The sequence below is a fragment of the Myotis nattereri genome (genome assembly GCF_964212035.1).
Source record: "Myotis nattereri genome assembly, chromosome: 19".
In the NCBI taxonomy this organism is placed as follows: Eukaryota; Metazoa; Chordata; class Mammalia; order Chiroptera; family Vespertilionidae; genus Myotis; species Myotis nattereri.
The window spans coordinates 7,135,922-7,712,637 of NC_138095.1; the positions used below are offsets into that span (position 1 = coordinate 7,135,922).

General features: G+C 45.0%; 1 protein-coding gene and 1 pseudogene across 2 annotated transcripts; both read left to right on the forward strand.

The window, feature by feature from the left end:
* Nucleotides 1-167,681: 167,681 nt before the first annotated feature.
* On the forward strand, nucleotides 167,682-454,217 carry MED13L (mediator complex subunit 13L). The gene is made up of 31 exons (XM_081113924.1): nucleotides 167,682-167,781; nucleotides 207,668-207,905; nucleotides 314,939-315,023; nucleotides 323,283-323,366; nucleotides 386,895-387,040; nucleotides 389,961-390,152; nucleotides 390,535-390,723; nucleotides 394,687-394,852; nucleotides 399,176-399,280; nucleotides 402,701-403,432; nucleotides 404,699-404,924; nucleotides 405,919-406,024; nucleotides 406,340-406,464; nucleotides 416,444-416,543; nucleotides 420,321-420,541; nucleotides 421,879-422,084; nucleotides 425,176-426,113; nucleotides 429,595-429,774; nucleotides 430,312-430,535; nucleotides 432,348-432,540; nucleotides 433,191-433,617; nucleotides 434,754-434,973; nucleotides 436,405-436,593; nucleotides 439,652-439,902; nucleotides 440,092-440,234; nucleotides 443,044-443,202; nucleotides 444,720-444,896; nucleotides 446,139-446,287; nucleotides 448,894-449,055; nucleotides 450,920-451,032; nucleotides 452,020-454,217. Exons 1-31 carry the CDS (start codon nucleotides 167,710-167,712, stop codon nucleotides 452,150-452,152), a joined length of 6,651 nt encoding a protein of 2,216 aa, XP_080970050.1. The 5' UTR covers nucleotides 167,682-167,709; the 3' UTR covers nucleotides 452,153-454,217.
* LOC308534986 (transmembrane emp24 domain-containing protein 10-like) lies at nucleotides 285,259-293,511 on the forward strand (annotated as a pseudogene). The gene is made up of 2 exons: nucleotides 285,259-285,303; nucleotides 292,790-293,511. The product of its transcript is annotated as a transmembrane emp24 domain-containing protein 10-like (transcript).
* Nucleotides 454,218-576,716: the final 122,499 nt, after the last annotated feature.

Below are 576,716 nucleotides of genomic sequence, written 5' to 3' on the forward strand. Positions count from 1 at the left end.
AGAAAGAAGAAAAGAGAAGGCAGGGAAGAAAAGGAAAGGCAAACGCTGGAGCCACTGGCGGAGTGTGCGCCCCCCAAACCCACCAGCGGGGTGGGGGGGAGGTGGGGGGGGGCTGGGCGGTGGGAGGAGAGAGAAGCCCCGGAGACTCCTGGGGAGGCTGCTGTGCTCAGTGGGAGCGGGAGCAGGTGCCCCTCAGGCAGTTGTCTCGTACTGAGTGCTTTCCAGGCGCAGCTATGGCCGCATCCCCCCGCGTCTCATCCCTCATCTCGTTGGGTCCTGGAAGCTGGGGTGAGGCTTCTGCTCTTGACAAGTTTGCAGCCTGCCCGGCCGGTGGGGCTCAATGGTTGAGTGTCGACCTATGAACCAGGAAGTCACAGTGAGAGTCCATGTCAGGGCACATGCCTGAGTTGCGGGCTCGATCCCCAGTGTGGGGCATGCGGGAGGCAGCAGATCAATGATTCTCTCTCATCATTGATGTCTCTCTCTCTCTCTCTCTCTACTTCTCCCTTCTTCTCTGAAATCAATAACAATATATTTAAAAAGTAAGTTTGCAGCCTAATAGGGGAACGAGACAGGTATACTCCTGAATACGCAACCTCAAGCATCAAAGACCGAGTAAACTCTTTGTGGGCAAGAGTTGCATTTTTGTGTTTTTACTGTTGTGCCCATAGCGCCCGAAACAGCCTGATAAGCAATGATGATAGCTCGTCAACCCACTGGCCCAGCGCGTGGGCTCAGCCGTCTCAGCTTCTACCTCCCGCCACTTACCAGCCGAGCGGGCTTGGGTGAGTGATGGGTACCTTTCTGTGCCTGGCTTTCCTCATCTGGAAGATGGGCTTCGCAGAACGTCTCTCTCAACGTCGAGACAGGCCAACGAGATGAGCGGAGTGCATGGTCCTGGGCTCATCATAAGGCAAAGGTCAGCCCCTGTGGCCCCCAAACCTCTCTTCCCAGGAGATCAACTCTGGGAACCTGCTCTGCACGCCTCACTCCTGGGGTGCAGGTGACTCACCCCCGGGAGTGTCTGCACCGGAGCTCACAGCCAAGGAATGGGTTGACGCGGGTCTGACTGCCCCGTTGGGTGTCGCTGTGACACCTCCGTGGAGAAAGCCCTGTCTTGCCCCCGTCGTCCCTCGTGGAGGCCGGGCAGGTGTGCGTGTGGGAGAGAGGAAGGGGCACTCCAGTCCCTCGGCCTCCTGCCCCACCGCACGCTGAGGTGGGGGTGGGGGGTTGATCTGGGAGTGGGGGACGCCTGCCTACCTGCCAGGGATGGCTTCACCCCCGCCCTCCGCTGACACATTCCCTGGGAGGGTGCCCGTGTCTGCGACGGCTGGTGAGGACCTGGAGCAGCCTCTGAAGCTACCCAGCCAACTGCCTGTCATTAAGCGGGGGTGGCAGAGCCCGCAGCGTTCTCCTGAGGAAGCAACGCAGCTTCTAAAAGCCCAGCGCTCCGTGCAGCCTGCGCCCGGACCAGGTCGGAACACTGCCTGGGGCTGTTTCCTCTCGGGATGGGTCTGGTTGGCAGATATTTTTGTAAAGCCAGCATCACTGTCTCCTCTTCCTTCGGCGAGCAGGGTCCTGACCCTGCCCTCGCACGGCATCGTCCTTGCTTCCCAAAGCTGGAGCTACAGGGGCCTGGGAAGGCCTCAGAGGCTGTCAGCTCGGAGAGCCAGGCTCCCGCAGGGAGGGCAGCGTCACGCCTGGAGCCGATGTTGACCGTGTTATGGTACGGAGTTGGATACCGTGGCGGCTGAGGAATATTCCCGCTTCCAAACATACGTACCGGCCACTCATTCCTCAGCAGTGGAGCCCTCACCGTGTGCGAGGGGCTGGGGATAATGGCGAACAGGACAGCGCCACCTGCCTTCGCGGACTTTATAAGGTCAAGGGGGGAGATCTATACTAAGCACCGAGCAAATGAAGACACAAACCAGTTACAGATTGTTGTAAGTGCTAAGAAGAGAGAACAGATGGCTGGGAAGAGTGGAGGGATATTCTTAGATAAAGTCAAAGAAAAGCTCTCTGAGAAAGTGACATTCGCGCTGAGACCTGGAGGAGGAGGCCGAGCCAGCCGGGGGAAGAGCCAGGGCAAGAATATTCTGCAGCAGCAGCACGTGCAAAGGCCCTGGCGTGGGGAAGGCTTGGCAAGAGCCAGGAGCTGACAGAAGGTCAGGCCCGCTGGCGGGGAATGAATGAGGAAGAGAGTGGCAAGAGATGAGGAGAGGGAGAAAGGCAAGACGCAGGCCCCTGCTGGGGCACGGGGACCATTTTAAAGAATTTGGATTTGACTGGGGCGGGGGATGACGGAGGGGAAGGTGAAATGTACATGGGGGGCGCTCCACATTTGAATGTGTTGGATGGATGGGTGATTTATCAATCGCCTTCCATTTGGAAGCGTAGGGATCTAAGTCTTCGGCAATTACCTCCCCACCTGAGTTCCCCCAGGACTCATTAGCGCGCTCGCTCAGTTGGCCCTGTTGCCTGTATGCCCAGAAACTCGCTGCCTAACTCCACGGGGTCCTGCGTTCTTGTGTTCTCTGGAGATGGCATTCCTCGGAGCACGGCGTGGGATCGGATCAAACAGGGCCCTCGAGTCGTGCAGGGGGTCCTGGTCCCAGCCCTGACAGCCACCGGCCGCATGACCTGGGTCTCCGTTTCACGGTGTACAGTGTATGGAAGGGGAAGTGAACGCACAGTATTTGAACTTGGCCAAGGAGGGTCCCCACCCGGGGTCCTAGGACGGGCTTCAGGGATCGGTGGACCCCCTGGAAGTGGGAAGTATGTGCTGAATGCCTGCACCCACCATCAGCGCATCTCTCAGCGAAGAGGGTCCAGACCTCTCTCCCCGCCCCTCAGGCTCAGGATCCGCCAGAGCTTACCGGGCCTGGGAACGGCTGTTTGCCCGCGGAGTTGCTCTCCTGCTTTGAGATCTCTTTAAACACTTGCTTGTTGGTGGCTTGTTTCCTGAGTGTAAGCCAATTGGTGGCAGGAGGCTGTCTGCACGGACTCTTCCCTCTCACCTTCCAGTCATGCCAACCCCTGGCTTCCTAGGGGCCCGGTCCGCCTGGCAGAGATGCCCCAGTCCAGGGCCCCGCCCTCCCCGCTGGGCCCACAGGAGGCCAGTGGCCGGGGGTGGGTGTAATGAGCAAATCGATGTGTGCTTTTCTTGAGCCAGCGACTGCCTTACTCCTCCCAGGTACTATGATGTCTTCACCCAGATCCACGGCGTCGGCAGGCTGCCCCTCGGGGAGCAATAGCTAATGGGGGGGTTCTGGCACCATGTGAGGTCTGAGGGGAAGGTGTTCCCGTTTGCGGGAAGAGCAGATGCGAGAGCTTTTAACTTCCACCCCCCCAGAGAAGGTCGACCCTGGGTGGTTTATGCACGTCTGCGTTCCACACACACCCAGCATAGCACCCAGCACATTACGGGCACTTAACAAAAGCAATAAATAAATGATGGTCATTTCCAGCCCAGCCACCCCCACGCCCTCCGGGATCTTCACGCAGCGCGCTCACTCCTAACTGGCTCCCCCACCTCTTCCTGACAAGTAATAACGCTAATGATAGCTTGTGTTGATGTTGCATCTTTCTTCTCAAAAGCTCCAAACACTTGGCTGTAATTCTCTCTTCACCCTCCTTTCTGAGTTAGAGTTAAAAAGTGCGGGTGTTCGACCACCCCTGCCCCCATCCCTCCAACCAAATCGATGTTGCTTCAAGGAAACTGAGGCTAGGAGAGGAACTTCTTCGTCCAGACCTGCAAGTCACAGGCATGTGGGATAAGGAATAAGGACCCACCAACCCCCTGTTCTCATTGAAATCTGTCCTAACACTATTGAAATTTTTTTTGCCTATAGGCAAAGCAGATCTTCCTAAGTCTGCTCCTGTCCTAGTAGCCCCTGGTTCCTCTGGTTTGGGAAAATCCCCTTGCTTAGGAAGGTAGCCACAGGGAAGAAGAGGTCTCCAACCCTGTGCATGCAGCCAAGTGCTGCCTCCTGGACCGGGTAACTTCAAATGAAGTCCCTCCTACTCCGTACCCGTGAATGGGTGTGAGTTAGGGATTCTGGGGGGCTTGGGTCTGCACGGCAGGCGTTGACTCGTCTACCTTTCTTGGCTTCCCGAACAAAGCCCACAGTGGTGAGAAGCTACACAGTGGGAAGAAGTGTGGCCCAGGGAAACCAAGAGGCCTGCTTCCGGCTCTAATGAGCTGAATAACTCAAGGAGAAAGTGAGTTGGGAGTTTCCAGGGACCTCAGTGGCTTCATCCATTAAATGGGTTGACTGTTCGCCACCTTAGGTGCCTCATCAGGAGGCCAGCATCACAAAGCAAAATAATAATAGATATGCAAGTGCTTTGAAAAAAAATTTGACCTATTGAGGGGCTGCTGCTGAGGATTTGGCGATTCGGGCCAGAGGGAGCCTGCTCTCTGAGCATCAATCACCCCCAGAATTTCGGAGCCAGAGGGGAACTCAGGCTCATCGGCCTGTCATTTTCCAGAAGAGACCAGAAGAAGGGAAGTGAGAGTGGTGGGCTGAAAACTGCCCCCCAGAGAGCGCCGTCACACCCCGGGACCTGGGCATGTGGCCGCACGTGGGACAAGGGTCTTTGCAGAGGCGCGCAACTAATCACAGCAGAACGAGCTGACCTCTGGGCGTACGCCCAGCACGTCACCAAGCACACGCCGGGTGCTTTGTGGGGGTTGTTGGAGTTGGACCCCCAGCAGCCTCCCCGGCCTGACCCCTGTTAGTGCCCCACCATCCCGATGGGGACACAGAGGCTCAGAGAGTTGTGACTCCTCCAGCTATTACGTGGAAGAGGGGGGGTTTGAACTCGCCCAGAGTCCAGAGCAGATGCTTTTAATTATGCTGCCTGCTGACTAAGTTCCTAAATATCCCTAGAAATAGGTATTCGTAGGCCCATTTTGCAGATAAGAAACCTGAGGTTCTGAGAGCTGTTTTTTGTTTTGTTAATCCTCACCAGAAGATATTTCCATTGATTTTTTTTTTTTTTTAAGAGAGAGTGGAAGGGAGAGGGAGAGACAGAGAGAGAAACATCGATGTGAGAGAGACACGTTGATTGGTTGCCTGCCGCATGCTCTATGACCAGGGCCAGGGATTGAGCCTGTAACCGAGGTACATGCCCTTGACCTGAATCGAACCTGGACCCTTCAGTTCACAGGCCAACACTCTATCCACTGAGCCAAACCGGCTGAGGCTAAGAGCTTTTTTTTTTTTTTTGTGACTGGCACTGGGGGTTCGGACTATTTGGCTGCAAAAGCTAAAGGGGCCCCCAAAACTCACTGATCAAGATGAATAATATATAGTGCAATATTTTTTTAAACTCAAAAATCAACGCCCAAAAGTCCACAATGAACAAAACATCACACCTTTAAAGGCAGGATTGCACCTTGTACTTGCAACAGCTCACCTGCTGCACCGGAATCCCAGTCCTGTCTTCATTTCACATTTTCATCATTTATTCATCCTTTTTTTGGGAGGGTGTTACTTTTTAGTTCTTAGAAATATTGCATTAAACTTTTATTTCTTCTGATTACGGATATGTTTGGCTCGTCCTTAAATTCTGTGCCCTGGCAACTGCCTCACTGGCCTCGCCGTACCCGGGCACAGCTGGGATTTGTCGAGGGCTCACTCTGCCAGGCCCTCTCCTGGGCTCCGCATCCTCCCAACAGTCCCTGCGAGGCATGCCTGATCGCAGCCCCGCTGCAGACACCGCAGATCAGAGAGGTCAAGAGCTTTCTCTAAGGTCACACAGCGGAGGGGCGGGAACCCAGCCCAGCTTCCCGGAGGGAGGGAGGGAGGGAGGAAGCTCTGTGCAGGGACCAGCAGGGCTCTGATGATCCAGGGAATTCTGGGGCGTGGGAGGCGGGACTTGATGACCTCCTCCCAGCACCCCTTATTCCAGCTTTCCACCATCCCAGAGCTGCTGGGGACTCTGCGGGGAAGCGGAGCCTGGGCCCTGACCTGGGCCCGGGAAGCCACATGGGGCCCGCGAGGAAGCTGCTTGTGCGGGGAAGGGTGTCCACAAGCCTCGCGGAGCCCGCTCCTCGCCGTGCCAGAGCGGCCTTGGGCGGGAGAGTCCTCACGTGGCAAGAAAGCTGTTGGTAATGAGCAGAATTGAGTTTTAATGGGGTTCGCACAGATAGAACAGAAATCAAATTAGGGCCTAATTGGCATGCACTAGGCAGCGAGGGTGGGCCCACGGGGCCGAGAGCAGAACAGCTGCCCTCGGCACACGGTCCGGCCTGCAGGGGACCGCATGTGAAGGGACCCTCTCCGCAGGTGACACCTTCTGCCCCCCCACCCCGCCCTCCTCACCAGCCCCGCCCCCCGAGAACCCTGCACGGCCTGGGAACAGCATCCCAGGGCGCACTCAGCCCTGACCTCCACGCCCTCCTCGGGAACACACGAGTAGCACGCACCGCTTTTGGTTTGGCATCGAAGGAAAAGAAAACAGGGTGCCAGGTGGTGCCCAGGGGAAGGGACAGGACAGGAAGCAGCACAGGGAGCTGAGCACACGTGCGCAGGAACCAACAGCAGCTGTAATGGTGGGCGCTGACCTCGGCCAGGTCTTCTGACCACACGTGCACGGATGCGCATCATGACCCCTGAGCGGGCTGCTGCTCCACCTCCTCTCATTTCACACCTGAGGAATCAGAGGCACAGAGAGGCCGAGTTGCTTACCCAGAGGGGCCCAGCGAGGACACCATGAAGCTGACGCTCCAACCCAGGGCTAGGCGACTCCAGCGGTGACGCTTGTATCTGTTCCTGCCACAAACTGTGCAAGTCCTTACATTTCTTTCTTTTCTTACCTGGTCTTAAATGTACGAGGCTCCCCTCAGAGACCAGTGGTGTTGCGTGGGTTTAGTTCACAGTGAGAGAGCTGTAAGATGCATTTCTTTCAAGATTTTCCAGTTCAGATCTTCTCTGTATCCGATGAGTCTTGCATCTGCCATATTTCCTGGCGGTGTCCTAAGAAGTCCTCTCCTTCGGCAGGCCCGTAGATCCTGTGCCAGAGAGCACACCCAGTGCTGGCAGAATGCAAACCAGAGAAGTGAAGGGATGCCCTGGGCAGTGTCTCCTCTTCACAATTCTTCCAAGGAGGCATTCTTCTCCCCATTAAAAAAAATTTTTTATTAATATTTTTAAAAATATTATTTATTGATTTCAGAGAGAAAGGAAAAGGCAAAGAACAATAGAAACATCAATGATGAGAGAGAATCATTGATCAGCTGCCTCCTGCACGCCCCACACTGGGGACTGAGCCTGTAACCTGGGCATGTGCCCTGACCAGGATTCAAACCGTGACCTCCTGGTTCATAGGTCGGATGCTAAACCACTGAGCCTCAATGGCTGGGCTATTTTTATTTTTTTGTTAATATTCATCCCAGGATATTTTTACATTGATTTTTAGAGAGAATGGAAGGGAGAGGGAGAGACACGCAGAGAGAAACATCGATGTGAGACAGACCAAGGCCGGGGATGGAGCCTGCAACCAAGGTCCAAGCCCTTGACCAGAATTGAAATCTGGACCCTTCAGTCCATGGGCTGACACTCTTTCCACTGAGCCATACTGGCTAGGGCAGGAGAGACATTTAAAGTCCCACTCACATGGAAAAGTGTTTGCAGTTGAACAAGGAGCTTATATATTTCCCCAAAGCATTGCCAACCACATTCTGCAATCAAATGTATTTACTGAGCCCTTATGCCTGTCTAGGGCATGATGGGGGATCGGAGGACTTAGGAGTGAATGAAGTGAGCTAGACAACGTGTGCAGCACGTGTAGCGCTCAGCACACGGAGGAGTTAGTGTTGGGGTTTCTGTTACCGGCATGGTTATTCGGCCCAGGCCTGTCCACTTGGAGCCCGCGGTCTGGTTGCAGAAATAAAGACGGTCCCCCAGCCTGAGAGCTGACAGCCTGGTACATCTGTGACAAAGTCCACTTGCAACTGTGTGGGAAGCATGGCTATTCTATTCCCCAAGCGCATTTTAAAATTGTTATTAGATTTTTAATTATAAAATTAATACAGTGCCCATTGGAAAAAAAAAGATAAACACATTAGAAAGTAGAAAATAACAAGCAAAAAGTTCCTGTTCGCACCCTCCGCTCTGCCACCCCGACTCCCTAGAAGTAATCACCGTTAATGCGTTAGGTACTCTCCCAGGCTTTTCTGCGCAGAAACAAACAGGTAAATATAGAATTTTCTTTTTACAAAAAACTGGGTCATAAGACACACTGCTTGTAACCTACTTAGTCGCACTGAACTAGTCACGGTAGAACTCTTCTTTCTAATACACAAAGTTCACTTCCCTGCATGCTGGCTGCCCCCACAGACCCACCCCTGGGGCCGGGGGAACTGGCTCGCTTTGTGAACCCCTGAGGCGGGAAAGGCTGTCAGAGCCAGCTCGTGGGTTGGACATCTGCAGTATCCCTAATCCGTGTGTGCTGGAGGCTGGGAAGGATGGAAAAGCATCTAGACGCAGGGAACAGCATATGCCAGGGTGTGCGGCGGGGCGGGGGGGGGGGGGAGTCGGGTGAGCACTGCCAGGTGTGGGCGAGGTACCCCTCGTTTCAAGCCCAGCCCATTTTGCACACGGGCCGTGATGTCGTTGCCTGGTCCTGTTCATTGTGAAATGCTTTCTGTGTAAGAGACGGGAACGTTGCTGGTCTGGTGTGGCCAGAACTTAAGCACCTGGGACAGTGATGGCGAACCTTTTGAGCTCGGCGTGTCAGCATTTTGAAAAGCCCTAACTGAACTCTGGTGCCGTATCACATAGAGAAATTTCTTGATCTTTGCAACCATAGTAAAACAAAGACTTACATTTTTGATATTTATTTTATATATTTAAATGCCATTTAACAAAGAAAAATCAACCAAAAAAAGGAGTTCGCGTGTCACCTCTGACACGCATGTCATAGGTTCGCCATCACTGCCCTAGGAGGCCTCCCTAGGGTCAGGTCTCTACGCAAGCGTGTCAGACTCGCAGCCGGCGGGCCGCAGGCCTCAGCCCATCGGCCGAGAGTGTGACAGGCTCGCAGGGTGGTACCCAGCGTCTTCTCCCCGTGCATTCCGTGGTTATTAAATCCATTAGCCAATTCCGTGATTGTTTCCAAAGTCACGTTGAGTCGCCTGGTGTGAGATTCTTTTACTTAGAAGCACCCAAATGATCAACTTGGGGACACAAATGAGTGACGTGAGCACGTCCCCCGCCACTGGTCCTGTTCATTCGCACCCTCGAGGGGTCCGTTAGCTGCAGTGAGCTGCTTCCCTAGCATCCGCGGGGCTTTCGGAAGTTGCTAAAATATAGCAACGGTGGCAGTAGGAGGGGCTCCAATGGCGAGGGCAAACAGATTGGGACCAGGGAAGAAGGGGTCCCTTTAAGGGTTCCCCGGGGAGGCAGTGAGGAACGAGGAAGCAATCCTAGTGAGTCTTCAGAATGAAACGCGATGGACCAAGTGTCAGGCAGTCATCCTGCCGCGCCGGTGGGGGCTCCCCCAGCAGATCCTGCTCGCGTTCTGGCACCAGGGCTCCCCGCAAGGAGGCCCGGAGCCTCGATGCAAAAGCCCAACAGCCGAGATTCGCCGGGATCAGCAAATCCCCGCGGAAGGCCTGGAATCAGCAGAATCCGCGGCTTTCGGGCCGAGGCATCGGGTGTGCGGCGCTTTTTAATTGTCTGCATTCGGCTCCTCAAGTGGATCTCACAGGCTGAAGGAGATCCTCATCGTTTGTCAAAGAGCTGACGCACGCCGGGCCGGCCACAGCCGAGCCAGTCCCGCCACAGAAAGACATCAGCTGCCCTGCCCTGCCACCACGCGTGGGACGCGTTGTCTCGGCGAGGGATGCCGGGCACTCCTGGCCTCACTGACCCGCCCCGGCATGGTGTCCCCTCGCTTCCCAGTCAGCCACAGCCCTCCCCGGGCCAAAGTCAGACCCTTAGAGAGGCAAGGCGATCGGCTCGCGAGATGGGGTCATCATAGCCCGGCAGGCGGCTGAGGGTGGTATTGGGGAGGCACCTGGGTCTGGGGGTTGCTGCCCCAGCCATGCCCTTGGCCTGTCATTAGCTCGGAGCCTCTAGTACAAATGGCACGATACACCTCCCAGCAGGTGTGAGATGGTGGAATGGTTTAGGTAAAGCAGAGTCTTAGACTAAACCAAACCATGCCCGGTCCTGCCTCTAGGACAGTGGTCGGCAAACTGCGGCTCGGCAAACCGCGGCTCGCGAGCCACATGCGGCTCTTTGGCCCCTTCAGTGTGGCTCTTCCACAAAATACCGACTTCTGCGCATGGGCCACGAAGTTTCAACGGCACTGTATGTGCGCGCCCGCACGTGGTATTTTGTGGAAGAGCCACACTCAAGGGGCCAAAGAGCCGCATGTGGCTCTCGAGCTGCAGTTTGCCGACCACGGCTCTAGGAAATTCACACCATTCAGACTTCTGACATGAGCATAACAGCAGTTGTAGAGCTACAGGGAGAAGGTCCCCCTTCACTGTTTGGGGGTGGGGGTGTCATGGTAAAAACAATATAAGGGAAACAAATCAGTCTATCAGCTGATGAATAACTGTCCGTGGGTAGAGGGTCTCTTTGGGGGATGACAAAAATGCTATGGAATTAGCTCTATGAGAGGATATAACTTTGAGAATATACGAAAGAACCCCTGAATCGTATGCTTTAAGATGGTGAACTTCATAGTGTAGAAATGACATCTCAATAAAGCTGTGATGAAGAAGCAATATAATGGCAGTAAATGAAAATTTTAAAAATAGAGATCGCTTACAGTCCCACAAGCCCCCGTGAAGAGCTAGTTTCTATCTGTGTGTGGCCGCCTTTGTCCCTGACTTCCGTGTTTCATAGGACCCACATCAGAGAGCACCTCTTTCCCTTCCTCCCTGAGCCGAGCATTCCTTCACACACGGGTCCACATTCCTGTGAGGTCACCGGAATTGTTTTCCCATCTGAGGTCAGGCAGATGAATGAATTCATTCAGCAACTGATTTTCGAGCACCTAGCATGCGCCAGGAGATGTCCTAGGCCGTCGTATATATTGTTTTCATGGAGCTTGTTTCCTGGGTGGGAAGACAGACAACAAAAACAATCAATGAGCGAGATCGTTTCTGAGAATGAGGAGTATGATCTGAACAGAAATGCTGCTACCGGGAAATGCGACAGAGCATGACTGTCAAGAAGCAGAGTGTGGTGGTAACTTTAGAAAGATAGTCAGGGACAGGGGTGATCTTTGAGCTGAGACCTAAAGGAGAGAAGACGCCAACCCTGAGAGGAGGTGTTCTAGGAAGAGGCGACAGCCAGTGCAAAGGCCCTGAGGCAGCAGTGTGCGTGGCATGTTTTCAGAACAGGAAGAATTTGGATGACAATGCAAAGGGCAGATCCAGGGGAGGAAAGATGTGGCAAGGGGGCCAGGTAGGTGGCAATGGAATTTGAATCAATCGAAACAACCATGAACTTCACATTGGCCAGAGCGGGGACCAGAGAGTGCTGGTGTCCTTGTCAGAGTTACCTTCGGGCCTATGCGATGGAAGGAGCCCAGGGCAGGCCCTGGGTCGGAGCCGGGCCAGCCCCCTGCTCGGGGCTCTGCCTTCCCCAGGAGCCCAGGTACTTTCCAGCGCAGCTCTGTGGAGCCACACCCAGAGGGCCCCGCAGGCCTGCAGCCCGGCCAGTGTGTGGGCAGAGCAGCAAGAGCCAGCCTGACAGCTGAGGGCAGCCCTGCCCCTCCCTGCCGCCTCACCACCTGCACATCAAAGTGGCAATGCTCCTGGCACATCCGCTTCCTCTGGCCCTAAACCCGAGGAGCTGGCACCACGCCCCGAACACAGAACCTCTCCTCCACCCCCCCCACCTGCTCCCAGCGTGGGCTTCCTGACTCTCCTTCCCTCTCAGCCACAGGCTCGCGCTGGACAGGCCCCCGGGGCAGGTCCCCTGGACACTCACACAGCCCCCCGGTTTCTGCTCTGGGATGCTCATTGCTCTCTGGGTTGATTACTTAATACCTGCCTTTCTGGGTGTGTTTTTGTTTCGTTTTACATTTTTAAAATATATATTTATATTGATTTCAGAGAGGAAGGAAGAGGGAGAGAAAGATAGAAACATTCATGATGAGAGGAATCATTGGTCAGCTCCCTCCTGCATGCCCTGCACTGGGGACCGAGCCCACAGCCCCGGGCATGTGCCCTGACCCAGAACCGAACCGAGATCTCCTGGTTCATAGGTCGATGCTCAACCACTGAGCCAGGCCGGCCGGGCTGTCTTTTCATGTTGACTGTGAGCCCCAGGAGGGAACCCCCCACGGCATTTAGTAAGTCCCGTGGGCTGTCAATAGACACGTGGTGTGAGCACACTTATCACTTACCATTTCCTAACAGCCACATTCGAACAGTAGAAAGAAACAGGGAAAATGAATTTCATTAATGGATTTTATTTAGCCCAACACATCCCAAACATTGTCCTTCTAAGATATGAGAGACACAAGAAATATCCATTAGGATGTTTTACATTTTTTCCCCTCATATAAAGTCTTCAAAATCGAGTGCATATTTCAATTTTCATTGGGAAGACTTGGTCTTATTTAGATTTCATCAAATTTATGGAAAAAGTAGATTCATTTACCCAAGTTGTTTCAAACATGCGTAAACATTTTCTAGTAGTTGAATGAGTCATTTTTAACGTTAAATATAGATGAAATAAGGTTAACACTACAGTTCCTCAGGCACATTAGTCACTTTTCAAGTGCTCAGGAGCCTGTGTGGCTGGTGGCTACCGTATCAGAAAGCAAAGGCAGGAAAGGTGCTCACATTTGCGGAATGAATGGGTCGATAAATCCCGATTTCACCATCGACCGGAAACAGGCTGTGGGCCTTGGGTGGTTTTCAAATACTTACAAATTCTTCGATACTCCTCCTTGGAAAGGTGGAACCTGATTTTTCTCCCCTTGAGTGTGGACCCGGCGTAATGACGCACTTCTAAGGAATGGAATGCGGCTCCGTGACAATGAGTGGCATCCAAGAGCAGGCCATGCAGTGCATTGTGGGTCTGTCCGCGTCTGCCCAGGCGCCCACCTGTTCTGCTTTACCCTTAGCGCCCCCCCTTCCCCCCCCCCCCCCAGGGAAGGTCTCACACCTCACCAGTCGCTGTGCAGTGGGTGGACGGCATCTCCTTAGGGCTGCGCTCCCACACAGGCCACCTCTGAATCTTGGTCTTTGGGTCAAGCCCATGCCTTCGGGTCCAGTCGGCTCTGGTCAGGGTGGTGGAGTCATGAGGTCACGAGGTCCACTTTCCTCGGATGATGGCCGAGGCACCAAGGACGTTATAGTGACCTGCGGGCCGATGCTCTAACCACTGAGAAAACTGGCTAGGGCTCATCTTCTTACTCTTAATCAGGGACTGCCCTATTCCAAGAAGCCGCAAATACTTCGGACACCGGGCCCATTTGAAACACCCGTGAGATGAAGGAGATGGAGTCAAGTTTTTTAAAAAAGAAGCAGCTATTTCTTGCCTGTGGCATTTTTAGGCTGTGCATATAGTCCCTGTAATATTTCTTCTTCCTTTCTGGTTAATGGCTTGGGGGTTTGAACGCTGTTTAGTTCAGCCGCACGGGGAAACGTTTAATGAATCCTTGTGAATATTCATTAAATGCTGTTAATATTTTCTGGTGACAGGGAGGCCCGCTGCCCACCCGGCCGGTCTCAGAGTGGTGGCAGGGGAAGCAGCCCGCCGCGGATCCGTGCTATTTGTTTTCCGTTGCCATTGCCCTAATTTCTGAGACCTCGGGTGGTTTGTAGGGGCCAGGGATAGAGGCAGAGATGGCTCCCCTCTGCTCCCCAGACTCCCACAGGCGCAGGAAAGAGCGATGCGTTGAAATGCGCGTACCCTACACCCCAGCGACCGCACACTCCTCCGTCCGTACCTCCAAGGAACCCTCACACGTGCACAAAGAAATGTGCCAGGAGTGCTGGCGGCAGCCCTGCCTGGAAACCGCAGTGACGGAGAAGGGGGAGACGTGGAGTGTTTGTGCTAACGGATTACTATGCAGTAGTGAAAATGACCATGGCAACGCTTTCTTTAAGACAGAATTCGCGTGTGTGGAATTCACTCTTTGAGGTATACAGGGGAATGGGTTTCACTGTATGGGGTGGGCAAAGGTAGGTTGACAGTTGGACAATAAATAATATAATAATCTACGTATATAAAAGCCTAAGCGACCATTATGGCAGAATGACCGGAATGACCCGAACGACTGGTTGCTATCATGTGCACTAAGCAGGCAGGTGGGTGAGCGGTTAGGGGTGAGTGGTCCCGGATTGTGAGAGGGATGTCAGACTGCTGGATGTCCGACTGTAGGGATCAGGCCTGAACTGGCAGTCGGACATCCCTTGAGGGGTCCCAGATTGAGAGAGGGCACAGGCCGGATTGAGGGAGCCCCCCCCCCCATGCACGAATTTTGTGCACCAGGCCTCTAGTTAATAAATAATAATATAGTAATAAACTCTGTTTCATGTACTCACAGTTGTAAACCTATATTGCTCCCCCCTGTATTCACAAAGTTGTGTGATCATCAGTGCTGTCTAATTCCAGAATCTTTTTATCACCCCAGAAAGAAGCCCCACGCCCGTTAGCAGTAACTCCCATCCGCCCATCTCCAACCCTGGCAACCCCGAATCTCTGTTCTGTCTGGATGGATTTGCCTGTTCTGGACATTCCCTGTAACTGGGATCATACAGTAAGCTCCTTGGGACCTGGATTCTGTCACTCAGCATGATGTTGTCAAGGTGCATCCACGTTGTGGCGTGGGTCAGCACTTCTTTTTATGGCCACACAATATTCCCTTGAACGGACAGACCGCGTTTGTTTATCTATGCCTCAGTTGATGGACATTTGTGTTGTTTCCACTTTTTGTTTTTTTAATCCTCACCCGAGGATATTTTCCCATTGATTTTTAGAGAGAGTGGAAGAGAGAGGGAATGACAGAGAGAAACATCGATGTGAGAGAAACACATTGATTGGTTGCCTCCTGCATGAGCCCCGACCAGGGCCTGGGACGGGGAGGAGCCTGCAACTGAGACATTTGCCCTTGACCAGAATCAAACCCGGGACCCTTTGGTCTGCAGATGACGCTCTATCCACGGAGCCAAACCGGCTGGGGCTGTTTCCACTTTTTTTATTATTATGAGCACAACTGCTACGAAAATACACGTACAAGTTTTTGTGTGGACACACGTTTCAGGAATGGCGCAGCCACTGTGGGGGACAGTCTGGCCGTTTCTGAAACAGTTAAAGCCCATAGAATTCCCATAGGACACAGCAGTTCCACCCCGAGGTGTATCCTCAGTCACAGTGGCTGCGCCATTTGACGTGCCCACCAGCAGTGCACGAGGGTTTCAGTTCCTTCCCGTCCTCACGAGGTTGAATCTTACAGACATAATGAAGAGAGAAGAGCGAGTTGCGGGAGCATCTATTCAGGATGACCCCGTTTCTACAAAGTTTGGAGGCATGCAAAACAGTACAGTGTATTATGTAGGTCTGCACCGTGTCCAGTTAAAGTACAAAGAAAGTCAAGGGGATGAAAAACACTGAAATACGGGCAGTGGTTCCCACTGGGTGAGCATCATGAGCTCAGGGGGACACATGGGCCTTCCGTTACATGAGTGTTCTCACTTCTGAAGCTGGGTGGTAGTTCATGGAAGGTGCCAAATTAGTCTATCTCTCTTGCTATATATTTTTCATATTTCCTATTAAATATTTATGTTTAAATTTATTTTTATTGATCCTCACTCGAGGATATTTTTTCCATTAACTGTTAGAGAGAATGGAAGGGAGGGGGAGAGGGGGAGAGAGAGAAACATTGATGTGAGAGAGACACATCAATTGATTGTTCCCCCCACACGAGCCCCAACCAGGGCTGGGGATCGAACCTGCAACCCAGGTATGTGCCCTTGACGAGGAAATCAAACCCGCAACCCTTTGGTTTGTGGGCCAGCGCTGTAACTACTGAGGCAAACTGGCCCGAGCTAAATTTATTTTTAAGTAGGACAGGTTGTACCTCTCTTTAAGCAGGCCCACTCCGAGGATCTTACAGAACTGGAGAGCCTTCTGAGAATTTCGGGTCAGCCTTACCTCCCCTGCACGGTTTCCCACGCCGGCAGTGCTGTGTGGTGTCAAGCAGATTGGCTTGGGGATCTTTCTTATGCAAAAAGGACCCAACTCGAAGTCGCTGTAGTGGTTTTAACCCAGAGATTCTTTGAGGTCTTCAAGGGGTGGAGCTTAGCTTCTCTCCCCTGGAGTGTGGGCCGGCCTGTGGCAATGGCTGCGAATGGACAGAGAAGGCGGACATGACAGTGTGTGATTCTAGAGACCAGGCTGCAGAAGGCATCGCAGCCTCTTCCTCTCCCTCTTGGCTCACCATCCTGGGAAGGCCGGCCGCCATGCTGTAAGGCTGCTCAAGCTGCTCCACAGGAACGAGGGACCCTGCCAATCGAGCGCACCCCCTCGGGAAAGCATCCAGCATCTTGACTGCAGCAACCCCGTGAAAGACCCTGAAGCAGAATCTCCCAGCAGAGCAGCTGCTAGGCTCCCGACCCTCCAAACCGTGTGAGATCAGGACTGTTTGTTGTTTCAAGTTGCTACGTTTTAGGGTAACGTGTGACATCGCAACAGATGAGGTAAACAATAAGGGATTTATTATCTCACAGAACAGGTTTCTTGAAGGGGAGTTTTCCAGGGTGGTTCACGCAGTGACTCACCAATGTCATCCAGGACCAGCCTTCTTTCCGCCCCCCTCCTCGGCCTTCTTGAGCGCCCTGGCTCGTCTTCATGTCCATCCCCTCATGGTCTCAAGGTGGCTGCCACAGCTCCAGCCATCACATCCCTTTACAGCTGCCCTGAGTGGGAGAAGAAAAGGCCTCACCCCCAAGTGCCCCAGGAGACTTGCTGCTATCTCTTGGTCCAGGCACATCACACACTCCTGCCCACTGCCAAGGGCGTGGAATCCAGAACAACACCATGCACCTACGGTGGCCTGGAGGTGGGCCACTGGGCTCTCCCTCCAGAGATCCTGCTGCAATGAGGGTAGTTCTCTGACCGCCTCCGGGTGCTACAACTTCGGCTCCACAGCCGTGTTCTCCCAGGGCTGCTCCCAGACGGTAGCTGTATGTGGTGGGGGTCCTAGAGCCGGGCAGTTTCTGTTGAGACTTTCACAGAGGGGCACTGCCCTCCGGGGCTCCTCCATCCGACCCTCCTTCCTTCCCCCTCTCCCTGCCCGGGTGCCAGGCCAGCATTGTGGCCTGGAGGCTCTCCCTGCCTCCGGCTCCCCCTCCATCCTTCCCAGGCGGCTCCCTCCCTCGTAACCCTCACACGGCTGGCATTGGCTCGGCATGTGCTTTCCGGAGGACCCACATGGCCGTACATCCCCGTGGGTCCAGGAGTGGACTTCAACCCCCACACATGGAGTGGCGTACCCCCAAACAAAACCAGGAGAGGGGGCCCGGAGAAAGGGCTGTTGGGTAGATAGCCTGTAGGGTGTGCGCAGTGTCAGAGGGGCCTGAGTGCCCCTCCCGCTCCCCCTGGACTGCTCGTGGGACCCAGAGAGCCATGAACCCATGTGGCCTCCGTCTCGGTAATACCATGTGCTAGGACCATGCACCACGTGAAAGGATGTGTGCGAAGTTCCTCGCAGAGAATAATGGCAAGGACGACCATTTGATTCCTGCTTTAAGGCACTTCACATTATTTCAGAGAGAGGAAGGGAGAGGGAGAGAGGGAGAGGGGGAGAGAAACATCAATGATGAGAGAGTGTCCTTGATGGGCTGCCTCCTGCACGCCCCCTACTGGGGAGCGAGCCTGCAACCCAGCATGTGCCTCGACCGGGAGTCAAACAGTGAGCTCCGGGTCCATAGGTCGGCGCTCAGCCACCGAGCACGGGCAGCCCAGTGGCCAGGCACAGGGCGGCTCAGCGTGGTGAGGGCGAGCATTTATTGAGCACTAGCTGTGTGCCAGGTGCTTTAAACAAACCGTCTCATCGAGACTTCACTGCAATCTGTCCAGGGAGTGGTTTTGCAGCCCATTTACAGCCCAGGAAACATGCACAGTGAGGAAGGGGTGCAGCTGGGAACCCCACGAGGCAGTCTGGCCCCAGCGCTGTCCTATACAACAAGCGCGTGGCAATGGCATCCCCACGCTCCCCTGAGCTCCGCGACACTGGGCAGGGGACGAACATCCAAGCCCCAGTCTCCCCCTAGCTTAAACCGGACGTGAACAACACCTGACTCAAAGGGGTGTGCGTGTGTGTGTGCGTGTGTGCGTGTGTGTGCGCGCGCGCGCGTGTGTGTGTGTGTGTGTGTGTGTGTGCGTGTGAGATTCAGGTGAGGACGCGTCTGTAAGGCCAGGACGGTGCCTGTTATGCTGGGAGACACCTAATTAATCATCACGGCATTCCAGGCGCTGTGGACGTTTCTCTCTGATTTTGATCTTTACAGAAATCATAAATCTGGTTGCGATTATCACCTCGTGCGCTGATTCCTCCTCAGGATTCAGAGCCTGAGTCTCTTTATCTGGTCTCTAAAATATGATCCAAATTTACGAAACTTGGACTTACAACTTCTTTAGAAGCCCAGCTGGTGTGTAAACCGATGCTCTCTGCAGCCCCGGGCACCACAAAGCCCAGGCCCCAGGGACCTCGCGAGGAATGGGATCCTGCAGTTCTCCTGTACAAGAAAGGAGCCTTTTGTAAGTGAGCAGCACCAGATCCCGTATCTGTTGAGACAATCCAGATTTTCCTGTTTTGATCCGAGCTCCCAGCATCTAGTTCCCACGGGGGAGGCCAGGAGAGTAACGGCAAGGGCCACCGCTCCAGCTGTCCGGCCGACTCCTCCGAAACACAGGGAGCTCCCTCAGTCCCCCATCTGCTAAGTGGGCATCAATCTTTCTCTCTAGTATCTATCCCACGCCCGGCAGGACACACGGACCCAGCATCCGAAGGACTGGGAGCAGTCAACATGTGTAGAGTCTGAACTGACCTAGTCATTCACGTGGCTCAACAAGAGCTCGATGTGCAATTCCTTGGATGCAAAAGAAATCCAAGACGTGATCGCTGCCCTTCCAGAGGGTTCTGTCCAGTTGAGAAGACACTTTGTGACATAGAGCATCTTTCTTCCTTTTTTAATATATATTTTTATTGATTTCAGAGAGGAAGGGAGAGAGAGAGAAAGAATCATTCATGGCTGCCTCCTGCATGCCTCCTACTGGGGATGGAGCCCACAACCCCGGCACGTGCCCTAACGGGGAACTGAACCATGACCTCCTGGTTCATAGGTTGATCCTCAACCACTGAGCCACACCGGCCAGGCTAGAGCATTTTTTGTAAGGCTTCATTAAACCCGGGCCTTCCCTGCATTTACTCAACTATCTCATGTTCTTATGTTATTTGAAATTTCAAAATAAAATGAAACATGGCCAGGAAAAATAAAAAAGAAATTCATTAAAACAGTGACTACTCTGAGAAAAATGAAAATATATGTCCACGTCAAGATTTGCACCCAGATGTTCTTTATAGCTGCATTATTCGTGGTAGCCAAAAGGTGGACACAATCCAGATGTGCATCAATGGACAAACAGATAAACAAAAACGTGGTCTGTCCAGACAGTGGAATATTACTCAGCCAGGAAAAGGAGTGAAGTACGGAGGAACCTGGAAAACGTTACACTGAATGAAGGAAGCCAGTCCCAAAAGATTGTGGGTTGTATGATTCTGTTCATGCAAAAGTCCAGATTAGGCAAATCTAGAGAGACGGAAAGTACATCAGTGATTTTTTTAGGGATGGGGGGGCAGGGAGTGTTGGAGATTGGAGAATTATAAAAAATAATAAAAATCCATAGGCTATGCATGTCCACCACCCCTATTATCCACTGAGACACTGTGTCCAGGGCCAACCATGGAGTACAAATGCACTTCCCCAAACTTGTAAGGGTCGCCGGAGGTACTGGAGATGAGTGCAGGCCAAGGGAGAGCCTTACAGAGGAGGAGGTGGAAGAAAAAGTAGAATTTCACCTTCGAGGGGGGAGGCAGCAGGGGAGCCATGGGGAGGGCCCAGGGAGCTCACCCTAGGAACGGTGTGGGGCTGAGAATCCACAGGGAGGGTTGGGGGGTGTTGGAGGGGCTGGTCTGGCTGGAGCAGCAGGTTCATCTTAGGAGGAAACCAGAAGACGAGGTCAGAGTGCTGGATGGGGCGGGTGGTGGGGTCCACAGGTGCGTGAAAGATTTCATCCTGCAGAGGCTTTTGAGCAGGGGGCTGACGGACTTCATGATTTAAGATGCAGTGAGGCCTGGCCAGCGAGGCTCAGTGGTTGAGCATCGGCCTATGAACCAGGAGGTCACGGTTAGATTCCCCGTCAGAGCATATGCCCTGGGTTTCGGGGCGTGCAGGAGGCAGCCGATCACTGATTCTCATCATTGATGTTTCTATCTCTCTCTCCCTGTCTCTCCAATACACACACACACACACACACAGACACACACACACACAATGAGGCTGTCCTTACACCAGGAAGGTCACACACACACAAAGACTCAAGCCAAGGAAGTAACCAGTGGCCTCACCCAGGACGGGCGGTGCTTGGAGATCCATGTCCAGGACCTCCTGTCTTCGGGACTAGGCAACAAGATTGAGCTCAGCCCAAAGGACTCCACCCGGACCCCTGCGGACATACATCCCACCCCTCCCCCCGAAGCTGCCCTCCCCCAGAGAGCACTGCGCAGGGAGGGGAAGTGGAGGAAAGGCCCCCTGTCAGCCCACCCCTCCACCCCAGGACCCGCCACCAGACAGGGATCCTCCTGCGGAGGAGGCCTGGGTTCATGCTTCCACCAGCGCAGCCCTCAGCCCTCCGCCCTCAGAGGAGGTTGGCCGGTGCAAACGGTGGGGAGGGGACAGGTGACGGGCATGGCGGTGGGGCCGCGCGCAGGGCTTGGCATGGCGGTGGGGCCGCGCGCAGGGCTTGGCCGGGAGACTGAGCGCAGGGGCGGAGCGCAGCCCTGCAGGCGGGCGGGAAGCCGAGGAGGCGCAGGGCGCAGCGGCTGCTCGGTCACACGCTAATCTGTGCACCTCCCGCGGGGCAGCCCTGGGCGCCACCTCTAATCAGGGCGCCACTCCCATTGACAGGGCTGAGTGTACCGCCCTTCATGGTGGGACCCGCTGCGTCAACCCATCCGCTGCCCGAGGAGCTGCTGTCCGTCCCCTGCGTCCCCTCCCTCTGCCGCTGCGCACAGTCTCACCTGGGCCCGGGCCCTGCCCCACGCGGCCGCTGGGCTCTCCCTTGGCCCCTCTTTGCCCTTCGAGGGTGATCACCCCAAAGCACAAATCGGCCCCCACTTCACCTCCCAGCCAAGGCCCCTGCGACTGTGGCCACCCCCCTCCCCACAACACCCCCGCCCCTCCAGGGGTCCGCTAGGTGCCCGCAGAGGCAGGCGGCCTCGCGCTGTTGACCTGGGGGCTGCGGAACCTGTGGCTGGGGCCTCCGGTGCCTGTAGGATGGCCAGCAGCATCCCTAGGCTCCACCACGAGTTGCCAGTGGCTCCCTCTCCCCCAGTGGTGACAACCAACGCTGCCTCCAGATAGTGCCATGGAGTCACCCCCACCCCCAACTGAGAGCCACTGCTCCCTGGGAGGGGGCTGGGGAGGGCCGGGACCACCTGCTCACAAGCTAGGCTGAGAGCTACACAGCACCGGGCAGGTCACTCTGCTTTATTTTTTATTTATTGATTTCAGAGAGAGAGAGAGAGGAAGGCAGAGAAAGAGAGAGAAACATGGATTTGTTGTTACACTTATTGATGCATTCATTGGTGGGTTCTGGAATGTGCCGACTAGGGATCAAACCTGCAACCTTGTCGCACTGGGTTGACGCTCTAACCAGCTGAGCTACTCTGCCCGGCAAGTCACTTGAAATGAAGACAAAACGGTGCCCGTCTTATTAGAACCGGGCGATTGTCAAACGAGGCGACCCATGAGAAACAGCAGCCTGGGCAGAACGTAAGAGATGCCGCCTGGGGGGTTATGGCCTGTTTTATTCCATCTTTTGGCATCACCCCCTCCTCTCTTCTTCACCAGCAAGATTCAGCGCCCACATCCGTTCCTCCGGGAAGCCTCCCTGAACCCCTCCCCAAACCTGGCCACGTCTCCTCCCCCACAGCGCCTCCCTCGTCGCACTGAAGTTGTGTGTCTAAGAGCCAGCTCCGGCTCCTGACTGTGCGTCCTGGGGGCAGAGGTCTTAACCCCGGCCCTGCACCCACGCTTAGCTTCTGTGTTGGACAGAAGAACGTGTGCCGGCGTGGACACAGGCTCTTGCGACTTTATCTGACCTGCAGAGACTGAGCGCCTGTGTGTCTGTCCCAGGTTAGGTGCAACGAGCTGTCGTCAGCACACAGAATGTCACCGAAATGCTTGACCTCATCAGTGTAAGGCAGTGCCGATGCAGACAAAGTGCCCCACGCCCAGGCCTCCAACGTGATCTCTGCAGCAGACAGGGGTAGCTGACGGTTAGAGCCTCAGTTTTTCCATCCATACAATGGGGATGGTCACAGCTACCCCCCGGGGTCACTTTAAGGATGGAGGTGATGCAGTGACAGCAGCTTGCCCGTGACAAAGGCAGGCATCAGACAGGAGGAGTGCAGACCTAGCCGAGGAAAAGGAGTCAGGGAGCTTCTTTTTTAAATATAATTTGTTTACTTTTAATATATTTATTGATTTCAGAGAGGAAGGGAGAGGGAGAGAGAGATAGAAACATCAGTGAAGGGAGGGAATCATTGATCAGCTTCCTCCTGCACGCCCCACACTGGGATTGAGCCTGCAATCCAGGCATGTGCCCTGACCGGGAATCGAACCTCGGCCTCCTGGTTCATAGGTCGATGCTCAACCCCTGAGCCACTCTGGCCGGGCTCTTTATTATTATTATTATTATTATTATTATTATTATTATTATTAACTATTGAAGAGCAGCCAGGGGTGGCGGGCGGTTTGTGTTTTCACCCCTGGCAGAGTTTCCTCTCCTTTGTTTGTGATCTTCATCTAGGAGATGGATGGGCCACACAGCTTATTTTTTCCTGTTGAGACGCACAGAGAGGTCTCCGTGTCCACGAAGATACGAGCAGAAGAAAGCCACTTAAGTCCCGGTAGCCGGTCTCGAGCTCAGAATCCAGGAAGAATTAATTGATAACAAGGGTCATTAATCCCCAGAGCAGGATGCCACCAGCACGGATAATAGAATTTCAATTACTGGAGGGCTCCTTGTCTATTAAAGCCCTCCTGTTTCTACAAGGCAGCGTTTAACTACTCAGCCCCCAGTTCTCATCAGCTTTTGACCCCTAGAACGTACCGCTGTGCCCATCTTGTTGTGTGTGTGTGTGTGTGTGTTTGTGTGTGTGTGTGTGTGAGAGAGAGAGAGAGAGAGCGAGAGAGAGAGAGAGAGAGAGAGCCCTCAACTAGATCGCAGGGTCCTTAGGGTAGGAAGCCGTAGCCTGTACTTCGCTGTAGCTTCCTCAATTAAAATGCCTTTGTAAAGGAGTCCCTCAATGCCATCCCTCTCGCAATAAAAAGAAGTTTTTAAATTGCACATGTTCATTGTAGAAAAATCCTGACAAGCCATGAGAAACTGAAACAATCTCCCACAACCCCTCGACCCAGACAGACCCAGTGTTCACACCTTTCCAAGGTTCTTCCTTATTTATTATTATTATTATTATTAATTTATAATCCTCACTTGAGGATATGCTTTGAAAAACTTTGAGAGAGAGAGAGAGAAACATCGATCGGTTGCCTCCTGCATGCACCCCAGGGATCAAACAGGCCACCCGGGTGTGTGCCCTGACCCACCACCTATTGGTGTACAGGACGACGCTCCAATCCACTGAGCCACCCGGCCAGGGCTGCTTTGTTTCTCTTTTAAATCCAGCCAAGGACTATGTGAATGCCTGCAGACTACTCAGAAAGAGGTCGACTATGAAAGCGAAAGTGTTCTTTTTCTTTCTCTCCTCACCTCTCTCCAGAGGGGAACGCCTGTTCATTGTTTCATCGGAACCTGCCCAGCATCTGCCCATGCCTTTCTAGACATGCATGTATATAGAGAGAGATACGTGTAGTATTTTTGTTAAAAAGAAACCCACAACATCATAGATAGGCTCGTGCAATGTATATGTTTCTTTGATTTGCTTCCCTCCCCCCCCCCCCGCCCCCCGCCATCTGACGATATGTCTTGCTGAGCTTTCTGTCCCGGCCCATTTAGATCTCCCTTATTCTCTGTGACAACTGGCCAGCATTCCATTATATCAACAAGCGCAACATGCAGACCCGCTCCCCCTCTCCGGGGCACTCAGGTTGCTTCCAATTTATCAGGAATACAAAGTGGACATCTTCCCCCACATGTGCAAGTGTTTTTGTGGGAAAGAGTCAGAGAAGGGAAACTGTAGAGTTACGTGATTCAGAGTTGGATAGAGATGGTCAAATTTCTCTCCAAAAAGGCTGCAACAAATTATACTTCTCTTTATAGTGCATGAGAAAAATCTGATCCCCGGAGCCTTGCCAACACTGGAAATTATCAATCTTTAATATGTGGGGGAGGTGGAGGGAAGTGGGGAGGGGGGCGGTCAGTTTCATGGGTGAACATGACCGGTTAGCGCCGTCTGCATTTCCCCGAGGACTGTGGAGCCGGGCCTCTTTTCACGTGCTGACTGGCCATCAGCCTTCTTCCTGGACGTGTTCGGACGCAGGCATTTTTTAAATGTATCGCCCCGCTTCGTGGCGATCTGCCTTTTTCCTTCGTGGTCCGCCAAGAGCATCTCCCGATGGCAGCACACACTTTGCATCCCCCCTCATGTCTCCACCGTGTGTCCCTGCCTCGCTCTGCAATCAGCTCCTTGTGGGGGACGCACGAGTCGGTCCCCATCCTCTTCCTGCTTTTGCCAAAACCGCCGTGAATATGTTTATAGCTCAGTGGCCCATGAGCGCTGTTTTATTTCCTTGGGGTGAATTCCTGGGAGTGGAACGGCTGGTCAAGGGACACGCATATGTGAAGGCCGTTGCTACGTTTGCCCAAGTGCTCTCCGGGGAGCTGGCCGGCAGGTTGACGTTCCCACCGGCAGTTCTGAGAGTGTCCCCGACCAGACATCGCCTCATGTCCCCGGGAGGGCGCCGTCACCCGCGTTGAGACCCGCTTCCTTCGAGACGGAATGGTTTGAATTCCCCGGCAGCCACAGGTAAACATGCCTTTGATTCCCTCCGAGGGTCTGACGCAGGGGTGCTCAGACCTGAGTGGGCCATACACAATACCGTATATACTCTACTCGACGGGCAGGAATTTTCAAGGGGAATTTGATTCCATCCCTGTTTGCCTTACGTGCTGGCATGAGAACCAACCCCTACTCTGAAGTTTACCTGCACAGGCCCCTGGGAGCCCTGCGGTGGTCACAGCGGTCTTTGCAGCACAGAATCTGTGTCGCCCAGACTTCTCCCATGAAGCCAAAGACTCTGAGGACCCCAGGCTCAGTAACGTGCCCCACATAACACGCCTAGCGAGTGGGGGAGCCCATTTCACCCCTCGGCGTAGTGCTTCCCAACAGAAAGTGTGCCCTGGCCGGTGTGGCTCAGTGGGTCGGGCGTCGTCTTGTGTACGGAAAGGTTGCTGGTTCGATTCCTGGTTGGGGCACATGCCCAGGTTGCGGGCTCGATCTCCTGTAGGGGGCGTGCAGGAGGCAGTGGGTCGATGTTTGTTCTCACATGGATGTTTCTCTCTCCCTCTCCCTCTCCCTTCCTTCTCTAAAAATCAATAAAAATATTTTTTAAAAAGAAAGGAAGTGTGCCCCCGCGGAGAAAGGAGGTGTCTGGAATCAGCTCTTGTGCAGTGACGGGCACTTCTGCCTTCCGGGTTCCAAAGCAAGTGGGTGAAAAGCCCGAGGTGCCGCCTCCGCGGTCCTTGCCCTGTGTCTGCAAGGGGCAGAGGTGGGCACAGCATGAGCTACGGGCAGCGTGAGCGCCTCGGTCTTTGCTGGCCTGGAGGCCGGGCACCGAGCCCACGAACTCCACCAGCGCCATGCCCTGGAGTCCGCGTGTCGTTGGAGAATTTCCACGGCGGGACTGTGTTAACTGTTTACGCCTGCAGGCTTGCCATTCAGGGCCTGGGAATGATGCTTCCCGTGTAACTTGAAAGAATGAATTACTTTTTGGGATGGAGGAAACCACCCCCTGCCCTCTCCCCTCACCGCCAGGAAGACTCTTGACCTTAGCAAGTAAGGGTGAAGCCCTTTGAACTTCTTGCCGGAGGTGTGCTGCCAAAGCCAAGGGCGTGATCAGATTAGTCAGGACTTACCTGCTCCGACCAAAGGAACCAATTAGATGATCTAATGGGAACCTTTTCTGTCATCGGAAATGGTAGGATGCTGTGAAGCCACCCACTATTATGCCCCTTGATGATGATAATGTCTCCTTCCAAGGTCACATAACCAAGTGCAAGAAATCCCCTTGACAGCCTAGGTGTTAGTGGCCCTGCACCCATTTTGCTGTTGGGTAGACTGAGGCAGAGCCCTGTCCAGGGACCCTTGGGAAGCAGGGGTTTTCCTTCCCATGCTGTCAATCTGAAATTCCAGCTACAGTGGAACCCCCCCACCCCCACCCCATAGGTGTGTTTTGGGGAACACCAGTCTCACAAGTAATTTTGTAGTCAATGTATTTATTTATTATGTTTTTTTGTTAATTCTCACCCGAGGATATTTTCCCACTGATTTTTAGAGAGCGTGGAAGGGAGAGGGGGAGACATTGAGAGAAACATCGATGTGAGAGAGACACATCCGGGGATCCAGCCTGCAACCCAGGTACATGCCCTTGACTGGAATCGAACCCGGGACCCTTCAGTCTGCAGGGCCCACGTTCTATCCACTGAGCCAAACTGGCCAGGGTTTCTGCGGTCAATTTAGAAAAATGCTTCATTTGTAGTTTTCGGTAGGATTTTTCCAAGGACATTAGCATATCAAAGCCGCTGAGAAGCCCTGCTGCCCCGGCATCTTTTCATTGAGATGAAGCAGGTATTTCCAAAACATACTTGCCCACGGAATCCTGCTTTCATGTCATCGCTGTCCCTCCCCGGCGCCCCCGGGAAAGCCTGTGTTTGAGGCGCGTAAGGGACCTCGGCTGTCTCAGACACTTGGCAGAGAGGCCCTCACAGGAGGGAGGGCTTGGGGGACGGGATAACAGGACAGCTTCTGGGGAAGCTTTTCCCCCTTTAACAAATGTCCTGTGTCTGTGAATTTGAAGGTCCCCCAACCCCAAGGCTACCCTAGCCCAGTGGTCGGCAAACTCATTCGTCAACAGAGCCAAATATCAACAGTACAACGATTGAAATTTCTTTTGAGAGCCACATTTTTTAAACTGAAACTATATAGGTAGGTACATTGTTATTAACTTAATTAGGGTACTCCTAAGGCTTAGGGAGAGCCACACTCAAGGGGCTAAAGAGCCACATGTGGCTCGAGAGCTGCAGTTTGCCAACCACGGCCCTAGCCCACGTCGGGTCAGGCCCAGTTTCAGCATTGGGATAGGTCAGTATTTGCCAGCAGGGGCACAATTGTTGCCTGGCCTTGAAGTGATGGGCATGTGCCCTCGGGTTGAACTGGGAAGGGTGCTAAGGAGGGAATGAAGTTGGAGCCGGGAAAACAAGGAGGGGGAGCAAAATAGGACTAAGGCTGTGAGGAGTCTGAGACAGGCCTTGAGATCACGCCAGACTGTGTCGCTGGTGTGACAGGAGCCAGATGTCGCCTACATCCAGGCAGCATGGCAGCATGGATGTCTGTGTGTCCGTGTGTCCACACGCCTCCTTCCGCAATCCTCTCTAGGCCGGCTCAGGGATTGAGCGTCGACCTATGAACCAGGAGGTCATGGGTCAGAGCACATGCCCGGGTCAGTGGGGGCCATGCAGGAGGCAGCTGATCAATGATTCTTTCTCATCATTGAGGTTTCTCTCTCTCTCTCTCCCTCTCCCTTCCTCTCTGGATCAATATGAATATAGAGTGTCTCTAGAAGATAGCCTGAGAGTGGGGTTGCTGGACCACAGACTGTGCGTACCTGCAGCTTTTCTAGCGAAGTGGTTGTCCGAGGCTCCTGTTCCCCCACATCCTCACCGTCATCGTCTACCATCTCCATCCCACATTGTTTGCTGTCCCCTTTCTTTTACTTGCTGTCATCATCTACCTCCATCCTCCACCAATCTGCCCCCAAATTTGCAAAGGCGAGTGGAAAAGGCTCAGCGTGGACCATGGCTGTGCCTATGGTGGACCCCGTATTTACTGAATCAGAATCACTAAGGCAGCAGCCCAGGAGTCTGTGCTTTTCATAGCCCCGCCCCCCTAGTGGTCCAGATAATTGATCCTGCCTGGGGACCACTTGATCAAGAGCCTGGACACAGTTGTTTAAGTGCCAGGGTTCTCCTCTCAAACTAAATCTTAGGCAACAGGCACAATCCTATATAATAAAAGGCTAATATGCAAATCGACCGAACAGCTGAATGATCGGTCGCTATGACGTGCACTGACCACCAGGAGGCAGACGCTCAATACAGGAGCTGCCCCCTGGTGATCAGTGCGCTCCCACAGGGGGAGCGCTGCTCAGCCAGAAGCCGGGCTCATGGCTGGCAAGTGTAGCGGCGGTAGTGGGAGCCTCTCCCGCCTTTGCGGCAGCGCTAAGGACGTCCGACTGATCGGCTGCCTCCTGCATGCAGGGAGCAGGTCTAAGCTGTCAGTCGGACATCCCCCAAGGGCTCCCGGAATGCGAGAGGGCACAGGCCGGGCTGAGGGACCCCCTCTCCTCCCCCCGCCCCAAGTGCACAAATTTCGTGCACTGGGCCTCTAGTATAAAAGATAAAATTGGAGCAGGGAGTCAGAGTGGAGGGTCCCACAGAATGGGCTGGCTCTTCACCACACCCAGTCTTCTTCCTCCTGCAACAGAGCTAGACTACATTTCCCAGCCTCCTTTGCATGCAGGTGTAGCCACGTGACTGAGCTCTAGCCAATGAATGTGAGTGGAAGTGATGATGGGCATTTCCAGACCTGGCCCATAAAACGCAACCCCATCTGTTAGCTAAATGCAGAGGATGCTGAGGCTCAGAGGTGAACCAAGTCAAAAACTGGAAGAGCCTGGGTTTTCCAGATGATCATGTGGAAGGCTGCCCGCCAACCAGCAACACCCGCTTGGGGTTCCACGTAGCAATAAATGTCTGCTGTGTTAAGTCAGAGATACTTGGAGGTGAGTTTGCTACAGCAGCGGACATGGCCTTAGCGCAGTGGTTCTCAACCTTGGCTGCACCTTAGAGTCACCTGGGAATCTTTTTAAAATCCTGATTTCTGGGCCTCATCCTCCGGAAATTCTGTTTCTTTGTGATGGGGTGGGGCCACAACATTAGTAACAAAGAAACAGAATTTCCGGAGGATGAGGCCCAGAAATCAGGATTTTAAAAAGATTCCCAGGTGACTCTAAGGTGCAGCCGAGGTTGAGAACCGCTGCTTAGCGGATCCCTGCTGATTGCCCCCTGGGCACTTCCATGGAGTCTTGGTCCTCGGGGAAACCCACATGGAAGAACACAAGTGCAGTCACAAGACCTGGACTTCGAATCTCTGTTCCCGCATAGCAGGAGGGGAGAGGACCCACCTCCCCCGGCCTTCGTGTGGATTTAATGAGATAATATATTTGGGAAGCACTCCGGTGCGGTGAAGGGCATTTCGGATGCGAGTTATATTTAGTTATTGATACTGCGTTTCTGCGTGTGTTACTTTCACTACATCTGCAACCAAGCTTCTCTCCAGTGGCTACTCCGCAGAAACTGGAGAAGCATTAATGCAGTAAATCTCGAAACTCAGCCCCTCGCTCCCTTCTCCAGGCCGGGCTGGGCGGCGGTCCCCAGGGCAGCTGACCCCGAGCAGAATGCAAAGACTGCGTTCCCGCGGCTATTTTAAGATGGGCAAGGAACAGGACCCTGCTCTCCCCAGAAGACATGTACATCCTTCCCTGTCCTTTAATTTCCTTTTGATTAAAAAAAAAACACACACCAGCCTATCTGAAAAATAGTGGCGATCTCTCCTCATAGCGAGAGAGGTGAGAATTAAAAAAAAAAAAAAAAAAAAGACAAATATGCTTTCTGGCCCTTCAGAGTCACGGACCATTTAGGGCTTTTTGCTGTGAGAGTTGTGTGGGGTTTTTTTGGTGAGTGATGGGAGTCTGGGGATCTGATGTTAATAGACTGGCCCTTGGAATTACTTGATTCTCTGGGCTGGAGAAAGGCCGGTTTCAGTTTTTCTGAAACGTGTGGTGGAGGCCACAGCCTGCACACGAGCTGATGTCTGTCGGATGGCGAAAGAGGGAGGAGGGGGCGGTCTCTGCTTTCCTACTGGCCCCCACGTTTCAACCCAGACACCTTCATCTTCTCTCACGTCCCTCCTTTCACTCAGTCTCCCTCCAAGGTGTTCCCATGCCCATTCATAGCACCTGCTAGGGCAGACAGTTCCCTTTCTTGCAAACACATCCAGAGCTCCTACTGTGTGCTGGGCCCTGCGCACACCTTGCTGTGCCTGAAGCCCTGTTTTCAGCTCTGAGCCACATCAGCCTTTCTAACGGGGATTCAGCTCATGGTTCCCTATTTCTCTCTCTCAGACCAACACAGAGAAAGACTGGGCCCAGGAGTCAGAATCCCAGCTCTGCATCTCCCCTCAGTGCCCGAAATGCCTATCACTCTCCTAGGGCCACCATGACAAAGTGTCACAAATCAGTTGCCTTAAAACAACAGCACTGTATTCTCTCCGAGTCCTGGAGGCCGGAAGTCTGACATCGGGCTCAGTAGGTGGTTCCTCCCCGGGCCGGGAGGAAGACTCTGTCCCCTGACTCTCTCCTAATGTTGGGGGGCTCCCACCCATCCCTGGGGTCCCCTGGCCTGTCGTCACATCACTTCAATCTCTGCCTCCATAGTCACAGCGCCTCCCTCTCTTCTGTCTCTGTGTCTCCTCTTAGAAAAACACCAGCCATTGGATTTGGGGTCCACCCTTAACCCAGGACGATCCCAGCTTGAGATTCTTAACTAATTACACCTGCAAAGTTCCCATTTCCAAACAAGGTCACATTCTGAGGTTCCAAGTGGCCATGAATTTGGGGGACACACGACTAAACCCACTACAGTCCACCCCCCCCCAATTCACCCCCATCCCACATGCAATATACACTCACCCTATCTCAACGTGTGGAAGTGGAGGGCTGGACAGTGGAAAACAGGGTATCAATTGGACAATAAAAGAAGGCATCGGCAGGCTTAGCTCAGCGCCAGGCTGAGGAAGAGAGGCATGAATGAATGAGGGTAGCAGCAGTGTTTACAGTGATGACGATGATGTACTACTGGGTAGATTTCCCACGACACCGCTTTCTTATCACTTTCTCCCTAAAAAACCAACAAGGGGTTCCCAGTCCCTGCAGAACAACGCCTGAGCTCACTCTGCTCCTTAGTAAGGGCTTGGCAACCAGTCCTCCATCACCATTTCCTCTCGCGCCTCCTCCCGGGGCCTAACTGGCACCTGGAATCGCCCAGCCTTTTCTTTAGGTGTCCTGTCTCCTCGCTCCTACCCATGTCCCCCGCGTTGCTGAGCAGTGCCTCCTGGAAGCTTCCCCACAGTGAAGCCTGCCTCCCAGTGCGCCCACAGGGCCCAGGCCGGTGCTCCCTGGGGGCCACTGACTCCGTGGCTGACCCGTGGCTCCTGTTCCCACGTGTTTATCTATCCGTGCCGCCCTGGTCCAGGGCTCCTGGCAGTCAGGACGCTGCTCCTGCCCGAGGGGCCTCGTGCCACGAGAAAAGCCCCCGGCTCTGGTCTCACAGCTCGGCCCCTTTGGCAAGAACTTTAACGTCTCTGCACCTCAGTTCCGAGTCTATAGCGTAAGGGTCCCTCTGTCTCTCTGGCAGGGCTCTTGGGGGAGAGGGTGGGTTTGAGCAAAGCAACCCAGTAAAGTGCCTGGAATACCCGGGAAGCAGTCAGCAGGTTCTCGTCTACGGCTGGGGTTGCCCACTCATCGGGCACATAATGGGGGGGAGGGGCGGGCTTTGTAAATGTTTGTGGGTGACTGACAGGTGAGCCCTGGAGGGGAAAGGGTGCATCCTGGCATAAATTAAGGCATAATTATTAGCCTACATAACAGCAGCAGCGAGTTAGGATGGACAGGCCTGGCGCCGATGCTCTCCTGGCATTACTCTTTAGTCCTCCAGCTTGTATGTCCTGTGCCACACCCAGTGAGGTCCTGCCCTGTCCATCCATGGAGGCCGCCCTGGGAGAAATCGCCCTGGTCAGGATCAGACGGGGGTCTCTCCCATCTCATATCCCCTGCCATCCTGCGAAGTCATCTGGCTGCCCACCCCCCACCCCCCCAAAGCTCCTTCCCTGCCCCCACCCCCAGTGCACCTGGTGAAGTGGGCTTGGATCTATCGCCCAGGGCTCCCAGGTGCCAGACATGGGACCCAGGGCTTTGGGGGAGATGGAGAGGAAAGGGGAGCACAGAAGAGCCTTGAATGTTTCCGAAGCACCGCTCTGTGTAAGGACATCCCCCACCCCCCAACCTTACGGGCCATCTGGGGAGCGGGGCAGGGCAGCTGAGACACACAGTCAAGGAATGCAGCACCAACAGACGTAAATGGAGCCACAATTTCTTCTGTTCCTCTGGGCTCGGTAATTGCCCAGAGCGCTTTCCGGTGGAGGGCCAGGGCAGTCTGCCTGCCGCTCTGGTGAGCACGGAGCTTGCCAGCCTCGGTTCCGAACTAGGAATGTGGGCGGGGCTGCTTTTTAAAACAATCCCAGCTGCCCGCCAGGTCGGTGCCAGAGCCCTTCCTGGGAAGCATGCGTTTTCACAGCAGCCCTCGGGAGACAGCCACACGCTGCCTACGGGCCCACCCAGGCCAGCGGGAGGGACGGCTGGGGGCCAGCGGGAGGGACGGCTGGGGGCCAGCGGGAGGGACGGCTGGGGGCCAGCGGTGGCTTTTGCATCCTTCGGACGCACCATTCGGGCGGCCACCTGGGAGTCCGCCGGAGCCCAGGCCTGCTGATAACCCGCCCAGCCACGATCCTCAGCATTAATATTTATGGTTGGCTGTGTTTGCACACTTTGCACAAAGTGCCCCGACAGCAGACCTTTCACTGTGCGTGCAAAGGAAAACGACCGCCTTCGGTTTGAATAGCTCCCCTTCCCTGGGCAGCTCCAAGGGTCTGATTGAGTCAATGGTTCAGACTGTTCCTAGGACATGGGAAGTGCCGAAGGTAGGGTCGCTCGCTGATCGTAGAATAATCCGGGCAGTTAGAGGGTTGCGGTGACGTGTTCGGTGGCTGGAGGGGCAGAAATCTGAGCGGGAGCCCCCTCTCTCGCGGAGCTGCCACCAGCCCATCCAGCGCCTCCGGGGGAATTGGGGAAGGGTGCCGCTGTTTTTAGGCGACCTCGCTAATTCACAGGAGTCCTGATCATTTGTTTTGTAGGATGTCCCTCTATTGCAGCGGTTCTCAACCCGTGGGTCACGACCCCGTTGGCGGTCGAACGACCCTGTCACAGGGGCCGCCTAAGACCATCCTGCATATCAGATATTTACATGACGATTCATAACAGTAGGAACATGACAGTTATGAAGTAGCAACGGAAATAATTTTATGGTTGGGTCACAACACGAGGAACTGTCTTTAAAGGGCCAGAAGGTTGAGAGCCGCTGCTCTATTGGGATCTATCTGGTGCTTTTCTCATGACGAGCCTGGGGCCACGGGTTTCAGGGAGGAAGACCTGGAGGTCAAGCACATTCTAGTCACATCACATCACATCACATCCTGGGAACACACTGCCGACTTGACATACCCTGTTGATGTTGACCCTGAGCACCTGGCTGAGGCAGTGTTTGTCAGGTTGCCCAGTGTGAAGTTTTTCCCCCTAAGGGTTAAGTTTTGGTCATGCACAGTGCTAAGTAGGGAATCTTTTTAGCCAGGGGATCTTCCTTTGTTTCCGCTATATGACATCTCGTGTAGAATCCCAGCTGACCAGACCCCCAGCAGGGGCCGACTGCACGAGGGCCCACGCTTGGGAATTGATGCTCTGTTGTCGCCGTCTTGACATTTCTCATTGTTTTCTCTTTGGATTTGTTGTGTAAGTGAGAGTGGAATCTGGCTCCTGCTGCCTCCCCATCTCCCCATCCCTGTGCCATGTCCCCACCCCCATGGCTCACTCTGACAGCTCCGGGGCGGGGTGGGGGGGTTGGGACAGGGCAGGGCTGTGCGCAGAGGCAATGGATGTGGTGGGAGTGGGAGCACCCTGTGCACCTCCCGGCAGGGGATGTGCAGGTACGGCCCCGAGCTCAGCCTTCTCCCCAGGATGGGTCCCCTCTGTCTGTTCCCCAGCCCTGCCCGGTAACTGCTGCCACCCCCTGTCCCTGGCAGGGGCCTGCGGCTGAGAACAGGTTCACGTGCTGCCTTGCCACACTGCAGGGCATGATGCTGACCATCCCCATCCCAGTGCCATGGCACATTCAGCAGGCGACTCAGAGAACCCAACCCTCATGCCCATGCCAGTTCCTGGGATCCAGAACAGGGGTTGCACCTCTCCATCATGGATGGGGTGGTAGGCCTGTGGGAAGGAGGATGCCTGGCTCAGTTTCCCCACCAGAGCATGGAACATTGGTCTGGTGGCTGGTGGGAGGGGGATCCCAACAGCCAGTGGGCAACCTGAACGTGCCAAGTCATAGGCAGGGCCCTGGGCATCCCGGAGGGTCTGCATTGCCTCCCAAGTATCCCCATGCCCAAGAGCATGACATTAAATAGCAGATAAAAGCACTGGCAGGGAGGGAGATAGACACTGTAGAGCAGTGGTTCTCAACCTTCTGGCCCTTTAAATACAGTTCCTCATGTTGTGACCCAACCATAAAATTATTTTCGTTGCTACTTCATAACTGTCATGTTGCTACTGTTATGAATCGCCATGTAAATATCTGGTCTTAGGCAACCCCTGTGAAAGGGTCATTCGACCGCCAAAGGGGTCGCGACCCGCAGATTGAGAACCGCTGCTGTAGAAGAAAGGAAAGCATTTTTCACATTTTAGTACTTTGAACAGCATTGTTCCTCCCTTTGGAACAGGGACCCCCATTTCATTTTGCCCTGCGCACCACATATGTTATAGCCACATGTTCTAGCCCTGACTGCTCCTGGCATCCTCACCCCCACGCACCCTAAGTCTCCCGAGGACCCTTCAGCCTGTGGGATGGAGGAGAAGCCCGGGGTGGGCACCCTGGCGGGTGGGCACTCAGGCTTCTGGGCCACTCCGGCCCGATGTTGTCAAGGAGTGGAAACCTGGAGAAACTGAGGCAGCGTGAGGAAGAAGGACTTAGCTTCCTCCACACACAGCATGGCAGCCAGAGTTGAACCAGGGGTTTCTCCCAGCTCACCCCAAAGTTGGCCGCCAGCTGTGGCGTGATCGAGGCAACCCCGAGATAGAGGCGGGAAGGCTGTGTGAGGAGGAGGACAGAGCTGGGTCAGGTTCGGCTGGGCCACCTCGGGCCACTGCTCCTTCCCCGCTGAGCCTCCACGCGCTCATCTGTCCAACGGGAGTGAAGCCCCGAGGCCCTAGGACTGAGCCTGTGGGAGGCTTGTGCACCGGTGTTCCCCGTCCCGCCTGGAAACCAGTGGTCACCATGCCCAGCCACCAAGTACAGGGTTCGCTTCGTCGATTTGCCTATTTCAGGTTCATGGCTGGATACGTTTCAGTGTGTCCACGCTGCCTGTTGGGGCTGTGAGCGCCCAGGGGGCCAAACCCAGGCCTGTGTAAGTCCCTCCGGGCCCAGTGTCTCAGGAGAACCTTGACCGGGAGGGAGGCGGAGGGGCCGCCTCACCCGGAGCAGCTCCTGCGCGTCAACTCCATAAACTGTGAAGGCGACAAAGCCCTTTCTGTGTTTTGTGGGAGATACAGTTTGCAAATGATCTCATTACCCCGCGGCCATGAGCGGAGCTCTGTCGGGCCTTTCTAACAAGTGGCCGTAAAACATTTTATAGGCCCCCCGGCCCCCCCTTCCCCACCGTGTAATTTGCTCTGTTTGGGGTTGGACTCCTCGTTTCCCTCTTTCCCTCCGCTTTCTCCTTGCACTTTCCCTCATGTTAATTATATTAGTTGCCATGGAAACAGTGATGTCATTGGCACGGGAGCGCTCAATGACATCCAAAAGCACAGTTTATAGCATGGCTTGAAATGTATTCCATGGCGCGAAGCCTTGAGGGGGGTGATACGGCGATTATATCGCGGGCACCATCTGGGCACGAGGGTGGGAGGCGGCAGGAAAGCAGCCGACTTGCGGGGTGCTTCCCAGACCCCCAGATACTATTTGGACCCCGGGTTCTATTTGGACCCCGCGGAGGACACCTTGGGCACCGCCAGGACCTGTCTCTTGGCTTGTACCGACACCGGCTGCCTCGTAGCACCGGCCCCACGTGCGTCCCCAATGTAGGGTTTCAGAATCTTTCGAAGAGGGGCGCGTATACACGCTTACCACAGGGGTGTGTGTGTGTGTGTGTGTGTGTGTGTGTGTGTGTGCATGTGTGCATGTGTGCATGTGCTCGATGCACCCAGCCCGTGCTGTTGTATGTAAATGCGCCTGCAGTGCACGCAGGTTCACACACAGGCCTCGTGCACACGCACGCGCACGCACGCGTGCCCATCTGTGCTTCATTCTGGAAGCGGCGGGGGCATCACCCCCATGGCTGACTCCTTAGTGAGGTGCCCCTGGCGCAGCTCCGGGCGTGGGGGCAGGGCTGTGCGCAAAGGCAGGGGGTGTGCTGGGAGCTGGAGGCCCCGCACCTCCGGCAGGGGACGGACGTGCAGACGTGGCCCCAGGTCACCCCCGCTGGGCGTCCGTGGTTCTGTGGGGGCCTCGTGTCTAGATCTGACACCAGGCAGGCAGAGCCCACGGTGAGGGCCAGCCAGCAGCCCCGCTCCCTCCCCCGGGACCTGAAGATGGGCTTCAGTTCCTTCACTGAGAATCACCTTGAGTTTGCTGAGGGAGCCCAGCAAACAGCCTGCAGAGCTAGGGGACCCCAGGCCCTCCTCAGGGGTGCTGGCCCTTGTGTCTGAGCTCAGGATAACGGCTCCAGCGAGGCCACGTGGAAGGCAGGGAGGAGGCACTCCTGGGAGAGGGCACGCGTGTGGGAGTCAGGGGGCCGGACGTAACTGGACAAAAAGCTCCCTCCCAACAGCTTCGATGAAATAGGCAAATTATTGGCCCCAGAACCCACTTCTGCAGGTTCAAGGCTGGAAACTTCCGGCACTGCCTGCCCTAGGGCTTCAAACGGTGACATCCCATCTCTTTCTCTCTCTCTCTCTCTCAGTCTGTTCTCTCTCATTTCTGATTCAATCTCCTGGTGCCAACAAGGCTGCTGGGAGCCTCATCTGGTTGACCTTTAAGTTCATTTTGTTCCAAAAAATGTCATTGGATCAAGTTAAGTCAGGTGCCCATCCATGAGCCAATGACTAGGGTAGGCATGGCTTCTTCCATTTGGTTAGGAGGCCTGGGTCATGTGGCCACCCGGAGCACCTTAAGAGAGAGGGCTGGACCATCTGGACCCAGATGGGGTGAGGGGAACTGGAGTTGGGCAGGCAGAACCCTGAGCTGTCCCCATGGTAGGCTTCCCACCCAAGCTACTTGCCCTCCCCTCTCTCATCAAAACCTTCAGGGTCACCGAGTCCCAACCCTGTCAGCCACCAGGACACAGAGACAGTCAGCCCTCACCTCTGCCCCACCCACACCCAGCTCCCAGCCATCCCGGGTTCAGGGTGGCAACTGCTCAAGTAGAGATAGGAGCCTCCAGCGCAGGAGCCCGAGGGCACACCAGGCCCTGAGGAAAGTCTTTGGAGAACCAATCCGATCAGAACCAGGTCCTGGGGGGTGAGGAGGAGGGCGGCAGGTGGAGAAAGGGGGCAACAGCAAGGTGAGTGCATGCAGGTGCAAAGGCACAGAGCCCCAAAGGGCAGCGCGCAGGGAAACTAAGACCCACGTTCCGTAGTAATAACAACAGTAACAGCTGACTCAGCACTGGGCTTAGTGGGCTGCTGCTTTATCGTGATCCCCCTGGGTAGCCCTGTGAGGTGGGTGCTAGGAAATGAGTTCATATGTACACACAGCACTTAGCCCTGCCCTGGCACATAGAAAGCCCCATATCGATGTTTGCTATGATATTAATGATAATCGTAATTATCACCCTAGTAATAGGGAGCCATGGATGGTTTTAGCAAGGGAGAACATGGGAGTGCGGGATTTGGGCAGAAGGAAAACCAGCAGAGATGGATTAGAGGAGTGGTTCTCAACCGGGGGAGGGCCACACCTACCCCACCCCCGCCCAGGGGACTCTGGCCATATCTGGAGAGGGATGCTATTGGCATCGAGTGGGGAGAGGCTGGGGATGCTATAAACATCCTACAGGGCACAGCACAGCCCTCATCACAAAGATTTATCCAACCCAAATGTCAGTAGGTCCGAGGTGGAAAACCTGGGTTTAGGTTAAAAGTGGCACTAATGCAGAACACACTATGGGTGTCAGAAGGGGGCTCTGGGCAGGACACGGGCCTTGAGGTGGCCAAAGACTGGGAGAGCCTCCCTCCTCCTCCCACTCCCTGCCCAGTGAGCGTCCCAGTGGGTGCTAATCTGTGATGTGGGGGCTGCGGCCCAGGGGAGAGGTCTGCAGGCCTGGCAGACGCCGGGCAGACGCCGGGCCACAGCGACCCTCCCTCCTGCGGTGGGTACAGCTCCCGATTCATAGCCCCAACTTGTGCCTGAGTGGGGACAGATGTCCTTGTCACGTGGAGCCCCCAGCCTGGAGACGGGGACCCCTGGCCACTCAGCTCTCATATCACAAAGCCTGGGCGGCAGGCCTTCCCTTCAGTCCTCCGGGTCAGAAACGTCGATTTGTTTCAGTAACATGAGAACAGGGGAAAGGAGAGAGGAAAGTGAGAGAGGGCGCGAGGGTCAGAAACAGTGAAGCCGACCGAGACAGAGGCTGGGAGAGACGGACAGACCCAGCGGGAGAAAGAACCACCGACAAAGCAAAGCACAGAGAGGCGGGCTGAGGAAGAGGGATGGGGACCGTGGTGGAAGGAGACGGACCGAGCGTGGGGGGGGAACAGAGAGATCCGCCGGAGGGAGAGCCAGGCGGACTGAGATGAATGGGAAGAAAAACAGACCCGGAAGGAGCACAAAGAAGGACTGAGGACAAGGGAAGACAGGGTGTGAGCAAGAAAATATTTCCTGGCAAACCCCACGGCCAGCGACTCTCCAAAGCTTTGCCGTGTTTCAGCCACCAACGCGGGGACTTGGGGACGTTTTCTCGCCGCTGGTCGGAGACGAGCACGCATTGTTCAGATGACCGCTGGCGTTCCCCGCTAACTGGGCATTAGCCAACAGGAAATTCCTGGGACAAATCTTTCCAGTCTGAGTCTTTTAAAACTTGTATTTATTTATTTGAATTTTCCTCTTTTCAGGAGAGAGAGAGAGAGAGAGAGAGAGAGAGAGAGAGAGAGAGAGAGAGATTGAAAGCAGGAAAGAGAAAAAAAGAGGGAGGGGGAGATAAGGAAATGAACCACCTGGTATAAGAAAAACATATCTAGCCACAGCCCAGCCCGGCCAGGGGAGGCCCAGCACCCATGGTGTCCACCTCGGCCCATTCTTCCCCTGGAAGGATTTATGACCTCACACTCCCATGACATCACAATGTGTTGCCATGGCCCCTGCTTTATTATCATAAACAAGAGGCTGTTCCTGGGACGCTGGCTGGCTGAGCAGGAGGGGGAAAGGGCGCTGTGTAATGTGTTTTCTTGGGAAGGCAGCTTGTTTGGGAGCCTGAAAAGCTGTGAAAATAGTTGTACACACAGCTCCCTCCACGCAGCCCTGTAGCCTCGGGACACGGTTGGGGACAAGAACAAGAGGGATGAAGTCAGCTCCCTGCAGCAGGAGCCTCTGGCACAGCGCGTTCTCGCAGCTTCCCCGGGCTTCCATCGCTGCTCCAAACAAGGTTTTCATTCACTTAGCAAGAATGCATTGAGCGCCTATTATGTGCTAGGCACTGACAGAGCTATGGATTGATGAAAAACACAGATGCAGGCCTCGCTGCCCTCCGAACCGGCTATATTCAACAAGTGCTCCCATAAATCAGCAGGAACATGGCAAGTTGTAATTTGGGTTAAGCGTGCTCAAGGAAGCAAACAGGAAACAAAGATGAGAAGAATGGAGAGCCGGTGAGCCATCTGGGAGGGCCTCTCGGAGGAGGTGATATTTTAGACTAGACCTGAAGGAAGAGAAGGAATCAGCTGTGAAGAGTGGGAGCGGGTGGCAGGAACTGAGCAGGGACAGCCGGACCAGGCAGAGTGATCGTGGAAGATTTAAGTTCCCACCAGGGTCTCTTTGCACATGTTTGCAGTGTTCCTGTATGGCTGACTTAAATGAGAGGGTTTGGAAAGGAGAGTCATTGCCGTGTCAGTTGAGTAAAGCTTGAGGACTCCGCCACAGCAACCCCCATCTCCAGCTCACAGGGAGCCCTGCAGATCGGCCTGGGTGACAGCAAGCTGGCCAGGAGCAGAAACACCTGTGGGACCCTGAGTCAGCTGTGCAGCAAGCAGGTGATGCTCTTAGATTGAGAAAGGAGGGAGAGGCTGGGGAGGGAGGAAAGCCTGTGGGACAGCTGTGGGCACTGCCAGCCGTTCCGGAGGCCAGATGACAGACAGACGGATAATCCATCCTCACCCCATCCAGGAGATGGACCCGCAAGGGAGCTGGGACCCTGGACACAGCATAGGACGAGACCTTCCAGATCATCAGTCCAGTGATGGGGACAGATGGGGACACAGAGGCCCAGAGAGAGCAAAGGCCTGGCCTGAGGTGGCCCAGGAAGTTACGTGCAGAGCTCTGCCCCTTACATGCTGTGTGACTTTGGGAGCTCACTTCCCATCTCTGAGCTCCCTTTCCCATCGTCAAATCGGAAGAGTGCTCGCTCCTTTCTGCACCTACTTTTCCGAGAACACGTTTACTAAACCCTGCCAGGCACAGTGCTCGGAATTTCTCCTACATTTAGCTCATTTCTCAACCAGGGAAGCCCTGAGATGCTGTTCCCATTTTGTAGATAAGGAAACTAAGGCCGAGAGAGGCTGAGTAATGTGCCTGGGTCCTGGGGCCAGACCCTGACCCTGACCTTGAGACCAGTGGTTCTCAACCTTCCTAATGCCGCGACCCTCTAATACAGTTCCTCATGTTGTGGTGACCCCCAACCATAAAATTATTTTCGTTGCTACTTCATCACTGTAATTTTGCTACTGTTAGGAATCGTAATGTAAATATCTGATAGGCAGGATGTATTTTCATTGTTTCACATTGATCATAATTAAAGCATAGTGATTAATCACAAAAACAATATATAATTATATATGTGTTTTCTGATGGTCTTAGGCGACCCCTGTGAAAGGGCCGTTCGACCCCCAAAGGAGTCGCGACCCACAGGTTGAGAACCGCTGCTTTAGACGGAGCCTGTGATCCCAACCACTGGAGCTTGGCTTGTCCCGTGGATAGAAGTGTTCCAAAGACTGACTTTGGTGCTGGTTGCATGACTGCATATCTTTACAAAAGCCTCTCAAATTACAGACTTAGGCGAGTGAATTAATTTATAACAAGTATATCTCAATGAAGTTCTCAAAGGAGGGGAAACAGGCAGCAGATTGGATTTGGCTCACGGGCCATGCTTTGCTGACCCCTCGTCTAAAGGACCAGCATATCGGGACTCTGGATTCCCGGTAGGCACAGCACAGCTCAAGTCGGGTTAGGCACAATGAGGCGTTTGCTGACACACACAAGTGAAAAGTGTAGGGAACAGGTGGGCTTCAGGCACTGTTGGATCCAGGGGTGCAAATGTCACCAGAACTCCATAGCGCTTGCGTTCTCCATCCCAGGAAACGGCTGCCGGCAGCTCCTGTCACATTTTTCTAGGTTCAAGTCCAGCAGAAAAGAGTGGGACAGTTGTGGGCACTGCCGGCCGTTCAGGAGGCCAGACTAGCAGTCTTTTTTAAAGGCTGTAGAAAAAAAAGAAGAAGAAGAAGAAAAAGAAAGAAAATAATAAATAAATCATTGTGTCCCATTGGTTCTGATGGGACTGCAAGCCCATCTCTGATCCAATCCTTGTGGTCAGGAGAATACAGTGTTCTGATTGGCCACCCCAGAGTCACATGGCATCTGGAACTGAAGGACGCATTTAGCGTTACCCAAAGCTCAAGGACTGTGCGTGGGAATGGTGGGGGCGAGGTGGCTCCCTAGAGGAAATTGGGGTGCTAGGCCATGGGGACCCAACAACAGTGTTCAGGAAGCATTTCCCAGGCCAATATTTTTGCTTAAGCAGTTCCAAACACCAAAGGAGTTAAATAAACATTGTTAGTCATGTTCTGTCAATGACAAATTGGAGCCCCCAAGAGTGAAGACAGCCTGCAGGTCACTGGCAAAGCAAACCCCGCCCCCCAGCCCGGACTATTTCACCTTTGCTCTCAGCATGAGGTTTAACTACCTGCAAGTCAAGACAGAAGGGGCCATTTATTCCACAGACGGTTATTACAGCCAGCCCTGCACACCACGTCTGTAAAATTCTCTTAGATCAGGAAATTGAAAGGCCTGGAAATTAAGGGACAGACGGAAAGACTGTAGCAGAGCCCAGGCTGGCCCTCAAGCTCAGGGGCCGTGCCCCACTGCCGAGCCGCGCCGAGCCTTTTCCAGGGCAGCGGCCGCGCCTGGAAAAGTCTCCCCCGATCAATGCCTGCGGAGCGGCTGTCTTCACCTCCCCAGAAGGGGAAGCAGGGTCAGAGCAAGAGGAAGCCGGGACGTCGGGGTCCTGGGTCCTCAACTCAGCTCCGAAGCTAACAAGCTGTCACCGGGGGCAGCTGATCTCTCTGGGCCTCGGTGTCAAATGAGAATGAGACTGTTTTCATTCACTCCCACCTCTGACAGGCTGGGTCTGACCCTGGCCCATTTCTGTACCCGCGTCGCCTCCCGCGTGTCCGATCTCCCACCCCATCCTACCCGGCTTTTCTTCTCACCTCTGGGCATTTGCACATGCTGTTCCCTCTGCCTGGAACACTCCTCCTCTCCCGGCATCTTCCCAAGAGTAGCACTTGCCAGTCACTGGGGTCAGCTCAGGGAGATCTTCCCGGACCACTCCTGCCCCCTTGGTCCCCAGGTCCTCCCCTCACAGATGCAGCTTTGCTTTCTCAGCAGAGGGGCCCGGCTCCAAGATGCTCAGGTCGGTATTTATTCATTGGCTGGAAACAAGGATAGCATCAGTAGGGCCAAAGCCCGTCTTTGACCCAAACGCCCAGGAAGGCTCGGTGCTACTGAGCAGTCCCCAAAGCTGGGGCCCAAGCTTAGGTGGTGTCCAGTCCAGTGACAGACAGCTGGCTTTTCTCTCCCCACCATGTTTCTCCCAGCGGTTGGCCTGTCCTGAGGCTGAGCATGTGTCTCCTGCATTGCTCTGTCCCAGCAGGCCCTGGGTCCTGACCCTTGACCACCAGCCAGAACAGCTGCCCTGCCCCAGCCAGGGAGGGTATGGGGTCTTAACACCTCCCTTCAGCCAGACCCCACTATTCCTCCACAAATTCTGCCAACTCCCTCTGTGCTTTGCAAACCAGACTTCCTCCCTCCCCTTCTTTCTTGCCCACCTCTCTGCCACTGGCCCATGGGCCCACGCCTCCCCACACCAAAGCGCCACGCCTGCATTCCTCTCATCATCCTGCCTGGCTCCCTGTGCTCAGGCTGATCCCTTTGTCTCAACACCCTTCCCCATTTCTCTGGCTGGCTCCTGCCAGCTGTCCCTTCAGAGTCAGCTCAGCACCACTTCTTTCCAGAATGTTCCCCCCCTGCCCCAGGGTGGGGTTGGAAGTCCCTTCTCTCTCTCCCTGAGGCCCCTCCTCTTACCTGAGGCTGCCCTTCCTACACTGTGGGAATCGCCTGCTCCCCTTTCCCTCCCCCCCACCTCACCAAATTTGAATGTCTTGAGGGCAGAAATGAGCTCATTTGTCTTTGCTTTCACTGCACCTAAGATGCCTGGCCCACAGCATGTGCTCAATAGACGTTTTCTTGAATGAGTAGATGAATGCAAGTATGTATATGAGTGCTACAGGGGCAGGGCTGTGTCCAGGGTCACCAGTGCCTAAAAGAGTCTGACCTATGGTGAGCTCTCAGTAAATGTTTAGTGAAAGGAAGGAAGGAAGGAAAGGAAGGAAGGAAGATTTCATGGATGGATGGATAGATGGATGAGTGAATGAATAGATGGATGCATGGATGGATGGATAGGTGAATGGATGGATGAATGGATGATAAATGGATGCATGGATGTATGAGTGGATGGAAAGATGGATGGATGGATAGATGGATGGATAGATGGATGGGTGAATAGATGATGAATAGATGCATGGATGCATGGATGGATGGATGGATGGAAGGATGGATGGGTGCATGGATAGATGGATGGATGAATAGATGAATGGATGCATGGATAAATGGATGGACAGATGGATGGATGCATGAATAGATGGATGGATAGATGGATGGATGCATGCATGGATGCACAGATGGATGCATAGATGGATATGTGGACAGATGAATGGATAAATCATTCCTAGAAGACGTCGTCTCCTGCACATAGGATGACCAACTGCCCCAGTTTTCCCAGGATGCAGGACTTCTGTGCTTCACCTGGGCGAGTCCAGGATGAGTGGGCCACTTTAGTCATGAACCCTGCAAGTCCTGGTCCTAGTCAGGCTGCCCTGATCCTCGTCACTTGCCATCATCATGTGTTTTATGGCTTCTAAGAATTCCACACATTCCCGTCCAGTCTTCAAATGTTGCCAGAGGACATTTCCATCTTTCTTGGTGGCCCACAGTCACCATTCAGGGCTAGACAGAAACAGGCTTGGGGAGATCTCCGTCGTTACCACTTGTTGAGGCCTTGTCTAAACTCTATGTGCATGTTTTCTTCCTTGATTCTCCCGTGACTGCACGAGCGAGGTATTTTCTTGCTCACTCACAGATGAGGCTGTCAAAGCCCAGAGTTAAAGCTCACTCACCTGGGAGGTTTCAGGATTTGAACCCAGAACTATCAGTGGTCATAACCTAGGCTTGAGAAGCATCCACGCAGTAGCCCCTCGCCAGCACCAGGCCCAGGTCCTGTGGGGCCTGGCGGTTTCCAGACCCCCCACATTAGCCCTTGAATGGACGGCTGGTTGAAAACCCCCTAGAGCCCTCTCCTCCTGCCTGTCCTGGGACCTGAGTTCTGGAGAGAAGAAAGTAAACATGGCTCTCGAGTGGAAAAAAACCAAGCCGCTGTCCAGCTCGGTGATTTGGCAGGACCAGGTTTGGGGCCCGGGACTCTCCCTTGATTCCAACAGCCCTGCATAGTACCGTCAGACCCAAGAGCCGGCAACGTGGTCCCTGAGGCCAGGAGGTGGTAGTGTCCTGGGGCTGCTGTGACAAATGACCACAAACTGGGTGGTTTAAATAGCTGAGATTCTTCTCTCCCGGTTCCGGAGGCCAGAAGCCCAAATCCAAGGTGGCAGCAGGGCTGGTTCCTTCTGGAGCCGGAGGGAAAGCCTGTCCCACGCCTCTCCCCAAGGTCCCGGGGGCTCTGACAACCCTTGGTGTCCCTTGGCCTGAAGCCACATCATTCTGATCGCTCCTCCATAGTCACGTGGCCGTTCTCTCTCCTCATCTGTGTGTCTTCTCCTCTTCTTATAAGACACCGGCCTTGGCTTTAGCGCCCACCCTGAATCCAGGATGGCCTCATCTTGAGACCCGTAACTATTTACATCTGCAAAGACCCTGTTTCCAAGTAAGGTCACAGTCTGAGGTTCCAGGTGGACATGGATTTAGAAGGACACCCTTCAACCCAATATACAGGCTCCTTGCCTTGGGTCTCTCCTAGGTTTGCTGCAAGCCTCCCCTGCTTTCCCACGCCCTCCCTCTGCAGGGCAGCCCTGCAGCCCCATGCCCCTCCCTCCAGCCCCATGGACCCTTCTGACAGGCCCCCCCTTGCCCTCCGAGCCTCCTTGGAAGTCTGCCGGCTCCCTGACAAGCCCGCATGCCTGTGGGAGTCGTGCGGGGAAAACCACACTTGCAGAATCCCAGCATGAGGAGGAGAGGGAAAGTGCTGACTTCAACATTGAAGCCCTGACAGATGTAGCACTTTTTAACTCTGCGATGGGCCTGTTGGCACTTGTCAGATCCCAGCACGTTTGCTAATGTGCATTTTCATCAAAGGATGCGCCTGCTCCAGTGCCCATGGCTCGCCTAACCTTTTTGCTTCTGCTTCCTTTGCTTGGTTGGTCCTGCCTGCTTCATCCGCCCCCCCCCCGCCCCCCCCGTCCCCATGCTGCTGAGCCCCTCCTTTTCTTCTTGGTATTGTCCGCCCCGCCCCTTTCCTTTCTTTCTCTGTCTCTTCATCATCCCTGGTCTGTCCCTGCCCAGTGCCCCCCACCGTGGCCTCTGTCCCTCCTGTCTCCTTCCCTCTCCCAATATCTCCTCTCTCCTCCTCCTTTAGTTCAGGCCTGTGGAGCCGCACTGTACCAGGGACTGTGCTGACAGAGAGATGTAAAGACAAACCAGTGTGGCTCAGTGGTTGAGCATCGACCTATGAACAAGGAGATCATGGTGCGATTCCCGGTCAGGACACAAGCCCAGGTTGTGGGCTCAATCCCCGTGGGGAAGGGGGGGCATATAGGAGGCAGCTGATCAATAATTCTCTCTCATCATTGATGTTTCTATCTCTCCCTCTCCCTTCCTCTCTGAAATCAATAAAAATATATATTTTAAAAAAGACAAATCAGACAGAGCTGACTCACCCCTTCCTGTCCCACCTCTTTATCTGTTCTCTGTATCCCTTTCCTCTCCCTTCCCTCCTCCCTTCACCCACCTCCTCCCTCTGGGAATGGTTTCTCTCCCCATTTTCCAGGCCAGTGCACCCAGTCTCCCCCGCTCTGCTAGGTGCTGGGGAGGCAGACAGGTCCCTGTGCTGTGCCGGTGTCTCCGGAGCTCTCTGCCTCTCCTCTCCCTCCTGTCATCCCTCCCCCTCCTCCTCCAAAACCCTCCTCGCCACTGTCCACTCCCCTGCCCCTGCCCATCCTCCGGCTTCAGCCTCCTGAACTGGACAGGCCGTGCGCTAATTGCCCGGCCCCCTCTGGCGTCCTCCACGGCCGGGGCCAAGCCTGGCCATGTTGCCGGGCGCTGCCGGAGCCGTGGGCCGGAGCAGCTGATGCGTGTGGACAGACAGAGGACCCGAAAGGCCCTTGCCCTGGCGCCCTCAGCCCAGAACTGCTGACCAACCGGTTATGTCTGACCGAACAGGACCGTCCGAGAGGCCTCGGCCCTGCAGGCGGCCGGGAAGGGCTGATGCGGGCGGACACATGACCAGGAGCAGAACGCAAAGTCCTCCGGCCTGGCTCCGAGCGGGCTGGCTGATCGGGATGGACGTGCAGGGCCACTGGTCAGCTGGACGCCGGGCTGGGGGAGGGGGAGGGGATAAGAGCACATGGAAGGCAGGTGAGCCCAGGCGCTGAAGGAAGTCGGTGGAGGGAACGGGGCTGTAGGTTCACAGGACAAGCCTGTCAGAGCTGCTTGCCTGACTCTCCGGAGGTCAAAGGGAAGGCAGCTCTGGGCTCTTGTTCAAACCCCACCCCTCCCCCGTCCCCAGAATCTATTCTACCCAAATGATGACTCCGGGCGTGGGGCCCTGATCGGGTGGCTGGTGCCACAGGACCCAGTGCTGGCCAAGGAGACTCCTGGGAAATCTGCTGGGGCTTCGGGGGAAGCGCCTCCTGGCTCCTAAGAAGGAGATGCTGGGGTGTCTCTCTGTGTGAGGGTGACACAGGGGAGCTGGCAGCCGAGACAGAGCCGGCCCCAGGACGCCAGGCCCTGGACGGGGAGAACTCGCGAGGCAGCCGCAGGCAGCACACTCAGAGTGCGCGCCCTTCCTCGGGTGTCTCATTCTGTGAAATAGTGACTTTTCTTGCCCGTTAGGGACCCTGGAGCCCGTCTGAGTCGTGTTGTCTGTAACGTGCAGCCTAAAGCATCCTGGTCACAGGCGAGCGGAGACCATAACTCTCAGGGCCATTACAGCGTCCCGCCCAGGCCCAGGCTGCGGGAGGACCCCTGAGCCTGCACCGGGCACAGTCCTGCACGTGGAAGCACTCCGTCCACACTCCCCTGGTTACGTTTTCCAGCACCTTGTCCTCACTGCCCTGTTCACAGTCCGTTAGAGGTGGGAGGCGTTCGTGCCGTTTGCCAAACAAACATTTCTGGGTCTCTCCTCTCCCGAGCATAACCCCAGGCACCCCCTGGCCCCTTGCTGGTGGGAGAAGCCACGTGACTGTTCACACCACCTCCTAGGGCCCGAGTGGCCTCTCCTTGGTGGGCATTGCCCGCTGCCAGCTCGCCCAGGCCGTCAGAGCTCTGGCGGCGTGGGCCCAATGCGGCCTCCCTCGGGGACACTCAGAGTGCCCGGGGCAGAGCCGCCAGGCTCCCAAGGACCAGGTTCTCTCTGAACTCACCACAGCTGTGTCATCCCGAGGCCCTCATGCCCCGCCCACCCCAGAGGCAGCAGCCGTTTGGAAATTATCACCAGGCCCCCAGGACGGTGCGGCCTGGAGCTGCTCTTTCTATTCGGCTCTTCCCACTTGAGGAATTCTTTCCGGCTGGTCCCAGGTCGCTCCTCCTGCAGGCTGGCTTGCCTAGGCCTTGCCTGCGACTCCGGGATGCGTGGCTGGCTCTGTGTTGGAGCCCCAGGGGCAGGTGGGGCTCGCCTCGGCCCCGTGAAAAACCCATGATTATTTTTAAGAGAGAAAATAAGGGCTGGCAAGAATATAGAGGAGCCGGAGCCCCTGTGTGTTGTAAAATGGTGCATGCAGCTACTGTAGAAAACAGAAAGGTGCAACATAGCATTCCATAAGCCCCAGCAGACCCCCTCCTAGGTACGCATGCAAGAGAGTTGAAAACATATGTCCACACGAAAACTTGCACCCAAATGCCCATAACATGCTCATAGCTTGTTCATGAAAGCCAGAACGTGAAAAACCAGCCGGTGTCCATCCGTGGATGAAGAGATAAAACGGGGGAGGCCCAGACAATGGAATATTATTTGGCAATAAAAAGTAGGGAGGCCTTGATCCCTGCTACCATGTGAACGAACCTCGAAGACATGAGGCTGAGTGACAGAAGCCAGGCCCATAAGTCACATATGATATGATTCCGTTGATAGGAAATGCCCGGGAAATCTACACAGACAGGACGAAGGTTCGTGATGGGGGGCTGTGGGGAGGAGGACGGGGGGGTGGGGGCGAGGGCACATGAGTGATGGGTACAGGGTGTCCTTTTGGGCTGAGGAAAATGTTTCAGAACTTGATAGAGGGAGTGGTCGCACACGGCTCTGACTGTGCTGAATGCCATTGAATTGTACACTTGAACCTGGTTAATTTTATGTTCTGTGAATTTCACTTCAAGTTTTAAAATATCAGTCATTAGATATGTGTGTGGAGCAGGAAGAGGCAGGCAGGCAGCCCCAGTCCCCCCAAATCACTTCCTGTCTGGCCCCGAACCCCTTTCTCATATTATCAGTCAAGCACAGACTCTGACGCATAGTAGGCGCTGAACAAGCATAGTAGGTGCTGAGCAAATGTTTGTTCCGTCCCTACACCCCCCCACCCCCCACCCCCACACACCCTGCCTGCTCCCTAAATAAAGGGGAAAATCCTTTTAACCACCCTAAGTGCTGCACTTGAACCTTTGGACCGAATCCTGCCTGTGCTTAGGGAGGGTCATGTTTACCCTCGTGCCCAGACCACAGCCTGCACTTTGGGATCTGTGTTACCCCCAGCGTCGTCCCAGGCCGGAGAAAACCCTGCCCCAGCTCTAGCTCCAAGCAGCGTAATTACACGTTAGGCTGACACTGTTTACAGAGCCAGCAGCACAATTAGCTGTTTATTAGGGTCTTTCAGGCCTGCCTGGGGTTTCCCCCGTTGCAGCAGCTACGATGCCTCCTGGCTGCACCTCCCTCTCCCTGCCGTTCTGGAAAGACCTGGTTTTGGTGGCCGCTGGCCAGAGTTCCCCGGCTCCCAGGGCTGAAATCTCCTCTCCAGGTGTGATGGGGGGGGGGGGAGGGGGGCAGGACAACAGCTGCCCCTCCCAGCCAGAAGGTGAGCACCTGCTCCCTGCTGGGCATGGACTGGGTGGATGGAGAGATAAGGGAGCTCCATCCCGCATCTTCAGGAGCTCACAGCCGAGGGTGGGAGGAAGAAAGAGAAGTGGGTTCTGGAAGATTCTGAGCAAGACCAGCTACATCCTTTGCGGGGCCTGGTGCGAAATGAACATGTAGGGCCCTTGTTAAAATCATTGAGACTTTCGGGACAGTGACAGCAGAGCGTGAACGGGAGTTACCCTTCTGGGCAGCGGGCCCCGTGTGAGGGCACGGGTGGTGACCCCTAAAGCCGGCCCCGGCTGGGAGCACCGCTACCGCCAGCACGAACCGAGCCCTCGCCAGACGCCGGTGGCATAGAGCTCAGGGGTTCGGAACGCAGACTCCGGGGTCACATTCCAGCTCTGCCCCCTACGCCCTCTGTGATCGCGGGCCAATTATGCCGTCCCTGCCTCAGCCTTCTCGCCTGTGACATGGGAGTAATAAGAGTAAAGAGTGTTGACTTGTGTCTGGCAGGTAGAGCTGCTGAGTAAGCATTGACTGTCAGGATTTAATCTGCATGGGTCAGTTCCGCTGGTCTCTACAGCAACCTGAGAGGTGGATGCTGTCACATCCCCCTTTCCAGGTGGGGAAACTGAGGCACACATACACTGGGTAGCTTACCCGCAGTCCCTCGGAGGTGAGGCCCAGACTTGAACCCAGACGCTCCAGCACCTGGGCTTGTGTCATGATGTCTTTCGAGAAGGAGAACAGAGAGGGGGGGGGGGCAATGCATTCATCCTTTGGGATGGGGTGGGGGGGGTGGGGGGGGCAGAGAACACCCCCGGGGCCTGCTGGGTCTGCCCCAAGTTGGTGCTCAGTCACCGTGGGTGGAACGGAAGCGCTGATTTCATGTGCCAACCTGCGTTTTGGGGGGCACTTTCTAGGGCTTCATTCCCACCTCAGGGGTGCGGGATAGTTTCCGCTGCAGAGGGCCTGGAGCTTAGCTCTGGGGGAAGCAGCCCCCAGGCTGTGTCATCCAACCAGGAAGTGGCGAGATGGGGACTGCCCTCCTGGGTCTCAGATTCCCAATTCCGGGCTCCCTCCAGCCCCGCCCGCTCCCCTCCGGCAGCTCTGCCCGGAAACATGCCCGGTTGGCAGTGCTCAGCCTGGGAGTGTGGGGTGGCCCGGGTCCCACGGATGCCCCTGCTCTGCCTTTCCTTCGGGCGATTAGACCCTCTCCTGTCCGACCCCCAGTGCCTGGTGCAGGCAGATGAAATGAGTGAAACTGCTCCAGGTAGGAGCGCTCAGCCATGCTTCTGGGGCAGCAGGGGCGGGAAGTGGGAGTTGTCACTGAGGCCTTGGCGGGTCTCGCAGGAAAGCCTTTCTCCAGCAAGCAATCCAAAGCCAGCCCTGGCGGGTTGCTCAATGGTTAGAGCGTCGGCCTGTGGACCAGAGGTCACAGGTTTGATTCCTGATCCAGGGCACAGACCTCGATTGCAGGTTTGATCCCTGGCCCTGGTCGCATGCAGGAGGCAGCCAATCGATGTGTTGTCTCTCTCACGTGGGTGTGGATGTCTCTCTCTCTCTCTCTCTCTCTCTCTCTCTCTCTCTGTCTCCCCCTCCTCTCTCCCTTCCACTCTCTCTAAAAAAATCATTGGAAAAATGTCCTCGGGTGAGGATTAAAAACAACAACCTCCAAAGCCCAGCGTAGCCTTCCCAGAGTGAGCCGGGGTGGGGGCGTGAGCTGAGCCGGCTGTGATCCTTTCCAGATGCCAGCAGCCCCGGGACGCGGAGCAGGCGCCCCCGCCGGCCAGGGCTCCCGGCACAGGCGCCTCCGGAGGGAGCCGAGAAAGCGGAAAGTCGACTCTGAGTCAGGGGTTTCCAAGAAAAGCCTGACTAGTCCTGCCCCAAGGTGGGTGGTTCTTTCTCTTTGAAGGCAGCCATGCACACACGGCTGTTGGCTTTCTTAAAAAAAAAAAAAAAAAAAGAAAAGAAAAAGTTTCCTTTTTATTTTAATATTTTTTTTTAGGCTTACAGAAAATCTGTACAAAGAATCACCATGAGCCCTTCACCCAGATTCCCCAAATGTTTTTTTTTAAATTTATGTTTCAATTACAGTTGACACACAATGTTGTATTAGTTTCTGGTGTATAACGTAATGATCAGAGATTTATAAACCTTGTGAAGTGCTCACCCTAATAAGCCCGGTACCCACCTGACACCATTTATAGTTATTGCAATAGTATTGACTATATTTCCTATTCTGTACTTCACATCCCTATGACTATTTTTATAACTAAATTTGTACTTTTTAATCCCTTTCACCTTTTTCAACCCTCCTGGGCCCCGGCCCCTTCCCATCTGGCAACCATAACTTTGTTCTCTGTAGCCATGAGTTTGTTCCTGTTTTATTTGTTTGTTTTATTTTTTTAGATTCTACATATAAGTGAAACCATATGGCTTTTGTCTTTCTCTGTCAGACTTATTTTACTCAGCACAATATCCTCTGGGTCCATCCATGTTGTCTCAAATGGCAAGATTTCCTTTTTTTTTTTTTTTTTTTAAAGATTTCATTCTTTTTTATGGCCAAGTAGTATTCCATTGTATACTAGTATATGTACTACCTCTTCTTTATCCAATTGGCTATCAATCACACTTAGGTTCCTTCCATAATTTGGCTATGGTACAGAATGCTGCTATGTACATAGGGGTGCATACATCTTTTCAAATTAGTGTTTTGGATTTCTTTGGATAAATACCAGGACGTGGAATTACTGGGTCATCTGGTAATGCTATTTTTAATTTTTTGAGGAACCTCATACTGTTTTCCATGGTGGCTACACCAATTTACAATTCCACCAGAAGTGCACGAGGGTTCCTTTTTCTCCACATTCTTGCCAACTTTTGTTGTTTGTTGATTTACTGATGCTAGCCATTCTGACAGGCACCAGGTGACATCTCATTGTGGGTTTTAATTTACATTTTCTGGATGCTTCCTGATGTTGAATATCTTTCCATATGTCTATTGGCCATCTGTATGTCCATTTTGGATAAATGTCTATTCAGGTCCTCTGCCCATTTTTTTTGACCAGATAGTCTGTTTTTGGTGTTACATTGTATGAGTTCCTTTTATGTTTTGGAATATTAACCCCTTATTGGATGTACCACTGACGAATGTCTTCTTCCATTCAGTGGGTTGGCTTTTCGTTTTGTTGATGGTTTCCTTTTCTGTACAAAACTTTTTTTTGTTTGTTGTAGTTCCATTTGTTTATTTTTTCTTTTGTTTCCCTTGCCTGAGGAGACATATCCAAAAAAATTTTGCTAAGAGAGATGTCAGGGAGTTTATTGCTTTTCTTTTCTTCTAGGACTTTTGTGGCTTTATTCTTACGTTTAAGTCTTTAATCCATTTTGAGTTTATTTTTGTATGTGGGATAAGAAAGTGGTTTAGTTTTATTTTTTGCTTGTATCTGTCCAGTTTTCCCAACTCCATTTATGGAAGAATATATTTGCCACTACCCCCTCGCATGTCCTCGCCTCCTTTGTCATATATTAATCGTCTATATGGGCCTGTGTTTATTTCAGGGCTCTCTATTCCCTTCCACTGCTCAGTGTGTCTGTTTGTATGCCAGGACCATGCTGCTTTGATTACGGTAGCCTGGTAGGATCGTTTGAATCAGGTAGCATGATTCCTCCAACTTTGTTCTTCCTTCTCCAGATTGCTGTGGCTATTCAGGGTCTTTTGTGGTTCTATATAAATTTTAAGATGATTTGTTCTAGTTCTGTGAAAAAATGCCTTTGCTATTTTGATAGGGATTGCGCTGCAGATTGCTCACAGGCTCACCCTGGATCACATTTGTGTTAAGTCCTTTTCTTCGCTCCATGTAGATACAAATACACGGAAGAGAAAGGTGTCTTTTCTTTACAGAACCGTTTCACAGGAAGTTGCAGACATAACCCTTCCTTACCTCTAAATACTTCTGTATATATTTCCTAGAAGCTGTGACATCCTTTTTTTAAAATATATTTTTATTGATTTCAGAGAGGAAGAGGGAGGGAGGAGAGAGAGATAGAAACATCAATGATGAGAATCACGGATCAGCTGCCTCCTGCACGCCCCCTACTAGGGATTGAGCCTGCAACCCAGGCATGTGCCCTGACTGGGAATCGAACTGTGACCTCCTGGTTCACAGGTTGATGCTCAACCACTGCGCCACACCGGCTAAGGCAAGTGACATCCTTTTAAAATATATCCTACAATGTAACTATCAAAGTCAGGGGGTTAACACTGTAACCGCCTTATTTATTATCTGATCAACAAATTTTGTTCCGATCCTGCCATCTGTCCCTACAGTGTCCTTTCTAACCAAAGGCACCTCTGGGTCGCCTGGGGCATTCCATTGTCCTGTCTCTGTGGCCTCCTTTATTCTGCAAAAATTCCTCAGTCTTTCTTGGTTTTTCATGACCCTGACATTTTTTAAAGTGAGAACAGGTCAGTTATTTTATGGACTGTCCCTCGGTTTGGATTTCTTGTATGTTTTTTCATGAGTACATTTAGGCTATATCCTTGGCAATAACATGCCTGCTGGATCATCACATCACATTGGAAATGGGCTGTATTCATCTTGATGCCTCCTATCAAGTGGCACATGCTGTTGATTTGCCCCATCCTGGTGACGCTGATTTGACATTTTATTTATTTATTTATTTTTAAATATATCTTTATTGATTTCAGAGAGGAAGGGAGAGGGAAAGAGAGACAGAAACACCAGTCATGAGAGAGAATCATTGATCGGCTGCCTCCCACACGCCCCCTACTGGGGATCGAGCCTGCAACCCGGGTATGTGCCCTTGACCAGAATCAAACCTGGGACCCTTCAGTCCACTGACCGACACTCTATCCACTGAGCCAAATCAGCGAGGGCCTGATTTGACATTTTAAAGCTGAAAGCAAGCAAACAATCACATAAAACCAGAAAAGCTTGAATTCTAGTAATAACTTCTCTAACTCAAAGCCCCAGACACCCCCTCCACCAATTTTTTTTGTCAATGAATCAGTTAGTTATTGCTGTGTAACAAAGCATCCCAAGTCCCACTGGCTTCAAATAGCAGCTGTTTTGCTTGGCTGGTGTGGCTCGGTATTTGGGTGTTGACCTATGAACTGGGAGATCATAGTTTGATTCCCGGTCAGGGCATGTGCCCGGGTTGCAGGCTAGTTCCCCAGTGTGGGGCATGCAGGAAGCAGCCGATCCATGATTCTCTCTCATCACTGATGTTTCTATCTCTGTCCCTCTTCCTTCCTCTCTAAAATCAATAAAAATATATTTAAATAATAATAATAATAATAACTGCTGTGTTATTACTCTTGGATCAGGAGCTCAGGTGGGGCCCAGCTCCACCTCACATGATGTCAGTTATATTCATGCAGGTGGGTGCACTGTGGCTGGAGGACAGAGATGCCTCAGTGTCCCGCTGTCCGCGTTGGCTGTCAGCTGCGGTGCATGGCCTTTCCAGTGAAATAGCTTGGGCTTCACGTGGTAGCTGGGTTTTAAGAACGTGAAAACAGAATCTCTTAGGTCTGAGGCCTCCCTTCTGCTGCATTCTGTTGTTCAAAACGAGGCCCAGGGCCAGCCCAGGATGGGAGAAGTGACAGCGACCATTGCAAAAGCGCATGTGAGATGGGAGTGACTTTCTGAGCCATCTCTGGGAGCCATCTAGCCCAGTTCCTGGAGACAGCTCACCAAGGTGCCTGCTTGCTCACCCAGAATGTGCGGGATGGAGGATGAGGAGCTGGGTAATCGGCCTTTGCTGGGCCTTTCCCAGAAGAGTGCCAGTCCATGGGCTCAGAATGTTTCCTTATCACTGTTCCTTTCAGTTCTGTGCAATTCCTCACACCCTCCTCAGGCATCTGATATTTCTGGAGCACCTACCCTCTGTATGGGGCCAATGCTGCTTGCCCTCTGGGAGGTCACAGCCTGGAGATAAGACTGGCTTATACACAAACCGGTGGAGATCGTTGTCAGGAACTTAGGTTTGCAGAGGGTGAAATCCAGGGGAAGGAGTGGCTGAGTGTGCCGGGGGCGCTAGGGATGGGAAGTGCAGGACCTGAAGGTGTACACAGGCGGGCCAGACTGGTGTGTTGGGTGGGGAACTTCCCGCCTGGGAATGGCTACCAGCAAGGAAGGGTGGGCGCCCGGGGAGAGTTCAGAGACAAAAGACCCAGGGGGTGATGGTGGGCTAGCGCTCTACAATGGTGTAAAGCTGGTGTTTCTGTCTGCATTCCCTTTCTCCCCCAGGAGTCGGCCAGCCCAGGTCTAAATCCTTAGCCTTGTAGTCTCTAGGGAACCCCCATGCAATACGGAGGAGCCAGGAGCCCAGTGAGAAAGGTGGGGAGGACTCTGTAGAGAAACGTCTTTCTTTTTATATTTAACATTTGTATTGATTTCAGAGAGGAAGGGAAAGGGGAGACAGAAATATCAATGATGAGAGAGAATCATTGATGGGATGCCTCCTGCAACCCCCCGATCGGGGATCGGGCCTGCAACCTGGGCATGTGCCCTGACCGGGAATTGAACCGGGACCTCCTGGTTCATAGGTCGACACTCCACCACTGAGCCACACCAGCCGGGCAGAAACTTCTTTCATGGACCTAACAAAGACCTGTGTGGGAGTTTGGGAGTTTGGAGTCGGGGGGGGGAGCGGGGGAGGAGGGGGCAGGAGAGAGGACAGGGAGCAGAGGGCAGGCTCGCACTCGGGATTGCTGTGGGTTTGGAGTCTAGTCCTGCGTCACTGCAGAGTTCCTGTCAATGACTGACCGCATAAAACGGAGCAGGGAAGTTCTTCCCGCCTACTGATGTCACAGCACCCTCCAGTCACAGGGCAGAGCATTCCTCCCGTGCTTGTGGCCACGCCGGCGTAAACAAACCCGCTGTGATGTACAGTCCATGCTGTTTGCTGATGACACTAAAGGGCTGTGTTCGTGGCTTACGTGTTTACTGTGCTATACTCTTTATCATGGTTTCAGTATACTCTTTCTACTTATGAGAATGTTTGCCGTAAAACTGTGTGCCGTGTTGTGCCTTATACATCTCGTGTTTACCGCGCCTCTCGATTGCATCATTTCCTCCTGTGTTCGATTTAATCTCGTGTTGTTTTATACAATAACAGGCTGTACGGATTTGTAGCTTAGGAGCCATAGGCTGCACCGTATATCAACGAGGCGTGTAGCAGGCCAGACCATCCAGGTTTTCGTAAGCGCCCTCTGTGACGTTTGCACGCAGTCACCTAACGATGCATTTCTCAGAACACGTCCCCAGCATAGTGGCTCCTGGCTGTCCATGCAGGAAGCACTGACTGACTGTTGGGTAGCAAGACTGCAGCTCTCTGCGTGCAACTAAGTCCATAGGCGGAACCATATGGGGACACATCATTTATAGGGCTGACATGCTTCTATACACATGCTCAACCAGTCACGAGGGAGGCCACAATCTCAAAAGGAATGTATTCGCGAAGATCTTCACATGGTTAAAACCTCAAATAATCTCAGCACACCCGAGAGGGGTGGTGCGTGCGTCTCCTCCCCCATTAACATGTTGCTAACACATGGCAGCAACGAACCACTGTTTAAATGTCAGTCAGGCCGCTCGGATTTGAAACGATGCATTTATTGACGTCTCCTTTAAAGCTGGGGAGATTTGCATCATTCCACACTTTGCACCCACGGGAGGCTTTATTTCAGACACATGTTCGCATCGCACTGTTGAAAGCGCGCAGTTCTCTCTTACTTCGTATTGTCTCTCTCCCACGGGGGACCCACTTGCCATAGGAAGAGATTCATTGCACAATGTCTTGGGGTTGAGATGGGACCTCAGAGTTTTCTGGGGTGTCTCTCTTCATGAAGGAGGCAACAGAAGCTCAGAAGGGTTTGGTTCTGCCCAGGATGTTGCATTGAAAGGCAATAGTCCGGCCCGGCCGACGTGGCTCAGTGGTTGAGCATCGACCTATGAACCAGGAGGTCACGGTTCGATTCCCGGTCAAGGGCACATGCCCAGGTTGCAGGCTTGATCCTGGTGTGGGCCGTGTAGAAGGCAGCTGATCAATGAGTCTCTCTCATCACTGATGTTTCTCTCTCTCCCTCTCCCTTCCTCCCTGAAAAAGAAAAGCAACAAAGGGAACAGGCCCTAAACAACAGAGCAGTTGAGAATTGGGGTTTGGGAGTCTCTGGGTGAGCTTTCTGACCTTGGGCAAGGCATTTGTCACCCCTCTGAGCCTCAGTCCCCTCATCTGCAAAAAAAAACTGGTTACTAATAGCCACCTCCAGGGTAGTAAGACCTGACTCCTCGGGAATACTCAAGAACAGGCAGCCATCACAGGAACATCACCTGGCCCTTCTGTGCCTTGCTTATGTTTATGGTTGATAAGCGAGTCCCCCCAGGGCAGGACCTGCCTGCGGGGGGGGGGGGGGGGGCATTTACAGACCCAACCACTGCACCACTGCAGGATGTCAGACCCCACACAACCGTGCCACTCACTATGCCCTCGGGGCTCTTCTCCTCTTCCTTCTGATGCCCATCCCAGGAGTTTTCTCTCCTTCTCTGCCGGGGACAGGCTGTGAGTCCCTAACCTCTCTCTCCGAGCGGAAGACGTGCAACCCCATTTTTCTGGGCCCACCCTTCCACTCCGGGTTATGCTGCTACAACTAGCTTACCCCCAGCACAGGTAGTACAAAGGGGCAGGTTTGCATTTTGAAGGACCACTGAGACGCTAAACACGGAGAAATTGCTCACTGATGCTCACACAAACCGGAGAATTGTGGGGACTTGGGCCAACTATCCAGAGAGCTGTTCAGAACTGAGAATAATTGCCTCCGTACTCAACCTTCAGAGGGCTGGCTCTGTCAGCACCCTAATTCTCGGTTTCTGTCCCCTGCACAAAAGCTGACAGGGACCAGAACTTGGAGAGGGAAGAAAATGACTTTTACAACCCCTACCACGTCTCTGACTTCACTTCTTGCCAAATCCCCTGTCCCCAGCGTAACCCTGACCTCCATTTTGCAGATCAGGAAGCTGCGGCTCAGAGAGGTTAAGTGACTGGCCAGGGGACACACAGCCTACGTAGGGGCGGGCGGCAGAGCTGGGATCCCGCCCTCATCTTCGCCTCTCCAAGGCTGTGTTCTCTCTCAATCTTTCCCTCAGGCGGGCGGGTGGAGGCTGTGAGGCCAACTCAGAGGAATGGAATGTCTGACATCCCTGGGGGATCTTGATTCATGTGCAGGAAACCAGTCCCCTCAGCCTCACTGCCCCCAGCCTGCCAGCCTCCTCCCGGAATCCACCAGATGTCCCAGCATTCACCGAACATGCTTCGCACTCCGCGGCGCCTTGGCACACGCGGTTCCTGAGTCTGGCGTTCCCTCTGCCTCGAGAACTCCTCCACCCCCTTAACGACCCAGATCAAATGTCTCCCTGACCCTGGGCGCATAACTCATGTCTTTGTTTTCTCCCGTAAAGCAAGGCTGCGACTGGCCATGGTACAGGCTGGGCGCTGCGTGATGCTAGAGGCGCCATTTGCGTAGGCCACAGCGGCGTGCTCTAGTGGTGCCTTTCTTAGAATGGTAATAATATCGGTTTATGGCCACAAACCCTAGGGTAGCGATGATGTCATGTTCAGCACCACACCAGGGCCCCAGCACGGGGCCTAATAACGCTCAATAAACCTCGAATGAATGAATCCTATTAGATATGACCACAGCACGCAGAGGCCGCCGGCGGCCCAGGACTTGTCCCTCTAAACAAGTGTTTCCTCTGCTACAGTCCCCGCTCGGGGGACTTCGGTCACTTATCCCAGCAAAGCTCCCGCTGCTCAGCCCTTTTGGAACGTCTCTCCGGAGATTTCCTTCCGAGCCAGGTTCCAAGCCACGCAAGTAACCCTTGCTCATTATTTCGTCATCACAGGCCTTTTCTCACCCAAAGCGAGTCCAGCCAGCGTCATCCCGACCCTCTGCATCAGACCTGGCTCCACTGAACGCTGGGCTCTGTCCAGAAATCAAGTCCACTCTCCAAGGAAAGTCAGAGACACTGCCGAGGCACCAAAGGCTAGGCAGCTGCACCCCGGCAGCCTGGCTGGTCAAGGGTCTGGCCCCCACTCCCCCACCCCGCCCCCCGCCGCCTGGGGGGGCCTACTTAAAGGAACACACCTATTTTCATGTGTATGTTCTGCTGTGTTGCTTTTTGAAGGTTCACTCCTAATTCCACAGTCAGACTTGCAAGGAACCGGGCGAACTGAGCGTTGGTGACTGAGTGGTGATGAGGTGCTGAGTTTTATAGGAGAACTGTTGCATTTAATCCTCCTAACCGTGCAGTGGGATGGATCTAACTCTCCCCATTTTGCAGATGAGGAAATCGAGGCCGGGGCTGTTCTGGGTACTGGGGAGCTGAGACTTGGACCCAGGGCTGTGTGCCTTCAGAGCCAATGTGTTTTTTACAAGCACCTACATTGCCCTTTTGCCTTTCAGGCACCGTTCTCTGTGTCGTTTTACAATCCCGGAAGTAGAAGCCCAGACTTCGCGTGATCCGCCCCTCAGGGAGGCAGTGGCCAGCTCCTCTCATTGCCCAGGACATGCTGGGCTTCCGCCCCCCTGTCTCCTCTGATGGGGCCACTTTGTGGAAATCCCTCCGCACTCTTCCCTGGTTCTCCTGGTGGCCACGGGCACCGGTCTCTGCTGGGTCGGGGGGGCTGGCACAAGGTATGAAACCATGTTAGCCCCAGGCTCGAAAACAGGCAAAACTCATCTCACAAACTTGATTTTTTTTTCTTTTTAAATTAGACACCACAATTCTTTATCCTTGTATAGTTTTTTCAAGAGTGTGGGTCACACGCTAACTGGTGTGGCTCTGTGGTTAGAGCATTGGCCTAAGCACAGAAGGGTCTCATGTTCGATTCCCCATCAAGGACTACAGGTTCAATCCTCGCCCCATTCAGGGCACGTGCAGGAGGCAACCAATTGATGTGTCTCTTTCACATCAATGTTTCTCCTCTCTCTCTTCCCACTCTCCCTTCCTCCCTTCTACTCCCTCTAAAATATCAATAGAAAAATATCCTTCAGTGAGGATTAACAACAACAACAACAAAAAGAGTGTGGGACACAGAGCAATAGTGATGCGTTTTAACTGTTGATTAATTTCCGCCCTGGCTTGGTCCTCCATGTGCAATACGTTTCAAAGACGCTGAGGACTGAAGACTCAACCAACCCATCCTGAATACTCGGACACGCCGGGCCCCTTCAAGGTCTGACACAAGGGTTAGCAATCGATGGTCCTTGGACCGAATCTAGACAGACAGCTGTTTTTGTAACGAAAGTTTCTTGGAATCCAGCCGCCCCATTCATGTATACAATGCCCATGGCGGCTCCATGCTACAACGGGCAGAGTGGAGTGGCTGCCGCCATGTGACCTGCAAAGCCGAAAAGGATTCCCCTCCGACTGTTTGCAGAAAGAATGTGCAACTCCAGTCCTGGGAGGCAGGGAGGTTTTTCTGAGTGCCCAGCCTCCAACCCCGTCTCATCACCGGGGAATCTCCCGTTTAATGGAGTGGCGCTCACCATCCACCACAGAAGCTGAAAACTCAGGGGCTCGCTGCAGGGGGGTGAATGGTGGCCCCCAAAACATATGCTCATCTCCTAAACCCCAGAGCCCGGGACTGGGACCTTATTTGGTAAAAGGGCCTTTGTAGATGTAATTAAGTTAAGAATCTCGAGATGAGATCTTCCTGGGTTATCCAAGTGGCCCTAAATCCAACGGCCAGTGTTCCTGTAAGAGACACACAGACAAGAGGCGGCGAGAGAAGAGGGGAGGCCTGCGAAGATGAGGCAGAGATTAGAGTGATGCCGCTGCAAGGAAGGCTGGCAGCCACCGGAAGCCAGGAGAGGCGAGGAGTCCTCCCTGGAACCCCAGAGGAAGCACAGCCCCGCCGAACGCCTTGATGCTGGACTTCAGGCCTCCAGGACTGTGAGAAGACACATTTCTGTTGTTTTTCAAGTACCTGGTTGGTGGTAATTTGTTACAGCAGCTGCAGGAAACCAATACACTCACTTTCCCAGCTCCCTTTGCAGCGAGGGCACAGACATGTGACTCCGCTCTACCAATCAGATGCATCTTCCCAGATTAAATGAGAAGCTGATATGGGGAGGAATCAGGAAGGTGGCCTCCAGTGCCTTCTCCAGGATGGTGAGGATGGCAGTGTGGCCGTGTGGTGCTCTCAGAGATGTCAGCTTAGTGGCATGGCCCAGTGCCCAGAATCGTTGGTGACGATGGAGCAGATGACTGTCTCTGTGCCAAAGGGGATAGCAGCAGCATCTTCCATGTTGGACGACAGCTGGGGTGATTTGGGGGGTAACTCCTGGGCTGCACAAACTCCAAATCTAATTTTCTAGCTGGGAATCCTGCAAGCTACGCCATATCCTTGGGTATGTTTCTTTCAGGGAGCCAATTAATTGTTCACGCCTCTTCCCAAACTCCTCCCTCAGTGATGTCACGGTGTGAGCTTAAAATCGGCCAGGAAGGGAGTATTTACACCACGGAAACTGGCGAGTGCTACAAATCAGAGCTTTTTTTTTTTTTTAATATATTTTTATTGATTTCAGAGAGAGGAAGGGAGAGGGAGAGAGAGATAGAAACATCAATGATAAGAGAGAATCATGCATCAGCTGCCTCCTGCACACCCCCTACTCGGGATTGAGCCCGAAACCTGGGCATGTGCCCTTGACCAAAATCGAACCCGGGACCCTTCAGTCCACAGGCCGACGCTCTATCCATTGAGCCAAACCGGATAGGGCAGAGCTTTTTGTTTTGGAAGAGTTGATTGATCAGCAATACCACAGGCTGTTTCCAAGTAAAATTCTGATTGATAGCCACAGAGCACTTTGTTTCATCCTGTATCCATCTTGCCACAGTGAGCCACCTAACAGGGATGCGGGAATTGTTCAAAGCCGTGTCCCTCCGTGGTGATCAATCAGGGTTGTGAACTTCTGATTTCACAACCTCTAGTCCTCTAGATCAATATAAGGCTAATCACCACTTTTTTTTTTTTTGAAAGTGAAAACTTAAAGACAGACTGCACCAGAAAACAAGCAAGCAACAACCAAAAAAACAAAAACATCAAAAACATGCAACCCTCCACAGTCCCCGAGGACACTGTCCATCCGGCCTCAACTGGCCCAGACCAGCAGTGTCTTGCAGAGGCGGGGTCCTCCCGGCAGACAGGGGGCAGGCCAGCGCTCGGTGCAGAGGCTTTAGACGGGATTGGAAGCGCAGCCTACTCTGCAGCGAGATTCATGCGGAAGGAGACAGCCTTCTGCCTTTGGCCGGGAACAGATCGCAGGTGCAATGAACAGGCGTGAGGGAGGCAGACAGTCTCCCCTTGACGCTGTCCGCATCCAGGGCCTGCGCTGTGGGCACTGACAGGTTTGCCATTAGCGGAACACGTGGAGCGCCCCTGTGCCTCGCCTCCGGGGGAGAGATTGATAACGCCCGCACAGATGTTCGAGCGCGGCCCCAGCCAGATACCACGTTCTGGGAAGCAAGGCTTCCCGTCTGAAGACACATCCTCACCCCTGCCCCATCAGCCCGGGAGCCTGGGCCCGGGGGCAGTAGAAGGAACCCCATGATGTTCCCCGGCTGGAATCACACAGCTCCGTGCCCTCGGCTTTTCCTGGACACGTGCTCTCCTCTCCTGGGCAGTGCCCTCTCCTGACCTCTGCCCAGCAGGCAGGCAGTGCACCAGGGAAGCCTCCAGCGATGGCAGCAGGAGGCCCCATGCCCGCCCCTGGGAAGTGCGGGGGGCGCTGGTGTGTGTCGGGTGGAAACACCAGCTGCCGGGGTGGGCAGATCCAGGACGGATTCCTACAGGAATAAAGAGAAAGACCGCTTCTGTTTTATGAGAGCTTCTGCGTGTTCAAATACATCAGCTCAAGTTCCTTACGAGAGCCCTGCTGGGCATACATGGTACCCCACTTTCTGAGCAGGAAACAGAGGCTTGGAGAGGTTCAGAAGCGAGCCCAAAGTCCACAGCCTATCAGTGCAAAGCCAGGGTTTGAACGCGGGGCTTTATGCCTCCGATGCTTGGGACGTCCCCCCAAATTCATGTCCACCCTGAGCCTGTGAGTGTGAACCTAAGACTGTGCCCCGGAGTGTAACTAGGTACCATGCGCTCGTCCTGGAGTGGCTGTGGGCCGGGGCTCTCTGGGCTCCTGCGGATCTGGCTGACCTTCACTCTCCCTAAAACGCAGCTCTGCGTCCAGGGACACCCTCCCAGCTGACATCGCGTCACCGTTTTCCCTCTTCTGTGTTATTTGTGTGTGTGGGATTGGAAACCTTCTGTGTCACTCCGTGCCTCCCCGGGGACCGCCACGGCAGTTCCCTCAAGACTCTGTGGTTGGGCCCACGCTCCCTGAGGCCCAGCTGCCAGGGGAGCCCCCGGGAGGAGCGCATCACCCTCTGGAGAGAGTCTCCAGGGAGGCGTGCTGCCCGGGGCCCGCGATCCCCGCTCCAAGGCATCCTTCCCTCGTTCCCTGGCGGCCCTGTTGCTTTCACCGTGGAGTTCCCAGGACCTGGCATATAACAGGTCCTTTGTAAACGCCTGTGGATGGGACAAACCCCCAACTCACCACAGAGAATCATTTTGATTGATGGTCTCAAAACCAGTCCGTTCATTGATGGAATGGATCCAACCAACAGAGCCGCCATTTTGGACCTCCTACTATGTGCTTCAGATTTGTCGTTCCAAGAGAGGATATTGCTGTGGCATCCTTCCCTCGGGCCCACGTAGCTGAGACGTAGCAAAGGTGGGATTTGAACCCAGGACTATAGAACTCTGGGGTCCCCTCCAAACCCAGGCCCTTTCCAGGACACCTACTCCCCCCAAGCCCATCATCCGCCTGAGGCCTTGGTCCAGATCTTTCAGAGAGTAAATAAAACAACCTTCTGTCTTAAAGGCCAACATTCTTGATGCTGGGTCTCCTGGAACCTCTTAAGCGCCTATCCCCGAGGTCCACCCCTCCCTTGCCCCACCCCCCGCCCCCCAGGAGCCAGGATCGGCCACCTCCTACCAGGAAGTTGTGTCGTTGCTTCTGCAGAGCTGGTCTCATCCCTCAGCGGCACTGACCTGGACACCCAGAAGTGTGGGGAGTTTTCTCAGGTGGCTGGGCTTCGGGGTTCTCAGGGTGTCCCCTGCTACGGAGACAGCCTTTCCATGGGGAGATGCCGGTGCCGATGCCATCCTAACCCCAACGACTGCCACTCCGTGGTCCATGCCACACACTCTGCCAGTGTCCCTCATCCCGTTAGTCCTCAAACAGTGGCTGGGGCAGAAGGCCCCGCCCTCATCTCCCCGACAAGGACACTGGGCTCACTCTTGCGGGACCCAAACCCCATCTGACCAACAAGCTGCCTCTTATGACACTCTGCTCCTCCAGACAGAGCTGACCCGAGAAGGGTCTTCTGGAACGTTCTACAGGTAGCCTGCCTCCTCGGCCTGCAGCGTTTTGCCCTCCAGACATCAACAAGAGCCTCAATTCACTTCTGTCCAGAAACCAGCAAGCAGGGCCTCCTTGTGCCATGGCCCCCGGGGCAAGTGGGGCTGTGTGGGGCTGAGGCTTCTGTGACCCCGGGCGGCACCTTGGTGGGGCGGCACCAGCCTCCCTTTGACCTGCAGTGGAATTCCTTCAGTCTCTCCCCCCTCCCCCCCAGTTTTCCTGTGCTCAGAAGGAGACTAATCACAGCTAAGCAGTTTGAAGTCCGGCTCTGAAAAGCATCCTTATTACTTGCTGGAGGGTCTTGGCATCTCAGGGCCTTGAGAAGAAGAAGAAAAAGAAACCCACAGTGATTTCTAATGCAAATTGGGTCTGAAGAGGATCCTGGGGTCTCAGGAGTCCCCAGTCACCCACAGAGGAGGCGCATCCCAGGGGGAACTGTTGCCTCCGGCAAAGCATTTCCTCTCATCCAGACAAAACCCAGATACGGTCATTTTCCCCCTTTCAGACCCGCTGGGCTGCCCCGCCCCTCCGTCCGCTGGAATGTGAAGCCTGGCCTCTGGTCCAAGCAGAATTCCGGCTCTGGGAGCGCCGGCCTGCTCCTCTCCCTCCTCCTGCATGTTCTTCCATCTCCTCTACTCAGGACACGTGCACACACACACATGCTCACGCACGTGTGCTCACACAGTTCTCACGCGCACACGCAAACACAGTGACAGGCACAGGCCGACACACACCCATGCGTGGACACTCCTGTGCACCCGGACACACGTGCACACAAGATGCGCACACGCTCCTGCCCTTCCTGCCTTCTCTCGGCATCGTTCCTCAGCGTTTTCTCTGTGGCTTTGCCTGCTCAGCACCGCTGTCCCTGGGATCCTGGGACCCTCAGCCAAGATGTGGCAGGAAGTACCTGATGCGCCCTGAGTCTGGGGGAGATTGAGCCCATGCACCCCGGGGGTTTCGGGGAAGTGTGCTCCTCCCAGGTGGGCTCTGACTTCAGCTCGTCCCTAACCTACAGCCGCCACCGCCAGAAACCAAAGCGGAGGAAGTGGTTCTGCAGGCGGCCCCACCGCTGGCACCGGGCAAAGTGGCATCTCTTCCCTCAGCCCCTGAGAGAGAGATCACCGTTCCCACGTCCCAGATGATGAAATCAAAGCACAGGAAAGCGCCGTGACATCTCAGAGGAGCTGACTCTTTCAAACAATACTGAGTCCCTACTGTGTGCCAGGCCCTGCTCTAGCGGCGAGGGAGGGGTGCAGCACGGAGTGGGCCAGAGCACCGGCCCTGCGTTTGCATTCACAAGGCCAGCGAGTGGGGGAGCCAGGGGTGCTTTTCCTGACGCGGGATCCTTGATTTTCCTCTGTCCCGCCTCCTGTGCCCTCGGCACTCTTGCCTTCCTGGGCCACTTCCTCCATAATTATATTTTATGGCGACGTTGGCATAAAGACAAATAGAATCCAGGCCCCAAATTAAAACATTTTTGTTGACCCTAAAAGTCTTTAATTTTTCCCTTCTGATTTTGAAAGAAATGAGGATATTTCTGTGGGTCCTATGCATTATGCCCTCTGTACACAGTGGGCCAGCCAGTCCTGTGGCCCTATAAACACCAAGTCCCCTCACCTGTTCCCTCCTTTCACAAAGGAAGCCTTGGGACTATTCATCATAGCCCAGAGCGGGGGCACCCACATACCCATCAAGAGATGGATAAACAGAACATGGTCTATCCACGCCATGGAATATCACCCACCAGCAAAAGAATCCAGCACTGATTCGTAGACAACACGAACGAGCACTGGAAACATGATGCTGAGTGAAGGAAGCCGGGCTCAGCCCGGCCGGCGTGGCTCCGTGGTTGAGCGCCGACCTATGAACCAGGAGGTCAAGGTTCAATTCCCAGTCAGGGCACATGCCTGGGTTGTGGGCTCCATCCCCAGTGTGGGGCGTGCAGGAGGCAGCTGATCCACACTTCTCTCTCATCATCGATGTTTCTGTCTCTCTCTCCCTCTCCCTTCCTCTCTGAAATCAATAAAAAAGTATATTTTTAAAAGGAAGCCAAGCATAAACACACACACACACACACACACACACACACACACACACACACACACATTGTATGATTTCTTTGATAGGAAATGTCCAGAATAGGCAACTCCGCAGAGGCAGAAAGAAGGCAGCTGATGGGTGGTTGCCAGGAGGCGGTGGGGGATGGGGAGTGACCGCTAAGGGGCTGCAGAGCTTCCTTTGGGGGGTGATGACAATGTTTTGGAACTGGGTAGGGGTGATGGTTGCACAACATTGTCAACTAAACTGTACATTTTAAAATGATCAATTTTATTTTATATGAATTTCACCTCCATTGAAACAAAATAATCGTGAGCTCTGGGGTTTCCTTTCCCAACTCCCTGGGGAGTAGATATGCAGGCCGGCCTTTCTCTTTAGGTTCCCCTTCCTGCTTCCTCCCTCTGGGGCTTGCCTCTTCCTCCTGCCACGCCCCATCTCTTCTCTTGTCCTTCTGCTGGCTGATCAAAAGCCCCTTGGCCCGGAAAGCCTGGCTCTGCTTCTAACGTGCTGTGGGGCCATCAGCCAGAGATTGCACGCTGGTGACTCCTGGGCCGAGTCTGGCCTGCTGACATATTTACCTTGGCCCATACAGTGTGCTGAAGATGGTCCAATTGGTTGCCAACATTTCAAAACTGCAAGATTTCACGTGATACACAGATAGCCAGCTTCTCTGGGGCATTTCAGAGGTGCCAAGGCCTCTGGGCCTTCATTCCCTCGTGGCTGCAGGAACAGGCTGCCCCATCAGAGGGATCCCTTCTCCCCAGTTTGCCGCAGTCCCTACCATTCCTTAGAGTCTTACATAGCAGCTGTTTCTCCTGGCTGGCTCCCGTGGCACAGGAGTTTGTGCCCCAGCCTTAGGCAAATGACGGAACCTCTGCAGCCTCATCGGAGGGGTGGGGTGGGAGATCTTCAAGGGTCTTTTCAGCTGGCACCCTGTGCTTCCTAGCTGCAAACTTGATTTCTCTACCTGTGACTTTGCCGGTCCTGGCAGTCTGCCTGATGGAAAGGTTTGGGGATGGGGAATGGGCAGCTGTTCAAGGTGCTATTGGTGCCTCCCCTAGAACCTTCTCCGGGGCTGGTGGGCCCCTCCTCCCCCTGCTCTGGGAGTGTTGGCTGTGAGAACCCCTGATTGGTAACTGGTTGGTCAGCAGCACAGGTGACAACCTGGATTTGGGATTGGGGTCTGATTTGGGGGCAGCCCTGTGGAGCCGAGCCCTTAACCCAGTGGTTCTCAACCTTCCTAAGGCTGCGACCCTTTAGTACAGTTCCTCATGTTGTGGTGACCCCCAACCATAAAATTATTTTCGTTGCTACTTCATAACTGTAATTTTGCTACTGTAAACAATATGTAGTTATATATGTGTTTTCCGATGGTCTTAGGCGACCCCTGTGAAAGGGTCATTCGACCTCCAAAGGGGTCGCGACCCACAGGTTGAGAACCGCTGCCTTCACCTGTGAGGCCTGCACTACTCCAGGTAGATAGTGTCATCGTAGAATTGACTTGAATTAAGCAGTGGGCACTTGCCCAAAGCCAATGAGTGGCCGAGCCAGGATTCAAAGGCAGGTCCTTCTGAATGGAATCGGGGCAGTTCAGTCCCTGAAAGGCCACGGTTGAGTGCACATTCTAGGCCAGTGATGGCGAACCTTTTGAGCTCGGCGTGTCAGCATTTTGAAAAACCCTAACTTAACTCTGGTGCCGTGTCACATAGAGAAATTTTTTGATCTTTGCAACCATAGTAAAACAAAGACGTATATTTTTGATATTTATTTTATATATTTAAATGCCATTTAACAAAGAAAAATCAACCAAAAAAAAATGAGTTCGCGTGTCACCTCTGACACGTGTGTCATAGGTCCGCCATCACTGTTCTAGGCGTTGGCGTACCATCATCTTTCTGTGCAAGATCCATCCTGTGTTATTTCCTACTGGAGGCCCAGTGCATGAAATTAGTGCATTGGTAGTGGCCTCCCTCCCTTCCCCCAGCCGGCCCCGCCCCCTGGTTGAACTCTCAGTCGAACTCTAGGTCGAGGGGACAATTTGCATACTACACTTTTATTCTATAGGATTATCACTGCTCCTCTCTATTCCTCATCTCCCTTCCACTCTCCCCTTGGGCGGCCATCCCCGCCCCCCACCTCACCCATTTATTTAGCACACGTTTTTCCAATCCATCGGACCCCATGTCAGAGGCCAGCACGCTGTGTTGACTTACCTGCGAGTGAACGCTGTGTGCGCTGAATGTACATGGACGCTATGGAACAGTGACTCCTGCTCTGTTGCCTTTTTCACTCAACACCCTGCTCTCACGGACCATCATCCCGCAGGAACCATCACAGCCTCCCCTCCGGGGGCTGCCCGATGTGGTGAAAACCCAGAACTGCAGGTGCCCAATCCAACTGGAATTTCAGAGGAACAGCAGTCATAACTTTTCGTATAGATATATCCCCACGCAATAGGTGGGATACACTTATCCTAACACGGCATCTGAAGTTCTGTCTGGTGGCACTTCCTTTTACAGACGAGGTGAGTCACCCAAAGCAGCGGTCGCCAACCTTTCGGACCTTCTGGACCACCGGTTGGCGACCGCTGCCCCAAAGGGTGAGTCACTTTCCCCAGTAAGTGGCAAAGCCAGGAGCCAAAGCTGGGTCAGTCTGAGTCTAGAAGACTCACCCATCCTGTGGCCCCTAGGCTTCTGGGAGAATCGAAGAAGAAATGATACACAGGAAACATTAGTTTAAAACAGTAGGCCCACACTCTGGTTTCTCTTCAGACCGTGTAAATCTTTCGCCTTTTATTAAAAGTAGGCCCTACCCCGGTAGGAGAGGGGGCGACTTGTCTCTTTTCTGGGGCTTTCAGCAGGTGCCCGGGTAGCATGTTACCCAGGGGAGCCCTGGCATTTAGCACAGTGCCTGGCGCGTAGCGAGTGCTCAATAAACGAGTGATCATTTTTTGTTGTTGTTAATTCTCACCCGAGGATATATTTTCCCTATTGATTTTCAGAGAGTGGAAGGGAGGGAGAGAGGGTGTTAGAGAGGAAGAGAGAGGAGAGAGAAACATTGTTGTGAGAGAGACACATGGATTGGTTGCCTCCCATATGCACCCCAGCCAGGGCCAGGATCCAACCTGCAACCTAGGTACATGGAATCGAACCCATGACCCTTCGGTGCACGGGCGGACACCCTAACCACTGAACAACACCGGCCAGGGCGGGGTGATCATTTTTACCAGGACAAGTGGCACTTCCCTCTCTGACCACAGGTCAGAGGCCACCACACCACAGGAAGCCCATGGTGTCTGCCCGCTGAAACCCATAATTCACTGCACACCTCGATGGTGCCACCACCGACATACCTCTCCCCAGCCTCTCCCTAACCTCTCCTTAACCTGTGAACTTTCCTGAAACTCCCCGTAACCGTGACCGAAATCAACATGTTCCCCATTTCCATATTACTAGAAAGAGGTGGAGCTTGCCACAAATGATTCAAGACCTGTCAATCAAAGGACAATCCAAATGACGCATTTATTTATATTCGCCTCTCAGAGCGGGCTGGCTCGGTTGGTTCCAGCTTTCTCCTTCCGGGGGTTTTCTTGCACCTTCCTCTTCTCTTTGAAGTGCGTTGGCTAATATTTTATTCGTTGTAGGATTTAACAAAGCCTGCACGGCGAAAGCGTTCGGGTTGGTGTCTCTTAGAAAAAGTGGCTGGCAGAACCATACGGAGACCTGAGGACTGCAGTTGGTCCCAGAAAATTCTGGTTCTTCTAAACGGATTGCATCATTGTGGGAGGCAGGCGGCGGGGACAGGGCAGTGAGCAGGCCAGACACCGCCCTGCCCTCACAGAGCCGGCGGTCTGGGGATGACAACCATAGAGTGGCCCGCAGGAGGCTTACCCTTCTTGGCCTCCTGGGAGGAGAGGCCCCCGGCCCTGGCTCCAATTCCAATTCCTACTTCATCAGAGGTCTCAGGTGGCACATTTAAGTCTTTAACCCATTTTGAGTTTATTCTCTCTCTCTTTCTTAGAGGGGGAGAGGAAGGGAGGGAGAGATAGAACCATAGAAGGCTGCTCCTGCACACCCCTTACTCTGCATCGAGCCTGCAATCCAGGCATGTGCCCTGCCCAGGAATCAAACCAGGGACCTCTTGGTGCATGGGATGATGCTCAATCCACTGAGCCACACTGGTCAGGCTTGAATTTATTGTTCTTTAAAATACATATTTTTAATTGATTTCAGAGAGGAAGGGAGAGAGAGAGAGAGAGAGAAATAGCAATGATGAGAATCATTGATCAGCTGCCTCCTGCACGCCCCACACTGAGGTTCAAGCCCACAACCCAGGCATGTGCCCTGATTAGGAATTGAACTGTGACCTCCTGATTCATAGGTCAGCGCTCAACTACTGAGCCATGCCTGCCAGGTAGAGCTTATTCTTGTAGATGGTGAGAGAAGAGAGTCTAGTTTCATTTTTTTGCATGTATCTGTCCAGCTCTCCAACCCCATGTAGTGAGTAGACTGTCTTTACCTCCCTGTATATTTTTGTTTCCTGTCATGGATTAGTTGACCATAGAAGTGTGTGTTTATTTCTGGACTTTCTATTCTGTTCCATTGATGTACGTGTCTGTCTTTATGCCGCTGCCAGCACCATGCATTCTGGACTCCTAGCTTCCAGAAAAGTCTGAAAGGAGAAAGGCAACAGCATGCTCTCTGACGGCTGGGCTCCAGGTGGTTTGGCGCCTTCGTTCTTTTGGTCGACGTGCATTCTGAGTTTTCTACTAAGACCATCCGTTACTTGTATGCCCCGCCCCGAATGAAAACAGCCAACAGAATATCATGCATTTAAATCCATCAGTGAATCGGTTGTGCTGTTTCAGCGTGCCTTCTGTCTTGAATGAGATCACTCCCTGCCACCAACCAAGTCACTTGTCCCCAGACACTGTGGCCAGAGGGGTGTCACCCAGGGCCTCCGTCTCAGTTCGTGTCCTCCTGGGGCCATGGGGGACTTGTGAAAGCAAGGTAGGTTGCGTGAGGGCGGCTTGCCCTGAAGGTGCGGGGGTGTTTGTCGCCCTGAGTTATTTTTATTGGTGTGTAACCGAGCTGACCTCTTCGGGAACCTCCTGGGGCTGTAGAGAATCCCACGGCCTTTGCAGAGGGTGGATGGCGTTGGCCAGAGCGGAGCCTCGGCCTGGGGTTGTGCAAGGGACCTCCTTGTCTAAAGGAACCTGGCGCCTGGCCTGGCACCCTGGGTGTTTGCCAGGCCTGCCTGCTGGCTGTGATGCTGGTGATGATGATGACAATGATGATGATGATGATGTTCATGTTACACATAAGACAGATGGTTCTTGCTTTGCACAGTCGTGCGGATTATAAGAATGACTGTGCAAGCTGAACGTGTGCAAAATGATCTTAAAAATCAGCGGGTAAAATAGATTATTCCGTGACCTTTCACACGTTTTGTCAAAACATTGAAAGCGCTCTTACTGTTGGTTAGAAATGTTTAAGGAAATGAAATAATAGTACAGCTGACAAGTATGTTAATACTCTTTAATTTAGTACATTGGTCCCATCGAGAATTGAAGTGTTGTATTTCTTTGTGTAAAAATGATCGAGAGCAGCTCAAACAACGCTTGCTCCCCTCTGGGTGTTTAACTACCGACACGGAGGGAGCATCTCTTACATGCCTTGGCAAATCGTCATACTCCTCTCTAGGACTGGATCCGTTTCCCACAGTTTATCATTTGCACGTTCAACGTCATGAAAGATCTTCAGGCATTCCTGCCGGCCTCCCTTCCTCCGGGACATCTTCATCCTTCTTGTCACAACTGCTTCTCTCTCTTAGGTCGGTAAATCCGCCTTCCCTTGGCAGCAGATCGAGAGCCGCTTTAACGGACATGGTGTTGACATTCCCACGATCATCTATTTCTTCTGTGAGCCTAGAATCAACCCTCGGACGGTATTTTATGTCAGATTGGCTGGGCCACGGTACCCAGATATGTGGCCAAACCTTATTCTGGCTATTTCTGTAAAGGTATATTTTTCAGATGCAATTAGCCTTTAAATTGGGGGACTTTGAGGAAAGCAGATTACCCTCCATAATATGGGTGGGCCTCATCCAATCAGTTGAAGGCCTCAATCAGAAAAGATTGACCCTCCCCCAACCCCCTTCAGCAAGGAATCGGGAATTCTGCCAAGAGATGGCATTTGAACAGCATTAACTGGGTCTCCAAAACTCCCGTCCTACCATGCAGGTGTTGCCTTAACGAGCCTCTCTCTCTCTCTCTCTCTCTCTCTCTCTCTCTCTCTCTCTCTCTCTCTCTCATACATATATCTGTGTATCATAAATGTTATGTGCATCATAACTAGAAGATAGACAGCAATATGGAAGGATAGATAGGTAGGTAGGTAGATGATAGATAGATGATAGATAGATAGATAGATAGATAGATCTATTGGTTCTGTTTTTTTCAGGAGAAACCTAATACAAAGCCCTTGACTTCCCATTCAAATTCCATGTCTGGCATCGCCTTTTCAGTTCTTTGCTGCACTGCACTTTCATCTTTGTGGGCCAGTCCCTTCTTTTTATTGTCTATCTGTGTAAAATGTCACGCGGGTTTCCGCGGAGATACAAGGAGACAGCGCAGCTCACACTCAGCTGGCCGCGTGTGAACCGCAGAGCGGACGCTCAGTGGCCAGTCCTCAGGCTTTGAAAGAAGTGACAAGATCGGTCACTGAGCCTGACAGGCGTCTGTTATTTAAGCAGTGATCTGTGGACTGAAGAGCTCGCCGCCGAGCTGGTACTTCGTGTAAGTGCTCGCGTGTAATATACCGAGATAAGTGAAATTCGAGCCGCGCTGTTGGGGGCTGGTGTGACTTTGTAAACACGGTCGCTGAATTCACGCCTGTCAGGTCCGTGCAGAGCGAGCACTGCAGTGACCATCCACAGAGGCTGACACTCCGCGAACCCACTCGGAGCCCCGATCCCACAGTGGGGTGCTGCGCGTCTGTTAACTCATCTTATAACTGGGAGACGCTTAGGGCCGATGAGCTGTGAGGCCGGACCTTGGGAGCCAGCGGCTGGCTTCCTGCCGGCGGCTCTGCCTCCTGGCCTGCGTTACCTGCCAGGGCCCACGGTTCAAAGGCGTGGCCAGCCCCACCCATTCCCTGCTCCCCGACCCGGCAGCCTCCAAAACTCTGTTTTCGTGGCACCACGTGGTGAACCCGCAGCCGTCCTGGGGCGGAGCCCCGGTTTGCCGCCTCCCGGCCACGGGACCTCCGGCGGATGACGGGCCTTCCCGAGCCTTTCGGAGCCTCGGCTTCTCCATCTGAAAAGGAAGGATCGAGTCCTATCTCGTAAAGATCAAACGAGAGAGATAATCACACGTGCAGAGTGCATCAGAACTGGCACAGGGCAAGGCCTTAATAAATGTTAACTGGCCTCCTGGCTGTCAAGCAGACGTTCAGGTCCGGACACGGAAGCGCAGTTGTTTATGCTGCTGCCTCCCAGTCGTGCCCGAGCTGCTGAAGGAACATGACCTTTGCCGTCTCTGGCCGCGGCTCCCAGCGCAGGGCCTGGCACAGGGCAGGTGCCCATTAAACGCCTGTTAAGCGAATGGATAAAAACCAGGAAGCGCTTTGTTCTCCAGTTGCACGGAGCTGCAGATAATAGCCAATAACATTTATTGAGAGCGCGCCGCCTGCCAGGAACTAATGGTGCCAGGCCCTCTATGTGCATCATCTAGTTCACTGGACGCGCAGCCCCCGAAGGTGGCTGCTAACGTCCACGTATTTTAGTCACAGAGAGCGAGGCTGGGTGTCCGCCAGGTCTGCGGGACTGTCCACGGATGGCCTCTGTCCAGCGGGGGCCAGCAAGTGGTGGGGAGGCCGCAGGGCGTGCCGGAGGGCAGGGGGGTGCTTCTCAAAGTGCGAGTCCTCACCTGCGGGGTATAGCCCGCAGCGATCATGGAGGTACACTGACTTGGTGCTGCTCTCTGCTTGGGGAATCTTGCCGCAATCCTGCACCCAGCCAGTTCTTAACCACCTCCCACCGCGTCCCTTCCTTCCAGCCTCCTCCTTGTCCAAACTTGCCGAGCCCGGGTTTCATCCCTGCAGGCTCCTGCTCCCTGTCGCGGGTAAATGGGTGGCGCTGGGTTACCCGGCTAAACAGATCCGCTCTCCCCTGACCACCCAAGTCACCGCTGAAACAATTCATCAGGGAACCCGACGTGGCCATGAGACCGACAGCTCATCGGTGGCTGGATCGTTGGTTTAATTTTATTATCGTTCTTCAAGTTCCCACAAGCGGGCTGTTTTGTAAGCTCCTTGTCCTCCCCGAAGGGATCCTCCCCCACCCCACTCCGGGCCTCATGCACAATAGACATTCAAGAAATTCTTGTTTGGTCTCACTGTTGTATGATCTCCCCTGGCAAAATGAACACTTTGCAACTCTGGAGACGGGAGAAGATCTGATCGAGCTGTGTGGGGAGCCCAAGACCCCGTGCCACCCACGCTGCCCACCCTTCCCCACCTCCCAGCACCCAGGGGACCCCCCAGAGCACCAGGGAACCAAGTTTGACAAGCCCTTGACCATTTTCCTGAGTTTTCTGTAAACTTCTTGAGAGGAGCCAGGATGAACAATTAAATACCAAGAATACGGAGCCGGCCCGGTTTGCTTTCTGACTCTGCCACTTACTTGACCTGAAGTAAGCCCCTTCACCCTTCACCTCTCTGGGCCTCAGATTTCCCCTCTGCAAAATGGGGTTAACCATCAGTCCCTACCTCATAGCATTGCTGGGATGACCACATCAACTTTTAACGTACCTCGTAAAGCCCGAGACAGAAGCGTGGGGTCTCTTCCCCACGTGGTCTGTCCACATCACTCACTCACTAGATGTTGGGGTGTAAAGACGTTGACAGGTCACGTTTCCTGGGGAGCAGATTGAATGGTGGAAATCTCAGGGGTGACAAGCCTGAGGGGGGCTGGGGGCACATTCTGCATGCCCCTCCACTTTGCTCAATTGTGTGACTCCCGCTCTGTTTACACATCCGACTAGTCCTGTCTCCAATAACTTTGGGTCTGGGCATCAGTGATCCCCTAAGAAAGATGAGCTAGCAACATCACCCCATCCCACTTCCCAGGTTCCCCCTGACCCGGGGCCTCCTCCTCTTTCCCGCATGTGTTGGGTGGCGCCAGATTCCTGTGGCCCCAGGAAGAGAACAGACTTTAACTGTCAGGTTCGCCAGCTCACGCGCACATAGATCTTTTCAAATGTGTTTCTCAGGAGAGGCATTAGCTGAGCATTTACTACGTGCTAAGTATTTGTCATGGGTTCCTCAATCCTCACAACAACCCTGCAAGATAAGTACCATTATTAGCCCCATTTCACAGATGAAAAACTGAGGCTTAGCAATGAAAAGGAGCCTGGAAGAGGCCGAGTCAGGCTCTTGGGCCTTATCTCCTGGGAGCCAGAGCCCTGGCCGGAGGCAGTCGATCAATGCTTCACTCTTGCACCGATGTTTCTCTCTCCCTCTCTCTCTAAAAATATCAATAAAACTGTTGAAAAAAATTTTTTTAAATAAAAACAATGGTTTATTTTTATTTTACTTTGAGCCAGCGCCTGCTCCCTCTCCACGTAAATCTAGTCTAGTCATGCATTTGCAGCCTGAGTCAGGCCGGGGCCTGTGGCTGCCGGTGCCGTCCGAGCTGGGATCAAAGGGCGAGTTCTCGAAGCCTGTTTGGTTGCAGGCGGCGAGGGGCTCGGCCGCGCAGCGCGCCTTCCGCACGCAGCAAGCTTGTCTCCTGGACTTTGTTGAAGATCTCCAGGCTCCCAAGGCTCCGTCACAGGGAAAATGCCTTCTTCTCTGGCTTATTTGCTCAGGGTTTAAAAGGTATTTCTGGGCTTTGGCTGAGAGGAAATTTAGCTTTCGAGCAAATCCCCGCGCACAGGTTTTCTGTAAACACCCGAGCGCAGTCTGTGCAGCGCGGGGCTCACGCTGCTTGGCTTTCCCCGGATTTGACAGCCCGTTGGGGTGGAATGAAGTCAGCGTGGTGTTTGTAGAGTGAAGTTGGGTTTGACAAGCAGGTCCTGGATGCTGCTGCTGGGAAGCAGGGGGAGGTCTCCCCAGCGCCATCCTGGGGATGTCCAGGGAGGTGGACGAGGGAGAGCTGGCATGAGTGTCGGGAAAGGATGGAGCATTAGGAGGCGTGATCAAGACCTTGTCCCGCATCACCATCCGGAAGGCTTCCCTGTGAGCCAAGGGCTTCTGAGATGGGAGGTTCATTCTTCAGTTCCACAAGTATTTACTGAAGGCCTACTGTGTGCCAGGTCCTGCCCTCGAAACAGGAGACTCTACCTGTCTGAAGTTTGAATTCTGGTGAAGGTGAGCCCTTTCCCTAGACCAGAATCTCATTACGGGGCACCCCAATAAAGACTGAGGTCCGTTGGGAGGTGGAAGAGCTTGGCTCCATGCAGTCACTCAGGGACCCAGGCATCTTCCATGTCATGTCCCACCCGACCCTCCCAGGGTCGCAGTCTTCCACGGGGGGGGCCTCCGCATCTGGCCAGCAAATAGGGCTTTTCTCGGGGCCAGGCCTGAAGCCACCTCCATCACTTACCCCACATCCCACTGGTGCGAACCAGCCACATGAACCCCACATCTCTGTGTCTTGGAGGAGGACGACATGGGTTGGGTGAGTGCACACCACTGCCTCTGTCCCAGGGCCTGTGTGCCCGGGACCCTGTGAGGATGCCTGGGGAGCATCCTTGGTGCCGACGGTGAGGGTGGCTCACACGAACAGGGCACTCACATCCTCAGCACCGGGCTCTCTGCTCCCAGTGAACACGGAGTGGCCTCCTGGCCCCGACGGCCCGCTCGCCACCCCGCTGTGTGGGACAGCCGCGCCTCCTCTGGCAAGTTGCCCCGCGTCTCCAAGACAGAGATGCTAATCGCAGCCCCCACGTCACAGGCTCGTGGGAAGGGAGGGCTTCTAAGTGCAGCGCCTGCTATGTGGTCAACACCTCGTCAGCGTGCATCATGCGAAGAGGAAGCAGGGCTGGACTGCCTCCGCCGCTGACCTGCTGTGTAATGACCGTGGCTGGGTCACCTTGACCCCTTGCAGTTTCAGCCTCTGAGTCTCTGAAATGAAGATCCTAATCAGCCCTGCCCAGACAGTTAGGAGGAGAGGCAGTCAACAAAGCAGGTACAAAGCTGGCCGTGCAGCTGACACATAAGTGCTCAGTGAGGATTAGCTGCTATTATTATTATTATTATTATTATTATAACATTTTCACATGCATTCCCTGGGTAATCCTCACATGTCCCCCGCCCCCCACCCTCCGAGATAGGAAACAACAGGCGAGGTTGCCCACTTGTATAAGTGAAAGAAGCAGTCACACACTCTGAGAATGAATGAATGAATGAATGAATGAATGAGTGCAGGGAGGGATGAATGAGTCACCCGGACAACCATGTCTTCTGCGGCAGTAGGTGCACAGTCTCCGTTTCCCGGAGCCGTGGTGAAGTCCGCCAAAACAAATCAACTTTCCCACATCAGTGACTCATTTGGCAGGAATAACAGCCTTGCAAACGGAGTCGAGTGGAGAGGGAGGAGGCCACAGGTGGGGGTGGGGGTGGGGGTGGGGGTGGGGGTGGGGGGGAAGGAGCTTTGCATTGACTCAAGATATAAGAACTAGCTTCTGGTTCTTCCTCTCTGTTCTCTCTCGCTCTCACTCTCCCTCTCTCTTTTTAACCAAAACATGTAGCCCCGATGTACACAGTTAGCCTTCTGAAGTGGGGCAGTGGAGGGTCCAAGCTAGTAAGTGGCTCTGGAGATCAGGACCAGAGAAGGGACCTTAGAACAGCATCGTCAGCCCCTCGCTGGGTGGATAGGGGTCCAGGCTCACCATGGTCACATCCTGTGTGGCAGGGCGGGGGTGGGGGGGGGGGTGGGGGGGGGGGTGGGGGGCGGGGACAGGCTGCCTCGCCTCCAGCCAGCCCTTCTCCTTCTCCTGGGCTCTGGGTCAGTCCTGGTCCCCTGGGGGCACTTGGCAGTGTTTCTCACACCCTGCTCACACCTCCTTCAGTGGCTGAGGAAGCTTCAGGGCACAGAGGGGAAAGATCAAAGGCTGAGACCACGGGTCCTAGAAAGGAAGGGACTTAATTACCTACTTCTTGTCTGCAGGGGGTTTTATGGGGAGGCCTCTGGGAGGGGTTCTGCCTGTCTCCTAGAAACCAGGCCAGAGGCAGCGAGCCTGGGATAAAAGGGACTGACCACAGACAACCACAGGAAAAGAAACTTTTTGATCTCGGAAATGATGACGCTCCAGCTGAAACGTGTGGCTCAGTTGGGCTTGCTCTCCCACGTGAACTTTCTCTAGCTCCCTACTGCCTGCGCGATACAATCCACAGTCCAGTTGTGGTGACGAGCATGGGCTTTGGGGACAGAGACATGTGGGCGGGACATGGACTTCTCTTTCCCAGCCTCACCCTGTAAAACGGTGTCTTCGTTCGCTAGGGCGGGCGTCACAGATTAACACACTGGCACCCTGGCCAACTTCCCTCCTCTCTAAAGACCGAACAAATGGTATTTACCAACCGATGGGGTTCAGGCTTTTCTGGTATTTGCCGTATTCGTGATCCTTTCACAGGAGAATTTGGCATCTGCAGGAAAACGCACGTGTAACTGAAAGCGGCAGCACGCCGTGCTGGGTCCACACGGTTCCGTCCCGGAGAACCGCAGCCCAGCTCTGCGCCTCATATGGTTCATTTAACTGCACCTCCTTGTTCCGACAAGAGTGGCTCGAGTTGAGGAGGAGGTGGGAATGTCGTTTTATTCTTAGGATCCATGAAAGATTAATTCTTAAGTCTTCTTTAAATAACCCTCAAAGAGGTGCTAGAGATGAAATTACCTTTAATTGGCCAACGTAGCAGTAACTCTTGAAGACACAAGTGACTGGAAGGAGGTTTCCGTCTGTTTAAAACGTGAACTTGTCTTTTTTGTCTCGCCCTCGCCCTTTCTCCCAGGCCAAGAATTTACCCCTCTCCTCTCTGAATCAGAGGCCTACCTTCGGCTTCTCATTGGGGACAAGGCAGCCGCTGAAGGTCGAGGTAGGTTGGGATGGAGTGAGCTTCTGGGTTTTTCTTTCTGCGCTGATGTTTTTAGCTGACATGAAGGGGTGTCAGTGCCGCGGGAATGGCATAAACTGGCGTCATAGCTAAGCAGTTGACCTTGGGCAAATGCTAAGTCATTTGGCTTCCTCTGTTCAAAGGGGGTGATACCACCTCCCACACAGGTTATGATCAGTGCCACCCAAGTAAATCCTATATAATAAAAGCCTAACATGCAAATTGTCCCCTCGGCGGTCATTCAACCGGGAGCTCAACCACTCGCTATGATGTGCACTGACCACCAGGGGGCAAGGGGAAAAGTGGGAGGGGAGGCCCAGCCCCCATCAATCAACCCGTGGCTGGCAGGCCCTGATTGCCCGATTGGGTACAGGCCCTGGGATAGGATGGGGAACTGGGGGTAGGTGGTGGCGACCAACCTCCTGTGGCGCCCAGGGGTGGGGGGGGGGGACTGCTACATGGGGCAGGAGTGATGGGGACAGAAGTGCAGTAAGAATGCAGGCTGTCTGCCGAGCTCGCTCTCACTCCCCCTGCTACCCTCCCCCGGGATGCCAGGGCTCGAATGCTGGGAAGCCCCCGCATGCAGGTGCCAGGCACCCGAGAGGAGCCTACCCTGCTCCCACCTGGCCTCTTCCAGGTGAGCCAGGCCACAGCCACTGGGACCACAGGGGCTGGTCGGTTAGGCTCCCCATGGGTTCGTGCAGGAGCCGGTCTGCGAGGCCAGGAGAGAGTGTGCTGCCCACCCGACTTCCATGTGATGCTTTTGGGCAGCCCAGAGGCCCACACTGCGTCCCGGTCCACAGTGTCCGGCCACACTCACCACATCTCCGAGTGGGACTCAGGCGCCGTGACTCAGGTGGAGCTGGGGGAGTGGGGGCCTGGGGGCCCAGGTGCTGCCCAGGGCCCAGAAGTCATCTGGGACCCACCCTTCCATGCCAGAGGCTCACACTTTGATTGCTCGCCAGGCCTAGGCACTGCACCAGTGAACGAATTTCATGCACCGGGCCTCTAGCGTTTAATAATTGGCTCTCTGGAGGAAAGCCCTGATTTGTAGCATTTGCCAATTACCATGGTGTAAATACTCCTGCCATGGCCAATTTCAAGCTACTGATGTGAGGTCACTGAATAGAGGTGGGAAGAGATTTGCAATCGCACATACCATTTATAGTATCTTTACCAGACTGACGTAACAGCCGCCAGTCATCTCGAGAGCATAGGTAATAGGAAAATATAGACAAGTGATGAAGAAGTCAGGGGGGTTTAAGAACTTATTTTCTTTGTTTTTAGTAGAACGTATTTAATTGTAAATTTATATAATTCTTTAAAAATAATGAGAGCGGTGTCTCCTGTTCTCTCAAAACCTATACCTTGGGGAACATAGGGACCCACAGTTGAAATGGAGGGGAAAGTCTGCAGGTAGCTGAAGTGCACATAGCTTGTTGGGAAGTGTAGGGCCCAGAATGGGAAGGCAGACAGGCTGTGTGCAAACCCCGCTTCCCCAGATGGATTAGCTCGGTCAAGTAGCTCACCCTCTCTGCAAGATAATCCTCTTGCGGAAAATAATTGTTTTCTGCTCATCCATAAGATAATCCTCTTCTCTCCGGGTTATTGCCAGGTCTAATGAGGTAACGTGGGAAAAGCTTTTAGCACAGCGCCTGGCACATAGTAACAGCTCAGTAAATGGTAGATGCTCTCAATGTTAATGTGATAATTACACTAATAGAGACGCATGGCTGTCACGTGGGGAGCCTGGCACAGGGGCAGATGAAGGAGCTGGGTTCAAGCCAGGCCTGAGGGAGCAGGCGGGGGCTCCACCCTTTAAGAAAGAACCCAAATAGGAACTTTGAGCCTGCCCCTTGCGTAGGATGCAGGCTTCCCGCTCTGGTGTGGGAACAAGGGCCAGGCGAGCGAATCAATGAGCTGGAAAAGCAAAAGCAGGTAGCCAGTCGGCGTGGCTCAGTGGCTGAGCGTGAACTATGAACAAGGAGGTCACAGTTTGACTCCCGGGCAGGGCAGGTGCCTGGGTTGCAGGCTGGATCCCCAGTAGGGGGCATGCAGGAGGCAGCTGATCAATGATTCTCTCTCGTTGATGTTTCTGTCTCTCTCTCCCTCTCCCTTCCTCTCTGACATCAGTAAAAATATATATTAAAAAAACCGTAAAAGCAGGTAAACTGAAGCGAGGCACTGTCTGCCCTCTTCGCCTGGCCGGCAGCAGGTGCGGGGCCTGGGCCTGCAGAACTGTAGACCCACGGGGCGGCAGGAGGCAGAACCGCAGCATGAGAGAGGACCGGCCAGAGCTGAACTTTAGAAACGGGATGGGAGGGGGGGTGGTTGGATAAGGAACAGATTCTGTTGCTCAACCCAACCTGCCCTTATCACCAAAGGCCCGACTCGATGACACACAACAGGATGTGAGAGGTGACCAGCTTGAGTCCTCAGATCCGAATCTGGGGGAGCCTGGGCTCTGTCCCCACTGCCCCTCCCCAAGAAGCCCCACCCAGCAGGGCCTGTAGGGACTCCCTTCTAAGTGCAGACAGGAGAAGAGGCGGGCAAGTGTGGCTCCCTGCAAAGGGCTGGGAAGATTCCCAAACCTCCCTGCCTCCCAGGTCCAGTCGGAGCCTGGGCTTCTGCTACACAAGAAATTCCCACTTACTGTTAACTTCGAAGATACCATTGGGCTGGCCTCGGGTCCTCGGGTCCTCGCAGACCCACCTGGACAGCCCGGCATGGCCGATGGCCGATGGCGGGGGGGGGGGGGGCGCGGTGATGGGGAGAGGAGTGCAGGAAGGAGCCCAACCATTGCACTGCCCCAGCCCTAGCACAGCCCCTGCAGGGTAAGGCGTGCTCACTTGATCCTCTGGCCACCTTGCCCACATTGCGGCTGTTGGCATCGGCCTGTGGATTGAGCTCAGAGAGGCTTGGAGAAGGGCAGCCCTGACTCTGGTCCATCAGAGCCATCAGAGCCTGGGGCCAACCCGACCCGGCTGCCATCCCAGGGCCCTCCTTCCCCTTTCCCTGGAGCCCTCTCCTCTCAGATCTCAAGATCTCACACTTCCTGGGGGTGGGGAAAGGTTCCCAGGAGGGGGAGGGCAGACAGGTGGGTTATCTCCATCTGGTCTTCATTCTGCAGAGAATGAGGAAGAGTCTGGCTGTGAGTGTGTGAGTGCGTGAGTCAGTCAATCAGTGTGTGAGTGTGTGAGTGTGACTGTGTGTATGTGTGTGTGTGTGTGTGTGTGTGTGAGAGAGAGAGAGAGAGAGAGAGAGAGAGAGAGAGAGAGAGAGGCGGGGGTGGCCAGGTGTTTATGCATATGTGACTGTGTGTGAGCATGAGTGTGTCTATGTATGTGAATGTGGGGGGGGGGCGGCGGGGGTTAGGGGTGGGGTAGGGAAGGGACAGGGCGGGAGCGCACATTCCTTGGAGGTTGGGCCAGGGCTGGGGGAGACCCCTCCCCTCCCCCTCCTCCCTGTCCTCCCACCCCCTGCCCTCCCCTTCCCCTCTCCCCGCTTCCCCCCCCCCCACCCCTCTCCCCGGGGTCCTTTAGGCAGCCAGGGACAGATGAGAGGAGGGAAGCGAGGCAGGGCGTCGCAGGCGGGTCAGCAGGGGCTAAGCAGGTCAGGGCCCTGTCCCTGCCTCCCCGGGCTCCTGAGCGCCGAGGATTACAGCGGGACTTCTGCTGTTTAATCAGCTGGTAGCAATTTAACCATTACACCCCAGTGAGAGAATCCTAGACATTTCCTACAGGAGGGGAAGGGAGAAGACTAAGATGGGAGGAATGCAAAGGGGGGAGAGGGCGGGGGAGACACAAAACAGCTTTATTAAAAAGAAAAGGGGGAGGATCATGAGCTGTAATGTTTTCAGTTGGAAGGAAAGCTCCCTGGGCCGGTGGGGAGGCAGCCCCCTGGGGTGCTTGGGAGAGGGGCGCTGGGGGAGGTGGGTGCAACGGGGCGGGGAGCATCAGAGCAGCTGGGATGTGGGCTGTGGGAAGTTTTGTCTCCTGAAACGAGCGGCGTCTGGAGACCCAGTGGTGGCCCAGCCCCTGCAGGCTGTGCTGGATGTGACACCCCCCCCCCCCCCCCGCACTCCCCCCTCCCCGCCTCCCCGCCTCCCCGAAACTTGAAAGAGCGGGAGTTCAGCAAGGATGCACCGGCTTGTTTGCAGCCCTGTTTTATCTCCGAGTGCTGGGGAAACGGGAGCTTCTTTATCAAATGCGTTTTCATTGTTTTTTTCTTTTTTAAAAAACACCTTCCCCAGCCCCCTCCCTGTGAGCACCGGGCAGGGTCCTGGGAGAAAGTGAGGCTGGCGCTGGGCATAGAAAGAGTCTGGGGTCCTGGGTGTGAAGTCCAGGGCCGTCCTTGGCTGGCGGGGTTAACTGGGGGCGAGTTGCTAGGCCTCTCTGAACCTCGGGTCTTCGTCTTGATTTTCAGGGGCTGCACACTTTTTCTGCAAAGGGTCGTCCACTAGTCGGTATCCATGCAGTCTCATTGGCCGCTATTCAATTTTGTTGCTGCCGCATAAAAGCAGCCACGGTCACATGAGTGTTGCTGTGTCCAGTACAACGCTATCGGCAAAAGCAGGCAGGCGGTCAGAGAGCGGAGAGTGCTTACCCATGACCTTGGAAATAGGTGATGGGGCCCACGCCCTGGGGCTGCAGTGCGAATTCAACTCAGAGGTGTGAGCCGCACATGGCCAGGGTCCGAAACACTAGCTGATGGTCACCCCAGTGGGGTGAGCGAGACAGCTGAGACCTCTGACCAACAGACTTTCCTCCAACTTCCCATCACTTTGTGGCAGGCCCGGGGCAGATGCAACGATGAAGCAGGCAAATAAGCTACTAGTGGAAATCTGAGGGGCAAGGACCTGGACACTGAGGAACTGGGCTTTGCAGGGTGAATAGGAGTTTTCTTAGAGAACACCACCAGGCAGGTAAAGGGAAAGAAATGACATTCCTGCTCAGGGGAACAGCATGTGCATAGACACAAAGGCAGGAGGGCCCAGGGTGGGCCGTGGGTATGGAGTGTGGGAGAGAAAGGGGGAGCAGAAAGGCAGGTGCCAAAGGTCAGGCCCCTCCCCATACCCTACCTGGGGTCAGGAGCAGAGAAGGCTGTTCCCGGCTGGAGGTGCTGTTCAAACCCAGCACCTCAGCTCGGCCCACTGACCATGTGTCCTCAGCGCCTCACCACCCCAAGGGACTCCATTCCTGGCTGTGATGGTAAAAAGCCCAGGCCCTAAGCCCCTGGCCTCCCGGGACCCTGCAATGCCATTCGGACCCTTTCCTCTGTGCCACACACTGGGGTCTCACAGGCCTCGCAAACATGGACTTGCTGTGTGGTCTTTGCTAAATGTCTTCACCTCTGAGTCTCCGTGACCTTGTCTGCACAGGCCGGCCACAATCAACTACCCAGCAAGTGTCCTGTGGGGGATCCGCGGGGACGGGGGAGCACTTAATAAACCGAAGTTATCCTTATAGTAATTACCGTTATTCTTATTCCCTCGTGCTCCTCAGCTCCCGCTGCCCAGGCTCTCAAGGGGCTACGGGGAGGTCTGGTGGTGGCCCAGGCCTTCACTCTGCCGCCGGCGTGAGCACTTCTAAAGCACCCATGAGCCCCCCTCACGGTTGGGTTGGGGAACAGGGAGCCTACGTGCCGGGCCTGGAACACCAGCGCTTCCTGTCCCTTACAGCAGCCCCATTATCCAGACGAGGAAACTGCGGTGTAGTGAGGGTGTAAGGGACCTCCTCAGATTCAGTGGACTATGATGGTGGAGCTGAGGTTTTGAAACTAAAAAGAGGGCTTTCTAAGCCCCAGGCTCTTCAGAGAGCACACTACCCCACCCCCCATCTCCTAAGAACCAGCCTAGCCAAATATCAACCCTGCCTTCCTGGTGGGGTGACCAACCATCCTATCCTGCTTTATCCAGATCTGGGGGGGCAGCGGAAGGGGGGGGGGCCGAGACTTTCAGGGCTAAAATGGGGCAGAAGCCCTAAGCAAATCCGGGGTCCCCTACTTGGTGTTCTGAACACCAGGCCCTAAGCCCCTGGCCTCCCGGGACCCTGTAATGCCATTCGGACCCTTCCCTCTGTGCCATGCCGTGTGTGGGTACAGCTCAACCACCACGGCCGCGAATCCCCGCCGACGTGCCGCAGTACGTCTTTGTGAAATCACCTTGGGGCACAACGCGCTAAAATTAAAGCATTAGTTAAAATACATAAAACACGGAACAGCGCAAGCAATGGAAACAGCTCAAATCGTATAATAAAACATGTCATTACAGCAGATTAGGATGAAAAACAGCTCTTGCGTTGTGCCCCGAAGGTTGGCAAACTGGGACTTCGTAAATATGTCAAGAAATGTACACACTCGCGCACACGCGCAGATATTTATATGCGAAAGCTCAGCAGCAGCGGAAACGCTCAGACGGCGGGGTTCCGGGCACCCCGCGTGGGCCCGGCTGCGCCGAGGAGGGGACGGGGATGTGGACGCTGCAGCGTCTCGGGCTGCGCCAGGACTCGGCCTCGCCCCCCAGGCCTCTCCCGACAAGTTCAGCCTTCGGACCGGCGCCTTCGCCTGTCGGAGGCCTCCCTGGACCTCCCGTGCAGGTCCCCCGTGAAGCCACATTCCTGCTGCCAGTGAGCCACAGTCCGTGTTGCCCCATGGTGGTGGGGGCAGGGGGTAGAAGTTCTTAAAGGCAAGCCGAGAGCCGGCTTTCCCCCACCGTGACCCCTGCTGGGAGTGCCTGACACTCGCACTTGGGGTCCCGGGGGAGGGGCATAAGGAGGTGACCAGCCTTTGCCCGGGACAGTCCCAGCTCCGGCACTGCAAGTCCTACAGCTGGAGACCCCTAGGCGTCCCACGCACACGGGGTGGCTGGTCCCCCTACAGTGGAGTCCTGGTCCCGTGGCTGTCATGGCTCAGCTTCCTCCTCAGATTAAGGGCAAAGCCAGAGAGGCCCCTCCACCCGCCCCGTCTGAGACATCCTCCCCTGGGCGCCAGCAGGAGCCTGCGACTCACGCTCTAAGCAGAGCAGAGAGACAGGAGCTGCTTGCATCGCTCCTGGAGCCCTCAGCCCGCTGGCCACGCTGCTCAGCAAACGGGCCCATTGCTCCCGGGTGGGTCCTGCCAGGGTCAGGTCTGTCTTATTTAACGGACGGCGTCTGTCTCCCATAGCAGGGCTCTCTCTCAGTGATGAACGGCGTCCATATTGACTCTTCTTCCTCCAGCTAATTGTTGGGGGTTGTGCTTTAAATACCTTTTTGATGTGCTAAGGGCTCCCCGTGAGGTAAATAAACAGACCTTCAGGTTTTGCCCAGAAACGTCTGCAGAAGGAAGCTCCTAATTCGAGGCAGTTAATGGACATTAACCTCTCAGGCCTCGCTCCCCGGCTCACACCCTCGCCCTGTAATCATTGTCATTAGTTATAATAACATCTTACACTCAGGTCGGCTTTCCTTCTAAGTGCTCCAGTCTCGCCTCATGAGTAGCTTTTGAATCTAAATAATGAAGTATTTGCCCTTCTCGGATTTCTGTCTGGAGCGGGCGGAGAATGCTCTTCTCGCGACCTTTGGTGGGAGTGTGTGGGCTCTCTCTCTCACACGTGCGCATACGCGCACACACACATACATACACACGCACGCACACATACACATATGCGCACACACATTTACCCTCACCAGCACACACATACACACACTCACACCTCACACACGCACACACTCACCGGCACACTCACACATATATTTACACCCACCGGCACACACACACACACACACATACATACATACACATACACATACACATATGCACACACACACATTTACACTCACCAGCACACACACACTCACACATACACACATACACACACATGTACCTTCACCAGCGCACATACACATCCTACACACACTCACACCTCACACATGCACACACTCACCAGCATACTCACACAGGCACACGTACATTTACACCCACCAGCGCACACGCACACATCCACATCCACACACACTCTCTCACCAGCACGCACACACATCCACACATTCACACTTACCACACATACTCACGCATACACACACACACATTTATACTCACACATTTATACACATGCACACTCACAGGCACATGCACTCACACACACACGGCACACACACGACCTCTGAGTTACCGCTGGGAACGGATACCTTTTGTTTTCAAGACGCAAACCATCTTGCTGGCTACCGTGCGCTGAGCACTTAACACCCGCCGGCTCCTGTGCTGCAGGCCTCAGCGTGCCTCCCCTTTCACAGCGACCCTGCCAGGCACCTACCCAGCCCTTCTACCCACAGGGCCCGTCAGGTTCTCAGGGTCACACAGCTAATAGGTTGCAAAACACCATCCCAACCCAGGACTGTCACCAGGACCCCACACTTCGCCACCTCTGACCCAAATGACCTTGGCTGACTGGTCCTTCCAGTGCCCTTGCCCACTGCCCTTGGGCAGACCGCAGGGACAGGGAGTGCCCGGGAGCCCCTCCGATGGATGCCCTTTGCAGCTACAGGGCACTGGATTCGGGTTGCTCACTCCAGGAGCCTACAATGGCCCCGTCCTCTCTGGACCCGGCGTAGTTCGAGGCCGTGTGGGCTGGAGTGGAGGCTGAGGTGGGCCTGGCTGCACCTTGCAGGCCCGGCCAGTCCGCTTCCCTAGTCCCCCTGCCTCCCTTTCTGGGCGGATACAGCACCTTTCCCTCTTCTCAGCCAGGAAGGGAAGCAGGTGGCTGTGGCCTGTGGCACAGCGAGCACCTCGAGGCCAGGGATCCGAGGGGCAGAAGCCCGGGCGCGTGTTCCTTCCAGCCCGAAGGAGACAAGACCGGCCCCCTCAGCATCTTCATGCTGGCAGCTGGGCGCTATTTGAGGCGTCAAACGTCCCCCCTTCGGTGTCGAGGCAAATGCCACTTGGTTGAGGAGGGGCCCCAGTTCCAGCAAGTGTTCTCGCAGAACGCCGGCCACCCAAGTTACATGCCTTCGCCCCTCGGCTTAGCAAGCAGCCTTCCAGGGGGTCTGCCCATGTATAATTCACGAAGCCGGCGCTGGAAACTGCAAGCGCGGATTTTCCTTCCCCGGGAGGATCTTTGTCTCAAGCCCCAGTTGTTTCGGGTTGCAGCGCCGCGTGCGTGGGACAGGACGGCTCTGACCCCTTGTCCGGGTGACACTTGTCAGACCTGCTCATTGAGGAGCCTTCAAGCGGACACCCAGCGAAAAACCTGAGTGCCTTTGGTCTGCGTCCAAAGTTCTCTATCTCTTTCCCTTTGTCCTTTGCAAGAACACAGAAGCTCGAAGCCGCTAGCAACCTGCTCGCCTGGAGTCTGTGCTCAGCACCCCGAGCTCCACGAACACCTTGCTGCCTGGAGGTGGTGGCTTAACGGCCCAAAACTCTCAAACAACCGGCCTGAGCATGTCACCCAGCCCCACCCAAGTCGGCAGGTGACCAAGAGGCCAGGCCACGGGGCTCCTCATGCTGATCGCTGCACCTTGGGCCCTGAACGTCATCGCGGTTTCCGTGATCGAGGGCCATGGTCACTCAGGGTTTGGCCGGGCTCCAGACTAATTCACTTCCCAGCAGATGAGAGGAGGGCAGACTGCAGAAGCAGACGGATCTGGGTTCAAATCTCTGCCCTGCTGCTCACTGGCTGTGTGACCTTGAGGAATTTGCTGAACCTCTCTGGGCCTTCTTTCCATCACCTATAAAATGGAGTCTGCCTTGTGGCGTTGTAAAAGTTAAAAGATGGAGGGCTGGCCTGTCAAGCCCGCGGCTGGCCTCTCTGGTAGGCACAGTAAGTACAGTGCCTGCGGCCATACTTGAGGAGCCCACAAAAATAGTTTACCTCGTGTAAAAAGCAGGATGCATACCCTGACTGTGTTGGTGGAAAAGTGTGTAATTGGGGCAGGATTGTATTCATCAGATGTATGCAGCCATGAAACATAATTTTCAGTATTTTTTATGGGGAAAGGGGCCCAGAACAGTCACGATGTGGCCCTGCCTAGGGCATTATAATCGTCTCCTGGGCACCGCACAGCCCTTTGTGAGCCCCATTTCGGAGGCGGAGAGCTGGGGACTCGGAAGGTCCGTGACTGTCAAGGCCACACTGCTGATAAGCCCTCGGCTCTCCTAGTTCGGTGCCTGCTTTAAATCCGAGGTCACCTTCATACAGGGAGGAACAGCAGAAGTTAACCTGGCCCCGCCTTTGCCCAAGTGTCCCCCCACCAGTAAGCGTCTTTACATTAACTCGGTTCTTTATTTATTGAAATTAATCTATAATAAAAGAAAAATGTTATATTCCTACCATGAATGGAAAGCTGGGACCACTTGTCGTCATTAAAAACAAAAGCTTAAGCATTAAAATTTAAAATGTTCACAATGTGACCGCCTAACATTATAGTGCGATGAAAGAGCATTAAGATCATGCAAGTGAAGGCCAGGTCATGTGAGGGTGAAGGTCATGCACATGGGGGTCAAGGTCATTCAATTGATGGTCAGAGTCTGATGAGTGAGGATAAAATCTCTGTCTTTATTATAAACTAGAGGCCCGATGCACAAAATTCGTGCAAGAGTAGGCCTTCCTTCCCCTGGCTGCCTGCACCGGCTTCCCTCTGGCACCCGGGACCCAGGCTTCCCTCGCAGCCCTGGCTTCATCTGGAAGGTCATCCGGAAGGACGTCCGGTCTAATTAGCATATTACACTTTTATTATTATAGATGTTCATATCTGTTCATCATGACTGTTGCTCATTAATCTTACATTCTAAAAATATTGTGTTAAATATTTTATTGTGATTACTGAGGTTTTTTTGCCTCACTCTCATCCCAGCCCTGTGTTGCATACAGAAGGAATGTGTCCCCCGCTTGGATAAGCCCTGTCCTGGGTCAGTGACTTCCTGGGCTGGCCCCTTGGACTAAGTCGGAACAGGGGAGTAGCAAGCAGACTTGTACCGGGGATGTGCGGGTGGGCGTGGAGACCAGCGTGGGCCAAAGCGGTCCACAAATGGATTTTGAGAACTATTTTCAAGGCTGAATTAAATTCCGGGCCTGGAGGGACCATTAACTTCTTGCTCTTAGACTCCCCTTAATGGACTGTGTGCTCACTCCCCACCCAAGGTAAACCCTCCCCTCCTCCCTGGCTGGCCCCAGGCCTGGTGTTTATAAAGCCATTTGCACTCCCAGGAGAAGGGAGAATGTATGGTGATGGTTTCGTCATTAAGTTAACTCTGGGACAGCTCAGACGCAGCATGGGGGTGCCCCCAGTCCTGTCCTCCTGCTGACCCACGAGTGTCCACTGTTTGTAAATACCACCCATGCAGTGAGCAGGTGTAAGATCCGGCTGAGTGAGCCAGGCTGGGGCTGGAATGCGGACTTGCACCTTGAGTGGAGAAGGTGTTCAGGCGCAGAGTTCCAAGCGCTTCACAGGCCCTTTCTAGCAAAGCTAATTAACTCCCCACTCCCCCGGGCACCGTGCAGAGCCAGGCACAGGCATTATTGATGTGACCGAGTTTCCTAACAGCTGGTGGGCTGGGGCAGCCTTCTTGTGCTGATCTGAGGGGGCACTAGGACTTCGAGGTGTACACACGTGCCTCTGAACACAGACGCTCCGGGGCCTGTGTTCCATACATATTCCATAGAGGGAATATATTGTGAATGTAGGAAGCCAATATTTACTGAGTGCCTGGCATGTGCCTGGCATGGGGATAGAGGCTAGGGGTACAGACAAGATCCCCGCCCTCATGGAGCTCACAGTTTAGTTAGGACAGAAACCATAAGCCACGAACCAACTCCTTATCTCAGCCTCTCAAGCCTTCTAGGATCTGGCTCCTGGCCTTGCCTCATCTCCCCCCACCCTCCCAGCCCCTTGGCTTTCTTTTATCTCTTGAACACGACAAATTCATTCCTACCCCAGGGCCTTTGCACATGTTGTTTTTCTTCTGCCTGTACAACCCCTTTCCTGGATTTTCATATGGCTCTTTCCTTCTCAATGCTCCATTCTCCTCAAAAACATCACCTCCTCAAAGGGCCTTCTCTGACCACCGCCTCTAAATGTCCTTTCCCTGCTCTGTCGCTTCCTAGCCTTTAGCTTTCTTTTCTTTTCTTTGTAGTGTTTATCACCATCCTGGATAACTTTTTGTTTCTGGGTTCGGTGCCTTTGTTCTCCATGTAAATGTGAATTCCTTGTAAGTCAAGCCCTTCTCTAGATAAAGGAACAAACAAAAAGTTAATAAATGATTGTGACTTGTGATGCAGGGAGCAACTCCACGAGAGAGAAGAAGGCTGGCAGGTGTGGCCCGTTTAGCAGAGGGGTCACAGAACGCCTTCCCTCTGGGCATTGAAACTGAAGCCTGCGGGACAGGGGGGAGCCGGCCTGGGAATCGGTTGGGGGCTGGGAGGAGGTTTCAGACAGAGGAATAGCACATGCAAGAGAAAAATCCAAGACAGGCACACGGAGGGCATTTTTCAAGGAACTGGAAAGACTGGGTTTGAATTCCGGCTCTGCTGCCTCCCAGCTGTGTGACCCATGGGCAAGTCACCTCCCTCTCTGGGCCTTACTCTCCTCCGGGAATCATGTTATAAAAATTATGCAAGACGATATATAAAGAGTTTAGCAGGGGCTAAGTGTATGTTCATTTTTACCTTTTTTCCCCTTCTCAGGGTTGTTAGGAGACACCTCTAGGACTGGCCGCATTTAAGAGGGGACCCTCTCCATCCCTATGCCCCATGCCCACTACCTTGACCACTCTCCCAGATCTGCACCCCACCTGCCCAGCTTCTTCCATTCCCACAGCCTGCCTGGCCCCCGGGGGTCTTCGTCTGCAGTCTCCTCGCTGACAGCTGCTCGGAGACGGCAGTGGCAGCTTGTCCCACCTCGGCAGCTGATCAGACCCCAGATCATCTAAATCCAAGACGTGTATTCCCCCCATTTACCAGGTTAGGGTTTTGAGCCGAGAGGTGGTGATGGATCGATATCAAAGACGCCCCGCCCTTCCTTTCAAGACCAATAAAGCAATCGTGCTGACCTGCCGCTCAGGTGGAGACGCAGCGAGCAGGATAATAAACGCTGCCGCGTTCCTCACAGCATGGCCCCCGGAGGTCGGTGTTATAGCCCCGTTTTAGAGGTGAGGTGAGCACATTTAAAACTCAGAGGTGAGCTGAGGTGCCCGACATCCCATAACCGCGAGGACACAGTGTTTATAATCCAAGCAGGGCCGATATGAAAAACCGTCTGTGACCGGCCCAGCCTGGCCACTGGCCAGTCAGAACAGACACCAGCTAAGAACACACAGGGTGGCATACAAATCAGCCCCCGAGGCTGACTTCAGTCCATCTGCTCTGGCCCTCCCGCTACCTCCCCCTCCCCCCCTGCCCCCCGGGGAAGTCATCACTGTCCTTGGGGTAAACGTGAGGGAGTTCCCTGTTAGGTCAGACAGCTTGGGTGCAGACAGGAGCTCTGGCCCCAGCGCCAGGGTGCAGAACGTATGGTACGCAACCAAAAGATCACCTCTGTGAGGCCAGTTAGCCTACCATCGAGGGTAGGACACAGCTGGGACATGTTGTCAGATGAGCTGAGCTTGGTGTTTAGCGACCCACGTGGGCCTGGGGGCACTGAAGAAAGTGAGGTCTGAGCCTTTAGGCCAAGGTTCCTATATCTGAATCCGGCTCAGGTTCCTTCACCGTATTTGCCCATAACTCTTCCCCTTCCACTCAAGACAGCAGCCCTTGGGTCACACTTCCTGGACTTGAAGCCCAGATCCACTACCTGGTAAGCTTTGCAACCTTGACCCAGTTTCCTAATCTTTCTGGGTCTCAGTTTCCTCGTTGACAAAGTGATTACATAAATTAAACCTTCTAAGCCCTGAGGGCAGTATTGAATAAATAGATCATTTTCCCAGAATGGTTTTATCAGAAAGCCAATCGCACGGAGCTATTAGCTTTTCTTCTGACGCTTTCACACGTTGTATTGGCTAGACATTGTGCTTGGCTGCTATAGTAACAGCAGGCCCGAAACAGCAGTGGTTTCAACAAGGCAGGCAGTTCATTTTCTTCTCCTTTAAAAGGAAATCCAGGGCTGGCATGGCATGTCCCCCAAATGATCAATGCCCCATGTTTGTTTTGTCTTGCTCTGTTATCCTTAGTGCAAGGTTTCCATGATCAAGGTCACAAAATTGCTGCTGCAGCTCCAATCATCACGTGTCCATCCCAGGCATGCAGAAAGAGGAAGAGGGAAAGGCAAAAGGGTGTCTCGGCTGAGTCAACCCCGTTTTTTAAGGTACTTTTTGGGAAACTCCACCCAACTAACTTCCCAACAGCAACTAACATGCTGTTGATCAGAAATGGCTTGGTAACAGTATCTGCAAAGGAAACTGGGAAATGCAGGGTGTTTTTTGTGTTTGTTTTTGTTGTGTTTTAGTTGGTTTACTAGCACTTCTAACAAAAGTTAAAGTTCAGTTGCTAAAGAAAAGAGGGTATAGATATGGGGTGGGCAGCTAGCGGAATCTGCCTCTTTCTCTCCATGATGGTTTGTGTACTTGACGTATTCCCTCCCTGTTAAAATCATACTGATCCTTTGAGGCTTGGCTCAAATACCACCACTTCCCCAAAGCCTGACCTGGAGTCCTCTATCAGGCACGCATCTTTTCCTACCTGCCTGGCTCAACACGACAGCCCAGTGTGGCCACTGAGCCCAGAAATGTGGCTAGGGAGACCAAGTGGTTTTTGTAAGGTTACTGAATTTTAATTAACTTCAACCTAAATGAAAAACATCATTTCGTAATATAACCCCTATAGTGGCAGGCAGCGTGTTAGAGCACAGGGAAGGATGTGGGCTTTGAAGAAACCCCAGGATTTGGATTGGACCCTGCCACCTCCATGGGCACTGCTCTCAGTCGCTCCCCTGTATAATGGGTGCGTTTAGCACCATCTCAGGATCCGTGAGGCTGGGAGATGTGCATCCGCGCTGCCCACACCTGGCATGGTGTGGCAGGTGGTAGGTGCTCCAGCAATGCGGATATCGCTCCTTGTATCCCCTCTGCTCCCCAGCACAGTGCCTGGGACATGGGAGGCGGCAGATCAAGGAAGGAAGCTGGGGGTGGGAGGTGGGACAGGCAAAGAACAGCTCAGCTGCGGTTGCGGCACAGGTGGGCGGGCTCACAGACTGCACACAGCCAGGATCTGGCCTGGAATGGAGGCCACCTGCTCTGGCTGGATTGGAATCTCTTCATGGGGTGGCAGGTGGCAGGTGCACGCTGCTTGCTCGGCAGGTGCTTGTGGCTGGCAGTACCCACAGAGGCTCTGGGTTATTGGCTACAGCCACGGTGAAGGCTGTCAGAGCCCTCCCCATTGTCCCTACACTGCCCCGGAGGCCAGAAGAAGAGAACCCAGCTCCCTACAGTGTGTTGTCTGGAATTAGCCAATACTGTTACTTGGCCACTGTGTCATGCGCATTCACTCTGCACCAGACACTGTACCTGAAACCTCCACACCACACCCGGAGGGAGACTCTTCCATTCCCCCATGTTACAGACGAGAGGAGGGAGGCTCAGGAAGGTGATGTTGGTTGCCCAGCTCTCCCTGACCCCAACCCCCTTCACTTGATCTCTGTGCTGTGTACGCCAGAATAACCAAAGTCCCCTACCTGTCACCCCTATGCCAATATACCAACCCTACCCCTTACCCACCAACCAAGCAGAAGGAACCCATAAGAAACCCTACAAGGAGGGGACTCACATAGCCCTAAACCCATTGAGAGTAAGGCTTGCCCTGTGGCTGGATGTACATGAAAGAACTCTTTTCCTGAGTCAACAGAAAGTCAACTCTATCTGATTTATATCAAAATGAAAATATATTGGCTGCATTAACTAATATGCCCAGTTTCAGGCAGAGCTGGATATAGGTGCTCAAGCAGTGTTAGACTTTGTCTCTTATTTGTTTTATTTATTTATTTATTTATTTATTTATTTATTTATTTATTTATTGACTTCATTGTTGAATAGCTTCATTCTTTGTAGGGACAAAGATGGTCACCATCAGCTCCGTGGCTGCCTCCCATCAGCTTACAACCCCGGTGAGAAAAGAGAGCAACTGTTCTCAGAGTTCCCATCAAAGTCCCAGGATTGACCATCACTGGACCACCTGGGTCACATGCCCAGTCCTCATCCAATCACCGGGTAGCCAGGAGAATGGACCGCACACAGATTGTCCAGGCCTGGGACACATGCCCATCTCTAGATCCAGGGGCGGGGGATCCCCTCCATCCAAACGAAGACTGACAATGAGGGTGGGATGACTTCCCAAAGGAAAAAAAATGAATGCTATTCTAAGGAGGTAAAACGGTATCTGGGCAAACCAAACAAACCATGTAGCGCGTCAGCCCGCCCACCCCCAGGAAACCTTTCCACTGTTCCGCCTCTGCCTGGCCGGCTTGGGGAGAAGGGATTCTCCGTGGTGAGAGATGTTGGGAAAATTCCCCGTGGCTTTAGGAGACCAAATCGGCAGTGTCATAGTTGCCGCCAGACAGTTCTAGGGCAACTGTTTGGGAAAGACAAGCTTTCAGGAAGTGCAAAGCTTAAAGTTATCTATTCAGTTGTCTTTACAGAAGCTTTCTCTCTTGGCTGTCATGGACTTCAATTCTTCAGAGGCATTGAAATGGGGAGATTCGTGTTGAGGGGTGATTGTCAGAAGCTCATGAGTCAGTGAACTTGATTCTGTCCTTAACTTGAACCTGGCCAAGGGAGGTAGGGAAAAGTCAGGGGCTCCCCAACCTTCTGTGGCTGCATTTCTTTGGTTTTGGGGTCAAGATCACAGCCATAGACTTCCACCAGCTGACTCATAGAGTGTGGGTCAGCCTGGCGCTTCTTGGAAACCACTAAGCTGAAGAGGTTCGTGAGGTCCCCACAGCTCATTTAAAATTCAGTCCCCCCCCCCCCCTGAAAAAACACAGGTAAACCTGAAGAGCCACCACACGAGAGAACAAAATGCTTTTCAGCCCTGAATCCTTAAGCTCTGACTGTACACGAACACTTTTTCCCCCTAAAACAGGAAATGCAGGAAACCAGCTGATTTTTTTTTTTACGGGGGTGGGAAGGCTCACATGCACCCCAAATAATAAAAGCTTTGCAGCTGGTCCAGAAACTTGCCCACAGCACTTCTGGACACGTTTGGGCTGGGCCTTTGTGACATCACACCAGCAATCAACCAATGGATGGGTGGCTCCGGCTTCCTAATCTGCATATTGCCAGTCCATTGGTCCAATTTCAGGGTCATCTGTATTGTGGTGGTTTCCTTATACTAGTCAAGGTTACCCATCTCAGGCAGAGGACAAACTCCACTTTTGGGCATCCTGCCCAGCTAGATGGAAGGATTGGAATTGGCATTGGCACAATCAGTCCCTCTGGGAGAGGGGCGTCGTGGACGTTATGAAATCCAGGGGGTGTGGAAGGAGAAGGTGCTGGTAATCCAGAAGGGATGGAGACAGGGGTTGGCTCTGTGACCCCATCTTTCCTATCTTCACCCCACCAACGCCCCTCCCCTGCATTTCTTAAGTGAATCAATTACCTTTTTTTTTTTTTTTTATTTCAAACAGAGTCAGCCCTGAAGTTTGGGTGAGGAGAACTCAGGCGCAGGTGGCTTGAATTATGAGGCTTGATTTTGTCTTGCAGACTGGTAGCTCAGGCATGTGTACTGAACATGCAAATGTGTGCACAGCCACATGCATAATTTAAGACCCTCAAATTAACAGGGGGGAAACAATTGAGTTACTTACTGTTTTCCTGAAGCACAGTTTTCTGTGAATGTCGTAACTTTCTTTTTTAGCTGTCTGAAAGGAGGGCTGGGAAAATTGAAGGAATTTGAAGACAAAGGGTGTATGCAGCTACTAGCGACAAGAAAAATGTAGGGAGATTGTGGTATTGAACTATAGCCTGATCTCACTTGTTCAGGTAGCATTTAATTTGGGTTTGGTATACTTCCCCGGCTTCCCTTGACCTTGGTGCAATAGAGAAATGTGGCATTTATTTGGTCTTCGGTTCTCAATGCCCAAGGTTTTGATCCAACAGGCCGGGACAGAAATAAATGTTAACAGTGTCCCAAGTGTTTCTGCCAGAAGAGAACCATCCTTGAGAAGGTCTGTCTTGATTTTTAAAATATTTTACCCCAATGTTCTTCACAAACCATTGGACTATCTCGGCAACTAAAATAGTTTAGCAAGCAAACTGTACCTCATCCATTGCCTCCCATACCCAAAAGATGTGCAGAAGCCCCTAAGCCAGGGGTCCTCAAACTTTTTAAACAGGGGGCCAGGTCACTGTCCCTCAGACTGTGGGAGGGCCGGACTATAGTTTAAAAAAAACAACTATGAACAAATTCCTATGCACACTGCACATATCTTATTTTGAAGTAAAAAAACAAAACGGGAACAAATACAATATTTGTATTTGCATGTGGCCCGCGGGCCGTAGTTTGAGGACCCCTGGCCTAAGCCATCCATACACGGATTTGAACTTGAAACTGGAGCCACCGTAACTATGAAAAGAGGTGGAGCATCCATGACAGTGCGCCTGAAGGACCTCTTAGCACAGGGGGTGTAACTGACCAAGGGCCTGACATGCCCGGCGCTGCTGCTGCCCACCAGTGAGCACAGCAGCAGATGCCAAGGCCCTGCAGAGCCTTCCTTAGACTGTCCGGTTGTGCGGGATGCTTCCACTAGGCCTTCCTCCCCTCTCCCCTTTACTCGGGGTCTGATGGTCCTCCGACCCTTCTCCGGCTCCTTCCTCTCTTTCTCACACAGACCTTTCCCCTAATAAAATCCTCCTGCTTTAAGTTCCCTTCACCTCTCCCGGGAGAATCAAGACTACTAGGAAAGGTTTTGACATAGAAATGAATAGCATCGACGTATAACGGGGATTGCATTGTGGACCCCACTTCTCCTTGCAGCCTGACCACCTTCTGTCGGGAGGGCAAGGGTAGAGTAAATGCCATTTCAAGAAAGCAGAGCATGTGATGTAGGGGAAGCCCATCTAGGCAGGAAGAGGAAGCGAAACCATTTTTTTTAAAGGACTTTAGGCATCATTTGCATAAAAACAATTATGTTCTATTGTCAAACCAGTCTTCTATTTTCAGTAAGTAGACCCTCTACCACTGCCCGATACTACTTTTGCTGCTCTACTTTATTTTTCCAGGTAATTAAATAATTTCTTTCCCAATAAATTCTATCATTTGAGCCACTTACATTTTTAGACTTTCTCTGCTCACACAGTTCACATTAGAGTGTTCAAATTTCCGGATGCCATGCTGTGAGCATTGGCTAAAAATACATGTGTGAGGGAGAGGGAACAGACCTTACTTTTTTATATATATATTTATTGTTGAGATTATTACAGATGTCCCTCTCCCCTCCCCCCCCCCTTTTTACCTCTCCACCTGGTTCCTGCCCCACCCCAGGCCTTTGCCACCCTATTGTCTGTGTCCATAGGTAATGCATATATGCATATAAGATATTTGTTTAATCTCTTCCTGCCCACCCCCACCCCCACCCCACCCTTTTCCCTCTGAGAATTGTCAGGCTATTCCATTTCCATGCCTCTGATTCTTTTTATTCACCAGTTTATTCTGTTTATTATATTTCTTATTCATTTATTTTGATTTTTAGATTCAGTTGTTGATAGGTATGTATTTGTTGTCATTTTATTGTTCACTAGAGGCCTGGAGCACAAAATTTGTGCGCAGGTACGGTCCCTAGGCCTAGCCTGCGATCAGGGCCATTTTCGCCGGCTGCCAGCAGTCGGCCCCACTCCCTGCCGCCACCCACCCCGGTTCCCAGTTTGCCATTGGGCTATCGGAGCCTGCCGGCTGGGGGAAGGGACCAAGAGGTCGGCCGTTCCCACCCGCTCGCCAGTCCCGACCCCCCACCGCCACCCATCCCGGTTCCCCATTCGCCATTGGGCTATCGGAGCCTGCCGGCCGGGGAAAGAAACCAAGAGGTGGTCAGTGCACCTCATAGTGACTGGTCAAGCGGTCATTCTGGTTGTTCTGCCATTATGGTCACTGGGCTTTTATTATATAGGATATTTTTTATCTTTTTCTTCTTATTATTATTCCTCTTCTTAAAGAATACCCTTCAACATTTCATATAATACTGGTTTGGTGGTGATTAACTCCTTTAGCTTTTTCTTGTCTGTGGAGCTCTTTTATCTGACCTTCAATTCTAAATAATAGCTTTGCTGGGTAGAGTAATCTTGGTTATAGGTCCTTGTTATTCATCACTTTGAATATTTCTTGCCACTCCCTTCTGGCATAGTTTCTGTTGAGAAATCAGCTGACAGTTATATGGGCATTCTCTTGTAGGTAACTAACTGCTTTTCTCTTGCTGCTTTTAAGATTCTCTCCTTGTCTTTAGCCCTCGGCATTTTAATTATGAGGTATCTTGGTGTGGTGCTCTTTGGGTTCCTCTTGTTTGGGACTCTGTGCTTCCTGAACTTGAAAGTCTATTTCTTTCACCAGGTAGGGGAAGTTTTCTGTCATTATTTCTTCAAATAATGACATGTTTCTTTATCACTGCATTTTGGCTGCTTCCCTGTGTTTGTTTCTAAGTATTGGGTAGAACTGCTATGTCTTCTTGAGTTGGTAGAGTGGCCTTGTGTAGTAGGTGTTCTATAGGGCCCAGTGGCTCAGCCTCCCCAGTCACCTGAGCTGGACACTTTAGGTGCACCCCTTTGTGGGCTGTGAGCACAGTCTTGTTGTAGTTGAGACTTGATTGCTGTTGGTGTTACTGGGAGGAATTGATCTCCAGGCCAATTGGTTGTGAGATCAGCTGTGACTACAGTGGGAGAATTGCTGTATAGGAGATACCCCTACAGAGCAGGACTTGCTTCACTGGGGCTTTGGTGCTCACTGAGTTTGCCCCTTGAGTGTGTTGCTTATGGATGTGTAGAGTTGCAATCTGGTATGGTCTGACTATGACCACTGGGTACTCTGGCTCTTGGGTCTGCAGGGAGGTGCAAAGTCAGCCACTGCCTAGGGCCACCCAGTAGGAGCTGCAGAGAGATCTGCAGCTTCCTCCTCTTTGTATCAGTTTGGAAGTGCCCAGATGAGGCCCAACTGTGAAGCAAGGCAGGCTGGTGCTTGTGATGGTGCCGGGTCTTGGACCCTTTATTGATAGGTTTGGGGCTCCCTGACCCAGCTGTAGCTTGTGAGAGAGATTTTAGTGTGAGCAAGGACAGGCCATTCATATGCAAAAGCCGCTGCATGCAGCTTGGGTAGGGTTGTAAAGTGGATGAGGTGGGAATCAACAGGGTGTCGTAAACAGAAATGGCTGCCAGTCAGCCCTGCAACTAGGGAGGTCCCGGCATAGGAACAGTGATCCCTGTGAGCACCTCCATCTGGGAGAAAGCCACATCCAAAGCTCCTGCCCTGATGCCAGACAATCCAGTTGTTCCTCGCATGTGTCTGTGTTTCTCAGAGGCTTGCCCTGGTGCTGGAGCCTAGAGGAAATAGGACCTTGTAAGTTCAGTTCGGGGTGCCGCCTTTTAAGAGGGATAGCTGGATCTCCAGCAGCCTCTGTGTCACTGAGCCCAAATCCGCACTGGTTTTTACAGCCTGTAGTTCTTACAGCCTGTAGTTCTTCCTGCCTGTAGGGACTTCTTTCCCCAGCTCTGGGACCCTGAGCTGGGGGTCTGGTGCAGAGCTGGGACCCCTTGCTCCTCTGGGTGGCTTCCACAGAGATGATCTCCCTCCCGATTAAAAAAGCAGCACACGTGGGTGCTGGACCAGCCCACTCTGCGCCTCTGCACCTCCTACCAATCTCAGTGTGCTTTCTTCTCTACTTCTCTAGTTGTAGGGCTTCCATTCAGCCAGCTTTCCAGTGGTTCTGGATGATGGTTGTTCTGAATTTTAGTTGTAATTTTGATGTGGTTGTGGGAGGCAGTGAGTATGGGTGTTTACCTACACTGTCATCTTCCTTTCTCCAGACCTTTCTTTTAATGCATTTATTTTGCTCTTTACTCTGACAATGTCTTATTCCGGGACTTCCACACAGTATATATTTCTTAGGTTTCTCGTCTCGTGGAGACTAGAGCCTAGCTTCCTTTTAATTTTTATTTAGGAACAAGGAGTTCTTTAAAAGCCCTTGTCCCCATTATCTTTGGGCAGGATTTGCAACCATTGTGTTTTCAGTAATTCCTCCAACTCTTGCCTTTCAGGCAGAACCACAGAAATACCACGTTCACTTTGGAGCAATACTATTTTCGAGCCAGGGGTTGGGGGAAGTCAATCAAGTCTTCCCCTGTGCAGAGAGTGCCTGGCTGGCCCCCCTGAGGTTGGCTAGTGGAGCCACATGTTGCATTGCTGGTAGCTAGAGGCAGGGAAGGCCTCTTGGCCTTCAGAGCTTCCCCCGACAGGAGGAAGCGGGTCAGGTTGTCAGGGTAGGGACTTGGGGTCAGCCATTCCCTGGGGTTTCCATTTGGAATCCATTTGGCACCTGGCACCATTCTCATCTCCCGCACTGCTTTCTGACTTTTCCTTGTTGTGGGTGCGCTGCTGTGATGAGTTCCCAGAGCTCTCACTCTTCTGTTCTGGTCTTCATATGCTGCACTGCCTGTTCACCAGAGGTCCCAGTGCAGTGACGGTGAATGACCAGGCTGCCATGAAATCCCCGGTGCTGGCAATTGCCTGGAACACAGTAGGTGTTTGATTAGGGTCTGATGAATGAAAGCTGCCAAGAGAGATCAGGGAAGGCTGGTGTTATCAAGTCAAGCCGGCCCGCAGGTGTAGACGTCTGCTCTAGATCCGGAGGCCGGATGGACCCAGGAGACAGAGGCTGCAGGGTGCTGTGGACTTAGGTTCCTGGATTTGGCTAAGCATTAGCCCTAAGCTGCCAAGGGTGATGCAAGCAAAGACATTGATTGACGGGAACCTTCATTGAAGAGTGAAGCCAGAATTCAGTGACATGGCTGTAGGTTAGAAAGTCAAATGAGCCCCGCTGTCCAGGAGGGAACCATGAGATCATGGTAGTTCGTTCGTATTGAATGCTGGCCATGTGGCTGGGTGAGACCTGCCGGCTTAAAGACAGATGGCCGAGCCAGGCCCATCAACATCCAAACACTGGAACATGCCCAGGAACCTGGCGTCCCAGGCCCAGGCGCATAGGGCCAGGGATCTGTAGCCAGGTTGGGAGCTTGGGATCCTTCCTAGAGGAGAGTTAGAGCCTCTTAATATCCAAGTGAACCCCAGTCCCAGCCCAAAGAGAAGTGTCAGTCAGTGGAGAGCCAGGTGGATGGATGGCACAAGGGCCAATACACAGCCATTATTCCTGGAGAACTGAGATGTGAGATTGGGAACTTATTGTAGGAAGACTTTATCCACCCATCCAGCCAATCTCCCTCCCTCCCTCCCGCTCTCCCTCCCTTCTTTCCTTCCTCCCTCCCTCCCTTCCTCCCTCCCTCCCTCCCTCCTTCCCTTCCTGCCTTCCTTCCTCCCTTCTTCCCTCCCTCCCTCCCTGCCTCCCTCCCTCCCTCCCTCCCTCCCTCCTTTCTTTCCTCCCTCCCTCCCTTCCTTCCTTCTTCCCTTCCTTCCTTCCTTCCTTCCTTTCTTCATCCCTTCCTTCCTTCCTCCCTCCCTTCCTCCCTCCCTCCCTCCCTCCCACCCTCTCTTCCTTCCTTCCTCCCTCCCTTCCTTCCTCCCTCCCTCCCTCCCTTCCTTCCTTCCTCCCTCCCTCCCTCCCTCCCTTCCTTCCTTCCTCCCTCCCTCCCTCCCTTCCTTCCTCCCTTCCTTCCTCCCTCCCTCCCTTCCTTTCTTCCTCCCTCCCTCCCTCCCTGCCTCCCTCCCTCCCTCCCTCCCTCCCTCCCTCCCTCCCTCCTTTCTTTCCTTCCTTCCTTCCGTCCTTCCTTCATCCCTTCCTTCCTTCCTCCCTCCCTTCCTCCCTCCCTCCCTCCCTCCCTCCCTTCCTTCCTCCCTTCCTTCCTTCCTCCCTCCCTCCCTTCCTTCCTTTCTTCCTCCCTCCCTTCCTCCCTTCCTCCCTCCCTCCCTCCCTCCCTCCCTCCCTCCCTCCCTCCGCCCCTCCCTCCCTCCCTCCTTTCCTTCCTTCCTGCCTACCTGTAGAGAAATAATGCAATGCCCAGTATCTGGTAAACTAATTGGGAACCTGATTCTTGGCATTGAGGCCCTGAAGTCTGAGCAGGGCCAGGTGTAATATAACTCATGGCCTGATCTTTGAAGCTATGGACTGACTACCTTGTAACTCTCAGCACTAGGCCAAGGCTGAGGTGGTAGGTAGGGTATTAAGTAGACCCTGTTTTCGTGGGTTGGCTAAAGCAGAAGCAGGACACCAGGTACACACACGCATGCACACCCTCACACCCCCACCCATGTTTCAGATGTCAGTCTAGCTGACCTTCCTGATATAGACAACTACTGACTGCCAGTATATGGATTACCTACCGAATGACCCCAACACCTAGCAAACTTCCCCCACCATCACTTAATCTGGGCGAAGTAACTTCTGTGTTAGCCAAAGAAGAACATAATTCGGAAAGTAAATTTGCAGAATTCAAATTACATTGTGGTTTCCAAAATCAAATAGAAATTATTATGGGTTAGCACAGACAGTAAAGGGGTGGAGTCTGCGGGACCCGCTCATTCATACATTCAGTCACGCACTTAGCAGATGAGTGGGTGGGTGGAGTGGGGTTGCAGGGGTGTTTGTGGGGGGGGGGGATGCCGCCACAGCCCCATGGAGTTTTAAGCTGCTGCCCTCTCAGCTTTCTATCTTATTCTGAGCAGCAAGTGAACAAAGGGAGAAGGTTATACAGCTAAGACCTCACAAGAGAGAATCAGAGAAACAAGATGCATGTTGAGGAGGTGGGGGAGGGGGTTCAGTCAGGACATGTGGTGGAGTGAGAACCCCAGATCGAGGCAGGCGTCAGAGTGGCTGAGCCCTTCTTGTTCCTGCAGGAGACCCCTTCTCCTGGCCCCAACAAGTCCCAGCCTTCCCGGTTGGATGGAGACACTTCTTCCTCCTCCAATGGACCTGCTGCCATGTTTGTGGCTTAGCAAAGGGGGCTCAGCTCCCTGTGTCCCAGACCTGGCCTCACTTCCAGGAACTGCGTTCTAATTGCTGGGCCTGCCCGGTAACCTGGCGCCAGACCCCAGGCACCCGTGACTCGGTGCTTTGGTTTGGTGCTTTGGACTCTGAGCCAGTGCCTGTCTATGATCCACCCTGCTCCGCCGGGGTTACCTGTGGCGCGGTCTGTAACCAAAACCATCCCAGTGGCTCACCTGAAGGGTTTATCTGTTCGCCAAACAAGAGCATCATTCGAAGGTAATTGTGGTGTTGGCTGAGTGGCTCAGTCATGTCATGGCCACTGTCTCCGAGAGCCTTTTGACCACTTGCTCCTGATGGCGCTGTGGCTGCCACAGCTGCGGCCATCACTTTCCCTGCCCAAGGCGGGAAGATGGCGGAGGCGATGTCAGCTGTAACCTCATTTGTCAAGAGAGCAGACGTCTTCTGCTTAGGCCTCACTGGCCAAAACCGGGCCACGTGGCCAGATTGGCTTCGACCCATCGTGACTCAACCTCGGAGGCTGGCGCATTGCTACCCAAACACAGCTGCCTTCTGTTAAGTGCTGGTCTGACGTGATGGGCTGAAGTGGGAGAATTTGGGGCATGAAAGAGTTGGAAGGGGGAGAGGAGAAAAAGGTCTTCACCGGCGAGAGTGAATGAAAACTGAAGGCTAAGCCCTGACCGGTTTGGCTCAGTGGATAGAGTGTCAGCCTGCAGACAGAAGGGTCCCAGGTTCGATTCTGGTCAAGGGCATGTACCTTGGTTGCGGGCATATCCCCAGTGGGGGGTGTGCGGGAGGCAGCTGACCGATGTTTCTCTCTCATTGAAGTTTCTAACTCTCTGTCCCTCTACCTTCCTCTCTGTAAAAAATCAATAAAATATATTTAAAAAAACAAAAAAAAACCAAAAAAAACTGAAGGCTAAGATGGGGGACAGGCGGGTGAAATGTCAAACTCTCAGGAAAATGGCAGTGAGGAGAGCGGAAGCGATGAGGAAACAGCGAGCACAGGCTTTGTTGAGTCAGGGGCTTTCGGTCACGTGTGAGGCATCCGCTGTCCAATGTTCGTGTTTATGTCCCCGCATGGTTAATTATTGCAGCCGCTGTCTGATACGGCAGCGGCCCTCCTGCCCGGAAAGCCAGGGCTGTCTGCACTTTCACAGCCCGCCACGCGGTGAGGAAGCAGATCAGCTGCGAGGCGAGGCTGCTGGGACCGTCATTACGAACCCTGCTGAGACATAGGAGCGGGAGGTGGGCACTGTGGCTGGCAGAACGAGACCAACGAGTGACGGACCAGACGCAGTGATCCAGGCTGATCCAACAGCCCCCCGACCTCGAGAGCCTGGGGCCTGGAGAACCTAAATATGGACACCCCCAAGGGAGGCTTCTGCTGTAGGCACGCAGCCTGCATTCCTCATCGCCACCCCCAGCGGTCCCGGCCCATCTTCTGTCGGAGGAAGCAGCCGCACAGAGGCCAATGGACTCCTTTTAAGCTTCAAGTCTTGCTTGCCGGCTCTGTGCAAGCACCTCCCCTGTTTTAACTCAGGAGTCAGCAAATGATGGCCCGTGGGCCACATCAGGACTGCCCCCTGAGGTGCATGGCCAGCGAGCTAAGAACGTTTTAGACACCTAGACACGGTCGGGAGAAAAATCGAAAGAAGAATAGTTTGTGGCACATGAAAATTACATACAATTCAAATTTCAGGAGCCACGAATCAAGTGTTTGAACAGCAACACTGAGATAGAATTCAGTTTGTGTAGGAGGAGGTCACGGCGGGCAGGCTGTTTTCTCAGAAGGTGCCTTTTCACCTGCCAGTCTGTCAAGAGCATCTTCCCATCTCAGCTAATGCAGACCCACCGCACGATTTTTTAATGGCTGCGTAGTACTCCCTCCTAGGAATGTGGCTTTCACAGAATAACGCCCCTGCCCAGTAGTATATCTGGGTTGTTTTCAATAAGAAGGAGTTTTGTGCATTTTTTTTTTAAGAAAAACAAATCATTTCAAATAACTCCCAAACACCAGATTTTGGTTTTTTTGCCTTCTCTTCCTGCCTGTGAGCACATGACACATTTTTACGTGGTTGATATCGTAGCGAACATTCCATTTATATTCGGCGAAGCTTAATGTCGTGTAAACATTTCCCCGTGTTGTTTTATAGTTTTCTCTTACTCCGGGGTCAGCGAACCTCACATATCCTTTGTTTGCTTGCTGGCTTTAACAATCTGTCAAGAATGCTTTTTAAAAAAATCATTCTTAGCTTGTTGGCCGCATCAAAACACGCCTCGGGCTGACGCTGGCCATGGGTTTGCCAGCCTACACGTCATTGTGCCGTTCCGTGTCTGGGCTGCGGGGAAGGTCTCTATGTATACAGCTTTTTCCTTCCTTTGAACCATTTCCTTTGGATAACTTCCCAGCCATGAGATGACTGGCTCGATGGAGGGCGATGTTTTTAATGGCCCCTGGTGGACGCTGCCATATGATGATAAAATTGTGCCAACCAGCCACTTGTGAACGTACAGGCTTCTTACAACCTCACCAGCATTCGGTATGATCAGTTCACATTTTATGCTAATTTTCTCGATCTGAGATATCTTGTTTTTATTTCCATATCCCATTGTTCTCAAAATAGGGCTCCCCCGCACCCCCTGAGTTTGATTGCCCTTTGTTGAGTAACTTTGGAGAACCTGAATGCCTAGAATCAGCTGAAAAGGAGCAATCCCTACCCCTTGATTCAGCTCAAAGATGAGCTAGAGGCTCCTTTGGTTCAAATGCGAGTTCGCATGTAACTTCTCAGCGCGTCCTGCTGCATTAGAACGAGAGAGAAGCCCAGCGAGGCCTTATCGCCCCGTGGCAGCAGAAAGGACTGGAAAGTAGGTCGAGGAATTAATCCTGCTGGTTCCAGTAATTAGAGTAGACAATGGGGTCGAAAGTTCAGGCGGAGCTGGGGAAGGCAGCCCGAGTGGCTCTGACCGGCCTGGACACACTGCCCCTTGCCCTTGGCCTGCGGCGGGGCCAGGCTTCCCCATCCGGGCGGTCCCAGCGTGCATTTTCTTTCCCCTCTCCTCTAGTTTAAAGAGACATGTTTGACTTTTCCTCCCAGGAGAAGTCAGATGGTCCCAGAGGCAGAAATGATCCCTCTAGAACCTTCTTCCCCCTCCAAAGGGAATTCTTGAGGTCATTCTTCAAGTTTCAGCAGCTGGCGAAGAGGTGCTAGTTCTCCATCTCCCTTCAAATCCAAAGCAACGCGAGCTGCTCCTTTGGTTTTCAATGCAGGTTCGCACATCAGGTGCATGAAAACGATGAACAGAGAGAGGCTAGGAAGGCTAATGAAGGTGGGACTCTGGCAGAGAGATTTCAACTGAGGTCGGGGTTGAACTGAATGATAGATCCTCACCCTTTCTTACCGAGTGTTTCACCTAAAGCACCGATGACAAACTCTATTGGCTACAGAAGTCAGCTGGGTGCTGTGACTGAGGGAAGCTATCGAATGTGTGACAATAGGGAGTGGCGGGGACTATGGTGCACAAAACATGCGTTCTTGCCCCAAAGCATTTATACTCAGAATTTTAAAAGTCATGGTTCCTGCCTGACAAAACATGTTTGCCTGCAAGGCTGAACTTGGCCCCCACGGGCCCAGCTTGTGAATTTCAGAGGAGCCAGCGGCTTCTTCCGTCTCTCAGTCACACTCCATCTTCGTGCGTCCCCATCTCTCCACTTCCCTGTCCGTCCTTAGCTCCTCGCTACGTAGGCTCACCTTGACTCCATGTGAAAAAAAGCCAAACCTTCGCCCAAAGGATCTACTTGAGGCGGAGGTAGCACTTGTCCAGATAACCACGCTGGGGAGTCGGCTAGATAACACCGCTGTGGGCAACATTCAGAGCAGGTCCGAACATCTTCCGTTATAAGGAACCGAGATCCTCTCCGGTCCCCGCAAGCGAGACGGGAGTTATTGTAAAGACACAGCCCTCTCTGAAACCAAACAGGGAATCAGTAAAGCACTGGGGAGCCCCCTGAGTGTCGGGGAGCCACTGGGAAGCTTTCCGAGGCAGTGATGGGGGCAGGTGCTCAGCCTCTGGACCTGTGTGCAGGCAAATATCTTAAAGCCAGTCTGTTTCATGGGATTTCGGAGCAGATATGTCATTCAGCTTAATAAGCTTCGGATGTTGACCGTTTTCGACCAAGTATCCAATGAGTGCCCACCAGGAATACAACCTACTGCCGAGAACCACAAAGACACACCCACCCATCTGTTTTCCCAACCAGCATGTAGCATTCAACTTTCCACCAAGGCATCGGAAATGAGTTTGATAAAGCCTCATTAATTAACCTTAACAAGCTGTGTGTGGCCACCCATTAAGAAATGGAGGAATTCCTGCTTCTGGAATTGGAGCCCCAGGAGATGAGCCGGGGGAGTGAGAATGGGAGAAAGCTCACCTTGGCTGTCGCCTGGCCTTGTGTTTCCTTGGGGTCCAGAATGGGTCCTGGCTGGTGTTTGGGGGTCAGAGCGGGCATATCAGCAAGTGGGATGCCACAAGTAGCTACGAGTGGGTTGAGCCAGAGATGATTACAAGCTGAGTCCTTAGAGAGATGAATAGTCAGGGACAGTGAATCTGAGCTGGTTGAACAAGTCCAAGGAGATGCCAGTGGCACCAGAAGCATGAGTCCAAGCCAAGAGATTGGGAAACAGGGGGAATGGGAACAGAGTAAGGAGTAAGAACGAGGGTGTGCCAGCCATGCTGGTCTTCTTGCAATTTCTTAGAAAATGCTAAAAGTGCTTTCCTAGCTCAAATCTTTGAGTATGTGGTTCCTGACCTGGCATACGCTCCACCAGATTCTTGGCATGGTGGATTATTTTTCAGGCGTCATTGTCACTTTCCCAGTAAGGCCTTCAAGAGTCAGTATTCATTAATTCTGCCTACCCAACATCCATACAATTTTTTTTGGTAACAGCATCATTTCCAGTGTATTAGTCAGCTTTGCTGCAGTAACAAACAACCCCAAGTTTAGCAGCTTACAACAAGACACCTTTATTTCATGTTTGTCACATGTCAGCTGCTGTACCTCTGCTCCATGCATTTTTAATCCTGAGACCTGGGTCAAAGAAGCAGCCTTTACTTGGGACAAGTTGTCCTTATGGCTGATGGAACACAGTAAGTGACAGAACTGGATTACACAATCTCTTTAGATGCTTTTGGTTTAGCCTTAGCATATGAATGTGAGTCATATCTGCTGGTATTCCATTGGCCAAAACATGTCATGTGCCCAAGTCTGTCAGGGATGGAGAAGGCCACACCACTTCTGGGGGGTGCTGCAATTCACATGCAATGCATAGGGTGTATAATCCTGGTATAGGGAAGGGAGTAAAGAGTTGGGGGTGCTAATACAATTGCTCACAATTACCTAAAAAGTGGTTGGTTGCGTATACTGGACAAACAATGGCTTACAAAAAGGGGGGGGGGTATTTTTTTCACAAAACGAGATCTCAGCTGATTCCAGAGTTTGTTCAGCCGCACAGCAATACCCAGAAGAGTGTATCTCTGTAGTTCTCTCGGGCTGTCTCTCCTGGTTGGAGAAGGCTAATGGCTGCCATTCCAGGCTTTCTATCCACGTGCAAAGCAGGAAGAAGTGGGAAGTGGTGGTAGCAGCCACATCTGTCCCTTTTATTCAAAAACAAAGGTTTTTCCAGAACAACCCCCTGCTCCACCCTACCCCACGCCCTAGCACCTTGTCTCACTGACCAAACCCTTGTCATGTGGCCACCTCTTTCTGCAAGGGAAGCTGCGAAGGCAATGATTTCATTTTTCTTGCCCTTGACAATGGAAGCAGGAAGAAGGAAGGAGGTGGAATGCACATTCGTTCAGCCAGCCAGTGTGATCTGCCATAGAACCCTTATTCCCCCGCCCCCCACCACCATTCCATGTGGTCTTGGAGCAACTGTCAGTCAAGGTGCCCTGCCTGTCACCTCCTTCTCCAGCAGATCACAAATGACCCCAATGAGCCAGGAATGGGAACTGCTGGCCTTGATACAATGGCGTGTGAGGCATTGAAGACACTCCACCCCTTCTTGCTCCCTAGACCCCCAGAGTGCCTCTGCTTCCTGACCTCCTGTGCCTTTTCTAGTTTTTCCATCGTTTCTGTGAGCCACCCCGCATCTCTCCCAACAATTTCCAGCATCGTTTTCTGTTGCTTGCATCCACAGAACCCTGACTGATGAAACACCCTCCTTTACCACTGGGTTTCAATGGGGCCTCTCCTGCTGTTCTCTACCGCAGTGCCGTGTGTGTGTGTGTGTGTGTGTGTGTGTGTGTGTGTGTGTGTTAAGCACTAGGATTGTATAATTGCTTTGCCTGTGTGCTTGTGTCGTGTCTTTTTCTGACAGCAGACTGCACACTCACTGCAGGCAGGGAACTGGCACACGTGATTAACTGACACATGCCTGCTACATGACAGGGTCTTAATTAATATGTATTAAGTGCGCAAAGGAGGGCTTCAGCATTTGGAGGTCAGGACTGGACTCCGCATGTCGTTGATGGGTGTGAGTTGTCTAAAGTCTGTCGTGTGGGCGACTCATTGTGGTCTAAAGTGTGCGGAGTCAGGATTGACGTCAGGGCTGCTGGCCGTGTCTGGACTATTTCAATGGAGAAGTGGGTGACTGAAGCACCCCAGAATTCGCAGAGCCTAGAACAGTGGCTCTCACATTCACTTGACCTTTGGCTCACTGAGACAACCCCCAAGACCCTCCTTCCCGTCAAACCCCCAGCGCCCACACTCTGAACTGGGCAGTTAGGAGTTCCGCAGCGTCGGCGAGCATGGAGCAGGAGCCAGACTCCCGGCAGCCGAGCTCGTGGTAAACCCGAGTAACAGACTAATTTTAGTTCTGACTAGTGAATCCTAGTAAGTCAGTCGTTTCCTGGAAAGTGGCACTGAGTCATGCACGAAGCTGGGAATCAATGGATGTGTGCGGTGTTACTTGTTCTCAGGAATCAGAGGAGAGTGTGGCTTCGGGGGATCCGTTTCTGGCCTTTAGGAGTGAGCCATAGCCCCACTGGGGGGGCTGCAGGCCCCAGACTGAGAACTGCTCCGCTGGGACTTGCAGACTGCCCAGGTCGGGGGGCTGGGCTCTGAGCCCTAGCGGGGGCTTACAGACCCGAAGTGCAGCTGGAATTGTCCATAGAATGAATCAACAATACCTCCTACACACAGACAGATGACTAGATTGTCAGCTCTAGTGCGATGAAAAAAAAAATGCAAATTTCTTTAAAAGCCGAGAATAATTCATAGTGGCTTTTTGTTGTTAAGCCTTTTCTCAGACAGCAGGTTCATGTGCAGGTGGGTGAGCTTTCGGAGGGCTTTCAAAGGGCAGCCTGGTGCTGAACAGGGGGGTGGGTGGGACCCGTGGGTGGGAACCCTGGCTGCAGGGAGAGGTGCGGGCTTGGCTTGTGCCCCTCTCAGCTCCAGAGGCCACCGAGGAACAAACTCGGTCCTCACCTGTCCTGGTGGCAACTCCTGAGGATGGCCCTCACTTCCTCATGACCAGGCACCAGCTGGAGTGGCATTTGCATTTGTTAAATGCATGTAAAGTGCAGCTTCAGGGCTACACGTTTTTAACGTTCATTTTTAAAGTTACCTTTTGTTTTACTTTTAATACGTTTTTATTGATTTCAGAGAGAGGAAGGGAAGGGAGAGAGAGACAGAAACATCAATGATGAGAGAGAATCATGGATCGGCTGCCTCCTGCACGCCCCCCACTGGGGATCCAGCCTGCAACCTGGGCATGTGCTCTGACCGGGAATTATACCATGACCTCCTGGTTCATAGGTCAACGCTCTACCATTGAACCACACCGGCCGGGCTAAATTACATTTTAAAAAAACATCCCCAGGATCCCCTTGCTGGCCGTGTCTCAGCTCTGCCTGGGTTGATTTGGCTTCCTTTGCAGGCAGGACCTCCCACAGGTGGCCCAGCAGCTCCCGGCTCACAGTCTACCCGCTTAGCAGTCCTACGGAGAAAAGAAAGCCTCTCTCCCCATGGCGGCAGCCAAAAAATAGCCGCCCGTCATTGAGCGCATCTTCAGAGCCAAGCCCACCTCCTGGGCACGTTAGGGGATGCTCTCATTTATTCCTCACAATGACTCTGATATCATGGCTATTATTATCCCACATGAAAGCAAGGAGGCTGAGGTTACACAAACTAGCCCAGGGTTGCAGGGCTGCGAAGTGGCAGCCGGAGCTGCCCACGCTCTTAACAGGGCACACCCTCCTGACCGCCGCGACCGTGGCCTTCCTGCAGCTATTCCCTAAGCCTCTGGGGCTGAACAATGGTTAGTGAGTATCAGCTCTGCTCCAGCTGCTTCATGGGTATGATCTCGTGCTTGGCGCCATTTCCCAGGTAAGGAACCTGGGGCTCAGAGAGGTTAATTCACTTTCCCAAGCTCACACAGAAAGGAAGTGGAGAAGTAGACACTGGAAGCCAGGGCTGCTGGGTTCTAAAGCTCCTCACGTGGGGCCTTTTGCACTGATGGTCCCTATGCCTGAACACCCTTTCCCCAGGCATCCACTCCTTCCTCCAAATTTCCTCAGCAAGGCCACCCCTGAGGAATCTGTTTAAAACCACAAGCATTGCTTCACTTCCTCCGAATCCTCCTTACCTGCCTTTACTTTTTCTTCTAGAGCACTTGTAACCTTTCAGTACACTAGATCATTTGCTTTTTTAAAATATATATATTTTTTATTGATTTCAGAGAGGAAGGGAGAGGGAGAGAGGGATAGAAACATTCATGATGAGAGAGAATCATTGATTGGCTGCCTCCTGTATGCCCCACACTGAGGATTGAGCTCACAAACCCGGGCATGTGCCCTGGCCGGAAATTGAACCATGACCTCCTGGTTCATAGGCTGATGCTCAACCACTGAGCCACACCAGCTGGGCTCATTTGCTTTTTTATTATGACTTGTTACTTATTTATCTCTCCCTGCTAGAGTGTAAGCTCAATGAGGGCAGGGATCTGGTAGACCCCAACTTTCTAGAATAGGGCCATGCACAGTAGTCCTCAATAAATACTTTAATGAATGATGCTATGACATGGGTCCTGACAGGTGGCAGGTCAAGAAATCACCCCAATTTATGTCTTCAATTCTGTATTGGGTCCGATTAGAGTGGACAGGAGCATGGAGAGTGGTAAAGGTCACAAGTGGCCCAGAGCATCAGATGGTTAGTGGAACGGGCTCCATGTCAACATAACCACTTATGTCACAAGTGAGGATCACTGTCGCAGGTCAGCCTTCTGCTGTCTTTTACTTGAGCCAACTCATCACTCCCCACTTGGACCCAGAGTTATCTTCATGACACAGGCTGGAGTCGTGGGCCGAGGCGATGGATTCAGTCCCACGGGCTAGGGAAGAAAGGCTATGAACTCTCCCAATTCGGATGGTAACAGTGATAGAGATGCAAATCATCACTGACAAATCCTTACCACTTGCATTTGCTTAGAATTCAGTGGTTCTCAACCTTCCTAATGCCGTGACCCTTTAATACAGTTCCTCATGTTGTGGTCATCCCCAATTTCATTGTTACAAATTGAACATAATTAAAGCATAGTGATTAATCACAAAAACAATATGTTATTATATATGTGTTTTCCGATGGGCTTAGGCGACCCCTGTGAAAAGGTCGTTCGACCCCCAAAGGGGTCGCGACCCACAGGTTGAGAACCGCTGGCTTAGATCATTTGAATACTGTTAAGTGATGTACTTTGAAAAGGTTCCCATTGCCCATTGCAGGGAATGAGAGGCGCAATTAGCTAATGACTAGTAATCTCGGAGGAAGAGGCAGAATGGGACAGAGTGGGGAAACAGAAATTCAGACATCGCTGTGGGATTGTGCACTGGGCATGCTTTTCTGAAGAACAATTTGGTAATAGGTAGTAAACACTAAAAACATCTAGTCCTTTTAGCCCTAGCTGGTTTGGCTCACTGGATAGAGCGTCGGCCTGGGGAGTGAAGGGTCCCAAGTTCAATTCCGGTCAAGGGCATGTACCTTGGTTGCGGGCACATCCCCAGTAGGGAGTGTGCGGGAAGCAGCTGATCAATATGTCTCGCTCATGATGTTTCTAACTCTCTATCCCTCTCCCTTCCATTCTGTAAAAGATAAAATATTCAAAAAATATATCTAGTCCTTTTGATCCAGCAATTCTAGGAATTTTCCTAAGGATATAATCAGACATGTGTGTGAAAATGTTCCCCCAACGTGGTTCCCTGGAGCATGAATATAATACCGAAACATTAGAAGTAACCTAAATGTCCAGCAAATGGGGATTCATTGAGTCAATGATGCTACAATACAGTCCAAAAAAGTTACATAGAAGTATATGAAATGGCATGGGAAAACGTGGTATATTAAAAAAAAAAAAAAAAAAAAAGCAGGTGTCCTGACTGGTTTGGCTCAGTGGATGGAGCATCAGCCTGCGGACTGAAGGGTCCCAGGTTCGATTCCAGTCAAGGGCATGTACCTTGGTTGCAGGCACATCCCAGTGGGAGGTGTGCAGGAGGCAGCTGATTGATGTTTCTCTCTCATCGATATTTCTATTCCTCTCCCTTCCTCTCTGTAAAAAAAAATCAATAATATATATATATTTTTTTAAAAAGCAGGTGATAGAACATTATGGTCAATCTTCCATTTTTGTAAGGTTCATTTTGGAACTCTTAATTTTGGAGGAATAACAGAATGGATAAGGACAAGGGCTTTGAGGGCGCGAAGACATGAGTTTAATTCCTAAGTCCTCCACTTATCAACTTGGATGCTGTAAACCTCAGCGTCCTCATTTGTGAAATGGGGCTAGAATAGTGCCTGGACAAGACCAAGGACATGGTACTCATTAACTAGATGTTTCTAACTAAAATGGCGGGCCATAGTGTGTGTGCACGCGGGTGTGTGCGTGTGCGTGTGCATGTGCGTGCGTGGGTGAGTGTGTATGTAGTACTTTCGTATGCATTCAGTTCTTTCTGAACTGGGCGGGTATTGCTTTTGTAATTAGGAACACAGTCATTAACATAAAAAAAAAGGAGAGGCCGAGAGGAACCCTAAGAAATGTCATCAGGACAGAAGGAATCTCCATCCACTGTGCTAATTTGCCATCTCCACTGCTCTCAGAGTCGTCTGTTTCGAATCATTCTGTGGCATTTTTGTTCCTCTTTTTTTCTTAAGGACTTGTTCCAAGAATTAAAAAAAAAAAAAGGGAAGAAAGAAAAGAAAGATAGAAAGAACGAAAAATCCCAAAGCTTCAAGCCATGTGGGTGAGTGCAATTTGCAGAAAATATTTCCAAAATGTTGTAGCCAAAACAGGCCATGTTTGAAACCTCAGATATCTAAGCAAATTTCTAAATTATGCTTGTAAACCACATGAGGTTCCTCTGCTTAGTAACACTTTACTTGTTGGAGATAATTCAGAGAGAAGGTTCCAAGGACTTCCATTGGCTTTGCCTGTTCAGCATCCACCACCCCTTCCTCCCTGCCCCCATTGTCTGGCATCAGAATCTGGATAGTTCTCTGGGGAAATGCTCCTCCCTCTTGATCCTTGTGGTTCAAGTGGGCCTGCTCACATCCAAGTTTTAAAGAGAGGCGTAACTCAGACCTGACTAATGAGAGTGCTACATGGCTCTGGCCACTAGGATTGGCTCAAGGATGAGCATGTGACCCAAGCTGGGCCAATCAGAGACAGCCCTGGGATATTTTTTGCTGGAACGACTCAGAAATAGGTCCTCTCTTTAGACTGGGATGCTAAACTGGTAGAATGTAAGGCTGAAAGTGCCAGGAACAGTCTTAACACCATTTAGGGAAAGCCTGCTTGCGAAGGGAGTGAACACCAACGACAAAAAACCAGGAAGTGGGCAAAGTCAGAATCCTGCTGATGTCCTTTAAGCACAGGGAGTCAGCCATGCTGAACGCTGGCAAGCACTCCTTTCTGTCTCAGCGAATCGGAGTCGTTTATCTGTTGCTTGCCACCGAAAAAGACCGGCGGTTACAGAAGACCGGTCTGCAGTGGCAGATCCATTCATTGCATTATGTGTTTTAAGAGTGTTTCTGGTATTTCAGGTGCTAAGGACTCCATCAGTGTTTCCTACGCAGAGCTCCTCCAGGACTGGCTGCAGAGGACACCTCAGAGCCCTTTGTCATGACTCACTCAAGGAACCCTGGCAGAGTGCAAAGCAGCTGTCAGCTTGCTTGAAAACAGCAGTCTTGAGTAGGCCAAGCCCTTCCCCTGCTGCCTTGCCTGAAAGAATCGGGCTTCACAAAGCATTTTTCAGAGTTAGGACAAATACAGGCCTGCATTCGACGCCTGGCCCAATTAATAGCGTTCTCACTATAATATTTAACTTTTCGTTTGTAATCTCTTCACACGAACAAACAATAACACGAACAAAACATTGCACAGAGGTTGTGTTTTCCATGGAGAGTGACCGGCCACGGTTATGTGTTCTAACACCCTCTGCAGATAACGGTGAAGCCGTGCCTCTCTCACGTTCTCACCCTGTTCCCACTCCTTTCGGTGTGTTCACCAAGCCATAGATTGCCTCGAAATGTTGAACTGTGCCTTTTTCCCTTGTCAAAGAATTGTAAAGGCCTGTCAACAGTCTAAGAGGTTGAGTCACATCAAAACGAGTCTTTGTTGACTTCCCAGTGGTAGCAGGACAGGGTCAGGTCTGGGGAGATGGAAGGATGAGGACCCCTACTTCAAGTCCACCCGGTTGGGGAGATAAGAATGTGGTTTAGTGTAGAGGGGCCCCATCTACCTGAGTTCAACTCCTGCTTCTACCACTCCTTGTTATGTCCTTGGGCAAGTTACCAAATAGGCATGTTATGATGATTAAATGAGTTAGTACAGATCAACTTCATAGAACCATGCCTAGCACTCCAAAAAAAAGTCTAAGTTAAAATTGTTTTTCTTTCTTGTTTTAATTTATGACTTCATAAATTAAGGTCTGGTTTTGATGTTTTCCCAATAATTCTCAGGTATATCTTGGGATCAAAAATCAGCGTATTTGGTAATAGTCACATATATCCCTCAAAAATCCTTTAGAAAGCAGCCACATTGGTTATCATAGACCATCTCTCAATACATTAGGTTCTGACCAGCCAGAATCCCACATTGTTCTTTGGTTGAGAACCAATGAAGTGCTTTTCTTGTATTTAGGGGACATATTGTATGAGAAATGACGGTCCTTAAACACGTTAAAAACATTTATAAACACTGGACTGCCACTCAGGGCAGCCAAGGCCACATACGAGGAGAGGTTAGTGATTGCTGAGCCTGACAAGGTATAGCCAACCTCAGGTCCCACCCCAAACTCACCCTGGACATGCACACATCCCGTAGCCTGCTATGGGAGCTACCTGTACTCATGACACTGTTCCTCCCTCCCCAAGCACAGGTGGCTGAATCCTTGTACGTAAAAGGCTTGTGGGATGCGATATTCCTATTTTAATTTGCTTAACAGTAAGAGAGTTCAGAAATGTTAGACATCAAGGCCAAACCTAGCGCCTGAGGTTCCCAACCCACCTTTACCTTGGAAGCCCTTAGGGTGAAAAGCATGAGATCTAGGGCTCAAAGCTTGAGACCTGAGTTAGCAACCTGAACTCACAGTTTACCAAGGGGTGACCTTGGGCCAGTCACTTTATCTTCTTCAGCTTCAGTCTCTTCCTAGGAGAAAGGACATAAAAAATATAGACCACGCACAGGTACTGAGAATGGAGACAAAGTCTGCCTACGTGCTAGGTTCTAGGAAGTACATTCATGTCTTACCCACTAACTCCGTGGTCGGCAAACCGCGGCTCGCGAGCCACATGTGGCTCTTTGGCCCCTTGAGTGTGGCTCTTCCACAAAATACCACGTGTGGGCGCGCACGTACAGTGCGATTGAAACTTCGTGGCCCAAGCGCAGAAGTCGGTATTTTGTGGAAGAGCCACACTGAAGGGGCCAAAGAGCCACATGTGGCTTGCGAGCCACGGTTTGCCAACCACTGCACTAACTCAATGGAGTAGGGTCTAGTGATGATGAGTAAGGCAGTCCCGGATCTCAAGAAGCACTCAGCCGCGTGGGGAAATGGATGTAGTTGCAAATGTGCAACAATACGGGGATGTGGCAAGTAAGACTGTGATTATTTTTAGGACCTGCCAACACTCCAGTCTTCTTTGAAGCTTCAAATGAAATGATCTGCCTTGTTTTGACAGTTAATGACGTTTGGGTAGCTGCTGTTTTATGTTTTGGAAGAGAAACACACTTCGGGGGATATGTACATACACTGCCTGAGTATCTGCAGCCCCGCTCGCCGTGGTGTTGGGAGGCTTGGCCAATTCGATCAGTCTTGTTTGATCCAGGGAAACAATTGTGAATAACAGTTCATGATCAAATTAGACAGATTGGTTTCCCACTGGTAAACAGTTGCTAATCGTTATTGAGTGTTCGCTGTGCATATTTTCTATTGTAAAGCAAGACAGCGTGGCATCCAAGGGGCCCCACCATTGACTGGCTGTGTGATTGGTGGCAGGTCTTTCAGCCTGGGTGACCCTCAGGGTCTCCTCTCGACACGGGGTGGTCAGAGTGCCTGCCTGTGGGTGTTGGCGTGAGGATGCAGTGAGGGGGCCCGACGCCGGGCCCCGTGTTCAGAACTGGCGGTCAGCGTCATGGGCTTCATGGGAGAAGTCTGGGCGACACAGATTCTGTGCTGGAAAAACCGTTGTGACCACCGCAGGGCTCCCAGGGGCCTGTGCAGGTAAATTCAAGAGAGAGGTTGGTTCTCATGCCAGCACGTAAGGCAAACAGGGATGGAATCAAATTCCCCTTGAAAATTCCTGCCCGTCGAGTAGAGTATATACGGTATTGTGTATGGCCCACTCAGGTCTGAGCACCCCTGCGTCAGACCCTCGGAGGGAATCAAAGGCATGTTTACCTGTGGCTGCCTGGGCATTCAAACCATTCCATCTCGAAGGAAGAGGGTCTCAACTGGGGATCAGTTTGCCCTTCTAGGGGACAGTTGGCGATGTCTAGAGACATTTTTTGGTTGTCGCCACTAAGGCGGGGTATGCTATTGGCATCTAGTGGGTGGAGGCCAGGGATGCTGCTTAAACGTCCTACAACGCACAGAGCAGTTCCCAGCAACAGAGAACGATCCTGCCTAAATGCCAATAGTGCTGAGGCTGAGAGGCCCTGTGCTGGTAACTATCATATCCACCCTTAGGACGGGGAGGGGGCGGAATCTGCTAGGATGTTCCTGCTTGTCACCGGGGTGTAATGAGATGCCCTATGTGAGAGCTCTTAGCGTAGGCCCTGGCACATAGTAGGTACTCAATAAGTGGTTGCTGGGTCTACAGTTAAATTTTGCTTGAGGGGGCCACCCCATAGGCTCTATTTTTGAGATGCGGTGGAGGAGAACTCGGCCACCTGCTTCCTGTCTTTCCAAGCTGGCACTTCCTGTTTTGCCCCACTCGGCAGTGATGGGTCTCATGGTGATATCTTCCCTGAGGGGGAGGTTCCAAGACCACCATCCAGTTCAGGTGTGTTTCTGCCGTCCCGCTATTCCCCAAACTTTCTAATTTAGATTCAAAACTACTGGCCTCTCAACTCTACGTGGAAAGCCCTCCCTTGTAGCCACATGATTTTAAAAAAGGAGCTCTCACAACTACAAACTCCATTCTCCTCCCTCCCCTAAACAGGTTGGATGTGAAACAGGAGTCCAGGGAGGAGGGGGCTGCTTGCCACTCACAAGCTAGGAAACTCTCAGGGACCGCAAAGGCAAGAAAATTGCTTTTAAAAGAAAGTATTCCCATTTCATTTCGACCCCTAATGTATCACATAACTGTAATATCGCTCCTTGTCCATCTGAAATATTAGAATACTAATAATTCCTAAGTCATTTGGACTCTATTCAAACGTGAATTCATCTCTTTAACCATCCCTCTCCTTATTTTTGAAATAAAGACGAATATTGAACATTAAGAGTCTCTTTGTGGATTTTTTTTTCACTTTGAGTTTTTTTTCTTATGGTCACTGTTGCTTTCCCCGCATCATTACTTATTCATCAGCGTCTTGAAGATCCTCAACTGGTCTTTTTCTATTTTTTCTGTTTCCCTTCATTTAAATATTGTGGACAGCAAGCCAACTGACTAATGATGAATATGATTCATGTTCAGATTTAGTAAGTCTTATGCAAAGATCTTTTTATTCCAAGGATGGAGGATGTGTTGTTTCAGTAGATATGATGTCACAGTGACAAAGTGCAATGTCAGGTGACTGGATGGGTGTTAATGGCCTGGCCTGGCCATACTCACCCCGAGAGGGAGCCACACGGATGGTATCCTATTCCAGTATGTCCACAGAAGGAAGGGGAATTTCTTCCAACAGTGTGTTTCTGTGCCATGTCTGTTTGGAGTTGAAGTGCTGACTTGGTGTGTCTGTATAATGGAGTCAGACATGTAATGCCTTCTCCTTGACACTCTCTTTTTGCCTGGGACGCCTGTGTTAGAGGGGAAAAGCATATCAGGATCCAGGAATGGCAAACACACAGCTGTTCCACCACTCTCTACACCGCTGCCTGTGGCAGACATGACCAATTGATCACAGCACACTTTTCCATAAACCATGCACGCAGACACTATCAATTGATGGCAGCACAGGCATACAAAGTAGGAGAGATTTTCTGCCTCTGCTGGGTAAAGAAGGATACACTTAGAAGAGCATTGGAATGTCATCACCATCACCATATTCTTTTCCAGAAACTTCTTCAGTGCTCTAAATCCCACTTGCCCAAACGTTTGGAAGAAAAGAGGGAGGAGGCTTTGTTTTCTACACAGCAATTTGGTTTGAAAACGAGTCTCTGAGGGTGCAGAGACAAGCAAATTGAATGAATTCACCTTATTTCCTGGTGTTATTACGACAGGGATTCTTAAAATATAAGTCCCTGACGCTACTTTATCCATGAGGCCTCAGTCTGAGCTGAAGTCTTAGAAACACAATCTAGAACCAAAATTAATGCTACCATTTTATAATTTTCTCAGTCAGATGCGAAAAAAAAAAAAGGATATGATTTTCAAGTACTTTCTACACTTGAGACTAAAAACAGCAGGTTGTTTTTTTTTTTAATTTTGTTTAAGCAAATGCAATCCTCTGGGTATTTACAGTAGGAGGATTTCAGTCATTGGAGACATTTTTTAAAAAGATCTCAAATAAGAATCTTTCTTTCCATTTTTCCCCCCAAAAGGACATTTACTTTTGGAAAATGCTCCATTTAGAAAAATTGTGCCATGAATGACAACTGGCCCACAAGTTTGATGTTTTTTTGAAGGAGAGAGTGGGGTGGAGAAGGTTGGAGGTTGTGTGAATGCAGTTCTGTTCACCTACCAGCCAAGCAGGATTTGGGAGTTTATGTTCATTCATTTCTTTTCATTCATTCATTTATTCAAATACATACTGAGGGTCTGCCTAGCACTGTGCTAGGCAATGGGATGATAGCCTGGAAGGAAACACTGCCTTGGCCCTAGTCAGTTTGGCTCAGTGGATAGAGCATCCGCCTGTGAACTGAAGGGTTCTGGGTTCGATTCCAATCAAGGCCACATGACCGGTTGTGCGGGCCCGATACCCAGCAGCCAATCAATGGTTCTTTCTTATCACTGACTAGAAGCCTGGTGCATGAAATTCATGCCCTCGGAGGCGGGGGCAGGGCCCTCAGCGCAGCCTGTGCCCTCTTGCTTAGGCCCATTCCCCACTGCGCTCACCAGCCATGAGCCTGGCTTCTGGCTGAGCAGTGCTCCCCTGTGGGAACACACTGACCACCAGGGGGAAGCTCCTGCATTGAGCATCTGCCCCGGGTGATCAGTGCACATCATAGCAACCGGTTGTTCTGCCATTTGGTTGATTTGCATATTAGCCTTTTATTATATAGGATGTTTCTATTTCTCTCTTCCTCTCTGAAATAAATAAAAAAAAATTTTTTTTTTAAAAAAAGAAAGAAAACACTGCCTTAGACTGCCCACCCTTCTTCACAGGGAATGCCAAAGAATAATGTCCTAATATCCTAAGGCAATGGTTCTCTTGCCACCACCTTTCAAGTGACATTAAGCAACGTCTGGAGATATTTTTGGTTACAACAATGCGGGGGATAGTGTGCCTGGCATCTAGTGGGTAGAGCCTAGGGATGCTGCTCAACATCCTACAAGCACAGGATGGCCCCACCATAAAGAATGACCTGGCTCCCAATGTAAGCAGCCTGGAGGTGGAGAAACCTGCCCTGAGGCATCTAACATATGTAATGGATTAACTTCTGGTTAAAGGTTCTAGTTAAGTCCCATCTTTAGGAGAACTGAGGAAATGGAAGCCCAACTCATTTTCTGTCAGGCTTTTTTCTCTCTTGGAACCCTGATTGAGAAAGGTTGGTTCCATTGCCTCAGGGTGTGTGGTCCATGGACTTTTGGCATTGGCATCAGCATCACCTGGGAGCTGGTTAGAGTCGCAGAGTCCCAGGCCCCACCCCAGACCTGCGGAGTCAGAACCTGCACTTTAACGTGATCTCCAGGGGATTCGTGTGCACGTCGCCATTTGAGAAGCGGTGTTCAATCAGATATAAAGCAGAAGCTTAAGTGATCATTTCCCTAAGTGCTGCGTCTGTGGGCTGACTTCTGTGGCTCCCTTAATTCGCATATGGAAATCTTAACCCCCACGGTGATGGCATTAGGAGATGGGACCTCTGGGAGGTGATTAGGTCTTGAGGTGGACCCCTTGTGAATGGGATTAGTGCCCTTATAAAAGGGATCTCGCAGAGCTCCACGTGAGGCCACAGAGAAGGCACTAAGAACAGGGCTCTCACCAGACACCAAATCTGCCAGTGCCTTAACGTTGGACTTTCCAGACTCCAGAACTGTGAGGGAAAACTGTCGTTTAAGTCACCCAATCTATGATGTTTTTGTTATAGCGGCCCAAGTGGACTAAGACAGCTACAGAGGTCAGGCTCCCGTGAACAATCCGCCTGCAAACAGAAGGCTGGAAGAGGAGCAGAAGCCAGCCCGGAGAAGAGGCTTCCTAGCAGGGGGAATAGCATGTGCAAAGGCTCAGAGGCAGGAGGGAACTGGCCAGCCGGAGGATCCGAAAGAAGAGGCTTTGTGTCTAGAGCCCAATGAGCAAAAGGTAAGTGGAGCTGAAACCGGCCAGGTGAGCAGAGCATGTGGGACTTTTTTTCCAGGAGCAAGTGGGGATGGTTCTCTGGGCTTGATCCCCAGGCCCTTGCCTGGTGTGGCACAGGTAGGGATGCCATTGGTGGCCAGGGCACAGGGTGAGGCCGACTCCTCAGCCCTTTCACGTGGTGTTCTAAGCAGCTGAGCCAGCCGGTCACACCAGGGTCGGAATCCCATGAATGATAATTGCCCCAGGTGACCCACATCCGTGGCGAGATGGCGCAAGATCAATGCTTCTGGGACATGCTGCTCCCGACCGCTCTGACTTAAGGCCGCGGAACCATCATGTCGGTATATTTTTGTACAGATTTTGTAGTTTATGACACATTCTGGCAACGTTTAGATGCGATTTCAACGAGCCAGAATGTAGTACTGTAAACCTAAAACTGGATATCCCTTAAAGCTGCGAGGACCTGGCAGGAGACGGCTCCCAATTCCAATCAGCTTCCAACTCCCCTGTTCCCGTCCTCCTCGAAGCATTGAAAACAAAACCCAGCTTCAATGAGGGACTGCTCAGCACTTTGCATCCTACTGATGTCCCCTCTGGGCTTCCAAACTCCAGGATACCTTACACACACGAAATGACCCCTGGTAACTGACTGCTGGGGAAAGGGGGGTCCCGGGCCGGGGTGGGAGTGGGGGTGGTTACCAGTGCAAAGATGGTGACAGAATGAATGGCCATGAAGTCATTCTGTCCTCATCCTTGTTGATTCCTGTCCACACGGGGCTCGTCTCTCGGGCTGCGTGGGGATCAAGGGAAGTCATTTTACCGCGCAGACGGGATGCACTTGGCTGCCCCACTCCTCATCCTTCGCGCATTACTAATCTCACAAACCATCCATTATCCACTCGGCAACTGGCAAACGTGAACTTGGCCAGCGTCACCGCCGAACGATGAGATCCAAGTTAGAAGAAGTGGGAGAGAGAGAGAAAGAGAGAGAGAGAGCGAGCACAGAGATGAGCCAGACGGTTTCCCAACCTGTACGAACACGTCGTACTTACCAGGCCGGGCACCCGCGCCAGACGCCGTCCCCGCTGTCTGTCTTGTGCTCTGGGCCTGGGCCGTGTTTGGGGCACACAGGTCCGCGCTCCCCTCCCTTCCAGCGGATGATTGGCATTTCGTTGAGAGCCGATGAGGGATGATCTCTGGAGGAAGTTGGCCAGAAAGTTGAATTCTATAAAAAGCAGCGCGCGGTCAGGATACCGGTTCCTATTCTGAGTCAAGGCGGAGAGGAGTCAGAAATTCCAACCCAGAGGGTCAGGATGGGCTCCAGGACCTCGAGTCCCATCTGAAACATGTTCCCGCTGGGCCCTCCCTCCCCCCCTGAACCCCCCTCCCCCTTCGCAGCCGGCCAACCAGGGGGATTACACAATGCGTGCTGCTCGCTTTATCCCACATGGGCTGTTTCTCATTAGGAGCCCGGAGCTTGTTTTTCCCGGTGCCATGTCATCTCTCCCCGCTCAGGTGAGTAATTCCACTTCCTAACGGGGGGGTTCTGTTCACACGCCTGGCTGGACGCGACGAAGGAAAAACGAGGCTGCAGACTTCTTCCTACGTGAGAACGCTTACGCGCTTCTTAACCCTGGCATCTTCCTTCCTCTGTCCGGAGCGTGCCGTTTCCTCATTTCAAAGAGCTCTGCTCAGTAGGAACCAGAGGAAGAGCGAACATTTGAGTCAAGCCGTGCAGTGGTTTGGGTCACCCGACATCGACAATAGTGTCTAGAGGGTTTGGTTTGTGTGTGTGTGTGTTTTGTTTTTTGTTAAGCCTCACCCAAGGATATTTTTTCCATTGATTTTCAGAGTGGAAGGGAGGGGGAGAGGCAGAGAGAGAGAAATATCGATGTGAGAGACACACATGGATTGGTTGCCTCCTGCACGCACCCCGACCGGGCCGAGGATGGAGCCTGCAACCGAGGTACGTGCCCTTGACCGGAATCGACCCGCAGCCCTTCAGTCCGAAGGCCGACACTCTTACTGCCAAGCAAAACCAGGCAGGCCATAGAGGGCTTTGTTTCTCCCCCACCAGACTGGCACCTTTTCATTTTTAAACTGGATCTCACCAGAGGTTTGGGGGTGCAGAAACCAGCTTTCCCGCCTTCCAAGTGGGTGAAACAAGACTCCAAGTGCAGCAGGTCGCCTCAGCTTCTCCCACCGAGCATTTAGTGGTTCTTGAGAATAGCATCAAGTTTCAGTTCAGTTTTCTGGAGGCCTCGGGGCTACGGATCGGATCTGGATGTTGGCATTTTTTTGGCCTTCAAGGCCTCAGAATGGTTCCAGGGAAACCCCAGAGTCATGAGGGGGCGTGGATTTCCCCACTGTTACCTTTCTCCATCCCCTTTCTCTTTCTGGCCGTGTATCAGAAACGGTCCCACCTCACCCACCGGCCCCCTGGTGTAGGGTGAGCCACAGGAGTGGCATGCCTGGGATTCAGCCGCATCTGGAGAATGGGATTCCGCCGCAAACTGCCAAGCGATGGCCCTCTGGTCTCTGCAACTCCAGGCCCCCCTGAGCCAAAGCGAAATAGGACTCCTGCCCCGACCTCCAGGCTCCCCCCGCCTCCTGCCCTGTTTTGCTTAGAACAAGCCTGAACATGCCATGCCACCTCGCCAGGCCCTGCCAAAATCCACGGATGGCACAGAGCGCACATTAAACAGATGGAATGCAACATACATGTAAAGAAATAAGAGCTCTGCCAGGAAAGTTGGCAGCAGCCCTGGAATGCTTTAAACAGCGTGTGTGTGGGTAGAAGAGAGTGAGCCCAGAGCCGGCGAGGCTGCCTCCCTCGCTCTCAAGAGCTGTTTCTTTTACAGCCGTGACCTGTTTTGCCAGTCAAAATAAATACGGTGTTAAATGCCCCCCTTTTACTGGCTCCCGATACCTTGGCCATGCCGTTTGAAACATGACCCGGTCTCATTGGAAAAATGTCCTTTTAACAGCGTAGAAAGGATGTGCCCCTTCTCGGCAGCATGTAGGAGGGTCATGGGCGGTGGAGCCTTCTGGACACAGACACACTCGGGCAGAGGAGCAGGACCGGCCATGGAGCCACACGGCTTGGTTCGAAGTCCCGCCTGGAGAAGGTTCGTTGCAGACAGGGGGTGATGCCTGGGGGCTGCCTTGCACGGCTTTCTATCACCATTGGCATCGGCGAGGAACAATGGAGCGGCTGCCCGGAATGCCTGGCTACTTCACAAGGCACCTCTGAGACAGCCAGGACTTTCTTTCAGAAGGAAAAGAGCCGCACCAGCCAGGCATTGAGCTGTGTGGATCCCCCACAGCCCCAGGCCAGTCCATAACCGCATCGGCTTCTTGCCACAGGTCTGCGAAGCTAGATGGATTTGCCCCGAAGAGTCATGCCGGCGGCCGTTCACCAAGCATTTTCTGCATATCAGGCCCATCAGACATATCTTCTGAATCATCCCATTATCTCATGATATAGGCGTATTGCTACTCCTACTTTATAGACGAAGAAACTGAAGTTCAGAGAGGTTGAGTCACTTGTCCAAGATTGCACAGCTCTTACAAAGGAGGCTGGGATTTGAACCCGAGTCAGCCTGCTCTTAATGATCAGGTTGTATAGGCCCCGTGCTGGCTTTTACCAAAACAGTTTAAGGCAGGAAACCTGCCAAATCATCTTCTTCATCCTCAGAACTACCCAGTGGAGGCAGGTGGTCACATTCCCCATTGAAGATGCCATGGGACATGCTCCTTTTCTGGGGTGGCTGTGCCAGATGGTCACAAATTGGGGGGCTCACAAAAACCCAGAAATGTATTCTCACACACTCCTGGAGACCTGGCTGAAATCGAGGGCTGTGCTCCCTCCGAAGGCTCTGAGGGGTGGGGGTGGGTCTGAGGGGTGGGGGTGGGGGGCTCGTTCCTTGTCTCCGCTGGCTTCTGATGGCTGCCAGCTTCCTTGGCTATGGCCACATCCCTCCAGTCTCTGCCTCTGACTTCATGTGGCGCTGCCATGTGCCGGTCATCTCCCCTTCTCTGCTCTTGTAAGGACACTTATATTGGACCTAGGTCCCACTCTAATCCAGGGCGACCTCATCTCGATGAGATCCTTGACATCATTACGTCCAGGGATTTGACTCTGGATCTTTCCTCGGGGGCCTGGCAACTTATCCGATAAAAGTCTTTCTGATTTTGCAGGTAGGACTGCAGGGCTTATTATAAAATTTAAAAATATTTCTGCCATCTCTTATCCTCTTCTTAGCACAACGCATGCAATAACAACCAGCATTTCATGAATTCGCATCAAGATCTGCCGGTCGGTCACGTGATTTAGCCCTCACAGATACTCTGAGATACAGACACTATTTTGTCATTGCCGGACACGGCAGGAAAGTGAAACGAGAGAGCTTAAAGCCTTGTGCCAGCCCTCACAGCCAGGAACTGGGGAGGGTGGGCTCGGAGCCCAGGATGTCTGACTCTGGGGCCCTAGTTCGTAGGCAGGACACAAAACTGACATTCCTTGGAAATTTAGGATTTCGTTGGGAGGCCATGGTTTAGAAGGAGTGGAGGTGTGGGGTGATGGGACCATTTCTGCGCAAGACTAGCCATGACTTATTCTTGGGCAGAAAGTCCAGGAGGGCTTAAAAGTAGGCATTCTGATTGGGAAGGCAGTCACCAAGTGGGTTTCTCTAGGAGAACAACCCCCCCTGCCTGTTCTCTCTCTCTCTCTCTCTCTCTCTCTCCCCTGAAATTCCAGCAGAGAAACAGGAAGTTGGAGGCAAGTAAATAATAAAATAAAAAAAATGCCCGTTTTTATTGTCTTCCGGATAACATCTGCCAATGGTTATATTATTGCAGGGAAGTTTTCACTTGGGTTGTGCAATCCTCTGGCCCAGGAGACCCGGTAGATGGTGAAAGGCCGAGAATGGCAAGTGACTTCCTGTCCGGCTGTCTTGTGACCATGCCTACTCATTCGGGCTCCCTGGTGAACAAGACCCATTTCCTTTCAGTCAGAGCCACTGATGGCTAAGTATTGTCTCCTCTGAGCTTCTCAACAACCTTGTGAAGTCAGATCTGACACTCAGGGAAGTCAGGTCACTTGCCCGGATATGCCGACCACCAAGTGCTCAGATCTCCCCAGGCTGCCTGAGTCCAGAGTGTAAGATCTCTGCTGGGACATTGTCTCTCTAAACCCATGTCCCAAGAATCTGCATCACCTGTTAGATCAAGGAAAAAGGAAATGCACTAATTCACTTGTTCACATATTCATCCATCCATCCATCCATCCATCCATACATTCATCTATCCTACCATCCATCCACACATGTCCATCTGTGTCTACCACATGTGGGAAGCCAACAAGAAAATCTCTTCCCTTTTAGGTGTGCACCAAGCTCTTTGCTGGACTCAATACAGGAGGTCATATCTCCACCTTAAAGAGACAGAGAAGATGTGAAGGTGTATCAGTTAATCTAGGACAGCGTGGCAAATGCTACTATAGAGATATGAAAAGGGACACCAGGAGAGAAGAGAAAATCAGTGATGGCGAACCTTTTGAGCTCGGCGTGTCAGCATTTTGAAAAACCCTAACTTAACTCTGGTGCCGTGTCACATATAGAAATTTTTTGATATTTGCAACCATAGTAAAACAAAGACATATTTTTGATATTTATTTTATATATTTAAATGCCATTTAACAGCCGAAACCGGTTTGGCTCAGTGGATAGAGCGTCGGCCTGCGGACTGAAAGGTCCCAGGTTCGATTCTGGTCAAGGGCATGTACCTGGGTTGCGGGCACATCCCCAGTAGGAGATGTGCAGGAGGCAGCTGATCGATGTTTCTCTCTCATCGATGTTTCTAACTCTCTATTTCTCTCCCTTCCTCTCTGTAAAAAATCAATAAAATATATTTTTTAAAAAAAATAAAAATAAATGCCATTTAACAAAGAAAAATCAACCAAAAAAATGAGTTCGCATGTCACCTCTGACACGCTGGTCATAGGTTCGCCATCACTGGAGTAGACCCTGGGATTGAGGTTTGAAGGTGGAGGAGGGAGATGTCACTCAGACAAAGAAGGGCTGGCCTGCATTTTAGCCAGTGGGTTTAGCAGGCATGTACTACTGTGGCCATGCTGGGTATATATTTGACTAGAGGCCTGGTGCACAAATTCGTGCATGGGTGGGGTCCGGCCATGCCACCCGGATGGGGGCAGATCGGGCCGGGCCAGCGGGGGAAAGGGGATGTGGGGGGGGGGGCAATAGAGGTGAGGCTGGCTAGGGGGAGGGGCCACAGCCAGGAGGAGGGGCCGCCAGTGATTGGCCAGCAGGCCCCACCCCTGACTGGGGTGGGGGGGCAATCGGGGGCCAGGCTGGGGGGGGAGGGGCCAGGGGAGGTTTGGAGGGCCCAATCAGGGTTGGCTGCCACAGTGTGCGTGATAGCGACCGGCTGTTCTGGTCGTTCTGGTCGTTTTGTCGTTTCAGTCGCTTGGCTTTTATATATGTAGATTACCTCCATAGTGACTGGTTAATCACCAGGGACCCACCAACAGGCCCTCCCCCCACCCTCTCTCACCTGGGATTCTGTCCACTTCCCCAGGATGCAGAGACTAAAGGGTTAACAGCTGGGCCAGCAGGAAGCTCCAGGGCTGGGCTCCCCTCCAGCCCCTCGGTCCTCCTTGGTTGGTGCTGTGATGCCACACGGGTTGTTAGGTATTTGATTTTTTATGCCTGGGCCAGAGAGCAGTTGAGTGAGGGGCACGAGGGTGTGGGGCATGCTGGCAGCTAGTAGGGCTGGATATAGGGAGCCACAGAGGTACTGGAGGTGAGACTGGAAGACTGAGAGTGGGGCTCTGGGGAAGGACCTTGTGTGCCATGCGGCAAGGGAGAGGCGTTATCCTGAGGGTGCCGTGAGGGTTTCTCGGGCATGCCATGCTTCACTGATGTGTGGCCACACACGGTGTCTGACACCTACAGTTTGGTGAGTGTTTATGCCTATGTGACTCCACTCCCCCCCCCCCCCTTCCCGCGTCAAGATAGAATATTTCCGTTCCTCCAGAAAGTTCCTTCTGTTCTGTCCTCCGGATTTTAAGCAAGGGAGTTGCATGGTTACACTTGGCAATTGTCAAGCTTGCGCCTGGAAAATCCTTTGGCTCGTGTCTCGAGCCCCTCTTGGGTGCCGCACGGTGTTCTAGCTGTGGAGAGGGGGGCTGGGGACGTCCTGGTGGGAAAGACGCCTTTTGGAGAAAGGGAGGAGGTGATCAAAGGCACGCAGAGCTGGCTTCCTGGGCCTGCGGCCTCTGCGGTCGGAGGTCTGGAGAGGATTAACCAAAAGGAAAAAAAAGAGAGAGATTAAAAATAAAGAAATAAATAAGGATATTTTCCCATTGATTTCCAGAGGGAGTAGAAAGGAATGGGAGGAACAGAGAGAGAGCCATCGATTGGTTGTCTCCCACACATGCCCCAACTGGGGCCAGGGACTGAGCCTGCAACCCAGGTACCTGGCCTTGACCAGAATCGAACCTGGACCCACGCTCTATCCACGGAGCCAAACCGACTAGGGCAGTGGTCGGCAAACTGCGGCTCAGCAAACCGCAGCTCGCGAGCCACATGCGGCTCTTTGGCCCTTTCAGTGCGGCTCTTCCACAAAATACCGACTTCTGCGCATGGGCCACAAAGTTTCAGTTGCACTGTACGTGCGCGCCCGCACGTGGTATTTTGTGGAAGAGCCACACTCTAGGGGCCAAAGAGACGCGTGTGGCTCGCGAGCCGCGGTTTGCCGACCACGGGACTAGGGCGAGAGTCTTAAATCTTGAACAAGGAGATTCATATTTTTATTTTGCCCTAGGCCCCACCAACAGTGCAGCTGGGCCTGGTGGTACAAAGGTAATTAACAGGGAGCTGAGGGGGAGAGAGAGAGAGAGAGAGAGGATATGAAGGGTCCTACAGAGAAGACCCTCTTGGGAGGAGTGGGGAACGAAGCTGGTCAGGTAGAGTAACTGTCACAGGAAGGATTCGATCCCCCAACGTTCTCTTTCTAGGGATAAGTGCAAGGGGGGGGAGAGACTTTCATATTTGCCGCTGTTCCTCTAACTCTACCCAGAGCACCAGTAAATGTGGATGGGCTCAATTAATTACAATGACTAACACATGTGACAAGCCAAATATTCGCTCTCGAGACCTGAGCAGATTTCTAGGTATCAAGTACAGATACACACAATTAACAATAAGCACGCAGGCATTATTATCTGCTAATTAACTGCACAAAAAAACACACCTTAATCCAGAGCTAAATGCAAACAAAAGGAAAGCGGGGCCTCTGGCAGCTCTAGAAACGCAGGTGATAGAAGGAGGAGAGAGATGGGTGGGAGGGCTTTAATTTGCACTAATGATGAATGAAGGCAGCCTTCCTTGGCGGACGTCAAAGCTCGCATCAGCGCCTTGGCCCCTGTTTCTCCCTGCTGGGGCCAGATGTCCGATGGGAAGGGTTTGGCAGAGGGCTGTCGGAGGCAGGCGGGAGGAGCCACGTTGGCATTCCCCTGGAAAAATTCATCTCTTTCAGCCTCAGAAGCGACCTCTTGTCTCCTCTCTGGAATTTGGAGCAAAGAGAAGGAAGAGGAGTTGGAAAGGCATCCAATTGTCTCTTGGCGATTGGTTCTTCTTCCTGAAAGGAATTCTGCTGGAGTTAGCCGTTCAATCGAGAACCCCCCTCCCCCAAAAATCGGGGCCAAGGCCCTGGCCGGTGTGGCTGTTTGTTGGGTGTCATTCTGTGCACCAAGAGGTTGCTGGTTCCATTCCGGTAAGGGCATGTGCCTGGGTTGTGGGCTCCATCCCCAGTAGGCAGCATGCAAGCGGTACCCAATCAATGTTTCTCTCTCACATCGATGTTTCTCTCTCTCTCTCCCTCAAAAAATCAGTAAAAACATTTATAAAAATAATAAATAAATATCGGGGCTGAGATAGTATCACCAGTGAATATTTCCCAAACCAGGGAACCTAGAAACAAATGTTCCCCCAACTGAGGTTGCTTTTCATACACTAGGAGAATATGAGAAAGAAGCTTCTGCAATTAATTAACAAAAATGTGGCCCTCTTGGACACAGATGAGGCCGTGCATACCTGGGGCAGTGCGGGCCTGGGGCCTGGAGGGGGCCAAGGGGGCAAAAAGGGGGACCTATGTAATTCTTTCAATAATAGAGAGTTATTCAAAACAAAACAAAACAAAAAACTTGGCCCTAAAATCTCTCTTTTGGTCTCAGAGTGAGACTGCAATGCTCCCCAGCTCTCCAGAAGGCCCAGCAGCCCCGGTCTCCATTGTGTTAAAGCCTCGTTACCTTCGGTGGCCTTATAACTCACTGCAAATCACACGGGAGCCTTAATAGCTTCCCTCTCGCTCACTTGCTTTTCAGCTGCTGATCAGCCCCTGCAGGAGAACACACTATGCCCACCTTGATAATAATCGTGGCTGCCATTATTTTGTACTAACTACATGCAGCTCTGTGATAAGAGCTTTGCCTGCATTATCTTATTTAATCCTCCCAACAGGAAATTGTGTTGGCTCTACCTTCAGAATGTATTCAGAACCCAAACATTTCTTACCACCTCCATGCTCCCACCGCGGCCCCAGCCCATCTCCCCTCACCTGGATCACTGCCGTACGCTTCTAATTGGCCTCCCCGCCGTTGCTCTTGTCTGTCTGGGGTCTGTTTTCAACACAGCAGATTGAATGATGCTTTGGAAATGTAAGTCCGCTCAGGTCAAAAGCCTGGGAGGGCTCCTTATTCCTCTCAACTGAAACCGAACGGCCTCAGCGTGGCCCACAAAATCAGCTGCTCCGTTCTCCCTCACATGCACGCTGGTCCAGGCACACTAGTCTCTGTCTTTCTCGGAATCTGGCAGGACACTCTGGCCTCAGGGCCTTTGCACGACCGTTCCTCTTCCTCCCATGAAGCCACATACCTTTGTTCAAATGTCACCTTCTCAGTGGGGCTTATGCTGATCACACCATTTAAAATGCAGCCCTTCCCAGGCCCTGGCCAGGTAGCTCCGTTGGTTAGAGCATCATCCCCGATGCACCAAGGTTGTGGGTTCGATCTCCAGTCTGAGCATATACAAGAAGCAAACCAATGAACACATAAATAAGTGAAACAGCCCTAGCCAGTTGCTCAGTGGTTAGAGCGTTGGCCTGCAGACTGAAGGGTCATGGGTTTGATTCCGGTCAAGGGCATGTAGGCTTGATTCCTGGCCCTGATCTGGGCTTGACTCATGTGGAAGCAACCAATCAATGTGTCTCACTTGGATGTTTTTCTCTCTCCCCCTCCCCACTCCCTTCCACTCTCTAAAAATCAATGGAAAAAATAACCTTGGGTGAAGATTAACAATACATAAATAAATAAATGAAATGAAACAACAAATCGATCTCTCTTTTCTTGACCTCTCTCTCTCTCCCTCCCTCCTTACTCCCTCCCTCCTTCCCTGTCACCTGCACCATCCCCATCCCTGGTTTAGTCACCACTGTCTACAGCTTGGTGTATGTTCTTTCAGACCCTTCTCTATTTATGTACAAATATCATTGTCGAAGGAAGTTTCATTTACAAAAATGAACTTAGATACAAGGTGTCCCAAAAAAATGTATACACACTTTAACAGTAGATAGCTCAAATAATGTTTCCTCCTTTTCAGATTTAACCCATTGGAATTAATAATTATTCAAAGTGTGTATACATTTTTGGACACCCTGTACATTAATCTGCAACTGGCTTTCTTTGCACTCAAGGCCACATCACAAAAATCTTTCCTTATGAATACATACAGATTTACCCCTTTTTTTTCTATGGCTATGGAGTGTGGACACATCACCTTTTTTTTAACCAGTCTCTTTTTTATATTTTTTTAATCCTCACCTGAGGATATGTTTGCTGATTTTTATTTGTGTGTGTGTGTTAATTATTATTATTTATTTGTGTTTGTTGATTTTTAGAGAGGAAGGGGGAGAGAGAGAGAAAAACATTGATCAGGTGCCTTCTGTACATGCCCCGGCCAGGGCTCGAACCTGCAACCTAGGCACGTGCTCTGACCAGGAATTGAACCCACAATCTTGTTGGTATAGGGGATGATGCTCCAACCAACTGAGCCACCCTTCCAGGGCCAGTCTCTTCTTGTCAGACAATTATCTCGCCTCCAATTTTTCACCCTCATAAAGCGGGTTGCAAGGAACACCCTGCTCATATGTTCTTGCATCCTCGTGGGAGTTTTTCTGTGGGAGAGATTCCTAGAAGCAAAATTGCTGAGTTGAAGTCAAATCCTTTCTGTTCTGTGACGTCTTACAAGCCCGTCAACTTGGGGTACGCATGTATATCGTCTCCGGACAAAAGAGCTAGAACTTAGAGCTTGCGATCAGACTTTGCTTACCTTGGCGTTCCCCCCCGCATCTTGCAACCTTAGCTATTTTCATTCATTTTATAGGCTCTCTGTCTCCAGATTGACTCCAGCAGAGGGAAAAGAAATCAGGTCTTTCTATGCCATTCTTCAAACATTTAGAGGAAATTGATTTTCCATGGGCTGTAGCCAAGCGAGGGAAGCACCGGCACCGCAGTCCCCGCGACAGGCTATTCCTACCAGCATTTGCAACAATTAGACTCAACCCAACTCGCGATATTTTATTAGTAAACGTAATTCCTCATCAGGCTAATATTGCGGATTGCCAAAAGCAGCAGCAATTCTGAAATAGGATTTCCTTCATAATCCCTTGTAAAAGGGAGAACTTGTGGAGACTCGAAGTGTCTGGAGAGAGAAAGCTTTTATTCTCCCGAGCAGGGACAAAAAGCCATCGGTCCAAGAAGGTGATAGCTCATTTTTTCCTTCCTGTTTTCATCCTTTCTAAGGTGCTGCCTCATGGCATCAGCTGGGATGCTCTCACCTGCAAAGAACAGAAATGCAGGCCCGGCTTCGGTCAGGCATGTCATGTCAGATACCTCTGAGACCTGGAAGTCCCAAGGTGAGGCCGGCTTAGGGGTGGCTGACTCAGCATCTCAACTATGCCGTCGGGGATCCAGGTTCTTTCCCAAAGTGGCTAAGAGCGCAGGCTCCGGAGCCGGACTACGCGGGAGTGAGTCTCAGGTCTACCTCCTAATAGCTGTGCGGCCGTGGATCAATGACTTCGCCTCTCTGGGCCTCAGTGATGCCCTCTGTGAGAAACAGGATGCAAATGCTACGCTAACTTACAGGGTTGTTGTGAGCGCTCAAGCAAGGGTGGGCAACCCTTCTCTATAAAGGGCCAGAGAGCAAATATATTAGGTTTTGCTCTTCGCAAAGCAGTTGGCAGCCCCCGTCTAACTATTCAGATCCGCAGCTGTAGCAGGAAAGCACCACAGACAACAGGTAAACGAATTTCAGATCATTTGCATGTGTTGTAAAATATTATTGTTCTTTGGATTTTTATTCCCCCTTTAAAAAACGTAAAGGCCTTTCTTAGTTCGCGGGCCATTGGGGCCACCCCCCTGAGCGAAAGCATATAATACATTTTAGGATAGTACCTGGCAACCTGCTCAATACATGTTTGCTTATTGGTGGTGGTGTTACTGCCATCTCCCATCATCCTCTCTCCGCTCTTCTCGCCCGCCCCCCAGTCTGGCAGTAAGACGGCTGCTACAGATCAAGGTGGGCACCCAGAAGGAAAAGAAAAAAATCTCTCCTTCTAGGGTACTTCGTTAGGTGCCAGGAGATCTTTCATCTGTTTCACATGATCCACATGTGTCAGTGGTCCCAATGGGGTCACAAGCCCTCTGCAGAACCAATCGCTGGCAAGGGGAGGGATTATCCTTTGACCAATCAGGCCCACCCCTGGAATGGGGGTGGAGTCCATTTGTCCTGAGTCGCCTGCTGAATGGGGGGGGGGGGGGGGCTGGGTGAATGCCTGAGCCAAACAGGGCTCCTGTTAGGACCAGGGGGAGTCGGTCATGGATGCTGGGTAGGCAAGCAGCAAAGCCTATGCCCCTTCTCTCAAATCCCCATGAGTTTATCACAAGCAGGGGACCCCTTGATCCAGTTTTTATTTATCGGCTTCTATCCAGTGCCAGCCTTTTAAAGATGTGGGCTGGAAAACACTGGCTCTGCTCGCCTTTAAGCCCTTTTACTTATTTATTTTTAAATGAGATTTATTCTTTTGTTGTTGTTAATATTTTTCCATTGATTTTTAGAGAGTGGAAGGGAGGGCAGGGAGAGAGAGAAACATCTACTGGTTGCCTCCCACACTCACCTGGACCAGGGCCAGGGATCCAGCCTGGAACCCAGGTACACACCCTTAACTAGAATCGAACCCAAGCCCCTTCAGTCCAAGGGCCAACCCATTGAGCCAAACCGGCACCTTTAAGTCCTTTTAAACAGCCACTATGGTCAAAACTCATTGGATCGTAAGGATTCCAAGCAACTTTATGGCACTATTGAGTTTATGACACACTTTCCCAGCCTGATCCCTCATGTGACCTTCACAGTTCCCTAAGGCAAGGACTGTCACCCTTATCCTCAGCGAAGAGGAGAGGTGACATGTCCGAGGGCACGTAGTTGGACCAAAGCTGGACCTTGGACCTTGGTTTCTGGCCTCTGGATTCCTGTGCCTTTCCCACCCCACATCCTGGTTGTAGCGACGGCGGCTGCCTCACAGGAAGAGGTGGTGGCCGGGAAGGTGTAGATGACAACGCAGCCACGCGGGTTTTGCTGAGAGTCGGCACAGCCCTAAGACCTGTGCTTTGGGTGAAGACATTTATATATAAGTCAGGATTTTCCCTGGACTTTGCACAATTTTCATATATTATGAAATCTCAGGAAACGTTAAAATAATAGCAATAATTATTCAGATGGAACCCAGACGTGCCTTTTTCTGATCTTGAAAGGGAAATGTAATTGTCCATGCATCTAAGTCCATGCATGTAAGTCTTAATTGTATGTGTGCCTCTTCACATTTAAGTCTTAATTTTGGTTTACTGACCTGCAAGATGTGAAAAGGGATTCCCCTCCAAACAGAAGAAATTCAGTTGATTAACCTGGGTGTACTCCAGGGAAGAAATATGCCACCATTCGCTTACAGAAGAAAAAAAAAATCAAATGCCTGGAGAGCACTCTTCAGATACAGTGTGAAGGGATAAAAGTGGGACACAGAATTATATACAGTTATGATATCAGCCCTGTTTTATGATAGAAAAGATTGGCAGTAAAGAAACCAAAGCATTAACCGAGTTGCCTCTGGGTAGTAAGGTCATGTGTGGTTTTTCCCCCAGCTTCTTTATTCTTTCTACACTTTCCAGTCTTTCTACAATACTCATTTTTATGATCAAAGTGAAACCAAGTAAAAGCCAGGGGAAGACTGGGTAGCTTTGCAGGCGAGGGTTTCTTATTATATAGACAGATCCTGGCAATAAAGGACGAAGTGAGGCAAACCAGGGCCCTTTGCAGAGTGAAGGGATGAAAACCACATTTTGAAGGATGCTTCTCCCGCCGAGGAGGCTGTACAGCCTCAGCACAGCTGGCTGACAGGGCGAAAATGGACAGAAGCCTCGGAGACGCAGCTGGAAATTCGCACGCTGCGTGGCTTTGAGCAAATTAACCACTCTGACCTTCAGTTTCTTCATCTGTTACATGAGGATGATAATGGTCAAAAACCTTTCAATCATATAACAATTTTTACAAAAAATTTCAGAGAGGAAGGGAGAAAGAGAGAGATAGAAACATCAATGATGGCAGATAATCATTGATTGGCTGCCTCCTTCACGGCCCCTACTGGGGATCGAGCCCTCAACCCGGGCATGTGCCCTTGACCGGACTCTTCAGTCCACAGGCTGACGCTGTATCCACTGAGCCAAACCGGCTAGGGCTCATATAACAAATTGTTGTTGAGTGCTTATTGTCCTACAGGCTGGGGATGCAGCAGTGATCAAAGAGACAAGTCCCTATCCTCCAGCACATTCATTCTAGTGGAGGGTTAGGGCAGGGAGTTGAGTTGCTTATTGGGGGAATGGCAAGTGCAAAGGTCCTGGGGCAGGCTAAAGCTTGGCACTTTATACCCGAGAGGGGTCTTATGTGTCTGGAGCTTTAGTGAATAGGTAGAGAGTGAGAGCAGATGCAGAAAGGTAGGCATGGACCAAGACTAGCAGGCAAGGGCAAGACTTTGACTTTCTTCTTCTAAGTATAATGGGAAGCCATTTAAGGGTTTTTAGCCACAGACTAGCATGATCTGATTTAGAGTTTATGTCTTAAAAAGGCCACTTTGCTGCCACGTAGAGAATGGATTGTAGGATTGTGTGAGCCGATCAATACACAAAAGCACTTAACATGGGGTCTGGCGCGAAGTAAGTGTCTTAATAAGTGGTAACTGGTTTTCATTATTATTATCATTATCCTTATTATTACCACTGCTCTTTTGTCTGCCTGGAGCTGGCTCGCGGTTCCTGGATGTTTAGTTTCACGCGATATTAATGAAGCATCCTGATGAGCCACTGAATTTTTCACATTCGTTTTTTCAGGTGCTTTCACATCCTCAGAGAGGGGATGGTTAGCAGCCAGGCAGCCAGGCACAAGCCGCTACCTGCAGCCAAAACGAGCAATGGACACATTCCTGAGCCCAGTATTCCTTCATCCCTGTTTCGGCCTGAGCTTGGTTATCCTGCAGCTCAAAGGAGACCCGGGCCTTGATTACAGGTTTCAGCCTCCACCAAAGAACCGGCTGAGCACAGGCCCTGGTGTGAAATCCAGCGTATTTGGGTCTATTTAACATGACCGGCCCTCCTGCCAAGTCCTCCTTCCTCAGGACTCTGCTCAGAGAGGACTTTCCCTGGGAAGGACACCTCCCAGGGCCTGGAGCCAGGCCACACACACACACACACACACACACACACACACACCCAGCGCTGTGTTCTCAGCTCCCGGGCAGAGCCACAGCCTAACACTTACTGCCTTGGTCCAGGTGAACTTCTCCCCCTGGATTCTGGATTCCTAGCGCTGTGCTCCTTAATGCAATACCTTAATACCATAGCCACTGGCCACATGTGGCTATTTAAATCCGCAAAGAAATGAACGCAAATGAAATAAAATTTAAAACCAGTTCCTCAGTTGCACTAGCCACGTTCTCAATCCTCAGTAGCCGCCAGCAGGTACCACATGGACAGCGCAGCTATGGGCTATTTCTATCTTTGTGGAAGGTTCTGGTGGGCGGAACTGCCCAAGGGGAGGGGGGAAATTCACAGGTCATTTATCAGTTTAGAGCGAGCAGAGTGCTTAGGTCAAATTCCAGCTCCCAATCTCTCTTGCTGCATGACCGTGGCCACAACCAAGGTCTCGATGCCCACACCGCAGCGTGGTTGCGAAGCTTATGTACGTTAATACACACGAAGGGCTTAAAACGCAGCCCGATGCGTAGTAAAGCCCCAAGCAGGTGATAGCTACTATCGTCACGCTCTCCAGTAAACTAGCCAGCACATAGTAGGGCCGGTTGAATGTTTGTTGATTGCCTGATTGAGTGGAAGAATGAACGGAATGGACTTGATTTTTGGCTTTCAGGAAAGCAGACGGCCTCTCTTGGAACCAAAGATGATGGCCACCAATAATAATAGCTTCCACTTATTCAGCACTTGCTGCAGGCCAGGTGGCTGCGCTAAGAGCTCCACGCACGTTCCTCCCCACGGCCCTAGGAGCAAGGCGCTATTATTAACCGCCTCTATTTACAGACGAGGAAACTGAGGCTCCGAGATAGGAAGGCAAAGATTGGAGGCTGCACCTCTCCGCCTCAGTGGAGATGTTGTTGCTCCCAGAGTCCGGTCTGCCATGGTCGCTTCTAGGAATGTTTCGGGTCTCTCTGGTTCTGCTTGGAGCGGAGAGGGGGGGGGGGGGGGCTGGGGGCCAAAGCCGGCGGGGGTGGGTGGGTGGGGGGGTGGGGAGGGGACGTGATGCGCCCAGGCCTCCCGCCCCTTTCGGAGGACCCTGCTCCCCATTGTGAGAGCGCACCTGCGCGCAGGAAGGCAGCCTGCTCAATTTTCTTTCCTGTTCACAGAAAGACTTTTGACCCTGGTTTCTCAGATTCTTTCCTTCCTCCTCACCCATCCCCAGGGCGCCGGCCCTCTGGCCATGCCCACCCCTCCCCGCCGCCCCACTCGCAGCAGCGCCGAGCAATGGCGAGGCGGCAGACAAGGGCGCCTTTCTTCAAAGGGGTTCGCCTTCGTCTCATAAATCCTCAGGCCCGGCCTGATTGGCCGCGACCAGAAGGAGCGGGCCCCCGCTGGCTCCTCGGATACAAAGTGAGTTGTGTGCAGTTTGCCCACGTGAGGCCAGTCGCAGGGGCCCGAGGCGCTTAGGAATCCCCGGGGACAGCATACCAGCGTCCCAGCACTGCGACTGCCCGGTCTCAGGATCACAATTATCGATGGCAGGACAAAGGAAGGCAGAGAGCTGGGGGAGGCAGGGCCATGAGGAGGCCCTGCCAACAGATCCCAGCCGTTTGGGACCTGCAGACTTGAAGGACGGTTAACCCTTTCCCGGCCTCCAGCCTTTTAACTTCCAGCCGCAGGGAGACTTCTTAGGCACAGATTGGGGCAGGGCCCAATCCCGGAGGCGACGGTCCCCAATTTCAACCAATCCCGAGGGTCCCTTTCTGCCACTTTCAAGAACTCGCCTTTCCCTGGAAGCATGTGTTCAAATGTTTCCCATTTTTAGGCACTAAAATTAGTCCAACGGCGCCTTCTAATTCTGTAGACACAACCCAGCTTGTGCAAATGTCCCTCTCTTCCATTTCTGGGTGGATTTTTGCATAGTGCACACTGCCAATTTTGTGGAGTGTTCTTGGGGGGTGGGGGGGGGTGGAGATAGAAGCTTAAAATCATCTCGCTGCTTCCCGTGAATCCAATGCCGTGGAACCCAAAGTTCTGACTTAGAGAGAAGGCTGCACATACACTCTCGTGAAGAGAAAAATACAGCCCAGTGAGCATGCTACACAGGTCACTGCTGAATGCAGCAGGAAGAACAGGGGCTGGGGTGTATGGAGCACCTACTATGGGCGTAGGCAGTCCCCATGCCTGGGTTCATTTGACAGGATTTTATGTCCTCACTTTGACCCTCCCTCTGAGCTCCATAAAATTGTGTCCTCATTTTACAGATGAAAAGGGTCAGGTCCAGCAGGATTAAGTATCTTGCCCAGAGATGCAGCTAAAAGTTGAGCTAGGATGCGAACCCAGATCTCTCTGATGGCAAAGGCTGAATTCGTAACCTCAGCACTTAGGAAGCGGAAGTCATTATTATTAGTGTCATAAAATGGATGTAATGCATTATCTGTAGGAATGGACAGATGCCCACAATCCTATATAATAAAGAGCTAATATGCTAATAGTCGTCACACCCTCCCGCCCAGGGCCGAGGGACCTGAGGCTACGCCCCCCACCCTGCTGGACTTGATGGGGGTGAGGCCGGCCAGGTCTGGGTCTCATGTGATTTCGAGACGTGCACGGGTGGGCAGGGACTTGACTCTGGGTCCTGTGATGCGTCCCAGACTCTGAGAGGAGGGAGATTTTCATATACGTTGTATTAACTTTCTTTTATCTCTGAGACTTCTATTATAGAGAAAGGGCAAATAGCAATATTAAAATATTTCCTCTAATTAATTCCTTTTTAATGTGCACAAATTTTGTGCACTGGGCCACTAGTGTGGAAAAAGAAATACAAGCAACAAGATTACACATAGTCTGATACTGTTAAAAAGGACAGATAAGTAATAGATCGGAAGGTAGAAGGAAGAATACTTAGAAGAGTCTTTGCCAAACATTGAAGTGATTTTCTCTCATGATTTTTGTTTTTGTTTGTTTGTTTGTTTGTTTGTTTTGTGAATCTGCACCGGAGGATATTTTTGCCATTGCTTTTCAGAGAGAGTGGAAGAGAGGGAGGGGGATAGAGAAAGAGAGACAGAGAGAAACATTGATGTGAGAGAGACACATCAACTGGTCGCCTTCTGCATGCTCCCCGAAGAGGGCTGGCGATCAAACCTGCAACCCAGGTGTGTGCCCTTGACCCTTCGGTGCACGGGCCAACATTCTAACCACTGAGCTCACCAGCCAGGGTGCTCATTATATTTTTGCTACTCCCCTCTCCCCCTGGTGCTTTCCTTTGCTTTCCAAGTTTTTCTTAAATTTAAAAAAAAAATGTATTGCCCAGCTGGTGTGGTTCAGTGGTTGAGTGTCGACCTATGAACCAGGAGGTCGAGGTTCAATTCCCGGTCAGGGCACATGCCTGGGTTGCAGGCTCGATTCCTACTGTGGGGCTTGCAGGAGGCAGACGATCAGTGATTCTCTCTCATCATTGATGTTTCTATCTCTCTTCCCCTCTCCCTTCCTCTCTGAAATCAATTTTAAAAAGTGAATGAATGAGATATTTTCATTTATTTATTTTATATTTTATTGATTTTTACAGAGAGGAAGAGAGAGGGATAGAGAGTTAGAAACATTAAAGGGAGAGAAACATTGATTAGCTGCCTCCTGCTTGCCCTCTACTAGGGATCAAGTCCACAACCAAGGTACGTGCCCTTAACTGGAATCGAACCTGGGACCCTCCAATCTGAGGGCCGATGCTCTATCCACTGAACCAGATCGGTTAGGGCTGAGATACTATTTTTAAAAATTTATTGATTTAAGAGAAAAATAGGAAGAAAGGGGAGGGACAGAGAGAGAGAGACATTGATTTGTTGTTCCATTTATTCATGCATTCATTGGTTGATTCTTGTATGTACCCTGACCAGAGATGGAACCTATAAACTTGACATATTGGGATGATGCTCCAACCAACTGATCTATCCAGCCAGGGCCCTTTCCAAGTTTTTTGTGAAGCATGTATGACTTTTGCCTTTAGGGAAGAGGTGTGTGTGTGCGCGCGCGCGTGTGTGTGTGAGCATGCGGGCGCACACACACACACATACACACTTTAAAAGCAAGAGGGAATAGAGGAAGTAGCAAACTAGGTCAAGGAAGCTGGAATCTCAGTTATTTAAATCCTGCCCGAAATTGCAATTTGGGGAGTTCAAAGTCAGCCCAGATGATGAATCAAAAGTCTGAAGCCATTGGCCCCTAGACCAAGAACAGCCACATGGCAATGCCTGTGAGAAAGCCCTTTAAGCAAGGCCTGGAGAGTGTGCAGCGTTCTCTCCAAATCAGAGGGGGGGCGGGGACATGGAATGAGGGGAAGCCATGGAGCTCACCTCTGGGAAGATAAAGGTTTGCTTCCTAAAGTCCCCCACCCCCCCACCCCCCACCACACCCCCATGGTGCTCGCGGCTCCGGTTCCTTCGGTCAGCTCCGGCTTTCTCAAACCAGGCCGAGCGGCCAGGGAGAGGGGGCAGGAGACCTTCACCCGGCCCCCAAGACACACCCGATGAGTCTGGCAGGAGACAGCCTCCCTGACTCCAGGCCTATATTTTTCAGTTCTTGCTTTAACAGTCATAAACGCCTTCCCATGCCAGAGCTGAGCATGACTTTAATCCAGATAAAATAAAATTCCTAAACCCTGAAAATTACACGGAGATTTACAAGCCATCTTGAAAAAGCCAGAGCCTGGGTTCCCAGGGCGGCACATTCCCCGTGGCCTGTGCTGGGTGCTGCCCGTGGGCCTGCCTCCCCGAAACCCGCAGGCGCTTGGCGGGGAGAATGCAGGCACACGCCGCCCGCAACGTGGCTCTTCTCGGATTCCTGGGCTCTGGGGTCCCTTGGCTTTCAGGAGCCTTAGAATCTTCCAGCTCCCCTCTCTCTGCCTCCCCCCACCCCCAGCTGTTGCAGAAAACCACAGCCAGCCTCTTCTTGCTCCCAGCAGCCAAGTTTTCTCTAAGTAAACACGGAATGCAGCAGATCAGCTCCGTCCCACTCCCAGCCCTGGAGGTTGGGTCCAGGCTGGCTTGGCACCAACCTGGAGAAGCGGGGCTAGGGCGGGTTCTGGGGTAGCCATGGGCTGCCGCTTTGCAGAGCCTTCCTCTGTAGTAAATGCCTGATGGGAGGGATCTCAGTTCATCCTATTGATCCTCTGAGGTGGGACCTTTGCATATTGGACTTCATCTCTTTGCCCCTCCAGGTTGACTCACCGCTGTCTCTGATGGACAGCATCCGTGGCCCCTGGTTGGGATCATCCAAGAAGAGAAGAGATCAGAGGAAGGAAGACAATGACAGGCCCCTTCATCCCCCAGGCTCCTCCTTGCTGTGTTGGCGAGGGCTGGCTGTGCCGCCTCCAAAATCCACAGCTCCTGTGGGGTGAGTGTCTTCATACAGCCCCCTTTGCACGTATTGGAAGCCACCCTTCCCCTGGCTGCTGCAGCCCCCGGGCGGGAACAGCGCCCCCCTTAGCTAGACCCAGGTATCGCACGCTCCCCTGTTCTTCCTAAACCCTGCCCATACCTGTGCAAATAATCTCTTTATGCAACTCTCCTCAGATTACCCAGTTTCAATGTGTCCTCTGTGTCCTGCCAGTCTAACCGATGCATTTGTTACCATCCCCGGTTTATAGAGGAGGAAACTGAAGCGCAGAGAATTTAAGTCACTTGCCCAGGTTATCTGGAATTTGAATTTGGCTCAGCCTGACTCCAGAGTCCAAGCTCTTAACTATGATAAAAAAAAAAAAAAAATAGCCCTAGCCGGTTTGGCTCAGTGGTAAGAGCGCCGGTTCGTGGGCTGAAAGATCCTGGGCTCAAATCTGGTCAAGGGCTCCATCCCCAGCCCTGGTTGGGGCATGTGTGGGAGGCAACCAATTGATGTGTCTCTCTCACATTGATGTTTCTCTCACTCTGTCCCTTCCCCTCCTTTTCACTCTCTCTAAAAATCAATGGAAAAAATATCCTCAGGTGAGCATTAACAGAAAAAATAAATAAAACAAAACAAAATAAGCTTTTATTTGGTGCCTGCTGTGTGCCATGCAGTATGCCAAGCATTCTGTGCCTTTCTTACAGGAATCCTGACACGATTGTTGTTAATATGTACTGTCCCCATTGTACAGATGAGCGAACTGAGGCTCAGAAAGGGGCATTCGCCTGCCCACAGCCGTGAAGTTAAAGAGAGGCAGAGTTGTTCTGCTGCGGGCATCCACAGAAGCCAGAAAGAGGATGGATTCAGGTTCAGAGATGAGTCCCCAGGGTAGGGCTGGAGAAGCAGATTTGTTCGTTAGGTCCAGGAGACAAGCTTGCGTAGCCAGTGGAAGGCAGAGCCGGGGCAGGGGGATTGTGGGAATGTAGATAGGGTACGAAGGTGGTTCGGGCCTTTGCCAGAAGGAGGGCTGGTGGCCCTGAGACACGTGTGAGTGAGTGCTGCCTGGGTGGGGCTTAGGTGGCGTCTGTTCGTGTTGACAAACATTCACTGGTGCCTCCTGTGTGCCAGGCACAGTGCTGGGCTCTGGGCAATCTTTGTTGAAGCCGAGGGCCAAGAACGGGCCCATCCTGTGGATGGGAAGCTAGTATGGTTTAGGGTTCAGGGGTGAGGCCCTTTGCCCTGCCCATCTCCTCAGTCCTGGGAGCCCTGTTATCAGGGCTACATCTCGACGCTGTGGGGTTCCTCTGGAGTTTATATCATAATGGACTCCACCTCTCTCCCTGTCTCCAGCCCAGTGGCACCTAACCAGTCTCTGCTGGAAACCTTTCCCCTGTTCACCTTAAAATGATGCCTCCAACTGTCTGTCTATAATCATCATCTACACTATGGCTTTATTAAGCTATAATTGACATACAATCATCAGCACCTAGTTAAACTGTACAATTTCATAAGCTTTGACATACACACACACCCGCGAAATTCTCACCACAAGCAAGATCATGACTATACTGTCCCTCCGGAAAGTTTGCTTGTCCCCCTTGGTCCTCCTTCCTTCCTGTCCCAAATCCCAGGACCCAGGCAACAGCCCATCTGCTTTCTGTCTTGAATTTCATATGAATGGAAATGTACAGAAGCCTGGCTTCTTCCCCTCAGCGTATTAATTTTACATTTACTCATGTTGTGTGTATCAATACTTCATTGCTTTGTACTGCTGAATAGTATTCTACTGTACAGATATACCACTATTTGTTCATTCATTTTTCCTTCCTTCCTTCCTTCCTTCCTTCCTTCCTCCCTCCTCCCTCCCTCCCTCCCTCCCTCCCTCCTTCTCTTCCCTTCTGCCTGCCTTCCTTCCATCCAGCCATCTCTCTAACTCCCTCTCTATATCAGTCATATAGCAAAAGCACTTATAACACATCTGCCTAAAGGAAAGAATTACATAAAGTTCAGGACACCCCCACAGAGGAACCCTACACAGCCATTCAAAAGGATGAGGCCATTCCATGTGGTGTCAAACTACAACTGGCTGTTTTGTGGCCTGTCTCAACATGGTGTCACATGCCAAAGAATCACCAGTCCCCATGTCCAGAGCATTGGGGAATTGACATCTTAATTGACCTCTCACTAAGAAATCTCTAGCCTAGCCGGCCTGTGTGGCTCAGTGGTAGTTGAGCATCGATCTATGAACCAGGAGATCATGGTGCGATTCCCAGTCAGGGCATGTGCCCCAGGTTGGGCTCCATCCCCAGTGGGGAGGTGTGCGGGAGGCAGCCCATCAGTGATTCTCATCATTGATGTTTCTGTCTCTTGCTCCTTCTCTGAAATAAATTATCCTATATAATAAAACCCTACTATGCAAATCGACCGAACAGCGGAACGACCGGTTGCTATGATGTGTACTGACCACCAGGGGGCAGACGCTCAATGCTGGAGCTGCCCCGTGATGGTCAGTGTGCTCCCAGAGGAAGAGTGCTGCTCAGCCAGAAGCTGGGCTCACTGCTGGCAAACTCAGCGGCCACGTCGGGAGCCTCTCCCGCCCCCATGGCAGTGCTAAGGAGCAGCGAGCAGGCGGGTGGTAAGGAGCGGGGGGGGGGGGGGGGTGTCATCCCCTGAGGGGTCCCGGACTGTGAGAGGGTGCATGCTGGGCTGTGGTCCGCCCCCCACCCCAGCCATGTACAAATTCGTGCAACGGGCCTCTAATATATATTTAAGATTTTAAGTCTCCCTCATCACAGCAGCTACTTTGGCAAATGATTTCTCCTTACTTCTTCTCAACTGTAGCCTGGGTTCTTTTTTCTTTTCTTTTTTTTTTTGGCCTCAGGCATTCCTTCCTTTTTACTCCCTTTACTCTCCCAGTTTGGTTTCCTCTGTGCTATCCCAGGTAGCTTCTGATGCAATCAATATATCCCATGTAGCTTTTTCCAGTCCTTGATGAGCCCCACAAAGGATTGGGCAGGTAAAGGTGAGTCCCCTTAGAAAAAAGAGTAAGGGAAAAGGATGGTAAATACCGAAGACATATTTTGACATGGGAAGGTGCCTATGATGCATTGTTGAGTGCAAAAAGCAAGTTGCAAAATACTCGCCACACTTGCAATAGTTTGTTTCCTCTTGTCTAGCAGGTTATGAAGTCCTCAAGCCCAGAGACTGTGATTGTATTTTGTCCCCTGTATCTCCGTTGCCTGGTACATGATAGCTCTTCTTTAAATATATGGTTTTTATTGCTTAATTAGATATTGGCCAACGTGTTAGTAGTGGATATCACTGACTGATGGGATCATAGATCATTTCACTTGCTCACTAATATCTTTCTATATTGTTTCTCTTTTTTTAATGAAGAGCTGAGTGTACTTTTCTCTCTTATTTTGTCTCCCTCGTTTAATTTTTTGGTATTATTTTTATAATCAGATAAAGCAAAAAAAGTTTAATTTATTTTTTTTTTTTAGTGTGAATGGAATGGTAGGAATTCGAGGCATTTCCTTCTGGTACGGAGGAGGAATTTGGTGCCCATTAAATGACATCCATTAAGGAATACTGTGGTAGGAAAACCAGACTCAAGCATCATGGGATCACACCGGGATCTTGTACTTGGCACACACAACTGCCCCAATGGCCCTTCCTCCAGCCTCCTCCACCAATGGGGGTCCAGGCTGCTTGGTCCCTCCCGTTGGGTCCCTTCAGCCTTGGAGCCTTGTCGGAGGAGCAGCAAACAGAATTCTGAGCCAGCTTGCTGTGATCTCCAGGAAGGCTGTGTTCTTGGTTCACAGCTAACTTTCTAATGTGCTCTGCACTGTTTTTTCTTTTTATATATATTTTTATTGATTTTGAAGAGGAAGGGCGAGGGAAAGAGAGAGAAACATCAATGACAAGAGAGAATCATTCTTTTAAATTTATTTATTTATTGTTAATCCTCAATTGAGGATATTTTTCCATTGATTTTTAGGGAGAGTGGAAGAGAGAGAGAGAGAAACATTGATGTTAGAGAAACACCTTGATTGGTTGCCTCCTGCATGAGTCCTGACCAGGGCCCGGGCTAGGGAGGAGCCTGCAACCAAGATACTTACCCTTGACCAGAATCAAACGGGGGACCCTTTGGTCCGCAAGCCCGACGTTCTATCCATTGAGCCAAACTGGCTAGGGCGAGAGAGAATCATTGATCAGCTGCCTCCTATAAGCCCCACACTGGGAACAGAGCCTGCAACCCAGGCATATGCCCTGACTGGGAATCAAACCGTGACCTCCTGGTTCACAGAGTTTGATTGGATGGAGAGAAAACCATTCACCAACATCTGGATAGTATGTCCAAGCGCCACCTCTCCCTGTGTCTTTGAGCACTTTTTTCATCCATCCATCCATCCATCCATCCATATTTATCCATCCATCCAACTAGCAGCTATTGTCTATTTCTTTACGTATATTTTCCTCCATCTGTCCATGCATGCCAACAAGGCCAGTAGATGATAATGTCCTCCTGTAGCTGGAAGGATACAGCTTAATATTTAAATGAGACCATCCACTGAGAACCTATTGGTTTCCAGGCTCAGTATAAAGAAATCAGAAAGTGCTTCGCACACGGCCTGACGCATATGTGTCATGGAAAAACACACACATTATTTTGAGTTTCTTCCTTTGTTAGTGGTTGTAATTACACATCTCTGCCGCTGCTTCAATAAAACCTCATTCATTCATGACAATTGGCATGAAAGGCAGGTTAAGAGATCTGTCTGCATTAAAGGGACTGTTTAGAATCTTTAAACAAAATGAACCTTTCTTCCTTTTGAGAACAGAGGAGAATTTGACAAAGAAAGGGCTCCCAAGTAGCATTACTTCCTGTCTGCTCTAATCAACATTTAAAACTCATCTGGGTTTGGCAGGAATTTATTTGGGTAAGAGTGAGGTGCTAAGAGCCTTCACACAGTTTATCCTTTGGGAGACGTGTAACATGCCTCACACAATCTTTACACCATGACGCTGGTAAACTCTGTTTCGCAGGTAGACGAGAGGTAAGCTTAGGCCAGGTGGAATTAGAACAAATTCCACTATTAGCACAGTTCAAATTAATGAGATTTCCCTTTACTTTGGTTTCAGAAGAGGCTCAAGGCCACTTAGTAACTTGAGACCTCTTGTGAATCTCATTACTCGAACCGTTTTTAAAACACCGTTTGGGCTTTGGTTTCCATAGGAAATTGCAAAGGCCTGATGATCATGTTCCATTTCGGATCCAAGTTTTACGTCGGGCAATTCATTTAAGCTCTGATGCTTTTTTAATTTAAAAAATTCCCCACCGATGCTAAAAAAAAAAAAAAAAAAAATCTATTAGTACACGGTGAACACAGGAAAGGGATATTGGCGAGTCAAGTTCATTGTCTAAGTTCTATGCCAAAAAAAAAAAAAAAACGATGAAAAGTCAACAGAACTTTCAAACTTTACAATATTTGTCTTTAAGCTCTTAGTAGCCACATATGCAAACATTTTTCCTTGTATTTTCTATCTGGCAGCCTTCTAAATTAGGTTGGATTTATCCCAAAGACCAAATAAGCAAATTAATTCAGGAACTAGGGCCCGCCGGAATCTTTGTTTCTTTCATTTTTGTTTAGTCACTTTTATAGTCCTTTCCTTCTTCGAAGTAATTTGGATTTGATTGCTTCTTCGTGAAATTCTAATGTCAAGACTGTGTCTAATTTCTGTTTTATGAAGAAATCTGGAAACTATACAAAGGAATGAATTGAGATGCGGAGTCAAATAAAATCTGTAACGTGATAACTCTATCAACTCCGCCTGGAAAGATACCGTATTTCAATTAGATCTCGAGACATGTTCTTACATAAACTGACAGCAGCGGATTGACAGCGTTCATCTTCCCAGAAAACACAATTTACTGGGACCGAGTGGTTGATTTGGTGTGGGATTCTGAAGGTACCCTGGGATGTGAAGCTTCTTGCCTCACCCCAGCCAGAATCCAGGGGCCATTGTGCCCACAGGTTCACTTCTATCCTATCTAATAAAGAGGGAATATGCTAATTGACCCTTTGCCTACAACCAATAAGGAGAGAATATGCTAATTGACTGCCCCTCCCTCAAAGATGGCAGCGCCCACAGCCAATAAGGAGGGAATATCCTAATTGACTGACATGCCCTCAAAGATGGTGGCGCCCACAGTCACAAGATGGACGGCAGGGGAGGGCAGTTGTGGGCAATCAAGCCAGCAGGGGAGGGCAGTTGGGGGTGACCAGGGCTGCCGGGGAGGGCAGTTGGGGGTGACCAGGCCAGCAGGGGAGGGCAGTGGGGGGTGATTGGGCTGGCAGGGGAGTGGTTAAGGGTGATGAGACTGGAAGGCAGGTGAGCGGTTGGGAGCCAGTAGTCCCTGGTTGTGAGAGGGATGTCTGACTGCTGGTTTAGGCCCGATCCTGTAGTATCGGGCCTAAACCGGCAGTCGGACATCCCCCGAGGGGTCCCAGATTGGAGAGGGTGCAGGCTGGGCTGAGGGACCCCCCCCCCCACTCCAGTGCACAAATTTTGTGCACCAGGCCTCTAGTTGTTACATAAGAATTGCAAACTTGCCCGGCAGGCTGGCATGGCTCAGTGGTTGAGTGTTGACCTTTGAACCAAGAAGTCACGGTTCTATTCCCCATCAAGGGCACATACCCGGGTTGTGGACTCCATCCCCAGTAGGAGGCGTGCAGGAGGCAGGTGATCAGTAATTCTCTCTCATCATTGATGTTTCTATCTCTCTCTGCCTCTTCCTTCCTCTCTGAAATCAATACAAATATATATTTTAAAAAGAGAATTGCAAACACATTAAAAATTCCCACCCACCCCCAAAAGGTATTTAACATTTAAGGTGATGATGATGATAATAATAATAATAATAATACTTAGCATTTAAACAGTATTTCCCATCTTCAAAGCACTTCACAAACATCGGTCTCAGTGCTCTAGGCGTGCGGCAGTCTTTGATGTGGAGAGGAACGCCATGCGGGGAGGATACAGCCACATGCTGAAGAACTCGGCCCAATTACCTAATTGTAACACTTGCGTTTCCTCCCCCACCTCCCGGTTCAGTTTCATCTTTTCCCAACTCCCTTCTGTTGTTCTCATGTGGAGCCTCGCAGGGTCATCTCCGCAGGCAGGCTGGTCCTCACCAGGTCCCCATCCAAAGCCATCCCGAGCCCCCTGTGGCATTCCCCCCCCCCCCCCAATTCATGGTGAAACAGAAAAACCAAGTCCAGATGTATTCCCATTAGATTGGTTTTATTCTCAGACTTTGCCTTCCACTTTTTTCCATGGAGTGAAATGCCCTTTTATTAATGAGACCATACGAGGTACTGTGCTTTGTAGATAGCGGGCTTGTCTCAGCCTTTCTTCTTATTTTGGTCCTTTCTTAGCAAAACATGGAGTTGGCAGCCCCATGGCAGTTTCCACCATTCTTTCTGGAGATTGTATCCATGTATGAAATTTAAAAATCGGAGAGGTACCAGGCCTGCTGACCTGACCCCAGCTGTGGATTTAGCACTTATCCCAATTGGTCCTACTCAGTGCAGGGAAGGCTTGTAGTGAGCCAGGCCATCTCCCTGAGCGAGCTCTCCTCCACTTTGGATATGTTTTCATTGATCTGAGAGAGAGAGAGAAATATTGATCAGTTGCCTTCTGTACATGCCCCAGTCAGGATCAAACCCACAACCTGGATATGTGCCCCAACTGGGAATCGAACCCATGGCCCTTTGGTTCATGAGAGGGGGCCTCGACCAGGGCTTGAGTGTTTATTCTAAAAAGCAAGATGCATGGAAAAGCCATTTTGGAAAAACAGTTTCTTATCAAGTTAGATATAGACTTACCATATGACCCAGAAATGCCACTCCTGGGTCTTTACCCAAGAGAAATGAAAACTCACATTCACAACAAAACTTGTATGCGAATGCTTATAGTGGGTTTATTTGTAATTGCCTCCATGCTGGAAATAACCCTAATGTCCTTCCATTGGTGAATGGGTAAACAAACTGTGGTACATCCATGCAGTGGAGTATTATACAGCACCAAAAAGGAATGAACCACTGATTCCTGTCTCTGTACGGAAGAGCTCCCCGTACTTTATGCTGAGTGAAGGAAGCCAGAAACAAAGGGCTGTGTACCCTGTGCTTCTGTGTATTTATTTCAAAGGACTTTCTGGAAAAGTAAAAGCATAGCGACAGAGAGCAGATTAGTCGTTGCCATGATCTAGGGGTGAAGGAAGAGGTTGATTACAAGGGGCACCAGGGAATTTGGGAGGGTGATGGGGCTGTACTAAACCTTTATTGTGGTGATGCTTATACAAGTACATGTTTGGTCGTAACTCACAGAACTCTACACTAAAACCATTGAATTTTACTCTATGTAAATGATACCTCAATAACCCAATTAAGGGAAAAGAGCAAGGTACAAAAGCCATATATGGTATAATTCCATGTTTGTAAACAATAAGAACAAGAATAAATGGGAGAGTACGTCTGCTTAGGGAAAAATTTCCCAATGAATATACAGTATGCCAAATTAGCAGTAAATTATCTTGGGTGGGGGAAAGGGGTGTTTCCTTTGCTGATGCCACATTTCTTTGATGTTTCAATACTTTATAGGACATGTGTTACTTTCCATATTAGGGGGGGAATTGAATGATACAGAATTGAATCCTCGGTGCTGGCCAGGCTGCTGTGAGGGTGCGGCACTCCCGTGAGATGCTCAGACTATACAATTTGACCCCAATTCTGGCTCCGGAAGGCATTTGTCCACACACCCTGTTGACGATGCACTGTGACTTTGCAGATCCTTCTAGAAGTCCATAAACTCCCCCCCCCCCTTTGGCTTGGGACCGCCTCCTCTCTCCAGGGAATGTTGCTGTCCCCACTAGGCTGCTGCTGGGGGGGCGGGGGGAGAAGTGGGGATTGTCCCTCCAGGTCCCTCCCACAGGACCGATTTTTCTGGGTGGAGGTGGAGTGAGACTCAGAGCTGACTGACCCTTGTCCTCCTGATAAGAGGAGCCACCTGTGGCCAAGGTGGTTGAAGGCCTCTGATAATAGCAGCCAGCCTTTATTGACATTTGCTCTTGGCCAGGCACTGGCCAGGGACTTAACACCTTAGTGTTATTTTGTAATTCCTCCATTTAACAAACACTTTGTTAAACTCCAGCACTGTTCTAGGCACTGGAGATACAGTAGTGGACACATTGAGAAAATAACCAAACACCCTGTCCTCATGGGGCTTATATTCTAACTAGCAGCCCGGTGCACGGATTCGTGCACTTGTGGGGTCCCTAGGCCTGGCCTGTGCCCTCTCGCAATCTGGGACCCCTCGGGGGATGTTGGACTGCCGGTTTTGGCCCGATCCCCACAGGCCAGGCCGAGGGACCCCACTGGTGCAAGAATCAGTGCACCAGGCCAGTTTCGGCTCAATCTCTGCAGGCCACGAATTTGTGCACCGGGCCTCTAGTATGCATATAAGATCTTTGGTTAATCTCTTCCTGCCCTCCCCCTCCCCGCTTCCCTCTGAGATTCATCAGTCTGTTCCATGTTTCCAGGCCTGTGCATTGAGCGTCTGCCCCCTGGTGGTCAGTGCACATCATAGTTACCGGTCAAATGGCCACTTAGGCTTTTATATATATAGATAGGGGGAGAGAAGCCAGGCAACAATATATAAAAACAAGTATCTGCCCGGTGACTTTAGATGCTAAGAGGAAACTGAACAGAGTGAGGGGTGCGAGAGGGAGGGACGGGGCATGACGCGTGAGGTACAGTGGTCTGAGAGGGCCTTTCCAACCTGCAGACATCTGATCCGACTGCAAGAAGGCTCTGCAAGGGCCAGGGCCCCGAGAGTGGGCATGTGATCAGAGCCTCAGTGAGGTCATGGGCCTGCTGCAGAGTATGCATGGGGACACTGGCAAGGGAGCAGAGAGGCAGGCCACACAGGGCCCTGCAGGCCGAGGCGAAGTGTTCTGGCTTCCCTTTGAATGAGATGGGAGCTATGGAAGGCTTCAGAGAGGAGGCCTGACATGTTCTGACTGAGGTTAGAATAGGAGCCCTCAGACTGGAGTGTGGGAAGGAGAACATAGTGGGCCTGGCTGGGGCAGAAAGAGTGAGAGCAATACGAGGCCAGTGGCTTAGGCTCAGGGCAGGGGTGGGGGAAGGGCATATTTTGGGTATTTCCATTTTGTCCTTCATTTTCCCCATCTGCAAAATGGGGCAATAATAGTACCTCCCTCGTAAGCTTGCTGGAAGGGTTAAATAAAGTCATGGTGTAAAGTACCTGGCCCTGTGCCTGGCTCATAGGAAGAGCTGGATAAATATGCCCGTGCTTGCTGTTACTATTACCGACCTCCTGGTGAGGCCGGTATAATTATGCCCACATTATGGATGAGAAGGCTGCGGTTCAGAGGGGTGAGGCTGCTTATGCGAGAATAGATGGCTGGTCAGTGGCAGCGCTGTATTGCTCCAGGCACCCGTGGGACACGTGTGGGGCTCAGAACAAGGGGCGGAGGATGTCTGAAGCGCATGCGGGAGAGGGTACTCTCTTGCATCATCTAGTACAGGAGGCAGGCCTGGCCCAGGTTCACATCCTGCCTTGTCCTTCCAAGCTGGGTGACCTCAGTTGTCTCATCTGTAAAATGGGAGCTGGGACAGGACCAATCTCATCAGAGTGTTGCAACAGTTAAATGCCGGCATAAAATGAGCTTCATAAGCTCACTCGGAAAACAGCCCCCCTCCTGAAAAGATGGTACAATGCGGGGAGGTGTGACTGGGTGTGCGGTTGGGGGCATGTCTTAGCCGGCCTCCTGCGGGTTACACCACACAGCTCTGCCAGGAGGTGGGGGAAGAACGCTTCTTTCTGCTGGGATGTTGAGAAGTGACTGATGAGATTATAACAAGAAGGCTGGTCGGGGTGCGCATGCTACGTATACAGTGACCTCGCCATAAAACCACAAGTAAAGAACAACGCGCAATGTGCTTTGAGTTATTGCATGGTTAACGCGGAATAAAGCCGGCTGTTTGGAAATCACTTTCAGGGTCTATTATTGTCTTAAAGTGAGGGGAATATTTACGGAGGCCTTTCGGTAGAAGAAAGAAGGGCTTCTGTGTTCTGTAACCGCGGCGAACATGCTGGTGGCCAATCCCCATAACACAACTTGCTAACATTTACAGAAGCTGTTGTGATTAAGTGGGAACCAAGCTACCGAAAAAATCTACAACAAGAAGTCAGCAAAGTAAGATCAAGAGACTATAAAGTAAACAATACCGAGAGAATGAAATGTAATTTATTTCCTCGGGGAAGCGATCTGTACCGACGGCAACGCGAGCGACTCCATTTCCATCCACGATCGACGATGGCAGTCAGCACATTTGGAAATTGAGAAATCGTGTCTGCAATTTGAAACACCAATTGATTGTAACTCACCAGCAGCCGAGGAGGTTGGCAGCCCATTTTCAAAAAGGAAACACTGAGACTGAGGCAGCAGAGATGGGTCGCTTGCCGCATCTTTGCTGAGAACGCATAACCCAGCTGACCGGCCTGGAAGCGCCCAGTGAACCTGGCACAGGGGCAAATGAAGACAGGGGTGACTCAGATTTCACAGGTGGTGTGTTTTATTGCCTCCAAATAGTTTCCTGAGTAAGGATGATGCTCTTTCCAAAGGGGTGCTTTTATTTTATTTTTAAATATATTTTCATTGACTTCAGAGAAGAAGGGAGAGGGATAGCAGAGAGAGATAGAAACATCAATAATGAGAGAGAATCATTGAGGGGCTACCTCCTGCACGCCCCATACCGGGGATCGAGCCCGCAACCCAGACCTGTGCCCTTGAGTGGAATCGAACCCTGGACCCTTCAGTCCTCAGGCCGACGCTCTATCCACGGAGCCAAACTGGCTAGGGCGGGTCGCTTTTAAATAACATGATCTGTTGCACAGGGCAAGGTCTGGGGCTGGGCGGGGATCCAGCCAGCAGGAGACAGGACGCCTGTGCGTGGGAGCAGGAAGGTGACCTCGCAGACTTCTAATTTAAAGTGCCAGACAGCTTGGAGGGCCTAGGTACCATCCCTAGGGGGTGGCAGCCTTTGTCTACCATGCCAGGCCCTGGATGTCACTCCTCAGACAGCCATATCACAGAGGTAGGTAGCTGGATCCTCTGCTTCTCACCTCTCCAGACCTCGGCTCAAGTCCCTGATTTAGGCCACCGGTGAAAAGGCATTTGTCTTTTCTTTACAAAACCCCTGGACGCTGAGTCTGGCCTGTAGCACCAACCAGAAAGGGCGAGGTGTGTTGGCAGGATTGCCAGAGAAGTTGGCATCCCCCTCCCAGAGCACAGCCTGGCCCTCGGCCACCTGAGGAGGCTGTTTCTTCCGTGAGCATGGAATTCACACTTGCACACCCCTGGAGAGGAAGTTAGAGAATCCACACTCTCTTCTTCTTCCTTTTTAAATCCTCGCCCAAGTATATTTTTCCATTGACTATTATTTTTTAAAAATAGATTTTATTGAGTTTTTACAGAGAGGAAGGGGAAGGGATAGAGAGTTAGAAACATCGATGAGAGAGAAACATTGATCAACTGCCTCCTGCACACCCCCTACTGGGGATGTGCCCACAACCAAGGTACATGCCCTTGACCGGAATCGAACCTGGGACCCTTCAGTCCACAGGCCGACGCTCTATCTACTGAGCCAAACCGGTTAGGGCTCCATTGATTATTTTTTTAGAGAGAGTGGAAGGGAGGGAAGAGACAGAGAGAGAGAGAGAAACATCGATGCGAGAGAGACACATCGATTGAATGCCTCCCACACGTGCCCTGAATAGGGCCAGGGATCGAGCCTGCAACCGAAGTATGTGCCCTCGACTGGCATCAAACCTGGGACCCTTCAGTCCAAAGGCCAGCGCTCTGAATATTGAGGTCGATCAGGTTTCAGTGTGTGTGTGTGTGTGTGTGTGTGTGTGTGTGTGTGTGTCCACCCAGAGGAAACAGAATTTCATTTCATGCGATACATTTCACCACCTGCCATTCGCACAGCCTGCAATATGTAAACTTAGTGGCGGCCGAAAAGTTATGAATACAGTCACCTGTCTTGGGTCGAGCAGCAGTGTAGTCACAGAAAAGTATCAGGGGACATCGGTCACATACTTCTTTATTATTGGTTATTTGAAAGCATTTCAGCGTGGGCTGCTAAATTTATTCTACACTCGACATTACCAGAAGCAAGAGAGCCCTTTTCATGTGTGCGAGAGGTAGAGGTAAAATGCCGCTGGATGCAGTTAGCTTCAGCTCATTGGCATTTTTGGCAACTCTATTGCTTAAATTATCTCTTCGATGGTGTTTCTTGGAGTTCAGGCTCCTCCTAGGTTTTATAAAAAGAGCTCTGGTGTTAACAAGAGTAGCTGACATTTATTGAACACCTAGGAAGTCTCGGGCGGGGTGCTGAGTGCTTTGTGCGCAGTAAGTCGGGGAACCCTCCTGATAGCTCTGGGAGGCAGCTGCAAAGGTGTCCCTGCTTCAGGAAACTGAGGCACCGCCGAGAGGTTAAACCACAGCCCCAAGAGGTCAGGAGGGCAAGTGGCAGAGTTGGGATTTGAACCAGGTTTTTGTTCAACTCTAAAACTCCTGCCCTTGGCCAGACTTCACGCCATGCCCCAAGCCAGCAGCGATGCTATTGTTTTTACTTCATCCTGGGCCCCGTCTTAGGGGAGAGGGTGGAGCAGTTAGGAAATCCTTGGTGGTTATGAGCAACGCTGTACTTGCCCAAGGCAGTGCAGCTTGTTTGGGATGAGACCATGCTCTCAGAAGGAACTTAAAACATCACTTTAAAAATTGAATTAAGAAAACGAAGAAAAGAAAAGCAAAGGCCTGCCACACAGAAGCACCCTGAATAATCACTATGGGATTAGGGCAGGGGTTCTCAACCTGTGGGTCACGACCCCTTTGGGGGTTGAACGACCCGTTCACAGGGGTCACTTAAGACCATCTGAAAACACATATGTAATTACATATTGTTTTGGTGATTAATCACGATGCTTTAATTATGTTCAATTTGTAACAATGAAAATACATCCTGCATATCAGATATTTACATGACGATTCATAACAGTAGCAAAATTACAGTTATGAAGTAGCAACGAAAATAATTTTATGGTTGGGGGCCACCACAACATGAGGAGTTGTATTAAAGGGTCGTGGCATTAGGAAGGTTGAGAACCACTGGATTAGGGAATGAATTGCCTTGTCCACACACCTGGTGAGAGCGACCGAAGACCAGTCGGAGTTTGTCACCGTGCCAAGCCCCACACGGGTGTCATTGAAACTGCCTTTAGCTCTCTGTCTTTCTCAGCTGCCGATTTGGGAAGCGAGCAACACAGGAAGAAATGCAGGTGGCAGGACATGGGAGCAAAGAGCTTCCTCCCTAGAATTTGGGGAAAGCAAATTCAAACGAAAAGGGTATATCGTTTTTCACTGTCAGGCTGGCAACAAATTGCAAAAGATTTGGCAACATCCAAATGCTGGCATGGTGGGGAGGAAGTGGACAGTGTCCCATATTGCTTGAGGCAGTGCAAATTGCTACAATCTTTGGGGACAGTCTTCCGGCTGTGTTTATTCACAATAAAAACACACATTTATTAACAATAAAAAAGCAATCCTATTGGGGGGGGGAGGGCTTTATTTTACAGAAATAAAAGTGTCAGGATGTAAGGATATATGGATAAGGATATTGACTGCACCCTTATGTAGAGGAGAAAAATACTAGAAACCACCCAAATGTTCAGGAATAAGGGAATAATTGGATAAATTATGGCACAAGTATTCTATAAAACATACAACGAATAAAAGAAAGAGTTTGATCTGGATCTATAGGCCTATTGGTAGGTATTTTTGTGATAAACTGGTAAGTGAAAAAAAAATCAGATTGCAAAATAATGTGACATGATCCCATTTTCATAAAATGTTTAAAAACTTCCCTTAGAGCCATAACCGGTTTGGCTCAGTGGATAGAGCGTCGGCCTGCGGACTGAAAGGTCCCAGGTTCAATTCCGGTCAAGGGCATGCACCTTGGTTTCAGGCACATCCCCAGTGGGGGGTGTGCAGGAGGCAGCTGGTCGATGTTTCTCTCTCATCAATGTTTCTGACTCTCTATCCCTTTCCCTTCCTCTCTGTAAAAAATCAGTAAAATATATTTTTTAAAAAACTTCCCTTAGAAATGTGTTTGAATTGTGTTATCGGCTATGAACACGGGGGAAGGAAAGTCAGGATCCACAACAATTTGTTAACTTCAGTGATGTCAGTGGGGCAGAGAAGCAAACTCCCTTTTTCTTGGTATCTTCCTACATTTCTTGGTATTTTCTTGGTATATTGTTTGACTTGCTGCCACTAGCATCTTGTTACTTTAGTTATTTGCAAAAGAAAAGAAAAAAGAAATAAAAGAAAGAAATTCAGGCAAGCTTAGGGCAAAGGGGACAAACCTCCAGGGGATGTGACTGGGTGCTGTTTTCTGTTGTACAAGGATGGACAGATGAGGTGAGGGTTTTAAGGCCTTGATCGCTGCCTCTGGGGCCGGGCTCTGAGCTAAGAGCTTTCCCTGTGCTCTGGCTCTGGGAGGTCACTGCACAGGAAGGCATAGGGGGCGGTGGCTGGGTTTAAGTGGCCTGCGCAAGCCTGCACAGCTGGTGGGGGACCGAGCAGGGGTCGGGACCCAGGTGTGTCTCACTCTGAAGCCACACTCTCAACTCCCGCAGTCCGCGCCCACCCTGCAGCTGTGCCGGCTTCCGGTGGTTCCCCTCTGGTCCTATTTTTTGCTTCCATTTCTCTCTGCCATTACATGTGGGGACTGTGAAAGGGAACTGACCTGTCACTCTCAGAGCGAGATCTGAGGCTTGTGCAGAGCTTCCGGTGTGAGCAGGAGGCATTCAGACGAAGGGGGGCCACGAAGGCATGAGGCTGCCGCTCAGGGTCCCCGCCACAGGGACCCGGATCCGCCGTCCTGGGGCCTTGCTGTTTCCTGGTAGTCGGTTGATGGTTTTTGTTTTGTTTGCCTTTCATCTTATCTCCTGAGGCCTTCCATCAACTCCCTTTGCTTTCTCTGTTGAGTAAGAACCCTGTGGATGTTATCAGTCATCTCAACTGTGCAGAGTCCATGAGTTTCGTTGCTAGAAATGACTGAAGGAAGCTGAGGCCCACAGAGGTGGAGGCTCCTCTAAGATAACGGGCTGTTCCCCTCCCCGGGGCTCAGGCTGTGCTCGCGGCCAGGGCAATCGCATGCCGCACTCTGGCCCTTTCTCTTCTACTGCGGGCCTTGGCTTGACAGCAGATGAGGGTTTTTTCGTTTGTCTTGTGTTGTTTATTTGCTGTTCCATTTAATTTTATGGTGCCATTTGATTATTTTGTTTTCAATTGTATTGATTTGTGTTGTTCATAACTCATTACATAATATACACATTTGGTAAGAAAGGAAAGGAGGGAGGCAGGGAAAGAAGGAAGGAAGGAAGGAAGGAAGGAAGGAAGGAAGGAAGGAAGGGAGGAAGGAAGGAAGGAAGGAATGGAGGAAGAAAGAAAGGAAGGAAGGAGACAGTATAGTGACAAATAGCTTTGGCCCGTGTGGGATAGTGGTTGAGCGTTGACTCAGGAACCAGGAGTTTGCTGGTTCGATTCCCGGTTGGGGCATGTGCCTGGGTTGCAGGCTTGATTCCCTGTGTGGGGTATGCACGAGGAGCCGATCAGTGATGTTCCTCTCTCACTGATGTTTCTGTCTCTTTGTCCCTCTTGCTTTCTCTCTCTCTAAAAATCAAGAAAAACATTGAGAGAGAGAGAAAGAGAGAGAGGAAAATAATTCCTCTCCCCACCCTGACTCCTGTCTGTGGAGGCGACTGATGTTTCTAGAGTCTCCTTAACTTCCAGGGATTGCTCAATTAATAATCTATTTCTGAGATTATCCTATATTACTTGGTACACACAGTGCTAGCTCATTATTTTTAATGGCTACATGGGATTAAATCTGATTGTTAACTACTCCCCAAATGATGAACATGTAGGTTGCCTCCAGTGTGTGTGCCCTGCAAACAGGGCTATAGTTCATGCCCTTGCACTACAGGTCTTTCTACATCTGTACAAGTATTTGTGGAGTTGCTCAAAATTACTAGTTATTATTGTTGTTGAGAAAGTGCATGTTGATAAAGTGCTTTGGCTTTATACATCGCTATAGGTAGAATTGCTGGGGCATGGGGCTTGTGCATTATAAATTTTTATATTTTCCAAATTGACACCCAAAGCGGTGGTATTAATTTATATTTCCACTGGCTGTGGAAGAGTTCTGCTTCCCTCCACATTTGCCGAAGCTTTTAAAATATTGCCAATACTTATTATAGTTTTGGCGTCTGTTTTTCGTATGATGAGAGTCTTCGTGTTCTTGGGCTGCTATAACGAATGACCATAGACTGGGTGGCTTAAACAACAGACAGGTATTCCTCACAGTTCTGGAGGCTGGGAAATCCAAGACCAGGGGGCTGACTGACTTGGTTCCTGGTAAGGGCCCTCTTCCTGGTTATGTCTTTGCTTGGGGGGTGAGGGAAAGCAACCTCTCTTGTCTCTTCTCCTAAGGGCACTAATCTCATCATGAGGGCTCCACCCTCATGACCTGATTACCAGCCAAGGCCCTATTTCCAAATACCATCACACAGGGGCTTATGCTAATCCTCATTCCAGGGTATCTTTTCCCCCCATTGATTTTCAGAGAGAGCGGAAGGGAGGGGGAGAGACAGAGGAACATCCAGGTGAGAGAGACACATTGATTAGTTGTCTCCGGCCTATGCCCCAGCTGGGGCTGGGGATGGGAATGGAGTTCACCACTGAGGCAGAGGTACATGCCCTTGACTGGAATTGAACCCAAGACCTTTCCATCTGTGGGCTGATGCTCTAACCACTGAGCAACCAGCTAGGGCCACACTGGGAATTCTGGGCTCAACATATGAATTTTAGGGGGACACAAACATTCAGTCCATAGCAACGAGTGGCGCCGAGTGTCTTTTAATATGCTTAAAAGCCACATGTCTTTTCTGTTCTCTGAACTGTCCAGGTCCTTTGCTCATTTTTCTATTCGGTTGCTCTGGGAGACTTTTAGTGTAGGATGAAGGCCTCCAGGGATGTCAATACACCTAGATATGATGGACTATCACACCATCTCATTGTTCAGGCCTAAGTACAACACCATGCATGTTAACAAAGTGCTTTGGCTTTTTTTTTTTTTTTCCTAAACACAGTCACCAATACCATCTCTTAATAGAAAGGTACAACATTGGGGTCAGTGGGTCAGCAATTGGGATCCCTGTTTTCACAGAGTAGGAAATGAGGCTCAGGGAATTAAGCAACAGTATTCCCCCTCACCCCTATCCACTGGGGATACATTCCAAGACCCCCCAGTGGAAGCCTGAAATCACAGGTAGTATTGAACCCTATAGATACTATGTTTTTCCTAAACATACTTAGGATAAAGTTTAATTTAGAAATCAGGCACAGTAAGACATTAACAATAGTAACTAATAATTTTGAGCAACTATAATATACTGTAATTCAAGTTATGTGAATGTGGTCTCTCTTTCTCTGATAATGGGGTTGATAACCAAGTCTACAGCGTGGACACTATGGACAATGCGATGATTCCTGTGGGGGGCAGGACAGAATGGGGGACAAGAGATTTCATCATACTGCTCAAGAATGGTGCAGTGTGCAATTTTAAACTCCTGAGTTGTTGTCGGTTTGGCTCAGTGGATAGATAGAGCGTCAGCTTGAGGACCAAAGGGTACCTTGGTTGCAGGGTCCTCCCCGGCCTGGGCCCTCCTAGGGGTTCATGCAGGAGGCAACCAATCAATCGATGTGTTTCTCTCACAACGTTTCACTCTGTCTTTCCCTCTCTCTTCCACTCTCCCTAAACATCCATGGGAAAATATCCTTGGGTGAGGATTAACAGAAATAAACAAATAAATAAAAAAACTGTTGAATTGTTTATTTTTGGAATTTTTCCATTTGATAGTTTTGGATTGTGGTTGACCGCGGGTAACTGAAACCACAGAAAGTGAAGCTACAGGTAAGAAGGGACTACTGCATGGGTCAAGGTAACATAACCAGAGTTGCCCACGCCAACTACAGGCACCTGCTCATGGGACCTTCTGGGTTCAGGCGTGGTCTTCGGAGCTAGCTAGACCCGGTTTGAGCTGCTAACCCGAGAGCTTGGAGATGTCACTGCACTTCTGAGACTCGAGGTATTATAGTCTCAGCACAGTAACAGTATCTTTTCTTATGTGGTTGTTCTGAAGGTTATGTGAAATAATGTATGGATATTCGTTATAACAGTGGCAGCGGGCTGTAACATAGTATCGGCCATGATGATAATACATGTGATAGCAAACTGCTCATGCGTTTTGCTTTAGCAGTTATCCAAAGCTCCACTAACAGGGGTAAGACTTTTCTTTTGTTACACTCCATCTTTTTCCTGTTTTCTACTCTCCTCTCTTTTGGGTCCAACCCATTAAAACAGCTCGGTCTTCCGTGTTTGGGGGCTTGTTGATGAAGTTGTCCTGTCCTCTCCACCTTTGCAGGGAGCAACAGCCCTGAGTGCTGGGAGAGCCTCTTCAGACCGGCACTCCCCTGGACTCCCAGACCTTTATGCTCGCAGGAAATGTTTGTTATTGAATGAATGGAGCCAAGAAGGAAGGAGGGTCCGCTCCCAACACGGCCTTGGTACAGTGCCTGGCGGTGACAGCACATTCTGGCACAGAGCAGGAGCTCGGGAAGGATTGATGCGGTGAATGAATGAATGCATGCATGCATGCACACTGTGGGGTCGGGGCGTGCATGTCTGCCTTCAGCGCACGGTGCCTCGCACCCAGTAAGCGCTCACCATAAACATCGCTGGGCGAGGCTGATAAAACCCAGTGCAAGGGCCAGCGAGGCTTCACTGCGCGGGGGTTCGGAGTCCGCCGCCTCCTCCCCGCGTGCGACCTCCGCGAGTGGCTTCATCTCTTTGTGCTTCAGTTTTCTCATCTGCAAAGCGCGGTCCACGTAGTGCGAACTCCACGAGACACTCCCCCGGGCACGGGGACCGGCTGCCTGGCCCCCAGGGAGCCCCCGCCGCGCCAGCCCGCCCGCCCGCCTGCGTGGGTCCGGGGCACCCGCCAGGGGACCGAGTACCTTTCGCTGCGGTCGCCACCGGCGTCCCCGGGGCGCACGGTCGCGCCCCCGAAAGATCCGCGCCCTCCGAGGGGGCGGGGCGCAGTGGCCGCGCCGAGCAGCCCGCGGCAGCCTCGGGTCGCTCGGCCGCCGCCCGCCAGGCAGCCGCGCCGCCCGCACTCCTTTCTCTCCCTCCCCGTCTCCCTCCCTCTGCCGGCCCCGAGAATCTGGCCGCGAGCGGCTCAGCAGCGCCGCCCGCGAGCCGCCGCCGCGCCGCCGCCGCTCCGGCCCCACCCCCGCCCGCCCCGCGCCCCCCCGCGCGGCCGGCGCCCGTCACGTGACGCGCCGCCAGCCAATGGCGGGCCGAGCCGCGGTCGGCGGCCGCCATTGCTGTCAGAGCGAGCAAGCCCGGGGAGGGAGGAGAAGCGAGGCTGACTGGGGAGGAGGGGGGGGTGGGGGAGGAAGAGGAAGGAGGGGACGTCGCTCGGCTGCCGGGGTCGCCCGCTGGCTTCGTCCGCACCCCCCCCCTTCGCGAGTTCGCGCTCCGCAGCGGCGGCGGCTCCGAGGCGGCGGCGGCGGCGGCTTGGGGGCTCGCCTCCCCTTACGCGCCGGCGGGGGCCGAGGGGGAGTCGGTGGCTGGAGATAAACAAGGCGGCGGCGGCGGCGGCGGAGGAACAGGGAAGGCGGAGGCGGCGGCCGGCCCGCAGCGCCAGCCCGGGGAGTCAGCGGCGGCCCTGAGAGGCGGGGAGGGCGCCGGGCCGCGCGGACAGCGCCCCCCGCCGCCGCCGGAGTCGCGGGAGCCGCCGCCGCCGCCGCCGCCGCCGCCCGAGCAGGAAGGAGCCGCGCGGCCGCCGCGGACCCCCCCGCCGGCCCGGGCCCGCCGCCCCCGGCGCGGCGTCGCCGCGGCGCCTCCCGCCCGCCCGCCGGCCCTCGCGCCCTTCCCCGGCGGCGGCGGCGGCCCGGCCGCCCCGCGCTCCCCGGCGAGGCGCCGCCACCCGGCCCGGCCTCGCCTCGGACGCCTCGTTCCGACATGCCCCGCTCTGGCGGCCGGGCTCGCGGAGGATCATGACTGCGGCAGCGAACTGGGTGGCGAACGGGGCGAGCCTGGAGGATTGTCACTCCAACCTCTTCTCGCTGGTGAGTAGCGGGGCGGCGGGGAGGGGGGCCGGGCCGGGGGGAGGGGGTCCCCGACCTCCGCCGCCGACCAACTTTCTCCTCCCGCCGCCGGGACTTCGCCCCTCCCTCGCCTCTCCCCGCCGTTCGCCTCTTGCCGATTCTCCCCCTTTTGGATCGTCTCTCCCTCGCCCTGGATCCCGTCCAGTGTTTATCGGGCTCTTTAAAAATCGTTTGTGAGCGCGGCGCTCGGCGTGGCATTTGCCCGTGGAAGTCCCGGAGCTGCTGGTTCTGGGTCGCACTTCGAACGCCCCCCCTCGGCTGCCGTCGCGCACCCCCTCCCTTCCCCTGTCCCCCCCTCCCCCTCCGTCTCGCCCCCGGAACGTGAAAAGCTTTGCCTGGCGCTGCCCGCGTCCGCGATAAGCAGCCTTCTCGCCCCCCGCCCCCCCTCTACCCCCCCCTTGTCGGATCGGCTGCCTGGCCGCCCGCCTTTTGAATTTTTTAAAAAATTCCCATAATGACACCTGCAATTTCGCCCGAAAACAGTTGATTGAATGCGATTGTGTCAGTAAAGGACTCTCGCACCCGAAGCTCCCGCGGTTGTAAACATGGACAGCCGCCCGCCTCCCGGGGCTTACTACGCCGGAGAGCCGTAAAGCCATTACCCGGAGCCGACGGAAGGTGGAGAACGCTTTTCCCTTCTTTCTCTCCCCCTGTGTCTTCTAAAAACTGTTTTCTCTACCCTAACAAGGAATCCACACACACACACACAACAGCAACAAGCTGGGCGGTTTGATAACATCGCTTTTATCTGCCTTCGCCTCTCTCGCGCTCGCTCGCTCGCTCGCTCTCTCTGATAATTGACAACTTTTCCTTCGGATTTGAATCGCCTGCCTTAATCTTGAAGCAGTTAGGGTGTCAATTGTTCTCCTGGAAGCCTGGCACCCGACGATGGCATCTGGGTTCACCGAAATTAAACATGTATGGGGCTCCAGCAACTCTTCCCCGGCGGTGGCAGTGACATTTGGTGGTAAATGCCATCTTTGCTTTTTATTGGGTCGTATTACCTCGCTCTGAAAACATTCACGTTGTTAAACCTGGCGTTTAGGCTAATAATTGCAGTGCGTGGTCTTTAAACATGTGCTTTGTGCATGAGTTACTGTATGTATAGTTATGTGCCCGAGACACGACGAATTTGTTTAAATATTGAGCAAAGATTTGTAAACAGATGTAAGGCAATTATGTTTCCAGCGTAGAATATAATTGGAAAATTGGCTGAAACGGTTTGTTTAATTTAGCCTTAAAAAAACAACTTATTTTAAGTTGTGTACCCTTTTCGGGGGACTGCCTTTTGGACAGCATGCATTTTGGAAATTGTTTTTTTTGTAACCTCTGCTGTAGATAAAAACATTGTTTCTTCTTAATCCTTGTTTGCACTGGATAAATAATTTAGTGTTCAAATTGTAATTAGCTACATTTAATTATAGGTAGCATGGATGCTTTTTTTCTTTGAGACTAGTGGAGAAATACAAATTCTTGCCAACTTTTCAAATGTGTTATTTTATTAAATATGTTTCATTATGCAGATAAATCAAAACATGCGATTTTTATCTACAAAGACTGAGTGACACAGTATCCTTGCTTTCATTATAGTGAGATCAGGTCAGTTCCCCCCCCCCCCCCCCCACACACACACACACACATTTTTATTAAAACATTTAATCTTAAAATTCAATTATAAGTTGTGATTCTTTATCTTAGTGCTGTGATGGTTTTCCCTTAATCTTTTGATATATGGGAATAAAACGCATTTTGCTTCCTCTTTTCTCCCTCTCAGTCTGTCATTTAGTATCAGTCAGGTTCTGGGACTTTCATAGATTAGCAAATGTATTGATTAAGTGGTATTTAAAATGGTTTTTGTTTGGCATCTGGTGACCACATTGACACTTTAACAGGTAATTAAAATAACCAAGTAGACCAATATTAGTGAAGAGAGATCCTCCAAATTACCATATATCATGCTGACTGGTAATGGCTTGTGTATATGTGATTGATTTATATGCAGTCGGTTTTGTAGATGAATGAAAGTATATTACATGTGTAGCCATTCTTTAGGATATGTCATTTTTTTATCTCTCTTTTTAAACCTTAAATGAGGATTATAATGTTATAGAGATAAGATGCTTGAGATTCTTTTGGAGGAACAGTTTTGTGGGAGAAGGATTCTTTGCTTTATGACCAACTAAAGGTTTGTGCTTTGGGTATTCCTCTCCTGAATCTCTTTAAACCAGGAATTGATTTTTTCTTTTTCTTTTTAAAAAACAGAATTTCTCTTTAGGTAGTAACTTGGAAATGCAGAACTGCAGGACCGCATGTGGTGAATTTTTTGAAAAGACTAAAGTATCTACATTTTCTTGTATGTGGAGTGAATAAGATGCTAATTTAAAAAATACTAGTCTGTTAGAAAGCTGCTGATTTTTCTTGAAAATTACATACAGCAACAACCTGGAATATAAAAAATGTGTTGCCTAAAGTACATTGTATAGAATAGTTAATTCTAAAAGGATAAAATCATCACTTGGACAAAATAAAGCATGCATTATAAGAACTCTATGTATTTATTAATAGCATATATTTTTCTTTTTGGCCTGAAGCTTTTTGAACAAAGTATTGTTTATAGAGAATTTAACTAGACATTCGTATTAATGTGAATTGAAATAAAAACTAGAGATTAAAAGTCTGTACCATACTAATCACCCACCCACTTTCTATTTCCTTGAGTTGTTCATTATGGTTTAGCAAACATTGATTTTGCAATCAGGTGCCTTAAGATTTTTGTTAGTCCTTTACTTATTTTGCTTTCTGATTTTTCTACTGCATCAGTTTCTGTGGTATCAAATTTCCTAAATTCTCTGTCAACCCCTGCCCCCTTTTTCTAATGTGAAAATGCCATTGTGTATACATGATATGGGTCATTGTATGTGTTTCTTATTCCTACTGTTGTGAGATTTGTAGCTACTGCATTAAATACATGCATGGCTGTGCCTTTGTGACTCAAAACTGTTTTCTCATGCTGTCCATCACATTTCTGGGAGACTTGTTATATAGTCACTCAGTTATAATTCAGTTAAGTGTGTTAAATCTGTCTTTTTGGAAAGTGTAGCAATAGTGCACCCTATGATAGTCAAGCCACCCTTGTGGGAAGACACATAATTTCCAGATATAGGTATATCTTTAGTTTTGTTTCTTTAGTTATGTTTCTCTATTGAGATGATATGGAGAAAAGCAATTTTGTGTCCTTTAACTAGATTTAAGTATATACTCTTTGACATGATGCAGTCTAATTCTTAGGTATGTATATCCTACATTCATTTTTTATTTGCTTAGAATCTCCCTGACTATGGGGTAATTGGGTGATATCAAATTCTTCCTCCTTGGATTGAAACACACATAAACACATTAGTAATTAATTCCTATCAAGGATCATTAATTCTATATTTTAAGTTGTTGGTGACCTTTTTACTGTTTTCCTTAAGAGATTTATTTTTTTGCAGAAAGAGAACATAGTTGTAAACTTTGAGATCTATTCTTTTGAGTTAGAACCAAATGGGGAGGACTGTCAATTGAAAATGAGGAAAAGGGAATGATTTCTCTAATCTTCTCAAGTGCCAAAATAAAAACACGGTATTTTTTTCATCCCAATTTCCTATTTTAGTATTTACATTTAAAGCATCTTTTCTTTAATGAAAATGTTTATAACTTGCTAATGTGTGTTTTCTGCTTAGCCTTTTGTTGTTAGTAGCACATGGTGTTACAGTATTTATATATTTTTAATAGCAATAATTGCCACACAGTAATAATAGTTGCCATATAACCTCCAATTGCTAGTAAATATTTTTAAGTACATAATAGACAGCAATTTAAGGCATAGTGTAGCAGTTTACTGGACCATTTTAAAGAGCCATTTGTACGTGTGATGAGTTCATAATTTTAAGAGAAAATAATGTACTCAAGATTTCTATGCTATATGATATGTTGCTGTGTTATTGCTTGAAGTGCTCATTGAGAGGAAGTTAGGTTGGGTCTGTTCTTTGTGAGAATAAAGGTGGTGGTGGTGGGGGGGTGCCTTTAGGACAATTAGTGTTTATTGAGTTTTTGCCAGGTGCTTAGATAACTTAGCATTTTCTTTGGATTGTTTTGGTTGTATTTTTCATGATTGTATTAGGTATTTATTAGGAAAAAAAATCTCTTCAGGCATTCCTTTGAGTAACATTAAGGTATAGTGTGGATTATATTAATTACTTACGGAAAAATTGATTCATCTTTTTTGTTCACTGGCTAATTTAGCCTCCTTAATTGTGAGTTAATTGTATTCATCAAACATTTTCAGAGATCTCCTCTATTCTTGAGATTAGTAAAAAGATACACTGTCACTAGTTTGTACTATGTGCTATAAATTATGATAACCATTTGCAGAAGATAAGTACATTCTGTAGTTCTATTTGTCAAGTTATTTAAAATTAAGATGAAACTCAATGTAAATAGTAATAAGGTTATTGCTTTGGATTTTTGTTTCTGGAACAGTTAATTCAACTGTCCAAGTTTGATTCAAAGATAGACTGGATATTTTTTTCAAATGATTTGAGTTATTTTTGATAGAAGACAATAACAATGTTCTCCTTCTTTAAACTAGTAATAGAAGGTGCGCTTTTTTCTTCCTTAAAGTGGATGATACATTTTTTTTCACAGATGCTAGCCAGTGAGGGAGATTAGACAAAGTTTATGAGAAATAGTAATATAGTTGAATATTAGGTTTTATGATTACTGAACTGTGCATTGCAACCATTTGTTAGAAGTGGAGAACAATGATTTCTGCAACATTGCTATTAGTGTCATTTGTTTAAAATGCACTGTGTGCCAATCTGCTTTCCAAACTATGTGTTGTGTAGTGTTAGCTACCAGAATTTCAATTTTGTCATTTTACTTTACTATTTCGAGAAATTACATTTAATGCATTGCAAAGTGAGTTAACTGGATAGTCTCAAAATGTGCTGTGGGGAATAGTTTAAAAAAGAATTCACACACATGCATGTTTGCTTCATAGAACTTGCTTAGAGTTTTGAAATTAAAGAATCAATATTTGTAATGTGTTCTTGGAATTTAGGGCTTTTTTTTTTTTTTTTACTCTCTTGAATCATTTAACTTCTTTCTAATCCTGTTCAGATATTTCCTTTTATAGTATGTCCTTTCATTGTTTATTCAAAAGATTTGAAGGTGTCAGCTTTGTTCTGTGTTGGGGGAATTCACTTCATAACCTAGGGGAGATGATTTTCCATTAATCTTGGTAAATATTAACATAAATGAGGAATTGTAAATTCAACTCATTTGCATGAGTAAAATATGTATGCTTGCCCAATTTTTGTTTAGTATAAAGTCACTGTACATCAGCATAGTTTTCTGTATTTGCATTAGTTGATATAAACATAGCTTTAACTTCTGCAAAAATGTTGTGATTGGTGTTTATTTCGGAGACAATTCTACTCCACTATGTTGTTTTGTTATTTGATTTTTTAAAATCATCTGTAGTATGGAATAGATTCTATCCTCATAAATTGGCTATAGTAGTCTTCTCTTATAGGAACTCCTGGTTTACTCGCATTTATGTTAGCACGTTTTAGTTATTTTTGTTCGAGTAAAGTTATTTTCCTTTTTTTAAGCTAATATAAATTTCAGAGTACATTTAGGTTTCAGTCTGAAAAAAGGAGAAAGATGACTTTTTTCCTCTCCTTTCTGGATGAGATTTAGGAGAATCAGTTGTGTTCAAAGGAAAATGTTTTGCCATTGGCACTTCCACACTCTGGTTTATTGTGTGTATTTATGAATGTTTATTTTCTCATTCTAGGTGAATGGTGGTAGAATCTTATTAAAACTGTATTTCTACTACTGTGAAACAGCACAGAGCCCTGGTTGACAGCTCTCTACATTTTGTATTTTTTCTAGTACAGCGAAATTCCATTATTGTTAACGGAACCTCCTGAGTAGATTATATTGAAATTTCATTTGTGTCTTTGTTTTGTATAGTTTAACTTTGCAGTGTTAACTTAAAAATGAAAAGGGGGAGATAAAGAAAATTAGGTATATTTGCAGGTAAATAGCTTTTTCTCAATCTTTTCTAGACCTTTTTACTATAATAAGTCTTAATTTGTATTAAATTATTGCATTAATTGGTTACATTTAAGACTTTTTTTTTTAATCCTTACCAGAAGACACTTTTCCGTTGATTTTCACATCCACTGGTTGCCTTCTGCACCCTCCTCGACCAGGGCCAGGTCTGTAACTGAGGTACATGCCCTTGACCAGTACATGCTCTGTCCACTGAGCAAAACCGGCCAGGGCCATTTAAGACATTTGATATTAAATTTGAGGTAATAATTTGTTTAAAATAAAATATAATTGTGAACAGGAATTTTATAATGTTGAGTGAAAATTTCAAAGACTGATCATCTAAAAGGGTGTGACTTTTTTTTTTTTTTTTTACCCCAAAGAACACTGATAAATTCCCGAGGAAGTATTTTTTACATAAGACACATGAAGCTTCCTCACATAGTGTCACATTATTTCATTTCATTAAATAGCAAAGGTGATTAAATCCATCTGGGCTTAATTTGAGAGCTAATAAGTAAAGTATTCAAAAGAGTATAATTGGTGTGTAAAAACATTTTGTGTTGGCAATTCTCATGATTGAATTTTAATGTCCTAGAGAAAGATAAGGAAAACATACATTATCTAATGTATCTAACTCAGGAACCACCTCATAGTTTTTGTTTTTTAACATGTGTATATGCCTGGTACAATCCTGCTCATCTTAAAAGTAGGTCAAATATCACTTCCTCCGAGAAGCTTTCCCTGACTCCCACAGGTAGAACTAGTCACTCTTGCTCCTTATGTGTATCTCCTTCTATATGCCTCTGATAAGTAGATGAGCTTCTGTAGGGCAGTGACCCAGTCTAAATCATCTTTGCATTCTCTTCATAGTTAGGTGCTCATTAACTGTTTGTTAAATTAATTAATTGCTGGACAACTATTCTTTTTTTCTTCATCTTACTCCCTAAGGGAGTTTTCATTGCCCATTTAGGTCCTGATCATAATTATTTTTCTTTGAACTTATTTAGATGTTTAGCTCTGTTCTGAATATATATTACCTAGGACTTACGTACTGTGGCTTGGTAATATTTTAGATGAGTTCTAGAAAATATTTATTAAAGAGAATCCAGCTGATCAAGAGATGAGGTATGCTTATCATACCTCAAAGGAATAGGAATTCAGTTAGTATTTAGATTTTCTATATATGTTAGGCAACCTATAGATATTGGAGCCTGTTGGAGATTTTGTTTGGGTCTTGATCCAGAATTCCTTCATTTCTGTATTTTAAAGCAGTATAAGAGGGAGGGCTTTTCCTCAACCTTCAGTTACAAGATTATTGTCCATGAGCCCAGTAATATGGGCAGTGAACTGGTAATAAGTTGAATGGCATTCAGTTTTTCTATGAGTGACTATTCAGATCAGGTTGTTCACATAATGTTTTTATTTTATTTTTTGCCTCAGTTTCTCGTAAACTTGACAGAAATATGGAAGGCAGGAAGTGCAAAAAATCACTTTGAGTACCTTTTAAGGAAAGTACTTCGGAAGACTTGATAATGTTCTTTAATAGGAAGAAACTTCTAGCAAATTACAACTAAACCTTAGAGTAGCCTTAGGCAGTTTACCAGGAAGTTGGAGTGGCAAAATTACTTGTGTTAAATATAGTAGTTAAGCTGTATTTGTTCTTTTTTGGGGGTAAGCAGAAGATTAAATTGTTCTTGTGTTTGTCCTCATAAATAAGTAGTGATTGAGAAGAAAAACTTGAAATTCATCTTTAGATGTTATAACTTTTCATTTGTATATGATTCACAGTTGCGTGATATCTTTAATATGCTGAGTGATTTTGCTCTACCAACTCTGAGCTATGACTGGCTGAGATTGGAAACTGAACTGTGACTCTTATTTGGTAGTTTAAGCTATTAATTCCTTGGCAGCTCTGGAGTGCTCTTTGAACTTTAAATAGCTGTTTTATTAACATTTTAAGATTTGTCTCAGTGAATGTCAGAAATAGTACTTAATATTTTTCTTCTTAAAGACTAAGTCACTTTTTATCCTGACATACATGTAACAACCCTTACTATGTTGTTGTTGTTGTTACATATGATAAAACAACCACAAAAACAAAGTCAGCCAAAAATTATAGGTTATTTATAAAATGTAATGTGTGTGTGTGTGTGTGTGTGTATTCAAACCTTACTATGTTTTGAACAAAGTATGTATCCTTAACTACCGGCTAATTTCTATTTTTCATTGAGTAATGTCGCAACATCTAAAAATATTGTTTAGACCTTATTGAAGGAAGAAAAGGGCCCCCCTCCAAACAACTCTACAAATCTGTAGTTTCTGTATTAGTCCTGTTGAATAGGAATAGTACCCTAAGTTTTTATCTAGAGATGTAAAATTTTACATGGAGGTGGTCTTTAGCATTATAAAGTATTAGAACAAGTTAGTTTGTAAGTTGGTTTTCACATAACAACCTACTCTTCTATTGCTCCAAATGATGGTTAGCCTATTTACAGTGTATGGTACTTAAATACTTGTGTTAGAGAACTCAGCTGCTATTTATGGCAGCATTTTTTATGGGATCAAACTTACTTACCTTTATTTTTCCTGTGTAGGATGTTAGGGAAGTACCTTTCCTCTGACTCTGCAGTGCTGGCAGTCAGAGCAGGCACTCCTAAAACCTTTCTTGGCTCCAGGCATTGGGAGTGAGGGCTGCGCAGGCTCAGCCCTCTTCGAGGCCTGGGAGAGGATTGATATTTGAAAGAGAAGCTTGAAGAGTGTTGAGGCAAGGATGGCCCTGGTGTGAAGTGCAGCAGTTTTTGGAGTAAGGATTGAGGCAGATTTTCCCTTTCCTGCAGGAATCTATTGCTTCTTCTTTGCTGATTGATATTTTATTAAAATGTTGGTAGTTGAGTTTAAATCTACCATATTACCACTTATTTTATTTGTCCCATTTTTTCCTTATTCCTTTTTCCTCCTTTCCTGCATTCTGTTGGCTTCAGTATTTGCTTTCAATAATTTCTTTACCAGACCTTAAGCTGTATCATTAAAAAATTTTTAGTGGGTTGCTTTAAGGAGTAAATATGTAACCAGAACTTGTTGGTATATGCCTTAAATTAATATTATATAGGAGCATTCAAGATCTTGCTTCCAGGCATGTCATCAGTTTAGTTCAAATAAACTCTTATAAAATTTTGGAAAAATAAAAAATAAAATGTTGAGAATAGTGGCAGGTCCTATGATGTCATCAGGAAAAGATTTTGTATTTCTTTGCCCTTTACCTCTTTTCTTACCTTTTCTTCTTTACTTATACTAGAGACAAGCTTTCTACCTCCAATTTTGTGTGGTAAATGAGGACTTCTGAACACCAGTGAAATAAAAAAGGAAATGGTGGTAGGGCTTGAGATTGTATGGGGTAGCGAATAAACTAGTATTTAGAAATGTTAATTTTTTTTATGTTATGTTTGAGAAACTTAGGTTATATAATTCATTTTCAAATAATGCACATTGCCGAAACTGGTTTGGCTCAGTGGATAGAGCGTCGGCCTGCAGACTGAAAGGTCCCAGGTTCGATTCCGGTCAAGGGCATGTACCTGGGTTGCGGACACATCCCCGGTGGGAGATGTGCAGGAGGCGGCTGATTGATGTTTCTCTCTCATCGATGTTTCTAACTCTCTCTCTCCCTTCCTCTCTGTAAAAAATCAATAAAAAATATTTTTAAAAAATAATGCACATCAGAAATGGTTAAAATGGTCTTAGGCTTACAAAGGGACTAAGGGGCTTATATGGAAAAAAGACCTATTTAACTTCTAAGGTGCTATATTGTAAGTGCAGAGGGAGAAAAAGCAGCATGGACAGATAGTATAGCACCTTGTAGCCAGAAAAACTCAGAAGGGGAGTTTTAAGGAATCTTGGAGGAATGGGTGGATGTGGCTTGCTAGAGAGGACTGGAAAGGGCATTATTTGGAAGCTCAGTTGACAACTCTGAGTCTGTCCTTGAGAACATGTACTGAAGTGGTATGTAGGAGAGCACTTTTAATTTATGGTCTTAGTTTCCTTTTAAAAAATAGTACACAAACTTATTGAAATCTAATTTTTGTTAGGTGGAAAATTTGAAGCAGGGACAGGCCAATTTAGATTGAGAAATGGTGATGTTAAAATTTAAAATCATCAGTTTTCTAAAATAATTCAGTTCTGAACTAAAAAAAAACAAACCAGTGCTATATTATCCAAAATGCTAATGACTAAAGTGACAAATATTCAAGAAACTGGACAGACGTGAATCTTAAATGAGCAGATGGGATATGAAATTCAAAGTGGGAGATAATCCAAGATGATATAGAAACTATTATGAGAAATGAATTGAGGAAAAAGAAGTGTGTTAAATGCTATTACATTTAATAATGTGTTTAAAAAGCCTTTCTAGGTTTACTCTCTTACACAGACAAATTAGAATTGTTGAACGGTGTAACCCATCATTTTAAAAATTTTGTGCATTTAAAACAAACTAAATTTTGATCCAGGAGTACTTCTCATGAAGTCTAGGCATTTAAGCCATGATTGTATGTGTTATATGTACTTTAAATAGACAATTTAAATTTTGCTGTCTCTGCCAAATAAAGAGAATAATCATGATTTTTCAAAGGCAGTTGTGATGGACATTGAATGGGAGAAGTAACAAGTGAAATATGAGGAAGTTTGCTATTTGGACAGCTTGGTACTTAGTTGAAGTTGTTACATTTGACTTTTGAGGGTGAAATCTAGATCATAGTGGATTGTGGAACGAATGAATAGTACTTTTCAGTTGAAGAATGTTGATTGTGAAGCAAGCAGGGACATGGGAGAGGGGGGAGTGGAGGGTTAAAGATTGAAAAGTAGATTGAAGGAACATTTTTAGCAGGCTGCTAGAACCTCATTTGTGTTTGTGGGCTTATGAGTATCAGTGGTGGAGACAGACAGAAAGATGGAAGATACAAGAAAAGTTGTTGCTTAAACAGGTTTGGCTGGAGATGGTATCAAGGTGATGGGGTTAGCAGTGAAAAAGAGTAAGATAACCCTTTAAAAATAAAAGATGAGAGGATGTAAGAACTGAATAAGTATGAAGGAAGTGGGGACAATCTCAGTTGTAGCCCGAGTGCTTTTTAAAGGCAAAGATTAAAGATACTGAGTTTGAGCCAGAATAAACATTTAAAAATACTTTTAGCTAAAAATTTCACATTTTAGTTGATGTGCTTTTGCACTTAAACATCTTCGTTTTCTTTTAATGGTCATTTTAAGTAGGTCACATGTTATACACTTTTAAGTTATAAAACTGATTTTGAGCTGGTTATACCAAAAAATGACACAAAACTACCCAAATGAGAAGTATTTTTCAAAGTAAGCCCCCTTGAAATGGATCAAATACCAAGGCCATTGTTCATAATATTTTTTGATCCTTTCCCTTAGGAATTGCTTTTAGTCACCACCCCAGAAATCTCATTTTAAAGGATGCTTCTTTGGTCAGTGTCATGTCATGTCTGTCTTTGTAAATATATTATCTTAGTTCCATTTTTTTTACTCTAAATTGTTGCCTAAATCAGCAATTTAGTACCTTCTGATGGGGGTCTTACATATGATAAGCAAAAAGCCTGAGAAGAACTCTACTTTTGGATATAGTGGCATACATACGTTGTAGATGTGTACCAAGAATTCTTGCCTGCTTGTACAGCTGCCTCCCTGGTCCTGGTTGTAGTCAGCTGTACTTCAGGTTACTGTGTTTTCATACAGTTTCAATGGAGATGGATTTAGTGGTCCATTAATTGGTAAGACTAGAGATTGGGACAAATTAAATGGGAGTGGAATTTTTGCTTTCTGGAGATCCAGGCAAATTATAAGGGGGCAGTGAAATTAAAGTCTAGCAAACATAAGATCCTGATGCCCAGTTTTGGTGAAAAGTCTTGGGGCCCAGCCGGAATGGCTCAGTGGTTGAGCTTCGACCTATGAACCAGGAGGTCACAGTTCGATTCCCGGTCAGGGCACCTGCCTGGGTTGTGGGCTCGATCCCCAGTGTGGGCATGCAGGAGGCATCCCACTGATGATTCTCTCTCATCATTGATGTTTCTCTCTCTCTCTCCCGCTCCCTTCCCCTCTGGTTGTGGGGGAAAAAGCATTGGGGTAAATAAAAAAGTATCCGGTTGAGAACATTTTAAGTTTTTACATAAAGTTTGATCTGTGAGACCAAAGTTCTTACCTTTGCCTACTTAATGTTGCTTTTTACTCATTTGAGAAGCCTAGTAAACCATCTGGTATCTATCCCATTCATGTTCTTTCAGCAATTTCTCCCACAGTTGAAGGTTAGGACAATAGCACTCATATATTTAGGGTTTGACTTTATTATGGTCTGCCTTAATATTCAATGTTAGGGGAGATGCAGAGGATGTTTTACCTACAGAGAGCATGCCTAGGTACTAGTTGTTCAGATTACGAGTTGCAGTGGCAAGTATTATTTTCTATTTTTGAATTCAGGAATATAATGGCATTTTCCTCAGTCACCTTTGTTTCTTTTTTTTTTTTTTTTTAATATATTTTATTGATTTTTTACAGAGAGGAAGGGAGACAGATAGTCAGAAACATCGATGAGAGAGAAACATCGATCAGCTGCCTCCTGCACATCTCCTACTGGGGATGTGCCCACAACCAAGGTACATGCCCTTGACCGGAATCGAACCTGGGACCTTTCAGTCCACAGGCCGACGCTCTATCCACTGAGCCAAACCGGTTTTGGCTCACCTTTGTTTCTATATTCTTCAGATTACATGGGTGATTTTATAATTTTTTCTTTTAAAAGTACTTCTCATATTTTAAAAAAGGGATTTGAAATCCTATCAAAAGTTTGGTAATATAATTTTATACCTATAGATGTTTTAGGAAAATTTACTTACATGATTACTCTACTAGTAAATAATAACAGGCCCCTTTTAATTTTAGAGATTTATATAACACTTGAGCAGTTTAACACTTAGAATTTATACCAGAGCATAAATCTACATGTTAGCTACTGAAGATCATAAATATTTGTCTTCTTAAATACAAGTTCTTAACTGAAGTTTAAGTTATTAAAAGCATTTCTCAAAGTGTATTGGTTTACATACAAAGTAATCATCTGCATGTATTGACTCAATTGTTGTGATCCCAAGTAGACTACATTAATTAGTTGTCTATAAATTAGTTGAAAGAGATATCTATGAGAGTGATGTTTTTGTTGCTGTTTGGTAGTATCCTGGTGAAACTGAGCTTTAAACTCAGACAGATGGTGCTATTCTTGAGGCTGTCGGCAAGATCCTATAACATTTAATTAAACAGTGGAATGATTCTCATGAGGACTTATAATTTGATATATGTAAGCTAGTAAACTGGCTTCTTCAGTAACATTTACAAATTTTATTTGAAAAAATTTTTACTTGTTCTTAGGAAATTTTTCTAATGATTCTGTTAAGATAAATAGCTTGTTTTGGTAGTTTATATGATAAACTCAAGGAATATTCTAGATGGAAAACCTCACCTACGTAGGCACTTATTTTCGAATGTAACTTGGATTTTGTTGCCGGACTTTCTCATATAATAGGTGTGATGCACTTTTAAGAACCCAGAGAACTGACTAACATTTCAAGAAAACTGACAAATTTGGTGATACATGTTAACTAACACTTGTTTTAGAAAAAAAACTGCTGACTTAGATTCCTTGTGATCTACCTTACATTTTAGTATTGGAATTGAAAAGAGAAATATTTTAAACAGCTCAATCCAGTTTTAATACATTACAGTATGTGGATAGAACTTGGTTTAGCTATTTTGTATAAGTTTTAATTTGGTGATAATATTGTATGGTTAGGATCCATAAATTTGTCAATTACATAAGTAACTACATAAAAATACATTAATAAGTCATATTATAGCATTTCTAGACATCCTGGGAAATTATTCTCTTTTTAAAAAAATTTACTTACCTTTTATTTAGTGCCTAGTCTTCAGTAGATTGGAGACAAGACTGAAAGGTGATGTTTGAGGTTAGATTGGACGACAAGGAGCTGGAAGTTTATTCTGTATGTATATATGTGCTATCTATTGTAAATTGGCTGTAGAAATATGTATAGGGGAATGCCTGAAGGGTTTTAAGGAGGAGAATGATGTCATCAGATTTATGATTAAGAGACAAAACTCATATGGGTTCTGTGGAGTGTGGATTGTAACAGCAGAGAAGCTCTTGGAGTAGTTTAGATGTGAGAAATTATGCAGGGCTAGTAGGAATGGAGAGAAAGAAGTGGACTCAAGTAATATTTTGGAGGATAACAGGACTTGGTGAGCAATTATATATATATTATAGGGGAGGAATCAAATGCCAAACAGATGTTCTTGGTTTTTATGGCATTTACATTCTTGTGTATGTACAACAAGGAGAACAGTTGAAAACATGTATGAGTTATAGTTAGTAGAAGACTTACATTTTGATCACAGGTGTGTCCATATATGAAAGTATTCACTGAGCCTGGGTTCTTTCTGTTAAATTAAGCCCTACACAACTCAGTTTTAAGATTAAACGTATATGGGAGCTGGGGGCAGAAAGGCAGGGGATAGTATAAAAGTAAAACCAAAAATTAGGGTTTGTAACTTGCCTATTTTAAGAAAATACTTGAGGCATTGGGAGTAAGATTTTTCTCAAGTTGAGAAAGATTTGTAAGAGAATGGAGGAGTGGAGAAAAAAGGTTGGGAAGAAAGATGGCAATGCTGGTGGGGTGGGTGCTGATGGTGGTGTGATTGATGGGAATCAGAATATTTTGGCAGGGGAAGAGGTCATGAAATTTTGATTATTAGAAATAGGAGTGGAAAGCCCTGATTTGGAGAAAGAAAATGGGGAAGGTCCCCTAACAACAGTTGGCTCTTTCAGCCTTGGTTACATAGAGCCTCAGTTTGTACTAGTGGTAAGCTCTGAAAGCAGATTACATTTTTTTCTCTACAAATCTGCTTTGGGATATTTTAATTGTTTTTTTTTAAAGTTTGGTTTATATTAATTTCATATTGGTGATATTTTTGGTAGGAGGATGAAATAGACTTTTACCCCTGTTTCTCTTCTTACCTTTGTGGAAATTGCCAATTTTTAGGAATTGACACATGTATAGAATAGAAAGGACATTTGTAAAGACTACAAAATAGTGCATATCTTTGGCCCGGTTCCTATTTGGATTTTGGGTTCCTTTATTTTTTTAATTTTTAAATACATTTTTATTGATTCAGAGAGGAAGGGAGAGGAAGAGAGAAATAGAAACATCAATGATGAGAGAGAATCATTGATGCGCTGCCTCTTGCACACCCCACAACCGAGGTATGTGCCCTGACTGGGAAGCATACTGTGACCTCTTGGTTCATAGGTTGACGCTCAACCACTGAGCCATGCCAGCTGGGCTGATTTTTGGATTCCTTTAAATTTTCATTCCTGACCTTCTATTCTATTCTTTGTTCCCCTGGCACTTAGCTTTCCGATTGTACAATATTTTTATAGGTATTGAGTGTAATTGTTGTGTCATGTCATATTTTTCCTCAGGTATTAGGAAAAGTTTTCCCTTCCTTCTTTCCTTCCTCTCTGCTCCTGCCTCCATACCCCTCTTCTTTTTTAGCACAATCCTGGGCTCCCTGTGCTCTGGAACCTTCGTTGCCCCTATTGTAGTTTTTCTTGGCACTGCCAGTTCTCAGTTCAGAGCTAAAATGTACATATGTACTTTAGAACCTTTGATATAATGTCCTTGGTGTGTTGGGGATCCTCTCCAGTTGTTTTGAGTGCACTTAATGGCACAGCATGTGCTATCTATTGTAAATTGGCTGTAATACATTCAGCCTTCGCATGTGGGTAGATTTTTCCCTTGGCTATCCTGAAGGTAGAGTTGGCTTTCTTGCCTTTGTCATTTTTCTTTAATTTCTCTCCAAGTGAGGTAGTATTAATGAAATGCAAAATGTTTCTAAGAAATAAAACTTCCAAGAAATTGAAACTATAAAAAAATTACCCATAATCCAGCTACTCCATTGGATCAGATTTACAACTCTGCTATTCTTATTAATGTGCTTGTTTATTGTACATAGAGGTAATCACAGTATAAACATAACACTAACATTTTCCATGTGATAACACTAACATTTTCCATGTGATTACACTTTTCAAAATTATAACATTAAGAGAAAAGTAATTTTTATACATTTAATAAAACATTACATAATTATTTTCAAATTCAAACAATACTAAAGGATGAAGGTTTGTTCCCTCACCCGGGGGAGATAACTACCAGTAGTTTAATCTTTATCATTCTAGGTTTTTTTCTTTTAAGTATATTTGCCAGTGCACATATGTAATTTGAAATTGTTTTTATTAGATATGGAATAGATAAAAATAGCACGTATAAATCATAGATAAAGTAGAAAGAATCACAATACAGTGAACACCCATGTACCTAATGCCCAGAGTAAGAAAAAGAATGTTATTCTATATAATAAAAGCCTGATATTCTAAGTGTCTGGTCAACCAGTCGGCCATTTAACCAATGAAAGCGTAATATGCTAATGATATGCTAAGGCCACTCAACCGCTCGCTATGATGTGCACTGACCACTAGGGGGCAGATAGTTGACTGGCTGACCAGTTGCTATGATGTGCACTGACCACCAGGGGGCAGACATTTGACCAGTTGCTATGATGTGCACGGACCACTAGGGAGCAGACGCTCTGACCGGTAAGTTAGCTTGCTGCTGGGGTCTGGCCAATTGGGACTGAGCAAGACGGGCCAGACATGCCCTGGAGCCCTCCTGTGGACCCTCCCTAGCAGGCCCACCTCCTGCTTCTCTCTCTGGCCCTGATCGTGCACCAGTGGGGTCCCTCGGCCTGGGCTGCGCCCTCTCACAACCCAAGACCCCTTGGGGGATGCCTGACAGCTGGTTTTGGCCCAATCCTGCAGGCCAGGCCAAGGGACCCCACTGGTGCATGAATTCGTGCACTGGGCCTCTACTCTTTTATGAAATCCTATGGTGACCTTCCCTTTCCATTCTCTTTCTTCTCCCTTCAGAGGTAACTGTTATCTAGAATTGTATGTTTTTCATTCCATCCTAACAATAGTTTTAATCATGAATGTTTAGTGTATGTGTAATACATACACTAAATGCATATATATAATTTTTGAACTTTTTATAAATGGAATATATCATATTTTTTTTTGCAACTTGTTTTTTGTTTAAGTACTAATGTTTAACAATGTGCAGTTGTAATTCACTCCTTACACCACAGTGTACTTTTATTTTTAAAATATATTTTTATTGATTTCAGAGAGGAAGGAAGAAGGAGAGAGCGAGAAACATTAATGATGAGGGAAAATCATTGATTGGCTGCCTCCTGCATGCTCTGAAACCCAGACATGTGCCCTGACCAGGAGTTGAACCGTGACCTCCTGGTTCATTGGTTGACGCTCAACATGATGGTGAACATATATGTACCTTAAAAAATTATAGATAGAGGCTCATTCTCCAACTTTTCTGGCAATATGCTCTTTCTATTTAACGTTGTTTTAAAATATTTTCAAGTCAGTATAATTAGATATACCTTATTCATTATTATTATTATTATTATTATTATTTAATAGTTGAATCCTGTTTAATAGCATGGGATGGACTATTATTTATTTAGCTATCATCTGTGAGAAACATTAAGATTCAGTTTTTTTTCTGTAATAGTAGAGTTATATATTAAATTTTGATAGTTATAGCCATAAATGCTTTAAAAGTTATATCAGCTAACATTCCTATGGGCAATACATGAATTGCCATTTCTTCTATACTTGGCTATAGTGAAATTTTTTTTTTTTTTAATTTTTTCACTCTGAGCAAAAAACCCCTCAAATTTTATTTTGTAGTTTCTTGATTCGTAATGAGGTTATGAGCATCTTTTCATATATTGATCTGTAAGTTTCCTTATTTTACCCAAAAGTATTTAATCTCTACTAAATTTTTTGTTTTCTTTTTCTATTTAAAATTTCCAGCCACACACTTATATGAATCTTTATTACAAGTCAGCCTTTTATATGATCTGAATGCACAGTCTTACCGCAGAACTTTTGCTTTTTCTAAGAGTGCTTACTGAATGCCTGGGACTACTTCACTTCTTGCCAGCTATGTGTATTTTTTCATCAAGGCCCTGTTCCCATTTTTCAGATAAGAAAACTAAAGAAGTTTAAGTAACTTGTCCAAGTTCACATAGCCAGCAAGTGATGGAACTAAGTCACTGATGTCAGAGCCTGAACCTTAACCAGCACATTGTATTATATGTTGTTCTTTCTTCTACTTTAGGGCTTCTGTGAAGCTCCCCCTAGCTATTCCAAACATTGGTCTCTTTTTTCCTGAGCCTTTTAAAAATTAACAGTGTAGACCATAAAATTTAGCACAAGGATAAGGTAGAAATCACTGGAGCATATAGATGTGCCTGAGATTAATGGAGTGATAATACAGCTTACATTTTTTTTAAAGTTTCATCAGAGATTAATGGAGCAATAATGCAGCTTAAAATTTCTTCCCACAGATAGGCAGATAGTTGTGTGTTTTTTCTCTTAGACTACTTTATTCCAATTTGAGGAATCATTTGGAAATGAAAAAATCAGGGTCGTTAATTTTTTGATCAGTGACTGGGGCAAGATAAAAAGAGCCTGAGTAACTGCATAGTTTTATTTTTTTTTTAAAATTCATCACCTCCACTAAAAGTCTTTTCATTTTTAAAAATAAAATGCCAGTTGCTGAAATGTTTTTATAAAAATGATTTATTATAGTAACAACCATGTGCTTATTAAAAAGTAGACAGTTTAAACAAGATAGAAATTTATATTTTATATGCAATCAGCTTGGAGGGAAGTATTTCATGACTGGTTTGGTTACTTCTCTGTTATCAAGGGACTTGCTCGTTCTTGTTACTCTGTCATCTTTAGTTTATCACAAGTAGCATATTGTCCAAGATGGCTGTTCAAACCCTAGTCATCTGGGTGGTAGTCTAGATAGGAAGGAGGAGGAAATGTAGGCAGGCCACACCTCTCCTTTAAAAGGAAACTTCCAGGAAATTCCTTAAAATACCACGGCCGTGGCCATGCGTAGCTTCAGAGAGGCTGGGAAATGTAGTTAAGTGGACATGTTGCTATCTCTAGCAATATAGAGCATATGTTATGTGGAGGAAAGAGCCATTAATGTTGGGGTGAACAACTAACAGTGTCTGCTGTGAAGAGAAAATGATGTAAATTTCTGTTTATAGTGCTGTTGCAGTTGGGCAAGAAATCATCCTAATGTCACTAATGAACTTCATTAAATAGTTCAGTTTCCAGAAATTTCACAAGAATCCTCTTTCAGTTAAGATTAATAAGTGTAAATCATTAACTACTGTCCTGATGTAGTTAGGTATGAAAATACTTTTTTTGAAAATATTGAATACTTTATGAGAGATTAACAGTTACCTTGGATATGTGCAAGAAGGTACTTTAGGTATATTAAAAATATATTTTTTCTTCGAGATATTTTTACATGGATTCTTTCATTAGTACTTAAATTTTTTATTATCTTTATTGAAGTACAATTTACATACAATAAAATGTACCCTTTTAAAGTAAATAAGTACATTTTCCTGTCTTAACAAATATATGTGTTTGTGAAACTGCTGCATCTCCAAGTAACCATGCTGTTACAATAGATTCATTTTGCTTTTTCTATAATTTTTTATAACTGGAATTATAGTCTGCAGTGGTCTTTATCTGGCTTCAAAGTTTCTTTAAATAGGTCATTCCTTTTTATTGCTAATTGTAGTTCCTTGTATCGATATACCACAGTTTGCCTATCTATTCTTTTATTGATGATTATGAACTCTCATGTACTGGTTTTTATGTGTGGCATATGTTTTTATTTCTGTAAATATAGGAGTGCACTTGCTGAGTCATGTGGGAAGTAGAGGTTTCAATTTATAAAGCTCTGCTAAACTTTTAAAAAATGGTTCTACCATTTCCTCCCCCCCACCCCACCACCCCAGGCTATATATGAGTTCTAATTGCTATTCCAAGGTAGTGAAGAATTTTCTCAAATGATTTCTTTCAGAAGTTTTGTTATGGTAATTATTAGGTTTCTGGTCTATGATTAAGTGATCCATTTTTAATTTAATTTTTTTTTTTTTTGTTTTGTGATGTGAGGTAAGGGTTTATGTTCTTTCTGCATGTGGGTATGTTGTTTTCCAGTATCATTTGTTGAAAAGATTTTGCTTTACCCATTGAATTATCTTGATATCTTTGTTAAAAATTAATTGAATGTGTATGTGCATGCATGGGTTTATTTCTAAATGCTATAATTCTGTTCATTTGATCTACATGTCTCATGACAATACTGTGCTATCGTGATTACTGAAATTTAATAGTGTGTGTCTTAATTCAAAGAATTTGTCTATTTAATCTGAGTAGTTGTAATCCTATCTAATAAAGAGGAAATATGCTAATTGACCCTCATGCCATCACAAAGATGGCAGTGCCCACAGCCAATGAAGAGGGAATATGCTAATTACTGCCCCACCCTCAGAAATGGCGGCATCCACAGCCAATAAGGAAGGAATATGCTAATTGACCCTCACGCCATTGCAAAGATGGCGGCTCTCACAGCCAATAAGGAGGGAATATGCTAATTGACCCTTACACCATAGCAAAAGATGGCAGCACCCACAGCCAATAAGGTGGGAATATGCTGACTGCCCCGCCCTCAAAGATGGTGGCACCCACAGCCAATAAGGGGGGAATATGCTAATTGACCCTCATGCCATTGCAAAGATGGCGGCTCTCACAGCCAATAAGGAGGGAATATGCTAATTGACCCTTACACCATAGCAAAAGATGGCAGCACCCACAGCCAATAAGGTGGGAATATGCTGACTGTCCCGCCCTCAAAGATGGCAGCACCCACAGCCATAAGATGGCAGCGCCCAGTCCCCTCAGCCCCGCTGGGGTGGCAGGTGCATGGCTGCTCCATGCACCTGTCTCTGGAGTCCCCCAGTCTCAGCCCCCCAGCCGCCCAGGGCCGGCCTGAGGCGCAGGTAACCAGGGCCGGCCGAGGCTTGTGCTGCCGGCAGTGGCAGCAGCAGAGGTGTGATAGGGCATCGCCTTCCCGTGATCGACGGGTCGCCTCCTGAACCTGAAGGCTCCCGGACTGTGAGAGGGGGCAGGCCGGGCTGAGGGACCCCCCCCCCCCCCCACCTTCAGTGTATGAACCGGGCCTCTAGTTATTGACATAAAGTTGTTTATACTAATTCTATTGTCCCTTCAGTGTCATTATGATGTGAAGCAATTCCATATCAATCATTTCTGGTAGTTTGTCTTTTATTTCTTTCTTGATTAATTTAGTGAAAAATTTATCAATTTTATTGATCTTTTAAAATAACCGGTTCTTCATTTTGTTTGTTTTGTTTTTTTATGTTTCATTTATTGCTTCTCTGTTCTTATTTCTTTTGCTCAGTTTTACATTTTGCTTAGTTTACACTTTCTCACTTTTGAAGGAAGAATCTGAGAGCAATACTTATTTTTCTTACTTTTTAATATACATATGTAGAATGACAGATTTCTCTTTGAGCACTGCTCTGCTTGTGTTCCATACATTTTGGTATATATTGTTTTCATAATCATTCAGTTCAGAATATTTCTTAGTTTCCCTTGTGATACACACACACACACACACACACACACACTCACACACACATTTTGGTCCTATGCAATATTTAGAAGTATTTCCGGATTTTCTGTGTGTGTGGTATTCTCAATATTTTGTTAATTTCAAATTTAATTTTTTCAGAAGCTTCAAATTTTGAAAATATATTGTTTTATTGTCCAGCGTATGGGTTTCTCTTGGTGAATGTTCCATGTGCACTTGAAAAGAATGTGTATTCTATTGTTGAGTGTAATGTTTTATAAACGGTTATGTTGGTTGACAGTGTTGTTCATGTTTTCTATATTCTTATTGATTTTCTGTCTACTTGTTTTATCAGTTGCTGAGAGGAGGCCTATTGAAATCGCCAATTATAATTCTGGGTTTGTCAATTTCTCCTTTTAGATATATCAGTTTTGCTTCACATATTTTGAAGCTTTGTTATTAGGTGCCTACACATTTGCGATTTATGTCATCTTGAAGAATTGACATTTTTATCATTACAAAACCTTCTTCTTTATTCCTAGTAATAGTCTCTTGGAGTCAACTTTGATGTTAATCTAGACACTTCAACTCTCTTATAGTTTGTTACATGATATATCTTTTTAAAAATCATTTTACCTTTAACCTAACTTGTCTTTATATTTAAAGAGTATTTCTTGTGGGTCTTTAAAAATTTTATCCATTCTGAAATCAATGTCTTTTAATTATAATAGTTAGACTATTTATATTTAATATAATGATATTGATACGATTGGCTTTAAGTCTGCTATCTTGGCCTTTTCCCTTACGTGTCCCATCTAACTTCTATTCCTTCTTTTTTTCTATTTTCCTGCGTGCTTTTGGATTATGGAGTATTTTCTTATGATTCCATTTTATGTTCAAAATTGGCTTACTAGATATATCTCTTAGTGTTGCTTCTTAAGGACTGGACAAGGGTTTGTAATATGTATCTTTAAATTATCAATTTACCTCCAAATAGTATTACATTTCTTCATTTATAAGGTAAAAAAACCCTTAGAACGGTATACTTCTGTTTTCTCCTTTTGGCCTTTGTGCTAGTATTGTTACACATTTTTCCGTCTATCTCTAGCTTTATTATTTTTCCTGTAATAAGGTGATTAGCTTTTAAAGAAATGTAAAAAAATGAGAAAACTTGTTTTATACTTTTATATTAACTGTTTCTGGTACTTGTTATTTTGTAGAGATCGAGGTTTCCATCTGATATTTTCCCTGTGCTTGAACTGTTTTTAAAGCATTCTAGTTAAATTTATTATAGTGCAGTTCCATTGGCTTCTCTGTTCATCTTTTAAAAGTCTATGTTTTATCTTCGTTTTGAAGGACATTTGTACTTGATCTAGAGTTTTAGATATGGAGATATTTTTCTTTCAGATGTGCAGTTGTTTTTTAGCTTGCATATTTTCTGATAAGAAGTTTGTTGTAAATATTGTCTTTGTTTCCCCTTATATAATGTTTTTTTTTTCCTTTTGACAGCTTTTAAAGTTTTCCTTTGGCCCCAGTTTTCAGAAAATTTAAATTCATGTATTGGTGTGGTTTGTTGTTTATGCTGCTTTGATTTGAGTCCACTGAAGTCCTTGGTTCTGAGATTTATTGTTCGCATGAAATTTGGAGACACTTTGGCCATTATTAAAAACACTAGAGGCCCGGTGCACGAAATTCGTGTAGGGAGCAGCCGGGGGTGGGGTGGGGGGGGGGGGGAAGAAGATGTGTGTCCCTCAGCCCAGCCTGCACCCTCTCCAATCTGGGATCCCTCTCACAATCCAGGACTATTGGCTCCCAACTGCTCGCCTGCCTGATTGCCCCTAACTGCTTCTGCCTGCCAGCCTGATCATCCCCTAACCACGCCCCTGCCAGCCTGATCAATGCCTAACTGCTCCCCTGCCGGCCCGATTGCCCTTAACTGCCCTCCCTTGCCTGCCTGGTCACCCCTAACTGCCCTTCCCTGCAGGCCTGGTTCCCCCCAACTGCCCTCCCCTGCCAGGCTGGTCACCCCTAATGCCCTTCCCTGCAGGCCTGGTTCCCCCCAACTGCCCTCCCCTGCCAGCCTGGTCACCCCTAACTGCCCTCTCCTGCAGGCCATGTTGTGGCAGCCATCTTTGACCACATGGGGCGGCCATTTTGTGTGTTGGAGTGATGGTCAATTTGCATATTACCTCTTTATTAGATAGGATGTTTTTTTGGTCCTCCCTCTTTCCTCTTTACATTCTGGGACCTTAATTACCTGTTTTTTGTGGGTTTTCTTTTTTAAATCTTTCATTTCTGTTCTTGTTAAGTTTGTGTTTTCCTTTAAGTCCTTGACTATACTACATTAGCTATTTTAAAGTGATTTTTAATTTTGACTGTCATTTCTAGGTTTTTATCAATGATTTTTCTCCTGGCCAAGGGTCTTCTTTTGCTGCTGCTTTAAATATCTGATATTCTTTTTTTGGATGCTGGACATTGTGAATATTATGTTGTTGAACATCTGCATCTTATTTCTTTCCTTTAAAGCAGCCGTTCTCAACCTGTGGGTCGTGACCCCTTTGGGGGTTGAACGACCCTTTCACAGGGGTCGCCTAAGACCCTCGGAAAACACATATATAATTACATATTGGTTTTGTGATTAATCACTATGCTTTAATTATGTTCAATTTGTAACAATGAAATTGGGGGTCACCACAACATGAGGAACTGTATTAAAGGGTCACGGCATTAGGAAGGTTGAGAACCACTGCTTTAAAGGGTTGAATTTTTTCCTGGCTGGTGTGGCTCGGTTGGTTGGGTGTACGCCCATGAGCCAAAAGGTCACTGGTTCGATTTCCTGGTCAGGGCACATACCCAGGTTGCAGGCTTTGTCCCTGTTGGGCAGACAGGGCATGCAAATGCATGCTTCTCTCTCTCCTCTCCCTCTTCCTCTCTTTCCAAAACAGTCAATAAAAATATTAAAAATAAAAAATTAAGCCCTAACCGGTTTGGCTCGGTGGATAGAGTGTTGGCCTGCGGACTGAAGGGTCCCAGGTTTGATTCTGGTCAAGGGCATGTGCCTTGGTTGCGGGCACATCCCCAGTAGGAGGTGTGCAGGAGGCAGCTGATCCGTGTTTCTCTCTCCCTTCCTCTCTGTAAAAAAAATCAATAAAGTATACTTAAAAAAATTAAGAATTGAATTTTGTTTTGGCTGGCAGTTAAATTACTTGTAGATAATATTATTTATGGTTTTTGAGGCTCAGTTATTAGGGTGGGTTAGAGCATTCCTTATTGCTAGGCCTAGTTTCCTACTTTTGAGGCATGATTTTTCTGTGATCTCTATTTAGTACCAAAGGTGTTTAATGATGTTTTTTTCACTCAGACTGTTCAGAACTAGATTTGTCTTACAGCTTTGTGTGAGCTGTTAGAACAGTATCTCTCTAGCTGTTCTTTGTTTGGCCCCATTGAATTTTATTGTTTGAATGTGCAGCTTAGTATTTAAGGACAATCTCAAAAAAGAACCCCTATCAGACCTCTGGGACTCTTTTTCTACAAAACTCTCTTCTTTCTGGTGATATGCTCTCACAAAATTCAGCTGTGTCACAGACCCTAGGTCAGGGGTGGGCAACCTTTTTGTGAGTACGTGCCCAAACCAGCAAAATCTCTGACTCAAAATTCTTCTGCGTGCCAACCGTAATTTTTTGAGAACATGTTACACCTACTTAATATCTCTTAAGGTGTATGTATGTGAAGAACCTTGAAGAAATAATAAAATTCATTCGAGCGACAAAAACACAGTATATGATGATGAAAAGTACATTTATTTTTTAATGTACACGTGTACACTGATAGTCCGACAGAAAACTTTATGACTCCGTTTGATATTATCAGTGGGACTTTTGCTGCTGCATCACTGATGACAGAGATTTTACATCAGGTTTATATTTTGTGACCTTCGGAGATATGCACAAGCTACTACTTTCATCCGTCAGGCTACTCCTATTACGAGACTTAACAAAATTCATCACTGAGAACAAAGATTAACAAGTGTATGTGGATGAAACCAAAACACTGGTCGGATCTAGGAAGGCAGGGAGAGTTAAGGCAGAGGCATAGAAATTGCTCTTCCCCTCTCTTGTCAGTCCATGTGTATGGTCTTTAAAATAACTTGTTATGTAAAATTATTTATTTATCTAAGATGCACCTACACTGAATTTATCTGAAAAATAAAAAAGTAGATATTAAGGAAAAAATTGTAAATGGAAGATTATAAGAGAGGGTTTCGCGTGCCAGCAAAAGTTACTAGCATGCCATGTTTGGCACGCGTGCCAGGGGTTGCCCACCCCTGCCCTAGGTCCATTACTACTGTCGTCTAATATCTGAAAACAATAGTTTTATATTTTGTTGTCTAGTTTCCTAGTTTATGGTGGAAAGACAATTCTGATACTACTTTTAATTTATATATATATATATATTTATGATAATTATATATATTTAATGGAATTAAATATATACCTTGATATTTACTTAAACATGTTTTATAAATGTAAATCATTAAAATACATTCTTAATATTCATGGTAAATTAATCTTTTACCCTTGAGATATAAATAAATATACAATTATAGATTTCTAAGAAAAAACTCATGCACTCATATGATAAAATCTCTTTGTTATCCATTGCCAGTTCAGAAGTTAGATTCTCAGTGGCATTAAAGAGCTGGCCAGTTTTTCATTCCTCTAAAGTTTTCATTTTCAGATTGGAATGTGGGTTCAGGGCTGAAGAGAATGAGATTGAGCATCACTTTGCTAAACTCTCCCTGGTCTTGAATGAGGGTGATATTTCTGGCCACTCCAGAACTTCTGAACAGAAGTGGGAGATGAGGTAACTCCTGACCCATTGTAATGGAAATTTAATTTATATTTTAAACCTTGTATTTGCTTGTGTTTGTTACCCTATCTAGCTCAGGGGCCAGAAAACTTTTTCGTATGGAACCAGGAGTAATTATTTCGGGCTTTTGGGTCATACAGCCTTAGTTGCAGCTGCTCACTTCTGTGGTCATAGCATGGAAGCAGCCACAGATATGTAAATAAATAGGCATAGTTGTGTACAAATAAAACTTTATTTACAAAAGCAAATGGCCAGCCTGCATGCCATAGTTTACCAACTCCTGAGCTAGCTGACAGATACAAATGTTATTAGAATTATGAAACACTAGAGGCCCGGTGCACAAAAATTTGTGCACTCGGGGTGGGGAGGGGGGGTCCCTCAGCCTGGCCTGTGCCCTCTCGCAGTCTGGGACCCCTCGGGAGATAACGACCTGCTGGCTTAGGTCTGCTCCCGGGTGGCAGAGGGCAGGCCCAGTCCCTAGGTGCAGCCCCTGGTCGGGCTCAGAGCAGGGCCAATTGGGGAGTTGGGGCGCCGACCCCTGTCATTCACAGAGCAGAGCGGATTGGGAGGTTGCAATGCCACCCTCAGTCATGCTCAGGGTAGGGCCGATTGGGGGGTTGGAGCACCACCCCCTGTCACACTCAAGGCAGGGTGGTTGGGGAGGTTGCGGCGCCACCCCCTGTCACGCACAGAGCAGGGCCCATCAGGGGAGTTGGGGCTCCTTACCCTTTCAGGCACAGAGCAGGGACGATCAGGGGGTTGGGGAACTCCCCCCCTGTCACGCACAGAGCAGGGCCCATCAGGGGGGTTGGGTAGCTCCCCCCTGTCATGCACAGAGCAGGGCCCATCAGGGGGTTGGGGAGCTCCCCCCTGTCATGCACAGAGCAGGGCCCATCAGGGGGTTGGGGAGCTCCCCCTGTCACTCACAGAGCAGGGCCGATAGGGGAGTTGGGGCACCGCCCCCTGTCACACACACAGCAGGGCTGATCAGGGGGTTGGGGCGCCTTCCCCTGTCAGGAACAGAGCAAGGTGGATAGGGAGGTTGTGGCCCTGCCCCCTGTCACACACACAGCCGCAGGGTGATCAGGGGGTTTGGGCGCTGCCCCCTGTCACGCTGATCCCGGTGCCGGGAGGCCTCTCGGCTCCGCTGATCCTGGTGCTGGGAGGCCTCAAGGCTCCGCTGATCTCAGTGCTGGGAGGCATATTATCCTTTTACTATATAGGATAGAGGCCTGGTGCATGGGTGGGGTTGGCTGGTTTGCCCTGAAGGGTGTCCTAGACCAGGGTGGGGGTCCCCGCTGGGGTGCCTGGCCAGCCTGGGTGAGGGGATGATGGCTGTTTGCAGCTGGTCACTCCCCCTTCAGGGTGGGGGTCCCCACTGGGGTGCCTGGCCAGTCTGGGTGAGGGGCTGAGGGCTGTTTTCAGGCTCGCGGGTGACGGAACCTCCCAACTGCTCCTTTTTTTCTTTTTTTTCTTAATTCTGGGCCAGCTTTAGCTCTGAGGCTCCAGCGCTTAGGCCTCAGCTGCTGAAAGCAGGTATCTGGTTTGTTTCGGTTCTATAATCGAAACAATGTATAACTCCAGCTCTGAGATCCCGGCTCGCTGAAAGCAGGTTTCTGGGGTTTTGTTTAGCTTCTATATTTATTACAATGTTTCAAACTGCAGGTGCAGAGGCCGGCAAGGCAGGCAGGGAACGTTGGAGTCCTCTATCACTGAAGCAAGCAAGCCTCATGTTCAGTTTAAGCTGCCTGACTGTTGGCCGCCATCTTGGCTGGCAGTTAATTTGCATATCGCCCTGATTAGCCAATGGGAAGGGTAGAGGAGGTATGGCTAATTACCATGTTTCTCTTTTATTAGATAGGACTAGGGGCCCGGTGCACGAAATTCGTGCACTGGGTGTGTGTGGGGGGGAGTGTCCCTCAGCCCAGCCTGCCCCCTCTCACATACTGGGAGCCCTTAGGCGTTGACCCCCATCACCCTCTAATCACAGGATCGGCCCCTTGCCCAGGCCTGACGCCTCTGACAGAGGTGTCAGGCCTGGGCAGGGGACCCTCATTTCCCCCCATCACTGGTTCTGTCCCCAGCCCAGGCCTGATGCCTCTGGCCCAGGCATCAGGCCTGGGCAGGGGACCCCCAGACCCCCTCCGATTGCTGGCTCTGCCCCTTGCCCAGGCCTGATGCCTCGGCCAGAGGTGTAGACCCCCATCACCCTCCAATCGCCTGATCGGCCCCTTGCCCAGGCCTGACGCCTCCGCCAGAGGTGTCAGGCTTGGACAGGGGACCCCCATCTTCCCCCGATCACTGGCTCTGACCCCCGCCCAGGCCTGAGGCCTCTGGCCCAGGAATCATGCCTGGGCAGGGGACCCCCATCTCCCTCTGATCGCTTGCTCCACCCCCCGCCCAAGCCTGACGCCTCTGACCCAGGCTTCAGGCCTGGGCAAGGGGACCATCATATCCCCCCAATCCCTGGCTCCGCCCCCCCTGCTCCCTGCGGTTGCAGGCTCCGCCCCTGCCCAGGCCTAACACCTCTGGCCTGGGCGTCCGGCCTGGGCAGCGGGGACCCACAGCTGCAGCGGCCCCGCAATCGTGGGTCCGCTTTAGGCCCAGGCAAGGGACCCCTAGCTCCTGGGACTGCCAGCTTCGACCTTGCCCAGCTCCCATCGCTGGCTCCACCCTTACTTCCTGCTATCACTGGCCAGGGCGGCAAAGGCGCCTGATTCTCCGATCATGGCTGCCCTCCAGCTCTTAGCTCCCCCCTGGGTTTCCGATCACTGTCAGTGGCAGGGGGCTTCTTCCTGCTTTCCCTTTCGCCTCCCTGCATTGTGCCTACATGTGCAAATTAACCGCCATCTTGTTGGCAGTTAACTGCCAATCTTAGTTGGCAGTTAATTTGCATATAGCCCTGATTAGCCAATGAAAACGGTAGCGCCGTACGCCAATTACCATTTTTCTCTTTTATTAGTGTAGATTATGGTTGGAAGAAGAACCTTTGAGATTCATATTTCAGTTTTGAAAGGATCTTTATAAATCATATTGTTCAACTCTTTGATGTTTGAAGTTACATCTGGTATTGATCAGCTTCTCCTTAACCCTCTATATCTGTGATTTTCAGGAATCTCAGTCAAGGATTCTTTTTTGAGGTAACTCTCACTATTGTTGTTTTAATGATCAGTTTTTCCATTTGATTCTCTGCTGCCACTTGGGTCTGGGCTGAGCAAATCAATTTCATCATCCACATATTAGTCTTTCATATAATTGAAGACTTTACAAATTAAGAGTCTTTTTAACTCTACATTAAATTCATCCAACTTAACTCAACTTGGCTTTATGCTTTTATTTTATTTTTGCTGCCATGTTTCTTTTCTTGAAAGGATTTGAACATGAAGCCATTATAGTCTTTAGCCATATGCTTTGTTCAGGTTTCCTTACTCACCTAGCCTTTAATTTGTTAATGTGTTGCACTTGGACTAGATTCCTTTCTAAGTATGGAGCTAGGAGCTGAAAACCATATTGTCTAATGATTTGATAAGTAAGATCTGTTGTGTAGGATCTAGATACTGTATTTTTATTAATGTAAGATAAGATGGCAGTGGCTTTTTTAGTAGTCACTTTGTATTGTTTACTTGTGCTGTCAAATAAAACCTCCTCAGCCCCTCTGCAGAGAGAATCCCTGGCAAACAAACCTCTTAGCTGTGGAAGAGTCTGAGAAGAGCTAGGTGGGAGGGAGCATGCAGCTGGAGTTTTAATAGTTCAAAAAGGGAGAAAGGAAACAAGACAACAGCAACACAGTCACCTTGGGAAGATATATGGTTTCTCAAATGACGCTGCTGTGGCTCAAATTTTATTTGTCGTGTCTCTTCTTTTGTTATTATAGATTTTTCAATGTGTTAAAGATCTCGATTTCCTCCTCCTCCTCCTCCTCCTCCTCCTCCTCCTCCTCCTCCTCCTCCTCCTCCTCGTGGTTACTTTTCTGTGTATTTTAAGCTAACTCATTCCCATACAGCCTTCCAGGTGTTTTATCAGTTTCCTCTTCTTGACAGTCTTTCCTGGAGCCATTTGGTATGTCATAATCTGGATTGGTTCCTCTCTATATCGGTGCACAGTGGACAACCTAGGATCATGTGATTATTCCCTGTAATCTTAGGGATTTATTTTCTCCCTCCTATGTTGCATTTGTTTTCTGAGTCTCATCTCATGGCTTCTTACTTGTACAGTCCCTCCTTTTGGTAGGATATACCTCCAGTGGCTTCCCAAGAAAGGGTACTTTTTTTTTTTTTGTAAAGACCTTGCATATTTAAAAATGTATTTATTCTACTTCTACACTTGATAGATAATTTAGATTCACATAGATATCTAGTTTGGAATAATTTTGCTTTAAAATTTGGGAGTTTTTGCACCATTACCTTCTTGTTCCTGGCATTGCAGTTGAGAAGTCAGAAACCCTTCTGATTTCTGATTCTTTGTTACCTCTTTTTACTATCTGGGTGCTTGGAGGACCTTCTCTTTGTCTGCAGTGTGTAGAAAGTTTATAATAATACTAGAGGCCCGATGCATGAAATTCGTGCAAGAGTAGGCCTTAGTAGCCGCAACTGTGGCAGCTGCCTTGATCCCACAGCTGCAGCCCTGGATTTGTCCTAGAAGGATGTCTGGAAGGACATCTGGCCTAATCAGCATACTATGCTTTTATTATTATAGACTAGTGGCCTGGTGCACAAAATTTGTGCACGGGGCAGGGGGGGGGCGTTGGGTGGGGAGGTCCCTCAGCCCAGCCTGCACCCTCTCCAGTCTGGGACCCCTGGGGGATGTCTGACTGCTGGTTTAGGCCCTATCCCACAGGCAGTCGGACATCCCTCTCGCAATCCGGGACCGCTGGCTCCTAACCACCACTCTGCCTGCCAGCCTGCTCGCCCCCTACTGCCCCCCTCTGCTGGCCTGGTTGCCCCTAACTACCCCCCTCTGCCGGCCTAGTCACCCCCAACTGCCCCTCCCCACTGGCCTGGTCATCCCTCACTAACACCCCCTGCTGGCCTGGTCGCCCCATGCAGCCTGCTAGTTCAGTCATTTGGTCGTCCCTCACTAACCCCCCTGCCAGCCTGGTTGCCCCACACAGCCTGCTTGTTCAGACATTTGGTCGTCCCTCAATAACCCCCTGCTGGCCTGATCGTAGGCAGCCATCTTATGAGGGTGTGATGGTCAATTTGCATATCACCTCTTTATTATATAGGATTTCTAAGAGCTCTCTTTGAGTTCTCTATTCTTTCTTGAAATATTGTCCTGTTCTTGGTTAATGATTGCACAATTTTATCTCTTTAAGAATAAAGGTGATATATTTGTAAAAATGATGAGTATATTTTTCTTTTCCCAATGTAGTCTGTTTCCTTCAGGTTACTTTTCTATTCGTTATTGTCTCTATAATTCCTCAGAATATAGTTTCCCTTAATTATATTCTCTATAATAGTTTCCCTTAACTATTTAGTAGTTCCTGCTTGTCTGTTCACGTTTAGGAATGGTGGACTAAAAACTACTTGGGAGTTCTGAGTATGTGAGTGGCATTTGTTTACTATGCACTTTGATCTGCAAGGGCTCTTTACTTGGGGAACCGCTGATGTCAATATCTTGAGGTCCTTTCTCTTGAGCTGGTCAGATAGCCCAGAGAAGACTTTTCCAGACTCCTTTCTGGGGAAGGAAAGATTGGCTGCCAGCTTTCTGGTTGCTTAGAGTAGTGGTTCTCAACCTTCTGACCCTTTAAATACAGTCCTCATGTTGTGACCCAACCATAAAATTATTTTCGTTGCTACTTCATAACTGTAATGTTGCTACTGTTATGAATCGTAATATAAATATCTGATATGCAGGATGGTCTTAGACAATCCCTGTGGAAGGGTTGTTCGACCACCAAAGGGGTCGCGACCCACAGGTTGAGAACCGCTGGCTTAGAGGGAGATGGTGGGAAAGGGTGGTTTTTGACCTTCATTCTGTACGTGCTCACCTAATGCACCGTTTTTACTCTGGTTCCCTGCCTTCAGTTATGCCTGCACCTCCCAGTCCAGACACCCTCTGTTCTTCTGGACCCAGAGAACACTCTTTTTTAATGGTGCCCTATTTTATCTCTTTAAGAATATTAAATCATTTGCTGGGGTAAGGACAGGCAATGGGCAGGATATCATAGTTCTGAGTGTCTTCTAAGTAGAATTTCATCCAGTTTTCCTTATTTTATCTCCTCTCTGCTTTGCGACTCTACCTCCACAGGTACCTGTATTATAATTCTTGAAGCCGAGGGGATATTGTGTAAATAAGGTCATTTATCTCCTTTCTCCACAGCTAGGATTCAGCTTTCCTACGTATTCTGTGTCTATACCTCTTGAGCATCTGTTTCTTAGCTTTCAAAACCTTGAAATGTTTGATGTTCCTATTTCCTTTCCTACCTACCATTGTGATTTTATAATTTAAGGAAGAAAAAACCAAACTTTTTACTGATGGTTTTTAGAGGGATTTAAGTGAGAGTAAAAGCAGATGTGTGTGTTTACTCTACTGTCTTTACCTAGAGCTGATTAGTTATGTTTTAACAGAAGTTTTCTATTATCCTGACTTTTCCCCCCTCCTATGAGTTGAGTTGAGAGGTGACTTAATATGTTTATTGTATGTTTTCTCTGACCTACTAGAGCTGTAATACTATTTTTTTTAATATATTTTATTGATTTTTTACAGAGAGGAAGGGAGAGACATAGAGAGTCAGAAACATCGATGAGAGAGAAACATCGATCAGCTGCCTCCTGCACATCTCCTACTGGGGATATGCCCGCAACCCAGGTACATGCCCTTGACCGGAATCGAACCTGGGACCTTTCAGTCCACAGGCCGACGCTCTATCCACTGAGCCAAACCGGTTTCGGCAAGCTGTAATACTATTACAGGAAGAAGTGAGGTGAGGCTTACTTGGAATATCTTAGCGCACTCCGGTGAGCCTCAAATGATCAAATCTGCCTTTTCTACACACCATCTACTACAGTGATGGTGAACCTTTTGAGCTCGGCATGTCAGCATCTTGAAAAACCCTAACTTAACTCTGGTGCTGTGCTACATATAGAAATTTTTTGATATTTGTAACCATAGTAAAACAAAGACTTATATTTTTGATATTTATTTTATATATTTAAATGCCATTTAACAAAGAAAAATCAACCAAAAAAATGAGTTCGCGTGTCACTTCTGACACGCGTGTCATAGGTTCACCATCACTGATCTACTAGTAGATTCCTGCCCAGGATTGATATTAAGCTAATTGCTCTGTAGTTTGAGAAATCTTTCTTTCAGCTTTCTTGAAAATACAAATGTCTTCTGGCAACCCTCCTATTCCTGCTGATCATTCTAAGGGTTCACTCTCATTTACAAGTTGCCTTTGTGAGTGGGATGTGATTAGCCTGGGCCAGGAGACTTGACTCATTATAGTATTTAGGTCAACCGTATCACTTTACCAGTCAGGAAGCTGAGGTATCCTGAGATGGAGTAGATTTCCTAGTATTGTATAGCTAAATGGTTGAAAAAGCAGGACTTGAATCTAGATCTCACCTCCAGCCAGTGTTCTTCCCATGGTGACTATACCCTGGGTTCCTTGTTATCAAGGCCTGTTAGTTTGACTCTGTTTCATGACCTCTGAATACAATTTTGTCTCTGGAGAGCCACATTGCAAGAATAGTATGCTGTTGGTCATGAGGGATCTGATTGCAATGGGTCAGTGCAAATAAATGACCTCCACTGGGAGAATTTATCAGCTCATTTCCTATGTGTAATAACAAAAGAAGAGGATATTAAGAATCAATATAAATTTTCTTTAAATACACTCATGCTATTAGAAGGTGCGTTTATCCTGACTTTGTTGTAATCTATTTAATTTTAACTATTCTGAACTGACTGTAGTGGCCTTCTGTTTAGGCCAGGGGAGTCTCTGCCAATTAAGTTTAATTTTCTGAGGCCCTCGGCTACCTACCTGTACAACAGATACCAGCCATTGCTGAGGAAATTTTTCTCTAATCTCTCTTGCTATTAGAATAGTTATTTTCTTGGCTTGTTATACATATCCTCTAAGCATTAGCTTGTGTAGATACAGTCTTAGAGTGGTAACATGTAAAAGAAGGCATATAATTATCTCAGTGAAATAAAAATATCTTTTCTATTCATGGGATGGTGTGTGGGCATCCTCATACTAGTTTTCTTAATACCTCAGGAAGACTAAAGAAAGATTTATGAACTTTCTTTAATTAGAAAATATGGCCATGAGCTCTTGTCATTGCTAAATTGAGTTGATGACAGCTTCTTTGTACTATTTTATAATCCTCTAGAGTTAATTTTTGCCATTCGCCCATGAAGCAGGATGGTAAAGTGGAAAGAATGTATGCTTTAAATTCAGTTATGCTTTAAATCCAGTTATATTTGTGATCTGCCATTTGCTACTTGTGTGGTTATAGGAGAATTATTTAACCTTTTTGAGTCCTCATTTCTTTAGTAGTCAGTTTGTGAAGTCTTATAAACTATATATGAAGACCCTAGTATGGGAACTCATATTAGAAATTATTTGTGAAGATCATAATATAGTACCTACTATTAAGTTGGCAATGAATAAATGATGGTTATGGTTATTAATATATGTGTACATATATGTATATATATGTGTATATGTATATATATATGTATACTGTTTTGTTCCTTGATTTTACATTTTAAACACCATGTAATTTTAAACTTAAATATAATTATGGGTTCTTCACCTTTGACAATGATAAATATTGCATTTTTGGGATAATCTGCATCTAGAGATATTTTAAAGGGTTGCTTTATAATTTTGAAATTATAGAATTTTGAGTCTTGGAGATACACATTTGTCAGAAATTGGGTCAACAGAATTTTGTGTTGAATTGGTATTTTTTAAAAATATTTTTTTTATTGATTTCAGAGAGGAAGGAAGAGGGAGAGAGAAATAGAAACATCAATGATGAGAAAGAATCATGGATCAGCTGCCTCCTGCAGGTCCCCTACTGGGGATCAAGCCTGCAACCCAGGCATGTGCCCTTGACTAGAATCGAACCCGGGACCCTTTAGTCCACAGGTCGATGCTCTATCCACTGAGCCAAAACAGCTAGGGTGAATTGATTTTTAAGTGTAAACATGATCATAGTATATGAGAAGTTACTTTAGTGTAATTGAATGTATATATCCATCATAGGAACTTTTTTCTTGGAGAAATTTCAGTAGCACTAAATTGTCTCTTTTATCAACATTAATTCAAAGTTAAAAGACAAGTCTTTGGACATTCATTTTATACCTAGTTATCTCTATTAGGCTTGAATGGCAGTTCCTTGTTATGTTTTCCAATGAACACTAGAATAATAATATTTAATTTTAGCTTTAAGTTAAAGGAACTAAATTGTTTAAAAATAATCGGGCATTTTTTAGTTATTTTTTCTGAATTAGTTATGAAGTAGTTAAGTTTGTAGCCTTGCTGTTATGCCACTTGAATTTGTGTTATAGCACTTGCTAGTACAACTCCACAAAGAGTATAGAGCAGGTGGCAGCAGCTTTCCTTTACCACTGAGACCATAGAAGCACTGATAGGAAGTTAGTGGAAGTGCTGGGATTAGGAAACCATTCTCCTGAATCAAGGCCAAATATTTTGTTTGTTGAACCATGCTGGGTTTTACAGGTAAAAGTATTCTAGTGAGTAAATTGCTGTTCATAGATTTTCTTGGGGACTGACTCACCTGATATTTAAATCTCTAATAAATCTTTTTTAAAAAATTTCACCAGTGGATAGGTTTATTGATTTTAGAGAGAAGGGAAGGGCGGGGGAACGGAGAGGGAGAGGGAGAAGGGGGCGAGGAGGAAGGGAGGGAGGGAGGGAGGGAGAAAAGGAGGGAAGGAAGGAGGGAGGGAGGGAGGGAGGGAAGGAAGGAAGGAAGGAAAGAAGGAAGGAAAGAAGGAAGGAAGGAAGGAAGGAAGGAAGGAAGGAAGGAAGGAAGGAAAGAAGGAAGTAAGGAAGGAAGGAAGGAAGATCTATCTGTTGCCTCCCATATGCACCCCCACTGGAGATCCAAACTGCAACCTAGGAATGTGCCCAGACTGGAAATTGAATCTGCAGCCTTTTGGCGCATGGGACGATGCTCCAACTAACTGAGCGACCTGGGCAGGGCTCTGATATATCTTAATTTTCTAACCCTTTGAATATGGTTAATGTAAGTATTAGCAATTCTTATTTGTTGGTATTCTTTTATTCTTTTTTTTCCTCCCCCTTCACCTCCCCCATCCTTAGAACAATAACCTAGCTAACAATAAGAAAAATTAGTCTTTTACTTAACTTTTCTGATTTCAGCTGCCCCTTTTTAGTCTTTTTCTTTAGGTTTTTTTTTTTTTTTTTACATTTAAAATTGATATTAGACTTTCTGATTTAAACACACACACACAGCTTTTACTTGAAGAAACAAAGGGACTTAAATGACAGAAAAACACACAAAGGATATGAATAGTTGACTCAAGGAGAAGTAGTCCTATTTCTATTAGTAATGATAATAGTATCATTTATATATTTTTTGCCACGTGCCAGGTACTGTCCCCAAGTGCTTTATATGCTTAATAACTCATTTAATAAACTGTAAATACTATTACCTTCATTTTTCTAGTGAGGCAACTGAGAGACAAAGGTTCCATAACTTGCTAGGCCCTTGCTACTTACAGACAGCTCATAAGTACAGAGCTGGGATTCAAACCATGGAAGGCTGGTCCAGAGTTATGCTTTTGATCAAATAAATTATAATGATTTCTTATAAGCAGAACTAGGACTACAAATTAGTACAAGGGTATATCATTCTATTAAATTGGAAGTTATTTTAAAATATACGCAATTTGGGAGGAGGTTATTTGTATTGGTGGGACTATTAATTGAAAAGCAATATCTATGAGCCTTAAAATATTCATATTCATTGACTGGTAATTTTGCATCTAGCCATCTCTCCTAAGGAAATAATCAGGAAAATAACTGTGTTCAAAGATGTTTGCCAATTATCCTGTATGATAAAAGGCTAATATGCAAATCGACCGAACAGTGGAATGACCAGTCTCTATGATGTGCACTGACCACTAGGAGGCAGATCCTCAATGCAGGAGCTGCCCCTGGTGGTCAGTGTGCTCCCACAGAGGGAGCATCGCTCAGTCAGAAGTTAGGCTCACAGCTGGTGAGCACAGCGGTGGTGTCAGGGGTCTCTCCCGCCTCTGAGGCAGTCGGACATCCCCTGAGGGCTCCTGGACTGTGAGAGGGTGCAGGCTGGGCTGAGGGACCTCCCCCCTTGCCCCCCCCCTCGTGCATGAATTGCGTATTAATTATAATAGTGGAAAAATGAAAGATTGTCCAGTTGTTATGGAATAAATTATGTTTCCCCCCCAAAAGTGACTAGAATATTATGCAAACATTAAAATTGTTTTTGAAGAATAATTCATAAAAAATAAAAATATTTATAATAAGTGGAAAAGCATGATATCAAACCATTCAGTATGGTCCAAATTTAAAAATGTATGTATGTGGAAAAAAACAAACCAGGAAGAACATAGAATAGGATGCTTATAATTATTTCTAATGTGATTATGGAAAATGTTTGTTTCTGGTACAATTAGTTTCCTTTTTGTTTATATTATTATTTTATTTTTAATATATTTTATTGATTTCAGAGATGCAGAGAGAGGGAGAAAGAGATAGAAACATCAATGATGAGAGAGAATCATTGATCAGATGCCTCCTGCATGCCCCCTACTGGGTATCCAGCCTGCAACCAATGCATGTGCTCTGAATAGGAATCAAACCTGTAACCTCCTGGTTCATAGGTAGACACTCAACCACTGAGCCATGCTGGCTGGGCTATTTACATTATGTCTTCTTTTAGTGAACTTTCTGCATTGGCCATGTAGTACTTTTATAGTCAGAGGAAACCAAGTGGCATAAATGAATGCCTAAATGATGCCAATACCAGCTTTTACTGAAAATATTCGTTAAAAGATTAGATTTGCATGTCTCATAGTATAAAAGGATAGGTTTCTGAGCTTCAGTTAATTTTAGTTTGGATATTATTTTTGGAACCATGCTTGTTTTTTGATGTGGAGGTTTTTTGTATCAAAGAAAATTGAAATTTTTTTCTTAAATATATTCATTATAGTGATTGATTGTTTCAGCACTAAATTTGTTTCGGCTATGTTAGTAGAAGAAATGGTTATTATTCTGCCCTGTGGTACTTGTTTTTTGAATAACAACTTGTTGACAAAAATTACTGACTTGGTGGTGGTGGGTGGGGAGAAGGAAGATGAGTAAGAATTGAGTGTAAGGGGCACATGGACTGTTTAGTATAGGATTATGAATTAATTTTACTATCAGTTTTGCATACATAGTTATAGTTTATAGCTACAGAAGTACGGAATTAAACTTTAGTTTATTTTGAAACATCTTTGAAGTTTAGTTCCTTAAATCTAAAATTTAACACATTTTTAAAAATTCAAATCTATGTAATGGAACAAAGATACAGGTTCTGCTGTCAGCTGTTTTTTAAGTTCTTATATTTTAAAAAAACACCCGAAAAACCAAATTACATTAGGGAAAAGTTGTAGAAACACACTTTTCTGTGTGCTACATGTTAAATAACATGAGTAAGTTGTTGATAACTTTTCATCAGTTGTATTAGCTTATTTTCTCATAATGAAGCAATGTGGTACTGCATTCAAACTGTTTTCTTGATTGAAAGGACTTTGAACTGTAATTTCTGGAGAAGAAATTCTTGGAAAGAAATTACTTAAATTTTGCAGTTATTTTTCAATTTCTTACCTGATTTAAAAATATAATTAATGAATTCACTAAGGAAGAATAATGTAGAAAGTAGTTTTATAGTAGATGTTTAGGTAAAAATAGCTTAACAGAAAATAATGATTATCTGTTGGTTATAGTTTGCTTTTAATATAAAGAACTATGTAGAAATCTTGATAGGAAAAAAAGAATAGTTTCCCTTTTAAAAGGATTGGCTACATTTTTCAGTGGGAAAAATATTATGATTAAGTGTAGTGTAAGTATTTACCAAATTTACTTATCTGTATAGAAGCCTGTTTTTAGTGTTTTGCAACTAACAAGAAAAATCTAAACTATTGTAATTAATTGTCTTGTCTTTTTGCAGGCTGAACTCACGGGAATCAAATGGCGTAGGTACAATTTTGGAGGGCATGGGGACTGTGGACCCATAATTTCAGCCCCAGCCCAAGATGATCCAATCCTGTTAAGTTTCATCCGCTGTCTGCAAGCCAACTTGCTGTGTGTATGGCGTCGTGATGTCAAACCAGATTGCAAAGAGTTATGGATATTCTGGTGGGGAGATGAACCCAACTTAGTGGGCGTAATACATCATGAACTGCAAGGTAAGTTTTTGTTTTGTTTTCTTAAAAATTGAATGCGTCATATCTTTTTTGAACAGTGGTAAATTCCAAAGAGGTTATTAAGACTTGCTGAGAAGAAAAATCCTAATGTTTAATGGGTGTGTCTCTCAAAGGAAAATCCTCACTCTCACCCCTGTTCTTCGCACTCCCGTTTTTCTTTATTTTTCAAATTTTATTGTCCTTTCCCAGTTTTCCTGGGAATCAGAACCTTGTGAGCCACTATTATTAAAGAAGAGTTTTGTGTCTCCAGGGTGTGTTGGGTTGGAAAGCCACTGTTTAAAAAATATTTTTATTTATTTCAGAGAGGAAAGGAGGGGGAGAGAGAAATAGAAACATCAATGATGAGAATCATAGATCATCTGCCTCCTGCTTGCCCCACAGGGATCAAGCCCACAAACTGGGAACCAAACCGTGACCTTCTGGTTCATAGTTCGATGCTCAACCTCTGAGCCTGCCCAGGCGGGCAAAATCAACTCTTCTAAAAAGGCAGTGAATTATAATTGGCAATTCAGTGAAATGAACAGTTTTTTCTTGGACTGTAGCTGTGTGGTTATTGCCAGCAGAACTCTGGTGGAAATTATAAAATGATAATAGAAAATTAGTGCAGACCTTATTGGACAAAATTATGAGATGACATTGGCTAGTATTTTGAAGAAATATTAATATAAATGATCTGGTCTGATATTGGTGTAGCAAGCTTTCTTTTGTTTTGTTCCTGCATTTTATGTAATTCGGTGACTCCAGGAAATGTTTGTTTCAGTGTTTCCTAATTTTTAACTTCAGATTACATCTGATACCTAGAAACTGAATTATTGTAAGAGTTTCATTAGTCTAAGATCTACATTTTGTATATACCACAGATTTATAATTAGAGGAAATTTTATCAATATTTTGGAATTTCTGATAAAAGATTTTGCCTCTTTACCCAAATGTTTCCATCTTGCATGCTAAGGAATTTTTCTAAATCAAAACTGATTCTGATCTTTAGTTAGGGTAAGGCATTAACTCTTTTTGTCTTACTCTCTTAGGGCCACCTTTTATGTCCAAACTACTCTATATTTTGTTAATTTGTGGTTGAAAATTTTAGATAGTGTTTGAAATGTTTTGTTAGTTGACAAGTTGTTGTTTGTTTTGTTTTTTTTAAAGAAAGGAGTAAAACTAACTTTAACGTATATTGAGACTCTATCCTAAAGTTTCTAAAATTGCCTGAAGGATTTCCTGCTAACTTTTGCTTGATACCTTCATAGCTTTTTAATGCAGTCACTCTTATCTGTGATATCTCCTGCCACAACAGCCAGAGGGCAGTAAACCACAGAGGACTAATTTGAGCTGTTTACCTTATGGTCCATTTGTCTATTCAACTCAAACCTTTCTCCCCATATTTTTAGAGTACTTGGCATGTAAATGTAAGAACCCTTTCTGAGTAAGATTGCTAACTTAGGTGCTTAATCAGCAAGATCTCAGAACTAATATATATATCTCAGAGCTATTTCATGTAGTTAGCAGTGAACTCAGGTAAAATTACTTCTTAACACCTGGATTTCACTGATCAGAATTTTAAAAATAAGAAACCTCCTAGAAGATACTTCTAAAACTTACATCTGTTCATTTAAATATCAAAACATACATTTTTGTTGCTTAAAATTTTTTTTTATATATGTAGTAGAGCCATATAACATTTGTTTGTTTTAGTTTTTCTCACCTTTATTTTTCATGATTCTTTTCTAACTCAGTCTCCTTCCATTTCTCCACTCCACACTGATCCTTTATGTTTTAACTTTTTGGTCTGGTCTCTATTTGTTAAGCACACAAATTATCATTTTATAATGATGAAATAAAACCCAGCTGTCTATTAGGCATATTTAGTTGATGTATAAAGTTATTTATTCATACCAACAAAGCACGTGATCATCATTCTTAGAAATAACTTAAGTTATTGTGTTATTTCTCATGGACTTTGTATGTTACTGAGTTAAATAAAAAGATGTAGGCTATTTAAATTTTTTATAGTTGCCTTAGGTAACATATGTAGATTCATTAATGTATTAAGTATCTTCGTGATAAAGAATTAAGCAAAGATTAACTTTAAATTTCTTTTTATAAATTACAGAAATAATACATTTTAATTAGGGAATTAGGGAAACAGAACTGCCAAATGAAGAGAACAAAAAAACAAAACCTAAAGTCTAGACCAGTTTCAATATTTGGTGTTTTTATGTATAAATGAAATTGGTATTATACTGGTTTGTAATTCAGTCCTTTTCCTTAACATATTGTGAATGTTTTCTCATGAGAATAATTTATTTTTATCTTCTTTCCTATTGAGTCCAAAAAACTATGTAGTGTTTATTCCTTTCTGAGCCACCAGAAAAGTATTACCGTGATGGAACAGTCATAACTTTGTTAAGTACATCTATTCTTTTTTATGTTGAATTTCTGAAAGTTATTTGATTGAAGCATATGAAGCGTCCAGTTTTGTAGATAAAGTGGTTAAAAAGGGTAATTTAAAATGGTTCAACATAATATTAGAAAATATTTGAAACTTAATTAGAAAAATGAATGGCATAAAGACAACCTTGTTTTAAGTGAGGGAGAATAAGACAAGCAGAGAAATCATGAAAAATAATGAAGGATATGAAGGGAATATTTTAATTGCTATTCATAAAATTGAGGATTTTGGGCATCTATTTCATTCTCTATTAATATATATGAGTCATTTCATTTTGGGTAAAATAACTTTTGGCAGAACCCTGTTAACATTAAACATGATAGGACTATTATATTGGTAACATTTTCTTTTTATAGGGCCATCTTATTTACTGTTTCTTAAAATGTGTTATTAGGCATTTCACTTTGTCTTTATGGTGTACCCATATTGGATACCTCTAATAAACCTGACAGTAAAATACAATACCAAAGCAGTCATCTTAAATGTAAATGTATAAAGAAGCCCTATAGAGAATAATCCTAATGATACACACATAAGTTGGTTTTGTAATATTAGAGTTTTTGTTTAAATGCTTGAAATACCTATATAAAATAGTCTGAGAGAAAACAAACACATTTATAGCCGATCCCTGTAACTTATTGTTGTTTATATTGTACTAGAGGCCCTGTGCACGGATTTGTGCACTGGTAGGGTTCCTCAGCCTGGTCTGTGGACATCCCCCAAAGGGTCCCGGATTGAGAGAAGGCTCAGGCTAGGCTGAGGGACCCCACTGGTGCATGATTGGGCTGAGGAGGGACCGTGGGAGGGCTCCAGGGCGTGTCCGGCCTGTCTCCCCCAGTCCTGATCAGCTGGACCCCAGCAGCAAGCTAACCTACTGGTTGGAGCATCTGCCCCCTGGTGGTTAGTGCGCGTCATAGCGACTGGTTGAACGGCCGACACTTAGCATATTAGACTTTTTTTTTTTTTTTTAATAAGATGGCCTAGTGGTACATAGAATGGGCTTGGGTTTGAATTGTTGCTAGCTGTGTATTCTTGGCCAAGTTATTTAACTTAGCAGTGTGGTAGCATCCTCACTGTAAATTGGGTTATAAGGATAAAAAAGTTAAAGTACTTAAAATAGCAGAGAATAATCAATAATTGTAACTATTACTGCTGGTACTACAATGAGAACAGTTGACTCATACATCAAAATTAAAACATTTTGTTATTTTTTTATACAATTGGTCTGTTCTGTGTAACATTCAATGTTCATCAAATATTGATTTTTAAAGTATACTTTTAGGTTGAATAATCATTTTTGAGTTTTGAATTGTACTGTTTGGGTGGAATAACTGGAAATAGTAAAGTGTCTAAGGCATTGAAGATAACCCCGCTCATATGAAATTTGTCTAGACTTAAACTGTAAACAAAGTTTCCTAGTAAATCTTAAGCTGTGTTTTAAAGAGGTCAGAACTTAAGATTTGATTTTCTTGGTTACCTGTGAGGTAGGTTTGTAACTTTTCTGTCTTCTCCACATGGTGGTGCTGAAGCAGGGAATTGGCTGAACATGTTCTTCCTTGTGTTATCCATGAGTATCTGTATCAGTGGCTCCAGTTGGTTTTGATGTAATCTCTTCTCTTGATAAGCTGATAATTTAAAAATGGTATAAGACAAGCACACAAATATTGGTAATGCAGAGAACACTGTAACTCATACAGCAAAGAGAAACAGTAGATTGACTACTTTCCAAATGGGCAGACATAAACTTACAACAAAAACACCGTGAGTCTTAGTGCCAAGGTTGATAACCTTTTTGGTTTCTGGTTTGCCTATTTAAAGTCTGTTAGGCAAGAGCTGTGGTAAGTTCTGGGTATGTAAAATGAGTCCTTAGCTTTAAGGAGCTCACAGTCTTATTGGTATAAACTAAATGAATCCTTAATTGTGATGCAGTGGAGTAAGCTATAAATCATTAAGCATGGATTCTGCATAATCATGAAATTCAACCTTGGGGACAAAGGGTAGGGAGGTGATTGGGAAGCCCAGAGTTGGTGAGGCTTACAGGTTAGGTAGAATCGATCTAGGTTGGGATAGAACTCATTCTAGTCAGGAGAAGTAGCCTTACAAAGAGCCTGTGGGCAGTGAACAAATTATGGGGAGAGCCGGTTTGCCCAGAGCTTGGGGTATGACTGAAATAATCAGGGAGACTGAAAGCCTGGGAAGGGGTGGGGGGCAAAGTGTGGAGTACACTGAAGCAAGGGTGAGGAATTTGGATTTAATTTGATAAATTTTGAGGCATTCTAGGTCTCTGATTAGAAAAATAAAGAATTAGGAGTATCATACACAAGATGAGTATGAGTAGGAAGACCTTAGTATTTAATAAATTATTTTATTCTAAATTGAACTATGAACTTAAATATTCTGTTTAGTTTAGGATACAGATTTATTTAAATTTAAAAATACTAGTGATTATGTACTGAATAGTCTTTGCAATTTTATTTTAACTTCTTTCTTGACTAAATTCTTTTCCACATTTTCAATTTGAATTTTAGAGATTAATATAGAACGCTAAATTGACTTCTCATCAACCAAACAAAATCATTTTATAAACACAATCTTCTGGCCATTTCATTGCCTATTAGTCAGTGGTAGGAAAGATATGCAATCTTGAAGTCCCAAAATATTACAAAGAGCAAGTACAGACTTCTAGGGACTGGCAATGGCTTGACCCAAATCATTAAGAGTCCCTAGCCCAGAAGGAGAAGTATTGTATAGAGTCTAGTATGTACTTAGTAATGTTTGTTGAATGAATGAAGCCTGTCGTATATAGTTCTAATATAACATAACTCCTAGAGGTTGACTTATAAAAATACTTAACATTTTAAATGATTTGATAATGTGGAAAGATTGAAACCCAGTTAAAATGGCATTATTATTTTTGTTTCTAATTCCTAAGGAGGTACAAAAATCCATTTTATTTTGTGTATGTTCTATAAAGAACACTAGCTATAAATGTGCAATTTTATTTTTAAATTATGTGCTATCCTTTTTTATTTTAAAAGAAATTATTTGAGAGAGGGGGGAAGAGAGAGAGAGAGAGAGAGAGAGAGAGAGAGAGAGAGAGAGAAACATTGATTGGTTGTTCCATTCACTTACGCATTCATTGGTTGATGTTTGTATGTACCCTGACCAGAAATCGAACCCAAAACCTTGGCGTATTGGGACGATGCTCCAACTAACTAAGCTACCCAGCCAGAGTTCCCTTTTCATTTTGATTAAAACAATTGAAAATTGTAATAGCAAAATGCCCAGTGGTAAATGGTAGCTAGGTCTAAATAGTTTATAAAGTAACTGTTCCTTCTTTTTACTGGGATCTAAATTATTCAAGTCTTGATATAAAATTTCTGACTTTAAAGTAACTTTTGTTCTATTTCCTGTGTTTAGTTTGAAAGAATTATTTTGCTAAAATTACACAATTAGTATGATGATTACCCAAATGATTGTAGTGCATTGTACTGAAATATTAGATTTAGTAGAAAATTATAAATTATATCCTTAATGGATAGAATGAAATAAATATTAAGACTTTGGTAAGCAATAAATTTTTTTATTGTAATATTATGCTAAGATCATAATGATTTCAGAATTTTTTCATATGAAGAATAAAAAAAGATCTAATGGATTATTTGTTAACCAATGTCACCCCAATAAATTCAATAAAACATAATATCTAGAAAAAAAGATCTAATGGATTAGATGGAATAATTAAGCTAAATGTGCTTGAAATTGAGAGAACAAGCTAAAGTCTAACTTTTGAATGTAAATAAAATCGATGTGTTACCACAGGCAACTTACTGAACCATGTAATTAGTTTTTTCTATGAAAAATGAGACATTTATATTGCAATTGTGGTGAAATAGCATGTAAAGGGCTTACGTTCTAATAAAATGAAAATTAAACAGTTGGTAAAAAATTATAATTTAAAGGTTGTTGCTTTAGGGAAGTGTTAAATCTAATCAGGTGATTGGTGGGAGACATTTATGTTTTGCTTCATATAGGCATTATGGTTTAATATTTTTGAATTGATATAAACTCACCTACATGTATAAAGTAAACCTGAGTAAAACCCCCAGTAATGGAATAAGTAGTGTTGAAAATTAAACTAAAGCTAGGTAATTAGCTATTTGTTTTTTCCCCCTTGATATTTAAATAAAATTTTTGTGATAGACATTGTGACTGAAATCCAAGTATTTAGCCTAGCAATTTTAAGGGTAGCCTCTTGGATTCTTTCTTCCTTTGTGTATATTTTATTTCAAAATCTTGTTCTTTAATAGATAACTTTAAGATTTAGAAGAGGTTCTTGTACATGAAAGTGGCATAGATTTCTTTGCCCAGTAAAACAATTTCTGTTTTATCTCATTCAGGGAGGTTCATGTAAGAATCTGAATATGGTAAATTGGAGAAAATATCAAGGTATTACTAGAATTTAAGGGCCTAATTAATCCTAGAAAAGATATGTTTGAACATTAAAAGTGAATGTGGTAGGGATATAAAATTGCGTTTACAGAGAAAAACAACTTTTGCTTCAAAATTTACAAGCAAGTTTATTGCTGACATATTCAGATAGCATCAGATCAGTCTTACTATTTAGAGTTATTTTTTTTTATATAGGAAGTGAAATAAAAAGTCCCTAAATAAAATTTGGATTTTTTAAGAAAGGAAGAAGTTTGGAATGCTCTCTGTTGGCTGTCATTCATTGAAAGGACTCAGTGAGTGTCCTCTCTCATTTATACTGTTGTCATTAGCATAGCCAAAGGGAAAGGGAAGCTTAGGAAAAGACCATGACTTGGTGCCCTGACCAGGAAGCTAACCTTGACCTCTTGGTTTCTGGGTCGATGCTCAATCACAGAGGCATACCCGCCGGGCTTAAATTCTTTTAAAAAAAACATTTTAATGCTAGAAACACGTAAGTATGCTTCTTCTCCCCTCTCCCAAAAGATCCCAACAATTTAGAAATTTGTTTTAATCACTAGAGAATTATGAAAATTGGATTCTGTTACTTTAAGTATTTCATGACTGAGCTTCTGTCCTTATGTTACCTGAAGAGATTTTCATTGAATATCATTATGGCAAGTAAGTGTTCAATAATTTTCTTTAAAGCTCTATCTATGTAAATATTTTTGAACAATTTTCCACAAGTACTGGGCCACATACCTATTTCTTATAAACCTGACATTGGTAAAATAGATTCTTTCTATAATTGGGTCTTGTTTTGATCCTGGCTCTTTCAGATTGTGATTTGGCAGTGAGTTCAACAGAATAAGCATTATCCTCTTGAGGCCCATCTAGGATTGAACTAAAGGGCTTCCACAATATCCACATGATCACAATTAGTTCTTTTTTGTGTGCTGTGATAGTGCAACTGAATATGAGCTGGTTGCCAGCTTATTGTGGTAGAATAATACCCTGCAGTTTGTAGTTAATCATGCAGCAGAATTAGTTTGATTTAAAAAAATTTAAGAATAAGATAAAAATTAGGTAATGATGATGTGTTTTTGTGTTGGAAAAGATTTTGTGCACATCGGTAAAATGAAGGTTAGAGTGATCACAAATCTGTTATAATTTCTTCCTCCTGTTTCATGTAATGTCATATAGAATATCTTCTATTTTACAAATTACTTTTATTTATGACTTTGCTAGCCTTGGTTGGGGGGAGGCAAGATTTTTTTTGCTAGTGTTTTTTTTTTAAATATATTTTTATTGATTTCAAAGAGGAAGGGAGAGGGAAAGAGAGATAGAAACATCAATGATGAGAATCATTGATTGGCTGCCTCTGGCATGCCCCCTACTGGGGATCCAGCCTGCAACCTGGGCATGTGCCCTTGACTGGAATCAAACCCAGGACACTTCAGTCCACAGGCTGATGCTCTATCCACTGAGCCAAACCACGTAAGGCTTTTTGCTAATCTTGAAGGCTTACTTTCTGACACCAGTAGGAAATAAGTAAATATTTGTGGAATGACTGCCCAAATAAGGGCAGTATGATTTTTTCCCCCCATAGGTAATAATGGACTTGTTTTAATGTAAGCAGTTTTGATGTTTGCTTTTATAATTTGTTAATCCTCACCCGAGGATATTTTTCCATTGAATTTTAGAGAGTGGAAGGGAGGGGACACACACACAGAGAGAAATATCAATGTGAGAGAGAGACATCAATTGGTTGCCTCCCCAACATGCCCCAACTGGGGCCATGGATCGAGCCTGCAACTGAGGTATGTGTCCTTGAACAGAATCAAACTCAAGAAAAACCGGCCAGGGTGATGTTTTCTGTTTTTAGAGGACATGTTATTGACATTGAAATATATTTAGTCTAAAAGAAAAATTTAGATACTCTTAGTTCAGTTTCAGGCATTATATTTTAAATTTTTAAAAAAGTAGGCTAGCATGCCCTAACCAGTTTGGCTCAGTGGATAGAGCGTTGGCCTGTGGATTGAAGGGTCCTGGGTTCGATTCTGGCCAAGGGCATGTACCTTGGTTGCGAGCACATCCCCAGTAGGGGGTGTGCAGGAGGCAGCTGATTGATGTTTCTCTCTCATCAATGTTTCTAACTGTCCCTCTCCCTTCCTGTCTGTAAAAAAATCAATAAAATATATATTTAAAAAAAAAGTAGTCTAGCAGATATTAATAATGGAAAGGCTGTCTGCCTTGGTATCCTTGGACAAATTACACACAACTCTGATTGCTTAGAGAGGAAATGATACTTGTTGACAATGACTCTATTATGGAAAAATTTATCATGCCATTTATTGGTTTCACGAAGAGTACAACAAAGAAACAGGGGCTCCTGACTTGAGTAGCAAATGTGGCTGGGGCAGTTATTCCCATTGCTCCAGTAAAAGCTTCATTAACCAGAACTCAGTTTGAGCCCGCAAACAGATTTAAATGTACATTTTCCCATTCCCCTAACCCATCCTCCTTATGCACATACCATTTTACAAAAAAAGGTTAAGTGACTGAAATATACCATTATCAGTGATTAGTCCAGACATGCACAGATATCAATTTGCTTCCCAGTATGGTTGGGGCAGTGAGCTAGAAGATACGAAGGAGGACAAACATATTTTCATGTGATGCCCTGGGGTTAGTATTGATTCAGCGCATTGCCCACGCATGTAAATTTATAGTATTGTGTAACAATGATAAAACAAGGCTAAGAAGGATGTTTTAAAATAATTTTTTGAGCTTTATAAAGTGTTATCACTGGTTTTTGATCTTTCATATTTATAATTAACATGGTATTCAACAGATATTTATTGTGTCTACATTGTGTTAGGTGCTATGCAGAATAGAGAAATGAATCAAAAACATACTCTGTTTTTCAGAAGCTGACAGTCTCATAGGGGAGATAGCATATGTACACAGAGAATTATTACAGATGTCTTAAAGAGAGCCACAATATGATTGAAGTTCTATGGAAGGAGGTAGAGCTTTGAGGAGATGGTGATTCTTGAACTGAGCTTTTAAAGAATGGGTAGACTTTAGCTATTTGGATATATGGCTATGTCAGGGCAAGGGCATTTTACATATATGGAATTGCATATGTAAGGATATAGAATAGGAAAGTTTGGAATATTTATTGGAGTGAGAGTTAAAGATGAGAAGTTGATTGAAAATACATATGTGTGCTAAGACGTTTGTACTTATTAGGTAATTGGAGGTTTTGAGAGTTTTTGAAAGGTCTAGATGGGAGCTCCCTGCAGGCTATATACAGCCTGGATGGGCAGGACCTGCATGTGACTTTTGCCTATCGTTGTATTGCACATATTTGTTGAATACATTGATTAGTAAGTGAATGAGTGTAATAGAGTTTGTGTAAAGATCATCATTCTAGTACTGTTGCGTACCTTGAAGTCCTCTCAGTATTCTGGATCACATAGAAAAACATGCTGCTGTTATAGGAGACTGTTCTAAGTGGAGTATATGACTACAGTTCTTGATGAATTGACTTCCTTTTAACCACATAATTGAAAAGAAGTAATATAATTTTCTTCCTTTTTTATAGTTGCTTATTTTCTAATAGTCTAGAATTTAATTTAAAAAGTTTTATTAAAATTATTTTTTATAAATTATTTTTATTAGTGTTGTAGGTAACAGGTAGATTGAGCAATTGGCAAAAAGTTTGTGTTCTAATTGTCCTGTAGAACAGGGATTATGGAACAGTGCTATTTATGGGTAAAAGAGTGTAATAATATTCATATACCAGAAACCTTATTAACTTGTAAATACATCATGGATTGAATGACCTTGGCTTTCCTACTTGTGTTATAAATTGGCAGCTCAACACTAGAGTTGATATTTGCTACATATAAATGATTATGTTGCTTTGCTGTGGCTCTTTGGGAACTACATGTTTCACTATAGAAACAAATGAAGGAAAGCTGTCATTGAGCTTTCTCCCTCTGACCCTGAAATCCCAAATTAATTACTACCTAATTTAATACCATAGCTAAATACACTACATGATAGAATGAGTTAGTATATGATTTAGGCCAACATTTTCAATGAAATCCTTAATAGATATTTTTTAGTGTTAGTATACTTTTTCTATTGTTACAAAAATAGCCTTTTGGTTTCATCTACTTTCTAAATATTTAAGATAGCAAGGTAGTAGTTTGTAATTTTAAAATGGCATTTTTCAAAGACTGTTAGCAAAGTTGATCTGTACCCTCCAAAGATGCTTGCAAACACGCTTGCACATATACCCACAGTAGCTCAGATTTCCTGTATTAAGGTGTGATTTCAGTTTGGTAACACGTGGAATCTCCCAGAGAACGTTTGAAGAGTCCTCCCATCATTAGTGAATCACACCTCGTGACCAGGAACCATCTATCATTCTTTTTTTCCACTGGTGACCTTAGCTCAGCTGGCTTTCAGCAGAATCATAGGTCATGGATTATGGATTACTCCTTCCTATCCATGCTCATATATCCAAAATGGGACAGAGGCCAGGAAGAAATTTACCATTCTTTTATCTTTTACCTTTGAAGAGCTAGATACCATAAGTGAACGGTAAGTAACCACAATAAGACCAAGTGTTCATATTGTGCCTCTTTTTTGTTCTCATAGAGAAGTCATTTAGATTAGCTCATCTTTTGTTCTTATCTATAGTATGGAGATTACAGCTTTATTTTATGATGTAACAGGCAGTGAATATGAAAAGCTCATAGATTTAAATGTTGTGTAAATGCATTTCATAGTCATACTTTTCCTTTAATGAACTCCACACTGTCAAAATATTTAAATCTTCATCAGTTTATTTTACAATTCATAGTTTTGGTAATAATTTCTAATTGTAGATAAAATTTGGCTTCTTTTTTTCACCTGACATTATCAGTATAGTCTTAATTATGTAGGCATTTGATTTAAAAAAATGGTCTTATAATTGATCATTTTCTGGCTTTAACTGTGCAAGGATAATTGATAATATCTACTAGTATGACATTGCTCCCAAATGGATTTTTAGAGTAAAATATTAAAATGATGTCTTAATATTGTTTCAAATAGGGAATTATGATTTGATCCTCGAAAATTATACTATGTGTGTGGTATATGTTAATTATCAACTGACCAGAGTGTTTTTTACTATTACATATTTCAGACTTAGCAGGGATATTTGATGAGCAAAGGTTACTATTCCAAATTCATCTTCCATGTCATATTAAGGCTATTTACCACATTTGTTTTTTTATGTGCAGAATAGTTTTTATATTTATCGTACCTAATTTTATAGTAAAATAAACTAAGAATACATGATGGTTTGAAATACTTATATGTTGAAACTAGAAACCAGACAATCATCAAATATTTATAATTCACTTCTTATGTGCTAGGCATCATGGTTTCATGCTGTGTGCTTGATGATCAGTCTTGGAGTGGAAAGTAGTTTTGAAATTATTTTTTCTTTTTGAATCTTAAATGATTTACAGGGAGAAATTTAAGATTTGCTGATTCGTTTTTGCATCTTTTGTGTTTATGAAATTCATTTTTATGTAATAGGTAGGATAGATTTATTAGTCATGAAGTAAGTAGCAGTCTTTACCATACTGAAACCTAATTTAACTAGTTGAACACTAGTGACAAGAGGGACTTCAAAGTAATCACTGACTTTAGTCTAATAAATATATTCATTGAGATGCTTTATTCAAAGAGCAGAACCACACAGCGTTTTCCAGCCTTTTAGTTTTCTCAAGGTTAAGTATTGTGCCTAAAAATTTACCTAACTTATTTGGTTAATTAATTTTCAAGTATATGGACTACAAAATTTAATCTTTGCCAATTTTGGTATATCAAAGCAGGCTTGACTGGTTATAGCCTCTTCTAAAACCCAGTCTATGTATTTAGATAGCCTGCTGAAAGAGAGTGGAAAATCTGGATGTTGGCTATATAAATAATCAGTTTATAGTTTGATTGTTTTTTAGGTCTCTGAGTGGAAGGAAAAAGAGTTTGGGAAAAGCATATTGTCATTGGAACAATAATTCAAATTATTACTTTATAGAGATTAAAAATTATTCATGATTATTGGATATGTATTTTGTGAAAAGATTTATCAGTTTATAATAGCACTAACAGCTAAGGTAATCTACGTATTGTAGTTTTAGTCTGTGTAGATAGCTTATTTATATTTTTGCTATTTCACATGAAAAGCTATTTGGCAGCTGAAGTTAATTTTAGAGCAGCTTTCTGGAATTTAGTTTTTAAGCATTAAAAGTTTGAACACTTCTTGAAAAAGAACTGTAGTTCAATTTTGGTATTAACATTGGACTCTAAAAATAATTTTGCCATGGAAATGATATAAATGCTAACCATAAAAATTTAAAGTTATATGTATATAATAGATGAATGCTCTGAAGGTTTGGTTTGATGGTTATTCAGGGATTTTAACTCAGGTCACATTATGTTTGTTTGTTTTTTTAATCATCACCCGTGGATATTTTTCCATTATCTTTTAGAGAGAGTGAAAGAGAGAGGGAAAGACAGAGAGAAACATCGATGTGAGAGAAAAACATCGATTGGTTGCCTCCTGCACGCACCCTGACCAGGGCCCTGGCCGGGGAGGAGCCTGCAACCAAGGTATGTGCCCCTGATCGGAATCAAACCCGGGACCCTTTGGTCCGTAGGCTGATGCTCTATCCCCTGAGCCAAACTGGATAGGGCAGGTCACATTATGAACATAAAAAAATGAATCAATCTTTATATTCATATGTCCCTTTATAAAGAAGTCCCAAAGATCACTTAAAGATTCATAACATGAATGAGTCAGATATAGAAATCTTTATTTTCTTCTGAAATAAATTTATTTCTTCATTTTAATATTTGTTTTCTGATCTAAAGTTTATCTCATAAATAGTTTGTTATACTGAAACACTGTAGAAATAGACATTTGTCTTCCCCTTTAACAGTTTGCTGTACTTATTAAAAATGTAGCAGAAATGTATAATATAATTTAATTCTTTATATTTGTGAATAGTCACCTTCCTCTTTACTTCATTTTTATATACTTTCAAAATTTAGCACTGTATAAATTGAAAATAAGTCCAATTATGTATAGGAAAAATGAAACTAAAATGTCCATCTCTTTATTATTGCTATTCTATCTGCTCCCAACAATTTTGACTGACTAAAATGATCCATAGATTTGGCCTAGATTTCATAGAGGAAGGAACAGGGAGAGAGAGATAAAAACATCAGTGATGACAGAGAATCATTGATATTCTGCCTCCTGCATGTCCCCTACTGGGGATGGAGCTGCACCCAGGCATGTACCCTGATCCAGAATTGAACTGTGATCTGGTTCATAGGTTGACACTCAAACACTGAGTCACACTGGCCGGGCTAGAATTGGCATTTATACCTTAAATATTCATCGACACTTTTCATTCTAACTTGTAAGATATAAATTCTTAAGGTACACATTTGTTTAGGTCATTGAAAAATTCATTTGTGTTCCTTATATAATTGAAAATGTCTTTAAAGCCATCCTTTGTGGGCTTTTGCATTTATGAAAATAGTGAGGAAAATATAAATTACCATTGAATTCTAAATGTAGTCATTTCTTTGGAAAAACCAGCATCGAGAATACTTTACTGCTAGTCTTAAGTGCTTTGCATAATGCTGATAAGTACTCTATTAAATTACAGAATTTGTCTTGGGTTATTTGGAGGAGAAATTTGATATTGGAGAATATTTTACAACTTCATTATCCTTTTCTCAAAATGGTCTTAATGTCATAAGAAAAAATGTTGGTGTGTTAAGTATGAAGCTGTTTTCTGAAGATTGAGTTTCTGCAAAATACCAAAAAGTACATGGAGTACTGAACTGAATTCCAAAGTCAGGATAAAGGCATGTGGGATATAAAAAGCATGGTTTTTTTGTGTGTGTTGTTTTTTGCTGTTATAAATGTTGGCTAGGTGACATAATTATAATTGTTGGCATTTCAGGGATTGTCTTCAAGTGCCTGTTGTTTTGAACAGAGTAAAAACTGATCCTGATTTTGTTATATTTAGGGGCAGTGGATAATAATTGCCTAATGTAGTAAATGATAGATTTAAAGAGTTTTGTGTTTTTTACGTATAGAACTAGATTAAGATTAAGGATACCATTTAGGAAAATTTGTAAAAATTTAAATCCCATCTTTTATTCTGATATTCACATATATATTCTAGGTTTTAGTTTTTTTTAAAAGTATTATGTGAGATCAATTTGATCTTTAAATTTCTCTGGGTTAAAATATAATTCAATAGTTCCTAAAATGAACTGGCAAAGACTTAATTAGAAAGAGGCTAATTAGATAGACATGTTACCAAATCTTTTATATTTGGAGGAGGAGGGAAGTATGGAATTCAGTTCAACAAGTATTTATTGAGTATTAGGCACTGTGCAGTGAGCTGGGAATAACATGGTCACTGCTTTCTAGAAGTTTGAAATGTATAATTAGTTTATTTCCCCCAGAAATTTAATTAATGACAATTTGAATTTAGTTCACCTTATTTTTAACAATTCTCAGGATGCTTGTGAGGTTTTAAGTGGGTTTTCTTTCCTCTGACTGTGTCTTTTTGTTTATTCAGTCTTCGGGTACTATTGTACTTTGAACATGGGCCGGCTATGTGCAAGGTATTTGGCATTCACTGGGAAATGGACAACTCAGTTCTTGGATCCTTTGGAGTTTATAGTAGGACAGTTAGAGAAGTACACAATGCAATGGGATAAATGCTCTTGATAGTGGTAGTACTGCTCTGTTCATGTTTTATCTTCCAAGTTGTTCTTGCTGTGACATCAGGGATTTGTGTCTTGAATTTAAAATGTTTAGTCAACTAAGTTTGAGTTTTCTCCTTTTTAAGATGCCATTACCATGGGATGATTGAAAGATGAGCTAGACATGAACTTTTTTTTTGGTGGGAGGAAGATGATGATAGGACTTTACTAATCTTGTTGTTGAAGGAGTAGGGGGGGTGTGGGATAAAGGGGGAATAAGTGGTGTTGGAAAGAATTGACTTGGGGTGGTAAACACAATACAGTATACAAATAATGTATATAAAAATGCTAAAGAATTAAAGTTTTTTTCTAGTGAAAAACAATGGATTTTAATCAAAGTATTCTCTTAATATCAACTTTGCTGATATGATATTCACATATATTATTATGACCTTTTTTTTTTTTGCATATCACACATACCAAATCCCTCTTGTAGTTAGATACATCTTTGTTGGGTATTTTCAATGTTAAATCAAGCATAGCAACTGCATGTTGGTCTTTGCTACAATTATCATCTCTTACACCACCACCAAATTTCTTTTGACCAGCTTGTATCCTTTACCTTGAATAGAATGTTTGTGAGTATGGAACAAAAGAGGATGGATTCAAATCTCAGCATGGCTGCATGCTTCTTATATTGACCAGTTAAAGTGACCTTTCATAATCTCTCAGTATTTATGTCACTAACCAGTACAGTTTTAAACAAAACTTCTGTATCCTTGAGCAGTCTTTGCCATGGTTTTCCCTCTTTCCAACTGCTTTACATAGCATCCAGAAGCATCTCTGTCCCCTTCTTTTCTGAGACAGACATTGATTCTTGAAGTTGTTTAGATGGTGGTAGGAGTGTGACTATCAGCAGTAACAATGCACTTTGTCACGTGTGTGGTCTGAACCTGGAGGTACAGATAAAGTGCCTGGGAATTTGGAAGAGTGGAAATGACCTGAAGTTACCCAGATAATAAGCAAGTGTTTGGAGGAAGTGACATTTAAAATGATGCTTTAGAGAGTTGAATTGGGACATGTAGGTTTCAGGGACAGGAAGAAGAAAAGGTAGTCTAGTAAGTGACTAACAAGTGTAAAGGCACAATAGCTAGAATGTCAGCTTGGCTGTTGAGAGGGGTGTGGAAAAGAGAAGAGGAAGAAATAGGAGGTAGTTTAGGCCTGGCTGGCGTGGCTCAGTATTTGAGTGTTGACCTATGAACCAGGAGGTCACAGTTCCATTCCCAGTTGGGGCACTTGACTGGTTGCGGGCTCAACCCCCAGTGTGGGACATGCAGGAGGTATTTGATCAATGATTCTCATCATTGATGTTTCTATCTCTCTCTCTCCCTCTTCCTTCCTCTCTGAAATCAATTAAAATATATTTAAAAAAAGAAAAGACTTTTTTTTTTTTAAAGAAAGATAGCTCAAATTAGATCATGACTATTGCATTTAAAGCGTTACTACCATTCAGTAGACCATGAATGGGGTCTTTGAGAGGCTTGAGTAGTTAGAAAGGTTAATCTGGATTGCAATATGTTAAATAAGTTGGAGCAATGAAGCTGGTGGTAAGAATATTAGGAGTCTGTTTCATTATTTTTGGTGACATACCATTAAATAGCTGTTTTGTATATTTTTAATCACATCTAGTTTTTTTATCCTTAAATATTGAACTTTTGTGTGAGTTTTAATTTATTGATATCCATATTAAAATTAATCAACCTGAAGTGTAGGGAAAGAGGCTGGATTCACATTTTATCAATTAAACATACATTGGACAAATACTCTTTCCTAAATACTGTGGTAGGCATTGTGGACCTAAAAGAAAGATACGATTCCAGTAATTTTAGGTTTTTACATTTTTAATAGGAGAGGCAAAATTGAATTGGATTGAAGCTGAGTAACTCCATGTGTTCAGGGCTTATAGGATATGTGGTAGAAGAGGAGACAGAATAGGGGAAGGTGGTTGAGTCTGTATAGATGTGTAAATAGGAATCATACTGTCTAAGACTTCCTTGGCTTTAACCCTTAGACAGTGGGCAAAAACTTTGAAGGTTACATGGAATGTCTGGTGACACATTTCTCCAACATTCCTGAGAAAAATTGCCTGTAAATATGCTTTTGTCATTTCTGAAAGAAAGATACTAGGCAATTTTTACTTAAGGAAAGTATTGATTATCACTTAGACAATTTCATTCATATAATATTAATATATATTTAAATATAATAATATATTAATCATATATAAATGTTAAACATATAGTCAATATTATAGATTATTGATAATAACTGAAGCAAAAATAAAATATTTTTAACCATCCTCCCCCTGAAACCTTCTTATTAGAACATTGAAAAGGAATTAACCTATTATATTAGTGCAATTTATACATATATGATAATGATACCCTTTGTTTTGTTTTGAGGTACAATGGCACAGTAATTTTAATACAATCACCAGTCTTCACAAAATAATTTTAATACTTTGTGTCTGGGCTAGCAGCATGTTGCACTGTGACATTCCTATACATACATAAGCATTTTGTCTAAGTACAAATGTTAAAAGCAGAGTAACTTAAGCAGTTGCCTATACAAAGGTAAGTAGACACTGTAGGTTACTTTTCTTGAATTTTTGCTGCACAGTAAATTGTAATTACATTTCAGTATATTGTTACTGATCTATAGAATACACTTTGAATTGTGAGGTATGGCAACTCCCTCTAAAGAGAGTTAACATGTGAACCTGAATATTTTGAGTGATTTTTTTTTTTTAAGCTGGCATGTATGGTGCATTCAGAGACTCTAGAAACATTTTTCTGACCAAGAAAGAAAATAAAATCTTTTAATAATTTTCAGCTATTTCCTAACATTTCTTTTTTGGAGCATTGTTGAATGGACAATGATAAAGTAAATACTGAAGTGAAGCTAAGTTCGTTGTGGAAGTGTGGGTTAAGCCAGTTATGGGGAAAAAAAAATCCACCAGGTAACTAACTGCTCATTTACTTTACATGAGACTCTGATGCATATATATGCATCCCAATTTTATAATTCAAGATTGCCATTGAATACTTCCGATTAACTTGAATTACCATGGTAATAAGACAATTAGAAACCTTATATTTTCTAAAAAAGGACATGCTTAACATTTTCTGACATTACTTCTAAATTCAAGTGAAACAAAATCCCCCTGAAATATATATTCTGCTCTAAAAATTAAGTGTTTCAGAGTTCGTAGCAAAAGCTATCACGATTTAACATTTACACCATAAAGTAGATACAAATAAACAAAGTAACTGCTATTTAAAACATACAATAGATAAAATAATACAAACCAATTAAAATTGGGTTAGAATGCTGCCATTGCAGTTTGATTATTTTCAATATTTAAGTTTCTCACTTTCAAAATGGACAATAAAACAGTTGTCCTATGTTTTAATGCAATTTCACTTGAAATTCAGTGCCCACATTACATATTTAATGTTTAAAATTGGGTACTATGCCACTTACGCATTACTCAAATATTCTAGAAAATAAATCTTGATTGGTATTGTAGTTAACTGTCACAAAACATCAGTGGAAATAAATTACAGAAATGGAACCAATAGAAAGAAGACTGGAAGAGCTACCAGAACTCATTGAACATTAGGTGGAAGAATGGATCCAAGATAAAACGAACTTGCAGTGTTCTTTTATGAAAGAAAGAATAAAATCATTTTGTCCACATTAATATTGTACTCATGACAGTCCCTTTTTCTAGTGCTGTAATAGACAGTCTTTAATGGGCAGGCACTTTAGTGAGAACATAAAAATTATAGTGGTTAGAAAAATTTGAAAATTATCAGCTATAAATTAATAAATAACCAAATCTGTATTTTTTGGCCCAACTACTAGAGAAGATATGTATACCCAAGAAATTAATTTTAAAAATTTTTACCTCATTTTAAAAACCTAAATGTACTACAAGGAAGATTCTTTTGAGCAGACTTTCTGCTGAATGAAGCATCAAATATTATTAGATTACAAGAGAGATCTTTCCTGAGTTATCCAGTAGTGATCTATTTACAGGAAAGCTGTGTTATCTGGCACTTTACCAACTGGAATTTCTCAACACTCAATGCAAATCTTGACTCAACTAGCCAACCACACTAAATGACATAATTACACAACACAATACAGACCACAATGGAAATAACAATATGTTGTTTTCAGGGTAATAAAATAGAGAAAGGGAAGGAAAGTCAGAAGAGGAATACCACCTGGGTCAACAGGGATTGACTCTTATTAACAAAACAATTTTAATTTCTTCTCTCCTGCTATGCTGGATAAAACAAAGCTTTTATTGTGTTACATTTTATGAAAGAAAGCCTAGCAAGTAACTTGGTATAATGTTGCCTTGCATAGTACCTCTTGGTACCAAGGGAATGTATGCAAATCATTCCCAGCAGTAAAGTACCTCAAGAGAGGACTGAGAAAACTGAGATAGAAAGTTTTGTTTGTGCTAACCTAAATCATCTACACTAATAAAAGACAAACATGCAAACTGACCGTACTTTCGCTATGCCTTAAGCCACGCCCACCAGCCAGTCAGAGCGACTATATGCCAATTAACCCAACCAAGATGGTGGCTGGCAGCCATGGAGCTGAAGTGAGCAGGAAGCTTGGTTGCCCCAATGATGGAGGAAGCCAAGCTTCCCGGCCGGCTCTGAGCTCCACTGAAGGCAACAAAGTTTCAATTATGGAAGGTAAATAAACCCCAGAATTAAAAAAAAAAGAAAAAAGATAAACAGGAGAGGCTGGGAGCTTCCATTGCCGGGGGGCTTGGCCAGCCTGAAAACAGCTCTCAGCCCCTCACCCAGACTGGCCAGGCATCCCAGTGGGGACCCCCACCCTGAAGGGGGTGTGACCAGCCTGAAAACACCCATCAGCCCCTCACCCAGGCTGGCCAGGCACCCCAGCGAGACCCCCACTCTGATCCGGGACACCCTTCAGGGCAAACCAGCTAGCCCCCACCCGTGCACCAGGCCTCTATCCTGTATAATAAAAGGGTAATATGCAAACTGACCCTAACAGCAGAAAGACTGGGAATGACTGGTCACTGTGACACACACTGACCACCAGGGGGCAGAACCTCAATGCAGAGCTGCCCCCTGGTGGTCAATGCGCTCCCACAGGGGGAGCTCTGCTCAGCCACAAGCCAGGCTGATGGCTGCCAGTACAGTGGTGATGGTGGGAGCCTCTCCTGCCTCCTCAGCAGCGCTAAGGATGTTCGACTGCAGCTTAGTCCTGCTCCCCGCTGGCAAATGGACATGCCCCGAGGGCTGCCAGGCTGCCAGACTGATGTCTGACTGCCAGCTTAGGCCCAATTCCCCAGGGAGCGGGCCTAAACCAGCAGGTGGTCATCCCCCAAGGGGTCCCAGACTGCGAGAGGGCACAGGTCAGGCTGAGGGACTCCCCCGAGTGCACAAATTTTTGTTCACTGGGCCTCTAGTCATATAATAAAAGGCTAATATGCAAATTGTCCCCTTGACCAGGAATTGGACCGGAGTTCAACTGGGAGTTCTACCAGGGGGCAGAGCTGGCCGGCCAACCACCGGCAGTCTCCCCATGGCTGGCCCCGCTGCCTATCCTCCCCTCCCACCCCTGTCAGGGGCGGGGCTGGCCCACAAACCGCCCTTGGCCTGACCCCGCCCGTGCACAAATTCATGCACTGGGCCTCTAGTTGACTATAAAAAGTTAAAATACTCCTCCCTCACTTCATATTTAAAGTACAAAAAATGTTTTTCTTAACACAATTTATATACATATATAAATAAAAACGGAGAAATAGGATCCATAAAGTGACTTTGCTAATGCAAATTATAGGGCAAATTTGTATTAACTCAATGTAAAGAACTGATTAATAAACAAATTTAAAATACCCTAAGTCTCTCACAAATCACTTTCCCCAATAAATGCATCTTCAAAGAAAAGTTCCGCTCCTAGCCAGACCCACCTCAAAGAATTATTAGGATGATATAGAATAAAGGGGTAAATATTTCCAAATCATTTACTGAAGTTTCTTCAAGCCTCAGACTTTCAGTTTAAACTAATTTGTGGATTTAAAAAATTACAGAAAAATGCTAAAAACTTTTCATTATTCTATATATACTAATTTAGAGGTCATGAGGATTTATTATTATTATTTTTTTAATTATGCAAGGCACTTTGTTTTTTTGGGCTTCTTTTAGGAAACTTAATGACACCCTTTGAATGTACACTTTGGTTATTTGTATAATTAGGGTGCCCTGAAAACATTAGGATACACTATTTCATAGTATTTATGTGAGACCATATTGGTGGGCTTACATTTTCAAATAAGGTAGTCTGAATTTCGTTTATCAGTCCAATAAAAGGACGTTTGTGGGGCAGCTAAGATTATGTGTGTAAGGTGTGTGTTTTTTTCCTTTTTAGTGATAAAATAGTACAGAGCTAATCAAATAGACAGTTGGCCACTTGATAGACATTACAATGTTAGATACAAGGTTTTTAGTTATGTGGACTGGGCTGTTTCATTTTCTTTTAAGCATGTTGAATGAAGTGATTTTGAGCCAACCATTTTTACTCATTTCTGTTTAAGTTGTTTGAAGGACACCAAGAGAAACAAGCTATTACTGAAAATCATATTTTCCATAGATATTGTTGGTATCTAAATAGGGAGAAATTTTAGTGTTATTTATATTTCATCCAGATTTTGGAAGAATATAAATATAGTGTTGAAATTTTGATTTTGTATTAACTAGGCTTTTAGTTAAAACTTTGAAAATATTTTATCCAACCTCATATCTTTGAAATAGGTGTTGCAAAACGTTTTTTCTTTTTCTTTTTTAAAAAACTTTTTGACAGTCTTATGTGAAGAAAGATGGTTTCTTGTGAGTAATTCCAGTTTTATTAAATGACTCTTAACCCTCAGAACTGAGTTATTGCATAACTCGATGAGTCAGATGGTGAGAAAACAGTTTAATTTTTTTTGTTGTTACCATGACTGCAACATATTGGCAGGATAATTTTATATTTTGTAGTTGTTATTTAACCTGACCTACTAATTTAAAAACAAGTAGTTTGAGAACTTTGTATCCATTGGAGTAGTTTCATCACTAAGGAATTCTACGCTTTTACTGTGTGACTTAATTGTACTTTTAAAGATAGCTCAGAGTTTTCCCTCCAGGTGTGTTTGTATGTTTTGGTGGGTTATAAAGACAATCTGAGTAAGATAGATATAATGCTGTGTTTGCTAGATATGAACTTTAAATTCTGGGTTTATGAGCAACGATTTCAGAAAGTATTTCTGGCTTTTCCCCCCCCTAACTTGTAATTAAATTAATTAATTCTCTGTTCCATGCTACTATTTTGCTCATCAGTTTATTTTGTTTATTAGATTCCATATATGAGATCATGTGATACATGTCTTTGAAGATGATTTTTTAAAAATTTAAATTCTTTATTGCTTAAACAGTGGTTCTCAACCTTCCTAATGCCGCGACCCTTTAATACAGTTCCTCATGTTGTGGTGACCCCCAACCATAAAATTATTTTCATTGCTACTTCATAACTGTAATTTTGCTACTGTTATGAATCATAATGTAAATATCTGATATGCAGGATGTATTTTCATTGTTACAAATTGAACATAATTAAAGCATAGTGATTAGTCACAAAAACAATATATAATTATATGTGTTTTCCGATGGTCTTAGGCGACCCCTGTGAAAGGGTCGTTCAACCCCCAAATGGGTCCCGACCCACAGGTTGAGAACCGCTGGCTTAAAGTATTATATATGTCATGGAACAGACTGTCAGAGGGAAGGTGGGGGTGGGTGGGAAGAGGTCAGCCAAAGAACTGGTATGCATAACCCATGGACACAGACAATAGCGTGGTGAAGGCCTGGGGGGGGGGGTGGCGGCTAGAGTGGGGATCAATAAGGGCAGTGGAGCAGAAAGGGGACATATGTAAAAAAAAGAAGAAAAAAAAAAGAAAGAAAAAAATATGAATTCACCAGAAATATGCCCCTTGAAATAAAAGGAACTCTTACTTGGTACTGTTTATTATGCACAGGTAAGTTGGAAGCATCAAATTCAGGAATTAGGAAGAATAAATTATAAAATGTTAAAAAAATGTAATTTATGCATTTCAGAAGAAACTTGCAAGTAATTTGAGTGTTACTATTTTAACTCTCAATTATTTGCCCCTCTATACTTGCCTTTGCCTTTGATTTGGAAGTAATTCAAAGTTAAAAAATCCCTGGCTTGTTTTTAATATAGCTGGGAGGGTTCCCCCTCCCCCCACTTCCTGTCCACTTCAATCCATTGGTCCCTTGATCTTTGTGAAAGGGAATTGGTGGGAAGGAAATCTGGTTGGTTTATTGAAGGAGAGTGAGAACTGAAGTTTAAAACTCTAAAAGTTTGTCAGACTATGCAAATTATGGTAGTAGTCAGTAGGCTTTATATTTAATTTATGAAATAGCATTTCTTCCAGCACTGGATTTGTTTTTAAGTACTAGTATTGAGACTATAATTGACAGTAGCAATTGCATTTTTCTTTTTAGGATAGCCATCTCTGATTGCCATAGCAACATCCCAGTAGACATTATTCTACTTGATCTAATGGAAGCATGTCAAGGAGTTGCCTTGAGCACAACTCTTGACTTTCTTAGATTGTACTGGGAATTTTGGTTTCAGAAGGAAAGTGATAATGTATATTACTATTCTCTCCTTTCTGCTGTAGTTTTGTTGTCTGTAAGGACTATGTAATTTTAGGAGTCACTTGAGATTCTGATATTATTTAAAGCTTGTTGTTTTGTATAATTTTATTAGCACAGAACATAATTGACTGTTTTCTTTATATGTGTTTTGCTTAGGCTGTAGTTTAAAGTTTTTTGTTTGTTTTTATTTCATTTTTTTATTGATTTCAGAGAGTAAGGGAGAGGGAGAGAGAGATAGAAACATTAGTGATGAGAATCATTGATTGGCTGCATCCTGCATGCCCCTTACTGGGGATGCACCCTGCAATCCAGGCATGTGCCTTTGATAGAATTGAACCCAGGACCCTCCAGTCTGCAGGTTGATGCTGTGTCCACTGAGCCAAACTGGCTGGGGCTAGGTTTAAAGGTTTTATTTTGGTTTTGGTTATATGAGCTGCAGGAGATTAAATTTGAATATCATGGTAGGTTGGACAAGTGAATTTTATTTAACATGTTCCATATGCACTGTTATGGCATAATTTTAACTATCTGTAATTGGCCTTTGAAAAAGTCTTTCTAGTAAAAAGGCCAACTTGGATAAAAATACCAAAGAAAATTGAGGGATTGAATTATCTGATACTCACAAGTTTTGATGGTTTTATGTGAAAGAATCTATTATTCTTGAGTTCTATTTGTTTAAATAGAAAAAAACAATAGCGCCAATTTTATTTATAAAAGTTAACTTAGTTATCATTATTGACCAATTAGCAACTTAATCTCATGTGTTTCTAAGAGGAGGCTTTTTGTAAATTTTAAAATTTAATTTCAGAGCTACAATATTATGTGGTAGATTTGGCTTCCTCAGAGAAATGTTATATATATGTAATTTAATAAACATTTTTAAAAAGCTTTTTTCATTATTTCAACTTATTTCAGTAGTTATTTATAGAGCTACTATTAGTTCTGTTCTCAGGTTGCTTTATAGTCTTCTTAAGACTATGTCACAATACTGTTTGAAAATACATGCTACTTAACAGCCATGTAAAACAGTTTTTAAACTGAATGTAATGAAAGATTAAAATGTGATATAGGCAGTAATTGAGAAGGGAACTTTTAAAACTAGGAATATAGAGATTGGCAGTTTGGGATCTGTGATGAGTAGTTACTTTTTATTTTATTTTTAAAGATTTAACTAAGCAAAATCTTGGCAATTTCTAGATTTATTTATTTTTCTATTCTATTCTTTTGTCACTTATCTTTCCTGTGTACCATGAAAAATGATTTCTAACCCCCAAATTCAGCTGTCTTAAAGTACAAAAACAGTTTTGGGGTATACCTTTAGTATTTAGGAGCCTACATGGCTGATATTTAGAGGAATTCTTTTCTTTTCTTTTCTGTGAGTTCATGCCTAAGTCAATTAGCTGCCTTTCTATCTTTTTTTTTTAAAAAATATATTTTATTGAGTTTTTACAGAGAGGAAGGTAGAGAGATAGAGAGTTAGAAACATCGATGAAAGAGAAACATCGACCAGCTGCCTCCTGCACACTCCCCACCGGGGATGCGCCCGCAACCAAGGTACATGCCCTTGACCGGAATCAAACCTGGGACCTTTCAGTCCGCAGGCTGACGCTCTATCCACTGAGCCAAACCGGTTTCGGCTGCCCTTCTATCTTAAAGGCATATTTTGTTAGTAAAACTGCCTTCAATAATAGGATACCAGGCTTACTCACTTTGACTCTAGAGTTGCACTATTTAATATGGCAGCCACCTACCATGTAAGGCTATTTAAGTATAAATTAGTTAAAATAAATAATGTGAAAAATTCAGATCCTAAATCACACGGCACATTTCAGGTGCTCAAAATAGCCACATTTGGGCTACTCTGTTTGAAAGTGCAGATTCGAAGCATTTCTATGATCACAAAGTTCTGTTGGACAGAGAGTGCTGGTCTAGCGGTCAGACTAACAGTGGTTGGAAATGGCAGAAAGGCCATTTTTGATGCCATCTTAAGGAGGAGACACTGAAAGTCAAGCCAGGTATGCCCTAAGTTTTCTTCATCTGGCAGGGGGTTCCATAAGAGTATCAGGAAGTTTTCCCTAAGTCTTCCCTTTGCCCCTTCCCTCTTGTCTTCCCTCCCTCATTCCCCCTTCCCTTCTTCCTTCCTGAGATGATAAACTTATTAGGGTAGGGAACTAGTTTTCTTGATGAAAACCATCCTAGACTTTTCAAGTTTACAGCTTTAGGTGGAAACCTGAGAGTGCTTTTCAGCATCCACTTTTCATTGATTTTCCTTGATCTCCTGATGAGCTTTCATTTATAAATGCCACTCAACTTCCATTAGCTTTATTTAGAAGTTTATTCATGATCTGCCAGTTTACTATCTACATTTTTCCTAAACCCAGGCAGGATTTGTGGAGGCTTATTTTGGTCCAGTTCTGCTAGTGTGTGAAAATAAATGTAATATATTAATTGTGCCCATTTAGAGTTTTAGAGTCCTCGGTGGCTTTTTGTAATATATTTGTGCAGTAATGTTAGGTGCTGTTTAGAACATGGGCATTTTTCCTTGAGGACCCTATGATAGATACCATTATAGAAACATCATATGCACATATATGTTGGTTACCTTCTAAAATTGTTTTTGGTCTGTTTATTTTGGGGATATGTTAAAAAGAAATGTGACATACATTTTATGAAAAAAAAAAAAAGCCATTCAGTAAACATTTATTAAATGCTTTCAGAGGTTTGGGAGAAGTAAGGATGTTATTCATACCATTTGCTTGGCAGTTTTTCTGATTTCCTTTAGGAATGTAAATGTGGCAGCATTTCAAAGCAATCTACTTTCTTTGAATGTAGTTGAAGACCCAGATGTGCAATCCAACTTGTACTCTGTCCTGAAATGATTTTACTGAAGATTCTGATCCTTTGAATGTAGTCTAGAGGATGTCTGTGTGCTATTGTGGCAATTGGAAATCATTTCAAGGTGCCTCTGCTAACTAACTATACTTACGAGACTTACTCTTTACACTAAACCTGCCTATCTGCCTTCCCACAACGCTGTATTTCATGTAATGTGTAAGTTGCAACAACAGGACGAGAAGGCCTTTGGATTTAGCTTCACTTACATTGGCTTGGTGTAGTTTGTGGCAGTTGACTGCCATAACATTAGAAAATTTTAGGGGAAAAATGGTTAACTTTCTTAGAGTTTTTAGGAGTATTTCAGGAGGAAACCTAATTTTGGTTAAACCATGGTTCAATGTTATTAGTATTAAGGGCCTAGATTATAGTAGAATGACTTGGAAATATTGTGGGCTTACCACAGCTTGAGGACTCCCTATCATTTGAGGAAGTATAATCTTGGTCTTATTTTGGCCTTGGCACTGTGTGAGTAGGTCTGGGACAAATCTCATTGTGGTGAGAGGTTGGGCCCTAATAGTTATCTGTCCACTCCCTCAGCAGTTGGTAGAAAGCAATGAGGAATAGTAAGAAACATACTTATGTGGCGGGGGTGGGGGATGGGGGTGGGGGTGAGGGTTGATGAAAGAACATGAAGGGATTAAGCCAGTGGTTCTCAACCTTCCTAATGCCTCGACCCTTTAATATAATTCCTCATGTGGTGACCCCCAACCATAAAATTATTTTCGTTACTACTTCATAACTGTAATTTTGCTGTTATGAATCGTAATGTAAATATCTGATATGCAGGATGTATTTTCATTGTTACAAATAGAACATAATGAAAGCATAGTGATTAATCACAAAAACAATATGTAATTATATATGTGTTTTGCGATAGTCTTAGGAGGCCCCTGTGAAAGGGTCTTTCGATCCCCAAAGGGGTCGCGGCCACAGGTTGAGAACCGCTGAATTCAACAAAAGGGTGGATAAATGGAGACAGAAAGAAACTTTGCTTTGAGCGCATGATTCAGTGTGCAGGTGATGTTTTGTTGAGTTGTACACTTGAAATCTGTATGGTTTATTATGAACCAATGTCACCCCAGTGAATTCAATAAAAAATAATTATCCCCCCCCTCCAAAGAAACACCCTAATGAAGGAAAGCATCGTAGAGGATAGTTGGGCTAAAGTATGTAAAGTAGGGGAAAAGCAGTGATTTTTGAGTTAGCGTTTCCAAAAAGCATGGCATAGTAATGGATAGCTGGACAGACATCAGAAAGGGCCAGAGACTAGTCAAGTGGCACAGCATAGTAGGACAGGGTATTTTTGTTTTAAAGAAAGTCATGAATTTTTTAAGGGTATAACCTCTAGCCTATGTGCTTTTTCTGAGAAAAATTTATAACTATTTCCTCACTGTGGCCTTAGGGTTCTCATTTAACCCGAAGTAGAATTACAGGATGTTGAACACTGAGGTGTATATCCTTAGGTTTTAATTATTCCTCCAGAACCAGAAACTTCAAAGCCTCCCCTCTCTGTGATGCACTTGCAATACTTAAAGTCCACTGGCAATGGGCACCTACAGTGTTGACAATTTAAAAGCCGTTAGGCTTTCAGCACTCCCTATACTCATTGATAATTCTTGCAAAGGAGCATTTTACTTTACCAAGACTTACATATGTAGACATGTAAATTGGAATGCACAAAGTAGATGTGATGACTCTTTTGGGAGGGATTAACATTTCCATTTTTTTTATATCACGTGTGACCAAGTAACACTATTTCATTTTTTTCCCTGATGCTTTTCATAGAGAATATTTGAATTAGTTTTGCTCCTTTCACCTATGATTGGAACATTTGACTCTTATTCGTTATTATTGAAATGACAGGTGTGATATGACTGGTATTTGAAGAAAACTTTCCAAAGGGATTTTTATGTATTTACTTTACTGTATGTAGTGATAGTTGTTTCTCCAAAGATGAACTGAGTTTTTATTTTTGGATATTATTATAAACTGATGGCTTAAACTTAGTTTCAGTTGATTGCAGTTATTCTTCTTGATGTTCAGATTGTTATATCTTTGGCTAGTACAAGCTTATTCAAGATGGCTTTGGAATCCAGTTGACATGGCTTTAGTAGTCATTGACACCCTCCTCTGTCCCCTCTCTCTCCTCCCCCATTCCCCCAAGGACATGCAGAGAGGGAGAGGGAGAGGGAGAAGGAGAGGGAGAGGGAGAGGGAGAGAGAGAGAGAGAGAGAGAGAGAGAGAGAGAGAGAGAGAGAGAAGGGAGGAGAGAGAGAAAGAATGAATATCCATGAGACACAGAAATATCAATTGGTTGCCTTCCATACTTATCATGACTGTGGATAGGACCCACAACCAGGTATGTGCCCTGACTGGGCACATGCAGGCCACCTTTCAGTGCACAGGACGACCCTCAACCAACTGAACCACTCTGGCTGGGGGTTAGCTCTTTTTAAAAAACCCTTCCTTTTTTTCTGTAGAACATTTGAGAAGGTAATTTTTCTGGGGGAGGAGGAGGAGTGATCATTTGTGCTTCCTTCGTGGGTGGCAAGGAAGGAATCTAGTAATAAACCATGTCTTTGGTCCCAAGTAACTGTTGAGAAGAGTCCTCTTCCTATTTGAGTATCTCTGAGTGAAAAGAAACTAGGAAAAAAGAGGTAAAAAATGATGTGGAAAAAATTTTTACAGTATATCTTCTTGAAATGCCATCTAATTTTTCGTGCATTATTATTGCAATACACATTCAACTGGCATTTTGAAGTGCCGGTGAGGCCAGAACTTTAGAACAAACACATGAAGGTAAAAATCTGACTTCTCCCTCCTTTTACTGATACCTTTGCTGTTTCCATTACTGCTTTCTCAATTCTAGTTAGGCTTTGGCATCATTGTGAAAACCAGCTCCAGTGTCCCAGAAGGCAAGCCACATGTGTAACTGGGTAATTGTAGGAGGCCATGTGCCGTTGGAGGAAAGGGCTCTCTCTCTCTACTCATTGATTATGTCCTTGGTAGCATTGAGAGGAGATGGTAAACAAGTGGTATTTGTGAATGAGTGCCAACTGTGATCACCACCATAATGCACTGATTGTCAACCATATTCTCATCTTAGCCATTTTATATATTCTGAATACATTTTATGTATTCCTATCCTCTGCTAGTTATCTTGGACTCTGGCTGGGTTAGTTCATGAAAATAAGGTAGCAAACTGGGATTCACACACAAAATAAGGAAAGTTTAGGATTAAAAGCAGGAGCCAGGTGTAGGGAGTACAGTGGGTTGAAATAAAGTAGGAGTAGACCAAAGGAAGACACCCACAGTGGAAAGCGAGATAAAGAATAATGAGGTAGCAACTAGGGGAGCTGCTAGTCGGAAATGAGGCAGGATTCTGTATTAAAAGCCACCCAGGACACATACTAGAGGTAAGGTAGTGCGTTAAAGGTTTCTACTTTAGGAATCAGAATATTTATCTACACTGAAAAAATAGGACTATCGGGTGAACTGATGTGAACTACCTGCAGCATGGCTACTGGGACAGCAGTCTTTCCTCGCCTTGAAAGTTCGTACAGGTTCTTCCTGTGCAGTCGCTGCTGCTCCCAGGTGACAGCAGAGAATGCAGCATTCACTTTCCATCTGTCAGCTCATGACTCTTAGCAGCTGGTCTAAATCACTGGAGTTTTATGGTAAGTTAGATTCTGTTAACGTTTTCTCTCTTTCAAAGTAGACAGATTTCTAGATCATGGTCCATAAAATCTTAATCTGTTGGAGTTAGGTTGAGTTTCGGAAGCAGAACACTATTATTGTGATATAGCACATTGTTGACATTTGAGAGATGCTTCTTGAAGCCTTCCAAAAGTCCCATTTTTGCAGATACCATTATGACATATAATTTTCCCCCCTAAAATAAATTTTTGTCTGGTCCACTCACCAAAAAATATTTTTGCATATTCTTTCTTTTGTTTTTGACTAAGCATATGGTTCACTGGTTTAGTTCATAAGTCTGAGTTATCCCCAGTGACTTTCCTTCCTACACTATTTTTGGTTAATACAGGCCATTCCTTAAGCTTCTTCACTTTTATCGCCAGCTCTAGCAATTGGCTGGATTTTTATTTTTATGTCCATTTCTGATTAAAACAATTTTTTTTAAACTATAGCTTCAGGAAAGTTACTGTGTTTCTGGCAACAAGTATGGAAACATAAACAACAATAAAAGTCACATACAGCCCATATGTGGAGCTCATTTACAAGTGAAATGACCACTCCCTTTCTCCAGCCTCACTGTGCAGCAGCTCCCATTCTAGCCTCTGGGAAAGTGCAGGTTACTACATTTCATGCCCTTTCTTTGCATCTGGAGTAGTTGAAACTGAAATCTTTACATCTATCAATGCCAAGAACCTTCTATATGTCCTCCCTTTCATATGTGGATTTCTTTTAAAAATTTAAAGCAATTAATTTGTAAATTAACACTAACTTGAGCAATTATTGGGTTTCAGGGAATTTTTAAATTCCAACCATATATAAGTAAAGATCTTAAAAGAGGCATAGAGGAATTAAACAGCATATATTTTTATAACTTTGGTGTCAGTTTTTTTTAGTATGATTTCCCATTAGAGCTTCATGAAAAATAACATTTTAGATGTTACTTTTATTTAAGGTGGGCATTTAGTTCTGGGAATAAATTTAGTGATGTAATTCTATGATATCCTGCTTATATGGGAATATTTATTTGGTTCCTTTGGGTAATTAATTTTTTTCTTATTTGGAAATTTCATCAGTTTATAAGTAACTATCACTGTTGTCATATGTAAGTATACACCTTCTGTTACCCAGGTTTTCTACTCCCATCATGCCACCACCATTTTTCATAAGCAGTGTCAATTAGAAACATGAATTAAATTTCCTGCTTGTAAGAGTAAGAAAGTAAGTGCTATTGTTTGGACCTGTTATTGAGGAAAGGCTAAATGTTTTCTTACACACATTTAAAAGTATAGGGAATCTCTTATGTTACTTGTCTTTGAGAATATTTAGATCAATTTGAAAACCATGGTTATATGTAGTTAATACTCTGTATGATTGAAAATGGTTTTTGATGTAGAACCATTTTGAAGTTTACATTGTTTATTATATATTTTGTTCAAAGAATTCAGTCATTTAGGAATTCTTTTGGCAAAATACAATTATGTTCATAAAATAATTAACTATCAGGATTTTATCTCTCTTCTTCCCCCCTTTTGACTTTTGCTATCGAATAGTTTAATAAGTCTGTAATTTTCAAGTTATAAAGTTTCTTTCAAAATTTGGTTTTAAATTTAATATACCGTGATGCTAAATGTCTTGATGCTGTAGTTATTGGGACTTAGTATATTCACCCATCCATCACTTTGTGTTTGTTTGTTTTTTTGGATACCTATAATATCATAATGTACAGTTTAGTGGAGGCCCCGTTAGTTGTAATATCAGGGTTTCAAGTTTCTGGAATTTTGACTTTTATTTTTCTCAGTTCTGATTGAAAAAATTAATGAGTTTCAACATTTAATAAAGAAATGCATCTTTATTTTACTCACTTTTTGAATTGTTTTGAGGCTGTTAATTAACTTTTATAGGTAGCATCACACCATATTACTTGAAAAGTAATGGTATCTCTTGCAGTATTAAATAAATATAGCCTATCAGTGTATGCACTGCAAAGCACGTTTCTGTGAAACTAATGTCACTTTACTGTTAAATTCCATTTCAAAATGATGGTCTTAAACTTATAGAATGTCAGAACTTTAAGGACTAATTTTTTTATACATCATTTGCAAACATTTATAAATACAACTTATAAAACTGCATCTTACATGGAACCCTTTCATATTTTTAGCTTATTTGTAAAACAGAACATACATAAAAACTACAATTATTACTCCTCCTGCTGGCAGGTGTTGTGAAGACATTTGTCCTGAGACCTGAGAGGCACTTGCACAGAACTTGAGAGTTCAGAGGAATGTGGTTAGAACACCACTGATTTTAGTCCAGCCTTCCCATTCTGGCAGGTGCGGAACTCAGACTAAAGGTCCTACTTAGATTTCTGTGGAAAGCAATCATGAGATAAATCTGAAAAGTTTTCAGAAAGCCCATTCTTCTAGTTTCCAGGTACTTATTTAGCATTGGTTCCTGGAAAGAACAGCAGAGCTTTTGTATAGCTCTGTAATTTCTCTTTCTTTTATTCTTCTTTTGCAAGCTGTCCTTACATTTTTGAGAATCTTCAATCTTTGGCTTTCGTGAGAAGGAACTTTAATTTTCCTAAAGCATTAAAATTGCTTTAGTAAGGAGGACTCCAGTAGGACTATGGGAAGATGCTGGCTATGAAGAACCCAGGAGGCTGTGGGGTGGTTAGGGGTTGTTTGTTGGAGAAAGTAAGGGTTCCATGTGCATCATGGCCCCCGGCCATTTAGAAATGAGTAAGCCAAGGCACAAAGTGGTGATGAAACTTGCTCAAAGTCATACAGTTTGTTAGTGGCAGAGCCAGAATCACAACCTGATCTCTAATAAGGCTGTACCTTTCCTTTCCCATTGTGCTCTTTTGCCTCTAACTGTTGTCTCGAGAGCTGTAATATTTGAGAAGATACAGTGTTATATTTCTCAGTAGGTGACATTTCATCCTTAAATTCAAGACTTAGGTCCTATAAATTGGAGTTTTTCTTTATCTTTAAAAAAACATCTTAAGCTGTGTAAAATGATTCTGATTTGAAAGAAAGGTACTGATATCTGCCAAAATCATTATCACACTTCTCTAGTCATTTATTTTCTTGAAATTGAAATGAAACTTTCTGAACACAGCCGTACTGAATATGGATTTCAGAGCCATAATAATGCTTTTTGCCTCTGCAGATTTTGAATTGATCTGAGTTTGGCAGTGAATTATGTATGTGTTATTTCAGGAATCTTGCACATGCCCTGCTTTAAACCACTGATTATTTTTGTAAAATGCTGTTGTGTGGATTTAGCTCATTCCATTGATGCTGAACTCATCAGATGGCTATATTGTTTCTAGGAATGTGACTTGAATTGATTAAATGGCACAGCCAACAACATCTGTTTTGTAAACTAGCCTAGTTTCCTAAAACTTTAAATTTTCAGATTTACAGCTTACAAATAGAATGAAGTATATTTCTTTCACTCCATAGAAAGAATTCCACTGAATTTTTGATGATAGCTTATTTAATCTTAACCTAATTGTTACTGTGACTTGTTTTCTTACTGTATTGTTCATTTTCAAGGGAAATTAACATTAGGGATGATGGGAACTTACAGTCTTAGGTGAGTGGCTCTTAACTACGTTATTTATCCATTTGACATTTGTAGAAAGCTTTGGAGATTTCCTAGAAAAGGCATGCTCTTGAAACTGTAGTTTGGTGCAGGGAGACAGAGCTCGCCTGGACAGATACCCTGAAGTCCATTCCTTCCTGGTTGATGATCTTTGTTTCACGTGTGGTAATTAAATATATGGATAATGCTAGTGACTGTGAACCAAAGTTACCTTTTTATATACAGACTAGAGGCCCAGTGCACAAAAATTTGTGCACTTGGGGGGAAGGGGGGAGGTCCCTCAGCCCGGCCTGTGCCCTCTCGCAGTCTGGGACCCCTTGGGGTATGACCACCTGCTGGCTTAGGCCTGCTCCCCGGGGGATTGGCCTAAGATGGCAATCAGACATCCCTCTGGCAGCCCGGCAGCCCTCGGGGGATGCCCACTTGACAGTGGGGAGCAGGTCTAAGCTGCAGTCGGACATCCTTAGCGCTGCTGAGGAGGCAGGAGAGGCTCCCACCACCACTGCTGTACTGGCAGCCATCAGCCTGGCTTGTGTCTGAGCAGAGCTCCCCCATGTGGGAGTGCACTGACCACCAGAGGGCAGCTCCTGCATTGAGCGTCTGCCCCCTGGTGGTCAGTGTGTGTCATAGTGATCAGTTATTCCCAGTCTTTCTGCTGTTAGGGTCAGTTTGCATATTACCATTTTACTATATAGGATAGAGGCCTGGTGCACGGGTGGGGGCCCACTGGTTTGCCCTGAAGGGTGTCCAGGATCAGGGTGGGGGTCCCACTAGGGTGCCTGGCCAGCCTGGGTGAGGGGCTGATGGGTGTTTTCAGGCTGGCCACACCCCCTTCAGGGTGGGGGTCCCCACTGGGGTGCCTGGCCAGCCTGGATGAGGGGATGATGGCTGTTTGCAGCTGGTCACACCCCGTTCAGGGTGGGGTCCCCACTGGGGTGCCTGGCCAGTCTGGGTGAGGGGCTGAGGGCCGTTTTCAGGCTGGCCGGCAATTGAAGCTCCCAACCTCTCCTTTTTTTCTTTTCTTTTTTTATTCTGGGATTTATTTAATTTCTATAATTGAAACTTTTTTGCCGTCACTGGTGCTCCCAGCTCTGAGGCCGCAGCTGGCTGAAAGCAGGTATCTGGGGTTAGTTTGGTTTCTATATTTGAAACTTTGTTGCTTTCGGAGCTCAGAGCCGGGCCACAGCAAGCCTCCTGCTTGCTTCAGCTGTGTGGCTGCCGGCTGCCATCTTTGTTGGCAGTTAATTTGCATATCTCCCTGATTAGCCAATGGGAAGCGTAGCGGAGGTATGGTTAATTACCCTTTTTGTCTTTTATTAGAAGGATTTTAGATTTATGGAATATTTAAGTCACTATTGAAAAATATTTTATGGTGTTGATCTGCATATGTACCATTTTTATTTCCCATCTTATTGTCTATTTTATTCTTTTTCTTTATCTTTACAATTTTTTTCAGTGAAGGGAACATACCATTTCAGGTTTTTATTTATTGATTTATTAATTATCACGTCCCTTATTTGAATACATTTGCTGAACGAAATTTGTATGGTATTAAAATAAAAGTGCACATAATCTGATTTTGTATTGTGGAGGTTCTTTCCGTTATGCTTTTTGTGTTAATATTTCTAAATGAGATTTTGAATTTGGGATAGAGTACATATGAGAAAATTGAGACTAAGGGTGAGATAGATACTTTCATGTGATAAGCCATGGAGGCTTGGTTATCAGACTATGGATGTGTATTATTATATTTAGTCGATTTAGTAGTCTTCGTATAGCCAGTTTTCTTTTACAGTTTGGGATCTTGCCAGTGGCTTCAAGGCTAGCATATATATTTACTAATTAATCTTGAGAATGGCTGTTCTTCTGTTATAACCTTCTCTCTTTGAATAGGATCTCTGTTTTAAACTTAGAGAATGGGCTCTTTTCTGTGCCCCTCCCTTTAAGTTATAACAGCAACAATAGCTGTCATATCTACTATGTGACAGGAACTGTTATAATATTCTCTATCTCCAGCCCTTTATTTCAAATATTTTACCTTGCTGACTAGTACTCTCTAATTTCATCAATTAAAACAATTCACATTTATTGATAGAAAATTGAGATTCAGTGAGGATACTGTCTTTGAAATGTGCTTCATATATCTCAGTTGTATAGATTTCATGCACTGGAACTGTTTGCTTACTGTGCTTGCCCCCCTCCCAGTGGGCCATCGGCTCATAGTGGTATTCTTAGCACTACTAACATAGTGCCTGCTAAATAATTCAACAATCGTTGAACAATTGCTAGTTGGATGTATTCCCAAGAGTTTTATAATTTAGACCTGATAGGAACGATTTTCTTCACCTGTTTCTCTTGATGTTTCAAATTATTTTGAACTGCAAATTATGCTTTACTAATAAGTGTGATAATTTTTGTGTGAATATAATTGATGTCTTGGTTTAACATCATTTATGAAGTGTGTAATGAGAAAAGTGGCTAAAGTATATTAAGTTGTTAACATTATAAAAAGTACAGAAATGCTTTGAAAATGTTAAATGAGTGTCACATGGCCATTATTACTTTTTTCCTGAACTAGGAAGAAAACTAGACACTTAAAAAAGGTAGAGGATTGGTGTCACTTTATCAAACAAATCTTAACATTGCTAAGTGAACTTAATCACATAGGATTTCTTTAAGTAGGTTGCTTAGAACATGTTTGCTTTTCCATAATAAAGAACAGGGTAGGCTTACAGTTGTGAATGAAACCGAGTTTACTCTTCTATTCTTTATTAGTTATTATATTTTCCACACAAACAACTTTTGCCCCACCTTGTATCTGCTGATTTAGATTATATTACCTACAAAACCCAATCTGGGATAGGAAGTACTATATCACCTTCAACTTGAAAATATTTTCTGGATAAAATAATTTGTCCTTCTAATAGATGCCCTTTACTGTATAAAGGTATTAGTTTTATTTGATTAACTTCTCCAATGTTAGAAGTATGATATTAGGAAGATACATTTTTTTATTTTGGGGGATATGGTAGAGAATGGGATTCGATACTGGACTAAAATATTATTTCTCCTAGTGCAGGTGTGATTTTAAAAAAAAACTAGCATTCAATAAGTATGGAGTCCCAATCTTAAAATTTGATCACTGTTTAACCAACTGAGAACTATTTCCTGAAAGTGCTTTAGGGCAATCAGTGCTAATGTCTTTACATACTTACTGAAAGTAGAAATTTAGGCATTTGATTAAAGTATTTTCTAATAGAGAATGTTTAAAAGTCATATAAGTTTCTGTAATCCTCAAGAGTGACACAATTTAGTACTTCTAAATTAAGACTTAGTGTTTTCTTCAGATGAGGATATTGCTATAGAAAGCTATATGACATAAAAGTAAAGCATGTATGAAGCCTATATCACTTTAGTGTAAATGGTCCTCTTGATCTTCTTAGGCAGAAATGGCTGAGATTATGTTTACAAAGTCTGTTAAAATTAAAGCTTGCTTTACTGCTTAGAATAAAATGTGTTTCTCTGGTTGGCTAGTATGGCATAAAGTGGGTCAGCCCTCTGATGTAAAAGTTGAGAGAGACAGATGGGACTGGGGAGGAAAGGAATCGTGGAGCTGGACAATATCAGATGCTTATAGCAGAGAGAAAGAACAGCAAATCAGAAAATGGTGACTTTTTTTCTGAATGGATCAGATATTAACCTATACTAGTATAGTCCCTAATCAGTCTGTCAAGCTATAGATATATAAATTTTAGTGGTTCCTAGGGGCAGAGAGGTGGGAAATGGGACTTAAAGGGAGGTAGTAGGAGATGTTAACTGTGTAATTGTACTTTTAAAGCCTTATGTTCCTTATACTCATTTTCTCAAAGTGTGTTCATATATTCAGTTATTATTCATCAAACAATATTTGCATCCTTACTATGTGGAGAGCTGTAAGTGGTGAGAACTTTGACTCTAAGAGGCATTTCTTGAGGCCCTACCTTTAAAGAGCTTTTAGTCTAGAGGCAGGAAAGAGGTAACTGTAACACCGTAAATTATGGCAACAGTAACTAATATTCAGGATGTTTTCCAGTTGAAACATTGTTCCCTCAGTTCTATGAGTGAAGTTGTCAGACAAGTCTCAATGTGAAGAGGCAGGTCTAAACTTCTATATGGAGATAAAGTAATTCTATTTGGTTATTGATGAAAACTGCAAAACTAGCTGAACTACTACTGCCTCTAAGAGTAGGATTTCACTAGGAGGGGAGAAAGGAAAAGCTACTCAAGGCAGACAACATAAGAAAGGCATGTTTCCTTTTTGTGTATCTACGCACAAGATACATTGAATACTCTTGGGTCACTTGAACATAGAATTTTATGTTAGCAGGGAAGGAAGGGGCAGATTGAAGCCAGTTGTGATGTAAGGTTGATTGTACAGTTTAGATCTAATTAAGAGAAAAGATGGAAATACTTAAATTTATACATTTTAGTTCTTTAGTACTCCTTTTAAATTATTATTTTTTTAATGATCAGTAAAAAATTATTGGGTTCTTGGTGTGTGGGAGGAAAGTAATGAATAACAGCTCATGTTTTAGTTACCTGTCATACTTACATAAATACCATTGATGGTATTTCTTATGGTTAATGAGTTTGTGATTTCATAGGCATTTTCTAAGTAAGTGTTCTCTTATGTAAAAATTCTTATCAAAGTGATTTCTTTTATGTGAACATGTTAACTTTTTTTCCCTTTGGCTTTCTATAAAAGAGGATGGATTACTTGGTGGTAAATGCCAATTTGAAATGTTATGCTTCTTTGATTAAAAAATCATAAAGGGTTGCTTTTTAATTTTCATGATTTTAGCTAGCAGCTGGTGAGTAACTGCTTTTGAAGCAGAACTCCCATTTTTGTCTCAGAAGAACATCTTATTGATGAAAATAGAGTAGTGGTTGTGCTAAATAACAGAAGAATGGACAAAGAGATAAAGCAGAGAACAGAGATAAGAGCTCCTTATGGCAGCAAGCCAAAGGCTTAGTGACATTGACAGATAACAGGAAGAGCACGTGGTATGCTTCATGTACTGTCAGACAGATGCTCCCTCAGCTATGCAGGTTAACAAGGCCCACCCTCTGCTACGTACACAGTTCCATTTCTGTCGTTAGGCTGCATGTCTGCTGCTGGCCTTCCATCCACTGGAACTCAGTGTAATTTTATGGATCTCCTGGGTGGAGATTTAGACTAATGTGAATATATGCTGTTTACCACCCAGCAAAGAACATACTCTTTTTAAAATATATATATTTGTATTGATTTCAAAGAGGAAGGGAGAGCGAGCGAGAGAGAGAAACATTAATATTAATGATGAGAGAGAATCATCAATCGGCTGCCTCCTGCATGCCCCACACTGGGGGTTGAGCTTGCAACCCGGGCATGTGACCTGACCAAGAACCCGACCATGACCTCCTGGTGTATAGGTCGATGCTCAACCACTGAGCCATGCTGGCAAAATACTGACAATATATTACATTTGTTACATTGAAAAATACTTCTGATTATTTTTTAAAGAAGTTAGTTTTAAGAATATTAATTTAGTGTTGAAGTATAGAAATGAGTCAGTTTTTCTGATTTTTCTTATTCTTGTCAATGTTCTGGAAATTGAAGAGTCTTGAACTGTCCAAATTCCCAGGTAGTTTTGTAACATAAGTTTAACACTATTGTATACAGTTCACCAATACATGTATCTAATGTTCCTAAAATAAGTTCTCCGAAGTCACAGACAATAAAACCTTTTTATTAGTGCTATATTCTCCTAAAATTTTATTTCTTTTTAAAAATGTGTTTAAATGGAATTAACTTCTGATTTTCATTTATGTTATTCTTTTGAGCTTTTTTTAAAATTTGTATTTCTGTGTTCTTACTGAGCAGGTAGAAATCCTATTTCATTTATCTTTAAAGCAGACATAACTAATACAGATATTAGACAGATTTTCTCCAACTATGCTAGCAGTTTTTAAATTTTGGTATACTAGATTAAAATTATTTTATTATTATTCTCTGTTATTTGGGAGACAAGAAGAGTGTCTGGTTACATAATGCCTAAATAAGATAGGGGTGTGGTCTCTTCACTGAAAGAAGGATGCTGAGGGAGATGGGTCTATAAGGGCAATAGCTACAAACCTTCCATAGGAATAATAAGGTTTATTATTGCTTTTTGGTTTCTTTTATGAATTGTTTTAGTGGTTATTACTGGTAAACCTTTAAAAAAATATTACCTTAATCATTTAATCTGCCTTTTTAGCATTTGAATATTAACCATTTTAGCATACCCCTTTTTACTGCTTTTTAAAAAATTTATTGCCCTTATTATCTAAGAAAATGGATACCATTTTAGATAGGAAAATAATTATTCATACTTTGCGTATATTCTCTCCTTTATGTTACCTTCCATAGCCCCTGGTGATCTGAAGTAATTTGACTCTTTAATTTTGATGCTATATAGTACATTTAAATCAAACTTAGATTTCCGTGCCCTTAAAATTCTCAGTTTTAAACTTGAGAGTTAAAGATAGATGCATGTTTAAATTCAGAGTTCGATTGGTGTTTCACCCCTGGATCCTTGTGAGTATCACTGCAGTTTTTAAACACTAGATAAATAATGATTAGAGCATTGGATTTTGTTTGGGGTTTTTGATAGGAAATGACTGTTTCTTGACTGGACTAAGCTGTGATTTTTCAAGGTAGCAGCAGATATATTTATTCCATGATAGGAAAAATCTCATATTTTCACTGACAAGGTCAAATTGTGTTGTTTAAAACACTACAATATTACATCATGATTTACAGGGACATTATAACAAGTGAACTTGGAAAAGCATGGACTGCAAAGGAGCACTTAGTTTTGATGAATTGATGTAACAAAAAAAATAGATTATTTGCCGTGTTGCCCAAATGATCATGTTTTGGATTGCTTCCTGACAAAAATTGGACTTGAAGCTGTCGATATAAAGCATATGTTGTATAATAAAGTGGAATTTAGAATTTATGTAGCAAGCAATATTCCTATATTCACAAGCTTCAATTTAACAAAAATGAACAAAATTGAAAACTATTTCAAAGCAAAACTTCTTCATGAATTCCCTTTGCAAATTGTGACAAATTCAAGTTAAAAAATTATCCATTCATGATAAAAATTATCAGAAAAATAGTAATGGGAATTTCCTCAACTTGATAAAGAACACCTACAAAACCCTACAGTTAACAGATTTAATATTGAAAAACTGAATACTCTTCCCTTAAGATCAGGAACAAGGCAAGGATGTATACTTTCATCATTTTTATTTAATACTAGTGTCCTGGTGCACGGATTTGTGCACATTGAAAGAAAATTAATTAGAAGAAACATTTTAATACTGCTATTCACCCTTTCTCTATAATACAAGTGTAACCAAATTCACGATCGACAATGACAGATCAAAACACATGCGTGCAATTGCTGCCAGTGAAAGCTTTATATATATCACGCGTGTGTGAGTCAACTTAGCCTTGTGTGTGTGTGTGTGTATGTGTGTGTATGTGTGTGTGTGTGTATATATATATATATATATATATATAATAAACTTTCTTAGTTAGACCTGCTTTCTGATTTAGCTAAACATTTTCCAGTCCAGTGAAGCACCCTGACTTCTCTTTCAGGTAATTGTCAGCAGCACAGCAGTAACTATCAACACGAAGCACATTATTATTGTAGATCACACAGGGAGAACAAAGGGTAAAATATTTAACTGTAGCAGTGTTTGACTATATTCTGTGCATTGAGAAAACCTGAAGTCATTTTAAAGTTCTACCATTTCTTCTTTTCAGTCGGGTCAAGTTTCTAAACTCTCTAAAACTCTGTTTTCTGGCTAATGAAAAGAAAATAGGATTCTACCAACTCCAGGATTTCTGTGAGGACCAAATGAGATGAGGCATGTGAAAATGCTTCATAAATATTTGGTTAAAGTGTAAAATGTTTGCACCTGGCATAAATCAAGTCGTGTTCCTGGGCTGAAGAAACTCTAAGGAGGCTAGTCGCTAGGAAGAGGAAGTCAGGTGTTGCTATGTGATATCATTACCCAGCACCCACAGTGACCATTTCCAGGCTGGGCCGGGCTATGCGCCGCATTTTGCGCCATGGGGTCTGGCAGCTTTGGCTACGATTTGGTGGGGTGTTGCTCCAGGGTGGTGGCAGGACCTGTGTCCCACTTGGGGGAAACCAAGTGTTGGTTTGTCGGTGCCAGATCCGTGGTGCTGTTTTATTTTTAAACTAGAGGCCGATGCATGAAATTCATGCAAGAGTAGGCCTTTCGTCCCCCGGATGCTGGCACCAGCTTCCCTCTGGCACCAGGGACCCAGGCTTCCCGCCAGCCGCTGGCAGGCACCCGGGACCAGGGCTTCCCTCGCAGCCCTGGCTTTGTCCAGAAGGACACCTGGTCTAATTAGCATATTATGCTTTTATTATTATAGACTAGAGCAGTGGTCGGAAAACTGCGGCTCACGAGCCACATGCGGCTCTTTGGCCCCTTGAGTGTGGCCACGAAGTTTCAATCGCACTGTATGTGCGCGCCCGCATGTGGTATTTTGTGGAAGATCCACACTCAAGGGGCCGCAGTTTGCTGACCACTGGACTAGAGCCCCGGGGCACGGATTCATGTACTGGTGGGTTCGTTCAGCCCTGCCTGTGTGGATTGGGCTGAAACTGGTTCTCCAACATCCCTCAAGGGGTCCCGAATTGCAAGAGGGCACAGGCCAGGCTGAGGGACCCCACCGGTGCACGATTGGGGCCAGTGAGGGATTGTGGGAGGACAGGCACCAGGCCGTGTCTGGCCCATCTCACCCAGTCCCAGTTGGGGCTGGGGAGGGGTTGTGGGAGGGCACCAGGGCATGTCTGGCCCATCCTGCTCAGTCTTGATTGGCCGGACCCCAGCAGCAAGCTAACCTACTGGTTGGAGCATTTGCTCCCTGGTGTTCAGTGCATGTCAGCGACTGGTCGAACGGTTGAATGAACGGTCAGACACTTAGCATATTAGGCTTTTATTATATAGGACTAGAGGCCCGGTGCACAAAAATTTGTGCACTCGGGGGGGGGGCGGTGGGGGGGCCTGTGCCCTCTCGCAGTCTGGGACCCCTCGGGAGATAACGACCTGCTGGCTTAGGCCTGCTCCCGGGTGGCAGAGGGCAGGCCCAATCCCTAGGTGCAGCCCCTGGTCAGGCTCAGAGCAGGGCTGATTGGGGAGTTGGGGCGCCGCCCCCTGTCATGCACAGAGCAGGGCGGATCGGAGGGTTGCGATGCCACCCTCAGTCACGCTCAGGGTAGGGCCGATTGGGGGGTTGGGGCACTGCCCCCTGTCACACTCAAGGCAGGGTCAATGGAGAGGTTGCGGCGCCACCCCTGTCACGCACAGAGCAGGGCCCATCAAGGGGCTGGGGAGCTCCCCCCTGTAACGCACAGAGCAGGGCCGATCAGGGGGTTGAGGAGCTCCCCCCGTCACTCACAGAGTAGGGCCGATAGGGGAGTTGGGGCACCACCCCCTGTCACACACAGAGCAGGGCGGATCAGGGGGTTGGGGCGCTGCACCCTGTCACACTCAGGGTAGGGCCGATGGGGAGGTTATGGCTCTACCCCGTCACACACAAAGCAGGGCCTGTGGCGGGGGGTTGGGGCGCCGCACCCTGTCACACACAGAGCAGGGCTGATCGGGGGGGTGGGGCGCCGCACCCTGTCACACACAGAGCCGCAGGGCGATCAGGGGGTTGGGGAGCTCCCCCTATCAGGCACAGAGCAGGGCTGATCAGGGGGTTGGGGCGCCTTCCCCTGTCACGAACGGAGCAGGGTGGATAGGGAGGTTGTGGCCCCGCCTCCTGTCACACACAGAGCCGCAGGGCGATCAGGGGGTTTGGGCGCTGCCCCCTGCCACACTGATCCCGGTGCAGGGAGGCCTCACGGCTCCGCTGATCCCGGTGCTGGGAGACATATTTCCCTTTTACTATGTAGGGTAGAGGCCTGGTGCACAGGTGGGTGCCGGCTGGTTTGCCCTGAAGGGTGTCCTGGATCAGGGTGGGGGCCCCCACTGGGGTGCCTGGCCAGCCTGGGTGAGGGGATGATGGCTGTTTGCAGCTGGTCACACACCCTTCAGGGTGGGGGTCCCCACTGGGGTGCCTGGCCAGCCTGGGTGAGGAGCTGAGGGCTGTTTTCAGGCTGGCGGGTGACTCCAGCTCCCAACCGCTCCTTTTTTTCTTTTTTCTTTTTTTTTTTTCCTGGGCCAGCTTTAGCTCTGAGCCTTGGCTCCAGCTCTTAGGCATCAGCTGCTGAAAGCCCGTATCTAGTTTGTTTGGGTTCTATAATCGAAACACTGTTTCAACTCCAGCTCTGAGATCCCGGCTGGCTGAAAGCAGGTTTCTGGGGTTTTGTTTATCTTCTATATTTGTAACAATGTTTCAAACTGCAAGCTCAGAGGCCGGCAGCAGCAGGCGGGGAACATTGGAGTCCTCCGTCACTGAAGCAAGCAAGCCTCATGTTCGCTTCAAGCTGCCTGGCTGCCGGCCGCCATCTTGGCTGGCAGTTAATTTGCATATCGCCCTGATTAGCCAATGGGAAGGGTAGCGGAGGTATGGCTAATTACCATGTTTCTCTTTTATTAGATAGGATGGCCAGTACCCATGATTGCAGCTCCTGCGTTGAGCGTCTGCCCCCTGATGGTCAGTGTGCATCACAACTACCAGTTAGATGGACACTTAGCCTTTTATATCTATACTAGAGGCCCAGCGCACGATTAAATCGTGTCGTGTAGGGTCCCCTAAGCCTAGCCTGCCATCAGGGCCATGTCCACCGCCCCCGACACCTCACATGCTCCACGGACACTGCCGCCCCTTGCCCTCCACCGGATGCCAGGTTCTCATCTTCCCTGGGCCTGGCGTTCACCCACTTAGAGGATGCCTATAGGCAGCAGTCCCATTGTGGAGCTGCTCTCGGCACTCTCCCCTTTGGCCATGACCCACGGGCCACGCCATCTGGTATCGGGATGCCGGGATGTCCTTCTGCTCCACCGGCCTCTGCTCCGTCTGGGCTTGGGTACTAACTGCCGCCGTCACCACAGTCGCCGTGCAAGAGTAAAGCCGGCAGGCCGGTGGCACACGCGAGTGCACACTCCCTTACACTCCTGCTGGCACCTAAAGGTTAGCCCCGCCCTGTCGAATCCAGCCAATCTGGGAGCCCTGCTGCCCCACCTCCAGCCAATCTGCTCGCCCACCAGCCTCACCCCACCCACAACTGCCTTCCCAACCACTCTGGAGGCTCTCAGTCTTTTTTGCTGAACCTTGCAACCCGGTGAAGGCGGGGAGGGCCAGCTGACACACCAGGAAACTGAAGTCTGAGGCTGAGTGTGAGCGCAGCTCAGCTTTGTTCCCTCCCATGGAGTCTGTCCTATCCCTCTGCTCCAATTGCTCAGGTCCCACCCCTCCCTGAAGTCAAGGGCCTATTCTGCCACCCAACCGCTGCCTGCCGCCTTGGCTCCGTTCCTGTCTCTGCCACCTCTACTTTGCTCCTTTCTGCAGCGCTTGACTTCCTTCTACGTTGTCTTCAGTCTTCGCTTCCAGCTGGTATATGCAAATTAACTGCCATCTTGGTTGGGTTAATTTGCATATAGTCACTCTGATTGGCTGGTAGGTATAGCGAAGTTATGGTCAATTAGCATCTTTGTCTTTTATTAGTGTAGACTAGAGGCCTGGTGCATGAAATTCATGCACTGGTGGGGTGTCCCTTAGCCTGGCCTGCACCCTCCAATCTGGGACAGCCCTCTCACAATCCGAGACTGCTGGCTCCTAACCACTCGCCTGTCTCCTGCTTGATTGCCCCTAACCGCTTCTGCCTGCCAGCCTGAACACCCCCTAACCGCTCCCCTGCTTGTATGAATGACGCCTAATTGCTCCCCTGCCAGCCTGATCGCCCACAACTGCCCTCCCCTGCTGGCCATCTTGTGATGGCATGGGGGCGGTGCGTGAGGGCCACCTAGGCTTTATTAGTATAGATAAGTGGTTCTCAACCTTCCTAATGCTGCAACCCTTTTATACAGTTCCTCATGTTGTGGTGACCCCCAACCATAAAATTAATTTTGTTGCTACTTCATAACTAATTTTGCTACTGTTATGAATCGTAATGTAAATATCTGATATGCAGAATGTATTTTCATTGTTACAAATTGAACATAATTAAAGCATAGTGATTAATCACAAAAATAATATGTAATTACATATGTGTTTTCCAGTGGTCTTAGGTGACCACTGTGAAAGGGTCGTTCGATCCCCAGGTTGAGAACCGCTGGTATAGATATACAGGCAGCAGTCCAACCGGTAGCTATGATGTGCACTGACCACCAGGGGGCAGACGCTCAATGAAGGAGTTGCCGAGCTACTGTGACTTGGCAGCTGCAGTTCTTGGGTAACGCACCCAGAACCAAAGAGGAGGGAGCCCAATTCCGGAGTGCGTCTCCCGAGAACTGCCCTCTCGCATTCCGGGACCCCTCGGGGAATGTCAGAGAGCCGGTTTTGGCCCGATCCTCGCAGGCCAGGTTGAGGGACCCCACTGGTGCACGAATCTGTGCACTGGGACTCTAGTATATAGATAATTTTGAAGTTATAGCCACTGCAGTGAGGCTCTAGCCACTGAACCAAGCTGGCTAGGGTTATACTGTAGTTTTGCAAGCACTTAGCATTTTGGGGACACTGGATAAAGCATACATGAGGTCCTTAGTATTATTTCTTATAACTGCATGTGAATATTAATTATCTCAAAATGCAATGCTTAATTAAAAATATATAAATGAATTAACTTTTTCATTACGTAAAGTCTTATTTTCTTTTTACTTAGCTTCTTTGCATCTGTATAGTTTGCTGGCTATATAAAATTTGAACTCAAATCAGTATCTATTTCCATGACTGTTCCCATCCTTTTTTAGTTGTTTGAAAATTGAGGCTCTTTGAATAATATATCCTTTAATCTGGGCATAGATAATTCTCCCCTTTTTATATGAATACTTAGCTACTCAAAAAACATGGTTTTAGAAATGTAAAGTACTAGTAGGTCCTATTGGCCATAATATAATTAATTTCTTCCTTCATGTTTATAATATCTTGATAGGACTAATAATAGCAACTGTGATATGACAGTGATTTTATAATTTGTTAATTATGTTATGTAAAAATAATACTAGTGAGTTGTAAGAACATTGCACAGATTATTGTGGTCCTGAAAAAAAAGGAGTAAATCCAGTGTATGAGAAAAGTGGCACTATTGTTGGCACTCTGAAATTCTGCAGCGACTTACATTGTAGCTAAAATCAAGCTTATCTTCTTGCTGTGTTCAAGAGGCTTTTCATTGATTTCTGTTGAGAGGAAAAGCCTTTTTTAACTTAAAAAAGAAAAAGAAAAAAGGCAGTGCTCTCCAGGCCCTGTGGATTATTAAGATCTTTTAGCAGGCACTTGCTCTTTCTTTGGGAAATTGGCTGTTAAAGTCAGAAGGAACTCTTAACAGTTTGCATGGTGTTTGATTAAATGGAACAGTTGGATCAGTTCCGATTCCAGATTCAATGGAGCAGATATTCACCTCTTGCATCCCCTATGATTAGCATAGTTATATTTTCTCTATCATAGAAATAAAATTTTAGCATATATTGTTTTGCATTATAAATTAAAAGAGATATGTTTGAGCAAACTTGATAAATTGACCTTTTTGGAAAGACTTAAAAGCTTATCATTAAAATATAACATTAGAACAGTATGTGTCCAGTATTGTGGGATAGCTAATAGTTCTGTGGAGACAAAACTAACCCTGATACTGGAAGAAATGACAATGATGGCTCTACCATGGGGGCATTATTTATGTCAGGACTTGTTCAAAGCACTTTTTTACATTAACTCATTTTATGATACTAGAGGCCCGGTGCATGACATTTGTTCATGGGGGGTAGGGAAGGAGTCCCTCAGCCCGGCCTGAGTCCTCGCAATCTGGGACCCTTTGGGGGATGTCGGGCCTGAATTGGCAGTTGGACATCCCTCTCGCAACCCGGAATGCTGCATGCACCTATGACCATACTTTTCATACAGGTGAAAAGCATCTTGCTGTTGTATGGGCAGGCAGCTACATTTTTTTGCCCTGATTATAAAAAGTAGTACATAACATGATCCTTCTGAGGCAGTAGTACCGTTTTCCCCATCTTATGGTTGAAAAAACTGAAGCAGAGAGAAGTTAAGTAATTGGCTTTGTCACACAGTTCTAAGTGTCAGAATCACGGCTGACCACAAAATGTGCAAGCCAGAGTCCATGCATGTCATCGCTGCATCATCCTGTTTCTTTCAGTGTTATTGCCAGGTTTTAATTTTTAAATCTAAGAGACTGTTCCCAATGTATAGGGTAGAGTCCTTTGTCCTGGCCAACGATCAGGGCCATCTGTGGGCCAATCGCCGGGCGGGGTGATCGGGGGTACCCCTGCTGGCCCCGCCCACTGATTGCTGCCACCAGTTGCCTCCCTCTTGGGGGGTCAGATGCTCAACGCAGGAGCTGCCCCCTGCTGGTCAGTGTGCATCATAGTGACGGGTTTTCCGCTGGTTGTTCTGCTGTTCGGTTTGTTTGCATATTAGGGTTTTATTATATAGGATCATTATAGTCAGGAAGGGACTATCCTATAATTTCCTTTATAGATTGGGAAACTGAGGCATGGAGAAGTTAAGTAATCTCCCAAAGGGCACATAAGTGGTAGAGAAGGCCATCTGTCTCCATGGTTTTGTTTTTTTAACCACTACTTTATATTGACTTCTGCAGAGAAATAAGATCCCATATAATAAAACGCACAAAATGTGATTTCATAGGTAATAGGTGGCTGAAATTTGTGTGCTGGAGGCATTAAAGCAGTTTGTCTGGAGAACACAAAATTAGGACAAGTGTAGGTATAGTAGAGTGATAACAGCCTGAGCACAAATCATTGGGTATGTGGCATAGCAGTAAGCAGCAATTGGGAGCTGAAAGTTTGGGAGAACAGCAGAAAAGATGGGTTAGGTTAGTTAGGGTAAGAAATTTGGATTGTTAGGGTAAGAAATTTGGATTGTAAAGTGTGGACTTGGGGACACATTTTCTAAGTGCTGTTTAGAGTAGTGGTTGCCACCCTTTTGGACCTCATGGACCACCAGTGGTCCACGGTTGGCAACCACTGGTTTTGAGGAACAACAACGAGAGATGCATTAAATGCAGAGTCTTAGAACTGAGAACACTTATCTTTGCTGGTTAGTCTGTCTGCCTTACTCTAAGTTTTGATTTTTAGTTTTGCTACTGATTATCCAGAGGCAGGATAGTGTGGTGAGAAAAGCTTAGATTCTGGTATCAGCATTTTCCACTTTCTTGCTGTAGTGACCTTGTAATGGGTTATTAATCACTTGAGATTTAATTTCCTTGACTGTATAATAGGCTTAGTATCACATGCCTAACTAAGGATTTCTGTGACAATTAAGCGAGATATTCTAAGGCTTTTAATTTATTGGATTCATATAAATTATTCCTGAAAAAATAATATGCTATCCAATAAAGCCCCTAAATGGGAATAAATATGCAGGCATAGAAATTGAAGCTCCTTCGCGGCCCTCCCCTACCGTCCCCCCACCCCCACCCCTTCCTCAGTCTAGTAGAAAGACTGCTTTTTTTTATACAAACCTAATGTCTAATCTCTTCTGGCTTTGGGCTTTAAGGTTCACTGTTTTGATTTAGCAGGTGTGATCCAGTCACAGGACACAGTCAAATAGGGAACAGAAAGTGTATTAAGACATGGAACTAAGTATAATGTCATGTACAACATAATGTTTCATGAAATAGTTATAATTGTGCTGTGGTAATTCAGAAGAGAGATTATTGCTGCTTGGGAGAAAGGGAAAAGCTTTGTGGAGGAGTTAGTATTTGAAAATGATGGGCTTTGAAAAAGAAAGGTGTGATGAGATACTGAAATGAAGAGATTTTATTTACTTCAGGGGGAGGGAATCCTATCTAATAAAAGAGAAACATGGTGATGAGATACTGAAATGAAGAGATTTTATTTACTTCAGGGGGAGGGAATCCTATCTAATAAAAGAGAAACATGGTGATTAACTGTAACTTCGCTACCCTTCCCATTGGCTAATCAGTGAGATATGCAAATTAACACATTGTTTGCGGGTAGTTTTTATCGCGCGCTAACAGGTGGCGCGGGCCATTTTTGCTAAATTTTTGCGCAAATGGCAACGTTCAGTAAAATTACGATAACTTTAGTTTACGTATTTATACGTTACCCGCATTCTACTGCTAATCTATAAAAAACGTATTAATACGTGTCCCGCACTCTACTACAGTGGTAGAACGTATAAATACGTAAAACGTATAAATACGTTTCCCGCATACAATGTGTTAACTGCCAACCAAGATGGCGGCCGGCAGCCAGGCAGCTGAAGCGAACAGGAGGCTTGCTTGCTCCAGTGCTGGAGGAAGCCAAGGTTCCCCACCTGCCACTGCCCGCCTCTGAGCTGCAGTCTAAGAAACAATGTTGCAATTATAGAACCTAAACAAACCCCAGAAACCTGCTTTCAGCCATCAGAGCTGGAGTGAGCAGGACCACAACAGTGTTACAATTATAGAACCCAAACAAACGCAGGTACCTGCTTTCAGCAGCCCAGGTCTCAGAGCTGGAGCCAAGCCTCAGAGCTAAAGCCGGCTCTCATCTCCAGTGACAGCCATAGAAGGTAAATAAATCCCAGAATAAAAAAATAAAATAAAAAAAGGAGAGGTTGGGAGCTTCAGTCACCGCCAGCCTGAAAATGGCCCTCAGCCCCTCACCCAGACTGGCCAGGCACCCCAGTGGGGACCCCCACCCTGAACGGGGTGTGTCCAGCTGCAAACAGCCATCATCCCCTCATCCAGGCTGGCCAGGCACCCCAGTGGGGACCCCCACCCTGAAGGGGGTGTGACCAGCTGCAAACAGCCATTATCCCCTCATCCAGTCTGGCCAGGCACCCAAGCAGGACCCCCACCCTGATCCAGGACACCTTTCAGGGCAAACCAGCCGGCGCCCACCCATGCACCAGGCCTCTATCCTATATAGTAAAAGGGTAATATGCAAACTGACCCTAACAGCAGAAGGACTAGGAATGACTGGTCACTATGACACACACTGACCACTAGGGTGCAGATGCTCAATGCAGGAGCTGCCCTCTGGTGGTCAGGGCGCTCTCACATGGGAGGAGCTCTGTTCAGCCACAAGCCAGGCTGATGGCTGCCAGTACAGCAGTGGTGGTGAGAGCCTCTCCTGCCTCCTCAGCAGCGCTAAGGATATCCGACTGCAGCTTAGATCTGCTCCCTGCTGGCAAGTGGGCATCCCGTGAGGGCTGCTGGGCTGCCTGAGGGATGTCTGATTGCCATCTTAGGCCCAATGCCCCGAGGAGTGGGCCTAAGCTAGCAGGTGGTCATCCCCTGAGGGGTCCCAGACTGCGAGAGGGCACAGGCCGGGCTGAGGGACCACCCCCTCCCCACGAGTGCACAAATTTTTGTGCACCGGGCCTCTAGTCTCTTATATAAAAGGCCCGTGGCCATCACGGTGTAACACCGTCATGACCAAATGAGTGGCAGGTCTTTAGGTGGGCAGGGCGGGGTGTGAGCTACTCTGGGTGATGTGTGGGGCAGCCAGCTGAGGCAAGCGGAAGGGAGCTACTCGCGCAGGATTTTGTGTGCGCTGGGCCTCTAGTATAATGAATAAAGGCATGGAGAAAGGAAAGTGTGTGACCAGAAAAATGGGTGGGCAGGGCCAGGAGTAATGGGAAATAGGTAAAAAATGTAGTTGGAATTAGATTATCAAGGGCCAGTTAGATTGGTATACTAAGGAATTTTAGATGCTGCATGTTTGTTTGTTTGTTTATTTATTTATTTTTAACTCGTAAAAGAGTTAATTCCAAAAGGACCCCGAAGAGGGGAAATAAGGGGGCTGCCGGGCTTCTGAAGGTTTCCCAATGTGCCCAAACAGACCTGAACCCGGCAGAGGCCAATAAGAAAGGCAGCCACCCTCTCTGAAGAGCATTTCCGGAGAGTTCCGAAGGTGCCAGAGTGAGCCTTGATGGCAATAGCCCAGAGCTTGCGGAGAAGACCAGAAGCACCAAGGACTCTGAGGCTAGGCTTAAATAGTTCATGCACTCACATGTTCATTCATAAACAGAACTCCTAAAACAAATGTTTATTGAGCAACCATCTTGTGCCAAGAGCTGGGTGAACAATCCTGGGGGAGAGCTGCTGACTAAAGGACTGTACCCAGTTGAAAATCCAATCAACAAAGGAAGGGTCCCGGGTCTGTGTAGCTCCGTGTCTGAGAACACGCCTTAGAGCAGTGGTTCTCAACCTTCTGGCTCTTTAAATACAGTTCCTCATGTTGTGACCCAACCATAAAATTATTTTCATTGCTACTTCATAACTGTCATGTTGCTACTGTTATGAATTGTAATGTAAATATCTGATATGTAGGATGGTCTTAGGCGACCCCTGTGAAAGGGTTGTTCGACTGCCAAAGGGGTCGCGCCCCACAGGCTGAGAACCCCTGCCTTAGGGTCTCTAGCTGAAGGTTCTCTGCTGCATATTATTGAATGTCGTACTCAGTGCCCAACTGGCATGGCTCAATGGTTGAGTGTTGACCTATGAACCAGGAGGTCATGGCTCGATTCCCGGTCAGGGCATATGCCCAGGTTTCAAACTCAATCCCAGTGTGGGGCGTGCAGGAGGCAGCCGATCAATGACTTATCATTGATGTTTCTATCTCTTCCTCTCTCTTCCTCTCAGAAATCAATTAAAATATCTTAGAAAAGAGAAATAAATGTCATGATCAGCAATCTTGTTTATTGTCCTAAGGTATTACTTAAGAGCAGTTTTAGACTTACAAAGATCTTTGAAACACCTTTGGAAAGTTTGTGTTGAAAATAACACTTCAGAATGAACTTACGTTGCAGTGATCAAGTGAGTCTTGTTATTCATATTCCAGTTAGTAAATAGTTTTCCTGTGTTTTACAAATAAGAAATACGTTGTTGCCTTTAGATGTTCTTTTTGATTATTCAATAATATTGCTTTCTGCTGACAACTTGTAGGAAAGTAAAATTTTTATAGTTTTATTAAATTGAATCCCAGTCTTTACCAGCTATGAAATTTTTCTTTGCTTTTTTGTTGTTGTTTGTTAATCCTCACAGGAGAATATTTTTTCCATTGATTTCTTTTACAGAAAGGTGGCGGGGAGGGGGGGGGGCAGGGGGGGAGAAACATCCATGTGAGAGAGACACATTGGTTGCCTTCCATATGTACCCCGACAGGGGCCAGGGATCAAACCTGCAACCCAGGTACATGCCCTTGACTGGGAATTGAACCCTCGACCCTGCATTGTGTGGTCTGGTGCTCTAACCGCTGATCAGCATGGACCAGGGCTAGTTAGGATTTTTTTTTTTACCAAATGAGATATTTCAAGAATAAAAATGTTTGTATGTTAAAATTTCTTTTTAACATAAAATTTTTTGATAAAATTTATGTGAGTTGCTGCCTGCTGATAATACAAAACAAATCTTTTTGATGTGCTGCCTTTTCTTGGGTCTTTTGTGATTCACTAACACTGGAGATACTTCCTATGATGATATTTCTAAATATATTTTTTTGAAACTCTTACAAACATTCTATTCTTGTGAAAAATCCCTCCATCATGCACAATAATATTTCTAACAGGCATTGCTCATAAATATTTGGTAGTGATTGTCAAATAAGCCTTACATAGTATTGAAGCTTTAATAGGAATGACTTTTAGTTCTTTTGTAAAATCCAGAATGCCAATTCAAGTGATAAATAGTTAATGGTTTTTAGATATGTGATTTAAATCAAAATAATGGCTTTTATTGATTTTGTGTGTGTGGATGAATATTTGACATCAGGAAAGTAGTTCAAACCTGTAGCTTAGATAGAGGCCTGGTGTAATTGACATCTCTAGATAGTGTTCAGATTTTAGGTTGGATAAATGATTTATTTTTACTTTACTGACATTTTGAGTATTTGCCCCAGAATTTTTTCTTAAACTGTGTTTTGTTTTTGTTTTTTTTAAGCCTAGAGTTTTGTTATTCTTATTGCTTCCTGGAAAATCTCATTTCAGTGACATATTTGATTCAAAGTGAGACATTGGCTAGTTGCCACTTAGCTGAAAACATCCCTCTTTCCTTTGTTATACAAACTTCACATTTCCTGAGAGTATACAGTTTCCATTTATGTACTTTAAAAAACTACTTTGCATACCATCCATGTTCTGTAACTGCTAATTTACTTCTGTCCATTTTCATCATTTAATATTGCAACAGAATATCATCCAGCACATTTACTGCAGATTGACTATAATTATCCTAAACATTTAAGGTTTAACTAAAGATTGTGGCCTCCTTACCAGAGGGGGTCTGATTTTCGAACCTTGACTAGCCACCTTCAGCGTGTCTCTAGCTAATGAAGAGTACATTTGTTGAAGCCCATGTTTGTTTAACCAGTTCTTTGGATTCATCACTGAAGCAGTGGCACAGTGAGGTTAGATTGTAGGCAGTAATCCTTCTTAACCCTTTGCGGTCCAATGTTATTTTTGAAATTCAAACAGTCTGGTCCAAATTAATTGACCGGATTGAATGTTGAACTTTTTAATGTTCTTATTGCTCGACATTGGGCCTGCTCCTAGCGCCTGGTCTGTCGAGTCAGCCTCGAGGTTGAACCGAAAAGTATTAAAGGAGATTTAAGGGGAGTTAGCATGGTGGTTTGTAAACTGTATTTGGAGCTTTGCTGGCTCTTCCGCAGTGTGATGTTACAAACCTTGGAGTGTTGTTCTAACCCAGTTATCTCAAAGACAGTTCTCTCATTTATTTGTGGAGCAGCCATTTGTTGTTGTTCATCTTCACACACACACACACTTTTTTCTGTACAAGGAGAATTTCTAACTTCCTTAGGGAAAGAATCTGATATTGACCCCCCCCCCCCCTTTCTTTGCACTAAAAAAAGTAGTGCTGTCTAGTTTAATTGAATCATATGAATTTTTAAATAAAGTTAACTTCGAGAAATTGTGAACATCTTAGAATATTTCTCTGAAGTTGAAAAATAACATTTTTATATTAATGGGTGTTTTGCTTTTATTACAAAATTGGCTTAATGGTCTTAGTAGCAGAAGACATACTTGTTTAAAAAAACTAGGATTTGGCAGTTCAGGAATTTATAAGGCTGTGTTCAGAAATTTGAAATTTGGATTTTAAAATCAAATGTCATTTTTGGTGCCACTTGGTCATTTTATTTGGTGTGCTTTACATATTAACTCAGTTTTTATAGGTTGAGATTTAAAAAATAGCATTTTAAGATGTAGCTACAATTCTTACAGTATTTAAGTATCACTAAGCTGAAGAAGTTGATCATAGGTGATGTTTCATTTAAAAACTATTAAATTATTTTTTTGCTCATAGTATGATTTGTGAAAAATCTCAGAAATTTTAACTCTGTTATAATCTTCAGAGCTGCTTTAATCACTACGAATTTATTTCCCAATATTTACACCTAAGCAAGTAGCTGTTCAAACTTCTGTCAGTTGTAGGTTTCTGTTGTTTTCATATCCTTCTCTGATCATTTTAAAAGGTGATTATAATACATTTAAAAGCTTTTCTCTCAAAAAATTTTTGGTTACTTTTTTCAGATTTGTAAACTACAGGAAATTCATGCAGAAAATCATTCCTTCCTTTGATGAACATTTGCTGCCTGCCTGCTATGTGCCAGGTGGTGTAGTTACTAAAACACAGTCTTTAATCTCAAGGAGTTTAACATCTCAAGAAGGGAGGTAAACATACATATCTTTCTGTAGTACTTGAAGAGCAAGCAGCATGTTAGCAGAGTGATCAAAGTGCTCTGAAAGTGCCCTGCAGAAACTTTGAGGGTAGGAGGTGGTAGAGGGAGGAGACTTTCTAAAAAGGGTGTTTCTTGAATAATGACCAAGATCTCAGGATGGGGAGAGCATTTGAGTGTCTATAATATGTGCCTGACACTTGTTCTTTCCTCCCTCATACGACCATTGTTAGAATTACTTAAACAGAGCACTGTCTTTTCAGGGATGTTGAAGAAGAGAATTCTTATTTTAGTTTGCATCTTGCCTTGAATCACCCCTAAGTTCCAACTAAGATCACAGGACTTTATAAAACAGGAAGATTTCTAAGATATCTGGTAGAATTAAATACTTTTATGTGTAGAATTAGTTGGAGGCTTATGGGTTGCCCACATTTAAGGCATGTTCAGTTTTCTCATCTTCCTTCTGATTGGAGGCCAGGGGGTAAATGGGAAAAGAGCCTAATAGCATCTTATCACAAAGATTTGTGCCAGTTCATTTGTTAATTCAGTCAGAAAAATGTTTAATCAGCACCAGGTACTGCTACTACTGTTCTAGGAGGTAAGTACAGAGATATGTTACTACTGCACTCTTACTTGTCCTCATGGCTAATTTTGTTAAATCTTTGTAACATTTAGGATTTTATATTTAGGAATAAAAATTTCTTCATTTTGAACTTTGAGAACTGCATTCACATATAGCTGTTTGTTTTGAACTTCGAACAGGTACAGAGCCCAAGATTAACTTGGTTTAACAGGCAATGCTTATAGTTTTGGTACATGTAGTTTAGATAGTCTGTGAAAATTACATGTGAATTATTATAAAGTATTAAAATGATTCTCTAAGTTATTTTTTAAAAAGAATTAACATATTTTTGCTTGAATATTTCAAATGTGAAAATGGTTAGAAAATGTCATTAAATAAACATCATTAAATAAACTTACTTGTCAATTCATATGGATTTTTATAAAATACACTCCATCAATTCCAGGCATGAAAAGCAGTATTATAGCTATTAGCACGATCAATACATGTCAAAAGGAAATGTTGGCACTGAAGCAATAATGAACAAGAAAGTCAAGAAAATAAAAATATAGGTGATGAAAGAACATTGGCATATATATATAGTGTTACACAGGTTTGTTTTTTTAAAGGTAGCTACATTTAAATGGTTACCATTTAATACTGTAACTTTAGATCTCTCCGCAGTAAATTGTGTCCTAATGGGATATTCAGACTAGGATGAATTGATCTCTTAATATCTGAGCTTGATCTCTACATAAAATAAGTACTTATATGACCCTTATGTAAAGAACAAGATTTTTAGAAGTGTCTGTATTATGGGGAAAAAAATTAAACCTCTAAACCTGTAAGTCAGCATAACTCTAACAAGGAAAAATGAATGATATGCAGTATCTTCTGGGCTGTTGATTATGAATGACATTTGTATAAAAGTGTTACCATCTTAACACGCCACCATATTAACACACCGGCATCTAATCTGCTTCCAAATTTGTAAAAATCAATTATTTAATCTGCCTTTATATGTGGAAATGCTTTCCATATATATAGAAATCATAATCTTATTTTGCCAATTTTATACCTTGTATTTTTTTTTAACAATAAATTGAAATATATTGTTTTCTATAAACCATTTATTCTCTTCAGGGAGTTTCTTTATTGTCTGAGTATTCTTTTTAATCCATTTTCTTACCTACTTCTTTATCTTTACAAACTCATCTTTAATCTTTCGTCTCTTTAAAGCACAGTCTGGTTTTTAAAGATTTAAGTCTAGAATAACCAATTATTTTTGTGATGTAAATTCATGGGGTCTTGCTTGAAGTCAAAGCATGAAAAATTTGATCCCTAAAGAGTACTTTTCACAAATTTCCCATTCAATGAAAATAAATTGTTGTGGGATTGCCATTGAAAATGGTAATAAATTTTCCTACTGAAGAATACATATTGATTTTTTTAATACCCCTCTTCACTCATTCATTCAACAGATATTTATTAAGGGCACAGTTTGTGCCAGTCACTGTGCTATAAGCACTGGGAAATACAGCAATGAGTACAAATATGGATTTTCAAATTTTGAGTTTAGGCATTGGGAGGAGGAGTTAGACATTAAAAAAAATCACGAGTAAATGAAAAAAATTGCAACTAAGATAAGTACAGCATTGTGAACTGCATGGTGCCATACAGTTAATATGGGACTTGATAAAAGGAAAATCAGAGCTACCTGAGGAAGTGATTTGAACTGTGATGTCAAAGTAGAATAGATGCAGATGCAGAATTGAAGTAGATGAAGAGAGGAATGATGATATTCTATGACTGAGAAGAGAGCATTTCTTGGTGGCAGGAGGCTTGGTAGATTGCAGGACTGAAAGAAGACCAGTGTGGCTCTACTGGAGAGAATGCCTGCGAGTATAGTCATTTCCTAATCAGTGAAAGCTTCTGACATGAACAAATGACCAAAAATAAACATAACTTGAAATATTTAATATAGTACAGGGCAGTCTTTGTATTGTATATTAGCTATAGCTTATATTTAAGGCATTTAAAATCAATTCCTTACCTAGGCTTTAAATTCTGCTTCTTGGTGTTTCTTCGTAACTTGCAACCATGTTAAAAATGTGAACTGTGGAAGGCAGAGAGACATTGGTTAGCAGTTTTTGTCACCAGTCTGTCTGTGGTCCTTTGTATAGTTGTCCGTGCATCTGTACTGACGCTGTAGCAGAAACCCAGTGCCCTTTTCCATGGAACATGTGCCTGAGAGTGGGAATCATGCCTTCAGCCTTCAGCCGAATAGCATCTGTTTCAGGTGTCTGTTTTTAAATGTAGCAGCTCATGTCACATTAGTTAGAAGAGGCCCTTACAGGTGCAGCCACCTCTCTTTTGCTTAAATAAACAAACAAGAAGTGTTTTTCTTTCATAATTTATTGCTCTATTCCTAAGTACCCCTTTTGTTGTTGGTTTTTTTCTTTTGTAGACTTGCGATTTTGGTTGAGGAAATTGAATTGTTTGTAGACAGGTAGAGACAGCTCATCAGTGAATGACGTGGCACCTCCAGCTTGAGTAAGCTGCCCCTAGTATGTGTCTTAGTAGCACCTTCTGCTGGTTCCACAGTAGCTTTTACTTGTTTGTATTGTAATTGGTTGTATCTGTTTCCCTTATGGCTTGTAGGCTCCTTTTAAGGAAGGGTCTATGTCTTATCTGTCATTAATGCTCAGGATCTAGCTAGCACCTAGTATGATATTCAGTAAGTATTTATTGAATATAATTGCTTTATCTAGTCTCTGATGATATTTTTGGAAGTAGTAATATGTGTGCTCATGTTAAATTAATTACAACACCAAGAATTTGGGGGTTGGTACTTACTGGAGGGTGCTTGAGCGGTGATACGTATTTTCAAACTACCAGGGGATCAGATTGCCCTCTATTGAGGTCCTAGGTGTGCCCAGAACTGCACCGGAGGGAGCTCAGTGCAGGTCTATTTTTATCCATTTTATTCTGGGGGCTTGAGAGTAGCCAGGATTCTGCTTTAAAAGTTCCAAGACAGCCCAGACAGCGTGGCTCAGTGGTTGAGTGTCGACCTATGAACCAGGAGGTCATGGATTGATTCCCGGTCAGGGCACATGCCCAGGTTGCAGGCTCGATCTTCAATGTGGGGCAGGAGGCAGCTGATCAATGATTCTCTCTCATCATTGATGTTTCTCTCCCTCTTCCTTCGTCTCTGAAATCAATAAAAATATGTTAAAAAAAAGTTTGCAGACTAAGGAGCTAGTTTAGTTTGCTACTACAGATGAGAGCCTATACCCCGAGGGGCTAAATGACCTGTCCCGTTTCATACAATTAAGTAACAGGAGGAGAGGTAGATCTAGGCTCCCATTACTTAGCTCTGTGCTGTTCCTGCAACGTGGTGCTTCTGGGGTGACTGTTGCAACACCCAGAAACCTTTTGAACAGTGAGAGTTGGCCGCTATTGTGATGCTTCATGATTCATATACATTGTTTCATGTTGACTAAGTTTGTTTCATGCAGTAGCATTGGAATGTATGTTTAAATAAAGCAGGGCAATTGAAAAATCCTACTACTTAAAAATTACTTGTCACCATTTTTTAAAACTATAAGTTAATGAACACTTATTTGGGACTTCTATATTCTTTTGTGAAAAATGTAAAACTTCTGTCAACTTTATTGTAATGAAATTTGAACTGATGAGATATTGATGATTTGAATTGGAATGGAATTATTGGAAACCTCAGCTATGAAAATGCTATAAATTATTTTTTTAGTTTGTTATTTTTGTTCTTGTGCAAGTCGTGAAGTAATGTTTATGGAGAGGAAATCACAGAGTTTGTGTAACTGATTCCATACATACAATAATCGTCAGGACCACATTAGCTCTTTATAATTTCACACTGATGCTTTTACATAAAGAACAGGATGTGGCACATTTATAATTCTCTCCTCTTGAGAAGCAGTTAGTATAAAGTTCAACATTAACTTTACAAAGCAAGAGGAGTGCTTATTATGAAATTAAATATATAGATGCTACACATATGATCTATAAATAACTTTATATATTTATGTGTTCACAAGCACAGTACAATCTTTATAATTCTTTCCAGACAGTTAATTATACCTGTATATATGCTTTTAATATTATATCCTTTTCACAGATGTCATCTTATAAAAGATGATATCAGATTGGTGGTTTGTTGCTTTTTTTCTTTAAATCTCCAAAATTCAATTAAAATATGCATTTAAAGTATACAAATAAGTGAATTGTAAGTTAAAATAATAGTAAATGAATTGTGAGACTTGAAAAATTTACCTGTTCACCTCCTAAGTCTACTTGTATGTAAAGTAATGAGGGAGGAAATTGTATTGTGGAGTTATATAGACCTTAGTAAATTTAAAGTGGAGTTCATATCCATCCTGCTTCATTTTCTGTCCACTTGGTTAAAATTATTCTGGCATTTGCTGGGCAGACAGCCAATACTAAAATAAACGCTTACTATTGAAACAGTTTTTATAATGTCTACATAAGCTCAGAGATTGGGACCTTCATTTGTTGGACATAATAATCTCAAAGCTTCTACTTTGACCCTATTATATTCAGTGACACAGAAAAGAGAATTCATTTGTTTTAAGAAGCTTCCAAATAAGTATCACATTATGGATTTTTAACTCTTACACATTGCCTGTGTTTTAAAACTTAGTAAAACTCAACTAAGAACATCATTTTCTGTCCAGCTATGTGGTTTGGTGGTTGAACATTGACCCAGGAACCAGAAGGTCATAGTTCAATTCCTGATCAGGGCACATCCCTGGGTTATAGGCCCGATCTCCTGTGGGGGGCTTGCAAGGAGCAGCCGTTTGATGATGCTTCTCTCTTTCTCTCTCTCATCAATGTTTCTATCTCTCTCCCTTCCTCCCTTTCTCTAAAAATAAATTAAGAACATATCTAAAGTCTTTAAAAAAGAAAAGAAAATCCTTTCCTAGTAATGGTGGTGGGTTATTTTGTAGTTGAAGGAACGTGGAAATGATTGTGTTACTTGATTTCCCTAGAGAAATAAGATGTTAAGAACTATCTGTTGATGATGGATATTTCTTCTTAAATCTCTTGATTTGTTATAGAACAGAAAAACATTTGAATCCAGATGAGCCACTCACTAGCCGTGTGATCTTAGAGATATTACTTTAGCTTTCTGTGCCTCTGCTCTTATTTATAAAGTGGGTATATTAATAATACTTACCTCATAGGGCTATAAAAATTATTAAAGGAGATAATGTATTTAAAACGACTTACATAGTAAATGTCCAGTAGTTGTTAATTATCTTCTAACTATACTAATAAAAGGGTAATGTGCTAATTAGACTGGGAGACCTTCCGGACGTCCTTCCGTACAAAGCCATGGTGGCAGGGCCGAGGCAGAGGCAGTTAGGGGTGATGAGGCCGGCAGGGGAGGGCAGTTGGGGCGAGCAGGCGGCAGGGGGGCACGGTTGGGGGTGAGCAGGCTGGCAGGGGGGGCAGTTGGGGGTGAGCAGGCCGGCGTGGGGGGGGAGCAGTTGGGGGCAATCAGTCTGGCAGGGGCGGGCAGTTAGGGTGCTCAGGCCGGAAGGGGGGGCAGTTGGGGTTGATCAGGCCGGCAGCAGAGTGGTTAGGGGTGATCAGGCAGGCAGGTTAGGAGCCAGTGGTCCCGGATTACAAGAGGGATGTCCGACTGCCGGTTTAGGCCTGATCCTTGTGGCATCAGGCCTAAACCGGCAGTCGGACAATCCCCGAGGGGTCCCAGATTGGAGAGGGTGCAGGCTCGGCTGAGGGACACCCCCCACCCCCGTGCACGAATTTTGTGCACCAGACCACTAGTGTGTGTGTGTGTGTGTGTGTGTGTGTGTGTGTGTGTGTAAAGCCTAAGCGACTGGCCAACTGGCCGGTAGCTTTGATGCGCACTGACCACCAGGGGGCAGACGCTCAATGCAGGAGCATAAACCACAGGCATGGAAACATGGAACAAGGACTGATGAATCTCAGAGGGAAGGGGAGAGGGTGAAAGGTGGGAAGAGATTAACCAAAGATCTTATATGCATACTAGAGGCCTGGTGCATGGATTCATGAACCAATGGGGTCCCTAGGCCTGGCCTGTGGGGATCAGGCCGAAACGAGCTCTGCCACATCCCCCAAGGGATCCTGGATGCCTGGCGCAGGCGAGGCCGAGGGACCCCGCTGGTTATCAATATCTAGTTATCAATATTTTCAAAATGCTAGTCACATGACAATTCCTCTTGTCATTGTACCATTCATCTTTAATATATATCTACCATTTTGTTAGTGTTAAATGTTCCTTTGTATTTGCAAATGTTAAATCTTTTATGAACATACTCTTTTAGAGTATATCATATATTATCGTTATTTCTTCCTTTCAGATTCTCAAGAGTTAATATACATTCATTTAAATACATCAAATCTGACTTACTTGGCCTATTATTTCTTATGCATACACATGTAATTGTTCTTTATACTTTTGATGTTTTGATACTCATGTATAAGGGGGAAGGCTGGTACTTGGAAACCTGGGTTGCATTGCTAGCATCCTTTCCTTATCTTACCACTTATGTTTGACTTGGAATAAACATCATTTTTCCTTTGTCAGATGTTTTGAACTTAATTTTGGACTATTAAAACTTTTTCTCAATAATTGGAGGCTCTTCAACATTTATATTGTGCTGTCTTTAATTCAGTATTCTTTTATTTGTTAATTTCGAGTAAAAAGAGGTATCTTAATGGATGTACTCATGTATTATGTATAATATATGCTTCAGTGAAAAATTGCAAGTTATACTTTTGCTGGAGAATGTTTATCATATAGTACCACTGCAAAAGTAATTACAGTTGATGAACTTGAACTTTAACGTATTGCCAATAGTAATACAAACTTAAAGAATTTCACTTTTTTTGAGAAATAAAATCATGACAATTGTTTGCATTAAAATTGATGAAAAATGCTTATTATAAGAAAAGATTTAAGGAAAACATTCTAAAGTGAATTGTCTGTAGAAACATGGAATAATTGATGTGCAGAAAATTTTCCTCTATTCAGTTGAATAAGAAATAATTCGAATATAAATTTATATGTACAGTGATGGAAATGGTATTTTAATTTCTACTTATTACCTTATTATTTTAATAATAAAATATATAATCATTACATATCTGATCATTTTATTAAAATGTGTGAGCCAGATACTGGTTTAAGACAATTGTGTGGCAAAATGCTACTCTTTTGGTTAAATGAGCCTCAGCACCACCCACAGTACTAATAGGCTCTCATCAAAAAAGATTTCTCCTAAAAAAAAACAAACAAACTTTGTCAGCCTGTGAACATTTTCATGAGCAAATATGAAATGTACGTATTGTGACTGAACTGTGGTATGTTTGTTCTGTCTAGCATATTGGCCTTCCTTCATTAAATTTAATTAATTTAAAATATGGGATTTGGAAGTATTCAGAGCCTGGAACAGTTTTTCCCCCCAAAAAATATTACTTGTAAAAGTTGAGTACTTATTTTCGTTGGTTGTAATTACATGACTATTTTTAAATAGATTTTAAAATGTAAAAGTTACAAGTGTGTGTATTTTTATGCAATGTTGGTACTTTATCCATAATTTTATTGAACTAGTAGTACTGCACAAATTTTCCATTCCTCAGTATAGTAAATTTTAATTATCTGAAACCCTCAGAGAATGAGTCATTTCAATAAGGTGAGTTTGAACTGACGACACTGGGAAAAAAAAAATAGAGTTTTCTCCTAAAAGTATACTGACTAGAATTAGCATTTGACAGTTTTTTTATTATTGTTAATGCCACTAGTTGGCCTTGGTAATACCAGAATCCTAGGTCCAGGCCTATAGCCACTGTAGGGATCCACTCGAGAGAGGGTTGTAGGTTAGTAATGAACAGCATAGGTTTTGGAGTCAGACATGGGTTCAGATTCCATCTCTTCTGGGTGCGCTGTATGACTTTTGGCAAACCACTAAATTTCATTTTCTTTGTTTGAAAACTGAGGAATCAGAGTCTTAATGCTTTATTGAATTGAGGATTATATGAGTTAACACATAGAAATCACTTAGCACAGCATTTAGCTCATAGAACACTCTTAAGTACAAGCTGTTGTTAAATATAATCAACTATTTCTGCTGCTGCTACAAGAACAAAGCTTTGGACAGCTACGACTTTTCTTCTTGTTGTTATGTCTGCTATTATTTGGCTTCCCTTTCACTGACATTGATATATGTATATCTGTTAGGTTTTCTGATTTCTATTTTTAATGAAGGGGTTGTTCCTTTTTATCTGAATGTTCTCAACCTTGGGGAAGGGAAGAACCTGTGAGAACATGGTGTAAGTAAGCCTTCAACGTGTTTTTGAACAAGTGTATTCTAAGCACAAAGGGAAGAGTTAAGCTGAATATACTCTTTGGATATTTGTTAGTTTTTTTTGTTTAGTTACAAAATTCCCTGCAGTGAGGGAAATGGGTAAAATAGTAGCAGATGTTTTCTGTTTCTAGTCTGTTTCCTTTAAGAAGAAACATTTGCCTCCCGTTGGAATACTGACCATTATTTCTTCTGGGAGAGTGATTTTAACTTGCTTTTGGCCTTTAAGTGTTCATAACTCTTAGCTTTAATTCTTCATTGTATTAAACAGTACAATAGATTATTTGTTATTAACAACAGATTTTTGTTATTAATGACATATCAAATTATTGTTATTGTGGAAATTGCTCTTTTCTGTCACTTATTTGTGGTGGTGGTGGTGGAGATGGGGATTTGTGGTAGCTACCTGTCACAGAACATGCTGGGACTTCTCTTGCTGATAGAGGTGACACTTTAGCTTCCTCCTTCCTTTGTTCCATTTTGTGGCTTTTAGTACTACCATGGTCTCTTGGCAAATGTGGTATTGGAGAAAGGTGGTTGATCTTTTCTTCCAGATTCCTCCTCTCCCTCACAGCAGTAAGCTCTGTGTACAGAGAGAACATAAGACTCTTTAACCAGGTTATTCCTTCTTTCAGCAGGAATATTAATAATAGGTAACATATGTTGTGTAATTACTGTGTGATATCACTGTCATAATTGTGTTCTATACTAATGTAATCTTTGAACAACTCTTTGATCTTTGTGTTATTGTCATTTTTTAAAAAAACAAATGAAGAGTTAAGATTCACAGTGGTTTAGTAACTTATCTATATCTATACAATACATGACCTAACTCGGACTGTAATTGAAGTCTCACAGACTCAAGTTTTTTTCAGTTTTAAGAATTCTTTTTATCTTTTTTTTTTAAATTAATCCTCACCTGAGGATATTTTTCCATTGATTTTTTTTTAGAGAGAGTGGAAGGGAGGGGGAGAGACAGAGAAACATTGATGTGAGTGAGACACATTGATTGGTTGCTCCCACACGCACCCTGACTACGGCCAGGAATCGAGCTTGCAACCGATGTACATGCCCTTGACTGGAATCGAACCCAGGACCCTTCACTCTGCAGGCCAATGCCCTATCCACCGAACCAAAATAGTTAGGGCTCTTTTTATCTTAAAAAATTTTTTTAAATAATTTTTCATTGTTGAAAGTATTACACATGTCCCCCTTTTCCCCCCATTGAGCCCCTCTAGCCACCCCACTCTCCACCCCACACCCCGGGCCCTCATTGTCCCATTGTTGTGGCCATGGGCCATGCTTACATGCATACAAGGTTCTTGGTTGATTACTTCCCATCCCCCCCTCCGCCTTCCCTCTTTATTGATTTCAGAGGAAGGGAGAGAGAGAGAGAGAAAGAGAGAGATCAATGATGAAAGAGAATCATTGATAGACTGCCTTCAGCAAGCCCCCCACTGGGGATCAAGCCCGCAGCCCCCTGCATGCACCCTAACTGGGAATTGAACTGTGACCTCCTGGTTCATAGGCCACTGAACCATGCTGGCTGGGCCTTTTTATCTTTTATAATAAAAAATTTGAAATATATGAAAATCCAGATAGAAATTATGCTGGACACCCAACACATTTACTGTTCACCTATATTTAAAAGTTAATGTTTTGTCCTGGCCAGTGTGGCTCAGCTGGTTGGAGCATCGGCCTATATATCAAAAGAAATCAGGTTCGATTCCTTGTCAGGCACATACCTAGATTGCAGGTTTGATGCCCGGTTGGGGCTCGTTTGGGGCTCATGCTGGAGGCAACTGATCAGTGTCTCTTTCCTTTCATCCCTCTTTCTAAAATGAAAAATTATAAATAAAAAGAAAATGTTTTGTCATGTTTGCCTTCTACATTTTTTTCTTAAAAGTTTTAAAACAAGTCCTAACATTTTTTATTTTTATTTTTTTTATTTTATTTTTTTTTCTGTTCATCAGATTATTTATTCACTTGATTCTTAGATTCACTTGTTGATAGATGCGTATTTGTTGTTCATAATTTGTATCTTTACCTTTTTCTTCTTCTTCCTCTTCTTAAAGGATACCTTTCAGCATTTCATATAATCCTGGTTTGGTGGTGATGAACTCCTTTAGCTTTTCCTTATCTGTGAAGCTCTTTATCTGACCTTCAGTTCTGAATGATAGCTTTGCTGGGTAAAGTAATCTTGGTTGTAGGTTCTTGGTATTCATCACTTTGAATATTTCTTGCCATTCCCTTCTGGCCTGCATGGTTTCTGTTGAGAAATCAGCTGACAGTCGTATGGGTATTCCCTTGTAGGTAACTGAGTTTCTTTCTCTTGCTGCTCTTAAGATTCTCTCTTTATCTTTTGCTCTTGGCATTTTAATTATGATGTGTCTTGGTGTGGTCCTCTTTGGATTCCTTTTGTTTGGGGTTCTCTGCGCTTCCTGGACCTGTAAGTCTATTTCTTTCACCAGGTAGGGGAAGTTTTCTGTCATTATTTCTTCAAATAGGTTTTCAATATCTTGCTCTCTCTCATCTTCTGGCACCCCTATAATTCTGATGTTGGTACGCTTGAAGCTGTCCTAGAGGCTCCTTACACTATCTTCGTATTTTCGGATTCTTTTTTCATTTTGCTTTTCTGGTTGGGTGTTTTTTGCTTCTTCGCATTTCAAATCTTTGCCTTGATTCTTGTGGTCCTCTGGTCTGCTGTTGGGAGTCTGTATAGTATTCGTTATTTCAGTCCGTGTATGCTTAATTTCTAGTTGGTTCTTTATCATAACATCGAGGGTCTCATTAGATTTCTTGAGGATCTCACTACATTTATCGACAGCTTCTGGACAGTTCTTAAGAGACCTTAAAAGTGTGGTTCTGAATTCAATATCCTCTATTGACAGTTTTGTCCTGTTCCTTTGTCTCCGCATTTTTTATGCTTTCTTGGTGCACCACCTAGTGGTCTTTGTGCGCAGTCTTGTTGTAGTTAAGCCTTGATTGTTGTCGGCAATACCGGGGGTGATTTGACCTCCAGGCTAACTGGCTATGAGAGTCCGCTGTGTCTGCAGTGGGAGGGCTTCTGTGCTGGATCTCTAGGGTGGTGATAATCTAGCGTTTGCCTGAGGCTATCCGGCAAATGGCTCTGTGCAGGGCTTGGGCGGGGCGGGTCCCCGGGGATCTACAGGGCGGGCCGGAGTGAGCAGTTATGGCTGCTCTCAGTTCCGTCCCTAGGGGCTCTGCCTCACAGAGTCCCAGCAACCGCTGAAAACCTCGGAGAGAAAGCTGCCTTTGAGTTCCGACCGAAGCCAGACAGTCCCGCTTCTCCCATTTGAGTCTGGGTCCCTAGAGACTCGCCCGGATCTGGAGCTCAGAGTCTGAAATTCCCTCCCGATTGAAAACAACAACCGCGCCCTCTGCCGCCAGCCCGCTCTGTGCGCACTCCGCACCTCAGTATTTCACTTCAGCACTGCGCCTCCTCTGAGTCTGGGTATGATATTCTCTTTCCTCCTAGTTGTAGAATTTCCACTCAGCCAGCCTTCCTGTGGTTCTGGATGATGTCCGTTCCGTCGTTTAGTTGTTTTTTGAAGTCAACATTTTTTATTTCAGCATGTATCTTATATAATCACACTGCTCTGATCACACATTTTATTTAGTTTCTAGAGGCCTGGTGCACAAAACATTTTCAATTAAAGCATTTAACAATTCTGACATTTCTGTAGTAACAAGACATGTCTGATCTCTTTTAGAAAATAGTTTAATTAATTTTAGGGAGAGAGGGAGAGGGAACCTGTAATCTGGGCATATGCCCTGACCATATGGGGTACAAGGTGACGTCCAACCAACTGAGCCACACTGGCCAGGGCAGACATTCCTGACCTCTTAACCAGTTATAAATGAAAATTGGCTTCTTCATGAAGACTTTATACATATTTCTTTTGAATAACAAACAAGGTTATAACTAATTTTCCCCAGCCCAGTGATTCTGGTCGCAGTAAGCCTATTAAGATGAAATTTAAATTATGAGCCTGCTTTATTCTCCATAACTTTAGTTTTTTTCTCTCTCTTTTTTAAACAGTAAGGTAATACAATGGACCTGTGGGGAGTGGGGTGGAGGTGGAATAAAGTTGAAATACAATAATGACTGCCATACATTGAGTTTCTACTATTGGCTTAGGGTAGTACCGGATGCTTTACGTGTACTAGCTCTAATCCTTAGAGCATTCGTAGTGATATAAATTGCATTTACAAAAGAAGAAACTTGGATTGAGAGAGTTAAAGACCTGCCTAAGAGTATACAGCCTGGAAACAGCAGGTCTGGGTTTCAAATCCAGACCTATCTAATTTCCAAGCTTATATATTTCCACTGTTCTTTAAGTGCCCATATATAAAGCATGTTTTCACTATCTTCCTGGCTTTAGAGTACTGTAAACAGTTAATAGTAAAAGTTAGGAAATGCTGAATGTGAGAGCAGTTTGCTTTAGTTTTGTGGAAGGTCAGAGAAATAATACATGATTTTGAGCATCAGTGAAGCTTCTGTGGGGAGCAGTCAGTGAAATTTAGCTGAAGAGGAGAGGTGCGTGAAAGGAGGAGCAGGAGAAGAGACCAGGCTGGATGCTTGGGTCTGGTCATGTGAGGTTTGAATGCCAGCCTGGTGAATTCAGGCTTTCTCACCTCACTCCTTATACAAGTGTGGTTTACTAAATGAAGTCAATATCTAGATGTTAATAAGAAGACTAGAAATCACCTTATTTTTGCCTTTTTGGATTTCTTTCCAAGACTTTGTCGTAATAATCTGAGTATGTTGATAAGTGGGCTCTACTGTAGTGAAGGTAGGATCTGACCTTAGGCAGACACAAGAGGACTAGACACTTGGAGGCTTGTTGCATGTGGTGTGAAGTTAATGTCCGGTGACACACCTGCATGGTCAGCCAGAAAAAGAGGTTTGGCTTAGGGCCATACTGGTACAGCAGCGATCTCAACGTCAGCTCTGATTCCAATTAAATCTTTGCAAAGACATTAGCAGTTTGAGCCCCCCCCCCTTTTTTTTAACAGCTAAGTCTCTCCACAGGCACATTTATTAAATACAAATAGGGGTTTTTTGGGGGGAGGGTATATATCCAATTCAAGGGAAATGAGTGCATTTATTTTTGTCACTACTACAGTCCGTTTTAAAAATGTAATGATCAGAGGCCAAAATGAAAGAACTGTTTTCCCTCTTCCCTTCCTTCCTCCCTCCCTCCCTCCCCCATTCCCTTCCCTATCCCTTCTGCTTTTCTCCCCTCCCCTCCCCTCCCCTCCACCCTTGCTCCTTCCAATGGTATTTTATCAACTATTTACCATTTTTTTCTTATTGCCAACAGGAGACATAGGAAAGGAACTTAACATTTCCCACTCACTCATCTCTTAGCCAAGCCCCTCTCACTGCTGTTTTCTCTGTGCCTTCATTCATGTTGTGTCCTCTGCTCAGGTCATCTTTGTTCTTCCATCTCTCCTTAATCTCTCTATTTCCTGATTCAAATTTTTACTTGTTTTTCAAGGTCTGGTTAAATATTTTTGGAAGATTTGGCATGTTGAAACTTCTATCACAAATACCAGATACTGATCTTTAAGTTGCTTATTTGTTCAGTCACAAACCATTTGACTTTTTGGACATAGCCTGGGCTCTTCTTCATAAAGCTACCTCTCTTTGTCAAATGATAGTTAAAAAGCTAAAACATGGAAGCATGCAGCACAGATAGAATCACAGGTAAACCAAACATATTTCTTGATTATCTAAATAATGTGGAATTTTTTTTTAGGGTTGTGTATGGGAGGTGTATTTAACAGTAAGACATGATTGTGGAACTCTTGGCAGCTCCTTCTGATACCTTTGATCTATTGGGGTGTAAGACTTATTGTATATAGTTGATTATCATATATGACAAAATGTGACAAGTTTTGTATACAAACATAATCAAGAATGCCTTGAGAAGTCAGGAAAGAGAAATTAATTTCACTTGGAGGGATATGAGAGAAATTTTATTGAACACATAGCATATTAGTGAGCAGAGACAAGAGCAGGATGTTCTGTTTCATGTACATGGTACAGTGTGTGAGCAAAGATATGAATGTATAGGGTATATTCAAATTCTCTAAAATGAATTACTAGCGGGTGAGAATGTACAGACAGAAGGAAGTACACAGAGAAAACTTAAATAGGTGGGGCAAAAAAAACCCAGTTCTAAGATCATTGAACTTGATTTTTAGGTAGTAAAAGTTTTTACACAAAGGAATGACATGATCAGAGCTGTGTTTTAGTAAGATAACTTGGGAAATGGTGAGAAGAATGGATCAAAGATAGTAATAGGGAACAAATTTATATGGGATACTGAAGAGGAGTAAAAGATTTCAAAATGTGGTATTGATTGGGTAGACACTGTATCCACTTCTCTATTTTCTCCAGAAGGTGCATTTAACTCTAGTACTTCCTCTTCCTTTTACTCTCCTCTCCCCAAGATAACAAAATAAAAATAAGCTACTTTTATTATTATTTTTTAAATCCAGGGTGGTTTTAGTTAGAAATGTAGAGCAACTTAGTGGGCAGGCATAAATAAGCAAACGAGTTTTTGGTATAGATTGTCAGCCTGTTACATCACGTCTTTGCTGATTTTATCTTTATTTGATCACCACGTAAAGCATTTCTTTGCTGTTGGCATAGAGTTTTTCAGACTTGATTCCCTCTTTTTTTTTTTTTTTTGAGCGACCTGTAATAGCTCCTCACTTTATAGGAGAGAAATGTAATTCACACTTATAAAGCTTCACCAGCAACACATTATGTAAATAATTTTATTGCATAGTTCCATAAAAACATATTTAGTGGTTCTTTAATGAAACAAATACTAGAGGCTGATGCACGAAATTCGTGCAAGAGTAGGCCTTCCTTCCCTTGGCTGCGGGCACTGGCTTCCCTCTGGCACCTGAGACCTGGGCTTCCCTCTGGCCTCCAGCAGGCAACTGGTTGGTGGCTTGGGCCTCCCTTTGCGGGGGCGATCATGGGGCAATAGCTGGGCCCCCGACCAATCTCATCATACCCACCTCGGCTGGCCTGGCGCCAATGGGTGTCATAGTGTGGTCCCGGATGGTCGTCTAGATGGTCGTCTGGATGGTCGTTCTGCTGTTGGCCGTTTGGTCGATTTGCATATTACTCTTTTATTATATAGGATAATTGTTAAGGGGAGAATTGAGAGTTACGAGCACACTGAAATTAAAGAAATAAACTTGATTTTTTTAAATACTATTTTCTTTCCTTAACTTTCATGTAATTAAATAAATGAAGAGGTGTGTATAGGTATATGCATACATATGCATGAATGAAAACAAATGACTTGTAACACTAAATGTTGCCAGATTTGACAACTATAGTGAAGTGAGGTGCTGCTTTTAGTATGTGAAATGATACATGATATTAGGGCTTTAGAAACAGACTATTCTTTGCATTTGTAGTAGGAAAAGAAAAAGCTGTTTTTGATAACTTTTTGACTCACTACCATTTCATTTTTGTCAAAACCTTGTATATTATATTGCATTAGCCACTCTTTTTTCTATAGTACAAGCTTTCAAATTAAGCACAGAGTTTGCATAGTAAATAGTTGTTGAATATTAGTTAAATGGATTTATGTCTTACTGTCTCTGATGGCATGGATCCAGGGTGTATTATTTTTCTTATTTCTCTATGTCTTTGTTGTAATAGGCAAATATTTGGTACTTTTTGTGTATACTTTTAGACTATGGCCACTCTTCATGAGTGGGTGCTATTTAAAGTAATTTTTATCAACATTTAAAGTAATTTTCTTGGTGGCATTTTAAAAACTTGTCACAAATAGGAAAGAGTACATTTTTTCTTATTTGTTGAATTGTTTAGCTATTGCAGAGAATCTGGAACCTGCTCTTAAAACTTGTTACTATTGTTTTGAGAACTTAAGAACTTTTCCCTCAATAATTGATAAAGTATTCTAAGCAGTTACTCACGAACTACTATATGCTATTTACTCTGAAAACCAAATAGCAACAGGAGAGAACATAGAAGAATCTCAGGACTGGAAGGGAACTCAAAGGTGAGCTAGGCCAAGCATCCAGCTGCCTTGGGACTCAGCTCCAGAAAATCCACCTTAAGTTGTTTTTCAGCCTGTGATAAGGAAAGCTTTGTAGCAAATCTTCGTATGTATCCTTTCTTAAAGGATACTTAGTGATTAAGTGTCAGGAGTCCTTGTATCAGACAGGTATTAATTTGTTGATCTATACATGAGGTTGATAAACCAATTTTATTTAAATGACCTTAGGAAGATAATGGGATCATAATATGAAGTTAGTGTACTGACAACAGAGTGCTCTGCCGTGCTATGTTGTTAGACACAGATTCATGTAATGACCTTCGTAAGTGTAATGGGATGAATTAAGTGGGGCAACTACATGGCAGAAACACTGCAGTGATGTCGTGAAGTGCAGTTTGAAGTGGCATAGCATAGATGTTGTCTATTAGATAGCAAATAATTAAATATCTGAGATTTATTAGCATGCCACAGGCTAACTGCTTATGTGCACAGACTATCAGAATCTTTTATGGAACATTTACTGTTTTAGGTACCTTTAGATATTATCTCAGTTAATCCTTAAATGTCTCTCCATGAAGTAGCTGCAGCTTTAAATATGATTCATTTATAGTGGCTACTCATAGTGAATTCATAGTAAAAAGTACAGCAGGTGAATTATCTATATATATATAAAAACCTAAGCAACCAAACGACCGGTTGATTGGTCGCTGTGACGTGCACTGACCACCAGGGGACAGATGCTCAATGCACAGGATCGGGGTCCCTGTTGTTTGGATCAGGCCTGTGGGGATCGGGCTGAAACCGGCTATCCGACATCCCCGGATTGTGAGAGGGCACAGGCCAGGTGAGAGACCCCACCAGTATACGAATCCATGCACTGGACCTCTAGTTAGTTATATTAGCCAAATTGATTAACCATTAACATAGAGGATATCTATTGAGAATGCTTTGAGCAAAAATTCCATGTTTTGGGGTAAGTTCTCTTATTAAAAGATTTTTGTGTGTGAAAATAGATTTTGGTTAAAGATCCTCAAACCAAACTGTGTTAGAAACATGAAGAATTTCAGAAAAGGAATCTGAAATTACTCTTAGTGTTGGATGTTGGGAGCTGAGGGCTGGAGACAGGGTTTTTCAGGAATAATTGAGCACCAACTTTTCTTTCTCACCCTAGGTGAGGATGTGGCCTTGTTGATGCTGAGTTAGATTTAAGAATCAGAAGTGTCTATTGTCAGACATTAATTTAAATGAGTCATGGTGTGAGTATTTCATAAATGGTGAGTTAAACATTTGGAACAGTAGAATAGCAAGAATTTCTCATCTTAGTCAGGACCCTTTCTTGTGTGTGGCATATGGAACCCAAGGGAGAAGAAAAAGGCAAGCAAAGATACGCTGCATATGTGCCTATTCTGTGGCTCTGTGTAGCCACCTGGCTTTTATTAAGTTCTGTAGCGCTGGCTAAATAATTGGGAATCTGAAGGAGGTGTATGTATGTGTGTGGTCTCTTTTAGCTAATCCATAACCTGTTTTTATAATGGTAAAAGTTGCTATGATTTTCTTTGTGCTTGGAAATAGATTTTGTATACTCATTTTACATTTTTTAGTATTTGTAGCTTTAATATTTGTCCAACTTCTAATATGTTGTTTATGAATGCATCAGGGTTCAGAGACATGAAGAAAGTATTCTCGGTTTCTCTTCTTTTCTTGCCTCTTCAACCCCCTGCAGTTTGCTTATTTTATAGCAATAGATAGCAAGCATGGTGGTTATATATCTCTAGCTTAGACCACAAAATCAATTAATGCATAATTTAATTGAAACATTTTAGAAGAAGGGAGGTCTCAGATAAGAATAATGGAGGTGAGTTAGTTCCAAGTGGAAGTGTAAATTAAGGTACTATCAACTGTTATGGGCAAGATGGAAACCTAACTGGTATATTTAACATTTCTGTAAGAGAACAAAGTTTTGAATTCCAAGTCAGTGATTTACAAATAATGTTGGAACACAACCCATTTGTAGTTGAGATCTGTCTAAGCCAACTTTAAAGAAGCAAGGGTATGCTTAAATTTCCATGGCTCTGGTGATCATTGCTTCTTTTTAGTTAATTTGTGACCAAGAAATAATATTGTGTTGTATTTCATTTGTTATATGCATTAAATGTGGTATAATTTTCTGTGTACGTTGATGTGGCAAAGTAGCACATGGCCTCATTTAATTTGACACCAAGAGAGGAAGAAAAATACTCAGCGTTGGGTAAATTCTAAAATTTCTCTTTGTGTTCTGCTCCCCTACTTCCAGAACAAAAACAGACAATACAGGCAAAACAAAAACAAGAACCTTTTCCAAGCAATTTTGTAACTTTTTTTGGGGGAGGGGGGCATGTACAAGTATGCTATGTGAAAAAAATGCTCTTGCCACATTTTACAATTAAGTGACAGTTGCTCTAGCCCGGTGGCTTAGTTGGAGTGTCGTCCATACACACACCAGAAAGGTTGCAGGTTATAATCCTGGTCAGGGCACATACCTAGGTTGTGCCAACCAGTTGATTGTTCCTCCCTCCCTCTCTCCTTCCCTCCCTCCCTCTCTCCTTCCCTCCCTCCCTCCCTTCTTCCCTTTCTCCCTTCCTCCCTCTTTAAAATCAATAAACATATCCTTGGTGAGCATTTAAAAACAGAGGTGTCAGTGATCAGAGATGGCTTTATCACATGTGTGTTTAGTTTAGATGCTAAATCACTTTCTAGGAGGTTAATCATAAGACTGATCATCCTGACAGAGGACATGTGAGAATTTTAGAGGCATACTATATTTGGAAAGTTTCCTGAGGTTCTTTGGTATTTCCATCTTTTGCCAAAAATGTTTATTCTACAGTGTGTAAACAGTAAGGAAAAATAAAATAAATCGGGCATTTCATAATCAGTGGTTAGCTACTTATGTAGCTCAAAATTAAGCAATCAGCACCGATTATAGAGTCACTTGGCGGAGAGCAAACCTGTAATTCTTTTTTACTCTGAAGCCAACAGAGCCTGAACCCACAAAGCTTGTCAGTAGATAAGATAAAAAATAGGCAGTTTTGAATTTACTTGCTTGATCTAAGCATAAGGAAGAGCTTGACTGCTTGCAATTCTATGCTCTAAAGACACTGTAAAAATAGTTCTAATTTAAAAAATATATCATTCTAACATGATGGCCAGTGTAATATATTTGGCTTCAATTCACATTGCTTTAAAATGTAGGTATTATAAAAGTGTCACTTTATTTTTATACACACACACACACACACATGAATTGTGCATACTTGAACTTAAAAATAATCAAGAAATCAACAGTAGTCTTGAACTTTCAATGTAGTCTTTTATCTTGAGTAAGAAATAGCTATAAAACTATTGCTGTATGCTTGTTTGATAATAGGAGTCATTTACTGACACATATTTAACTGCCACTACTTACTAGGCACTGGGAATAAAATAGAGAAGAAACGATACTAAAATCTTAGTTGTTGTGGACTTTAATTTTTAGTAGGGGGTAGGGGAGATGGTAAAGAAATAAACACGTAAAATCAAGTATGTCAGATGTTGCTTAGTGTCATGGAGAAAAATGAAGCAAGGTGGCATTTGAGCAGAGACCGGAAGAAGATACGGGGAAGACCATGTGGATGGGTAACTTTCCGAAGAGCATATCAGAAAGAGAGAACAGCAGATGCCAAGGCCCTTGAGGTGGAGAGTGCTTGTTGACCTGATGGTGGACTATGTCGAGTGGAGTGAGTGTGGGGAAGAGGATGGCTGAAGTTGGGGTAGGTTATACGGGAGTCAGTTCACAAAGGGTGTTAAAGACAGAACTTTTCTCTGAGTTGGGAAACATTGAAGGGTTCTGAGCAAAGGGATGAGGTGACGTAACTTTTTTAAAGGCTCATCCTAGCTACTGTGTGGAGGGTAGACTGTGTTGGGAGTGGGAAGGAGTGGGGAAGGCCCAGAACCAGGGAAGCTGTTGTTACAGTGATCCAGGTAAACCCTGGTGGTGGTGGGAGTGGTGAGGATGGTAAGAACTGGCCATACTGTAGATAGTATTTTGAAGGTAAGAGCTGGCAGACTTGGATGTGTGGTATGTGAGATTGCATGTATAAGGCAAAAATTTGAATATGTTTATAGACATTGCCATACTTTTTGATAGTGCTCAGTTATTATAGAAATAATTTGAAAAATCTAGATTCGAAGGAATAGTTACATTTTCAGTTCCTTTTGCACATTTTATATTTGAGATTATTTGTGTAACTCCCCTTATGTGTCAGATTTTTACATATGAGTATACAAAATCAAGTTCAGGATTATAATGCAATGTACTGCTACTGCCACCTAATGTTTATAACCATTCATTTATATAATTACAATAACTAGTTATGCATAGCTTTAATATTGGTTTGAAACAGTGTTAACAGGTTAATTAAAGCTTATTTAATTGCCTTCATATTAGGTTTCTGGTATGGATATTTAATATGGTAATTGAATTGTCTAGAAATAAGGTTGTAGATTGAAGATTACTTTTATTGGTATCTTGATCTCTATATTGAATTCAGTTCAACAAATATTTATTTATTGTGCGCAGTCCCTTCATCTCTCTGCCTTTATGGTTATGTTCTAATGGGTAAGCAAATAATGAAATACTTAGTAGTTGAAGATAACAAACAGGACAACAGATACAGACCCCGTGGATATGAAATTTAGAGTCGAACAGGAAGGTGAACATTTAAAAAGTAATTTGATTAAAATGTGATGACTGTCATTTTAGCCCCCTTTTTCTTTGCTGCATATGAATAACAGTAGTTAAAAACTATTCAAAATAAGTTAAAATGTAGGAATAGTGTTAGTAATGTGATAGTTTCCAAGTCAGTACTGAGTTGGATCTCTGCTATTGCAAGACATTTAACTTTAGTGATGGTCACTTGTTATTGAGGATTATGGTTTCAGACCATTTTTAATAATTATCTGCTCTTCTGTGTTCTTTTTTTTGTGTGGTTAGACATGACTGTGATGGCTTGCTATCTCAAACATGTCCTTCTCCACTTCTAAGATAGCAATATTTATGAGGGATGAAATGATTTTTGTTTACATGCACATATATCTGTAAGACTTCCTCATTTGTTAATGTGAAACTAGAGCTCTGAAGATGATGCTAAAAGAAATAAGAGCATCGTTAATAAATTCTGAAGATGGTTGTAACAGATACTTAATGAATGTTTAATGTGTCCCAGGAAATGTTCTGGGTACTAGGGATGTAGTCTTCAAACAAAGCAGGCAAATCATTGCCTTCATTAAGCTTACATTTTAGTGGGGGAAGGAGTGAGGAGAGATAGACAAATATGTAGTATGTCAGATGGTGGTAAGCGCTTGGAGGAAAATAAAGTAGGATGAGGATAGAGCATGCTGGAAAACAGGAGCGAGATTGCTTTTTATTTCATGCAGGGGTTTTTTATGGTATTTTTGTTCTTAGCTGAGTTATAAAAATTGTTTTAAAGGTCCTGTCTGCTTTGAAACTGGAACAATTTACATCCATCTATTCATCTAGTAAATACTCAGCAAGCATATCATTTTGTGCTAAGTACTGTATGAAATAAAAGAAATAAAAGACATGTCTTTACCCTTAAGGAGCCTTAAGTCAGATTGGGAAGATACTAAGCAAAATAACATTTTAATGGTAATTGTAGAAGAGTCATTTATCATTTTTTTAAAAATCTTTTTTCTTGGAAAAAAGTAAGCATAACAAAACATTTTAGCTTTGACTTCAAATGACAAACTATTTCACTTATAAACTGGGACCCTCTTGGTGGGATTATAATACTGACCTCTGAAAAGCAAGGTTTTCTATGGAGATTGTGATATCCTTCTTCGGGGGGAGGGTGGGGGGGTGGGGGGGGTGGGGGGGGAGAATCTGCATTATGATGCATTATTTCCTGCTCACTATAATTTGGAAAACCTACCAAGTTATTATTAATCTTTATTGAGTCACTGTTTGCTTTATCTTTTAGTTTACATAATCACTAAGATATTGGGCACTACATAAAGCCCCCTTTTCTTCAAAGTTTGAAATATTGGCATAAAGTTTGAGAAACATGCTTTGTAATGCTCTTGATTCAAAAGGCCTTTGGTTAACAGTGTGAAGGCTTGGCATATCATTGCATTTTCTGGGGGTTTTGTTTGTTTGTTTGTTGTTTTTTTAAATGAAAACCCAGTGTCTCATCTACAGTCCATCCTTTTCTGGATCCCTTTGTTTCAACTAAGCTGGTAATCATTGTGGATTCAGAGAATACAGAAATATTCTTCAGTGATGTTATGGTTTTGTGGTGTCCTCCATTAACCAAATGTGTTAATTGCTCTGAATTTCAGCATTTTCTTGTCAAATAGGCACTTAAATGTGGTTTGATTTGAAAACACAAGCACTTTTTATTTTAGATACTATAAAAAAATCCCAAGGCAGAGATTTTAGTTATCTTAAAATACCTTGAACTGTAATGTCTCAGAACTACATTAATTTTAAAAAAACCCAAACAGAATTTTTAAAGAAATGCTACAGAATAAAACTTTCACACCTTTCAATTCCAGTTTGTAACCTTTGCTTACAATTATCTGGTAGATCACAGTATGGCAGATTTTTTTTTAAGGTATTATGACTTGACCAAGGTTTAGATACGTGTTAATTGAGCTTCCCCAGATTTATTCTGATGGCCACAAACAGAATATCTGGTATGGAAAGATAGTAACGTAATTCACCACCCACCTCACTGAGACATAAAACTCTAGGGCTAGGTGGAACCAGTAACAAGATGCTGCAGCTTTGGGAGCATTCCAGCTTAGCCTCTGCTTCTCTTGCAGAATAGGCATTGAGAGAGAATTCCAGGGACCACCCAAGAGGTCTTTGGTTCTTTCACTTTATAGTCTTTTCCCTTCCAGCCTTCCATGTTATTACCATCCCATTCTCTATCCTGTTCTCCAGTCTGTATCCCTAACATCATCAACAAACTCTGATATGTGTATATAAAATAATCCCTTGAAAACCATGGAAATTACCATTGCTTCTTAAGACTAAGCTGTAAATACCTATAGAATGGGGACTATGTTTTATAAAATTTATTTTGTGGAGTAATTAAACCTTTTAAGATTTTAACTACTATAAAATTTAAATGGCTTATTTTTTCTTTATGTCAGTGTAAAAATATGGCAACTTATATTAAGTTCTTACTATTTTTCAAGGTATAATACTATATTCTTTAGATAAAGAAGAGCTATATAAATTAGATTGTTCTTATTCTCAAAAAATGTAATCTCGATGAAGTCAGAATAGCATTGGGTGCAGTGTGTTGTTTCTCAATCTTCAACATATATAGTCTATCTGTATAAACAGGGAATATGCTAATGAGCCGAACATCACAACCCACCGCTCAGGAGGAGCTGCCCGACCCCAGCGGCCATGGGGAGGCTGGGCTGGGGCGGCCAGAGTGGAGACACAGCACACAGGAGCTCCTGCCCCCACCCCAGTGGACACGACGCAGCGGCCGGTGCTACGCGGGTCCTGGCCCCTTGCGGGGTGCCTCCTCATGCGATTTCAATCGCACACTGAGCCTCTAAGTAAGAATATACTTGGGAAGCTTGTCAGTAAATTTTCAAGCCCATCTCCTTCACATTTTAATGTAATTTGGCGTGCCTGAGAATTTCTGTGGAACTTTTATACTCCCTGTGATTCTTGAGTTTTCAAAGGCCCATGCTTTCATTAACACGGGTATTATAAAAAATACCAGTTTTTAAAAATATCTAGCTCATTTGTTTGCTTTTTGGCCTTGAAAAATTACATAAAACCTGTTACCTCAATTTCTGTATCTCTAAAATGGAGATTGTTAGGGAGAGTGCATTTTGTACTTGGAACTTTAATCATCACTAGGTAAATGATAGCTGCTGCCATTGTCACCATCACACCACCATCACCATTGTCATCTCATCACCAGCCATCTTGGTGACAAGAACACACAAAATAGCTAACAATGTCTGCCAGCTTGCCTAGAAATGGTAGAGAGAGTATCTGGCAGTATAAGAGATTTTCAAAGGAATCTGGGCTCAAATGGTTTGGGGTATTCATTTACAGAGATGGCACTCAAATTAGATTTTAAAGAGTGAAAAAGATTTCCACAACTAAAGACAAAATTGGAAGGTGAAGACTATGCCGTAAAATACAGAATTGTTTCAAAATAACTTACTTTGGTTATTTACCTCAGTTATATTCTGTTTACGCTAATTTAAAGTAATTGACATAGGTCAGTTGGTATCTTAAGTTTACTAAGAAAAACAAAACGTTGATAAAAATGTACGTATAATGTGTTAAAATTGTATGATGTGAAAATCACCAATTTATATTCACCATTGTTAATGAAAACATTTTATTATATAAACACTAGAGGCCCAGTGCACGAATTCGTGCATGGGTGGGGTCCCACTGGCCCACCCCAATGGAGCCATCTGGGGGAAGGGGCCATGGGTGGTTGACCGGCTGTCCCTGCCCCAGATTGGGGTGTGGGGACCAATCGGGGGGCAGGGCCAGCCAGGGAGCGGGGGGCCGACCAGGCTCAGATCAGGCTGGTTGGCTGCCACAGTGCACATCATTGCGACCGGCCATTCTGGTTGTTCTGTTTGTTCCGCCGTTCCGATCGCTGGGCTTTTATATATACTAGTATAGATAGATTTTAGAGACTTGGACACTACTAATTTGGAATAAATGCCTTATGCTTATAGCATAAATAATTATAAAACAAGCAATTTTGTAGGTGAAATATAACTGTCAAAATAATATAAGCAATAAAAATGCAGATTTACAACATAGTATTTTATGCTACCTGATATTTACTTGAATGAAACTTTCTGCTCATAGCAAGAATTTGGTCCTGTCTGCTTTGAAACAGATTTGTTTAATTTTTCCCTGCCTGCTCTACTGGATGGTGTGATGACTCAGTTCTTTCACCATTTTCTCCTGTTTGAACTGCTGTAAAACTTTCTTTCACACAGCTTACTGTAGCTTCATTTGGCCCTCATTTGATGGGAATTTATCATATAAACTAGTATATACTAAGTCTGTGGGGGAAACACACTGAAATTTGCAGTGGCTTTCAGTTTTAAGGTCATTCTGATGAACCCAAATTATCTTTAATTTTAAAAGAATACTTACTTTTGTGAAGATACAGGATGCAAGTGTTTTGGATAGCTTAAGGATTTTCTAGAGACCCAGTTTGAGGAACACTGAGTCTTTGCACTGATAGAAAGGAACCATAGCATTCAGTTCTGTTTCCTCATTTAACATCAAGAAACACACAGCAGCCCAAGGGATCTTTGAAAAACTGCCCTACTTAAAGCATTACAGAGGCTTTCTTATACCGTGAAAATAATTTCTAAGTGACTCATCAAGGCATACAAAACTCCGCATCATCTGGTTTTAGCCATCTGATCGAATTATCTCATACCTCCAAGTCCCTTCCTGCTTTAAGGACTGTATTTGCTCTTCTCTCTTTTTGGTCAGCTTTTCTCTCATGTCCTCCTGAGCCTGGCTGTTTGATAGCATTAGGTCTCAGAACAAATGCAACCTCCTTGTAGTGTCTTCCTGTTATCACCCGCTATGCAACAAGCCACCCCGCACTTGGTGGCATAAATAACAACCATTTTTTTTTTTTTTTTAATGTTTACTGGATTGTTTGTCTCTGCACCATGATTTCTGGGGGAACTAGAACAATTGAATGGTTGAGTACTAGACTCATCTGGCGGCTTCTTTACTAATCTGTCTGACTTCAGGGCTCAGATGGCCGTAGGGCTGGGCTCAGCTGGGAGTGCTGAGTGGAGTCCCCTTAAGTAGCCTTTCTATATTGTCTGGGCTTCCTTTCAGCATAGAGGCCTCAGGGTAGTCAGACTCCATACATCAGGACTTCTAGAGCAGGTGGACCAGTGAACAAAGTAGAAGCTGCATGATTGTATTTTATCTCCTTTAGAGATTACATGACTTCACTTTCACCCTACTTACTGGATGAAACAGTCACAAATCCTAGCCTCAAGGGGAAGAGATACAGATGCTACCTCTCAATGGGAGGAGTGCCGAAAAATTTAGAGTCTTGTTTTAAAACTGTCATATGTTATATAAAGTAACATCATAATTCTGCCTCCATTGACCTTCAAGCAATAGTTTTATTGACTTCATAGCATTTACCATGGATTGGAATAATTTTATAAAATAAAATTATTTTTTATCTGCCCCTCAATTGAAATGCAAGTTTTATGAAAATAGGGATCTTTTCCCTTCACTGCTAAATTTTTAGCTCTAGAGTAGTGCCTAGCTCATTATAGAGACACAATAAATACTTGCAGGATGAATAAATACTATGTGAATTAAAGCCACATATCCAGTTTGTATTAGAGTAGAGACCATCCTAGTAGCCTTTCTGTTATATTTCTCATAAAATTTCCTATATTGATATGTATGTTATAAATTATAAATTAAGTATTTCATTTCACTGAATCTCTATATATCTTTGTTTATGTTGTACTTAGTAATGAAATCATGTAACTTTAAAATTCAGTCTTTTTTTACTGTTAATATATCACTTCTAACTTAATGGTTTATCACCCAAAGATGAATCATTCTGATTGTTTTATAGCAAAATTAGTGTGAAGTATTATAATGGTTTTGTTTTGTGAATGAGGTACTGAGTCTGTTCTATCTGGGACAATGGTGGTACTGGATGAGTTCCTTAGTTGCAAAAAAACAGCTTTTTTATCATGCCCATAGACTTGGGAGGCGGGGTCAGAACTTCAGGCACAGCAGCAAGAGGGACTACCAGTTTGTGCTCCACGAGTCTAAGGGATCCTCTGGAAAGACTCCACACCTGGGAGGGACTCTGTGGCTAGGCCTGATCTCCTCGGGAGCTGGTTGTTTTACTCCCATAGCTGGTCGTTGATGCTGGCTGTTGGCTGGGACCTCAGCTGAGACAGTTGGCCAGAACAACCACAGGGGGCCTCTCCGGCTCAGTGGTTGGATTCTAAAAATGAGTCTTCCAAGAGGCAGGATGTGGAGACTGACAGTATCTAGAGCTTTGACACCGTCACTTTGGCCAAATTTTGTTTGATGAGGCAGTTCCAAAGAGCCACCTGGATTCAGGGGAGGGGACATAGACCTACCACTTGAGAGGAGACTCACGATATCACAATGTAAAAAGATCATTTAAGATAGGAGATGTGACAGCCATCTATGGAAAGTAGGCTCTGTCCGTCTCCAAAACAGCGCCTGCGCCACTGGTAGGCAGAGGTGAGTCACGTGGGCCTGCCATCTCCTTCCATCTGCCCATCAAGTGCCTCCGCGAGGAGATACACAAGGCCTGCTAGTGACCGGCACATACAAGATCACCGGCCAATCTGGGGGCGCTGGTGGCCTGTGCACCCACCTCAAGATCACAGATCTGTTGGCCATATTCTTTACTCCAAGGAGGATGCAACCAAGGGGAAATTTGCCTTTACCACTGTAGATTATGACATGTTTGAAGTGTGTTTTGAGAGCAAGGGAACAGGGCAGTTACCTGACCAACTCGTGATCCTAGACATGAAGCGTGGAGAGGAGGCGAAAAATTATGAAGAGATTGCAAAAGTTGAGAAGCTCAAACCTTTAGAGATGAGGCTACGATGCCTAGAAGACCTATCAGAATCTATCGTTAATGATTTTGCCTACATGAAAAAGCAAGAGGAGGAGATGCGCGATACCAGTGAAGCAACAAACACTCGGGTCCTATACTTCAGCATCTTTTCAATGTTCTGTGTCATTGGACTAGCCACTTGGCAGGTCTTCTACCATTGCACTTCAAGGGCAAGAGGTTGATTGAGTAATAAGGCCTGCTCTCCTCCCACCTTTATCTCAGCCCACAGAACATCACTGGGGCGTGCCTGGCCTAAGCCATCCTATAAACAGCACCATGAAGGCACGTTGGAACTTTCTTGCCAGAACTGATGTCTCTTGGTGTGGGAGGACATGGGTTACCACCTACACCCAACAAGTCTTCGAGGGACTTCTTTTTAGCTTGATAGGATTTGGACTGGTTTGCAGCAATAGGACTATTATTAGAATCATCTGTGACAAAAAAAATGGGGGTTACCTAGATAATGCCAAAGTCAGCATTTATACTGGGTTTCCTCATGTGATTTGTTTGAACCATGATTTCTTTCCTTTTCCCACTTGCTCACCAGTTTGGACTGCCACTCTAGTTCCTTTACCAAGATTTGAATGACCATGTGGAACTTATTTTATTCTCATTGTCCTCTTTGGATTTCTGTGTGAAAACACCCTTAACTTTATCTTAACCGTTAGCTAAAATGTTTAGGTAGCTTCTGGAGGTATCCTTCCTTAATTTTATATCTTGTAAAAGGGTGATGGATGTTACACCTCATAGAAGTGAGCTTTGAACTACAGATAACTCTTCTTAAAAATGTTCATTTTAGAGATTTAAAACATTCGTGCTCAAAAAAAAAAAAAAAAGGAAAAAAAAAAAAGACTGTGTCAAACTGGTGAGCTGTAATGTTGAGAGCCTGTCTGTATCCAGAGGCCTCAAATTAGTCACTGTGATCCTGGAGCCTGTTAAGGCCAGTTTTTTGTTGTTTTTGTTGTTTGTTTGTTTTAAAGTAGAGTTGTAGTATCAACTTGATCTATAGCTATGCTGGTTCTAGCTCTTCACACATAGGGCGTCCCAGATTGTTAGGAGCTCGTATTTCTTTTTTTCTCTTAAATTTTTATTTAAAATGAGAAAGGAGTCGGGGAGGGAAGAAGAGAGAGAGAGAGACGGAGACAGAGACATCAGTTTGTTGGTGCACATATTTATACATTCACTGGGTGATTCTTTCATGTGCCCTGACCCTGATGGGGGATAGAACCCACAATCTTGGTGTATCGGGATGACGCTTTACCTGAGTGCCTGGCCAGGGCATCCTGTTTATACTCTTATTTAGATTGAGCCTTTGCATTAAAAGTCCTACAGGCAGGAGGAGAGGGGGAGGCTTAGATTTTCCAGTTGAGGCAGTGCTGACAGAAAGGGTGAGTGTTGCAGGGTAAAGTGCTATGTTTTATGGATGCACCTTGGGAATTTGGAAACAGACTGCTCATGTAGTAAAATAGAGAAGTGTGGGAAGAAGAAGAAGAAAAACTGTAGGACCTACCAGAAGTCAGATCTAGTTTTGTTCAGTTGTGATAATGGCCTCTACTAGTTGGAAATTTTGCTCCTTCACTTACGTTCCTTCTATCAAATTACCAAGGATTTGTCTGTTTATGCCTTTATCACTATTAGTAAACCAGATTTACTCATGGTTGTCCAGAATCTCTAGTTCTTATTTTTCCTAATTAGAGAATTGGTACTATGCAGCAGGTAATGTTGAATTCATTTCCCCCAGTTAGTGTCCTCCCCCACCTTCTCACCCACCTTGTAGCTCAGGATTGGCAAGTAGTGAAATTGTAAAAGGAGCAAGCAGAAAGAAATGAGCATAAAGAGAACCTCATTTCCATGTATAAATAGCATACTTAATTTGATTATCAGACATTTACTCCAAGTGTTAATATTGTGTAGTATCCTAAAACAGTATTTTAAAAGAGATTTTGTGCTTTAGAGTAAGAGAATAGCATTACATTAGAGTTGTTGCAAAAATGACAAACTAATCCTCTTCTCAATCACTTGAGTAAATTTGGCAGGTTCCAGAGATGTGCAAGTAAAATAATATGGCCATACTTAACTTGGTGCTGATATTTCTAAAATGTGATTGCATTGGGATTTTGAATGTATACACATGCACACACACTTATATGTATATACATAAATATGAAGAAAAAACAGAACCTAAAACCTGGAGTTTTATCTCTAAGCATCTGCTAAAATTGACAATTCAGTAAATCAGTGTCCAGCATAATGCAGTTTATTTGATGAGGATTATTGAAGGAAGTATCAGTATAATATGTACATAGCATTGTAGCAAAACTATGATTTTTTTTCTGTTTTGCAGAAAGAATTAAACACACTTATGGTAGTGGAAGTTGCCTTTCTAATTCTGAATCTTAAAATTTTTTTATTGATTTTTTTTTTTAGAGAAAGAAGCATTGATTTTTTGTTCCACTTTTTGATGCATTCATTGGTTGATTCTTGTGTCCTTGCAATCTTGGCATATCAGGATGGATGATGCTCTAATCAACTGAGCTACCTGGCCAGGGCCTTCTACTTCTGAATTTTTAGATAGCCTTTTCTCTTTTTAGTAATATGTGCTTCACTGGTCCACACTCTATAGAAAGTGTTTTATTATTTTGTGTATAATTTCCATAAGTAATCACTCCCTTTACTTAGACTCTGTCTGTTCCCTCCAAATAAACATTAGAATTGGAGGCATACAGTTCTAGATTATCTTTTCCAGTGGTTCACAACAGAGGCTATAAGAGGGGAATGGAGAATAAGGAGGATTTTGTCCCCCTTGGGACATTTGGCAGTGTTTGAATACATTGTTGGTTGTCACTACTCAGGGTAGGGTGCTGCTGGCATCTAATGGGTAGGCCAGAGATGCTGCTGAATATCCTGTAATACACAAATCACTCCCTTACAACAAAGAATTCTTTTGCTCAAAGAATTCTTTTGCCCAACTTGTAAGACCTGAAAACCAAGCCCACAATTGATACTTTTTCTATGTACCTGAATATTTCTAGTTAAACTGGTCATGAAACTCTAATAAGACCTTTGAGCAGTATATATTTTTCATGTGTTTTAAGTGAAAAATGCCACTTTAAACATATTTGTCCTTTTCCTGTTCTTCTATTCAGTTCTTAGTTTGCCCAGTTTTGTCTTTTTTTTTTTTTTTTTTTTTACAGTGGCATAGATACTTGCAGAGAGCTTACGTTGTACAATAATCCACATGTTCAACACCCACAGAATTGTCAAAGGACTGCATGCAACTACTTACTGAATGCCAGGATTGCTTCCATTGTCTATTGTAGGACTTCTGTAGTCACTAAATTATCAGTCCCCATACAGTACATCACAGGAAGTTGGCAGATACAATGATCCATCTGTTATCACACCCATCAAGTGCATTGGCTCAGAGGGAAACGCTGCAGATTGGAGCTCAGTGTGTGAGAGAAGTAGTAAGATTCCAAGATGCTTATCATTCTTTCCAGAAAGTCCTTTCTGGCCTTTTGATGAGATTGACTTGCTCATTTCTAAAACTGGCTTTCAGTTTAGCTATCATTACATTTTTATTAATATTTTCAGAAAAACTAGACATATTATCAAAGATACTTATTTTTCTGAGAATGAGGTTTCAGAATATCATTTCACCACCTCTCCAGGATATTCTTGGTCAGATTGTCATAGAAATGAGCAGTGGAAAATTGAAACTGCACAATCTGGGGAGTTTTATTTTTAAAATAGTTCTTAACCAGAACTATAGTGAAACAAGTATAAAACATTTTTATGTTATTCCAATGTGGCAAAGACTTTTTAGTTTTTTCCCCTCAAACTTGAACAGTGTGATCAGCTTCAAAGAAGGAGGCTGTGATTTTCATAGTTTATAAGAAATGCCTAGGTAGTTGCTTGTGAGTTTAAGAAACCCACTTGTTTCCTGGAAAGTCTGAGATAATTAATGATACCAAGATCACTTATAGTCTCTGAGATCTTTCAGACAAAAGCATTGATGCTGTGCTCAATGGTGCTTTGAAGTTTTGGCAACTACCCTGGAGGTAAATGGGCAACTGCTGATGCTTCCTATCTTGTGAATAGTCTTATTTATCCAGGGCTTCCCTTGGCAAGGCATAATGTCTGGTTTGGGGAGGCAAAAATCCACTTCCAAATTACTGTCTGCGTATTATATGTCTTTGACTTAATTTAAGTTCACCTTCAAAAGGGCAAAATAGTTAGAGAGAAAAAATTAAACAGGACAGTGTATGACTAATTAAAAGTTAGAAGGGGCCTTGTTTTTTTCCAGACTGAAGATACAAAATGAATATGAATAGTGAATAGTTGCTTAATCAATTCAAAAGAGCCATTTTTTCTTTTTCTTCTCTATTTACCTTAATTTTTAAGCATTGCTGATGAAAATTGGATTTTTAGTAATTTAGTACAGAGTATATATAATATTTCGGTTATTCCCAATTAGATAAAATATATCTTTTAAATTGCCTCTCAAATTAAGAATTTATCACTGATCATATATCTAAGTTATACTTGATTTAAAAATAAATTTCTTCCAAAAAATTTTTGAGAGTCACAAAAATTGGGTGTCCATGAATAGGCCAGAGATTCTACAATATTTTTCTGCAAAATGTTTTTTTTTGCATGTTTTGCTCTGCCTTCCTCAACCCCTAAAGACAAATAATAGGTTCCTGGGCCTTTGTAGATGTGGCTTCAGATAATTACATAGAGACTTTGGCTAACTGTACCTAATAGAATGGAACAAATAACACATTTACTATGTCTTATTATTTGTTTATTCACATTATATAATGTAAAATGGGAATTTAACCACATAATGTTAGCCCATAATTATGTAACTTCATTTTGTTATTCCAAATTTGATGAACATGACTAATAGTCATTAAAAATTAGAGGACATTATGGATTTAAAGCAATGAAAAGGCCTCATCAGTAATAACAACAACATGCTATAGAGTTTATAACTAGAACAGTTATACTAGGTAAGACAAAGAGTTAATTCTGTTTTTCAATGTTGTTTATTGGGGTGGAAGTTTTATAATTTAGAATTGTCTGATTTTAACACACAAAACTCATAGGCTCACTTTATGACAGTAACTGCTTTAAATTGTGATAGTTTATTGTCATTATTGTAAGGCATTTTAATTTAATACATTTTTCTTGATCTTTCCCTCAAGAATTTTCCTCATTAGTCATTCTAATCTTGCTAATTATCATAGGTTCAAATAAGATCTTATTTTCATGACATCTTTCATCCGTACTTGTTTCTACAGAAATGTTTTTGTGCTTTAATTATGACCCTATTTGGTTTCCATAGAAACAATATCAAATCACAACTCTGAGAATGTGTACAGCTTTCCTTACATTATCAGTACGGAAAAACCTATGTCTTATATAGAAGTGTATATTTTGCATAGTGTCAGAATTCTTAGACTCATACTATACCATGCTACTATGTGCTATATAAATCTTTTGTCTTAAAAGTTTAACATTAAATTGTCTTTACATGGTAGGTTGCCTTTTGCTCCACTTGGAATGTTTTCCCTTGTGGAAGGCTCTCTGCAGTATAGTAAGCACACAAGTATTGCCATTCTCCTCCTGCATCTGGAGGTGGCATTTTTCAGTGTGGGTGAAAAGACAAGTAGTAAACAAATACTTTCATATGGTCCTATGCTCCAAAGCAATTGATAAGAGAGTAAGTGACTGGGAAAGGGCTACTTTAGTTAGGGAAAGCCTCTGGGAGGACATGACATTTGGATTGAGACTTGAGAATAATCCAGCCAGATGCAGGGAAACAAGGGCAAAAGCCTTGAGCTCACTTTGTTGGAGAAACAGAAATAGGCCAACGCTGCTGAAACTGTGTGTGTGTCTGTGTCTGTGTGTGTGTGTGTGCATGTGTATATATTTCAAATCAGGTTGTGTCTGTGTAAATAACTGATCTTCGATCTTCATTTCCCAAAGTATTTAGAGTTTTCAAAATTGAATTGTGTTAATGCAGAGGAATCTAGTAGTTTTGAAACACACCTATATGAACTAAAAATGTTGGCATTGTTGGAATATTTAGGTCATTTATAAGTTTCTGGCTTTGATTTGGAACTACTTAGCTTGTTAAACGTTTTGGATAAAGACAACTTTATTTCCTGGAAATGTTTCAATTTAAAGTATTGAGAATCATTTATTGCTTTTCAATAAGTTGTTTAAAAAAACAAAACAAACAAGCAAATTATTTTTGAAGACTTGAAGGGAGAATTAGACATTCTGGCTTTAAAAAGTAAAGAATAATAAATTTGTGATTCTTCTAAGTACCAGATTAATATAATAGAAACTCATGCGTCAACCAAGTAGTTATTTATTACTAAGAATTAATTTCAGTTAAATTTTTAATAACAATTTTTGTAATGACATGTTTGATACTGATTTTTCATACAGACAGCGGGGAAAGCTTATAGAAGTAATTTTTGATTAGTTTTGGGGAGTCATGCTTTTTATACAGTACAAAAGGCCAGAATAAGAGAGGGAGACCTGGGCACTTTTAGAGTAGAAAGTATAGCTGTTATCCTCTGTAATAAGACTTGTTACTTTAATTTAAATGATCCAATTTTAAACTTGTGTAATTCTAATGTAGTGTGGTGCATATCTATTTTCTCCTCAAAGCACACTGTGTTTGATTGAATGCACGTGAGAGCTCACTGGTGTACCTGTAGACATATGAAAGCTAGGTTGTAGGTTTTCTAATTTCTAACCTGGTGTGGTAGCACAGGTCAGAAAACTCTAACACCCAACAGCTAAAACTTGCCCAAGCATTTTTCTGTTTATCAACTCTTGTTCCCTCTACATAACCATTTTTTAAAAAAGCTATTTGAGGTCTCAGAGTTTGTGAGCCAGACCTAACCTTTTTCTATTATTTGTTTATACTTGGTCCTTTACTAATTTAACAGAGTTTCACATGTGCAAATTGTTTTGCTAGTTTTGTAGCACATTCTTAGTATAAAATACAATAATGTTATATAGAAAGCTTTAAAAAAGAGACTAACCATTTTAAAAAATGTTTAGCTATACAGAATCTGCTAACTTTTCAAAAATACTTTCAGTTATTTTGGTTTAACTATAATCTTTCAATTCCTGGAATATCCTATATAATAAAAGCCTAATATGCTAAGTGTCTGACTGTTTGACCAGTTGCAATGACGTGCAGTGATTACCAGGGGGAAGATGCTCTGACCAGTAGGTTAGCTTGCTGCTGGGGTTTGGCCAATAGGGACTGGGCGAGATGGGCCAGACACACCCTGGAGCCCTCCCACAGTCCCTCCCTGGGCCCAATAGTGCACCAGTGGGTCCCTCAACCTGGCCTTCACTCTCTCACAATTCTGGACCCCATGGAGGATGTCAGAGAGCTGGTTTTGGCCCCATACCTGCAGTCCAGGCCTAGGGACCCCACTGGTGCACAGATCCATGCACCGGGCCTCTAGTGTGTGTGTGTGTGTGTGTGTGTGTGTGTGTGTGTGTGTATACACACATTTTTTTCCTGTTGACTACCAAACTCACCATAAACAACCACCAATCCTATATAATAAAACCCTAATATGCAAATAAATCAAATGGCGGAATGACTGGTCGCTATGATGCGCACTGACCACCAGGGGCAGACGCTGAATGCAGGAGCTGTCCCCCGTAGGTCAGTGCGTTCCCACAAGGGAAACAAGACTCAGCCAGAAGCCGGTCTCACGACTGGTGAGCGCAACAGTGGTGGCAGGAGCCTTTCCCCCCTTCGCAGCAGCGCTACGGGCCCCTGGGAGGATGTCAACCTGCAGACATTCTCCAAGGGGTCCCAGACTGCGAGAGGGGGCAGGCTGGGCTGAGGGGGGGGGTACACTCCCCCCCCCCCCCCGCCAAGTGCCCGAATGTCATGCATCAGGCCTCTAGTAACAAATATGGATGAAGCCACAAAAGACTGCAGCTGCATGGGTGTGTGGAGAAGTGGTTTACTTTTTAGAATCCCATAAGAAAATTAACTCTACATGTTGTCAATATAATGTGGCTTGTGCTTCTCCCTTCCTGCGCGCCCTCCCCCCCTCTCCCCCCCCCCCCAAGTTGAAGTTAGAGCTTTTATATTTACAAATGAAACCTTTGCTAGGTGCAGTGATTGATAGAAGTTGGGTTAAATGATAGACTGATATAAAATAATTGTACATCCTGTTTTTAATCAAAATTACATTTTTTTACTGTTGTATTTAAGATAGAAAGTGGGTCTTTTGAACTAGCATTTTATGTAAAGGGAAAGAAATTTTGTTGGAAAGGTAGATAACGGAAAAAGTGGAGAGGACAAATTATTTTTTAGTTCAAGTAAGATAATAGAAAAAGAGAAGGGGATTGAATTTGTAGTCCCATGGAGAAAGAAGTGGTAGGTCATCAAAAATTATAGTTAAAATTAAGATAAAAACATTCTGTAATTTTTACCTCCAAAGAATTGGATATATAGAATGAGATTGCTTAATAAGGATCTAGTCTATTTGCCATAGATAGCTTAAATGCAGGCTGAGGTACCCATTAGGTCTCAAGGACATGGCACTGAGCCTCGTCTAGAGAAACCTTTGTGTACAAAATCTTCATAGTAGTCATCTTTCTCTTGCTTGCAGATATTATTTTTGCTACATTTGCTATTCTAACCTGCAGTTAAAAAATAATTACTGTGTCAGTATGACTGGCAGCTCCTATAGGAAAAATATGTTGTCTCTTAATCAAAGGTGATTACAGTTTTTTCCTGTCTATAAATGCGCTTGTTGTGTAACGAGAATGCATTAGTCTCAGACTGATGTACGAAATGAAAGGCAGCAAGAAGCAGCACCATTGTTACCACTCCAGGCGTGTCTAATGAATCGTGTTTCCATGTTCTCTCGGTCACGCCGTAGAGTGCCCTCAGCCAGGGCTAAGCCTCCTGTAAAATGGTCTTTTAGGTTATTGTAGCAAGAACAGAAATGCTGGATGAGTGGGGCCGGGGAGAGAATACCAACAAGACAGCTGCATTTCAAACAGTTACAGCTGCAAGGATTACTCACTATAATAGCAGTGACAGACAACTGTTTGAGCTTAGTGTAAAAGGCAATTTGGGGGCTTGTCCTGTCAGAATTTTAGTAGCAATCTGGGGACGTGTGTGTATGTGCCAAACACACATGTGCACACGTGTGTATATTTCAAATCAGGTTGTGTATAAAGAGAGGAAAGGTAATATTTTTTATTTTTACTGCTCAGTTGTGTCAGTGTTGAAATCAATAGTGAGTTATCCTGATGAAAGTCATTGTCTTAGAGGAAATTTAGAAAATGTTTATTTTGTAGTATTGATGGACTTAAGTATAACTGTTCTAACTGAACTACATGCTTGGTTTTCTTTTTGTTAATTTAATTTTATCTTGTGATTCTTGTCATAATGATCTTTCTTTCTTGTAATTTTTGAGCATGTCACTGTTTTAAAGCATATAGTTGTTTAATAAATAATGGCAGCCTTATTTTAAAAATCTTTCAAATGTGGTGCATGCTTATAGAGGAAATGGATGTTCATTGAAGAATACCTGGGAAATACATGGGTAAAGAAATTGTTCCGACAACCTAAGAAACAATTAATTTTGATGGATGTTCATCTAGGTCTTTACTTGTTTATGCTTACTATATAACAAAATTAAGAGTATATTAATAGCTTTAAAGTGTAAAAAAGTAATAATTATCTAAAAATCTTTAATAGCAGTAGCAAATGGGGCAAATTTTGTCCTTAGAAGTCAGTAACAGCCATTATGCAAGTTTTCCTTTTCACTGTGTAGCTATTAAAGTAACATTGTGGCTATGAAAGTAACATTGTAGCCTGACATTTTTCTGTGGCACTTGTCTTTTGAAGGTCTTGTTTCATTTATCTAGAAATTTAGTTTTATGGTCTCCTTCATTTTAAAGTTTAGTGGCTTTACATGGAGTCCTATGATCCATTGAAATGCTAACTTGGGTCATGTCTCAATTGCTACAATGCTGCGTGGAAACCATCATTAAAATTCTGGTTATCTTGTAACTGGCAGAGAACTCATGCTGTCAGGTTCCTGAGTAAGATATTATACTGTTAAGATTTGAATCACAACTCTGTTTCTATATGATGAATATTATTAGTGTTCATAATCATTTAAAGTTGCAAATTGGTTAAAATAAATGAATCATTTTGATATACATCTTCTCATTTGATGACTTGACATTGGGAAAGTTGAAATCCATTTTCAACATAGATTTGTTAAGTGATGACAAATATTCTATACCCACAAGCTATTCAAGAAAGCCAGAGCTCTAAGTGGGTTGAATTTGATATAAGTAATAAGCCCATTTAGTTATTAATGACTTCAAATATAGATTTTACAAGCCAATCGATGGTGGTGTAACTGTGATCAATCAATAGTGTTGTATGTAATTGGATTTTTTATGGGTATAATGCTATTTTTCAGAATTAATATAGCATTATGCTACTTTGCTATAATTTTTTGTAAGTTAATTTTAAGAAAACAGATACTTAAAAATTCTCTATATATTTACCTTTATTTCATTTTATGCAGCCCATAAAATAAATTGATAATGTTTTCTTATAATGTCTTCATAGAGTAATTGTTAGGTAGTACCTTGAACAATTAACAACTTTTTAAAAAGCTGGTCTATTTATATATTGCAGATAAAGGTGAAAACAAAGTCAGTGGGGCAAATTGGTGTCAGGGCTGCTCTGTCTTTGGCAGTATGTCACTGAAATTTAACTGGAAAATAATATTGTTTCATGGGCCTTGCTTTAATCTATTTGTATTTCTGGAGTTTGGAGCAAAATTTGATTTTCAGTAATTTTAATGGCTGAATAAGGAGTGCCATCCCTGAAAGTGCTCCTCCCCCTCCAATATTTGCAATAGCCAATGTGGTAACTGAACTCAATGTTCTGGATAATAGGTTTCATTAGTTTTGATGCCTGAGGTAAAAAAGCATTAGGTGGGAGTAAGAAATGTTTTTGATGTCTAGACCTTCATTTCAGCTGTTGCTGCAATATGATACATTAAAAGGAAATATGTCTCATAGCTCAGAGGAAATATGTATTCTTTGAAAGTAATTCTACTTTTAAACTGTGTAAGTCAGGGTGACCTGAATTCTAAAAGGATCAGCTTGAATTTCTTCAAGGTTTCACAATCTTTATGCTCCTCCCCACTCTATTCCATTCTTCTTCCTCCCATTTTTCCCCTTCAAGTAGAGTGTGCCAGTTTTATTTGCCCAATTGGAAGGGATATCTTTCCAAGATCTCTGCTGGGAAACACAAAATCATTGAAGTATATGCTGCTTTGATATCTTGCCATATTGACTTTTTCCCAGACACTTTTATATGGTTTTTCTTTCAGAACACTTATTAATTCTGCAACGAGCATGCTTTGCAAAGTTGATAGTTTTGTATTATGATTTGTGAGGACTTGGAAAAATAATTTGGGCACTGAGCAATAATTACTGCTATTTAAATTTTCATTTCTTCTGCTAAAACTTTTATGTAGTACTTTTGCAATTTAAATATTTGATTGTGGATTACTATTTTTAAAAAGGTTGAATAACAGCAATTTAAAATATTCTGATTATAGCTTTTACAATACAAATGAGATAACTTTTCTCTTTGTAAATAGGCAGCTGTGGCAGTGCTTAGTTTCATTTTTCAGTTTCAGTGGGGCCATCATAAACAACAAACAGTAGGAGAAGATTTTAACTTAGGAATTCTTTGCTTTAGCCGATTCTTGCCACTCAATTACGGTACATACATTTTAGGTCTCCGTGCTTTTTCTTCTGAGCCTATTAACAAAATTTTAGAAAAATTATCTGTAAACTAGAGGCCTGGTGCACAAAATTCATGCACGGGTAGGATCCCTAGGCCTGGCTGGCAATCAGGGCCGATCGGGGCCTTCCTTCCGGCTACCAGCAGGGAACTTCCTTCCCCAGTGCTGGCTGCTGGTGAGGGCCTTCTTTCGTTCTGCACCACCCCCTGGTGGTCAGTGCACATCATAGTGAGCGATTGAACTCCGGTCTCCTGGTCGAACTCCAGAGGGGACACTTTGCATATTAGCCTTTTATATATAGAGATAGATTTATGAATATAGTCTATAGAGACAGTCTGCTTGCAACTTTATATTCTGAAGTAATTAATAAGGATTTAAGTTGAAACTTGGAAGATCAAAAGAATTAGAAAGGCTTAAAAAAATGGAGTTAGTATACCCTGGGGAGATTGTAGGTTTCATAAAGACAGATGCCAGCAACTGCAGGTCTCATCAACTTTTTGGCAGTTGCTTTTCTACTCAGTCCACCTTGGAAGGGAGATAGGGGATTAAGTAGTAAGTGCATTGTATGTCATTTATAGAAACTTAACCCTTAACCTAGACTAACTACTTTCTGGACCTCCCCCCTCACTCCCCCAGTCCTAAAGGATGCTTTCTGAAGAATCTCATATCAAGTACATGAATTGTTAGCTTAAATTTTACCTTGGGAGTAGGGTGTCTCAAATAAATTAGTTTTAAAAGCTATTATGTGATTTTTCTCTGACTTTCCCATGGAGCTGTACAAATAGATGGCAGAAGCAATTTCAATTTTGTTTAACTTTTGAAAAGGTTACTTGCAGCTATTAGAAAACATTAATTTAAAGTGCAAATGGTGGATCCAAAGGGTAATTTAACTTCAGTGTTGAAAGTTGCTTTTCTAGTCAGTATTAAGAGTAAAAGGAGGGGGATGAGGTGAGTTAACACTAACCCTGTGGAGAAGTATGGTTTCACGGAAGGAACATGGTGTTAGAGTCAGAAAACTTGGGTTTGAATCTCTTCTTTGCCATGAATCCACTTAACTAAATATAAGGATTTTTTAGGTTGACGCTAATACAAATGAAATTTGAAAAGTATGTGTACACATAATATCAGGTCAACTGAACACATGTTATGAGTATTTGAAATGTCCTAATCACTGCAACTATGAAAATGAACTCTTTTGATGAGTTTAATTAATGGAATAATTCATATGTTTACTATTTCTAAAAGTAGATATAAAATCCAATTAGCCACTGAGTGTAGGAGCTATGTTTAACTGTAGATTCTTTTTAAAAAAATATATTTTTATTGATTTCAGGGGGAAGGGAAGGGAGAGGGAGCGAGAGACAGAAACATCAGTGATGAGAAAGAATCATTGATCGGCTGCCTCCTGCACGCCCCCTACTGGGGATCAAGCCCGAAACCCAGGCATGTGCCCTTGACTGGAATCAAACTCTGGACCCTTCAGTCCACAGGCTGACGCTCTATCCACCGAGCCAAACTGGCTAGGCCTAGGGCGACTATATTCTTGAACTGAGTTGTGTAACTTTGGGCAAATTTAAGATTTTTAAGCCTTAGTTTTCTCATTTATATAATGGAGTTTAGAATGCACTGTATTGGTCAGAATTCTTAGTTGCAAACTAACAAAAGGAGTTCCTTAAAAGAATTGCTCACACAACTCTTTGGCACTTCTAGGGTCAGTGCTGCATAATTGGTTTGATGAGAAACTAGTGCTGTCACCAAGCACTAGATGCTGTGTACCTACGCTACGTTAGCAGCAAACTTTATCTTTCAGCCTCTACTTTTAGTGCACATGGGAAGATCTCTGTCCTTCCACTCCCTTTGTGTCACTAGATCCAGAGTCAGAGATGTATGCAGTAGCATCTAGTGAAGTTGAGGATGTATATCCTTGCCCACATTGTAGGAAGGTGTGGAACAGACAGAATCAGTATCTTTAGCTCCTATTAGAGGTGACCGGCCATCTTTGACTCCAACCAGAATTCATGAAGTAGCTAATTCCCAGTGACAGGAAGAAGTCAGATGCTGAGTAGCTAAAGTGAATGTCACATGTCCTTCACTGACTCATAGTGTTGTGAAAAGTGCTGTCCCACTGATTTCCAGTATCCCTTAGTTATCAACCCCTCCCACCATTCCAATACCTGGATACCTTTGTGAGCAGTTTATATGACTTTAAGTTTGCACTTGCAAGAATGTCATATGAATGACTCACATAGCATGTGGCTTTTTGAGTATGGCTTTTTTTTCCCACTGAGCATACAATGTTTGATTGTATCACTAGTTCCTTTTTGTATAGTATTCCATTGTATGGATTTTCTACTGTTCATTTTTTCTTCAATTGAGGGATATTTGGATGATTTCCAGGATTGGGCAGTTAGGATAACAACAATGATAAGTATTTGTTACAGTGTTTCATGTGAACATAAGTTCTTATGCTACTTGAATATATACCTAAGAGGGATATTGCTGGGCTGTATGGGCAAGTGTATATTTAAGTTTAGAAAAATGACCAAAGTCAACTTTTCCAAAGTGGTTGTACTATTTTTGTATTCCCATCAGTAGTATATGCCAGTTCCAGTTATTTTTTATACGCTCACTGGCACTTAGTATTTTCAGTTTTTCTTTTAAGCCATTTTAATGGGTGATAACTCGTGATTTCAATTTGCATTTCCATGATGACTAGTGATGTTTTGAGCATCTTTTCATGTTTTTATTTGCCATTCATATATGTTCTTTGGCAAAGTGTTCAAATCTTTGGACCACTTTCTAAAACTGCCCTTTTTTCTTAGTGTTGAATTTTGAGATTTTTAAAAAAATCAAAAATAGCGTATTATGAATACAAGTCCTTTAAAGTACGTGATTTGTAACTGTTTATTTCCCTTCTCTGGCTTCTTTTCCATAGCTTAACATAACTTATTCACGTCTTTTGAAGAGCAGAGTTCTCCAGTTGATGAAGCCCTATTTAATTGTTTTTGCCTTATGGATCATGTTTTGGTGTCACATCTAAGAAATCTTTGCTTAAACTAAGCTTATAAAAAGTTTCTTCTATGTTTTCAAAATTTAATAGTTTAAAGTTTTGCATTTTGTTTTATGATCTATTATGAGTTACATTTATATATGGTATGCAGTAGGGTTTAAGGCTTTCTCTTTTTTCTTTTTCTTTTTGGTATAGGGATATTTACTAATTCTGGTACCATTTATTGAAAAGACTTTTTCTGATCACTGAACTGCTTTTGCACCTTTGTTGAAAATAAACTGACCATATACTGTTTCTGGACTCTATTTTGTCCTATTGATCTGTATATCCTTTCTCTTATACCACACTGTCTTATCTATTCTAGCTTTATAGTAAATCTGGAAATCAGGTGGCATAAGTCCCTCAAGTACAACATTGTTTTTACTATTCTGGTTTCTTTTTCTTTTTTTTCTTTCACTTAGATATGTAGACTGAGCTTGTCTATTTCTACAAAATATCCTGCAGAGATTTTGATTGGCATTCAGTTGACTCTAGATTGTTTTGGGAAAAATTGACATCATAACAATAATGATTTTTCTAGTCCATGATGAATACATGCCTCTGCATTTATTTGTCTTTTATTTTTTTCATTAATATTATAGTTTTCAGCATATAGATCTTGAACATAATTTGTAAGGTTTAAATCTAGGGATTTCTTGTTGTTTGGTGCTGTTGTAAATGATACTGAAAATTTGTTAACTTCTAATTATTTATTTCAGTATATAAATATGATTGTCTTGTGTCTATTGACCTAGTATTTTATGATCTAGCTAAATTCAGTTTTAAGTTTAATAGCTTCTTTTGTTGATTCTTTAGGATTTTCTGGTAGTCATGTCTTCTGTGCATAAAGAGTTTTATTTCTTCCAGTTCATCACTGTACCTGGTATCATTTTTTCTTGCCTTATTATATTGGCTGAAATTTCCACTGTAAGTGGAATGGGAGTAATGAAAGCAGACATCCTTGCCCCAACCCAGGATCAAACCCACAACCTAGACATGTACCCTGACTGGGAGTTGAACGTGCAACCTTCTGGTGCATGGATCAACGCTCCAACCAACTGAACCACCTGGCTTATTATTCTATTTTAAAGTATGTTTGAAGATTTTAATTTTAAAAGGTTTTTAAAAAATGTGCAGAATGGGTGTTACCAACTTGGAAACAGCTGGGCACTCATTTTACAAACGCTGCATCACCAATACTTTCTTTGGCACAAAAGACTATTATGTAGAGAAACACAGACACCAGTGACTAAGTTGAGTGATTCATAAGAGCTGGACTTCGAATGTTGATGAACTACTGGGAATTTTAAACTTATTTCTTTGAATATATTATTTGTTTTATGTACAACAATAATTAAAAATATATCTCAATTTAAAGCTCTTTAAATAATTACAAATTAAAAATTCTAGCTGAAACCGGTTTGGCTCAGTGGATAGAGCGTCGGCCTGCGGACTGAGAGGTCGCAGGTTCGATTCCGGTCAAGGGCATGTACCTGGGTTGCGGGCACATCCCCAGTAGGAGGTGTACAGGAGGCAGCTGATCGATGTTTCTCTCTCATCGATGTTTCTAACTCTCTATCTCTCTCCCTTTCTCTCTGTAAAAAATCAATAAAATATATTTAAAAAAAAAAATTCTAAGTGTTACATACTATGTTATAGTTTAACTAGAGGCCCGGTGCACAAAAATTTGTGCACTTGGCGGAGAGAGGGGTCCCTCAGCCCGGCCTGTGCCCTCTCGCAGTCTGGGACCCCTCGGGAGATAACGACCTGCTGGCTTAGGCCTGCTCCCGGGTGGCAGAGGGCAGGCCCAATCCCTAGGTGCAGCCCCTGGTCGGGCTCAGAGAAGGGCTGATTGGGGAGTTGGGCGCTGCCACTCTCACACTCAGGGCAGGGCCGATGGGGAGGTTATGGCTCTACCCCGTCACACACAGAGCAGGACCCGTGGGGGGTGTTAGGGCGCCGCACCCTGTTACACACAGAGCAGGGCCAATCAGGGGGTTGGGGCGCTGCAGCCTGTCACGCACAGAGCCACAGGGCGTTCAGGGGGCTCGGGAGCTCCCCCCATCAGGCACAGAGCAGGGCTGATCAGGGGGTTGAGGCGCCTTCCCCTGTCACGAACAGAGCAGGGCGGATAGGGAGGTTGTGGCCCCGCCCCCTGTCACACACAGAGCTGCAGGGCGATCAGGAGGTTTGGGCGCTGTCCCCTGTCACACTGATCCTGGTGCTGGGAGGCCTCGCAGCTCCGCTGATCCCGGTGCTGGGAGACATATTACCCTTTTACTATATAGGATAGAGGCCTGGTGCACAGGTGGAGGCTGGCTGGTTTGCCCTGAAGGGTGTCCTGGATCAGGGTGGGGGTCCCCACTGGGGTGCCTGGCCAGTCTGGGTGAGGGGCTGAGGGCTGTTTTCAGGCTGGCGGGTAACTGAAGCTCCCAACCACTCCTTTTTTTCCTTTTCTTTTTTATTCTGGGCCAGCTTTAGCTCTGAGGCTTGGCTCCAGCTCTGAGGCCTCGGCTGCTGAAAGCAGGTATCTGGTTTGTTTGGGTTCTATAATTGTAACACTGTTTCAACTCCAGCTCTGAGATCCCGGCTGACTGAAAGCAGGTTTCTGGGGTTTTGTTTAGCTTCTATATTTGTAACAATGTTTCAAACTGCAAGCTCAGAGGCCGGCAGCGGCAGGCGGGGAACGTTGGCTTCCTCCGTCACTGAAGCAAGCAAGCCTCATGTTCACTTCAAGTTGCCTGGCTGCCGGCCGTCATCTTGGCTGGCAGTTAATTTGCATATCGCCCTGATTAGCCAATGGGAAGGGTAGAGGAGGTATGGCTAATTACCATGTTTCTCTTTTATTAGATAGGACTAGTGGCCCGGTACACGAAATTCGTGCATGGGAGGAGAGTGTCCCTTAGCCCAGCCTGCACCCTCTCCAATCTCGGACCCTTTGGGGGATGTCGACTACTGGTTTAGGACAGATCCCAGGATGTCCGACTGCCGGGATCGGGTCTAAACCGGCAATTGGACATCCCTTTCACAATCCTGGACTGCTGTCTCCTAACCACTCACCTGCGTGCCTGCCTGATTGCCCCTAATTCATTCACGGGAGCCAGGAGTTCCTCAGCCTGGCCTGCACCCTCTCCAATCTGGTACCCCTCAGGGCTACTGGCACCTAACTGCTCACCTGCCTGCTGGCCTGATCCCCCTAACTGCTCTCTCCTGCTGGCCTGATCCCTCTAACTGCTCTCCCCTGATGGTCTGATACCCTTAACTGCTCTCTCCTGCTGGCCTGATCCCTCTAACTGCTCTCCTCTGCCTGCCTGATCACCTCTAACCGCCTCTGCCTCAGCCCTGCCACCATGGCTTTGTCCGGAAGGATGTCCGGAACCTCTCCTGGAAGATGTTCAATCTAATTAGCATATTACCTTTTTATTAGTATAGATGCCACCTTGCCTAAAAATGCAGGTTGTTAGCAGGTTTTCCTATAGTGGAAGGGGAGCCCGCAGTAGCATCCTGGGTTCTGACCAGGGCTTATGCACTCGTGCTGTATCTCAGCAGATGAGATTCCTAGAAGACTATTGGATGTACCTTGAACATTTCTATCGATTTTGCCAAATCATCCTCCAAAAATGTTGAATCACTTTAAACTCCCACCAGCAACCATGCATGTGCCCTCTGTCCTCCTTTGATGCCAGTATCATTGATTTCCCCCTAGAAGCTTCCCTCCCCTTAGCCGGGACTGCTTGGCACTTGAGCCAAACTCACTGTTCAGCCCAGGACTTGATTTCCCGAGATAGAATTATGGAAGAGGAAAAATAGTTTTCCTCTACCCTTCTGAGTTCTTAGCAAAGGCCCTTGTAATGAAAGACAGAATACCAAGAGAAAAACCAAAGTTCATTAACATGTGTACCTTGTGTATATGTGGGAGATCCCAGGGAAAAATGAATAACTTCCCAAAGTGGCTTAGAATCCAGATTTAAATACCTTCTTTCTAGGGAAAGGGGACGGGAGATGTAGGCCTCTTAGAGGAGAGTACATGATTTTTAGGAAAGATGAATGGGGGTGGGGGAGATAGTTTGTAACGAAGTTTGGATGTGATGTCAACTTCTAGTCTCCTGTCCTGTGACAGGAGTCAGTCTTCACTGGCTGATGGCACTTTTCCCATCAAGGGAACCTTTTGGGGGGGTCCGATTTTAGGCAGAGAAGGAGACTTCAGTGAAAACCTCTCCTTGCATTTGCTGTTTTTCAAGCATCTGCAGGTCAAGATCATCAATATAACAACATGGCATATGTTGGGGTGGTCTGTTCTCTGACCTTCAGAAGAAACCCAACAAAAGCTTGTTTCCTCTCTTAGATAATTTGCCACAGTAGCATTATTCCCTGGAAACAGTATCCTGACCAGTATTCTGATCACTTCCTGGGAGTGATCATAACATACCCTGTGCTTGTAGAAAGGTGTGGGCCATATCACTAAATAATCAGGGTCAGTTTTCTCATCTTGTGGAAAGGGAGATAAAGTTATGATAGTTTATCTCCCTTTCCACAGGTTTCCTGCCGGTTTGTGTCTCTGCTGCAGCCCCAGTGGCCCCAGCGCCTCTGCGGCCTTGGGGTTAGGGGCTGCTGGGTGCCGGCCCCCCTGCAGGCTGTGTCTGTGCTCCTCTGACCCCAGCACCAAGGTGGTGCTTGAGGCTGCTGGGTGCAGGTCATCCTGAGGGCTGTGTCTCTGCTCCTCCAACCGCAGCGCCAAGGCGGGGCTTGGGGCTGCTGGGTGCCGGCCCCCCTGTGGGCTGTGTCTCTGCTCCTCCATCCCCCCTGGCAGCGCTGACCAAGCAGGCCCAGAGGCTCTCCACCAGCGGGTTGAGGCAGAACGCCTGCATCCTCACCAGGCTTCGCTCTGCAACTTGGAGCCTACATATGCAAATTAGCCACCATCTTGGCTGGCAGTTAATTTGCATATCGTGCTAATTAGCCAATGGGAAGGGTAGCAGTTGTACGCTAATTACCATGTCTCTCTTTTATTAGACAGGAGGATTGGCAGCTTCCTCCCACCGTTCTACCCCCAGTGACATATAAAATAATGATAAATCTTAAAATTGATCATGTTTCAGAATCAGTGAAACACATTAGGAAAGCAAAGAAAAGCAATTACTATGGGATGTTTCTTTTATTGAAATGTTAGTTGTCTTTCTTACCTAGTAAAAGCTCTACCCAAAAGATAAATGTGTGAGAACAGAGATTCATGACAGTTTCAGAGAATTGTAAAAAACTTTGGGATGCTTTGTCTTTAACAGAGACAATCTGTTGCTATCAGGAATGTTTGTTTACTTGTTGTATTTTATTTTAATTTCTGTAGTTATACATAAGAGAAAATGTTTCCGACAGAGGTTGTTTTGGGAAAATTTGATAAATCATGAGGAGCCATATAGGCAGGAAAATAGTTATCTGACATATGAGGACAAAAAATATTTATGCAGTTTTACCATTTTTTTAAAAAGTCCAATAAATAAAACCTATGAATGTAAATACACTTCTTCAAGTTCTACCAGATTGGAGAATATGGAGATGCATTTTAAGATGCCAATTAGTGTGATAAAAGCATTAAAGATGTATTGTGGATTTAACACGTGTTTTAATTCTGTCAGAACTTTTGCTGGTGAATGCTTTTGTCAAGATAACAACAAAAAGGGACAGAAAATTTTCTTCTACAAATGTTGTTTCCATCTTTCCAATTTTTTGCAATCCTGAATTGAACTAATACAATTTGAAAGAAAATTAGCTATCTTCTCTAGGGCGTTTTATATATTTTTATAAATGAAAAGATGTTAGGAATGCATGGGCAATGTTAGTCTGTTTGATTCTCTTGGTGTTAGAGTTACTTGTGGCTTAGTGTTATAATATATTTCAAAGGCAAGTATTATTTCTCCAAATGTCAAACATTCATGCAATTAGGAGTTCAGTGTGGTGAGGGTCTGGGTGTGGGTCAGGGGGTGGATGCAGTCTAGAGGGGTCAATGGAGAAAAAATGGGGACATTTGTAATACTTTCAACAATAAAGATTAAAAAAGTAAAATCTTAAAATAAAGAAATTATGAGTTCAGGAAATAAATTGATGTTACAATAAGATTTAATTTCCTGACATTCTCCCTAAAATCATGTCCTTAAAATCCTATTCAGATACTGCCTTCAAAACATTTAAAATTTTTGTATAACTGATATTATTGGGTATTTTTTCCTTTTGATTTTTCCTATAAAAAACTCAGTATTTAAAGTTATTTAAATGAAACTCTAACAAAATTAGTCTTTTCGACAATATAAAGTAGAAAGATTGAGAATTTCAAATGATTTTAAACTCGGAATAAACAGGTTTTTAAAAAGTATATATTTTTATTGATTTCAGAAAGGGAGAGGGAGAGAGAGAAACATCAATGATGAGAGAGAATCATGGATCGGCTGCCTCCTGTATGCCCCCTACTGGGGATTGAGCCCGTAACCCGGGCATGTGCCCTTGACTGGAATCGAAACTGGGACTTTTCAGTCTGCAGGCCAGTGCTCTATCCACTGAGCCAAACTGGGTAGGGCAGAATAAGCAGGTTTGAAAGACTTTTATGGGAGAGGGATTGTACCATGCCGATATTGCAAAGACTTTAAAATCTAAGCATATATTTTGTTATGTATTTTGTATTTTATGACTTTAAGTACTTAACTTCCTTTCTCTGTTTAAGTGTGAGAGAGTTTATTTACATTTACTTATTTGCTTTGCTTTAGAAAAATGGTTTTAAAGTTTGTTTTTATTTGGATTCCCTGCTAACTGGTTCTTTTTTTTTCCCCCCCAGTTGTGGAAGAAGGACTCTGGGAAAATGGCCTTTCCTATGAATGCCGGACGCTACTCTTCAAAGCAATCCACAATCTGTTAGAAAGGTAAGAGAAGGAACAGCATCAAGGTGATTTTGAGAAACCCAAGTTTGATGCTAGATACTTAGAGGGTTTCCTGTAGTTCTGAAAACGCTTTCATGCAGTTTTATAAAAATAAAATTATAACTCTCTTGTGTTTTTTTATATTGCTATAATTTCAAAGTTAGAGAATTTTCAAGAATAGCACAAATAATTCCCATATATCTTCATACACAGGTTCACCAGTAGTTTTTGTTTGCACAGTTTGCTTGATAATTAAAGTGGTTGCTTGTCCTAAACAACCTCCGCTCCCTCCCGTGTGTGTGTGTGTGTGTGTGTGTGTGTGTGTGTGTGTATTTTAAAAAATTTCCCTGAACCACTTGAGAGTCATTTGCATACCTGAGGTGGTTCTAAGTACTTACCAGGTGTACCGGTTAATAATGCAGATTTTTTTCAATAGATGGAGTTACACATATTTTGATATATATGCGATTTGCTATGTATGCGATTTTGTTGTATTGACAACAAGCTTCAAAAGTTCATATGTCAGATTTTCTGAAGGTGTTAGCTTCATAGATATTTTTACGCTTAAAAATGTAGAATTTCATACCAAAAAAAGAGCATTTGGGAGGAGTTTTAATTCATTATTTTGAAGAAGAGTGCTGCTGAAAGCTACCGTATACTTCGGGAAGCTTATGGTGAACATGCTTCGTCTCAAGATCCTTGTGAACGCTGGTTTAACGCTTTAAAAGTGATGATTTCGATGTGAAAGACCAAGAACATCCAGGTCAACCGAAAAAGTTTGAAGACCAACAGTAACAAGTATTATTGGATGCAGATGCGTGTCACACTCAAAAACAACTTGCAGAAAGATTAAACGTTGCTTAGCAAACAATTTCTGATCATTTACAAGCAATGGGAAAGATTTTAAAGGAAAATGGGTGCCACATCAACTAAATGAGAGACCAATGGAAAACCTTAAAGTCATCAGTAAAATGTTGCTTCCACAGCACGAAAGAAAGTCTTTTTTTGCATTGAATTGTGACTGGCAATGAAAAGTGGATTTATTTTGAGAATCTCAAATGCACAAAATCATGGGTTGATCCAGGTTAACCATCAACATTGACTGCAAGGCCAAATCGCTTCGGAAAGAAGACAATGCTCTGCATTTGGTGGGATCAGGAAGGTGTGGTGTATTCTGAGCTTCTAAAACGAGGTGAAACCGTTAATACTGATCGCTACCGACGGCAAATAATTAATTTGAACCATGCTTTGATGGTTAAACGATCAGAATGTTCCAGAAGACAAGGCAAAGTAATTTTGCTTCATGATAACGCACCATCACACACTTCAAAACCAGTTAAAGACACATTAAAAGATCTTGCCTGGGAAGTATTAACCCCCTCACTGTATTCACCAGACTTTGCTCCTTCAGATGACTACTTGTTCCCATCGATGGCACACGCAGTTTCTGAGCAGCACTTAAAAACGTACGAAGAAGTGGAAAATTGGGTCTCTGAATGGTTTGCCTCAAGACAAGAAAAGTTATATTGGGACGGTATCCACAAATTACCTGAGAGATGGAGGAACTATGTAGCTAGTGATGGACATTACTTTGAATAAAGCACTTTTGATGTTTCTCTTGAAATTATCATGTTTTCTTTGATTACAAAATCCACCATTATTAACCGGTACACTTAGTAGGTGTACATTTCCTAAGAACAAGGATAGCCTCTCATATAAGCACAGTACAATTAGGAAAATTAAGAAATTGAACATTGATAAAATGCCATTATCTAATCTGTAGCTCCATTCAGAACTTATCTGTTGTCCCAGTTATGTTCTATATAGCTTGCATTGTCGCCATGGCTCCAGCCACTCCGGGACTCTGGGCAACGTGGGAAGGCAGAAAGGCGGCTCCGGGCCAGAGCGAAGGCGGCGCCGGCAGCCGGGGGAAGGAAGGCCCATTCTTGCATGAATCTTCATGCATTGGGCCTCTAGTGTTTTCTACAAAATTCCTCAATTTGAGATAGTTTCCTAATGATTATGTTATGCTATTGAATACCATATAAGTGATGCTGTGTAGGGGGTCCATGATTTCAGTATCCTATTTTTAATATTAATATTGTTGATCACTTGTTTGAGGTGGCATTTTGCTAGTTTTCTCCACTGTAAATTAGTAAGTACCTATTAACTATGACCTTTGTTTTAAGAGCTCAATAAATGGTTAACCGCTGTTAATATCAGCCAATAGAAGTATTGATACTATTTTCAGAGTTGGGCACAATATTAAAAGTCAACCTGTTTTCCCAGGTATTGGAATCCCATTCTGTAATATCCTTTCTATGTGGTCATCTGTTCTTTCCTTGAATACTTGTGGTTATGTGAGCACAGTTTCACAAAGGAGGGCTTTTCATATTTAGAGAGCACTCATTGTCAGAAAGTCTTTCTTGGAGAACCAAGATGGCGGCATAGGTTAACGCCGGAGTTTGCTGCTTTGAACAACTACTTCAAAAGTGAAACTAAAAGACGGAACGGACATCACCCAGAACCACAGGAACGCTGGCTGAGTGGAAGTCCTACACCTAGGAGGAAAGAGAAATGCATACGGACACTCAGAGGAGGCGCAGTGCTGAAGTCAAATTCTGAGGTGCGGAGTGCGCGGAGCGGGCTGGCGGCAGAGCGCGCGGTTGGCGTTTTCAATCGGGAGGGAGTCGCAGACTCTGAGCTCCAGATACGGGCGAGTCTCTAGGGACCCAGACTCAAACGGGAGAAGCGGGACTGTCTGGCTTCGGTCAAAGCGAGTGCAGCTTTCTCTCCGAGGTTTGCAGCGGGTGCTGGGACTCAGAGAGGCAGAGCCCCTGGGGACAGGACTGAGAGCCGCCATAACTGCTCTCTCCGGCCCACCCTGTTGATCCTGTGCGACCCCCCCCCCCACCCCCGCCCAAGCCCTGCACAGAGGCATTTGCCGGATAGCCTCAGGCAAAGGCTAGATTAGCACCTCCCTAGAGGACAGACGTTCTCTCACTGCAGACACAGCTGATTCCCACAGCCACTTGGCCTGGAGGTAAAACCCTCCCTGGTATTAGCTACAACAATCAAGGTTTAACTATAAGACTGCGCACAAAGACCACTAGGGGGTGCACCAAGGAAGCATAACAAAATGCGGAGACAAAGAAACAGGACAAAATTGTCAATGTAAGATACAGAGTTCAGAACCACACTTTTAAGGTCTCTCAAGAACTGTTTAGAAGCCACCGATAAACTTAATGAGCTCTACAAGAAAACTAACGAGACCCTCGATGTTATATTGGGGAACCAACTAGAAATTAAGCATACATGGACTGAAATAACGAATATTATACAGACTCCCGACAGCAGACCAGAGGAGCGCAAGAATCAAGTCAATGATTTGGAATGCGAGGAAGCAAAAAACACCCAACCGGAAAAGCAAAATGAAAAAAGAATCCAAAAATGCGAGGATAGTGTAAGGAGCCTCTGGGACAGCTTCAAGCGTACCAACATCAGAATTACAGGGGTGCCAGAAGATGAGAGAGAGCAAGATATTGAAAACCTATTTGAAGAAATAATGACAGAAAACTTCCCTCACCTGGTGAAAGAAATGGACTTACAGGTCCAAGAAGCGCGGAGAACCCCAAACAAAAGGAATCCAAAGAGGACCACACCAAGACATATCATAATTAAAATGCCAAGAGCAAAAGATAAAGAGAGAATCTTAAAAACAGCAAGAGAAAGAAACTCAGTTACCTACAAGGGAATACCCATACGACTGTCAGCTGATTTCTCAACAGAAACTTTGCAGGGCAGAAGGGAGTGGCAAGAAATATTCAAAGTGATGAATACCAAGAACCTACAACCAAGATTACTTTATCCAGCAAAGCTATCATTCAGAATTGAAGGTCAGATAAAGAGCTTCACAGATAAGGAAAAGCTAAAGGAGTTCATCACCACCAAACCAGGATTATATGAAATGCTGAAGGTATCCTTTAAGAAGAGGAAGAGGAAGAAAAAGGTAAAGATACAAATTATGAACAACAAATATGCATCTATCAACAAGTGAATCTAAGAATCAAGTGAATAAATAATCCGATGAACAGAATGAACTGGTGATTATAATAGAATCAGGGACATAGAAAGGGAATGGACTGACTATTCTTGTGGGGGAAAGGGGTGTGGGAGATGCGGGAAGAGACTGGACAAAAATCGTGCACCTATGGATGAGGACAGTGGGTGGGGAGTGAGGGCGGAGGGTGGGGCGGGAACTGGGAGGAGGGGAGTTATGGGGGGAAAAAAGAGGAACAAATGTAATAATCTGAACAATAAAGATTTAATTAAAAAAAAAAAGAATTTCTTAAGCTGAGCAAAAGTCTCCCTGTAACTTTTATTTCTTTATCTTAGTTCTTTTCTTTGGTGATCATATATAATTCATCCAATTCTATTTCCATGTGGTCCTTATTCTACATTTGAATCCCCCACCTTTCCTTCAGCCTCCCAGGTATTTCTCTAGTCAGTTCCATTCTCTTCATTTTGGTTGCCACTGGCCTACTTTTAAGATACGTGTTTCATGAAATATTGCAGTGATCTCTTTTACCAACCAGGTTAGGCTCAGTTATGCTTCAGTAACAAAAGACATGAAGGATCTTACTTTATAAAAACAATTGAGGTTTCTTTCATTTTCTTTTTTTAAACATATTTTTATTGATTTCAGAGAGGAAGGGAGGGGGAAAAAGAGAGATAGAAGTATCAGTGAGAGTGAATCATTGATTGTCTTCCTCCTGCACACTAACTACTGGGGATTGAGCCCACAGCCTGTGCATGTGCCCTGACCAGGAATTGAACCCATTGAACCCTGACCTCCTGGTTCAAGGGTCGACCCTCAACCACGGAGCCACACTGGCTGGATGAAGTTTATTTCTTGCTCGTGCTGCTATCCACTGTGATTCCTTTACTGCAGCACTCTCTTGCAAACAGGAATCTGCTGATCAGGCAGCCCGTTCAAAGACTTGTTGGACTGTTTGCAGAAGGCAGTGGTAAAATACATAATAGCCCCTCGAAGGCTCTGTTCAAAAGTGGGGTATGTCATTTCTGCTCACATTTTACTGACCAAGATATTTGCCACCAAAGTCAAAGGGATGAGAAAGTAAAATCCATTAGTAGGGGGTGCCAAAGTCACATGGCCAAACGATGTCAGTGAGTTAAGGCGCGGGATAGCACACGTTTAGGAAGAGGATAAAATCTACCATGCCTGTCAGTTGAGGGCTTCTCCCTTCTAATAATCTATCGTCTAATCAGGTGCTAGCTATATCATTTAAACACAGATATGTTTCTAAAACACAATTATGGATGTATTTATACATGTTTTTAAAAACTGAGCCATAGTGGCTTCTTTGCGTATTTTCTTCATTTGTGATTTAGAATTTCAATATTTGAATATTTAGGTCTTCCAACTTTTATAATTTTAGATCATGCTTATTTTTTCTTTCTTCTGAGAAAGTAACTGTGCTTCCTATTTTCTTAATGATCGATTATCCCTTTTTGGCAAATTGCCCAGAATGATAAAAGATCATTAATTTGGTTTTTATTTATATAGAATCTTTGCTAATTTGACTTGATTCTCCTTCCCCCTTCCTTCCTAAGTTTTTAGAATAAAACATAAGTTGATTTTGATGGAAAGGTATTTTTCCCCCTCAAACATGCAAATCATTGCTTTGCACACAATAGAAGATTACATGGTTCTTTTAATGCTGTTTTGCTCTATTCTGTCCACACTTACTTAGGGAGACTTTAATCTGTGGGTATTTAACATTTCTAAATATAATGGCTCTTCAGGGTAGTCCACTGGTGCTGCTTTCCTAATGGATTGTCAGCATATTCACCCCTCAGTAATTTATAACACAGCTGTAAAATTGCCTTTGGCTCAGAGCCTCTTGATTTGCCAGAGTTGCAGTTTAGAGTGAAGATATTCATTTGGAAAAGTACAGATAGAAATACATGAAAATTGTAATTGTAATTATGATGACATATTTGTAAATAACATATTTGTAAATTACTAGCTTTTAATGTCCTGTGGTATTGTGATCCAATAGAGGTGATCATCAGAGGGTAAATGAGCACTGTCCTTGGATGTGTTGAGTCAAGGATTTCAAAATAGTAAATATACGGGGTGGGCAAAGTAGATTTGCAGTTGTAATACAACTAAATAATACAATAATTAGTGAATAATAATACAAGACTAAACTCTGTGTTTTGCATACTCACAACTGTAAACTTTCTTTTGCCCACCCCTGTATTCACTAGAGCACAGTGGTAGGTTCAGCTCTAGGTGAATAAATGGCGATATAACATTGCAACATTGAGAGTCCTTGAGTATAATATGGTCACAGGAGCAGGACATGGTTAATCAGTGAGACCCCATTTTACTGAACTGTGACAGTGTGCATTTCTCTAAAGGATAGTAGGAAAATGAGTCTTTAGACCTAAGTGGTATATATGCTTTAAAGCAGCGGTCTCCAACTGGTGGTCCACGGACCACTGGTGGTCCATGAGGTGCGAAAGGTTGGTGACCTCTGCTTTAAAGGAAGAGACACTAGACATTACAGACACAAGTGAATAAAAGCACATGTCTAATTGTGAATGAATAGAGAGAAACATGTTCACCTTAAGATAGTCAATTTATCTACTTATTTAATATTTTTTGGATGGAAAAATTAAGACTTTAAAAATTTTAAAAAGTAAACATTTTTTGTAGTTCTTTGGAATTGCACTAGAATGAATGTTTCATGCGAGAGTAGGCCTACAAAAGAGCCTAACCTTAAAGAGATTTTGGAGAGGATGGGAATAATAAAGTATGTTTGGCTAGAGGAGGGAGCATCCACTAGCAGTGGTTCTCAACCTTCCTAATGCGACCCTCTAATACAGTTCCTCATGTTGTGGTGACCCCCAACCATAAAATTATTTTCGTTGCTACTTCATAACTGTAGTGTTGCTACTGTTATGAATCATAATGTAAATATCTGATATGCAGGATGTATTTTCAGGGGTCGCGACCCACAGGTTGAGAACCGCCTCTAGGGCATCGTAGGAAACCAATGTAATGGAGTTCCTAATAGAAGGAATCAGCTGAAAAACTTTCTTCAGCCCTTAAATTATATGGGTTTCTGTTATGTGGTTGGGATTTGGGAGCACTGCAGTTTCTAGAAAGGAGACTTCTTTGCATATGTGTTTGGTATAGCTTAGAGTGGTACGGTAAAGGCTTTGATACTGGTGAAGTTACTCTGTTATGAAGTTATATAAAATTTAGTGTACCTGTGCAGCTCTATAACTTTATATGTGTGTGTGTGTGTATATGTGTGTGTGTGTGTGTGTGTGTGTATTTTGGGGAGGCAGAGAGAGGGAGAGAGAGATAGAAACATCAGTAATGAGAGAGAATCATTGATTAGTTGCTTCGTGCATGCCCTACTGGGAATCGACCTGTGACCTCCTGGTTCATATGTCAATGCTCAACAACTGAGCCACACTAACCAGGCACTATAACTTCTTGATAACCTAAAGTGCAGTTTGGTTGAGAGTGTGGTAGAGGAAAACTATATTTGGACTTTTTAATCTATGAAAACCGTCATACTTACAATTTCATAATTTGAGGGACACAAAGGAACCCAAAGTTTGTGGTGGCTCCCTTCTAACCCTCCTAACTGTCCCCTCTGGGAAATGGCTTTCAGAGTTAGGCTGTGGCCGCTGCTGTGGCACCTGTAATCCAATATCTGGTCTGCTCATGGCTTTAGGATTAGAGCTTGTGGCATGCCAACTTTGGAATCAAGTTGCTTGTGTAGTTAATTATTTAGAGCCATATGACAACACACACACACACACACACACACACACACACACACACACCTCACCCTGATATCATGTTCATTTTCAGTAGCTGTGGGGTTTTTTTTCTTCTTGAAACAGTGAATTTTGAGCTGTAGTAGGGATCTAGGAATTCTTTCTAAAGAGAAATGCTTTCCTAGGACTGTTGATTGAAGAACATTTTATAAATCTTGCAAGTGGTCTTGCAAGATAATATTATACTATCTTACAGAATTATGTAATATCTTCACAGTAAGGAAATTTTGAAAATCTCAGTGATGAGGAAACATTTTGACAGTTTAATTGCTGATGTTTTTTATTTCCAATGATGTATGCCATTTGTGATTATTGATGCAATGACTTCCTAATTTATTATTGAAACTATAAAAGTAATTCTTGATGTAATTATCATAGGTGCCTAATGGATAAGAACTTCGTTAGGATTGGGAAATGGTTTGTTCGACCGTATGAAAAGGATGAAAAGCCAGTCAACAAAAGGTGAGTGTTTAGAATGCTCTTGGTTTTTTTGGTTGCTTTTGCTTGACCACAACTATCTTTGGGGAAGAGGTGGGTGGGGGAAGCAGCTTATTTGTTTACTTTCTAATAATACTAGTAGTTTATATGTACTACAATAGATTTCTGGATCACATTTTATAAACACTGCATTACAAAATTTCTGTGGAATATTAAAAATTGAACTAGAAAGATGATTATCACTATTGCCTACGTATAAGCTCCTTATTACCACACTATTTAGAATTGAAATATTTTATTTTGTTATTTTTCTTCTTTATTTTTCTTCTTTAAAGTATTATATGGCATAACCTTTAAAACAGTCAAATGAATTCAAATGGTGACAATATTGATAGGATTGATGCCCCTTAAAAGTCAATCAACACATCCTTGATAATTGTCAAACAAGGACTGTGAATTACTGCTAAACAGTGCTAAACTTTTGACTATCAAAGGCAGTCCTTGATACTAAACAAAAATGGAGGCTTAGATTAAAATCAAACCAGAACCAATAAACAAAACACTCAAAATGAAATATTTACCCACTTACCTCTGAACACAGGATAGACTTAATAAAAATCATAAGTTGATGGTGATTACTTCATTTCTGAAGAGCAGGGTACACAGTCTTTATTCTTCTTTATTTTTTTACTGCCATACTTGTCCTAAGCTAAAAGACCCAATTCCTGGCTATAGGTAAGAGTTCTTGAAGCCTTTTATGGTACCCCTAAGGTTAGATCTTTTGGGTAGTTTGCCAGAATTTTGGCTGTCAACTCTTGCCTCTTTTGGAACCTTTACTTTCTTAATTTCCTACCAGAGATTCAATTAGCAAGCTTTATGTCTGAAGCTTTGATGAAGTGGTTGTGTGGAATCTGCTCATTAACCATATTTAAGTTATGAAAATTTGGTTTCTTTTTTCAAATCTGATAAAATAAGGACTGCCTGCTGTGGCCCCCCATCCCCTCAAATCACCATGAAGTTCCTTGAAATATTTTTTCCTCCTTTAGTCCATTTAAAATTCTTTAGGATTTATTTAAGAAGTGTATTCAAATAGAACATAGTAGGTATTATGTATATCAAAGTTTGTGTGGAAAGGATAATGACACTTTTAGAAAGGTGCCAGTTTGTATGCACGTGTAAAACTGTGATTCTATTTACAGATGCTTTGATTGAGGAACTTTTTCTTTTATTTATTTTGATTTGATCTGACCAATGCATATGTTCCGAGAACATAATTAGTCTTTCCGTTTTCCCTCAACTTTCTGAATGGTTAAAGTTTTGGCTTTTAATGTTGGTGAGTCTAAATGGTTAACTATGGGATTGCTTTAGCACAAGGATCTCTATACGATTCTTAGTATGGCTCGCTATGCTTAGTGTGCATCTCCACAGCTGCTCACTGGTGAGTTAACTGAGCCAGTCCTAAATGTGTTGTGATGTGACAGGAATTTAAGGAATGAAGAGGAAATGTAGAAATAAAATAATGATTGAAAGAGGAGCAATTCATATTTAGTGCTTTCAGAAAGGAAGGGAGAGGGAGAGAGAGAGATAGAACCATCAATGATGAGAGAGAATCATTGATTGGCTGCCACCTGCACACCCCACACTGGGGATCAAGTCGCAACCCAGGCATGTGCCCTAATCAGGAATCAAACCGTAACCTCCTGGTTCATAGGTCGATGCTCAACCACTGAGCCACGCCATCTGGACAGCAATTTGTATTTTCAATAGTTTAAAAGTCAAATGTAGATATGAATCTATTTTATACTAGAGGCCCAGTGCACAAAAATTTGTGCACTTGGGGGGGGGGGTCCCTCATCCCGGCCTGTACCCTCTCGCAGTCTGGATCCCGGGGGGTGGGGGGATCGGGCCTAAGCTGGCAGTCAGACATCCCTCTGGCAGCCTGGGAGCCCTTGGGGGATGTTCACTTACCAGCGGGGAGCAGGCCTAAGCTGCAGTTTGACATCCTTAGCACTGCTGAGGAGGCAGGAGAGGCTCCCGCCACCACCGCTGTGCTGGCCGCTGGCAGCCTGGCTTGTGGCTGAGCAGAGCTCCCCCTGTGGGAGCGCACTGACCACCAGAAGGCAGCTCCTGCATTGAGCGTCTGCCCCCTTGTGGTCAGTGTGTGTCATAGTGACCAGTCATTCCCAGTGGTTCTGCTGTTAGGGTCAATTTGCATATTACCGTTTTACTATATAGGATAGAGGCCTGGTGCACGGGTGGGGGCCGGCTGGTTTGCCCTGAAGGGTGTCCCAGATCAGGGTAGTGGTCCTGCTTGGGTGCCTGGCCAGCCTGGGTGAGGGGCTGAGGGCCGTTTTCAGGCTGGCCACACCCTCTTCAGGGACGGGGGTCCTGCTGGGGTGCCTGGCCAGCCTGCGTGAGGGGCTGATGGCTGTTTGCAACTGGTCACACCCCCTTCAGGGTGGGGGTCCCCACTGGGGTGCCTGGCCAGCCTGGATGAGGGGCTTATGGCTGTTTTCAGGCTGGCCACACCCCCTTTAGGGTGGGGGTCCCCACTGGGGTGCCTGGCCAGTCTGGGTGAAGGGCTGAGGGCCGTTTTCAGGCTGGCCGGCGACTGAAGCTCCCAGCCTCTCTTTTTTTTTTCTTTTTTTTTAATTCTGGGATTTATTTACCTTCTATAATTGAAACTTTGTTGCCGTCACTGGAGCTGAGAGCTGGCTCCTGCTTGCTCCAGCTCCGAGGCCACGGCCTGCTGAAAGCTGGTATCTGGGGTTTGTTTAGCTTCTATAATTGAAACTTTGTTGCTTTCGGAGCTCAGAGCCGGGCTGCAGCAGGCGGGGATCCTTGGCTTTCTCCATCACTGGAGCAAGCAAGCCTCCTGCTCGCTTCAGCTGAGTGGCTGCTGGCTGCCATCTTGGTTGGGTTAACGTGCATATCATGTTGATTAGCCAATGGGAGGTGTAACAAAGGTACGGTCAATTACCATGTTTGTCTATTATTAGATAGGATTATTGGCCTGATGCATGAAATTTGTGGGAAGGACTTGGCCCTTGCATCACTGCCCCCCCTCCCACTGGTGGTTTCAGAAAGTCGTTCTGGAAGGTCGTTCCAGAAGGTCATTCTGTCGTCTAGTCTAATTAGCATATTAGCTCTTTATTATATAGGATAGAGTTTATATATCTTCACACTTAATTTAGATCCCAAAAGTCTTCCTAACTTTAGCCATCCAATAGATGTAAATAATTCTGAGCAATGTAATGGAATTATTTTATTATATTTAGAATTCATGATTGAATGTGGAATTTTTTTATAATGTAGAAATGTTAATGATATTTTTATTGGGGTAATATTAATAAAATTAAATAAATTTCAGGTACACATTACAATTCTCTATCTTTTTACTCTATTGCGTGTTCAGCACCAAAAGTCTAGTTTCTATGTTACCCTATATTTGGCCCCCTTTACCCATTTTGACCCCCCCCTCTACTCCCCTAAATGTTAATGATTTTGAAAAAAAACAACATTTTAAAACACAGTAAGTTAGAAAAATTTAAAACCGAAGCTTGAATTTGGACAGTTGGCATTTGCTGTTATAAAACTTTATTAAGTGTAACGGCTTTTCCTCTTTTATTTGCTGAGTGCTGATAGAGCTTCTTGGTGGATGTTGACAGAAGATCTCAGTGGTTAAGTCGTTCTAGGTGGATAGAGTGACACTGTGGAGAAGGACATTTAGAATGATAAACTTTGGGATCACATTCCATACCTTTCTTTACAAGTTATTTGCCTTTGGATAAGGTGTTTAGTTTTTTCTGGGCTGAACATTGTTTTTTTGCTGTTATTGAGTAGCAGTTACTATCTTAGGAGAACTTGCTGCTCAGTGCTAAACAAATTGTATGCACAAATTATTATTTTTAGGAATACTCTTACTTGATGCCATTAGATACAAATAAAAGGAATGTATTTTAAAGAATAGTACTCTATGTATAAAGTATAGTAATACTAACATATATTTAATTTTGTTCAACAGGTTAAAAATACGATTGAAAACATGACATATTTTATGTAGCTAAAATAATTCTAATAGTGGGAAGAAATGAATATATATTGATGAATAGTGTTCCCCTGTTAGATTAATAGCATATAATTTCTTGAGCTATAAATTCCATATTGATAGTAAGACTAAATCATTTACTGTGGACTATAAAATAGAGTTCTCAATGTTTGATATGAGATAATGCTTGGGATAATTTTAGAAAAAGTATGTGTGTGTGTGTGTGTGTGTGTGTGTGTGTGTATATATATATATATATATATATATATATATATATATATATATAATAAATTTGACCAGGCACATCCAAGAAGATAAAATAAACTTATATCATTTTTTTCTCTATAGTGACATATGTTTGGTTATTCATATCCTTGGGAATGTAATAAGTAGGAAAGAAAACTTTGGCTTTGTCCTAAAGAGTTATGACAACTAACATCAAACATTAAACAATTATGGTTTCTAAAGTATATCGAACTTGAAAAGGCCTTTAACTAGATGCTTAAACCAGTGGAAATAAATATTTTAAAAATGATTTAGAAATTGTTCCAATTATAGAGTCTCTTTCTTTTAGAGAGCTGTTCATTTTCTAATTTAATTCCAGCCCACATTTGATTATTGCAATTTTTAGTCTATTAATTTTAGCCTTTGAATGCCATTTTTAGCAAAATAATTGATTGCCCCCAATGACAATTTGCACCTTTGATCTTTTCTAGGAATCAGGTTTGTATTAGTTGGGCTAATACAAATATTGGTAAACACAAATAACCAACTTGCTAGTGCATTTTCTGAATTAATTAGCTGTCTCTTCTTCATGTGTAAACCTGCCCTCCTCTTAGATGATAGTTCAAATAGCCTCATATACTTTCAAATATTCTAATTACTTTTTTATGTCACGCACCTCACTGGGGATCGAGCCCGAAACCCAGGCATGTGCCTGATGGGGAATCGAATGGTGACCTCCTGGCTCATAGGCTGAGGCTCAACCACTGAGCTGTACCGGCCAGGCCACTGCTCACTCTTCTACACATCCTCCTCTTTCCTTTTTCTCTCCTTATTAAAGGCCAGTCATATGTGTTTCCTTCTGGAGATGCAAAGATGAAAAGGCAGGGAAAGGGATCTTTTATCTAGAGGTTAAGCAGACATGTAAACAGATTCTTAAAGTGTGAAAGGTAAAGGAAATCTTCCAATGTTCCGAAAAATAAGATCACTAGTCATCATTTTTTCAGTTTTCCTCATAAATTTACTTGGTACATGTGGTGCTTTTTGCCACTTATCTGTGAACAAGAGCTAGTTGATGGACAATCTATAAAAGAATATTAATGGGACAATTTAGACTTATCTAATCATGTGTCATAGTTTTGCAGCTTTTTTTCCATGGGTCTATAATATATGTAGTCATTTTCTGCTAGTTTATCTGATGAAAGATATATAAAAAACTATGTATTTTGTCACTTGAATATACTTGAGAATTGTGTGAAAAGTGAGAAGAGAGATGAGCACATAGAAGTATTTAGGATTGTAAATCTTGCATTCAGGAATTAGAACTTTTTGTACATGCGACTTTTTCAAGAAAGTAATGCACATAAACATTATTACACGGATTACTGATGAGCCAGAATCTGCCATCCACTAGGCTGCTTCTTTGGAAATAAATGACTGAAGTTTACTAGTAGGACTTTATTATAACTCCTATCCTAATCAAGCTCTTAGTGTGCTTAGTTACACTGGTCTACTCACTATATCTTATGTTTCTGTTCTTGTAATTTTTTTTCTCGAAACTGAGTAGAATAATAATAAAGGTAATAATAATGATGTCTACTTTATATAGGTTGTTTTGAGGATTAAATGAGATGATTCATGTAACTGGCTGAATGAATGACTAGACAAATTATTTAAAGCCTGTTGCAAACATTTCTTTTTAGTTCCATGACATTATATACTAGTCACTATATTATGAATGAAACTGATAACTTTTCAAAATTAAGTGATCATAAGTCAGGAATAGCAGTGTGCACAATTTTATTTTTACTCCTTCAGATCATTTGATATTGTTTTTATATTTAAATCTTACTAGAGGCCCGGTGCACGAATTCAGGCACCAGTGGGTTTCCTCAGCCTGCCCTGCAGGATTGGGCTGAACCGGCTCTCTGACATCCTCCAAGGGGTCCTGGATTATGAGAGGGTGCAGGCCAAGCCAAGGAACTGCACCGTGCACGATTGGGGCTGGGGAGGGATGTGGGAGGTTGGCCAGCTTGGGAGGGACCACGGGAGGGCTCCAGGGCATGTCTAGCTCATCTTGCTCAGTCCCAATGGGCCGGACCCCAGCAGTATGCTAACCTACCACTTGGAGCATCTGCACCCTGGTGGTCAGTGCACATGATGGCAACAGGTCGACCGGTTGACTGTCTGCCCCCTGGTGGTCAGTGTGTGTCATAGCGAACAGTTGAGCGGCCTTAGCATATCATTAGCATATTACGCTTTGATTGGTTGAACGGATGACCAGACACTTAGCATATTAGGATTTTATTATATAGGATATTTTCTCTAAACTATGCATTAATAGAAGATGGTGAAATTTCCATAAAATTCACCAATTTTATACCAAGTATTTTCATAGATTTGATTTTGGTCTTAGATACATATGATGTTTTATTTTTTTTTTATTTTTTTTTTATTTTTATTTTTTTTATTGCTTAAAGTATTACAAAGGGTATTACATATGTGTCCATTTTATCCCCCCGCCCTAGACAGTCCCCCAGCCTCCCCTATCCCCCAGTGTCTTATGTCCATTGGTTATGCTTATACGCATGCATACAAGTCCTTTAGTTGATCTCTTACCCACCTACCTCCTGCCACCCAACCCTCCCCGGCCTTCCCACTGCAGTTTGACAATCTGTTTGAGGCAGCTCTGCCTCTGTATCTATTATTGTTCAAAAGTTTGTAATGGTCTCTATTATCCATGAATGAGTGAGATCATGTGGTATTTTTCCTTCATTGACTGGCTTATTTCACTTAGCATAATGCTCTCCAGTTTCATCCATGCCGTTGCAAATGGTAAGAGTTCCTTCCTTTTTAGAGCAGCATAGTATTCCATCGTGTAGATGTACCACAGTTTTCTAATCCATTCATCTACTGATGGACACTTAGGCTGTTTCCAGATCTTAGCTATGGTGAATTGTGCTGCTATGAACATAGGGGTGCATATATCTTTTCTGATTGGTGTTTCTGGTTTCTTGGGATATATTCCTAGAAGTGGGATCACAGGGTCAAATGGGAGTTCCATTTTCAGTTTTTTAAGGAAACTCCATACTGTCTTCCATAGTGGCTGCACCAGTCTGCATTCCCACCAGCAGTGCACAAGTGTTCCTTTTTCTCCACATCCTCTCCAGCACTTGTCGTTTGCTGATTTGTTGATGATAGCCAGTCTGACAGGTGTGAGATGGTACCTCATTGTTGTTTTGATTTGCATCTCTCGGATGATTAGTGACTTTGAGCATGTTTTCATATGTCTCTTGGCTTTCTGAATGTCCTCTTTTGAAAGGTGTCTATTTAGGTCCTTTGCCCATTTTTTGATTGGATTGTTTATCTTCCTTTTGTTAAGTTGTATGAGTTCCCTATAGATTTTGGAGATTAGGCCCTTATCAGATATGACATTGGCAAATATGTTTTCCCACACAGTGGGTTTTCTCGTTGTTTTGTTGATGGTTTCTTTTGCTGTGCAGAAGCTTTTTATTTTGATGTAGTTCCATTTGTTCATTTTCTCTTTAGTTTCAAGTGCCCTAGGAGCTGTATCAGTGAAGAAATTGCTTCGGCATATGTCTGAGATTTTGTTGCCTTTGGATTCTTCTAAAATTTTTATGGTTTCCTGTCGTACATTTAAGTCCTTTATCCATTTTGAGTTTATTTTTGTGTATGGTGTAAGTTGGTGGTCTAGTTTCATTTTCTTGCATATATCTGTCCAATTTTCCCAACACCATTTATTGAAGAGACTATCTTGGCTCCATTGTATGTTCTTGCATCCTTTGTCAAATATTAATTGAGCATATTGGTTCGGGCCGATTTCTGGGCTCTCTATTCTATTCCATTGATCTATATGCCTATTCTTGTGCCAGTACCAGGCAGTTTTGAGAACAGTGGCTTTGTAATACAACTTGATATCTGGTATTGAGATCCCACCTACTTTGGTCTTTTTCAGGATTGCTGCAGCTATTCGGGGTCTTTTTTTATTCCAGATGAATTTTTGGAGAGTTCGTTCTATATCTCTGAAGTATGCCGTTGGTATTTTAATGGGAAGTGCATTGAATTTATAGATTGCTTTGGGTAGTATGGACATTTTAATGATGTTGATTCTACCAATCCATGAACACGGTATGTTCTTCCATCTGTTTATGTCTTCCTCTATATCTTTTTTCAACGTCCTGTAGTTTTCTGAGTAGAGGTCTTTTACCTCTTTAGTAAAGATTATTCCTAGGTAGCTTAGTTTTTTTGGTGCGATGGTAAACGGGATTGTTTTTATAATCTCTCTTTCTGAAAGTTCACTATTGGTGTATAGAAATGCCTCAGATTTCTTGGGGTTAATTTTGTATCCTGCTACATTGCCAAATTCATGTATTAAGTCTAGTAGCTTTTTGATGGAGTCTCTAGGGTTTTGTATGTATAATATCATGTCGTCTGCAAATAAGGACAGTTTTACTTCCTCTTTTCCAATTTGGATGCCTTTTATTTCTTCTTCTTGCCGAATTGCAATGGTTAACACTACCAGTACTATGTTGAACAGGAGTGGTGAGAGGGGGCATCCCTGTCTTGTTCCTGTTCTTAGGGGAAATGGTGTAAGTTTTTGTCCATTGAGTATGATGTTGGCTGTGGGCCTGTCATATATGGCTTTTATTATGTTGAGGTATGATCCTTCTACTCCCACCTTGCTGAGAGTTTTTATCAAAAATGGGTGTTGAATTTTGTCAAATGCTTTTTCTGCATCAATTGATATGACCATGTGGTTTTTTTCTTTCAGTTTGTTTATGTGATGTATCACGTTTATTGATTTGCGGATATTGTACCATCCTTGCATCCCTGGGATAAATCCTACTTGGTCATGGTGTATGATCTTTCTGATGTACTGCTGGATCCGATTTGCTAAGATTTTGTTGAGGATTTTGGCATCTATGTTCATGAGGGATATTGGCCTGTAATTCTCTTTCATTGTGTTGTCTTTACCTGGTTTTGGTATTAGGGTGATGCTGGCTTCATAGAATGAGCTTGGAAGTGTTCCTTCCTCTTGAATTTTTTGTAGTAGTCTGAGGAGGATAGGTTTTAGTTCTTCCTTGAATGTTTGGTAAAACTCCCCTGTGAAGCCGTCTGGTCCTGGGCTTTTGTTTGCTGGAAGCTTTTTGATGACTCCTTCGATTTCTTCCATAGTTATTGGCCTGTTGAGATTTTTAGAATCTTCCTGATTGAGTTTTGGAATGTTGTATTTTTCTAGGAATTTGTCCATTTCCTCCAGGTTGTCTAGTTTGCTGGAGTAGAGCTGTCCATAGTATTTTTTAACAATCATTTGTATTTCTGTGGGGTCTGTTGTTATTTCGCCTCTTTCATTTCTGATTTTGTTTATTTGGGTCCTCTCTCTTTGCTTCTTGGTGAGTCTGGCTAGAGGTTTGTCAATCTTGTTTATCCTTTCGAAGAACCAGCTCTTGGTTTCATTGATTTTCTGTATTATTTTTTTGGTCTCTATGTTATTTATTTCTGCTCTAAGCTTTATTATCTCCTTCCTTCTGCTCACTCTGGGGTTTTCTTGTTGCTCTCTTTCTAATTCTTTGAGTTGTAGAGTTAGCTGATTTACTACCATTTTTTCTTGTTTTTTGAGATAGGCCTGTAGAGCTATAAACTTCCCTCTCAGGACTGCTTTCATTGTGTCCCATAGGTTTTGGATTGTTGTGTTTTCATTGTCATTAGTTTCCAGGATGTTTTGAATTTCTTCTTTGATTTCATTGGTAACCCAATCAATATTTAATAGCATGCTATTCAGCTTCCAGGTGTTTGAGTATTTTGGGTTGTTTTTATTGCAGTTTATTTCTAATATTATGCCATCGTGGTCTGCGAAGACGCTTTTTATGATTTCAATCTTCTTGAATTTGGGGATACTTTGCTTGTAACCCAATATATGGTCTATTTTTGAATATGTGTCATGAGCACTTGAGTAGAATGTATATTCCGTGGCACTGGGGTGAAGTGTTCTGAAGATATCTATTAAGTCCATCTGATCTAGTGAGTCATTTAGTATTGCTGTATCTTTGCTGATTGTTTGTCTAGAGGACTTATCCAGTGATGACAGTGGTGTATTAAAGTCCCCTACTATGATTGTATTGTTGTCGATCTCTCCTTTGATATCTTCCAGAAGATTTTTTATGTATTTGGGTGCTCCTGCATTGGGTGCATATATGTTTATCAGGGTTATATCTTCTTGTTGTATTGATCCTTTTAGTATTATGAAGTGGCCTTCCGTATCTCTTGTTATGGCCTTCACTTTGAGGTCTATTTTGTCCGATATAAGTATTGCTACCCCAGCTTTCTTTTCTTTTCCATTAGCCTGAAAGATATTTTTCCATCCCTTCACTTTCAGTCTGTGTGAGTCCTTTCTAATGAGGTGGGTCTCTTGTAGACAGCAAATGTATGGGTCATGATTTTTTATCCATTCAGCCACTCGATATCTTTTGGTTGGAGCATTTAGCCCGTTTACATTTAAAGTTATTATTGAAAGGTACTTGTTTGTAGCCATTTCTTTTTTTGTGTGTGTGGCTGTTTTCTTTCTGGGATTTTTATTTCTTCTTTTTACACCAGTCCCTTTAGCATTTCTTACATTGCTGGCTTGGTGGTGATAAACTCCCTTAGCCTTTTTTTGTCTGTGAAGCTTCTTATTTCCCCTTCAAGTTTGAATGATAGCCTTGCTGGATAGAGTATTCTTGGATTCAGTCCTTTGCTTTGCATCACTTTGTAAATTTCCGTCCATTCTTTTCTGGCCTGATGTGTTTCTGTTGAGAAATCATTTGATAATCTAATGGGAGATCCCTTGTATGTAACTTTCCGTCTCTCTCTTGCAGCCTGTAAGATTCTCTCTTTGTCCTGAACATTTGCCATGGTAATTATGATGTGTCTTGGTGTGGGTCTTTTCGGGTTCACCTTGCTTGGGACTCTCTGGGCTTGTGTGACTTTTTTCTTCCCCACCTCAGGGAAGTTTTCTGATATTATTTCTTCCAATAGGTTTTCTAATCCTTGTTCCTCTTTCTGTTGTTCTGGCACCCCTATTATTCGTATGTTGTTTCGTTTCATGTTGTCCCAAAGCTCCCTTAGGCTCTCCTCCTGTCTTTTAATTTTTTTCTCCAACTGAAGTACAGTTTGGGTGTGTTTTGCTTCCCTGTCTTCTAATTCACTAATTCGGTCTTCCGCTTCTCCTAGTCTACTGTTGATACTTTCAATGGTGTTCTTTATTGCAGCTATATCGCACTTCATTTCTTCTTGGGTCTTAGTTAAGTTGTCGATTTTTTCATCTGTTTCTTCTTGCTTCTTGGATAAGTTGTCGATTTTTTCCTCCATCCGGTGTATGCACTCTAGGACCCTTATTCTGAATTCTTTTTCTGTCATGTTGTATGCCTCTGTATCACTTAGCTGCTTTTCTGGTGAGTCCTCCTTTTCTTTCCTTTGGGGATTTCTTTGTCTACCCATGTTTGATCTCACTGACGTATATAGATATTGAGTCGTTCAGTGGCTGCTCCCTAGGTGGCAGTGGCTCCTCGGGCTGTGGTTGCTCCTTGGGCAGTTGTGGTAGCAGCTGCTCCTCTGTTGTTAGCGGGTCTTCTGATGGGTGCTGTTCACAGCTGTTGTGGCTCTTCTGGCTGGTGGAGGGAGGCTTCACCCACAGCAGCTGTTCCTCAGACAGAGCGTGTGGAGATCAGGAGGCCGCTGTTGCTTGGATCTTTATGGAACCATGTGAAGACCGTCTCTCTTGTAGATAACCCAGAGGGCGTGCCGGCGGACGGGCTGGCGGGGGGCCGGGCCCGGGTCGGGGGTTGGGGACTGGGTGATCCAGGCGATGCGTCGGAGCCTGAGGCGACCGAGTCTGAGAAGTCTGAGGAGACTGAAGAGATTGAGGCACTGAGGCGACTGAGGCGACTGAGGCGGCGGTAGCGGTTCCTCGCGCTCCAGCCGCGGTGCTGCGCGCGGCGTGGGCCCGCCCCCTCTGTGCCCATATGATGTTTTAAAGAGGTACCTTTGACTATTAAGGTTCACATCAAGTGTGATAGTCTATTTTTGATATTTCATGTATTAAAAAGAGCTCTAAGTAGTGTTAGACCAAGTATCTTTAGTAGTAAGATTAGATAGCTACTCTGGGTAATAAAAGAGACAGCGTAAGTGAAAAGTGATCCAGACAGAAATGGATCTAGTACTCACATTTGTCAGATGAAAAAAGAAGGAAGCTGCTTACAAACCACCAACACTTATAGAATTTTTTTTGGATGGGCATCATTCAACACATCTAGAAACATATTTATGCACTTACTTTATACTTTGTGTTTTTCCCTCCCCATTCCTCATAAGAATATCAGAAAGTGGGGATGTTTTTACTAGTCTTCTAACTTCTTAAACACAGTTATCATGTCTATAGCTTAAAGTGAGAAGAATGGTCTAGATAAGAATATTTGACATGAAATAAAAAAATATAGAAGAAATAAGTGGAAGGTTGAGGGTAAAATGAAGTATCTATATTTTTAGTTTACTGGCATTAAAAGGTGCTAATTGTACAAATATACCCATTTGTTCCTTTGTTCTTAGTTTAATAAAAAATACAAATATATTTTATTTGAAGGAATTTAATTTAATACTATTTATTCACTTTTTAAAGCTTTCATTAATAATGCTTTTTTGGAGAATGTGTTCATAAATCATCCCAAACATTATAAAAAAAATGAACAATAGAGTGTATTTTTCTGATTACAAAAGGATTGATGTATTTATTAGAAATTGGAGAATGCTTAAAACCAAATAGAATTTTGAGATGGTATAATTTTATTCTAACACATAGATATGTCCTTTATTTGAACTCGAGAGTATATATGAAGTCTTTTTGATCCTTCATGTATTCCTATATATCCGTACCTCCACAGTGCTTGATGATGAGTTAGTGAAATCTTTAAAAATTTAGCTTTTTAAAATAGTTATTCCTAGATACACTGGAAAAGGACAACTTCAGTATACTAAAGTATCATTTACAACAAGATAAAATTGGAACTCTGATGCAAATATAAAATGAACAAATGCCAAACATTTTAATCAACTCTTTAATTAGTGTAGGAACAGGTGAGATGTAAAAACCAGGTCAGAGAGCATTTGAGCAGCTAGATTTTATAGAAAATTAATAGGTGTTTGTGCACCTGTAATGTGGTAGCTATTTGAACAAATAATGCATATAAATTCATTATTTTTTAAGAATTTATTTTAGAGAGAGGAGGGGAGGGAGAGAGAAGCAAATGTGTGAGAGAAAAACATCAGTCAACTGCTTTCTACTTGCCCTGAATGGGGATCGAACCCACAGCCTGGGTATATGTTCTGAGGGGGAATCGAACCCACCACCTTTTGATGTACAGGTCTACGCTCTAACCAGCTGAGACATACCAGCCAGGGAAAATTTATTTTAGTCTTAAATAACCACACTTGCTTATTAATTAGGACATGCAAGCCTGTTGGGCACTGTACAACTTCTCAAATATTGGAATCAGATTGGACACCTCTACTTTTATTTCCAGTCCATATAGATTTTACTTTATATCACAACACTGAAAATCCAGTTTCACAAAGACTTCACTTGATTGCAGGGAATATAGCACAGTTTAATGTTGACACTGAGCTAGTAGTTTGCATAGTCTCTGACAGATGCTCTTTTCTTTACCCCCAAATTAAAAATAGCCCACCACACCCTTGTGAATTTGTTGGAGTGTTTAGGGGAGCTGTAGTCACAGTGGGTAAAGGAGGCAGTCGATAATTTTTGGCTGGGCATTTCCCCTACATAACATTGAAAGGACAAGTTGTCTTATTCAAAGTTTTGAGTAAAACGTTTTACAAGTACTCCAGAGAGCTTCTAATTAATATTACTAAATTTCTCTCCTTAAACTGCCTCCTGGATGGTGGTGGTGTTATTGATGTCCTGGTAGACTCTACTCTATTTATCCAAATCCTACCAAGTCTATAGGCTGTTCTGGTAAGCCAGTTAATCATCCTGATGCATTAGAGTTATAGTGTAGTGGATTCTCAAACTTTTTGTTCTCAAAGCACCTATAAACCTTACGGAGAGCTTTTATTTATGTGGATTAAACTTACCAATATTTACTCCAAACGGAAAAAACTAAAAATAGCAATAATAAACCCATTTCATGTTAAAGCAAATAGCCCATTTTTAACTAAAATAACAATTCTCTAAAAGAGAAAAATATTTAGTCAGAAGAATAACAGTTTTTTCAAATCTCTTTAATGTCTGGCTTAAGGGAAAACAGCTGTATCTCATGTGTGCTTCTGCATGTAGTCTGCTGTGACATCACACATTATGTAGCCTCTGGAAAACTCTGTTGTGTACTTGGGGGGAAAATCAGATGAAAAAGATGAATAATGTCTTTATGTTATTCTGAAAATAGTTTTGACTGCTGCCTGCTCAGAGTGGAGCTTTACATTCTTAATGCTTACAAAGAATTTCAACGCAGATGTGGTCTGTCTGCATTCTCCTACTAGGCAGTGGCAGATAAACTTTTGTAAAGGGCCAGATAATGAATATTCTCAGCTCTGCAGGGTATATAGTCTCTGCCCAAACCAGTCAAATCTGACATTCTACTGCGAAAGCAGCCATAGACAATATGCAAGCAAGTGGGCATAACTTGCCCCAATAAAACTTTACAAAAAATATGTGACAGGCCGGAATTGGCCGTGGCCTCTGCCCTTAAGAGGGAAAACTGCTGTTTAGATAAGCTAAATGATTAGCTGACAGTCATACAGTTAGAAAGTGGAGGGTTCAGTTCCATGTGTTTCTAGTTTCACAACCACTGTCTTTCTCATTTCTTCATGCTGTCTTCACTAAAGTGGTTAATGATTACAAATTTAATGTAGATGGGATTATTGGTTATTTGTTATAGATAACTTTTTAGGATAAAAATTTATCTAAGTTTAAAGTTGTGTAGGGGCTAGGATATACACTCTCCCTAGTTACCCAATAAATGATTGGATAAGGGTCTTCATCACAGTGAATCATATGCACCATGGAACATTTTAATTCTTGTGTTAATCACTAAAACACACGTATCTAAAAATGTTTTCAACAGACAAACTCTCTAAGTAATTGTTTTATTCTATTTAAAATATTATTTGGAGTGGTAAATACATGTATATAGTACACAATTTAAATGGCACAAAATGGGTAGGTGAAAAAGTAAGTCTCTTCATCACTTCCCAGTCAGCCAATTGCTTAGTGTTAATTCCTATTACCAGTTTCCTTTAATCTTTCCAGAGATTAGTTTATGCAGATATACACCAGCATGCATCTATACATTTCTCTTTTATACAGATAGTATATCTGTATAAATTGGTATACATACTCTACCCATTGTTCCATGGCTTTATTTTACTTACTAGATAGATAGTGATGATATGTTGAAGATCAATCCATGTATATGCATATAGAACTATTAACTGTTTGAAAGAAAAACATGCTTTATATTCACTCTGAATATTTGTTTTATCAGACTTACTAATTTTAGAATTTATTTGTTTTGTTATTTACATTCCATGAGTATCTTTTCTAACAGTTTTTAAAAATGATGTTGCTTTGATATTTGGTGCACATGAGTAAAATAACTTCACAAAGTTCTGCCAAATGATTTAGTATGATTAGGAAAGAAAGATATGAAGCAATAAAAAATGAGCACTGAATGTGAATATTGGGAGATCTTGTGGGTTGTTCTAGTGAAGAGCAGGGATTCATGAAGTTAAATGGGTTTTGGTAACTCTAAGGTTTGAATGGCTTGGGTTAGAATCAAAGTGAGGAAAACAACATAACAAAGACATCACCATAGTGTCTCTTAAGGAAAGATTTGGTTGAGTAGAGAGGAAAGTGCATGCTTAGCAGCAGTGGAAGACAAAAAGAGATAATGTCTAACAGGAGGACTCCTTGAGTGATCCAGAGAGTTATAAAGAAATTCTTTTTATGGGTTTTTTTCCTCTCTCCCGTGGGACCAAGATATTAAAAGATGATTAATTGCTTTGTAGGATTTGTGTATGACTGAAGTCATATGCTTGTACTATGAATCGCCTACAGGCTGTCTAGGTGTTCATTTGTGGTGGAGAGCTGCTTGAGTGAACTTTGCCCCTAGGCATTATATTGCTGTATGCCATAATGATAGATTATTGAGGTTTTTGTTTAGGAATTTTGATGAATGAATGTGGCAAAGAATATACTCTTTGGGATCCATGTAACATCTATAAGCTTAGAACCATGATAAAGTTCTAAAGTCTTGAAGCTTAGATGAATTGTGATAGAGACTTACATTGTTCTAGCAATGACTAACAGAATAGTTGCTTGTTAGAATTTAAGAATTGCAAAATTCCACAGCCAGAGATAAGCATTGTCTTGAGAGTTAAATATTGTTTTTTTAAAAGCTTAAAAATAAAAAAAAGCTCAGAAAAACAAAAGCTGTTTTTGAGGGCTCAGTCCAAACTTGCCATTAAATTATGGCTATATGTATAACTTTTCCCTATTGCTTTTGACTCCTTGTTTCTGGAGTTTCGGGACTGTTTTTAGTTAGTGCCTTTTGTATTGTCTTACTTGGTCTTCTGCCAAGAATTTAAGCATTTACTGTGTATAGGCTCCTATCTCTCATGTTAATTTATTTAAAGCTGGAGAATAGCTCACATTATTGCACTTGAGAAGCACCTAAACCCTATTACAGCGTTAAACAAAATTCTTTATAGTGCTCGCTGGTGCCACTACAGCCTCTCTTGCCTCTGTATATGTGTTAAATCAGTTGGTGTCTACTTCAAACTTGAAGGAAAGGCACCCGCAGAAAGGCATTCCTGCTTCCTGGAGCCCACAGCACAGGTTTGGATATGTACTGACAGATAAATCGAAATGGTTGAGTGAAAAGCAACCAATTTAGGGACACTCAGCAACACAACTTCAAGTTGGAAGAAAGGGAGCTAATTTTTTTTGGTGGGGGGTGCTAATATTTTTAAGTTAAGACTAACATTTGTTGAGATACTATGCTAACTGCTTTACGTAAATTATGTCTAGTCTTCACTACATACCCGGAGCTTTGTGTTATTTTCTTTGGTTTTACAGATATGAAAATGGAGACCTAGACAGTTTCAGTAACAAGAGTTAGAAAGTGCTAGAGCCAAGAATGTATTTTCTAGAAGGGCAGGACCTTTAATGCATACTGCTTGTTAAGTACTTTGTGTCTTATTATTCCTCACAGCAGCCCTGTGAAATTAGTGGCAGGAGTAGTAGTAGTAGTAGTAGTAGTAGTAGTAGTAGTACTAATTTTAATAAAAAGAATTGAGATACAGAGCAATAAGTAACTTGCCTTAGGTCACACTGCTACTGCGGGCAGAGCTAGATTGAGTTGCTTCCAAGGTTCTTGCCCTTATTCTCAAAAAATGAAAAAATTAGAGAAGGGTAAATGGTAGATGCTTAATGTTAAGTGAAATAATAAAGAACATCCAAATAAAAAACAGGATGATTCACCTTTTTATATAACTTTGTTGATTTTAGAGAGGAAGGGAGAGATAGAAACATCAATGATGAGAGAGGATCATTGATCGGCTGCCTTCTGCATGCTCCCCTAGTGGGGATGGAGCCTGTAACCTGGGTATGTGCCCTTGACTGCAGTTGAACCTGGTACCCTTCAGTCTGCAGGCTGATGCTCTGTCCACTGAGCCAAACTGGCTAGGGCAAGGATGGTTCACGTTTTAGCTTCTAGGCTAGAAAATATAACTTCAAATAATGGAAAAAACTATTTGTGAAGACCAGTAGTGTATGAGCATTGCTTGCACAATGAAGCAAGCCCCCACTAGGATATTTACTAGTAATAGCATATTTAGAAAGAAGAAAGAGGTTTCCATTCTTGCACATTCTGTCAATTAATAGGCAATGGTCTTGGCACTTGCCCTAAGGGTCTAAGCTGGAAGTTGCTCTGTCAAGGGTTCCCTTGTGGTAGTCATATGGTTTGCATTTTCCGCTAGAACTGTCAGGCATGGAATCGTGTAGTCAGGTATCTCAGATCAGTTTGAATCTGTGGGTCAAAGGAATAGAGTTCAGGGGTAGAGAGGCAAGGTTTTCAGTCTGCCTCTTGAAGGTGTACCTAAAAAAATCAGTGACTGTTTGGTGCTTATTAGTAAATTAAAAGACACAATTTATTTGTGGCATTTAAGCAAACTTAGAATTATGAAGGGGAAAAAATGTTGTTTTCCTTTCTTTTATTCATTTTACTCTTTAGGTGATGTGTAAGAAAAAGAACATTCTTTTAAAGCTCAAAAATCAGTCACACTTTATTAATGCTTAGGAAGACATTAAGTTTTAATATTTAACAATATCTTCAAGATATGTGATATAATAGAGATAAATATTAATAATAACTTATGAGAAAATTGCTTTGATAACCACATGCCCCTATTATTGACCACTTAAGGCTGGGAAGAAAAATGCAGTAGCAAACTTTATTTTTCTCTGATATAGGATGAATGTTAAGCTACAAAGAATAATTTCAGGCATTCAGATCCATCATTAGAGAGATCAATAATTGAATTAGTATTTAGAGACAGGAAGTATGACCCATTAATCCAGTGGTTCTCAACCTTCTGGCCCTTTAAATACAGTTCCTCATGTTGTGACCCAACCATAAAATTATTTTCGTTGCTGCTTCATAACTTTCATGTTGCTACTGTTATGAATCGTAATGTAATTATCTGATATGCAGGATGGTCTTAGGCGACCCCTGTGAAAGGGTCGTTCGACCGCCAAAGGGGTCGCGACCCACAGGTTGAGAACCTCTGCATTAATCAGTTAAGAAACAAGATAATATCCTACCCCCGTCAGAGTTGTAATTTATGTGATTGAAAATAATTTTTATTTAATTACTTTACTGACATATGTTTGGAAAGCATTCTAATAAAACATTCAGGTCAGGGTCTCAATAATAGGGTGTTCCCAAAAAATGTGTACACACTTTGACTGAATCTAAAGTTGGTGTTTATTTTCAAAATTTAAAAGAATCTACAGAAATGAATAATTCTTTTTGTCAATACCTGTTTTCAAATTGATGACCATTCTGGTCCAGGCACTACTGATAATGCAAAGCAGTGGAATCCCAAGCATCAAGAATCATTTCTTGGTATTTGTGTGCTCTCAATTTGTCGACTTGCCGGTTTTGTACCGTAAACTTTATCTTTTATATATCCCCATATAAAAAGTCTAGTGGATAATTTTTTTTTGTTCAAAGCTTAGTCTGGCTTTTGTACTACAGGAGCCATGAGCTAATAATACCCAGAACATAGCAGATACTTGAATATTTGGATTGCAATAATTTAAACTTATTCTTCACCACAGTTCATCAAGAAAATGAGGGGGTTTGGCCAGGTCATTTTTAAGGATCTTTTCACAACAAAGGTCTATGATTTTAGTTTTATTCTGTGCTCAGAGAATCAAGCTGTTTCTTTAGACTCAAAAGTAGTTGTGTTCAGAGACTAGTCCTGACTACATTTCCCAGCAGGCATGAGTCTGCTTTTTCCTGCAGGGTTTGGTGCACTCTTGTGCCAGGTTGCCTAGTCATCCTTTTCCTTCAGTTGCTGGTTCCAATTAAAAGAAAAGTTTACAAATGTGGAAAGTTGTAAAATGGAGTCAGAATTGGTTAGGCAACATCCAGGGTGAATAAAAATCTAATCCCACACATTACAGAACAGATCCCAGTTTTGATTAGCATTCTTTTGGTGAGCTAATTTATAAGCCAGGAGTGCCTCTTACACCGGGGGGCGGGGGGGGGGGGGGGATGGCTGGAAATGGGACATGAAGTTTGGGGCAGAAAGCTGACTGGAATTTAAGTGGTGGTGCTGGTGGTGGTGTAGTGTGAGGGGTACAGAGCATGGCCCATGTAAAATAATGTTCACTAATCAAGACTCAGCAGGAATCTATCTACTCGTTACCTTGACATAGTACAATATAATGTAGTGTGCTCATCAGCCTGGGAACCCAGACGTATGTGAAGTTTATGGGAACTCTAGGTTTTATAAAATTCAGCTAAATAATTCTTGCTTTGTTTCTTCACTATTAATGAAATATGATGAAAATATTTTTAGTGCTTTACCACTGCAATAAAAAGGGTATAAAGGGCCATTAATAGTATCTGCAGAATGACAGACCTGCTTATTCGTCAAATAGCAAATCAGCAACTTGCTTAGAAACCCACTTGAGCATATAATAAAAACCCACGCTAGCTTGATTAACATTAAATCAAATAAGGTGTAGTAACTGAACATTTTTGCAAGTTAAATTTCCTGAGGTGGAAGGAGTCACCTCCCAAAACTGATGTGAATATTGAATTACCACAGTATTAGAGTGCTTTTTCTAAATTGATTTGTGAGCTCACTGATTTGATTAACAGATTCAAAATGACAAAATATACTTAAAAGGATCATTTTAAACATTAAGTATTGTTGCTAGTTTAGAAAATTGAAAGGTGCATCAAGAGTCTTATCTGCCCTGTAAATTAGAGCAAAATGAAATCATGTTAAATAGCCTTTAGGTTTATTTATGGTAAAAAGCACAGAAAGATTCCACAAGACTGTCAGGTAATAGAGGAGGGGAGAAGGGCAATTTACTTCACTACTTTTTATTATTATTTTCCTTGCTTTTTAAAAAAAATACATTTTTATTGATTTCAGAAAGGGAGAAGAAGAGAGAGAGAGAAAGATCAATGATGCGAGAATCATCGATCGGCTGCCTCCTGCACGCCCCATACTGGGGATTGAGCCTGCAACCCAGTCATGTTCCCTGACTGGGAATCAAACTGTGACTTCCTGATTCATAGGGCGATGCTCTACCACTGAGCCATGCTGGCTGGGCTTCCTTGCGTTTTGTTAATTTTGCCATTGGCCTTTGCGGGCTATTGATGTTAATATACTAAAAATGTAAATGCCTTCAAATAGGTATTTATCTAAACAGTCTTGGTTTTGCCTGAAAGTTTGTTTTGTTCTTCTACATTTAGAAGAACAAAAGTTACTTTTTTTTCCTATTTGTTAGCATATCTGGAACCAAGCCTAAAACATGTTATACTTGAGTGGTATCAATTGAGTGAATTGGCTTTATCCGTGCTGTGGAAGAGAATGAATTTTAATTCCAAAGTTTGTCATTAATTAGTAATCCGTTTCTAAACATATGACTCTCATTTTATTAAAATGTATTTAAATTGTTTTTTAGAAATGTTTTAGTTAAATTCAGTCAGTCATGTCTATGAGCTGGACTTAGTTTACATTAAGCATAAAAAGTGGAGAAAGCATTCATTATTTAAAACAATGATCAATGGAGCTAATGTTTCTCAGCTATTTGAATAACATTTCTTTCTTGAGGCACCTTGACAATAATTACTTCAGTTCATGAAATTTCATGTGTTTTCAGAATTGAAAGAAAGAAGCTGTCATCATCTGAAAATTAAATATCCAAAACTACATTGAAAAGTAAAGATAATGTTGGATTACTAGTGATTCTTGTTTTCTTTTCTATACTCCCTCTATACCCCTGTATTTCTATTTTCTACAATGAGCATGTATTACATTACTAGAGGCCCGGAGCACAAAATTCCTGCACGGGTACGGTCCCTAGGCCTGGCCTGCGATCAGGACCATCTACCCCAGCTGCTGGTAACCGGCCCTGCCCCCTGCTGCCACTCACCCCTGGCTCCCCGTTTGCCATCAGGTGATCGGAGTCTGCTGGCTTGGGGCAGAGACCGAGAGGTTGGCTGTTCCTGCCTGCTTGCCGCCCCTGTCCCCCAACGCCGGTCGCCCTCTGTGTGTGGGGCAACTGGCAGGGTGGGTGCCTTGGCCTGGCACTGCCTGTGTCCACTGCCACCCACCCATGGTTCCCCATACCCCATTGGGCGATCAGAGCCTGCCAGCCGGGGGAAGGGTCCTGGAGGTTGGCCACAAGGCCCCAATCGGATTGGGGCCTGCGGGCTGGGGGCTGCTCCTGCGTTAAGCTTCTGCCTCCTGGTGGTCAGTGCACATCATAGCGACTGGTCGTTCTGCCATTTGGTTGATTTGCATATTACCCCTTTATTATATAGGATTAATCAGAGAAAATAATACTGCTTTTTATAAAATGCAAATATAATACATTTAAATATTCATTATATTTGAGTACTTTCTTTTAAAAATTAGCACCTCTGCCCTAGCCAGTTTGGCTTAGTGGATAGAGCATTGGCCTGCGGACCAAAGGGTCCTGGGTTCAGTTCCGGTCAAGGGCACATACCATGGTTGCAGGCTCCTCCCTAGTCTGGGCCCTGGTCGGGTACGTGCAGGAGGCAACCAATCAATGTTTTTCTCTCACATCGCTGTTTCTCTCTGTCTTTCCCTCTCTCTTCTACTCTCTCTAAAAATCAATGGAAAAATATCCTCGGGTGAGAATTAACAGAACGAACAAACAAACACAAACAAAAAAAGAATAAAAATGAGCATCTAGTTTATAAATGAAATCGAGTGCTAAATGTGGATAGGGCCAAAATATTAACTGCTAATTACTTGCAAGATTTATTTAACAATACTAGGAGAAAACCCAGACCCTCAGTGCTGGGAGAGTGATTAAAAATAATTTAGTGATTTCTTAAAAATTCCTAAAGCTTTAGTATTAATTTGTAGTTTTAGAGATTTCTATACTATGTAAACTTAATCTGAAAGTACTTATATTTTATGTATCATCTTAATTAACGTTGTGATCCCCAAAACGTTTTTAGAAAACAATTTAAACACATTTTGATAAAATGAGAGTCACATCTTTGGGCCTCTAGGGTGCTGCATACTCCTGTGAGAGGCTGGGCACTGTGTATTTTACCATCCTTATCAGGATGCCGTGTGCCAGGATGTGCTTTCGGTACTGTGAGAAGCCCTTTAGTGTGGTGCTTTAGAGCATGGACTTTGAGGTCAGACTGCCTGGGTTCAAATCCTGGCTTTGCCATTTACTGAAAATTAATCTCTGTTTCAGTTTATCTGTTAAAGAGGCAATTATTGTCCCTGCTTCATAGAATTATTATGAAAATTAAATGAGTTAATATTTACAAAGTGCTTAAAAGAGTGCCTAACATAGTTTATGCGTGATTATTAGTCAAATAAATATTTAATCCTCATAAGAACCCCAGAGAGAGATAATAGCACTCACATTTTATAGATGTTAAAAGTTAAGCACAGAGAGATTATGTAATTTGCTAAAGGTCACACAGCTAGTAATGTGGATCTAGAATTTAAATTCTGGGCTGTCAGTCTCTAAAATGTGTTGCAGTCATAAGTGCCTGTCTTATAATAGTCCTTGCACTTCAGCATGTCCCTAGCAGTCATTTGATCTATTCTAGGCCTTAATGCATCATGTCAAGAGTGAGTGATGCTTATGTTTTATAAAGCTTGACATAATTATAGTCAAGTAGATGTGGAAAAATAATCAGACATGGTTCTAATGGGTAAAAAGGACATATGTTGAATTGTCTTACCTGTTTCTAAGATATTAGAAAGTGAAAGTTGTCTAAAATTTTAATACCACCCCACCCCCCCAAATACAGTTAAATAAGATATATAGTTTAGAGTCAACTTTATGTGAGTGTAACAAATACCTCTTTGGGTGAAGTAACATCATTGGTAAAGGAAACATTATAATAATTATTCTGGAGAAAGTTTATTAATAAGGAAGTTGGCTCTGGAATCCGCCCTTATCCCTACCACTTTGCCACAGCCTCTTCAGCCTCAGTTCCCTGGACTTGCTTGGCATCTGACAGCCATGTGTTGAGATTGGGCAGCCTGGGCAAGAATGTGGGTCAGAGAGGGTTTGCCACCATACCAGGTAGTTCACATGCTGGTTGAAGATGGGTTACCCAAGCCAGCTGGAAAAATTCATCAGGACTTGAACAATGAAGGAAGCTAGGCTAAGCAGCATCTTTTAGGAAAAAGACAAAAGCTAGGATTGTTTTAAATGGGGGGTGAGTTCAGCCGATAGGTCTTGTTTCCAGTTATCCTTAATAGGCTGTTCAGGATTCCTTTGACATTATTTTCCATTTCCACCACTAAGTTTCTGGCTTAGAAAGCATCTAGCGTATGGGCTGTTGCAGGGAGAGGATGTCTGAGTCAAATGAGGTAGAGCCTGCCTCTCTATTCCGTGGGCCTTGAGCTTTTCTCAGTCACTGTTGGGAGGCAGCGGCTTTATCTTTTTTGTGGACTAGGTCATGACCTCAGTGCTGCATTCACTGGAGTACCCTGGCTCTTGTATCCAGATCATTCCCTAGGTGAGAACCAGAGTGCTTAGATTGTGACCCTCAAATCAGGGCTCTTCATTTTCTCCCCCGTTAGATTTTTATAGTTTGAAGACACACTCTTTTAATGTGGGCCACCATGAGTACATAAGGGTGATGCCAGTGCTGGCATATGGTTGTGCACAATAATAGACAGGTATTATTCAGGTTAGAATCTTAACAATTCCAGAGAGAGCACAGACTGGGGGTCCTTAAAATTTAAATTAACAGTTCAAATCCAAAACACTGACATTCCGAGAAAGCATACGTGAAAACTCAATTCAAGGTAGTAGATAGAATTCAGATTTCTTACTCTGAAAATAGCTATTGCCAATCCTAAGGCAATAAGCAGAGGTAGGCCGGGGCCAGGAAACAATTTTATAGGCCTTTCTTTCATCCTGTATCTTGATTCTACTGTCCTGTTTACCACAAATATTGTCAATATTTTGCCGTCCACATTGGGATTTATGTCACAGTGGAATGCCTAGACGATCATTTTGGAAATCCTAAACAATATATCAGGAATATTTGTATTTGAAAAATGTTAGTGAACAATGTTAGTGTTTGAAAAGGGGCAGTCGGCAGAATACAGTCTTAGAGAACAGATTATTAATAAAAAATACACTGGTATTTGTTTTAAAAGCACTGGCTAAGAAAAGTGTCCTATTAAAATGAGCCTTGATGTTTTGGAGATTCTCCTGGCTTTATGTTGTCGAGAGTGTGCTTCACTGTCTCATTAGCACTGTCCACTGGCAGAGGCATCTGAGGCCCAGAGAACTAACTCCCCAGCGTAGATTAACAACGCACCCCACCACCTGAACGTGAGGCAGATAAAGAAGGCAACATGCAGTTTTTGGTGATTCCCTTAATTGATATTCACTAAAATTTATCAGCAAAAATGGATTTTGATCTGAGGGTTCATCCCTTAAGTATTTGTGTGTCACATTCAGTGATTGTGATGTCTAAGACTGACCTTGGTGAATAAAACTGGTGTTAAGTCAAATACTTCCAAATGTCATCTTTCCATCTAATACCTCAGATAATCTAAAGTAATTTAATAGATGAAATAAAATCTCACAAATGATACCTTTGTTGCCATTTATTGAATCTTGCTGTGTTCTGAGCATTTGCTAAAAGCTCTTGGTGCATTTGCTCACTTAATCCCCCATTTTAATGCTGTGCGGTAAGAACTGTTATCTTCGTTTCATAGATGAGAACACTGAAGTGTCTGTCCGTAGTGTTTTTCTACATAATGAGGAACTTGGGGGGGGGGCACACTTTATGAGAAATACTTATTGTCTGGTTTTTCTCCCCGTTGAGTTTGTCATAGATCATATTCATGTGATGTATAATGCCATAGAGAGATAAAGCATCTCATTTTTTTTCAACTAAGTATTGAAATCTATCATTATCTTCTACCAGGTCATTCTTTCATCCTGTATCCTGATAGTAGATCTCCAGTCTGGTTTGCAAAAGATAGCCTCTTAATGTACTAGGAAAAAATGTTACTTTGTGTCTTTTTCCTCTTCCTATTAAGAATTCCAAATTTATGTGTGTTTTAGAACATACAAATACATTAGTATTAGTCAGGTACTGCATTTCATTGGTTCTAATATGTATTTTCCCTCCACATCTTAACATCGGATCATAATGTTTCCTATCTAAGAATTATTATGAGTATTTTTTCCTAGTGGTTAATAAAATGACTATGTCTAAAATGATGATGTCTTAGATTCAATTAAATATAGAGGTACATGTAGTAGAGGTACATGTAGAAAATTCGAAAACAAACAGATACATATTAGGGATGTGTGTTGTTGTTGTTTTTTTAACAGTAATATGTAATCAAAATGTTTGTTTTTTAATTTTATCTCCCCTGCTTAGAATTCCTCCCGTCATCTATGTTAACAAGTGCATTCTTGCTAGTATACGTACTATCATGTGCCTTTTCCCAAGGCACACTACTGTGGCCCATGTTAGAATTGTTGAGGCAGGCGATGATCACCTGCCATATGATGATTAGCAAAGGTGTCAGAGAGAGTAGTGTTGCTTTAGCACTCATTTCAGTGTTGTGCAGATTTCACTTAGCCTTAAACCCATTCATTGAACACTTCCTCTATAACATTTTGACCCTGTTGATCTTCTGTATTCTCCTGAGTTAATATTATTAGGCCAGTAAGCATTCAAACACTGGTTGATGATGCTGATGTTCATACTATAATATCTTCCCATCTTGTAACTTCCTCATCTCTTGTTGATTTTTTCCAATACTGCAGGGTTCACTTTGTCCTCCACAATTACTTCTGCTGACAAACATTATTTTCTCATCACTTTTAGTTGTTAAAATGATCTCTGATTTTATTTCTGTTGATTATACATTTCTTATTTGAATTACTTTTGTGTCTGTGAAAATGATAGGGTCAGTTGTCTTAATTAAAACTGCATAAAACTAAGCATGACTGTAGAGGATGAAATAGCAGGTACTGGAGTGGCTGCCTGTGACCACTGACGCCATCTGTTGGAAGCTAGTAGAGTTAATTCTTTGGCTCTAGAGGTTTTTTCTTTCTTCTTTATGATGAAAATTTGAAAGTTGAAAATTCTGAAAGAGGGGGTTTCTGTAATTTGTCATAGATAAAACTCTTACATGATTTTGAAATGAGATTCTGTATGCAATTGAAAGTAAAGCCTTTACATTGTTTATAAACATAATGTTAAAGGACTCATACTTTAAAAAATTAACAGTATAGCAACAATGTATTAAATAAATCCTCACATAGTACTTTAAAATAGCACAATAAAGAGGGTAGAGTAAAGCAGTTGGTCTCTAGAAGAAAATACGACATTTTACAACCCCCTTTAAACAAGGTTAAAGATGTTAGTCTAATTTTATTCTCTGAATTCCATGAAAATAAAGCATGCATTCTTGCTATTTATCTGTACAAGATGTGACACAAATTAGTTTTCTTTGCATAGAGAATACATTGTTTTCTTATAGACCATGTTAAATAAATACCATTTTTATTTTTATGTCTTGTATTTTCATTGAAAAGCATTAATGTTACCTTCAATTCAAAGTATTTATTTATTTTTACTTATGTGTTCCCCAGGGGCATGTGCTTTTCACTGTGGCTGCCCATAAGTCTTCCTTATTTAGAATAGAATGGAAACTGAATCTGACTCGTGGTAGATTTTATAAAATGCATTTACACTGTCCTCTCACCTTTCTCCTACTTTGCCTTTACCCTAGATTCTGCAGAATTATGTGCTTGTGTAGTCCTTCTTACACATGGCCGAGTGCTCTACTTGAGCAGAAAAACTACAACTGACGCACTGTTTACTGCAGTTGTCCAGTGCTGCCGTCGAGCAGCTGTCATTGTTTTGCACAGTACTGTTTTTCCTCCAAAACTGCCTGTGGCAATTTGTACTCATTCTTTATTACCCAAGGGTTTTTCAAGCAATAAAATAATGTATCTGACTACTTAGTGGCCTAATGTGATTCCCTTTTCAGAGAAGCAGCAAAGTAGAAGACTCTTTCACTTTTCCTCTTCGCTGACCATGCAGCATTAGGCCAGTTGGGGCAGGTTTTTGATGTGCTGCCAGAATGCAGAAGGAGATTTTACTGTATTGCAGTTGAATTTTCTTCAGATAATTCTGAATTGTTTATAAGTAAAACTCAGATCTAGTCAGAAATATCAAATATTCTACATGTAATCCTGCCTTGTAGAAAAATTTATTAATGTGATAAAATTAACATGATTTTAACTATCTTCAGGTCATGTTGTAAAAAAAAAATCAATATGACATGGTGAGAATGAAAATGCTTTTCTTTATTCTTGCTATCTATTTATTATACTCAGTGATCACATGCACACACACACTTTTTTTCTCTTTCTTTAAAAAGAGCCTAATGTATACCATATATTGTCCTAGATGCAGTGATATATAGCAGTGAACAAAATTGATGTGGACCCTGTCCTCATGCCATTTATAATTGAGCAGTACTTACAGAGGAGATGGACCATGTAGTGAGTGTCAAGACTTAGTACTGTAAGTGTGTCAGAAGAGCGCTATGGAGAGGAATATGTTCTTTTGGCAGCTTAGTGCTGTAGAAATCTCTTTCTTTGTTGTATGTTTAAGCAGCCTTCCTGTCTGCCTTTGCCAAAGCAGCCCTGGAGACATTCGGAGTATTAATGAGACCCTGGGAACACCCTTTGCAGTCTAAGACAGAACTAAGCTGCGTGTTGTCAAAGCCTCCTGCTTTCCCACTCATGCTTTCTTGCCAGGCATTCATACTCCCGACATCTGGGGCACCAGGTTCTGAAGTTTGTAAGAGCAGAGTTTAATCAAGTTAACCTCTCTCCATAATAAATACTAACTACTGTTTATATTTTTGTGTTAGTAATATCATAGCAGTATCATAATTAGTGGCACTAAGTACATATATAGCACAATTTTAAAGTTGTAAATTTCAATTAAAATTTGTTGTAGTAGTAGTAGTTAAAAAAGACTTTTGCCTGATTAGTCTTAGGCCCTGCTGCTGTTAAATTCACCTGGCTGAATGAGTCTGTTTCTTAGGTATATAAAACTAGGTAATTTATACTGTTTGAAGGAAGCAGCAACTTAGATAATTCCAAACAATGCTTAATTAAAATCACTATTTAGCGCCTACTACTAATACAAAAAAGTGGTCTTCTAGGTCCTCTTCAGGACTGCCTAGGGGCTAACACATACATACCTTGGTCTCCTGGGTGTGGACCAAAAGCAAGAAATGCCTTGGGTATAGATGAGTGAAACAGAAAGAGTGCTCTCTGAGTTCAGGGTTGTGCTGGCCCTTGTAATTGCAGCCTACAGGAGCAGTCTTGAGCTTATTTGAGGAATAAAGTAGACAAAAGGAGAAGCCAGAATTTTAGAAGAAGGTAGGAAAGGTACAACGTGTATCCACTTTATGTGTGGGACATCATGTAGACAGACTTGATTGGCTAGAGCAGTGGTCAGCAAACTGCGGCTCGCGAGCCACATTCGGCTCTTTGGCCCCTTGAGTGTGGCTCTTCCTAAGCCTTAGGAGTACCCTAATTAAGTTCATAACAATGTTCCTACCTATATAGTTTAAGTTTAAAAAATTGGGCTCTCAAAAGAAATTTCAGTCGTACTGTTGATATTTGGCTGTGTTGACTAATGAGTTTGCCGACCACTGGGCTAGAGAAAGCAGCTCTCCTGGCTACTTAATCTTTATCTGCAAAAAAAAATGTATTTTATTGAACTTTTCAAAGTTAAATAAATTTAAAAATTTGAGACTTGCCCAGCTGGCATGGCTCAGTGGTTGAGCATCTACCTATGAACCAGGAGGTCACAATTCAATTCCCAGTCAGGGCACATGCCCAGATTGTAGGCTTAATCCCCAGTAGGGGGTGAGCAGGAGGCAGCTGATCGATGATTCTCTCTCATAGATGTTTCTATCTCTCCGTCTCCCTTCCTCTCTGAAAAACAAAACAAAACAAAAACATTAAAAAAATAAAAATTTGAAACATTAGAAATGTGCCTAGTTGGATTAAAGTTGGCACCAGGTCAGATACTTTTAGTGATACACGGAGAGATGCTCCAAGTTCCGAGAAGGGAAGATAGATCGTCCTGGGTTAAAATCACTGCTGTAGAGTACTGGTTGATTACTCTCATCCTTTGGTGGACTGGGAGGTGAGGCTTGCTGCTACCAGAGTATCATGCTGCCTATCGCTGGCCTGGGGAAAGACTAAAATTCGAAGTATGGTTTCTACTGAATGTATACTGCTTTCATACATCATAAAATTGAAAAATCATAAGTCAGAGACAGTCTTCTGTATTATAATATAAACCTATAAATGGAAACGGTTATTTCATGTGCCTTTTATAAGCATAATACCTTATTACTTTATTGTAACATCTCTATATACTTTTATCATATTATCTTTAATTAATGTACTTTACATTTGTGGTTATGAGTCTATCTACTAAAAGGCATGAAAAACTATGTTTTAGAATGTTATTCAGGGGATGGAGGAGTATAATATTTGAGAATACATAAATGCTAAATATGGAAGGAAGTTCATAAACATGTACTCTATTATTCTTTTTTAAAAATATTTTTTTATTGATTTCAGAGGGGAAGGGAGAGAGGAGAGAGATGGAAACATCAATGATGAGAGATAATCACTGATCAACTGCCTCTTGCATGCGTTTCTCCCCCCCCCCCCCCCCCCCCCCGCCACTGGAGATCAAGCCCACCACTTGGGCATGTGCTCCTACCGGAATCGAACCATGACCTCCTGGTTCATAGGTAGACACTTAACCGCTGCGCCACGCCTACTGGGCTGTACTATATTATTCTTTCATTGTTTTGCATTTGGCTAAATTGTTTTAAATTCATCTTTTCCTATTGGAAGGCATTCTTTTTTTTCCAGCAACATTGATTAAGAACAGTTATTAGGAACTTATCTCTAAAAGAAAGTTTTCCCATTTCATCCTTTGATGATTTTTAAAAAAATATGTTGGGAGTTAAAAATAATTATATAAATGATTAATAAGATAGTAGATTAACCCTATGGATAATGATCACAAAGTGAAAGGTCTTATTGTTGATTTATTCTGGCATCAGTCAGTCAGATGGAATGCAACTCTGCATGTCATGTTGATACTGAGCCATTTATAATACAGCTAATTATGTATCTCTTTCAGTGGTTCTCAACCTTCTGGCCCTTTAAATACAGTTCCTCATGTTGTGACCCAACCATAAAATCATTTTCGTTGCTACTTCATAACTGTAATGTTGCTACTGTTATGAATTGTAATGTAAATATCTGATATGCAGGATGGTCTTAGGCGACCCCTGTGAAAGGGTCGTTCAACCGCCAAAGGGGATGCGATCCACAGGTTGAGAACCGCTGTCTTAGATAAAACTTTGGAGTTTGGATGCTGGATATTTGGCATCTCTTTTCAAGTTTACTGTGACTGTTTTTGTCATCCTTTAAACTTCTTTTTTACTTTTAATAATCTCAACATTTGTTTACATGTATGGACTTATGAGTTTAATGCTGAGACTTACTTCCAGAATATATATGAGGGAAATACTATTTTTGAATTTTAGAAGTTTAATATTACTTAGGTTGAAAATTAATGAATAAAGGTATATTTTCCTTGTCCACTTCTTAAAATGAGAAATCAGATCAGCTGAGAAGGATGTGTGCCTCAAATGGAATGGCCAATCTTAGCATTCTGATTTTTAGTCTGATGTATTTCTTTTAGAACTTGTTAAATAGGAAATAATGGCCACTTTTCAGTGTGTGTTAGCTGATTCCTTTCCTTGGTCAGAAAGAAAGTATATTTTATGTCTTTTGTGAATCCTCTTAGTACATTAAGGAGTTTAAAACCTTTTCTATTATGTTTCTTGCCAGAAATAAGTAATAAAGATAAATTGATTTTTGTTTGAGTCCTTGACTAAATTATAATGCTATCTCAGAGTACATAAGACATTGACTCCAAAAACAGGATGTAATACATTTTAATGAACTGAATGCTGTTTATAAAAGTATAAAAGTACTAGATATAGATAGGTCATTGATTTTAAAACAAGCTTTTAAAGTTTACTTTTGTAACCATAAGAGCTTTTTTTAAAAAAAAAAATTACTAAGTCTCTTTTCTAAATTCATGTATTTTGAATACCAAAATTTGAAATCAGGGCATATTTTTGACTGCTGAGAGTCAGCTTTAATAGTCAAAGGAAATAGTCACATTTTGCCAGATGGATATAAAGTTATTGAAATTTACTTTCAGACTGTCTATCTCCATGTATAAACTGTTTCAGAGACCATAATAAAGGTCATTAGTCTGAGTTTGGGTTAGACTAGGCTTGTCCAGCAAGAGAAAAGTAGTTACCAGTCTCTCATAAATAGAATGCTCCATCTTCATTTATTAGATCATTGCCTAGAAAGCTCTCTCTGGAATATAAGTGCTGATGACAGAGTATTCTGGCATTAGTCAGTCAGATGGTATCTAACCCTGCAATGTCATGTGGATACTGAGCCACTTATAATCCAGCAAATTAGCTCTACCTCTAATCAAAAGATCTATTAGATTGAACTGTGGAGTTTGGATGCTGGCTATTTGGCATCTCTTCTCATGTCTTTGTTATCCTTTAAGAATATATCGTACCTAACTTCAAGTGGAATGTGCCTTTGCCATTTCAGGATTATTAAATGTCATCTCTTTGAGACCTTGTCTGCCTTATAGGGCTTTATTTTATAGGGTGTAGTTTGGGCAACTTGGAATAATCTGGTACGATTATTCCTTCAGTTATTAGTCAACTTCATTTTCTGTTAAAGGACTCCACTAATTTTCTCCATGGTTCTGCTGCTGTTCTCTTTTGCTCCTAACTTACTAGTAACTTCGTTTCACACAAGTATATATTTATTCTCGGAGGGAAAAGACAATCTGTATTCTTTTACAAGAACTATCTATGTCAGTTGTCTGGGAGATAGAGTAACCAAATACATATAAGTAACTGCAGTATATTCCAAATTTCAATAAATCTGGAAAGTTAGAAACACAAATTTAAGAGGTTTATTAAGTTTTAAGGAAAGAAGTAAAAGTCAAATCAAAGAAAATTTTATTTTGTATCTATATTCAATTTTTTAGGATCATTAAGTACAATTTGAATTAGTGCCAAAATATGTATTTTATCCTATAATTATGCAATTATTAAGGTAAGATAAGAAGTAGTTTCTTAATCTTAGAGAATCATATTCCTTTCCTTGCTACTTGGAGAATTCAAAGAAAACAAATATAGATTGTGAGTTTATCATCACCACCAAAAGATGGAACTGATTCTCATACTTAACAGGGTCCTACAGTTCTAGATAGACATTATTTGTAAAGAAAATTTACTTATCAATCAGTTAGGAAGTGCATGCGCTTGTAGATAAAAATTATTTAGTCAACTGTGGTGTAATATAGCCAGATGATAGTTCTCTCTTGATGAGAGCCCTTAGAGCTGTTTCAGCCATTCTCGCTTACGTTTTCATGCCCCCTCTCACACCAGAAAGCCACTTCAAAAATGAGGTACTTTTACCCAGATCCAGTTCTCTTGTATCTTATATCCAGAACACTACTACTACTGACTGCATCATTATGTATCATTGCCATCATGACCATTGTAGCCACTGTGTATTCTGTAGAAATACTTACATAAGCCCTCTCCTTTAAACCTAACAATAATCCTAGGTTATGATCTAACATGTACGTCTCATTGTACTAATTGGACAAGTAAGAATAAAAAGTAGTTTATGCAAAATGACGCATTTAGTTAGTGACATAGCCAGATCTGAAATTTGGGTGTGATTCTAACACACTTGCTTGTGATTGCTATACGCTACCACTTTCCTCTCTTTCTCAGAGTGTTTCTGGTGTTGTGGTCAGGGTCCTATCCTAGCAAGCTTATCTTTTGGCTGCCAACAGCTCATTAAACTGCCCATCTGATCTTTTTTTAAATTACCTTTCCAATGGTTGTCTGCTCATGGGGCTCATGATTAGCATCTCAAGTATTTAATGAAGCTTATTAAAGTTGGTAAGTTAACTCTTTTAGGGGATAGTAGTCACATTTTCTAAGGACCTTGAAGCACTAAAAATCATTAGTTCTGTGATTTTCTATTGGAAGGCCAACTGGAAACATTATTAAAATTTTGGTCTGTACAGGAGGGAATTTTCCAAAAAATATACTAGAGGCCCAGCGCGCAAAATTGTGCGAGATCCAGAGTCCCACTGCTGCCGCCGCCACTGCCATCACGGGACCCAGAGTCCTGCTGCCGCTGCGGTACCTACCCATCAATGCACCTCCTGGTGACCGGGTTGTTCTGGTGTTCTGGCGTTCCAGCCACTGGCCTTTTATAATATAGATTTTTAGAGATTTGAGAGAGAGAGGGAGAGACTGACTTGACTAGGGCTTGAACCCGAAACCTTGGTGTGATTTGGGACCATGCTTTAACCAATGAGCTACAGTCAGGGCTGGAATGTTGTGGGGTTTTTTCGGAATTTTTTTTTTTAAAGAACTCATGAACATGCTTTGCTTCTTCACTTAGTCTCACTGAAAGTAGAGATCATAGGTTTACATGTTAATATATTCTCAGTGGCATGTATTTTAATTATCCTACTTGCACTGGGCCTTTTATAAGTACTTATATTCCTAGTGGAATTTTAAATACTTTATTGAAATATATCTACAAGATATGTTTGCACATCATAATTGTTTAGTCCCATCCGCTTTTATAAAATGAGCACACCCTTATGTGTAGCATTCACATCAAGAAATGGAGCATTACCAATATCCTTAGAAGCCCCTTTTGTGCCTCCTCTATGTCACTACCTCCCTTTAAAGGACCTTGTATGCTAATAACACCATAGATTAGTTATACATGTTTTTGAATTTTATTTAGGTGAAATCCTAGTCAGTTTATACTGTTTTGTGTCTGGCTTCTTTTTCCCAACATTGTTTTTATGAACTTCACCTATGTTGTGTGCAGTTTCAGTTTGTTCATTCTATTGCTATATAATGCATTGTATGAATGTACCAAATTTACTTATGTATTCTGTTGATTGACATTTATTTATTGACAGTTTGGAGCTATTATATTTATCTGTGGAGCTATTATATTTATCTGTGGCTATATTTTATATTTTGTTCTATAGTGTAAGTTCTTTGAGAATAGATTTTATGTTTTAGTCATGTTTTTAACTCCCTAATTATGTGATATCTTTCCAAGAATTTAGAAGTTACCCAATAGAAAATAAATTTTATACTTTAATAAGAAACTCTAAAATTAGTACTGTGGTTTTCTTGATTTCTTATATAGATCATGACATGTGGAGAAAATGTTTTCTGTAAATCTTTCAGAAAGATAAACTTTTACATAAAATATGAATAATGGATAATATATTTTATTTCCTAGAAAATGTCTTAGACTTTCTCGGTGCTATTGCAAGATAATTAATGATGAAGCTTACCTTGCATTACTTACTACATTGCCTATTGTTTTATTGAAATGTATTTGATTTCCTCATTTAATCAAAATACATTAAAATATCAATTATTCATGTATGGATTATTCTTGTAAATTCTTCCTATTCATCTTTTATACCTGCTTAGCTTCTCTTATGCACCCAACACCCTGCCCCACTGCCCCATCTTCCCAGTCTGAGTATATAAGCAGTTGTAATATTAGTTTAAGCAAAACAAGGTTGGAATAGTTCATTTGTCAAAACCGTGTAATGCAAACCAGAGTCCAACACATGATTTTTGTTCTTAACTGGCTGACATTTAAAAGTGAATGATGCTTTCCAGCTTTTCTCCTCAAAAATCACAATTGATTTACCACTTTTAGAATGACACCAAGATGTTTTTCTCAATTATGATGAAGCATTATTTTCTACAGCATAGCTCAGTGAAATCCTGGAGCAGTTTTCTTATTACTTATGCCTTTAGGTTCTACCTCCTGCAGAAACAGATGCCTTTAGGCATCCAAAATTGAGGTCTTAGCCCAGTAAGACCCACTTCCAGAAGTACTGGACCTAGTGACATTCCCTTTCAACCTTTTATTTTCAGTGACTTTCATCATCCTTTTAGTCTGACCTTTTTGTTTCTCTGTCCTGTCATCAGGTCATGTCTTCGAGCTAACAAAGGACAAGCCACTCATAGCTTTGAATTCTTATTCTTGTCCCCTAATGACTCAGTTGCATTGTGCAAGATGTTTACCCCAAGAAACTGTCTCTGCTTCTCAGCCATATGAACTTTGCTTTTGAAAGTTAGTTAACTTTAGACTTCAAAGACAGAAAACTGGTTGGCTACTGCTGCTAATAAATTGAAGTGGTAAGCAAGAATGTGATTGTGGTTTTTTGGCGTGTGATTTCTTAATGTACATCTCTTTGAATGCTGACGTATGGCTTTGGTTCACCTTACTCCTTCCTTCGTATCAGTGACTGTGTCTCTTCAATGGCTCTGTCTTTTGCTATAATTGTTGCTGCTTATCATTATTCTTTGCATATGACCTTATTGCCAGCTTTTACTCTCTAATGACAGAGGTAATATGTTTGATGCATACAGTTTGATACAGTATATTTTTTAAGTTTATTGTTAACTATTTGAAAAATGAGCAGTTTCATTAAGTTTGAAGAATATACATTTCTTGACCTATAAACTTAAATAAATTTTTATATTTAAAGTGAAGCTGACATAACTATTGAATAAAAAATACCATCTTGTAAGTGGGATGCACTTTTAATTCAGAGGGAGAAATCTTTAGTTAATTTTATTGCTTTTGTATTAGGCATGACTTCCTGCCACTGGTTATTAGAATGTCTCAGTGGTGTTTGTTCTTAATTTCCCGTTTAGTTGATACATTTAGTTTATAGATAGAGTTTTAGTATTGATTGGGGCCTGTTTCCATGAGTACACAAAGAAATTTTATATCATGCACACTTGTCTAATAAAGTTTTGGTGAAATTCTCATTTCAATTTTCAGATTTTGTTCATCTTCCCAATTATTCTGTAACTCACATACCATCCTGACATAGTATGGTGCCAGTATTAAGAAAGCTATGCTATATCTTGTATCCTGAAGGAGTTAATTGAACTCTTTGAGCCAAAATTTTAACTTCATGGAGTTATACTTGAAAGAATATAGTTGTGAATTATATTTTGGTGTTTTAACAGGACATTTTAAAAGGCCAGTATAATGAAAAATCTTTGTTATTAAGATACAAAATTGAGGTTTATCACAATATTTGATATTTCAAAGGCCTTTCAAATTTTTCTTGACTACATTAAAAGAAGTGGGTCTTACATTGCAGCCCAGCACATGTGTTTGTGTGTGTGTGTCTCTCTCTCACTTTCTTAAGCCGAAATTCTATTTTGTATTTTTTAAAATATATTTTTATTGATTTTAGAGAGAAGGGGAGAGAGAGAAACATCAGTGATGAGAGAGAATCATTGATCAGCTGCCTCCTGCATGCCCCCACTGGGGATCAAGCCTACAACCCGGGCATGTGCCCTTGATTGGTATCGAACCTGGGACCCTTCAGTCTGCAGGCTGACACTCTATCCACTGAGCCAAACCAGCTAAGGCTATTTTCTATTTTATTTTATTCTGTTTAAATAAAAAAATATTGGTTGAAATCAATTGATTTCAGACCCCCTACCATTTGAAAAACGCTGTCCTAGAATTTTATTTCCCAGGTATTTTCTTACTCAATATTTATTTTAATTACTTCAAGTATAGTGCTAAATGAGGCCGAATTTTCAGTTAGCCAGTCTAACTTTGCCACTTGATTATTTGGGGCAAAATAAAATGTCCATTCATGTTTGAATATTTGTAAATCCTTAACAAAAACATTTATTTATGAGTATAAATTAGACGTTTTGACAGTGATTGTGATAAAGCAGTCTCCATATTTTACTTATTTTTTTCTAACTCTGCAAATGATTCATGTATCACTGTGTGTGTATGTGTGTGTGTGTGTATGTGTGTGTGTGTATTTTTTGGTTTGTTTTTCCTATGCTGAAACTTTAAGTGTTTCTCTAAAAAAAAGAGTTGCTTATAAAAATTAGAAGATTTGTAGTTGATGTTACAGAAATTATGTAATATATTCAAGAAGGTTTATACTTATTTGTTGTGGGGGATATTTGTTAATGTAAAATGTATAAATTTTTAAAATTTAAATCATTCTAATTGGTCATTTAAAATCATTTTGAACTTAAATCATTTTAATAAAACCATTGTCTTAATTTTTACTTTTTAATCACTAACATTATTTAAGCTTTTTGGTCATGGGAAATATGTTCATTCATGAAGGCTTATTTCCATCATGCAACTATTTCCATTTATGCTTTAACAGAATGACTTCAAAGCTGAGCTCTTCCAAAAGAGGCCATCACTAAGTGCTTAAAACTAAAAGTGGTTTCTGTTGTCTTTGTTTTAATCTAGAATAGAACGGCACTGAAATAGTAATATCCTGCTCCTGAGAAAATGTTAAGTCATGGAGCCTATTCTTGTCAGCATGTCTAGTTGAAAGTACTGGTCTCTATATAAAAATATCAGGGCAAAAAACAAGCCGGTCATTTTCAATCTGCTAAACTGCAAATGTCTCATTGTAGTGTACTTCCTTTGTAGTAAATAATTATGCAGAATCTGATATTGAGTAGTTTAGCTGTTACCTTGGGAACAATGTTTAAGTAGAGACAATGCAAGAATACTAGCATATAATTGTCTCTCCTCAGTTTTTAAAAACTATTTTTAAAAACAGTAATTTAAAAAATAGAAATCAACATTAGTAATGGCTATCTAACTTGATGGACTGCTCACCTATGACTTAAAAGTCATAAGAAAAGACTGCAAATAAGATATAGATAACATAGCCCATTTTTCTGCTTTTATCCACAAAAATGGTTTGTTTGTTTTTTCAGAGTATTTAAAAAGACAAAACTTCATTTTGATTTTATGTCTTAAACATTACCAATTGAAGAATGTACCTATATTGTATCACAAGTATACTTCTTGTTTTGTCTACCTATAAAATGTATTTTCTTTCCATTTTCACAATAATGTTTTAAGTTTTCATCACGTTGCTCTGAGATATTCTACTAGTCTTTTAATATTTTGACTCTGTATTCTTTCCCTATACCTCATCACTATCAGCCTCTATTCCTCATTATCTTAATTGATTTTCCTTAATTTGGAGTTTTTAACCACTAATATTATGCTACCTTCAATTACATTGACTGTCAAGAACATGTCGTTTGTACCATATAGCTAACCTATGCAAATTTGTTGAATAAAGACAACCCACATATCAGATAAAATAAACACAATAGTATTTTCCCACTATCAGTAACACTCTTGTATATATGTATAAAACAACTACCCTGATATCTTTGTCTTTAATTTTTTGTTGTTTTTATAAGATGTTTAACTTGGGTGGGTGTCCTACTTGGCTGTTAAGTAAAGAATGGCATTTTCTTTTTTCTCTCTATTTAAAAAGTAATTGTGCAAAGGTGGAAATGAAAAAGAAATACTAATTTTCTTTGAGTTTAAAAATTTCTTTATGAATTGAACAGATGTTCATTTTATTATGTTTTTATGTGTTACTACTTACATATTAATCATTAAAATATTTACATATATATATACACCCATATAAAGTACTATTGGAGTGGTGTTGAACGTTGCATTTAACAAAGAAGATAAAATATAAGATAAACGCATTAAATATCCAAAATTTCTTTCAAATGACCATTCCAGCTATTATTTTGGGTGACAGAATTATTTACATTCTTTGGCTTTGGATTTTGCATCATAGTGTTAAATATTTCTTTTGTGATTTTTTTTTTTTTTTTTATAAATGGATCAGTGGATAGGGTATTCCAGTGCATTTAATGTTGATACTCAGTGTTTCTGTTTTGTTTTTACAATGACTGTTTAAAATTAACTGATTCAACTTTAGAAAAAAAAGAGAGTAATCTAGAATTCTTTCTCTTGTATGAGTGACTTATAAGCCACTCTATCATATTTTTATTTAGAGAGAGTAATAAGACTGAATGTTAATATCAGCTTACAAATAAGATACTTTATAAACCTGTTTTTTTCTTTTTTAAGCATTAGTGTCCTCTCTCTCTCTCCCTCCCTCTCTCTCTCTCTCTCTCTCTCTCTCTCTCTCTCTCTCTCTCAGCATATGTCCCCCCTTTCCCCCCCATTGACCCCTTCTAGCCACCGTTACCCCTCACCCCTCACTCAGGCATTTACCACACGATTGTCTGTGTCCATGGGTTATGCATATATGCATACAAGTTGTTTGGTTGATCTCTTCCCACCCCATATGTGGAATCTAGTGAACAAAATAATCTACCTTCCCATATGTGGAATCTAATGAACAAAATAATCTACCTTCCCATATGTGGAATCTAATGAACAAAATAAGCTGATGAACAAAATAGATCCAGAGACATAGAAGCATGAATAGACTGTCGAATCGCTAAGCATTAGTCTCTTAACAGGCTTTATACATTGCCTTTGATGTAAGAATAGGTAGTCATAAGTCCACGCAGTCTAGTAAAGGAAGAGAGAACATATCAGGTCAGGGGCTCTGAGCCCTGGTTGGTGTAGCTCAGTTGGTTGGCGGGTGGTTCCATGCACCAGAAGGTTGTGGGTTCGATTTGATCCCTAGTTGGGACACATATGGGAGGCAACTGATTGATGTTTCTCTCTCACATCTCCCTTACTCCTCCCTTTTTTTGTTATTTTTTTTATTGCTTAAAGTATTACAGAGAGTATTACATATGTCTCCTTCCCCCCCCCCCCCTTGAAATTACTCCCTTTTTAAAAAAGAAGTACCTGAGATCCCATCTAGAAGCTGAGTGCAGCTCTGTTGCAGGATGGTGGGAGGGAATTGTCTAGAGCAGCTCAGATGGGAATTGAGCCTACGAGGAGTACTTAGGGCCTGTAGTGAGGCTTTTGGTGGTTGTCTCAGCAGGGGAATCAATGCTCTCTCAGCCCAGAATTGGGACAGCTAGGTTAAAAGCAGAGAAGGGAAAAAAGAAAAGATAATGGCAGTGTTCAAAAGGACGATTTCTAGCATTTTATGATCTGGTTTTGAACACTATCCTAAACTGAATCCAGAAGAGCATGTAGCATTTTTCCTCTTGGGATTCAACATCTGAGAGGTAGTCACTGAAATAGAGTTCATTTTACCCAAACACATACAAACCAGCCCCCTGCATTTAACTGCTGGCATTTATTTTTGTGTTCTGTATGATCTGTAGGGTCTCTTAACATCTTTGTGTCTATGTGTGGCACTTCAGATATTCGCTTAGCGCGGGAAAACTAGTCAGGGGAATATGATCAAATCCACTCACACACAAACCACCATGCACTCAACATAAGACAGACACATCCTGCTGATGGTAGCTTGTTAGCTGGTGTGACTTCATATTCTAGGGACAAGATGATGAATTTTTTTAAAGATATTTTATTGATTTCAGAGAGGAAGGAAGAAGAGGAGATAGAAACATCATAGATGAGAGAGGATCACTGATCGGTTGCTTCCTGCACGCCCCCGACAGGGTGGAGCCCGCAGCTCGGGCATGTGCCCTGACTGGGAATCATCTGTCGACGCTCAGCCGCTGAGCCACGCCGGTTGAGCAAGATGATGAATTTTGATGATGTGCTTTGGTTCACTTGTTTAATCTTGAGTAGTAGTGTTCTGTTCTACTTTGAGGTAAAAAAACAGACAAAAGACTGTGTTCTTTCCAGATGTCTCTTTGATGTGACTATTCTGGGGATTAGAGAGGAATGACACTCATTATTTTCCACCTGATGATTATTTGTAGGTCATAGTTAACAGGATTCTCAAAGGTTGTCACAATTCACATGCCCAGAGAAAGATTCCTTCAGTGTGACAGTTAGTGTAGTTAAGCTTTTGAATTTCTGTCTTTAGATGCTATCTATGTGGTCTTACGAGTTTTGATTACTGCCTATAGCACGGCCTTTTTAAAACTCTTCTTCCCACTAAGTATCACAGAACTGATCTTAAACTTTTACCATTTGATTTCTCTGTGTTAGTGTGAAGTGAATACAGAGCTAACATTCACTATGAGCTTTCCTCCTCCAGAATTGTTTGAACTGGCAGAGCTCCTGAGTCAGCAGTGCGTTTGTGTTATGCCCCATCCAGACTCCTCTTTTTTCAGTGCTGGATCTACATCCAAAGTTAATCGGTTAAATTTTTTTTGAAAACACTTATGGACCATTTGAAAAGTGCTGATGTTTGCTTTGAAATTTCTGAAGCTAAATAATTCATTTGTAATACATGGTGTGGCCCCTAGAATACAAAGTTGACTTCTTGTGGTGAATAAGATCCAGGAACGAAAAGGAGGACGGATCTCTTTCTCTTGCTATTGGTCAAGTAAAAAGTAGCATTGAGTATAATGTTGTCATTCTTAGTCACATGAACTCTTAATGCTTTCTTGACACATTTTTTTTTAGAAGAAATATTCTTAAAACCCGGTCACCTGCTTTACATGCAGTGCTAAAAATCTTTAGACTACACATGACTATTGCATTGAATTGACCCTATTAATTAGGCTTCAGAGTTATTCAAGGAAAAGAACACAGCTTTGTGGCAAGGTGCCAAACACATGCCAGTTTGAATAAAATGCATGCTTTTCTGTTACTTATCCCCTTTCCTGCTGTTTCAGCATCATCAAGTCATTCATTCTACTCTCGGTTGGGATGGGAAAGAGGACTCAGACAGTAGTGGGGAGAGGGATTGTGTAGAGTGGTTTTATTCCTGGATATGTATTTTATACGTAATCAAAATAAATATGTGCATGCATGCTCACATACTGTGAAAAGCCAGATGAAGGGTACACTCTTGGCTCCAGGTTAGCTTGCCTTTTTAAATTAAGAAAATGATGACATGTACTGATTATGCTAACATATTTTAGAGCATGCCCTATTTTCAGTTTGAGATTTCTCTGATAATGCATTTCTTTTGCTATTATCAAACATAATTAATGTGCCATATAGGGTTAACTGTGCTGTTTCCCCAAAGACATCAAATGGGAGGCTGTAAGCAGAAGCTAAATTATTCTATTCGAAGAGGAATCGGTGATTGATTTAAGTATAAAAGGATTAATTGGTCCCTGAACCAGACTATTAAAGTGTACTGTGATCCTGCCTGAAAGTAGAAGAATCACAAGTGCATTGCATAGAGTAAATTAATGCATTTTCATGGCTGTAATCCTTTTTTTCTGTGTTGCTTATTGTGGTTTTATATCCTGCACTATATTGTATGCTTAATTGATGTAAAGGAGACTGACTCTGTATAATGGCTAAATAGGATAGAGGCATAGAAGCAGCCATTGAATTTAGATGGTAGTTCTTCCAGGGGAGCTGAAAATATCTCCAGAGAAGGAATATTTCTAGGAACTCTTACCAGCGGTGACCCCAGGTGCAGAAGTTAAGTGTTACTGAATAAGAAATGTAAAAGCTTACATTCTGTGAATTCACCGTTCAAGATGAACATCAGCTAACAATGGATAAATACAGCCCTTTATCCTCAAAAGAATTTAATTGAGACTTCAGCTCTTGAGGGTAAATAGTGTAATGGCACCATACTCAGGGACAATTTTCTTCTTTTATAACTTTCTATTCAAACAGTATTGATTTTTCTCATTCCAACTCACAGACTGATACTTCAGTCTGACAGGATTCTGCTCTTGAAGGCTATCAGCCTCATGTCTCCTTTTCATGGAGAATAAATGTATGTTTATTCACTTCTGTCACTTGCTGCTTTTATAAATATAGGTATTCATGTAAGTTCTGCTTTCAAATAGTAATCCTGGCAATAAAAGGAGAGCAGAAAAGTTTTGGCTCATCGGACTGATTTAAGAATTCATGTATTTGAGGCTTTACACATTTCCACTTATAGATTGGTGTTGAGCACATTTATGTAACCTGCACTTACTAGTAGATCAAGAAATCGAAATTTATCCAGCCGGTGTGGGTCAGTTGTTGAGCATCAACCTATGAACCAGGAGGTTGCAGTTCTGTTCCTGGTCAGGGCTAATGCCTGGGTTATGGGCTCAATCTCTGGTAAGGGGCATGCAGGAGGCAGCTGATAGATGGTTCTCTCTCATCATTGAGAGACTGCCCTCCCCTGCCAGCCTGGTTGCCCCCAACTGCCCTCCTCTGCCAGCCTGATCTATCTCCCTCTCCCTTCCTCTCTGAAATCAATATATATATTGATTTCATATATTATTGATTTCATATATATATGAAATCACATATATATATTTCACATATATATATATTGATTTCGTATATATATTGATATATATTAAATCAAATTGATAAAACTAATAAAAAAGAAATAGAAATTTACCAGTACCTCAGAAACCTACATTCTCCTTTCAAATCACTGCCCTCCCCTCCCAAGTATAAGCAATGTTCTGAGTTCTAACAGTTTAATTTGTTTTGGCATTTTATATAAATACTAGAGGCCTGGTGCACAAAATTCGTGCACAGAGGGGGGGGGTTCCCTCAGCCCAGCCTGCACCCACTCTAATTGGGGACCCCTCGGGGGATGTCTAACCTGTGGGATCAGGCCTAAACCAGCAGTCAGACAACCCTCTCACAATCTGGGATTGCTGGCTCCTAACCACTCACCTGCCTGTCTGCCTGCCTGATCTCCCCTAACCTCTCTGCCTGCCTGCCTGATTGCCCCTAACTGCCCTCCCCTGCTGGCCTGATCGAGCCCCCAACTGCCTCTGCCTGCCTGATCACCCCCAACTGCCCTCCCTTGCTGGCCTGATCTCTTCCCCAACTGCCCTCCCCTGCCAGCCTGGCTGCTCCCAACTGCCCTCCCCTGCCGGCCTGATCTCGCCCCCAATGGCCCTCTCCTACCGGCCTCATCACCCCTAACTGCCCTGCCTGCCTGATTGTCCCTAATTGTCCTCCCCTGCTGGTCTGATCTTGCCCCCCAACTGCCCTCCCCTGCCGGTCTGATCTCACCCCTAACTGCTCTCCCCTGCTGGCGTGATCACCCCTAAATGCCTCTGCCTGCCTGATCGCCCCTAACTGCCCTCCCCTGCCAGTCTGATCTCACCCCCAACTGCCCTTTCTTGCCGGCTTGATTGCCCCTAACTGCCTCTGCCTGCCTGATCACCCCTAACTACCCTCCCCTGCCAGCCTGATCTCGCTCCCAACTGCCCTCCCCTGCAGACCTCATCTCACCCCCAACCACCCTCCTCTGCCAGCCAATTTGGTTCTGATTGGTCAGTTTCTATGCCAGTCAGCGTCAAAAGCTCCACCTCCTAGGCAGCCATTGGCTCCTCACAGTTGACCCAGATTTGGTTCTGATTGATCAGTTTCTATTCTAGTCAGTGATAAAAGCTCTGCTTCCTAGGCAGCTGTTGGCTCCTCACAGTTGACCCAGATTTGGTTCTGATTGGTCAGTTTCTATGCCAGTCAGCATCAAAAGCTCCGCCTCATAGGCAGCCATTGGCTCCTCACAGTTGACTCAGATTTGGTTCTGATTGGTCAGTTTCTATGCCAGTTAGCATCAAAAGCTGTGCCTCTTAGGTAGCCATTGGCTCCTCACAGTTGACCCAGATTTGGTTCTGATTGGTCAATTTCTATGCCAGTCAGTGTCTCTGGGCCTATCAATGGGGCCTGATTAGAAAGGTGGAGCTGATCAGCAGCCCTGGTGGAGGCCTGGATAGAAATGGAGGCCCGCTGTTGGCCAGGCTGGGAGAGAAAGAGAGGCAAGTTCTGATCAACGGCTGCCACAGAGGCTATGGATCAGACCCTGCCTCTCTCTCTGCAGGCCTCTCTCTGGGCCTGATCCACAGCACCCTAGGCAGTCAGTGCTGGGTCGGGGTGCCTGCAGCGGCCCCAGTCAGTGCTGGGTTGCTGTGGACCCAGCACTGACTTCCGGTCCGGTTGAGCCTCTGGTTGTAATCAGTTGTTACGACACTGGCTCTTTATTATATACATAATAATACAGTAGTTATTCTTTTTGTCTTGTTCAGTATTGTTTATAGTAGTCATTCAAGGTGTGTGTAGTTGTAGATCATTTGTTTTGATTACTGTATAATAGCACTCCATTGTGTGACTATACCTCAATTTATCCATTCTACTATTGATGGGAATTTGGGTAGTTTCCAGTCTTGATAAATGTTGAGAATTAGTAAGTAAGACTTTGCCAGTGTCATTCAGTGAGAAAGTGGTAGATCTGATGAACTTATTCTTGAGTAAATGACTCAACTTAATCCAGAGAAAGGCAACTAACACTTTCCCCCCACACATGTATTAGCAGTATGAAAGAGCAAAATTATTTTAAGTGGAAATCTCTGAATTTAATGTAAAATAGATATGTGAATGCTTCATTTGTGACATTAATCAGAATCATAGGTGTGATTACTAATTAGAAAAACTTATTTATTCAGATGATAATTTGATTCAAATAATTCATTTGTTTTCAGTGTATTTTGCTACTAAACTTAGTGAATTCTACTTTTTAACAAGATAGTTTTGAAGGGAGAAAATATGAATGGGTTTGTCTGATTTAGTTAAATTTATTAAACTCCAAATGGAAGAGAGAGAAGGGAGGGTAGGAAGGGAACAGTGATTGACATTAAATAAATAGCTACATAAATACTATACATGTTAGAATAGTTGAAGAGCAGGTACTGACTTTTTCACTGCTCCATCACCTGGAGGACCTTGTGTTTTCTGTTTGTCCCTTTAATGAGATGCTAATGCCATTCTTATACTGAATAAATACTCTCCCTCAGATTTCAGTACCTAATAATTCTTTGTTAGTTCCAATATCTCCTTTTTCTTTTACATCCTCTCAGTTGAATCTTGCCTCATTAGGAGAAACTGCTTTTAACTATTAAGAATTAAAGTTAATTCTGTTTAGAATTTGTATAACATATTGTAAAACATGTATGTAGCTATCTTGAGTTCATAATTTTAAGTAGACCATAAGATAAGTGTACAAGAATCTTATGTTTATTTTTCTGTTGGTTTCAGCCATCAGATGTATTTCCTTATGTTAAGGGTAGGGGAGTTGGGATCACAAGCAGTGCTGCTGATTAAAGGCAACACTGTTTTGTTTAAAGAAAAAGAAAACCTAGCTCTTGGTATAGGCCCGTAGCATGGGAAGAGTATGGAAGATAAATACTTGCTGATAACAGCATTCTACCAAATAAGTGTCAGCTCCAATTTTATTTTCCTTTTGCTGGGAAAACTGTGACCTCCTTTGAGTGCTGGTGAGTGAGACAGTTTGCAACAATGCTCAATATAAAAGGCCCTGCTCTCTGGTAGGCGAATGCCAAATGGTGGAAAGCCTTTAAAGGACTTGCCAGGCCACATTGAGTGTCAGCTGCTAAATCTGAAATGGAGCAACATAAAAAGGTAGACTTTTTCCTGCTTGTTTATTGTAGGCAGTGCCTCTTAAAAACATAACTGGAACCTTTACTGTGGATAGGATCATAAAATAATTGTCTGATGTTGTACTGTTTATATATCTGCTTCTATTAAATATGTACTATAAAATAACACTATAACTCCATCAGTTCCTTAAATAGAATTGGAGTATGAAAGGGAACATCTCAGCATGGGTCTTGCTCTCTTTTTCCTGCCTCGCTCATTCTAGAAGTATTTAACGTAGTTTACATATAATAAATATAATGATATTCATTTGTGATGGAAAGCGCAGTAGAGGAGTATGGAGAAACAAAACTATGAAAGCAAATGCTGCATACCTAGCACCAGGATTTAACAGATTTCCCTTTTTTTGCCATTGTTTGTTTGACTGGGTAGGAAAAGTGACCTACTTGTTGTTCACCTGATGAATAGCAGCACATTGGAATTCCCAGATGGTCACTTCTCCCACTGCGAGCTGGGTGTGGGAATCTAGGCAGATGTCAGGTCTGTCCCTAGGTGTCTTTGAAGCTGGCAAGAGCTCCACCACATCTGCCACTCAGGCTCCTCTTCGGAAATCGGTCATCGTGGTTGGGTGTTGCTGTGAAGTATAAGTAAGCATTCATGAGTTTAAGATGGACTGTGTATATACACTGAGTGGCCAGATTATTATGATCACCTGATGTTTGTAGGCTAATTAGCTATAATTTCGTGCTGAAGTTGCTAGAAGGCCAGACCATTATAAATAGGGAAGCAGGTTGTTTACCACGACAGTAGAAGTGATTTTTTTTCTGAAGATATGGGTAAACAATGCGATTTAACAGCCTTTGAATGTGGGATATATATAATATAAGATATATATATATATATATATATATATATATATATATATATATATATTTATATATTTACACACACACACTGAGTAGCCAGATTATTATGACCACCCCATCAGTACTTCATTGGGCCACCTTTTGCCTTCAGTGCTGCAGCGATTCTTCTTGGCATTGACTCCATGAGATGTTGAAAGGTGATGCGAGGAATCTGACACCATGCCTGATAAATAGCACTGTCCAGTTCTGTGAGATTTGATGGTTGTGGAACCAGCTGCCTGATGGCTCTTTTAACTTCATCCCACAAATGCTCAATTGGATTGAGATCTGGTGATTGTGGGGGCCACCTGAGCATGGTAAAGTCTCCCTCATGTTCTTGAAACCACTCCTGCACAATACGAGCACCGTGGCATGGCGCATTGTCTTCTTGGAAAAAGCCATCTCCATTGGGATACGCCATCAACATGATAGGATGAACTTGATCAGCAATGATACTTAGGTATGTTGTGCTATTCAGACGTTGTTCCACACATATTAAAGGGCCCAAATCATGCCAGGAAAACATGCCCAAACCATAACACTGCCCCCACCAGCTTGAAGAGTTATACTCATGCATGTGGGGTGCATGCTATTCATGCTGTTTCCGCCAAATTCTCCCCTGCCATCTTCATGATGCAACTGGAAATGTGATTCATCGGGCCACATGACTTTTTTCCAATGCTCGACTGTCCAATCCTTGTGTTCCTGTGCGAATTGGAGATGTTTTATCTTGGTAACTGCAGACAGCAAAGGTGTCCGAACAGGCCTTCAGCTTCCATATCCCATACGATGCAGTGTACGGCTAATTTGCCTACAAACATCAGGTGGTCATAATAATCTGGCCACTCAGTGTATATGTATATCCCATATTCAAAGGCTGTTAAATCACGTTGTTTACCCATATCTTCTGAAAAACATCACTTCTGTTGTGGTAAACAACTTGCTTCCCTGTTTATAATGGTCTGGCCCTCTTGCAACGTCAGTGCAGAATTATAGCTAATTAGCCTACAAATGTCAGGTCGTCATAATAATCTGGCCACTCAGTGTATATTTTGTGATCTGGGAAGATACAGCGTTTCACTTCAGCAGCCAGCAGCAATGGAGAAAGCTAGTTTGTGCTCTCAGAGAAGCAAAAGGAATAGATCAAGTCTTAGTGACTTTAGTGGCAGTTTTGTTTTTGTTTTTGTTTTTTGCTGCTTAGTAATATATAATGCCTTAGTGTAGTATTTAATGAGAAAAGCAGTAGAAAATTTTATGTGGTTCTCCATTACTCCCTCTCCATTTCGCTACTCTCCACTTTGTTATTATCTTTTAAAGTACTCCGCCTCCTGTCCCCCCAAAAAGGATGAAAGGTTTTGTTCTATACTTAAAAAAAGAAAAGAAAGGAATCCAAGCATGTCTTAAAGTGAGCAATAAAAGGACTTTGGTGGTTATGAGTTGCCTAATATAAATGTCACTTGAATCTGTATTCTCTGCCAGGCACATTCCCATTGAATTTTCAAAGGGCTGTCCAGAAACTGTGACTAAATAATCTGGCCTAGTTTAGTTAACCTCAGGAGAGATTTTAATAAGATGACTTTCGTAACCCTCCTCAAATTTTGTGTGTGTTGGCTTCTTATTTGCAAGCACACGTCACTGACTAGAGCAGCTCTTATGTCCATTTTGGCATCTTAAAAATGATCTGACATAGTTTGTACTGTCAGGATAGGAACCCTCATACGCTGCCAGCCTTTGGGTCAAGGGCATACTGAGTCAGAGCCTCCTCGCTGTCTCTTGCTTCTAGTGAGTGAGTTACCCAGGCAGAAACATTAAGTCCTTTAGGCCACTAGGGCACTGTTGTTCATTAATGCAAGATGTGCTGCTGCTCTCTTAGCACTCCATCCAGTGCTAGTGTGGCCCCCTTGTGATTGGGAGCAATTAATGCCCCGCCCCAGCACCACATTTATTGCCAGAAAACAATTTTGCTATGATGCCGGAAGAGTAGAAGGGAGAAGTCATATAGCTTCCCTATTTACTTTACCTTATGTATATGTGTGTATGTGTTTGTGTAACACATGTATATCCTATATAATTAAAGGCTAATATGCAAATTGTCCCCTCGGGAGTTCGACAGACCAGTTCAACTACTTGCTGTGACGTGTGCTGACCACCAGGGGGCAGCACGGAATGAAGGAAGGCCCTGGCCCTGGCCAGCAGCTGGGGACGGAAGGCCCAGCCGGCAGCCGGAAGGCCCTAAGCAACCCTGATCTCCAGCCAGACCTGGGGAGCCTACCCATGCATGAAATTCATGCACCGGGCCTCTAGTATTTATATATGAAGAAAATTGACCACTAAGGCAATTTTGTATTGTAACAATGTAATTGGTAACTTATTTCTCAGAAGAGTGATGATTCATAGAATGGTGATGTTAATTTAACAGTATCCTTCATTTAAAAAAATGTGTGTGCCGTTAACTTTTCTGAGCATTTTCATTGCCCTTGTAATCAGGTTTAACTTATAATTTAAAGGGAAGATATATGAAATAGTGAAAACATCTCAGAGTTTTATAAAATAACTTAACCAACTCTTACTATTTGAATATTATATACCATCTTCTTTTAAAGTGAAGGCCTATCCACTAAAAGAAAGGTCAATAGGCTAGTGAGTGAACGATCTAGACATAGCTTGTGAATGCTACCAAAGTAAATGGTATATTTTTAAAGAAAGGAAATGATAAAGAAACATTACCAAAATATTCCCAAATGAGGATCTGTAAAGTCAGGCAAGTTACTTCTTGTAAGAGATTTGGTGCGTGACAACTTGGAAAATTTTTGGATAATAAGTTCTAAATGTGTTATATATTGTGAATTTGTTATCAAAACACTCTTACACCATGAAAAGGAGTTTATTAATATTCATAATGCATTTGAAAGCGCATTGCATTCTGTAAACTTGGTGTAAGAAATGAAAAGAAACCCACCCTTTTTTAAAAATGTAGAATATTGTAAGAGAATAAAATGGTCTGGCATACTAGTTCTTGGTTGCATTTCTGCACGTCCTTGCCTAACTACACAGGTGCAACCCACACCAACCCTTGTGTTTCCTAAGTAAACAGTTTTAAAAGTTGCCCTTTTTTCTATCACTGGAAATTGCATACTACCTCCTTCTATTAATAATTAAACTTCTTCCCACTTTAAAAATTTTCACTGATGTTCACTGTGCATCTCAATTGCTGTTGTGTGTGTGTGTGTGTGTGTGTGTGTGTGTGTGTGTGTTTTGTTAATCCTCACTGGAGGATATTTTTTCCATTGCTTTTTCAGAGTGTGTGGAAGGGGGTGAGGGAGAGAGAGAGACAGACAGACAGACATTCATGTGAGAGAGACACATTGACTAGTTGCCTCCTGCACTCGCCCCAATCAGGGTCGAGGAGCAAACCCATAACCCAAGTAAGTGCCCTTGACTGGGAATTTAACCTGAGACTTTTTTTTTTCCTGGGCCAGTGCTCTAACTACATAGCCACACCAGCCAGGGCCACATCAACTGTTCTTGTTCTCCTGGTGATGGTCCTTTCTAAAGAAGAGTAATTTGCTCTTTGGTTTGACTAAAACTGCAACTACTCATTCAGTGACTATTAAGTTTTGTGTGTTGTGAACTGTGCTAGGTGCTGGGGATACAGAAGGCAGTGGGATAGACATGGTTATTTCTTTCAGGGAACTTACATTTTGGTGAAAAAACCATCAAAATAAATTGCAAATTATGACAAGCCCTGTGAAGGCAAAAAAAAAAAAAATTGGGTTATGGAAGCATTAGATGTATGAATTAATGTAGCAAGAGATGATATTGGAAAGATAGAATGAAACCAAACTTCTTTCTTATTAGAACATAATTTTATTTATTGGACCTCTGAGAATATCGAATTTTATTGAGCCAATCATATATAATAAAAGGCTAATTCGCTATGATACACACTGGGACTGCCAACTGGCCTGATCCGGCCCTGATTGCCCCCTCCCCCAACCTGCTGCAGCCCCTCCCCCGGGCTGGTCTTGCCCTCAGTTGCCCCCCCCCAACCCAATTGAGGGTGGGGCCGGCTGGCCAACTGCCCACTGGCCAGGCCCCCCTGACCAGCGGGAGCCCCTGGCTGCACAGCCCCCCAATAAGTCTTGATTGCCAGCCAGGCCGAGGGATCCCACCCATGCACGAATTCGTGCACCAGACCTCTACTTATGACATAAGGTGGAATATAGGATATTTAAAAACTAATAGGAAAACTACAGACCTTCCCATATTCCCATGGGTTTATGTTATTCCTTACCAATTGATAATTCTTTATGATTGCATAGGATACAAACCAAAGAAGATATTATATTAAAATTATATGAGTTTTTAAAAAAAGATTTAATATTAAAGTACAGAAATTTTGACTGAGGGACCAGAATTTCTCCATCTTCATGTTTTTATCTATTTTAAATTCTTTGGGATCTTGCTATGCATATCAGTAAGTATCATAGTTCCATGTTAGTATTTGTGTTTCTTTTTAAGCTTTTAGGTACTTTGTCTAGGAAACCATAAAATACTCAAGGGCTGATTCTGGTCTTGTTTATTTCTGTATCCCTAAATCTAGCAGAGTGTCTAGCACAAGGTCGATAGATGTGCTTAGCAAATACTCATTGGTTAAATGAGTTCTGGTATTATGGGTGCCAAAGAAGTGCTCTGGGTAGCAGAGGATAAATAAGCCTCTTTGCAAAGAGATAATATGAAAAAGCTCTATGGAGAAAGTAAAAGTGATGCTGGACTTTGAAAGTGGGATTTAATGGAGGAGTGGGAAGTTGTGTGGAATGACAGCGGTGTAGGTGGGATATACACAATATATTAGCCATTCCAAACTGGCTGTCTTTGAGAGTTTGTACAGGGAAGTAACAGTGGGTTGCACCAGAGTACGGAAAGCCTGGTTTAGATTATTTTCCCTCTGTGCAGAGGGGGACTGTGGCATGGGATTGAGTGGTATAGATTTTGATTACTATTGATTTTAGGGGGATTGATTTAACCGTACTACTTAGGGTGGTAATAGAATAAAGGCACAGAATTCCTTAATGGCATTTACCGAAGAGAATACCCTACTAATCTTTATGTCTAGTCCTTACTTATTCTGTGCTAGTCTCCTTTCTTGTTCAGAGAATATAAACTACCTTGTGTCCAAAGAGAGTCACACTGTATACTCCGCGGCTGTTAGTGATATGCTCCAGGCAGGTTCCCTCGAGAACAGTTAGCAAGATCATTAGAAATTCTCAAGAGCAGGGGTAGGTATCCCCCAGTATATTCCTCGATAGAATATCACAGTTTACACTCCTGTGCTCCCCTGTCTCATGACTCAGGATTCCAGGCTTATCTCTGAGTCTCTCAGTATAGTGCTAGATAATTTTAGAGGAACTATATAAAGTATCACAAACTCATTAAGTATTAATTCAGCATCTACTTATACCATGCTAAGTACTGGGTTTCAAAATGATAGATAAAACTTGATTTCCGTCCTCACAAAATGCAGTCACATGGACTAGACATAAAACTTATGCACATTGAAGTGATTTGACTTGAGATATACATAGAGAGAAGTATGAGAGCATTGAGCCTATTCTGGGACTTTAAAGATGGTTTCTTGGAAAAGATGAGTAGGAGTTAGATGAAAGATAGGGGTTGTTTATCTAGACCAGCAGTTCTCAACCTGTGGGTCACGACCCCTTTGGGGGTCAAACGACCCTTTCACAGGGGTCGCCTAAATACATCCTGCATATCAGATATTTACATTACGATTCATAACAGTAGCAAAATTACAGTTATGAAGTAGCAATGAAAATAATTTTATGGTTGGGTGTCACCACAACATGAGGAACTGTATTAAAGGGTCGCAGCATTAGGAAGATTGAGAACACTCATCTAGACAAAAGGACAGCAGGAGTACAAACATGGACAGGTGAAGTAATATGGCATATGTCTTAAATCAGGCTGGTCAGATGAGCTGGAGGAGTGACTGGTGGGGATGATTGTACACTAGTGCTAGTAGTGAGCATTTCCTTTTTAGCATTTTTCTTGTACTGATTATCAGGAAGGAATAATTTGTTATATTTAGCTATTCAGCACTTACATGGTAGAAGAGCTTTCTCATTACCCAGGGCATATATCTATATATATCCCTCATGAATTCTAGTTTAGAGAAATATAAGTATGTGGCCTAAAACCCTGATTCTAGGGAAGCTCCAAGGTGAGATAGGAGTCAGTTATTTTGACTGCTCACGAACTGACATTGCCATCTTTACCCAGGGGTTACTGTAGTGAAACAGTATTTTGGTGGTTTCATTCTTATTCAATTCTGAAAGAAAACAGTCTTTGAAGCTTGTAATAAAGTGTTAGAAACATTTGTGAAATATTTTGAGATATACTTGTAGCATAATAAAGCACTCAGAGGGAAAGAGGGAGGGAAGATATGAGAAGAGGTAAGAGGGATGGGGAGAGAGGGAGATGAGAGAAGGGAAAAGAAGAGGGAGAGGAAGCTTAAAAGGATTTTAAACTTGAATAAGCTACCTAACTTATGTTGTACGCTTGAAGTAAGAATTACTGTACTTTCATATTTTGAAAATCCTATCTAATAAAAGAGAAACATGGTAATTGGCGTATGACCACTACCCTTCCCATTGGCTAATCAGCGAGATATGCAAATTAACTGCCAGCCAAGATGGCGGCCGGCAGCCAGGCAGCTTGAAACTAGCATGAGGCTTGCTTGCTTCAGTGACGGAGGATTCCAACGTTCCCCGCCTGCCGCTGCAGGCCTCTGAGCTGCAACTCTAAGCAACTATGTAACAAATATAGAAGCTAAACAAAACCCCAGAAACCTGCTTTAGTCCAGGCTTCAGCCAGCAGGATTGCAACATTGTAAGCAAAGGCCAGAAACCTAGTTTCAGCAGTGGAGGCCTAAGAGCTGGAGCCAAGCCTCAAAGCTAAAGCTGGCCCAGAATAAAAAAGAAAAAAAGAAGCGGTTGGGAGCTTCAGTCACCCCCAGCCTGAAAACAGCCCTCAGCCCCTCACCCAGACGGGCCAGGCACCCCAGTGGGGACCCCCACCCTGAAGGGTGTGTGACCAGCTGCAAACAGCCATCATCCCCTCACCCAGGCTGGCCAGGCACCCCAGTGGGGGCCCCCACCCTGATCCAGGACACCCTTCAGGGCAAACCACCCGGCACCCACCCATGCACCAGGCCTCTACCCTGTATAGTAAAAGGGTAATATGCCTCCCAGCACGGGGATCAGTGGAGCCGCGAGGCCTCCTGGCACCGGGATCAGCGTGACAGGGGCAGCGCCCAAACCCCCTGATCGCCCTGCGGCTCTGTGTATGACAGGAGGCGGGGCCACAACCTCCCTATCCACCCTGCTCCGTTTGTGACAGGGGAAGGCACCCCAACCCCCTGATCAGCCCTGCTCTGTGCCTGATAGGGGGAGCTCTCCAACCCCCTGATCGCCCTGCGGCTCTGTGTGTAACAGGGTGCGGCGATAATGGAATCACTATAGCAGTTTATTAAACTACTAGAGGCCGGGTGCACAAAAATTTGTGCACTCGGGGGGGGGGGGTGGAGGTGGGGTCCCTCAGCCCGGCCTGTGCCCTCTCGCTGTCTGGGACCACTCGGGAGATGACGACCTGCTGGCTTAGGCCTGCTCCCAGGTGGCAGAGGGCAGGCCCAATCCCTAGGAGCAGCCCCTGGTTGGGCTCAGAGCAGGGCTGATTGGGGAGTTGGGGCGCCGCCCCCTGTCATGCACAGAGCAGGGCGGATCGGGAGGTTGCGATGCCACCCTCAGTCACGCTCAGGGTAGGACCGATTGGGGGGTTGTGGCACCGCCCCCTGTCACACTCAAGGCAGGGTCGATGAGGAGGTTGTGGCGCCACCCCCAGTCACGCACAGAGCAGGGCCCATCAGGGGGTTGGGGAGCTCCCCCCGTCACACACAGAGCAGGGCCAATAGGGGAGTTGGGGCACCGCCCCCTGTCAAACACAGAGCAGGGCAGATAGGGAGGTTGTGGCCCCGCCCCCTGTCACACACAGAGCCGCAGGCCGATCAGGGGGTTTGGGTGCTGCCCCCTGTCACACTGATCCCGGTGCTGGGAGGCATATTACCCTTTTACTATATAGGATAGAGGCCTGGTGCACGGGTGGGACCTGGCTGGTTTGCCCTGAAGGGTGTCCTGGATCAGGGTGGGGGTCCCCACTGGGGTGCCTGGCCAGTCTGGGTGAAGGGATGATGGCTGTTTGCAGCTGGTCACACACCCTTCAGGGTGGAGGTCCCCACTGGGGTGCCTGACCAGTCTAGGTGAGGGGCTGAGGGCTGTTTTCAGGCTGGCGGGTGACTGAAGCTCCCACCCGCTCCTTTTTTTCTTTTTTTTATTCTGGGCCAGCTTTAGCTCTGAGGCTTGGCTCCAGCTCCGAGGCCTCGGCTGCTGAAAGCAAGTATCTGATTTGTTTGGGTTCTATAATCGAAACACTGTTTCAACTCCCGCTCTGAGATCCCGGCTGGCTAAAGCACATTTCTGGGGTTTTGTTTAGCTTCTATATTTGTAACAATGTTTCAAACTGCAAGCTCAGAGGTCGGCAGTGGCAGGCGGGGAACGTTGGAGTCCTCCGTCACTGAAGCAAGCAAGCCTCATGTTCGCTTCAAGCTGCCTGGCTGCCGGCCGTCATCTTGGCTGGCAGTTAATTTGCATATTGCCCTGATTAGCCAATGGGAAGGGTAGCAGACATATGGCTAATTACCATGTTTCTCTTTTATTAGATAGGACTATAGGCCCGGTGCATAAATTAGTACACAGGTGGGGTCCTGCCGGCCCACCCTGATTGGGGCTGATCAGGCTGGGCCGGCCAGGGGTAGGAGACACAGGAGGTAGGCCAGCCAACCTCGCCCTGATTTGGGGGGGGTGGGGTGAGGGGGCTGGCTGGGGGGAGGGGCCACAGGCGGTTGGCGGGCTGGCCCTGCCCCAACCGGTGAGGAGGTGCTGATCAGGGGCAGGGTTGGCCAAGGGGAGGGGCCGTGGGCGGTTGGCGGGCCAGCCCCCCACCCCCCCACGGTTGAACTCTCGGTCGAAGGGACAATTTGCATATTAGCCTTTTATTATATAGGAATAGTAGCCTGGTGCACAAAAATTTGTGCACTCGGCTGGGGGTGGAGGGGGGGTCCCTCAGTTAATAAACATTTATCGGCACAACACTGACCACATTGGTGGTGGTGGTGGTCTTGTCATAATGTGTTATATTATGCAGATGAAAATCTATTTAAACAGATTTGATGTAGTTATTTTCAAAGATAGAAGAATTGTCCCTGTCAACTATTTTAGTTGATTCATATCTTCACTAATTGTCATCATTGCAAAGTTTTTAGTCCCCATATGGATTGCTGGATATAATAGGTCATGCGCTGTCCCTGTCCTTTGTAGCCTTTGTTACCTTAAGGACCCTAGTTTTCCATTTATACGTTTAAGTACCAACCTTACCGGCTTAAAAATGTAAGCTTTTAACACTGCTCTCTCTGTTCCGTATCCTTCCGATGAAAAGTGGAGTTGGGTTGCAGCACAGGAGAGAAATTAAGAAGGGGAATATTGAAGTAATGACTGCAGTAGGAGAAGAGGAACCTATTTCCCTGGCCACAGGCGCTGGTGCCGTGGACCATAGGGCTTGCAGCTTCTCCGGGTGGCTGCAGCCTGGGACTTTGGGCGGGTGGCTTGTCCGTCTCCTGGGCTGCAGCCACCGGCAGGTGCTGGCGCCTGGACCACAGGTGGGTGGCTTCTTCTTCTGGCAGCTTCTTCTTCTTCTGTGCTTCCAGGGAGGGCAGTCAGTTATGTGTATATGTGTGTGCATGCAAATATAGGCATGTACACATGTGTATGTGGAAATCTGCTGGGCAAGTCAAAACCATAGAAGAGTTGCCCCATATCTCTTGAATCTTCCAGAGATATCCCCCACTTTTTTATTCTATCACTACTGGAGAGTCAGTATTTGCAGCCAGCCAGCCAGTGACTCTCTCAGTGTCTATTTCTGACTTCTTTCCCTGGCTGTCTTCCCACCCTATAATCATATTTCCACCTGGATGCATCATTTTTACTCCCAATATGCTGGACCTGGTCTCATTGGGTTTGCAGTTTGAAAGGTGCTCACGATCTACCTGGCAGCCAGGACCCGGTCTCATGGGGTTTGCAGTTTGAAAGGTGCTCGCGATCTACCTGGCAGCCAGGACCCGGTCTCATGGGGTTTTACCCGCGCAGTTTGAAAGGTGCTCGCGATCTACATGGCGGCCAGGACCCGGTCTCATGGGGTTTTACCCACGCAGTTTGAAAGGTGCTCGAGATCTACTTAGGGGTTAGTGCCACCTCTTCTCTGCCCTGCCGGCTTCTCTGATCACTGATCACCGGTGGTGGTGGGGGGGTGGGGTGAGGAAGAGGCGGCCACCAGCGCCGCTTCTTCCCTGCCCCACACGCCTCTCCGATCACCATCACGGCTGGGGGGTGGGGCAAGGCCCCCAGTTCTCCTATCACAGCTGGGGGGCGGGCAAAGGCTACCCAGTTCTCTGATTACAGCTGGGGATCAGGCAAAGGCTGCCTGGTTCTCCGATCACGGCTGGAGATTGGGCAAAGGCTGCCCGGTTCTCCGATCACGGCTGGGGGTTGGGCAAAGGCTGCCCGGTTCTCCGATCACAGCTGGGGGTTGGGCAAAGGCTGCCCAGTTCTACGATCATGGCTGGGGGTGGGGCAAAGGCTGCCCAGTTCTCCGATCACAGCTGGGGGGACGGGGCAAAGGCCCCCGGCTCTTGCCTGCCACCTGGGTTTGCAGTCACCGTTAGCGGCAGGCAGCTTCTTCCTTCCTTCTCCTTTCGCCTCCCAGCATTGCGCCTACATATGCAAAATAACCACCATCTTTGTTTGCGGTTAACCGCCATCTTTGTTGGCAGTTAATTTGCATATCACCCTGATTAGCCAATGGGAAGCGTAGCAGAGGTACGGCTAATTACTCTTTTTGTCTTTTATTAGATAGGATTACCTGAATTTTACTATTAGTTAGGTTGATTTGTAGATCATAGAAATATGACAGTTGTTATATATCTGCATTTTGTCAAGACATTTGACATAACCTTTGTGATTATCCTTTGTAGACAAGAGATAGTAAATGAGTGATTTAACTCAGGATTTATCTGATAAGATGACACAATATCCCACCCACCGTGTGTAGTGTTTTTCACCATTTCTAGCAATGACATGGATAAAGATATTGATGGCTTGATGATCAAGTAGTGTGTTGGATAACAGGATCAGAATCAAAGATGATTTTACCAGGCTTCAACTAAGAGCCAACTATAATTAAATGAAACACCTTGGATTCCTCTAGTTGGGCCAACAAGCACAAGGATAGGAGGCAGGGGCTTCCTTCAGATCTTGCCTCCATTACTTTCTATGTGATGTATGACCCCACATTCAAAAAGTACAAAAGACTATTGTGAATTCTCTCTTTCCCCACCATTTATGCCATTTTATTCCCCAAAGGCAGCCAAGATGATTAAGTTTTTTAAAGTGTATCCTTCCAGAAACTTTTTATGCCATTGTAAGCAAATTGTGTATGCACATATTTCCCCCTTTCCCATTTTTATACAGATGGGAGTAAGTTATTCACACACTGCTTTGGTAGGTAAATTTTGGTTAGTTTTGTTCTTACTCACAGTTGAGAATCAGTGGAAAAGAGAACATATTCTATGCTACCCTCAATGTCTGTAACTCTAGTTGTATAAAATGCATTTTTTCCATGTCACATAATTTTTGTCTCATATTTATGAGTTTATGTTGGGATTTTCTCATACAAGTGTGATCATTTTCTTTTAAATGGTTTCACAGTATTACTTTGTAGGGATATGTCATAGTGAAGTTAACCAGTCCTTTACTGATGGACATAATGGCTGTTTTAGTCTTTAACTATTACAAGCAGTGCTATACGCAATCACTGTATAATAGTTTTTTCTGTGGAATAAAGTCTTAGAAGTGATATTGCTAGGTCAAAGGGGAATTTCACTTTCCAGTCTCAGTATTGTCATCGTTGCCCTCTAGCTTTACATAATCTTAGAAAAAGTAGAATTTTATAGCTGGAAAGGGATTTAGGCACCATCAAAATTCAGTGGTTCTCAAAGTGTGCTCCTTGGATTAGGAGTAGCAGCAACATCACTTGGAATTAGATACAGATGCAGATTCATGGGGCACACTCTAGACCAGCCGTGGGCAAACTACGGCCCACGGGCGATCCGGCCCGTTTGAAATGAATAAAACTATTGAAATAAAAGACCGTACCCTTTTATGTAATGATGTTTACTTTGAATTTATATTAGTTCACACAAACACTCCATCCATGCTTTTGTTCTGGCCCTCCGGTCCAGTTTAAGAATCCATTGTGGCCCTCGAATCAAAAAGTTTGCCCACCCCTGCTCTAGATCTCCTGAATCAGAACTTCTGGGGGGCCCAGCAATTTGTGCAACAGTTGATTTTACATATGAGGAAACTATCATTAGAAAGGTGTTAGTAACTTAACCAAAAATTATATAATTACTAGAGGTCCAGTGCACGATATTCATGCATGGGTAGGGTCCCTATGCCTGGCTGGTGATCAGGGCCGATTGGGGCCTTCCAGCTGCCAGCGGGGTCTTCCTTCATTCCGCATCGCCCCCTGATGGTCAGCGCACATCATAGCGAGCGTTGGAACTCCCAGTCAAACTCCCGAGGGGACACTTTGCATATTAGCCTTTTATATACATAGATTGGTGGCCTCTGTTATATTTCAACTATAACTTGCTGTTTTTCTTATGTTTTAATTTTAAAACATTTTGTTTTTAAAGTTATCAATATAAAAAATAGTTCATTTATTCAATTCCTACTTTTTTCTTTTTCTTTTTTTCTTTTTTCTTTTTTTTTTTTCTTTTTTTTTACAATTCCTATTTTTTTCAGTTGTGCTTCTCTGCTGTATCTTTTGGGACACAGCAAATTCAAATGAGTACTGTTCTGAAGTTTCATCACGATTCTTTAGATTCAGCTGACTTTTTAAAACCAAACTTTAAATTGGCTCCCTGGTATTTTTCACATACAAGTCTCTTTGTTGTCTCAAGAGGTGACCTCTGACTTCTTTTTCAGATTCCTTTCCCATCCTGTCACGCCATTCCTTCTTTAGAATTTCCAAGCTATCTTCTGCTCTTAGCTACTCTACTCCTTGCCACATGCTGTGTCTCTTACCTTTTTCTTTCTCTGTACTACTAAAACCCTATTTTACTGGTTCTTGTCTTCTTGAAGCACTTGGGTCTTTGAGATTGACCAAATCAGTATGCCTTAGCATCCCTATAGCATTTTGTTTTTTCATTCTGTTTCTCTATTCTCCTGGCTTTATTTTATTGATGTGTGTTCATATCAATCTTATTAGCTTATGTGCTCCTTGAGGGCAAGGGCCATGTTGTATTCTGTGTCACTTCAGGCTCCTTGCACCAATCTTTGCACATACTAGTTGGTGGATAAATGTTGGTTAGCATTGTTCTTATGCACAGTTGAGAATCAGTGGAAAAGAGAATGTATTCTGTACTACCCTCAATATCTATAACCCAGTTGTTTGTGAAATGCTATTGACTACATGGGATCGTAGTTACAATTAAGCATCCATTTTATATCAACCTCTTTCTTGAATTTTACAGATGGACATTTAACCAGATTAACTTATATTTTGATCCTGTTATGTGCCAGGCATAATGTTGTTTGTTGAAGATGACCTGTTTATAGTGTAGTTTTCATACAGAAAGGACAGTGTGTTGTTACTATTTTCTTATTGTAAACTTGAAACATAAAAAGTATGGTATAAAGAGGATGTTTAAATTTTTTTAAATTCTTACAAGATTGTAATTACTGCCTTGTTTACTGTATTGTGCTAAATACCCATATGCCAAGACTAGGTGTTTCTTATTGATGAAACTTCACATCCTAGTAAAACACAAAATGCTCTCAGGTTATCTTAAGATAGTTGCCAAGAAAGAATATAATATATGCTTTGCTGTGTGATGGAGTGGACCTTTTATCATTTTTATTTTAATTTTTCCTTAAAACCTTATAATTTTATACTTTCATAACATTTAATGTTTTGACTGGCACTCACAATACACTTTATAATATTGTAAAGAACTTTTGAAAAGCAAATTTTGGCGATGAATTTTTACACGGTTGCCTGGCGCCTCCAGTGATTTGGTTCATCAGGCACATGTTCTTGTGAGCTGTCTTGAAAAGTGGAGATGTTATGGCTGGCTTAGGGCCAAAGTTAACAACTTTGAAATAATGTGCCACTGTAGTAATTTTGAAATTATTTTTTCCAAGACACATGATTTTTGTGAATTTTTAGCTAATTGTGTGGAAAACAGGGATGTGTTGAATGCTTTAATAAAATTTTGTGATCAGAAGTAAATTGCAAAAATAAATATAATAGATTACCAGCTCATTTAGACACTTGTTTTACCTTAGCAGCTGTATATTAGGAATTTATATACAGTGCTGTCTTTGCTATTTTAAAGTCAGCAGTGTTAACCTTACTGTAATGTTGTAAGCTTATAAGTTTGGTATTATTGTTATTACATACCAAACCTAAGCAAAACTGTTTTGTCATTATCCCTAGACTCAATTAAAAGCCAGTTCAGATACTAGTACTTGAGAAGGTAGAAAAATTTCATTCTTTTTCTGTTCCCAGGAATGTATAAGTCAGCATAGGAGACTTTTTGCAAATGAAACAGGAAGCATTCTTTAGAACAGCTTTCAAAATTTCACAATGCTACATAACTAATTTTTCAGACTTATCTGGCAGCTTTAATTTAGTTAGTTGCCAAAAAGTTATGGTCATATTGTCCACAATCAACTGGAAATTTATGCTGTTAATATCATTAGAGGCAAGTTTTGCTGAATGGTTGATAAAGTAAAGCTGTATCCCATCTGTAGTTCTTGTATCTAGCATTCATTTTATATCAAAATGTAGAGTTGAGTTTCTCATTATTTCTTTTCCAGTGAACATTTGTCCTGTGCTTTCACATTCTTTCTTCATGGGGAAAGTAATGTATGCACAAGTGTGGAGATTGCCCAACACCAGCCAATTTATTTGATCAATGAGGAGCATATACACATGGCTCAGTCTTCACCTGCACCATTTCAAGGTAAGTAAATGGTGATGCCCTGCTCTTCCCCTTCCCCCCTCTCCACCTTACTGGCTAGCCAGCCATCTGCCCAGTTAGGTTTTGCAGAATGAGATATTATCTTTAATGGGCATTTTAAAGGTAAGCATAAAGGTCAGTTTCTGAAGAAGAAAGACCAACATTTCATAATCCTATATAATAAAGACCTAATATGCTAAGTGTCCGGTCGTCCGGTTGGCCCTTCAACCAATCAAAGTGTAATATGCTAATGATACGCTAAGGTCGCTCAACCACGCGCTATGATGTGCACTGACCACCAGGAGGCAGACGCTCTGACCAGTAGGTTAGCTTGCTGGTGGGGTCCAGCCGATTAGGACTGAGCGAGACATACCCTGGAGCCCTCCCGCAGTCCCTCCTCGGCTGGTCAATCTCCCACGAACCTCCTCAGCCCCTATCGTGCACTGGTGGGGTCCCTCGGTCTGGCTTGCATCCTCTTGCAATCCGGGACTCTTCAGAGGATGTTAGAGAACCAGTTTTGGCCCGATCCCACAGGCCAGGACAAGGGACCCCACTGGTGCACGAATTCGTACACTGGGCCTCTAGTTAAATTATAATAGCTTACTGGTTTTTTTGTTGATTTGTTTTTGCTGAAAGTTTATCACATATACAATGTGGTCTTATGTGAAGCTGAGTTGAGAAATAAAATGTAGAGACTTCCTGCAGAAAAAAAGATTAATAAGTATTTGGAAAACATAATCCTTATAAATTAAAGGTTTTTATTGATTTGTTTGTTCCACTGTTTCAAGAATGCCATCATTTGCAGATAATCACTATTACACTTAGTATTTGAAATTTTAATCAAAATCAAATTTCTAGAGTTGTGTAATATATAATTTAATCAGTGACGGTAATAACTTTATTGTTTTCTCTTAATTATAGGCTACATTGATTATAGGCATTTGGTTGTAATTTAATAGACATTCATATTTTTTTCTGTATTTTTTTAGACATTCATATTTTTATTAATTCTCAGCTTATCACCGAAATATCACCAAAATAACCTCATGTCCCTTTTCTGTAATTGTGCATTCTATATATCTTTGGTTTTGTGTTGGAATTCAGAATTTTCTATGAATAAACTTTAAAATGTTTTAATGTTAGATTGAACCATATGGAAACATCTTTTTTTTTTGATCAGTTCAATTTGTCTTTGCTAGAGATGTCTGATTAAAATAGTCTTACTATAGTACACAATATAATTTTTAAAACACTGATATTTTAACACACATGACTGAAGTATTTTTATTGATATAACCGCTTGTTATATTAGATAAATATGAATATTTATCCTCCATATTATTTATGATTGCCTTTTTGGTTTTCTACAGATGATTCTGATTTAATTTGATAAAAGCATCTGTTTCTTGCCCTAAAGTACTACTTACTTTCCCCCTACCTCCCACTTGCAACGTATTTTAAACTATGTTCATTATTATTCTGTAATTTGGGGTGTTTTATGTGTGGGCTGCTATACAAAAACAGCCCAATTCTCAGACTGTACACTTGAGAGTTATACATTATGCACATATTATGGATTGTCAAAATTATTTAAATACTATGTTTCCTTGACTGTGAAGGTGCTGAGGACCATCTGACTTCATTCTAGACGTTATCATTCAAAATAAAAGCATTTCTTTATGGTTACAAAAGGAATTACTAGTCATAAGGGAAGGTAACTAACCTAAGTTGATAAGGATACTTTTAGGGATACCAGGTCCCTATAGACCACTTATTTTTAAAATCTTATTGGTTTGTTGCTAATGCTTCAAATCATAGAGAAAACCTTTGTGGGACATTGTCCTGCTTATTTCCCTAGATTAGTGTGAGGAGGTACATTCTTAGGGCAGGTGCTAGCCTATAGATGAACTGTAGTGAACATAATGATATTGATGTAGGAATTTCCTAGAAGTGTTAATATAGGAAAATTGCCCTTGATTAACTGGTTTAAAGTCAGTAATTTTAGCCCATTTGAATCAGTGAGGAACAGCAGAAAAGCACCAAGAAATATGTGATGTCTACAGCTATTTCTGTCTTGATTGATGTGGTATACCATCCAGCTGTTAAATAAAGCCATCAAAAAGAAAAAGAATACCCCATTTAATAACTATGCTCAGATTTTTTTTTTTTTTAATTAGGAGTAAGAAAAAGTGACCTCTTTATCCCAGAAAAGTGTTATTTGGAAAGTTGAAATACTCCCCCTGAGGCTAAGAACTGGCTGGGTTATACACAGCACTGTGTTAACTACATTTTTGTGTGTAGCTCAGTGAAAATGACATCAAGGTCAATTACTGAAAGAGAAAGAAGGATTTTAAGTCCTTTACTTTAGTGAAACAAATTTTATTTGGAGTTGTTTTATCAACAGATTTCTAAAACAGTAGAGATATGCCTGAATAATAAAGCATTATATTTTATAGTAGGTAAATTAAGGCTTTTCTGCTAATAGAAGTTTTATTTATGCATAATTTTTTGGTTACCACAGACTTTAGGAAGTATCAAGAACCATAGGAAGAGTGTTCAAGTTCTTGGCAGGTTTTGGGGTTGTATTGAATGGTTTTATTCTGCGATGGAAGACTCAGTGTTTATGTTGTATAAGCTATTATCAAATTGATAAGTATAAGCTTTAACATACAGATAATTTATATACTGTGTGTCGCTATAGCTTCTGATAGTACTATATCTCCCCCATTTGATTTCCTTCAAAAATTGATGTGAGTTGAGAGGCATAAAATTAAAAACTTTAAAGAATCACACTTTGAAAGGAGTTAGCAAATAAAGAGCAATATACATTAAATGATGCTATACTTTAATCTAAAAATACCACAACAGTTAAGTAGGAATTATTACTGTGATCTGTAATATATGTTTCTCCTCCCTGACTCAGTACTGGTAAGTCCTTATGGATTAAACGGCACGCTAACAGGCCAAGCATACAAGATGTCCGACCCAGCCACCCGTAAGTTGATAGAGGAATGGCAGTATTTCTACCCAATGGTGCTGAAAAAGAAAGAAGAATTGAAAGAAGAGGAGTTGGGATACGACAATGATTTCCCTGTGGCAGTTGAAGTAATTGTTGGTAAGAGAAAATATTTTGCCTGAAGAACTTTATTCTCTCTTCGTCTTCCTTAATTTAAAAAGATAATCACTTAGATTCATCAAAAATAATCTCCATAATTTTCCCATTTTTAAAATTCTCTTGACACAGTGGTTATACTGAATAGTTTTCTTGCCTGAAGCACCAATGGTCCCTGGATTCCAAATGCTATTATTATAATTTTGGAACACATGGTTAAGCTAGCTATTAACTTATGGAAGAATGGGACGTATCACTTTTTGCAGGACCTAATGAGTATCCCATGCTCACCAGAGCTTTGACTCTGACCACTGGAATAATAAAGTTGGCAGTCTAGTGTGAACTTTCTCTCAGCCCTGATTCTCTCCTTCCTCTTTCCTTACAGGTGGTGTCCGGATGGTTTATCCTTCAGCTTTTGTTCTGATCTCTCAGAATGACATCCCAGTTCCTCAGAGCATTGCCAGTGCTGGAGGCCATATTTCAGTTGGGCAGCAGGGACTTGGTAGTGTGAAGGACCCAAGTAACTGCGGGATGCCTCTTACCCCGCCCACCTCTCCAGAACAGGCTGCCACAGGTGAGTACAATCCAGGAATGTTCTGGGTAAATGCGATCCCAGAAAATCATCTAGTTCCCTTGCCATAGGACAGGGAGAAAACTCATCTTGAGAAATTCCTGGTGAAAGAGGTGGAAGTAGGGTAACACGGGAATTTTACAAAATGGAAAAGGAAAAATTTAAACAAACAGAATGTATATGCTTCAGAATTTTAGTCTCTGAATTATCCAGTTAAATAATTTGGTTGTTTCTCTTAAGTTCTACACACACATCTGTCCCTTTTAACACATGTGTGTGCATGTACATACATAGTGTCAGGAAATAAGATGAAGCCTGCTTCTTTGTTGTAAACAAATGGAAAACACTACATCAGAGAATGGCTGGAACTTTTGCTCAGTTGACTATTGCCAGACAGAGATGTGTCTTAGACAGTTCTTATTCCACTTTGATAAAGTTAGGCCAGCATCCAGGAGCTCTGAATAAATGCTTTGCCCTGTCAGTAATCTTTGTCCATTAATGATAAAAATGTTATCTAAAATGTGAAAATCTTGACAAACAGTTTTCCTTCATGGAAAAATTCAGAAATTGTTTAAATTGAGAGGATTTTATCTTTTTGTTGAATAGTATATTTTGTATATTAAATTTTGTGATAGTTGACTTTCATTGGAAATCTAGTCACTAAAGAAAAGATATTCATCATACTTGAGCTGAAATGAGATTATTTATAGGCATTTAATGTGGACATGTTGGTAGGAACATCAAAATAAAAGTCTCAGCTGCTAAGCTTTGAAAACACTCTCAAGCATGTTATACACCAACATGGTAATTTTCATGAGGATTAGATATTTCAGTTTCTAGCATACGGCTTGCCACATAGTGGGCCTTCAATAGAAGTTCATGGTTAAACAGTATGTTGGGAAAAGTATAGATTTTGTGATTGAACACACCTAATTTTAAAGCTTGTCTGTAGCTTTTTAAGTGAGTGACCTTATTTAACTCTTATACTTGTTCTGAACCCCAGCTTCCTTCTCTGTCAAATACTCCATTCTTCTTTTTTTAAAAAAATATATTTTTATTGATTTCAGAGAGGAAGGAAGAGGGAGAGAGAGATAGAAACATCAATGATGAGAGGATATCATTGATTTCTGCCTCCTGCATGCCCCACATAGGGATCGAGCCCACAATCCGGGCATGTGCCCTGACTGGAAATCGAACTGTGACCTCAGGGTTCATAGGTCAACACAGCCACTAAGCCACGCCGCTGGGCACAAATACTCCATTCTCTACAAGGTTGTTATATGTATTAGGTATTATACTTGACAGAGTTGTGTAAATAGTTTCACAGTATACGCATGAATTACTCTGATACTGTGTGGGAGACAGAAATGCACAACATGCGGCCTCTGTTTCTAAGGGCTTTGTAAGTTGCTAAGATGGTGGAAAAATATGCATCTGGCTCTAACTTGGTAGAGCAGAGTTTGGATGATTTCTTGTGAAAGGATTTGCTCAAACAATTTTTATTAACTACTTTAAAATGAAAAAAGAAAAACTACTTTTATAGTCTTTCATAATAATCACCATAGAGAAGATACATTAAGAAAAGATTAGAACTATCTATTTTGAAGTTTTAATCACATTTCATATAAAGGTTTGTATTTTTAACAGTTGCACTCGGTAAGTTGTTATCCCTTTTTGTTTTATTTATTTTGCCCAGCATTTAGTGAAATTTATATTCAACTTAAAATTGAAGGCTTACTGTGTGCATAAATAAGGCCTTGACCTCTTATGGATAAGTTCAGAACTCTAAGTGTCATAACTCAAAATTAAGAGGTTTTGTTTATGGTGGGTTTCAGTGTGGAGTTCATGGCTATAGATCTTCCAGCTCCTTCCCCTCTAAATCTCTGAATGTCATTGTGCTAGGCCCTGGATCAGTAAGTCCCCTGATGCTTCCTCCCTAAAGCAAGCAAGCAAAAAACAAAACACAGACAAACACAATGAAATAAAAGTTACTGGAATCTTTGCTGTAAAATGAACTTGTCCAAATGCGTACATCATGATATGTGAGTTACAGCTTAAAACTCTTACTGCTTCATCAGAAAGAGTCCTGCTCAGCCTTGTTGCTCTGCATTGACTAACATTGAGCATTGCCATGGTTTTCTAGATATAGGACGAAATGGGTTACTTTGCCCCTAAAGTGGCCGAGGGTTGCCTAGAGCAGTGGTCGGCAAACTGCGGCTCACGAGCCACATGTGGCTCTTTGGCCCCTTGAGTGTGGCCACGAAGTTTCAGTCGCACTTTTACGTGCATGCCCGCACGTGGTATTTTGTGGAAGAGCCACACTCAAGGGGCCGCAGTTTGCCAACCACTGGCCTAGAGTAACAGGACCCAGGAGGGCCATTGGTTTTGGTGAAGTCACTTGTGAATAGGCACATCAGCTTGCCTCTTCTGTTTGTATAGACACTTGTAAGAAATAACACTCAGCATGCATTTAACAGCATGGAGTACAAATCCTGTTTAGTTCCATACAAGATATCACCCACATTTTAGCTAAATTGTTAAAAGCTATTGAAAAACATTTGACTTAACTTTAATCAGAAAAGACTGTGGCTTGTTTTCTGTACCCCTCTCCTTTATTGGTCATAACTTCCTTTAACTCCATGGGCATATGATCTCTTTAGCTATATTGTAGGGTGTTCGGTGGCAAAGACTGAGTTATCTACTTCTGCTGTTTATTTCTTCACTTTGCTTTGTTTTAGAAGAGGCATTTGAAAGTCCATTGTAAAATGGAAATGAATTATTTTGCATCATGAACCAAGTCAGGGAACTTTTAAGATAAAAGGTAGCAGTGAAAGACCAGATTCCTTGTCTCCGTTGTCTCATTTGTACTGTAACAGTGCTTTTCTGGGGAACAAGAAGCTTCCATTTCTTAGAATGTAAGCACTTGGGGTTGGTTTCTTTCTTTTAAAAAAAAATACAGCTGAGCCTAACCATTCAACTCATCATTGTTTTGTTGCATCGATGCCAAGAATATTAGTTTGTGATTTCTTTTTCAGATGAGAATGGAGGTTTCCAGAGTTCTAAAAATAGATTATTTTGGTCAGGATGTTTTGCATCCTATTTCTGTTCAGAGTAAAACCCACAATATATTTATGAAATCAAAAAGATGAAAGTAATTGATATTTAATACTGGAAACTGACTTCAGTATTTGTTTTGTATGAGATAGAAGTAATAAAATACTCATGACATAATCAATAATCACTATTATCAGAAGTCATAATGGTTATAATAGAAAAAAATGGATGACATGCCACCTATATTTGGAGAAACAAAGTGTAGTTAGAAACCAGTGAATTTTTAATGTCCTTTTATTAAAATGTTGAGACAACCTCTTTCAATGTTTTAAGTACTACACTTCCATAAATAGTGTCAGACATTAGGACAAGCAGTCCCACACACACATTTGAAATTTGACCTTGTTAAAAGCTTTGTGCCAGTAAGTTTTTTCTTCTACTAGGGCACTGTGCACACTTGTTACACAGCCATTTAGCTAAACAAGCGTCAAGTTCCCTCTACTGTTTTGTTTTGCCTTGAAACTTATTTACTGCATTGGGATTTAAAAATTCAAAACAGTCTATGCGTGTTTATGTCTTTGATATTATGATGTATGAACCCTTCTGTGTAAGTTATTTCCAGTCCCCATTTGAGCAGGAATGCCTCTGTGTGGTTATGCTCATGTGGGAGTGTGAGTATGTGAGTATTGATGTGATTAACTATTTTAGGGAGAACACAAAGAATCATACAAAATGCCAACAACAACAAAAATCTATACTGTCACAAATTTTACTCATAGCTACAGAGAATGTTATTATTGCAAGGGGGCAGGAGCAAAGTTACATGAATGTGAGTCTTAACAATTAAAATGTTTATGTTAAATAAGCTAGCTTTACAGAAAAATGACATTGCAACTTACCTGTCTTTTCCAGGTGAGAGTGGAGGTGCTCAGAGTGCTGTCAGTCACTTAGGTGCCCAAGATGGGGGGATGATAACTATGCACAGTCCAAAGAGATCGGGGAAGATTCCTCTAAAACTCCACAATCATATGGTCCATCGAGTCTGGAAGGAATGCATCCTCAACAGAACGCAGTCCAAGTATGTTTTTTTGCATTATGTCTGGATTGTGGTTTAGTAACCATTTCTTTGATTACTATACAAAGAGGGTCAGTCATATTACACTGTTGTGTGACAAAGCCTGAGGGGTCATTAAGTAGGTATTTCTTTATTTTGAAAATAATAGTATGGGTAAATTTTTTTTTAAGTTTTTATTGATTTCAGAGAGCAAAGAAGAGAGGGAGAGAGATAGAAACATCAATGATGAGAAAGAATCGTCTGTCAGCTGCCTCCTGCACGCCCCTAATGGGGATCAAGTCTGCAACCCAGGCATGTGCCCTGACCCTGAATTGAACCATGACCTCCTGGTTCATAGATTGATGCTCAATCACTGAGCCATGCTGGCCAGGCCATAATAGGATAAAAGTTAATGCAAACATGTTAAAATACAGATGATAACTTGATTTGATTATTCAGGAAATTTTGAAGTTCCTGATACCAATTTATGAATGTTTCCTATTTACAGAGAGAAATTACCTTCTTTGCCACGTTTTCTATTTTATATTGACCTTATGCTTTAATTGACAATACATTTCTGAACTGAATTAATGACAATTGGAGGGGTGTTTACCAGCCTCTGTGCTTCTGTTTGTTCATTTGGGGAAATTGTATTCTTTTCTTTCCCCTATCCAACTTTCTTACCTTTCTTCTTTTCTTTCTTTCTTTCCTCCCTTCTTTTCTGCCCTCCATTTCTCCCTCCCTTAACATATTTTTGGAAAAGAGGAAGAACTGACTATAAGAGATTACTGTTGATTATTTTAATTGAATGAATAATAATGACAATAATAGTCAATAAATGCTTTTTTACTTATCAGGATTTAGGTAATCATTCTGCTTATTTTCATATCTATTTTGATATGGTTGAGATGTCCACTTTCTTAACAGATGCAAGTAAATAAATGAACCTTGATTCTGTGGAATAGAATAAATATGGACATTCTTGCCAGTAACTAAGAACTCCATTCATTTAGAAGTCAGTCAGATGTTTCTTAGTGACTACTATGCAGTCTTTATATACAGATTTAAAACTTGTCCTTTGGACCTAGCTTTTAGAAAATTCAATACTATATATTTATTTCTCAATGAATTGGTTCTAGAATAGGCTGCTGAAGAAGATGTAATAAATAAGCTAAAGTAATTGCCATGAAAAATCATATGTCACATTCTAGAATTAAAAAGTTATCTCTAATCATTTAAAAATGATCCTTTCCTTTAGAATAATACTTTCCCTTTTATCCGCAATACCTACCCCTGGTCAGCAAACTGCGGCTCCTTGGCCCCTTGAGTGTGGCTCTTCCTAAGCCTTAGGAGTACCCTAATTAAGTTAATAACAGTGTACCTACCTGAAGCAGGGGATCCCTCGGGGGTGAGGACGACGGGGCCCCAACGCGCTAGGGCGTCTGCATGCACGACCCCGGGGACCAGGTTCATTGACGCAGATCCGTTTAATTGAGGAACTACAGGGGTATATATAGCATGAGGGGACCAATCAGAGGGAGACACGTTGCTATAGGCGACCAATCAGAGGGAGACACGTTGCTATAGGCGACCAATCAGAGGGAGACACGTTGCTATAGGCGACCAATCAGAGGGAGACACATTGCTATAGGCAACCAATGGCTGAAAGGCTGGGGTACTATGCATGTGGCTCTAGGAGTTAGTTCAGGCGGGCATTGCTACTTCCTGGTGTGCCGAGGAAGCATGTCATGGTGGAGTGTGCTCACACCATTGCAACAGCCACAGCGCTGAGACATACTTCCTGAGCTCTACTACATCTCCCCCTTCCTTTCTAATTAGCGCCAAAGCAAAGGAGTTGTCACTACTCAGAAGGAGATAGAAGGGTGGCCTTATAGACGGGTGAAAGGAGTAGCAGAGGCACGTGCCACTGGAAACTGGGAACACCAACTGGCATGAGAATGCCAGGGTGAGGTATCAAAGTCCACAGTCCTTATCTGTGTGCACCCGTGCTACCAGCTGTGATGATGGCACACATTAATAAGAATAACGTTCCTGCCGATGGGTTCCCCTCTGGCGCCATGCGCGCGGCTTGGTCTTGTAGAGCCTTGATGTCACCCCAGGTGATGGGGTGAGCTCGTCGGTGTCTAGGTCGTCTCCACCGTCGGGGCTGGTTCTCGTCTATGGTCAGGTCCTCCATTTCCTCCACGGGGGGCAATGGTGGTGATCTACGGCTCATCGCTGATGGTGTGGGGTTTGACGTCATTAGCAGGGATCCATGCGGGACTCCCATCACCTTCTGGAAAAATACAAGCAAACCCTCTCCCCTGGGTTAAGAGTGGGTCGGGGCCTTTCCAGGCTCCGGTGAGTGGGTCTCTCCACCAGACCAAAGGAGAATAAATTGACTGGACTATTTTGACAGTAGAGAAGGGTGTATATTATAGCTCTGAGTTCTCCTACTTGTGCTGAGCCTTGATAAGTATATCTGAGGTAAGTGGGGTTAGTGGAAGTTTTAGGGGACTTTATTATTGCTGCACAGTAATGCTTCCCCGCGTCAGTGAAGGCACTGGGTGCCCTTTGAGGGGGCCGTTGACAGTTGGAGGTGGAATGCGGGAGTTGGTGCCCTTTGCAGCAGCCATTGACAGTTGATGGTGGAATGGAGGAGTTGGTGGTGCCTTTTGTGAATCCCACCGACAGTAACAAAACCATGATGGTTTGGGAGCTGAGCCCAGGGTGGAGGGAGGGATGGAGACACAGCTTCCGGGCAACGGGGCCGGAATGTCAGAGAAGGGGGTAACGGTTTTTCCTTGTGGACCTCAGCGGGTCGAATCCTTTTCAAGACCTTCTCCCAAGTGGAGGGGTCCCAAATGGGGGCCTTGATTAACCACAGATTGGACTGTAATAGCTATTCCCAATGAGTTTGGAGTTCCTTTTCAGAGACCTTAACTTGCCTGCTCTGCAGTAAGGCGTGGAGCGCGCACGCTTGTGGCGCTCTCGCCGAAGGGGGAAAGTTTTCCATTTTACTGTAGAGGGTCGCTCACCCGTCCAGCCATTCCGGGGGCCCCACGTTCGGGCGCCAGATGAAGCAGGGGATCCCTCGGGGGTGAGGATGACGGGGCCCCAACGCGCTAGGGCGTCTGCATGCACGACCCCGGGGACCAGGTTCATTGACGCAGATCCGTTTGAGGAACTACAGGGGTATATATAGCATGAGGGGACCAATCAGAGGGAGACACGTTGCTATAGGCGACCAATCAGAGGGAGACACGTTGCTATAGGCGACCAATCAGAGGGAGACACATTGCTATAGGCAACCAATGGCTGAAAGGCTGGGGTACTATGCATGTGGCTCTAGGAGTTAGTTCAGGCGGGCATTGCTACTTCCTGGTGTGCCGAGGAAGCATGTCATGGTGGAGTGTGCTCACACCATTGCAACAGCCACAGCGCTGAGACATACTTCCTGAGCTCTACTACACCTACCTATGTAGTTTAAGTTTAAAAAATTTGGCTCTCAAAAGAAATTTCAACTATTGTCATTGTCATTGATATTTGGCTTTGTTGACTAATGAGTTTGCTGACCACTGACCTAGACCATTTCCAAGTTAACATTTTCTTTTTCTTTTCCTTTCATTTACCTTTTTTTTCTTTTTTTATTACCACTAACCTTTCGTCTCCACCAACTCTAACAGACCGTGTCCCCTCTATCAGCAGCATAGAACAAGGTAGCAAGACAGCCAGAAAGGCAGGAGAGGGTGGAGAGCAAGAGAATTCCTTGCAGAGCCATCATCAAAACATTTTGCAGTGTCCGCTATAGCAAAATCAGCAATAAAAAATCTGGCCTAGTCTTATTTTCACTATGTAATAATAAGCACCTCCTTTATGCTACCAATTGTCAGTGACGTGTAGGAAATATTTTTGTTTCTTGTCTTTTGGTTCACATTCCAGGTATGGAGTGGTGTCCTTAATGCTAGCAAATACAGGAGTTGTAAAGGTGACTTCAGCAATCTAACTGAGGGCATATAATTCACAGATTCTGTGAAAAGAAAATTTTTTAAAATTTAGGGTATTTCTGCAAAATTTAGGCGGCTTTTTAAAAAGTTATAATGAATAGTGCCAGATAGTGTTTTAATTGCTATGTGTACTGTCCATTTTAAATGTGCATTAAACTTAAATAGATATATTTTGAATCCTGCTTCTTCTGATGCAAAGAACAAGTAGTCATCTCCCCACCTTGGATTGCTCTGAACTATTATCTGCAGGATACCATTACTATGTAAAATGTGTAAATATTTTTAACATTTTTCCCCCCAGAGATTATGTTTACACAGCTCACATTTTAACCCTTTCTAGGAGGAGCCAAGTGTCAACTCCAACTCTTGAAGAAGAGCCTGCTAACAATCCTACTACTTGGGATTTTGTGGATCCAACCCAAAGAGTCAGCTGTTCCTGCTCTAGGTGGGTGGAGAAAAGGCAGAACAGTCGTCTGACCTGTCCTCTCAGACCCCTTCTTCCCCATTGTTTTGTTTTAAATCTTCTTCTTCCAGTAAGTAAGAAAAGGATAGGTCTTTTCTTATATGCAGATGATATCGTTTTATTGTCAGGACTCGAAAAGAGTCCTTTTAGACAACTGGCCCTGATACTCATTTGCTACCACGGATTTCTTAGGGTAGCTGTGTCAAAACTAAAGGCATTTATTTGACAAGACAATCTCTTGCCCTTTAAATGAATTTACTTAACTACTCTTAATTTTAAAGTAGAGATAAATAGTCAACAAGTCAGCTTGAGTTAATAGAATTTGGATTAATTATACATTCTATAGATAATTTGTTTTATTGTGGGTGCTGGTGTTTTTTAATGACTAAGGCAGATATTTGTAATAAAACCTGCCCAAGGCTAAGATTGTTGCTCATTCATTTAGATATTAGAATAGGAACCCAAATTGTTTTCTGTAGGAAAATTTTGCACTCCTCCTGGATATTTCCTTGACTTACCACTTTCTGTGGTGGTAAAGAATCTTATTGTCATGAGTTTTCATTAGGGTTCTGATTAAGTGTATGTCAGCCTTAACTGCTCCCCCTACCCACCCCTGCTCACTTGACTATTAGAACCTGTGCTGTTGATTATTCACTTAGTGAGTAGTTTTGCTTCCAAAGTATGTATTTTCACATTTGATATTGCTCCATACTTATAGAAAGTTTAGATGAGAAAAAGTATATTTAGAACATTGCCATTCATTTCTCTAGTTTAATGGGATTCTTAGTGTGGCATAAATTGAATTGGCTTATTGGCTTTGGGAGGAAGGGGTGTGCTTGTGTGTGTGTGTGTGTGTGTGTGTGTGTGTGTGAGTGTGAGTGTGTGTACACTTACACAACAATTTTGACACCTGCCTGATTCCCCTTAAGTTGATCCCCTTTTATCAAGCTCTGCCTTGTTAGTCAGCTTTCTGTTGAGAGATATTCTAAGTATTAGCCTAATGAAACCCATGATTGATTTTTCAAGGAGGATGTTTTTTAAGAAGTTATTGGCTCATCAAGGGACCTCTCTGTGAGCATGTGAGAAGCTCTAGTCTTAGGATAGGTGTGGTATACCAGTTGAATACTTTTGTCTCTAGACCATTGTGAATTGTGTGACATAAAGTATTTTCCTAACATTGGTTTTTAAACAGCTCATAACCCAGGTTTAGTTCACCTTTAGAAAGTATGGAGGCCGTAAATTTTAGTATATTTAACTTTATTAGTTCCTTCATCTTATTTTTTTTTTTTTTGCTATTTTCCTTACGCTAGATTTCTTTCACTATAAAAAATAATCCTTTTACTGATTTATATGATATTTTTATTTACTACCTTGAATTATTTTTACCTGAAGTTCAAATAAACAAATAAAACTTTTCTTTTTGTCCTCTGAAGTTACTGTTATATTTCCTCACAAAAACCTCGAATACCTCAGGTCTTTCTTAAAGTTATGCATTGCAGCCCATTGATTTCCAAATATTTATTTACAGACCTGGCTTCTCACACGTACTTTAGTCTTATATTTTTGGGGGTGCCATTTATATTCTTAATATTGACATGTCTGTTTTCTCCAAAATCAGGTACCCTATTGTCATTTTTATCACAATTTCCCCTTCTTAGTCTAGAAACTTCATTTATTTATTTTTCTTTATTTTCTAGATCAGTTTTATCATTGCATTTTATAATGACTTTCTTTGAAATGTGTATTGTAATGTCATTCTACTTTCCTCATTCTTTTAGCCTCCATGTGTTTCAACACTGTTTGGCCCTGCCTCTGGTTCCTTCCCACCACTGGACCACTCATATAGTTAGCCTTCTGAGGCTGATCTTCCTGTTGCCTGCTTCAGTGAGGTCCCTTTCTGTTCAGAAATTTGCAATACTTGTCTGTTACTTACTGGCATATTCCTAATTCTAACCATTTCACAATGTAGCTGAGTCATTAAATATAATTGAAAAAATTTGACTTTATAAGATTATCCACTTTGCAAAAAGCCCTTACTTTGAAGAGGCTACTATAAAATATCTATCAAAGGACTGATGTGGTTAAATGCTCTCTGAGAAAATCCAAATCAAGAAGTTTTAGTAAAAGACTTTCGGTTTTAAAATAAGCACCCTTAGAAGATATCACTGAGATATTCTCAGATGAGACATTCATCTCTTACTGTAGTACTGTGCCCATGGGACTCAAAGCACAGGTTTTACCTTATCGATAATCGCTTTATGGTTAGATGACCTTCTTCAAAGTCAGGATTTTTGTTTGTTTTTTTAGAGGAGCAAAGACTTTGGCAAGAATGTTTTCAGATTATCTACTGCAGGATTACCAGACCCATTGTGGGATGGCCTACTACTCACTCTGTTTAATGGCCTTATGGGGCAGGGTGGCCATCCTGCTGTCCCACTAAACAATCCCATTATGCCACACAAATCCGTTTTACTGCCCACTTGGGCATCATTGAGTGCAATGCAGCAGTAATTTAATGCCACCCTGGTGGCCTCAGAGAGTTACTGGAGAGCTTACATTTTTCCCTGGGAGGGATTTATATATTGGGAGGAACTGGCCGACCTGCTATATAACTTGGTTGCACAGATTAAACCTTGCCATCATCTAGGGTTCTTCCTGAGCAGTTTCTCAGCCATATTGCCAGGAAGAGTGTGAGCAGACTTGCTGTTCCTGCCTCAATACTTCATGTGCACTTGGATATGTGTTCACTCACAACAACTTTTTTACTTCTATCTCATTCTAACCTATGTAAGATCCCAAGTTGTCTTTTTCCCTTCTTTCTTAGATAATAGTGTCATATAAGGTTTCAGGTATGTTTAGGCTATTAGGTGTTAGAATTCACCCTTATTATCTTAGTTTCACATTTTGGGAGAGAGTAGCATAGTTATTTTATTCCTGATTTACAACACTACAAGCCATTATAAACCATTCTATATTGGAGTTAGTAAAGTGCTGTGAAATACAAATTAGAAGTTTTGTTTTGGCAGATTATCTCAAAACTCTTGACTTTAAGATGGAGTATTAATAGATTATCTGAGACCCTCACCAAATTGGAAAGTTTTGGAGATTTTTTTCAAATCAATAATTTTGTAGGGTTTAGCAGTGTATGAGTTTATGATTCATAATTCCATCTCTTATCTTCTTAACTTGTATGTGGTTGATTTATTGCTTTACATCAGGGTGTTTGCAGTTTTTAGTCATTAAAAATATAATTAACACCTAGAGTCTTTTTTGGTGTATTAGTGCATCTGCTGAGTACTTAACAAGACATAACCTCATCAGAGGCATCTCTTTTGTATTGTTATAACGATGCAGTCATTCTCATCTGTGTATTTGTTGACATTGTTTTAATTCTCATTTCAGGCATAAACTTTTAAAACGTTGTGCCGTAGGAACCAACCGACCTCCCACAATATCTCAACCAGGGTTCAATGCAGGACCATCATCATCTTCATCTTTACCACCTCCTGCTTCTTCTAAGCACAAAACAACAGAAAGACAGGAAAAGGGAGACAAGTTGCAAAAGAGACCCTTGATACCATTTCACCATAGGCCCTCTGTGGCCGAAGAGTTATGCATGGAACAGGATACACCAGGGCAGAAGCTAGGGTTGGCAGGGATAGACTCCTCCTTAGAGGTGTCCAGCAGTAGGAAGTATGATAAGCAAATGGCCGTGCCTTCCAGAAACACAAGCAAGCAAATGAATCTGAATCCTATGGATTCCCCTCATTCCCCTATTTCCCCTCTGCCACCAACACTCAGCCCTCAGCCGCGAGGTCAGGAAACGGAGAGTCTGGACCCACCATCTGTCCCTGTGAATCCAGCTCTCTATGGAAATGGGCTGGAACTCCAGCAGTTGTCTACTCTGGATGACAGAACTGTCCTCGTAGGCCAAAGACTGCCTCTGATGGCAGAGGTCAGCGAGACAGCCTTATATTGTGGGATTAGGCACTCGAACCCGGAGTCATCAGATAAGTGGTGGCATAGTTTTTGTCTCCCACCCATTGATGATGTTGAGTTCCGGCCTCCAGAGCTTCAGGGTGAGAGGTTTGATGCCAAAATGGAGGTAAACTCAGAGAGCACTGCATTGCAAAGGTAAGGCGACTCTCCGCACTATCCACCTGATCACCCCCTAAATGAGGGCAAAGGCCATAGAACCCATGAATCGGGTTTTCCTCCTCACCTCTCCCTGCAGACTTTCAGATCCAAAATGAAAGAGGCTTTGCTTCATCATTTTAGGCTCTGCATTTGGAAAATGTTTAAAAGTCAAATGCTTCATCATTTGTGAGGTTTAACACACATGTCACTATGTAAACATGCTGGCATATAAAGGTCTCATTGTGCCATTTAATGTACTAGCATTACATTTAATGTACTTTGTTTTGGTCCTGCTACTAATCAAAGAATATAGCTTTATGAGACTTTCCTTACTATGGTCAGTACCTTCTTGTTTCTTGACACTTTATAAAAACTCCTCACTCAAGGATATTTTGTTTGTTTGTTTTTTAAAATATATTTTTATTGATTTCAGAGAGGGAGAGAGAGAAACATCAATGATGAGAGAATCATTGATCAGCTGCCTCTTGCACGCCCCCTACTGGGGATTGAGCCCACAACCCGGGCATGTGCCCTTGACCAGAATCGAACCCAGGACCCTTCAGTCCGTGGGCCGACCCTCTATCCACTGAGCCAAACTGGTTAGGGCAGGATATGTTTTTATTGATTTTTTGAGAGAAAAAACATCGATATGAGAGAGAAACTTTGACCGATTGCCTCTCGTACATATTCCAACTGCAGCCTGGATATGTGCTCTGACCGGGAAAAGAACCTGCCACTTGTGTACAGGACAACGCTCCAACCAACTGAGCCACCTGGCCAGGGCTCTTGACACTTTTAAGAAAGGATTTGTATGTATTTGGTTATGTATCACGTGTCCAGTAATAATGCTTAACATTTCTAGTGTTTTTGAGCTACCCTCAATTCTTAACAGTTTACACAGATTATCTCACTTAATCTTCATGTCACTACCTTAACTTCATAGATGAGAAAGAAACTAGGGTCATGCAGTTAGTAAATGACACACTTGAAATTTGAACCTAGACAGTCTGTTATGAGCCCATCTGTGCTCTTAAGTGGAACCCGTGGAATCAGAGACAACAATATATATTCCTCACAGAGGCTACTAAGTTTTATTTAATTGTGAATACAGTCACTAGAAGAAATTCACTATGTAAATGAATTATTTTTAAGTTCAGTTTAAGCTTTACAAATGCTTTAAGTCATAAATGCTTTTCTTTTTAAAACATCATTCTTTTTACTTTATCTTGCCTAGCCTAAAATGTCATTTATTTTCCCTTTTAGACTCTTAGCACAACCTAATAAACGGTTTAAAATCTGGCACGACAAGCAGCCCCAGATGCAGCCACTCCACTTCCTTGACCCATTGCCTCTCTCACAACAACCTGGAGACAGTTTGGGAGAAGTCAATGACCCATATACCTTTGAGGACGGTGACATAAAATACATCTTTACAGCAAACAAGAAATGCAAACAAGGGACGGAAAAAGATTCCCTGAAAAAGAATAAGGTACCATTTAACATGGAGAGAGGTCCATGTGGTGTGGGTTTTGATCTATGTCAGCACAGCATGTGTGGGAGAACTGTTGAGGCAGAATGTTTGATATAGCCGTGCCTGACTGCTCTGTCCCCATACTCATGCTCTTGGTACTATCGTATGAACAGCGTATCGTTCCCTTTTATGTCATGGCTCACCTTCGTTGAAAAGTCAGCCGAACATAAATGAAGCCTCATATTTTCCAGGCTATAGCTTGTACAGCGCATGTTTCCTCTCATATGCTAATTCTTGTTGGCCTATGCTCCCTCCTTATTTCTTTTAATTATGATTCCAAAATACCCAAAATGTAAAGAAAAAATGTTAACAGTATCTACTGTTTATTACGCGCTTACTGTGACTACTGTGCCAAGCGCTTTACCTATATCTCTTCTGAATTAATATTAACATCACTCTTTGACCATGTCAGTATTGATTATACTGTTTCATTGTCACAAAAATGAGTACTGGGTGTATCAGCTGTCTTCAGCCTTAAATGTTAAAACATTGTAAAATGCTAGACCATTTAAAGAGGTATTCTTGAGCATAGAGGAAGTGAGGCAATTAAAGGAGGCCAGTATAATTCAGGGGACTGCTTGTTAGATTCCTTACAGAGATGTATCCAGTTCTAGAAAGCTTGAACCATAATTCAGCATCCAAAATTTATTAAAGGCAGCTTGTAACACCATGGCAGGTCTGTAATCAAATGCCACCAGTACCATTTAGGCATAAAACCCTGATTGACTCAGAATACTCCATAGGATTGAGAGGAAAGTGTGGGAGTTTTGGTTCTGTTTAAATTCAGGGGAAAGGACATACCTTTTATTTCTTTTGGTTGCATAGACCATGGTTTATCATACTTGTGCTCATAACAAGTTCCATTCTACCCTCTAATTCTTTGTGTTCTCCCTCATATTCCACACTTTGGGTTGGTGTTCATGTGTTTTGTTTGGCTGAATTTATTATACAGTCAGAGGATGGATTTGGTACCAAGGATGTCACTACACCAGGTCATTCCACGCCGGTGCCTGATGGGAAAAATGCCATGTCTATTTTCAGTTCTGCTACTAAAACAGGTGTGTACAATGATTATTTGCCTCACTTGGATTGTTGCTAAAATAAAATGTGAGGGAGATGCTTCTCGATTTCAAATTATATTCTTATAGTAATAGCAATAATTTGATCTCATCTTTAATATATTTTTCATAGTTTGTTTTTCAGTTCCTTTCAAAACTGATAAACATATAAGGAAATAATTGTCTCTAAATTTAACTGAAAACATAGGGAAAAATTCACAGGCAGGTGTTGCTCATTGAGATCCGTGTCCTCTCCTCATTTCTTCTTCCTTAATGAAGATGCTCATTCTGTTTATTTTGTCTCCTTTCCCTTAGATGTCCGGCAAGATAATGCTGCTGGCAGAGCTGGCTCCAGTAGCCTTACGCAGGTGACAGATTTGGCACCTTCCCTGCATGACTTAGACAACATCTTTGATAATTCTGATGACGACGAACTTGGGGTGAGTCTGCCATAGCTACACAAACAAAAATTTCCCTAAATGGAAGGCTTTATGTCGGTGTCTCAGTATTTCTTTATAGTTGGCCTGCTGAACTTGGGGGTTTTTAGTTCAGGTTCTTGAATGTTTTTAAAAAATACTTGTGTACTTTGAAAGGATTCGAAAAGTTACTAGTCTATAACATTCCTTGGGTTTGCTTATTGATGGCTTTTTTTCATTAATGTTATTCCTGGTGTAAATACTAAAATCTTTTACATTAGTTTTTTAAAATCCTTTGAAATATCATGAGACTAATAAAGTATTACGTAGTCCCTTTAGCTCTACATTTTGAGAGATACACAAGAATAGTCTATACTTTTTAAGATGATGGCATCATAGTAGGGAAGTAGAATTTATGCACATGGAAGTTTAATAATACCAGGCATTATGTAATTAAAGTGACAGATAAGAATTACAATTCTTTGGAGAACAGCTGACTTGAGTCAGGAAGTTTGTGTCCTTGTCCTCCAAACCAGCTCTGTGTGTTCGGGAAAATAGAAATGCTGTTATTTCTGGGGTGCCTAGAGATTAGTAAGGTAGGCTTGCTCTTCAAGGAAATCAGTTTATTATTCTTCCATTCATTTATTTATCTTTCTTCCCATCCGTGTATTTTACGTATTTGTTAATCATTTGAAGATTAGTTCCCTTGTGTTAGCAACTCGAGGTTACAAATATTATTAACTTACCATCCTTATACTTGAAACACCCACAGACTTCAGGAGAAATAGCATATAAATAAAATTAAAATTGTATTTATGGCTATGAGAGGAGTAATTAACCCAAATCTAAAGATGCTTGACATTCAAGTACAAAGTGACAAGCAATCAGTGTTGACCTGAAGGATTGATGGTTAAGTAGGAATCATATTTCTAAAGCCCTTTCTCACTTTAAAATAAAGTGTATCTGATTAACAGATATTATACACCATCTATATGTATAAAAGCCTAAGCGACCATTATGGTGGAACAACCAGAACAACTGGTTGCTATGACACACACTGAGCAGGCAGGCAGGCAGGCTAGAGGTTAGTGGCGAGTGGTCCTGGATTGTGAGAGGGATGTCTGGCTGCAGGGATTGGACATCCCCAGAGGGGTTCTGGATTGCGAGAGGGCGCAGGCTGGGCTGAGGGACTCCCCCCTCCCCTGCACGAATTCCATGCACCGGGCCTCTAGTTAGTATTATAAGTACTTTTAAGATTATCCTATCTAATAAAAGAGAAACATGGTAATTAGCCGTACATCCACTACCCTTCCCATTGGATAACTAGTGGCCCGGTGCACGAAATTCATGCACGGGGGAGGGTGTGTTCCTCAGCCTGGCCTGCACCCTCTCCAATTTGGGACCCCTCGAAAAATGTCCTGCCAGTTTACAGGGATTGGGCCTAAACCAGTAGTCGGACATCCCTCTCATAATCTGGGATTGCTGGCTCCTAACCACTCACCTGCCTGCCTGCCTGATTGCCTCTAACCACTCTGCCTGCTGGCCTGTTCGCCCCCAACTGCCCTCCCCCCCACTGCTAGCCTGCTTACCCCCAATGGCCCCATCCCCCACCAGCCTGATCACCCACAACTGCCCTCCCCTCTTGGCCTCTAACTGCCTCTACCTCAGCCCCACCACCATGGCTTTGTCCAGAAGAACATCTGGAAGGTCTCCTGGAAGGTCTCCCAGTCTAATTAGCATATTACTCTTTTATTAGTATAGATATATTTGTCTGTAAATATGGTTATGATTGCAGATATGAGTAGGACCAGGTAAAACTTTATAGAATGGGCCTTTTATTACAGATGGTGTGCCATGTATGCATTTTTTCTAAAGAAGTAAAAATTACTTTAAAAAGTGTTTCAGGAAGACTTTGAGAAATTTACAGTATCTGCTTTTCTTCCAAGAAAGTTGTCACTTTTATGCCAGAGTGAGAATTATTTGTATGCTTTGTATGCCAGCATTGGGCCACTGTGACTGGGGGGCACTTAGCTTGACTTGAGGGTAATTATCCTGCTCACTGGCTGAGAGGGAGGGTGTGTGGCAGAGGAGATAAATACTGGGTTCTGGATTATTCATAGATTGCTGACTTTCTGGATTGATTGTGCAAGCCCCTCCTTTTATTGATGTCCACCTTCTGTTGACAGACAGCTACCCTGGGAGAGAAATGAGATGAAACTCTCTTTCTTGTCATTGTAAAAAGCATTTGAATTCCTAAGGTGTGATAAGACCACCCAGCCATCCACAGTCAAGGCACACATTTTCATGGAGGATGTTCCCACTCTTGAATAAATTAAAACAATTTTTTTCTTTTAATTTAAAGTTTCTTCTATAACTGGTTTCTTATTACTTAAAAGCTAGTTTTTTTTGAAACTGCTTCCAAAGCTTTTCAAGCTGTATATTTCCTTGGAATGAATTTATAAATAAGAATTGAGCCCGGCGAGTGTGACTCAGTGGTTTAGCATCGACCTATGAACCAGGAAGTCACAGTTTGATTCCTGGTCAGGCCACATGCCCAGGTTTTGGCCTGATCCCCAGTACGGGGTGTGTAGGAGGCAGCTGATCAATGATTCTCTCTCATCATTGATGTTTCTGTCTCTCTCCCTCTCCCTTCCTCTCTGAATCAGTAAGAATATATTTTAAAGAGAGAGAGAGAGAGAGAGAGAGAGAAGAGTATATATGTTTGTAAATAAGAAACATGTATTTGATGCTCTTAGAAAGTCTTATTTTCTTTCATTATAACTTGTGCAGTATAGGGAACTCCATAGATTCTCTCAATTTGAAGAAAGTTAGAGGGAGAGGTACTAATTCAGAGTTCCTTGGGAAAATGTATCATATATATATATATATATATTTTTTTAAATATTCAGAAAATATATTTGGATCTAAATATCGTCTATAATTTTAACCCTAAAATATCAAGTTAAATATTTTAAAAATGGTTGGGATGTTTGTTTTTTTAAATAAGTTAGGTTACTGGAGTTCTACATGTTACTGGATCACCTGGAGTAATTTTCTGATTGGAAAATTAAGAATTATAGTCAGAGGAAAGGACATTAGAATTTCAAAAGAACATATTCAATTTACTTTAGAAGCCGAACCTATCTTATCATGTGACTTGTTTATATGTCTGTTAAACTATATTATCACATAAGCATTGCTGCTATTGGGACAAACAGTGACAGTTGATTCGGGTCATTTGAATGTTCACTGTCTGCTTTAATTTGTATGTTCGTTTTGACTCTGTCATATGCTCAATCTTCAGTGGAAGTCATGAGAACCTATTATTTTTGCCTGCTCCCTCCTTTACGTTGGAAATATTCTTTTTTACCCAGAGGGACCTTAACTTTGATGTAAGGGATTGTTTCCATTGCCAACTTTTTTCTTCCTTGCCAAGAGAGTTGTTGTGAACTCTTCAGTGATGCCTTCCCCAGGATATTTGCAGATGTGGTTGGGAAAAGTCACTTCATCCCCGACGTTTGCATGTTAGGTGCTAGGGTGCCCGGGTGCCGCCTGGCCTGCGCCCAGGCTCTCACGCCCTCTGATTGCCATGGCGATCACGGGGCCGCAGAGTTTTATTTGTTTCAGAGGAGTATAAATTATTTAAGAATTAAAGCTATGTGCACACAGCCAAAAAAAAAAAAAAAAATCGGCTCCACCAGTCCCACCTGTCCCGGTAGGGACTGACAGCAAAGCCCCTCTCCATCCCGAGCCCTCCTGCCCCATGCAGACGGAGCCCCCCAGGCAAGAGCCAAGCAGCGTGGACCTGAGGGCTGTGCACCTGGAGCGACTGCAGAGGGAGAGGGGCAGGCAGGAGCAGCGAGCCAAGGAGGGCCCACGGCCCCAGGCCCGGAGCTGCGGAAGTTGCCAGAAAAGAAAAAGAAGAAAGATGCAAAAGGACCCCGGCCCTGGATCTGCCCTCCACGGAGGACTTCGATGCCCTGGTCTTGGCCGCCATGAAGGCTGATAACACCTGTGGCCTCCTCAAAGTGCTGGGCCAGCGACGTGACTCTGGGCCAGCTCTGCCCACACCGCAGCCACCACTACTGCCTCAGCCACTGCCAGCCCAGAATCCATGGCTGTGGGGAGAGGGCCCACGCCCACACCCCGCAGAGAATCAGCCCGGAGGCAGTGCTGTACGCAGGCAGTGGGGCCAAGGACGGGTCCCTGGACCCCGCCAAGAGGGCCCAGCTGCAGAGGAGCCTGGATAAGAAGCTGGGCGAGCTGAGCAGCCAGAGGAGGAGCACAAGGAGGGAGAAGGAGATGTGAGCGGCCCTCACGCCCTCCGGCCTTGTCTTTGCAAATGCGGGTGGGGGCCAGCGGCCGGCCCTGGTGCTGTCTGTGCCTTGTAGCTGCTCCGGTGACGTGACCGGGGCTGCATGAGCAAGCCAGGGACCTCTGGGAGGGGGTGGGTCCTCGGGCCCAGCGTGCCCTGCCTTGCGCTGGGGTGGGGGCGGGCTGCAGTGGCTGTTCCCTGGACCTTCCTGGGGAGAGCCGCCCCAGGTCTCAGTTTTGCTGGCACCAGGGCCCCCTGGAGCTCTCCGAGGTCCCTCGCCAACTGCTTTAAGAGAACCTTTAAGAGAGGTTCTGGGAGTCCGGGTTGCCGCCTGTCCTGCGCCCCGCCCTCCTGCCCTCCGGTCGCCATGGTGGGGGTCCGGGGTTGCTGCCTGGCCTGCGCCCGGCCCTCCCGCCCTCCGATCGCCATGGCGATCAGGGGACGCAGGCCAGCTGGCAACCCCGGCCCCCGCGGGGGGACCGTGGTTGCTGCCTGGCCTGCAACACCGCCCTCCCGCCCTCCGATCGCCATGGCGGGGATCTAGGGTTGCTGCCTGGCCTGCACCTGGCCCTCCCACCCTTCAATTGCCATGGTGGGGGTCCGGGGTTGATGCCTGGCCTGCGCTCCGGCCCTCCCGCCCTCGATCGCCATGGTGATCACCAGACGCAGGCCAACCAGCAACCCCGGTCCCCGGGGGTCCGGGGTTGCTACCTGGCTTGCAACACTGCCCTCCCGCCCTCCGATCGCCATGGCGATCGAGTGATGCAGGCCCTCCCGCCCTTCGATTGCCATGGCGGGGGTCTGGGATTGCTGCCTGGCCTGCGCCCCAGCCCTCCCGCCCTCCGATCGCCATGGCGATCAGGGCCGCAGGCCAGCGGGGCAACTCCAGCTTTCCGATGGCAATCACCGGCTGGGGGTGGGGAAAGGCGGCCTTTGCCCACTCCCCAACTCTTGCCTGCTGCCTGGGTTGCCGTTCGCCATTCTTCAGTCCTTCCCCTTTAGTCTCTCATCATTGCGAGTATGCAAATTAACCGCCATCTTTGTTGGCGATTACCGCCATCTTGGCTGGCAATTAATTTGCATATCTAACTGATTAGCCAATGGGAAGGGTAGCGGTTGTACGGCTAATTACCATGTTTCTCTTTTATTAGATAGGATCAGGGCAATATGCAAATTAACTGCCAGCCAAGATGGCGGCTGGCAGCTGGCAGCCAGGCTACTGACAGGAACAGGAGGCTTGCTTGATTCAGTGATGGAGGATTCCAATGTTCCCCGCCTGCCGCTGCTGGCCTCTGAGCTGCTGAGAAACATTGTTACAAATATAGAAGCTAAACAAAACCCCAGGAACCTGTTTTCAGTCACCCGGGATCTCAGAGCTGGAGTCGCAACAAAGTTTGAAATACAGAAAGTAAACAAAGCCAGAAACCTGCTTTCAGCAGCGAGGTCTCACAGCTAAAGCCGGCTCTCAGCTCCAGTGACAGCCATAAATCCAAGAATAAAAAAAAAAAAAAAAAGGAAAAAAGGAATGGTTGGGAGCTTCAGTCACCCTCCAGCCTGAAAACGGCCCTCAGCCCCTCACCCAGACTGGCCAGGCACCCCAATGGGGACCCCCACCATGAAGGGGGTGTGACCAGATGCAAACAGCCATCATCCCCTCATCCAGGCTGGCCAGGCACCCAAGTGGGACCCCCACCCTGATCCAGAACACCCTTCAGGGCAAACCAGCCGGCCCCCACCCGTGCACCAGGCCTCTATCCTATATAGTAAAAGGGTAATACGCCTCCCAGCACTGGGATCAGTGGGGCCGCGAGGCCTCCCGGCACCGGGATCAGCGTGACAGGGGGCAGCGCCCAAACCCCCTGATCACCCTGCGGCTCTGTGTGTCATTGGGGCAGGGCCACAACCTCCCTATCCGCCCTGCTCTGTGAGTGACAGGGGAAGGCTCCCCACCCCCTGATCAGCCCTGCTCTGTGCCTGATGGGGGGAGCTCCCCAACCCCCTGATCGCCCTGCGGCTCTGTGTGTGACAGGGTGCAGTGCCCCAACCCCCTGATAGGCCCTGCTCTGTGCTTGATAGGGGGGAGCTCCCCAACCCCCTGATCAGCCCTGCTCTGTGCCTGATAGGGGGGAGCTCTCCAACCCCCTGGTGGACTCTGCTCTGTGTGTGACAGGGTGTAGTCCCCCAAACCCCCCATGGGCCCTGCTCTGTGGGTGACGGGGCGGCGCCCCAACCTCCCCATCGACCATGCCTTGAGTGTGACGGGGCGGTGCCTCAACACCCCAATTGGCCCTACCCTGAGTGTGTCTGAGGGTGGCATCACAACCTCCTGATCGGCCCTGCTCTGTGCGTGACAGGGAAGAGCTCCCCAACCCCTTGATCGGCCCTGCTCTGTGTGTGACAGAGTGCGGAGCCCCAACCCCCCTGATGGGCCCTGCTCTGTGCGTGACGGGGCAGCGCCCCAACCCCCTGATCGGCCGGCTCTGTATGTGACAGGGGTGGCACCACAACCCTGTGATCCGCCCTGCTCTGTGCATGACGGGGTGGCGCCGCAACCTCCCCATCGACCCTGCCTTGAGTGTGACAGTGGGCAGTGCCCCAACCCCCCAATCGGCCCTACCCTGAGCGTGACTGAGGGTGGCATCGCAACCTCCCGATCTGCCCTGCTCTGTGCATGACAGGGGGCGGCGCCCCAACTCCCCAATCGGCCCTGCTCTGAGCCCGACCAGGCACTGTGGGGCAGGCACCTAGGGATTGGGCCTGCCCTCTGCCACCCGGGAGCAGGCCTAAGCCAGCAGGTCGTTATCTCCCGAGTGGTCCCAGACTGTGAGAGGACACAGGCCGGGCTGAGGGACATCCCACCCCCCGCCAGTGCACAAATTTTTGTGCACCAGGCCTCTAGTCTATACTAATAAAAGGGTGATATGTTAATTAGAGCAGGTGTCTTCCGGACGACCTGCCAGACAAAGCCACAGAGGCTGCAAGGGCTGAGGTTCAGGCAGCTGCAGGTGGCTGCGAAGGGCCGAGGCTCAGGCTGGCAGTGGCAGCAGCAGTGAGGTAATGGGGGCGGCGCCTTTCCCTGATCCTACAGGTTACCTCCCACAGAGGGAGGCCAGACTGCAGTTTAGGCCGGGGGCCGAGGCAGAGGCGGTTAGGGCTGACCAGGTTGGCAGGGGAGTAAGTTAGGGGCGATTAGGCCAGAAGGGAAGCAAGGTAGGGGTGATCAGGTCAGCAGGGGGCAAGGCAGTTAGGGGCAGATGCAGGCAGAGGCAGTTAGGGGTGATCAGGCAGGCAGGCAGGTGAGCGGTTAGGAGCCAGCAGTCCTGGATTGCAAGAGGGATGCCCGACTGACATCTCCCAAAGGGTCTCAGATTGGAGAGGGTGCAGGCTGGGCTGAGGGACCCCCATTCCCCGTGCACCGGGCCTCTAGTTAGTATTATAAGTAGTTTGAAGATTATCTATATATCTAAAAAGCCAGCAACCAGAACACCGGGATGACCAGTCACTATGACACCCACTGTGGCCGGCCAACCAGCCCGATTGGGGGTGGGGCCAGCCAGCCAACCTCCCGTGGCCCCTCCCATCCCAATTGCGGGGGGGGGGGGGGGCGCAGGGGGGCGGGAGAGGGTAGTGTCGGTCCGCCAACCTCCCACATCCCCTGCCAGCCCAGCCCCAATCAGCCCCATTGGGGCGGGCCGGCTGGACCCCACCTGTGCACAAATTCATGCACCAGGCTTCTACTGAGATCATAATGCCCTTGAAGAACCGATATGACTTGAAATGTGGAAAGACTTGGCTAGTGGGGGTGAGGGAGGGACATTAGTTTGAGCCTGGAATGCGCTGTGGTTACACAATAGGAATGAACTAGCTGGGCTTTGGGGGATAATGAACAGGCCATTCCATTGGTCTGTTTTCTGAATAGGGTAAAGATTGATGAGGCTAGGACGGATCTGGCCATGCTTAGTGCTATGGACTTTGAACTCTACCAGTAATGTGTTCCTCTGAAGGCTGCTGAGAGTGGAACTGACCTGGTAGAAGGGAGTGCTGGTTTTCATCAGCCTAAACAGCCGTGGGCAAACTACGGCCCGCGGGCTGGATCCGGCCCGCTTGAAATGAATAAAACTAAAAAAATTAAAAAAAAAGACCGTACCCTTTTATGTAATGATGTTTACTTTGAATTTATATTAGTTCACACAAACACTCCATCCATGCTTTTGTTCCGGCCCTCCGCTCCAGTTTAAGAACCCATTGTGGCCCTCGAGTCAAAAAGTTTGCCCACCCCTGAATGAGAACTGGAATTCAGGTCACTGTTGCATGACGGAAAAGGACATGGCAGTGTGGCAAACTTTGGTAGGAGGAATGACACATTTCCTTATTGTTGATCGAGGCATGGGAGATCCTTTTTTAACTTTCTAAAGCCAAGAATTGCCTATGATTGGTTTTAATAATCCTGAGGGTTAGGTTCGATGCTTTCCTGGTGATGGTGAGAATGAAGAATGAAAAGAAAGGGAATAAAAAAAGAAGTAGAAAGGGAGAAGTAAGAAAAGAAAAAAAAGCAAGCATTGTGAAATAGCCCAGCACTGTTCGCAGCCACTTTCCCTAGTGATTGTGAGCCATCATGCTTATTTTCTGTAACAATTAGGAAAGACTGTTGAACGAAGTAAAGTAATGTTCACATTGTTTCTTAAATATATTCTTAGTAATGTCACTATACAAAGGAGAGCTGGATATTCTAAAAATAATTTTTATTTCTCTGAAATGTTTGTTTCTACTTTCATTTCTACCCTGGCATTTAATCAAGGCATCATTTTATCTTAGAATCATTTTGCTAATTCACTTTACTAGTATCTGGAGTGGGGAAGCTGTTGTTTAAATCTTCACCTGTAATGTCTTTGAATTTAATTTTATACTTCAATTCTCTGATATTGAAATATATACATATATAGCCCTGGTAGGTTTGGCTCAGTTAAGAGGGTCAGCCTGTGGACCAAAGAGTCTCGGGTTTGATTCCCAGTCAAGGACATGTACCTCGGTTGCGGGTTCCAGCCCCAGCCCTAGTCGGGATGTGTGCGGGAGGCAACCAATCAGTGTTTCTCTTTCACGTCAGTGTTTCTCACGTCAATGTTTCTCCCTCTCCTTCTCCCCTCCCCCTCTGTGTGTGTGCGTCTCACTCTGCCTCTCTTCCCTCCTTCCCTCCCTCCCTTCCTTCCACTCTGTCTGAAAATCAATGGAAAACATATCCTCAGGTGAGGATTAAAAAAACACACCAAAGGAAATAATATATATTTGTGTGTGTGTGTGTGTGTGTGTGTGTGTGTGTGTGTGTGTTGAAAAATAAAAGAATAATAGTTGGAGGGAGGGGGGCGGTTGAGGTCATCTCTTCTAGCTGCTTTCTTCCAAACAGAAGGAAAACCAGACTGATCGCCAATTACTACTTGGAGGCACCACCCTAATGTAATTGCTGTGTTCCTGAAACTACGTCTCTAATGACCTGGGAGGGAAGATTTGCTTAAGGTCTGCAGGCTCTGCTTTGATGGCACAGTCTGCCCGCACCAGATCCATGAAAAGACTCGCCACTCCATTTCTCATACTTGATGAGCTTGAAACCACTCCTTTGTTTCACTGTCTGCTGGTATTTCTAGTGGTTCACCTGGTGAACACTTAATAAAGAAGCATCTTTTCTGTTCTTAGGCTGTATCACCTGCACTTCGTTCATCAAAAATGCCAACAGTTGGGACTGAAGACAGACCTCTTGGGAAGGATGGAAGAGCTGCTGTTCATTACGCACCAAGTAAGAAAAAGATTGAGCTTTGGCTTACTCCTCATACCTTATATGTAATGTTGTCACACCCAGCAGTGCCTCAGCTGAGATCCCCCTCCCTTTTTATTTCCGTTTAAAAAATACTAACTATAATTTAAACTTGTATAAGTTGGCATTCCTAAGATGGCAGGTAGCTAAGAGTCCATCTTAATTTGAGTTCCTTTGCTCTTTGTTTTCAAATTAAGAATTAACTTTTATGGTTTAAAATGTGGAAAAACATGTTCTAGGTTTGTTTTTTGAGTAGCTCTTTCCTAGTAGGATAAATGTTGCAGGGTGATTTTCAGAGCAATACCCCACTGTAAGCACTTGTGTAAAATGTTTCACCTTTCAGAAATTTAATTCACATGAGGTAATGAATACTGTTTGTTTTCTGTGGTTCTTTTTCTGATTCATACTGAAATTTTGTGCTTCCTTTTGAGATCAACTAGCTGTATTATGTATGCTGACTAGAAGAGAAACTTCCTTTTTTCTAGTTATTCTTTGCCCTAAGAAAACGCATTACTCTACAAGAGAAAAGAAAGTCGGGGTAGCTTTGTGGACACTCTGCAGCAGAAACATAATTCCATTGCAAATCATTCTGTAATACCTTCTCATTAACTTCGGCCGTAATGAGAACAAATTGAGGGGAAAAACCACCATGTCATAGGGATGAGTCAAAAAGTTTTATGAACCTATAAATGTAGAACTGATTTACTCAAATGTAGAAGTATGAAGTATACAGAGATTGGATTTTGACAGCTTTAATGGTTCCGTAGCTTTTTAAAATATGCAAAGCTTTCTCAAGCATGACATGTATGAAAATGAATAATGATAGCCAGCCAGTTGCTGTAGTATTTTTAATTAAACATTTTTCTTTTTTTATTACACTGCACTGCAGAATTTTACAAACATGGAACTCACAGATTAAAAGAACCAGTATTAAAGCGGATACATATGGAATAGGTCAAATGAGTGAATTTTTTCCCCTTGTGTTGACCCAGTTAATCCTCTGCCTTTTTGACATTAAGTGATACATAGTGATGTTACTTGTTAACATGTCTAATAACTTGTCCAAGATTATTCACTCACAAACCATCCTGCTGGTTAGTGTCTTGCTCAGTAAATAAAGTATATGGTATACACTCTTCCTTCCCTCATTTCTGTTCAAAATGGGATTGTTTTTAAAAGGAAACTACTCAATATTTTATGAAAAAGTACAGTTTACAAAAATTAATAAATTTGAAATGTAGTAAAAATATTAGCATCAGGAAAATACAGATATATAAGAATCAAGAAGATTGTTTTAATGTGTACAAAGTATATGTGTGTGGACTTACACACAATATTTCCTCCCAAGACATGATGATGAAAATGATATGGCAAGAAGTTCTCATCTCTGCAGTAGCTTTATTATACACTAGAGGCCCAATGCACGAAATTCGTGCAAGGGTAGGCCCTCGCAGCCCTGGCTGCCTCATGGCCCCACAGCCCTGCCCCCCACCCACTAGTCATTCCTGAAGGTTGTTCCGGAAGGTTGTTCTACCAGCTGGTCTAATTAGCATATTAGCTCTTTATTATATATGAGGATTGAGGTGGAAAGACAGACATAACATTTAATGTCTTGAACAGCACCATCCAATAGAAATGCAGGGTGAGCCACAAATGAGATCCACATAAGTAATTTTAAATTTTCTGGTAGTTACAGAAAAACAGAACATGAAATTAATTTTAATAATATATTTTAAATAATGGCAATGTCCAAAAATAGTCATTTTTACAAGTAAAAAGATAGTGAGCTTTTTTGTACTAACTCTTTACTTACATCCTTTTTTGTACTAACTCTTGGAACCTGGTTATATTTGACACACAGGCACATCTCATTTTGGACAAGCTTCATTTTGAATGCTCTGTGGCCACATGTGGCTAGCGGGTCCTGTGTTGGAAAGTATAGGTTCATAATTATTCATTTGTGATTGCAATAATGTGGAAAGCAACACACAGTAACAACTAGGTATAGTTTAATATCATGTTAAGTACCTGAGGCCAAGAAAGAATAAATTATTTAGAATTATTTAATTGTTTAACTAGGAAGCATGTAAAGATTATTGAATCCAGAGGTTCTCACCATTTTTTCTTCCTCCATATGGTGAAGGCTTACCCCTCCCCCCATTCAGGAATGAAAGAAAGCCTGGTGAGAATCACACATTTAATCAAGCCTTCCTTTTTAGATGAAAGAGCTGAGGTCCCAAGAAAGGAAGTGACCTGAGCATACCAGTGCTGTGCTGGGAGCACCTGGGTTGTGGAACCCAGTCCACTACTACTTTAGACAGCTGTGCCTTAGACTCTAGCCCAGGGGACAATATGGTACAGTTATGCTTTATTAATTTCTTATTCAGAGCTAAAAGTCACATCTTAATTTAGTCAGTGGCTACTATTTGCCCCTTTAAATGTTGAGGTTGCTAGGAATAGCAATGTGACTGGAAATTGGGGCATCAGATGCCATTCCAAATCAAACTTGTGACTCCAGATTAGTAAATGAATTTGCTGTACAGGGCACCCCCTAGTGGCCAGATTTCACAACCACAACTTGTGTTTTCTTTCCATTTATTTCTACTTTAAAAAGGCGTGGGGTAGGGAGAAGAGGGGAGAGAGCAATGGGGGGAAAAGGGACATAAGTAATACTTTCAACAAGAAAGATTTATTAAAAAAAATTAAGTTCCTACTTTTGTTTTTTTCTAATGCATATTAAAAACTTATATATTTGTATTTTGATACATTACTTGTAAAACTTTTTAATTTTAATTTGTAAGTTATTGCTTGTGATGATGGTATCAAAGTTAAATATGAGGAATGCCAGAGAATAATGATGAATTCTAAATTCTGGTTGGTCTTCTCCTGTGATTTAGTTTACTTAATTTAACTACTCTGTACTTGGAAAAAATAGTTTTTATTAAACTCATTTTTTTGACAGATTTTTTAAAACCATCAGGAAAGACAGAAAATACTGTAAACTGAAAAGTAGTCATTAGAACAAATAAATGGGAAATGTGTATTAAGTAAAAAAAAGAAACAGTGCCTTAATGAGCCACTGTTGATGATGGTTAATCTCAGGTATATTAAAATGATTTTTTAAATGGTTGGTTCTTTCTGAGTATTTCTTGAAAGATATTTTTTAAGAAGTTAATTCTCAATAAATTGTCTTTTGGTTCTAGGTAGGTTTGTTAATCTTAACTATGAAGTTTTATTTTAATGTCAATTTGGAAAGAGTTTGGAATCATTTTCTCAAAGAGCAGTGAGTGTTGTGGATTTGTCAAAAACTAGCTAAGTAACCCTACTACGTATAAATCATAATTATAGCTTAGGCAACTTTTCTTTTCTCTAACATAAATGCTTGATGGATTTTTCTATGTAAAATTTGCTGCATAACAATTATAATTCTGAAATATGTCATACATACTTATAATAGCGATAGAACTTTTAATAAAGTGTAATTGCTTCCAGCTTCTTAGACTTCTCAGGGAATCAGTTGTTGGGGAAAAAAATGTTGTAGACTTTTGCTCCCTTAATTAATGTGAGGCCAAATCCTGAATGATCAAGAGGATAGTGATAAATTCCAGGAGAGGATAACTCTGTGCTGATGGCCTCTTCTCAGAGACTCCCATTATTCATATTCTGTTGTGTAACTCATCTGGCTGTGAACTGCGACGTGCCTTTTCAGTCCCGCCCTGTTAAGAGAAATGGTTTGTATTTTTTTGTTTTGCTTTTTAGCAGTTGCAGACCTGCAAAGGATGTTCCCCACCCCTCCTTCTTTGGAACAGCACCCTGCATTTTCTCCTGTGATGAGTTATAAAGATGGGATCAGTTCAGAGACAGTGACAGCGTTAGGCATGATGGAGAGTCCTATGGTCAGTATGGTTTCAACACAACTCACTGAATTCAAAATGGAAGTGGAAGATGGCTTAGGAAGCCCTAAGCCAGAGGAAATAAAGGTAATTGCCAATGTACTAATTTTACCAAGCAGAGTGGTTTTCAAGTGGATTTGCTGCATCTTCTTTAAAATAATACTGTCTTTATGCCAAATGTACGTAAGTTTCTAACAGTCCTCTGAATTGGATCATGAAGTAATTACAGTGTCTTTTGGTTAATTTATAAAATTACTAGGGGCCCGGTGCACGAAATTCGTGCACTGGGTGTGGGGAGGGGCGGGGAGAGTGTCCCTCAGCCCAGCCTGCCCCCTCTCACATACTGGCAGCCCTCAGGCGTTGACCCCCATCACCCTCCAATCGCCTGATCGGCCCCTTGCCCAGGCCTGACGCCTCCACCAGAGGTGTCAGGCTTGGACAGGGGACCCTCATCTCCCCCCAATCACTGGCTCTGGCCCCCGCCCAGGCCTGAGGCCTCTGGCCCAGGAATCATGCCTGGGCAGGGGACCCCCATCTCCCTCTGATCTCTTGCTCCACCCCCCGCCCAAGCCTGACGCCTCTGACCCAGGCTTCAGGCCTGGGCAAGGGGACCATCATATCCCCCCAATCCCCGGCTCCGCCCCCCACCCAGGCCTGATGCCTCGGCCAGAGGAGTTGACCCTCATCACCCTCCGATCACCAATCACTGGATCGGCCCCTTGACCAGGCCTGAGGCCTCTGGCAGAGGTGTCAGGCCTGGGCAGGGGACCCCCAGCTCCCCGCGGTTGCAGGCTCTGCCCCTGCCCAGGCCTAACGCCTCTGGCCTAGGCGTCTGGCCCGGGCAGCGGGGACCCGCAGTGGCAGCGGCCCCGCGATCGTGGGCTTCGCTTTAGGCCCAGGCAAGGGACCCCTAGCTCCTGGGACTGCCAGGTTCGACCGTGCCCAGCTCCCATCGCTGGCTCCACCCCTACTTCCTGCTATCACTGGCCAGGGTGGCAAAGGCGCCTGATTCTCTGATCATGGCTGGGGGGCAGGGCAAAGGCGGCCCCAGGGCCGCCTTTGCCCTGCCCCCCAGCTCTTAGCTCCCCCCTGGGTTTCCGATCACTGTCAGTGGCAGGGGGCTTCTTCCTGCTTTCCCTTTCGCCTCCCTGCATTGTGCCTACATATGCAAATTAGCCGCCATCTTGTTGGCAGTTAACTGCCAATCTTAGTTGGCAGTTAATTTGCATATAGCCCTGATTAGCCAATGAAAACGGTATCGCCGTACGCCAATTACCATTTTTCTCTTTTAATAGTGTAGATGGTATTAGCATTTTCTACTGATCAGATAAGAGAAATATTGAATTACAATAGTTTTTGTCATTACTGTGCTGTGTACTAAGTCATTTACCAACATTATCGCCGACCTCACTTTGTCGTTGCAGGACTTCTCATATGTGCACAAAGTTCCAACTTTTCAATCTTTTGTGGGATCCTCCATGTTTGCTCCACTGAAGATGTTGCCGAGCCAATGCCTGCTACCTCTGAAGATACCTGATGCCTGTCTGTTTCGGCCTTCGTGGGCAATCCCTCCTAAAATTGAACAACTGCCCATGCCACCTGCAGCCACTTTCGTTAGAGATGGCTACAAGTATGTGCCATATTTCGTGTGATTTTTATCTCAACTAAATATTTATTTAAATTGATGACAGTAGCATATGATTTGAAGCTTTTATTGGCCATTAATGTTTTGGGGCACATTGTTTTGTGTTGAAAATGTATGTTATTTCCTAAACCAAATTTTATGTACATGGAAAAATTAGGGTTACTTGTATAGAGCAATGGTTCCCTAATGTGGGGCACATGCCCCACAGGGAGGCAATTTGATTTTTAAAGGGGGCAATTCGAGAATGTGTTATTAACAGTGAATTTTTTGCATTTCTTATGGTTCTATGGGCCTCATAAGCAGTATGTAAATATATATAGTGACATATTTATGCATTTCAGTTCTCTATTATATGTTTTGAAACTTTATTTGCTATTTTTTAATATCACTTCATATTATATATATTTTTTAAACAATTTCTTAGTGATTTCTTTCTCAGTACTTCAACTATCTTTTCATCTTTTCTTTTTCTTTTTCATGAATGCCATGTTCTTTGGAAGCTTGTTTAGACCAAGTGAATGGCCTTTTAGGCTTCCTCCACGTGAATAGGAGTTCACTTTTTGAATAATTAGGATTATATGTTACGGGGGAGGCATCAGGATTTTAGAGATGCTTAGGTGAGGCATGGCCAAAAAAAGGTTGGGAACCACGGGTATAGAGAATCATGGTGTTCATGCTCATTCAATGTCAAATCATTGTTTATCACAGAATCAAGCACTAGATTGGATTAATAATAATTTTGGGGATGGTGGTAATGCTTTGTTTTATGTAAACTGATGATTTTTAAATGTGTTTACTTAAGGCCCTTTAAAAAAAACTATTAACATTGGCAATATCTCTATCATTGACCCCCACATCATAGGAGGAAGCAGCAAAAGAATGGCGATGTGGTATGGGGAAGGAAAAGGAGGTGCTATTGTAGCTTGGGCATGTTTCATATGATCCAGAAAATAGTACTTAAATCAACAGTGTACAATCAATCCGTTTCTTGTATGATTAATACTTTTTTGATAAAATAATTTCAATGCTATAAAATAAAATGCCACAAGCTCAAATTTCTGTCAGTACCAAGTAAGCAATATAGGGACGAAATGGACTAGGTAAAGTAAAAGACTTGGCACTGTTGATGCTGTTCATAGACCTTGCTATGATGAAATGTTTTGTATCTTTCCTTCTAATATGGCACCTACTATTCTCATGCTGTAACTATGTCCCATTTGAAATGTGGTTATTTGAGATCAAGACTGAATTTTTAGTTTTATTTAAGGTAATTTAAATTTCGCACATGGGGCTAGTGCCTACCTTATTGGGCAACTCAGTTCTGAGCTATGTGAAATCCTCCCGCCGTGGTCTCCATCACTCTGGACATCCCCCATTCTCACCTCACCCTCCATACACACACACACACACACACACACACACACACTTGCCACACTCAGCACACCAGCACTTATTTGCATGATGCCTGTCACACTTGCTGTGAGCTAGCTTTTCTTTCTCTTTTTCATTGTTGAATATCTAGCATTTAGCATAGGGTTGGTACTCAGTTCATTTTTATTGACTGGGAGAAATCAGGTTACTATACAGAATACATTCTTACTACCTAGGGAGCAATTTAATTATTTAGGTTACAGTTAGTAGTCATAGCTTTTTTTTTCCTGATCTGAACTGCATAATAATTTTAGGGTTTAGTTGAACCAGAAAAATTTGAAAGGAGTCCAATTAGAGTAAAAATCATTACTACACACATTATTTTGGTCTCTGAGATAGCAATGATTGCTAATCAAGGTTTCTGGGTCATTTTTTATCTGTATTCAAAGATATCAGTGTGCCTCTAATTTAAAATATCTTTACAGTGCCTGATTTGGATTTTCAGGCTGGTCGTTTAGGCATAGCTAATTAAAAATCACAAGAAAATTATTTGAAGAGCCATTACTTTATGATATTTTTCTTTCAAATTATAAGTGAATGAATATGTAATTTATTGGAGGAACATTGGTTTAAGTACATTATTAATAGATTTCAAAAGAATACTAAGCACTAAAAAAATCTGTGTTCTTTTCTAATTGGAAAGAATGGTCTCATATGCTGGTTTACATATATCTGTAAGAATGTTCATTAAGAAAATTTTCTGCAGTAATAAAACAGTAGAACATTGCAGATACTATTTTGTTTTCTATGTGGCTATACCAAAAAGAAGTCACTGCTTATGAGAAAATAGTGCAATGCATTCAAGTCTCTGGGAACTAAAAGTAATTGTGCTATAGGTAATGCATAGCATTTTGAAATTAATAAGTGAACTAGAATTGCCTTCCATCCCACAGAAATCTTACAAGTTTGCGAATTATAATACAATATGTGTACTTCTGTGCAATCACCTAATTAATACTAAGGCCTCTTAGCAGCATATGTAATATTTTTATTAACTGTAGTGTAGTTCTGGCCAATGGGTTTCCTAAAATAGAATTCCCTCATGGTCACACATTACTAATAAAATGCAAGCCTAGATAGGACTGTATTTTGAAAGTTAGGAAAATGTTAAATTTTCTTGTGCATTTGATTATAACTACTTCAGAATCGTATATAGATTATAGCCTCAGAGAACAAATATGCTGGCAGACTTCCAATTTCAAAAACTGACAAAAATGTAATTGCAAATTAGATGGAAATTTCATCCTATGGTCTTCTACCTAATTTAACACCTGAACTCATGTTCAAGTTCCATTTAGTAGTTACAGTTTTTCAGAATTACATTGACCAAATCCAACATCATGTTTTCTATAAAAATACTAAAAGTTTCCTCAAAAGATTTAGATGAGGATTGCTTCAATATGGAATGAGTAAAAGGAAAGTGCCATATTGATTTTTTTCTTCATTCCTCACTTTTTGCTTTCCCACATACTGCACTGACTCCTTTGAATCCTTTTTTTTTTTTTTTTAAGAGAAAGTTGAGTACACCAAACGATAACACACATAAATGATAAGAAATGTACAACCCAGGTCAGGGTGATAGGTGTGTATTCCAGCTTCTGCAACCTGCCTTTGATTCTTACTTGGTGCTGTCTGTGTTTTGCAGCAATGTGCCTAGCGTCGGGAGCCTAGCAGACCCAGACTATCTGAACACACCACAGATGAACACACCAGTGACGTTGAACAGTACTGCCCCAGCCAGCAACAGTGGAGCAGGAGTTCTGCCATCGCCAGCAACCCCTCGCTTCTCTGTCCCCACGCCACGAACCCCCAGGACCCCAAGAACTCCCAGAGGTGGGGGCACTGCCAGTGGTCAAGGGTCTGTTAAATATGACAGCACCGATCAGGGGTCACCAGCCTCTACCCCCTCTACCACGCGGCCCCTTAACTCTGTGGAGCCTGCCACCATGCAGCCAATTCCAGAAGCCCACAGTCTCTATGTCACCCTGATTCTCTCTGATTCTGTGATGAATATCTTTAAAGACAGAAACTTTGACAGCTGTTGCATCTGTGCCTGCAACATGAACATCAAAGGGGCAGATGTCGGGCTTTACATCCCCGATTCTTCCAACGAGGACCAGTACCGCTGTACCTGTGGGTTCAGTGCGATTATGAATCGCAAACTTGGTTACAATTCAGGACTCTTCCTGGAAGATGAGTTGGATATTTTTGGGAAGAATTCTGATATCGGTCAGGCTGCAGAGAGGCGCTTAATGATGTGTCAGACCACCTTCCTTCCTCAGATGGAGGCAGCCAGAAAACCCCAGGAGCCACCTATAAGCCTTCTCCTCCTCCTCCAGAACCAACACACACAACCTTTTGCTTCACTGAGTTTCCTGGACTACATTTCCTCGAACCATCGCCAAACTCTTCCCTGCGTAAGCTGGAGTTACGACCGGGTGCAAGCAGATAATAATGATTACTGGACGGAATGCTTTAATGCCTTGGAGCAAGGGCGGCAGTATGTGGATAATCCCACAGGGGGCAAAGTGGATGAAGCACTGGTGAGAAGTGCCACTGTGCACTCTTGGCCTCATAGCAACGGTAGGTGTCCCAGAATAGTAACGCCCTTTGGAGCCGAGCTTGGCGTGATAGTGGCTTACACACTTTCTTTACTTTTTCTTTGACAAAATTTTAAATTTCATTTCTTAAAAAATAAGATAGCTAAAGTGAGCACTATGTTGATATCATCCTAAATTTAAGGACTAAGAGAATGTTTTATATTGAAACAACTTTGGAGAGGAATACTTGCTTTGTGGAAATTTCCTCTTTATTAATTCATAGAGGCATTTCATATTGGAAGCCTGTGACTGCTGAGTATCAAAGTCATTAAGAGTATAATTTGCACAGCCTTTCATGTTTAAACCCACTCACTCGTCTAGGTCAAGTTTTCATGCTACTTCTTCCATATGGTTTTCTACCCAGTTACAGGTCATTTTCTTCTTCCTCTGTTTTCTCAGTATTTTCTCTCTGTAACAGTGATCACATTTTACTTTGTCCTGTAGTTACTGGTCATGTCACTGGCTCTTCTATTAAAAGCTCATTTTTGGAGTTGAGCTTTAAGAGTGTCAAGCAACTTGCTCTCTCCTTCCCTTATGCATTCATTATCAATAACGTGGTGCATACTGGGGAATAAAATGCTGACTGAAAGAAATAAGGTACGTGCCCTCGGGAATTTCTAATCTATTTTGGATAATGGACAGTTAATTTATACTCATGATTGAGATCTCAAGTGTTACTTCTTCAAGGAAGTCTTCCTCCAGCCCAGCATTCCTCTCCTTCATGCTTTCACCACTTGTAATGCTTAGTGATGATATGCGTTTGTGTAATTGTTTCATCAGATTTGTGTTAAAAAAGAAAAAATGTACTCTGACCCTAATGAGGGCTGTGGTTTAGAAAATGTCAGAGTGGATTTGGGGAGACTAGCAGGGTAATGTAGTAGACCATATCAGAAACATTGGCTTGATTAGTGTCCTAGCAAAGAAAACGCAAAATAAGTGGAAGCATTATAAAGATGTTTAGGAAGTAGTACTGTAGGACTTGGTACTAGGTTGAACTTGGGTGTTCAGGGAGAGCAAAATCTTAAACATTTCACCCAGGTTTGTGACTTGTATACCTGGACAGACAGTGGTGTCATTCAGAGATAGGTAGGTGGACTGGAGAAAGACCAGGTTTGAGGAGCAAGTTCATAAATTGAGTTTTGGAAGTTTTGAGATAAAGATGTGGAGTAGACGCTTGGGACTTGATGGGCCTGGAGCTCAGGGGAAGAGAGTAGTGGGCCACACAGATGATGACAGGGGCACCGGGGAGGAGGAAAGCTCCCTGAAGAGGAGAGCACAGAATGAGGGCAGGGCCTGGGGCAGGCTTTGGTGAAATCTGCCAAGTCACCACATTTCAAGAAAGAGAGTGGTCAACAAGCATTAAAGTGCAGCTGAGCTTTTAAGGTAAGGATCGTCTTGTACCCATCGTGAGAGCTGGTTCTGTAGAATGGGGGAGGGACAGAGGCCAGGCTGGTGGGGTTACATGAATGAAACGGGAACCCTGCTTCTGAACAACTCTCAGTCCTATAGGGACAAGGTTATATGAGCTTCTTAAATTGAACTCTGGAATAATAAAAGAATGTTCAGAGGACAGAGTTCAGTGGAGTAGAGAATGGCAGGTGTTTTCTGAGCAGGCTAAGCAGGGAGACTTCTTGGAAGTGTTCAAGTCATACTTATTTTTATGACTGCTTAGGTATAAGCAGAGTGCCTTATACTTATTAGACCTTTAATTAATGTCTGTTGGATGAATTTATGAAGAAAGTGCAGTCTTTCCCCTGAAGAAATGAGGATGATTATCTTGGTAGTTCCTTTTAACTAGATAGTGGCCTTCAGACAGAAAAGCAGTCTGTGTGGGAGGAACAGTAGTGCCATCTTTGCATATGAAGAATAGCACCTTTTATTGTAGGGAAGGCAAGGGTTCCAAATTCAGATGCTTGGATGTAGCAGACAGGTCATGTAAATGAATGATGCGGGGATCCAGATTTGCGCAAAGCAATGCCCTGAATTGTGTCCTTCCACTGCACACTTTCTATTTCATATGCACAGAAATAGGGTCCACAAAGGACTGTGTCTGCTTTTACTCTGGTTCTCTAAGTCTCTCATTCTCCTGCTTTTGATAGAGTAAGAAGTACTTTACTGGGTGTTTGTTTGTTTGTTTTTACTTATAAGAAAAAAAAGAAGTACAGGCTTGGAAATAAAGATGTGAACACTGCTTCAGTCTCAGGCAGGCAGCCAAGGAGGAACCGTGGAGAACTGTCTGAAGGGGCAGCTGCTCCTCGGCTCCAGCCCGTGGGGGCTGTGCCAGGAGTGTGGACCTCAGCTCGAGTTGCCAGGTCTCCCAATTTGTCAAGAGAAGCTAGAAATCCAGATTTGTATATGAAATTTCCTGGAGAGATTTACCCCCCCCCCCCCCACACACACACACACCCAAAAAAAAAACAAAAAAAAAAACTATGGCCACCAATTTGCAAACTGTGTTTGATGTACGGACATAATCTAAAGATATCTTAAGAACCCTCAGCACTCTGTGTCTTGGATTTCTTTGGTAGGTAAACCTTAGATTTCCATCCAGGCCCCTTCCTAATAGTAGAAAAGTAAGAGTAAGGAAAGGTCTTCAGGAACCCAGCTGTGCAGATTGAGAACTGTTCACCTTAAAATGATTTAGCTCGTCCGGTTGTTTTGAGAATTTGATGAGCATTATGGCCCTTCTCTCCTGGGGAAAAATGCACATATGTTCATGCACGTATGCATGCACAGTTTTGCATAGAGTTTCAGAAGTTTTTCAAATTGCTAGCAAGGACCCCTCCTTTACCTGGATATCTCAGAAGGATCTTTACAACTTCCACAACTCAGTTTGGAAGGAAGAGTGTTTGTTCAGAAGCCATGAGTCCCCGCCCTTCCTCTGTGCACAGGTGGCTTCCTGTCGTATCACTGCTTCTGCTGTTCTCAGGCACCTCTCCTTGCAGGGAAGGCTTTGTTTCTCGATATGCATTTTGTGAAAATATTTTATAGTAAGAGCATCTTTTAAAGTTTTCAAAACCTTAAAGTTCCTTTTCCCCACTCATCATATAATCTAACCATTGATGTTCATAAATTAAAGTTATGCAATAATTAAGAAATGTTTGCAGCTCTCTTTCCTGGTTAGCAACTTGGAAACAGGTTTATACGATTTAAAAAGCCAGGCCTATCCATCTTTCCACTCTTAAGCAGTTCTATAGTTAACCTCTTTACTTATATAGAGTAACCTATTTTCCATTGTGTTCTTTCCAATAATAATAAATTACTTTTTTCACTTCAGTAGAAGAATTTCTTTCCTTCTGTCTCCTGAGTCAAGTATTTTAGAGTCAACTAAAAATAGACTCTACCACTAATAATGTCTTTGTCATGGACTATAACTGAGGTCCAGAGTGATGGCCAGAAAGAGGAGAGTGCCAGTCTAGTCTTCCTTTATGATTTCCATTTATTTCACTTCCTGTCTGTTCCAGTGCTAGACATCAGCATGCTCTCCTCCCAGGATGTGGTCCGTATGCTGCTGTCCCTGCAGCCCTTTCTCCAAGACGCCATCCAGAAGAAGCGCACGGGCAGGACCTGGGAGAACATCCAGCACGTGCAGGGCCCGCTCACCTGGCAGCAGTTCCACAAGATGGCAGGCCGGGGCACCTACGGTACGGTCTCCTCCCGTCCGCGCCTCCTTAGCTTCCTGTTCCGGAAAGCGGCTTAGTCAGTCACTGCTTCACTGACAAAACAGTCTTACGTTTACATTTGTTTTCCTAAAGTCAGTGTTGGAGTTAAGCTTTCTAAACATTGGTGGCGTAATCAGGGTCAATGAGGGAAATAGTCCCCAAGTAGAGCATTTGTTAGAGTCTCCTCTTCCTTGTCTTCGTGGCATTTTCATTTGGATGAACTTCTGAACTGGTTTTGTCAAGGTCCCGATTATGACACTTACCTCAGAGGAAGTGACGTAGTGCTGCTGCAAAATGACCTTCAGCTTCTTCTGTTCTGCCCTCCGACTGAACCGTTAGAACATGTTCAGACTCATTTAATTAAGTTGTTCTTCAGGGGCCATTTAATGAGAGTATCATGTCAACCTACGGTGAAATTCCTGCTGCCAGAATTAAGACGAGGGCACCAGGAACTTCCAAATGGTTCAGCTGTGGGAGTCAGACTCCCAGGCCCCTTCCTAAACTGCACTGTTGTTTTAGGTTCAGAAGAATCTCCTGAGCCGTTGCCCATCCCCACCCTGCTGGTAGGCTATGACAAGGACTTCCTCACCATCTCGCCATTCTCCTTGCCGTTTTGGGAGAGGCTGTTGTTGGACCCATATGGGGGCCACCGTGATGTTGCCTATATTGTGGTGTGTCCAGAAAACGAGGCCTTGCTCGAAGGAGCCAAAACTTTCTTCAGGGACTTGAGCGCTGTATATGAGGTGAGGAAGACTTGGTAACCATTTCTTTGACATGAGTCCTCATATTGTCTCTGGTTATGACTAAATTTTAAAGAATAAATGTCTTCAAAGTAGTTCTTAAAGAAAATTTGCAATTAGTTGGAAGATGAAGGAAAGAATTAAGTTGGGAAGTTTTTCTAGAAATAAATTGCGTTTCCATCTTGCTTTATATTTCATTAGATTTAGAAGACTTTCCTTTACTAGCCTTACCACACATCTTAAATCCTGTTAGCTGTTTTCCCCCATTGATGTGTTCAGGTTTGAAAGGATTGTTCACCAGGGGAAAGGGCAGTTCAGAAGATGAGCTGTGCAAGAAGAAGGCATGGCTACTCTTTTTGTGGGGAGGGCAGAACTGTATAAAAATGTTCAGCTTGAAAATTTCTAAATCAAAAGATACATTTAATGAATCATGCCCCTGTTATGTTTTGTTTAACACTACATTCATCTTAATACTGAAAATTGGATACACATTAAGAATGTAATCACCATCATAATGTAACAGCCAGGTAGATAATTTTATATATTTAGTATATAAATTCCTGTTACTTTTGAAAAATTAGAATCATGTCTGTCTTTGAAGAGAAAGTACCACATTTCTTCTGCCAAAGTACACACACACTAAGTTCTTTGTACTTTTTACTTCTGATATCATATTTGGCAAGATTAAATTAAGTATTTTTATTACATTTATTGGGGTGACATTGGTTAATGAGATTTTGTGAAGTGTTTAGAACTGTGACAGGCATATTATAAGTATTACAAATGTGGTTGTTAAATAAGATGCCAAGTTGAGTTTCAAAACTATTCCATAGCAGAACATCCACTTTCTATAAACATGAGTACACATGAAGTGGTAGACGTATGTGTTGCTGCAAAGAAATGAGGCGATGCTACGTATTAGGTAATGGCATCAGTTAAGCCACTGACGGAAACCCTTGGATACAGTAGTTTCTAAACAGTGCCTGGCCCATGGATACAAAATAATATTAAGTCATACCCGAACACAGAAAACTTGTCTAAGCAATTTCAAATCCCAGCCATTCTCGTGTGCATGAAGCCTACACATAAGTTACAAAGCATAAAAGGCTTGCCGGATCTTTTTGGCAGCAATACATACCTGCTTAAGATTTTGTAGGCCTTGGTAAGCCTTCAGTTCATTAACTCTAGCAAGGGATAATAATATGGGCTCTCATGCTGGTGAGCAGGTAGTTAAGTAGTTTACTTTTTGGCAGGTATATTAATTATCTGCCATTTAGCATCCTAGAAATTGACAACAGCATCTCATGCTAAAACAACCATTTACTTTATAAAAGTGGTCAGCATTTCCGTGGCCTCTACTATTGGTGATCTCCAAGTGTCTGTAACAATCTAACAGATGGCCCATGCATTTTAATGCTATCTTATGGGAAAATGTTATGAGTGGACAGATATCTTGGTTAGCCTTAGTAGGCAGGAACCTGTTAGTTCCTTTTGGACCCCTAGCAGTCAGTGCTCCGCAGTTTTTCCTCAGGCTGGAAGAATGAACGGGCTGGGCTGCAGAAACATTTCTTCAGAAGAAACACTTATTTTTCTGTAGAGCAGCTACTCAAGGTTTTGGAGAAATATACAGCAGTATTATCAGGGTACATAATAATTACCAACCAGTGTATAATGTTGGTTAGTTGCATGTGGTCACACTAAAAAGAAAAAGGAAAATGCCTCCATGTTTATGATACAGAATGTGCCTCACTAACACTATGTGCTGAACAAGGTGATGCGTTCTGTCGTAAGTAATGGTCTTGTTTGCGGTATCAGATGTGTAGGCTTGGGCAGCACAAGCCCATCTGCAAAGTGCTACGTGATGGGATCATGCGTGTGGGGAAGACTGTGGCACAGAAGCTGACCGACGAGCTTGTGAGTGAGTGGTTTAACCAGCCGTGGAGCAACGAGGAGAATGACAATCATTCCAGACTCAAACTTTATGCGCAAGTTTGCCGCCATCACCTAGGTAAATGGGAATTTATTTGGAAAAGTAGAATTTGAGAGAGAAAATAGCAAATTGCACCCCAACACACACCTGTTAGGGTGCAACATTATATTACTTTTGTCTAATGTTCCATTACTGTGTTTATTTAGATCTAATTTTTGCATTCTAGTTAAATGCTAACTTTCATGTGCATGTATGTTCTTTAAAAGCTATTTAAAGTTGCCTAAAGAAGTCATATCTAATTTACTCCAGAGTTCAAAAACTTAGCAGCATGACTTAAGATTAACTGCTTAATTTTAACCCAGATTCACAAGAAAATCTAAGAAGCTTATAAAGCCCTATATGCATAAGAGCATAATATATACCATGACGGCTGGTCTCCCATTTTTCAGTGATGGCATAGGGATTCAGTCTGAAAGGAAAACGTTATAAATGATTTTCTTTGTTTTCAAGCAAGGTTCTTTTCCAGTATTTATAATAAGTATTTCCATGTCCATTTCTGTGTTTGTGTAATATATAAGCATGTGTTCAAGTGTGGAGATGGCATTTTGGGTGTCGTAACCAGAATATTGCAGCCTGAAAGCATAGTTTTAAAAAAAGTGACCATTCTGAGTTTCTTTTGTCTAACACTGCAGAACCTCACTAATGTCGTTCTACATATATTCTTTCAGCACCTTATTTAGCCACTCTGCAGCTCGATAGCAGCCTGTTGACGCCACCTAAGTACCAGAACCCACCAGCAGCAGCACAGGGACAAGCTACTCCTGGGAACACTGGACCTTTAGCTGCAAATGCAGGGTCAGCAGCTCCCTCCGCTGGCGGTGCATTTAATCCCACCTCCAATGGCAGTTCTGCAAACCCTGCAGCAAGTAGTTCCACATCTGGTTCCACCGTGCCACCGGTCTCATCGTCTGCCTCTGCTCCCGTCATTAGCCAGCTAGGCACTACCTCTTCGTCAGGATTCAGTGGTAGTGTTGGAGGGCAGAACCCCAGCACTGGGTCCAGTTCTGCTGATAGAACGCAAGGGAACATAGGCTGTGGTGGAGACCCTGAGCCTGGGCAGAGCTCCTCTCAGCCCTCACAGGACGGACAAGAAAGGTATGTTACTCATTGATTGAGGTGGGTGGCTTCCGTGTGGACTCTTACCTACTTTTCTTCTATACCCTTCTCTCCCCATCAACCTCGAGAGTCTCTAAATCCAGTAAAGGACTCTGATTTTCTTCTTCACAAGAGAAAATAACAGCTGTTAATCAGCAGCTTCAGTGTTAAGAAATATGAGACTTCTTGCCCTAGCCAGTTTGGCTCAGTGGATAGAGCATCAGCCTGCGAACTGAAAGATCCCAGGTTTGATTCCGGTCAAGGGCACATGCCCAGGTTGTGGACTCGATCCCCATTCGGGGGCATGCAGGAGGCAGCCGATCAATGATTCTCTCATCATTGATGTTTCTCTCTCTCCCTCTTCCTTCCTCTCTGAAAGCAATACAAATATATATTTTTAAAAATATGAGACTTCTTATAAACTAACTTACATATTTAATTTATTATTAAACTTACTAGAGGCCTGGCACATGAAATTTGTGCACAGTCCCTAGGCCAGGCCTGCAATCAGGGTCGATCTTCCCCAGCTGCTGGCAGCTGGCTCCACCTCCCACCATCCGCGTCCGCCGCCACCCACCCCCAGTTCCCCATTCCCCATCGGGTTATCAGAGCCTGCCAACCTGGGGGGAGGGACTGAGAGGTTGGCTGGCAGGCCCCAATCAGGCAATTGGGGCCTATGGGCTGTGGGCAGCTCCTGCATTGAGCGTCTGCCCCCTGGTGGTCAGTGCACATCATAGAGACCGGTTGTTCCGCCACCCGGTCGATTTGCATATTATACTTTTATATATATAGATTAGCTTAATAGTAAGCTATTACTATTAACATATTTGTTACTATATGAATATAATGTATGGATAAAAGTAAGCTATTACTGTTAATATAATAGTATTATAAACCATCTTTGTAGACTACAGCTACAGGAAAAAAGAGATCTCCCATTTAGAGGCAGTTACTGTCATTTATATCTATCTTGAGTGCTAACTGGCTTGGTTTGCCTTTATTTCAGTAATATGACACATGTTAATGTTACATTTCATCTGTAATCATTGCCCAAGGAGTCGGTGTGCACTAGACTCGACTTTATTTTTATATCATTTATGTTTACTTTTGCATCTCATAAGTGACTTTCTCTGCAGTGTTACAGAGAGGGAGAGAATAGGAATTCCCACGGAGCCTGACTCCGCAGACAGCCAGGCCTATCCTCCAGCTGTTGTCATTTACATGGTGGACCCCTTCACCTACACTGCAGAGGAAGACTCTACCTCTGGAAACTTTTGGCTGTTGAGTTTGATGCGCTGCTACACAGAGATGCTGGATAATTTACCTGAGCATATGAGAAATTCTTTCATTCTCCAGGTAAGTATTTGCAAGTTTATTTTTTTGCCTTTGTTCTTGTTTACTAGTTATATGAAAATAAATACAAGTTCATGATTTTTTAAATAATTGGAAGTACATTTGATTCAGCCTTCATTACCATTTTGGTGTATTTCTAGCCTTTTTTCTGTATGTTTGTTTACCCAGTTGAGATCACACTTAATATAACTTAATAGAGGCCCGGTACACAAAATTTGTGCACTCGGGGGGGAGGGGGTCCCCTCAGCCTGGCCTGCGCCTTCTTGCAGTCTGGGAGCCCTCAGAGGATGTCCAACTGATGGCTTCATGGGGAGCTGGCCTAAGCCGTCAGTCGGACACCCTTAGCGCTGCCGCAGAGGCAGGAGAGTCTCCCGCCACCACCACTGCGCTCACCAGCCGTGAGCCCAGCTTCTGGCTGAGCTGCACTCCCCCTGTGGGAGCACTCTGACCACCAGGGGGCAGCTCCTGCATTGAGCAACCGACCGGTCGTTCCGCTGTTTGGTCAATTTGCATATTAGCCTTTTATTATATAGGATATTCTTTTTGTATTTAATGCTATTCATGAATATTTTTTCATGTTATTTAAAATTTTCACAGCAACATTTTTAATGACTGCATATCTTTTTTATCTAATCAAGCCTGTACAGTTACTTAATTTGCTTCCACTTTTTTACTGTTATAAATAAAGCCATAACAAACATCTTCATGTATAATATCTTTCTCACATTTCAGGTCATTTCTTAAAGTAGATTCCTAGCTATAGATTCTGATAAGCATTGTCAAATTCCTTTCCCAAAAAGTTCTACTTGCTTACACTTTTTTCATCATGAGTGAGCATGCCCATTTTCACCGCACCCTTGACAGCTTGACGGCATAATAATTGTTTTTAATTTTATAATTTAATAGGTAGAAAACAATGCCTTAGTTGCTTGGGTTTTGTTTTACTGTTACTTTAAATAAAGTATCTTATAGAATTAAAAGGTCAAAATTAAAGTTACCAGAATAGGTTGTTAGTAGTTTTATTGTTTTGACATTTGTTTCTCAAATGATTAGACAATAATTCCAAAGATGCTATGCACCCTATGTGTGTGTATATAAATGATAAATCTATTTTAAAAAGTTTTAAAATTGGGGACATAGATACAGTACATTAATAATTTACCCCTAAAATAGGAGCAGGGTTATTTCTAAGTGACAGTGTAACTTGACCAACACAGTGGCACCTCTTCTTAAATTGCTTGTGTACATTTGGAATACAGGATTTTATGTCACTGAAAGGAATTAAGATTGATTATATTATGTTTGGCATTCATATATTTTACAACTAAAATTCTCTTCCCCATTCAAGTTAAGAATTCCTGCCATTTCATTTTCAACTTTCTTGTTAGCATGTTTGATCTCAGTTTCTAGTTTTATTTGTGTTTGTGTCTGTAGATTGTGCCTTGCCAGTCCATGCTGCAGACAATGAAGGATGAACAAGTTTTCTACATTCAATACTTGAAGTCCATGGCATTTTCAGTGTACTGCCAGTGCAGGCGACCTCTGCCTACACAGATCCACATTAAGTCCCTCACAGGGTTCGGGCCTGCCGCCAGCATTGAGATGACCCTCAAGAATCCGGAGGTGGGTAGTAGCAGGGCAGACCTTTGCAGAAAGCCAGGGGAGTCGGTAGCTGAATTTGTTCCTCCTTTATTTAAGAATGGTAGTTAAATCCTTAAGTCAAATAAAAGAGAGACTCCTCTGAACTCGTAAGGTTTTTTGAGAAAGAAGCAAGCAAACTCTTGCTGTTTTTTGATCTAGGACCTAAGGCAACAATATGTCTATTACTTTTACTTATGTTTGCCTCTCCTATATTTACCTTGTTCTTTATTTTTTGAACCTAATCTGTGTCTTCAGTCACTAACTTTCTACCTTCTCCAGTTCTCTCTTGATCAGCAGTTTGTGTGGGTGTTTATTTCATAAGGGCCCCTCCTTTTCTGATGCACTCCTTTCTTCTCCTCTCCTCTCAGGGCTTCTGTTACAAATAAATGCTTTTTCTCTCCATCTTAGTAACTACCTCCCACAGATATGCACCTCATGGGGAATTCCAAAACACCAAAACCAAGCTGTTTTAAACAAAGTTGTGCACTTCTGTTGTTTTCCTAACCTCCTTTCACTGAAGGTAGATGCACAGGGCAAAGTTTAACATGTTCAAAGCCTTCAGAAGGTAGTTCCCACAAATGTATTGCATGGAAGATTACCTGTTAGTGAAAGCCAACAAAACTGCTGATTTTAGTTGATAGTGAAAGAGTGTTTGTGTTTTGGGGGGTTTTTTGAAAACCCTATAAAATGCTTTCCCTTCAATAAGTAAAAACTTAGAAATGGAAAAATGATGCAACTCTAGATAATACTGCATTTGTTGTAACTTGGTTCACGTCAGCTTGGTCCCTGGAGAGGAAGCTGCTTAGCTGACAACCTACATTCTTTCTGGATTATATAAAATTTCTGTATTTGGCAGTTTTATTCTTTTGAGTTTGAATCTTTATTTTTGTGAGCAGTTCATCTATTTTCTCTATTAGCTTTTCTAAAATTAAAAAAATCAGTTTTTTTTTTCTGTTTCTTATTTTGCCTCAGAAATTATGAGTTACTGCATTTCTTTATAAACTTATTTTTTTTACTTCTTGTGGTTATTCCACAGTTCAGATGCAGTCATTTCTTATGCTTTGATAAGAATTTATCACAACTTCAAATGGTAATTAATAGTATTCCGCATTTTCATAGAGGAGAGTAAAGGATATCCCAAGGCATGATGTAACATTTTTAAAGATTATAACTTTGTGGCAGAGTGCCATCAGGAGTTTATGAGATAAAGTGAGGCTTAGAAGAAAATAAGTGAAAAAATGTGCTTTTTTCCCTTTTGCTTTGAAACAGGAAGAGGGAAATAAATCACTTGAGTTTATTAAAAACAAAAGAAAACCAAACGTTATGAATAGTTACTGAGGTTTGTACATTTTTACTTGCATTGCAGTAATGATGAATTGCCAAATGCTGCCTCTCCCTCAGTCTGCAGCTAGAATACCGCCTTTCATTCATTAAACAAAGCCAAGTGTCTGCTGTGCGCCAGGCCCTGTACTAGGTGATGAGGATGCAGCGGGTGGGGAACCAAACCACCAGGCCCCTGCTTCTCGGAAGTCTAACTCTCCACAGTGGTACAGTCTCATGCAAGCACGTTTCCACATAAGGAAGACTGTATCTTAGTATTTATCATGCAAGTTTTAGAAGAAATCTTCCACTAGTATCACTTTTGTTTTTCATAGAACATCCAGCATCTTATAAACAGGGTTTGGGAAGAATATGTTACCTGGTGACTTATCACAAGCTGTCTATTGCATCTCAGATATTTATTTTTCTTTTTTTATTGCACCTCATATATTTGACACTTAACCTGTTTCACACAAAACTTTTCAGGCAGCCTTGACTGGACTCTTTTTTTAATTATTATTATTGAAACATAATTCACATATAAAAATCACCTTTTAAAAATTATATAGTTCAATGATTTTTAGTTTATTCGCAGAGTTTGCAGCTATCATCGCTGCCTAACTTTAGAACATTTCATCAATTCAGAAAGAAACTTTATACCTATTTGCAGTCACTCCTCATTTTGCACTTCCTCCAGCTCCTGGCAACAACTAATCTACTTTCTGTCTCTATGGGTTGCCTGTTCCGGACATTTTATATAAATGGAATCATACAGTATATCGTCTTTTATGTCTGGCTTCTTTCATTTAGCATAGTATTTGAGGTTCATCCATGTCATAGCATAGATGTTGTTTGTTAAATATTGAAAAGTCGATGATTAAATTTTGTCACAGTTTATCTAAAATGTTTGTCTTGGATAACAGCTATTGCTTTGATTTCTTAAATTACACACACACACAAGTATAATATACAAGCTGAAAAGTAATCCTAAGTGTACTGCTTGATGAATTTTACTAAGTAAACATACCATGTAACAAGCACCCCAAAAGCTCTCCCTTCTGGTCCCTTCCTGTCAGTCCAGCAGTAATCACTACTCCAACTTACAACAACATAGTTTTGTCTATTTTTTGACTTTTATATAAATTGAATCATATAATTTATAACCTTTTGTGTCTGGCTTCTTTTATTCAGTGTTGAGATTCATCCTTTTTGTTGCTTTTAGTGGTAGTTTTTTTATTTCCTTTGCTGTTTAATATTCTGGTTGTGCGTCTATATCACAACGTATCATTCATCTTACTAGTACTGTTGATGGGTATTTAGGCCATTTTCTGTTTGCAGCTTATATGATTAACACTATTGTGAACAATACTTGGTGTTGTCTGTCTTTTTTATTTCAGACATTCTGGTGGGTGTGTGGTGGTGTCTCATTATGGTTTTAATTTCCACTTTTCTAATGACTAATGAGGTTGGGCCAGTTTACTTTCTAAAATAGTTATTTCTTTTAATAAGGAAACATTGGTTTGGTTGGATGCCCTAGCTTCTATCATTAAACAGTCTTTTCGGTGCCTGTGTTTTCATTGCTGTTTATATATATGGTGTTGGTGGGGGCCAGTCTGTTACCATTATTCCCTCTTGGTTTCATTCAGTGCTGCTCTGGGTTGTGTTGTAAACATGAAGTTGAGTGGCTTTGTGCTGATATTGATTTTGATTTTGATTTCAGCGGCCCAGCCCAATCCAGCTTTACTCCCCTCCTTTTATATTGGCCCCAATCAAAGACAAGCAGACAGAGGCCCCAAACAAAGACAAGCAGACAGAGCTGGGAGAGATACTTGGTGAAGCGAGCCAGAAATACAATGTGCTCTTTGTGGGCTATTGTTTGTCTCATGACCAGCGCTGGCTTTTGGCTTCCTGCACTGACCTCCATGGGGAGTTACTAGAAACCTGCATTGTAAATATTGCTTTACCAAACAGGTGAGCAACCTTGGTGTTTGTGGTGCATGTAAAGTGATGCTGTGCCTTTTTGAGATATAAATCTTTCTCATTTCTCTTTCTAAATGCATTGGGTACTATGTGGGTGGGTTCTTTGGAATCCTGTTGGTTTTGTCCGAGTGATAACTTTGATTCATTTGGGGACCTTTTCCCCATTTTTTTCTTGTTTAGATCACGGAAGAGTAAAGTGTCTGCACGTAAAATTGGACTGCAGAAGTTATGGGAATGGTGCATAGGTATTGTCCAAATGACATCTCTACCCTGGAGAGTTGTTATTGGGCGACTCGGGCGTCTTGGCCATGGGGAGCTTAAAGGTGAGAAATTCTTGAAGGCAATATGCACAAGAAACAATGGAAAAGGGCTGAGCTGATGCATTAATTGAGCTGAGGGAGAAAATTGTAGAATTGGTAGTAAGAATAAAGCAGATTATATTTTCACATTTTTTTAAGTGTACAAGAAACCAGCGGTTTTTAAACTTTTCATTGGCAACAAAACCATGTACTCAATCAAAGAAAATCTTAAATAGTGAACCCCACTGTATAAAACAGAGAATGTTTTATTAATATAAAAAGCATATTCAGTATATTAGAATTTCTAATGCTTTTTTAATATTGATTCAAAGAAAAGTACAAGTCAGTTTTAACACAGATTTTATGTCAGAGGTTACTAATGATAGAAGAAGTCATATATAAGAACAGTTTTCAATTTTTTTTGTTCTTTATTTTAGTGGTTGACAGAGACAAGTTTTGTATTTCTAGATTTTGCTTTGGCAGCACAATATCAAGATAACCCTGATTTAAAAAGACTAGTGGTTGTAAATTGGAACGGTCTTTATTCACCTTGCCACTTTCTGATATTCTTCGGTCTGGAAGCTGAATTCCCAGATATATATACCAACTGCTTATCATTTCTTGCAAATACAACCGTCACAAAGCACTGAAAGTAACTAACGTAACACAGTTGACCACTAGCAGCTGTCTTGCCAAACCTTAAGCCCAGCTCATTTACTAACCTAATGCAGCTACTTGTACAGTTTTAAAAGCCTAGCTTTCTTTCAGAAGTCTTACTAATTAATGACACATCTATAAAAAGTTCAGTATATGCATAGAGATGGGAGAGGTTTCTTTTTCTAAGGTCAGCACAAAAGCAAAAACAGGTGGTTTTGTGCTTGCATGTGTATTAGAGCAGAAAAGCAAACTTTCTTTATAAAGGGCCAGATAGTAAATATTTTTTATTTTACAAGCTAGCTGGTCACTGTTACAACTACTAAACTCTGCCATTGTAACTTCAGAGCAGCCATAGACAACACCTTAGTAAATAGGCGAGGCTGTGTTCCAATAAAACTTTATTTACAAAAACTTGGCGGGCAGGAATTGGCATTGGGACCATGGTTTATTGACGCTTGTACTGGTGCACATGTTATTTTTTTTTTTACATAAAACTTATATTTTATTTCAGGGATTCCACAAATAAGTGATACAGATATAACTTGCATTGTAGCAAGTGCCTGAGTGAGTTATTAGGGTGTTACAGCAATTGTACAGATATATAATATGTATTAATAAATGTTCTCTTAGAAACCCATTGTACATACATTATTTTAGTAATAAATTATATTGTAGACTAATAGAAGATAGTATGTACCCTTTTCATTTTTTAAAGACTATTGTACTTATAATGAATCTGATATCAGTAGCCTGGAGGCCTATTACATTAGGGGGTTCATCATTTTATTTCTGTCAGATTTCCTATCTTCTCTTCTGGTATTCCTTTTAGTCAATCTTATTTCTTAAAGGTTTTGAGCTACTCTTAACCCTTGGGGAAAGTTAGAATATAATAGAGAAGAAGAAGAGGGGATCAAAATGTAGCCTCATCACTTAGTGTTTTGCGAAATTATTAGGCCATTGCCTTCCCTGTATGATTTATTAGAAGGGCACACTCCTCTTGTCTCTGAGAGGGGAAATGTGTAAGTGTGACTGAAAGAAAATGTGCTTTCAAGGAATGAAAACACGGAGAAGAGCCTAGCACACAGGAAATCAGTTTACTGACCTATGGCCTCTTCCTTCAGGGATCGGAGGTCTGCACACATTGCTTCGATGGGATGGTATCAGACAGGAGCCTGTAGATTTCAGTCAGCTTGGTGAATTTCTGTTCTTTATCACCAGAGTGTTTGTGATAGAAATACTTATACCACCTTTTTCTTCTTATTTGATTTTTAAATACAAAACTTAATCTGTTTTATTTTTCTGTGGTTTTAAAAAATACTGCTTTGTGTTCCTGGCCACTTTTATTTCAGCCACTTCAGTTTGAGGTTCATTAGGAATATGAAATAGGAAAATTTTTTCCTTTCACCTTCTCTTTCAGGAGAGAACTGCTTGTTTGAAAACATATAGAGCTAGAGAAGCCTGCAGGAGTGGCATTTCGTCAGGGACATGGTGGCAGGAGTGTGACCACGTCTTTTCATTTCCCAGAGTTAACATAACCCTAACAGCTCTCTGAGACGATATAATGCCATTTGTTTGGGGGCAGTACACAGATATTAGAAAGAAAATTTATGCCAACTTTTAATCTGCGTAATTATTGCAGCTTCACTTGGAGCACTTCACTCACACCCATTGTTTGTCAGTGCTTTGGGGCTTTCTAAGAAAGGCTCCCCCTCGCTTCTGCTGCTGCTTGCCTTTCGTGGAAACAACCAGTCTACAGAAAGCAGTAAACAAAACCGGTTTTCCCAATGGTACTCACCTCTGAAGAAAGTGCTGATAGGGGCTGTGAAAGAACCAGACCTGGGGAAGGTGGAGGAGGGAAGAACAGACTGGTGGCCTCACCAGAGAGCATCTGAAGTGTATAAATCTACTAGTACCTGGGTCTGTCCTGGATGCTCACAGGCCATTTCAGACATGGCTGCAGTCTACAGAATAGTAGACCTTTATTTCTTTGTTAATGAAGTGTAATAAAGGTCAGGTAACGTGTTCTTCATAGCAAGGAGAGGAACCTGTGGGAAGCCACATTCCCAGTAGGGCCCAATCCTGGAAATTCACTTACCAGGCAACACTGGTAAACACTCAAACCTCACAGCAACATGAATGTGTAAAGACTGCGTGTAACTGTGGTACTTGGTTTCAGATTGGAGTATCCTCCTTGGAGAATGTTCACTGCAGACAATCAGTAAACGGCTCAAGGACATGTGCCGGATGTGTGGAATCTCTGCCACAGACTCTCCTTCTATCCTTAGTGCCTGCCTGGTTGCCATGGAGCCCCAGGGGTCCTTTGTAGTGATGCCAGGTAAATCTCTTCTTGTCAGTTTCATTAATTAGACATCACATCAGTTCGTCCATTCAAACTTAAGTTCATAGACAAGTGTAGAATGTATCTGTATTTTTTTATTTTTATATGAAAAATTGTACTTGGGGTTCAAAAATGGAAACCATTTGGTCTCTTCCAAGGGACATAGTTTGTGATTTTCTTATCTTTATTGACCACACCTTGGAGAGAGCCTACACTCTGGCTATGACTGCAAGGTCTTAGAGTCATGGCTGATAACTATTGCCTGCCCCCAGTTTGTTGTTAGATTATAAGGATCACCCTCCAAAAATGATTAACGGACACCAGCATGATACATATTTGAATATCCTTTTGAAGATAGATGTTTGACAGAATCTCTAAGCAGCCTTGAGAGAGCATATTTAGAGTCTCTCTTACATAGTTGAGGATGAATGGTGCACATACGGGTGAAGCATTTAGTTTAGTGCCTGGACCACAGTAAATTCTCAACAAGTACCAGTCCATGGATAGCCAAAACATTGTGGCCACAGAGTGGTTTTTTAAAAAATATATATTTTTATTGATTTCAGAGAGGAAGGGAGATGGAGAGAGAGAGAAACATCAATGATGAGAATAATTGGTCAGCTGCCTCCTGCACGCCCCCTTCTGGGGATCGTGCCTACAACCCGGACATGTACTCTGACCGGAAATCGAACCAATGACCTCCTGGTTCATAGGTCAACGCTCAACCACTGAGCCACGATGGCCAGGCTAGAGTGTAGTGTTTTTTATTTACAAATTAGCAACTACACTATTATAATTTTATGAGAAAGCAATTTTATACTTTTAAAACTGTTTTTACCACCCAGATATTTTTTTCATCAAATGGAAGATCCTGCCCACTCACTCCCTGTAAAGGTAAATAGGATTGGGTGTGAGACAGGTGACCTGCAGGAGCCTGCTGGGTAGACCTTAGATTGATTGTTGCCTGCACTTGAGCAGAGTACAAAACTTTCTTTGTGCTCTGTCCTCATCACAAAATGGGGATAATAGTTCTTATCTTGAGGTGGCCATGATGATTGAGGTGACACGAATAAGTAATGTAGCATAGAATCTGGGATGTAGTAAGCATTTAATAAGTGTTAGTTGTAACAATTATTAGTGAATGGTACCATTTCTACAGAATTGTATCATTTAGGAGAATAGTACTTTACAGTTTGTGAGCAACCACAGGAGGAAGGGACGTGGGAGATTTATTTTTAGAAATACTTCTTATATAAGTAATTAAAACCTATTTGGTAGACTCAGTCCAATTTTATCTTAACCTTTCCAATATGAAATGAGGCTTGAGTTATTGTAGCTGTATGCTCTGAGTCAGTTTCTTATAGATATTTAAACACTTGGGCTCAACTTTGAATGTGTATTCATCATGGCAGTTGTGTCAGACTCATATCTTTCCAGCTCAGATCCTCTTAAACACGTCATTTCTGGAGTTGTTCACTCCTGCTCAAAAGGAATTGATACTTTTGTTTTTAAAGATGCTGTCACAATGGGCTCTGTTTTTGGCCGAAGTACTGCACTAAACATGCAGTCATCTCAGCTTAACACCCCTCAAGATGCTTCTTGTACACACATCTTGGTATTCCCAACATCTTCAACCATCCAAGTGGCTCCAGCCAACTATCCCAATGAAGATGGGTTTAGCCCCAACAATGGTGAGTGGGGACCATGTTTACCTAGAACTCAGCTTCTTCCACAAGAGACAGAGCTAGGGTGTGGAGTCATGGGGCTGCTGCAGGCTGTTCAGTGTTGTGATAACACATGAAGTATGAAGAGGGGCTAATGAAGGTTGGAGAATCAATTTGGTTTTAAAGATTTAATTTGCTCTGTTACCAATGCCAAATAAATACTTTCCTCTTTTGGGAAATTCACTTTCTCTTGTTTTTCATGAAAGACAAAAAGTAGTATCTGTTTGGTAGTGTACTGTATGTGGGTGTTACTCTTTCAATAAATATTTCTTGATCTTATGTGAAAGTATGAAGACTACCAGGCAATATAATGATAGCAACTGCCTTTAGCTAATCACTGGGAGGAGAATTTGTTCAAAAACAACTTTTTACTTGATTATTCTTAATAGGGGTTTTTTGATTGAATATATTAAGGCATTCATTAAGAAATGGTTATTTATAACTATAAATGCTCAATATTATGCAGCTATTTGCATTTTTTAAAGAATTTTTAACAGCTGCCAGCATTTACTCCTATTAAAGGGGGAAGGTAAAAAGATACCACACTATATGTATGTACACTATATACATATATAGTGTGAGCACAGTGTAATAACAAAGAGGTGAAAAAGAATCAGAACCAGTGTTCATGGTGATTGGGTTATGGGTGATGGTTTTCCTCTTTTGTACTTTTCAAATTTTCTGCAGTGAGAGTATCTTACTTTTATAACATGGGAGAGGATTTGTTAATGAAAACGTGGTGCTTTGATCTGCTTGTGGAATAGGCCTCCAGTTTCAGGGCGAGTTCACACCTATTAACATGCATTCATCAGCCTCCAGGATTTAGAGGCTAATTGGCTGCATAGATGGAGTCTGTTGTTTTCTTAGATGGTGTCAATGTTAACTTTGTTTAATAATTAAATTGCTTCTTTAGTTGTTTTGCCATCTTTTTATGTGCCTTTGGAGTCTATACAGAATGTGGAGTTTTATTTTATGTTCTTTATTTCCTCATTCTGTTAATACTTCACATTAGGATATCTCTGGAGAGGGTGCAAAGTGAAAGAATAACTTGCAGCACCTTGCACTCAGTACGCACACATTAAATCTTACTAATTTGTTAATAGCACCTGCCTGTAATAATCATAGCTCCCCAAAAAGAGTGTATTGGTTAAGTTGGGTATGTGGATAATTTTTTAAATTTTTGTGTGTTTTTTTCTCCCTTCCCTCTAGACATGTTTGACCTTCCATTCCCAGATGATATGGACAATGACATTGGCATATTAATGACTGGGAACCTCCCCTCCCCCAACTCCTCCCCGGTCCCTTCCCCCGGCTCTCCTTCTGGAATCGGTGTGGGCTCTCACTTCCAGCACAGCCGGGTAAGGAGGGTGTGAAGGGGGCTGTGCGAAACCATCTCAATCTTCAGCAAAACAGTCCAGAGGCGGGGCCATCTTTTTACTCCGTGCACCTTTCTTCTCGTTGTTCTGGGTCCTTGGAACAAGAAAAATAAGTGTGGGGAAGTATATTATTCCTGATAAATACGCTTTTTCAGAAGAATAGTCTTATTAATGCTGGGAGGGTTGTGTGCAATCACTGTTTTCTTAACAAAAGTTAGTTTGGGTAACTTGCTGCTCCCCAGTTATTTTTTAATTTTTGCCCAGAGAGTGATTTTCCAGAGGCCAAGGTCGACAGTCCTACTTATTTAAAAGCAAAGTAACAGTGTTAACCGAAGGACACATCCTTGTGGGTGATGATTCTGAAAGGAGCCTGCCGGTTGTGTTCCGTGCCGTGGTGCCTTACGGCATGTGGTCCTCTTCTCCTCTGCAGCCAGCTCACAGGAAAGCCACAGGAGGCTGACTTTGGAGAAGTGTTCAGGTTGATGCTAGGGTATCAAGGAAAAAACCAGAGCTTACAAGTAGTTTCATCTTTAAATGTCGTAGGGATATCAACTGTAGAGTCAAAGGCTCGGCCATTGCTCATGCTTTGTTTAAATGCTTGAGGATTCATGCCTTATCACTGTGTTGTACTTTTACTTAAAATATTAAGAGACTGAGGGGTTAAGACACAGAAGAACTGCTATGTCTAATGTATCAAACTGGACAAATATAAGCAACCCTGCTCAACTCATTTAGACACAAAGGTGTACTTAGAGGACTTCGGCTTCTGTCAGGTGGGACTTCTATTGCCAGCCCTGAGTTTAACCAGAGAAAGAAGATTTGAAACTTTAGTCACAGAGCAGTGAAACCAGGGAAGGTCCACTCCGTGGCTGCCCTCATGATACTGCCTGTCCCCACCTCCTCCTTCTGGAAGGAGAGATTCTAAATGTCTTTATTTCCCAAAAAAGCCATTTTCCAGTTGATGACAATTAGCTTCCTGGAGATTTTTGTGATAGAAACACAAATTTTTACACTGGATAGTTTTAAATTTAGGATTACTGTGAATTCTAGAGGCAAATAGCATATCATCAGCTAAGAATGCATGCCCTGGATGTGGATAAATATAGCTCTGAGTTACAGCTGTGTGGCTGACTAGCTCTGTGGCCCTGGACAAGCGTTCCGCCTCTCAGCCTGAGTTACCTTATCTGTGAAATGGAAATACTACTACTGCTTCCACTACTGGTCGTATCCAGTGTCTTCATTAGAGTTGGTGATTGAATTGTGATGTTAGTTTTATAAGAAACAGAGAGGTGCTATATTTCCTCTCTTTGTTGGAGCCCCCAACCCTAAAGGCTTTCATTGAATGCCACAGTTTAAACTGCACTGCTTTGAAGCTAGCTAGTCAGGTGGCCTTTCTCAATCCAGAGCACCTGTAGCCAGGTGACCCCTGAGAGGTTTGTAGCATTTCCTCTTTCTGAGCCATTAACATTCTTTGATATCCAGTGAAGACATTACAACAGGGGAAAGAATTTGTTCAAGGTTGTAGTAAGTTTTTATCTTTTAACCATCTCAGGTCTAATACAACTTGGTTTAGTAGTTGAGGATTTTTCCCCCCTTGAAGCAGAAGGCTCGTGAAAACAGACTACTTGTTACTGCTTACATGAAAACTATACTAGTATTTTTAACTCTTGAAGCTAGCTAAAAGAATCAGAGGTGAGGAAATGCCCATTTCAGAAATGCACTGGAGTCTCTTATAAGAGCCTGTCAGGAAAGCTGCTGGCATTCACGCAAGCTTCTGCAGGAGCAGCTCACATTGCTGGCAGGTCAGTCGGGAGTGTCCCACCCTGCAGGCAGCCGGGAAGGCTGTGTGTCCTGACAGTGTCATTGACAGCACACGGCCAGGTGCGCTGTGCATTTGGGGTTGGCTGCTGGCACATGAGTGCAGAGATACCTTTAGCTGTCAGAGATTCACTCTCTGCATTTTTTGTTTGATACCTAATAATGCCACGCAACAAGCTACATTCTGCAGACAAGAAACCAAAGAAAATAAATTCACACTTAATTGACTGAGGTCATTGGTTTTGCTGGTACCTTCTGCCAGAGCAGTACTTTCCCTCAGATATCCGTGTGCAGCAGAGACAGTGCCTCTCCTACTGACCTTTCTCAGTTACCTGGCATTTTGGGGTGAGATGCTGCCTGAAAGGGGATTGCTCACCACAGTGTGCAGGGTGACTTGATAAAAAGTGGGTGACGGTGGTCAAAGGTACAAACTTCCAGTTATAAAACAAATCAATCACAGGACATGTGTACAGCATGGTGACTGTAGGTAATAATAGGTGTCACATATTTGAAAGTTGATAAAAAGTAGATCTGAAGCCTTCTCATCACAAGGAAAATGTTTTGTAAATATGTGTGGTGATGGATGTCAACCACTTACTGTGTGATCACTTTGCAATAGATATAAATATCCAAATATGAATTATTACATTGTTCACCTGAAGCTCATATAATGTTTTATGTCAGTTACATCTCAGTGTGTTTTCAAGTTGATTTCTAAAATCGTGTGGTTGGGTGACAAACGCTGATCATGCTGGGCACTTGTTCTGTAGAGCCAGGGCGAGCGCCTTCTTTCTCGAGAGGCTCCGGAGGAGCTGAAGCAGCAGCCGCTGGCCCTGGGGTATTTCGTATCGACTGCCAAAGCTGAGAATCTCCCCCAGTGGTTTTGGTCATCGTGTCCCCAGGCTCAGAACCAGTGTCCCCTCTTCCTAAAGGTTGGTTTGGTATCATATTTGAAGTTTTGTGGGGAGGGGGGAGGATGAGTAACTTTTGCTGCTTGGTTAGAAATTTCTGTCACCATAGTCTTATTCTGTTCCCTGGTTCTCTCACATCTACTTATACTCTGAGGATATTTTAATTACAGTTATAAGTAGAGAGTAGGATTTAGGAGATGAACCCAAAACCATGTCTCAAAGAAATGGATTACATTAACCCAAGGAGGGGACTTGGTGGAGCCCTAAGGGTACCTCTACGATGGACACGGGTTCTGTGGATGGTCTTTCTCCCGGTTCCCATTGCACTGCTGTCAGTGAAGGTGGCCTGGGTGGAGGTGGCAGCTCGCTGTCCTTCCCTGCCACGGGCTGTCAGCACTCATCAGAGTAGGGCAGGCGTTGGCTAGAAAACTCCACATTTACACTTGCTCCTTCCTGTGTATTTCTTGGAAACTTTTAATCCAAATTAAAGGTTAAATACAAAAGAAATCCCACTTCCAGTTTGGATGAAGGAAACTGGAAAGAACGCCATTTCTCACCCACAGGCTGGCAAAAACCCAAAGGTTTGACAACAGAACTCTGTTGCAGGGCTGTGGGAGAAGCCAGATTCTACAACCTACACATTTCTCTTTAGATGCTGCAGTCCCAACTCTAGAAATCTATTCAAAAGGAACTTTGGCAAAAACAAAAAATGACATATGTGAAAGATTAGAAACAGCTGAAATATCCACCAGTAGGGGCTGGTTGAATAAACTATAGTAGTGGAATACTAGTTGTCCATAACAAAATGAGAAGTATTTTTATGTAATTATCTGTGGAGTATAGATTACTGTGCAGTAATGTATAAGACACACACACACATCTGGAACGTTAAAACCAAAAATAATTAAAGGAATTTTCTTTTCCTAATGACTTTAACATATTATTATGAAATCAAAGAAGTTATATGAAAGTTCATGTAATCTTTATTTTTGAATTAGAATTGTCAGTATGACCCTATATTTATTGTTTCCTCTCTAAAAATATATATACATATTTCAACTCTGTCTACTGAAAAGGCTTAGGAGCAATGACAATTTAGTAGTAATAAACACCTCTGTTGCCATGATCGTAGTTCCTAAATACCATTTATCATTCAAAAGAACCAGAATTCTTTGAAGAGGTGACTGATTCCAGACCTGAAGTAAGAATTATTCAAGTTGAACCTGAGGCATCTTGTCATCCTTAAAAGCAAGGAAGTTACCTAAGATTGTTAGAGTCCTAGCAAAGGACCCGGTGGAGGGTTTCCATTGCCCAAGGATGGTACCATTTGGTCATCAAAGAGAATGATGGTAGCAATAGATGAAATAAGTCCATGGGTTCATAATTGTGCTGAAAAGCAAAACAGTTATCAGTCACCTATTGAAGCTGCCAGAGCAGCAATTCATTAACCTAAAAATTGAAAAATAAAGAGAAAGATTTCAGCAACTTTGTTGCCTCTCCTTTACATATTATATTTCTTAGCCGTTTAATAAATAAGACTATGCTAAACCATTAAGTTAAAAATTGATGGGGGACTTTATAGTGGATGGAGTATGCTGGCACCTACTGAATCTAGTGACCACTTATATTCAAGTGGGGCAATAGAGTAAGACCTGAAGGGACACATGATGTAATCATCGGCAGTGCCAGCTTTTATTTTCAACTTTAGGATACGGAGTTATGTGGGATCACATTGGGGTTACTGAGCAGCTTAAAATTCACAGGCTCATAGGTGCCCTGGCTTCCAAGGACCCTCAGAGCGCCTGCTTCTGGCAGGCCTGGCCCGGCCCTTTCTCTGCCCGTGGCCAACCAGACCAGGAAGGTCACTGTCTCTGTTCCTCTGCAGGCGTCATTGCATCACCACATCTCTGTAGCACAGACGGACGAACTTCTCCCGACCCGGACCTCTCAGTGGGTTCCACATCCTCTTGACTCCAAAACCACATCTGATGTTCTGAGGTGGGTGCAGACCCAGGCAGCACAGCAGCACCATTGGGAGTTACTTCCTTTGCTCTTGATTTTCCTGGGCTTTCACTGAAGTGCGGTGTTTGTGGGAGAGATGCCGCCTTGTGCAGGGGAGCACGGTGCCAGCTGGAGCCAGGCCCCGGCAGACGCAGGGCGGACAGGGCGGTGGGCTTGGCAAATAGGACAGTGACCTGCACGTGCAGCTGCCTTGCTTCCTGCATAGTGGAGGCACCGCATGGTGATAACGATAGGTCGCAGTCAGGGCAGGTAGTTAGAAGGCAGTCTGGAACTTACAGCAAACATCTTTAACCTCTCATATCAATTTTATAAATGCAGTTAAGTACAAAAACCCCATAGTTGGGAGTACCTCCCAGAAGTGTGTACAAAGTTTCTTGCATTTTAAGAGGCCATAAGTATTCTTCATGTATGTTGAGAAAATATACAAGCTTTTTCTAAGGTTTTCAGATTCTTAAATGATTTGGGAATTACAGTTCAGCAAGAACCGGCTCATCATGATTTTGGCTTCCCTGGCCTCGTGGGCCACATATCTAATGAAAACTGTTTTAGTAGCCACATTACATAATAAAAAAAATTAGTGAGGTTAACTTTAGTGGCAAATTCATCAATTATATAAAAAATATATCAGGATTAACATTGAATATATCCAAAATATTTCAGCAGGAATCAGTATAAAAATATTCAGGAGCTATTTTACATGTTTTTTAAATGTTAAGTCTTTGCAAAGCAGGGCCCGTTTTACTAGTATAGTTACAGCTTATGTGAGTTCCCGTGTGGCCAGTGGCTGCCCTCTGAGACTGGCAGGCCGAGAAGGAAGAGGGGACATGAAAGGCAGGAACACAGTAGAGAGCCTGGGGCAAGTTCAGGAGAATATTAGGCCTCTTTCTGCAACACCTGGATGTTAGAATTTGCGATCACCTCACCTGCCATGCCCATGCCCTGACCCGAGTCTTCTCTCCACAGGTTTGTTTTGGAGCAGTACAACGCTCTGTCCTGGCTCACGTGCAATCCGGCCACCCAGGACCGCACCTCCTGCCTTCCCGTCCACTTTGTGGTGCTCACTCAGTTGTACAACGCCATCATGAATATACTCTAATGGAAAAGCACTTGTCCTCTGGCTCAGTTCCTTCTCCTGCAGCCTCAGTCACGGAGCCTGCTGCCCTCTGCAGGTGCCCGCCCTCTTCCCGAGACCACTGCGCAGCCTGCACTGTGACTCCTCCGCAGGCACGTCTTGTCTCTGCAGTGCTCCTTACAGAGTGACTCACAGACACTTCCTCATGGACCCGGAAACGTCCACAGCAGTGACTCCAGCCAGGGTGTGGCGTGGGCACCCCGGACCCCTGGCTCATGGGAAGTTTCAGCTGGTGTTGGTTTATAGGAGGGAAACAGAAGAGATGGTATCCTTTTGCACACAAGAGTCTGTGTTTTCAGTCTCTGTCTAAACTAAGGGTAGTTTAGCCCTTTGGATGAAATCCTCTAGTTATTGGTGTATGGCCTGTGGGTTACCTGAACTCCATATTCTAGGACTTTTTCAAAATGAGAACCAGCTCAAGTACATGATTTCACCGTGGGCTTCTCTCCCAGCACGCCCATCGCGAGGGGCGTGAGTGCTTTGGCTAACTTCATACCTGTGTGTAGATACAAAAGTCTGGAGACATCTTCATTTTGTTTATTTATTTTAAATTGTTTTGTCATAGGGTTTTTGTGACTTTTAATTTTTTTTTTTTTTTAATTTGCGAGGACCAGGTACAGTAGCTGAAACCCAACTCAGACCCACTGTAGGATTCTTTGACTACATACCTCTGTCCTAAGAACCAGAAAAGGAGTGAAAACAAATTGGGGAGGTAGACCTAAAAAGTAATATATTTCTAACCATCCAGCAGCAGGTTTTGCTCAGAACAAATTGGGTAAGCATTCTGCCCATTGTTAAAGTGGCCAGCGTTTCATGAAGGATAACATTTTATACAGAAGGCAGTCAAGCCCAACCTAGAGCCATGGAGGCACGCACCTTCCTTAGTTTTATATAGTCACTATGGAGATATATTTTCTAGTGAATTCTTATTGGAAGCCAGGTCTCTCCTCTCATTAGATCAAAGGGGACTCATGTACATATTACAATCGAAAGTGTTTGCTCAGAAAATCAGTTACAAATATGGTGAATTTTTTCTGGACCATAGTAATATTATTTCAAAGAAATATTACAGCTTAACCATTAAATTAGTACTTGAAGTTGAGCCTTCATGGTGGGACTTTTTTTAAAAAAAATGCCTTTTTAAAGCATTAGTGGCTAATTGAAGTATTTTATGACTCCTCATTCCAGGCCCGAGAGGGTTGTCTTTCAGATTCCGTTTCAGCCCTCGCTGGTGTGTTGTCAGAGGGCGTGTGGGGCTGGCCCGCGAGGTGCTCTCGCCAGGCCTGGGCGCTAGTCGTCTGTGCAGAGAACCGTGCAAACTACGAACGTTCTTCCAAGAGACTGCCATGTCCTGGGTGTTAACTGAAAGGAAAATGTAATAACAATAGGATTTTGTAAAAGTATTTTTCTTGAAATAATCTAACGTTTAAAACATTATATTAAAAAAGTGGTGTGGTGGGAATGTGAAAGCAGAGAAATAACTTGTAAATGGATAATTTTGTTCTCTGTTCCACCAATTGAGGGGGGGTTTGACTTTCGCAATGTATAGGTTTAAAAAAATCTGATATATCAAAACCATTTGTATCTAATGTGTACAGTGTAAAATTGACTTTAAAAATATTGCAGTGCTATTTTTTCTTAATCAGAAAGGAAAAATTCTCAAGGCCTTTTGAAGAGCATAAGATGATGAAGATTGTAAACTTGTATAAAATTATCTTGGTGAGAAGACAAATTGTAAAGTAGATATTTGTAATCTTTTACCACTTTGGGGTTGCTTTTTTTTCCAGAATTCATCAGAACTTTAAATTTTTTTTTTTTTTAATGGGCTGTTTTTAATGCAGGGGCTTTTCTTCCCTAGAAACCCAATTCTAAGCAAAAAAAGAAAAAGAAAAAAAACACAAAAAACAAAAAAAACCCTACAAAAATTAAAAAAAAAAAAAAGGCAGCAAAGGGTAGATTTCATCTGGTGTCTTTTATTTAAGTTTTTTAAGTTAAGAAAAGCTGGTGACATATTTATACGTTTTTGTGCAAAAATAAATGAATGGCAATAGATTTTAAAAAATCTTATTATGTACTTCTGTGTGAAAGTCTGTATAATATTTCCCTTAAATATGCATTATTTTACTTGTGAGTTTTTTACTGAATTAATCTGAAATGTACAAGCCCTGGATTTGCTACAGAGTGAGAAGTTATTTTATTTTTTTTTAATTTTTAATTTTGGCAATCCTGCAGAAATCAGAACTCTTACCATGGTTTGAACTAAAAAGGGGAATCGGGCGGGAGGGGGGGTCCAGCATGCCTGTATGTATATCTCAGAGCCTTTTTTAAATGTAAAAGCTGTACATTTCTGGGAAGTTCTGAATTTTTTTGTTTCCTTTTTTCCTTCAAGCATTTTGCAGTGAGCTTCTTTTATATATAGCAAACAATTTGAAAGAATACAAAAATATGTGAAGTTCATTTAAAAAAACCCTGCAGTATAGCGCTGGTACAGTACACTAAAAGACTTTGATAAAAGAAACAATACTAAAAGGCCTCCATTTTAAATGTCATTCATATATACCTTGTGAATGAGAGCTATATACTTTTACACACTTTTTTAGAGGAATAAATTATTGAATTACTGAGACTTTGAGTGGCTTTTTTCCCCTCCCATCCTCCATTTGAAATAAAGACAATCGACACCTACCCAGAAAGTGTCTGTGTTACAGATTGGACAGTCCTCACGAGGAGCCAGGGACGTACATGTGTACCGCCCCCATTACCCCACCCAGCGCTGTTCCCAAACGGTGTTCTCATACTCCAAGGTGCAAGTTCACTCCTAGGAGTTTTAGAGCGCGCGCACGCGCACACACACACACACACACACACACACACACCATTGAATAGGAGTCTGGTGTTTAGTTCTTCAGCTGTTTGGAGGTCACATTTAATAGTGTCCCAACTCTAGGCGTGTGGTCAATCCTAGAACAAACCACAAGTCCGTAATTCTGCCTTTCTCTTGGCAGCCCCAGCCAGTTTCTCTTCGCTGTTCCTTAGAAATAACAGACACATCTCCCTGTCATGTTCCCCGGTTCACAGACTGGTGACAGCCCCGTGCTGTCCACCACCCCACACCCCACACCGCGGGAGAGCCCGCTGCACTCTCCCTGTGAGTCTGTTGAGTAGGAAAAGCCACCTGCTCTCGGGGGCCCAGGACTTGGGCACGCTTACAGTCAGAATAAGTCAAAAGACGCTGCTGTTGGTCTGCCTCCATCTACTTAGAAATGAACATTGTTCTGAATCGAAGGACATTGTTCCAAACCTAAGGTCGCCTGAGCCTAGAGCTAAAGCTGTTGAGGCCACTCAGCCTCAGGTGTTCGCTCCGCAAACGAGGATGAAGCCTGTTCCCTGAGGAAAGCTTTGCCAACTGCAAAGCGGTGGCCCTGCTGGCCTAGTTGTACCGTCGAAGAGGCTGAGGAGAGTGAGGCCCTATTTTCAGTTCAAAGAGGATACTGGTGTCTGCCTCATACAGGCGCCACTCCACGGTGCCGGGAGCATTAAAGAACTCAGTGCCTCACTAACCAACTGCAACACGTTTCCTGGGTCCTGTGCAGTGAGGTCAGCCCGATGACCCTGCGTGCCCTGCAAAGGCAGCACTAGGTGACACTTGGACAAGCATTCGTTAGCGTGCATGCTTTGCTCAGACATCGGTAGACCTTTAGCCAACAATCAGTGGATGTTGGTTTTATTCGTACTAGGAATTTTCTTTCGCGTCCACTGCCAGCTGTACCCATTGGGCACCAGTGGCTAACTCTGAGGTGGGGAAAGTTATGTGTGGAATGCATTTAAACACTTTGCAAAGTAGACGTCAACAATTCTGATGTGGTACTCAGGAGCCGTAGCCTTTAGCCATTTTCCTTGCTCGGATTCTGCTAAACCCCAACCCACCCCTCCAGCGATGCCAGCACCTGCTGCCCAGGAAGCCCTGGGCTGGGCTTCGTTTCCTACTGGTCTCAGAGCCAGTGAAAACCTTTAGAGCAAGTGCCGTTGATCCACAGAAGTTTTTAAAGGCAGAGTTCGTGTAAAGGACGCACTGCCCAAGCATGAGCCGCGTACAGCAAACTGTCCTGCTGCTGGTCCTTCAAACAACACTAGCCGTTCTATAAAGAAGATCGTCACCTTCGCCATCTCCGTGCGGGAATCCCGCGGGGCCGGGTTTTAGTCTATTACCGTGTTCTCTTGGTGTTAAGTGGTTCACTCGCTTATATCCCCTTGACAGAGGGGTCACTTTAACAGTAATTATTTCATGTCATTAATTCCTAATGAGACATCATTAGAATATACCATTGTGCCCGGTAATGACACGGTTGTAACATTTGCCCTGGGCGCTGCACTCCTGCCTGGAACCAGACCCAGACCGGTCAGTCTCACCACTTCCCATGAAATGCTCAGGTTAGGTTCGAGAACGGTGCTTTGGACCCTTACTGCTTCCGGCTAGAACCTCCAAAGGAGCGGAGCGGGTAAGAAGTGGCAGGTGATGAGGAGGAAAGTTGGGTCCCAGGAAAGAGCTTGGATAAGAGCGGGTTGATTTTTCTCCAGAAAGGTTATTTCCTCGGTGAGCACTAGGGACCAGGTGTGGGGAGGCGCAGGCAGACTGGGGTCGGTCTTTTTCTTTTTTTTTTAAACAAGCAGGGATGTGAGACGAGCACACGTTTCCCTTTCATATCTAAAACTGGCATTTGTTCATTTCTAGGCACCAAAGCAAGTCTGTCACAGAGAGCGCTTAAAATGACCCACCTCTCAGAACAGGCAGCCGCGGTGAAGGCGCGCTCCTCTCGCCCCGAGCTGGCTGCCGGCTCGCAGGTCAGGCTCCTTGCCATCCACCTGCTAAATGAAAGTCAGCCCCAGAGGTAACAGGGGGAAATGTTTGCTGGGGGAAGGGAGAATCAGTTTAAACGATGTAACCCGGAAGGTGGCACGTGTCTTACTTAATTTCAGCTCGAATGCTTTCCATGAGCATTACGGTGAGCGCCTCTCACTTAAATCTTACTTTGTTCACTGAGAGGTCTCCACGTGGATCTGACATGCAGCCTTCCCTTAAATCATTTCCTGTCGGCGTCCTTTGAATTTTGAGTATGTCAGTCTGAATTGGGGAGGAGATAATGTTTACATGGTTATATCTACACACCCGTTTATTTTTTAATCCTCACCCGAGAGAAAGGGGGAGAGAAGCATTGATTGGTTGCCTTCCATAAGCTCCCGTGAGTGGGGATGGGACCTGCAACCCGGGGATGTGCCCTGAGCGGCAGTGGAACCAGCCACCTGCTGGTGCTCAGCGGATGCTCAACCGCAGAGCCACTCCGGCCAGGCCCTGCTAGTCCTTATGTCACCGCAGTTTAGAAAGCTCTCGGGGGCAATGTCATATTTGCTTCACAAGATAAACCAATGACCTCCCAGCCATTGTCTGTGACCCAGGAGCGCTTACCTTACAAGACAGGGCCGTTATATTGAGCTGACAGTACAGTATTGAGCTGACTGTACATGGGGCCTAGAGTAGCCTGAGTTGTTGAACACAGACTGTTGAAAGAGAAGAATGTACCTCGAAACTCTAAAGTAATTTACCAGCAAATCCATCACATCCTGAATGCCAGTGGGGAGAGCAGAAAATGCATGTTGTTTTTTTTTTACTTTTTAGAAAATACAGAAATGTTTGTTGTTGATTTAGATTTTCTATTTTGTCAACTTGGGTAATTTAGATTTTTTCATGGGAAATTTTGTTTTACCAACATATGGCTCTGCAGTTGTGCAGAGTATGTGTTCCCTGAATGCTGAAACGGTGGTTTTTGGAAATCGATGGTCTTCCTCATTTCTTACAACACTTACACCATTTTTTCCTTGATGTTTTCTTTTTTTTAAGCCGTTTGCTGGTTTTCAGTTTTGTTTGATTTTTCCAAAGAAACACCTCACGGATTGAACAGTTCTGGTGTTTTTATCCTGGCCTGTTCCTGCAGCTCTTTTTCCTAGTTTCCTGGAGGTTTTTGTTTCATTTTCCTTGAATCTTAATTGCCTGCTTAGTTCATTTTTTTCTTTTTACTTTAGATGATCAGGCACTGGTAGCCTGGGGCTCCCGGACCCCAGTGGCCCTCCTCAGATTCTAAGCAAAATGCTTTTTCTAGGGAGGAGGGCCTATTGTATCAGGTGCTCAGAGGTGTCGACCTGAAAGCAAGGAGAAATGACTGATTGGGACTATGTTAAAGTTGATTGCATCCTGAGAATTTTGATGTTTAATTTTTTTAGGCTCTTAGTTCTTTCTTTAAAAAATAAGGGAACGTTCTCTCTAGATTTAAAGTCTCTCCTGCTATATTTTTTTCTTACTACAATGTAATCTAGCAGTAACTGCTTTTTGCAAACTATTCTCTGAAACTTTCCGAACAAGGTGTGTCCTATTTCTTAGGCAGGGCTGCCCAATAGAAATACAACGTGAGCCATAAAGTGTAATTTTATACTTTTAGTAGCTACATTCAAAAAGTTAGAAACAAAAACAAAAACAGGTGAAAGTAATTTTCATAATACATTTTTACTTAATCCTATATATCCAAATTCTTATTAAATAAATCAGCATGAAATAATATAAAAATGAGATGTTTAGCACTCTTACCCAGTATTTATTTCGTGTTTATAGCACATCTAAATATGGATGCTAAATTTTCAATGGTTAAAGCAAAATGTAGTTCTGCCAAAACCTTCCAGTCGCATGTCACAGAAAAGGCTGCAGCTTTTCTATTTTAATTTGAGTTAAAATGAAATAAAATTTTAAAATTAGTTCCTTAGCCATGCTCACCACATCTCAAAGCAGACATAGCTCTCCTGTTGCACAGGGCAATCTTAGAATTAATCTGAGAGGGATTAATTCTGCTTTGACTATATCTACCATATTTCATACCTTCTATGCCCCCATCTGAACCTGAAGCTCTGTCACAGGCTGATAGTAGCAGCTGAAATTTCCCCCTGTGACTTGGGTCATTCTGTCTGCTTTTGTGCTACATACTGGGTGCATAAAGGGTTCTGTTATGTCTCTGTGATATGATTTATCTGTGTGTAATGACCCTTTATTCTGTGTAAGACTTTTAGCTTTCAATCACCCTTTGGTTAATATTACCACTCGTTTCCTTTTACTAGAATTCCTGCCTTCTCCCTCTGGCCCCCATTTATTTTCACACTTGGTCATTTTGTGTTAGGTGTTCTTTATCCGAGTTGTTGCATTTCATTTTTTGACAGAATCATAATTTCATGTCAATAGGGTAGCTGTCACCTTTTGCATTTCCTGTTCTGTGTTACACTTTGACGTGCCAGCCAATTCTTATAAATGCCCATGTATATTGATTTGCTTCCTCTTTGCAGTTTTGCCTTTTGTGCCTGGACTCCGCTGTGTGCATTTATCTTTTAAAGCATTTGGAAAGACACCTTCCCTTTTGAATTCCATTAGTGGTTACCTTAAAACATCCCACAAACCCCAGACCCCTTCTGTTTCATGTGTGCCCATTCTGATTTTAAAAAATCCTCTCGTAGCCCGGCCGGCACGGCTCAGGGGTTGAGCATCGACCAATGAATCAGGAGGTCAGGGTTCAATTCCCGGTCAGGGCACAGGCCCGGATTGTGGGCTCAATCCCCAGTGTGGGGTGTGAGGAAGGCAGCCAATCAGTGATTCTCTCTCATCATGGATGTTTCTTTCTCTCTCTCCCTCTTCCTTCCTCTCATCTCTACCAGTCCAAGTCCATTCCCATTCCCTCCTGACAGCATGGCTGTGCCCTCCCGCCTGTGTTCATCCCCCAGGCCCCGGAAGAATCTCGATGTTTTCCACCTCTCATCCTCCTTTGCTTTGGGAACCTGGCGTCCTGCGCTCCTGCCCCGTGCAGTGCGCCGGTTGGCTCTTTTATAGGCGGTCCTTTCAGTGGGTTCCTCTGAGGTGTTCTCGTGGTTAAGCTGAGGCTATGCACTTGGGGGCCAAGGATCCTACGGAAGTGAGGGACCCTTCTCAGTGCAGCACGTGCAGGAGTCCACCTGTCCCTCTGTCTTGCTGTAGGTGACATCCACCTTGGTCGCTTGGCTAAGGTGTGTCTTCTAGGTTTCCCCACGGCCAAGTCATCATTCCCCAGTGCACTCTACAAAGCACCTAAGGCAGACATATTTTTGTTATGTCCCAAGGTGTCCACCAGAGGGCGACCTTCGCCAACATATCTTTATGGCCAAAGTCCTGGGTTTTGAAAACAAGGAGTCAAGGCTGTAGGGGAGCAGGTCAGGAGCGCGGGTCTGAGTCCCCTCTCCCCGGGGAGCCCTCGTTTGGGGAACAGCCCCAGGGCACACACTTCGGGGGCCAAGTAAGGGGGTGGTTTTGAAGAGCAATCCGGCTCTTCCTTGGCTAAGTTATAGTGCGTCCCGGAGTGAGCAGACTGGGCAGCTGCCCTGGGTTGGTGTGTGTGTGTGGTGTGTGTGTGTGTGTGTGTGTGTGTGTGTGTGTGTGTGTGTGTGTGGTGTGTGTGTGTGTGTGGTGTGTGTGTGTGGTGTGTGTGGTGTGTGTGTGTGTGTGTGGTGTGTGTGTGTGTGTGGTATGTGTGTGTGGTGTGTGTGGTGTGTGTGTGTGTGGTGTGTGTGTGTGTGGTGTGTGTGTGTGTGTGTGGTGTGTGTGTGTGGTATGTGTGTGTGTGGTTGTGTGTGTGTGTGTGGTGTGTGTGTGTGTGGTGTGTGTGTGTGGTGTGTGTGTGTGTGTGGTGTGTGTGTGTGTGGTGTGTGTGTGTGTGTGGTGTGTGTGTGTGTGGTGTGTGTGGTGTGTGTGTGTGGTGTGGTGTGGTGTGTGTAGTGTGTGTGTGTGTGGTGTGTGTGTGTGTGGTGTGTGTGTGTGTGGTGTGTGTGTGTGTGGTGTGTGTGGTGTGTGTGTGTGGTGTGGTGTGGTGTGTGTGGTGTGTGTGTGTGGTGTGTGTGTGTGTGGTGTGTGTGTGTGTGTGGTGTGTGTGTGTGTGGTGTGGTTGTGTGTGTGTGTGTGATGTGTGTGTGTGTGGTGTGTGTGGTGTGTGTGTGTGGTGTGGTGTGTGTGTGTGTGTGTGGTGTGTGTGGTGTGTGTGTGTGTGTGTGTGGTGTGTGTGTGTGGTGTGTGTGGTGTGTGTGTGTGTGTGTGTGTGGTGTGTGTGTGTGGTGTGGTTGTGTGTGTGTGTGTGATGTGTGTGTGTGTGGTGTGTGTGGTGTGTGTGTGTGGTGTGGTGTGTGTGTGTGTGTGTGGTGTGTGTGGTGTGTGTGTGTGTGTGTGGTGTGTGTGTGTGGTGTATGTGTGTGTGTGGTGTGTGTGTGTGTGTGTGTGTGTGTGGTGTGTGTGTGTGTGTGTGTGTGTGTTTGGGGTGGGGATGGGGATGGTTAATGCTGTTGCTTTCAATACCTGTGCAGCTGGTTAGAGATCAAGAAGCCAAAGCCAATGTCTCTCCTTCTGTCCCCCCCCGCCCCCACAGGCCCAGGCAGGAGGGGACCCCGTTATAAAACAGTGGCTCCTGCAGCCATGAGACTCAGGCTGGGCGCAGACCCCAGGGCAGGGGGGACATCCCTGCTGTTGGACTAAATTTTAATTCGCCATAATGTGTAAAACCAGGCCAGACTGCAGTGGGGCACGAGAGGACTTTCTGGGGCGAGGGTAATGGTTCCCGTTTGATTGGGGTGGTGTTACATTTGGCAACGTCCAAGGAGCTTTACACTTAAAACGGGTGCGTCCTTTTACATTTTAATTTTCTTTTTCTTTTTTATTGAATTTATTGGGGTGATATTGGTTAATAAAATCACATAGGTTTCAGTTCTACAGTTCTATAATACCTCATCTGCATATTGTATTGTGCGTTCACCATCCCAATTAGATTTTAATTGTGGTGAAAACACACACACCGTAGAATGTACCATCTTGGCCGCCTTGGCGTGTGCGGTTCCTCAGTGCTAAGTGTATGCACTTAGGTGTGCAAGAGATCGCCAGAACTTTTTCACGTTGCCAAACGGAAACTCGACCCATGAAACAACCATCCCTCACTTCCCCCTGCCCCAGCCCCTGGCAACCAGCATTCTCCTCTCTGTCTCTATGAATTTGACTGCTCCGTGCACCGTATGTAAGTGGGACCATCCAGTACTTGTCCCTTGGTGACGGGCTTGTTTCACGCAGCATAATGTCCTCAAGGTTCCTCCGGGGTGTCGCCGGGGTCAGCATCCCTTCCCTTTAAGGCTGAGCATCCCATTGTATGGCGAGACACAGTAGTCACCCACTCACGGCCATTTGCCCTGCGGTTGTTACGAATGATGCTGCTACAAACATAGCCATAGTAATAGCTCTTCAAGACCCTGCTTTCAATTCCCCTGGGTATATACCCAGTGTGGGATGGCTGGGTCCTATGGGAGTTCTATTTTTAATTTTTTGAGGAATGGCCAGATTGTTTTCCACAGTGGCTGTGCCAAAATGGGTATGTTTCTTGAAAATAAATTATACCTCAGTAAACCTGATTTTAAAAGAAGATTAGAAAACGACACATTTGATAGCTCGTGTTGGGGCGGGATGGGCGGCGTCCCGCCTTCCTCACCAGTTCACATGGGCAGAGGGTTTAAATACTTCCCCCTATCCTTGTAGCTCCAGACTCGTTTCTGGCTCTGAGTTTGCCCCCTGAGATCAGCAGGAAGATTAATAGGTATTTTTAATGGTTCCCAGGCCTACAGACCCCCCAAATAAAAATAAACATCCCCATCCTAGGCTAGCCCCACACATCTGCCCACTCTGCCTGCTGCCTCTTGCAGCCATTTCCAGAATTTCGCATCTTGGTTGGATGTTGCCTTAGAGATAGTTGGCAGCGAAACCCCAGCAGCCCCTGGCCCCCGCCCGGAAGAAGGTAATTTACAAGAGCAGCTCAGGCCTTCCAGGGGCAGCAGCTCAGAGGGACGAGCCTCCAGGGGCCTGAGCTGGTTGGCCGCTTGGGGACTTTAGGTCAGGTGGCCGGAGGAACATTCGTGCGTTCTTCCCTCCCGAGCCCCAGGCGAAGAGGCATGACAGGGCACTTGTCCCTGGCTGGACCCTCCTTCACCAGCGTCCTCGACCTTCTCACCGTCTGTGGATTCCAGATGTGGAAGAAAAAACCAGTCCACGGAGGGTAAGCTTCCACACAGCCCCTGTGCTTCTCCAGATTTCCCACAGTCTCTGCAGCGGAGGGGCTCTGCATGCGGGGCAGAGGGTCCAGACAGTGCCCCTGGGGCCTCAGACGGCCTGTGGCCACGTGCGATGGGATCTGGGCCACATAGAGTCGGAGTGAGTTGTCAACATTTTAACATTGGATAATTCCCATTTTTTAAAAAAGCAGATTCTCTTGAACAACCATCTCTATCTGGGAGCCAACTGGTCTGCGTGTCCATCTGGCAACAATCGGCTGGAGCCAAGTAGAGACTCATCCCCTGTTAGCCAAGGCCTGGGTTCTCCAGTTTGCCACAATCCTCACCACTCCCTAATGCTTTGTGGTGGCCTTTGCTTTGTTCATTCACGTTCTCTGCCTGGCCCCCATAGGTATAGGTCTTGTGAGACCTAATCTCTGACTGGTACCTTTTTCAGAATTCAAAATGCCTTTAGTGACTGTTGGGTCCAAGGATCAGCACATTGCAAGGGAGGGTCTAATCCGGCCCCACCACCTGTTTTTGTAAATAAAGTTTTATTGGAGCACAGCCATGCCCACCCTGATTAGATCTGGTTTATGGCGGCTTTCACACTGCAAGGGCAGAGGCTGGTGGTTGAAATAGAGACCGAGGGGCTCGCAAAGCTTGAAGTACTGGCCATCTGGCCCTTTGCTGACCTCTGAGCTAATCCCAATTCTTTCGTTACTGATGAGCAAACCATGGCCTAGAGAGGGAAAGATAGAGCAAGGTCATTGTCAGTGGCTACACTAGACTGAGTCCAGAGCCTATCCCACCAGATCCTCCGTGGAGGGGTCAGGACACCCCTGGCCCCCGGAGGGCCAGCCTCAGGTCCTCGGGAAACGCACTGTCTGCCCCAGCACAGGCACCCCCAGGCCTCCTGCTCGCGCTGCGCCGTCCTCCTGAGCCACGGGCCGAGGTGTCTGGTTCCCATCACCGCTGACAATCGGCCCTGCGCACCGGAGCGGCCCGAGTTTGTCTGTAAACCCTGACATCATTAACACCCCATCAATCGTGTGGCCAGAGCGGGCTGGCAAGGCCTCCATCTGGAATTCGGCCCTGGCAGAGATCAAAGTCTGACCGTCCGGAGCCCTGCCCTGGGGAGAGAAGGGCTGGCGGGGGCTCAGCTGTGTCCCATGGGCTTGGCCTGGGGCCCATGTAGGGAGGGCGCTGGAGGGCCTGGGGGTCCTGAGGGCTTGGGGCCAGTTCCGCTGTTCACCCGTCCCTCCCAGCCTCAGTGTCCACAGGCGAAAAATGGGACTATAACGCCCATTACCTTAGCTCAGAGCGCGCCTGCTGGGTGCGCAGGCCGCTGACAAGTTGGATGAGACATGTGATGTCTGAGATCTGCTCAGAGGGAGGTACGCGTGTGCGTGGCAGGAAGGAGGCACAGACGCGTCCCAGTGGGCCAAACGCTGGTCGTCGCCCATCCGGGTGCCGGGTGCATGGCGGTTTGTTGTGCGCCTCTGTGCCTGTGGGATGTTGGACGTTTTCCATAATGAAGAGTTACATTTGAAAATCTGTGAATTTCGTAGAGGTGGGGCCGGGGGCAGGTTTGTTCGTTTTTTCTTGCTTGTTTCTTGGTGGTTTTTGCTTTTAAATGTTGGAAGGCAGCTGTGCCTCCCGATCATAAACAAAAGGTCTCCGCCCCCGCTGATCTCGGAAGCTGGCGTTTGGAGAAGACAGACTGGGCGCAGGGTGTGTGTGTGTATGTGTGTGTGTGTGTTTAGCTGAACACACCTTTCTCGGGGACGCAGTGCCATGCCAGGCCTGCCAGCGCCAGGCTCTGGGGCGAGAACACCCCCTTCTGCAGCGTGGTTCTCACTCCTTTCCCTTCCCTCCTGCCGGCATCCTCCCTACGTGTCCCTCGCTGTCCTTTTCCAAGGTCACAGGCAGGGGATTGGCCCCAGGCCCTTGGCCTCTGTCCCTGGGTCAGGTACGTCCGGGCCACACCTAGAGTCCAGGGTTCTTACTGACGCCTTGGCTGCGGTGACGACCTCCCCAGCCAGCCCAGGCCGGTGTTTAAGTTTGACCCCTGTCACCTCTTCCTGTCCCCGGCCGCTCCCGATGCCTTTGCTATAGGTTGTCGGATTTAGCAAATAAAAACACTGGATGTCCAGTTAAATTTGAATTTCAGATAAACGACCAATTAGTTTCAGTGTAAGCATAGCGCACACCATACTTGGGACATATTTATACTAAGAAAAATCTTCATTATTTATCTGACATTCCAAGTTCAATAGGAATCTTATGTTACCGCTGGGGACCCTATTCAGGTGTCATCCATTCATTCATTCATTCATTCGACACCTTCCAGATGCCTGGCACTTGCCAGCGGTTCAGAAGCCTCGGTCTCCCCGTGACATTGAAGGGGCCCTGCCCCATGCCGGGCGGTGAACTTCCCGAAGGTGGACCCACACCTTGTACGTCCCTGTTCCCCAGCCGAGTGCAGCTCTGCCCCTTTCTCTTGGACCCAGTCCTGGCGAATTCCCTCCCGAAGGAAGCCTCTCTGAGGACCTACCACATCATCTTCATCAGCTGTGCCTGTTCCCTTCACCTCGAGAACCTGCTCCACCAGGGGGCCACCTGGAGGCTGGACTCCATGTTCCCGAAGGTCCAGGATTTTCCTGACTCTTCCCATCCTGACCTTTCCCGTGAGCCCAGGGCCAGTCAGTGATGGGAACTCATGTGAGCATCTAGAGCACGGGTGGGCAAACTTTTTGACTCGAGGGCCACAATGGGTTCTTAAACTGGACCGGAGGGCCGGAACAAAAGCATGGATGTAGTGTTTGTGTGAACTAATATAAATTCAAAGTAAACATCTACACTAATAAAAGAGAAAAATGGTAATTGGCGTACGGCGATACCTTTTTCATTGGCTAATCAGGGCTATATGCAAATTAACTGCCAACTAAGATTGGCAGTTAACTGCCAATAAGATGGCGGCTAATTTGCATATGTAGGCACAATGCAGGGAGGCGAAAGGGAAAGCAGGAAGAAGCCCCCTGCCACTGACAGTGATCGGAAACCCAGGGGGGAGCTAAGAGCTGGGGGGCAAGGCAAAGGCGGCCCTGGGGCCGCCTTTGCCCTGCCCCCCAGCCATGATCGGAGAATCAGGCGCCTTTGCCGCCCTGGCCTGTGATAGCAGGAAGTAGGGGTGGAGCCAGCGATGGGAGCTGGTCATGGTCGAAGCTGGCAGTCCCAGGAACTAGGGGTCCCTTGCCTGGGCCTAAAGCGAAGCCCACGATCGCGGCGCCCCCTGCTGCCACTGCAGGTCCCCGCTGCCTGGGCCGGATGCCTCGGCCAGAGGTGTCAGGCCTGGGCAGGGGCGGAGCCTGCAACTGCGGGGAGCTGGGGGTCCCCTGCCCAGGCCTGACACCTCTGCCGAAGGCCTCAGGCCTGGTCAAGGGGCCGATCCGGTGACTGGTGATCGGAGGGTGATGAGGGTCAACTCCTCTGGCTGAGGCATCAGGCCTGGGTGGGGGGCGGAGCCGGGGATTGGGGGGATATGATGGTCCCCTTGCCCAGGCCTGAAGCCTGGGTCAGAGGCGTCAGGCTTGGGCGGGGGGTGGAGCAAGCGATCAGAGGGAGATGGGGGTCCCCTGCCCAGGCATGATTCCTGGGTCAGAGGCCTCAGGCCTGGGCGGGGGCCAGAGCCAGTGATCGGAGGGAGATGGGGGTCCCCTGTCCAAGCCTGACACCACTGGCGGAGGCGTCAGGCCTGGGCAAGGGGCTGATCAGGTGATCGGAGGGTGATGGGGGTCAACGCCTGAGGGCTCCCAGTATGTGAGAGGGGGCAGGCTGGGCTGAGGGACACTCTCCCCCCTCCCCCCCACACACACACCCAGTGCACGAATTTCGTGCACCGGGCCCCTAGTCATTACATAAAAGGGTACGGTCTTTTTTTTTTTTAGTTTTATTCATTTCAAACGGGCCGGATCCGGCCCGCGGGCCGTAGTTTGCCCACGGCTGATCTAGAGGGACTTTGTTTATTTGTTTACAACGCTGTGGACTACCAAACCAAACCTCCTGCTTACAAAATACATTTTGGATCATACATAAGAACCACACGCTCCTAGCAGAGTCTCAACTTTCTTTATTCCATGACCCTTCAGCAGCCTCCGGAAGCTTAGCGATCCCTCCTCTGCGTGATGTTCTGAAATGCTTTAAATACAATGCAGAGGAATACAAAGAAAACAAATCACTGTATGTCAGCAAAAGGGAAGTATTAAAAACAAAGTTCTGACATAGTAATGTATGAGCTTTTCATGAAAAGAATAAGGCATAAAACAAGATGTACGGACAGAGTTCATAATCACCATAACCTTGCTGTAAACAGGACATGCTAGTGAACCAGAAAACAAATGTGAGGAAATACCCAGAATGCCACCCAAAGAGAGAGACAGCGAGAGGCAGGAAATGTGAAAGAGGTGCCGAGGCCTGGACATTAGAACGAGAAGGTCTGGCCCCTATAAAATAGGACTTTTAGCTGGAGGCATTACAAAACATTGGGCAGAGGTTTTCCTAATTGATGAATCCTCAGATTAAACATGGACAACTATCCCCAAGCAGAATAAGTGAAAATAAATCCATGTCCTAATAGATCTGTAGCACAGAACCTCAGAAAGAACGGCAGTCAGTTGAAAAGATCCTGAGACAGAGGAGAAGTGAAATATTAGGTCACGGCGGGATTGAGTGGGGAACCTGAGTTGCCAGAACCCTGGCGGCAGATTAAGCTCAGAGGATGTGTCTTAGTAAGAGTTCACCCCAGTTCGCAGGCGAGAGAAAGTGTCCTCTACCTTTGCACACTGCCCACCAAGGTCAGGCTGATGGGGCCCGGGTCACCCACCAACCTCTTCTTCATGGTCATCGTCCTGCAGAATTTGTCATCAGGGCATCGTTCAGAATGTCCTGAACCAGCTCCTAAGTCCTGGACCGCTCAAAACCAAAGGAGGTTTACAAATCACCGGCCCGCCCAGCACTGCCGTTTGGGACTGGGAAGGGCTGCCTGTGAACAGCCCGCAGAAGGAGCAGGCGGGGTTTAAACCAATCATTCCAAGCCGCGATGGAGGTCATTTCCGATTGTGAGGGAGAGGAGCACTTGAGGGAGACGTGACCTGTGAACCAGGACACTGTGCGCTGGATCTGGTCCCGTGGGTCCCGAAGTCGGTCCTGAAGCAGCGGGTGTTGGTTGTCTGGGGACGTGTTAGAATTGCCGAGACCACAGTGACGACTGGCAACCCACAATTCTATACCCAGCACAACCATCAGCCAAGAAGGAGGGTGAAATAGACACATTCACATAAATCAAAGAAAAGCTTTTCTTCACCAACAGGCGTGCTGCAGCAGCGACTCATGTCCACGCTTTCAGAAGGAGGTAACCAAAGGCAGGAGGAGCGTGGACTATGGGGAAGTGGCAAAAAGAAATTGGCAAATAGGGGGTAAGCCGGAATGCAATCATTGTATTAAAGAAACAGTAACACCGCGTGTTTTTGTGGAAAACATCAGGTGGAACTAAATACTTGCCGCAGAATAACCTGCACAAACGTGTCATTAGGCTTCGTGTTGCTGGAGAGGGAGGTATAAATATTAGCCAACTCAATTACCCACAGTTAGCTTGAAACCAAGGGGACAAGTAAAAAATGCAAGTGAAATAATCAGATCAGAATGTGTAGCTTCCAACACCAGAAAAGTAGAAGGGGGAAATAAAGGAAACTCAGCCTGTCCAATACAAGGCAAAAAAAGGGAAGAAAAAAAAAGAAGAGCTGTGTAGAAAACATAATAAATAGTAAAAAAAAAAAAAAAAAAGTTAGATACAGACACAAATATATCAGCAACCACAATAAATCAAACTCTATCAGTAATACCAATAAGAAACATTGTCTAGCCGATTTGGCTCAGTGGATAGAGCATCAGCCTGTGGACTGAAGGATCCCGGGTTTGATTCTGGTCATGGGCACATGCCTGGATTGTGGGCTCAATCCCCAGTAGGGTGTGTGCAGAAGGCATCCAGTCAATGATTCTCTCTCATTATTGATGTTTCTATCTCCCTCTCCCTCTCCCTTCTTCTCTGAAATAAAAAAAATAAAAATAAAAAAATTTTTAAAGAGAAGCATTGTCTTACCAGATCAAGCACCAAAATAAAAATAATCACCACCTATGCCTTGTATAGGAAAGACACAGCTACAAATGTAAGGGCGCAGAAAGATTGGAAATACAAGGCTGCAAAAATATAAGCCAGGCAAATGCTGAGAGCAAGCTTGCACGACTCTGTTCCTATCCACCCAAAAAGACTGTCTGGCAAAAAGCCCTGTCAGAAAGAGAGGCTCCCAATACAATGTTAGAGTCTTAATTCACAGGAAGCGCTAATTAATTTTAAACTTGTACACACTTAACATGTCCCCAGTCCACAATTACAGTGGAAGATTTCAACAGGCCTCTCTCAGTCACCGAGAGCTGTATACACAGTAAGAACACGGAAGATTGGAAGAGCACAATTCACAGCTCAGATCTAATGGACACGCACCAACCCCACAATTAGAGGCTATGTGGACTTTTACTTCCCGGGAGGGAGGGAGGGGGTGGGAAGGCTGAAACAGACCAAGTTTCGGGGGGCGGGGAGGGGGGCGGGTGGCGGGTCTGGGCAAACAGGCAGGAGACAGCTGGGTTTTTAATACTGCCTGTGTGTGTGTGGGTGGTGGTGGTGGGGTCACTCAGGCAGGGAGAAGTTCTCCTTGGGGTGCGGTTACTTACAGGGTGGACGTTTGGAGGGCCTTTGGGGGGAACCTGGCAAATGTTTTTCCTTCATGAGACTCAGCATGTTTTTCCCCCGGAGGGAACAGGGAGGAGCTCCCCCAAAGTGATTGGTGGAGAGGAGGGTCGCCTTAGCCACAGGCATACAGTTAATACCCAGCAGTCTCCGGGCACCCCACACCCCCACAGGGGCGAACCCTGCTGCCTTGCCCCAGGCACGGCCAGAAGCCATCCTGAGCTGCCCGTGGAGGCCAGGGTGTGGCCCTTTGGGGCCATCCTGCCCGAGTTCCCAGGACTGGCCCGGCCCAGGCTGTTATGCTCTTCTGGCCCCACTCTGCTCAGCCACCAGGTCTTCAGCTGTTAGTGAGCACCTACTGTGTGCCAGGCCCGAGGCTGGGTTTTGGGGTCCCTGCCCCCTTGGAGCTCCGAGCCTCCCCCACCCCACCCCCTGTCTCTCAAATCAATCAATAAAAAAAAATGAAGAAAAAAAAATCACCTGGGAGGTGGGTGTCGAAACACAAATTGCTAGGCCCCACCCCAGAGTTTCAGACTCAGATTTGACGTCCCCAGACAACCAACACCCGCTGCTTCAGGACCGACTTCGGGACCCACGGGACCAAATCCAGCGCACAGTGTCCTGGTTCACAGGTCACGTCTCCCTCAAGTGCTCCTCTCCCTCACAATCGGAAATGACCTCCATCGCGGCTTGGAATGATTGGTTTAAACCCCGCCTGCTCCTTCTGCAGGCTGTTCACAGGCAGCCCTTCCCAGCCCCAAACGGCAGTGCTGGGTGGGCCGGTGATTTGTAAACCTCCTTTGGTTTTGAGCGGTCCAGGACTTAGGAGCTGGTTCAGGGGACATTCTGAACGATGCCCTGATGACAAATTCTGCAGGACGATGACCATGAAGAAGAGGCTGGTGGGTGACCCGGGCCCGTCAGCCTGACCTGGGTGGGCAGTGTGCAAAGGTAGAGGACACTTTCTCTCACCTGCGAACTGGGGTGAACTCTTACTAAGACACACCCTCTGAGCTTACTCTGCCGCCAGGGTTCTGGCAGCTCAGGTTCCCCACTCAATCCCGCCTGACCTAATATTTCACTTCTTCAAAAAACAAATAGATAAAGATTCATTAAAATAAATTCTTAAAAAAGTAATTTCTTCCTGTGGCATGCTTTGAAGAGTGCTGGGAAAACCTCTACTTGTCCCAGATCCCCACCACTAGAGAGCCCTTCCTCTGGGGTTGCCTCTCCTGGGGAAGGGGAGACTTGCCTGATCTTCCCAGTCTGGTGAGACCCCCTCCCTACAGTAGGAGCCTCTCGGGACTGTAAGGGTTAGCAGCGTCCTGGGCGCACAATGGTTGGAAATGGTGAGAGCGCGGAGAGGGTCCGTGGGCCCTCCCAGGCGCACCAACCCGCTGTTCCAGCGCCGCCTTCCCCACGTGATCAAACAGCCCCGCTGCTTCCTTCTGGGGCCTTTGCACAAGCCGCTCCCAGGCTGGGATGATGGTCCCCCCTTTCTGTGGGGCTCAGGCAGGAATCTGGGATTGGAGCAGAGAGAGGGAGCAGAGGGTGCACCCCCGCGGACGGCCAGCAGGTGTCGCCACAGACCGGAAGGAAGCGGCGCGGCGGGGAGGGCGGGCCTCGGACCCGGCGGCCTCACCTGGCGGCGGCCCCACCTGGCGGCGGCCGCACCCGCCCGCCCCGCACCCCCGGGAGCCGCCGCCCAGGCCCTGACGTCGCCGGGCGATTGGGAAAGCGGCGCCCGGAGCCCTGGGGAGGGAGGTGGCAGGCAGGTGGCGGGTGCGGGCCGCCGGCACCGCCCGCGCGGGTCCCAGGTGAGTCCGGGCCGGCCCCGCCCGCGGGAGGGGGAGGTGGCGGCCGGGCCGAGCTCCTGCCGCGTGGGCCTCCACCCCGCAGGGCGAGCGCCAGGCCCCTGCCTCTCTGGGGTCGCGGTCCCTTAGCTTCCCGAGGTGCGTTCCTGTAGTCATGGCAACCTCCCCAGCCTCAGGGCTCCTCACGGGGTGGCGGGGCCCCAGGAACAGAGAGGCGAGGGCACCGGCTCGGGGTCACACAGCACCCGTTCCCCGGCCCGGAGGCGATTTGAACTCAGGGCCCCCCAGCGGCCGAGTGCTGAGCCTTCCTGTCGCCCCGCGGGGCCCGAGTTCGGACCTTCCGGGAAACACACCTTCGTTTTCATTGAATTACTCGCTTCCTATTTATGTATATCTTCTTTATTTTTCTCATTGTGGTAAGATATCCATAACAACATGTATCATCTAATCACTTACTTACTTATCTCCTTGGAAGCATCACAGACACCCCTTCTTTCCCCCCCATTTAAAGTGCACAACCCAGTGGCATCCAGTAGCTCCAACGCCCTGCAGCCACCTGGTGCCGAGTTTTCATCACCCACCAGGGCAGCCGCTCCCCCTCTCCCCTCCCAGCCCCTGGCAACCACCCTCTAGAGTCCTCCATTTAAAAAAAATATATATATATATTTATATATATATATATATATATTATTGATTTTTGATATATATATATTATTGATTTTTTTACAGAGAAGGGAGAGGGATAGAGAGTTAGAAACATCGATCAGCTGCCTCTTGCACACCTCCCACTGGGGATGTGCCCACAACCAAGGTACATGCCCTTGACCAGAATCGAACCCGGGACCCTTCAATCCGCAGGCCGACGCTCTATGCACTGAGCCAAACAGGCTTAGGAGCTTGCATCTCACAGAGCTCAATGCGTCCCTTTTACAGATGGGAAAGCTGAGGCCCAGAGAAGGGAGGGACTTGCTTAGCGTCGCACAGAATGCTTGTGGCCGAGCCAAGACTGGAACACGGCGTTCTTGCTCTCCAGGGACACACCCGCCCACCCTGCTGCTTCCTCGGTATGTCTCCGTGCCTCAGTTTCCGCATTTGTAAAATGTGGGTCTTCGTGGAACCCACCGGGAGGGTGGTTCTGCCGATCAAATGGGATGGTGCCTGTGAGGTGCTCAGCGCAGTGCGAGGCTCACCGCCAGCGATACCCGCTCTGGGTGCTGTTGTCACGCGCTGGGTGTGGAAATGCGTGGGGTGACGAGGGCCCCGGAGCTCACTGAGGACGGGCACGAGGAGCCCCCCTCAGTCCCGCGTTCAGTGCGGACCCTGACGTTTAATAAAAGTGTATTCGAAGACAAAAACAAAAAGCGTTCAATGTGGCAGAGCTCCTGGCTGGGATCGCCACCTCCTCTCGGCCTCTGCTCAGCTGCCCCTCCCTGGAGGCCTGCCCTCTCCCGCCTGCTGGGCTCTGCCCTCTCACAGGCCAGGGCAGCCGGACCTGCTGAGTCTGCCCAGCCGGGAGCAGCTGAGGGTCCACCCTTTAGGCAGGGGTGTGTGTGTGTGTGTGTGTGTGTGTGTGTGTGTGTGCGTGCGTGTGTGTAGCAGTGAGAGGTGAGGGGTGGGTAGCGGTGGAGAAAATGGCTTGTCCTCAGTAAAAATAACACCCTCCTTTGACTGGTGTCGCTCAGTGGTCCACACACTGAAGGGTTGAAGGTTTGATTCCAGGTCAAGGTCATGTACCTGGGATGCAGGTTCCATCCCGTGTGGAGGCAACCAATCAGTGTGTCTCTCTCATCGATGTCTCTCTCTTTCTCTCCCTGTCCTTCTTCCTCTCTCTCTTTCCTTCCCTCCCTCCCTTTCAATCTCTCTAAAAACCAATGGGAAAAAAATATCCTTGGGTGAGGACTAACTAAGAAAAAATAAAATAAAAAATAACCACCCCATTGATCAAGGGCCTGCTCAGGACATACTCTATTCCCTTTGATGCCTGCAACAGCTGTAGGGAATTTTTCAAGAAATCAAGCCTCTGCAAGGTCAGATGCTTTGCCCAAGGTCATCCAGGTGTGTCTAGGGGAGCCTGTGTCTCAGCCTGGAGCAGAGAATGTAGACCTGTCAACAGTCGTCTGTCCCTCACCAGAGGGGAGGGTCCCTCCTCTCTAAGGGAAGTCGCCCTGGGCAGGAGACAGGAAGCTGAGCCTCAGAGGGCGGCAGGACACCCAGAGCGGGGAGGGGACCCTGTTCCTGGTGGAAGGAAGGCCTGAGGCAGATGTGGGGATGCTGGGGTCTAACCCCAGCAGGTCCAGGGGTCCCCAAAGGTGTGGACGGGGTTGGCGAAGAAGGAATGACACAGAGGCAGCGTTCAGTTGATCAGCATGGTTGGGTTCTCTTGCCTGGTTCTATTGCCAGGTTCTGTAGGTTCTCCAGCCAGGTTCTCCAGCCAGGTTCTGTAGCCATGTTCCCTCCCTAGGTTCTCCAGCCAGGTTCTGTCCAGGTTCTCCAGCCAGGTTCTAGTCAGGTTCTCTTGCCATGTTCTATCCAGGTTCTGTAGCCAGGTTCTGTCTCTAGGTTCTTCAGCCAGGTTCTGTCTAGTTTCTCCAGCCAAGTTCTGTAGCCAGGTTCTGTCCAGGATCTTTTGCCATGTTCTCTCGCTAGGTTCTGTCTCTAGGTTCTGTGGCCAGTTTCTGTCCAGGATCTTTTGCCATGTTCTCTCCAGCGAAGTTCTTCTGTCTCTAGGTTCTGTGTAGGTTCTGTGTCTAGGTTCTGTGTAGGTTCTGTGTCTAGGTTCTGTGTCTAGGTTCTGTGTCTCTTGGTTCTGTCTTCTAAGTTCTGTCTCCTGTTGTCTTGTTACATCTGTATTTATACCAGTTGATTCAATCCTATCAATCTCTATTCCAAAGGTTAGGGCGTTTCTTATCTCCATTCCAGGGAGTAAAGATTATGTAGCTTAAGCATGATTGTTCATAGTTAGAGTGATTAACTACCCGCCTGGCACTTAGTTAAGGGGTTTTATTCCCTCCCTAACTTTGGGGGAAAATCCTTACCTGGGGAAACAACTTTTCTCAGAGAGGTGACCTTGGTTAAAACACATAGTGCCAAGAAGGTGAGCAAACATATTAAGAATAGTATGCCATATATGCCAGGTCCCTTGAAACAGCAAGGATGGACCAGCTCCCGGCACGGGGAGATGGGACCGTGGGCGTTTCTTTGGGGGACAGGGGTTTATTGATTGTGTGGCCCCTAAGAGCAGTTCTCAGAGGTGCTGACGAGATAGGTGGCTTTGGTCCCCTGGTGCCATCGCTTCTGAAGGGCACTGCCCAGGTCGAGGGCCAGTTCTCTAGGCTCCTCCCAAGGAAACATCTGTCCAGCTGCTGGCTGGCGACACAGCTGCTGGGAGGGAGCGGATGGCCTCCCCGGGCAGTGGAGGTGAGAGGCACAGACCTTGCCCTAGCAGCTGCGGTCCCAGGTTCCACCAGGAGGATTTATCCTCTTATCTGGGTCGCTGCGGGGAGGGAGGCCGGGCTGTGGCGGCTCTCGCTGCTCCCCCTTCCTCTCCGCCCCCAAAGGCTTTCAGGGAGATTAGTTCCCCTCCTGACGGGATCTTGTTACTGAATCTCCTACCTGAGATAAGAAGGCAGCCTCTCCCGTAATCTCCCCGCTTGGAGCCCACGTTTCCATGTGTAGAACGTGGTTTCCAGGCTCGGGGCGGCGTGGGGGTGGTACGCAGGCATGGCCTAGATGCGTTGTGAACGCACACGTGTGTCATCCAGGGGCCCTGTCTGCCCGTCAAGCCGGTGGGCCTGGCGTCCCGGAGTCGTCCCTTAGGCGGGGTTTTATCTGTACGTGGACCAGGGGCGCCCGGCGGCGGGGGTCAGGATGAATGGTGAAACCCAGCGGATGCGGGCTGTGTGCTGGGAGCAGCCCCAGGTCCAAAGATGGGCCAGGGCCTGTGCCCCCTCCCAACCCGAAAGGCAAGAACAGATTCAGGCCTGTGACTCCTGGCCGTCTCCCTGTCCCTCAGCTGGCAGGCTCCTGGCAGGACCCGGTGGGAGCGATGATTCGAGAAGGGAGCCGGGCGAGGGGGCGCCTGCCGCGTGCGTGCACTCTGCGTGAGTCAGGCTGGCCGCCGGCGGAGCTGGCTTCGCACTTTATCGCAGCTGCGTCCGTGCCCTGTGCTCCTGGGCCGGGCACTGAGCTGCTCTGAGCGTTCGCTTTCTCCTTGAGAAATGGAGCAGTGGTGGCTGCTTCACATGGCTGTTTTGAGACCTCAGTAAACCCTTAAAATGCCCGGTAAGTAATAGGTTAATTTTTAAAAACGTAAATTAGTTTAAGAAATATGTATTCAGCCCAACACTTGCTGGCTAGAACTCAGAGCTGCAGCCAGGGACTCAGAGCCTCGGCGCCCGCGTTCCCCGAGCTTTGCCCGGAGGAGTCCAGACTGAACAGCACGGAGGGTGCTGATTCTAGTATCGCCGCGTTCACAGGGAAAGAGGATCTGTGGGCAATGAGATGGTGAAAATAAGGGGCCGGAATAGACTGGGTGAGTTTTTACTTCAAGCTACACCACGTAAGAGGTGCCTCAAATAGCCTTCTATTGAGAAAGCAATGACATTGGACGTAATATTACGCAATGAAAGTTTCTTTTACTTTTTGCATTTAAAAAGACGTGACGATTTGAGTGTTTTGTTCCTTATCCAGTGTAACGTTGCTGCCTCTTCTCCGAGGGGAAAGATCGTCTCTCACTCTGTGATGGGGTCCTTTTAATTTTTCCTTCGGGAACCAGCAAAGCCCTCTCTCTTATGAAATGGTTGAAATGATAAGGATGATGGTCTTCAGGTTTTGAAATCGATTTTTGAATAGGCGATACATGTCTACAGTTTAAAGGCTTAAAAAGCAAATGGTTAAAATCCCTGTCACTCTCCATCTGCAGCTGCCCCTCAGTCGTATCTCTGAGCCACTGGCTTCCCGCCCTGGTCTGGTCCATGAATTCTCAGGGAAAGAGGGGCTGTCATCCCCAACGCGGCAGAAATCGGTTCTATGGAGGGGCGGCGACAAGAGCTTAGAAGCTACTTAAGTTATACACGTGTACGCGTGGTGTCACGGTTACACTCCGGCTTGCTTGGGCCCGGCGTTGGCCGGGTACACCAGAGCTCGCGTTGTTTCTGTGGGGAGGGGGATCCCCCTGACGGTCACGATTGCTTCCGTCTCTGACGCCCCCTCTGAGGTCCTTCAACGGCTGCTTCCTGCAGGGGTGTGTGCACCGGCCCGGTTCCCTCTCTCGTGCAGCCTTCGGGCGTGTTTACGAGCAGGCTGGTCACTGTCTGCAGTGCGCTCTTGGCCTTAGAGCCGCCTGGAGCTCAGGGCCAGGCCCAGGTACCATACTCATTAAAGAGGGCAATTGCAGCCCTCACCGGTGTGGCTCAGTGGATAGAGCGTCGGCCTGTGGACCAAAGGGTCCCGGCTTAGATTCTGGTGAAGGGCACGTACCTTGGTTGTAGGCTCCTCCCCGGCTGGGGCCCTGGTCAGGGCTCATGTAGGAGGCAACCAATCGATGTGTTTCTCTCACATCAATGTTTCTCTCTGTCTTTCCGTCTCTCTTCCACTCTCCCTAAAAAAAAAAAATATATCAATGGAAAAATATCCACGGGTGAGAATTAACTAACTAACTAACTAAATAAATAAATAAATAAAATTTATATTTAGAAAAAGTTGGCAGATGCATGGCAGCTGAGACTCAACGCTGCCTTTGCACACCCTGCAGACATCATTCATCGATCGCTGCACACCCTCCTGTGAGATTGGACGGGGCCTCAGAACCCCACTCAACCCAGTGCTGCAGGGTGTGGGCGAGGGAGGTGAAAGGCATCGACAGGATTACTAAATACCCTAGTAAAGTGGTCAGCAAACTCATTAGTCAACAGAGCCAAATATCAATAGTACAACGATTGAAATTTCTTTTGAGAGCCAAATTTTTTAAACTTAAACTATATAGGTAGGTACATTGTTATTAACTTAATTAGGGTACTCCTAAGGCTTAGGAAGAGCCACACTCAACGGGCCAAAGAGCCGCATGTGGCTCACGAGCCGCAGTTTGCCGACCACGGCCCTAGTATATTGGTCCCCAGACTTTGGCATTTTATAGATGAGTGTAATTTTTTAAAAGTTACAGTGACTTACATAAGGTGGTCAACTTTTTGTTGGGCAGAGACTGAAAAATAAAAAATCCCTTGCCATTTAAAAATCACATTTCTTTCTCACCCTAACCGGTTTGGCTCAGTGGATAGAGCGTCGACCTGCAGATTGAAGGGTCCCAGGTTTGGGGCATGTACCTTGGTTTCGGGCACATCCCCAGTAGGGGGTATGCAGGAGGCAGCTGATCGATGTTTCTCTCTCATTGATGTTTCTAACTCTCTATCCCTTTCCCTTCCTCTCTGTAAAAAAATCAATAAAATATATTTTAAAAAAATAAAATAAAATAAAAATCACATTTCTTTTTCTTTTTTTAAAAAGAACATTTTTAACATCCCAGAAAAAGTTGGAAAGACACTTTCAGAATAAAGAATGAGTATGGTTAACTTTATTGAAAACAAAACAGTTTTTTTCTTATTGTTCTAATTTTGGTCCTGACACAGAAATCATGATGAGCTGACAGTACTTGGTGCCCAAAGCGGGTGGAGGGAGAAGCCGGCCTTGGGTGCAGAGAGCGTCCACCTTCCTCTCTGTGGGAATTACTTTCCGACTCAGAGTTTTGTAAGGACTCCTTTCTATGGACCATAGAAGCTTCTATTAAAAATTAACATTGTACCTGGCCGGCGTGGCTCAGTGGCTGAGCGTGGACCTATGAACCAGGAGGTCACGGTTCAATTCCTGGTCAGGGCACATGCCCGGGTTACAGACTCGGTCCCCAGTGTGGGGCATGCAGGAGGCAGCCGATCAATGATTCTCTCTCATCATTGATGTTTCTCTCTCTCTCTCCCTCTCCCTTCCTCTCTGAAATCAATAAATATATATTTTAAAAAATTAACATCATTATCCTTGTGGATTGACCATATATATATATATATAGTCAGTTCCTACTGGAAAGACACTTAAAAAAGTAAAATAAACTTTGAGAGCACAAACCTACAAATTCAAAGAGAATGGGGGAGAAGAGATTAGGCTGTAAGAGGCGGTGACTCCTGTCTTTGTACTTTCTTGCTTACTTCCTACCTCTCAACATAACATCACGGCATTTCCGAAGTCTAGCAGTAGCAGAGAATGGAAGCTGCTAAACTTTTTCTATAAAGGGACAGATAGTAAGTATTTTAGGCTTTGCGGGCCCTGTGGTTTCTGTTGCAACCATTCCTCTTTTTCATGGTATCGGGAAAGCAGCCACAGACAACATGGGAATAAATGGACATAGCTGTGTGACAATAAAACTTTATTAACAAAACCCGTCAGTGGCCCTGCCAGTGCTGAGTCACTTGAACCCGCCTACGTCAGTGGTCCTCAAAGTGTGCTCCCTGAACCCCCAGCATCAGCATCACCTGGGAAGTTGTTAGAGATGTGAATTCTCGGGTCCCACCCTAGACCTTCTGAATCAGAAGCCCTGGGGCCAGAAATATGGGTGCTATACAAGCCTTCCAGGTGATCCCGCTACCTGCTCACGTTAGAGAACCGATGACCAAACTCTTCTCCCAATGAAACCTGGCTGCTCCCTGGGGGCACCTTCCCCTCCAGCCCTCTTCAGTGAGGTCGGGGTTCCCTCCAGCTCCCAAGGATATCAGCACCTGGGAATGGGGGGGGGTGTCCTCTGTGCCCCCTGACACTTGGAAACGATCTGTCCTCCTTCAAAAACCCCAGCTAATTTGAAGGGCTTTTCGATCGACTCCTGCCTGGCTTAGCAGCTGGTTCTCTGGCCGCTCTCCATCACTTCTCTCACCATCGTCCTTGGGGGCTGCAACCCTGACCTTGAAGATCTCACACTCACACTCGTCCCTCTCAGTTCCTAGGACTTCTTGGCCCAAATGGTGATCTTCCTTGCCCCACCTCGACCAACAATTATGTTGTCACCACTCAGGGCTTGGCTACAAAGTCACTTCCTCTCAGAGGCCTTTCCTGGACTCCCTAGCTTCCTCCCCCAGCCCGTGCCTTTAGGCAGCGTCGTCATCATTTACCTTGTTCCGTCGCTAATGAGCACACGAACGTATCTCATTTAACTACATAAGATGAACGTAGCTCATTGAACTTGCATGTCTGCAGTCGGCGATCTCAGACCCAGGTCCCTGAACACAGTGATGACAATGTTATCCAAGAGATTTAAGAGCAATCTCTCAGCAGGGGAGGGTGAGGGCACAGGGCAATACAAGGCAGAAAGCAAAGCAAGACTCCGATGTCAGAGATGGACAAAGAGGCCAACGGGACAGAATCTAGAACCCAAGGAATCGATTCACACACACGTGGTTATTAACCCATACCCCAATTCCATCAGGAAAAAAGGAGGGTCTTCTCAGCCAATCGTATTGGGACAAATAGATAAACGTTGGAAAAATGAACCTCATTCCCTCCCTCGCATTGTAGATGAAAGCTAATTTGAGGGGGCTCGTAGACCTAAATGGGAGAACTGAATTATAAAACTTCTAGAAGAAAACATTGGAGAGTATCTTCGCAGTCTTTGCAGTAGCCAAGAGATGTATTAGCAAAGGCACACAATGCACTAACCATATAAGAAAACACGAGATAAATTGCACTTCGTCAAAAAAAACTCCCCTTTACCCAAAGACCCCATTAAGAAGACAAGGCACAGATGAGGAGGAAAATAGCCGTAAGGCAAGTATCTGTTGTGGATTTGTATCCCGTATACATTAAAAACACCCATAAACCAATAACAAAAAGACAGACAACTCCATAAAACGGGCAAAAGACTTGAAAAGGCATTTTAGAAGAAAATAGACAGGAAATGGCTTGCAAACAAATGGAAAGGTGCTCCCCATCCTGAGCCTTCAGGGAAAAGATAACTTTACACCCAGCAGAATGGTTACAATGACAAATCTGACAACAGTAAATGTTGGCGAGGAGTTGGCACAACCAGAACTCTCATACTCTGCGGGGGTAACGTGGTCCCACCACTTTGGGAAACGTGTGGAAGTTTCTTACAATTGTTAAATTCACATCCACCTGATGACCCAGTCATTCCTCTCCTAGGAATTTACCCAAGAGAAATAAAAACATATGTTCACACACACACCACACACACAACCCCCACAAACCTTGTGCAAGAATTTTTATAGCAGCTTCATTCATGGCAGCTAAGCCTTGGAAAGAACCCAGATTTGTTATCTACAGAAGAATGGGTGAGTTCATTGTTGCCAGGATGGTGACTACGTTGCCTTTCCGCCAACTGGCGTGCGTTGCCCCAAGCGGCCAGAGGCAGCCGGGGGCTTGAGTTAATTGGGACTATTCCCAAGTCCCGTGGTGGCAGCGTCCTCCCTGGGGGTCCGACGGTCTCTAGACCCACAGAGCTCCACGTCGTCGCAGGGATGAAAAGCACAAATTCCTCAAGCAAGTTGCTGGGAGGTGACGGTGAGCAGAGCCATTCCTGCGCCTGTCTTCCTGCCATTAAAACGTCAGATCTCTGAGGTCGGCTGCTATCCATCTTGCTCACCACCGTATCTTCAATGCCAAGAACGATGCCTGGCACACATTTAACACTTGGTTAATGCTCATGGACGGGTCGCCAGAAACCGGCCCGATGCTTTATGAGGTATGCTTAAGGAACGTCAAACAATACTCGTTTTCTTTAAGTCATTCAATTTATTTTATGATTACAGAGTTATAAATGTTCGTCAGAGAGAATTTAAAATACGGCAAAAGCAGAGGAAAAATCAAAATCACCTGCGCGAGCCAGAACTAGACCATGAACTTGGTCTGCGCTGGTAGCTTTCCAGGCGCTTTCCGGAGGAGCGCAGCCGTGTCAGGGACGGTGCGGAGGGAATTCTCCGGAGAGCTAAAGAGGAGGGGCGCATCCCCGGGACCGGGAATCCTGTTCAAAGTTTTCTTTCCATTCAGTTGGGGGAAAAAACCGAAACAATAAAAACGGTTCAAACCCACCGGTCTACACCACAGAGCTGGCAGTTTTCATTCGGCCGCCATTCAATTTCGTATCAGCATCAATAAATAGAGCAGATGCTCCGGCCTCGGCTATCGTGCGTGGCAGTTCCTGGCAGCGGCCCAGCCCCTGGTGTAGACGCCCCTTCCTTCTCCGAGGAACACCGCAGGCTTACGTGATAGACAAAGGGAACCTTTAACTGCAAAAAACCAGATGCGGCCGACTGGAGGAGCCCAGTGGTGGTTGAAAACAGAACCGTGAGTGAGTCATGTTCAATCATTTCAGACAAGCAGAGAAGTATATAAAAGATTAGTGCAGAAGACAATTTATACCAGGCTTGGTGCTGTCTGGGAACATGATTTAGATTAAAAGGAAAAAAACACACACAAAAAAAACGCACCATATCTCTACGCCACCTGGAGCACCGCAGTCGGGGGCTTTTAGGATTTGGATTTCAGTATCCATCACTGTAACCGCTTAGCTTATTTTTATTTTTTGAAAGCCATTTGGATGCGTCTCAAAACAGCCAGACCCGAGCAGGGCTCGACGCGGTTCTGACTCAGGCGATACGTCAAAGGGCTGTGACCGTCCACGGACCCACCGGCTCCGCAGACTCGGGGGGTGGGGGGTGGGGTGTGCAGCTGTGGGGGACACGTCCATTCTCTGCCTGTGGCTTTGGAGCTGAGCTGCGGCCCAAATGTGCGCCCCTATTCAGCGCTGCTTGGGATGATCGCCTTAACGGGGAAGCCCACTGGTGGGGGCTCAGGCGGGAGACGGGGGGCAGGTGGATCTGCCTGGCTGGTGTTAACGATGGAGAGCTGCTCTGTGGATTCGAAGTCTGTGATTGGTCCCCGCATCCTTGGCTTCCTTGGGTTTTGGCAAACACAGCGGTGTCTCTGCCAGGAGCCTGGTTGTCACACGGCGGGGCTTGCAGAGGGTGAGGCTGTTGCTCGGTGTCCTCGTATTTTCCACTTTTTTGAAGGTTGGCCATTCCGGGGCAGGTAGCAGCAACCTCCCCTTTCGGTCTTACCTGGCAGCTCCCTGGTCACCAACAGTGTTGAGCATCTTCTCTTGTGTGTTTATCGGCCATTTGGAGACATTCTGTCGCCACCTGCCTGTCGACCCGCATGTGCACTGCAGTGGAATAGGAAACTGGGTACAGCTGTACCGGGGAGCACTATACAGCAGTGACAATGGGGGGCCAGGCCTCTCCACCCTGCCTGGACCAGTCATGGTGGACGTGGGCCGCCCCCTGTTAAGCCTGTGTTTTTATTCGGATGTTTTGATATCTGACCCTGCAGAGACTGCCCCTCCCCATGGGTCGGCCAATTCCTAGCGATACTGACTGGCCCCCCTGCTGGTGTTAACGCTTGAGAGCCGCTCTGTGGATGCGAAGTCTCTGCTTCGTCCCCGCGGTCCCTGGCTTCTTGGGTTTTGGTGAACACAGTGTCTCCGCCAGGAGGCTTGCCTTTTATGTTCAAACCATCCAATCCCGAGTCCACACCCCCTCAGCCTCCGTTATTGGGCCGTCATATCCTGGGTCACCCCAGAGCCAGATACCAGGCGCCCGGAGACAGCTCCTACCGGCTAGAACCCCCTGAAGTTTCTCCACCGGCCAATCCTAGGCCTGCTCACCCTGCCTCACCCATTCCTTCCTGTGGGAACCACACTAAAGGCTCTTGTCCACGCTCCGCCCCCCTTCCCTCTGCCTCCTGTCTGAGCCTGGTGCTTCCCCGTGTGGCCCCCCGGTGTGGCGAGCCCCTCCTCCTGGGACCTGTGGCCGGGACAAGCTGTCTTTTCAACGGCAATCATCTCCTGACCTGCCAGCCCTCCCACACGGAATAATCATCTAGAGCAGTGGTTCTCAACCTTCCTACTGCGACCCTTTAATACAGTTCCTCATGTTGTGGTGACCCCCAATGTCATTGTTACAAATTGAACGTAATTAAAGCATAGTGATTAATCACAAAAACAATATGTAATTATATATGTGTTTTCCGATGGTCTTAGGCGACCCCTGTGAAAGGGTCATTCGACCCCAACGGGGTTGCGACCCACAGGTTGAGAACCGCTGGTCTAGATTTACAAGCGTGGCCTGGGAAGGGGCGGCCCTGGAGGAGGCAGCAGTGGCATCTTGGGCCGCCCTAGGGGCTGACGCCTGGAGGCCATTTGCCAGCAGCACCCCATTCGAGGCCTTCTGCGCTGGGTGGTCGGTGTGCACCCCAGACTCTGTACATGAAGGTCTCAATAACCCTTTGTTCCACGGGAGGGGCCCGGTGACAGAAGTGAGGCCTCAGCACCCTGAAATCTGTGTCTTCCTCACATTTTGGGCCTCAGGTGCCTCCCCAAGCCGCCCTGCTTCCCTCTCCTCTCTACCCAGCAGCTAGAGGGACCCACGCTCCTCCTCCGACTGCAGCCCTCCCCATGCCCCCTTCTCACTCAGAAAAGCCAAAGGCCTCTGGCCTCCCTTACCTGTCTCAGCTCATCTCCCATTGGCCTCCCCAGGCCCCGCCTGCCCTGCTTCAGCCACGCGGGCTCTTCCTCCCCAGGCAAGGCCCACCCCAGGATATTTGCACGTCCTCTACCCTCTGCCAGGAATGCTCTCTCCCCAGACCGTCTCCCTTGGCTCCCTCCTTCAGGTCTTTGCTGGCCTGCCATCCCCTCCTTGGCCACCTGCTGTAAAGTGCCAGCCCATCCCCTGCCCTGACACTGCACAACGCCTGGCGCACTTCGCCGATTTCACTCCGTCTCTTTTCCCCCCTGGAATGTCAGCTGCAGGGGCAAAGGGAGAGATGTTGTCTTTTTCTGTTGTTGTTTGCTGGATTCTCACCGGCTGAACTAGAGCCATGCGTAGAGGACCTGAGGTGATGTGTTGAGGGCGTGCAAAGGCACACGTCTCGGGAAAGGTGCTCTGGTCTTGTCTGGCTGCTCCCACCGGGCGGCAGCGGGCCGTGCGGACAGTTAGTTAATTACAGATGCACCCTGACCCTCCCTTAACCCTCTCTGCTCTTCACGTCCCTTCCCTGCTCCCCTCCTTCTCCTTTCATATCCATTTTCTTCCCTTCCCCCACTCCTTCCCACTTTTTGGTACTTGATGGAATCACATTAAACTAATAAAGCTTTCATGACTTGATTGGCCCGTAATTACACACACTGAGAGCCGGGCTCGTTTCAATTTTCTGTGGACTTTTTGGTCGCTGATGCTTTTGAACACTCGCTTTTATTCCTCAGTTGCCACTTATCCCCCCCGTTTTTAAAAAGGATGAAAAGCTTAGAAAAACATCAGAAATATCCTTTTATTTTTCCCGCAAATTGATTTGGAGGGTTTTGTTTTGATTTCCCTCTCGGAGATGGTGGGTGTGGAGAAAGGATCACACGTGTCGTCTCCGCTGGCCAGGCTGTGAGTCCTGAGATGGGAAGGAGGTACAGGTCCCATTTATCGGGGGGCTCAGAAAGTCTGGGGTAACCTCTGCACCCCCATGGAGGCAGGGGGAGGCAGGACCTCCCACCCTCGGCACTAGTGACATTTGGGGCTGGATACGTCTTGTGGGGGGGCCTCCCTTGCACTGTAGGGTGCCGAGCAGCACCTCTGGCCACAGTCCCTGGACACTGACACTCCCCTCCTTTGCAGCCATCAAAGCTGCCTCCAGACATTGTCAGATGTCCTGGGCGGGGGGGGGGGGGGGGGGCGCACAGGGCCCTCCTGTTGAAAACCTCTGGGTTCCATCAAAAGTTGCGTGACCAATATTCACAGCCGCCCCACTTACAATGGACAAACGGCGGGATCAACCCGAATGTCCGTCAGCAGAGGGATGGACAGACAAAACGTGGTCTGTCCAGGCAAAGGCGTATTTATTTGGCCGTGAAAAGGAGTAAAGTACTGATACATGCTACAACATGGCATCCTCTTGGAAACATTATGCTAACTGCAAAAACCGGGCATAAAAGAGCACATGCCACATAATTCACACGTAGACATGAATTGCCCCGAAAAGGCAAACCCTTGGCGTCTGAAAGTAGATTAGTGGTTACATGTGGCTCCGAGGACGGAGGAGAGACTGTTTAATGCAGCGGTTCTCAACCTGTGGATCCCAACCCCGTTGGGGGTCGAATGACCCTTTCGCAGGGGTCGCCTAAGACCATCGGAAAACACATATATAATTATATATTGTTTTTGTGATTATTCACGATGCTTTAGTTATGTTCAATTTGTAACAATGAAAATACATCCTGCATATCAGATATTTACATGACGATTCATAACAGTAGCGACATTACAGTTATGAAGTAGCAACGAAAATAATTTTATGGTTGGGGGGTCACCCCAACATGAGGAACTATATTAAAGGGTCGCGGCGTTAGGAAGGTTGAGAACCACTGGTTTAATGGGTATAGGGTTTCTGTTGTGTGTGTGTGTGTGTGTGTGTGTGTGTGTGTGTGTGTGTGTGTTTTAATATGTTTTCATTGATTTCAGAGAGAGAGAGGAAGGGAGAGGAAGAGAGAGAGAGAGGGAAACAGCAATGTGAGAGAAAAACATCAATCACCTCCAGAAAGCAGTGATTGTGCCCGCAACCCAGGCATGTGCCCTGACCTGGAATCAAACCGGCGACCCCCTGGTGCATGGGTCAGTGCTCAACCAACTGAGCCACACGGGCCAGGGCTCTGTTTGCTGAACACGTTATGGAACTAGACGGGGGTGGTGGTAGCACGATATTGTGAATGGACCTAATGCCACTGAAACGTACATTTAAAAGTGGTTGAAATGGTGACTCGTGTGCTGTGTGGCTTTTACCACAGTTTTAAAACAACAACTCAGGTGAGCTGCTTTGACTGGCATGTAAGGCACCCGCCCTGAAAGGTAAAAGGTTGGGTCCTTCCAGTCCCCTCTGGAGAAGGCTCCTCCCATCCACACCCCCCTTTACTCCACCCAGGGATGGGAGTCACCAATTTGCATAATCGGGATTCTAAGACACTGATTGGACAGCCCTTCCTTTGGGATGAATATTCATGGGGCATGACTTCAGTTATCTCTTGCTGTAAACAAGACACCGGCTTACATAGCTTAGTGGCTCTCCATTCTGCCATTTGCTCCGGGCTGGGCTGGGACCACTCTGCAGTGTTGGCTGAGCCACTTCCGGGGGCGTGGCCGGCTGGGACGTGCCAGGGGGCTTCCTCCACAGGCTGGCAGTTGGTTCTGGCTCCTGGGCCTCAGTTCTCCTCGTGCCCTCTCTTCCTCCGTGTGCCAGCTTCCTCCTGGCACGGTGTTGGGTCCCAAGAAGATGAGCGTGGAAGTGGAAAGTATCTTAAGAGCTAAGTTCAGGGACCCCCAAATGTCACTCCTACCATGTCCTATTCGTCCAAGCGAATCACAAGGTAATGGACTCTGCATCTCGACGGGAAGAGTGGCAGTATCGCTGCCATGATTTCCAGGCCTCCGTGGGAAGGAAGACGTGAGTGGTGTGATGTTTTTAGGAAAACCCACAACCTGTGGCTGGGTGAGATAGCTTGCAGGTAGCTCTTATAATTAAATTCTTTTTCTCATCCTCCCTCCTATGTCCCCGTCTTCCCTACCTTGAGGGAACAAAGAAAAGAATTGTCTGCATCCTGTTTTTCATCTTTTTAATTTAATTTTATCTTTTTATTGATTTCAGAGAGGAAGGGAGGGATAGAAACATCAGAGATGAGAGAGAATCATTGGCTGCATGCCTCCTTCATGTCCCCCACTGGGGGCTAAGTCCACGACCCGGGCATGTGTCCTGACGGGAATCGAACTGTGACCTCCTGGTTCATAGGTCAGTGCGCAACCGCTGAGCCACGCAGCGTGGGCCTTGTTTTCCATCTTTTCTTCCACAAATATTTACGGAGAACCGGCCTGTGTCGGGCACTGTTCTAAGACGCAAGGGGTGAACCAGTGAAGGATCCAGGCAAATTCCGTGGACTCAGAGCTTCTGTGTTAGCGGGAGAGTCAGGCTATAAACAAGGCAACAACAAAAAAAGCCAGCGGGACAATTCGAGAAGGTGAGAAAGGCTCTGCTGGAAACGGAGCCATCGGAGCGTCGGAGGGAAAACATTAGAGGCGAGTGCAAGGGCCTGGAGGCGAGAGAGAGCCTGGAACATTTCAGAAATAGCAAGACGGTGGCCAAAAGCTACAAACTTCCAGTTGTAAAATAAGGAAGTCCTGGGAATGTAATGCACGGCCCGGTGCCCTTAGTAACACCGTGTGCAGAGCTGCACGCCGCTGAGAGAGTAGCTCTTAAAAGTTCTCATCACAGGAAAGAAAAGGTGTAACTGTGGTGACGGATGTTCACTGGGCCCATTGTGGTGACTATTTCATAACAGATACAGATAGCAAATGATCACGTTGCACACCTGAAAGTAATATATTGTTATTTGTCAAGTGTATCTCAATAAAAGGAAGATGGCACAAAGGACAGTGGGCCTGGATGGGAGGAAGGAAGGGGAGAGGGGAGGAGATTAGTCTAGATCTATGGGTATGAGTTGCGGGGTTTGGTTAAAATGCAGATTCTGATTCAGTAGGTCTAGGGCAGTGGTTCTCAGCCTGTGGATCGCGACCCCTTTGGCGGTCGAACGACCCTTTCACAGGGGTCGCCTAAGACCATCCTGCATATCAGATATTTACATGACGATTCATAACAGTAGCAACATGACAGTTATGAAGTAGCAGCGAAAATAATTTTATGGTTGGGTCACAACATGAGGAACTGTGTTTAAAGAGCCAGAAAGTTGAGAACCACTGGTCTAGGGCAATGGTCGGCAAACTGCAAGCCACATGCGGCTCTTTGGCCCCTTGAGTGTGGCTCTTCCACAAAATACCGACTTCTGCACATGGGCCATGAAGTTTCAATCGCACTGTACGTGCACGCCCGCACGTGGTATTTTGTGGAAGAGCCACACTCAAGGGGCCAAAGAGCCGCATGTGGCTCGAGAGCTACAGATTGCCGACCACTGGTCTAGGGCGATGCCTGTATTGCCAACAAATCCCCGGGGATGTTGATTCTGCTGGTCCTTAGACCTCACTTTGAGTAAGTAGCAAGAGTCTAGATCAGGGCCTGGCCAATCAGGGCTCGTGGGGCCAATCTGGCCCACCACTTGTGTGTATAAATAAAGTTTTATTGGAACAGTGCTACATCCAATCGTTTACATATTGTCTATGACTGCTACTGTGATGCACAGCAGAATTGAGTAGTGGCAACATACCCTGTGTGGCTCGCCAATCCGAGAGTACTTTTTGTGTGGTCCTTTATAGAAATGTGTCCATCCTTGGTCCTGCCCATGTAGGGTCTTGATGGAGTTTGAGTTCTTTTCTAAATGTGACGGATGGGAAATCACTGGGCAGCTTTAAGCAGGGGGTGATGTGACCTAGTATGTTTTGAGCAGATCCCTCAAGTTGATTGTGGAGAATGAGGACAGGGAAGGAGGGTGCGGGGGAAGCAGAGGCTCACAGGAAATGGCTGTGTTTTAGGGGTTGTGCCTTCGGCTGAAACCCCATCTGTTCCGTGTTTACTTCTTTTCTGGGTGGTTCTATTTCTTAAGTTATTCAAGGAAACTTGAATAATTAGGCCATTCTTGGTATATGATATTATGTTAGAATTTATATGCCTCTTATGCAGTTCATCTATTTTTGTTTTAAGGATGATACACTTATTTATTTTTAAAAAATATTTTTAAGCTGATTTTCAGAGGGAGAGAGAGATAGAAACATCAATAATGAGAGAGACTCATTGATCGGCTGCCTCCTGCACACCCCACACGGGAACATGGGGCCCCCAACCTGGGCATGTGCCCTGACCGGGAATCGAACTGTGACCTCCCGGTTCATAGGTTGACCCCCAACCACTGAGCCATGCCGGCTGGGCAAGGAAGATACACTTTTTTAAATTTACAAACCTGTTAGGATGGCTAGCAACAAAAAAGACAAAAGATGCCCGGCAGTGTGGCTTGGTTGGTTGCGTGTCGTCTCACGCACCAGGAGTCTGTGCCAAAGGCCAATTCTCACCAACCCATCGGGATCCCCGTGGCCCAAGAGGGAGACATTAGTCCCCACTTCAGCCTCAACCCCAACCTCCCGAGTCCCCGGGGTAGAAAACGTGTCTGGAGTCTTGCGTACTCCCGATGTCCCAGTCATCACTCTATTTCAGCGCTACCCGGATTTCTAACCTGCATTCGTAGGGGACACTCTGATGGGACAAATGGCTTCCTCACAAAATGATCTGCCCAGACCAGCACCTGAGAGGACAAAGCCTGGTTAAGGAAGAATGAGTGGCCTGGCCAGTGTGGCTCAGTGGTAGAGCATCACCCTATGAACCCGGAAGTCACGGTTCAATTCCCTGTCAGGGCACATGTCCGGGTTGCAGGTTCGATCCCCAGTGTGGGGCGTGCAGGAGGCAGCTGATCCATGTTTTTCTGTCATCGATGTTTCTTCTATCTCTCTCTCCCTCTTCCTTCCTCCTCTCTCTCTAAAAAATCAATAACAATATATTTTAAAAGAAGAAGAAGAAGAATGCGTTATTATTCTGACTCTCCCGGGGCTGGGCGATGCTGGAAGCGGAACTCTGCTGCCCGTAAAGATTCTTAGTGATGCCGGCGCTGCACCTGTCACGAGGTGGGCGCTACCCATGCCGATGCCGGGGCCAGTGGGAAATAAATAAATAAGCGCACACAGGCGATCAGACAGCACCCCGGCCGGGCGGCGGCTCCTGTGGCCCCAGGTGCAAGGGCACAGAGCACCATTTTGCCTTTCGACCACAATCAATGGGGCAGGCAGGAAATGAGAGGAAATTAATGCCCCTCCCCTCCCCGGCCCTCCCCCGCCGGCCCTCCTGTTTTTACACAAGGACCTTTTAAAATGTTGGTTACTCTCTGATTACAGCACAATAGAGGTTCGCAACAGCCGCTTCTTGACTCCCACTCCCTCTGCCCTTAACCAGAACGCCTGGCCGGTTGCCTTGGTAATTGTCCTCATTTGCTGTGTAGAAGCCACAATTACGAAGCTTTTTCTGGGTACTGATCTTCTTAGTGCCTTTTTCTTAGAAGTTCAGGACAAGATGGGACAAAGGAGGCCTAATAGATTCTATTGCTCGGGCTCCTTGGAGCTCTCCGAGCCCACGACACGAGGGCATGAGCTGTGAGTGCCATTTAAATTGGTCGGCTGTGCCCGGGGAGAAAGCTTTATGCTCCGCAGCCTGGCTGAGGCTCTATTAGCCGAGGGCCGGGGCCAGAGGCTGAGCTCACGGACCCAGGTCCTCCAGCTCATAATGGAAACCCGAGATGGGCATCCGGGGCTGAGGGCCGGGGCACTTAACCTTTCACTGATAATCGAAGAAAATGGACATGTAACTGCTCTCTCGAAGCTCCGGCGTGGCTCAGGTTCAAGGCAGGAGAGCTCCGGGGGTGGTTGAAAAACCGAAGCTGGAAATGTTTGGGGCAGAGGCGGCTTCCCACCCTCTAAAGAGAAACAGGGCTCCATTAGCGGGGGTAATTGGAGAGAAGACAAAGGGAGAAGACGACGATGGTGACGTCGTTGGTAATCACGGTCACCGTAATCATGTAATTGAGCTGGAGAGGGTGCAAGCTGCTCCTGGGGGTGACCTTAGCTGAGGGTCGTTAGCTTCTTTCTGTGGATGGGGAAACTGAGGCACGGGAAGGCTAAAGCAACTTGTCAGGTTGGAAGGTGACAGAGATGGTATTCAAACACAAAGATACCTGACTGCTAGACTCTTCCTACCTTATAGAAACTCCCTCCACCAAGCAAAATCAAGTCTGTGTTTCGGGAGGGGTCATGTATTGAACTCCTTGAGCTGCTATTTGAATAGTATCTACCTTGGTGTTCCAGGGGCTGATGTGCCTTCTTTAAAAGGCTTTGAATATGTGTGTGTGTGTGTGCTTTTTTTTCCCTTCTTTATTGATTAAGGTATGTGTCCTTATCCCCCCATTCCTCCCCCTCCCCCCACTCATGCCCTCACCCCCCTGGTGATTTCAGAGAGGAAGGGAGAGGGAGATAGAGATAGAAACATCAATGAGGAGAGAAAAGCATTAGTGGTGAGAGAGAATCATTGACCGGCTGCCTCCTGCATGCCCCCTACTGGGGATGGAGCCCACAGCCCAGGCATGTGCCCTGACCTGGAATTGAACCGTGACCTCCTGGTTCACAGGTCGATGCTCAACCACTGAGCCAGGTGGGCCAGGCAAGGCTTTGAATCTTGATGAGCCCCCAGCTGGAGCAGAACCATGTCTAAGAGGGGCCCGTCCATGGCTGTTTCATCCAGGGAGCCGACGCAGTTCGAATGGCAGCAGCCGTGTTGAGAAGGGTCTGGGGCTGTGTCTGGAGGGACAGAGAAAGGATGCCATCACAATCAGTCCTGTTCGCCTTGAAGAGGGAGGGGATCGTGCGCTGGCCTCCTCTGCAGGCCCACAGTGCTCCAGGCTGCTCTTCAGATGTAACGATTATGTGAAAACCCAGAACCACAGCACGAGGTGTCTCCAGATTCGCCCCACAATTTGCAAAAATCTTCTCATTTGGAAATAATTTCAAACTAACAAGAGCACAAAGAACACCTGTATGCCCTTTATCCAGGGTCAGATATTCAGATATTGCTAACATTTCACTCCATTTGCTTTTTGCCCTTTCAAGTATATATCTTCCCTCCCCCTTTTTTTATTGAATATTTTACAGAGAGGAAGGGAGAGGGATAGAGAGTTAGAAACATTAATCAGCTGCCTCCTGCACACCCCCCACTGGGGATGTGCCCGCTACCAAGGTACACGCCCCGACCAGAATCGAACCTGGGACCCTTCAGTCCGTAGGCCGACGCTCTATCCACTGAGCCAAACCAGTCAGGGCTCATGTATATATCTTATATAATAAAAGGCTAATATGCAAATAGATCAAACAGGGGAAGAACCGGAACAGCCAGACAACTGAATAACTGGTTGCTATGACATTGCTGACCACCAGGGGGTGTGTGCAGAATATGGCGGGAGTTGGCCGTGGCAGGATGGTGGAGCAGGTGAGCAGGGGCACCAGACCAAGGCGGGGCACCAGTCACTGTCATTGGGACGAGCCTCTGGTAGTTACTGAAAATTCTTTGCTCCCGCGTGCCAACGTCCCGCCCGGCGCTCGCACCCACTGCCAGCGCTGGCCCCGCTCACACCTGCAGCTGCTGCTCACACCAGCTGCTGGTGCCCAGCATCAATCCCGATCACTCGGCACCATCAGCGGGTGCGAGTGGCGGCTGCCAGCCTGCTTGCCCCTGAGGGCTTCTTTACCTCCCCCTGCTCCTGAGGGGCAATCAGGGCACCAGCCACCACTTGCACCCACTGCTGGTGCTGGCCCCAATTGCTCCACACTGTCAGTGGGTGTGAGCAGGGCCTGGTACCATCAGCGCTTGGGAGCGGCAGGAGTGGGGCTGCCTGCAGACAGGGGACCAGGGGCCACAGTGGGAGGGACTGGATAGGGGCACGAAGGATGGGCTGAGACCAGCCCCTGTGCCTACCACAGCCTCGGGACCCATAGTTCCTTTCAAGGTGCACGAATTCATTTGTGCACTGGGCCCCTAGTCCTCCTATCTAATAAAAGACAAACGTGGTAATTGACCATAACTTCGCTACGCTTCCCATTGGCTAATCAGGGCGATATGCAAATTAACTGCCAACCAAGATGGCGGTTAATTTGCATATGCCAGCTGGGAGCATAGCAAGCCAGGTGGCCGAAAACAAGCTGGGCGGCAGAGGCGGGAGCAAACAAGACGGCCGGGTGGCTGAGGGAGGGGGGAACGAAACAACCAGACATCCCCCAGGGGTCCCAGACTGCAAGAGGGCACAGGCAGGCCTGAGGCGCCCCCCCCCCCCGCCCCCGAGTGCACAAATTGTTGTGCACCGGGCTACTAGTATCCATATATATTAGAGGCCCGGTACACAACATTCGTGCACTGGGGGGTGTGGGGGTCCCTCAGCCCAACCTGCACCCTCTCCAATCTGGGAGTTTCTGTCTGTCTTTGCAATCACATGAGCGAATTGTCTGAGACCCCAACTCAGTTTAGTTTGTTGCTCACAGAATAATAGAGGCATTTTTTTCTCTCTTTGCTTCATTGGTGGAGATTTCCTGGAAGTTTTAGGATATCTTCCCTTTAATTTTTCCTAGACACTCTGATCTTACTTATGTCTCTCACCTTTGCTTTCCCTCCATCCCCCACCGCAACAGGAACTTGCTCCAGGCTCACTTTGCTCTAGTGTCTAGGACAGGGGTGGGCAAACGTTTTGACTCGAGGGCCACAATGGGTTCTTAAACTGGACCGGAGGGCCGGAACAAAAGCATGGATGGAGTGTTTGTCTGAACTAATATAAATTCAAAGTAAACATCATTACATAAAAGGGTACGGTCTTTTTTTTTTTTTTTTAGTTTTATTCATTTCAAACGGGCCGGATCCGGCCCGCGGGCCGTAGTTTGCCCACGGCTGGTCTAGGAGATCCGTCTGCCACCAGAACCACAATTCCCAGCATTCCTGGTGCTCCCCGTGCTCGGGGCTTCCGCTTCCAGTCCTGGGGCTGCCACTAGAACTACTATTCCCAGAATTCCTGGTGCTCCCCGTGCTCGGGGCTTCCGCTTCCAGTCCTGGGGCTGCCACTAGAACTACTATTCCCAGAATTCCTGGTGCTCCCTGTGCTCGGGGCTTCCGCTTCCAGTCCTGGGGCTGCCACTAGAACTACTATTCCCAGAATTCCTGGTGCTCCCTGTGCGCTTGGTTTTCCCTTCCTGCTCTGTCTGTCCCATGGCCTCCCACTCTGCCAAGTTCCCCAAGCCTCTCCACTCTCCGCCAGCTCTCCCGCTCTGCTCTCCGCCCGGCGCCTGTGTATGCAAATTAACCTCCCATCTTTGTCAGGTTAATTTGCATACTCCTGATTGGTTGGTGAGTGCAGCAGAGGGATGGTCAATTTACATGTCTCTCCTTTATTATATAGGATGTATATATATATACTAGAGGCCTGGTGTACAAAAATTTGTGCACTCGGGGGGGATGGGGGGTCCCCCAGCTGGCCTGTGCCCTCTCGCAGTCTGGGACCCCTCAGGAGATAACGACCTGCTGGCTTAGGCCTGCTCCCGGGTGGCAGAGGGCAGGCCCAATCCCTAGGTGCAGCCCCTGGTCGGTCTCAGAGCAGAGCCGATTGGGGAGTTGGGGCGCCGCCCCCTGTCATGCACAGAGCAGGACAGATTGGGAGGTTGCGATGCCACCCTCAGTCACGCTCAGGGTAGGGCCGATTAGGGGGTTGGGGCACCGTCCCCTGTCACACTCAAGGCAGGGTCGATGGGGAGGTTGCGGCGCCATCCCCTGTCACACAAAGAGGAGGGCCAATCAGGGGGTTGGGGCGCTGCCCCCTGTCACGCACAGAGCATCAGGGGGTTGGGGAGCTCCCCCTATCACTCACAGAGTAGGGCCAATAGGGGAGTTGGGGCACCGGCCTCTGTCACACACAGAGCAGGGCGGATCAGGGGGTTGGGGCACCACCCTCTATCACTCACAGAGCAGGGCCGATCAGGGGGTTGGGGTGCCGCCACTCTCACACTCAGGGCAGGGCCGATGGGGAGGTTATGGCTCTATCCCGTCACACACAGAGCAGGGCCCGTGGGGGGTGGGTTGGGGCACCGCACCCTGTCACACACAGAGCAGGGCCGATCAGGGGGTTGGGGCACAGCACCCTGTCACACACAGAGCCGCAGGGCGATCAGGGGGTTGGGGAGCTCCCCCCTATCAGGCACAGAGCAGGGCTGATCAGGGGGTTGGGGCACCTTCCCCTGTCACGAACAGAGCAGGGTGGATAGGGAGGTTGTGGCCCCGCCCCCTGTCACACACAGAGCCACAGGGCGATCAGGGGGTTTGGGTGCTGCCCCCTGTCATGCTGATCCCGGTGCTGGGAGGCCTCTCAGCTCCGCTGATCCCGGTGCTGGGAGGCCTCGCGGCTCCGCTGATTCTGGTCCTGGGAGGCATATTACCCTTTTACTATATAGGATAGAGGCCTGGTGCATGGGTGGGGGCCAGCTGGTTTGCCCTGAAGGGTGTCCTGGATCAGGGTGGGGGCCCCCACTGGGGTGCCTGGCCAGCCTGGATGAGGGGATGATGGCTGTTTGCTGCTGGTCACACACCCTTCAGGGTGGGGGTCCCCACTGGGGCGCCTGGCCAGTCTGGGTGAGGGGCTGAGGGCTGTTTTCAGGCTGGCAGGTGACTGAAGCTCTCAACCGCTCCTTTTTTTCTTTCTTTTTTTATTCTGGGCCAGCTTTAGCTCTGGCTCCAGCTCTGAGGCCTCTGCTGCTAAAAGCAGGTATCTGGTTTGTTTGAGTTCTATAATCGAAACACTGTATCAACTCCAGCTCTGAGATCCCGGCTGGCTGAAAGCAGGTTTCTGGGGTTTTGTTTAGCTTCTATATTTGTAACAATGTTTCAAACTGGAAGCGCAGAGGCCAACAAGGCAGGCGGGGAATGTTGGTTTCCTCCGTCACTGAAGCAAGCAAGCCTCATGTTAGCTTCAAGCTGCCTGGCTGCCGGCCGCCATCTTGGCTGGCAGTTAATTTGCATATCGCCCTGATTAGCCAATGGGAAGGGTAGCGGATGTACGGCTAATTACCATGTTTCTCTTTTATTAGATAGGATATAATTTTCTGAAACATTTGAGAGTAAGTTGCTCATATGATATGCACCTTTTACCCCTAAATATTTCAGTCTATTTCCAAAGAATACAGATAACCTCGTACAACCATATCGCAAGTACCAACTTTGAGAATTTAACATTGAACCATATTTTCACTGACCATCCATCACCCAGCTTTGCCAGTGGGCCCAGCAAAGTCCTCCTTAGTGTCCTACCAGGACCCAGTCGAGTGTCAGGTACAGCAGGTGCTTGAATAACATCATTTCAGTCAAAGTCATTTCATCATAATATTGATAAGATGCTGTAGGAATTTAACTCTCGTTGATATCAATTTGCCTGTGGGAAAACTGGCTTCATTATACATCACTTCACTTAAAGCCACAGTACCTAGCAATGACGTTCAGCGAGGACTTTCTGTTTTGCATTTAACTGGCGTGCCTGTTTAGCTTTCATTATGACACTGACATACTTGACATTTCCATACTTATTTTTTAAAATGTGTTTTTATTGATTTCAGAGAGAGGAAGGGCGAAGGAGAGATAGAAACGTGAATGATGAGAGAGAATCATGGTTCCGCTGCCTCCTGCACGCCCCCTCCTGGGGATCCAGCCTGCAACCCGGCCATGTGCCTGATGGTAAAACCATCACGTCCAGAGGACCAGTGACCTGTGATGAATCCAGAGCGAGTCAGCCCCTCCTCTGAACCTCAGTTTCTCGTTTGTCAAATGAATGGGCTCAGTTAGACCTTTAAGACGTCCCCAGCCCTGAAACTCTCAGATTCTACAAATCAGAAGAGCAGACACACCCTGGCAACCACAGGCGCCTGTGCCTGGGCGAACCTGGGCCTTTACTGCTTTTGTCGCCTGTTTTCACAAGGGGCTCCTGGCCCTCCCTGACAGTTCACCCCTCTAAGGCTAATTGGAATTCTCTCTGTCTGCCTCGGTTTTCTGCACTTTGACTCGCATCATAAATTATTCTTCCTCTAAATGGCAAGCGTAGGTAAGTTACCAAAAGGTCACGCAGGACCCCAATCAATCCCAGCTACTTTAATTACTTTAGCGCTGTTTGGACTGTGTGTGTGTGTGTGTGTGTGTGTGTGTGTGAGAGAGAGAGAGAGAGAGAGAGAGAGAGAGAGAGAGACAACCCAGAGGAGAGGCTCCAGCACCATCTTCTCCAAGGCGATGGAATCCCCTTTAGTGAAAGTTAATTGTGTTGGCTTCTGTGGCTGTTCGGAGAACCCCCGCCCACATAGACCTGCATAGGTACAGAGATAGCAAAGAGAACCTAGTTGCTGAGACATCACTAGCCTTGGGACAGGCTGATGGCAAACTCTGCAGGCAAAATTAAGGATGACACTGATGTGAAATTAAGGTTAATGCTAGATAAGAAATCATCTATTTATTAAAAAGAGGCCCGTCCCTTTTTTTCCTACCTCAGAGCTTGGTTTCAAAGCCCCCATGGAGGTTCCCGATGTGTTTCCTCTTTAGTAGGAGTCCAGAGGCAAAGCCCAGTGTAATGATATAATTAGGCAGCGGCCCCTTCGCCGCAGGGTGGCTGTCTCCAAACCGGCCTGTGGGCGCAACAAAATACATTTCATGATCCCAGACTTTGGCAAAAGGCTCAAGTGTTCAGAGCTTCTGGAAAAGTCAGAGCTCTTGGTGCTATTATCTTTGCTTGTAAGGGATTCGCTCCTGTGAGAAACTATATGATCCTATATTATAAAAGCCTAATATGCTAAGTGTCCAGTCGTCCAGTTGGCTATTCAACCAATCAAAGTGTAATATGCTAATGATATGCTAAGGCCGCTCAACTGCTCGCTGTGACATGCACTGACCACCAGGGGGCAGTCGACTGGTTGACCAGTTGCTATGACGTGCATTGACCACCAGGGGACAGACGCTCCCACTGGTAGGTTAGCTTGCTGCTGGTGTCCAGCTGATCGGGACTGAGCGAGATGGGCCAGACAAGCCCTGGAGCCCTCCCACAGTCCCTTCCCAGCTGGCCAACCGCCCGTGTCTCTCCCTGACCTCGATCGTGCACCAGTGGAGTCCCTTGGCCTGGCCTGTGCCCTCTTGCAATCTGGGACACCTCAGGGGATGTCGGAGAGCCGGTTTTGGCCTAATGGCGAATGGCTGGCCATTATGATGCGCATTAACCACCAGGGGCAGATGCCCAACGCAGGAGCTGCCCCCTGGTGGTCAGTGTGCTCCCACAGGGGGAGCACCACTCAGCCAGAAACCAGGCTCACGGCTGGCAAGTGCAGCAGCGGTGGCAGGAGCCTCTCCTGCCTCCATGGCAGCGCTAAGGATGTCTGACTGACAATTAAGGCCCGCTCCCTGTGGCTTAGGCCCTAAGCAGGGAGCGGGCCTAAGCCATCAGTCGTACATCCCTCGAGGGCTCCTGGACTGTGAGAGGGAGCAGGCCCGGCTGAGGGACCCTCTCCCCCACCCGAGTGCAAGAATTTCATGCACTGGGCCTCTAGTATAATAATAATAATAATAATACAATAATTTATAATCATGATGTTAAAAATAGCTCAAGCTGACGCTCGAGTGCTTTTACATCATTATTCTAAGCCCTTTGCACTATTGTCTCATTTAATTCCCACATATGGGAAACAGGTACAGAGAGGTTACATCCCCAGCCCACATCACCCAGCTGGGAAGGGGTGGGGCCCTGGTCAGAACCTTGGCAGTTTGTTTATTTATCTATCTATTTATTTATTTATTTTTAAAACATATTTTTAGCCCTGACCGGTTTGGCTCAGTGGTTAGAGCGTCGGCCTGTGGATTGAAGGGTCCCAGGTTCAATTCCGGTCAAGGGCCTGTACCTTGGTTGTGGGCACATCCCTGGTGGGGAGTGTGCAGGAGGTGGCTGATCGGTGTTTCTCTCTCATCGATGTTTCTAACTCTCTATCCCTCTCCCTTCCTCTCTGTAAAAAATCAATAAAATATATTTAAAAAAAACAAAAACCAAAAAAAACAACATATTTTTATTGATTTCAGAGAGAAAGGGAGAGAGGGAGAGATAGAAACATCAGTGATGAGAGAGAATCATTGATTGGCTGCCTCCAGTGGGGATCGAGCCAGCAACCCAGGCATGTGCCCTTGACCAGAATCAAACCCGGGACCCTTCAGTCCACAGGTCGACACTCTCTCCACTGAGCCAAACCAACTAGGGTGGAAGCTTGGCAGTTTAGACGGGCAGTATTAACAGCTGGCTTTTGTGGCATGCTGGTACTGAGTTCCAAAAATGATGCAAAATACTTTGTGTTAAGAGTGGGAGGATTCTCATGCTGATACTGTCAAGCAGGTACTGTTATTTTTCTGAATTTGCATATGAGGAGGCTGATGCTGCGAGAAGTTAAGTGACTTATGCAGACACCTCGCACAGTGGGGCTGGGATTTCACAGTCAGCCCACTGGTTCGTAAACTCATAGCCCCAGGGCCACATGTGTAAATAAAGTTTTATTGGCACACAGCCATGCCCATTCGTTTGTGCATTGCCTACAGCTGCTTTTGCCCACTGTCCCTGAGTTGAGTGGTTGCCACAGAGATTGGCCTGCAGAGCTGAAAATACTACTGTTCGGTCTTTTACAGAAGTTGGCCACCCCTTGTTCCGTGTGGTGTTCACAACCACTTCTGCCCCCTGCTGTTCCATGTAATTGTAAGGACAAGCATATGCTGTGGGAATCGCCATTGTATCAGGGTCCTCAGAACAATCACAGAACTAAGCCCCTGTTAGCTCACAACCAACTGTCCCTCCGTCTCTCTGCTGGTCTTCCTACCTCTGCCTTGAGTTCTAATTTAACCCACTGCCCCATAATCCTTCCCAGTTCTCTAAACGCTTGGCCTCCCAGACTTGCTCTACCACAAACACCCAAAAAGAATTAAAAAAAAAAAAAAGGTCTAGGGCTCTCTTGCTTCCACCAGAACACCAGAGACGGCTGATTCATGTTGAGGGGCGGGGGCGCGGGGGCGCTGCCTGTCAGGAACAGTGAGTGCACCCTGGCTTACAGACCACGGCCTCGTTTACTTCTCCCGCCTCTGCCCAGTGTGTGGTACTGTTGGCGCCATTTCACAGGTGAAGAAACAGGCTCTGAAGGCGGGCGCCTTGCCTTGGTCACACAGGGGTGCCGCGCGGAGCTGAATTTAACCCCGTGATTCTCGTGGCTTCATTCTCAACCGCTGCCCTGTGTTACCTTCAGAGGCGGCGGCGGAACCTCCTGGGGGACCCTCCCTGGACATTTGTGGGACCCGGGGCAAGAGGGCACGGGGGACCCACACACTCGGTGTCTAAAAGTGAACCTGTTATCATGCAAACTAACAAACTGCTCAAGGAAATATGTCCTGGCTCCCATCCTGACACATACAACTCTTCACAACACAATACAGAGTGTGTGTGTGTGATAATGTGGTTTTTAACAACCACAGATTAACCAAGTATCACAGATGACTGAGTTTATTCGTTATAATCATGCAAGACTCAGTCTCCTGGTAGTGGGCTGATGATGTTTGGATGAGCAATAAAATAAAGGCACATATAATTCACAAATTGCTGTATATTGATAATGTACAAATTTATTTTCTTACTTTCAGCAAAATGACTAAATATGTGATTATAATCAATATCTTCAGCCCTACCTGGTTTGGCTCCGTGGATAGAGTGTCAGCCTGTGGACTGAAGGGTCCTGGGTTTGATTCTGGTCAAGGGCACATGCCTGGGTTGCGGGCTCCATCCCCAGTAGGGGGCGTGCAGGAGGCAGCCAATCAATGATTCTTTCTCATCATTGATGTTTCTGTCTCTCCCTCCCTCTCCCTCCCTCTCTGAAATCAATAAAAATATATTTAAAAAAATATCTTCAGATAATGTGTAATCTATCGATGACATTGCTAAATTAGAAAAATCTTTCTTTATTCATGGTAATTCTTAGGTAGTTTTTTCCTGAAATGAATTTTTACTTGTTTTGCATTGAGATATAATTTATATAAAATAAAACACACACATCTAAATGTCACATTTCAATGACTTGTGACAAACGTATAATGTATATGTTCATGTAATTACCACCTCCATTAAGATTGCCATAGTTGTTTAAAATTAATTTCATTTTGGAGAAACTTTGTTCTGCTGAGGCAATAGTTCCTGGAATTGTCAATAAATGTTTTAAAGCAATTCGAATATTTGGAAGTAAACCATGGATTTTAATTTTTATGTTTACATTTATAATGGAATCACTGTGATGAATTATTGATATTGCAGAAAGTGTTACATATTTATTTCACTTTCTGTTTCTCCCCAGCCCCTCCTTCTGGTCCTGTCAACAGACAGTGGAGTTCTATGAGGACAGAGGTTTTATCTTTTTATTTATTTAGTAGAGGCCTGGTGCATGAATTCGTGCACCAGTTGGGTCCCTCAGCCTGTCCTGCAGGATCAGGCCGAAACAAGCTCTCCGACATCCCCCGAGGGGTCCTGGGTTGTGAGAGGGCGTAGGCCAGGTCGAGGGACCCCACTGGTGCACAATCAGGGCTGGGGAGGAACACGGGAGGTTGGCCAGCTGGGGAGGGACCGTGGGAGGGCTCCAGGGTGTGTCTGGCCCGTCTCCCTCAGTCCCAGCCAGACCCCAGCAGCAAGCTAACCTACTGGTCAGAGCATCTGCCCCCTGGTGGTCAGTGCACATCATAGTGAGCAGTTGAGTGGCCTTAGCATATCATTAGCATATTACGCTTTGATTGTTGAGCAGATGACCAGACAGACACTTAGCATATTAGGCTTTTATTATATAGGATTAAAAAACAACAACAACAGTATCCCCAGTGCCTAGAATAGTACCGGCACTAAGTAGATGTTTAATAAAAATTTGCTGGATGAAAAATGGAACTTGGGCCCAAAGGCGTCCTGAGTTCTGTGGGATTCTGCCTGATCTCAACTAGGACACCTTCGTTTTATAAAAGCATTGGTAAGCAAGCTTCAGTCTGCCCTTTGGGGAGACGACACGTCTCATTAGATCCGACAGCACGTGTGGATTTGTGTTCCAGGATGCGACTCCGTTCGGTGCTGTCCAAGGACAGGACGGGGCGTTTGCTGGTGTTTCCCAGCCAGTGGCCAACCTGGTCTGCCCTGTTGCAGGGGTCTCACCACTCGCTACAGGTGGCGCCCTGTGACTTGCTCCTCACCAGTGGAAAATGGAAAGGGGATGGGCCCGGCCGGTGTGGCTCAGTGATTGAGTGCTGACCTATGAACCAGGAGGTCAGGGTTCGATTCCTGGTCAGGGCACATGCCCGGGTTGTGGGCTCACCCTTCCCTTCTGAAATCAATAAAAATATATTAAAAACAAAACAAAAAGAAAAGGATATGGATGTTATTCCCCTGATTCCACTATACAAGGTTGCAGCCTCTCTCTGGCTGGCAGACTCTCCCATGCCGGCTTTGGTTAAACCAGTTGCCATGCTGGAGAGGCCCAGGTGCCACGGAACAGAGGGCGGCTCCTGCCTCATGCCCAGCTGGGACCTGAAGCTCACAGCCTTAGTCCTACAGACTCAGGCCTCTTTCTCACTCTCTCTCTGTGTCCTCGTCTCTCTCTCTCCCCAAATGCTGTGTCATTTACACACACTGAAAGTCACGAATCTTACAAGTTTTGCTTGATGAGTTTTGACAAATGTGCACACCCATGCTACCAGGACTGCAAATAAGATATGGGACCTTTCCCTCACCCTGACGCTCCCCTCATTGCCTTTCCAGCGACTAATCACAAAAACAATATGTAATTATATATGTGTTTTCCGATGGTCTTAGGCGACCCCTGTGAAAGGGTCGTTCGACCCCCAAAGGGGTCGCGACCCACAGGTTGAGAACCACTGCGCGAGTTCATGGGGCAGGGGGTGGGGGGCGGGCATCTGTCACACTTGGGGCGCTGAGTCAATGTTTGCTGAATGAATGCTGTTCTATAGCAGAAGCACAGCCCAGGCGTTAGGAGTTCAGATTCCGGAGTCAGGCTAAGTTCTAAAATCTTATTCCTGCCATTGACTGCTGTGTGACTTAGGCAGTCAGCTCACCCTCTCTGAGCCTTAGAACGTCTCCATGCGGCTTTTGTGAAGGTTGAACAATGTGTACGGCTAACACTTAGCACAGAGCTTGACACGTATTACACACTCGGGAAAATGTTGGCTGCTTTTATGATTTCAATGGTCGTTGTTGTTATTGGAAAAAGAAGCGTTTGGGGAAGGCGTCTGTGTTTGGGGAAGACGCTTCCCATCCGTGTCTCAGCCGCCACGTCTATAGGAGGAGGAGAGCTGCTTCTGTGAAGACACCGGCCAGCAGGTTTCTCCGCTTTGCGTTTTCTACCAGTTGTAACACGTCCACGTGGTGAGTCAGCATCCTCTTCTAGGTCCTTCCGAGGCTCACCCCCGTGTGACCAGCTGGGCCTGCCAGGCGCCTTCGCCCCTGCACTGTGCTGGGAAAACAAACAGCGGAGAAAAATACCCCTGCCCTCCCGTCCGGCTGCACCCCGCTCTGCCCACACCTTCAGGCTCCCCACCTGCTGGGCGGCAGCGCTTTCTCCGGCCTTTCACAGCCTAGAACTCCAGTTCCACCCCTTAAGGCCCTTAAGGAGCCACTAACTTTGGGCAAGTGCCGTAACCCCTCTGAGCCTCCCCTTCACCTGGGGATTCAAGGAAACACCCCATGGAGTCGTTGTGTTAAATGAGATAATACGTGTAGAGTTCAGCAGGAACGTGGTACCTGAAAGCGATTTCATTTATTTATTTTTAATAGGGTTTTAAAAATTGATTTTAAAAAGAAAGGGAGAGGGAGAGGAGAGGGCCAGGGAGAGGAAGGGAGGGAAGGGAGGTGGGAGGGAGGGAGGAAGAGGAAAACATCAATGTGAGAGAGAAACATGGCTCAGTTGCCTCCTGCACCCACCCTGACCGGGATTGAACCCGCACCCTGGGTATGTGCCCTGACCAGACATCAAGCCGGTGACCTCTTGGTGCACAGACAACGCTCAACCAACCGAGCCGTCTGGCCAGGGCTGACGGTGATTTTAAAGGCTCTGCTTGTTAACGTGACACGCGCACTCTCCCGCCAGGTGGGACTTAGCGAGTATTCGGGAGGAGCCCGTGGGTCCCAGCTCCTCGCAGCGTTCCATTTTGTCACTGCCGCAGTTTTCTCCCAGGCAGTGTTTCCAAGAAAGTTTCCCCCAGGCAGCCTCCGTTTCCCCAGCCTCAGGCAAGCCGTGCAGCGGAGGGCAGGCCTCCCAGGGTGATTGGCAGGCCTCCCAGGGCAGTGGTCAGCAGACTCATTAGTCAACAGAGCCAAATATCAACAGTACAACGGCTGAAATTTCTTTTGAGAGCCACATTTTTTAAACGTAAACCATATAGGTAGGTACATTGTTATTAACTTAATTAGGGTACTCCTAAGGCTTAGGAAGAGCCACACTAAGGGGCCAAAGAGCCGCATGCGGCTCGCGAGCCGCAGTTTGCCGACCACGGTCCCAGGGTGATTGGCAGCCTCCAGCCTCTCTGATCCTCGCGTCTCATTCTCTTTGAGGACAGTGCTCGCTGCTGTTGCGTTTAGAAAGCCGCGCTCACCCCTGGGGCCCCGCTGACCAGAATCCCAGCGGCCTGCCTTGCGGGGGCGCTTGATTCCTGACCTTTTAAAGCCCTGGAGCCAGCCTGTCTGCGCCCAGTGGCCAGAGCGCGCTAATGGGTAAACAAGGCGTCTGACCCGCAGGGATTGGGCCGGTCCCATCAGAAAGGCTGTCCGCCTCCACGTGCTCCGTGGGCCGCAATGTGTTCTTGCCCGGGGGGTGTGGGAGAGCTGCAAGGAGATGGAGAGGGTGTCGGTGAGGGTGGGCGGAAGCCAGGGCGCTGAGGCTGGGAGATGGGAGCACCTGCTTTCTCCAGCTCACCTGTCCCCGCCAGGTGCCCGAGCAGCGGCTGTAGCATTAGGTGGAGAAACGGTTTCCCACCTGGGTTGGTGATAGACCTCTTGGAGGGCCATCGCGGGCCGCTTCCTGCACAGCGGGCCGTGTCCCGTGTCCCGTGTCCCGTGTCCCGCAGGGGCTGCCTTAGTGCTTGGTGGGTCTGAGCCACACGGACGTGTGGGGCCCGAGACGGAAGCTGGGCTCGGGGAAGCGTGTTCAGAGCACCTCCGTCCCAGGCGAGGCCAGCCCCGTTTACTTCACCGTCTCCCTCAAACCACATCGGTGCCTCCCAAGGTCAGGGCCGAGTTTCCTCTCACGACTGCTCACCCCCTCGCAGGCTGGGCTCCTCAAACCGGAGGATGGGGTCAGGCACCTGGGGTCCGTGCCCAGCGAGCCCAGTTCTCAGAATCCAACGTGAGCATCTGGAACTCCCTCGCGGGCTGGGGCGAGGGCAGCGCATTTTAGAAGCCGCCCTGAGCCAGCAGGAGCGACCAATCCCCGTGGCCGTTCAGAATCTGTGCTTAAGGAGGTCAGGGTTCGATTCCTGCTCAGGGCACCAGCCTGAGTCTCAGGCTCGATTCCCAGTGGGGGGTGTGCAGGAGGCAGCCGGTCAATGATTCTCTCATCATTGATGTTTCTATCTCTCTCTCCCTCTCCCTTCCTCTCTGAAATCAATAAAAATATTTTTTTTAAAAAGAACCTGTGCTTGGCCCTGGCTGGTGGGCTCAGTGGTTAGAGTGCAGTCAGCCTGTGCACCAAGGGGTCTTGGGTTTGATTTCCGGTCGGTTTCCAGTCAAGGGCACGTACATAGGTTGCAGGTTTGATCCTGGCCCCAGTCAGGGCTCATGTAGGAGGCAGCCAATTGATGTGTCTCTCTCATATTGACCTCTCTCTCTCTCTCTCTCTCTCTCTCTCTCTCTCTCTCTCTCTCTTCATCCCCCACCCTCCCTAAATCAATGGGAAAAATAATCTCAGGTGATGATTAACCAAAACAAACAAAAAAACAAGAAAAAACCCCCTGTGCTTGAAAGTCCAGAAACCCGAGTTCCATGTCTGCTGTCCTCACTGGAAGGCCCTGAGCCTCACTGTCATCGTGTAGAAAACAAGGATGAGATTCTGCCCCCCCCCCCCCATAGGGTTGGTTAACTGAGGTCACGTGCGCCCAGGACCTCGCCAAGTCCCTGGCACACAGCGGATCCTCCAAAGGTGGTCGCTCTGATGGCATCGTTCTTATTTCTATCGTCGTCACCATTCTCTATTATTTACTACTTATTATTATTCATTTTCCCAGGGTGATGAGCGCAGCCCTGACCTTCTGAGAGCAAATCGCAGGCCCCAGTGTGCCGGGAGGCACCTAGGTCAGGGGTCGGATAAAGTGATGGTGCTCAGGCCCCAGAAACAGTCGCGGACAAAAGGGTGCTGACACGAACAGGGCACCATGCCTGTTGCTGGGACTTAGTCTAATTATACCTGACAGCTCATTGGCCCCCTCGCGGTGCCTGTCCGCAAAGGACAGATCACTTTCTGTCTTCTGAGTAAGCTGTCTGTGTCATCCTCAGAGTCCCGTGTTCTCAGCCCCGCCCCTCTCCAGCGGCTGAGCTGTGTTTTGGCAGCTGGGTGAGCCCTCCCGGGAGCCAGGAGGGGCGGGGGGCGGGGGGCGGAGGTGGGGGTATGGGAGAGGATGGCCGAGGGTGGACGTTGCAGGCGGGAGAAGTTGCTGAGCTCCTGGAAACAGCCCCATCAGGAATGTTCAGCTGTCCGCGGGTCACTTTGACCTCCCCCCAGGTCAGGGCACGCATGTGCTTCTCCGGCCGCACACGCCAGCAGAAATTAGATACCAGACACACTCCCACTCTTCTATCTGCTTCCAGGCAGGCTCCATCCTCCTCCCGGGATCTATTTCCACACATGTGCTCAATCTCTCCCTCTCCCTCCCTCCCCCTCCCTTACCCTCTCCCTCCCTTCCTCTGGCCCTCCCTCCCTCGCTCTCTCTCACTCACCTGATTGAATCGCTTCCAGGGTTCACTATTGCCCTGGTTTCTTGGGCAAGTTCATTGCCAGGGTCTGGGAGCCCCCGCATGGCCTGGCCCAGCCTACCTTTCCAGCCTCACCTCTCACCACTTCTGCCTCAGATACCGCCCTCCAGCCAGAAGAACTCTTTTAAGTTAATTTTCTGCTCTCTCTCTCTTGCCCCCAGGACATCGGCCCTGGTCTCGGGTCCCTTCACAGGCCCCGCTCCTCGCTGTCTTCCGTCCCAGGTGGGTTTCCCTTCCTCCAGGAAGTGGTCCTGATGCCCAAAGCCGGGGGCTTGCCGAGGCCTTGCCAGTGCCGAGGGCTCTCTCTGTCCTGACGTTGCCACCGCCTGTCATCTGAATCCTCCATGACACCCAGAGCTCTGGGGGGGACCTTGGGTGGCAGTAGATTTTGCTCCCATGTTCTGTACTAGCCCCCCCTCTCGCTTCTACATGCTCCGCCTTTGCCATCATCAGAACGATCCCTACTGGTCACAACCTGAGAACAAGTGGGGGGCATGGCAGCCTCAGGTTTCAGGGTCCCTGAGCAGCTGGGGGTCTTCTGTTTGCCCTTCTGCATCTCCCGTCCCTGCTTCTCCATCTGGCCCTCTGCATTGCGGCTGACCTCCCTCACTGCAGGAACCAGCTCCCTGCCCTCTGGCCCCTGGGTGGGCTCCGCCAATGGGGCATCAGCAGGGCGTCAGAGGGATTGGGGCATTTACTCCCCGCTCCCACTCCCTTGGTGTGGGCGTTGCTGTGAGTTGCCATGTCCCTCAGCTTAAGGTCACAGCTCCTGACAGCCCTCTCTCGAGGTCCCAGGAGCCATGCCCTCCCCAGCCCTTTAGGCCTTAGGGTGGTGACAGCTGTCCGTGGCGCTGGCTCGGGCATGTGCAGTCCCTGCGTTTTCCGCCCGCTGCGCCCACAGCTTTGTACAGTGTCCCCTCCTGAAACTGTCCCGTGTGCGTCTGTGATCTCTTTGTGGCCGGACGCTGACAAGCTGCTGCTTTGAGGAATGCCGAGCAAGACACACATCATCTCTGTGCGTCAGCTTATCCATCCGTAAAGTGGGTCTAATTATAGAATCTACCTCAGAAGCTGTTGGAGGGTTCAAGAGGCAGTGAATACAAGGACTTAGCCCAGTGCCTGGATCAGAGTGAGGCCTCGGGGAGGAACAGCAGGGTCTGTGGTCCTTACTGTTGTCGTTGCTATTAAGAGCCCTCTGAGCGGCACACAGTTCTTATCCCCGGACAGGACATCTGAGTCTATGGACGCGGAGGGTAGAATTTGTGGGTGGCCGTCTTGGCTGATCTGGGGTAATTTTACCCACATTTGAGTCAATTTCCCAATTAGTCCTGTTCTTATCTCCTTTGCTGATAAACAGCCTTCTTCTGTGCGGGGTTTTCTCCTTGCCTCAGTCTCTGCATCTGTAAAATGGGCCATCTGCTCATTCCAAGCACCTGTCCATCCGTGAAAAAAATTAATTAGCAATGTAGGGGCCAGAACAGGTAGGGCTAGAGAGCAGACCAGCCCTTAGCAAATACAAAATGCTAAATAATAAATAGCTTTTATCCTTTTGCTTAAATAAGTCCTCTTATTGACTGGGCTGAATGTGGCCACAGAGCCCCACATGAATCAAGGCGTCTGTTCCCAATCCCATCACTTGAGAAATTTCTTCATGGCTCAAAGCAGGCAGGATGTCTTTGAAACTAACTTGGAGACCTCCCCTGACCACTAGTGGCTTGAAGAGATCTGGGAGTTGCTTTATCTTTATTTGGAATTGAACTCCTCAGCGCTCTTTGATTTATTTCTTCTTCTAGAGTTTGTTAGACATTGATCTAGGTGCTTCCTGATTTTCGTGGGAAGGAAAAAGTACTTTGATCTCAGACATCTCAAAACACCTATAAGGACGAATTAGTTGGCACGGCTGAGTTTGAAGACTGCCCAGGCCAAGACGACTGAAAAAGGAGACCAAACGAACCCCAGGAACTCAGAATCTGAGTAATAGTTACCACTCATTGCATACATGCTGCGTGCCAGGCACAGCACCCACAGTTCCCCATGGACCACTTCATTTCGTTCTCTCTACCAGCCTGGGAGGTGGGTCCAATGTCTCCTGATGAGCCCAGAACCAGGCTACGGATCTTAATTGGTCTCAGTTCTGGTCCCTAACTGCCCAGCTTTCTTTGCAACTGGGAGGGTTTGTGACCCATTTCTGCCCAAAAGGTGTATTGCAAGAGATTCTGGGTGTGTGTGTGGGGGGGGGGGCGGGGCGGGGCGGATTACGCTTCTGGAAGAAGGGGGCAGATGCAGCATGCTCCCCTTCCAGTTTTTTCTCTGCCTTGAATTTGGATGTGATGGCTGGAGCCCCAGCAGCTATGTTGTCAGAGCCTTAGTCAAGACAGGGTTGGATGGCTGAACCAGAGCACATAGCTGACCACCTCCAGGATTCTTGTTATGTGAGAAAAATGATTCTGCATTCATTTAAGGCTCTGTAGTGAGATATGCTATTCCTGGAAGCTGAATGTATTACTAATGGATAGAAGAATGTTTCTAAACGCAAAATGAAGTCCCAATATTTTTCGGCTTAAACTGACCGAGGCCACCTTCCCTCAAAGACTCTAAGACCGTTTATTATGCGCCAGGAGAAACAATTGCTGTGCCCATTTAAAAGATGACAATGCAGAGGAATGAGGAGTGGAGATTCGCCATTTAAAATTTCAAAGCGGATCCAGGCTGTGGCTTCCACTCAGAGACCACACGCTGTCTCTCGCTGGCTTCACACACCATCCATATCCCTCGGAAGGATGAAAGGGCCATGTGGATGCTGCCAGAACCCCAGACAGTGGTTCCAGGGAGTCTAGAGGGTTGAAACCCAGCACTTAAGGCTTCCACCATGCTCTGGCTTGGAAATTGACGCCACAGCTTTGAAATCCTGGAATTTATTGAATGGCGATTTGTGGACTATTAGGGATGCTTACGCAGAGGAGTTGCTTGCTTCTTGATGAAGATGACAGATCCCGCTCTGAGCCTCCAAACGGCTAATATTCCAGATATTGTCTGCGGAGACAAAACCCCTCAGTGCCCAGGCAGGGGCGTTAGGCTGGGCCAGAATGTTGTCCAGAGTGAGTGGGTGGGAAGGAAGACTTACTCGGAAATATCAAGACACTTTCCTCCCCAAAGGAAACCACCAACTCATCAATTCCAAATGTGGAATACAGGGGCGCTTTCTCTAACAAAGCGGCTGACTCCTTTATGCGTTTTCAGCATCTTTCTGCTTAGTCAAAACCCATTTGAACTCAGTTTTGTTCGCTATAAATATCTGGGTCCGAGACGTAATCCCGTCATCATAAGACCAGAGTCACGATGTCCCTTTGTTTGTTTTCCCGAAGGCTCGACTCGCTTTTTATTTCAATGAAGATGATTCTTCCATTGCTCTTTGCCCAGGCTCCTTTAGCCATTCCATTTCTCCTTTGTACTATTTCCAGAAGGTTCCTGTCCTTTATAGTCATTGAAATAAACAGCTAATTCTTATCTAGTCTTTACCACATGCCAGACACTGTTGTCATCGCTTTATATATATTTACTCGTTTAATGTTCACAACAACCTATGGGGGAAGTGCAGTTATCCTCATTTAACAGATGAGGAAAGTGAAGCACAGAGAGGTTAACTAACTCACCGAGGACACACAGCAAGTATGGAGCCAGGCCAAGAATCAAACCAGGCGCTTCTGTACTCTCAGTCCGAGTTCTCACCTGGGACGCTCTCTCCCCTTACCTCTTTGCCTGGCTCATTCCTACTCATCGTCCTTTCATGGGTCCAGTGCGGCGTGTATATTACCACATACTGGCCTAGCTGATCTCCTTATCTCCTCCCTACCAGACTGTGAGTTCTTTATACAGCATACATTCATAGTACAACAAGTGTTAGAAACACCAAAAAGTGCAAAGTATGAAGAAGAAACCAAAAGCACCTTAAGTTCCTGCTAATATCTCTGCGTCTCTCCTATTTTAGGTGTCTATAACTCAAAGTGGTTAAAATAGCCCAGCCGGTGTGACTCAGTGGTTGAGTGTAAAGCCATGAACCAGGAGGTCACAGTTCAATTCCCAGTCAGGGCACATGCCTGGGTTGCAGGCTTGATCCCCAGTGTGGGGCGTGCAGGAGGCAGCTGATCAATGGTTCTGTCTCATCATGGATGTTTCTACCTAGCTATCTCTTTTCCTTCCTCTCTGAAATCAATAAAAACATATTTAAAAAAATAAAGTTATTAAAATGGTAAAGTTTATGTTTTCTGTTATGTAGAGATTTATATAATAAATAACAAAATGAATAGTATAAAGATCTAATAGATAACAAAATTTACCATTTTAAGTGTGCAGTTTAGTGACAGTACATTTACAGTGTTCTACAACCCTCACCACGATCCATTTCCAGAGCCTTTTCATCAACCCAAATGGAAACTGTGCCCATTAAACACCAACTCCTCCTCCCCCCAACCCCGTAATCTCTCTGTTACTCTGTCTCCGTGAGTTCCCTGAGCTAGGCACCTCCTGTGAGTGGGATCCTATTAGATATAGCCTTTCCTATCTGGCTTCTTTCACCCAGCATCATGTCTTCATAGTTCATTCATGTTGTAGCATGTGTCAACATGTCATGTCTTTTTAAGGCTGGATAACATTCTGTTGTCTGTATATCCCATATTTTGTTTTTTCATCTGTTTGCGGACACTTTCCACCCATGGCTATTGTGACTAATGCCATTAAGAACACGGTTGTACAGATATCTGCTTGGGTCCCTGCTGCCAGTTCTATCGGGTATTTACCGAGAGGCGGGCTCGCTGGGTCATGTGGTCATTCCATTGAACTCTTTGAGGACCTGTTTCCCACAGCGGCTGAGCCGTCCGGCATTCCCACCAGCAGTGCCCAAGGGCTCCCATCTCTCCACATCCTCACCACCACTTGTTCTTTGGTCTTTGGCAATAACCATCCCGGTGGCTGTGACGTGGCATCTCACTGTGGTTTGGATTTGCATTTCCCTAATGACTAATGATGTTGAGAACCTTTTCACGGGCTTATTAGCCATCTGTATGTTTTCCTTAAAGACATATCTGTTCTGAGTCCTTGCTTTCCCTGTTTAGAAAAGTACTTTAGAGCCAGGAACCAAGAGGCCACCGGTTCAATTCCTGGTCAGGGCATATGCCCGGGTTGCGGGCTCGATTCCCTGTGGGGGGTGTGCAGAAGGCAGCTGATGGATGATGTTTCTTTCTCACCAATGTTTCTAACTCTCTCTCTCCCTTTCCCTTCCCCCTCTCTCTCTCTCTCAAAAAAAAATCAATAAAATACGTTTTTTAAAAAGTACAATTTAAATACAATAGACCAGCAGTCGCCAACCTTTCGGACCTCACGGACCACCAGTGGCCTGCGGACCACCGGTTGGCGACCGCTGCAATAGACGACCCATTTTAGTGACCGGTTCAATGACAAGCTCACCCTGCGGCTGCCGTAACAATCGCCACCAATTTGGTGGCTTAAACAACGGAAATGTGTCCTCTCCCAGCCTGGAGGACAGCGTCTGCAATCCAAGTGTCCGCGGGGCCACCTGCCCTCCGAAGGCTCCAAGGAGGCCTTCTTTGCCTCTTCCTGCCCCAGAGCTTCCCGGGCTGTGCGGCTCCCTCAGTCTCTGCCTGTCTCCACGGGGCCTCTTGCCCGGCTTGCTGTCCGATCTCCCTTCCCCTGAGAGGACCCTCTCATCGGATCAGGACCCTCCCTAACCCAGGACGACCTCATCGTGGTCCTGGCCTGGGTGACATCTGCAAAGGCTCTATTTCCAAATAAGGCCACAGACAGTAGGAAGGTGAGTGGGGGCCTGGACATAGCTTTTTTTGGGGGAGGAGACACAATTCACCCCACTGCATAGCTCCACAATTAACATATAAAGCAAGTCTGTCATCCCCCCCCAACTCAAATTCCATTATTTTTTCCCCTTTAAATTAAAACATAAATAAAAATGGAGCCATACTATCCTGTTTTATAAACCTGCCCCATCCATGTAGTAATGGATTAAACATACTTTTTGCATGTCAGTAAATACAGATCAAAGTGTCCCACCATCATTTAAAATAAGTGCATGCATATTGTGGATGTGAGTTTCCTGGAAGACTTGCACATGCCGGACTGGACTTGAACCCTAGCTGCAGGCCTCGTGCGTGGTAGGTGCCTGGTCCGTGTTTGTTGAGTGACTGAATGAAGGACCAGCCTTCCTGGAGGTGAGAGGATGCTGCCGTGGCTGCGGGAGGCCGGGGCTCTCAGCGTCTCCAAGCCCCCTGTCCTCTCAAGGTGTGACCTGCGTTGTCCAGTCCCGCATCCGACCGCGATGACGGGCCCCCTGGCCTTCCCTGGAAACCTCCGGCGACGTGGCAGCTGACTGCGTGGGGGGCAGAGGTGTGCTTCTCCGGCCTCCGGCCTCTCCCCCTCGGGGGTCCCATTCCAAGGAGGGCGAAGTCAACTCTCTCCAGGTTTTATAAGCTGATAGAACAGGGCTGTCAAGTGCGTTTTATGGGAGAAGAAACAGGAAGATGGTTTGTTTGCAGACAGCGGGTTATTGGGTAATTACATTTTTATAGAGCTGTTGTGGGACAAATCGCGGCCCCGCTGTCTCCTTTGATGCTAAAAGGCAGATGGCCCCATAAAGATCAGAACAAGGGAAGGTGGAAAGGGTCAGGGACAGAGCTGCCCCTTTGGGGGTCAGCTTCTGCCTGGAAGCTCCCTGCCCCCACGTGCCCCTGAGAGCAATGCTCTCCTTTTGCCAAGTGTTGGAGTCGTATTCATGCCATCTTCTCCTGCCTCTTCCTCTGAGGGAAACGGAGGCAGATAAAGGGTATTACTTGACAGGGCCACCCGCCAGGGCCCCATCACTACCATTCTCACTCCTTTGCTTCCTCTTCCACTCATTCACTCACCCATTCATTAATTCACCCATTCATTTATTCACTCATCCATTATTCCACTCATATATCCACTCACTCACCCATTCATAAATTCACTCACTCACTTATTCACTCATTTATTATTCCACTTATGCATTCACTTATTGACTCATTCCTTTGTTCACTTATTCATTCGCGTATTCCTTCATTACTTAATCACTCACTCGTATTCATTCACTCACTCATTCATTTACTCACTCATGAACTCATTCATTCATTCACTCATTCACGCATGCATTCATGTGTTTGAACACTTGCCTAGGAGCCGGAGGCATACTCACTTGTTTTTTCTGAGGTTCATTTATTCATTCATTGAACACATTAAATTGAAGGCCTGCTATGGGTCATGCTCTATGGCTGTCACAGTGATTGACAGAAGCAGTGGAGAAGAATAGCAATCGACAGTCACCCCTACATAAACTGAGATGCCCGCTGTGATGTGCCCTGGCAGTGTGCAATCTGGGGAGAGGGTGGGTACAGCAGAGCCCATAACAAGGCCTCTGGGCTCCTCGGAATGATCAGAGACGCCTTCCCAGGTGGCCCGGGCTTGAAGATGAGGCATTGTGAGGCACCTGGTGCTGGTGCTGGTGGTGGGGTGTGTGGGGAGAGAACATTCCAGGCGAAGCAGGCTCCATGGAAGGAGAGAGCGTGACTCTCTCAAGAGAGGGGAGCAGTGAGGCCCGAGCAGCCTGGCTGGGGGGAAGCCCCATCCTGGATGTGCTGCCCGGAGCCGAGGCGGGAAATCCCTCTTCAGACCACGTCCTGGCTCTGTTCCACAGACAACCTTGCTTTGCAGAAACCAAACGTGCTGCAGGGCGCTCACCTTCGCCCCAGCCACACATGCAGAGACAGCCATGGAGGCACAAGTCTGGGGGAGGCTGAGGTGAACTGGCCCGCGGGGTGGCCTGCGGAGGGCCTTGCTTCCTGCCCTGGAAAGAAGGTTCTAGAAAGATTTTTGCTAATTTTTTTTTTTTGCCTGTGAGGTTTGGAACCAGGCTGGGGGCCTGAGTTTTTACTGGTCCCATCTGGAGACAAGTGTTTCAAATCAAGGTTTTTACCTTCTCTCTTAAAGATGGCTGTCCTCCACGGGGCCCCTCCCCCATGCTGATTTCCTGCTGGGAGACAAGTACCTTAATAAATGACTATTTATTTGGCTGGGCAGCCCTTCTGTGTGTGTTTGGTTTCCTGCTGGGACCTCCAGCCAGAGTCCAGAGGTGTCTTTCTTAAAGGGGTAGAGAAGATGCAGGCCTTCCAGTTTTCCTAATGTTTTCTGGCTGTGAGCTGCCCCTGCTCCTCCCAAGGCAGCCTTGCTCTGGGGAGCCACCCCCCTCCAGTTCTTTGCCTCATTCTGTTAAACACAGGCCCTTCCAAAGCCCCCCAAGCTGCTGGCTGGGTCGGAGGGGGAGTTCCCACCCTGGCTGTCTGTACCTCGAGCCTTGGGGACTAGAGACTAAGGCAGCAGTTGGTTCAGATGATGTGTTGGCCTGAAGCATTTTGTTTCATTGTTTTAAATGCATTTTTAGAGAGACAGAGAGGAAGAGAGAGATAGAAACATCGATGCAAGAGAAACATCATCCATCGGCTGCCTCCTGCACACCCCAAACTGGGGATCGAGCCCACAGTCCTGGCATGTGTCCTGACTGGGAATCGAACCTGTGACCTTTTGGTTCCTGGGTCCTTGCTCAACCGCTGTGGCCTGAAGCATTTTAGCTGGCTTCCAAGGAATCAAGGCGTGGAGCTTGGTGGTGGTGGCAGAGGCCTCTCCCATGATTGAGGTGGGGAAGGCCGGCCACGGGACCCACGTGTGGCTCCCCTCTGGGCTTCTGCTCTGCCCTCCACCCACATCCGCTTCTAGGAAGCAATCAGCCACCTGTTTCTTTTGCTTTCTTCCAGAGATATTCTATGTAACTAACTCACGCAAAGAACTTTCATAGCTCTAAATATATTTGTGAGGCACATGATATTCTACAATACCTCTTATTCATATCATTTCATAATAAGCCTTGGAGATAATTTCATTATAATCCACATAGACTATTTTGTTTTTTTTTGTTATTGTTGTTGTTTTTCCTTCAATCCTCACCCCAGGATATGTTTTTATTGATTTTAGAGAGAGGAGAAGGAAGAAGAAAAGGAAGAGAGAGAGAGACATCGACGTGAGAAACATTGATCTGTTGCTTCTCGCATGCGCCCCGACCGGGGATCAAACCTGAAACCTGGGTAGGTGCCCTGACTGGAATGGAACCGGCCACCTTTCAGTGCACGGGGACGAGGCCCCAACCAACGGGGCCACACCGGCCAGGGCTGTTTTGTTCTTGTGAACGGTACCTAGTATTCTGTCCAACACCTGTTAACTATCCATATGGACTGAATATTTTTAATCAGGAAGCCAATAATGGCGTTCTAGAAAACTGACATGTGGAACCCAAGTGAGGAGGAGACAGTGCTGACGTTTTCAGAGTTCCCTGAGGCAAGCTGAAGAGAGAGGGTTTTAGAAAGTGTATGCTACGCTGCTTTGATTTCAGAAGGGATTAAATACACTTTTCTTCTCTCTCCCCTAGAAAGTCATGAAAAAGGTCATAGCCCCACTGCCCATTAATGGGAAGTAAGTTACGTGGCTGAGCACTGCTCTTCACGGAATACCATGCAGCCATTCAAAAGATCAAGTTGGCTAGACATGTGTCAGTATGCAAAGGTATCCATAATTTCTTGATAACTTAAAGAAGCAGGTTGGAAGATAATGTTTTACAGGATCCTATGTTTTTTTTTTTGTTTTTTTTTTGTTTTTTTTAAAAAATATATTTTATTGATTTTTTACAGAGAGGAAGGGAGAGAGATAGAGAGTTAGAAACATCGATGAGAGAGAAACATCGATCAGCTGCCTCCTGCACATCTCCAACTGGGGATATGCCCGCAACCCAGGTACATGCCCTTGACCGGAATCGAACCTGGGACCTTTCAGTCCGCAGGCCGACGCTCTATCCACTGAGCCAAACCGGTTTTGGCAGGATCCTATGTTTGAGAGAAAAATTTGGTCATACAAAAAATGGAACATATGATTTATTATATACGTTATATGTAACTACTAGAGGCTCAGTGCATGAATCTGTGCACAGGTGGGTCCCTCGGCCTGGCTGGCAATCAGGGCCAATCGGGGGAGTGGGGGAGGCGGCTGAGGGTAGGGACCGTGGGAAGTTGGCTGGCTTGGGAAAGGGACCGCGGGAGGTGGTTAACTGTGAGAGTGCACTGACCACCATGGGGCAGCTCCTGCATTGAACATCTGCCCCCTTGTGGTCAGTGCATGTCATAGCAACCAGTTGACCAGTCATTTGGTCATTCGGTCGATTACGCTTTTATATATATAGACTAGAGGCCCAGTGCATGAAATTCATGCGGGGGGGGGGGTGGGTTACCCAGCCTGCACCCTTTCCAATCTGGGACCCCTCAGGGGATCGGGCCTAAACTGGCAGTCGGACATCCCCCTCGCAATCCTGGACCACTGGCTCCTAATTGCTCACCTGCCTGCCTGCCTGGTCGCCCCTAACTGCCCCCCTCCTTGCTGGCCTGATCGCCCCTCACTGCCCTGTGTGCTGGCCTGATCGCCCCTAACTGCCCCCCGCTGCCAACCTGGTCTCCCCCAACTGCCCCCTCCCTGCCAACCTGGTCTCCCCCAACTGCACCCCCTCACGGGCCTGGTCACCCTTAACTGCCCCTCCTGCTGGCCTGGTTGTCCCCAACTGCCCCCCTGCCAGCCTTGTCACCCCTCATGGCCCCCCTGCCAACCTGGTCACCCCACACAGCCTGCTGTTCAGTCATTTGTTCATCCCTCACTAACCCCCCTGCTGGCCTGGTTGCCCCATGCAGCCTATTCGGTCATCTGTTCGGTTGTTTTGGATGCGACGGTTGCTTAGGCTTTTATATAGATAGATAAATGTAGGTAATCATTCTTATATATTCATGGATACATATGATTATATATATATTTCTCTGCATAGAAAAAAGTTGGGGAGTAACTTATCCAATATTGTTCAAGGTGTTTTCTCTATGCGATAGGATCATGACATTTCCATTTTCTAATTTATGTGTGTCTATATGGACTGAATATTTTAAATCAGAAAACCAATAAGTAGGAAGAACCAAAAACAATGAAGTATGACTTAAATATATGTGATAAGTTCTCTTACTCATAAAGCTGTGTTGGAGTCTGCATCCTCCGGCTTGCTTCCCTCAGTGTACGGTACGAGAGTGGCTAGCTACATCCACCCTGTCTTTTAAATTATGGTACTTTCATCCCACAGAATCCACATTTTATCACCAGTGACTGTTCCTCCCATCTTAAAAGCCTTTGAAAAGCATTTCCCCCCTTTCGGCTTGCTTCTTTTTCCACTCTCCTGGCCAAGTTCACATCCTTTGGTCTAAAGTTGCTTAAAAAAAAAAAAAAAGACCAGTTGCTGTGAAATATGATGTTCATCTGTGACATGGATGAATGTTTACGGCACGGTTGACCGGTGTGTAATTTGATGACAGGGTTCTGGGAGGTTCTGTATGGTGAGAACCCTTCTGCCTCTGACATTTGAAAACGCGGAGATGTAGCAATTGCAGAAAATTGAAAACATGAGTGGCAACAAAGGAAAAAAACGAAAATAACTCCCTGTCTTGGGTCGAACGCGGGCCTCCTCCTGCCGGGAACAATTCCTTCTTTATATGTCTCTTGGCAAACGCTGCTTCTTCTTCTTCTTCCTTGATTCCGAGAGCAGGGCTTTTCCAGTGGCAAGGAAATGAGATACAATTGTATTTCTCTCTCTCTCTCTCTCTCTCTCTCTCTCTCTCTCTCTCTCTCTTTCTCTTTATTATTCTGGTAGAATGTACATAACATAAAATTGACCATTTTAACGGTTTTATAGTTCAGTAGCATGGAGTGCATTCACAGTGCTGTGCAGCTATCATCACCATCCATCTTCAGAACTTTTTCATCATCCCAAACTGAAACTCCATCCTTCTTAAATCCTAACTCCCATTCTCTCTCCACCTCCCCCCACCCCCGTCCCAGCCTCTGGCAGCACTGCTTTCTAGCTCCGTGAATTTGACTATTCTGGGTCCTATGAGTGGAATCATGCATCATTTGTCCTTTTGTGCCTGTCTTTTGTAACTCAGCATAATGTCTGCGAGGTTTATCCGTGTGGTAGCAGCTGTTGCAATTTCTTTCCTTTTTCAAGGCTGAATAATATTCCATTGTATGGGAGTACCACATGTTGTTTATCTGTTCATCATTTGAAGGACATTTGGGTGGTTTCCACCTTGTGGCTGCTAGAAACACGGATGTACAAACGTATGTTCGAGTCCCTGCTTTCAATCCTTTTGGGTATCTATCTAGAGGTGGAGTTGCCAGGTCATAGGGTCGTTCTGTGTTTAATTTCTTGAGGGTTTCAATTTCTCCACCCCTCTGCCAACATTTGTTACCTTCTGTTTTATTTATTTTTACGTGGTTTGCTTTCCTAGTGGTCAACCTACTGGGTGTGAAGCGATGTCTCACTGTGGTTTGGGGTTGCATTGTTTTTGTTTTGAATGTGGCCTGGGACCTTTCTTGCTGTGGGTGTGGTTTTAGGCATCTTAGGTGGACCCTGGAGGGCGTAGAAAACGGAGCTCAGATAAAATGCGCTCTTGGAACTGCCAAGCAGAGCATGCTGGGTGTGCAAATTCCTTGCCTTACTTAGGAAGTTCATTTTTTCTCTCTTCTACGTAAACCACTTAAACATATTTTTGAAAACCTTTTCTCTTTCTTGGTTATTATTATTTTTGCCTAAAAGTTGCAATGGGAAGGACTTTTTTGAGTGAATAAAGACTAAAAGACACATATATCTCTGATTTCGGGATGTTGTCTTCCTTTGAAAATTTATCCCAGTCCAATGTTTGACACGCGATGAGTGGCACAGGGAGGGGTGGTTAGAAGCAGCGGTAAATTTTCCGTCTATTTGGTACATGTAAGTGTGCCTCAACTAATGCTTTACAGCTTTCACTTCACACCACCACCTGTGACATAGTCTTGCCGAAAATAAATCAACCCTGAATCAATGAAGTCTCTAAATTCCACTGAAACTTGCAGAAAATGCAGGGGACAGAGGAACACCACGGGGCTGTGTGGATACCGTCCCCAGAAAGGAGCTGGGGCCAGCAGAATCATGGCCCCCAAATATGCCCACCCCTATTCCCTGGAACCTGCGAATATCTTAAATAACCTGCAGAAGAGGGTGCAGATGGAATTGAGTCGGCTAATCAGCTGACCTGGAGATGGGAGATCCCGCTGAATTGTTGGTGTGGGTGCCAGTAATCACAGGATAATTATAACCGGAAGAGGGACGTGGGAGAGGCAGTATCAGAATGACATGAGAAACAGGAAAAGAAAGACCCGATGGCTTCAACAACAACAAAATGCCTATCAGTTGGTAGCTGATACTGTCAGGGCCTCCCCATGCGGTCCACCTTGACCGTCAGCTCCTCACCCACCAGTGGCTGCTTGTGTTGTGCCTCTGCCTGAGGCCCCTCTGGCTGCTGCAGCTGCTGGCTCTGCCGCTGGGGCAGGCGGGAAGTGCTCCCGTGTTAAAAGTCCCAGGAGCCACCCTGGACCAAGACAGGATGGGGGTGGGTGGGTAGATGCTCCCATTTTTGTCCCCTTTGTGGGGCTGCTCTGAAGGGGGTGCTCTGGGGCGCTGAGCACCAGCTGCCCCAATGGCCGTCGTTTATTAACCTACACTTTACCAGCTCTTGGTCACGTACGCGTCACGTACGCACTCCCTCGCTGTGCTCCCTGGGATCCCCTGCAAAATCAGCTGTTTGTGCCCAAATCCTTGTTGCCAGCGCTGCTTTGGGGGAGAAGTCAAACCAAGGCAGAGGGAAACCTACAGTTTAAAAGCGACCCAGAGGCACGTCACCCGGTCACAGTCTGCCTGGAATTACCAGGCCTTAGTTGGATCCCAATTCTGACAAATTTTAAAAAATGGGAAAAAATGTTAATGACGTGTATGAGATGACTGGAAATCAGAGCAGCCTGAACCTTTGATAATATTGAGAAATGATTGTTCAGTTTGGGGCTGTGTTAATGGTATTGTGGTTATGTTAAGACAAAAAGTTCTTATCTTTTCACGCTACCTTCTGAAATATTTATGAATGAACTGAACAGAAACGTGATGTTTGGGATTTGCATCAAAATAGTGTACGGGTTGGGGTTGAGGGTGGGGAGGTGTGTAGATAGATGAAGCAAGCATAGCCACAAGCTGAAAACTTGGAAGCTAGGAGATGGGTAAAGGGGCTCCTCATACTGTTTTTCCTGCTTTTTTGTACACTGGATATTTCCAGAATTTACAAACGCCCACTTGCATTAGGTTAGGAGCATCCCGCTGAGCAGCCATAGTTTAGAGCGTGGACTTTGGGGTCAGATGAACCAGGGATCCAGTCTGGTCTTGACCGATCTCAGGGGGTCACTTCAGTCTGGGGCTGACAACCCCAAGGACCCGGGGGTGGGGGGTGGGGGGAAGTAATTGGGAGGGAGAGAATTCCAGGCAAGGGAAAGTCATGATTAAAGATACAGAAATGACAATGGTAGGAAGAACAAGGCTTGAGGAAGGGTTTGGTTTGGATGCTGAGTCAGGGCTCTCCAGAGAAACAAAACAAATAGCAGGTATATATGTACAGACATATATACATATATGTACATATTTGTATTCACACACAAGTATATGTAATTTATATTACATATAAATATTTAATTATAAATAGTAAAACCACTATGTTTGTGGTCATCTGTTACAGCAGAAACAGGAAACAAAAAATTTACTTGTTTCCTTCAACAAAGAAAATGCACATTAAAAATGGAGATTATATAAATTAATCATTTTATAGGTAATAAATATGTATACAATTTATGTATACTTTAGAATTATATATTTATATAACATAAATATACAAAATTATATATATATACATATACATATATATATGTATATATATATATATATATATATATATATATAGAGAGAGAGAGAGAGAGAGAGAGAGAGAGAGAGAGAGATTTTTGAGGAATAGGTTCACGCAGTGGAGTTAGTGACAAGTTTAAAATCTTCAGGGCCGGCTGGCAGGCTGGCTGGGGACCCAGAGAAGAGCTGCTGTTGCAGCATATCCTCTTTCTGGGGGGGGACCTCTGTCTTTCTTTAAGTCCTCCGACTGATGCTCTGGGGGTGGAGCCCGCTCCACCATGGAGTGCCATCTGCTTTACTCAAAGTCTACTGATTGAAATGTTACTCTCAGAAAAAAACAGAAACAAAACAAAAACAAAAAACCTTCCGGTGACTGCTGCTTGACCAAATACCTGGGTACCAGCCTAGCCTAGCTGACAGCTAAGGTAGCCATGCAGAGGCCACTGCAGTACTCCTGCCAGGATGCATGCCCAGTGTCGTCCCTGTGACTTCCCGTTAACTTACTGATATCTGCGAAAGCCCCTTCCCAGATAAGGTCACACTCACAGGTACCAGGGGTTAGGACTTGGATCCATCTGTTGGGGGGATAAAATTCAACCCACAACTGTGCCTACCGCACCTACTCATATAAATATCTGGTGAATAAATGACTGCATGGAGAAACAGTGACTAAGGGATGGTCTGGGAGTCCCCGTGTCTCTAGGAAACATCAAATCTACATTGGTATGTTCCGTGGAGGATGGAGAAAAGGCAAAATAAGTTTATGACAGAGTTTAGATGAACATACACATGCCCTTGTGTGCGCGTTCGGACACACACAGACACACACACACACACACACACACACACACACACACACTCAGCCTCCCTGCACAGCGTGGCTCAGGGAGGAGTGGTGGCCCTAGGTGGAACCCTGGGCAGCCCTTGTGCCCCCCCACCCCCACCTGTCCCCCAGGGCCACGCTGTGGTGGGGCCAGGCACCATTTTATTAGTTGTGATCTACTGTGGTTAATTCCCTTAATCTAGACTCGCTTGCCCATAAAGCCCAGACCTCAGGTATTGGATTTCCCTGATCAAAGGGCAGCGTGTGGGGGCGCTGCCCAGGAGGGCCTGGCGGGGCTCGTAAACACGGCTGGCCCAGGACGCAGCACGCACCCTCCCCAGGATGGGCCGATCAATGGCTGGACAGCCCCGTGTGAAATATGGCTGCTGCCGAAGCGCTGCTTCTGGGATTTACGGCTGGGTATTAATCTGCCCTCCTTAATGCACTGACCTCTGCTCTCCAGCAATTCAGGGAATGGCACTGGTGGGGCCAGCAGCTAATTCCTTGGATTAAAGCAGAAAGAGCCCCCCGCGTTTGGAAGTGTCAGGGACAGTGTAAGCGCCGCCAACATGTCTTCGGCTCTCCCATCGCAGAGGCTGGGAACGGTTGGGGCTACACAGAAAAGGAGAGGGAAGTACCTTTTGCTAAACGCCATCGGTATACAGTGGGGCCTTGACTTACGAGTGTCCCGACTAATGAGTTTTTCGAGATACGAGCCGTCTCTCTGCCGATATTTTGCTTTGAGTTGCGAGCTAAAATTCGGGTTACGAGCCAGCTTCAGATACCCCACCGCTAGTTGGCACAGTGAACGTCACAGTGAACGCCACAAGTTCAGCCCAGCATCATGTGTCTCACTCGTTAACTTCTTGATTTGACATACGAGTAATTTGAGTTATGAGCTCCGTCACGGAACAAATTAAACTCGTAAGGCAAGTCCCCACTGTAGTTCAGACTACCTTTACTCTCTCTCTTCCTTGCCTGCAGGACTCTGCACATCTGTTTCACTCCGCAAATGCTCTTCCCTCCTTGAATGTCACCTCCTCTAGGGAGCCTTCCTAACCTCCAAGACTCTCTCATTTATGCCCCTCATGTTGACCCTAAGAGAGTCTCACCATTGTCATGGTGGTTTTCCCAACCTTGCTCATCCACCAAGCTGTGAGTTGCTTGAGGGCAGGGGCTGAATTGTTGCTCAGATCTGCAATGTGCAGAGTCAAGCTCATGGTAGACACTCAATAAATATTTATTACGTGAATTCATCCAAAGAAGCCCAGCAACAGCCGAGAGTGCCGTTGGCAGCTTTTAGCGATGACGTGATTGTGTTTGGCTTGTCAAGTCTTTTGACCATGCACTTGCTCTCTCTGTGACTCAGGCTCCTCTTTAGTAAGAGGGGTACTCAGGCCCTAGCTGGTTTGGCTCAATGGATAGAGTGTTGGCTCATGTCCTGAAGGGTCCCAGGTTTGGTTCTAGTCAAGGGCACGTACCTCAGTTGCAGGCTCAATCCCTGGCCCTGGTCAGGGTGCATGTGGGAGGCAGCCAATCAATGTGTCTCTCTCACATTGATATTAACCCCTCCCTCCCTCTCTCTCTCTCTCTCTCTCTCTCCTCTCTCTCTCTTTCTCTCTCTCCCCCTCTACTCTCTCTAAAAATCAGTGGAAAAATCTCCTTGGGTGAGGATTAACAACAACAAAAAGTACTAAATACAGAGCATTGTCATTTATTCATTCACTCAACAAATGCTTATTGAGCACTTACAATGTGCAGGCGTTGATCTAGGGAGGCACTGGGGACATAATGAACAAAACACATTCTGTGGTGGGAGACAGATAATAGAGGAGCTGGGTTTGAGTGCTAAGGTGAAAAAATAACAGAATCTGCGGCTTCAGTTCTTGTCCCACCTGTGCCGTTAACTCATCACATGACTACATGTCATTTCAAGTCCCTCCCAAAACAATTTTAATTGTTTTTGCACACGCACTCTCAATGCATGCATATTGATTTATGTTGGGCATATTATGTGAAAGAACCATCTGAAAAGGCTATATACTGTATGATTCCAACCATATGGCCTTTTGGAAAAGGCAAAGCTATGGAAACAGTAAGAAGACCAGTGGTTGCAGGGGTTGGGGGCCAGGGGAGATGAACAGGCAGGGCACAGGGGATTTTTAGGGCAGAGAAATTATTCTGTCTGATACGGTCATGACGGATACATGTCATTATCCGCCTGTCCAAACCTCTCCAGTGTACGGCACCAAGAGTGAACCCGCGTGTAAACTAGGGACTCTGGGGATCATCACGTAGCATGAGGTCCACTGATTCTAACAAATGTCCCCTCTGCCGGGGATGTTCACAGTGGGGGAGGCCGTGCATGTGTGTGTGTGGAGGTGAGGTGGGGGGGGGGTGCGGGAGGTATAGGAAGTCTCTATACCTTCCGCTCAATTTTCCCGGCACTTAAAAGTGCTCTGAAAAGAAAGTCTGTTATAAAAACATCCATTGAGCCCAAAGTAACTATCAGTCAGGAGATTTCCTATCACAGTCACAATTCCTCACTGAAGAAGGTGCGGTCAGCCACACTGGGCTCATGTCCTGAGTGGCAGCGGCCGGTGGACGTGAGCAGAGGTAGTGCATTCTTGGCGCGTGTCTGCGCAGGCCTCACCGCTCCGCCCTGTGCACTCAGATGCCTGCCTCGTTGCTTTGTGCTCCCCACTCAGTGCCGATGAGGAGGGAGAGGACACACACGAGGACGGGCACAGAGCGCTGGGGGCAGTGCAGGCCAAGTGGGAAGAACCTCCTGTCCCCCATCACCTGGCAGAGAGGCGAGCCTGGGCTGGGCTCCGCTGGACCACGCCGGAGCCGGACTCTGCCCCCCGGTGGTCCCCTGAAGGGCAGGGAGCAGCGGCTGACTGTGAACAGACGGGAGACTTCCAGGTCGAGGGAAGGACTTGCTGGAGGGAGAAGCCTCTTGGTCTCTGATGTCAGTGACTCAGGGGAGCTTCCATCCAGGGTGAGCTGTGCTTCCAGTAGAGCAGCCACCAGCCACGTGTGGCGGCGGAGCCCTTGAAGTGTGGGTGGTCCAGAGGGGGATGTACTGTATGAAAATGACATCATTCCTCCTCCTTGTAGAAGATGCTCTGGGACAGCAGGCTATTTGTGGAGCCAAGGCTACATGGGTGGCGGCAAGAGTGGAAGAGTGAGAGAGACCTGCTCACTGTGGGTGCTCACAAACGGGTTGTTAACTCAAAGTAAAGGACAACCCACTCCAGGGGTTTTACGGAGTACTTAACATTTATGGAGTACTTAGTATGTGCAAAGCATTTTATATGGACCATCTCATTCCATTCTCCCAGTATTCCTAGGAGACTAGAACTATCCCCATTTTATGGATGAGGTACAGAGAGGGCAAGTAAGTTACCTAAGGCCACACAGCTGATCCGTGGAGGAGACAGGATTTGAACCCAGGCCTGTACAGCTTCCCTATAAATTTTTGCTGATGCTGATGTGTGTCTTGGGAGGAACTGAGTCAAGAGCTACTGGAAAAAGGGAAATCTCTAAACCCTCAAACTTGCCTCCCTCGGGGATGAGGGGTTTCTGTGCCCCTTCTGTGAGAAAGACAAAGGCCTTGGGTACTTGGCCCCGCAGGGAGGTGTGGTGAGCCGTCCACCCATCCGTCCATCCATGGAAGGACCTTCATGCAGAGGCCAGTGCCCAAGAGGCCGGAGGCTCCGTCCGTGGGGCTTTGAAATCAGAGCGTTCCTATCATATTCACACATCTGCAATGAATCAGGGCATGAAGGACAGCCCCGGGGCAATGGCTCCGGGGGATCTGGCAAGAATGGATGTCTTAAGGACAGAGGAGAGAAGACCTATGTGGCTTCCCTGTGGCATCTCAATGGGTCAGGCCATTTTATGGGGGAGGGGGAGGAGAGTGAGGGGGGGAGGGGACGGGGGCCAGCAGAGTAGGCTGGTCTTTTGCCATTGACCAGTTGGAATGTCAGGAATATAGCCCGGACACCCTGTGTCCCCTGGGTGGCTGCTTTATGACCTGGTCTGCCCTCTGGCTTATCCCGGGTCATGTTTTCCAAAGATACGCCGTTAAGGGGCGAGTCGAAGACTGGGGATTTATGCCCAAGAAACTCACCTTCCTGGTCTGGCTACCCTGACCCTGCCTGGGGCCGCCAAGACTGACCTGGGAAAGAATAATGGTTATAAGAGGATTTCCAGGAAGCAGGGCCAAGGGTGGGGCCTACACCTGAGAACTGTGCCCTTCTTAGAGCTGGAAAGGGCCTGAACAGTGACTTGTGGGCTGTGGAGCAAAATGTTCGAAGCATGTAGGATCAAACAGCCCGGGGTTCAGAACTTGGCTCACGGAACCTCAGTGTTTTCATCTGTATAATGGGGGTAACAAGAATATATGCCACAGAGAGTTGATGCAAAGCTTAAGGGAGATGGGATGAATGTCAGTGTATGGAAACACTGCATGGTAACTGGGAAGAAGGATGCCAACCCAGTTTTTCTTCACATACTAGTAGCTGGAGGAGCTCGGGTGCCCACCGGGGACCTAATGCCCTTGGGGTATTCTGGCAGGGAGGAGGGGGCCGCACACAATATTGCAGCAGAAGGAAGATCAAACCTGCTTTGCTCCACAGATTTGAGTTCATATACACTTCCCCGCATTACCCAGTGGTTCATCAGATCGTTCATTTTCTGTGGTTGCTTCAAAGCTTGCTTGTTGAAGTCTCTCCGAAATGGCCCCAGGCCTTGTCCCGTGACTACCTGGGGCTCTGGCATGAGGAACGTTCTCGAGGTCAGCTCCCGTCCTTCCGAACGATGCCTCCCCCATGGGAAGAGCGACGCTAAGAAGAGAATCATCACCAGGTAGCAACAGCGAGGGCTCCGTGCGCATAGCTCACTCCGCGCCGGTGTTGCTCACCCTTCCTCGCCGCAGCCCTAGCTCTCAGCCGCCTCCAACAGAACAGGCTTGTCCACCGTGCCTCCTCCCTTGCGCGCCTGGAGAGCTTTGTGATGGCTGGGCGCCTCCACGGGGGATGCCCGGGCCTACACCGAGCGCCCACCGGGCACCAGCCGCTCTCCGCGCGGGGACTGCACAGCCAGCCGAGCACCAGTGCTTTCATCCGCCGGCCTGCGTGGAGCGCCCCGGCCTCGCAGCCCCCCCCCCCCCCCCCCCGGTGTCGGCAGAGGATTGGATCACGCCCCCTCTTCTCCAAAAAGACAAGCGACCCTCCCCAAGGCTGTTTTGATTTCTGTGTTTTGTCAACCGTGGTCCGAAAATAGTGCATGTACAATTCCAGAAGTAAATAATTCATATGGAAACTTCTTTTAAATTTTATTTCTTAAATTTTATTTTCCAAGCACGGCTGACGTCCAATATTACTTTGTATCGGTTTCAGGTGCACAGCTCCGCGCTCAGACAAGAAATCGCCGGACGAGACCAGTGATGAAATCTCGCGGTGTTTCGTTGTCCCGCGGCACGTGACTCCGCCCCTGTCCCCGGAGTTTCTCTCAGCGGCGGCCAGCGGTCCAGGGAGCCTCCGCTGTGGCGGCACCGCGGTGCTCGTGGTCCAGGCGCCTTGTTTCACTCCCTCGCGGCCCGAAGCGCCGGGTGTGCCACTGGCAAGGGGGTCTCGCCCCGGCGAAGCCCACACGTGCCCCTGTAAGGGTCACGCGACCATTCTGGACTCGAGGAGGAGAGAAGCCGTGGGGTGCGAGGTTGCTGAGACCCGCGGTGAGAACGAGCCTTCTGCCCGTGAGATTGTGCGGAAGGAGAAGAAACTCCCGCTGGTCGTGCTGTCGCACCTCAGACTGCCCAGGTCCCGGCCAGACCACGTGCTCAGTGCGCAGTGGAGCCGGAGGCGGCAGCGGAGTCCTGAGGGAAGGACGTCATCGTTGTCGCGTGTGACGTCAGAAGTCAGCGGCACATTGTCGGAGTACTGAGGGAAGGACGTCATTGTTGTCGCGCGTGACATCAGAAGGCCAGCGGCAGCCTGGACTGGGTCGTAGCGCCTGCGTGGTTCTTCCAGCTCCCCCTCCTCACGGAGCCGCCATGCCGTCTCCCACCATCACGGGAAGAAGGGTGAGTCCAGTACGTAAGGTGTTTCAGAGAGCCGCCCATTCCCATCACCGTTACAGCCACCGTGACCCCCTTCTCCTTCATGATTAGTTATTGCTGCCCATCTTACTGTGCTGGTGTATAAGCCACCCCTGTCGGAGGTACCTGTGTGTAGGGAAAAACAGCATCGACAGGACAGGGTTCTGCACTACTCGCCCTTTTCGGCATCCACTGGGCATCTTGGAAGGTATCCCCCTCAAATAAGGGTCCCCTGGCAGTCGGCGTCCTCACCCCCGGTCCCGTGAATGTGACCTTGTTTGGAAATAAGAGTCTTTGCCCATGTGATCAAGTCAAGGATCTCGAGGTGAGAGCATCCTGGATTTGGGGTGGGCCCCACATCCAACGCCTGGTGTCCTTATAAGGGAAAGGAGAGGATGAGACGGGCGCGGGGCATGCCGGGTGGCTGTGGAGGCAGAGGTGGAGCCGGGCGTCCAACAGTCGAGGGATGCCAAGGACTGCCCGCCGCCACTGGATGCCCGGAGAGGCCTGAGCGGCCGCTCAGGGAACCGACTCTGCCAACACCTTGGCTTCTGGCCTCCAGAACTGGGAGCGCATATGTATCCATTGTTTTAAGCCACCCAGTTTGTAGTAATTTATTGTGGCAGCTCTAGGAAACCAATACGGAATCTGAGACACAGATTCTGCACCCATTTCAGGGGAATGGGGGGCAGATTGACACATGAAAGTGTAATAAGACTTGTCATAGACAACTCAGCCCAGCACTAAGGGAGCACAGAAAAGGGATCACATAACCTTCCCAGAGGCAAGACTGGAAGGCTTCATGGAGGAGGTGACTTTGTCCTGCATTCTCAAAGGCTGTAATTTTCAGATAAAGAAAAGGGGAAATGGCACTACTAGTATAGGCAGACAGGGAGCCTGCATAAAGGCATGGAGATGATAAAGAGCATGGTGACCTCTTTGGGTGGAGGGCAAGGCACTTGCAGGGGCTGGGGGAGGTGGGGAGGTGGGAGTGAAGAGAGGATTTCATCCAGGCTTGGAATATAATATACTAGTAAGTTGGGTTTGATCCAGGTCCTGAACAATCTTGGGAAGGAATTTAGTTCTTCAGTGGTAATAGGGAGCTATAGAAGGTTCTTAAGAAGAGGAGTGCATCAGTCAGAACTCATAGTTGCCAGAAACAGCATTCACTTTAGCTAGTGTTTACCCTAAAGGATTGTGTAGAGGATACGAGAAGGCTCACAGAATTTCCAGGATAGAAACTCAGGCTTAAAATCTGCACAGTTTGCATTATGCCCCTGGGTTGTTCTATCAGGACTAGGCACTGCAGCTTGAGCACCGACATCAATTTGTTGTTCCACTTATTCCTGCATTCAGTGGTTGCATCTTGTATGGGCCCTGACTGGGGATCGAACCCGCAACCTTGGCATATCGAGACGATGCTCTAACCAACTGAGCTACCCTGCCAGGGCCTTAGAAATTTTTTTAAATGTACCTCTCTAGCAGCCCAGAAAGAAGACAGAAACACATATAGGTGAGGAAGATGAGCAGGAGCACGTGAGGGGTCCAACAGGGTCTTTAGAGCCAAAAGTAAATTAAAAGTTGGCTGATTCTCAGAATCCTATGCCCACTTACCCCAAACTTGGTGCCTCTTGGAAAAAGGGGGTCAAAGTTTGTCTTAGACTCTTTTCTAACTTCTCTGAGGAAATACGGTGCTATTTGGTGATGGTAAATCAGGCTCAGGAATCAGAGCTGAGCTGGAAACCCAGCCTTCTCTCTTCCTGGCTGTGCAGTCATAGGCAAGTGACTCAACACTTCTGAGCCTCAGTGTGTTCAATCAGCATAAAGCAGATATTAACATCAGGCTTATTATGAGTCGTCAGCGACCTGGTAGAGATAGAGTGGCCTGGTGCATAGACCACACTCAAAAAGTGTTAGTCCTACCAGACCTGAGGCCCTGAACCTAACTGTCCCCTATACCTGGGCTCCTGAGCATTAAAGAGAAAAAACCAACATGATATAGAAAAATGTTAGTTACATGAAAACAAGTGGTTAGAATAAGATGGAACTTGGAGACATTATAGAAAATAGGTCTACCTTTCATCTACATTTCATCTAGCGCCAATATTCCACCTTTGTGTGGAAATGACCAAAAAATCGGTACAGCGGTCTGGTAGGGTTAGCTGTGACTATTGCTATGATCTCCCTGCCTTGCACACTTCTTAACTGAGTCTTCATCATGTCATTTCTCCTGAGAGCGGGAGTTAGGTGGTGATTCATGCTCCTTCTCCCACCCAGACAGGGCATTTCCTGGTACTCCGTGTCCCTGTGCTCCGATCCCCTCCCGAGACGGAGCAGCACACGGCTCTTTCTCTGCTTGTTTGTTCTTTCCTGTTTGCTCAGAGCTGATGTCATTAGTTTAGTGCAGGCTCCCGACATCAGGGTCTGCGTCGCGGTGACTTGCATTGTATTTATACTACAGGGATGCTTAAGAGTGTGTGGCGACGATGGTGTATCACAAGTGACAGATGAGTCAATGCCCCCACTGGTCTGAAGCTGCCAAGGGAAGGTTTATGCCCTCATTCTTACCACAAACAGATGTGCAAATAAATGCTAGGTGGGAGGGATGGAAAGATGGTTGGGGTAGGTGTCTGTCTGTTTTATTTATCTTTATAATTGGACATTTTCTAAGGTCAGGGATCGTGTTTGATCCCTGTCACAAAGTCCAGTGCTCAGCACAGTGCCTGACATAATGGGCAGATAAATACATATTTGTCTTATTCATTGTTAATTTGAGAATTGTTTTTGGAACTGTGCTGGGCTCTGAGCTAGACTCTGAGGATATCACAGTGAACAAAACAGGCAGTCTCTTGGGGATGATAGATTTGTAATGAAGTAAATTCACTGCAGCAGGTCCTGGACTGGAGGTCTGATGGGGCCACAGAGAACCACAGGTCAGTTCTACCTGGGGGAGTTGCAGGATACAAGTACTTGAGTTGGGTCTTGATAGGAGAGGGGTGTCCATCAGGTGGAGGATGGTGACATGGGTGTTCCAAGCAGAGGGAACAACATGTGCAAAGTCATAGCGGTAAGAAAGCACCAGGTGTTTTAGGGACTAGCAAATGGCATGTTATGGCCAGAGTTTGAAGGGTAAGTGAGGGAATGAGTCTGGGAAGATAATTAAAAAAAAAAAATCTTCACCTGAGAATATGTATTTTTCTTTATTGGTTTGTAGAGAGAATGGAAGAGACAGAGGAGAGAAACATTGATGTGAGAGAGAAACATCAATCAGTTGCCTCTCATATGTGCTCCAACTGGGAATTGAACTTTCAACCTTTTGGTGTATGGGATGATGCTCCAACCAACTGAGCCACCTGGCCAGGGCCTGGAAAGATAATTTGAAGGCGATGGGTAGCTATGGAAGGATTTCCATGGAATGTCATAGTCATATTTGTATTGTCTAAAGACTACTGTGGAGGTAGAGTGGAGAAGATGGTAAACAGCCTTCTCTGATCTTCTTGGTGGATGTGGTGGAAAATCTCAGAGCCAGAAGGCCTTAAGCACATCCAATGGTGTGCTGGTTCTGTTAAAAAAAAACAAAGCAAAACAAAACAAAGGTTGTGATTCGTAGCTTTTGCCAATTTCCATGGTGTAAATACTGCCACTGTGGCTGCTTTCAAGCTACCAACATGATGTTGCTGAAAGTGGAGTTGGAAAGTGATGTGCACCCTTTTGGTGAATGTGGTGGGAGATATCAGAGCCAAAACACTGTATTATGTCCCTTACAGAGCTCTGGTAGAGAGAAGGTTCCATAAGGACAACCTGTGGGAAAGCTTTGGCAATGGTAACCCCAATGTGAGCTGGAGGTGTGTAGGGAGTGCTTCAGCATTCAATCCCGTCTTCCCAGTAGCATTTCTCTGCAGGGATTTATCTCACTTCGCCACGTGGTTTGAGTCGATTGCTCCAAGGTCCAGCTGGTACAAGCAATGAGTGAATACCCTACCCAGGCGGCAGCCATTGGCCCCGGGATGAGTATTTAACCAATCAGAGCCTGTAAAATGCAAGAAGGCAGTTGTTAAGGTTTCTGACCAAGACAGGCTTCTTTTCTCTTCCTTTCCACCAGAGGAGGTGCGCTCTCTTCCAGGAATGGGGGAGGAGCCACGCTGAGGCGATGTTGCTAACGGAAAGGAGGCTCCTGGAGCCCCGGGAGGCTTGTGTGGAAGTCCCACGGTGAGCTAATGCTCTCCAAAGCTAACACTCTCCAAGACAGAGTGGAGAGACGGAAGGCAACTGGGAGCTTGGTTTAACTTCTGGGTCCTTCTTTTAGCCTGCCTGACCTGACATGGACTTTTTGGTCCTGTGGCCCAATATATCCCCCTTTTTGGTTAAGCCAGTTAGCATTGGGATTCTATTCTTTCTAGCCGATGATAGGACTGTCACTACCACCATCACGACTCACTTCACTGATGAAATGGCCAACCCCTGAATGCATAGCCTGCTGAGAAGGTAGATCAGATGGCTGCAGCCTCCACGAGGTTTCGGTCTGTGTGGTCCACCCCATTGTTGGGCAGACAGGGCTATGCTCCACCCCAGGGGGATTCCGGAAGCCATTGATCAGGTTTCAGTTTCATTATTATTTATACAAAATGTGTTTGCATCTACCATGTTAGTCCCTGTTCTAGGGGTTGGCGATATGGCAGAGAACAAAATCCTGCCTTCATCTAGTGTATTTGCTTTTCCACTCATTTGAACTTCTTTGAACTTCAGGAGACTGTCTGAGTTGAGCAGGGGCGGATGACTTTCTGCAGAAAAGGAAAGTAAGACAGAGAAGTAAAGTGAGTTACTTGAGGTCCCCAGCTTGTATGTGAGCAGCAGGGTTGGGGATCCTGGTCTCTGCACTTGTTTGTGGTATCTGCTCTATCATGACTGGCAGCTGCTGATACCGACAGGCACACCCAGAATCCTCTTGTCCTCTTTTCTCTGAGCACATTGTTTGGGTCTTTTCTATTTGCCCCTCCGGTTCCACTCTTTGTCTTTCTCTGTCCAGGTAGCCAACCTACACAGATGGAATAATGGGTTCCTGTGTCTTAAGTCTTCTGGTTGGACTTGACCAATGGTATCCTTGGAAGGAGATGAGAGGGAGGAAGGAGAGAGATATTTCTCTACTCACTCCATTGTTTCTCTCCCTTCTGAGTTGTCTTGGTCTGGCTGTCTTGGCTTCAAAGTCACTACTTCTATTCAGGAAGACTTTGCTACACAACTCTCTTTCCTTGGGTCTAGTAACCATCCTGTGTCCCCTCCTCATTGACCCAGGAATATATTTATCAACTAGGTGGTTCAGTACTTAATTCATGATTCATAGATAACAAAAAGCAGTGTATTATAGTCACAGCGTTTGTATCTGAGAAGAAATTGCAGACCTCGGCTCCAAAATGTGACATGTGGAGCAGGTTACACGACCTGGCAACAACTGGTACAAGAGGGATGAAAGACACTTGAAACAGATCTGAGCCCAATTTACACCGCAGAGCCCAGTGTCAGAATCTGGGGCCTGAAGTCCATACTCCATTGAATTTTCGGGATAGTTTGTTATGCAGCATGGTGTGGCATAGCTGACAAATACAGATGGCTTGAGTCACTTGGACGATGGTTCTCCCATGTGACACTGTTACACAAGAATCATTACTCCTTGTGTTTGCTAAAACTGTCCACTGTTCCATTCCAATTTTGCAGTCATGTGCCTTCTTCCCCTCACCCTCATGCAGACTTAACTCTGTTATTTCTTTTCCTGATAACCTCTGTGCTCCAGGACGGATGGGGCTTGTGAGCATGTGATTGGAAACAAGCCCTATGGGATCATGAATTAGAAAAGCAGGAAGACCTTCCCCCCACCTTTCACTTCACTTTTCTGCTGCCCATTAAGCCTTGTAATTTAGGAGACCTCAGAGCTTTGAGTGACTCCAAATTTATTTGGGGGAAGGACACGGGGAGCGGGGACATGTGGAAGAAGTTACTTATGCAACATCAGTGACGTCATGGAAACGGAGGAAGACAGAAGCCAATCCAGTATGGGACATTTCCGTCAGGAAACAGCATGGCCAGATGGATCGAGTGTTTGACTGTGTTCGGCACGAACAAACTTAGCTTTTCTTTTTATGAAAGCAATAAGCATTTATAAAAATCCACCGCTTCCACCCTTCACCTAACTTATGAGCCCTTTAACTCTAACCTTCTCGTGACCCGCAGCTTATAGAGACCCAAGTCATTTAAAACTCAATCCAAAGTGAAACACGTTTCAGCCATGGTAAAATTAATTCTTTCACTCTTCATTGCTCTGAGACCTCATGGGGGGATCTGTGGCCTAAAAGGGGGCTGGGAAAGGCAAAGAGGGAGAGTGTTTGAATAGAAAGAGGCTTCTAACAGGAAAGATATTTATAAAGTTGCATTTGGGTACCATTGAGTTGGGAAGGAATTTGTTATAATGGCAATATATAAATCTTTGAATGGTCTCATAAATCATAGCCCCATGCCCAGCCAATCAGAAGCCACGGAAACCTGGCACTTCGGAGCACTCAGTCGTTACTAGAAAGATCCTGTGTGGCTCCTTGGAAGCGGAATCGGAAAATCTGGCTACATTTGGGGGTGTGTGGAATGTCTTGAATTACTTCTCAAACATTTTAGATTTGATAAAACCCAAGACACAGCTTTTCCAGCCCCATTTCCCTTCCCCACCTAGAATTATTATTAAACCCATGTGGACATCAAGAGAGGCTTAATCCATGTGTTTCTGATTCATTTACACTTAACTCATCAAAATATTGTTTTTAAAGGGCCGTTTGTTGTCCAAAAAGCCTTTCCCCCTAAGCTTGAAAGCTCAACCTCTCAGAAGCAGGAAGCTGCTTTTTGCCAAGAGTAAATGGGTGAGAAGTCCAAAGGGCTTGGGTTTTGGAAGTTTGTGCGGCGAATGTTCAAACAGGTTCTGAATGGAGCCAAATCTCTTTTTCTATCTTTGAGACATCTCGGGAGAGCCGTGGGAGGAAGTTTCAAGGAACATCATCTCTCCCCAAACCGCGCGAAATTGCATTCCCATGAGAAGCATGGCCAGACCAGCCAGAAACAGAAATGCAGGGATGGAAGGAGACTGAGGATAGTGACCTTGTGACATGAGAGAGCATTGCCTTGAACAGTAGTAAAAGCTGCATGTTTTATGTCATAGCAAAGTCACCAAGGGTCCTTATGCCAGCGTTCCCTGTCTGAAGAGCAGACGTCTCTGTTATTGACCGCCAATGTCTGTATCTTCTGTGTGTCTTAACTCACTTGACATCCTGGTGAAGGACGTACTGTCATTATCCTTGCTTTTTTTAAAAAAATATATATATATATATATTATTGATTTTTTACAGAGAGAGGAAAGGAGCGAGATAGAGAGCCAGAAAGATCGATGAGAGAGAAACATCGATCAGCTGCCTCCTGCACATCTCCCACTGGGGATGTGCCCGCAACCCAAGTACATGCCCCTGACCGGAATCGAACCCGGGACCCTTCAGTCCACAAGTCGACGCTCTATCCACTGAGCCAAACCGGTTTTGGCTATCCTTGGTTTACAGAGGGGGAAACTGAGTCATGGAGAAGCTGAGTAACAGGACCAAGCTCGTGTCTAGAAAGGAGTGGGGATGGAATTCGAATCCAGTTCATCTGCTTCCAACACCTGAGCCTGTCTACCTCACAGCACACTGTGTGTGGCTAGTTGGCGACTGGTTCATTCACTGAACCATTGGGGATGGAGATTCTGTGTGCTGTGCTGGTCACAGGAGATACTGTATCAAAGAGGAAGGACAGGCCCTGCCTCCATGGAACTTAATCTGGTGGTAGAAGATGACAAGATGTAATTTACTTGAGCCTGGGAAGTGCTACAAGGGAAAAGCATGGGTGTAATGAGTCTGGGGAGACTGCTTGGTCTGGGGATCAGGGAAGATTGCCTTGTGTAAGTGACATTTTAATTTCAGACTTGAGGGGTGGTATTCTGGGTTAAATTGTGTTACCCCCCCCCCCCACGCACACACTCTCTCAATTTATATGTTGAAGTCCTAACCCCCAGCACCTCAGAATGTGACTTTATGTGGAAACAAGGTTATTATAGATGTAATTAGTTGAGATGAAGTCATACTGGAGTCAGGTGGGCCTCTAATCCAGTATGTCCTTCTGAAAAGGGGACATTTGGAGACAGATGTGTGAACATAAAGGCAGAAATTGGGGTGAGGTACCCAAAAGCCCAGGAACACCTGAGATCGGTAGCAAACCTCCGGGAGCTAGGAGAGAGGCCTGGAATAGTTCTTCCCTGGTCCCTGCAGAAGGAGCATGGCCCTGCCCACACCTTGAACTTGAATGTGTAGCATCTACAATTGTGAGACAAGTCCAGGACTGCATTTTTGCCACTCCTTTTGTGGTGCTTTGTCATGGCAGCCCTAGCAAACTCATACAGGTGGGAGAGGGAGCGGGGAGTAATAAGGAGGGTGGAAGAAGAGAAAACCAGGAAGAATGGGCATGTGCCAAATCTCAGAGGGAGGAGGAAATTGACACACTTGAGGATGTGGAACCAGGAACAAGGGGAGGCAATGGGTAGAAGATGGTGCAGATGGACACCATACCCCAGCATCACTAGTACATAGCGTGGCATCCATATAAGGGACAATGGGAGACCAGTGAAGGGCTTTAACTAGGGGACAGACATGACTGGATTTGCATCTTAGGAACAGTGCCCTGTCTGTCATGTGGAGAGTAAAGTTGGGTGCAAATGGGAGCCTTAGTGGAATGACTGAAGACTGAGATTGGTTGGCTCTGATCATCCAGACAGTCGTGTGTTGAGGACTGCCACCATTAGCTCCTGGCCACTGTGCCCTGTGTCTTGTCTTTTCTGGGTCCATGCTTCAGGGTTTGGTAGTTACCCTGTCATCTTCCAGGAATGTCCTCCTTTGCTTATGTAATACAGAGTTGGCATCTGTTGCTTACAACTGAGAAAATCCTAAATGAATACTCTTGTATAGTCAGGGCTCAGAAATGGATGAGTGGAATTAATCATTATGAATCATAAAGACCTCCCCTTGCCAGCTTTGGAAAGTGGTCATGTTTGAGTTGGATGGGGACGTGGATGATTTACGTGACATTAGGCGCCATGCAAAGAGGAGGGAACCACTGAGCTCATGGGGTTTTAGATGTCACAACTGGAGTCCCCCTGCCCAAGGGGATCTCATGTTTTACTTGCTTGTCAGATGCATAAATCTGAGATGGAAGAGTAAAAACACACACACACACACACACACACACACACACACACACACTCCACTCCCTGAAGGCTCACGCCAAATATCTCCCTGCCATGGTTATTTATCTTCGGATGGTCATTGGTCTGGATCTTTGTGAAGGTTGCCTTCTACTAAAGCTAGCATGCTTATTTCCAGACTGTCAAAGTCATCCCAGAAAGTGGGTCCATTAGGCAACCTGGTAAAAAGTTGTACTCAAGGATTTGGTTGCTCTCTGTACCTTTCATAGTGTGGGGTAAAATGAGGAGCAACTGCAGATTTTTATGTGTCATTCTACCTATGACCAACACCATTCCATCTGACGCCCCATGGGCTCTTGAACAACTAAGGCAAATGCCAACTCATGAGCAGGCTGTGTTCCAGAAGCATGATAAGTCAGTCAATGGGAATGATTATGCATTTTACCATAGAAGCATTGTTACACCTGTGCAGAGTAGTAAGCATAGAAGCATCTCATTTTTGTTACCTCCTCAACACTCATCCTCATACACACTTTCTCTCATATATGTCCATGTCTATGTAAAGATGCATTACAAAGTAGAAGAATATACACCAAATTGATAAGGCAGGTATCTTTGAGTAATGGGATAAAGGGCAGTTTTTCTTTCTACCTGTTAGTTATATTAACCATTTCTTCCCTTCAATGACCATGATGAGTTGTAGAATTAATCAAATAATTACATACCTATGAAAAGATAAAGTATATTTTCAGAGGTATTGCACATCTCAAGTCAATACTAGTCTAATAATTTAAGTGCACTGGCCTTAGAATATTAATATTTTTACAAACCAACACAAATAATGCCGATTCTTTAAGTAAGCTTATTTAAAGAATGGTTCCTGAATATAGTACTAGGCTGAAGTTTTGGGAATACAGGGATTGTGTTTGTATATGGTATCCAGTATTAGCACATAATAAAAGGAGGCAGGCAGGAAGGGAGGCAGAAAGAGGTCCTGTGGTCAGTGGAGAGAGCTTTAGAAGATGGAGTCATCTTAGACTTTCAACCCAAACTCTACTTTGACCGAGGCGTGTGGCTTTGGGCAAGTCATTTCCCCCTTAAGTCTTGAAGATAGGACTAAATTGTTCAAGATAAGGTGCTGGTAAACTCTGGCATGTGGGCCAAATCTGGCCCACTATTTTTTTAAAATATATTTTGATTGATTTTTTACAGAGAGGAAGGGAGAGGGATAGAGAGCTAGAAACATCAGTGAGAGAGAAACATTGATTAGCTGCCTCCTGCACATCCCCCACTGGGGATGTGCCTGCAACCAAGGTACATGCCCTTGACTGGCTGATGCTCTATCCACTGAGCCAAACTGGTCAGGGCCCACTATTTGTTTTTGTCAATACAGTTTTATTGGAACAATTCATGCTAATTTTTTAGATAGTGTCTGTGGCTGCTTTCTTGCCACACTGGCAAAGTTGAGTAGTTGCTACAGAGATACTATGATTTGCAAAGTCTAAAATATTTACTCTCTGGCCCTTGATAGAAAAAGTTTGCTGACCCCTGGTCTAGAGGACTCTCAGTTGAATTCCATATGGGAATCTGTATTGCCTAGGGCTTGGTTTTCCTCTCCTGTGATCTTGGGGGTAGGGTTTGTATTCTCCTTCCTGACTGATCCCCATCTCAATCCAGGATGGGAGGGAAGGTGGTCAAGAATGGCCTTTGAACTGTGAGCCTCCCTGCTGCATGATTCATCTTGTGACTCTCCTCATCTGCTGCTGGAGGGTGGGCAGAGTCAGCTGGGAAGAGGAATCTGAGGGTGGGGATGGAAAAGTCCACCATTAGGATGATGCGCCTAAGCTAGAGTATCGCCCATGGAGTTGATTGCGCCGTCAGCACCCTTCAACCATCTGTAAAATACATACTCAGGTCCTTCCTGTCCTGTCTCTTACGCTGCTTATAGATGTTTCTGAACAACCTTCTTCATCAATTCCTGGAGACATTTTTCTTTCCTGTGAAAAATAATCATAATCATCTTCCTGAAGATGTTCAGGCGACAGAGCCCATCCTGTGTGAGTGTATGTGTGCGCGCGTGCGTGCTTTTCCCTCTGATGGAGTTATCTTGCTCTGGTTGGGCTCCTGAATTATAGATTATATTCTCTTTGCCTTTTCATTTGACCCATGGATGCTGAAACCATTTCAGCTGACCCTGCACCTTCCCCACTTAGGGCTTTGTGGATAAGACAACCCCAGTTTTCCGGGCAAACAACCCCTTGCCGCACCATCTGTGTCTAATCAAATGCTGAGGCCTTCTTCCCACCAAAGATAGCACTGATCAGGAGGGACCACGATCCTGTTTCTTGGGAAGGCAGGCCACTGGTCCAGAAGGCATGGAGACCCTGAAGCAGTGAGTAACCATTGACCCCTCTTTTCCCCCCCTTTCTGGGGCATTCCAAGAGCTTATTACAAAGGATCCCCTACCCCCCACCATTCAAGCACACGAGTCATGACTCAGTGCGGCTGTCTGTCTTGGTTTTCCTCGGGGGAGTCTGTCCTCACTTGACTCTGATTTCCCGGATGAGCTGAACAGAAAATGAAGACCAAATATTTCTGCGTTTCAAAACCTTCTGAGCCCTTCTGAGTGATGAGCCCTTTCCAGATCCAAGTCTTGCCCCCAAATGGTGCTTCTACAGCCCATGTGGCACTGTGTTTCTCTGTGGCTATTAGAATAAGTTGGCATCACTCAAAGACGAGGGAGAGGATGATATTGTCATATTTTGCATATGGGTCCACATCTTTTCATGTTTCCCTTCCAAGGATGAAATCAAATGATAGGTGCAAAGTGTGTTCTAGAGCAGTGGGTCCCAACTTACAGTGTTTATGTGAATCGTTAGAATGCAGGTTCTGATTCTGTAGGTCTGGGCAGGGACAGGGAGTCTGTGTTTCAAAAAAGATCCCAGCTGATGCTGCTGGTTTGAGGACCACACTTTGAATAACAAGGCTGGGTAATATAACAAGATTTGAATAAATGGTGTTCAACTGCATGAATATTGGTCTCCCCTTACAAGTCCACTAGACCCTCAACAGCCCCTGGTACTGACAAGAGGTGGGGCGGGGATGCAAACGCATGTCTGCTGAACCAGCCTGCTGCAATGCTCGAGGGACTTCTGGTATACCTCCATCGGCTTGAGACAGCAAGGTGAGGGTGACATATGATTAAATAGGTGAGTGGTTCTGTTTAGGCAACAAATAGTTACGAGCACCTACTCCTCCCTTCAAATCCAGTGACCATTCCAAGTTTTGGCAATGGGGCCTCTACCCATCCTCATTTCTATCTCAGGGTATGTGCTCTTGTACCCGCTGCCCGACATGTTCTTTCTCCAAGGCTTCTCTTGGCCATGCCCTGCTTGCCTTTAGAGCTCAGCTCAAATGTCACCTTCTCTTAGGGACCTTCCATGACCATCCAGTCAACAGTACCATCCCCTTCACTGTTCGCACCTTGTTACCCTATTTGGCTTCTTTCAGAAACCTTATCACTCTTTAAAATGGTTCATTTGTTGATTTTCTGTCTCTCCCACTAGAACATCAGCCCCATGAGAGAACTTGCTGTGTCTTATTTATTGCTGCTTTCCCTGAGTCTGGCAAAGCACCGGATGCATGGTTGGTGCTCAGTCAATGTTTGCTGGATGAATGAACAGCCCAGAAGAAAGTTTACAGGGACAATGTTTGAACGACTTCCGGTAATCCCTTCTGATCACCCTGACCTAGCAGGAATTATAGGTCATCCACTAATATACTGATGCTGAATGACTCTGGCTGGGCTGATAAAGCTGCTCCCTTGAAGACCTCTGTGGTCTGTAGGTATTAGTAGAGTCCCAGCTAATCTATGAAATTAATTGAAATCCACAGACCCACTTACAGTTGGTATATTAATCAGCTTAGGCTGCCATAACAGAATATCCAAAATTGGAGGGCTTAACCAATGGAAATCTATTTTCTCCCAGTTCTGGAGGCTAGAAGTCCAAGATTAAGGTACCAGCAGGGTTGTTTCCTAGTGAGACCGATCTCCTTGGCGCACAGGTGACACCTTCTCACTGTGTCCTCACATGGCCTTTCCTCTGTGAGTGCATGGAGAGAGCGCTCTGGAGGGTTAGGATCCCATACTTCCGATCACACGTAAACTTAACTACAGTTGTTATGCCGTGCAGTAGCTCTCTAGGACTGAGTCCTCTTCATAGCGGAAACTTTGGACCCTTTGACCACTGACATCTTGTTTCCCATCTCTCCAGCCCCTGTAGCCTCCATTCTACTCTCTGCTATGACTGACTGTTTTAGATTCTTGACATCAGTGAGATCATGTGGCATTTGTTCCTCTGCGTCTGGCTGACATCACTTAGCACAGTGTCCTCCAGGTTCATCCTTGTTGTCACAAATGGCAAGATTTCCTTCTTTTTAAGGCTAAATAATATCCCATTGTATGTATATATATGTTATCTCTTCTTTATCAATTTATCTGTGCTGGGCATTTAGGTTCGTCCATGTCTTGGCTGTTGTGAATAAGGATGCGACGATCGTGGGAGGGCAGCTATCTCTCTGGGATCCTGATATCATCTCCTTCGGATGCACACTCAGAAGTGGAATTGCTGGGTTACATGGCACTTCCACTTTCAATTTTCTGAGGACCCTCCGTACTGTGTTTCATAGTGGCTGCACCAATTTACATTCCCACCAACAGTGCACAAGGGGTCCCTTTTCCCCACATTCTCGCCAACCTGTATCTCTTGACTTTTGAATAATGGCCATACTAACAGGTGCGAGCTGACCTCTGACTGTGGTTTTGATTTGCATGCCCCTGATGACTAGTGATGTTGAGTATCTTTTCATAAACCTGTGGGCCATCTGTATGCTCTCTCTGGAGAAGTGTCTACTCAGGCTCTTTGCCCATTTTCTAATCAGGTTGATTTTTGCTATTGAGTGGCAGTAGTTCCTTATATACTTTGGATAGTAAACCTTTATCAGATATATGGTTTGCAAATAATTTCTCCCCTTCCGTGGGTTGCCTTTTCACTTTGTGATTATTTCCTTTGCTGAGCAGCGGCTTTTTAGTTCCACTTGTCTGTTTGTTTTGCTTTTGTTGCCTGTGCTTTGTCTCACTTCTAATTGCACTCTCCCTGGTCTCCAGCAGCACTTTATTTTCCCTCCTTCACACGTCTTATCACTTGATACCCATGAGTGATAACAGAAGATTGGAATAAATGGGGTCCAACTGGATAAATATTGGTCTCCCCTTACAAATCTACTCTTCTTTTTAACTCTCAGCTCCCAGAGGTAGGGAGTTTGCCCTGGACTATTTCAGATTTGCTCGTTGCTCTAATCACAAAACCTCAAGGTGCTCAGTAGTATTTTTTACTGGGTTAAGATGACCATGCGATCAAATGCTGCAATGCAGGAGTGCGTCTGGAAACCCCAGAGCTCAGGGCATGACCTTGATTTCTTTCATTTGGGAAACCCAACGAATATTCATTAAGCATATACCATGTGCCAGGCACTTCCTAGCTCTGGGAATGATACAGTGACAAGGACAAGGCCCCTGCCCTCATGAGGTTGCTGAGACAGATGAGACACCAGTCAACAAAACAAATGTCCACTTCAGCTCCTGGAAGAAGGCACAGCAGATTGTAAAATAGAGTGGGCGTAAGGGGTTATGGCATGAGTGACTACAAACTATACGCAAGGCTTTCTGCTTGGTATTTTTACTGAAGCAGTCTGTCAGGGTGCTGCAGAATAATTAAATTCACTCACTGGGTTCCAACAGCCTTGGCGGTTTTTTTCAGTGTTTAACTTTTTCTTGAGGTATAAATATCAGTATAAATATAGTAGACATAGCCTAAGGGTAAAGTTAATAGCATTTTACAAACTGAGCACAAGGAGACCAAGAAGCAGAACATTATCAGCGCTTCAGAAACTTCCCTTAGGCTCCTCCTCCTTGTCATTTTAAAAAAATTTTTAAAAAATTACTTTTCAATTACAGTTGACATACAATATTATATTACTTTCAGGTGTACTGCCCGGTGGTTAGACATTTGTATAACTTATGAAGTGATCCCCCTGATATTTCCAGTACCCACCTGGCACCATACGTGGTTATTACAATATTACTCACTGTGTTCCCTGTGCTGTACTTTACATCCCGTGACTTTTTAAAAATAACTGGCAAAGAAAACAAAAAACACCCTGGCAATTTGTACTTAATCCCTTTCACCTTGTTCACCTTCCCTCCCACCCCCCTCCCATCTGGCAACCACCAGTTTGTTCTCTGTGTCTATGAGTTGGTTTCTGTTTTGTCCTTTAGAGTCCACATGTAAGTGAAATCATATGGTATTGTTCTCTGTCAGACTTACTTCACTTACCATAATATCCTGAAGGTTCATCCATGTTGTTGCAAATGGCAAGATCTCATTCTTTTTAACGTCTGAGTAGTATTCCATTATGTATACGCACCGCCTCTTCTTTACCCACCCACCTATTAGGTTGCTTCCGTATCTTGGCTACTGTAACATTAATTTTGTACCCTTCTCTTCATTGGCTGGTCCGTTTTCAGGGAGGGTTGGAAACACTAGGAGGAGTCTGTTTCATGGCATCACCTCCCGAGCAGGGCTGGGTTCTGCCCTGCAGCCTCTGCCAGCAGCTTAGGGTTCATCTTCCTAAATGACAATTAACAGGTGGGACGTCTTGAAACCCCTTTGGCAAGGCCTCTGGGTCTATAAACCCGCAGTGGGTCCAGCGCTCTGAGTTCCTAATCAGGCCTGTTTCCTTTATTGATCGTCGGGCGGCAGTGATTTATCACACGGGCTTCCTTTCGGTCCCAAAAATGGAATTCATTTCCCAGACCAATCAGTGTGGTCCAAATCAATTGGCCACGATACTTTCCTATTTCATGCTCTGCGTCACACTGATCTTTTAACTTGATTGTTCTGTTACCAAGTATTCACTTAAAAGCCTCCTCTGGTCTCTGGGCCTCACGAAAATAATATGAGCCCCCGTGTGATGGTTGTTCCTGATGCTTAGGTTGAGCTCTCAAATGACCGCATTCAGAAAGGGGATGCGTGGAGGAAAGGGGGAGGGTAGTGGAGATGTGAATCATCTAAGGCTGAGGTTCCTGAACTGATGGAGAACAGGATGATCACTGGGAGCCCATTCAAATGCAGGGTTCTGGGCCCCCCACACCCTCTAAATCAGTACCTCTGGGAATGGGAAAATGATGTCTTGAGAAGCCTGCAGGTAGGTGACGCCAAAGATTCTAGGAACACAGGGTGTGTCTCCCTCAGTCTAGTAAGACCAGCTTGTTCATTCATTTCACAAAGGTTTGTTGAGTACCTACTATGGGCCACGCAGTCATAGTCACCAGGGATTCATCATTGAACAAATAGACGAACACTGCTAACTTTGTGGAAATGGGGACCACTTAATTGATTGTGGAGCACATAAGAATATTGATTATAAACACTCATTGACCACCACTAGAATATCTTATTTAATCCTCACCCTACCTGTAATGAGTGGCGAGTGCTAACCCTCTTTTAGAGATGGGAGAACTGGAACCAGAAAGGTTGACCTTAGGTATAAGGTCACAGCTGATGAGAGGTGGAGCAGAGGTCTGAACCCAGGGGTGCCAAACCATCTGCTGCAGTGCACTGCGGACTGTCGATCTGTGGCAGCTTCAGGGCATAAGGTGAGGATGGTACATGGCTAAACACGCAACTGGTTCTCCTGTTCAAGTGTTGATTGGTTATTGAGCATGTGCCACTTGTAGACCCTTCCTCAGAGGTAGAGACCAAGGTGAATGAGGCATCACATTCAACAGGTGAGAGACACATGAAGGCACAACATAACATGGGCAGTGAGAGCTGCAGTGGGGCAATGGACAGGGTGCCCAGGCACACGTGGCAGGGGCTCCTAGCCAGGGGTGTCTACAAAGCATGCCTGGACAGGGTGGAGGAGGCTAAGTGGAAGGACCCCTGGGAGCTGGCCCGGCTGAGGAACAGCATGGGCAGTGGGGAACTGGTTGTGCAGGAGCTCTCAAGGTCACTGCCTGGCTTCGGGGGGGGGGGCGGTTTGGGGGACATAATGCTGGAGACGGAGGCGGGAGCCAAGGCAGGCTGAGCTTTGTTGGTGTCCTAAGGAGTTTGGCCCTTCCTGAGGCCATTCAGAAGACATTGAATAGTTTGATAGTATAGTGCCAGTCTTCAATTCCAGAAAAAACCTTCCTACTGCAAGGAATTCGGAAAATGAATTTAGGTGAAGGGAGGAGCCCATGTAGCCAGATCAGAGGTCATGGGAGGGCACATCCTCAGAGGCTATCTCCATGAGTTTGTCCAGGCACTGGAGATGTTCAAGAAGCTCCTCGGGAGATACAGTGCCGAGGAACCAGTCAGCTGGGGTGGTGGCCACCTGAGAAGAATTAGTTACACTTTGGAATAGCTTCCTGGAGTCAAGAGCCAATGGGGCAAGTGCTGGTCTGATGATGTCAATACTGGTAGCCTGGAGCCTTGTCAGTTGCTGTTAATAATATTCAGGTAACTTGGACTCACAGCCCACATATTGCCTAGGCCAGTGATGGCGAACCTTTTGAGCTCCGCGTGTCAGCATTTTGAAAAACCCTAACTTAACTCTGGTGCCGTGTCACATAAAGAAATTTTTTGATATTTGCAACCGTAGTAAAACAAAGACTTATATTTTTGATATTTATTTTATATATTTAAATGCCTTTTAACAAAGAAAAATCAACCAAAAAAATGAGTTCTCGTGTCACCTCTGACACGCATGTCATAGGTTCACCATCACTGGCCTAGGCTGTGGCCCACTTGGTTTGCGCAAAAGGCCATGAGAGGGGAACACACACTATCCCTGGGGCAGTTGGTTAGATTCGGGGCATTTCTGCTGATAGCAGAAGGAAGTAAAGGACAGGGAAGCAGGCGCAGAGTTAAGTGTTAGCCCTGCTAATGGGTGCCACCTGGTGACCTCTTGGTGATAATGGTGTCAGGCACTTGATAAAGACTTGTGATGGCAGGAAACACCCCGTGTTTACAGAGCAATTTTCTCAGCATGGGTTCAAAGTGCAAATTGCTTGTGTTAATTTGGAAATCCTCAGAGCAGCTCCGAAAGGCGAGAGTGTGTCTGTGCTTGCCTGGATGCTATTGCTGGAGTGTGGGATACCCCATCATGTCACATCTCTGTCATCATCGCCATCAACATCAGCACCATCAGCGGCACCATGTTCACAATCATCTTTACCGCCCACTTCCACCTCTCGGAATCTTCTGGGGCCAAGCTGTGCTAACCACTTGGTATGCACATGTCCTTGGAGTGCCTAACAGTCCCTACAGGATCTGATCCCTGTTTCTCCTCTGTCCATCTCCTTGTCCACTCTTCTGTAGCCACAGTAGCTTCTGTGCTGTTTGACAGTACCAGACACATGCCCACTACAGGACCATTGCACTTGTCCTTTCTGACTTGAACACTCTTCCCCACCTTCTCTGTCACTCCCTCACTCACCTTCTTCATGACTCTGCTCAGCTATCTTGTACTCAGTGAGACTCACCCCAACCTTCCTATTTAATACTAAAACTTTTCTCTCCGCCATAACCGCTGCTCATCTATACCTCTATCTATCTATCTATCTATCTATCTGTCTATCTATCTATCTATCTATCTATCTATCTATCTATCTATCTATCTATAACCCTAATATGCAAATATACCGAAGGGCGGAACAACCTAACAACGGGTCGCTATGACATGCGCTGACCATCAGGGGGCGCATGTGGAACATGGCGGGCATCGGCCATGGTGGGATAGTGGAACAGGTGAGCAGGGATGCCAGACCAAGGTGGGGCACCAGTTGCTGTCATCGGGGCGAGCCTCTGGTGGTTACTGAAAATTCTTCGCTCCTGCACGCCATGGTCTTGCCCGGCGCTTGCACCTGCTGCCGGTGCCGGCCCTGCTCACACCCGCTGCTGGTGCCGGAACTGCCGCTCGCACCTGCTGCTGGCACCTGCTGCTGGCACCTGCTGCTGGCACCCGGTGCCAGGCTTGATTGCTTGGTGCCATCAGTGGGTGCTAGCAGTGGCTGCCAACCCCGATAACTCCAATCGGGGCAGTAGCCGCCACTCACACCCGCTGACAGTGCTGGCCCCAATCGTTCTGCGCCGTCAGTGCGTGGGAAGGGTGGCAGCAGGAGCAGGGCTGTGGGCAGACGGGACCAGGGGCCATGGCGGGAGGGGCCAGGCAGGGGCACGGAGGATGGGCTGAGACCTGCCCTGGTGCCCACCGCAGCCTTGAAGCCCACAGTTCCTTTTAAGGTGCACGAATTCGTGTACTGGGCCCCTAGTTTATAATACTTTGTTCTACTTCCCCAACCCGATAGAACTTACCTTTTACACTCAAAATAATTTTTGTCTTTTTTTAAAAAATTGTTTTATTGCTTAAAGTATTACAAAGAGTATTATATATCTCCTTTTTTTTTCTCCCTTTGACCTTCCCCTAGCCTCCCATACCCCCCAGTGTCTTGTGTCCATTGGTTATGCTTATATGCATGCATACAAGTCCTTCAGTTGATCTCTTACCCACCCCCCCAGCCCTCCCTGGCCTTCCCGCTGTAGTTTGACAGTCCGTTCGATATTGCTCTGCCTCTGTATCTGTTTTTGCTCATCAGTTTATAATGGTCTTAATTTTCCATAAATGAGTGAGATCATATGGTATTTTTCTTTCAATGACTGGCTTATTTCACTTAGCATAATGCTCTCCAGTTCCATCTGTGCTGTTGCAAATGATAAGAATTCCTTCTTTTTTACAGCAGCATAGCATTCCATCGTGTAGATGTACCACAGATAATTTTTGTCTTAATGTCTGTTTCCCTGCTAGAATATAAGCTCCATTGTGGCAGAGAATTTTGTTTCTTTTATAATCTTCAGTGCCTAGCACTGTGCCAGGCAAGCATGGATGCTCAATTAATGTTGAATGTGAGATTATTCTAACCCTTGGAACATTCTATATGGCAGAGGTTATTTAGCTTCTTTTTTTTTTTTTAAATATATTTTATTGATTTTATACAGAGAGGAAGGGAGAGAGATAGAGAGTTAGAAACATCGATGGGAGAGAAACATCGATCAGCCACCTCCCGCACATCTCCCACTGGGGATGTGCCCGCAACCCAGGTACATGCCCCCGACCGGAATCGAACCCGGGACCCCTCAGTCCGCAGGCCGACGCTCCATCCACTGAGCCAAACCGGCCTCGGCTATTTAGCTTCTTTTTATGGTTGAGGAAACTGAAGTTCAGAGATGTTAATTCACTAGCCCCAGGGAACACAGCTGTGATTCCAAAGAAGTTCTTCCCTGCTGGTCCTTGTTGGGTTGAATAGAGTGAGGGGCTTAGAGAGGGCATTTGGTTGATTAAAATTACTCCTTGAAATGAAGAAAGAAACCCATCTTTCTCAACTTCACTCTACATGTTTCCTCTGAGTCAAGCCTCTTCTCATTATCAGTTGGTCGTCGATGTGCCATTTAAGCCATGGATGGGCCAACCAAATTGGAAATCAGCAGATTTCAGAATATTAGGAAATGAGGTAAAACTTACAGGGGGAGTAACCTGTCTTGATGAGATCTTATGGAAGTCATTGAAATTTGTCCTGTCTGTATGTATCTGGGATACATACACTGGGATCTACAATTTCCATGTGGGAACTCCAAAAGATTTATTGTACTAATCTATTTATGAGCTTTATGGGAAGCCAGTTTTTCCCTTCCTAGAATCCCTCCCTAGAATCCCTCCCTTGTTCATCTGGATGCAGCCTCCTGATTTCTCATTGGATGACCACCCCTCTCCACTCACAGGTCACGTGGTTGGGATGGGGCTGAACCCATCAGATCTAGAGCTAGGCGTGGGACTTAGTCTGGCCAATTGGGCAGTCCATCCTTGGGCCCCAGTGGTTGGTTGAGGGGTGGGTGCAATACACAAATGGGTTCAGTGAGAATCAGTCCTGGGACTTTTGCTGGAGCTATCATCTTTCCAGCAGTTTTCAAGCTGGCAGAATGTGTGTCTGGGGGTCCTGGTGGAAGCTACACCATGTGGTGAACCTGTATAGGACTGAAGTCAATGAATAGGGAGGAGGAGAGCTGAAAGCTGGAAAGAAGTTGCTGAAAACATTTTAGCCTTTGGATCTAGCCATGCCTGAAATCCATCTTCTAAATTTTAAAGCTCCATGAGCCAACAAAGTGGCTCTTTTGCTCAGGCTGGTTTCAATTTGATTTCTGTCACTTGTAATCAAACTATTTTGCTTAATACAAATGGCCTTGGGTTTTAAGCTGGAGAAATAAACAAGTGGGATTACTTATGTACCAATGCAGTCCTAATAGAGAAGTCCACTAGAAGAGGTAGGGTTGGTTTCAGATCCACCTCAGTGGAAATGACTGATATGCTAGGTACTTTATAATCATCTATATAAGCCTGTGTTCCTATTCCCTTAAATAGGGGTTTGAGCTGGAAGGTGCATGTTTTTCTGCATTTGGGATCCCTCTCAGTCAAACTGGGAATGTAACAAGTTTGTTGCCTGGGCCCTCTTTCTTCCTCTTTTAGTACCTTCCTTCCCCCCCCCCACCCCCCCGTAAAAACTTGCTGTGCTCCAACTGTGCAGAGAACTGAATGCCTTTGTCAGCTTCGATGTAGCATCATTCAGCCCTTCTTTCCTCTGTGTAGACTTCTGAACTTATTCTTGATTGTCCAGTTACCAGAACCTTAAGTAGCATAAACAGAGTAATTCATACTAAAGTGTGAATGGCTAACAACGAAATGTTTTAAGTGAGATAACTGGAAAGGGCAGTACTCTGATCCAAACAATGGGAATTATAGGAACTGTTAGAAGCTATTGGAGGAGATCTTGAAAGCAATTCCTTTTGGAAGGAGTGGGGAGAGCTCCAACATGTTTTTTCATCTGTTTCAGGTACATGTAAGCTTAGCCCTCCTTTGTTGAAGGAGGATGGGGGCATTTCCCAAGCCTTTCATGCTGTAAAAAGTCAGATGGGGGTAAAGGAGCAATGGCAGCCTAACCTGGGCCTCTACGAAATCTCTTCCTGCCCTCCCATCCACTGGGGCTGGGCGTTGATATGCTGCTGACTGGCAGCTGAGAATAGCTTGGCACTGGACCCAGAGGCCATCCTTCCCCACCAAGGACTCAGAGGACCGAACACCATGCCCTTTAGCGGGAGGTTTTCCACCTAGCACCTGATAAGCTGGAGCAGAGTTTAACGAAAGCCCATCAGATGGGCCATGTTTTCAGGAATAAGACTCCCCTATCAGTCCCAAGCCGGGGGGGGGGGGGGGTGATGGAGACACTGGTGAACTTAATGCATTGCTGGCTGAGACCCAGGCCCTGGCGGCCCATTCCTCTCAAATTCCTCTGTAATCAGCTAAATTAGCCCATTGATAGAACAGCTCATCAAGGGGCAGCTCAGAGGAGGGATTGATGGACGGTCACCTTTTCAAGGAGCTCTGGACCGGGGATAAATGGCCCATTTACTCATGAGGTTGCAATTGAGTGCTCTCCTAGGTCAATAATTCTTCCTTTCTTGTCCTCACTCTTCCTGGTCCCGGGCATAAGGAGGTCTGTGCCACGCCAGGTCTGACTGCTTCCCGAGCCGAAGTGCAAAGCTGTGCTTAACCCACTCAGTGCCGACTGAGAACAGACATCCTCTGGGAAGAGAGGTCTTCCCTTTACACACACTGCACACGCCCAACTGTGACATGAGGGGACCCTCCCTTATCCTGCAGGAGAGAGAGTTGGGAATCCTCAGGTTCCTGGAAGGTCTCCCATAGGCTAGGGGCACTCCCGTCATTCTTTTGTTTAGACTAGCAAAGCTCTAGCTGGGAATGATTGGAACTTCAAAGCTAGGTTTCTGCAGAATCCAGCGTCCACGTGTCAGAACCGACAAGACTTACCCATAATGCCAGGAGGCTGTGATTCAGAGCTGCCCATGTTCGAGGTCATGTACACAAGCCTCCAAAGCTCACTTTACAGTCAGCGCTGGAGCCGCGATGTGGAGATCACAAATAGACACCTACAGGGTGAATGAGGGCAAGACTCAGCTGTTCCCACTGGCCCCATGGTGAGGGCCGGGACTCGTGGCCTGGGCTAACATCCAGTGGCCGGCACAGTGCACGGGTTAAAAATGGCTGCCTTTCCAAACAACTGAGGCAGAAGGGGACGTGACAGGCACTGGAGTGCCATGTGAGGTGGCACCAAGAGTGGCTTTTTAGGACAAGGATGCAGGCAAAGAGTTTGCATGGAGGTGTTTCATGATATGTGTGAGTGGGAGGAAGAGGATTTTCTGCATTAACATTATTTTACATTTTAAAAATACGTGTTGAACTTAATAAATTATATATGATAAGTAAACACGTGACTCCTTCATCTAGTCCCTAAAATTTTGTAAATTCAAGTATGTGTGTGTGTGTGTGTGTGTGTGTATATATAAAATTTTTAAATATTATTTTTAGATATTCTCATTGGGAAAAGCATGGGCTGACCTTATATGTGAGGTCATCTTATATTGGAGTTGTCTTACCTTCAGCTATCTATCTAAGGATCCTGGGTATTTTAGAAGGCACAAGGATGATTTCGGCAGAGACCTGGATAATTTTTCTTGTGGACTTAGATTTAAACATATTTTAACTGTCCTATTGTTTTTAATGTGCTTAGAAAGGCAAGCAAGGAAAAAGAAGGCATGTTTGCTTCAGGATAGCATTTCCCAAAGTGAATGCTGTTCTGGGATATGCTTCATAAGAAAAGGGTTCTGTGATCATATAAGTTTGGGCAATGATGTTCTCAATAGTCTTGGGGAATCAAATATACTTGGCATACCAAAGGCTCTGACAAGTCCTGCAATAAGGAGCATACTAAATACAATTCATTTAACCCATAACTCCCTAAAGTTATTATATCTATAAACTCTTTTCTTATAAAGCACTTATCACTTGCACATAAAGCAGGATGGTATCACAGAAACAATTCAGGAAACAGTGAACTTGGGCGTTTGCAAAAATATCAAGGAAGATCACAAATATGAAATAATTTGCACTCATCTTTGGTATTATTTAGATTGGGGAGGGCAGTTAGGTATTTAGTTGACCCTTTCACTTTGACAGAGTACACGGGTCATTGCTGTGGCCAGGTAGACTTAGAATCACATTCTGGCTTTGTTACTATGAGCTGTGTGCCCTTGAGCAAGGATGTTCACCACTTTGAGCCTCAGCTGCCACTTCTAAAAAGGGGGTCTATTAGTACTTACCTTAAAGAAATTCTATGAAAGATGAAATGAGCATCTGTCTTATTTTGTCTTATCATCATCTTTGCCAGGTTTCCTTATGGACTTTTTCTATGTAACAACAACAAGAAGCGCTTTCTGAGTGCTTAAGATGTGTCAAGCAAGAGAAAATGCTGCCCCTGCATTCTCTCATTTTACCCTCACACCATATTGTGGATGGGATGGGATGGGCACTAGACCTTCTCTTTATTTTATAGGTGAGGCAACCGAGGCTCAGAGAGGTTAAGAAAATTCAAGGCCACACAGCTAGTAGTCAGTGGAGCTGGGATGTGAACTCTGCTCCACCAGGGCCCATATTCTTAGTCATTATTACACATGCACACACACACACACATAGGCACACACACATATGCACCCCCCCCCAACAATTTTCTGTCACCATATACCAGGTGTGGGGAACATCTGGCCTGCGGACCTTATAAAGCCTGAGAAATCATATGGTGTGACCCTGACAAGGCATTAGGGGTGAGTTAATGAAATATTTGACCAAATATAGCAGGTAATTTTTAAGTTGATAATTTGTATGGCCCACAAATGATGTTATAAATATCCAAATGGCCCTTGGCGGAAAAAAGGCTCCCCAACCTTGCCATATAAGAACATATTCTCTCCAGTGGTCGGGGCTCGCCGTACCTCCTTACCAGCATGGCATGGATCCCCTTCCTCCCCAGGGCCCCTGGCACGAGTTCCTTCCCAGCAGCTGCACACATTCCATTATGGGGTTGAACATCAAACCTGCTGACGGCACTTGTCCATTTGCGACTCTTCCCTGTCCCTCCTCGGCCCCAGAAGGGCTGGCTTCCCCCAGCTCCCTGGCTTTCAGAGTAGTGTCTCCATCCATCTAAGCTCTGTGGTCTTTAAAAATACATAACCCCAAAAAGAAGGCTCCATTAAACAACCTTATAAAATATGGATGGGTTGCTTACCTGCCCCCTGGGCAAGTGCATCAGGGTCACCCCCTTGGAATGGCGCAAACATTTTCCTTTGTAGGTGTGTACTTTCTCTTCGGCCAGTGGAGCTTCTGAGGTCCCCCTCCGTGTATTTACGAGAGGGGTTTACCCTGCCAGGTATGGGGTCTTGAATCCAATGACATTGTGAACCTCAAATGGAAAGGACTCAAGTAATTTGCTGCACCACGAAGCATAGCTAAGCGGGCCTGAATGTGTGTGTGTGTGTGTGTGTGTGTGTGTGTGTGTGTACACGCTTGTATTAAGTCACTCACAAAGCCAAGTGTGATCAGGTAAATGCTCAGTAAAGAAGTGAATTGATCAGACACCTGTAGAGAGCAGGGCAGCTTTGTGGTGAAGGCCACGGACATGAAGCCAGACCATCCTAGGTTGGAGGTCTGGCTCCACCATGTGCCAGCTTCGTAATCTTGGGCAAGTCACTGAGTCTCTTTGTGCCTCAGTTTTCTTATCTGGAAAAGGGGATAAGGGTTCCCACCTCGTGGGGTGATTGTAAGGATTAAATGAGTTTGAGTAGATCTTTTAGAATTTTATGGAAAAAGCAGTATTGACTAACAAGGACAAGAAACCATACCCTTACTCCCTCAAATTACCAGTAATTCCACCATCTAGAAAGAGCCACTGTGAACATTTTGGCCTTTAATGTAGCAAACATTTTCCTTTGTAGGTGTATACTTTCTCTAACACACACACACCCTAGATACATACTGGATACATGAGTTAATTACACAAAACTTACATATCATGTACTCCTTTCTAACTTAATTTTTTTCACCTAACAAATTATCAACGAGCCCACTGTATTAATTTTTTAGGGCTGCCATAACAAAATGCCGCAGCCTGGGGGGCTTAAACAATAGACATTTATTTTCTCACAGTTCCGGAGGCTAGAAGTGCAAAATCAAGGTGTCAGCAGGTTTGGTTTCTTCTGAGGCCTCTCTCCATGGCTTGTAGATGGCCGCCTTCTCCCTGTGTCTTCAGATGGTTTTCTCTCTGTTTGTATATCTTAATTCCTTCTTATAATGACAGCAGTTATGCTGGATTATAGCCCACCCTAATTACCTTATGTTAACTTGCTAGTCATCACCTCTTTTAAAGACTGTCTCCATATACTGATCACATGCGAGGCACTGGGGCCTAGGACTTCAGTGTATGAAATATTGGAGGACACAACCCAGCTCATAATATCGATTATTGAGACATTTTTGCACATGATCAGGAGGCTTTGCTCTTTATAAAAAATATTTTTATTAATTTCAGAGAGGAAGGGAGAGGGAGAGAGAGATAGAAACATCAATGATGAGAGACAATCATTGATTGGCTGCCTCCTGCACACCCCACACAGTGATCGAGCCTGCAACCTGGACATGTGCCTTGACGGGGAATCGAACCGAGACCTCCTGATTCATAGGTTGATGCTCAACCACTGAGACATGCCGGCTGGGCGAGGCTTTGCTATTTTTAATCATTTCCATCTCTGTGATTATTCCACTAACCTTCTTCCTCCTAATTATGTGTATCTTGCTGCTTCTCCTACCCACCTGCCCCAATTAGATCTTTTAGCAGTGGTTCTCAACCTTCTGGCCCTTTTAATACAGTCCCTCATGTTGTGACCCAACCATAAAATTATTTTCATTGCTACTTCATAACTGTAATGTTGCCATTGTTATGAATCATAATGTAAATATCTGATATGCAGGATGGTCTTAGGCGACCCCTGTGAAAGGGTCGTTCGACTGTTAAAGGGGTCGTGACCCACAGGTTGAGAAAAGCTGTTTTAGAGTTTTGTATCTGCTTTGAATTTTTAAAATCTAAATTCATGTATTTTTGCTTTTCTCTTTGTTAATAGTTCTTTGAATTTTTCTTTGGTTGTTTGTTTCTAACTTCCTGGGGTGATGCTCAGCTCATTATTTGTACGCTTTTAAATACAATCATGGTTGCATTAATACTATGACTGTGCTTCTGATTACAGCTTTGGACACTTCCCATGAGATTTAAAAAATATGCAGTATTCCTGTTATTTTCCTTGTGGTAATTGTTGGTTTTGATTTTCAGTTTGACTCAAGTTAACCAGTTAACTGATTTAATTTAATTTAAAATGGTCTGCTGCTTGCATCTATAGATGCTTATGGTGTACAAATGGTTAATGGGGTGTATGGCTTTAAATTTTTAAGTGGTCAAGGTTTTTAAAAATACTTCAAGTAATTTCAAGTTTTATTATTTTGGGGTCACACAGTTCAATTTTGAGCAATTGCTCATCACTGGCCATCTTGAGGTCGGCTTGAGAATGCCCCTACTCTTTGGGAAACTTAAAGTCAGAAGGAAAGCTGGCCCAGATGGAGTTCAAAGAGCTTAAATCTGCAGAGGGTTCCTATCCGTAGCCCTAACGTGGTTTATTGTGATGCCAATTGAGAAGTCAGAGACTAGAAGGTCAACTTCGGAATCTTTGTAAATTTTCTTCCCAGTGTACATTTTTTTTAGGATTCATTTCTTGTTGAATTAGCTCAACTTGTGTGGTTTAAGCAACTTAAATTTTTTTTTTCAAATGACATACAACATTATATTAGTTTCAGGTGCACAACATAATTATTTGGTATTTGTATATATTGCCAGGTGATTACCACAATGCAACTAATTAACATCCATCACCAGACATAGTTATAGAATTTTTGTGTGTGATGAGAACTTCTAAGATTTACTCTCTTAGCAACTTTGAAATAGACAATACAGTCTATGGCAGCCGTGGGCAAACTACGGCCCGCGGGCCGGATCCGGCCCGTCTGAAATGAATAAAACTAAAAAAAAAAAAGACCGTATCCTTTTATGTAATGATGTTTACTTTGAATTTATATTAGTTCACACAAACACTCCATCCATGCTTTTGTTCCGGCCCTCTGGTCCAGTTTAAGAACCCATTGTGGCCCTCGAATCAAAATGTTTGCCCATCCCTGGTCTATGGCCATACCACCCTGAAGGTGCCTGATCTCATCAAATACACAACACAGTATTGTTAACTGTGGTCACCACGCTGTACTTTACATCCCCAGGACTTACTCATCTTACAGCTTGAACTTTGTATATTGTGACCACCTTCATCTCTTTCACCAACCCCGCTTCTTCCTCCCCATTCTCCTGCTTCTGGCAACTGCCATTCTGTTCTCTGTCTCTTTCCCCATATACATTTTATTTAATTAATTATTTAAATTTTTACCCGAGCATATTATTTTTCCATTGATCTTTAGAGAGAATTAGAGGGAGGGAGGAGGATGGGGGCGGGGAGAGAAAGAGAGAAAAATCAGTGTGAAAGAGACACATCGACTAGTTGCTTCCTGCAGATCCCCGACTTGGGCTGGGGATCAAACCTGCAACCAAGGTACATGCCCTTGACTGGGAATTGAACACTCGATCCTTTGATCTGAGGGCCAATGCTCTAACCACTTAACAACGGACCAGGGATCCCCTTGTACATTTTAAAGCTGGAAGGTACCGGGCAGTATCGGAGGCTAGAATTTTCTCCCTTTAGACAGATGAAGGTCGGAATGATGTAGAACATAATGTCCCATCGCTTCAGGAATCCAGGCTCATGCTGCCTCACTCAGAGAGTCCCAGGACTGAGTATGTGTCTTGGGGATCTTTACTGTACCTTGTGCTGGCTCCCCGACCCTTGGGAACTGTCGGTCAGTGGATGGATTACTTGCTACCCATAAAACTGACTTTCAGAGGGGCCTCACTAGTTGGCTGAAACTACCTTCTTCATTTATGGGAAATGCATGCTGTTGAACCGTGGATTTTCATTTGAAGGAAAAAAGCCTTGCCCATTATGGAGTCCACTTAAAAAAATAGAGCAAGGGAGAGAGTTTTATTTCCATATGGATTATGTTAAGAAATACGTGTGTGCATATGTGTGTGAATGTGTACACACACATAAGAAAGAGAAATGGCCCTATTATAGGAGGCCTCATTAAAGAGGCCTGGAAAAGGTTAATCCATTTGCAGACTATACATCTTAATCTCCCCGCACGGCACACTAACCTGGAGAGAGAGATGGAATCTATGGCCAGAGAGACCCTGGCTCCATTCCAAGCCCTGGATCAAGTAGAGCTTGCCTTTTCCCACCGGCTACCCCTCATTAGCACCACATATTAACCTGGAGAAACTGTTCTCCCAGGGGTCGCCAGGAAATGGGAGGACATGGCAGCCAGATAGGAGTGGGGGAGACCCAAGTCACCCCTCGGGCCGCCTCTCATTTGCTGGCAGGTGCATGTGGGGCCCCTGGAAACTGGAGAGGAAGCCAGGAGCATGTTATAGCTGAAGGTAGTGCTGATAGGTTGAACGGCCTTTCACCTGTTGCTGGCTGGTTCCCATCTGCGCTAACAGCTTCCAACTGGCCTCATTACTGGAGAAACTGGAGGCCTCGGGACAAGAGCCTTAGGCTGGCTGTGCACACAGCCTGGCTCCTCCTCCAGGACGTCTTCAGGTTCCATGCTGAGCGTGGGAATAGGCAGGCGGGAGCTGGCTTCTGACATTCCGGCTTGACCCAAAACGCAGCCTGTGACTGGTGACTCATCCTTCTGAGCCTCAGTCTCCCCATGTGAAAGGGGTGTGTGTGTGGCTGGGGGGAAGGGCAGGGGATGGCTGGAAGGCATTACAGCCATGATCTCATTGACTCCTATCAACAGGTAGGTACTCCTGTTATCTCCATTTTACAGATGGTGAAACTGAGGCAAGAGGAATGAAGCAATTTGGTAGGAAGAAAGAAAAGGAAAGAGAGAGCATGGGGGAGGAAGGAGGGGAGAAAGGAGACCAGAGAGAGGAGGGAGAAAGAGTAAGCGAGCGCATTGAGCCGTTCCTTGCCAGCCTTTTCCCTCATGCGTGAGACTGGCATATTATTGACCCTGGAATGGGCGACCTGGCACCTGAGTCTTCTGGGGTGGGTGTCCATGCTTGCACTTACCTGTCTAGAGTAGCCTTCATGTTAATCTACCAATCTCATTCATTTGTAAGCCAAGGATGTGGAAAAACTGGCGTTTTCACGCTCTGCTAGTGGGGTGACAAATTGAGAATAGATTTAGAGGACTCAGCAACATATAGCAAAGCCTTCAATAGGTGAGCCCTTGGATCTAGCAACCACATTTCCAAGAACAGACTCAAAACAAAGCAACACAACAAACAAAAAAGGACAAGGGTGCAAAGACGCATGGATCAAGATGTTCATTGCTATGTTGTTTATAATATTGAAACAGTGGGAACAACCTTAATGTCTTACTAGGAATGGGGTAAATAAATTGTAGTATATCCAGACAATGGAATATTTGGGCAAAACTATTCAGAAAAATGAGGTTTGGTATGTTTATATTGTCAGGAAGAGATGCCTGTCTCATACTGAAGTGGTAAATGTAGGTAACAAAATAACATATTTACTAGACACTTATTTCTCTATAAAAAGCCTTTAAAATACATCACATTGGTAACTACAGATATCTGTGGGAAGTGGGATTAAGGGGACATTTTTATTTTCTCTAAATTTCAATGTTAATAGTCATCATATATATTATGGAGAGAGATGACGATGTTTATATTTGAGAGACAGGCATGGGGGACACTGGGAATGAACAAAGCCAGCCCCTCCCTTTCTTCCTTTATCGGGTGGGGCTTTCTGGGAGTGATTCCTTGCTTCTCCAGCCCCTTAATCACCTGTGTCAGCTGGAGCTGTGAGCCTGCCCAATGAGAGGCTATATGCCTATAAGAAAAGGTGCAGAATTACAGGTGCTTTCGGTTGACTGTGAACTTGGAGCAAAGGTTAAGGCGTGGGTCTAGTAATCTCGGGGCAGGAAGGGTCGGGTTGGGCTTCTGAGTGGAGACCACTGCTCCCTGGGAAGCGGAGCCCCAGACAGAGACCTCTGCAGGGACTTAAGACCCAGAGTGGGGAAGGAGGAAGGAACTCTACAGGGAGGGAGGGAAACAGGACAGAGTTTCGTGGGCCTGACTTCCAGGGGTGGAGCATCCTCACGCACTGTTCACAGAGATGTCGAATAGAAACTTCGAGGTAAAGATGAACTGAAGAGGGAATTCTGTGGCAAGGGACAACAGCTACCTGTAGGCAGAGCAACGGAGCAAGTCCTGAGCAATAGCTGTGTAGCTCAGCTCTCATCTGACATGTGGAGTGTGGGGGAGAAGGAAGGGAGGCTAGTGTGGCTGTCGCCCAAGGGTGAGGGGCAGTGTAGGGTAGAATGGGGCCAGTTGGGTAGAAGCAAGGCCATGGTGGGCCATGGTAAGGAATCTGATTTTGTTCTGGGTGTGAGGGCCCAGGAAAGGGCCACAGAGGTGCCTTCTGAATGTCTGGGGATGCTGGGATACCCCTGGCCCCTCTCCCAGCTGGGACTTAACCAGATAATCTTCTCAAGTGCAGGAATTCCCACATAAGGCCCAGGATGTGGCCAGGTAAACAGAATGTCATCACTCGGCCCCTACGATAACAAGAGCCCCAGAGCACAGAGAGGGGAGCAGAAGAGAAGCAATAGAGTGGCGGGGATTTCCACAACTTCCTTCACACACCACAGCTTCCTTCACACATCAATGAAGGGCCAACCTGGGGACAAAGGTACCAGGTTGGGAAAGCAAGGGACGTTGTTGAGGGTCAGTGGCAGTGAGCTTGGTTCAATCACTGTCATGTGCCAGACAACTTATCAAACTCCTCTAAGCCTCAGTTTCTGCCTCTGTAAAATGGGTGTAAGAACAGGGAGCACCTCAGAGGACTGTTAGGAAATGAACTGAGATAATGTATGTTCAGCACAACGGTTGGTACACAGCGTGTGCCCCGTTACTCCCCCAGCCAGGGGATGTGACACCTCCTCCGAGGAAAACCCTTAACTCCAGGCTGTGGTTGGCAGCTATGTTACATATGTATGTTCTATGCTTTCAGTTATGTATGTCTTGCCTCCTCTACTTGATCTTTGAGGTCAGAGAGGCGAGTCTTTTCTCTTTGCTGCAAAATGGCTGCAGGGGCTCCAGCCCTCGCATCCTCTCAGCTTCATGTCCAGAGGGAAAGAGAGCTTTGAGCTTCACTGGCTTGATTTGGGTCAAATTTTATCTATGAACCGATTGTAGTACCCAGGGAATGGGTAGGGAGGTTAGCTTAGACTCAGGATTGGCAAACCTTTTCTTGACAGGCAAGATTGTAAATACGTTAGACTATGAACAATATGATCTCTGTTGCAATGATCAAGTCTGCTGTTCTAGCATGAAAAATGTCGTTTGCCGTCTGTAAATGCATGGGCATAGCTGTACTTGAATAAAACGTTACTTACAAAGCAGCAGACTAATCCACGGGTGGCAGTTTGCTGACTTCTCTGGCTTAGACCAATTAAAGCCCCATCTTTGGAAAGGGATGGACCCCAACCAGGTGGACCGAGTGTGTGGGGTCCACAGGGAAATTCCGGGCACTGTTTTACCATGAAACATGTTAAAGGTTGGAGGGGCAGAAAAAGCAACTAATTGCATGGCCAGTGTGGCTCAGTGGTTGAGTGTCAACCTATGATCTCTAGGAGGTCACGGTTTGATTCCCAGTCAGGGCACATGCCCAAGCTGTGGGCTCGATCCCCAGTGAGGGCCGTGCAGGAGACAGCTCTCTCATCATTGATGTTTCTCTCTCACTCTCTCCCTCTCCCTTCCTCTCTGAAATCAATAAAAATGTATTTTAAAAAAACAAACAACTTATTGCCTGCGATTATCTCATAAGCGTCCCCTAGCCATCAATCAGTCTTGTTCAGTGCACTTAAATAGCAAGGAGAAACCCAGGGTTGTCTGCCTAGAGAACCACCTTACTCCCAAGAGCTCCTCCCACCCCCTGGGGAAGCAGGGAGTTGGCTGGGAAGTCCTCCATTTATGTATATCCATATCTTTCCAAAGCACTTTAAGATTTCAGCGTCTTCCTGTGAGGCAAGGTCAAGGATACTATTACTCCCGTTTTACAGATGAGGACACTTCACCTCTAGGTGTGAAATGGAAGACTTGGAGAAGGAAACAATGTATTCTAAATCGCAGCCATACAAAATTAGCAGTCTATGTGCTACTACAGCCAGTCCCGTTCTCCCGGCAGACATCAATAATCCTTCCCCACACTCCTTCCCACTGAGCTCAAATGGTGTCTCAGGATCTTTGCCACACAGGCTCAAGTTGATGAGGGTTGGCACATGAAAGGAAACTCATTTGTTATTTTGAGCTGCTCAGTTAGTATCTGTGGAATTAGCAAGTTACTCCACACTCCCACTTGGAGCTGGCATTATCTGCCAGGATAAATTGTCATCTCGTTGGTTTTTTTTAGAAAGATTCCACGTAGATGTCATAGGTGCCGTGGCACCGGTTTACTGCTCCTCTGGTCAGTTCTGGTTTCAGCCTCAGCCGCGGTGGACAGTTCCCTGTGGACCTCACTTGCCTTACGGTGACAGACTCAAGGCCTCACTGCCCATATTCCTGCATTTGTCCCGGGCTCCTCTCCCATGCACCTCAAGCCTGCTAGGTGGCACCCAAGCTCTGTCTAGAAATGCAGGGACTTAAGCCAGGGACACTGGGAGCCACTGAATAAATACTCCAGCTTCCCAACCCCCAGGGACACAGTTCTAGGAGGCCTTCTGGATACTTCTCAGGATGCCCTGCAAAATCAAGACCCTGTTCCTATGGCAGACACCTTGATATGTTCATAAAAATGGCTTTTTTTTCCTTCCTCACTTGTTCACTCCTGCTTCTGACCTCAGCAACTAACACATAGATAACCTATAGGTGGACTAAGTTGTGCCAGACAACTTATCAAACTCCTCTAAGCCTCAGTTTCTGCCTCTGTAAAATGGGTATAAGAACAGGGAGCACCTCAGAGGACTGTTAGGAAGTTAACTGAGATAAAATATATTTAGCACAATGGGATCACTTTCCAGTAAGTTACCTGCCCGTGAGTTCATGACTTAGGCTCTGCTTTCAGGAGCATAGCAGACAGGACATCTAGGGCACCAACTCGGAGGACCAGGGGTCCCCGTGTTACCAGTTAGAAAGCTTCCCAAGGTCACACAGCTGGTCTTTATGACTCTAGAGTTCATGTTCTTACCCACCAGGCAGAGATCCTCTCCCAGCCGGACTTCAGGTCCCAGATGGGCACTGAGCGACGGGGTTCTGGTCTGTTAAGTGCTGCGTTTTGACTGTGGAAGAAGCTCATCAGATCTGACAGGGAGAGAGTGAGCCAGTTTCCTCTCCTACAAGTAGCCTTATTTTCAGTCATCCCTTTCAGGAACAACCACACTACCTGAAGAAACACCACCAACGGTTCAGAATTTCTAGGCAATGAAAGCACAGCACTAAATCAGATCCCACGGGAAGAGTATGGGAGAGGCAAGCATTTCAAAGCCCACAAAATAGAAATAATTAGCAGGCATCCCTCGGTCTTACATTGTAGCAGTTTCAGACCCAGTCAATGCTTAGATATGGAGATGGGTAGAGGATGTGGCCAAATGATGCTCCTTAAGGCACTGTGGGAAATTCCTGGCTAGCTGAGTTGAGGTTGAAAAGGGTATCTTTTCTTGCCTATTTCGTTCCCAATGCCTAGTGGGGTTCCCTTTCTTTCTTTTTTAAAACATATATTTTTACTGGTTTCAGAGAGGAAGAAAGAGGGAGAGAGAGATAGAAACATTAACATTAAGAAAGAATCATTGATCAGCTGCCTCCTGCATACCCCAGACTGGGGATGGAGCCCGCAGCCTGGGCATGTGCCCTGACCAGGAATCAACCATGACCTTCTGGTTCATAAGTCGACATTCAACCACTGAGCCATGCCCACTAGTCTCAGGGTCCACTTTCTGATGGTCAACAGATGTCCAGTTGCCAACTCTTCTGAAAAGCAAGAGGGACCACAGGGCTGAGGAGCAGCGGTGAAGGAAAAGACACATTCTGAAACTCCTTCCAATTGGACAGACCTTGTGAAGGTGGGAGGCAATTGGCAGGACTTGAATCCAAAATTCAGGAAGATTCTCAATTGGAGACTGATGTGAATGTTTGCCCATTTCCCAGGGTGAGTAATACACCCCAAGCCCACCTGTGCTCCTATCCTTCCAGCTTACTCGAAAAACAAAACAAGATAAAACAAAACAAAAACCAGGTAAAACATGGCAGACAGGTAAGACGTGGCAAGCAGTTAGTTGCCCTGGCCCACCTACCACCTCAACAGATATCCCACTTACAACAAAAAGGAAAATGTGCCCTGGCTGGTGTGCTCAGTGGTTAGAGAGTCAGCCTGTACACCGGAGGGTTGCAGGCTCCATTCTCAGTCAAGGGCATGTACCCGGTTTGCAGGTCCAATCCCCACCAGGGTCAGGGTGTGTGTAGGAGGCAACCAATCAATGTGCCTCTCTCACATTGATGCTTCTTTCTCCTATCTCTTTCTCTCTCCCTCCCCACCCTCTTCCACTCTCTAGAAACCAATGGGGAAAAATATCACAGACCTGAGCTGGTTAAAAGATTCTCACCCTACAATACAGTTTCATTTTTCCCTGTAATTCTCCTCTTCTGTGCTAATAACTCAGTAACTATCCAGAGGCACACACAGTACCTATGGCCCTTGTTTGAAATCCATCCTAAGACTGCTTTATGGACTATGTTGATTATTCCATATTCATCCTCTTCTGCCCTGCTCAGTGCCCACTGTTGGGTTTGGCCAGTGGGAGGCAGCAGCCAGAGCTTGAGGGTGAGAGGAGACAGAAGCCAAAACATTTATTCTCCCTGCTCTGCCTCACCATGCTCCTTGCAATGGCTGCCTGTGAGGGGGCCTCACTTCTACAGAGCCAGCATTGACCAAGCTCCATTAATACCCTCCCAGCTGCTCTGCTCTGTTAGCTCTACGGGTGGTACCAGCTCTCCGCTGTGGCTGGTTCATGGGTGCACCAGCAAACCTCGTTGGTTCTCTTAGCCCTGTCTGCTCCTCTGCAGTGTCCCCTCATCCAACTCTGTGCAGATAAATCTGTAGAGGTTGCCACCTGCTCCCTGCAGTGTCTGCCATGCGTTCGCTCTGTCTTTAGTTTAAATACGATCTCAGAGGCAGCTGATGTGTACGGACTGATTCACACTGTGGGCCAGCCCCTGCTCGAAGAATTTTGCACATATAATCTTGTTTATCCCTCACGCCAACTCATTGAGGCAGGTTCATTTTTAATCCTATTTTACAAACGAGAAAACTGAGCCTTGAAGAGGGTAAGCCGCTTTCCCAAGACCACTGAGTTCTTAGTTGGCAAAGCTAGGATTGTGACCCCGGTCACCCTGCACTGAAAGTTGGCTCTCTGTGACCAAAAGAAGGATGTTGGGTGGCAGGAATTTCATTATTTTTTGTTTGGTCAAATTTGGAAGCAGTTTTTAAATTCTCTGTTTTTATCTATTCGGAGTGTATGTATTGATAGCCCATAGGTTATCTACCTGCGTCAGGTACTGAGGTCAGAACCGTGAAGCAAACAGGCCTGTGGCTCTTAGGGACTAGTAGGGACTCGGTGAAGCTCAGCTCAGTGACAGCCAGGCTGGAGTCACCTGTGTCTGGGGTCACCTGTGGCAGGGGTGGGGTGGGGGGAGGCTCAGGGTAGCCCCACATGAACTCCATGGAATGTGTTCTTCCAAGGAGGAAGGGTTTTCTGATACCAAAAAAGAGGAAACGAGCTGTGAGACTGACAAAGCAACGATACCATTTACGGGGCCTAATACCATTGGGGCAAGGGGGTCAAGGGAACCGCCTGAAGAGGTCACATCTCTGCTTTCCCATGAGTAAGAATGGGGCATCCAGGGGATGGGCAGGAAGGCACAGGGGGCAGCCTGGAGGAAGGAGGAAGGAGGGCAGCAGGCTTACATGCCTGGGGAGACAGTGGGGCAAGGTCACAGGAGATTATGCTTCTATCATCTCAGCAGCTCTAGAAAGCTTCTCTTTGTGGACTTCTGACCAAGGGAGGGCTCTGATTGGCTCTCTTTGGTCACATGTCCACTCTTGAACCAATCACCAGTAGCTGTGGCCAGTCTATGGTATACTATATTAAGTGGCAGAGGCATGAGCCACATACCCTAGGCCACACGTGACCCCCCTGTGGAGAGGGCTGTGATTGGTGATTCCATCAGAACTAGAGTCATGCCAGGGGATACGTTCTGAGAAATGTGGCCTTGGTCGTTTTGTGTACATCACAGAGTGTGCTTACAGAAACCTAGAAGGTGCTGCTGTAAGTCTCAGGCGTACTTTCATGGCACTGGCAGTGCTGTAGGTCTGGGTATGCCAGCATCACCACAAACACTGCGATGTTACAAGAGCTACAGCGTTACCAGGCAACAGGAGTTTCTCAGCTCCTTTGTAATCTAGTGGGACCACTGTCCTGTATGTGGATCATTGCAATGTCCCAATGGAAGGGGGAGGGGGGTGCATTTCCTAAAATGCTGTATGTGTGTGAGAGAGGCCTTTATCAGAAAAGAAACAAACAAGAAACCAGCGAGAACCAGGAGGCTATAAGGATGTTACCACCACAAACATTCCCTCTCCTCTTTTCTCTCTGCCTTTCACATTGGGGAGGGAATCTGTGTTTGTGTTTGGTAAACACGGGCCCTGCCAGGACCTGCTAGGGCTGTGGATAGAGGTGGGAGTGTGGGCTTTGGATTGAGACATGTCTGAGATCAAATTCCAGCTTTTCCCTTTACTAGCTGAGTTACTTTGGGGAAGGTACATAACTCTCTGAACTTCAGTTTCCTCCAGGTAAAATAAAGGTCATAGATCTGCCATATATAACAGTTGTGAAGATGAAATAAACAGTGCTTCAGTAGTGGTAGCTAGTATAATCATAATTGCTGTTATCATCATCATCATCATCATAGTTATCATTAATGTCTTGGGGATCGAGGGGGATGGGTAGAAAGGAATTCTGAGAAATGAATGTAAGAGAGACACACAGTGTTAGGTTTGGATTAGAGATGATCTAACCCAGTGGTCCTCAACCTTCCTAATGCCGTGACCCTTTAATACAGTTCCTCATGTTGTGGTGACCCCCAATTTCATTGTTACAAATTGAACATAATTAAAGCATAGTGATTAATCACAAAAACAATATGTAATTATATATGTGTTTTCCGATGGTCTTAGGTGACCCCTGTGAAAGGGTCGTGACCCACAGGTTGAGAACCGCTGATCTAACCGGTGACTGCATTTTACAAACGGGGAAACTGAGGCCCAGCAGATAGCTTGGCCTGCGCTAGGAACACGGGTGGACCTGAGGTACAGGCAAAGATGAAGTCTTCACAGGAGACTGAACCAGGAGCCAGGTCAGCTCGCCAAGAGCTTTCAGAAATTACGAGGCCACAAAAATGCTTTTTGGCTTGAAACATCCAAATGGGCCCCACCCCCCTTCAAGTCAGGCCTCCTTCTCACCACGGGACCCTGTATTGCCAGGCTGGGGAGTCTGACTCTTTTTAAAAATCTAAAATAATTTATTCTGGAAGTGATTTAAAATAACTGGGTCTTTTAAGGGAATTAGAGCTTTTGGAAACCTTTGTTTATGGCGTGCCCTTTTCCTAATACTCACAGAAGATGTTTTTCTCCCTTCCCTCCTCCTCCTTCTGCACTCCTCCCACCTTCCCTTCCTCTTCCCTCCCTCCTCTCTTACGGCATCGAAACCTTCAGTGCATTGTACCCGGCATTGTGCCAGGCATTGTGCCAAGGGTGGGTCAAAGAATCCGTCATTTGTACATTTACGATATTTCTCAAGTCCATCTAGGTGTCTGGCATTGTGTCAAGACCCTGGGCCCTAGGGACCCAGCAGGAAAGAAAACCCACTTAGCGTCTGCTCCTGTGGGTTGGCCTTCTAGTGTTTCCCATTCGACCAGCTGGATGTCTGGTTGGGTTGAGGGTCTTCAGTGAGAAAGGTGGTCTGGGGTAAGGAGAGGTGAGCAGGGCCAGAACACGGTGAGGGGTTTGGAGTTCATTCTGAGGGTGAGGACAGCCACTGAAGCAGGTGAGGGTCCCACTCGGACTCCTGTTTGGTGGCACTGCCCCCTGCCCACCTCTGTAGCACCATCACTTCTGTCTGCGCTCTCTGGACTCTGGTCCACCTAACCGTCTCTTATTTTCAGCAATGTGCTAGGCTGCTACCCCCCTTCAGGCCTTTGCAGAAGCCGTTCTTTCCACCTGGAAACCCGTTTCCTCTTTCTGTCGAGTTTGCACCTCATCCTTAAGCTTTCCCCTCAAATGTTCCTTTCTCTAGGTAATTTTACCTGATTTCTACCCCTACCTTTTCCTGCTAGACTAAGTCCCTGATCTGTGCTTTCAAAGCATTCAGTATTGGTCCTTGTTCCAATGATCCCAATTCAAAAGAAATGATGAGTTGTGCACTTGTTTAATTTTTTTTCTGTGAGACTGTAAGCTCCATGTAGACAAGGATGGGTCTCTCTTGTTCATTTTTATGTCTCCAGTATCTAGGACAGTGCCTGGCACTTATGCACAATAAGTAAATATTGGTTGAATTAAAAAATGATAGTAGGAATGAGTAGATGAATGATTGAGGGATGAATGAGTGAGGGAATAAATGAAAATGAATGATAGCATGAAAAATTAATTGAGTAAATGAATGGATAGATGAATGAATAAATGAGTGAATGGATGGATGGATGGGTGGATGGGTAGATGGATGGATGAATGAATGAAATGTCACCCACAATGTTTGGAATGTGATTAAGCTGGGAGGCCTAAATCTAGCCCTTGCCACTTGGTTTTTTGCAGGGTCACCCCTCTCCTGACATAGTCACTTAATGGCTTTTTGAAAAGGCACAGATTTTATGAATCATTTACTGATCTTGCTTCCACATGCCAAGTGGAACATCATTTTAATCCCTGTGCCCACTCTGATCAATTGCTCATGGCTGCCTGGAGTTCTGTTAGAAGCCTTGGGAGACTGTTATGGGCATGGTGGAGAATACCACTATCTGTTAGCAATGTCTGCCATGGATACCTTAAGGGAAACAGCATCACCTGTTCCTATTGGTTAGCTATGACCCCAGACGGCAGAACTCATTTGAGCCCTAAAACCAGCCCTCTCTCATTATTAGGATGACGCAAAATATCAATTCTGCTGCTACTACTTGGCATGAAATATAAGTAATTTTCCCTTTTTCATTCTCCTCTTTCCCTTCAACTCTGGTTTCTCATAGTCTTGATCATGAGCCCCTTGAGGGACCACTTAGCCCCATCTGGAAAGCTAAATTGACAAATTCAATAGGTTCTTTTGTCTTTTTGGGCTGAAACCAGAATGTAAATCAGTTCCCAGAGGGAGGATTTCTCAGAATGCTGCATGAGACCAGCTGCAGGAGAGTCCCAGGAGCTGCTCGGTGGAAGCAGGTCTGTGGAACCCACCTTCTTCCTTTGCCTCTCTTTCTCAGTGAAGCAGCAGGAGGTGGCATCAGCATCCGTAAAAGGCAGTGGATGAGGTCTGGTGAGGACAGAGTGATGTCTCTGGCATGGGAAAGTGAGCCGGGGTGGAGGGAAGGCCTGAGTTGCTGACTGCAGCCATGACCTGCAGCTCCCAGCTTTCTGCGGCCAAGTCCTCTCCCCGTTATTTTTAGCTTGGGGCCATGGAAGAGACAGTGGCCAGCCCTGAGCAGATGGAGTTCTAGTTTTGGCTTGGCCAGTGATTAGTATATAATGACTTTGGTGGGGTGGGGGCGGCTCAGTTTCCTCAGCTGTAATCTGGGTAAATAATATTATCATCATCATCCCTACCCTCATCATCTTCATCATTATTTTCACCATAGCCATCATCACTATCACTGTCATTATCACCCTCATCTTCATCGTCACCACCATCATCTTCATCACCATTTTTACCATAACCACCATCATTATACCATCATCACCATTGTTGTCATCATCAACTCCACTCCTATCCTCATCGTCATTATCCTAGGATGACGTACTGAGCATTCTCCATCCACTGTGTGAAGTATCTTCTTATCTAAGTCTCACTACCCCCTTATGAGGCATGTACGTCTTCACATCTGTACAGTAAATCCTCATTTAACATCATGCATAGTTTCTGCAATTTTAAGTGAAGTGACGAATAATGAAACCAATTTTACCACAGTCTCATTGACATAAACAGGAGTTAACTTCCCTATGGCATCTCATTGACATTCTAACAAAATGATGTTGAACAGAATGATGTTATTCAAGGACCTGTTGTATTATGAATACTGCTATTCCAGTTTTACACGTGAGAAAACCAGGCTCAGGGAGGTGAGACCCTGCTTTCTGAGTGAACAGTAGAACCCAAATGAAATCCAGTCTGCTTTTGTTTTTAACAACTAAGTTATGAAACCTCTCCAAACTCTCTGTCAGGGTCTACTCCAGATTAAAAAAAACATCCTAGTGTCTTTTCAAGTTATGTCATCTCTGAGTACAGATAGAACGTGTCCTTTCTCAAAAACATGTTTCTTGTTAGAGCCAGGAGTGTCGAAGGTCAAGGTTATTTTGTGGACCTACTGCTGGTGGACGGACCTCCATGCTTTGTTCAGGGAAACCGAGGCCCTGAGGGACACGCCTTGTTCACGGCCACATAGCAGGTTGGGGCCACTCTTGGAAGCCCTTCAGTTTTCCTCTAGGCCGTAAGGAAGACAGTTGGTCACAAGCCACTGGTTTGATTTTGTCCCTGGTCCGAGAGGAGAGGAGCAGGAAAGCAAGATCTGAAATCCATGGGTCCGAGTACAAAATTTCACTATTTACTGTCATTATGATCTTGATTGGGAAGTGGCTGACCTCTCTGGGCTACAGTTTCCTTACCTATAAAATGGAGAGTATAGTACCTACCTCATTGTGGGACAATGAGGATTAAAGAAGATAATCTATTTAAGGTACTTAGCACTGTCCGTGGGCCATCATAAGCACTTGCTATATCATGATTATAATGACTATCATTATTTCTGTGCAGTATAGTTTATAAATATACTAGTAGGTCACAGAGAATCTGTTACTACTGTATCTTGGTATTAAATTAATTATCTCTCAGTTTTGTTTTGTTTTTAATTTCCCTCCAATGTACCATTCCATTGGGAAGAAAAGCCTAAATAAATTCCTGCTTTAACTGGACATTTTCAGTGCAGCGAGGCATTGCTGGAATCATGCAGTGAGGTGCCTCGAGATGCCCCCCGACTTACATGTGTGCAGCTGAGAAATTGACTTTTGTCCCCCCACTCCTGTCAAATTATTAATTAGTTATTGACTAATTTCTAAGCACTCAGTCAAATTGGGTAACCAATCCAATTTGGAACAGGAGAATGTTGAAAGCTTTCCTTCATCCACTTTTTCAATTGGGTGCAGGTCATTGTCTGGAAGAGAGACTTGAGAACAAGGCCTCCAAACCTCGCTCGAGCATGAAAAATCCAGGAGAAGTCACTACTGAGCAGTCTTCCCGTCCTTTCTCCCTCCACTTTGTTTGCTGTGATAAAAAAGTGACGACAACAACAACAAAATCCTTTCTAGCTTAAAGGCAGGAAGAAAGAGTCTGAAAGCCTGTTGCCTCTCTTAAAATGAAATATTACCTGTTAAATGCCTACTCTGTGTTGGGTACTTTTGCTTATTTTACTAATAATTGTCAGGCACTTTTTGTGCAGTTCTTACGTATTCTTTGTCATCCGAACCAATAGGATGTCAAGAAGGGAATGAAGGGAACTGTCATAGGTGTGTTTAAAAGTCTGTATTTTGCTATAGCCCCGTGCTTCTAAGGATTCCCAAACCTTTCTCACACCTCCTTTCGGCCGCCTCCCAGGACAGGCGCAGTGAGCATTGCTGCTGGTTTGAAAAGGTAGGGAATGAGGTGCAGAAAGTCGGAGCTGTTTTCTGAGGAGGAACAAACACTTCCCAACCCTGTGCGTTTGGCAGAGATCCTGAAACAGCCTTGGAGAGGGAAACAAAGAGAAAACGTGTCTGCCGTTTGCCGACCTGGCTGGGAGGCAGGCCCTTTCTCTTTCCTTCCTGGGGAACACCGAAGAGGCATTTAGTTCACAGACAAGAGCCAGTGAGTCCCCCATATTTCCCCCATCAAAGAACCCTAGCTCCCTCTCCGAAAGCCCTCTTGGGGAAATGAAAACAAACACAGCCTGGAAAGTTGGCTTTCCATGTGTGGGGGCCTGCCTGGCACCACCCTGCTCCCCAAACCCACTTTTGATTTGGTTTTATGGGCTAGCGGAAAGAATCATTTGATAGTCAAGAGCCGAGCAGTGACAAAGGACTCAGGTAAATTAGTTTCAGTTCTTACATAGACAGTCCTCCTTCTTTGGAATTTGAGCTTTAGAAAAGAAAGCCTCCTTACCACTTAGCCCCTCCACCCCACTCTCCCCTAAGCCTTTTAAAAAAGAGTTTTCCTTCCCTTTCTAAATCTCTCCAAGAGCGAGTTTCTTTTCTTCCATACGGAGCAGTTGGGGGAATTAAATTCACCCAAATATCCTCACATCGGAGCATGCAGAACATTCAGTGAAATCCAAATTAGGTGCATTAAAAAAAGTTGTTTTGCTGGGACCCTTAAAATATGCAGACGTATAGCCAGAGAGCTTCAAAGCCCATTTTAATAACTAACTGCTTACCTGCTCCACGCATTTGCTCACAAGTCCCCCTTCACCCAGTCCCAACTACTTACAATGTAGTTAAAGTTTAAGCTTTTAGTCCCTGGTTGTAGCAACAGTTACTTGCACAGAAGCCGTGTCCATAAAACCTACAAGCCCGGTTTTCCATGACTCCGTTGTAATTAACAATCCAGTAGTAAATTAATGGTCTGGAATCCACAAATGGTGTGGAACTACAGGGCTTAACTACGCAGAAGGGGCTCCTGACAGCCTGCTGCTTTTTCTAGAATTTGATTTTGTAACTGAAACTTTCACAAAGGCGTGACACCCTGACAGTGAATGTTTTTCTAAGCGCAGCCCAAAAGATCTACTTTATGAACAAATCTGGGAGGTCCCTTCTCACTCTCCCCCTTTTTTATTTGTTCTATAGCCTTGGTTTCTCCCAGCTCGGAAACTCCATGAATCCATGATTCTTTTCCTCTCCTGTTAAATCCTATTCTCATTGAAAAAAAATTCAGTTTCCCCAGCAAGCACATCAGCCCCTGACTGAGGTTAAAATGGAATATATATAGTTCAGGTGACCCAAAACAAGGGCTGGAAAGGTATAAAATACACCTGGGGAAACAAAAGAAGAACCAAAAATGGCAGCCCTGCTATAGCCAGCTGATGTTTAAATAACAGTTTGGATTTAGACGCGAGAGGGTGGGAGGCAGGAAATTTGAGGTTCACCCTGACATTCTGGGCTTTTAAATCTGTTGGCAGTTAAGGGGTACAATGGTGTGAATTTTTAGCAGAGCATCAATTGGACTTCGAATTTCCTGGATTTTTGTTGGAATGTATCACAGTGAAACATTATAACCCTCCCACCCCCCAATATATCTAATTTCCTTTACAAAGACGAAAAAAACTTTTCCCACCAAGTTACAAGAAAACACACGTTATCTTTCCCAAAAGGGCATTCTCTATTATTGGGTATTTTGGAGAGTTCAAAAACAGGCACAAAAATAATGTTCCGAACCCGTTTATTGTGTTTTGTCAGATAACAAAAGCTGATTTTGATTTATTATTTCATGTAGATATTATGTAGACGTTCGTGTTTGACATTTCCTGAGAAATATTTCCGTCTCTCTGAGGTCTTAAAAAAAAATGCATATTTAAAAGACTTTAGGTTTTTTATTTCCTGTTTGTGTATGTGTGGTGGCAAATTGGGGTGGGGGTAGCTTTTAAGGTTCTTCATGCTCAAGATGTTTATTAACTTAAAAGAATTTACTGGGAAATTATAAAGTTTATAAAAGGCAGACGTTTCTGGAGAGTCAATTGCTTACAATAATCCTTTTCTTAAAAAAAAAAAAAAGGGCCATTTTTCCATTCTTTCTTCTTCTAATTACAGAATGTTTTAAATATGAGTGATTGCACCTTCACGCAGCCTGTGATTGAAAACGGACCTTTGACAATGATAGTAAAGGGCTTTCTGCGTTGCGTAGGTCAATAAAATCAAAAGCAGTTAAAAAAATCAGTATCCAACTGGATTTGTTATTCTTTCAAAATCAGTCATACATATAGACCCTTTTCAAGGGGGGCAAGGGAGGAGGTGAAATTTCAGATCGGAACGAAGTTATAACCCACATCAGGAAAATTGGCCCTTTAATGAAAGAAATGAAAAAGACTTAATCACCAAAGCCCCTCCAAAGTGACACTTCAAATTACATCAGAACTCTACACGGTAATTCAAAAGGAGAGCCTTTCATCTGAAAAATGAAATACTTAATGATTTCAATGAGTTCGTGCCTCCCCAAATGTGAGATCTGCCTAGTGCCTGCGTTTCTTTTGTAGCTCAAACATATTTATGGAAATGATTCTTTCTCTTGTTTTCTCTCCCCTGCCCCTTCTTTTGACATGAAGGTAATTTGTTTTCTCTGGAAGAGTTGGGAGGGTGGAGATGAGCTGGTGTAGTTATAAAAAAATATACCAAATGGCATTTCCCAACTATCTGAGAATATTAGCATTTGAGTGGGTCAGATCTGCCCACAGGCGGAAGGCATGGCTTAAGATCATTTTTCCTCAGCTGAGTTTTAATGATTTTAATGCATTTGTCTGAAAAAAAAAATGGGGGGATGAAAAGAAAAAAAAATTAAATTTACGAAGAGCGCCTAATGAACTAGTTAACATTCTTACTATCGGGAAAGTCTAACCCATTCATAAATAAACAGTTTTAAACCGCCTTTACCCACATGCACACACTCTCTCTTTCAGCTCCCTTTAGCAATTTGGAGTACAAGAGATTAAAGTCTTTTGGAAATTTCCAAGGTCAGACCTCAACTAAAATAGGATTAAGGGGGAAAGGGGGAAGGGAAAAAAATGAAGAGAAGGGTTTTATTCCCTCCTTCCCCCTTCTAACTATTCGAAATAAATTGGAAGTTATTTCTTAAAATCCTCCTCTCCCCTGGCCAGTGGCAACCCTTCAAAAGAGCTGAGATTGTTTAAAAACCTTCCAATCCCCTTCCTCTCCCCTCTCCTCCCCATTGTAAGAAAAACAAGAGTGGGGGGTGAAAGGGGAAGTTGGGGTCCCTTCCAGGCTGTGCTCCAGGGGGCACTGTGGCATGAAGAACTCTGGCTGGAAGAGACTGCTAGTTTGATCATTGCTGAAAGGAAAAAAATCTTCCCAGTTTGCAACCATTTTCTCTTCAGATGTTCCAAGCCAGTGTTCCAACAAAGGAAATGAAAAAGGGAAACCTACTATTTTCCCCTTCTCTCTGTGCTCCATATGCAGCGTTTAATTTCGGTACCAAGGACACAAGGGTTTGAATAGGAAAAAACAAAGATAAAACAGCTCAGAAATGTTTCTCTTTCAATCTCTCCTTCTTCCCTCCCTCCCTCCTTTCCTTCCTTCCCTTCCTTCCTTCCTTCTTTCCTTCCTTCCTCCCTCCCTCCCTCCCTCCCTCCCTCCCTCCCTCCCTCCCTTCCGTTTCCTTCTTTCTTTTTTCGTCTTCCCTTTTTTTTTTTTCCTAATCCTTCTCTACCAGTAAAC

What these genes read in the sequence shown, in the direction of transcription:
- MED13L (XM_081113924.1), top strand. Translation starts at nt 167,710, where the DNA reads ATGACTGCGGCAGCGAACTGGGTGGCGAACGGGGCGAGCCTGGAGGAT. An exon ending in TTCACCTGCACCATTTCAAG is followed by an intron (nt 387,041 to 389,960) that starts GTAAGTAAATGG and finishes TCCCTGACTCAG; the next exon opens with TACTGGTAAGTCCTTATGGA. An exon ending in GAGAGCACTGCATTGCAAAG is followed by an intron (nt 403,433 to 404,698) that starts GTAAGGCGACTC and finishes TTTCCCTTTTAG; the next exon opens with ACTCTTAGCACAACCTAATA.